Raw genomic sequence first — 549,359 nt, 5'->3', positions numbered from 1 at the left:
TGCAGAGTCTTAACCACTGGACAACCAGGGAAGTCCCCATACTGTGTATTTTATTATTATTGTTATTTTTGGCGGCAGTGTCTTTCCTCAAATGGATGAGAAAATTGATTTCATGGAAGGGTGGGACAAAATGAGAGACCTTTCTTGAGACTGACCTCTGTGCTGAAGACCTGAAGAGCACCAGAAGGGCTTCTGGGAAACAGCCCACAAGTTTTGTTTCCATGCCAGGCCAGTCAGCAGAACCTCTCAGGGCTGGATTACGGAGCACTTGAGAAACTCCACCTCCTGTGGAAAAGCAGCCTGTCTTTGGTAAGGAGACATGGGGCCTCTCTAATCTACTAGAGCTCTTTGAAGGGCCAAAGAAGTGTATGGATAAGGGGGGAAACAGTAGACACACTCTATTTACACTTTTAAGAAGCCTCTGACAGGCTCTACACCAAAGCCTGTTGAGTCGCCATGGGACTGGGGGGGATGTCTGGTGACAAAAGGGAACTGACTTACAGATAAGAGACACAGAGTAAGGATAAGGTTTTCTCTGGGTGGGAAAGTGTTAACAGTGGGGCTCTTGGTAGGGAACTGATGCTCCTGGGGGACCAGGTTAACTTGCCCTTAGTAGTATGACATGTGACCATCAAACCCTTTGCTTTCACAAGCCACATGTGGAAACTGGTCTCTTTGCTCTAGAGTCCCAGCTCATATATTGTCCTGTTGAATTTGTCCATCTTTGTGCCATCTCTAGTGACAAAGTGAGCTCCTAAAAGGTAGGGGGTATGTTTGATATTTTAATACTCATTACAGTGACTAGCACTCAAGAAATATTTTGTGGCCTGATCCCTTGAGTGAAGAGTGAGTGTGCATTGAAATCCCCTGGCTTGCCTGAGACCCGAGCTCTTCCGTGTAGGCAAATATCAGCTAAAGGCTGTAAACTGTGCGCTGATCAGGAGACTCTGCACGGTCCAAGATGTTCATCATGGGCAAGCGTACATTGAATAAAATGTTAAGTGAACAATAACTCAAATTGCACTTTGTTTTTATTAGGAATGGCACAGAGAGTACACATAAACGTGTATTTCAGTTTAGAGAAAAGAATATAAAGTGTACTTCTGAGGGTGACAGAGTCAAAGCTTTCCGTGACAGCCTAAGTAAGGGTTTTGGGTCAACTCTAATTCAGTGCTTCTTAACCTATGTTTCATTGTTGCACCCCCAGTTATCTCCCCCCAACAATACTCTTGTGGATACTTTTTGCTAAATGCTACCACCCCATGGAATTTTGACAGCACAGTTATATCTCCTGTCTGTTTGTGTGCTGTGGCCCTTTGGAGGGCCACAAACTATTGTGATATTTAAGATTTTGTTGTTGTTGTTGGCTAAATGTGGTGTTGGAGGAGACTCTTGAGAGTCCCTTGGACTGCAAGGAGATCCAAATAGTCCATCCTAAAGGCAATCAGTCCTGAATATTCATTGGAAGGACTGATGCTGAAGCTGAAACTCCAATACTTTGGCCACCTGATGTGAAGAACTGACTCATCTGAAAAGACCTTGATGCTGGGAAAGATTGAAGGCGGGAGGAAAAGGGGACGACAGAGGATGAGATGGTTGGAGGGCATCACCGACTCAATGGACACGAGTCTGAGTAAACTGCGGGAGTTGGTGATGGACAGGGAGGCCTGGCGTGCTGAATGACTGAACTGAATTGAAATATAACGTGTTTTTTTTCCACCTTTTTTTTTTTTTTTAAATTGGGGTGTAACTGCTTTGGTGCACAGCAAAATGAATCAGTTATGCCTATACATACATCCACTCTTTTTCAGCTTTCCTTCCCGGTTAGGTCACCACAGTTAGTAGAGTCCCCTGTACTACACAGTAGGTTCTCATTAATACCTATTTTTTATACAGTAGTGTATATATGTCAATCCCAATCTCCCAGTTCATCCCACTCCCCTTCCCCACTTGGTAACCCAAGTTTGTTTTCTACATCTGTGACTCTATTTTGGCTTTGCAAATAAGTTCATCTGTACCATTTTTCTAGATTCTACATATAAGCAATAGTATATGATATCCGTCTTTCTCTTTCTGACTTACTTAATTCTGCATAACAGTCTCTAGGTCCATTCAGGTCTCTTTAAATTTCATTGTTTTGTTCCTTTTTATGGCTGAGTAGTATTCCATTGGATATATTAATATGTACAATATCTAGGATTTTTTTTCATCTCCCAAGAACCAAGTTTTGTCTTCTTGGGGATGACGGTGCCCCTGATGAGAATGTATGCTGAAGAGGACTCTTGGAAGGTTTGGGCCTGTTATTCAAAGAGAACAATAAATAGCTGGATATCTGAGAATGGATTGGGGAGCAAAAAGAAGTCTTCTCTTGCCTTCCCCCTCAAGCCAAACAGAAGCTCAAACAGGAAGTAGGACGCTGTGCTGGGTGTATTACTCTGGCCCTCCCAGTCAGCTCTCTCCCCTTCTCCCCCTTGCTGAGTGACGATTACAGACCTCACATCAGGCTCCCTCTGGCTTCAAGGTGGGTTTGGTGATGGAGAGCTGGGAAGGAGATGGAGGAGTAGGGGAGGAGAGGATGGAGAATGAGGGGAGACTGGGGGCCTCTTTGTGAGGTCATCCTGCCTGGTGGTGTTCTGTGGTCACTTGAGTCCTCCTGGGTTCTCCAGGGCTCTGATAGGAGGTACTACTCCTTCCCTTGGGTAGAGTCTGTAACAATTCTATTGCTACTAGTTCCAGGTTATTGCACCATCCCCACAGGGTTCCTTTGTACCCACACATTTGTAAAAATATCCAATGTTCTTGGGGCTCTTTCCTGTTGGGACCCTGAATGATTGACATTGGGTGGGAGAGGGGAGGTCTTGTCACGGCAACTCAGGAGAGACTCCTAGAGCTGGAATAAGGCCAGGTGAGAGGCTGTGGGGGGCTGGGTAGGATGGGGCAGGAGGATGAGGGGTCACTGTCCTGAAAAACAAAGCTGAAAGGGGCCTTGATCTGGTTTCTGGAATGAGGTGGAAAATGAACTTCTCCCTACATGGTCATCAAAGATCCACTAGGGCTTGAGAGGTGATTTTGAGAAGTATCGTGGTCCGTCTCCTTCACATAGTTGGGACGGATGGAGCTCTTTCTCCACTCAAGCGGGTAGCACTGGCTTAGATTCACAGAGAGGTGAACAAGGGAAATTAAAATACTGCATGACAGGCCTCAAAGGAATACTTTAAAAATGCCCAGGCCTGGGACTTCCCTGGTGGTCCAGTGGTTAAGAATCTGTGTTCCAATGCAGGGGACATGGGTTCCATCGCTGGTTGGGGAACTAGGATCCCACATGCCCTTAGATGGGCAACTAAGCCCATGCGCTACGAAGGGATGAGGCCAGAGAGGAGGACCAGGTCTCCTTAAATTACTCTTTGGGTTTCTCATCAAAGGCAGAGTGTAAGTCTGGACATTCCCAAGGGAAGAGACAAATCATTGATCTCTTGGGTTCACGGTGGCACTGCGCTCCTGGGTGAGACAGTGGTAGAGGGGAAGGATCATACAGTTTCAGGAGTGACCACCTAAGCTTGAATTCCAACTCCTCATCTCTCTGGGCCATCACTGGTCTCACAGGTGCCATGAGGATTAGACCAGAAAGTGCATGAAAAGGCAGCGGGGCCCCTGAGTAGTCTCACATTCAAAGCCTACCAAGGTTCTTCCCAGCTCCTCACTGGCACCAAGGGGCAACCAAGCCTCCAAAACTCTGGCTTCCAGAAGCCACAGAGTGAAAGAAGCTGTTGTCATGGACAGGGGTGGGTGGGCACATTATCCTGAAGCCTCTTAATCCCATTTTCTGCTTTCATGTTAATCCTCTTCCCCCTCCTGTCTGCCACACACTCAGCATCCAGGGCACTGACCCGGGGAGCCTGGCTCCACCTCCTCCAGCGCTCCCTGGTGGAGGAGCTGGAGGTGGAGGGTTGGGAGACAGTCCAGGAATGCCTGGGTCCACCCCAACTGACCTGAATCCTCTTGTAGGCCAGGCCATGGAAGAACATGGAGGGTTCAACACACTCATAACAGTAACAATGACAATAGCAGTCAGTGTTTCTTAAGCACTGTGTGCTGACCCTGGTTGAGTTTTCTGTATGTAATTTCATTCAATGCCTGTAACACTGCTATGAAGTGGGTATCATAAATCTGAAATCTGCAGATAAGGAGATGGAGGCTTGGAGAGTCGTCACAGCCCAGACCACACAGTGAGCAAAGCAAAAGGCCAGAGTTCGTCCAGAGTCTTGTGGGGGCCTAGGGCACCATGGGCCCTCTCATGTTTTCCTACTCCTCCAGTCCTGGGAAAGACCCACCTCCTTCCTCTAGTACCAACACCTGAGCCTTCGTTGGACAAATGCATTTCTTTCATGCTCTGGATCTTGGTGTCACTGGCTGTGCAGAGAAGAGGAAAGAACATAGACTTCGGGGTAGAAAGCTATGAATCTGGCTTCTGCAGGAAAGGGCCGAGATGTTCTCAGGAACTGAACTTCTTCCAGGCTCACAGGTGGCTACATGGAAACGGCCGTGGTGGGAGCGACGATTTGGCTGTCGGCTTTCACTCACTACCCTCTTCTACCCTAGCTGCGAACGCTGCTTTCTATTCTGCAGGACTGAGTCTGACCATTTTTGCCCCCCAGACACGGGTTTGGAATTAAGGCTCACTCACTGAGGAAAAAGCTGTTTGCTAAGCTTTTACCCACCTGCAGACGAGTCTTTTGGAAAAGGGTTTATGCCCTTTGACCTCCATTCGAGTCTGGCATCACTGAGTATGGGCTCCCTGATTCTAACTTCATTCTCCTCCCAGGACAGGCTTGGAAGGTTGGCCTAGGTTTGAATGCTCCCTAAATCCCTTTGCAGCTGTGACCTGGGCTTTGGTTTTCAGGTCTGTAAAACTGGAATGATAATCGTGGCTTGCTGAGGCCAAAGCCTGCCCCTCCCCATGGGCCAGTGAGCCCATCTGGGAACTTCTAGAAGCCCAGAAGGCAATGGTGGGTTAATCTTCAGCCTTCTCTTTCCTCGGTTCCTGAGCCCTGTGGGCCTCTCTGCTGACTGTCACCAGGGTCTTTGCTTCCCTGTGGATGGCACAGACCCTGCAGACCTTGCTGCCCCAGCCCTGTGGCACCTCCTTGGGCCTAGCATGGTGGTGTGGTTCACCCACCCTCAGAGCTCCACAGATTGGTGGGCAGTTGGAGAACAACAGAGGGCAGTGTAACCTCTAACACTGGCCGGCACAGGGCAGGCTACACGTGTGGCAGTGCGTGAATTCAGCTGAGGAAAGGGGTACGGAGGCTGGTGGAAGCCGAACTCCTCCTCGGAGGGGTGGGGACTGAGGGTGATGAGTATGGGCAGGACCCAGCTTGGCTGATTCATGGTGTGAGGTTCTGCGGAGCCTCTGATGCTCCCTGCTCTCCACAGTCACCAAGCCTAAGTAACCAGAGGCAGGAGGTAGGGTGTGTGGGCTGGGAGTGGTGGTGCTGAGGTACAACCTTGAGGGTCTGAGCAGCTCCATAATGAGGACTCCAGGACTAACATGAGCTCCTCAATTACTTAAAACTAAGGGGACAACCTGTGCATAAGAAATTATGCCAAGCACATCTGGTGAGAAGAAATCAGGTTCTGAGGTAAACTTCGGTTATTCTTTTTATAGCCCTCAAAGGCTTGTGCACTTTGAGAATATTCTAGAAGTAGAATGGTGTATAGGAGAGAAGATATGGGATCTCAAGTTAGAAGACTTGCATCCAGAGAATTCATTGGTGGTCCAGTGGTTCACACTCCATGTTTCCACAGCAGGAGGCACAGGTTCAGTTCCTGGTCAGGGAACTAAGATCCCACGGGCTGCAAGGTGCAGCCAAAAAATAAAGAAAAATTAAACAAAATAGAATTACACAGGTTTAAAAAATAATTACTATTAAAAAAAAAAAAGAAGATGACTTGTATCCATCCTGGGGCTCTCTCTGGCCTCAGTGTGATCTTAAACCTTTTCACTCTGGGCCTCCATGTACCTGGGGCTTGTCCTGTTAGACCCTCCCTCTCAAAACCCATGAAGGGGCTGGGCCTTCCATGGACTTTGCTGTCTCCCCACCTTCCATATATTTATTTCTTGCTCAAAAAAAGAAAAGAAAGGCTCTGAAAAAGAAAAGTGCATTACCATGTGGTGATAACGGCCAGGACCAACCCCTCCACCAAGGCAAAGCCAACCAGACTGGAGACTGCTTAGGATCCCCTGGCATGGCTGACATCCCACCATTAGAACATGAGTCCTTTGGGTAAAGGCTTTGTATATTAGAAGCCAATGGATATTAAAATTTTAACTTTGTTAGGGGAAGGGGTTCCTCATGTCTTTGGTTAGAACAAGGATGTGGAGGACCAAGGAGGGAGATGGAAGCCATGGGAGCAGGGCTTGAAAACACATTTTGCAAACTTCAGTGTCTGCCATGGAGATTTCACTTCTTTGTCACACACCGCTCCTCCCCCAACTCCCAGACATACACCAGGGACAACTGAGTACAAGTAAGTCAGGCCAAGAAACTGTGCCTGGGGAGGTCAGTCCTTGCTGTGAAATGTCATTTTATTAATTGATTTTATTTTTTTTTTTTACAAAAATAAACATTTTAATGAACAAAAAGTACAAAAGCTTCTGGATATACAAACTCCAGGAGGGGGGAGAGGCTGGTTTTGGCTGCTTTGCGGCTTTCACTGAAAGCAAATGAGGCAGAAAGGCCCCGGCCCCACCCCCGCCCCAGGTCCTGGCTCAAACTGCTACCTGCTCCTCAACCCACGACTTGGCTCATACCTTGTGTGCTCCTGCTTGTGCCCCTGGGCTGGCTGGCAGGCGCCCCCTGTTGGGTTCCCAGAGGCAGCTGCCCTGGGGTACAGAATCGCCCACATCTTGGAGCATCCCTTCAAGTCTCCGCTCAGGAGCTTGGCTAAGAGAACGTGCTCCATGACCGATTGTCCCCTCGCGGCCCCTGCTGAGCCATGGCACATGCAGCAGCACCAGCAGCAGGGGCTCTGGCTACATTCTCACACTATAAACACAGTGATGGGGCTGCCCATGGAACTGTCCCCACTGAGGGGCAGAGCCCCCAATGGGGAGACCAGCCTGAGCCCTACTGGCAGCCGAGACGGTGAGAGGGGCAGTCAGCTCCCTCCCCCTTGATTCCTGGCTCTGGAGCCAGCAGTCCCAGACCTAGACTGGTAAACTCACATTTTTAACATTTGGCATTATTGCACGTTGTCCTGGTCACCTTGGTCTGTCTGGGCTGTCAGCTTGGTCTGCAGGGGTGCCCATGTGACATGCAGTGCTGCTAGGGCAAGTCACGGGCAAGCCCAGCTGGCGGGGATGGTCAGCAGAGCCTCAGATGGCTCAGCCAGAGGCCCTCACATATGTGGTCTTGCTGGGATCAGGGACCACGTGGCTCCATCCTGTCTTGAAAAAGACCAGTTGCCGACCTGGAGGCAGAAGTGAGAGGTAACAGGACTGGATGCTTCTCTCTCTGGAGGCAGGGCCACTCTCCCTAACACAAGGACACTCATCTCATTCCCTCAGCCTCCTTGTCTTCTCATTGTTTCTGGCTTCTGATGGGGGGCCACCACTACCCATCAGTCTCTTCTGGGGAGTCTGGTCACCTCCCTCAGGATGTCCTTTCCCCCAGCTCACCTGTCCAGGTGGTCTGGTTGGTGACCACAAAGGCCTGGCACTGGGCATGGTTCTCACAGATGTCCACGGCCTCGGCCAGGTTGAACACGGAAAGGAGGCAGCCTCCGTGGTGGTAGGATGGCCAGCATCGGTAGTCCTCCTGGGGGATAGTACTGTCGGGGAGGCGCTGGTACTCTGTGGGTTGGAGATGGAGCTCAAGTGAGAACTCTGTGTGGCCAGGGGTGAGGGCTGGGACCACTTGCCTTAAAGGGCTAGGAGACCCATTTCTTAGATGTAGTCTAAAACCCAGCCTAGTCTTCCTAGCATGGAGATGCAGGCAGCTACCACGGTGGAACTGGGATGACCACTCAGGAAAGGCAAAGCTCAGGTTACCTTTTGGGAGATACACATCTCCCAAATCTAAGGGCACACAAGTGATTTAGGCTGCATGTGACGGTGGGCACGTGTGTGGGACCAACGCACACACACACAGATACTGGTTGACCAGGCTGGTTGCTGAGCTTAGAACATTTTAGACATTTAAAGCTGGGCTTCCCAAACTTCAGTGTGCATGTGAATTTTCAGGAATCTTGTTAAAATGCAGATTCTGATTCTGAAGGTCTGGGGTGGGGCCAGGGAACTGGCATTGCCAACCAGCTTCTGGAACTGCTGGTCTGCAGACCACACTTTGAGGAGCAAGAGCTTCCGGGTGCCCTTGGTCCCATTTCCTTCTGGCCTTGGGGAGAGAGGTTAGGCCAGCTTCCTGGGTAGTGGGGGTCAGTCATGAGTTTTTGAAGTTCAGAGGCATGCAGATGAATGTAAAACACAAAGGATTACCATTTGGGAATCCACAACTTGAGTGTTTGGGGCAGAGGCTGGCGGAAGAATATGAAATCTTCCCATTTCACAGAAAGAGCCCCCAGAGGCTCTGAAAACTTCTCAATCCAGAAGCTGCTTCACTGCAGGCCTCCTGTTCATCAGAGTCTTTCCTGCTGCCTGGGGAGCCCCAGCTTCGGACTGATAATGCAGAAGCCCTGGGCCTTGGCCACCCCGCCTTCCTGCCTCCTTCTTCTACAGGGACTAGACCAAAGTCCAGGGCAGGCTGTGATTTATAGCCCCATAAACGGCGTCCTCAGGGACAGAGCCAGCCATTGTTCACCTCGTTAAACTTTATTTACAGGGCTAACGAGGGCTCCCCCACCCCTAAGACTGGCCAGAGCTCCTTGAATACGGATGCTGCCCATCCCTCGCCCCCTGCCAACCATGCTAAACCCCAGGGCCTCAACGGAGGGACCACGAAGCCTGCAAGTCGTGACTGGAATTCTCTCCCTGCTCGCGGGCTCCTTAACTGGTATCAGGTGGAGCCATCTCCACCTCCAGCCGTCCTCCTAGCCCCAGAAGGGTGAGGAAGGAGAGGGAAGTAAACACAGACTGTGTTCCAGCTGTGTAAGAGGAAATGAGTTAACTGCTTTCACACATTTCACCTATCATTTACTCCTCGGAAGAATTTTGTGAGGCAGGTAATACTGAACCCAATTCACAGATGAGGAAAGTGAGGCTCAAGGTGTAAATACCTTGCTGAAAGTACACAATATACAGAAGGAGCTTTGCAGCCACCCAGAGAAGGGGTGTCGGAGCCCAACCCCCGGTTCAAGGCAGAATTATAGTTATTCCCGGGCTTCCCTGGTGGCTCAGATGGTAAAGAATCTGCCTACAATGCCAAAGACCAAGGTTTGGTCCCTGGGTTGGGACGATCCCCTGGAGAAGGAAATGGCAACTCACTCCAGGATTCATGTCTGGAGAATCATATGGACAGAGGAGCCTGGAGAGCTACAGTCCACAGGGTTGCAAGCAGTCGGATACGACTGAGCGACTAACACACACATACATAGTTGTTCTAGCTCAGTCAGAGGGAAGATCTCTGAGTGAAGGCCAAACAGTCTCTCTGCATCACTCCAAGTGAGTCTCAAAGGGAGGTTGAGCCACTTCCCCAACTAGGGAGATCACTCTCCTCGAACTGCTCCCCACCTTCCCTGCCCCTGAATCCCTATAGGGGCCACTCACCGGCTTGGCTGCCCGCAGTGGAGTTCTGCAGATACTGCCCGCTCCGGTACAGGTGCAGCACCTTCTCCAGCTGGGCCAGGGTCTCGTCCACCCCCCAGGCAAGCTCTCCTGCAGAGTGCAGTGTGGCTCTCAGAGGGCATCTGGGCTCCTACATCTCCCTCCCCACCCCCACCCGCCCCAATTCTGGAGCCAGGGCCCTGATGACCGGAGGACTGGGGCGGGGGTTTGCCACAGAATCCACTTTGGGAAGTGATGTTTCTGGACTGTGTGCCATCCTGGGCCATTCTTGTTCCCACGCTGGCTGGAGGCTCGGGGGACAAAGTGATGGGAGGCAGTGCTCACCTGTGGCGTTGACGATGCTGTCCAGCAGGGGCCGGAGTGAAGGCGGGGCACTATGGGGCAGGAGGTATGTGAAGAAAAACCTGGGGCCGAGAGAAATCAGGGGCTCAAGGTCCAGCCTGTGGGGACACAGCCTTCCTCTACACCAACTTGGGACAGAACCCCTATCTCGCTAGGGAGCCTGATCCCTTGGGCTAACCATCTCACCCATATAGCACCAGTGGGTGCCTAGGAGTCGATTCAGACTAAGGAGTCAATTCAGCATGTGCCCTGTTGGGGTCTGAGCAGATGCTAAGGCCACAAGTAACCAAATTGAGGTGTTTCCCCATCCATCCTGGGGACTTGTCCACCCCTCAGCCCCACATTATCCCCCAGACTGACCTGTGTCAGACCAACTTCCATGGCTTGGCTCTATGAGGAGCTTCCACAAGTGAAGGGCCTGGGGAGGAAGGGGCAGGGCCCTCCCACCAGCCCTAGGCTGAGTCTGACGCTATTTTAAGAAGCCTCCAGCTGCCACCCCCTAACCCAGATTCTCCTTGGAGCTGACTATTTTTAGCTTCATGGTCAGGAGCCTGCCTGTTCCCTTCTGGATGTAGGGGAGCCTTTCTCCGCCCCTGCCACTCCATTGGTCATGGCAGAGTCTCCGGCCTTGGCTGGTCTCTTGGACCCCGTGTGAGCTCCCCTCCCTGCCATGCCCCCTGGGGCCTCTCACTGGTCCTCCTGAGTGGGGGTGGAGGTCACCTGTAGGCATTGTAGAGGTTGCGTTTCTCATTCATGGCCTCGCACCAGCCCTGGGCAGAGCAAGGCAGGGTGAAGTTCCTGGCTGGGAACTCGAGTATGCAGTCAGCGTTGCCTGTGCACGGCGTCTCCTCCACACGGGCGTCATCCAGATCTGTCACCTTCAGCTCCCCGTCCACCAGCACAAACTGTCGGGGGCGGAAGTCCAGCAGAGTGACCGAGCCCAGCGGGGAGTGGGCCAGGTGGTGGAGAAGCCGGCCCAGGCTCAGGCAGATCTGAGGGGCAGACACCGGACTGCTCACTGCTTTCCTCCAGGGAGGGGAGCCTGGGGGCTCCAGGGTGCCCTCCTTTGAGGCTCTGGACTGAGCTGTGTGTGTGTGTGGAGGGGGAGGGTTTGCTTTTCTCTTAAAGGCTCTAGTGTTCACTAAGGGCTGAGGCCTGGGACCTTACGGAGCAAACCAGTGATTTTCTACGACCCCATGGCTGGCCCGACCCTGAGGGTAACATGGAGAAAGTGGGGAAATGGGCAAGGGAAATCTGGGGACTCCTCCCTGAAGTTCCATCTCAGTGTGGGTTCTGCCTAGTGCATGCAAACAGAGGGCAGGCCAAGATGACCTTAAGGTCTTTCTAGACCTAGGACACTGGCCCTCCTGCAGCCAGGCTGAGTGAGGGGGTATGTGTGTGTGTGGAACAGGAGTACAAAACCAGGATCCTCTCTGCCTTGGTTTGTTTTTTTTAACCCTTTGGCTGATGGCTGAGTCAACTTCACGGCATCCCTCCCTCCCTCCCTCCCTCCACTAAGGAGGAGTCCAAGCTGCTCTGGAGGGCTGACCTTCTAAGGGAGAACCATCCCAGCCAGGAGCCCAAGGCCAACTGGCCCTCCTCCCTGCTCACTCGGAAGCGATCCTCCCAGGAAGTCTGCAGCAGCTGGATCATCTCCACAGGGGCGCCCAGCTCCGTGATGGTGGTCAGGGTGTCTGGGATGTCCTCACTGTCCTGGTAGCAGTAGCCATAGAGCTGAAAGAGGCCCAGGCGGGTCATGGGGTCACAGGGTGGGGACAGGAACGAGGAAGAGCTGGGTTGTCAGATGCCCCCACCCTCCCATCCCTAGGTCTCTGCTTCAGCTCAGGCCAGAAGAGAATAGCAACTCTGCCTGGGAAGCCTGGGCTCTAGCCCACTGTTCTAGCAGCCCCTTACCTCTGGCCACTCAGGTAAATGGGCAGGTCTGAGCACCATGTGATAACCATGTGCCAGGCACTGTGCTAAATGTTTTACATGCATAACTCAATTCTTAGAATAACCTAAAAGGGCATAGTTGGTACTATTAGTATCTCCAATTCCCATGTGAGGAAACCAACTCAGAGAGGTTAAATTACCGCCACAAGGTCACACAGTTAAGAAATGCAGGAGCTAGGATTTAAATATATGTCACTCTGATTCCACAACCTTGTTCTTTCCAAGAGTACCATTTGCTAACTGGCAAACCAACAAATGGTTATTGTACCTCCTCCCCTGTTCTAATGCTTGTCTTTGCTTCATCATTTCCACTTATAGGCACCTTCATTTTTCCTTTGCTCTGGTTTTTCTGTAGGGAAAGCAATCTCCCTGAAGATTTGTAACAAGTGTTGCATCAGTACAAAAAGAATCCAGGGCTCATACCCTTGGGTGTTCTTTGCATAATTGGTTGGGGTGGGGGAATGACCCATTATCAGCTGGGGTAGTAGTGAGTTCCTGGGGAAGGTCACTGTTCTTTGAGGGCATGGTCTCAAGGGCCTTTCCACTCCATAGGATCTAGGGGAGGGGCTTTGTACAGCTCAGCTGGCCAGGGGCTTCTGGGAAACAGCCTGACTTTGTCACCGACACCTACACCAGGATCCATGGAGAGCCCTGCTTGTTCCCGCCTTTCCCACCTCGCTGCACATCAGCTAAGGGATCAGCCGGTGCTCAAAACACCCAGCACCCTGTGGGGCAGGAACACAAAGGCCAAGTTGTCGGGGCCAGAGTAGGAAGAGAGGAGAGCTGAACGATGGGGTGGGGGTGGGGTGGATACCAGCAGAGCCAAGCCCCTGGGCTAGATGTCCCTGAAGCTTTCACCCTTCTCGGTTCCACTCCTGGCCCCTACACTCTCCCTTCCATCCCAGTAGGGACCTTTTAGCACCCCCATCCCTGGAGCCAGCCACCTCAGTCCTGCCAGCATGAGGGAAGGCACATCTCAGATCACTAGGGTGACGACTTAGGGGATCGGGGGAAATCCCGGGTGCCCTCTTCTCCCCTCCTCTTCTTCCCTCCCACCCCACATCAGCCTAGGGAGGCCCCAGATCCCAAAGGGGGCAGCGGTAGGGGGAGGTAAAAGGAGCAGCCCTGGAGCCTGGTTCTCATTTTCTTGCCCAGAGTCTGAGCCTTTGTGGGAAACTTCTGAAGGTTATTAAACACCCGGAGGTCGTTAAATGCGCTGTTAACGAGGTATTAATCAACACCCCTCAGGAAAAAATAAAAAGACACCATTAACCCCCCCAGGAAGCGAGAGGCTGAGCATTTCAGTCGCATCTTTTGTTCCTCTGGGAGAAGAAATATACTCTGGCAGGGCCAGAATCAGGGCCCAGGCAGGCCTGGGGCCCCAGCTGAGGCCGGCGGCCCCAGAACGACAGAGGGGCAGGGGAGGGGAGACCCTTGTGCCCTTTGACCCTGGGCTATAGAGGCATCTATCACGTGAGGGAGTGTGTGTGTGCGCGTGTGTTGTGTGTGTGTCAGAGGTGGGCTGGAGAGGGGTCACAGAAGATGGATGGAGACATCCCGCCCGGGCAGTCCCAGAGACCAGAGCAAGCTCTGAGAAGTGCCCAGTGGGACAAACTGTCCTGGGCCTTTGCTGTTTGAACACCCACAGAGCCAACTCTGGGGCTGCCAGAGAAGGGGAGGGAGCCTCGGGGAGCGGGAAGCACTCTCTGGCTCCTCCCTGGTTCAGCAAACAGTCGAACAATTTTGAAATTTTAAATGATTAAGAGGTATTAAAACAACATTATTTCTAGTTCCCTGCACACCTGAATGGAAGCCTCCTGAGTAAGAAGACCCCCAAGTAGAAGACCCTCTTTGGAGGCAGAGGTGACACTGCTAAGAAGCCAGAGGGATACTGGCCTGGGGGTCTGGGGATGAGACCCCCACCAAAGCCGTCCCTAAATTCACCCCAAGGTTCCTCCACCTCCCTGTAAGTAAGGGTAGCTTTTCACCGCTCCCCTGATAGAAAGGACCTGGGACCCTCCCACCCACTTGTGTCTTAAGGCAACTCACCCCAATCCCACCCTGTAAGAGTCACACAACCAACCCAGTCTTGGTCTAGAGAGGGACTGAGTGAAAACCAGTTATAATTTTTTTCTTTGAAACCTCCAGCATTGTGGTGGGGGCCTGACATTAAAGTGGAGGACCATTCTGTGATATACGAGGGGGTGGTTAGCTGATGCTCGTATTGAAGTCTGGGTGGGGTAAGAGAGGGCGGGAGGAGTTCCTTAAGAGACAGGAGAGCACAGCAAACCTCCAATCTGCCTTAAGGGAGAGGGCTCTTGAGTCAATTAACACTCAATATCCTGCTAACACACTCAAGACCTTCCCCACTGCCTCGGAATCTGACTGACACCCCAGTTTCCAAAAAGTTCCCAGGAGCCCCCAGGAAGGGAAGAGAACTAGATCCTCCCAGTTAGAATAGCCACGTAACCAGCTGCTCATTCCCTGCAGCTCCAGAGTCAGCTATGCCACCAGGCAAGCCACCCACAGCTGCTGGCTCTGCCTGACCTGCAACCAGTTCAGAACCCAGGACCCAGTCAACACGTGTCTGATCAGGGCTGGGGTAGCCTGGGTTCCAGCAGTGATGTCAATAGTTCTCTGACTTCTCTCTACTATTCTGTGATGCCCAGACCTGGGGTCCATCTCACTCCTGAGGAAAGAAGGGAGGGACTCCTGGGTTTTTGCTCAATTCTCCCGGGTGCAGAAAGATTCATGTGAGTGGGCTGGGAGGTGGAAGGTGTGGGCATGGTTCCTAAGCTGGGAAGCCTGCACACACCCTGTGTTCCCTGGGCCAGGAGCAGTCAGGGATTCCCCTCTCCGTCTGCTCAGACATGTGCCAAGGGAACGGTTTGTCTAATCCCAGGACTGACTCAAGGACGTAGGAGAGCTGGGGGAGAGGAGGAAGTGGGTGTGTTAGGGCAGTGCTGGGACTGTGAGACGCCCACTCCCTCAGTCTAGCCTGGAGGGGACAAGGTGGGGTCTCATCTTTCCTCTCTGCTCCCCAGTGAATGGGAGAGACAGAGTCCCATTTACTAGGAACCTGGGCATCTGGCCTTCTCAATCCTCCAGTCTTTTGGCCACATTTGCTCAGGTAATGTGACTCTCAGACCCTCAGGCCCTCAGCCTGTTCCCTGAGCATTGAGCTAGGATCCCAAAGGCTTCCCCAAAGCCTACTTTGAGGCCCAGGGGCTCCTCAAGGAAGGGCTATGCATTTTGTGGCCTACTATCCAATCCCCTCCAGTTCTTCCAGTGGCTTCTGGGTGGGGTACCAGATATTCTTGGGGAATCAAACCTGGTCTTTTTCTAGCTCTTCCCAACCCCGTTTGCTGTGCCATCCCACCTTCAAAGTCAGATAAGTCACTGTTTGGAAGTTGAGAGAAGTGGGGTTCAGATTCCATCAAGAAAGTGAACGGATCACTGCAGCTGTGCCCCTAGCTCAGGGATGAGCTCTGTTCAGCGTCTTGGTTTGGGGTCATTTCCCTGGTGCTCAACACCCCAGCTCCAGCCAGAAGCAGGGTCCTAAGTCCAAACAGACTCCAATCCCCATCCCGAGTTTGGGTACCCTCTGTCCTGATCTGTCTTGGTGTGGAAGCTGAGGAAACCGGGAGTCTCTCCGGACGGCCACCCAGGAGTGAGAAGCAGGGTGGCGTAGAGGGGAGCTGCCATGGACCGGGTTCTGTCCCCTAGTTTAACCTGGCACAGTCACTGGGGCTCCGCTTCTTCATGTGTAAAAACAAGGGACCGGACCTAGGCACGTCCAGACAGCACCCTCAGCCCCGCACCCGCACCCTCGTACCTGCAGCACGTTGGGATGCCGCAGCCGCTCCAGCAGCACCATCTCTTTGAGCAGCTTATGGGCCGCCAGTCGATAGCAGCCCCTCCGCGCCCCGAACTCGCGCACGCAGCTGCCCAGATCGTGGCCGCTGAAGTCCACCGCCTTGAGCGCCACCGCCGCGCCGCCAGGCAGGCGGACCCGGTACACGGCCTTGGTGTAGCCGGAGCCCAAGTACTGAGCGCCGGACACGTTGCGGAGCGCGGCGCAGCCCAGGCGCGGGCCCGGACCAGGGGAGCCCGGGCCGGGAGCCGGGGGCCAGCCCGGAGCGCCGTCGGGCAGGGGCCGGGCCCGCGGGGGCCGGGGACGCTGCAGGCCCGGACCGCCCGGAGCCAGGTCCATAAGGCGCCGCCGCTCCGGCCGGCCAGCCCCGGGCCCGGGGCCCCCGCGGGAATAGCGCTGCACCTCCTCGTAGCGCGCTCGAATCTGCCGGGCCAGCTCCCCGCGGCCCCCGCGACGGCCCGGGCCCGGGGCTGGTGAGGGCCCCGGGGACTGGCCGGGCCGTGGAGGCTCCGAGCCCGGTGCGAAGAGCACGTTGAGGACCGAGCCCAGCAGGAAGGAGGCGCAGAAACCCGCGGCCACCGCCGCCCGCCGGCGCCGCATCGCTCCCCTCCCCCCGGCCGGCCGGCCCCGCGCGGCTCCCCGGCCGCGGCCCCGGGAGGCTCAGGCTCCGAGGCGGCTCCGCTCTGCGCTCCGCCGGCCCCCTGCCCAGCCCACGCGCATGGCCCCGGCGGCCCCGACCCCGGCCCCGGCCCCTCGCGGGCGGCACATCGGCCTGACACTTGCCTCCCTCTCGCCCTGCCCCCGCCGCTTATAAGGCCCGGAGCCGCCCCCGCCCCCGCCCCCTCCGCCTCCGCCTCCCAGCTCCCGGCCCGAGCCCGTCCTCGGCGCCGCCCCCTCCGGCCGGCCCGGCCTTCCCCGCTGACTGACAGCGGGACCTCCTCCCGCGGCCGTCCGGGCCTGAGAAGCGGCTCGGAGGCTGCTCCGGCCCTGCCCAGCCCGGGATCGCCGGCCGGGGGAGAAGGGGAGGCGGCGGCGGCGGCTCCGGAACGAACCGGGGGGATCGGACCCAGAGCGAGGGCGGATAACGGGGCCGGGGCGGCCAGATAACGGGCCCGGGAGGCGGTCAACTGAGCCGGCGGGGCAGGGTTGGGAAGCAAACGGAGGGGCGAGGCCGGCGGGTAACCTGTTCCGGAAGGGACAAGTAGCTGGGTCCGGGGTGCGCCCTCCCTGGGACCCGGGGCCGTGGGGCTGGCTGGGCGCGGGGAAGGGGCGTGGGGCCCGCCGCACGCGGGGGACGCTGCTCATCGCTTAGTCGCGGATTCTGGGGGCGGGAATGGGGAGGCGGGCGCTCAGGGGCTGGCACCTGCGAGCGCCCGTAGGACGGGAACTCTGGGATCCGAAGAAAAATCAGGAGATGCCCTCTTCCATCTCCCCTACCAAGTTTTTCTGATTTTCCTTGTTCCTAAAGCCCCACATCAAACCCCTACCCTGAGGATTCCCGCAGACAGACGTTAGCCGCGGATCACGAATTTTATTCGTGCTAGTAATTTGTATAAAGAGCACTTGTATCCACGGACATGCGTGGTCCTGATTGTCTCTGGAGCGTGTTGCATTAGTGTGTCTGAAGGGGCCACTGTCCGAGGAAGGGAGTGTGTACCGTGTGTGTAAGTAGGTGCTGACTCCAGCAGAACTTCTGGTCCCTCCTCCTCCCTCCCTGATTGCATCATTAGCGCTAATTGAGGAGCTTTCACACGCCAGCGCATTAGTTGTTTGGAGTGAGCTCCCCCCTCCTGGGAGAGATAAGCCGCCGCCCCTCCCCCTCGCAGGCCTTCGCTTCTTCAGCGCCCTGGAACTGTCCACCTAGATCCCCCCACCCTTCTTGGGCACCTTCCTGTCCCCTGGTCCTTTCCTGGTTAATCGCTTTCTTCCTCTCAGTGTCAGAGATTAGCTCGAGAGGAGGCAGGAGGAGGTGGAGGGCCTAAAAAAATCTTTCCTTCAGGAGGCTGAAGAGTTGTGAATGCAATCTCTGTGATGAGAAAGACAGAAATCTCTGGCCGGTTCTTTTGGACCTGGAAGGGCAGAGGACAGCTCTGAATCCTCAATCATCAGCCTGTGATCCTACTGTTGTGGGGGTATCCAGCCCTGACTCCTAGGGTCCCCTAAGAGTGGGAGATTTGGGGTCCAGTCTAACTTAGCAAGCATGGGAAGGGCAGAGTGAGAGAAGCCTCCATTGTCCTGAGGACCTTGGGTTTGGTAGAGTCTGGTCTGGTCCTGTTTAGCTGCTCTACCCTGCCCCGGCCCTTGGCTGCTGGGTGTGGGGGAAGGCTCTGAGCAGATGCCCTCCCCAGCCCTCACACCAGATGTCTTTGGTCTAATTAACTGTTCTGGGAAAACCAACCTGGGTTTGTAAACAGAGCTACTGGCTAAAGTCAACAGGGAGCAGCAGCAAACAGCAAACATTCCCCTCACACTCAGCCACAGTCCAATCCCGCTCCCGAGGGAAGAGGGGAGCCTTGCGGATCCTGAGGCCTCCTGGCCCACATCTGAGTCAGGGAAAACCTCTCTTTCTCTGTGACACCAGTATGGACATTTCTTTACCCCAGTGGCTTAGACAGTAAAGAATCCACCTACAACGCAGGAGACTGGGGTTTGAACCCTAGGTCGGGAAGATCCCCTGGAGAAGGCAATGGCAACCCATTCCAGTATTCTTGCCTGGAGAATCCCCACGGACAGAGGAGCCTGGTGGGCTACAGTCCATGGGGTCCCAAAAACTCGGACATGGCTGAGCCACTAACACATTACTAGTCTTAGGGGCTCCTCTGCTGGGGAGGACTGGGGATTCTGGGAGGACAGAGTTGCCATCCTAACTGCTTCCTTTCCAGAGAACTCTTGGGATATATTAGTCCAACCTCCTGATCCATGGGGAAGCCATTATAGGGCGAATGTTCCTTAAAGAGCTTTCTTTGGGGCCTGCTGTGCTCTAGGATCTTGGAGAAACCTCCTAGGTAGGGCTTGGCATTGTTGAATCTCTAACTCAGAGTTGGTGAATATAACATGAACATTGTTAAGTTCGTTACACATCATGTAGGTATTATAATAACATGGTCTGAAATTAGATAATTATTCCTGTGATATCTTTGCCAAGCTTCAGTGTTTCTGTTATGGTTTGAAAGTTCAGTGCACACAGGGCCTGAGAAAAGGCCTGAATATACATACATACAATGCACACGCATGAGCCCATGGACAGTGACCTCACACACAGGAACAAAGGCATTTCAGCTCTCGTTCTCACACTCACTCGGTCTCCCTCTCTGGCTCTCAGACATACAGACATATACAATCTTTGATGGAAATAGGTTTTTGGCCTCTGAAAAAGAGAGGTTGAACGTTTTAAACAGATTAGAGTTTCTGAATTGGCAGTTTCTTGACTTCTTAACCAAATTGTGCTTGTTTGCTTTCTTTTTTTCTTTGCCACCCAAGGAGTAGAATCATCATTTCAAAGAACTGGAAAAGACCTAAAACTCTTGTTCAGGATCCAGATTTACTATCTGCCCTGTTCCAAAGACCTGGCAAGGCCGGTAGCCTGGGCCTCCCTGACCAGAGTCCTCAGGCCCGCAGGCAGCTCAGAGCACTGGGGCCCTCCTCCAGCTCTTACTCAGGGCCATGGTGGTGGTGCTGTGTCTGCCTGTTCAAGAGCTCAGTGCTTCAAACACACCATGTTTTCCAGCCGCTCCCTCTACTTATCACACCCTCACCCCATCCAAACACTAGCTTGGATAGCAATCCTTAGGGAGGAGGCAGATGGTCCAAACTCCAAAATACTAAATTTCTTTGGAAATATCTTCAAAATACATGTCTTTCTGCATGCTTTGTCAGATTTTCTTAGGCTGCCAGGATAGGAATATCATCTTCTCCTCAGTCCTCTTTATTGTCTGCCTTCTCCCTCCAGGCCAGGTCTCAAATACTTGTTTTGGAATGTCACTCTCCAGCTCAGAAACCTGGAGGAGAAACTGAACTGGACCTTCAGGCCTTTGGGATCTGGCTCCAGCCCTCCACCTGGCCCAGTTCCCCTCTTTTCATTTCCCTGAACAGAACCAGACTCCCTTGACCTGTTGCCTGCACTGGCTCCTGACTTGGAGCCGTCATTCGTGTTTTCCCCTGTGGCCCTCCCAGTTCCTTCTCCTGAAATGCCCACTTGTAGCCTTACCTACTGGCTTCCCCAGTGGCTCAGCGGTAAAGAATCTGCCTGCAATGCAAGAGACTCAGGAGACACGGGTTCGATCCCTGGGTCAGGAAGATCCCCTGCAGGAGGGCATGGCAACTCACTCCAGTATTCTTGTGTGGAGAATCCCACGGATGGAAGAGCCTGGAGGGCTACAGTCCTTAGGGTCACAAAGATTCGGACACGACTGAAGTGACTTTAATACTCAGTCCTCAGCCTTTCCACATCTTTGCTAGCTGCTAGCTGGTTCATCAAGGTCTCCCAGAAAATAGTGAGTCACAGACACTGCTACTTCACTTGGGATACCTGGATCCTTGGGACCTTGAAGGCCTATTCTTAGAGTTCTGTGGATTTATTTTCTTTAAAAGGAAATGTACAAAACACATTTCTCAGGTCTTGGAAAACTTGATGTAGACCGAAGAGTTTGGGGCTACAAGAAACCAAGACACCTGGGTTCAAATTTCATTAACTGAGTTACTTTGGGTGAATTAGTTAATCTCTCTGTGTGTGTTAATTTTCTCATGAAGAAAATGGGAGACAATACTAGTACCTGCCATGTAAAGTTGTCAAGTGATGAAATGCAGAGACATTTGAAGTGCCCGGCACAGGCTAAGCCCTCAATATGAGTAATCTATAGCTAGTATTGGAGAAGGCAATGGCACCCCACTCCAGTACTCTTGCCTGGAAAATCCCATGGACGGAAGAGCCTGGTGGGCTGCGGTCCATGGGGTCACTATGAGTTGGGCACGACTGAGCGACTTCCCTTTCACTTTTCACTTTCATGCATTGGAGAAGGCAATGGCAACCCACTCCAGTGTTCTTGCCTGGAGAATCCCAGGGACAGGGGAGCCTGGTGGGCTGCCGTCTATGGGGTCGCAGAGTCGGACACGACTGAAGCGACTTAGCAGCAGCATAGCTAGTATTAATGATAATATTGAACAAATAAACATCTGGGACAACATGTTAGACAACTAACCATAACTCTGCCTAGAGGGAGAAATGACTTTAGCTACTTTCCATCCTGGTTTCCACTGGTGAAATCTCTAAGCCTCCTGGGGCTCTCTCTGTGTCTGGAATTTTCACTTTTTCCCAAATCAGCAAACCAGCGGTCGATCAGAAGAGGCCTCGTTGCCCCCACTACCACCCTGCGGTGAGCTGCAGATGGAGAAACAAATCAAGGCCTGATTCTTGGTGCCACAGTGACCGAGCACAGGGAAAGCCTGGGTCTGTCCTCCCTGGGGCAGGAGCTGGGGGAGGGGATGGCCCAGAAATTGAGGAGGGGGGAGGAAAGGGGTGGAGTCAGGCAGCCTGCGCCCCTACCCCCACTTCCCTCAGGTAGGAAGTGAAGCTGACGTTTCCAAAATATAAAAAACAGATGATGAGGGTCAGGTTTCCTACACACTGGAGAGCGGGAGCCCCAAGGCAGAGTCCCCAAGAAATGATGTGAGACAGAGATGCGGGGCAGAGAGAGAAAGAGATTGGAGAGAAGAGAAGATAGATAAGGATGCAGAAAGACAGGGACAAAGACAAAACCCCTCTTGAACCTGAGGGTAGTCAGACAAAGACAGAGGCGAGACAGAAAGCCATGGTTCAGGAGAGATGTTTCCACCCGTTTCTGGAAAAGAGCTTAGTTCCTCTCTGTGGGTCTCAAGATGGGAACGTGAGCCCTTTTGGCTCCATGACCCTGTCGGAGGATGAGGCCCTCCAGAACTCCAGAAACGAAAAGGCCCTCTGGGTTCAGAGCTCTCCTTGCCCGGGCCGGTCTCTGTCTGGACCTCCAGCTCTGTGGTCCCTGAGCCAGCCTCTCCTTCCTCCCTCCTCCCTCCTGCTTAGCCTCACCTATCAGCCCAGAGAGGTGCTCTATGACAGCTTCTCTCTCTTTTTCCTGGATGTCTGGACCATGTGTTCTCTTCCTTCACTGCTTCCATTGATTGGAGGATCTGGGGCTCAGTGAAGCTGAGGACAGACAAGATTGAGAGGCACCTGTTTAGAGCCTTAGCCTTGGAGCCAGGACGGAATCAAGATTGTGTCTTATGTAGAGAATGGACTTATGGACACAGTGAGGGGAAGAGAGGGTGGGATGAATTGCGAGAGTAGCATTGATGTATATACATGACTCTGTAAAATAGACAGCTAGTGGGAAGCTGCACAGGGAGCTCAGCCTAATGCTCTGTGACAACATAGAGGGGTGGGATGGGGGCTGGGAGGGAGGCTCAAGCGGAAAGGGATGCATGTATGCTTATTTTCACATTGTTGTACAGCAGAAACCAACACAATGTTGTAAAGTAATCATCCTCCAATTAAAAAAATATTGTGTGACACAGAAAATTATGGGAATTTCAAATAGCAATGCTGCTGCTGCTGCTAAGTCGCTTCAATCGTGTCCAACTCTGTGCAACCCCATAGATGGCAGCCCACCAGGCTCCTCCATCCCTGGGATTCTCCAGGGAAGAACACTGGAGTGGGTTGCCATTTCCTTCTCCAATGCATGAAAGTGAAAAGTGAAAGTGAAGTCGCTCAGTAAGTGTCCGACTCTTCGTGACCCCATGGTCTGCAGCCCACCAGGCTCCTCCGTCCATGGGATTTCCAGGCAAGAGTACTGGAGTGGGGTGCCATCACCTTCTCCGTCAAATAGCAATGTATATAAATAAATAAAATTTTATTGATATACAGTAAAGAAAAAAAAAAGGATTGTGTTGTAGACTCATTGGGGGAGGAAGAACAGTGAGGGCTGAACCCTAGGGTCTCTGTTCCCTGGGCAGATACAGAGGCAGGGAGAGGAATGAAGAGCTGGCCACTGGATCAATGGGTCATGGGTGGACTCTGGTGGGAGGGGTGGTGGAGGGGAGGCCTTTGTCTTTGTCCAGAGGCCTTTGCAGGGGAGAGGGATGGGAACGGGAGCATAGGGGCCAGGTGATCCAGTCTAACAAATAACACCTTCTCTGACCAAGCCGAGTGCACCCTGAGCCAATGGGGCAGCTCTTCTCCCAGGCCATGTTAGATAGAAAGAGCCAGTTCTTTTCAGGCAGCCTCAGGGCTGTGGTTTGGAGAGTAGAGAAAAAAAGGAGAAAGAGGGGCTGTTGAGTTTGTGCATCTGGTTCTGGACCTCCAGAAGACTGACAACTCTCTTTGTCTTTCCCAGCTGCCCCAGAGGCTGGCCTGGACCCAGGCCTAGGAAGAAGACTGTTCCTTACAGTTAAAGAGGCCTTGGCCCTGCCTCTGCCCTGAGGACTTTACCGTGTAATTGCAAAGATTCACATCAGGCCATCAGGGAAGCAGGGGGCTGTGGAGGGTTTGGGCAGGGAAGAGCTGGCCCCCCGCCGGAGCCCTGATGGAGAGTTATCATGTTCTGAATGCCTGTTGTGTGCCAGGAACCATCTAACTTCTTAACACATACTGTGAGGGCTGTGTTACCACACCCATTTTATAGATGGGGGAATCGAGGCTCATGAGGTGAAGGAATCTGTCAAATGTCACACAAATCGCAAATGGCAGAGTGGACCACTGTGAAATCAGGAAGCAGCAACTGGAACCCTGCTTCAGATCTTCTCTCTGTTCTTTGCTGGTTGGGGAAGAAAAAAAAAATCCTGTCAAAGGGAGCAGCGGAGAGGCAAGCAAATGCCACCAGTGGGAACCAAGATGGAAACGCATTAAGGTGATTTCTGCCTGCAAGCAACAATGTTTGGTCATAAAGATTTATTATTTTATTGTTCGTATTAATTCTAATGATAGAGTACACTCATTAAATGCCTTTCATCATCATTTAATCCACTTAATACCTCTCAGAGATAAATACTATTATTATCTCCAATTTTCGAGATGAGAAAATTGATGTATAGAGCAGTTAGGTAACTTGTGGCAGAGCGAGGATTTGGACACAGAAGCCTCTGACAGCAGAGCTGTTCACTCCCATCTTCCGTCCTGTGTCTGTTGTTTAGTTTATGGCCTGGGCTGGGCTCATTTCAGCTTTAAAAATCCCAAGGTCAGCCTTTCCAAGCTCAGTGCTGCAGATTGCTTCAAAGATGGTCATCTGATGATGTTTGAGGCTTTAAAGGACAGAAGCAGAGGGCAGAGAGGAGAGAAGGAGGGGGGATCCTCTACCCACCCATAGAAAAACCACAGACTCGGAGGCCAAGAGGAAACCCCTATGAAGTGTTTGGACCCCAGCAGTCTCTGTAAATCAGGGGTCCCCACCCTCCAGGATCTAATGACTAATGATCTGAAGTGGAACTGATGTCATAAGAGTAGAAATAAAGTGCACAATGAATGTAATGCTCTTGAATCATCCCGAAAGCATCACCCTACTCCACCCCAGTCCCCGGAAAAATTGTCTTCCATGAAACTTGTCCCTGGTGCCAAAGGGATTGGGGATCGCTGCTGTAAACCACTCTCTCCTCTTTCCTTCTGGGAGAAGATGGTTTATAAAGGGTTAATGAGACTCTTGGAATCTGCATGGAATTAAAATAATTAGTTGAAAAATTCCAAAAAGCACAAAAAGGAAGTAAAAATTACACAAAATCCCTCCATTAAAAGAGATTATATATCATAAGATGTGAAAGCCACCTTGCCTGCCCCTCCAACCCCACCTGCAGAAGTAACCCTTCTGAAAGATGCTATGTGCGGACTCCCTAAGATGCCCTATGAACTCATCATCTCCTTCCTCCCACAGACTTCCCTTGGTGGCTGTCTCATTTCTGCACCAGCAGGCTCCAAGACATCTCAGTCTCTTCCATGCTTCCAAACTCAAACTTAATCCTGTGCTTAAAAAAAAAATCTCTTAGATTTGCCCCTTTATTTCTTCACCGACATCCTCCCCAGACCAGGCTCTTCCTCACACATCTGGTCTGTTGTCTGGGTCGCCTCGATGCTCTCCTCCCACCTCAAAGCATGTACAGGCACCAGATACATCTGCCAAGAACACTGCTTCCAGCCCATCATTTTCCTGCTCTAAAATCGTTGATGATTCCCCAGCATTTGAAGGATAATTCAGCTTGGCATTTAGAGTCAGTCACAACCGACATCTTCTAGTCTTGTTTCCACAAGTACTTCCTGACGCTGTGCTGCAGCCTGGCTGGTTGCTTCACTCATCTTAGAGCTTTCTCTGCTTTTCCTGCATGATGAGATCCTTTCCCCACCTATCTAAAGCTTGCCCATCCTTCAAGGCTCATTTCAAGATTTTCTTTTTCCAGAAAGCTTTCCCTCACTCCTTTAGTTCACATCTCCTGCTCATTTCCCCCATGCCTGACCACAGGGAGGCTGTGCATCACGGTTCAGAGAGCCCTGCTTGGAAGAGACCTTGGGGATGATCATCAAATAGTAGTTCTCAGCCTGGACCCCACGGATCTTCAGGAGTCTGTAAACATATTGGGGAGGGGGAAACTATTGTCAGTGTCTCGTGATAAGTTTGTCCAGTCAAGGGGAACATAGACTTTCTTTGCTTGTGCCTAGAATTATATTATGCCTTGAGTTTCTTGTGCTGATGAGTGATCCTGGTTGTTTATTAAGAAAAGTGGGAGCAAAATTAGGTTATGTAAACAGACCCTGATCACACCATCGTGGTTATCTGGGTCATGAAGACCTTTTCTGTATAGTTCTTCTGTGTATTCTTGCCACCTCTTAATATCTTCTGCTTCAGTTAGGTCCATACCATTCCTGTCCTTTATTGTGCCCATCTTTGTATGAAATATTCTCTTGGTATCTCTGATTTTCTTGAAGAGACTTTAAAAAAAAGCTGGGGTTTGTGAGGATGAATAAAAGGGATCCTTGATGGTGAAAAATTGGTTACTGATCCTGCACATCTCCTGACCAAGGTAGGTCTCCCCGCTGATACTGGAATAGCCTAGGCACCCCCTCATGATGGACAAGCTCACTTTCTTATAGGGAGCCAAGACATTATTTGATCATAGTAAATCTAAACCATCTCCCTCAGGACAACCCTTCAAATTTTGAAGATAACTTAAAACCTTCATTGGCTGCCAGCTTTTTATAGGCCAAAGACAAACTTTCTTTTGTGTTTTCAGAGGCCCCACATGCTATAGCCTTGCCCACCTCTCCCACTTCCCCCTTCACTGCCCTGCCTCCCTGTCTCTGCTGAGATCCATTTACCCTCCCCTGCTCCTCTCCCCTTGGAGAAGGCAATGGCACCCCACTCCAGTACTCTTGCCTGGAAAAATCCCATGGACGGAGGAGCCTGGTAGGCTGCAGTCCATGGGGTCGCTACAGTCGGACACGACTGAGCGACTTCCCTTTCACTTTTCACTTTCATGCATTGGAGAAGGCAATGGCAACCCACTCCAGTGTTCTTGCCTGGAGAATCCCAGGGACGGGGGAGCCTGGTGGGCTGCGGTCTATGGGGTCATGCAGAGTTGGACACAACTGAAGCGACTTAGCAGTAGCAGCAGCAGCTCCTCTCCCCTATTTACTGTGCCTTCTGCTTGAAATGCTTTTATCTCCCCTGTTTGCCTGGTTACTCTACTCATCCATAGAGCTCAGCTCTGAAAACACCTCCTCAAAAAAGCTTTCCCTGACCATCCCAGTACGGATTCTTGTATCCCTGTGTACCTACTCATCGCAACCCTCATCACAGCTGTAATTTTTGTCATTTGTGTCATTCAATTGAAACCAATCTACTCTGAACTATATACACTGTGGGAGCAGGACCTTGTTTGATTTCTTCTGGTACATGCCCATCACCTAGTACAGTGCCTCAGGCCATAGGCAATTAGTTAAATATTGATTGATATTGTTATTATGTATTTCACAAGGCTGTTAGAAACAGTAAATGTATGCAAAGTATTTTGTAAGGTCCAAACAGGGCCTATCCCAGGTCATGCTCCTCTGATTCCCTTGTTGTTTGATAGTGCTTCCCTTGGCACCTGCTGTTCCCTCTGCCTGGAAGGGTCTTCTATCAGACCCTCCCGTGGCTGCTTCTGTGTATATTCAAATCTTGGCTTGAATGTCATTTCATTGGAAAGATCTCCCCTGACCACTCTCTACCATATTATACTGTTCTGTTGGCAGAACAGTTGTCATCGAAAATTATCTTGATTTGTCTATCATATTTTTCCTTTTTCTGTTGTCAGTCTCTCCCCTCTTCAGACTGTAAGCACCGTGAGATCAGGGTCTGTGTTTTGGGCACTGCTGCTTGCTCGAATTGCCTAGTAGTGGTAGCATCTTGCAGGTACCCAGGACTAAATAATTGTGGGTAGATTGAATCTGACATTCCAGTGAGCTTCTGCCAACTCAAGCTGAGCCCTTCTCCTCCTATGGTTTGGACATCATACCTCTTATAATGTGCTTGTCCTCTGATGTTTTATTTTCAGGGATATCAGCCTCATGCCAGAAGCTAAATAACGAATGTCTCATCAGCAGAAAGAAATTCTCTCCTTCTGTCTTAACCAAACTTAACCAAGCCTCTTTATCGGAAGCTTGGCTTCCTGCTTCCAACAACTGGGACCTGAACTACTTCCCAGGAATTTACCTGCCTTGTGTCTCTCACTCAAGGCTCTACATTGTGACTTTTAAGGTGACAATCAGCTAATCCAATAACAGAATCTTGCTAATGTGCTAACAGGAGAGGGTGGTAAAAAAAAAAAGGCTCCCAGCTCCCTCCCTTCTGACTCAGGTAACATCTGTGCATTTAACAGGGCCCTTCTGGAGACAATTAAATAAATGCTTTATTGAAACAATAAAATTAATAGGGGTCTCATGGAACTCAATGAAAGGTTTTTAAAAATTAGCTTCATTGTTTTTTAAGCTTCAAATTAAACTTTGTTAGGCAAGGGGGTGGGGCAGGGCCAAATTTTCATTAAAGCCGGTCTGTGCCCACAGGGCCACCCATTTGGGAGGGAGGGAGTCAAGATCCCAAGCCTGAGCATTCCCTATGGAAGGGCCGCTGCTACTGTTTTGAGGGCCTGGCTCCAAAGGGTTCCCCACTGTAAGAGGCGAGGTTATTCTAAAACATCATTCTGGTTCCAGTCCTAGGACTCTGTGACCTCATTGATTGACCAGCCCTATGCTTCATGAGATTTGAGTGCCCTAGGTCAGGTGTCCCATCAAAGGAAATGTCATGATGACATTTGTCATGCCGAAAGAATGGAACAATGAAACTGGAGACACTCATTCTGGCAGGAAGTGGGTGGGACATTTGTCTGGTTCTGCATTTGTCTGGAACCAGGCCCATCCACCTCACCATGTTGCTTCACAACCCTTGCCCTGGCTGTGTAACCCGTGGTCTCCTGTTTCTCCCTAAGGACCATTTTCAGCCCCCAGAAAAGCCTGGGAACTCAGAGTCTGTCCAAGCAGAACCTGAGGCCAGAGATTTTGGGAAATCAGTGGGAAGTGCTAGTGGGGCTGGGAAGCAGGTGTGATGTGGGACCAGGGGACTTTTAGATGAGGGATTTGCCTAGCTTGGAGGGCGCTGGGATCCTGGAGAGCATGATTCTTGTGGAAGATGAGGTTCTTTGTCCAGACTGATGGAGCTGGCATAAGACTGTCTTCAGGACTCCTCATTATTCCTATCAAGGTAGCACATTGATTCAAACCATCTGTGGGCTTGTGAGGTCTGATTAGACTTGGCATTTCCCACCCTGGGCTCCCGACTTACGCCCTATGTGAGTGTGAGGAGCAGGCTGGAGGTGTGGTTGAAGTCTGGGGTGGACCCTCTCCCTGAGCCTCAGCTTCCTTGCCCCCAATGATGCAGGCACATTTGGCTCCAGCTCCCCGACTCCCTGGGCTGCCAGTAGGCATTGGGAGGGGTTCTGAGCTGAAAGGCAGAAGGCTTCTGCTCCCAGCCCTGCCTTTAACTAGTTGTGTAACTTAGAGCAAGTTATTCAGTCTTTCTGGGACTCAGTTTTTTCACCTGCAAGGTGGGATAATGATACCTGCTGTGGTTGTTTTGAAGATCAAATGGGGCACAGGTGTGAATGGCTTTGTGTGCATGAAAAAAAGATGGTATAAATGATGTTGGTTTCATTAATGGCATTCCCTGTCTCAGGACACAAGGCTTTCCTGTCTTGGAGTTGCTATCCTCTGAGTCCTGAGTTCAGGGAATCTTTGGCGTCTGGGAGAATAAAGCTTTGGGGGCCTTGTTTATTAATTCATCTGGTCCCTCACTTCACCTAAGGCTTCTACCCTGTTCCTTCCTCCAGCACCCCCTAGTCTCCCAGACTGGAGATCTTGGAGATACCTTTGACTTTTCATACCCTTTTATCCCCTTGTATTTATTACATCAGCACATCGTATTTCTTCCTTTGAAACCCATCCCTGACTCACCTTTTCTTTCATGGTCCCATTGCCATCACCATAGTCTAAGCCCTCATTGCCTGGGTTTCCTCAGGAGCTCCTCAATGGGTCTTGCCTCCATGCTTTCCTGCACAGGGCTACCAGCTTCATCTCCTCATGGGCCACTGTTTTTTAGGTGACTCCCCTGCTGAAGAAAACTCAGTGACTCCCCAGTTATCTCATCAAGGCCTTGCCCTCTGTGTGCTCTCAAAGGCTTCTACTCCTCTGCTCCATTGGCTGTATGCAGCTTGATTACCCGCAGTTCCTCTGCACATACCCTTCCCTATAATCGGGTCTATTTGCTTATAGTCCTCCAAAGATGAGGTAGCCTTCCTACTTCTGTGCCTTTGCACAGAGCATTTACCTTGTCTGGAGTGGGACTACCCTCTCCTAGCCACTTTGTCAGTTCTCTCCAATCTTCATTATTCAGTTGAAGTCTCTAGTTCTCTCCCCAGCCCCCACCCCAAATTTTTCTAAGGAGGTTGTTTTATGGGACTATCTCCTTGCTCTCTATCCTAAACTCTTCTTGCTTATATTGGCAGTACTGACTTCATGTCAGCCATCTTTCATTTCTTGTCCCCTTGCTCGTTGAGGGCTGGAACCCTGTCCTCTATCTTTACTATAACATCTAATCAAAGTCTGGATGCCCTGTGAAATCTTGGTTGTTGGATGAATGAAGAGATCTGGTTTGGTGAGTAGAGATGGTATGGAGAATTTCTATTTTAAATAGAGATTTCCAGTCCCCTTCACTCCTCCCCCACCCCACTCAAGCTTTTCAGAATCCACCCCCTCCTATGTCTTCATCCATCAGTAATAAAGCAGGAACAATAGGGGGTTTCTTTCTAATTAAAGGGAGCAGTTAGTGTTTCCACTTCAAAGCCCTGAGAGAGAAGACTTTTGTTCATGGGCCTGGGAGCTCCGGAGCCTGGGTTGGGTGGGGAAGTGGATCTCCCCAGGCCCAGCCAAGCATTAAGCTCCTGAACCTGAGATCCCCCCATTTGCAGGCAGAGAAGCTCAAATTTAAAACAACAATGTAATTTGGTAACTTGGGCTCTGATAAAACAGTTGGGGGAATTTCTTCTCTCCTAGCGTCTAAAGCCAATGTTATTACAGGTGTGTGCTTGTCTCTCCCACAGCCTCCCCAGTCCTGTTGCCACAGCACACACACATGTACCATACCACACACTCACACGCATGTGGGACTTGCAGCATGGCGCTTCCTGAGTGGATGCCTCCTCTTACCCCCATTCGCAGGGCACTCTGGCCTGGACAATCCCACACACCCAGCTCCTCTCATACATATCATCTCTCCAATGCTGAGAAACAAGACACTCTGGTTGAGACTGTTCAGTCTCTATTCAGCTGCAAGTCAGTTTGGCAGAGAGGTGTTCTCTTCCTCTGACATCCAGTGGCCACAGTCTGGTCCTCTCTGCTGGTCCCAGGCTGATTGCCATCCCCTGATTATAAGCTGGTTCCTGCCTCTGATCACAGACTGAGACCCCAGAGTGGCCGCAAACTGACATGGACATGGTCAGAGACTGAAGCTCCAAAGTGGCCACAGAGTGTGTCCTAACAGCAAACCCAGTCAAGAGCGTAGAGTGGGTCTTTGGTCTAGCAAATCGTCTCACAAATATCACATCTCCCTGATAAGGGAGATGGGAAGGGAGCTTTTGACTCGGTTCTACTGCTGAAACTCTGTGAAGCCCACATTATCCCTCCATCCCTCCATCCTACCTGGAGCACCTAGTCTTTGCCATTTAGTGATGAACAAGGCTAAATACATAGATCCTATGCTCAAATGTCTCAGTGTTAGATAAATAGCGTGGGTCTGGGCATTTTACGATCCTGTATTCAAGTTTCCCCTTCTTGATTTATTAGCTGGGTCACTTTGGACAAGTTACTTAACCTTTCTAAGTCTCAACTTCCTAACGGGTAATTAGGGATAATAATAATAATGACCTCCAGGGACAGTAAAAGGATTAAATGACGTGATCTATCAAGTGCAAACACAGTGCATGGCACATAGAACATGCTCAGTAAATAATAATGACCATTCATTCTAGTGGGAAGGTAGACAAACACACCTAAAATTATAGAACAGCAGAAGGTCTGTCCTAGTTCCATGAACCAGGTGAAGGAGGAACCAGGAGGAGACCCTGGGTCTGCTGGGGATGTCAGGGAGGCTTTTGTGGGGGTGGGACTTGGGAGTGGGGGTGGAGGTAGCCCTTGGATAGAGACTCATGGGGGTGGAAGTTTGCTTGGCTGACCAAGCCTGTTGGGTCCAAGTGGAGGAAAAGTCTGGGGTCAAGAATGGCATCCCCCTGTAGACTACGGGCAGAATGTTTTAAAGATTACGGGAAGGTACTATTCTCATGATTCACCAAGAACTGATGAAGGCAAGAACACTCTGAGCATCCAGGAATGTCTCAAAGGGCATCTGATGCTGATGGTGGATGGTGATGCTGGCACAGTGCTGAGATAGTGGTAAAACAAGGCCAAGTTAAGAAATAGATGGCTAAGCTCTTCTGGCTGTACTCACCTTTCTGCTCTGACCTGGCCTTCTGTCTCCTTTCCTTTCCTGTTTTCACGCCCCACCCCCTTCCTTCATCCTCCTTCACGCCCCACCCCATTTCTTCATCCTCCCCATCCAGGGACACAGAAAGACACCTTTGTCCTTATCACTTGCCTTCCCCTCATCCCCCAAAGACCCCTGGGTCCTTGCACCAGTTTGGGTTGATCAGGGGGAGCTGTTTCCACACCGGTGAGGACGCCAGTATGGGGCATGGCTGCCCTGCTTCGGCCTTGCTCGTTCCCCTGATTATTTCTCTTTAATTGAGCGTAAAGAATGTGAGGAATGCAGAGGAGACCGCTTGAGGAGGGCTGCTTCGGCGGCCCCCTCGGGATCCGGGATTCTGAGCTCTGGATGGGAGCTCTGCAGATGGCCGCTGAGTCCCACGGAGTGTCTGTCCTTCCTGGTGCCCGCCCCCCAAATCCCCCGGCGCCCTCCCCACCGTGGTGAGTCCAGTTCTTCAAACTTGGATCCATCCCTTCGCTCTTCTGGGTTTCTTCTTCCTCCTTTTTTTGCACAGAGAATCTCACTTCTTTGTCAACAGGCCACAGTCTCCCCTCTACCTGGCAGTCTGCCTTAATTTAACTTGTCTGACATTGAGAATCCTTATCAGTCTATAATTCCAGGTGGAATTCTAAAAGCGATTTAGCCTCCTCTGGTGGAGGAGGGGAAAGCTATTAGCCTCCTCTTCTGGCCTTGCTGGGCTGTGGGAAGATGTGTGTCCAGGTGCGAAGTTGGATGCTTACCTATCAGGAAGGCATCCTGGTGAGTCACAGCTGGACTGTGGGCGGGAAGCACTGTGAGGGAAGTGCTGTGAGGGAAGCACTGTATGAGTCTCCTCTGTCATTTTTCAGCTTTTCAGGTGGAGCGTGAGGTGGAGGAGAAAGTACAGGTCGAGGACTCAGACCTGGGTTGGAGTCCTGGCCCTGCCCTGTTGTCTAGTGGCTATGTGACTTCAGGTGAATTATCTTATCCTCTCTGAGGCTGTTCCCTCGTGTTTAAGAGGATGGTGGTATGTCTATATGTGTGGCGTTGTAAAAATGAAATTGGATGTGTTCAAGCATGTGAAGCACGTAGTAGGTGCTCAGGAAGTATTAGTTTGGCTCTTCTGAGGAGACTAGAAAAAGGGGGTGGATTTTTCTAAAAAAGATTTCACTTCCTTTGGCAAGTGTGCTAGGGTGTCCCAAGAGATCACTGAAGGGACAGGGTCTGAGGGGCCCAGTCCCAAAATTTCCACTCAGAAGCCAATGGATCCTGTAATTGCAGATGAACGGGAGGCCAAAGAGAAATGTAGCATTGGGACGACTTGGGAATCCCCGTGCTGTGGCTCTGGCTCCTTAAGAACAGAGAGTGACAGCTGTCTTCCTCCACCTACCCTCTCCTGAGGCCTGACCCAGGCAATGGCTCATCCTGCAGCCAGAGGGTCTATTTAAAGAAAACTTCCTGCCTAGGAGAGATGTTCTGTGTTGAGATAGCTAATCTTCCCAGAATAGCTGAGTGTGGGCTGATCTCTTAATTTTCACAAACAGGACCTGGATGGGGTTTGGCAGGGGGTGGGGGGGTGGTTGAGGTGGGTGCAGGCCAAGCTCACCCAGAGGTGGGGGCTGGGCAAGGTGGTTTTCCCTGGTTTCTTCCCTCCCCGACTCCACCAGCTGCCTTCGGCCTCTTGAATCTTCTGTTCACTGGTTGGTGGCTCCCTGGAGGTGCTCTGTCAGCGTGGCAAGGCCTAGAAGGCACTGATTATATTCTGCAACTTCTGGAAAATTCCCACCACTAGCGATTTTCAAACTTTTCTTGAGATGAACATTCATAACAAAGTGGGAAGTAAATGGACCTCGTGAGTGATGGTGTAGGGAGCTTTATCATTGGGGGTGTTTATGTGCAGGGACCCCTGAGCAGGGCTGTGGGCCCCTTCATCTTTATGGTGCCTGGAATGCTGGGTATTAGCGGGGCTTAGGACAGAGGCTGACCTGCCGGGCTGACACTGACATTGCCCTTCACTTCCCAGAGGCAGCGTTGCTGCCCTCCATTCTGTGGCAGTAGGTGCCCCAGGGCCACCAGCGGAGAAAGGTCCCCATGAAGCTAATGCTGTGGCTTGAATGAGGGGAATGAGACTTCGGGTGATGAGGGTGGAGTATTCATTTGCAGAATATATTTTCCTTGGGACCAGGCTGCGTCTTTTTGTGACGTCAGCCACTAGACTGCTCTCGCTCTCAGAGCTGCAGCCCTCCTGGAGCCGCTCTGTGCGTCGCCGTCCCCCAACCCCCAGCCCCCATCCCCATCTGGGTCTACATTCCTGTTCACAGTCACAGCAGTCCTGGCGGCGGCCATGGCTGAGCCACATCTGGGGCTCTGATGACCACGTCTGTATCCGCCTGTCACAGAGCCAGTTATTTCTCTTCTGACTTTTATCTGCATCTGTGCAATCTGGAGGGGATCTGTGCACGGTGGGCTTCCAGCCCCAGGAGCTGTCAGTTTCGGGGGGGAGGGGGTGGTTGGGGAGGACTCCCCTGTCACCAGGCCCAGAGGAGTTGCCCTGATGGGCTTCGATCGGAGGCAGTGGCTCCCACCTCTCAGCAGTCATGGATTCCAGGCAAAGATAGTTGGGGAGTAATCGCACCAGGGCCTCCCACCTCCTTCCTGGGCCCTCTCCCTCCTCTGGTCTGACTTGGCCTATGCCACCGGCCCCTCCTCCTCCAGGAGCTAATTATGCTTAGTATTGGTACCAAGTCCAGGTTACGATTCCCAAGTGACAACTGGAGACTGTGGCAGGAGAAAGAGACCGTGCTTGCTGCATTTGAGAGGGAGAAGAGTGTAGGGGAGGGAGGGAGAACAAGATCGGACTGGGCAAAGGTGTCTTCAGGGGTTTCCTGGCTGTCTCAGAGGTCCCTGGACTGGTTTGGAAAGGCTCTAAGTAATGCCAACAGGGAACACTGGGGGCAAGGGTTGTGTGATCAAGATGTTCCATGCTGACATGCCAGGAGTGTCCAGGAAGGACATCTGGCTTTTAAGCCAGAGTACCTTGGGCCGTAGACTGGGTGTCCCAACTGGCCTTTGATCCGGCTATTTTGTGGCCAGAATTCCCATTAGTTCTTGAGACTAATGGAGAGTGGTGGGGGGCTGGAAGCATACAGAGCATTTCTCGTTGTGGTCCTTCATGGTTAGACAGACACCCTGGCCATAAAAACCCGGACACTGGGATTTCCCTAGCAGTCCAGTGGTTAGGATGTCATGCTTCTGCCTCAGGGGACATGGGGTTTGATCCTGGTTGGGGAAAAAAGATTCTGCATGCTGCTTGGTGTGGCCAAAACAATAACAACAACAAAACCCTGGACACAAAGCCTAACCCAGGAAGGAACAGAGGACTCCAGAGAGCCGGTCCCTTCCCTCTGGTCTGGCCCAGACCTGCTGGTGTCCTGGGAACTTTGCAGGCCAGTGTCTACCTGAGCAAGGTCCTGTAGGATGAGGGAGGTGGACCCCCTATTGGCTTCCCTCACTGGACTAGAGAAAAACATAGGTTTGGGGCAGAGAAAAGACATCAGAGACGTCCTGAATGGGAGAGTGTATGAGAGTATGAATGAGCCCATCCGTGAGTGTCTGTGTCAGGGATCAAACTCTTTGCTTAGAAGTCCATCACCCCTGTCCTGACCCGGGACTTTGCTCATTGTATTCTGGAAGAACCTTATGATTTAGAGCAGGGTTTTGCTTGGCGTGCTTTGCAGGATGAATCAGGATATTAGCCAAGCCTGAGTTAGAGCTGGTTGATTGGGAAGAGCACCCCTGAAGTGGTGGGGTGGTGGTGGGGTCTCAGTGGTTCTGTGGAGCTGGGAATTAACCAGGTCTGGAGTTGCTTTCCTAGAGCAGACCTTCCCACCCATGCTGTGATCCTTGTGTTACTCTGCAGTGGGTTTCCAGGCTCTGTGACCTCAGAACCAACTCTCACTCCATAGCTGAGCAGAAACCCCATCTGGATCTCATCTGATGGAAGTTGGTTAGCTTCTGAAACAGCCATAACCTTCCTCATGCAGAAAGAAGATATCCCAGTTGAGGCCCCACACTTGCCCTGTGAGATATTCTTGATGGGAGCAGTGATTCCAGTCACATCCAGGGCTGCTGGCACTCTACCTGAGTAACTAGCCTAATCCTTCTGAGCCTTGGTTTTCTCATCTGTTTAAAAAAAAAAAAAAAAATCGGTAGTCATAGAAATGCCTAAGGCATAGGGTTGGTATTAATTAAACTCAACAAGAACTAGAAAAAGCCTGTTCCAGTGCCTAACACCTCGTAAATGCTCCATGCATGGTAACTCTTACGGTTTGCTAATTCCCACCCCAAAACAGACACCTCTGGGCCAGGCTTATGATTTACAAAGATCAGGATGAGAGTCTGGAGTTGGGGCTGCAATGAGGTTTTGGGTGAAGATTAAGAGGTGGAGTTAAATTCAGCAGTTTTGAATAGTGTTTGAATTGAGACTGGCTTGGGGTTCCTGAGGGCTGGGTGTTAGCATTGAGTTTAGAGTTCGGATGACATTTGGGAGGGAAGTTGTTAGGAGAATTACCGTCTGGGATGGAATTGCCCTTGAGGATGCCTTTCTATTAGGGGCAGGATGACTACCTCTGTCTACATCCCAGCATATACTCTGGAGTCACATTGGGGCTCTGCGAGTCTGGCTTCTGGGCAGGGAGGTACCCTGGCCTGCTTAAGCCTGGAGATTTTCCCAGGATGACCCCCACCACTCGGGCTTTGGTGGAAAGAGCAGTGCACACGGTCAGGCCTTTTGTAGAGAGCCCTAGGAGGTCCAGGCGGGAGAGAATTTAGGGCCAGAGGATCTGGGTTGTGTTTTTGGGCCAGTCCCATCCCTCCTACACAGCAAAGCCCTATTCTCCTTTTTCCAGCCCTCTCACTCCTCACTGTAGCCCACATTCTCACCTGGCTGGCCTCTGATCCCAGCTCCCTTGCACATCTCACAAGGGAGCAGGCAGGGAGAAACCTTGGCCTGGCCTGGGTGCCCTCCATTCCCCCCACCCTCCCCCGAGCCTCCACCTTCTGGGGGAGGGTGAGACACGAAGATGGATCTTTCCACCAGCCCCATCCTCCTCCCTCTGGCCTTTCTCCCTCTCCCGCTCGGGGCTGGCAGAGGCCAAAGAAAACAGAGCTTCTCCAGCTCACTCTCACTCTCTCTCTCCCTCACTTCCTGCTCCAAGAAGATGGTTACTCCCTCCCCCACCCTGGCTCAGGACCTGGCCTTGGTGTCAAGTTTCTCCAGAGCTTCCAGAAGCAGAGGCCCTGCCTGGGCTCAGGCTGGACCCCTCACCTTTCCCCATTTCACCTCTTCTGTGTTTTTCCCTCCCTCAACCCAGGGTCCTGTGTACCAGTCTCCCCATAGTTAAATTTTCTTCTGTAGCTAGTGGAAAAGTCTTGTGGAAGGCAGGTTTCTTGGGGGTGTGGGGATGTGGCGTAAGAGTGGGGTCAAGGAGGACAGAGCTGCTGGGGACACTGTGGATTGGGTGAGAGAGTCCTCTGGACACAGGAATTGAATACATTTCCTTTTAGTAATATTGACCAAGTGGAGAAAAGCTCCTCCTGCAGCCCAGTATGAATGATGCCCCTGAAACTGTGTGGTGAGGGGGCCTTGGCCAGTGGGCAGCCATTATATCTTTCCCCAGAGGGTCAACACCCCCAGGTCCATTTGTGGACAACTGAGGAGACACGTCTTCCTCAGCATCTCCTGAATTTCAGATCCCTGCTCAATCCAGTTTTAAGTCCAGCTGTGGTGGTTTAGTTGCTAAGTTGGGTCCGACTCTTGCAATCCCACAAACTGCAGCCCACTAGGCTCCTCTGTCCATGGGATTTCCCAGGCAAGAATACTGGAGTGGGTTGCCATTTTTCTTCTCCAGGGCATTTTTCTGACCCAGGGATAGAACCCAGGGATAGAATCTGCATTGCAGGCAGATTCTTTACTGACTGAGCTATGAGGGAATCCCTTCGTAGTCCAGCTACCCTCCCCAAATTCCCTCGGAGGCATCTCAGCGTCTTTTCCTCTGCTCTGGATAGAGCTTTGTTGAAGAGCCTCTCAGTTCCTAAGGGGGCTCTGGGGGTTCTGACGCCCTGGACTTTTCCCCGCCGCACTGACTGACTGTCTCTCTCCATAAGGAGGATTCTCTTCTGGCCCAGACCATTTTTCCTCTTCTCTTTTTCACCTGCTCTCCCCAGCTTCCCGACCCAGAGCTTGGGTGCCCTTGAAATTATTGTGCAATTGATTCAGAAACAGAAATTCAACAGATGGGCTCTGGGCTTGCCCTCCTTAGATTCGAATATTTGCTCCATTACTCACCTTGGGCAAGACACTGGCCAGGCCACCTTCCTTGTGAAGTAGGGATGGTAACCATCTACCTCCTAGAGCTGTCGTGAGGAGTGAGGTCAAGCAGTAATGCATGTAAAGGACTTGATGTAGAGCTGGGCACATGGCATACATCTGGTAGGTGACAGCTGTTATTATTACACCTTGGCTTTTGATCACTCACCTGCACCTGAAGGCAATTCCAGAGACATGACTTGAAGGATGGTAGGAGAATGAGGGTGTTACTCTCCATCGGTAGGGGTCCTGGTTTGCTGACCACCATGTAATACGGAGGAGCCTGGTGGGCTGCAGTCCGTGAGGTCGCTAAGAGTCAGACATGACTAAGCAACTTTACTTTGACTTTTCACATTCATGCATTGGAGAAGGAAATGGCAACCCACTTCAGTATTCTTGCCTGGAGAATCCCAGGGACGGGGGAGCCTGGTGGGTTGCCGTCTATGGGGTTGCACAGAGTCGGACACGACTGAAGCGACTTAGCAGCAGCAGCAGCAGCAGCATGTAATACCTGTCCTGGCATTTAACACCAAGTTAGGTCCTTCCTTCCATCCCCTTCCCTTCCTCCCTCCCTGTCTCTTTTCTGATCTTAACACTTAGCAAGAATCTCCTCTGGACCAATACTTAGCTATGTACTAAGGATATCATAATAGAGAAAGACAAACAGCCTGGAGTATGGTCTTAGAAGGTGGGGGAGACAAGCATATAAACCAGAAAAAACAACACTGTATCTTCATTGCTGTGGTAGAAGCATGTCCAGATGTGGTGGAGCATAAAAGGCTGAGTCAGTGAAGCTTCAAGGCTGAAGGGTCCTGAGCACCTGCGATTTTCAGGCGGAGGGAACAATTTAGCAATGAGTGACAGAGAGGTGAGAAGTACAGTATTTTATTTGGGAATGCTTTCTCCAGGCTCGAGTTGAGGACGGGGAGCATGAACACGGGGTCTGCGGAGAATATCTTTCTTCTGGAGAATGCTAGAAGAACAGTTTGGTTGCTCCTTCTAGAGTTCATCTAGGAAAGCACTTGCTGCAGCAATCTGAATGTCTCATTCTCCTTTCCTTCAAGTCTCTACTCAGCTGCCACTTTTCCAGGGAGGCCATCCTATTCTGAATGGTGACTTGGCCCTCCCTGCCTTTACAGTTCTGTCCCCGCATCCTTCAACTTTCTTTATTTTTCCATAGCACTGTTGCCATCTAACGTTCCATATATTTTATTACTTTTACTTTTAACTTATTTTAATGGAGTTGATTTACAATATTGTGTTAATTTCTGTTATGTAGCAAAGTGACTCAGATATATATATATATGTATATACACATACTTTTTCATATTCTTTTCCACTATGGTTTACTCCAGGATATTGACTATAGCTCCCTGTGCTATACATTAGGATCTTGTTGTTTATCTTAATTTTTGTTTTACTTTTCTCCTACTACAAGAATGCAAGCTCCATGAAGACAGGGATTTTTTTTTAAAATTTGAAGTGTAGTTGATTTTTACAGTGTTGGTGTACAAAGTGTTCAGTTATACATACATACATATATTATTTTCCATATTCTTGTCCATTGCGGCTTATTATAAGGTAGTGAATATAGTTCCCTGTGCTGCACAGCAGGACCTTGCTGTCTATCCATTCTATATATAATAGTTTGCACCTGCTAGTCCCAAACTCCCCATCTGACCCTTCCTGCTCACCTCTCCCTCAGGGCAACCACAGGTCTGTTTTCTTTTTCGAAGACAGGGATTTTTGTCCTTTTTATTCACTCCTGTATCCCTAGTGCCTCAACAGCTTGGGGAGGGTCCTCCTTCCTTGATTCATGCATGAGACGCATTTGACTCTCTCTAAATGTGCCCAGTATGGTGCTGGTGAGCCGCAGCCGATGACCCCCAGAAGGGTGAGCTGAAGTCTGCTGCTGCTGCTGCTGCTAAATCGCTTCAGTCGTGTCCGATTCTCTGCGACCCCATAGACGGCAGCCCACCAGGCTCCCCCGTCCCTGGGATTCTCCAGGCAAGAGCACTGGAGTGGGTTGCCATTTCCTTCTCCAGTGCATGAAAGTGAAAAGTGAAAGTGAAGTCGCACAGTCGTGTCCAACTCCTAGCGACCGCATGGACTGCAGCCCACCAGGCTCCTCCGTCCATGGGATTTTCCAGGCAAGAGTACTGGAGTGGGGTGCCATTGCCTTCTCCGGAGCTGAAGTCTAATCATCATCATTTTCAGGTACTTGCTGCAGATTTTGGAATCCCATTCAAAACCTAATGCATTAGAATTTCCACAGGTGGATGCTGCATTTAGCAAGGATGTTTGGTGATTTGATGAGCACTATAGTTAGAAACCACATCTAGGCAATCTGGAATATACAGAACACGCCTCCTTCATCAATAGAAGACAGAAGTACCAGGAATCAATGCAGAGAGACCAGTCAGGAGGCTGTAGTTATAGTCTAGCTCAGAGACAAAAGTACTTTTGAATAGGGTTGAAAGCATTATTAGAGATAGGGAGAAGTGGATGGATTCAGGGGATGTTCAGGAGCTGAAATCTTGAGATGAATTGCATATGGCAGATGAAGGAGAGGACGTGTCAAGAATGGGCTCTATGATCCAGGTGCATAGATGAAGGTGCCATCATTCAGATGAGGGACCCTGAAATAAGACTTAATTTAGGGATAAGATTATAAGTTTAGTCTTACATGTATTGAATGTAGATGCTTTTGGCAATTGGGGAGGAAATGTCAAGTCAGCAGTTATTTGCCTAGGCCAGGGGATTTCCAAAGCCAGTCATCTGAAAACATGATGTTCAGGATGGAAGTAGTCAGCTTTCAGCTAAGCAAGAAAACTGAGATCAAAGGAGTTTATGTGCACTACCTCAGCATGTTTACCTGCCAAGTTAAAAAAGTATGCAAACATAGATATAGTTTCCATTGTGAGAGACAAATAAAGTAATGGAACCAAAAATAAAATTACATGTGCCCTGAACTTAATTATGCTAGGTTAAAAAAAAAAAAAAAAAGGCAGGAACTATACAACTGTGAAATGCATGTGTAGCTCTTAGTGAAAGATTTAAATCTTGCTGACACCAATATGAAATGATGGGTTGTGATTCATAGGGAAGGTAATGTGATTTCTGCAGATGGGCTCTGACCTTGGGCGCCCCAGCTGGAGCGCAGAGAGTCGTTCTAATTGAATCAACACTGGGCTGGGTGGGGGTGGGGCAGAGAAACAAGCTGTACTAGGACTGTGGGAGGAACAATCTCAATGGAGTTAAACAGAAGGAAAAAACGGGTCAACAGACAAAAAGTGGTTCACACAGGAAAAAGGAGTTTAGAAAAGCAAGATGTGTCCGGCTTCTCCAGCATGGGCCCAGGGGAGGGAAATAGAAAATGTGAAGATTGGGAGCGGCCTAGTGACCAGAGGATGTTCATTGTTTTGCAGGGTAAGGGATATTTCACAGATGTCTCCTAAGCTAAAGGGAACTATCACCTTAACTGCCCTTTGTTTTTTAAATATTTATTTATTTGGCTGTGCTGGGTCTTAGTTGCAGTACGTGGGATCTTAGATCTTCATTGCAATATGTGGAATCTAGTTCCCTGACCAGGGATTGAACAGGGACCTCCTAAAGTGGTGGGATTGCTGTCTTAGCCGCTGGACCACCAGGGAAGTCCCTGCCCTTTGTTTTGATTTTGGGCTGGCAGAGCAGTCTTCTGGTGCATACTTCTACTTGAATAAAGAACATTTTTTTAAAGCACAGTAGAGAACATTGTTCTAAGCCCTTTAATATATTTTCTTATTTGATCTTTACAATAACTAATGCTTTCGGTCACTATTATCTGGATATTACAGAGGATAGAATGGAGGTAGAGAGGCTAATTCATTTCCCCTACATCACATAGGTAGTAAATGAGAGCTAGGATTGGAACCTAGGCTGTTGGACACTGAGGTCCCTGACTCTGAACCACTTCCTTGCCCTTAAATACCTAGTTGGTGATTTTGGTTGGGGATTTAAGTATTCTGATTCCCGGTGAGGGAGTGAGGGGGTCAATCCCATATTAACTGAATAAATCAAAGCTCTGGTTTTCATAGCTCCTTCTGTGAATTTTGCTAATCTGAGTTTGCTGCTGAGGAATCAGTAGAACAACTAGTTTCTGTCCTGAAAGGCATGGGCCAGAGCTGGAACCTGGTCTCTAACCTAATAGCTGTTTCTGGCAGCTCATCCAGTGCCTAACATGTGGATGGAGAATCTTTTGTTGAGGAACTGAATGGAGTAGGGGCATCGCCTGAGGGGCTCTGAGAGATCTCCAGGCAGCACCCTGGCTAATGGCCCCTAAACAAAAGGTGATACTATTTTTGACAATCTTCAGCAAATTTTCAGTACTGAGAATCTCTTTTCCTGTCAATTGCAAGCTCAGACTGGCTAACATTTATTAATACAACTCCATACTTGTGTTTGAAACATAACTATGGAAGAAAAAAAAAAATCGACTCCCAGATGTAAATCGAACCAAAAATGCACATAGACTGTAGAGCAAGGCCAGGCCCTTCAGTGTAATCAATTTTGGGGAGAAAAGTTTCCAAAAGCCTTCTTTCCCACTGCTACCCTCCCCCTTCCCCACCAAAGGTTTCAAATGGAAGGAAAGTGGATGTTTTACAAACTCTAAGTCTTGAATGGCTACAAATGTCTGTAATTTGGAGTCATTTTTTGGAGGCTATGTTTCTATACTGCCATCTGGAATGATAAACTTGTGGAAAAGAAAGGTTCCCCGCTTCAGTGTCTCCAAAATGCCGCTTCAGTGTCTCCAAAATGCCCTGTGAGCACTCGGGTGATGCCTGAAGGCAGCGTTAAACACTCCTAAATCATAGAGTTCTTTACTATTTTAATATTATTGTTATTTTTCAACTTTTAAGGTTTTTTTTCTCTTTTTCTTTTTTGAATCCATGCCTCCTGCAATGGAAGCTTGGAGTCTTAACCACTAGACCGCCAGGGAAGTCCCAACTTTTAAGTTTTGAAATAATTATAGAGTCACAGGAAGTTGCAGAAACATGTACAAAGGCTCGTGTGTCTTTTCCCCAGTTTCCCCAGAGACGAATCTTGGATATTATTTTTAATTAAATAGAGAAAATTAAAAAGTGGCTCAAACCCTTCTGTGGCAAGCTTTCCAAAGACTGAATTTACACTTTAAAGGTCACATTGATTTCAACAAGGGAGGAAAACTTTTTTTTTTTTTTTGACCTGGTCAACTAATTTGAGGAGGTTTAAAATGCATTTGGACATTTTATTTCTTTTCTTTTAAAAATGTAGAAGTTGGTCCAAGGACACAGGTAAGTGAACATCCAGGCTCCTCTTACAGCCATTTGTAAGGTGAGCCCAGACCACTGCTCCAGCCTCATTTCCAACTCTTCCTCCATTGTTTTCAGCGTTCTCAATGCATCACTTTAGCAATTAGAAAATGTCAGCTCCTGTAACAAAAAGTTTGTTTAAATAAAACTCTGGAGTAGTCATTAAAATTTCAGTGATTTGGGACCAAATGAATTTGCAGGTATTTTCAGTAATATAAATAACTTTCATTTATGGCAACTAAGAAATTCATGGAGAAATTCATAAGAAGGGAAATTACTAACTTATTGTGTTTATATGCGTCACTTACTTCCTCTGCCCTGCCCTCTGATGAATGCAATAGAAGAGGAGAAAATTATTTTAGCCATTTAAGTCACATTTGTGTCTCCCATATTTTTGGAAAGAAATGACAAGCATCTGGCAGCTGAAACGCAATAGAGGAGAGGGAAATTATTTTAGCCTTTTAAGTCACATTTGTGTTTCCCATATTTCTGGGAAAAAAATGGCAAAGCATTTGCGAGCCCTTCTTTGGGATAAGGGACCTTTTATGCAAAGCTTTTTTCTTATCACGCTCTTTTGTCCATCTCTCTCATAAAATAATTTGCTAACTTGAAATCTCAAAATTTTCTTGAAACTTGCAACTGATTCTAAGAGAAGAATCAGTAGGATATCTGTAGAATTTACCCATGTAAATTCTAAGGACTCCTATTAGAGGTAAAACTATCACACAGATTGATTGTGATAGTTCATAATTTCACAGAAGAGAAATCTTAAATGCTTGTTTTAAAAAATCCATCAGTAATGAAATATGATCTTACTTTTTACAGAGAGTTTTGGAGAGTCTGACATCTAGTCCCTCAAAATCACAAGATACTTAAAAACCTCTAAGTGATTGGTAACTACCCAAATGCCCAGAATAGGTAAATTGTGGCTTATTCATAAAAGGAATATTATACAGCAATGTGAATGCAATTGTGTACTTGAAAAATTATAGATGACTCACAAATATAATGCTTAGCAAGAAGACCAGATGCAAAAGAATACGCATGGGTTGATTACATTTATATAAGGTTTTAAAATAGGTAAAACTGATTAGCAGTGTTGAAAGTCAACTGTTGGTGCGTAGCATGTGGTAGGTATTAAGGGAATAGGAGAGGGATAGAAAAAAGGCTGAAGCTTCAATACTTTGGCCACCTGATACGAAGAGCTGACTCATTGGAAAAGACCCTGATGCTGGGAAAGATTAAGGGCAAAAGGACAAAAGGGAGACAGAGGATGAGACGGCTGGATGGCATCACCGACTCAATGGACATGAGTTTGAGCAAGCCCTGGGAGATGGTGAAGGGCAGGGAAGCCTGGCGTGCTGCAGTCCATGAGGTCACAAGGAGTCAGATACAACTAAGTGACTGAACAGCAAGAGAGAAACCTGGGGTGCTGGGAATGTCCTATTTCTTGATGTTGGCCATCTGGTGTGTTTGATTTGTGAAAATTGAGCAAGCTACATACTTAACGATTTTTTCACTTTCACCGTGTACAAGCCCATAAAATGTTAGAAAAAAAAAGTACAGTGGGATTATGGTAGAGCTTGGGTCGCTGGCAGGCACCCCAGCATCCTTCACTCCAGACATGATGGCAGCCTCCATTCAATTCTGTCTCAGACAGGGTGGCGTATGGTGGGGAGGTGGGGCAGGCTCCATGGAGACAGCATAGATGGTCTCTAATTATACTTTTCCTTTTAGAAAAAGGAATTTTTTTTCTTTTTCCAAAAGAAGGATTTTAAATGATAGTTCATGGAAGAACCTCCTCGATGTCATCTTACCCTTGGAATACTTTTCTCACCGACAAATCCGTGTGACTACACCCACACACACACATCCCTAGCTCAGCATCACACTGCCTGATAGGGAGGGGTGGTGACAGCCAGAAGGCTTGGAGTATCACAAAACTGGCTTCAGACTTGAGCACTGCTTCTCGCCTCACCTGGGACCCTGAGCAGGGTCTGCTCGCTAAGCCTCAATATCCACCTAGCAGGTTGACACTGAGAACTAGATAAGGCCTCGAAAGGGATATATATTGTCCCAGGACACTCCCTAACAGGTGAAAGGCATTTGAGGAGTCCTTCCTTACATTATCTCTAATTTTCCACCTGCACAGTAGGTATTTTTATTTTGCAAATGAGGAAACAGCTCTCATGGAGCAAGATCACACCTACTGAGTGGCAGAGAGGACCTGAACTCCAAGTGCCTGACTTCTCCGATAGGCTGCCTCTGACTCTGTGCCAACAGCTGCCCATTCTGCTGTGGCTCCAGGACCCCTGGGGATTAGCTCCCTGGATCTCTGATTATTTCGTTTTCTTATTTTCATTCCTACATAGTAAGTGCTCCATAAAATGATAATTGTTAGTTATCAGGTAGGAGGTATAGGGTGATTAATATGAACAGACAGCGTGGTGTATAAGGATAATAACTTCTATTTCAAAGTGTAGATGTGAGACTCAAAATGTGGGCCAGAACTCCCACCACAGAGCCCAGTGCCCAGTAGGGGCAAAAATATAAACCATTTGCTCCTCTTCTCACCAGCTGTCTCCGTGTCCATCCAGCACTTGGGGCCTCCTTCGATCTTGTTATTAAGTTCCCCTAGACGGATCATGGCACATGGCTGTCTGGCTCAGCAGGCAACCATGAGAGGGTCTTGTGAACACGTGGGTAGAGGGGGCCTGAAGGCCTGATGACCTTGGGCGTACCCAGTGAGAGGCACAGCCCAGCTGGTTTGCTCTGCCCACTGGTGCCTGTCTCTCTCTGCTCAGATATCCCAATAATCTGCCACTCACCCAGGCTGCTATAAACCTCCATGCCCCCATGGACTTCAATCTCTTTGTTCCTTGGCCAACAGTCTAGACTCTAGCAGTCAGCTTCACTGCCACGTTCTTCCTTACCCTCCTGTCTCCTTAGCCGACCCTAATCCTCTCTTTCCTCCTTCCAGCCTTCATCTTTTTTTCCAGCCCATTTAGCACTCCGCCTGCCCTATCTCACCCAGTTCTAACCCAAACCCAACCCACTCCACCCCTGCCTAGCATGTCCTCTCCTCCCTCCCTGTTTGCCCTCACCCGCTGGGCTCTGGAGAGAGTCTCCCCCACCCAGATGTCTGGAGGACCACGCACGCCTCTGGCTGGAGGAGTGTTTGCCAGCCATTCCATTCTGGTGAGAGCGGATGCTCCGGGCCAGAGTGTGGGCTGTCCTGCTGGCCCTCAGGCCTGGGGATGCCCCTGTAGTGCCCTCCTGCCCGCCCTACTCCAGTCCCCGCGAGCGCCACGGGTTCCTGGGTATGGCGAGTCAGGCCTGTCTCTGCTGTTGTTTATGTAATTCTTCCCTGCAGTAACAGGGTGTTTACTGTTGCACAAACACATTTTGGTTTAACGGCTGACAGTAAAACTGTCTGATAAAGTTTGATTTAGTGAAAGAAAGCAAAATAAATCTGGGGGCACGGAGAGCTGTTGGGAGGAGAGACTCCTAGGGCTTTGCAGAAGGGGCAAGAGAGTGAGGCCAGGGAGCTGGCTGCACTTTCCTGGCCATTCTGTCTGCCTGTCTCCCAGGAGCACCTCCACTCTGCAGAAAGCTGGATTCCTGTTATATTAGTAAGCACCCAGACCAGGCACAGCATATGCTTCGACTTCCTCCGTTGTCTGCCCTTGTGAGTTGTCTTCATCCTTCAGTATCTGGTGTGATATGTTCCTCCTCCAGGAAGTCTACCCTGATTGCTCCAGCTCAAATAGAGCTGGCAGTGTGGCCTGAGAGAAAGATCCTTGAGCTAGGAGACCTGAGGACTAGATGTTGATTCTGGGATTTTTTAGCAGTGTAGCTGCAGGCAAGTCCTGTTGCTTGTAGGGATCTTGTTTCATTCAGCTGCAAAGGGGCATGAGCAGGATAAAATACAGAAAAGGGCTTGGTTCTTGATAAAGTCCCACCCACATGTAAGACCCTCCTATCTGGTTCTCCTCTGAAATCTCGTGAGGCACGTCTTGGCTGTGCCCTCAACTCATACTTGGCTTGCAAAGCAAGTTAAAGTGAGCATCTGTCCTTCCCTGTGTGGGATGATTCCAGCACTACTGCCTGTTGCCAGGAGCTCCTTGTTGGGCTGTCTCCTACCCCTGATTTGTCAGCATAGGGCTGCAGTGAGGTGGTAGGTACCCACAAAACATGGTTTTTGAACTTTTTATTGAAGCATGACACAGTGACAGAAAAGAATACAAATCCCAAGAACACAGCTTGATGCCATTTCTCAGACTGTACACATTCATGTAATCAACACCCTGATCAAGAAATGAAACCTTTCCCCCACTCCCCAAATCCCTCCCAGCGACTCTTCCCACCTGATACCTGCTCAAGGATAATCATTGCCTTGACTTCACCATAGATTAGTCTCACTTGTTTTAGTACTTTATGTGGATGTATATAAATAAAGATAACATGCACTATTTTGTATCTGGCTGCTTTCTGCTCAACATCATGTTTCTGAAATTCATCTGTACTGTTGCGTGCAATAGCAGTTCTTTCATTTTCTTTGCTGTGTCATATTTCATTCTGTGAATAAACCACGAATATTTATCTATTCTGTTGTTAATTGGCCTTTAGGTAGTTTCTAGTTCATCTATATTATGAACCGTGATGCCATGGACACTCTTGTACATATATTTTGGTGAACACATTTCTGTTGGATATATACCTAGGATGGAATTATTGGGTTAAAGGGTATGCATACCCAAAGGGCAGCTTTGGAAGATACTGCTCAACAGTTTTCAAAAGAGGATTTGCCAATTTATGTTCCACTCAACCTTTGGTATTATCTGTTTTTTGCATTTCAGCCACTCAGGTGGGTGTGTACTGATGCCTGTCTGATGGTTCTGTCAGTATTTCTGATAACTAAGGAAGTGGAAACACATTTTCATATGGTTATTGGTCATTTGTACATCATTTTTTGTGAAGTACTTGTTCAAGTCTTTTGCCCATATTTCTGCTGAGTCCTTTTTGTCTTTTTTAAGTTGATTTATAAAAGTTATATATATAGTCTGAATCTGAGTTCCTTGTTTTACATGTACATTTCATATATTTCTATGAAATTTTCTCTCACACTGTGGATTGCTTCTCCAATCTCTTAATTCTGTCTCTTGAAGAACAGAAATTCTTCCTCTTAATAGAATCCAATTGATTTAAGTTTCTGGGAAATGTGCTTTGACTGGCTGAATCTAGCTTCTATCTTCCAGGCTAACTTCATTCTTTCCTTCTGAGTCATCCTGTTTCCCATGTCCGGTGTGGTGTTTTGGGGGAAATAAAAAGATGGTTTTCCAGGAAAACCCAGTTGTTCAGGTCCAAGCTGTTCACCTTGAAGCCTCTTTTTACTTGGAAGTGCTGCCTGAGAATTGCTGGTTTCCATGCTCAGGTACCTTCCAAGCCTTCCCCCTTTTCCAAGAATCCAGGTTAGTTTTGTGGACAAATCTTCCTTCTGTCACTTAAATCTGACTCTCTCACTCAAGAGAACCTAAAAGGCCAACAAGCAAATGAAGAGTTGTTCCAATCATTAATAATCAGAGAGATGCAAATTAAGGAAATAATGAGATATCACTTTACAACTATTGGACTGGCAGAAATTAAAGAGCTGCATAACACCAAGTGCTGGCTGGGATATAAGGCTCTACAAAGGTGATGCTCTCATTTGGAGGAACAAATTAGGGCGGCAAACAGGTTTACTGAGTTAAAACTATTGACACCTGTGTACAGCAGACCTCCTCCCACAGGCTCAGGAGGGGCATGGTAGGGCTGTGTGTCACAGTATAGCACTGGGGATGGGGAGTATCTGGGTGGCATCCTTGGGAGAGTGGATGGGTAGGATGTGGTACAAACCATGGCATATTATGTAATAGTGGGAAGCAACAGATTGATGTACACTCAGGAGCATGCATGGATCTTTGAAACATAGTGCTGGGTAGAAAAAAACCGAAAGAGAGATACAGTGTGATATCATTTGTGTAAGTTAAAAATATGCACAAGAGAAATATAAGCATTTTGCAAAAGCAAAAATGAACTAAGAGATTCATATGCACATTATAAGAGGATTGCCTATTAAGAGGGATGGGGGTGAGGAATAGAAATAAAAGGGGATTTTTAAAAATCTGATACCTCACCTTCTTTTGCATCTTCTGGATCCATCTTTAAAAATTTCCTTCTTCATAATTTCTTCTTTTTCCCTTCCAAGAGGTCTCAGATCTCACTAGTCAATCTCCCTTTGCATCAGCTCCTCTGAGGCCATGTCTCTTAACTTATTAGTTACTGTTTACCAACATCCACATTTACTCTGAACAAGGACTCAGCACACCGCAGTGGCCCACACGCAGTCCCATGGGGGCAGGGGATTGTGGGAAACAGGAAGACTCGAGGGGGGACCCTGTCCTACTAGTCATGGTATCTGGCACCTGGGAGCTACTCAGTCAATGTCAGTCAATGCTGCTCAGTCAACGTCTTTTGAATGAACCAAAGAAATTCTAGTTCTGCTGTATACCAACTGTGTCGGCCAGGGCACATACCTTCACCTCTGAGTTTTGATTTCCATTTCTGTCAAAATGGAGATAATAAGTAATTTCAAGCTCACAGGGTTATTGTGAGGCTTAGATGAGATCGTTGCTTTGGAAAGCACTTCATTAACTGGAAGGAGTTATCCGTGCAAAGGAAAAAGGGTAGAGAAAAGAATGTAGAAGGCTCAAATCCCTAGCACTTCCGCATATTAGCTGTGGGACCCTGAATAAGGCAGCATCCCCTCATCTCAGGTTTTAAATTCCATAAAATGAGAAGCAAGAATGTCAACCTCATAGAGTTGTTATGAGGATGAATGACAATATATATTTGGTGTTTAATAATAGGTGCTTAGAAAATGGGAGGTCTATATCTCCATTCATTAATCTAGTCAGTGAATTCTTGTTGAATGCCTACGATGGGCCAGACGAGGTTCTAGACACTGGGAGTGGAGAAGTGAACAAAACAGACAAAATCCCCAAATCCCTTTCCTTTGGTCTAGAGGAGAGGGGTCAAGCAAGAAACAAAATTAATAAGACATGTAGTATGCAAGTTGATACCAAAGCCAGTGGCGAAAACTAATCCAGAAAGGGAAATAAGGGAGCAGCAGGGGATTGGTGGAAGGCATTTCCTTTTTACTTTGAGTGCTTGGGAAAACCCTAGCTGAGAAGGTGATGGTTTGAACAGAGACTTGTGGAAAGAGAGAAGGTAAGCCCTGGGGAAGTGCAAAGGCCTTGAGCATGCACATCTAATATGTTCAAGACACAGCAAAGAGGTGAGGTGGGTGGGTGGGGGGATGGGTAAATGGGGATAGGAGTGGGGATGAGCTCAGAGACTAAAGGCCTCAATAAGGTTGATGGTAGAAGCCCCACTTAAACATGTTGTAAATTATACCTGGCTGCGCAGGGATATCTCAGGGGAGGAGGAAAGATGGAAAGAGCTGTGATTTTCAGGTGTGGAGGAGGAGCCAAGGTAGGTGTACTATTTTTCTATGGCCACCTAACAAATTGCACCTGAACTTAGCAGCTTGAAAGGATTATCATTTAGTATCTCAGACTTTCTGCACGTCAGAAATTCAGGCACCGCTTAGGTCTCTCTGATGTCTACAGTCAAGGTGACCGGGCTGTAGTAATCTGAAGACTTGTTACCTGAGAGAGAGTCTGCTTCTACCCTCACTCCTGTGGTTGGGGACAGAGTTCAGCTCCTTCCAGGCTGCTGACAAGAGGTCTGTTTTAAGTCTCTGCCACATGGGCTTCTCCTAGTTCAGCCTCAGGCTGGCCACTGGCTTCCTTCAGAGCCAGAGCACGCCCAAGAAGGAAACCACAGTCTTTCCAAAACATAAACTTGGAAGTGGCATCTCAGGACTTCTGCTTTGGTCTATTCGCTATAGAAATAGGAGACTACTTGGGAATGCCAGAGGAGCAGAACAGGTGGGAGGTCAGAGGTGAGGTTGCCTGCTACTGGGCACTGTGATGGTCAGCAGTGGCAGAATTGCCAAAGACTATAGTCGGATGAGAAGTTATTTGTCCAGATGCAACAGGAACATTTGAGAATTAATACTTTGTCAGTTCAATCCAGTGCTACTACTTCCTTCAAGAACTAGGAGTAATTGAATAAGTAGGAAAGCTAGCTAGCTAGCTTGCTATCGTCTACATGGTGCTCTGTGGTCCTCTTAACCTGGCTAATTAGGCCCTCTGGCCTCTCATTCTGAGGGTAGGTTTCAACTTGCAGGAGAAAAGGCATTGCTTGTGTGTGTGCCCGTATATCCAGGCTTATCTTCTGTGATGCCTGCATCTCAGGTCCTGCTCTTCCCTGAGGCTGGAGACCTCTGGGTTCACCTTTCCTCTGCTCCCTCCTCTGCACTTTGTCAGAGGTCACGTGGGAGGAAACAAGCCCCACGCGGTTTTAATCATTTTGCTATAAAAGCCGAGCTGCTCTCTGCTTTGATCCAGGCTGAGCTGCTGGGAGTCGGGCTGGCCTGTCCGCGGAGCAGCTCCGTGCACGGCTCCCACATCAGACGACAGCCGTAAAATGGAGCACAGCTCATTAATTCTCCCTCTTAACCAGGGCACCTGACAAGAAGTGACTTTGAAAACCCGGAGGACGGATGGGCGGGCCAGTGGGCGTCTCTGGGGCTACGCGAGGAACATCTGTTTCCAGGTCCCTGGCTGTTAAATTGACATCTTTTTATTTGAAACTTTTCTTTTATTTCCCAACTTCCTGCAATTGGCAAGGTCTCTGTGCCAGGGAGCAGACGGCGTGGCTTTGGGGGCTGTAGGAACTGCGTGGCTTTGCTGTCCTGCATGACAGGCTTGTGAGTGCCAGAGTGGGCAGCCTGGCACTCTGTCAATTATTGAACCTATGTTTGTGCAGAGAACATCAAGCCCCATAAAAAACTGAAATGGCCTTGAAATTGAAAACCCCGTGAATGTCTGTGAGCCTCCATATGAGAAATATTAGCATTTCAGAACTAGAAAATTCACTGGGAGCCTGGCATTTTCCGTCAAGAGTCTTCTCTTCTTGGGATCCAGCAATCTAGTTTCTTCAACAAGATCCAACCTTTGTGCCTTTATCCTGGATACTGAGATAGCAATTAGTGACCAGAGACCCAGGGTTGACCTTTAAACTCGAACTGGCCAAGTTCACTAGCAAAGGCTAGGTAGACCCTTCTCAAGGTGACAGCTCTTAGGATAGGGGATTGGAAGTGGTCAGTGCATGATTCTGGTTATCTCTACTTTGTCCTGGGGGCCTTTGGGTCATCTTATATTCTTGGCAGTCTGATCCACATGCTTTATCCTTCATCCTTCAGGGTCCATTCTTGGCCATGTGGCTCCAGGTCAACAGGAACAGGTGCTTGAGAAACAATGGCATTACTGAGTCCCAAGGGATCACCAGAAGATAATTGCATCTGGTTCTACACATATATCTAGTGTGCATAAATGTGTGTGTGTGTACATGCATGTGTGGTGCCAGAATATGAGTTGAATGTTGGTATATCTGTGTGAAAGCTTAAGGGTATGGTGACGTCTGTGTGTTTCTGAAGCATGTGCCTGTGGAGTGAGTGAAGAGTACACAGCATATCTTTGTCGGAACATGTTTCTGTGTGTTAAGGTGCATAAGGAACTGCTGGGATGAGTGGCTGTGTGCTTTGTGGATGTGTGTGAGAATGAGAATTTCCTCATTCTCATGCTTCCTGAAGGTGGTGGGGATGACCTTGTTGGTTCTGCTTTACCACTGGCTCTAACACTCGTGCCCCTTAATATTCAAGACCTTGGCTGTTTCCATCCCCAAACCTTTGAAAGTCCCATTAAGACGGTAGGCTCTTCAGTCAGGCTACCTGGCTTTGAATCCAGAAAGAATCTCTTTCTGGAGATTGAACTCGGGCAGGTTGCATAACCTCTGCATGCTTCAGTTTCCTTGTCTGTAAAAGGAGACTAAAATAGTGCCAGATTGGAGAATGCAGAAAATCATTCAGGTAAAGCAATTTGAAACTCCCTGCATTTGGTTAGATGTCATCAGGATCACCCCTGGTCACGTCCATCACTCCCACTTTTTAATCCAAATTCTGTACTTCCATTATGCCTTGAGGGCCTTCCATTCTGTCCCATCTCCCTTCATCACATTATCAACATCTATCACCTCAGACACTGCAGCCCTTTTGCCAATGCTGTTGTATACCACTTTTCTAATTCAGGCCACCAAACTAGGCAGTTTCCACTGGTAGAATATGACCCAGCCAGATGGGTCACTTGAATGGCACAACCAGAATATTGATTCTCCTTGATATCTCAACTATTTGGGTGGAGAACAAGAGTAGGTGAGTTCAGGTAGAAAGGGATTCATCGCAGTTGAATGAAGTCTGCAGCAGACTTCCTTCTCCTTTCCTCTTTCCCTTTTGGCCATAGGGCTATGCGTGTTGTTAGCTCACTACCAGCTTGGGAGTGTCTAAGAATGAAAGTCAATGTCCTGGTCATTGTAGCTTTTCCATTCCAATTTGAATATATTAAAATGCAACCTTCCAGCTGTGCAAATCCCCAGGCCATTGAAATAAAAGGTTTTAAACTTTAACCATTAAAGATTTAACTAGCCAATAAATCTAAGCATGCGGGGGGTTGTTACCAAACGTTTATTACATTGCTTTTAACTTAAGAGCAAATGCCAAGTGTGGACTTCCATGCAAAAGATATTTCCTCATGGTCAAAACTGATCTCAGCCCCCGACCAAAAAAAAGCAAAATATCACTGTCTCCAGAAGAGTCCACTCACTTACCTCTCAAATCCCTTTAGGAGTTAAAATGGCTATGTCAATTTTACAAACCAATTTGCTTGCTGCAAAAAAGGCCTATAAGAGCCTCTTGTTGCCACGGTCCAAACATGACTGACTAAATTAATCCAAAAGTCTACTTTGAGTTTGAGCATCTTGGCGCCAATTTTCCCAGAACCAGTTTTTATAAAGGCACAAAGGGGATATAGCTTTAGTGAAGAAAATCACAGGATCTTTCTCTTTTAGTATCTTCTGGGTGAGTTGGGTAACCAGTGTCTTGGATCACAGTGCTTAGTCTGGCCATTTTTACCTTTCAGGCCTGCAGGAGATCTGTCTAGTACTGAAATATGGCTTTTAATTTACACAAATGTAATCATACAGAACTTAACAATCATATTCACCCTGGGCTTAAAAAATGAATAGAGGCCAGATAAATCTTGGCCATTAAAAAAAAAAACAAAAACAGAAAAAGATCTGACTTACATGTTGAGTTATACCAGCCAACGAGGGGACAGAGCCACATTCCAGATGTGCTATTTTCCTGCCCATTGACAGTTCTGCAACCCACCCCAGCAGTAAAAAAGTCCTGAAGTGGATTTTTTTAATCTGGCTTCGACTCCTTTACGCCCAAGAGGCCTGCTGGGTGGGTCCTCTGGGTTTTATTTCTCGCAGAAGAAACCAGGGAGCCCTGTTTGTGGGAAATATATAGTAAATCCTGGCCTTTGCTCACATAACTTCCCTCTGGAGCATTTTTCACATCCAAATAGGAGGTGAATAAAGTTGGTCAGCAGTTGTATTTCTTTTAAAGTGATTTTACTCTTAGTGGGAAGACTTTTAACTTCATGAGGCCGTATCCTCTGCTCCCTAAGTTACAAGGCAGAGTGAAAAGACAATGGTGAAGGACGTGCTTTTCTCCAGCCAGTTCAAATTGTGGGGGACATTAACTAATTCCCCTCTATTCCATTGCAGTTGCCTAGAAGGAAGAGTGAATTCCAGGCACCCGGGGTGCAGAAGCACTCTCCCTGGAGGGGTCCTTCCCAGCAGTGTCTTTTGATGTGGGTGGGATAGGGAAGGGCTATGCTCTATATGTTTTAAATCTTTCTCCACCGAATGGGAACTGGAGGCACTGGAGAAATTATTTTCAAACCAGATGGGAGCAGAGGGGAAGCACTGGCTGATTTGCTGGGAATCTCTCTTGAGTCTGAGAGGCAAATCAATTCAGGAACTCCCAAGACTGTTTCCACCTCAGAAATGGGAAGAGCTGACACCATCCCTCAGGGCCCTGGGGGATAGGTTGTCTGCCTTCCAAGGCTTCTAAATATCAAGGATCAGCAACCCACATGGAAAGTAGGGGTCACATACCAGCCTCTCCCTGGGGCACTTTCAAATCGACTCTGCTGTCCCTTCTGCCTTCTCTGATTTTCAAATCCCAGGCTTTTAAACCCAGAAGAGTGAGAAAGCTAGAGAGAAACTTCTCAACTGTTATTAGAATATTTTGCTTTCTGAATGACAAGCCATTTTGGAAGGAAGCTTTTTTTTAAAATTCCTCTTACCTGTGCAATTGTTCATGGCAGCCCTGTTTGGGCGAGTGTAATCTTGGTGCCGATGAAGAAGTAACCATACTTTCTCCCACTTAGAAGATACTCATCTCATTCACTCATTGATCCATTCATATATTAACTCTTTCATTCATTTCAAAAATCTTGCCAGCTGCCTTCTGTGAGTCTCCGCCAGGTGTTTGGTTCAGAGCTACAGACAGAAGAGAACCCAATGCTCGAGCAGACAGCCAGCCAGAGCCCTCTGGGAAGAAGAAAGTGACCTTGACTCTGTCTCTAAGGATTCTGAGTGGGACCCTCCTCTGTGGGTATTCAAAACCCGGAGAGCCTTGCACACATAGAGGTTGAATCAGGCTTTTGTGGTCTCCCTGAAGGTCCTCGTGGTACTATTTCAGATATCTCCACCATTTATCATGCCCAGCTCCTGGTGTCCTCCACATTTAATTCCTGTTTCTAGAGAAGGCAGACAGTGTTGACTAAGCTTCCTGGCTCATTTCCTCATGCTCTACTTCTACAAAGCCCACCCATTCACTCTCCCAGCCGGGTGTCAAAGGGGATCCTTCCTATTTCCCTCTTCGTCCCTTTGCTCCTACCTTCTCCACAAACCCCTGAACCATAAAATTCCTGTCTTCTGCCTCTGTTCAGTCTCTCTCCCCTGCCGGGACTTCTGAGGCTCATCCCTGCGTGGTGACCCTTCCTCTCCCTGTACCTTGGACCTGAGAAAGGGAATAGTTCGCATCCGCAGAGGCTGGGACCATTCCCCGTCCAGCCAAGACATTGCCCCAGACACGTTTCTTTGCTTCTTCTTTATCCTTTTCCCTTATGAAAATAGCCATTTTAAAAGGCTGAAATGGACTTCATGAGGTTTAACGGGTTTATTAGTTTTAAAAACCACGCTCCCTGTTTGGAGGGAGGGGAAACAGCTGCCTTCTTTTCACATGACGTCAATCCACAGGCGTCTGTAATTTACATTTTTTTTTTTTAAACTCAAATGTTCAGAAATAATGGAAAGGCTGCTCGAAAAAAGCAGATGAAATAAAAACTGGGGGAAAATGTGTATTATACAAAAACCAGACCCGTGAGCCTGAGGCGAGACACCCCGATGACCTGGGGAGCTGATTAATGAGGCAAACCAAAGGCAGTCCAGGTGAGTGTGGGTGCCACGATTTCCTCACAGTCACCGACGCCCATGTGCTGGCATTTCATTTCCCACGCACGACTTCACGGATGGTTTTCATTCAGAAATTTTAGAACCACCGATGTTTCTGCCCTAGGAGGAAAGATTCCTGAGCTGTGGACGTTGGGCAGGTGGGGAGTGAAGGAAAGGAGTTGGGAACATGCAGAATGGGAACTTCCTCGATCCTGGCTTCTATATGTCTTGGTTCTCAAAGGCAATCTTTTCTGATACAGCCTCATTCTAGTCAGTGCCTTCTTTAGTCCCTCCCCTCATTCCCTGAGCAAAAGGAGACAAAGGTCACACAGAGAACTCTGCTCAATGTTATGCAGCAGCTTGGATGGGAGGGGAGTCTAGGGGAGAATGGATACATGTGTATGCGTGGCTGAGTCCCTTTGCTGCTCACCTGAAACTATTCCAATGTTGTTAATCGACTATATTCCAATATAAAATAAAACATTGAGGACTTCCCGGGTGGTACAGTGGATAGGAATCTGCCTGCCTTGCAGGGGACACGAGTCTGATCCCTGGTCCAGGAAGATTCCACATGCCACTCAGCAGCTAAGCATGTGCACCACAACTACTCAGGCGACATGCTGCAGCTACCGAAACCCATGTGCCTGGAGTCCCCGTGCTCCGAAAGAAGAGAAGCCACTGCTATGAGAAGCCCAAACAAAGAATAGCCCCACTCGTTGCAATTAGAGAAAACTTGCATGCAGCAAGACCCAGAGCAACCAAATAAATAAATTATAAAAAAAAAAGTTGAAAAAAAAAGGAGATGAATGTCAGATGGTAAGACTAAGGTAAGATGTATTGAAGTTTTATTTTTGGACAGTTTTCATTAGCCACTTCATTTTTTAAAAAGAGAAAGAAACCCAACATCTAGTTACACATCAGATGTCAGTTTCCAAAATAACCTATCCTATTTTTGCCTAGATTTCCCCCTATGTATTATGTCTCTGAATGCTATTTCATTAACGTTCCTTTGGAGATCCAAGGAGACCAAGACAGACGTGGTCTTTGTTGCCTACTTTGGTGGGGGGCAGCAGGTTGGACAAAACCACCAGCTTAGGGCGACAAGACCTCTGATGGCAGAAGTACCAGGTATTCTAGTAGATCCTGTGGGAGTGGAGGAGCAGGACTGAGGGACCAGGCTGCTTCCTGGAGGAACTGACGTTAGGTGCCTGGAAAGAAGCAGGACTTAGCCAGGCCAAAAGGCTTTGGAGGGGATTCTCGACAGAGGGGATGAGATAGGTTGGGGTCTGGGACCCTTCGCAGCAGGGCTTGCACCTGGACAAACATCTCAAACATCTCCTCCAGCCATAGAACACAAAGAAACTATAAGGGACTAAAAACAACTGCATGTGTGCACAGTCCCGGTATTTATGAACAGCAAGATAAATACAAAAAGGCTGCAAACCACTTTTGCTGAGGTGCCAGGAACAAAAGCATGATACCATGCATGATCCCCACACACAGCACCACCAAGGGGGTGGGCAGGCCACATAAGCCACTCCTCCTGGCCGGACCCACAGATCTGCCCCGATCCTCACTCCATTTAAAGGACCAGCCTACGACCTCCTCATTGAGCGAGCAAAGGAATGTGTTACTCGTTTTCCCTCCTTCCTGAATTCTGTGTCTGGCTGTGTATCAATTTCTATTAATCAAAGAGTCCAAGGACCCAGGTCAGTAACAGGGAGACTGTCTGACTGGCCCAGGGGCAGAGGATTTTGGTATGTAGACTCTGCTGTGTGGTGGGACTGCAACTGGCAGGAGACGGATCTGAGCGGGTATCAGGAACTCAACCATTCAGGCTCCTTCCAAGGAGCTTAGGTTTCATTCTGTGGGCAATGGGAATTGTTTGAAGGGTTTAAGCAGGAGGGTTTACATCTCTTTGAGTCATTTCCCTACAGTGACGGAAGTGGTTTTAGAGCTTGTTTAGTCCCACTCTGTTTTTTTAGGTGATGAAGTTGAGGTCTGGAGAGGGACATACCATGACTCCTCTTACTGCTGTTGCTATCAGTTAGTATTTATTGAGAGCTTATAGATACCAGCCTTGTGCTAAGTGTGTCTGCTCCCTCATCTTCACAACACCCTCTGGGGGGCTGGGGGTACTAGTAATATCCCCATTTACAGATGAGGAAACTGACACCCAGACAAATGAAGTAATGTGCTTAAGATCACTGGGCTAGCACGTGTCAAAGCCAATATTCGAACAAGGTCTGATTGCACAATCTTAGCAGGACCCTCCATTCTTTCAAGGTTCCATAATTAACGTCAGGGCTGGAATTTAAGCCCATGACTCCTGATATACAGTCTGAACTAGAATGCTAACTGCTCATAGTATATACTAGGTCCACCTCCTTTCTTAAGAGGTGGACACACCTCCTGTCGTCTCTGCTTCTCTTGGCCCTGCTTTTGCTGACTCCGTGTACTTCTTTGCCATAGTGATGCCTCTGCATATGCCAGTGTGTATCCTATTTTTCGTTTATCTTCTCACATGTAGTTCAGGAAGATTGTGACAGTCGGTGTTAGACTAACACTTGTCAAGGAGGACAAGAACTGAACTCAAGGAAGCTGGGGTGGGGAGAAATTCTGGGCTTTGGGTTAAACAGTTGTGTGGGATTCCCAGTGTCCTGGCCTAAGGACATTGGCTGCAGTGGCAGAGCTGGCCCCCTTCAGCCCTGCTTGGTGAGCTGGCCTGTCCTTGTTGAGATCCGCAGTCCCCCAGGATGTGGACCTCCCAGGGCTGGCCACGGTTGGGCCGGCTGTCCCCTCCGACTGTCACCTTCAGGTTCCTTCCTGGTCCGGGGCCGCCAAGTTGGTGAAGCCCTGGCCACTTGTCATTGCTTCCCAGCTAATGACCTCCTGGCCTGGCCACATCTTAGCTAATTTCTGCAATTAGGAAAGCTTGTTTTCGGGGGCTGAAACAGGAACTTTTCTGAATTAGCTTTTATGGTTCAGAGCCTTTAATTTGAGATTTAAAAAACATCATAGCTTGCCAAAACCAAATAAACTGCAGCTAATGAAATTCGCAGAAGTTCTCCGAGAATGCTTCTTACTGGGGCTCCTGCATGATTTATTGACAGCCGGTTGTAAAAACAATCTTATTAAAGGTCATAATGTTGGGTTAAAAAAAAAAGCCCTTTAATTTATAGCATAATTAGGCTTCCTCCAATAGCCCCGCTGCCAGGGCTGTCACTTAGGGCTCCGAGGAAGCACTTGGTGTTTTTCATTATATCACAGCGAAGGAGATCCCTGTTCCTGAAGGGCCCACTGACTTTCTCTTTATGGCCCTTTTATTGCTGCTAAAATAGTCAAAACAGGGGGTTGATTAGAGCCCACTGATGCCTACTGATTATGGGAACACCTCTTGTAGGGGGAGGGGGCAAAGATGGGAGGGGGCTCAGGACTTAGGACATGCCTTGGACAGAAAGGGATGGACTGTGAGACACGCCTGGGAAGTGTGACCAGGTTTCCCGGCTCTTCCCCCAGACACTTGTGGATTGAAGGCTGACCCCAGGTAGGCGGGGCTGGGGTGATAAGAGGCGCGGTGAAGGTGCTAATGCCTCGAGGAGGAGGACAATCCCAGGACAGGATGTGTGTGGGAATAAGAACCTTAAAATGCTAATGGGTCCCTAGGTGGAGAGCGGTGAAGAGCCCAGCAGAAGGTCTTGCCTGCAGCTGGCCTTGTGGAAGGAAGTGAGGGGACTCAGCATTGGTGCATTGTGGTAGGGGTCGGGGAGGAGGGCGGATCCCCATCTGCCCCCACTTCCAGGAGTCCCAGGTGTTGTTTTCTGGAGCCAGCTCTCCAGGGGTGTGCTGGTGCAGGGGAGGGGTGGGCACCTGGGGGTGTGGGAAGTCACGGCAAAGCATGAGGGATGAGTGATGGCAGCCAGACCCCAACAGAGATGCCCTGCCCCCACCCTAGTTCATCTCTGCCTCTCCCACCCGAGGGGTGAGCACCGCAGGGAGGGCGCGGCCCTAGATCCTAGGATTTTCTGAAGGGTTCCCTTAGATTTATGTCCCCCAGTTTCAACTTCGACCTGAGGGAGAAAGAGAGGTCTGAAAGAGGATGACTTGTCCCTTGGACCAAAGACCTTAGTCATGGCTTCAAAGTTCATACAGTGCCAGACACTGTGTGGGAAGATGAGCTCACAGAAGTGAACTTAGGAAGTTTCCAGGCTGAGACAGAGATAAGCGAGAGACATTATATTGGGTTGGCCAGAAAGTTTGTTTGGATTTTTCTCTAACATTGTATGGAAAAACCCAAACTTTTTGGCTAACCCAATATAATTAATGGCATTATATGTGATAAATGCTAAAGCTGACTTTACACTGGGGGCTTGAGTGTGTGTGTGTGTGTGTGTGTGTGTCTTTATCAGTGACTTTGTGTGTGAGAGTGTGAGTTATATGTATATGAGTGTGTCATCTGTGAGTGTATAAGTGTATGTTGATGTGATGTGAGCATGTGAGTGTGTGTGATTGAATGTATGTGTGAGTGTGCAACTGTGTGTATGATGCTGTGGTATGGGAGTATACAGGTGTGTGTGCACAAGCGTGGGTCAGTGATATGTTGTAGGACCGGGCTAGGGGAACACTGGGGACTGTTGCAAAGGGTAGAAGTGCCCTGAGAAGGGATGGTATCTGCGTGTGCTGAGCATACACAGATCATACAGGAGATGATCAATACACATTTACTGATTGAAGAGCAGTCTTCCCAGAAGGCCACGAAATAGAATCGGGTAGGCTAGCATCAGCTGTGGCCTTGGTTTCTTTTCAGGAGGTTTTGTCCTCCTAGACAAACAAAGGGAACAGGAGTTTTGTTTTTCCATCTAGATGTTAGTAACTGAACCTACAGGGTAAAAGGATAAATTCTTGAAATAATTAAATGCTAGTAACATCTTGCCTCTTTACGTGACCGTAAGTCAATAGGTTGTAGTTAATTTTAATTTGCTTCTACAAACTTTTTATTCTTTGTAAATATTCTTCATTTTTTTTTAATCAGTAAAAATGTTTATTAAAAGGGATATGGCTTTTCCATGAACTTATACTGAAAGGGTGTGAAAGCTGCTTGGGGTGCTGGCACCTGGACCCCGGGATTACTTCAGACCACTCGCCCCCTGTCTGCCTGCCCCGACCTGAAGTTTCCTGTCGGCCTCCCCCGCTCCTGCCGTCCAGCCTCTGGGCTTTGTGTCTCAGCCCTGGTTATTTGTCTTGCTCCGCCTTGATTGACAGCCTATTTTGGAGTCACATTTCTAGACTGACCTCTGCCTTTCCCAACAGAGCACAGCTCTGCAGCTTACCTAAGGCCTCATGCTCTGAAATCCCACCTTCCCTGCCTCACATTTAGCTTTGCAGCCCTTGGGTCACAGGCTGGGGACCTCTACAGCCTTTCAGGGTCAGGTGGAAGCTGGAGTTAAATTGGAATGAAAAATGCTGGTGTGTCTTTACAAAGCTATCTTCTCTGTAAAAAGCTAGCATCTTCCTTTGGATTCTTCTAGCATTTCTTAGAAGCTAGCAATTATTCATCATTTATAAATTGAAGGTAATCCATTTCCTGATGACTCCTGGCAGACCAAGGGTTGGGGTGGGAGAGTTTCTTGAGAACTTTCATCCCTGTCTGCTGTTTGTAGAGGAAATAACTAAAATGTCTCTATTTCTCAGTCGTCCACTTCTGAGATCTGGTTCTTTCCAAATAGATTTCTGTGTATTAAATCCTTTAATAATGGTAAGAGTCTCCTATCAGATTTTTAAACCCAAAGGACAATTGTGTAGGGCATGTTTCAAGGTACAAATTGCAGACAGCTGTTGGTCAAGGCCACCAGATTGTGGGGCAGCGAAGAGAATCTGTCTTTTTTTTGACATAAGGTGCAGTTTGAATTGGAGTTAAATTTAGGGCAGGATAAAACTGTTTGGCGTGGAAGCTGGTGTGGGAGTTATTTTAGTTATTTTATTTAGTGTTAGCGTTGGGTTACATGAGGCCTGGGCTGGGGTTCAGATGGTTGTGTGTTAGCAAAGAGGGGGAGGGGCAGGTGGGATTTGGGTGAGCACGTGGTTTGCTATTGGTGTCGGGATTAGGGCTGGGTCAGGCGCTTTGCTGAACTCTGGGAAGCACACTGGTGGGGACCGTCCATCTGAGGGCTGTGCTGTGACTCAGTTTTCATGCCCACTGGAATCAGACCCCCGGTCCTGGCGTGCAACTGTGGGTTGACTAAGATAAGGATGCGTTGTTCTCCCTCTGGGAGTGTCTGGGAGTTGAAGGGCCACACACAGGAACACCACACAGCCTCCAGCAGAGCCCGAAAGACCCAGGGTGGGCATCTCCCTCTTCTGAGGCTGGAGGGCAGGTAGAGGCCATAGGCCCTGCTATTCATCTGTCCTCCTGCACTGCTGGGCAGTGGGGACCGGACTCGGTCTCAGGATCTGAGGTTCAGGGTCAGCCAGCTGGGTTCTGGGGCCACCTCTGGCCAGAAATGAACCCCACCTGGTGTTCAGTGGACCCGTTTTCTCCCATAGCATCAGTGAAGAAATATCTGATTCCATTTCAACAGTAGACTGATTCTATTCCTTTGCCTCAGGAGGAGACAGGCTGGGAGCATTCCAGTGCCATTCTGGGCTATTTCTCTGAGCTCTTGCAGGAAGAAATGTCTTTCATCCCCTTGGTTTCTTTATTTAGAAGCTTTTGATAAAGGTTTATTGATTGGAAAGCCAGTGATTCCAGTTTAATATTGTATGCAGTTTAGGAAGCATGCCAATAATATCCTTATTTACATCATGCATAAAAAGTTTAAACGGAGTAAGACAAGGGTGAATCCCGAAACATGTATGTACCTTCCAACAACATTTTCATCCAATATTTCTTCTTGTCCATTATAAGCAATTTTATCAAGAATTTGAAGAAATATGTCTGCTTCCTTCCCCTAATCTGGCAGGGTAGAGGATCTATGAAAAAAGTGAAATTAACTTGGCAGGAGAGAGGAGCTTAGTGAACCCCACTATACGCCCAGAGAATTCCTTTCTGACTCCCTGGAAAGGAACTCCAAATACTCTTTAAAGGATATATATCTCCAGTCAGCCTCTCATGGTTTTCCCATTATACCCAGGCCCTCATTTCCCAAGCCGTGTCTAGGGATTTCCAAATCCAAAAGGATTCCTTTGGATTGAGTGTTAGGCTCAGGCTCTGTCAGTCTCCTCTCAGGAGTGGGACAGTTTACACACACAGTTCATAAACCACACCCTGCCCCTGTAGCTGAGCTCTGGGCATCTCCTGATACGATTTGATGGAGAGGTGGAAAAAAAAGCATTTTGGAAAAAGTGATGGTTTCCATGTAAATGTATGATGGGATGAGGGTGGAGCTGTGAGAAGTTGAAGAAGGAACAAACCTTGAACTTGGAGTCAGAAGCCCTGGGTGTTGGTCCTGATTCTTCCATCACTTTGCTGTGTGACCATGAGTGGGCTCTTTCTCTGCTGTGTTCTCACTTAACCACCAGGGAGAAGCAGGGAAAAAATTTTTCTTCCCAGAGGAAATCTTTCCTCAATGCTTTTAGATCACTTTAGGAGTCATAAACTTTTCTGGGAACCTGCTAATACTCTGCAGCCTTGGCCCCCAAATGGACATATACACACACTCAAAATCTGTTTCAGAATTTTCCCTGAGATTGATAGCCTACAGTTATCAGTACCAGCCTCCTCTTTTTAAAAAAAGTTCCAACTATGTCTGCTCAGCTACCAAAATCCAGTATCTCTTCCAGCCTTCGTGATACACTGGAGTTACAGCACTGTTTCATCCACAAGTTCTTGTGAGTCCCCGCAATAGAAAATATGAATTTAGAGGCTCTTAGAGAAGCCTCAGTTCTCTTCAGTTAATTCCAGCTTCTAAACTGACTTCCAAATATTTATTCTTTCTGATTTGAAAACCTTGCCTGGAATATGGAAACCAAATTGGATTTGCCATACTCACTTTCCTTCCATGGCACTGACATCACTTGTCTGCCCCAAGTATATCCTTGAGAGTGGAGAGTGGGTCCGCTGGAAAGCATTCTGGTTGGCGGTGCCAGAAAGCACTCGGTTCCCCTGAGATATCTCAGGGGAAACGTGGTGCTTCATGCTGGAGGTTGACTCAGAGGGGATTGCTGCTGCTGCTGCTGCTAAGTCACTTCAGTCGTGTCCGACTCTGTGTAACCCCATAGATGGCAGCCCACCAGGCTCCCCGGTCCCTGGGATTCTCCAGGCAAGAACACTGGAGTGGGTTGCTATTTCCTTCTCCAATGCATGAAAGTGAAAAGTGAAAGTAAAGTCGCTCAGTCGTGTCCGACTCTTCGAGACCCCATGGACTGCAGCCCACCAGGCTCCTCCGTCCATGGGATTTTCCAGGCAAGAGTGCTGGAGTGGGGTGCCATTGCCTTCTCCACAGAGGGGATTACCAGGAAGCAAAAGAAGTTTTAGCTCCCAGTGAAACTTGTATAAGCCTTTCCAAGGATCTGAGGGTGGGAACCGTAGCATTACATCCATGAGGTGATATGTTTGGTAAAATTACAAAAGTCAGATCCTTTAACCATGATTGTTAAGATGTCTGTCTCTCTCTGCTCTGATTTCCTTGGCTATACAGTTCTGCTGCATTGAGTGGCCTTGGAGAAGGTGAGGGGATTTGTTGGGACCCAGCTAAGGGGAAGCTAAGTTCAGGATGTGTTTAGTCTCGGTTCACTGAGTTGTATTTATGAGGCTTCCATTCACTTTAGTGTTGTAGTTAAATTACTGCTGGCCGTCTGCTATGGGAGGGGCTTCCGGGGGGACTTCTCTGCAGTTTACTCTGCTGCCCTACCTGTGCCTTGAGGTAACATGGCTGGAGGGCATTTCAGATTGTGAATGTGTTGTATCACAATCCCACAAGAAATGTTTGGGTAATGGAGGAGAAACAAAGTTTGGAATGGAATCTGTGTTAGCTGCCTAGAGATGCTATAACAAATTACCAGAAACAGGGTGACTTAAAACAACAGAAATATATTTTTCTCACAGTTCTGGAGTCCAGAAGGCTGGCCCTCTCTGCAAAGGCTCTAGGGAAGAATGCTTTAAACCTTCCTTGCCTTTTTAAGCTCCTGGAGTTCCTTGGCTTGTGGCAGCATCACTCCAGTCTCTGCCTGTCTTCATATGCCTGAGTTTCTAGCTATTTTATTCATGAGTGAGTGAGTGAAAGTCGCTCAGTCATGTCCAATTCTTTGCGACCCCATGGACTGTAGAGTCCATGGAATTCTCCAGGCCAGAATACTGGAGTGGGTAGCCTTTCCCTTCTCCAGGGGATCTTCCCAACCCAGGGATCAAACCTGGGTCTCCCTCATTGCAGGCAGATTCTTTACCAGCTGTGCTACAAGGGAAGTCCAGGGTGGCTTCCATTTTACACATGGTAATGTATATGTGTGGAGAAGGAAATGGCAATCCACTCCAGTATGCTTGCCTGGAGAATCCCGGGGACAGAGGCGCCTGATGGGCTGCCGTCTATGGGGTTGCACAGAGTCAGACGTGACTGAAGTGACTTAGCAGCAGCAGTAGCAGCAGCAGTGTATATATGTCAGTCTTAAGGGGTCTTCCAATTTGTGCCATCCTACCCTTCCCCTCTGTGTCCATATATATATGTCCTTTCTCTATGTCTGTATCTCTATTTCTGCCCTGCAAATAGTTTCATCTATTTTATATATAGTAGTGTTTATCTGTTAACTCCAAACTCCTAATTTATTCTCCCCACCTCCCTGCTCTTCCCTTTGGTAACCATAATCAACATATACTCTTGTATCTGACTTTATATTCATAAATTTGCCTTCTTTTTCCTGGAGTCCCCCTTCCTCAAGTTATACCAGTCTTGAGTCCATGTCATGAAATCTGGATCACCCCTGGGTTTGAGCTCATCAATTTGAGTGTCTTTCTCTACCATATAGTCTTTTTTTGTTCTTGCATAATCCGTCTTGCCTTCTCCCCTGGCCCACATATGTGTTCAGGTGGCTCCCAGCCCGAGGATGTTTATGTCTTTTTGGTAACTCCTTGAGTGGCAGTTCTGTCTCTGCCCAAAGGTCTCCCTTTTTTTCTGTTTTTCAGCCCTTGCCTCTACACTCTGCTCCTTTCTTCTTGCTTTTGTCCTTGAGCCATTCTCACATTCACAGAATGCTAGCTCTAAGGGGACTTTCAGATTCCAAGCCCAAAGTTTCCTATACCAGGCTGATCATCAGAAATAGCTGGTAGTTTTGAAAAAGGATTTTCACTGTAAAAATTATACTGTGGTCCATCATGTAAACAGTGAAGGATATGAATCTTAAGTTGGGTACTGTTGAGTGGATTTTTACCCTTGTAACTACCATCCATGGAGAAGGCAATGGCACCCCACTCCAGTACTCTTGCCTGGAAAATCCCATGGACGGAGGAGCCTGGTGGGCTGCAGTCCATGGGGTCACTAAGAGTCGGACACGACTGAGCAACTTCACTTTCACTTTTCACTTTCATGCATTGGAGAAGGAAATAGCAACCCACTCCAGTGTTCTTGCCCGGAGAATCCCAGGGACCGGGGAGCCTGGTGGGCTGCCGTCTATGGGGTTACACAGAGTCGGACACGACTGAAGTGACTTAGCAGCAGCAGCAGCAACTACCATCCATAACAAAATACAGAACCTTTCTATAGAAATATAGAACTCTCAAATTGCAGTACATTTCCTCATACTTGCTTCATGTTGAAACCAACTCCCCTAAAGGTAATTGCCATTCTGATTTAGCTTAAAACAGATTCAGGTCAGTTCAGTCACTCAGTCGTGTCTGACACTTTGTGACCCCATGGACTGCAGCACACCAGGCTTCCCTGTCCATCACTGACTCCTGGAGTTTGCTCAAACTCACGTCCATCATGTCAGTGATGCCGTACAACCATCTCATCCTCTGTCGTCCCCTTCTCCTCCCTCCTTCAATCTTTCCCAGCATCAGCGTCTTTTCCAATGAGTTGGCCACATCAGGTGGCCAAAGTGTTGGAGTTTCAGCTTCAGCATCAGTTCTTCCAATGGATATTCAGGACTGATTTCTTTTAGGATTGACAGGTCGGATCTCCTTGCAGTCTAAGGGATTCTCAAGTGTATTCTCCAACACCACAGTTCAAAAGCATCAATTCTTTGTCACTCAGTTTTCTTTCTAGTCCAACTCTCACATCCATACATGACCACTGGAAAAACCATAGCCTTGTCTAGACGGACCTTTGTTGGCAATGTAATGTCTCTGCTTTTTAATATGCTGTCTAGGTTGGTCATACCTTTTCTTCCAAGGAGCAAGCTTCTTTTAATTTCATGGCTGCAGTCACCATCTGCAGTGATTTTGGAGCCCTAAAAAATAAAGTCTGCCACTGTTTCCACTGTTTCTCCATCTATTTGCCATGAAGTGATGGGATCAGATGCCATGGTCTTAGTTTTCTGAATGTTGAGCTTTAAGCCAACTTTTTCACTCTCCTCTTTCACTTTCACCAAGAGGTTCTTCAGTTCTTCTTCACTTTCTGCCGTAAGGGTGGTGTCATCTGCATATCTGAGGTTATTGATGTTTCTTCCAGCAATCTTGATTCCAGCTTGCGCTTCTTCCAGCCCAGAGTTTCTCATGATGTACTCTGCATATAAATTAAATAAGCAGGGTGACAATATGCAGCCTTGACATACTCCTTTTAAAACAGATTAGTTTTGCCTATTTTAAAAGTTCATATACATAGTCTTTCCTTATTTACTTATTTTTGGCTGTGCTGGGTCTTCCCTGCTGCAGATGAGCTTTCTCTAGCTTTGGTGAGCAGGGGCTATTCTGTTGTCGTACACAGGCTTCTCATTGTAGTGGCTTCTCTTGTCGCGGACCACAGGCCCTAGAGTGCACAGACTTCGGTAGCCGCAGCACATGGTCTCATGGAATTGCCCCATGTGATTATAGAGGTTGACAAGTCCCAGGATCTGTGTTCACTAGACCCACACCAGAGCTGATGGTAAATTCCAGTCTGAATCCAAAGGCCTGAGAACCAGGAGAGCTGATGGTGTAAGTTCCAGTGCTAGCAGACGAACAGGCTCAAGACCCAGAAAGAACTGCTGTTTCAGTATTGAGTCCACAGGAATGAAAGAACTGATGCCCCCTTGAGGGCAGTCAGGCAGGAGGAACTTCTTACTCAGCCATTTTGTTTTATTCAGGTCTTCAGCTGATTAGATGGTGCCCACTTACACTGGGGAGGGCAATCAGCATTACTCAGTTTACTGATTCAAATGTTAATCTCATCCAAAAACACCCTTGCAGGGACTTCTCTTGTGGTCCAGTAGTTAAGAATCCTCCTTCCAGTGCAGGGGATGTGGGTTTGATCTCTGATGGGGAACAAAGATTCCACATGCCGTGGGGCAATTAAGCCTGTGCACCACAGCTAGAGAAGCCTGCACAATGCAATTACTGAGCCTGTGTACTCTAGAACCTGTGCTCTGCAAGAAGAGAAGCCCCCACATGTTACAATGAAGACCCAGCACAGCCAAAATAAAAAATAAATAAGCACATTTTTAAGATTAAAAAAAGAAACAAAAACATCCTTACAGACCCACCCAGAATAACATTTGACCAAAAGCCTGAGGACCTCCTGGGCCCATCAAGTTGACACTCAAAATTAGCCATCACATATGTATTCACTTCTGTGGGATATGCATTGTTGTGGGGAACACATATCATTGAATCAGACAACATTCGGCTTTAGTAATTACTACCGGTTTCCCAGGGTGATTGTACCAATTCACACTCATCCTAGCAGTGTGTTTAGAGTTCTACTTGCTCTACATCCTTACCAGCACTTGGTGTGATCAGTCTTTTTTATTTTACCTTCACGTTGGGTGTGGTGAGGCCTCTGTGACGTGCTGGAGCTGGCTTCTGTGGCTTATGAGAGTCAGTTGTACATACCTCTTCCCAATTCTGCAATCAGTGATGTCACACTCATAGCTTGAAATCAGCCATAGTGGTAGTGTTTACACCGCAAAAAGTTTTAATTTCTGGAACTTGGTTGTTAAATATTTGTCAATATACTGCTGGTAGTGATACCTCATTGTGGTTTTAATTTACTTTTCCCTGATGAGTTATGGGTAAACATCTGTTCATCTTTTTATATCTTTTTTTCTACCTAAAAAATTGGGTCGTTGGTATTTCCCTGGTGGCCTAGTGGATAAAACTCCGAGCTCCCAATTCAGGGGGCCTGGGTTTGATCCCTGGTCAGGGAACTGGATCCCACATGCCACAGCAAAGATTGAGCATGCCACGACTAAGACCCAACACAGCCAAATAAACACAGATTAAAAAAAAAAAAGTTTGGTTGTTGATTTTTTCTTTTTCTTGTTGATTTGGAGGAGTTCTTTATATACTCTCGCCTGAGTTCTTTGTAGAATATATATTGTAAACCCAGTCTGTTGCTTGACTTTTCATTCTCTTTTAATGGATAGGCATTTATAATTTAATTTAGTTGAAGTAATATATCCATCTTTTCTCTCATGGAGAATGTTTTCTATGTTCTCCTTAAGAGATCTTTATCTACCCTGGACTTCCCTGGTGGTCTGGTGGCTAAGACTCCAAGCTCCCAATACACGGGCCCAGGTTTGATTCCTGGTCAGGGAACTGGATATCACACGCTGCAACCAAGAGCCTGCGTGCCACAGCAAAGGTCAAAAATTTCACGTCCTGCAACTAAGACCTGGTGCAGCCAGATAAACAAACAAAAATAAATATTAAAAAGATCTTTATCTACCTCAATGGCTCGAGTCTTTAAAAACAAAACTGATTTTTGAGTTTACTGAATCAAAGTTTTGAGTGTGGGATCCAGAGTTCAGTGTATTTTACAGCTCCCTTAATGCAGATGGCTTTGAAACACATTAAAAAGTTTCTCAACCTTATTTGTAATGAGTGAAATGCAAGTTATAACCACAATGAAATGTTATTTTTCTCATCTATCAGATTAAATTAATGTGGATCAAAAAGCTGTAAAAAACACACTGTATTGGCCTGAGATGTGAGGCACTCTCATATGTCGTTGATGTCTGGGTTCAACCTTTATGAAGAGCAATTTAGCAATATCCATTAAAACAAAAATACATCCACATGCCCTTTGATCTGCCTGGCAGTTCTTCTAGGAGTATGTCCTACTGGTACTTGGAAGTGTTCACAAAGAAGTATGTTACATGAATATTTACTGCAGTACTATTTGTAATAAAGAAAGATGGAGAATTACCACAGTGTCCACCAATATAGTAGAATACTAAAATATCAGTAACTGGGAAACAGTTCTATATGTACAAAATATGGAGTGACTTACAAATTATATGGCTAAGTGTAGAAAGGACCTTGTAGTGTGTTTAATTTCTCAGCAAATATATACAAATGGATAATTTTTATGCTTGAACGTGTGGGGTAGTAGAGGTTTAGTCGCTAAGTCATGTCTGACTCTTGTGACCCCATGGACTGTAGCCCTCCAGACTCCTCAGTACGTGGGATTTCCCAGACAAGAACACTGGTGTGGGTTGCCAGTTCCTTCTCCAGGGGATCTTCCCAACCCACGATCGAACTCTTGTCTCCTGCATTGGCAGGAGGAGTCTTTACTGCTGAGCCACCGAGGAAGCCCTGCCTGTATGTATATACATGTCTATATGTGTATCTATACTTATACATGCCAGTGTATTCAAATATACTTATTGAAGAAAACAAGGAATTCAGCTACAATGGCAGCCACTGGGGATATGAATCCACTACGTACCTTTTCTGTACTGTTGGTCTTTATAAACCATGAGCTTTTATTGCCCTTCTTTTTTTAGAGTTCCCTAGATGACTTGGGAGACCAACACATATCTCACATGAGGAGACTGAGCCCATAGAGTTTGGCTTCAAGCAGGGTTTGCCCAGAGCGTCATCCTCCCTGAGAGTCCAAATTCTCCCTCTTCCTACCTCTGCTCGGCCTCTGGCTCCAGAACCGGTTTGTCCCGTACACTTTCTGCCTTCTGCTGGGACCCTCCAGCAGGCCAGGAGCCAGATGCCCCCTCCATGGGTCTGGGTGGGAGGGTGAAGCAGCCCCACGTGCTGGCCACCAGCCCCTCCTGCCTGCTCTCCTTGAGGGTGATCTATGGCTTGTCAGAGGTGTGGTTCTCACCACTTGCTGAATAGAAAGCTTCTTTGTTCTTGGGAATGAAAATAACCCGAAGATAAATGTTGGGGCTGGAAGGGCCCAGGGAATGTTGGGCTCCAGCTGCCCTGAGGCTCCTCTGTGGAGCTAAAGGTCTGAGGATGAGGAAGACAGGAGTGGTTCTGAGAGAATATAGTGGCTGCAGGTCCTCTGGGGACTGTGAGCTGTGGCCCCTGGAAGGTGGCCCTGGGCTCTTCTGAAATGCAACCCAGCTCTCCATGCTTGCCTGAAACCTGCTTCCCTGATCAGTAACCTTCTGGCAACCCCTGGCAACTTCCTGTCCCCTGTCACTTACTGGTTATGGCACAAGCAACTCCCTTACAAGTTCTTCTTATTCCTCACCTGGAGGCTGCCGTCTGTACCCCTACACAAACACCCTTTTATCTTCTCCCTGCAGTTTGTCTTCCAAGCCTCCTTGCTTCCTCCTTGCCCCATGGAGCCTGAATTTCATTTCTCTGGCTGTTGTTGAGAAAGGGCGGGACCCAGCTCTGCACCTGGGCTGCAAACCCCATAAAGTTCAGGGTATGACTCTTGCATGGACCATAACCTCCTTCTTTCCCTAATCCGGCCCAGGCAGGACTCAATTGGAGGATCCTGGAGCTGCCAGGAGAGGGGGAAGAAGAGAAGGGAGGATTGTTTTGGGTTGTTAGTCTCAACAGAAAGGCACAGACAAGGTTTGAGCCTTGTTAATTTTCACCCTCACCCCTAAGTTTCTATTTTTCATCCAGCAACTTTGGGAGGGGGGTCTAAGACTATCCAAGAATCTCAGAGGGCCAAAGGTGAGAATAGCATCGGAGTCCTCTGGGAAAGCCTGGGGCTGCAGTGCCCCTACCCGAACCCCAGCCCTGGCTCAGACAAGGCAGCCAGGGGGCCTCAGAAGCTGGAGCCACAGAGAGGACTCTAGAGAAATCCTCACAGACAACCCAATGTATCCCTCTTGATAAGCATGGTTTGTTTGGGATGGCCTGTGGGAAGGGGTACGAGGGGTCGTAAGGAGAGAGGAGGAAAACAGAGGGAACTAATAGGACACCATAGGGCCAACCCTCCTGTTCTCTGGGTGAGAAAAGAGAGGCAGAGAGAAGCCCAGGACTGTGTCTCCAAAATGGAGATGAAGCAACCTTCCCTGGCACCTGCACTTCTGTTTGTTCTTGCTGGCTCCTCCCCAGGGCGTAATGGAATGGCAGGTTTCAGGAATAGCCTTTGGGACTGATTGGATCTTAAGGACAAGCTCCCCAGGGTGACAAGAGTCCCTCCCAGTGCCCCTCCTCCCAGTGACCTCAGCTCAGTGTCCTGCAAGGGCACCTGTACCATGGACTCTAAAGGCAGAAAGTGCCTGTTAGACCCTCTGTCTACAACCCTTGCCCCAAGTCTTCATGAGCTTTGCCTCTCTTTGGCTCTGCTGGTCTGGACTGGATAAGGTTTAGGATGAATCATGGTTTGGGTTTTCTGTGAAAGAATAGGAAAGAGAAAGGGACAGGAATGACCAGTTGTTGCATTGTAGGTGCCAGACACCAGGGAGAGCACTCAGGGCATACATCCTTATTTTTAACCCAACCATCCTTATTTAAGGCTCATGACACCTCTTTGGAGTAGGAATTGTTGCTCCCATTGCACTCAGTCTGCATGAGGTTCAGTGACTTGCCCCAGGTCACCCAGCTGTGATTCCAGCTGTGCCTGGCTGTGGATATGTGCGCATCACTGTCAGAATCCAGGCTGCCCCCACTGTGTGCTGGCTGATACCTGGCTCTGCACATCGGACAAGTTGTCCAGGGAGCACCCGGTTCTTCGGATGGAGCCTTAACCAGCCAATCAGAGCACTGCTAGACGCACCAGCCAAATTCCCCAAAGGGTTGAACTGCCCCAACCCTGACCTCTGCAGCCTCCTCCCACCTGACCCGGGCAGGGATTTCTCAGGGCTCCTTGCTGATTCTTGATGTCCCTGGGCTGGCAAAGGGCTGGCTTTGTGCTCATGCTCAATAATCCGTGAAGAAATCAATGCATTCCCACCTCCCATCCTGGACTCAACCAGGACCCACCAGCACAGCTTACAATCACATGTGTTATTTGCCCATGCTGGGCAGAGGCGTGGGGGCAGGCTGTGAGCTTCAAGTTAAACTTTTTGAGACTAATAAACTTTCTCACGTTACAACTCCACTGTCTTTGCCTTTCCCCACTGGCCCCTACCCCAGGACCATCCCCCACTCCTCGCCACTTTCTTCTCTCTTTCACTGAGGCCGACATCACACTCACATTTTCCAAAAATTACCCAAATTACCCACTGTCTTCTAGCTCCTGCTGTTGTCTGGAATTATAGATGCTGTCTCCTGTCATTCCTTCCCACCATCAGTCCTGAGCATCAGGACTCCCCAGCTCTGGTTCCTGGTTGCCCTGGGTCCCTCAACTCAGCTTGGCCTGGCAGGGATGCAGCCAAGTGGGGTCTGAAACACTGAGGAACTCTTTACATCACCAGGTCCATGGGGCTAAAGGTGCTGCTGGAAGGAAGTTAAGCTGTGGCTCTGGGTGTGTGTGTGTGCGTGCGCGCGCGTGGGCCTGCGAGGAGGCTTGCTCTGAAAGACTCATTATGTAGACAAGGGGCTGGGTCTTTCCGAAGCCTGGACGAATGGGATTGGAAGGGACATATTTCTGTGTAAAAAGCTTGGGATTTGGAGTCAGAAGACCTGGGTTCCAGTTCTGGCTTTGTCACTCATGGATGTTGTGCACAGGTCACCACATAGCTCCTCCCCTCAATGTTCTCTGCAAATTGGGACTCTGTGTTTCCCAAAAAGGCCATAACAGTATTTCCAGTCCAACACTCTCTTCCAGAAACCTTATTATTCTCATTAAGAGGTGGAGTCTATGTCCCCTCCCCTTGAGCCTGGGCAGGTCTCTGTGACTGCCTCAACAAATAAAGTGTGTCAGAAATGACACTGGGTGACTTCCTAGGCTAGGCCGTACAAGCATATGGCTTTCACTGACTGCCTCTCAATCTCTCTCTCTCACTGGAACTTGGCCCCTGGTCTTTGAGAAAGCTCAGGCCACTTGGAGGGAGCATGTGTAGGTGCTAGCTGAGTGTTCCAGCCAGCATCCGTGGTAAGTGAGAGCCTTCTGATTCTTCTGACCCCGAGTCTTCAAGTTTCTCGGGCTGGTGCCAAATGGAGCAGAGAAGAGCTTCCCTACCCAGCCCTGTACAAATTCCAGATTTGTGAGCAAAAGAGATGTTATTAAGTCAGCTGAGTTTGGGAGTGGTTTGCTGTATAGCACTGAATGTCTACAACAGGACTGTAGTAGTATTTGGCTTGCAGAAGTTGCGGGGGTTAAATCAAGAGATGCTGTAGCAGAGCCTCGTGGAGCCCTATGTAAATATAATACATTGTTTTCACCCATGCTGTCAGAGCACTTCAGTGTGCAGGAATAAGACATGGACGTGCTTGTCTATACTGCGGCAATAACTGGGTTACGTGCTCTCCACGTATCACTTAATTTACTTATTTATTTATTTTTGCCATCTGGCTGCATTCTTTTTCAGTTTTTATTTTTAACACCAAAACCATTTTGTATTGGGGTACAGCTGACTAACAATGCTGTGGTAGTTTCAGATGAATATCAAAGGGACTCAGCCGTACAAATACATGTATTCATTCTACCCACAGATCACTCCACTTAATCCTTACATTTTTTTCCACGTGTCAACCTCCTGCCCTGTTTTATCCAGGTCAGGCAGGATTGATTGGGTTGGTTGTAGTAAGGATTAAATTAGGTTGGTATTCTTATTTTCACCAGTTTGTAAATGAGAAAACAGAGACACAGCTAGTTTAACTTCACATGGAACTGGAATTTGAGACAACACGTGTGTTCCTGCCAACTTTTTCCTCCTTGTTCTCCAGGAGCTCGAGCTGGGGCAGTTGCCTAAATAGTGACACTAGGGTATCTCAGTAGATCCTGGCCTGAGAAAGTCCCTCTGCTTGCTCTGTTTATTTTTATTATTGTATCAACAAGCATGCATCAAACACCTATAAAGAGACAGAGTGTTAGGTAGGCCCTGGAAGCACAAGTCACACACCTTCTTCCTTAAGCAGCTCTGGGCGGAAATAGAGACCTCTTAATTATGTAACCTTGGGCATACTACTTACCATCTCTAAGCCTCTGTTTTGTCATCTGCGAAATCGGGATAATTACAGAACGCATTTCATAAAGTTATTGTGAGAATTATATGATGCATTAACATAATTCTACTTAAAGAATCATGTACCTAGGAAGTGCTCTATAAATATTAGTCTTTAAAAGTATAGAAAGAAAGGTTGATGATAGAATGAGATATCCGCCAAAATAGAATGGAACATAAAGTGTTAGGGGAGGCGAGAGGAGTAAGTAATTAGTTCATCCTATAGTAGGAGGGGTGCTGAGAGGAGGTAACTTTTGTCCTGAGACTTCAAAGGCAAGTAGAAGAAGCAGACGGTCTACGGAAGGACTGTGTTTAGTGCGTCTGGAGCCAGAGCAGCCCCAGGTTGCTGCTGCACAGGGAGCTGGAGGTGATCGAACCAAGGCAGGTTGGGGAGGGGGCTTTGGGTGACAGGCTGTCCCACAGACCCAGGCAAGAACCTCCTCACCAGGCTGAGTGATGAGGCTTTAATGTGCAAACACTAGCAGGAGGATGCCAGGTTCCAAGATGCAAAAGCTTGGTATTAGAGTTCTAGTTTTGAAGGAGAAAAGGGTTGGGGAGAACACATGAAAGTCCAGGGAACCTCACCCTGGGGCCCAGGGCTTAAAGAAGAGGCTGGTGTATCAGAGACATCTTCTCACCCCTCTCAAAAATCTGTTCAGAGTGGACTCACTGAATCTTACCTAAGCTAGATCAACAGAATCTGCTCTTCCCAATAAACCACCAAGCCCCTGGCCCAGGAACGGCCCAGAATGTCACTGGAGATCAACAAATGGCTGCTTGGAGAACTTTGCCCCAGGAGGCCCAACCCCTGAGGATCAGTGGCTTTCTAGCTGGTGCATCTTGTCCCAGGGAGATGTCTTCGCAGGAATTGTGGACAAGCTCTGGGCTCTATGTGTGCAGAGAACAGCTGCTTTGCTTTAAGTATTAATAATGCAAAATGAAATGTGTGGGGTGCCCAGCGCACCAGAGCCCACAGCCAGGGTGCATTGCATCTAATGTCCTCTGCACTCGGGTTTGGAAAAATGTGGTCAGTGAATTTAATATACTTTTTGGCAAAGAAAAGATGACAGTTAACTTCTCTCTGAAGCCTCACTAAAGTGGGTTTTCTCTCTGGAAAGCAGAGGGGAGAGTGTGGTTTCTCCCAAGATGCCAGCAGGCCTGCTGGCAAATTCTGTCACAGGCCCTCTGCTCTGCCCACCTTGACACTCACAAGGGGCTCTGGGGGCCACGGAACATGCCATGGCGGGGATAGAGATGTGGTCATGCTTGTTCAAGCTCCAGTGAGGCCTGAGTGGGGCAAAAGCCTCAGCTCCTGCAGGCTTCTCCCTCCCGAACACTCTGTTCCCATCTCACCCTCCTTGAATCACCCCCCACCCGCTCCCCTGCTATTCATCAGAGGAGACCAACGTGAGAATGTCAGTGCCACAGGGCTCTCACAGGGCCCCTGAATTTGACAGCTGATCCCAGGTCTCCAAGGGCCAGATGTCAGCCCCTACACACTTCCTTTTCCTCAGTCCCACTGCATTTTTAAATCCTGGGGAGGATTGGACAACAAGGGCTCCCTTCTCCGCTCCTGCCCTGTACCAGCTATGGCCAGAGCCTCTGTGGCTTGTTCCCCCTTCCCCGACACTCCAGGCCCCAGCTTCTGTCTCACCAAATGCCAGAGCTCTTGTTCAGCTTCTTCTTTTTAAAACATTGGGATATAATTGACATACTACAGTATGATAGTTTCAGGTACACACTGCAAATAACTTGCTATTTGTATACATAATGAAATGATCATTGTAATAAGTCTAGTTACTACCCATCACCACATAGAGTTACATGTTTTTTTTCTCTTGTGAAGAAAGCTTTTTAAGAGGTACCCTGTTGGCACCTTTCCACTATGTGCTATCAATTGGCTTCTTGAAAAGTGAATAAGTGCTGGGTGACATCACAGCCCCACAGCCAGGGAGCAAGAAAGTGTCAGAGGCAAATGTTTGTGAGGAGAAGTCAGAGGCTCTGGGTTTGCCCAACAAAGGCGCCCTGTGTAGGCGTGGTCACGGTCACGGCCACCACCACCGCAGAACTGAACAAAGCTGGCCAGGCTTTCCCCAAAGTCTGTCCCTGGTTTTATACAACCTGATAATGTTCCCATTTAGAGGCTTGAGCAGATCATCCAGCAGTGAGTGCCAGGCAGCCTCAGTTCGTCATGGCCTGGTTGTGGACTGCTCTGGTGGGGGGTGCCCTGGGGCTGCTGGGGAAACAGTCACCCCAGGGCCTTTCATGGGGGGCAAGGAGTGGGCTCCAGGCAGAGAGAAATAGCCCTGCCTGGGAGAGGGTGGGAGCGGCGATCACCAGGCGCTGGGGCTCCAGCTGTGCCCCAGGCTCCAGCTCCCGCCACCCCGCCATCCACCCCCACCCCGCTTGGCATCCAGCCCTTGGGGAAGCTGAGAGAAAGTCTCGCCTGTTCTGCATGCCGCGGGCAGGATCGGCCACAGCCATCTCCTTCATGTGTCACCGCTGGCTGTAAGCGCTGTGTTTGGTTTGGCAGAACGGCTATTTAAATAGCAGTGAAATGTGTCACTGGAAAAAAATTAGCTCATGTTTCCTTTACCATTTCTTCATGATTTCCATTAAAAGTGTAACCACGGGTAATAAATTAACAAGATCTGTAAAAGGGACCGTAGGAAACCATGGATCCAGAATTCCTATAAACTTCTAACCCGTGATACAGAAGAGCAAGGCTACTTGGGGGAAGGGGGTTTGGCTCACCCATACTCCAGTTTTCTTTGTGTCTGATTTCTTACCCACCCTCCCCAAAGTGAGAGGAAGCCCTCTGCTTCTTTTAGGGGTCGCTGTGGTTATCAGGGGGGAAAGTCTTTGCTTAAAAAACCCACAGCCTTGGGGCATGGCTCGGTTCTTCCTGTTTCATTTAAAAAAAAAAAGGCAAGAAAAACAATGAAAAAATGGCTTCTCTACCAAAGTATAATCTCCTTCCCCAAACTGTGCCTCACCTGGTCCCAACCACAGTCCAGTAGCTGGTTTCTCGATGTGGAAATCAGATGCTTTCCCACGGGTACCGGATAGCTGGATGTTGAACTGTAGCTCAATTTTACAGATATGAACACTGAGGTCAACGGAAAATATTGCCTTTGGCGCAAAACCCAATAGTCAGCGAATGAGTGGGGGAGATGGGAACAGCAACCTTCGGATTACTGCCATGTTCGACACACACAGATACACACTCACACAACAATGCTTATTTGTTTGTGCTGGTTCGGGGTGGTTGTGGGGTGGTGCAGGTGGCAGGCAAAGGATCACTGCAGGGTCCTGAAAGTCTCTCTGGAGATAGTGGGTAAAAAAGTTGCTTCCGAGGAAGGCAGCCCTGAGGAATGTGTTTGGTTTGACACATAAGGGCTATCTATGGGGGTGCCAAAGGAGTGCCCGCCATGCTTCACCCAAGGGATGGGCTAGTAGCGGAAAGGACTGGAAGGAGTGTTTATGTCACACACAGGGTTGGGGGCTTGGGGATGTCAGTGTTCCACCTGGGCTAGAAATCTGGGGACAGGATGGGGGAGTGTATTCAGTGCTACACACAGGAACTAAGGGAGTAGGGGGAGGAAGGGAGACCATGTCCCAGTTACACCCAGTGCTAGAGCGGTAGAGTGGGGCAGAGGACTGGGGGACTGTTTTTAGTGTCACACACAGGACTGGGGGCTTGGGGGAGAGAGCTGGGAGAGTGTGTTCAGTGTTACTCACAGGTCTGGGGGAGTGTGACAGTGTGACACACAGGGTCAGGGTGGAAAGAATGGAAGGAGTGAAGGAAGATGATTGGTAACCAGTGAATCTCCTCTGTTTCTCTGTCCCCCCTCCTTCTTCAATGATCCCTTTCATAGATATCTTAACTCTCCTTTATTAGTCTGAAGTGATTGCACTTTGGTCTCCTTTTAGAACAGGGGGTGAGATGGGGAAATTTGTGCCACTTTCTAAGCCCCGCTTCTGTGCGACTTGGTCCCTGGGGTACAGAGGAGGCCATTTCTTCTCCCCCTACTGGATGCTGAAGAATTGATGCTTTTGAACTGTGATGTTGGAGAAGACTCTTCAGAGTCCCTTGGACTGCAAGGAGATCAAACCAGTCAATCCTAAAAGAAATCAGTCCTGAATATTCATCGTAAGGACTGATGCTGAAGCTGAAACTCCAATACTTGGGCCACTTGACGCGAAGAACTGACTCATTAGAAAAGAACCTGATGCTGGGAGAGATTGAAGGCAGGAGGAGAAGGGAATGACAGAGGATGAGATGATTGGATGGCATCACAGACTCAATGGACATGAGTTTGAGCAAGCTCTGGGAGTTGGTGATGGACAGGAAGCCTGGCGTGCTGCAGTCCATGGGGTTGCAAAGAGTCAGACACTGAGTGACTGGATTGAACTGAACTACTGGATGGCAGTGGTGTAGAATGCAGAGGCTCAGAGAATCCTTGTTCACAACGAAATTCAAGAGGGATTTGATATCAACTCTTCTCCCCACTGATTTGCATCAGGAAGTCTCTACCCCTCTCCTTCCTCTTGCCCCTAGTTCCCAAACCCTCCATCCTGTCCACACAAGCACCACTATCCAGTTGCCAGCACCTTCTCCCCAGGGGTGTCTGGCTGTATTTGTTCATTCTTTCCTCTCTGTGAGACTGGAGTGACCAGCTCCTCGATAAGGAGTGGGCTGCACTCCCCAACCTGCTCCGGGCCCCAGACTCCAGAAAGCCCTTCCCATATAGCCTACAGCAGAGGGCTCTGCCAAGGCACCTGCTATAAGGAAGAAGAAACATCTGCTTGTTTTATTTACATTTCATCCAGATGTTTGGGTGCCATGTAGACGCAGCCGTCTGAACACTGGCTGGAAACTGAGCTTCCCTCTGCTTGGAGCTGGGAGGCCAAAGAGGGAGTGTCCTGAGTCTGAGAAGGGACCTGGCTGCGCGCAGACACAGCCTGGGGATGGTGGAGGGCGGGGAGGGGGGCGGTACGGAAGGCGAAACGCGGCAACAACCGGAACAAGATTCCTCATAAACAACTGATCTGTTTACAAAGCCACCAGTGTAGGCGAGCCCTTGCCAAATCATGATTTTTAAAAATCGCCTTTATAATGTTTCGCACCACTTTCCAGATGCCGGAGGAAGGGCCTACTGTGTGCTCGGCGGGCCCCTCCCAGGCCGTCTGGCGCGCGCCCGGCCAGCTTCCCGCAGGCTTGCCGGAGTCTGTGGCTGTGAAGCGCCAGAGACCAGCGGTCCCAGAGGCTCCAGCCGAGAAGGCCAATAAGAATGCCGGGCAGTGAGCATAAATCTACCACGCTCCCCCTTTTCCTGGGCTCGAGGCTGGAAAGTATCAGAACTGTGCAAATACTTGGGATGTTTCTCTTTATTAGTGATAAAATATTGGACGTCAGCGTGCGCCGTTTCATGCACTGCCTCCGACAGTTGGAGCAGTAATTGTGATGAATAGGGGCCCAGGGGCAGGCTGCAGGCGTTTAAGAAGGCTCTGTGGATTGAAAATATTAGGATTGATTAAAGGTCAAATACTTTATAAATTTATCAGTGCTGGATACGTTCTTCCGAGGTGGGGGCTACTGCCCTGGCAGGCTGTTGAAAAATAACTCAGTATGGTCGACGGCTCTGCCGCCGCCCCCTCTTCCCATCTTCCCCTCAGGCCCTGCCACTTTTAACCTGCGAAACTGATGAAACCAGCAGAGTTTCCTGTCTTTCACGCCCTTTCGGCTTCTCCCTGCCAGGAGGTAAGTTCAGTACAGACATCTGTGGGCAGAAGCCTGTCCATTTCTCACTGGAGAGAGAAAAGTTTCCTCCGTGGAAGCTATTTTAGTCTTGTGGCTCTGACACCATCCATCAGGGGCAGACTGCCTCCAGCAATAGCTCTGTTACCCACCCAAGGAGCCCTCCAGGCTAAAAGAGGGTGTCACTAATTCTGTCCTTTTCAGGAGTGTCTGATTTCCTGTTATTAGTTAGAGATCTCTGTAACTCTGTGCATGCCCGGAAACTCCAGTGAAATTGTTTTGTCAAGGCAGTGGCCCTCACCTAACTCCTTGTAATAAGGCTCACTCATTAAACAAATATGTACTAAGGCAGAGGGGCTTCCCTGCTGGCTCAAGCGTAAAGAATCCTCCTGCAGTGTGTTCGATCCCTGGGTCGGCAAGATCCCCTAGAGAAGGAAATGGCAACCCACTCCAGCATTCTTGCCTGGGAAATCCCATGCACAGAGGAGCCTGACGGGCTACAGTTCACGGGGTCGCAAAGATTCGACACAACTGAATGACTAAACAACGGTTAAAGCTGGAGGCATTTTGGTTCTAGGGAAAAGCAGGAGATGAAACGGATGAAAAGCCCTGCTTCCATGGAATTTAGATTTTAGATGGGAGCAAGAAAATTGATATAAAAATTTACAGTATATTGGATAGTGTGTGTGTGTGTGTGTGTGTGCGCCCATGCTCAGTCTCATCCCACTCTTGGTGACCCCATGGACTGTGGCCCACTGGGCTCCTTTGTCTTCTGTACATGCTGGAGAAAAATAAAGTAGAGGAGGAAGGGTAGTAGGGAGGCCCAGTGGGAGGACATTGACATTTTGGAAATGGTCAAGGAGGGCCTTACAGATCTGAAGGAGGTAAGTGGAATTATTGAAGAGAAGTGGAATTATTGGAAGGAGTGTTTCTCTGTGTGTGCATGCATGTTTTAATTGTGCTAGTATGTGAGTATTTTAGTACTGGTTGTTCATATCTTTTCCTTTTCGGAATTAAGTATGGGATAAATAAAACCATATACAGAAAATGAAGAAGGTAAAATAAGACCTATTCAGAGAAAGAGATTTCCAAAACTTTAGACTAACAGCTTGCATCCAGATTAACTGGAGGGCATGTTAAAACACAAATCGTTGGATCTCACCCTCAGAGCATCTGGTTCAATTGGGGTCTGAAAATTTGCAGTGGTAGCAAATTTAAATGTGCTGCTAATCTAGGAACCACTGCTCTAAACCAACAGAGCATGCTCTGACTGATCAGGTGAAGGGAAAGTTAGAGAAGTTTCTCCTCCTAGGCTTTGCTAAAGGAAGGGAGGGAATTGCTTACACACCTCTAAAGGCAGCTCTTCCCAAAATGTACTCCATGTAACACTCCTATCAAGGGATGTTCATAAGGATTACCAAAAAAGGATACTTTTGTCAAATATGTTTAGAGCACCCTGAAAGTACATTCTACTGCAGGACTTCTCGGGACCTTTAATATGCAAATATACATTGTGACTCTCCCCAGAGGAGGATTTAATGGATATTTAGTGTTTCATAAACTTTTCTGACCACAAGATATCCTTTACTTTTCCATGGAGACTCTCCCAAGGCCAGTGTACAGTGGGATATGCTTTGAAGACACTGGCTCTTAGGACTAAAAGGTCTCCTCCAACCCACACTGGTACATGAAATGAAAACCCCATGCAGCCAAGAACTCAGAGGACATCATATCCAGCGGTCCTGTGTTCTCTTATGGACTTCTAGATGTGCCCAGGTTCAGTGCCCATCCTTGTGTCCCCATGGTTCTTTGAGGAGAAAGCCTGGACCCCTGGGCTCCTGATCCTTGTGCATATGACTTGGGTAGGACTGGAAGACGCCATCCCTCCCCCAGATCGCGGAGTCTTGTTCAGACACACTCCAGCTACCCCAGATATGCAGAAGGAGCATGTGTTGTGCTGGCTGAGTGGACAGGATTGGTCAGATAGGATGCGGGCGCTGTCCTGAATCTGAGCATGTGGCTCCTGCCTGTAAGTGGGGTCTGCAGAGCTGAGAAGGGGAGGGGCCCACAGGCCCAGCTGTGTCTGGAGAACAGCAGCCCTGATATTTATGACTATGATGGTCCTTCTCTAGTGGACCTGCTTTGGAACATAAATAAACTTAATAGGCTTCAAATAATAGTGACAACTGAGTTTAAACCCTAGACTGTGGTCCAGGGCAATGGACGTCTCTCTCTGTCTCTCTCTCTCCCCTGTCCAATTCCACAGGGCCAGTGCTCAGTTCTGAGCATAGCAGCACCATTGACTCTGGGGGGTCTTTGGACAAAGAGATAGAGAGCTGAGTGACCTTGGGAGTAAACCAGGGGATGAGATGCATTCTTGCAGAACATCCCAGGCTGAGATGTATTACTGGCCTAGTCCAACCCCCTCCCTGATGGGGTAAATTCCAGATCCTGCTCCTTCCTTACCTTGGGGAAGGGTGATCTCAGCTGTTCTTAGAAGCTGTGGCTGAGACATGTGAAATTATAAATTTGGTTCAAGGCATTGGCATATTTTGAACACTTTCTATGTATAAAATATCATACCATCTTGTAGGAAAGACACCTACCTCAAACATACAGCAAACTGGGATCAAGGGCCATAGTATAAAGTTATAAAGAAAATGAAGATGGTAACAGATGAAATGCGTTCTTGCCGATCAGGGTCGGGACTTTCCAGGAGAGGGAGAGCTCTAAACAAAGGTACAGAGATGGGGATGTACAAGGAATGTCCTGAGAGCCATGCTGCCGGTAGCGTGAGAAGGCCAGCAGGAAAAACTCGTTGGAGCTAGAACTTGGAGAGTCTTTCCTTTCAGACTAAAGGATTTGGACTTCATCGAATAAGTACCAACAGGTCATGTTGTGTTTTAATGTTCAAAAATAATCCATGTTCTGAATAAACTCTTGATACAAAAGTATATTCAGTGAAAAGTAAGTCTCCATCCTACCCCTGATTTCCAATTGCTCTGTTCTCTTCCTGGAAGCAAATGCTGTTACCAGTTTTTCTTGTGCATTCTTCCAGAGGTATTCCATGTCTTTGTAAACATATGGAGATATATTTCCCCAGTACTTTAAAAACACAAATATTAACATGTTGTATACACTTAACCTTTACCTTGCTTATCATCACTTAACCATAGATCCTAGAGATTTTTAGGTAAGACTCAATGTGCTCCATAGTTTATTTAACAAGACTTCACTGACAGACATTTGATGTTCCCAGTCTTTTACTACTTCAAACAATGATGCAGTTAATACGCGCATATGTTAATCACTTTGTGTGTGTTTCTGTAAATTCACAGAAGTGAAATTACTTGGTCAAAGGTATTTGCATTTTTATTACTGTTAGACTGCACCTGGGGAAATGTAATTCAAAGGATGCTGGAACTAGATCCATTTTAGGAAGATCCATTTTGGAGGAAACAGGAAGATGGGAAGGAGGGGACGAGACAAGTTTGGAGGTTGTTATGATTACATCAGGTGAGATGTGATGAAGGCCAGAACAGAGCAGGGGCTGAGAGAAAGGGGGCAGGGCAAGGGTGGAAGAGACACTAGTGACCAGTTTGATAAGTCCCTGGGAGAGAGGAGGAATCACAGACAGAGGTCCAGAGCCTCACATGGGGAGGGATTAACTGAGAAACAGAAGGAGTGGCTTTGATCAGATTCTCTAAAACCAGGAATGTGTCTGCATAGACATGAAAGTGGAAAGCTAAGAAATCACCATCTCAGGCCTGGTAGAGATAGATAGGAAGAATGAGACTCAAAAAAAGTTAGAGGGTCTTAATGTCTCCTGGGGAGGGTTGATCAGACCTAGTGCAGTTCCAGACAAGGAAGGGCCAAGAGCATGGACTTTGGAGTTCAGGCTTTCTGCTGGAACCAACAATCACTAAACTTCAGTGCTTTAGCACAATTGATTATTTCCAGCTCACATCACCCTCTCCTGCAGGAGCAGTGATGAGGAAGCTACTCTGCTCAAAGCAATTGTGGAGATTCTTAGATTCTTACATATTCAGATTCTGCCCTTCTCCAGGTCCTCCTCTCTCACATTCAGCCATTGGGTGGAAGAAGAGAGAATCTGTTGTACAGGCAGGTTTTATGGGCCAGACCTGGAAATGGCTTATGCCATTTCTACTCAGTTGCTATTGGTTAGAATTGAGTCGTATGGCTGCACCTGCCTGCAAGGGGGCCTGGGAATGGCATCTAGCAGAGAGTCCAGAAGGAAGAGGGTGATGCTTGATGAACAACTAACCAACCTCTGCCTCCCAAACTGTGTGTCCTGGGCAAGTCATATAACTTTTCATAGGCTTGGTGTTCACATCTGTCAAATGGGAATAATCACTTCATAGGTAGGATTGTTGATCTTTTGAGGATTAGATGAGCTTATGTACATGACCCACTTAGGATGGCATGCGTAGATGGATAAATAACCACCATAGTGAATATTCATACATATTCATAGTATGTGCTCCTTGGTTGGGATGCTATGGTTTTCCCTGTCTTTCTCTGCCCACTCCAGGTCTACACAGGCAGAGGAAAACTCAGTCTGCCTATGACTGACCTGGATCATTCTGGCCCCAAAGTAGATTTCTTTTCTTGAAAGAAATCACTTGGTTTGGTGAACTCCATAGATTAAATTCATGAGATTATTTCAAATCTCCCTATGCCTGGTCCGTGTAGACCCAGCCACAGCCTCTGCCAGCCAGCTTCAGTCTGAGGATAGGCAGGCTGCAGAATGATTCTTGTTCATTCTTTCATGTTATTCCCACACTTCAGAAGTCTGGAGGGAAGCAGAATGTTTGCTGTTCTGGGATCATTTGAAGCCGGGCATGCAAAGAGTTCCGAGTCACTTTCAAGTCTGCCCGTAGGAAATCTTTCTTGGCAACCAGACAACTAGAATTAGTTATTAAAGGCATGTCAAATGAATAAAGACACCTCTGTGAGGAAAACCGCAAGAGTAGTTACTTTTTCTAATATGAATAGGAGGCTAATATCAAATCACCTTTAATTTTCCACTCTTTCTTTGCTGTTTCGTTGGTAGGTCAAATCTAATAATACAGATACTCCAGAAAACCGTTCATCTATCGCAATATATAGGCCCACTGCAAATGTGTGTCTTAAAAACCAGGGTCTGGAATTTAAACAAGTATCTGCACACTGACAAGCCTGTTTCCTCTAGGAACATTCTCCCAGATGCCAAACCTGTGTTGCCCTCACAGGCTGTAAGGAGCCGACCTGTGAAACAGAATAAAGCCTGGTCTTGTCTATAAACCATACATCCCACAGAACACAGGCCGCAGCACTTGCCAAAGGGCAAGGATGACCATGAAGACCCAGCCATGAGGACCAGGGGAGCAAATGGTGTGAAGGCATTTTTGAAAACATTCCAGATGTGAGTCACTGAAGGTCCAGTGTAGTCTCTTTACTTGTGTGGCCTAGATTTAGGGTCACTATGGATAGATTTGTGGACGGGGAGCTGCCGACCAACAGGAAGCGCTGTATTATGGATAGGTGGCTCCAGAATCTTTGTGTGTATGTGTGTAAAAAGGTTGGCTAAGTTTCCAAAAATTCTTAAATGGATTCAAACCCTAGCGCTGCTATGTTCTATTGTTATAATGGGCAAGTTGCTGGATTTCCCTGGCCCTTAGTTTCCTCATCTTTAGAATGGGGATGATAATAACTATTTCAGACAGTTGTAAATATTAAATGAGCTGATTCTTACAAAGATCTTAGAACAGACGTTTGATAAGCCAGCTCCTGATGAGTGTTGACTATTTTTGCTAGTATTATCAGCAATATTATTATCTAGTAAGGAAAGGAATGGGCTTCCCTTGTGGCTCAGCTGGTAAAGAATTTGCCTGCAATGCAGGAGACCTGGGTTCTATCCCTGGGTTGGGAAGATCCCCTGGGGAAAGAGAAAGGCTACCCACGCCAGCATTCTGGCCTGGAGAATTCCATGGACCGTATAGTCCATGGGGCTGCAAAGAGTTGAACACGACTGAGTGACTTTCAGACTCACACGCCAGGAAAGGAATCCATGGATGATTTTATGTGTGGGTGGGTCACATAAGCCGAGCAACATTATTTTATATAGAAGGGAGTTTGGTTGATTGAGAGAAGCCAATTTGGTCCTTGAAAATGCAGCCACCTTGGAAGCTCTTCTTTTGGGTAGACACGACTTGAACTTCATGGTCAAATGGTGAGGCTGTGCCCATGCAGATGCCTACCTGGGCAGACAGGTTTGTCCTCCGGATGCAGAAGTTTTCATCCAGGTTCAAAAATACAGAAACCGTTTAACCAGCCAGGCTCATTCCAGCCTCCTAGAAATTAACCTCCTTCAGGTGCGTCCTGTGGGCAGGCCCCTTTGGAAGCTCTCTTTTCCCATGTGTTTTGTGTATCTAAGAGATTTGGGTGGCCTTTGCTTAAGGGCCTAGGGGTTATTTTGCAGCCTTTGCCCCTCCATCTAAGTACAGACCACCACTGTGACCTTCTGCCCTTGTCCTTAACTTCAGGTAACTCAACCTGGTTCCTGGAAGCCTCAGGCCGAGCTTGGCTCTCCAGCTTCCTTTCCACTGACGGTGCATCTCCAGCTGGTCTTGAATCTGGCCACAAAGCCACTCTAGAATGGCAAAGGTCCTCTTCTTGCCCAGACTCTACTCAGGCTCTTCTGAACTCTCTTCTCAATCAGGCCCTAACTTTGGGGCTTCAGTGTTAATTTCTGCATTGTCTAGGTTTATCAGGAGTCCTGCTGAGTCAGTTTAGTCACAATCCTCTGCTCTTGGTATCTGATCACACTTGTCATCTGACTGGGGTCTTCATCCACTCCATCCCCCTAACTGGTGTCAGATCCTTGTAGCCTGCCTTCAGCAAGAGTCCTGTTAGGTCTGTTGAGCCAGAATCCCTCCTAAGCTCTGATGCATCCTCTTAGTAATTTTCCATGCATGGATCCCACCCTGCTCCTTGGCTATAAATTCCTGCTTTTCCTTGTCATCTCTGGGGTTGCAGGCTTACCCTGGTGGCTCAGTGGTAAAGAAACTACCTGCCAATGCAGGAGACCCGGGTTCGATCACTGGGTCAGAAAGATCCCCTGGACTAGGAAATGGCAACTCACTCCAGCATTCTTGCCTGGGAAATCCCATAGACAGAGGAGTTGGTGGGCTATAGTCCACCAAACAGAGAAGGCAATGGCACCCCACTCTAGTACTCTTGCCTGGAAAATCCCATGGATGCAGGAGCCTGGTGGGCTGCAGTCCATGGGGTCGCTAAGAGTTGGACACGACTGAGCGACTTCACTTCCACTTTTCACTTTCATGCATTGAAGAAGGAAATGGCAACCCACTCCAGTGTTCTTGCCTTGAGAATCCCAGGGACGGGGGAGCCTGGTGGGCTGCCATCTATGGGTCGCACAGGGTCGGACACGACTGAAGCGGCTTAGCAGCAGTAGCAGCAGCAGTCCACCAAAAGACTTGGGGTCGAAAATGAGTTGGACATGACTTAGCGACTGCTGCTGCTAATCAGTTGTGTCCAACTCTGTGCAACCCCATAGATGGCAGCCCACCAGGCTCCCCCGTCCCTGAGGTTCTCCAGACAAAAATACTGGAGTGGGTTGCCATTGCCTTCTCTGGACTTAGCGACTAAACAGCAACAAAAACAATAGCAGCCTGGAGTTGAACCCTATCTCTTTCCACTAACACAAACCCACTTCAGCAGCATTCCCCTCTCGTTTGGAATAAAATCTGTTTAAACCACCTTTAACTAATGTCATGAATCATTTTCCTTTGATAGAAGTTACTGGATTTGTTTTGGGGGAGCCAAGATGGGCTATAGATCATGGTGCCCTAACAGATCATGGGATGGACAAGAGATCTAGCACCGCCTCTCACAAGCAGTAAAGGGACCCCAGGGGAAGCAGCCAGGGAGTTCAGCAAGACTGTTAGCCTTTTCTGCCCTTGTTATCTCCTTGTTTGATATTTTTAGGTGCAATCACTGTTTAATGGACTGAGCAACCAATACCACTGTCCCTTAAATTATGCACATAAGCTTTTTGCTTGCTTATGCTCTCCTTTTGTTTCAAAAAAGGGTGTAAGGTGATTAATTTTGTGTAGACTGCAAAATGAAGATGGACATGGAGAACCACGCAGATACTGGAATATGGCCATATGTTTCAGTGTTTGCCTTCGTGAATCAAGGCAAGCAGTCAAGTGACTGGTAAAAAAAAAAAAAACAACAAAAAACCCAAAGCTAGTTGTGGTGTTCTGGAAACACAGCCTAAGGCTTTTGATGAGGATAGAGCCTGTGTATGCACATGTGTGAATGCGTGTGTATTTCTGTGTAGAGTGTAGGGGCCCGTGCTGATAAAGCAGAAAATGAAATGGCAGAAATGCCTGTGTGCCTGCTGGGACCAGCTGCTTTATTTCATTTACTCCTTGTAACTAACCAAGGTGGTAGGTATTATTATTATTACACACAAGGAAACTGAGGTGAAGAAAGGTGAGATACCAACTGAATGCAGAGTTCCAGAGAATAGTGAATGATGCAAAGATATAGAGGAAAACAATAGAATGGGAAAGACTAGAGATGTCTTCAAGAAAATTGGAGATACTAAGGGAACATTTCATGCAAAGATGGGCCCAGTAAAGAACAGAAACAGCAAGGACCTAACAGAAGCAGAAGAGATTAAGAGGTGGCAAGAATACACAGAACTATACAAAAAAGGCCTTAATGACCCAGATAACTACAATGGTGTGGTCACTCACCTAGAGCCAGATATCCTGGAGTGTGAAGTCAAGTGGGCCTTGGGAAGCATTACTACAAACAAAGCTAGGGAGGTGATGGAATTCCAGCCAAGCTATTTCAAATCCTAAAAGACAATGCTGTTAAAGTGCTGCACTCAATATGTCAGCAACACAGGACTGGAAAAGGTCAGTTTTCATTCCAATCCCAAAGAGAGGCAATGCCAGAGAATGTTCATGCTGCTGTACAATTGTGCTCATTTCACTTGCTACCAAGGTAATGCTCAAAATCCTTCAAGCCAGACTTCAGCAGTATGTGAACCGAGAACTTCCAGATGTACAAGCTGGGTTTAGAAAAGGCAGAGGAACCAGAGATCAAATTGCCAATATCCACTGGATCGTAGAAAAAGCAAGGGAATTCCACAAAAACATCTACTTCATTGACTATGCTAAAACCTTTGGCTGTGTGGATCGCAACAAACTGTGCAAAATTCTTCAAGAGATAAGAATACCAGACCACCTTACCTGTCTCCTGAGAAACCTGAATTCAGGTCAAGAAGCAACAGGTAGAACTGGACATGGAACAACAGACCAGATCCAAATTGGGAAAGGAGTACATCAAGGCTGTATATTGTCACCCTGCTTATTTAACTTAGATACAGAGCACATCATGAAAAATGCTGGGCTGGATGAATACTAAACTGGAATCAACATTGCAGCAAGAAATATCAGCAACCTCAGATATGCAGATGAAACCACTCTAATGGCAGAAAATGAAGAGAAACTAAAAAGCCTCTTGATGAGGGTAAAAGAGAGAGAAAAATCTGGCTGAAAATTCAACATTCAAAAAACGAAGATCATGGCATCCAGTCCCATCACTTCATGGCAAATAGATGGGGAAACAATGGAAACAGTGACAGATTTTATTTTCTTGGGCTCCAAAATCACTGTGGACAGTGACTGCAGCCATGAAATTAAAAGACACTTGCTCCTTGGAAGAAAAACTATCACAAACCTAGACAGTTTATTAAAAAGCAGAGACATAACTTTGCCGACAAAGGTCTGTATAGTCAAAGCTATGGTTTTTCCAGTAGTCATGTATGGATGTGAGAGTTGGACCATAAAGAAGGCTGAGTGCTGAAGAACTGACACTTTTAAAGTGTGGTGCAGGAGAAGACTCTTGAGAGTCCCTTGGACTGCAAGGAGATCAAATCAGGGAAATCAACCCTGAATATTCATTGGAAGGACTGATGCTGAAGCTGAAGCTCCAATACTTTGGCCACCTGATACAAAGAGCCACCTCATTGAAAAAGGCCCTGATGCTAGGAAAGATTGAGGGCAGGAGGAGAAGGGGATGACAAAGGATGAGATGGTTGGATGGCATCATCGACTCAATGGAGATGAGTTTGGGCAAATTCTGGGAGACAGTGAAGGGCAGGGAGGCCTGGCATGCTGTAGTCCATGGGGTCACGAAGAGTCAGACACGACTGAGCAACCGAACAACAACACATGAGGAAAATGAGGGGAGGAAAGGCGAGATAGTACCCTCAGCTCCAGTGCTAAGTAAGAGAAAGAACCGTGATTCAAACCAGCCTGTTTGACTCTGGAAGCTCGACTCCTTCCCCTTGGCGAATGGAGGAGAGGGAAAGAGAAGAGAGCTGCATGGAGCTGGGGGCAGGAGGAAGGAGAGAAGACACCCTAGGAACACGGTCTAAAAATCCTGGTAAACTACACAATGAAGTCTGAGCCGTGGTGCTAAGCCTGCCCCTGGTACCCCTAGCCCTCAGACACCATGCAGTCTGCAAGTCTGCTCTCTCCCAACACCCCCACTTATCTCTCTTCCCTGTCTCCCTCTTTACCTGCCGGGATGACTATTTGTCTGGTGTTGAAATCTGCATCTCCGCATCTGTACATTAAATAGTCTTTAGGACTTAGGGGCTACTGCTAGGGCAGGGGGCAAGACCCCAGTCCCTGTCCCAAGTGGGGTTACCTGTGGGAGGGTGACGGAGCGCTGGGGTGGAGTGGGACTGGAGAGGCCACTCTGCCTGTGTCTGCTCTCAGCATCTCGGGGCAGCCAGCCTGCATCCATCTGCCTCATTTCCTGTGCAGCCTCCAGTGGTGGCAGCGCAGCCTCTCAGCTGCAGGCTGTTGGTTCTCCTTCTCTAGTCACTGGCACTCGATGCAAGTCATCCAGAAGTAGCTGGGATGATGCGGCTCTCATCTTCCTCCTAGAGGGCCTCGTGGGAGGGAAGTCCCTTTACTCCCTGCGAGCCTACACCACTCTTCCCAGGACAGCACACTGTCACCCAGGAGGCGAGGCTGGTGTGCGCACTCCTGTCGGCTGCTTCCCTGGGCTGGGAACCTCTGCAGAACCTTCCCACCCCAGCCCTCCTGAGCAAAGAGCCAAGCCAGGGTAAAGCCTGTGCATATAGGGCCTCAATTTCAGATCAGATTCACAAATTTAATTTCCTATTCCTTAATTTAATTCTGCATTTTAGTTTTGTTTTTATTATTTACATGGGTTCCCTTTAATGATTCCAAATTGCTGCTGCCCTCTAGCAGTATTTTGTCTTAGGTTAACTTCTTGAAAACCGATCAGTGTTGGAGTTTATTCCGCGCTGGGTTGAGTTATTTTCTGAAACGAAGCACAATTAAATTAGAATAATGAACATGCTCTTTAGAGGATTAATTCATAATAAGCAGGCCATGTGCTACAGCTCACAGAAGAAAGGGCACGAGGACCGAAAGCTGTTTTTTTCTGCCTAAATATGAAAAGTACATTCTGCAGAGCAGAACAAATCAGCTAATGATATCCAGAGTGCTGGCCAGCCCCAGAGCGGCACGGAGCTGGCATCTCGAGTTAGCGCAGCTCTCCCTGATGGTGCTGCCTACCTTCGCTTCTTGAGAAGGCTGGCAGCGGGTGAGCTGTCTGGCTTCCTTCTCCTCAGCACAGCTGACCCAGGTCACTGTGGACCTCCTAGATTCTACCACAGCAAACCCCAGAGTCCACAGCCTGTGCCATCCCAGGCTTTACCCTAAGAGCCTCCCAGAGCCTGGTCATTCGTTCATTCTTTCCTCCAAAGGATGCTTTACTGAGCGTCTCTAATGGACCGGGCATCCACGGGTACCCCCTTGGGATACATCAGCGAAGAAGATAGACAAAGACCGCTTGCCCTTCTGGAGGCTGTGTTCTAGCACTTGGAGAAAGACAATAAACAGTAGAAACAGTAAGAATTCTGAAGTATATTATAAGGCGGTAAGTGCTAAGGAGTGAGGAGATTGGGAGTGGTGTGTGTGTGTGTGGTTTGCAGTTTTAAATATGGTGGGTCAGGGTAGGCTTGTGGAAAGCTATCAACTGAGCAAAGACTTGAAAGACATGAGAAGTGAGTCACTTTCAGGAGCACTCAGGGATCAAGAGCACTCCACAGGAAAAGGCTGGAAACAACACAGGGTAAAAGCGTTAAGGTGGGAGTGTGGCTGGTGAGTTGACGGTGGGCACGGCCAGTGGGGCCTGAAAGGAGCAAGTTAGTGGGGTGTAAGTGAAGACCAAATCCTCTGGGGCCCCGGGTTCTGTGCTGAGTGAATGGGATGTCATGGCAGGGACTTGAGCAGAGGGGACACAATCTGACTCATGTGAAAGGGTCTCTGGCTTTTGATTGAGGCTTTCTGGGGTGAAGTAGGGTGGGGTGGGTGGAAGCTGCCAGACTTGTCAGGAGGCTAGTGGCTTAGGCCTCTAAAACTCGAGCCTCAGGTTGCCATTTGCCATGTTCTCTGGACAGTGAAAATGACCTTCCCTGGTGGCTCAGACGGTGAAGAATCTGCCTGAAGTGCAGGAGATCTGGGTTTGACCCCTGGGTTAGGAAGATTCCCTGGAGGATAAAATGGCAACCCACTCCAGTATTCTTGCCTGAGAAATCCCATGGACAGAGGAGCCTGATGGGTTACAGTCCAAGGGGTCACAAAGAGTGACTAACACATTGGACTGCAGCAAAGTGCTGGGCCCAGGCTTCACAGCCAGGCCTGGAGGCTGAGTCTCCTGTGGCCCCCTGCCTCCCCGATAAGTGGCTTTCAAGCAGCTGTGAAGCAAGTGTACAACCTTTATTCTTTGTTTGGCCCTGATGATCCCTCTGCAGCCCCTCCCCACCCCTCCCACTGACCTGTGGACCAGGAGGCTGGAGCCTGCAATGGAAGGGGGCTTCCAGGCAGGGACGGCTCTGCACTGTCCCTTTGTTTGTCTCAGGCTCCTCTGAGAGGGAGACACCCTTTCATCCAGGTAACGAACAAAGTGACATCAGATGGCCTCTGCTGGGCAGCTGCCGCAGAAGCTGGGAACAGATCAAAGCAGAAGAGGACCAACATCTGCTGCAACCAAAGCAAGGAAGAGGTACAAACAAGCTGAATGCATAAATAAGCAGATGAATGATTGATGGGAGGGGGGATGAATGATTAATGAATAAATGAATGATTGATGAATCAACAGCTCAAAGCCCACTCCAGCTCTCTGCTCCTTGGGTAGAGTCTCTCTTGGGAACTGAAGAATAAAGATCCTCCCAAGGCTATCACCTCTAGAATTCCTGCTGGAGTTGGGAGGTGGTAGAGGCTTTGGTTCCTCCCTGGGGCTGCAGGGACAGGTGGCAGGAAGGAGACCAGAGCCACTGGAACTGGGAAGGAAGATGCCTGGGTAGACTGGGTTCTACAGGAGGAGAACTCTTAGGCTCTCACAGGTGGGGAAGGTGTGAGGAAAAGAGAGTGTTTTAAAGAAGTTTTAAAAAATCTTTCGGCCATACCACAGGAATCATAACCACTGGACCACCAGGGAAGTCCCAAGAGGGTGTGTTAAATGTAGGTTTTATTATTACTCAGGTATTGTTATTACTCAGGTATGGTAAGGCCAATGGGTCAGAGGATCCGGAGACAATTGCCATTGAAAAGATAGTTTGTTATACTCATAGGGCCCCAAAAAGGGCACAGGCCACACCATGGTGGGGGACACGGGGAAGCACCATGGTCAGTCAGGGGGCAGAGGGAGTGATGGAAAATGTGGACAAGAGCCTTTACTGTGGTTTCCACAGGGCAGGCAGGGTAAGCAGATTGGCTAGTTTGAAACATTGCAGTGGGTTCTAATGCACAGGGGCTGTCCCTGCTGTCTGTACCCTGGTCCTGGGGAGATTAGAGTCGAGGATATTGTTGTGGAGTGTAAAGAGATCTATAAAGGAGGTGGCTGAGGGCTTGGACTCTGGGTTGGTTGGTTTGCATATGAAAGCTGTACCGGCAGGTGAGTGTTTATCTCTAGAAACTGGCTAACCCCGGAGAGGAGCCATCCCTCCAATGTTAGCAAGGCCGCAGAGCAAAGCATCAAAATTACAGAAAATTTAAAAAACACACTTAATACCAGAGGGACCCGGGTCCCTGATGGCTCAGATGGTAAAGAATCTGACTACAGTGCAGGAGACCCGGGATCTCCCTGGGTTAGGCAGATTCCCTGGAGAAGGACATGGCAACCCACTCCAGTATTCTTGCCTGGAGAATCCCATGGACAGAGGAGCCTGGCGGGCTGCAGTCCATGGGGTCGCAGAGTCGGACACGACTGAGTGACTAACACACAATACAGAGGGAAAGAGGAGAGGCTTGGTTTTTCTTTTGCTAGTCCCACTCTAGACATTCTATAGATACGGGGTCTTGGATTAGTCTCATTCTAGACCTTGTTAGGATAGAAAAGTGCATTTTAACTGAGTGTGTGATTGCATCATTTCAACAGGCAGGAAAATTTTGGTGACTGAAATTTCCAGAAACTTTTCCTGATGGGGCAGGCTGGTCATAACCCCTCCACTGCACTGGCACCACCCAGAGACTTGATAAGCCCCCTCTTCCAGAAGCTCTTGTTCCCTGGTGTGGCCAGATCCTGGTGTCTCACAGGGGAGAAGTGCCCTGTGGGGCAGGGTTCGAGGAGGCAGTGTCTGGAGATGCTGGATCTCAGGGTCCCTCTCAATTTTGGAGGAGGGTCTTGCCAGGGGATTTCTACAGAATCTAGACTGTGAGTTGGAGGTTCAAAAGACCGCTCAGAAGTGTACCTGTAAATATGCCACTTTATTTTCTGAACTTGAATAGAAAATCAAAATCAAAATGGATCCTATTAGCAAGCTTATTAAGGGCTAGATGTTGGGCTAAGAACTTTGCATTTTTATATCATTTAATTCCCTCAGCAACCCCAGGATGTAGGTATTTTTACCTTCATTTTACAGACCAAACTGAGACACCAACAGGCTAAGTGACTTGCTGGCAAGTGGTGGAGCCAGAATTGCACCCAGATGGGTCACAGTCACTTGGAGTTGAAAACTGAAGGGACTTCCTGGAGGCCTCTTCCAACAACCCAGCTGATATCTCTTCATTCCCCCGACCCAGTGCTTCTTGACCCTTTGAGGGCTGCAGGGCCCTCTAAGCATGTAAGGAGTGTAACATCTCTTCCTAAACGCACACTTTGCATTTGCACAAGTACATCTGCAATGCAATTTCAGGGGCCCACAGGCCCTCCTGAGGCTCTCGAACCCTGCTTCTGGCATTCGCTTTCTACAGTGACTGTTTTTCTTTCTCATAACCTTAGGGCACAGGGCAACCCTCCAGGCCCCAAAATCATCCCAGTGGGGAATGGAATCAGACAGGACAGGTTAATCAATGAAAGCTTGCAGCATGCTCCTTCCATAATTGCATTCCTGCCTTTTCATCCCAGCAGCCAGCACTTAGGGTAATTGCATTCCAATAAGGCTCCCAGGTTTGGGGCCTCTGGGGCCTGCCCTGGAACCTGTTGACATGCCATCTGCTTCCAGAGGGGGTTCTGGAGACCAGGACAGCCTTTTAAAATTCTTCTCTGTTGTCTTTGCTCTAAGAGAGACAAAGGACTCTGCAACAGATCTTTTCCAAAATCCCATTTTCTTAACCCACCCATATCAACCCTGGAGCCAAGGAGTCTTCCTCCCTCCCAGGCTGTCTTTCTGAAGTCAAAATAGCAGCACCTGTCATTCCAAGTGGATGACCTTTGGAAACACCTGGCTTCGGAGCAGGGGTGGAGGCGGGGGCGGACTCAAGGCCGGCTGCGTGGAACCCCTGCTCAGGACTAAAGGAATGAAGCACTTGGGGAGCTCCCTTAGGGCCTGGGCCTCGTGCTGTCTCAAACACCTCCACTTCACTCATTTGCTCATAAGATTTATCGGAACCTCCCTGAAAGACGCCTTCTCTTTGCAAAGAAAAGCCACTGTACAAAAAAGGAGGGAATCCTCAAGAAACAGGCAAATTTCATGAATCCAGAGAGTCTCATTTCCAGAAATATAACTTCCTCTACAGAAGGTCCACGGCTTCTCCAAGCACCATGAAGTCTATACAAGTAACAGAAAAAGTGCAGGGTTCAGGGTGACTTAAGTTTCACTGGTTCCCAAATAGAGGTGCCTCCTCTGCTCACCCCCAGCAAAAGAATGAGGTCTTAAGTGGAGAGGTCTGGTGTTTGTTCTATGACTTACAGATGCACCCCACCCCACCCCCCACCCCGTCCCTGCAGCTTCCAGCACCTGATGCTTCTTTCCTGCAAAGAAAACTCCCCTGGGGCTCTTCTCTCTCTCGAAATTTAGCCCCAACAAGCCCGCCCGCGCCGCCACCAGCCTGGCTCCCTTGTCCACCTCCTAAGGGCTGACAGCTGAGTCCCTCATGCCTGCTGAGACCTTCCCGCTCTCCCTCAGAGGCAGTGGATTGTTTCAGGATGGAAACGTTCTTACTGCAGAAGCAAGGGAGGGCAATGAGTACTCTTGGGTGGTTAATCCCCTCTCCAACATTATAATCCTTGCGGCTGATCTGTGGTTTCGCAGAAAGCGTGGACTTTTCAGTGTGGCAGGCCAGCGCTTGAATCGTGCTTCTGCTGAACACAGGCTGTGTGACATTGGGCCAGTCTGCTCACCAGCCTGCATCTTAGTTTCTCCCTGTGGGGGTGGGGGTGAAGGTAACAGAATGAGATCTGTCTTACAGCAGCAGTTCCCAATCTTTTTGGCACCAGGGACTGGTTTTGTGGAAGACAGGTTTTCCACTGATGGGGTTGGGGGATGGTTTCAGAATGATTCAAGTGCATTCCATTTATTGTACATTTTATTTCTATTATTATTACATCAGCTCCGTTTCAGATCATCAGGTATTATATCCTGGAGGTTGAGGGACCCCTGCCTTACAATGGTTGCAACTGAAGAGATAACATGCCCTGACCCCCAGCATTTGATATGTGGTTTCCAGAATTCCATGGACAGAGGAGTCTGGCAGGCTATATATTCCACGGGGCACAAAGAGTTGGACACAACTGAGCGACTGACACTTTTCTTCCTTCTTTCCTACGTGAAGGCACAATTCCTCTAACATTATGAGATGTTAGAAGGTTCTGCTGGGTTGTTCTCTATCAGCACCCCTTGGACCTGACTTCTCCCCAGCTTTTCCCCCTTCAACCATTCCATTCTGTTATCCTAGTCTCTCCTCCTACCTGGGACTTCCCCCGTGGCTCAGTGATAAAGAATTCGTGTGCCAATGCAGGAGATGTGGGTTTGATCCCTGGGTCGGGAAGATCCCCTGGAGGAGGGCATGGCAACCCACTCCAGTATTCTTGCCTGGAGAATCCCATGGGCAGAGGAGCCTGGTGGCCTATAGTCCAATGGGTCGCAAAAGAGCTGGACACGACTTGGTGACTGAGCTTGCCTGCTCCCTCTACCTATAGCACATTGCCTCAACTGCAGATCGCTGCTCCAGCCTTTCTCCAGAGAACGTGGTTCTCACTAACGGGCTTGGCATCCCTCCTGTGGTTCTTAGTAGCGGTCAGTGTGGCCTCACAAACGGGGACACGATAGGTCAATTAGTCCAGGCCTGCCTCTTCCGGTTTAACACATCCAAGTCTGTAAGGGCTGCTACCCACTTTCCATGAGTGGTGAGACTGTGAATGTTACGTTTGAGTGGGGTGGATCTTATGTGGGCACCAGCCTCCTGGGGACGAACAGGAGCTGGCAGGGCTGTGCGAGGCACACATCCTCCTGTTCGAGGCCATGCCCGCTTCCATCTCTTCACTGTCACCAGCATGCACACCCTCGCCATTGGCTTCCCAATCAGGACTACCTGAGCCTCAGAGGACCCAGACCCAGAAGCACCATGTGGGGGCATGTTTTGCATGCTTACAAGTTAAGTGTTTTAAATGGAATATTGAAGTTCCTAAGACAGTGCATGGATGGGGTGGGGGGTAGGAAAGGGGTCACAACAGGCCAGTGAAGATTAGGGATTTAATTAAACTGCTTGTTTGGGTAAGGGCTTTTAGGTGCAAAGCTGCTTTGCATGATAATGGCAGTTTATCTGAATTCCATTCTCCTGAAGGAAACTCTTTTACACTTAATTACTGTGACCAGTAAACCTGTTTTATCCTTAACTCCCTCTCCCCAGGGGTGGGGGTTTGGGGGCCGTTTCCCTCTCAGCTTCAGTTCTGGCGACCACTGCCAAGGACAGACCCTCTAGTCATCTGTTGCAATCCAAGGAGGCCTGTCCACGTGGCAGGCAATACCGAGGTGGGTGGAGGGCCCTTAAGATGACTCAGTGCGGTCAGGTCTGGTTCAGGGTAACCCCTGAAGGTCCCCAGAGGGCTCCACAGCCAGCCAGGGCTGCAGAGAATGGGGCTGGGGTTAGGCTGCTGGCACTGAGCCTGAGGTCTCTGCTCCCAGAACCCGTGAATGCTCACCACTGACATTCACCTCATAGTCTCCTGCTTCTGAACTGACTGGCGGGGTGTGGTGGCTAAGAGTGCTGGGTGGCGGTGGTTTGGTGGCGGGGGTGGGTAGGTGGGTGGGTAGTCAGGAGTAGAGGGGGAGTCCCTGGCTGACTTATCAGGGTGGTCCAAAGGTGGAGGGGCTTTATCTTGGCGTTCGGTGGTGGTGGTGGTAGTAACTGTTTTCCAGGTAGGTTGGCAGCATTTGTTTACCTGCCAGGCAAAGGGAGAGGAAGATGGAAAGGTTGGTGGCGAGAGTCAAAGAGCCCCGGTACAGAGAGGGAGCCCCAGGGAGACACGCCTCAGTGTTCAGAGACTCCAGAGAGGCAGGCAGGCTAGGGAAGGGTTAAAGAGTTTGGGAACTCCTGTTTCCAATCACTTGTCAGCCAGCCTCGCTCTCATCCTTATCAGCAGGGATAGGGCCATGCGGGGAGAGGCTCAGAGAGCTTTGGTTTCCAAGCTCTTCCCAGACTCCAAGCTCTCAGCGTTTCTCTTTACCTTCTAAGGGCTCGTGGCTCCGGCTGGGGGCAGGGCGGCGGGTAGGGTCTGGGAACCCAAATACATTTAATGGAATAGAGTAGGAGTTACTAAATGCAGCCCTGGGGTAGTGGGGGGCTGAAGAATCTCAGGAGTAAACCTTCAGAGTTAAACTGCCCTTCCTCCCTACCCCTGCCCCCACCTCCATAACAGAAAGCCAGATTCATGCAGCTGCATCTTCACTCCTTAGTTAACTCACCATTGGCTAACACCCTTCAATGTTTTTCCCTTTTACAGTTTCCGCTGAATCTGAGATCTACGTTGTGTTCTTGTGCACTGGCTTTTGGAACTCAAGTAAAGACCCTTTCATTTCAGGTGAAATTCCTCTTGGTAGATTGGCCCTAGGCTGGTCTTTGGAGAGGTATGCAGTTTTCATTTCTGCTATCAATACTAACTGTCCTTGTTTCAGCCATTAGAAAATGTGATGTCTGCTTTTTATATCTTCATTCAAGTTATTGATTTAAAAGATGTTGCCTGGGAGAGGGCTGAGGGTTGAGCCATCAGTCACACCAATATAGATTATCTTCTAGAACTTGACATCAATCCAGGATCACTGTCCTTTGAACCTGGTTATTAATCCAGCTACTAGTCTCCCATATTGTGGTCCTCTGATTTATTAATATAATCCACCAGTGTTTCCAGAAGGTTACCATGAGAAAAGATAGGCCCCTCTCTGAAATCCAGTACACTTAGTTCCCTGTATCCATTCTAGTAACCGTTAAAGAAGGAAGGAAGGTTCATGTGATACTTTGCAGTAGACAAGAGATATGATATGAATGCAAATGTAACTACATTTTTATGTAGTTATGTAGTAACTACATAACTACAATTTTGTAAGGGGCAAGTGTTTCTTGCCAAGAACTGGTACATATTTCAGATAAGCCAAGGACCTGGGTCTGTAAGAGAGAACTGATCAATAAAGAGGACTTGAGTGCATCAAAAGCAGGGACTAGGGCAGCAGTTTGTGGAAAAGGCACCAGTTTCAGTGATTTGGGGGTTCCTGTGACTGCAAGAGTAGTTCTTGGACTAGAACCAAGATTTCCAACCCCTCCTGGAAAACCAGCCACATGACATCGATTCTTCTAGATCTGGAAACTCCAGGCAGGTTCTGAATACCCTAGGCTGACCCTCCATGCCTCTGGTAAGGCTGTTCACCTTGATAGCCCTCTACTTGCTGCCTGCGTGGTGAATATCTCATCCTTCATTTCCATTCCAAGTCTTGCCTGCCTCCTCCTCACCTCTGATTCCAGACTTTCCCAGGTAGAACTACTTCTCCCGCTGTGACTTTTTCTTCCCTGTACAGATGTTCCCAATATACATTTGCACTGAGAACCCTAGATTGTACAGAGGAAAGAACACAGGCTTTGAAGCCCAGTGGAGCTAGATTTCAGCTCTGACTTTGTGTCTTATTTTAACCTCTCTAAATCTCATTTTCCTTATCTGTAAAGTTGGGACAGGAATAAATACTCAACAGGACTGGCAAGAGGATTCAACAGATAGTGAGCACAGAGCACTGTATTAGTTATCTTCTGCTGCAGAACAAATTACCCCAAATTTAGTGGCTTAAACCAATAATGAACACTCTCTCACACACTTTCTGTAGGTCAGGAATTTGGGAACGACTTGGCTGAGTGGTTCTGACCTGATGTTTCCAATGACGTTGCAGTCATTTGAAGGTTTGTTTGAAACTGGAGGCTTTGCTTTCAAGATGGCTGAGTCACATGGCTGTTAGCAAAAGGTTTCAGTTCCTTCCAGGTTGTTGGGGGGAGGCCTCATTTCTTCTCCATGTGGCCTCCCCATAGGGCTTCTTGAATGTCATCACCACATGGCGGTCAGATTTCTTCTAGGGTGCCCGTTCGGAGATGGAAGCTGCATAGCACTTACGGCCCAGTCTCTGAAGGCACACAGTTTTTTTCCCCATAAATTCTACTAGTTACAGATGTCAGTCCTGCTCAGTATAGAAGAGGACTACAGAAGTACATGAATACCAGGGAGTGAGCATCTTTGGGGTCCATACCCAGCCTACTGTTTATTGTTGTTCAGTTGCTAAGCTGTGTCTGACTCTTTGCAGTCCCATGGATTGCAGCATGCCTGGCTTCCTATCTTCCTATGTCCTTTACTGTCTCCCAAGGTTTGCTGGATATCTTCCTATGTCCTTCACTATCTCCTAGGGTTTGCTCAAATTCATGTCCATTGAGTTGGTGATGCCATCCAACTATCTCATCCTCTGTTGCCCTCTTCTCCTTCTGCTTTCAACCTTTCCCAGCATCAGGGACTTTTCTAGTGAGTCAGCTCTTCACATCAGGTGACCAAAGTATTGGAGCTTCAACATCAGTCCTTCCAATGAATATTCAGGGTTGATTTCCTTTAGGATTGACTGACTTGATCTCCTTGCTGTGCAAGAGATTCTCAAGAGTCTTCTTCAGTACAGTTCAAAAGCATCAATTCTTTGGTATTCAGCCTTCTTTATGGTCCAACTTTCACATCCGTACATGACTACTAGAAAAACTATACCTTTAACTGTATGGACCTTTGTTGGCAAAGTGATGTCTCTGCTTTTTAATATGCTGTCTAGGTTTGTCATAGCTTTTCTTCCAAGGAGCAAGTGTCTTTTAATTTCATGGGTGCAGTTAATATCTGCAGTGATTTTGGAGCCCAAGAAAATGAAATCTGTCACTGTTTCCACTTTTTCACAATCTCTTTGTTATTGAAAGCATATCATATCATAAGGTGGAAACAAAGTCTCTATTGACAGATTGATGGATAAAGAAATATGAGATCTATTTGTGTGTGTGTGTATATATATATATAATGGAATATTATTAAGGCTTAAATATATATTACATACACATAATGGAATATTATTCAGTCTTGAAAGGAAATCCTGCCATTTGCAACAGCATGGATGAACCTAGGGAACATTCTGCAAGTAAAATAAACTAACACAGGCAAATACTGCATGATCTCACTTATATGCGGAATGTAAAAAAAAAAAAAAGAACGGAGAACAGAATGGTGATTACCAGAGGCTGGAGAGTTGGGGAAAATTAAAGATATTGATTGAAGCATACAAACTTTCAGTTATAAGATAAGTAAGTTCTAGAAACCTAATATAAAGCATGGTGACTGTAGTTAATAGTAATGCATTGTAGACTTGAAATTTGTGAAGTGAGTAAATCTCAAGTGTTCTCACTGCACACAAAATGTTTAACTATGGGAGGTGATGGATACATTAGCTAGTTTGTGGTCAACATATCTGTATATCAAAACATCACATTATATACATTAAATAATTTTTAATAATAATTATTAATTTTTGTAGATAATTTTTGTCAAAAATAAATTAAAAATATTTTTAAAAAATCTGTCATAAGGGTCCAATTAATAGTAGCTGCCATTATTATTAATTCATAAATCTGCATTTTCTACTAGAAAATAAGCCCCTTCAGGGTGGTCATTGTGTCTTGACTATTTGTATCCCAAGTTCTTAGAATAGTGTCAAGTGTACTGGTAGGTCCATACTAAATGTTGGTGGAGAATACATGAATGAAGACTTGGAGAGAGTTAGTCTAGTGGTCTAGAGGCAGGCTCAGAGTGAGGGGAGAGTTCACACTCAGATGTTCAGTAGAATTCTGTAACAACCATGTACCTGGAATTACCAACCTGTATAGAATCAAGACATGATGGTTCCTTACATTTTGATGCTTGAGTACCAAAGACATTTGATACCTTAACAGCAGACAGCACAGGAGAAGTTCTTAATTCTCTTTGGAAAAGAGACCCCGATCAGGAATTTTGGTGTGAAGCAATAATCTCAGTCCCATGATTTAAAGAGTGAACCCTCTGCTGTTTAGTTCCCCAGCCTAGGGCAGACATGGGAACCTCTTGATATTTTTGTCATACTCAAATTCCTATCTTGATGACTCCCGTGTCCTTCAACCGGGCAGAACAATCTCCCTTTCTAGAAGATCTGATGCACATTTCTTAGAGTTAATTAAAAGTGCACAGAGAGTTTCATGTCAGAGACCTGCCCGGCTCCTCCTGCCCTCACAGCAGCAAAGGAGCTGAGTCTGTGAGGTAATTGATACTCCGGGCAGTATTGAGTTTCCAGACATGTAGCTCAAATTGTAAGCCTTGCTCCCGCCCCCTGGGCTTGAAAGTTCACCGATTGTCCTTTTCCCACAGACGGAGCCTTCTGTCTCTTCTGGTGTATGTGTATTTGCTACATTTTCCAATAAGAAGCCACTCCCGTGGGGCTGCACCTCCAGAGCCTGGGACATAAAGACCTGTGGAGAAGCAGGTGTCTTTGCAGGGATTTCCCATGTAGATCACATTCCCAGTTGCCTGAGATTCCATTTCTCCGCAGTTCCTTGAAATCTCAAATTGAGTAGGTTTATCTGGCCCTTTCTCCCTTCTTTAAGCCAGGGTGAGAGTGGCAAGAAGAGAGAAATTCTTTTTCTATCAGAGTGGAAGGAGCTTGGTTACAAAGATCAATATGTTGCCCTGGATAATAAAAAGAAGATTGAGACATAAACCCAGACACACCATGGGAGACGCTTGATATTTGCATTGCACTTAAACCCAACCAGGTCACTCTAGGGGACTCTGAAAGGAAATTAAAAATGCTTATTGATTGAAATTAAAAAATGCCATAATTGGGTCTGTTATGTATCAGGGACCATTGTAATCCCAGGCAACTGCACTCTGGAACAACCCCCATCTTGAATGAGCTTCTTTTCATGGCATTCATTTCACTTTCCAAAAGGATTTAACCAGAAAGGACATTTTTGGTAGAGACAGCATTGAGAAATATGGCCAGTGGGAGAGTTGGAGACTCGTGCATATGAGGAATTCTTTGGGTATAGGATCAAGGCGATGTGACTCTATTGGTTTTCAGTTTCCCCCTTTGCGTAGCTGTGGAAAGAATGTGTCATTCCTGGTCAAAAACCCTGCCAAAGTATTTCCTTGGAGATAAAAACACAGAATATGAGTTTTAAGAAACATTTTTTGGGGAGTCAAAAGAATGTTAATGATTAAATTATTAAAGAAGTTGAAAATAAAATAAATACTTATGACTAGTTAAAATATTTAAAAAGATACTGAAAGAAAATATTAAGTGTTCAGAGGGGAACCAGGGAGTGGGGCAGAGAGAACCCAAAGAGGGACAGCATGGAAACCAAATTGAGGAAGCAAGAATTTTTAACTAATGATTATTAGAGAAACAACAACAGTGATTCTTTTAAAAAAACAATTATGATTCTAGGAAAAGGGACACAAAATAATCTGTCAGCCGTACTAGGTTGAGTAAGCTATGAGATTTATGGATAGTATCTATTTCTTCTGTGACTAAAAAACACTTTTTTGGATTGTTTCATTCAGTTGACAACCATTTATTGAGCAGATACTATATGCCATTGTTTGGCATATCCATATGCAATCAGTTCAGTTCAGTTCAGTCGCTCAGTTGTGTCCAACTCTTTGCAACCCCATGAATTGCAGCATGCCAGGCCTCCCTGTCCATCGCCAACTCCTGGAGTTCACTCAAACTCACGTCCATTGAGTTGGTGATGCCATCCAGCCATCTCATCCTCTGTCGTCCCCTTCTCCTCCTGCCCCCAATCCCTCCCAGCATCAGAGTCTTTTCCAATGAGACAACTCTTTGCATGAGGTGGCCAAAGTACTGGAGTTTCAGCTTTAGCATCATTCCTTCCAAAGAACACCCAGGACTGATCTCCTTTAGAATGGACTGGTTGGATCTCCTTGTAGTCCAAGGGATTCTCAAGAGTCTTCTCCAACACCACAGTTCAAAAGCATCAATTCTTCAGTGCTCAGCTTTCTTCACAGTCCAACTCTCACATCCATACATGACCACAGGAAAAACCATAGCCTTGACTAGACGGACCTTTGTTGACAAAGCAATGTCTCTGCTTATATGCAATAAATACATTTAAAAAATCCTTACAACAACTCTATGAGTAGGTATAATTATCACTCCCATTTTATAGGTGAGGAAAGTGAGGCTCAAGTGGATTAAGCACTTGTTGAGTGCCACAATTAGGAAGCAGTGAGGTGTGGATTTGAACCTAGGAAGTCCTGTAAACCATTGCATAATGCCATCCCTTAATAAATATGTGAGCAACCAAAATGCAAGACAGAGTGGAAAGCACTTCATGGGTGATGAAATCAGCTGCAATCAAAGTTCTAACCTCTGGCAAGGGAAGGGAATGGTAGGAGGGAGCTCCCTTGAGGGGTGGTATTTGAGCTGGATCTTCAATGTGGACGAGATTTTCTAAGTGAGCAGAGGAAGAAGCATCTTCAAGATGGAGGGGCTGACATGAACCAGTGCTTGGAATTGGAAAGTGAAAGACGTGTTTGGAGAAGTTTATGATTCCAGTGTGTGGGGACAGCAGTTGTCCATGGTGACAGCAGGCTAGCTGGAGTGAGAAGAAGCCATCAGGAGCAGGGCTTCTTCTACTGTTGAGCACACACATGGGGGACAGGGGTAGAGGTTGGGGGTGGGGGTGGGGGTTCTTGTTAAATGCCACTTTCTGCTGCAGTAGTCTGTGGTACCAGCCCCCAGGGATGGCCAGGCAGCCAGTCTTGGATTACACTGGGCATCTGGGCTCTTGAGGGCCTTGCTTTCTTGGCTCAGGGTGTGGAATTTATTTGGTAAACCCAGGGCTGCACAGATGGATTCTACACAGGAAAGGTTTTAGAAAGATGTTTGGTGGTAGTGTAGAGTGCTCTGAAGGCCTTTGGGCTTTGGTTTCTTTAGGTCCTAACTTGCAACCCTCAAAGCTCAGAACACTGACTCAATTGGGGTTTGGGCAGGAAAACCCGGGGTTCCCGGCTAGTTGACAGGACTCAGCTCACCTTTGGCTTCTAGTTGTCACTTTTTCACCAGAGCTGCCTAGCAACCATTTCTCTCCTCCTCCAGGACTGGCCAGTAGCAAAATCTGTCCTATTCTCTAGAGTTCAAAAAGGAGATGAAATGTTGGCTCGACCTTGGGTCATCCTTGTGGGCCCATCCTGGTAAAGGCTGGGCCTTGTCACCCAGCACATTCTGGATCACTTTTCCACAACTGACAGATCTGCTTAGGAAAGGAAAAATGCTGCTAATATCAGCCTGAAAAAAACATCATCAGGAAATTAAATCTGTGGCTTTAAAAAATCCCACACTGCTTTCTGGCTCTGCTCCCTCTCCCAACAGGGATTGCTCCCTGGGCCTGGGGGCCTCCTTCCGGCCTCCTCCCTCCCTATCAAGTCCTCCCACCTTCCATCCCCTCCCCCAGCCTCCTCTCCTGCTTTCCTTCCTTTCTTTCTCCTCCCTCAGGACCTCCAGCCTCCCTTCTTTCTTCTCACTGGGCTTCTCCTTTGTGGCTTCAGGCTTCCCTTCCGGTCTCCAGGCCTCCAGCTTTTCCTCAGCTCCAGGGAAGCATCTGTCTGTCTCCTTTTCATTTCCCATCAGAGAATCCTACATGCTGAATGGGCCCTTCAGACCAGGCCCTGAAGGGGACTTGGCTGGGGCACTAGGGGAGAGGGGAGGGGTGCTGGGGACCTGCCGGGTCCATACAGAAGCCCATTGATAGTCAGCCCCTCGACACAGACAACCCAGCCCAGCCTCCATGGCTCCAGGCGGAGAGAAGTGTCCCTGGAGGCAGTGGTCAGCAACCCGGCCATCGTGAATGACCTCAGTGTCTGACTGGTGGGGGAGCCTTCATTCTGTGCCCTCCAAATCCTTCAGGCCTATCAGCCCCACCATTGGTGTGAATATATTTGTCTTGAAAATAATTTGTCAGTACATCTCCATCAGCAGTGCTGATTTCATTAATTGAAAGAATTAGTTCTTTGTGGCCAATGGAAGAACATGGAGCCAAAACACACGGAACACTTTTTCCCCAGTGACCCAGAGACCCTTGGACGAACTCCTGGGTGCCATGAAAATGGATCGTTTTGCAGAAAGAATATTGTTGGATGTTTATTTAACATCACTTTCCATCCCCCCAAAAAGACCTTCAATCCTTCTCACATCTGGCTGCTTTTCTTCCTCCTCTTTTTGTGCAGAGCCAGGGCAGGGAGGAAACTTCATCAGCCCGAAAACATCCAGCAGCAAAGTGTAAATTAAACGTGCAGAGGGGCCAGGGGCAGGGGAGTCCTATATCCTCGGGGTGGAGGAGTAAGGAGACTGTGTCCTCACCCCTACTCAGTATGGGCAGAACTATTTCTGGATCCTGCGTCTGCCACTAGGAGCTGTGTGACCTTAGGCAAGACCCTCTACTCTTCTGGGCCTCAGTTTCCTTACTCATAAAATGGTGGGGGTGGGGCACTAAAGATACCCTCATGGGGCTCTGGGAGGATTAAAGTGGGTAATGTGTGTATAGTGTATGGCATATAGTAGATACTTAATTGATGGTAGCTATGATTATTTTTGTCGGGATCAAAATCAGAACAGAATTTCAGCTGTCCCTAGATCTCAGAGACCTGCCTTTGCTAGTTCCATTCAGGGAGACAGATGGGCAGAAGTATACTCTATGGGGGCAGGGGAGACAGATGGACAAAAAAGCATGATCAAGGGGATCGGATGGAAGGACAGACCAATGGGATGATGGACAGATGGGACATCTCATGGGGAAAGTAAATTGATGACAACTCAAAGGAGATACTGAGACACGGTGGTCCAGTGGGAGGGACAGATGGATGAGGTCCAACAGGGGAGACAGAGAGATGACAGGCCAAAGTGGAAGACGGATGGCAATTTCATAGTGGAACGGGGGTGGGCATGGGCAACCCAGTGACTGGGGAGAACAGATGGACACCATGCTGATGGTGGCGGGGCCTGGGCTTCCTGTTTAGTCTCTTCCTCATGGCTGGACATCCCTGAATTCAGAAGCACTCCAGGGGCTCTGTGGGCATCTGAGAGGTGTGTGTGGGGGGGTATCACATGACCTGAGAAGACACTAAGCCCCAGGGTCAGCTGGGGCCTCTGTGCCTCCCCCTCCCGCAACCCCTCCCTGGGTGGCCCCACAGATGAAGGCTGAGCTATGATGGGAAGGGGAGGAGGGAGAAGGAGGAGGAGGAGAAGGTGGGAGAAAACAGCGTTTTGAAAGAAAAGGGAAATAAAACTGGCTAAAAGTTTTATTTATTTAAAATAAAGGTTCAGTTATGCTTGACTGTAAACATGCTGGCCCATCCCTCCCTCCCTCCCTCTCCTCCTGGCAGAGGCCTGGGACCACACAGCAAGCCGGGGGCAGGAGGCAGAGAGAAGGCCAGAGTAGGCCGTGGGGAGGGGTGGGACTAGGGTGCCCCAGGTGTGGGGAGGGGAGAGGGACCTAGGAGCTTGGCGACCTGCGGAGCACAGCTGGGTCTAAGACCCGCTGGCCCTCAACTCTAGGTCCTTCACCACACAAACCCCGAATAGTCCCAAAGGCTTCAGCTCCACACACAGCCCAGAAACACTCGGCAGGGAGATGCAGATGACGTAGCCACACACAGGGACACTCGCAGGTGTGCAGGTCTTTCTCTCACCTTCCTCTCTGCTTTTCTGTTTGTCAGAGATAGACAGCAGGGTCCTCCAGGAGGTGGCAGAACTCCAGCTGTGAGTCACAGGTTCTATTTGAACTCAAAATCCTTACCTCTTTCTTTCTGGTTCCACCTGACTTCCTTCCGTGTTTTTCAGGGACTGAGCCTCTTTGGGTGGCCTGTAAGAATCTATGAGCTTGGATGGAGCAGAATCTGGAGTAGAGACAGGTGTGGGGGACCCTGCCTTGCAGATCCTTGATGAAGACGTTGCGCAGGCCGCCGTTGGTGGCTGCACTGGCCAGGGAAGGGCTGTGGTATGCAGCAGGGTCAGGAGGCAGGAGGCAGGAAATGTTTGTGATAAGAGCTTTCCCTTTTAGCAAGCTCCCCTCCAGTCCAGACTGGGCTGTAGGGAAAGGTCAGGGGGCTACAAAATGCCAGCCCTGGGGACTGAGGTGGGTAGGGCGGCATTCATGGGGGCCCTTGGGGCTGAAGAAAGGCTGCACCTGGGGATAACACTGACCCTGGAAAAACCAGACAGGGCTGCCTTCCTTTGGGATCAGAAGGCTCAACCAGACTTCAATAAGGCCAGATCAATAAGGCCAATTCTTTTTCCTTAAGAAAAAGAAAAGAGGAAACAAACACCCTTCCCCTCCCAAACTTTGTTAATCCAAGTTGCTGGGAGCAGGAGTAGGTCTCAGTCTGTCCTGGCCCCAGGGCAATTCACGCTCCAGGTTGGTCCCATTTGGGGACCACTTGTGACACTAAGCAGAAAAATGGGAAATGGAAGTGTGTGCTGAGGATCAGGTCGGAGGCTCCAAGATAGAATCCAACCCAAGGGAGTCTTCTGCTGGGAATGCAGGCTCAGGGGTGTGGTCATGGAGCAAAGTTTTGGAGGCTTCGTGCTCCTCTGGCTCCTACTGTCTCCTGTTTGCTCGGGGAGGGGCGGGGCAGCAACCTCGCCATCTGTGGTTGACTTGGACAGCTCACAAAGGAGCAGGAAGTGCCGCAAAGGAGCCGCCACGGGTGCTATTGTGCCAGTGGCCCTTCAGGAGGATTAGCAGCTTCTATCTGTCCCTGGGGGCTGCACTGTAAATGCCTGTGTAATGCTAATTTGTGGTTGGCAGGAGATTGATTGGGAAGGAGCTGAACAATGGCAAGAGGAGGCCAAGCTCTCTCCTACTTCAGGATTACCTGAGTGTGTGTCTTCTAGAAGGAATGTAGCAACAAGGGCACAGAAAGGACGGTTGAAAGAGAGGACGAGGTTTAAGGCACCGTTGGTCAGCACGAGAAGAGCCTTCCACCATTGGTCTGCGGGGTATAACTCAGGGAGATATTTTTGAAGGGAGTAAGTAACATCCTATCACTTTTGCTGTGTTCCATTTGTTGAAGGCAAATCCCTAGGTCCAGTTCGCACTCAAGGGGAAGGGATTACACAGAAGGCCAGAATCCGTGAGAGCCATTTCAGAAGCTGCGCAGGACCCCTTAGATCAGTAAAGTGCCTGGTTCCTAGTCAGTGCTCAGGAAAAGATGTTGTTACTTGGTCTAGTGTGATCTGGAAGACACGCTATTTTTCCCCCAGGGGCCCTGGCCTCTGCTGTCCCATCTCCTTTCCTACTGGAACGGGTTTTCATGGAACGTGTTCCTTCCAGTGCTGTGGGGTTTGTAACTGCCCTCTCTGGGTGTAGGCTGGCCGACAGAGGACAGATGCTAACACATATTCACACTGTCTTCCTAACCGTCTCTTTGAAAACACGTGTGGTCCTGCATTGTCAGTGTACAGATATTTTAATTTCCTGCTTACCTGCTCATTGGAGGATCTGATTTCTTCCTGCATTTATTTATTTATTTTTCTCTAGCAGCCTGTAGACAGGTATTTCTGTCTGACCATTTGGTAGCCATTCACCTATATGGCTTGAGAAAGGAATTAAGTTCCCCTGTTTCTTTAGCCATATCTGCATCCTTTGACAGCAAGTTACCTTCATCTTACCTCTTAAAATTCTTACTATGTTAGTCTTTCTGGTACCTAGGAGGCTCTTTAGATCCCCCTACTGTATGCAACTACATCTCCTTCAGGTTAGCTTCTCATGCCTTTCTTTTTGCCCTGAGGTTTTAAACATCCTAGGTAAACTCCTACATCTGCACCTCTCCTCACCCACCACCCCCTAAGAGTGATGGATTCGGCTTAACCAGACCAGACCTAAAGTCATCAGAAAATAATCAATGAAAGAGAAAATCTGACCCCTGTTCCTACCTTGTCTCTTGACGGTTTCCTCAGGCTTTTGACCTAATTTGGGTGGATGATTTGGGGAGAGCAGTGTGTCTCAAGATAGAGGAAGTTCCAGGGCAAGAGTGAGGTGGTTGGAGCCTCATCCTGCTTTGATTTTGCATCTCATATCTTAAGAGCCCACCATCTCCCCCTGCTGCTGCTGCTGCTAAGTCACTTCAGTCGTGTCCGACTCTTTGCGACCCCATGGACTGCAGCCTACCAGGCTCCTCCGTCCATGGGATTTTCCAGGCAAGAGTACTGGACTGGGTTGCCATTGCCTTCTCTGCCATCTCCCCCAGGACTCATAGAAAATGGGGAAATCATGAATTGGGATCCCATCAACAGACAGGACATCAAGGGCTTCTGTTCAGGAGTTTTAACTCAGCCCATTATTATCTGTTGTATTTTTTTGTTGCAAGGAGCATTGGAAAGGCAGGGGGCTATCTGACCATAGGATACAAATACTTATGGTAAATGTCGTAATACACTTTCCCTGAAAATGGTGCTGCATGGAGTGAATAACTGATATCCTAATCAGGATGAAGCCAATGATTGTTTTCTGGGATCTTAAAACTTTCCCGACATCATTCACATACTAATTTCTAACTGGTTAGTGGACATGGTCACCATTTCTAGGACCTGTTGTCTCATGGTCAAGAGTGTGCATTCTGGTCAGACTGGTTTTGGTTTGAATCCCAGTTCCTTTACTTATGACCTATGTGACCTTGTTTGTCTCTCAAAGTCTTAGTTTTCTCATCTGTAAAATGGGCACATGATGGTTTCTAGTCTCACAGGGTCGTTATGAGGATTATATTCTGTAACACATGTGAGAGAATATATAGCCTTGAATGCTTGGCATATAGAAAGCCCTCTAAGGTTATCATTAGTTTTATTATCTCAGCTCCCAGGACTTTCCAACAGTTGAAGCCTCTATTTTTGGAACTCAGTTTCTCTGTTATACATCTTCCTTGATGGGGATTGTCTCTTTTGCCACCCCCTCCCTTGAATGTTGAGCATCTGATAACTCATGTATCAGTCTCCTTCCTGACATTCTGTCTCTGGGACTTTGACTCCTCTCCCTGTAGCCCTCGCCCTGTGCTAGCTACTTCTGGTGTGTGAAGCAGCCTCTGAGTTCTGTCAGCTTATTCCTATGGAGTGTCCTCTCCGGGTTGAGGGACCATCCAGCTGGGTGGTCTCCCTCCTTATCATTGATGACCTCATCGTGAGCCTTACCGAGGCACTGAGGAGAAATGTGAAAAGTTCAGACAAGTTGTTAGTTGTCATCCTGCTCAGCACCCCACCCCCATCCTGCCAAAAGTTAACGGAATTTAACGCACTTCCTAAAACACAGAACTGAGTCAAAACGCTTTTTGTCTGTAGACACAGAGGAAACCTTTCACATGGCTGGGGGAGCTGTGCTGAAGAAACCACCCAGAAGGCCAGATGGGATGTCTGGGGTGGGTGGGATCTCTCAGTGAGACAAGGGTTTAGATATGGGGGACGGGAAAGTGTCCGTGTGGCCCAAGGCTCCACCGTGATCCCAGGCTGTGGCCACAGCCTCTCCAGGCCAGAGGCTTCCTCCATTTCTACAGGAACCCTGGCAAAGCAGTGCTTCCCCCCAAACTAGTCTGTCTCCTTTGGAAACTGGTTCACTTGTTTCCATAGCAACAGGACTCCCCAGCTCTGTCCTCTCTGAGCCCCATCTCAGAAGCCTTTTGGCACCGATATCAAGGGGTGGGTAGTCTTTTTCAGAGAGGATGAATCATCTCCATACTTGATCCAGAGGGGATTGGGCTTTCTAAAGCCCAAAGCTCTCATGTGATGTAAACAGTGAAGTGAAGGCTAGGATGTCAGGGTGTTAGGGAGCTTGGCTCTGCTTGGGAAAACAGGAATGCTGAGTCAGTTGATGGAGGCAGATTTTGATGAGTGTTGCGAATTATTGGTTTGGCATGGAACACGAAGTGGCTTTGTACCAAATCAGCGGGGGCAGGGTGGGGATGGGGGTGGGAAGGGCTGGCACCAGCAGGGACCTCGACTGGCTTAGGTGGAGTGTCTGTGGGTTCTCTCTCAGAGATCTGGACAGCTTGTGTTACACAATCCTTCTGAGGAGGATGAAACTCATAAGCTGTCCTCTAAAGGGAGGAGGAGGACCATCCATCTGTCTCATGACCACAGTCCTGCCCATCAAGGGTGGATAAAGCCTGTTTCTCAGATGCGACAACAGAAGTGAGGGTCTAGGGGTGGGAGAGTGATCTTCAGGTTGGTGGGGAAGTTGGAGTGAAGACATTTTTCCTTTCTGATCATCCCAGAAGAGGACAAAATTGCCTGTGCGGTGGATGATAGTTTGTCTTTGTATGGAGACTGGTGTGGAAGGAAAAGATTAGTGCTGGTACACGCGTTTCCCAGGTGGTGCTAGTGGTAAAGAATGCACCCACCAGTGCAGGAGGCACAGAGATGCGGGTTCAAACCCTGGGTCTGGAAGATCTCCTGGAGGAGGGCAACCCACTCCAGTATTCGTGCCTGGAGAATCCCATGGACAGAGGAGACTGTCGGGCTACAGTCCACAGAGTCACAAAGAGTCGGACATGACTGAAGTGACTTAGCTTGCATGCATGGTGAGCTCTGCAAGCTGATTAGTTAATGGAGGAGCTGAAACTTACTTTGGGAAGCTGACCACCGATATGGGTCTAATTTTTACCTGCATCATTTCCTTGTTTCTTTTAATGTTTTTAATACATAAGGGAGAATAAACAGATCTGAAGATCCTGTTAATTTCTTTGTGATTTGAATGGCTGGGTGAGATTCCTGATTTCTGTAATTATCTGTGCCTGGAGGTGTATACAAGAGAGGATCACTGGGGAAGAGTGGAAACTCCGAGTGCCTAGGAGTGGGGAATGTACTCTGAGGGTCATGGAAAGAAAGTCCTTCTGACAGCTGGCTACAGCCCTCTGTGTGGGTGGGAGGGGAAATAATCCCTTTTATCCTGGCTTTGGTTTGCTTAATTACCTCTTTAGCAGTGCTGTTCATGGCTGCGACAGGTGTCAGCTTTGTAACACAGATGACAAGAGCTAGCCAACATCTTCGGTCATTCCTGACCTGTGTAGATCTTCAGCACTATGAGGTCTCGTACCCAAATGTGGTCTCTTGTCCTGGGGATTAGATATAAGGTATCAAGTTCATTTCTGAAAAAAAGTCTGGAAAGGCAGTTTCTCCTTTTGAAGCCAAAAAAAGAAGTTCCAGTGGAAGAATTGGGGTAGAAGGATGGGCACAGGGGATGGAGACTGAGGGAATTTGTCACTGCATCGGAAAATTGTCCTTTGCACCTGCAAGCTGCAGGAAATCAGCAGAGAAGAAACAGCTGGATTCTTTTCATCACCTTATCCTGCATATTATCTTGAGATAATATGTACTACACTACACTTTGAGAGAGTGTAGAAACCTGGGAAGTGTATATTAGAGGGAGCAGGAACACTGGGGTTTTAGACTGCCTCTGGTCAGTTCTGGACCTCTCGGATCGCCACCGGGGCTCTCTGCATCTCTGTAGTTTTCTCCTCTGTTGGTGGCGGCAGGGAGAGTTGGTGGACAGGGATTAGGTGGTCTCCAGTCTCTGACCCACTGGCCCCAGCGTGACCACGTCTCTCACACACAGCCAGAGATGCTGACTGCTCTCAGCAGCGCTGCGCTCTCCCCTGCTCTGCCTCCCCAGCGGGTTATCACGCTGACTCTGCGAACACAACCCCCATCTGGATGCGGTCCAAACACCAGATGTGCCCTCGATTAGTGTCGGTCTGGGGAATGTTTCCATGACTGAAAGGTCAGTGTCGGCTGGAAGTGCCCAGAGTGGGTGTCTGCCCCTCACCCACGTCAGCTGCAAGGGCTGAGCCTTACATTATCTCACTGGCCCCGGGAACTTAGCTGGGGCGGCGTGGGGGTGGGGGGCTGGCCAAGTTCAGAAGGGCCTTGTTTTACTTGCCTTCCTTCTCTGATTTTTCCACTTGGAAGAGACTCCAGGGGTGTGCAAAGCGGGAAGTCCTGCTGGTGTGTAACTGAAAACACTTTGTTCTCCTTTAGATCTGCAACGGGCCCCTGTCTCTTCTGATTTTCTTGTGGCGCCCGTCACCTCCACTATGGAAAGAAAAACGAACCATGATGGTGTGATGGGCCAGGCTGCCATGTTTTACCCTATTTACAGGTCATGTTAAGTATTGCTTCTACACTTCAGATGGCCTTTCATGTTTAATTTCATTCGAGTAGGGCTGTGCGAGGCTTTCCTCTAGGTAGCAATGAAAATTAAACACAATTGAGTTTGATGTGTACCTTATTGATTCCAGACCCATTTCAGTAGACTGGGACACTTCAGCGACCTGCAAATTCTACACATTAGAGTTCAGAATTTACACAAACATCATGCACTCAAGACATGGACTTAAATGTTTCTCCCAGCAGCACCCAACTCCCAACCAAAGACACAGGCTCTGTCAGAAAATGGAAGTTGCTAATGAAAATGCATTCCAGATGATATTGTTGGTCATCCCCTAGGGGAAAAAATGATTCATGAATAATTTCATGTAGAAAAGGGAGTCATCATTTCCTCAGTTCTATGTTGTCTTATTTTGGTTCTCTGTAGTCCACTTCTTATCCCATAGGTCCCCACAACTTCATTTCAAAAAGATGAGGGAAGAGAGGGGAGAGGTTGTGTGTTAAGCTGGCTTGGGAGCTACCAAGTAATGAAAACTGCTCAGCACCTTGGATTGATTGCATCCTGTTACAGCACTGTTTCTCCTCTTTGGGTGTGATGGTGAGGGTGCAGCACACTCGAGAGGCATCCTTAGAGAAGGCCACTTGAGCAAAAGGAGCAATCGGTAACAGAGCAAGGCTGGGTGAGCGGGTTCCCACCAGTCATTGGTTTCAGGGCATCGTGTCAGTCATTTCTCTTTTGCAACTGAGCTGGGAATTAGAGGCTTTGTTCAGTCCGAAGTGGGAGAAAGGGAATTTTAACAAGAGAGCATGGCCTTCGGAGGCAAGAGAAAAAAGTGTCTTCCCTGGGGCAGGGACCAGAGGTGAGTCAGAAATGACTGGGGGAGAGTGGTGTTCCCCGCTGGGGTCACAGGGCCACTTGTAAAATGATGCCTAGATTCTGGTCTCCAGCCAAAGTTCTCAACCTTGGCTGCACATGGAATCACCTGGGAGGCTTTTACAACCTGGATGGCCAAGCCCTGCTGTAGACCCATTAGATCAGAATCTCTGGGGTGGGATCCGGGCTGGGAGAAGTTGTCAAAGCTCCAAGGTGATTACAATATGCCTCTAGGCTCGAGGCCCACTAGTCTAGGACCTGGCTAATCCAAGAGTGGCCTGAGGACCAGCAGCTTTGGTATCACCTGAGACTTGTAAGACTTGCAGCTTCCCAGGCTCCATCCCAGACTTACTGAGTCAGCATCTGCATTTTAGTGAGGTCCCTGGAAGAGCTGAAGTCTATTAAAGCATGAGGAACTGTGGTTCTCCAGCTTGGCTACACGTTAAAATCTCCCAGGGAGTGTTTAAAAATCCCAGTGCTCAGGCTGCACCTCGTGCCAATTAAATCAGAATTTTTGAGGGTGGGATGCAAACATCAGTAGCTTTTTATGGGTTTTCAGGTGACTCCGATGTATATGAGTTAGCAACCCTGGCTACATATCAGAATTGTCTGGGGAGCTTTTACATCTCCAGATACTTGAGTCCTACTCAGAAATTCTGATTTAATTGGTCTAAAATAGGCTACAAAAAGCTTCCTAGGTGATTTTAATATATAGCCAGTGAGAGCCTCTGTTCCAGAATGTTGGTCCAGCTTCAGTGAGTAGACAACCTTGCTACAAGTCAATTAATCCAAGAACCAGTGATGGAAAAGAATGATAAGACCATGTCTGGCACCCCACTCCAGTACTCTTGCCTGGAAAATCCCATGGACGGAGGAGCCTGTTAGGCTGCAATCCATGGGGTTGCTAAGAATCGGACACGACTGAGCGACTTCACTTTCACTTTTCACTTTCATGCATTGGAGACGGAAATGGCAACCCACTCCAGTGTTCTTGCCTGGAGAATCCCAGGGATGGGGGAGCTGGTGGGCTGCCGTCTATGGGGTCGCACAGAGTCGGACACGACTGAAGTGACTTAGCATATAGGCTTATCTAGCCTCAGGACTGCTTTTTATATTGGATCTTCTTGCATATGACAACTATTATACTTTTTAAAATGAATTCAAATATTTCTATAAAGTTCCTTTTGAAAAAATTGACCTCAGTTCAGCTGAATTAAGGGACCAAAACATTGGTCTACACCTGGGCCTCAGGATCTGGGAACAGTTGAAGGATCAGGTGAGAGGGAGGCCAGAGAGGTCAAGGTGAGAACTAGGGTGAGCAGGGTGGAGATGAGGGATGAAGAAGAGCCTGGAGGATGACAAAGAAGTGAGTGGATCGGGGTTTCTTGTCCCTTTTATCAAATTGTACTCTCACCATTTTCAACACGGCGGTGGGGTCAGGTAGTTCTGTAGTAGGATTGCTGAATTGAGCGAATGAACACACAGGCACCCAGTTAAATTTGAATTTCAGATACACAATGAATTATTTTTTAATATGTCTCATGTAATATTTTGACTGTGTGGATCACAATAAACTGTGGAAAATTCTGAAAGAGATGGGAATACCAGACCACCTGACCTGCCTCTTGAGAAACCTGTATGCAGGTCAGGAAGCATCAGTTAGAACTGGACATGGAACAACAGACTGGTTCCAAATAGGAAAAGGAGTACGTCAAGGCTGCATATTGTCACCCTGCTTATTTAACTTATATGCAGAGTACATCATGCGAAATGCTGGGCTGGAAGAAGCACAAGCTGGAATCAAGATTGCCAGGAGAAATATCAATAACCTCAGATATGCAGGTGACACCACCCTTATGGCAGAAAGTGAAGAGGAACTAAAAAGCCTCTTGATGAAAGTGAAAGTGGAGAGTGAAAAAGTTGGCTTAAAGCTCAACATTCAGAAAACGAAGATCATGGCATCCGGTCCCACCACTTCATGGGAAATAGATGGGGAAGCAGTGGAAACAGTGTCAGACTTTATTTTTTTGGGCTCCAAAATCACTGCAGATGGTGATTGCAGCCATGAAATTAAAAGACGCTTACTCTTTGGAAAGAAAGTTATGCCCAACCTAGATAGCATATTAAAAAGCAGAGACATTACTTTGTCAACAAAGGTCCGTCTAGTCAAGGCTATGGTTTTTCCAGTGGTCATGTATGGATGTGAGAGTTGGACTGTGAAGAAAGCTGAGCGCAGAAGAATTGATGCTTTTGAACTGTGGTGTTGGAGAAGACTCTTGAGAGTCCCTTGGACTGCAAGGAGATCCAACCAGTCCATCCTAAAGGAGATCAGTCCTGGGTGTTCATTGGAAGGACTGATATTGAAGCTGAAACTCCAATACTTTGGCCACCTCATGCGAAGAGTTGACTCATTGGAAAAGACCCTAATGCTGGGAGGGATTGGGGGCAGGAGGAGAAGGGGACGACAGAGGATAAGATGGCTGGATGGCATCACTGACTCCTTGGACATGAGTTTAGGTGAACTCAGGGAGTTGGTGATGGACAGGGAGGCCTGGCGTGCTGTGATTCATGGGGTCACAAAGAGTCAGCCATGACTGAGTGACTGAACTGAACTGAACTGAACTGAGATAGCATATTAAAAAGCAGAGCTATTACCTTGCCAACAAAGGTCCGTCTAGTCAAGGCTATGGTTTTTCCAGTGGTCATGTATGAATGTGAGAGTTGGACTGTTAAGAAAGCTGAGCACTGAAGAATTGATGCTTTTGAACTGTGGTGTTGGAGAAGACGCTTGAGAGTCCCTTGGACTGCAAGGAGATCCAACCCGTCCATCCTAAATTGAGACCAGTCCTGGGTGTTCATTGGAAGGACTGATGCTGAGGCTGAAACTCCAAAACTGTGGCAACCTCATGTGAAGAGTTGACTCATTGGAAAAGACCCTGATGCTGTGAGGGATTGGGGGCAGGAAGAGAAGGGGACGACAGAGGATGAGATAGTTGAATGGCATCACTGACTCGATGCACGTGAGTTTGGGTGAACTCAGGGAGTTGGTGATGGACAGGGAGGCCTGGCGTGCTGTGATTCATGGGTCACAAAGAGTTGGACACAACTGAGTGACTGAACGGAAGTGAACTGAAATTAGAAAAGGCAAAGGAACCAGAGATCAAATTGCCAACATCTGTTGGTCATCGGAAAAGGTAGGGAGTTCCAGAAAAACAGAGGATCATGACAAACTGTAGAAAATTCTGAAAGAGATGGGAATACCAGACCACCTGACCTGCCTCCTGAGAAATCTGTATGCAGGTAAGAAGCAACAGTTAGAACTGGACATGGAACAACAGACTGGTTCCAAATAGGAAAAGGAGTACGTCAAGGCTGCATATTGTCACCCTGCTTATTTAACTTATATGCAGAGTACATCATGAGAAATGCTGGACTGGATGAAGCACAAGCTGGAATCAAGATTGCTGGGAGAAATATCAATAACCTCAGATACACAGACGATACCACCCTTATGGCAGAAAGCGAAGAAGAACTATAGAGCCTCTTGATGAAAGTGAAAGAGGAGAGTGAAAAAGTTGGCTTTAAGCTCAACATTCAGAAAGATCATGGCATCTGGTCCCACCACTTCATGGAAAATAGATGGGGATACAGTGGAAACAGTGACAGACTTTATTTTGGGGGGCTCTAAAATCACTGCAGTTGGTGACTGCAACCATGAAATTAAAAGACGCTTACTCCTTGGAAGAAAAATTATGACCAACTTAGACAGTATATTAAAAAGCAGAGACATTATTTTACCAACAAAGGTCCGTCTAGTGAAAGCTATGTTTTTTCCAGTAGTCATGTATGGATGTGAGAGTTGGACTAGAAAGAAAGCTGAGTGCTGAAGAATTGATGCTTTTAAACTGTGGTGTTGGAGAATCTTAAAAGTCCCTTGAACAGCAAGAAGATCCAACCTGTCAATCCTAAAGGAAATTAGTCCTTAATATTCATTGGAAGGACTGATGCTGAAGCTGAACCTCCAATATGTTGGCCACCTGATGTGAAGAACTGATTCGTTTGAAGAGTCAATGCTGGGAAAGACTGAAGGCGGGAGGAGAAGGGGATGACAGAGGATGAGACGGTTGGATGGCATCACTGACTCAATGGACATGAGTTTGAGTAAGCTCCAGGAGTTGGTGATGGAATGGGAAGCCTGGCGTGCTGCAGTGCATGGGGTCGCAAAGAGACAGACATGGCTGAGCAACTGAACTGAACTGAAATTAGAAAATTATTTGTTTATCCAAAATTCAGTTTTAACCATGTATCTTGTATTTTACCTGACAACCCTACTCTGCAGACAAGCTTGAATTCTCAGTGTTGGAAAACCTGTGTTGTGAGTAAGGCTTTCTCTAGGCCTCGAGTGGGCTCTTGTCATCTGAGGTGAGGTCCGTGTGTACCTGTTGTTTGAACTCTGTCCTAGGAAGTCCACCATCCTGTGCTCTTTAGGGCTTGCTCAATGCTCCCAGACCAGCCTGGGAGGGGGATGTGGGAGATGTGGCTGTTCCTATGGACACTATCCTTCAACTTCACTTCTCTGGTCTTATCTACAGTCTTTCATATTGAGGTGGTTCCTGGGAGTTCCTCCAAGGTATCCTCTTCCCCGTTCCCCCTCTTGTCACCTGCCCAATTTAGGCTGCATATGCTCAAGAGAAAGGGACCTGAAAGGCCTTGCTGGGCTGGAAGTGACAGTGTTGAGTGGATGGTGACTCAGACACATGTAGGAAATAATGTGGTTCACAGTCACAGCCAGAGTGTGTCCCTGAAGCTGCTGTTCGATGTCTGAGCCCAGCGAGTCTGGCTTTCAGCAGAGTCTGTTCTACTGCGACATGTTCAGAGTCAAAAGTGCTGTTTCCTGTTCCAGTCAGCTCTGAACAGCTCATCCCCTGCTGGCTACAGAGTATGTGGGGGCTTGAGAGAGTGGAGAGGGGGCAGAGAGTGGGACAGAGCCAGCTGCCAGGAAGAGACACACACACAATTTGTGCAGGATGAGTGATGGATGGAGGATGGGAAGAGGAAAAGGAAGAGAGTAGATGGAGGTGGGAGGGAGAGAGGGATGGAGGGAGAGAGCTGGTTAGTTAGCCAGGGATGTTCAGCAAGATGCAGGATCATCAGGATGTAACCTTGGTTCATCCCTCCAGCCTGTCCCATTAAAGACCTAAGATGGTGCTGGTCTCCCCTCTGAGGCAGAGTCTCTCAACTGACCTTGAGAAAAGCCCGCAAGGGCTTGTGCAGGCTGGAAAACCAGCTGAGCCCAGTTCTGTGGCCATGACTCATTTTCCTTGCTGCTCCAAGGTGGGCACCTCAACTGTAAGGCTCAGGGTCTGTCCGACCCCGAAGGCATGACTGAGGCTGGAGCACTGGCATGCGCCCTAGGAGGAACGCTCGCTTACGGTGTCTGCCGTTGGAAGGTCTCCCCATCTCCCTCCTGATACCACTGTCTTCTCAGAATAACAGATCATTACAGTTTATCATCACCTTCCTATAAACTGTGTTTTGTGTTTCTGTTGGGAGGATCAGGAGATCCAGGCTCTTCTCAGTGTTTCCTTCTCGGTTTCCTGTTCTCTCTTGCTTCCTTGCCTGCAGCGTGGAGAGCTGGGGTTTCCAGCACATCTGTTTCCACAGACACCTAGGACATGGTATGGGGAAGACTCTCCAGAGAAAGCTCAGTAGCTGGTGGCAAATTAAAATGATAAATGGGCTTTTGGCCTCGCTGACCCATTAGCTGAGGTCAGGAACAGCCAGAGGCTCTGTGGAAGATTGGGAGAGCAGCCAGGGGTGGGAGGGAGTTGCTTCAGAACGGGACCGGCCCCCTCAGCTCACACTTGTGGGGACCCTACTCAGAGTTGTCCTAGTTCAGTTGTGGAGGGCCAGGCAGCTGAGTGACAGGTGGGTTTCCAAGTGAACTGTGCTGACTGGTAGATGGAGCCGAGCCTCCGCCTTGCTGGCTATTTAGAGTTTGGTTTATCGAATCTTGGTTGGTGGCTACTGGCTCCAAGCCTGTTCTCCAGGACTAGAGTGTACTTTTCTTGGAGATTAAGAAGCTTTGGCCACTGGGGGAAGAACTGGCCTGCTCCTGTGGAGCAGCAGCTCATTCTGGAATCTAATTCAGTAACACAGCCCGTTGGTGACGTCATGCGTGTCATGGATGGTGGGACAGCGTGTCAGGTCCTGGAGCCGTGGAAGATGGGCTTGGATGACCTCAGGGCTCAGGCTCACACTCTTACCCCAGCTCTAGAAAAGAACAGCTTGCCTGCACGGAATTCCTCCAGGGCTGACACACATACCCCATTCAAAGGATGGGCTGGGGCGGGCCTGGCTGGCCAGATCCTGGCTGGCTCTCATTTTTCTGCCTTTGACCAGACCCAGGCTTGGCTTGCAGGTCCTGAGTCTCTGCCTGGTAGAGACATCAGTAAGGAAAGAGCCAGGGCCCTGGAGAGACTGGTGGGTGAATCTGTATGGGATTTTGAGCTGGGGGTCTGAACACCTGGTCTGTGTGTGTTTTGAGGGTCAAGGTGGGGGGAACTCAGAGGAGGGGAGGTGGCTGATTAAGAGGAGAAAGAGCCCAGTCCTCAGTCAGTCCCTGCTCTTCATCCTCTCCTGGCCCCTCTCCTCCGCCCCTGGCATTTCTCATGTTCTGGGATAAGGTCTAAATTGAGACATTCCAGGAGCTGCCAACCTCCCGGGCCCAGGGTGGTCACAGGACTCGCTGGCTCCACGTCTTCTCTGCGTTTGGCCCTCGCCCTAATCCCTGCCGGTGCCTGTTGCCAACGTCTCACTGCCTGCTGAGGTCCTCTTTTCTTGTGCCCATTCCAGGCACTGTTTGGAGCTGCCGAGGTGGGTCTGCGTGTGTGTGCCTGTGTGTGAGTGTGTCTACACGTCCTCCTCGGACATTTGACTAATCATTTATTGGCCCTGAGTGAGGCACAGATTCCACAATCCTTTCCAATCCTGGACTTAGTGGTTGGAGAAAGTGCCCGAGTACAACTTATTAAACACGTATGATTCTCTCCACCCTTCAGGGCCCAGCCCACGCTACCAGTCCTTTAGAATGTTGTCTCCTCTCAGGACCCCTTCCCTGTATGTTCCCTTCCTGGGCTCCTAGGGTCTAGACGATGTGCCTGGCACAACCCAGCCAGTGTGGTCTGAACCAGTTTTGAACAGTTAGTCTGTTGCTTCCCAGAGCCCCCGCTTTGGAATCAATCAGACTCAGGTGAAAATTCTGATTTTCTTGCTGATGAGCTGATCACCTTGAGCTAATTAGTTTTATTGAGACTTGGTTTCCTCATCTGAAAAGAGAAATAATAATACCCTCCTCTCTGGATTGTCATGAGGATTCGTGGGCTCCCACGATGAAGCCCTTGGCATAGGTCTGAATTCCTGTTTTCTGTTCTTCTGGCCTCACGGTGGTTGGAATGGAGCTGGGCCTATGGTCAGCACCCAGAAAAGTAGTAGTGACTGATTAATGATTATGGAGCCTGCAATTATTGGGATGAAGTTCCTAAACAGAGGAACAGCTCTAAGCAAACCCATTAATTAGGGGCCTGTTTGCAGTTCTTTTGTGCCAGCTTGTCATGTGTTAGCTCAAGGAGGGCTTGGTACTCCCCACCCCCAGAGGTCATTCTGGGAAAATAATGACCAAGGGGAGGCTCTGGCCTGAGGTGTGCAATTCCCACCTACTTGTAACCTTCACGCCCATCCTCCCCTTCCCACCCCAGAGCTGGGGCAATAAACAAGTTACCAGGTGACAAACACAACCCTAATAAAGAGGGCCACAGGCTTTAAGACGGCATTAAGCCTGAGCTAATGGACTTTGCAGGGAGCAAGGACTCCCTGGGGCACAGGAGGACTTCTGACCTGAAGTGACCTTTCAGGTCAGGGAAGGCCCAGGCTAGCAGCTACTTTTTTTCTTTCAAAGTTGCATGTATTTTTAAAAAATTAAAAGAAATCAAAGGTCACAATTAAATACTGATTTCTTTTCCCCTCAAAGCATGCAAAAGTTGGCAATCTTTTTTAAAAAATTTTTATTGGAGCATAGTTGATTTGGAATGTTGTGTTAGTTTCAGGTATACAGCAAAGAAAATCAGTTATATATGTATACATATACGAAAAAAATGTGAGTGTTAGTCACTCGGTTGTGTCTAACTCTTTGTGACCCCATAGACTATAGTCCACCAGGCTCCTCTGTCCTTGGGATTTTCCAGGCAAGAATATTGGAGGGGGTAGCTATTCCCTTCTCTAGGGGATCTTCCTGACCCAGGGATCGAATCCAGGTCTCCTACATTGCAGACAGATTTTTTTATATAATACACACACATGTATATCTCCACTCTTTCAGATTCTTTTCCCATATAGTTCAGTTCAGTTCAGTCCAGTCGCTCAGTCATGTCCAACTCTTTGCAAGCCCATGAACCACAACACGCCAGGCCTCCCTGTCTATAACCAACTCCCAGAGTCCACCCAAACCCATGTCCATCAAGTCAGTGATGCCATCCAACTATCTCATCCTGGTCCCCTTCTCCTCCTGCCCTCTATCTTTCCCAGCATCACGGTCTTTTCACATGAGTCAGTTCTTCACATCAGATGGCCAAAATATTGGAGTTTCAGCTTCAACAGCAGTCCTTCCAATGAACACCCAGGACTGATCTCCTTTAGGATGGACTGGTTGGATTTCCTTGCAGTCCAAGGGACTCTCAAGAGTCTTCAACACCACAGTTCAAAAGCATCAATTCTCCAGCGCTCAGCTTTCTTCACAGTCCAACTCTCACATCCATACATGACCACTGGAAAAACCATAGCCTTGACTAGACAGACCTTTGTTGGTAAAGTAATGTCTCTGCTTTATAATATGCTGTCTAGGCTGGTCATAACTTTCCTTCCAAGGAGTAAGTGTCTTTTTGATTTCATGACTGCAGTCACCATCTGCAGCAATCTTGGAGCCCAGAAAAATAAAGTCAGCCACTGTTTCCACTGTTTCCCCATCTATTTCCCATGAAGCGATGGGACCGGATGCCATGATCTTAGTTTTCTGAATGTTGGGCTTTAAGCCAACTTTTTCACTCTCCTCTTTCACTTTCATCAAGAGGCTCTTTAGTTCTTCACTTTCTGCCATAAGGGTGGTGTCATCTGCATATCTGAGGTTATTGATATTTCTCCCAGCAGTCTTGATTCCAGCTTGTGCTTCATCCAGCCCAGCATTTCGCATGATGTACTCTGCATAGAAGTTAAATAAGCAGGGTGACAATATACAGCCTTGATGAACTCCTTTTCCTATTTGGAACCAGTCTGATGTTCCATGTCCAGTTATAACTGTTGCTTCCTGACCTGCATACAGGTTTCTCAAGAGGCAGGTCAGGTGGTCTGGTATTCCCATTTCCTTCAGAATTTTCCACAGTTTATTGTGATCCACACAGTCAAAGGCTTTGGTATAGTCAATAAAGCAGAAATAGATGTTTTTCTGGAACTCTCTTGCTTTTTTGATGATCCAGCAGATGTTGACAGTTTGATCTCTGGTTTCTAAAACCAGCTTGAACAGCTGGAAGTTCACGGTTCATGTATTGCTGAAGCCTGGCTTGGAGAATTTTGAGCATTACTTTACTAGCGTGTGAGATGAGTGCAATTGTGCTGTAGTTTGAGAATTCTTTGGCATTGCCTTTCTTTGGGATTGGAATGAAAACTGACCTTTTCCAGTCCTGTGGGCACTGCTGAGTTTTCCAAATTTGCTGGCATATTGAGTGAAGCACTTTCACAGTGTCATCTTTCAGGATTTGGGCCATTATACAATATTGCTAGAGTTCCCTGTGCTGTACAGTAGGTCCTTATAAGTTATCTATTTTACATATAGTAGTGTATATATGTCAATCTCAGTCTTTCAATTTATTCTCCCCCACCCAGCAGTTACTGTGGATCACAATAAACTGTGGACAATTCTGAAAGAGATGGGAATACCAGACCACCTGATCTGCCTCTTGAGAAATTTGTATGCAGGTCAGGAAGCAACAGTTAGAACTGGACATGGAACAACAGACTGGTTCCAAATAGGAAAAGGAGTTCGTCAAGGCTGTATATCGTCACCCTGCTTATTTAACTTATATGCAGAGTACATCATGAGAAACGCTGGGCTGGAAGAAACACAAACTGGAATCAAGATTGCCGGGAGAAATATCAATAACCTCAGATATGCAGATGACACCACCCTTATGGCAGAAAGTGAAGAGGATCTAAAAAGCCTCTTGATGAAAGTGAAAGTGGAGAGTGAAAAAGTTGGCTTAAAGCTCAACATTCAGAAAACGAAGATCATGGCATCTGGTCCCACCACTTCATGGGAAATAGATGGGGAAACAGTGGAAACAGTGTCAGACTTTATTTTTCTGGGCTCCAAAATCACTACAGATGGTGACTGCAGCCATGAAATTAAAAGATGCTTACTCCTTGGAAGGAAAGTTATGACCAACCTAGATAGCATGTTCCAAAGCAGAGACATTACTTTGCCAACAAAGGTTTGTCTAGTCAAGGCTATGGTTTTTCTTGTGGTCATGTATGGATGTGAGAGTTGGACTGTGAAGAAAGCTGAGTGCTGAAGAATCGATGCTTTTGAACTGTGGTGTTGGAGAAGACTCTTGTGAGTCCCTTGGACTGCAAGGAGATCCAACCAGTCCATTCTGAAGGAGATCAGCCCTGGGTGTTCTTTGGAAGGAATGATGCTAAAGCTGAAACTCCAGTACTTTGGCCACCTCATGTGAAGAGTTGACTCATTGGAAAAGACTCTGATGCTGGGAGGAATTGGGGGCAGGAGGAGAAGGGGACGACAGAGGATGAGATGGCTGGATGGCATCACTGACTCGATGGACATGAGTCTGAGTGAACTCTGGGAGTTGGTGATGGACAGGGAGGCCTGGCGTGCTGCGATTCATGGGGTTGCAAAGAGTCGGACATGACTGAGCGACTGATCTGATCTGAAGTTTCAAAATAGAGTATTATGAAAGTCATGTTATAACTTACATGTTTATGTTTATCCAAGATAACTATTTTACAGTAATTTCAGGACTAAGAGCAGTATTAATTGTTGCATGTGGCAAACAAGCAGGTGGTAATAAGCTAATGAGCCAGAGGTTGAAGGTAGCATGATGGACATCTATCTGTCCTGGGTCAGTCCCCACCCCATTTCACGGGGACAGTCATATTGGGGCAGTTTGAAGCCTAAGGCCCTGGCCTCTGCTGGACCCTGTTCCTTTCAGAGGTGGATGGGGCCTCAGTGACAGACTCAAAGATGACTTCATTTCACTGGGAAACTAAAGCCCATTCACAAGCCGCAGACCCTTAAACAAGAGGTGGCACTGACTTCCTTTAAAGGCTGTGCTGCATGTGGCTGGTTTGCATCTCTGCCGTTCTGGTACCAGCATCCTGCACGTGGTGGGGACCGAGTACTCTGGAATCACCTGCTGCAGGCTCAGCCAACGTGCTTTCATTCAGTTCTGGGATGACTGCTGCTTCCCCTAATTGTGGGAAATACCACGGGGACAGGAAGTACATCTGACTTTTTCGTTACCTGCATCCTCAGCATGTGTAGGTGCTCCATAGATTAATACTGAAATAAATGTTAGTCACTGGTCGTGTCTGACTCTTTGCGATCCCATGGGCTGTAGCTCACCAGGCTTCTCTGTCCATGGAATTCTCCAGGCAAGAATACTGGAGTGGGGTAGCCATTCCCTTCTCCAAGGGATCTTCCTACCCCAGGGAACAAACCTGGGTCTCCTGCATTGCACGCAGATTCTTTGCCGTCTGAGCCACCAGGAAAGCCCAATGTTGAAATACATTGACTCAAATCTTCTCTGAGAAGCACTCTGATTCCCACATGGACTGAGTCAGACCTTTCTTCCTGGACTGCTTTCCTCCATTTTTAGAACAGTAACATATCATATTATTGTTTGTTTCCTTGCTTTTGTCTTGCTCAGGCTATGAGCTTTTGCTTGGTATCCTGAGTACCCAGCATAGTGGAGTGAGCAAAATTCGGTGGCAGAACTGAAGAAAGAGTTGTGTGAGATGAGTTTGCAGGGCAGGCAGAACGAGACAACCTCCCCTGCCCCGACCCCTGGCCCAGCATGCTTGGAAGCTTGGAAATTTCCTGATGAGTGTTTTCCTGTTTTACAAAAATCCTTGTCTGTCTCTGGAAGCCCATGTTCTCCTCTGCTGGTATCAGGGCACATCTGGTTGTTGGTACATATTGCTTAGTTAGAAACTCTTAAAACAGCATGAAATTGTTAGCACGTTGCTCCTGCCTGCCAAGCTGTTCTTGAGACTCAAGCTTTGGTGGATTTGGTTTTCTGTTTGTTTTCTGTTTTCATGCAGTTTAGAAAATTGGTCTGTGACAACCTTGGGGGAAATAAGCCTGCCTTGAGCTCTGCCAAGGAGAGGGCAAGCCTGAGGTGAGGGCTGGGGGAGGTGGGGGATGGAATCAGCCTGGAGAGGCTGTCGGAGTCCTCACTTGGGTTTTGTCTCCTTGCGTTTTGGGTTGGATGTTCAGGCTAATTTGATGTGCTGGGAGAAGGATGCCCGAAGGAGGTGGGGGTGGGACCAGGGAGAGCCTTGTCTCTGGATGGGTCCTCACGAGTAGATCAGCGCTGACCAGTCCAGAGGCTTTGGGTTCTGGATAATAGAGATACGCTCTCTCTGAATAAATGCCCAGAGGTTGGGGCCATGAAGGAAGGGTGCCCCTTCCTCCTGCATCTGATTTCTCTGCTCTCTTGGTGTGTGGGCAATGCTAGAAACCAACTTTTCCCACATGGCCCCAATATGCTGTTTCCCCCTCCTCACTCTTGGTAACTCTTGTCTCTTGGCAGATTTCTTTTCTGAAAATAATCTCATCTGGGGAAAAGTCTGGGCTGGTCTATTTCACCTTGGGTGGTAGTTGTTAATCTTGTTGGAGATGGAGACTCGGCCAAGCCTACTCCTGGATGGTCAGATGGGGCATGGGAAAGGCAGGTGGGAAGGGTCTTCAGCACCCCAAGGCAGTACTCAGTTGGATTCCTGGCAGCGGAGAGGGGACTCATCAACTGTTCTGGTCAAAATGCCAATAGCAACATCACTCCTTTCTCCCCCAAGCACTATGCCTTGTCTTTGGTGTTCTCTGCTCCATCCTTTTACTGTTATTTAAAAATATTTTTATCTTTTTCCACAACAGTGTGGCCTCCATTTCAGCCTCTACTCTCTCCTCAGGGAATGGTTCTGGGCTGTGCTGCTGGGTTCTGGGTCTTTGTGAGCAAGATTTCTAGTCAGGCCCTGGCATCCTGAATGAATCTCAGAGCACATTCCCCAGGATCCCAGGGATGGGCATTCTGTCTCCTTATTGCTCTGGGGCTCTGAGGGCTTTTTACCATGATATACACCAAATATTTTCCCCCCCACCTCTCAAATGTGTATATTGAGACCTAACTGCCAGTGTGATGGTATTAGGAGGTGGGGCTTTAGGGGATAATTAGGTCATGGGTTGGAGTCCTAATAAATGAGATTAGTGCCCCAGAGAGCCTCCTCCCCTTCTACCATGTGAGGACAGAGCAAGAAGATGGCCATCTATGCACCAGGAAGTGGACTCTCACCAGATACCAAATCTGCCAGAGCCTTGATTTTGGAATTCTGGCCTTCAGAATGGTGAGAAATAAATATTTCCAAGCCATGTAGTCTGTAGTATTTTCTTTTTATGGCAAGACGTGCAAGAATATTGGAGTGGGTTGCCATTTCCTTTTCCGGAAGATCTTTCCAACCCAGGGATCAAACCTGTGTCTCCTACATCTCCTGCATTGGCAGGCAGATTCTTTACCATTGAGCTACATGGGAAGCCCCATATTATTGAGCAGAGTAAGCCACACCCCTAAAAGCCAGTTCTCTCAGGCAAACTTTCTATCCTGCTATCTACAATGTGCCAGACACTGAACATGTGGCTTAGATATAAAGACTTGCCTGAGCCATACAGGAGGTAAGTGACATTGTGAAAAAGTGACATGTAAATGTGTATCTGTCTGATGTCAAAGTGTTTTCTCATTCTCTACACCAGGGGTTCATGTATTCAGGAAGAGCAGGGATTAGAGGGGCTTGCTTCTGAGTATTTGTTGCCCTGCCCCCAGCCCAACACTACTGGCCTAGCTTTCTTAGTCCTATACTCCCCAGCTCTAAGCCTGCAGGAATGCCCTTGCTGCAGTCCAGATCTAAATCAAGACAAAATCCTCCATTACCACCCCTGAGCTTTAGTTAGTATATTAAAACAGTCTTTAATTTAAAAAGGTGGGGGAAGGGAGAGAAGTTCAGAAAGTAACCATTGGAAGAGTTTCTAAGTTTTGAATTCTGAATGGTAAGGCTTGTAGGCACCTGGTGCCATATTTCAACCCAGCCACTTGGGGATCCCCCAGTGCGGCTCCCTATCAGGCAGTAGGAAATTGTCCCTCCCTGCCCCCCACCCTCCATCTTACCTGGACGGGGTTTGAGGCAAATGTCCCTGCCATGCCTGTAACCTAGATTGGGGTTCCTAAACTGAAATTCATGGTTAAGCTTCTGGAGCCTGAGAATTGCCAGAAATTGAATGAAAAATATGATTGCATGGGTGAATATGCTTTTTTTTCCCCCCCTGGGAAGTGTGTTCATGGATGCAATCAGATTCACAGAGAAGTCAGTTGCTTTGAATGGTCTAAGAAGCCCTGGAGGTGAGCATGCGGTGTCCATGTGAGGAATTAAGTACTAGGACAAGTTTTGCTTCCTCTGGAGGAACTGGTGGTATGTTTTCTCCTCTTGTAATTGATTTTCTGTGCATGACATCATTAAAGCATTTCTAATTTATTTCATCTTAATTTTTACTGATATTATTTCTACCTGGATCATTTAATTTTGTATAAATATTACAGGAAGAGCTGGTTCATTAATCAGTTTCTTTTTCTTCTTGTTCTTTTTCTTATTCTTCTGTGCCACTAAACCTTATGGGCCCTGTTTGTTTATTTGAATAACTACTGGAGGACAGTGTTGGTTAAAAAAAAAAAAGAAGGGGGGTTGTGGTACGTTGCAAACAAAATGGGATTTCGAGTTGGTAAACCCTCGCTTGAATCCAAAAGTCAACGAACTTTTGCCAAAAATCACATTTAAACACTATTCTTCCTCACCCTTTCCCCAAGGGCGGGACACAACTGAGAATGTTTACTGGGCCCCTAAGACAGGGGCATTTCCTCTCACTTTTTCCTGTGTAGCAGCTGTGGCAAGATAGGCCTTGTGGAAAGGGCCGTAAGGAGGCCTCTGGCCTGTTATGTTCTAATCTAGGCATTAAGTCTGCCTGCACCGGACTCATTCTTTGTCCAGCCTAGCTCACCAAGGTTAGTGCTGGGCCTTTGGCCCAGAATAAAGTTTTCATTCACCAGTGGACCACATTGTGTCAGACTTCTCCACCATGACCCGCCTGTCTTGGGTGGCCCCACATGGCATGGCTTAGTTTCATTGAGTTAGACAAGGCTGTGGTCCATGTGATCAGATTGACTAGTTTTCTGTGATTATGGTTTCAGTGTGTCTGCCCTCTGATGCCCTCTCGCAACACCTACAGTCTTACTTGGGTTTCTCTTACCTTGGACGTGGGGTATCCTTGGACGTGGTCATGGTGGAGAGATCTGACAGAATGTGGTCCACTGGAGAAGGGAATGGCAAACCACCTCATTATTCTTGCCTTGAGAACCCCATGAGCAGTATGAAAAGGCAAAATGATAGGATACTGAAAGAGGAACTCCCCAGGTCGTAGGTGCCCAATATGCTACTGGAGATCAGTGGAGAAATAACTCCAGAAGAATGAAGGGATAGAGCAAAAGCAATACCCAGTTGTGGATGTGACTGGTGATAGAAGCAAGGTCTGAAGCTGTAAAGAGCAATATTACATAGGAACCTGGAATGTCAGGTCCATGAATCAAGGCAAATTGGAAGTGGTCAAACAGGAGATGGCAAGAGTGAACATTGACATTCTAGGAATCAGCGAACTAAAATGGACTGGAATGGGTGAATTTAACTCAGATGACCATTATATCTATACTGTGGGCGGGAATCCCTTAGAAGAAATGGAGTAGCCATCATGGTCAACAAGAGTCTGAAATGCAGTACTTGGATGCAATCTCAAAAACGACAGAATGATCTCTGTTCATTTCCAAGGCAAACCATTCAATATCACAGTAATCCAAGTCTATGCCCCAACCAGTAACGCTGAAGAAGCTGAAGTTGAATGGTTCTACGAAGATCTACAAGACCTTTTAGAACTAACACCCAAAAAGATGTTCTTTTCATTACAGGGAACTGGAATGCAAAAGTAGGAAGTCAAGAAACACCTGGGGTAACAGGCAGATTTGGCCTTGGAATACATAATGAAGCAGGGCAAAGGCTAATAGGGTTTTGCCAAGAGAATGCATTGGTCATAGCAAACACCCTCTTCCAACAACACAAGAGAAGGCTCTGCACATGGACATCACCAGATGGTCAACACTGAAATCAGATTGATTATATTCTTTGCAGCCAAAGATGGAGAAGCTCTATACAGTCAGCAAAAACAAGACTGGGAGCTGACTGTGGCTCAGATCATGAACTCTTTATTGCCAAATTCAGACTGAAATTGAAGAAAGTAGGGAAAACCACTAGACCACTCAGGTATGACCTAAATCAAATCCCTTATGATTATACAGTGGAAGTAAGAATTAGATTTAAGGGACCAGATCTGATAGATACAGTGCCTGATGAACTATGGATGGAGGTTCGTGACATGGAGACAGGGATCAAGACCATCCCCATGGGAAAAAAATGCAAAAAAGCAAAATGGCTGTCTGGGGAGGCCTTACAAATAGCTATGAAAAGAAGAGAAGCAAAAAGCAAAGGAGAAAAGGAAAGATATAAGCATCTGAATTCAGAGTTCCAAAGAATAGCAAGGAGAGATAAGAAAGCCTTCCTCAGTGATCAATGCAAAGAAATAGAGGAAAACAACAGAATGGGAAAGACTAGAGATCTCTTCAAGAAACTTAGAGATACCAGGGAACATTTCATGCAAAGATGGGCTCAATAAAGGACAGAAATGGTATGGACCTAACAAGAGCAGAAGATATTAAGAAGAGGCGGCAAGAATACACAGAAGAACTGTACAAAAAAGATCTTTACGACCAAGATAATCACAAACTTAGGTGTGATCATTCACCTACAGCCAGACATCCTGGAATGTGAAGTCAAGGGGGCCTTAGAAAGCATCAATATGAACAAAGCTAGTGGAGGTGATGGAATTCCAGTTGAGCTATTTCAAATCCTGAAAGATGATGCTGTGAAAGTGCTGCACTCAATATGCCAGCAAATTTGGAAAACTCAGCAGTGGCCACAGGACTGGAAAAGGTCAGTTTTCATTCCAATCCCAAAGAAAGGCAATGCCAAAGAATGCTCAAACTACCACACAATTGCACTCATCTCACATGCTAGTAAACTAATGCTCAAAATTCTACAAGCCAGGCTTCAGCAATATGTGAACCGTGAACTTCCTGATGTTCAAGCTGGTTTTAGAAAAGGCAGAGGAACCAGAGATCAAATTGCCAACATCTGCTGGATCATGGAAAAAGCAAGAGAGTTCCAGAAAAACATCTATTTCTGCTTTATTGACTATGCCAAAGCCTTTGACTGTGTGGATCACAGTAAACTGTGGAAAATCCTGAAAGAGATGGGAATACCAGACCACCTGACCTGCCTCTTGAGAAACCTGTATGCAGGTCAGGAAGCAACAGTTAGAACTGGACATGGAACAACAGACTGGTTCCAAATAGGAAAAGGAGTACGTCAAGGTTGTATATTGTCACCCTGCTTATTTAACTTATATGCAGAGTACATCATGAGAAATGCTGTGCTGGAAGAAACACAAGCTGGAATCAAGATTGCCAGGAGAAATATCAATAACCTCAGATATGCAGATGACACCACCCTTATGGCAGAAAGGAACTAAAAAGCCTCTTGATGAAAGTGAAAGAGGAGAGTGAAAAAGTTGGCTTAAAGCTCAACATTCAGAAAACTAAGATCATGGCATCTGGTCCCATCACATCATGGGAAATAGATGGGGAAACAGTGGAAACAGTGTCAGACTTTATTTTTTGGGGCTCCAAAATCATTGCAGATGGTGATTGCAGCCATGAAATTAAAAGGCACTTACTCCTTGGAAGAAAAGTTATGACCAACCTAGGTAGCATATTCAAAAGCAGAGACATTACTTTGTCAACAAAGGTCCATCTAGTCAAGGCTACGGTTTTTCCAGTGGTCATATATGGATGTGAGAGTTGGACTGTGAAGAAAGCTGAGCACTAAAGAACTGATGCTTTTGAACTGTGGTGCTGGAGAAGACTCTTGAGAGTCCATTGGACTGCCAGGGGATCCAACCAGTCTATTCTAAAGGAGATCAGTCCTGGGTGTTCTTTGGAAGGACTGATGCTAAAGGTGAAACTCCAATACTTTGGCCACCTCATTCGAAGAGTTGACTCATTGGAAAAGTCTGATGCTGGGAGGAATTGGGGAGAGGAGGAGAAGGGGACAACAGAGGATGAGATGGCTGGATGGCATCACCAACTCGATGGACCTGAGTTTGAGTGAACTCTGGGAGTTGGTGATGGACAGAGAGGCCTGGCGTGCTGCGATTCATGGGGTTGCAAAGAGTCGGACACGACTGAGCGACTGAACTGAACTCAACTGAACTGAAAGTTTTCCTATGCTTAGCATGGTTGGTTTTTAGGAAACATCCTTAAAAGACGGGTCATATTTGATATGTGCTACTAATGCAGATGTGATGGCTGGAACTCTAGCAGCCACTTTAGAACATGAGAATGTGGGCTGTACCATAGCATGGCAGAGTGATAAATTGGATCCATAGGATTGAGGAAATGCCAAATAGTCTTGCATTGTCAGCTTCTAGCATTCTTTTAATTCAGAAAGAAATAAGTTATCTTGTTTAGGTCACTGTTATATTGGACTTGTCTGTCACATAGCACCTAACCATAACTAATCCAGTGGTCGCATTTGGTTTCCTGAGTCAGATTACCCAGGTTGAAATCCTACCTCCATTATCTTATAGACTTCAATGTGGGAAATCGCATAACCTTTATAATCCTTCAGTTTTTGGGTTTTTTTTTGACTGTGAAATGAGGCTCATTAATTACTTTGCCAACTAAGGTCCGTCTAGTCAAGGCTATGGTTTTTCCTGTGGTCATGTATGGATGTGAGAGTTGGACTGTGAAGAAGGCTGAGCACCGAAGAATTGATGCTTTTAACTGTGGTGTTGGAGAAGACTCTTGAGAGTCCCTTGGACTGCAAGGAGATCCAACCAGTCCATTCTGAAGGAAATCAGCCCTGGGATTTCTTTGGAAGGAATGATGCTAAAGCTGAAACTCCAGTACTTTAGCTACCTCATGCGAAGAGTTGACTCATTGGAAAAGACTCTGATGCTGGGAGGAATTGAGGCCAGGAGGAGAAGGGGACAACAGAGGATGAGATGGCTGGATGGCATCACTGACCCGATGGACGTGAGTTTGAGTGAACCCTGGGAGTTGGTGATGGACACGGAGGCCTGGTGTGCTGCAATTCATTGGGTAGCAAAGAGTCAGACATGACTGAGCGACTGAACTGAACTGAATGTATGATTCTCTTAGAGTTATTATACATGTTAGTATTATATAATGTATATAAAGTGCCTCGTATGTCGTCAATAAATGTTTCTATTACATTGTTCTTATTTCTATCATCATCATCATCCTGGGAAATCTATAATCCTTGGAGAACTTCCTGGGGGTGGCTATAGGAGGCTGAGTCATGGGTTCAGGATCCTGGAGTCTGTATCTCTTGATCTCTTTCCATAAGAGAAAGGACTTGTAAATTCAGGAAAGTTACTTATACCCTATGAGCTTCTCCTTCCACATCTAAAGCAGGGTTAATAGTAATTTGTAGGCTTGTTGGGAAGCTTAATGAGAAAATACGTGTAAAACAGTCAGTGCAATGCACAGAGCAGGCATGTCACAACTGTTATTCCCATCTCTTTGTCCTCTTGATACTTGCTTTTACACTGTAAACAGGGCCCCTCCCCTCTCCTGTACTATTCCTAGCCTGAGTACAGTGTAAATTGGCACTGGCTGCTCAGCAGCTGTACGTGAATCCAGCTGGTGAAGGGCCAGTGGCCCAGCCAGGATAGAGTTATGCAACCCCAGTGTGAAGACTTAAGCTGGCAAGCCGGATGGGTGTGGATGGCAGGAAGTCTCTTGGGGTCAAGGGTAGAGGACTGGAGGATTCGGGGGACAGAGGGAAGATGGGCAAGGTTTAACAGCAGTGTTTGGGGCCTTAGTGAGAAAAGGTGGGAGAGGGAGGTCTCTTCTCTTCCCTCTTTAAGACATACTGCTTTTAATTTTTCAGATCCAACTCCACAATTTTCAGGGTGAGAGGCAACAGACAGAATAGTAATCTTTACAAAAACAATAATGCTCATCTTAAAGAGGCTCTGACTAAATGAAATAATTTATATAAAGGTGCGTGTGGCACATAATGTGGGCCGCTTGCTCTGACCCCATCTTCCATTCACACCAACATATTCTTGCCTCTTTTTGCGTTTGTTACACCTGAAGGTGCCCCTGGGGTTCCTGAGTAGCATCTCCTTGCGACTGAGATAAGGCTCTGGGGCTGGACGGCTTCATGTGGGGTGAGCACAAGTTGTGAAAAGTTGGGTAGAGAAGCAGGGCCTGGGAGTCCTACAGCAGCAGCCCTGCCCTGCAAGCCCCCACCCCCTGACTCCATGCAGCATCTGCATGCTTCCCACTGGGCACTGTCCTTCCAGTCCAGCATGGGCAGTGCAACAGACCCCTGCTTGCCATTTCCTTTTCTCCACGCCCTCTTCAGCATTCGTTGTTTATAAACTTTTTGAAGATGGCCATTTTGACCATTGTGAAGTGATACCTCATTGTAGTTTTGATTTGCATTTTTCTAATAATTAGCTATCTTAAGCATCTTTTCATGTGCTTTTTGGTCATCTGTATGTCTTCTTTGGAGAAATATCTATTTAGATCTTTGGCCCATTTTTTGATTGGGTTCATTGTTTTTTCCCCCCTAGCATCTGTACTTCATGTTTCTGGGACAAATTTTAAATTGACTGTATCTTTATTGTCTACCTAGAAAAGACACAAAACTCAGAATGCTTTGAATACTCTCATCTTCCATGCTGCCATGGACTAGTATTTGGTTCTGCCATGTTTTTGCTATTTGTCAGTATTATTACTTTTAAAATATGTACCTGTCTAGATCCACCACCGTGTTTGTTGTTGTAGCTGTTCAGTCTCTAAATCGTGTCAACCTCTTTGTGACCTGTGGACTGCAGCACACCAGGCTTCCCTGTCCTTCACTATCTCCCAGAGCTTGCTCAAACTCATGTCCATTGAGTCAGTGATGCCATCCAACCATCCTGTCGTCTGTTGTCTCCTTTTCCTCCTGCCTTCAATCTTTCCCAGCATCAGGGTCTTTTCCAATGGGTCAGCTCTTCACATCAGGTGGCCCAAGTATTGGAGCTTTGGCTTCAGCATCAGTCCTTCCAATGAATATTCAGAGTTGATTTTCTCTAAGATTCACTAGTTTTACCTCCTTGCTGTCCAAGGGGCTCTCAAGAGTCTTCTCCAGCACCACAGTTCAAAAGCATCAGGTCTTCCGTGCTCAGCCTTCTTTATGGTCCAACTCTCATATCCATACATGACTACTGGAAAAACCATAACTTTGACTCTATGGATCTTTGTTGGTGAAGTGATTCTCTGCTTGTTAACATAGCCTAGGCTTGTCATGGCTTTCTCCCAAGGAGCAAGTGTTTTTTAATTTCATGGCTGCAGTAACCATCCATAGTGATTATGGAGCCCAAGAAAATAAAGTCTGTCACTGTTTCCATTGTTTCCCCATCTATTTGCCATGAAGTGATGGGATCAGATGCCATGATCTTAGTTTTTTGAATGTTGAGTTTTAAACCAGCTTTTTCACTCTCCTCTTTCACCTTCATCAAGAGACTCTTGTTTCTCTTCACTTTCTGCCAGTAGAGTGATATCATCTGCATATCTGAGGGTTTTGATATTTCTCCTGGCAATCTTGATTCAAGCTTGTGCTTCATCCAGCCCAGCATTTCACATGATGTACTCTGCATTTAAGCTAAATAAGCAGGGTGACAATACACAGCCTTGATGTACTTCTTTCCCAACTTTGAACCAGTCTGTTGTTCTATGTCCAGTTCTAACTGTTGTCTTGTGACTTGCGTACAGGTTTCTCAGGAGACAGGTAAGATGGTATGGTTTTCCCATCTCTTTAGGAATTTCACAGTTCCTTTGTGATCCACACAGTCAAAGGGTTTAGTGTAGTCCATGAAGCAGAGGTAGCTGTTTTTTTGGAACTCTCTTGCTTTTTCTATGATCCAACAGATGTTGGGCAATTTGTTTAAACACACACACACACACACACACACACACACACGCATATCCCTGGAGGAGGAAATGGCAACCCACTCCAGTATTCTTGCCTGGAAGATCCTATGGACAGAGGAGCCTGGTAGGCTACAGTCCATAGGGTTGTAAAGCGTTGGACACAACTGAAATGACTTAGGATATATATATATATATATATCCCCGCAACCATTTCTTGTAATCCCATCTCTCTTCCTTTTTCTGAAGTAATCTTTTAGCAGTTAATCAAAGAAGATCTATGTTTAGTTAACTCAGTCTTTTTCTGAAAATATCTTTTCCTTTGTCCTCTGTCTCAGATGTGAGTCAACTGAATACAGAATTGCAGATGGACTTTCTCTCCCTGCTTAGCACTTTTAAGATATTATTCCCTCATCTTCTGGCAGCTATTGTTGCCAATAAGAAGGGTGATATCAATCTGGTAGACATGTCTTTGAAGATAATCTTCCTGTATTTTCTAGTATCTTTGAAAATATTATCTTTTCCCTTGATGTTCTGTGGTTTCACAATCATGTGGCTAAGTATGTATTTACTTTTACTTATTCTACATGTTTTCCAACCCAAGGCTTAGAACCTTTTTTTTTTTTCAATCTGGAAACCCCTTAGCCATCATCTCTGCAAATATTACCTCTCACCCTCTTCTCTGTTGTCTCACTTTCTGTAGCACTTATTGACAGATAGATACAAAACTATTAAAACATATTCTCCATGGCTCTTAATTTCTTTCTGATATATTCTTTCTTTCACATATTTAACAAAATGTCCTTTTCTTTATGATGTGTTTTAGGTGATTTTTTGAGGGTCTGTTTTTCAAGTCGCCAGTTTCCTCCACAGCTCTGTCAATGGACTGTTGAACCAGCCTATGGAAGTTGTGTTTTTCAATTTGAAAGATTATGTTTTTCATTTTTTGAAGTTTATTTTAGTCCTTTTTTTTTGGCTGCATGATATATGGGATCTTAGTTCCCCAATGAGGGATCAAACCCATGCCTATTGCATTGGAACCATGGAGTCTTAACCACTGGACCTGCAAGGAAGTCCTATTTCAGTTCTTTTTCAAAGCAATTCTTTTTCATAATGTCTGCACTTGCTGTATAGGTTATATTCTTCTAGTTTTAAAACATTTTAGACAAAGTTATTTAAAATTCCTTTTTTGAAGATGTAGTTGGCAATTCCTTGGGAATGATTTCTCTCATTGTAATTTTTGCTGACATTCGTGGTTTTGCATTTCCTTGTGTACTTTGTAAGTTTTGTCTCATCTTCAGTAGGATTTTCTTCCACTAAGTCCTATATATTCTCTAGTATTTGGAGACATCCCTCTGGTGTAGTTTCTTCATTATAGGATTCTTTTCTCGGATCAGTTTTACTTCATTTTATTGGCTTTGGGCTTTTTTTCCCCCCTTGGTAAGGGTGAGAATTTGAGTTTTATACTAGCACACACAGGCTAACTGCTCCAATTTCTTTCATTAACTTTTCTTTTTTTTCTCTTACCTACACCTTGGGGTGGCCTACACCTTGGGGTGGCCAGCCAGTTTCTCTGCTGAGTAGCAGTTTTTCTGATGGCATTGTACCTTCCAAAATAATTTCGTCCTGGTTCTAGCTCCTGTGACAAACTGGAACTGTGGCTTTGATTTCTGTTTGTGTGTGATAGTAAAGCCCTCTGTAAGGCCATGCTTCTCACTTTTCAAAGTGCATATGAATTAGTTTGGGGACTTGCTAAAATGAATCTTCTGATTCAGTGTGTCTGGGGCAGGCCTGAGGTTGTGCATAACAAACTCTCAGGTAATCCTCATGATACTGATTCAAAAGTACTTGGAGGAGCAGAGTCCTCCAGCGTGTACATCTCTTGTCAATTACCCCTGTGGATCTGTTGGCTTTACTTCTCACTCTCTCTTCTGCATTCTCTGTTTTTGACAATTTGAAAGTTCCTTCTTGAGGGTCCCTTCAACCTTAGACTATGACATCTAGGCTTAGACTATGAGACTCAGGCTCTTTCCTCTTTCAGAAAAACTGTAGGTAGCAAGTGTTTAATTAGGACAAAACATGGCTTTGAGTCACAAGCAACACCTCCCTAATTAAACTAGATGAATATTTCTCACTCACATAAGAGGATCCAGAGTTAGGAAGTGTAGGAGTGTATGGTGGGTCTATTACAATTATCAGGGACTTAGACTTCTTGCATTTTGCTTCTCTATTGTTCTTGGTGTGCTGCCTCATAACTTAAGATAGCTACAAGAGCTCCAGGCATCACATCACACTCCCATGAGCAGAAAGAGATAGATTAAGAAAGGCAAACCGTTAATGACACTTCCCAGTAGTTACAAATGCCAGTTTCATTTATGTCTTATTGATAGGCATTTAGTCACATGTTTACTTCTAGTTGCAAAGGGGGCTAGGAAATATAGTGTTTATTCTGGGTGCCAGCTAAAAATTGAAGCATCTATTGCTAACATAGAGGGGAATCGATATGCAATAGTTTCTGCCATGAGTACAGAATGCAGTTTTCTAGAATTTTAAGGCATTCTCTTATCCTTGGACCCAGAAGATTGGTGGGGTGGTGGTGGTGGTGATGATACAAAAAACAACCTTGTTTCCATTTTGCCAACCATGTTTGCAAAATGTCAGTCTTGGAGCCCCAATAACCAATGAACACAGTTTTTTTTTTTTTTTTTTTAAGATAAATATTCCAAAAGGAAATTATACCCTCTGATTAGTTTATTCCTCACATGAGAAGAAAGCGGAACTTTGAATATCTCATAATGTCTACAAATGTGAGCATTTTTCCTCAGTCTTGCAAGATTTGCCAGGAATAGCCAGGTGACAAAAGAGAAAGAAATGAGACACTCTGAGAAGTCAGAGCACTGGAGGCTGGGGCAGGAGGAGAACTTTTACAAGATGGGAGCAAAACCAGTTTGCAAGAATGGAGAGAAACAGCAGCCCATGCGTCAGAGTGGAGCAGCTGAAGATACACATGTTGCTGTATCTGGGCCCCTATGTGGAGGCAGAGCCAGGTGGTGGGGGTGGAGGCGTGAGGGAGCAAGAGAGGAGACTCAACAATAGTTTTCACGTCACATTTTAGTACTTCTAAGGTCTCCATACCTGGCTGCAGGGCAGCTGGGCAGTGCAATCAGAAGTCTCAGAGTGGGGAAGAGAAGGTGATTTAAGCAAGTAAATATCCACATCAGCTCTATGTTCGGACCCAACACAAGCACTGGCTAATTATGATCCTATGGGTCACCAGGGACATAAATGTTATATCATAACAATATATGTGTAATGCATATTAGTGACGAGAAGTCTTGCTTTAAAAGCAAAAACAAATTTGCCCTGTAGATTTTTACCATTTTTTTTTTTTTTTTTTTACTATGGAAGCCCTTTTTCATGGAAAACCAATTAATTGCCTTTTGCCCTAGTGTTCCTCACAGTATCCTCTAGAAAAATCATGCCATGGATAAGGAAACCAATTGCCCAGGAGAAGCACTAATATTTTTAGTAGTAAATTCAGAGTTACCCCGGAGGATACTTAATAATGAAAACACTGTGTGACGTAAGGAACAATGTCTTCAACAGCCTTCTTACCTGAAACGTAATAATGCTTTTCATGGGACTGTTTCTTGTAATTACATTTAAAAATGCTGATGGCATCACACCAAAAGCAGTTCAGTAAAAGCAATTCTGCCGGGGCCAACGTGATGCACTCCAGGCATCCGTGTTTCAGACGCTCTGGCAGGATCCAGGGATTGGTGTTAGGAAATCTGGAAGGGTGGATGGACTGCTTATCCTTCATGCAATCCTCTCTGAATAGTGTTATTTCTCAACAGGGCTTTTAAGTAAATATTTAGTGGTAGAGGGTTCAAACTGTCCTTCCTCGCTGGGCTTGAAGAGCAGTGTTCCTCATGTCCTGTGAGTTCCTATCCACATTTTGACTGATGATTGAGCTTGGGTGAGATTGGCATCCCTTTGGAAAGCTGAGCCCTCCCATCACTGCTCACCAGCAAGATCAGAACTCTCTGCTAAAGTTGCCTGGAGCCCATTCCACAGCATCAGGGAATGAACAAACCCAGAGCTCCAAAGCCTACTTCAATTAACATGGCTGATGCAGTGCCCATGGCTAAGAATGTGTAAGATCGGTATAACCAGACCCTTGCCACTGCCCAATAAAATCTTGGCAAAGCACCAGAGAATGCCTGGCTTTGGGCAGCGCTACTGTCAGGACTCTATCCAAGAAAAACTCTCCTTGAGTGCCAAGGTAACTAAATGAAGTAACTTGTACTGGATCGGGATTGTTATTTATAAATCGGTTCAAATGTGGAGTACCTCTGAGAGATAACATATTTAGTTTTAGGACCATTGATTTGTGGGCTTTCTTTCTGGAAATAATTGGCTGGCATGGAAAATTTATTTTTGGGTCATCTCTAATTTGAGATAGTAAAATGTCATCTCTGTGTACAAGAATGCCTGTCTTTTGGCGCTGTGTGGGGACAGGGGACATTGGGATTGGCATCTAGGATGCCCAAAGGGTCACTAGGAAACAAGCTAGAAAGAAATGATTCCAGAACATACCCCTCCTGGGTGCTTGTCTGAACACTTTACACAGCAGACACTGAATCCCACTGACAGAGACCCCCCTCTTCTGGAACTGTTCTAGGTAGACATCACCAGGCAGAGCTCTAAGCAGCAGTCCAGGCCAGGGTCCATTCCAGGTCAACAAGAGTTGCATATCTAATACGCTTTTCTGCTGCTAAGTCGCTTCAGTCGTGTCCGACTCTGTGCAACCCCATAGATAGCAGCCCACCAGGCTCCCCTGTCCCTGGGATTCTCCAGGCAAGAACACTGGGGTGGGTTGCCATTTCCTTCTCCAGTGCATGAAAGTGAAAAGTGAAAGTGAAGTTGCTCAGTTGTGTCAGACTCTTAGCAACCCCATGGACTGCAGCCCACCAGGCTCCTCCATCCACGGGATTTTCCAGGCAAGAGTACTGGAGTGGGGTGCCATTGCCTTCTCCACTAATATGCTCTAGGGATTGAGTACAATGGTGACCGAGTAGTCCAGGGGATGGAATAGCTATTTCTGATGCTTGCATGATCCCTACAGTATAAGAATTTGATATTTGCTGAAATATGCAGTTGATCTGCCGACAGTGTACATCTGGGGTAGGGAAAGAACCTCTTATTAAAAAGCATTTGTATTCTGTTTTCCATCATGGAAGTGAAAAGAATCTCCTATGTATATATGTGTACTTGAGAAATAGCTCCTCTCCCAAGCCAATTCTTGTTGCTAGTGAAAGAATTGAAGAAGTTTAAGAAAAGAGACATTTTGGATAAGTTAGAGTGAAATATCACTCACACACACAGATAGTAATTTAATACAGGATAAATGTTGCATTGCCAATAAATGAGAGAAAAGATAGATTACTCCATAAATGAGATTGAGGTCATCAAAAATTTAGGGCAAAAGTGAAATATCACTCATACACATACACACACAGATGGTAATTTAATACAGGATAAATGTTGCATTGCCAATAAGTGGGATAAAGGATAGATTACTCAATAAATGAGATTGAGGTCATCAAAAATTTAGGGGAAAAAAATTGGCTCCCTTTTTTCCTCCTATATCAAAAATTTATTCTAGATGGAATAGAAAGCTAAACTACTCTGCAAAACAACACCAAAAACTTTTAAAACATCTGAAGAAAATATAAATGAATATTTTATTAACCTTAGGAGTAACAAAGGATGCCACAAAGGAGCCATTTATCATATTTGCATAAACACAAAAACTTTCATACCAAAAAAGATACTGTAAACAAAATCAAGACAAATGATACTCTGGGAGACAGTATTTATAACATATGTAAGAGACAGAGGGTTAAAAACCACAAAAATAGAATTTCTATAAAATTCAACTAAAAGCCAAATGACCCAACAGAAAAATAGATACGAAGTGAGAATAGGCAATTTATAGCAAAAATTAAAAAAGACCACAAAATTGACTAGTTATCAGAGACCTAGTTATCATTGAGGTGTTTCCCTAATATCAAATTAATACAAATTTGAGAAGGTTTAAAGTTTCCGTACTGGCAGGATGCGGAAAATTTTGAGTGGAGTGGAATGTAAACCTCAGCCTTAGGACAGCAGTGTGGAAGAGGCCAGCAAAGTTTTCAATGCACAAATCATCTAACCTAGGTCAACACTTAAGCATGTGCCCAAAGAGGCATGTGGAAAGAAATGTTTTGCCACGTTATATGAGGGGAAATTTAGAAACACCCGAAATGCCCATGCACAGGTAGGTCTCTGCTGTGAAATACAAAGAGCATTTAAAAGAATAAGGAATGTACTGGCATAGAGAAGTCTGCTAGATTTAAGAGGAAGTGCAGGACTTCCCTGGTGGTCCGGTGGTTAAGAGTCCACCTGCCAATGCAGGGGATACGAGTTCGATCCCTTGTCCAGGAAGATTCCACATGCCGCGGAACAACTAAGCTCGTGCGCTACAACCGCTGAAGCCTGCGCACCCTAGAACGCGTGCTCTGCAACAAGAGAAGCCCTCGCCATGGAAGCCCGTGCTCTGCAAGTAGAGAGTAAGCCCCAGTCACTGCAGCTAGAGAAAGCCTGCGTGTAGCGACAAAAACCCAGTACAAAAATAATTAAATAAATAAAAAAATTTTTAAAAAGGAAGTGCAAGTTACAGCACTGCATGTCTGACACAGTACCATGTAACACAGACCGAGGCACAAGGTCTGCAAGGAATATGTCACACTGCGTGTATGTGCATGCTGTCCTCGGAGAAGGCAATGGCACCCCACTCCAGTACTCTTGGCTGGAAAATCCCATGGACGGAGGAGCCTGGTAGGCTGCAGTCCATGGGGTCGCTAGGAGTCGGACACGACTGAGCGACTCCACTCTTACTTTTCACTTTCCTGCATTGGAGAAGGAAATGGCAACCCACTCCAGTGTTCTTGCCTGGAGAATCCCAGGGAAGAGGGAGCTTCGTGGGCTGCCATCTATGGGGTCGCACAGAGTCGGACACGACTGAAGCGACTTAGCAGCAGCAGCAGCAGCATGCTCTCTTCGTAGGGAAGGGTTATGAGTTAGGGAGGAAAATGGTGAAAGGGAACTTTGCTCTTTTCCCTGCCTACTTGTATGTTGTTTAACATTACACACACAAAGAATGAAATGTTGCGTTTTATAGTGGCGTTGTCACTTAAAGTGAGTGATCCTATCTTTCTGGCTGTACAAACACTCATTTATTCATTTAAGAAATATTTTTTGACTGCCTACTATGTGCCCAACACAGAAACTAGGGAAAAGCTAGAGAGAGCTATCCATGGAACTGTTTCAGTAAGTGCTCTGGTTATCAGTTGTATCAGTCAGCTCAGGCTGTCATAACAAAATACCATTGGCTCGGCTGCTTAAGCCACGTAAATCAATTTTCTCACACCTCTGGAGGATGGAAGTCCAAGATCAGAATGCCAGCATGGTTGGGTTCTGGTGAGAACTCTCTTCCTGGCTTGCAGGTGGCTACCTTCTTGCTGTGTCCTCACACAGTGAAGGGAGAGACAGAGACAGAGAGATTAAGAGAGCTCTTCTTCTAATAAGAAGAATCCTACCACGGTGGCCCCACTCTCATGACCTCATCTAATCCTAATTATCTCTCAAAGGTCCCACCTACAAATACCATCGCGTTGGGGATTAAGGCTTCAACTGGCAGTGGGGACACAGTCAGTCCATAATGATGATATATTCTGTAGCATCTTAAAAATAAAAATTTGACAGAGACTTGAAGGTATAACAGATGTAAAATTACAGAGTTAGATTACGACTTGCAGAGTGTACAAAGGAAATAGAATTGTCAACACTACCTTATCCCCCTTGAGAATATAAAATGGTTGAAGCAGTGGAGAGGGAGAAGAGATGGGCAAAGAGATTTCTCTGGAGGGAGCTGTTGCAGTGCTCTGACTCCCTGCCCTCAGTGTGTGTGTGTGTATATGTGTGTGTGTTGGTGAAGACACACAAGACAGCTAGACTAACCACTCCCTCCCTTCCCACCAAAGGCTTTCAGCCCAAAGCAAACTGGAGCAGGGGGGTGGAAGGAAGACATGCTCTTCAATCAAGTTAAATCTTTATACAGAAACAGGCATTCAGCGTACTGAATCAGGACTCTGTCTGTCGCTTCTAATGTCAGCCACCCAAGACTGAACTAAAAAGTCATGGATCTACAAGGAGTTTTTATTTCATGGTAGAGAAAGACTGCCCATGTGGAGTCAAGTTTAAAGGGATAATGAGAGACGAAAATAAAATTGTGCTTTGATTACATCATAAGTCATGCGTGGTCAATATACTGGTTACATATAATTGCTCATCAAGCAAGAGGCAAATCTGTAGAGTCAGTGGAAGGGGAGGGTGATGTGTATTTCTAGGCTGCACACAAGATACCTATGGTTTTCCATCTAAATGTGATCCCTGAGCAAGCCAGAAGTCTGTCCAAACTTAGCTGTATTTACGGACTTGGAGATTCACCAAGACCCCCTGATGTACCTCTTCTGGATGCCAAAGGTTTTTACTATGGTATAGTTTGGAAGGTTTTCCACTAAAAAAATCTAGTTAAAATTGTGCCTTGGCACCTGAAAGATTAGCCTTCATTTATCCAGAAAATGAAGCTGCCTGATTGGAATTTACCGCTATAGTATTTTGAGATTTTGCTAAGCCATGCTAGTCCCTGGAAATTCATGAAATCCCCTCTGAGTGTTTGGAGAAAGCATTTAAAAGACCTGCTGGACCCGCTGGTCCAGGGGAGACTCTCTCCTGGCAAATCTGGCAAATTCTTCCTCTTTTTCTCCTTCCAGATTCAGCTCAAATATTACCTTTGTGAAGATTTGCCCATTTCTATGGCCAAGTCAATTGTTTCTCTGGATACTGGCTGAACAGTCTACCTAGCTGTTCCTACATGTGTGTTTTACAGAACATATTTATTTACTTATCTGCTCTTCCATAAGATCTTCAGCTTCTTGAAGGTTAGAAATACTGTATTTCATCAGTTTTCAACACCCTCCCCTCCATATTCACATTGCTGAAGTTAGGGTGGCTTTTGATGGCACGTCATAGGCAATGTGTATTTTTTAGTGGTACATAGAATGGTAATGGTATATCTCGTAATTGGTGATAACAGTGAACTATAGCATATCTAATTTACTACAGTAACCTTGAACAGCTAGTACATCACCTGGCATGTAGTACGTTCTCCATAAATTCATGCAACTAGCAGATTTTGTAATGGTGGATTTCACCAGCAGGACTCATTGATCTGAGTAATTCTGGCATTAGAGAGCAAAACCAGAGGTGGCAGACTTTGGGGTTGCACAACTTTCAGAATGTTGAAAGGGATGTAATAATTAGGGTAACCTCAGCTGATATAACAACTAGATGTCCAAACTGCATAATGGCACAAACTCAGAAGTTCATATCTTGCCAGCATTAGCTGTTCAGACCCAGTGTTCCTTTTCAGAGGTGACAGTTCTCAGCGTGGTGTTTCAGGGACACAGGCTCTTCCCATGTTGTGGTGCCATCTCCCCCATCTCATCACCCTCCCATGCAGGCAGAACAGTAAATAGAGTGTAGAAGAAGGGCCCACTTTTAAGGTCTTGTTCTGGAAATGATTCATATCGTTTCTGCTCATATTCTGCTGGTGAGAATACCACATCTAGATCCAAACCAGGGAGTGAGGGCCAGGAAATGTAATCGTTAGTAGGAGGTCCATTTCCCAGTAACAACGCTATGAGATGGAGTAGGAGCATGTATTTTGGTGGGCAGTTAGCTGGTGGCTCAAATGCTAGAGAATCCACCTGCCATGCAAGAGCCTCAGTAGATATGGGTTTGATCCCTGGGTCAGGAAGATTCCCTGGAGAAGGGAATGGCGACCCACTCCAGTATTCTTGCCTGGAGAATTCCATGGACAGAGGAGTCTGGTGAGCTACAGTCCATGGGGTCACAAAAGTCGGATACGGCTGAGTGACTAACACTTTCACTTTTCTTTAGCTCTTTAGCCCAGGGAACCACTGGACTCTTGCCTATTTCAGGTTGGGCTGTTTGCTTCTTGCTGTGAATTTAATTTTGGTTTCCAACTCTAACTGTACTAGTCAATAATTTCTTAGTTGCAAGATATGGAAACCCGACTCTGATCAGTTATAGTAAACATGGAAAGACCCTGGTTAGGTGTAGTTGGACCCATGAGCTCAAATAATGTCAGTCATCTTTCTTTCCTCTCTGCTTTTCACTGCACTGATCTTAATTCACAAACAAAAACTCTCTATAAGATGGGAAAGAGAAGGATGCCTTACTGGGTCCTTTCAGTCTATGATCTTAGGAGGAAGGAGAATGCTCTTTTTCACAGATTCCTATTACCAACCCCACTCTTCCAAACCAAATCAGACCATATTAAACCAAACCAAATTTTTTTTTGGTTCTCTGGGCTTCCCTGTTAACTCAGCTGGTAAAGAATCCATCTGTAATGCAGGAGACCCTGGTTCAGTTCCTGGGTTGGGAAGATGCACTGAGCAAGGGATAGGCCACCTATTCCAGTATTCTTGGGCTTTCCTGGTGGCTCAGCTGGTAAAGAATCTGCCTGCAATGCAGAAGACTTGGCTTCAATCCCTGGGTCAGAAAGATCCCCTGGAGGAGGGCATGGCAACCCATTCCAGTTCTTGCCTGGAGAACCCCCATGGACAGAGGTGCCTGGCCAGCTACAGTTCATGGGGTTGCAAAGAGTCAGACACAACTGAGCAACTAAGCATGGCACAAACTCTGTTTGGCTTTAACTGGGTCATGTGACCATTCTTGGGCCAATGGCTGCGTCCGGGGGGGGTGACGTATTCTGAATGGAGAGCTTGACAGCCCCACCAGAATCACCTGGAATGAATGCAGCGGGGGATGAACAGACAAAAAATAAAAGTTGTTTACTGTTCCCAGCACCTCTCCAACTTTATCTCCAGTTGTTCCTCTTTCGCAGCTGCCCCTAATTGATGCTATTTCTCAAAATATATCAGAACCCTTTCGTAATTCCTGTTGTACCCTCTTTCTGAAATGCCCTCTCCCATGCCTCTCCCGTATTCATCCATTAAGACCAGATAACAATCATCTTTGCAAAGCTATTTTTGACACCCCAGTCTTACTCCAGCCAGCCTGGTTACAGCTACCAAACAGGGTTTGCATTCAAAATGACTGAGCTTTGAGTAGAGTTCTCTGTGCTATACAGTTGGTTCTTATGGATTATCTACTTTATACACATAGTGTGTGTATATTAATTCCAAACTCCTAATTTATCCCTCCCCCGACCTTTTCCCTTGGGTAACCCTAGGTTTGTTTTCGAAGTCTGTGAGTCTGTTTCTGTTTTGTAAATAAATTCATTTTTTTTTAAGATTCCTCATGTAAGTGATATCATATGATATTTGTCTTTGTCTGTCTAACTCACTTCACTTAGTATGATAATCTCTAGGTCTATCCACGTTGCTGTGAATGAATTTCTTGTTCAAGGTTTTGCCTATTTTCTATTGGATTTTACATCTTTCTCATTGATATGTAGGAATTCTTTAGATGTTCCAAATACTATTCCTTTGGCCCTTATATTTGGTGCACCCATTTCATACTCTGAGGCTTGCGTTTGTACTCTTCTTTTAATATAAACAAGTAATGTGTCTTTTTTTTTTTTTTAAAAAAGGAGCTTTGAGGCTACATCTCAGGCTCAAAAAAAGTGGACTTGTGGTTCTGCCATGCTGGTCGCACCTGCAATTTGGAGCTGGCTGGATGGGGAGCAGCCCGTGATATGTTGTGTTGGCTGAGGTGTAAAATGCCATCTTGTCCAAAACAAACACCCGTGCCGGGGAAACCCTCAACCGCGCCACACAGGGACACAGGGAGAGGGCTGCAAGGAGTCGGCTGCCCACAAAGCTCCAATTAGCCCCCAAATTATCTCCTGTGTCACGTGTACAAGGATTTCTAACCAAAATTTGCTGGAAAATGGATTCTCAATGCTTCTGTCTATTTACCTAATACTTAACCCAAGGATAACAACACACATACAAATTTAAAATAAAACACATGTTGGGTTTTTTTTTTTTTAAATAAAAATTTGAAACAGATGGTCTCTTTTAAGACAAATATTTATTCCCCTGACATTTTTTTTTCACTTACATGTTTATATTTTTAAATATAGGCTTTATGCAGAGACCTTAGCGATGTCACGATAATAAAATCCATGTTGTTCATAATTGTCTATTTCCTAGAAATGCATGGCTGGGAGCAACCTCAAGAAGCTATCTCTGGCATCCCCCTCCTCCAGGCAGGCCAACGTGCGACCAGCTGAGACCAACTGGTGTTTATTCTGTTTATCTTGGAGCCTTTTGAGGAAGGAAGCTGTAAACTCTTTCTTACTGATCTCATGGACTCTCCATTGAGTTTTAGATCCCTTGGCTGGGTGAAGAGTTCTTGGATAGGGCAGAGTTCAGAGCAAAGCTTCTTAGAGTGTTTCTCCCCCTGGGGTCTCCCTTGTTCCACTCTTGCTAATCCCACCTTGTATTTGCAGAGCTGCCACCTTGACTTTGTCACCACATGCTTAACTTGGGTTTCATTGTCACCTGTTCAGATCCCTTTGCGTACACCTCTGATAGAATCTGCTGTCATCTTGATCAGGACCATGTTTTTCCCCTAAGTAAGTGCCTAAAGGCAGAATCAATAGATGTATGAGATGGTAGGCAAAAAAAGATGGACACTATTCAGAGGTCATTGATAAGAAGAACCGAGTCTTTAGCCTGAGGTATGGGACCTAAAGTTTTCCTTTCTGAGAAGTACATTGATTTTTCTGTGTTCTTGTATCAGTTAGCTTTTGCTGAGTAACAAAGTTCTCCTAAAGCATACTGCCTTAAAAATGACAGTATTCTTTCTCACTATTCTGTGGGTAAACTGGATTAATTATCTTGTCTGGACTAGGCTTCATTCAGGCTTCCCTGGTGGCTTAGTTGGTAAAGAATATGCCTGTAATGCGGGAGACCTGGGTTCAATCCCTGGGTCAGGAAGATCCCTTGGAGAAGGAAATGGCAATCCACTCCAGTATTCTTGCCTGGAGAATTCCATGGACAGAGGAGCCTGGTGGGCTATATATAGTCCATGGGGTCACAAAGAGTTGGACATGACTGAGTGACTAACACTTTCACTTTCAGCTTAGCTGAGGATAGGTAGCCTAGAAAGACCTCACACTCATGTTTGGTGGTTAGCTGGAGTCATCTAAAGCAATAAAAAAACACTTGGAAACTCATGTTTATTATAGTCCAGCAGGCTGATCTGGGCTTGTTCACATGGTAATGGTTTTTAAGGTTTCTAAGAGGAGCAAAAGAAAGCAAGCAAGTCCTGATTTACAAGGTGTATTTCAAGCCTCTGTTTAAGTTATGTTTGCTCTTGTCCTATCAGCCAAAGCAAGTCACAAGTCCAGCCCACAGTCAGGGCAGGAGGGATATCAAAGGGCATGAATAAAGGGAGGCCGTCTTTGTAAGATTATCACACTTCCTTTTAAGATTGGAGAAGGAAGATATCCTTTCTTGGTTCCTATAAAATCCAGATAGCCTGACAATACTCTCACAGAAAGAATGTCTTGTGGTTTCTCATTTTAAATCTCATCCTAACTGAATTCAATACTGTTCTTCCATGTTAGTATTCCACACAGTCTCCTATTTTAAAAATAAAGTTAAAAAATATTTATTTATTTGGCTGCACTCTATCTTAGTTGCAGCACATGGGATCTTTCGTTGTAGCATGCGAACTCTTAGTTGTGGCCTCTGGGATCTAGTTCCCTGATCAGGGATTGAACCCAGGCCCCCTGAATTGGAAGCACAGAGTCTTAGCCACTGAACTACCAAAGAAGTCCCCCACAGAGTCTCCTTTTGACAAAGATTTGTGTATCTCTGACTTCTAGCATAGTGCTGGGCAGATAATAAATGCCCAATAAATAGTTTTGAATGAATGAAAACTTGTCTTCCTAAGAGAGGTCATGCCAACTTTGAGTTCACTGTAACCTTTATTTTCTTGATAACTAAAGACAAAAAACAACCAGCCTCCAACCATCCCAGGCAGGAAAGTTCAAAAACCTAGATCAAATCAAGTCTCTCTCTTTCTTGAAAGTCTTCCTATTAATACATATAATAAAATCCAAATTCCTTCAGTTCAGTTCAGTTCAGCCACTCAGTCGTGTCCGACTCTTTGCGACCCCATGAATCGCAGGTCCATTGAGTTGGTGATGCCATCCAGCCATCTCATCCTCTGTTGTCCCCTTCTCCTCCTGCCCCCAATCCCTCCAAGCATCAGAGTCTTTTCCAATGAGTCAGCTCTTCACATGAGGTGGCCAAAGTACTGGAGTTTCAGCTTTAGCATCAGTCCTTCTAAAGAACACCCAGGGCTGATCTCCTTTAGGATGGACTGGTTGGATCTCCTTGCAGTCCAAGGGACTCTCAAGAGTCTTCTCCAACACCACAGTTCAAAAGCATCAATTCGTCGGTGCTCAGCTTTCTTCACAGTCCAACTCTCACATCCATACATGACCACTGGAAAAACCATAGCCTTGACTGGACTGACCTTTGTTGGCAAAGTAGTGTCTCTGCTTTTCAATATGCTATCTAGGTTGGTCATAACTTTCCTTCCAAGGAGTAAGCGTCTTTTAATTTCATGGCTACAATCACCATCTGCAGTACTATGGCTTAAAAACCCAACATGATCTAGTCTTTCCATTTCCTACCTCATCCCATTATTTCTTTTCATCCCCTCTTACCTATCAAGGTCAGCAATTGGCCTTCTTTTTGTCCTTAGAACACACATATATGTCATATTAAGTTTTCCCCTCCCACTTAGAGCTTTTCTACTTGGATTGCTCCCCTCATCCCTACGTTACTCCCCAGTCTTTATAGGTCGGCTCCTTCTTTTCATTCAAATGTCATTGCTTTCAAAACTGTAGTCAGCTACGCTAAGGTATCAATCCCTCTCACCACACCACTGCAATCCTCTGTGTAGCTCTTAACACTGTCTAATGTCCCCATTCATTTGTTTGTTTCTTTGTCTATAGTTTGTCCTCCATCTCCCACTAGAATGTTAGTTCCTGGATGATACCTTGTTTGTCCTGAAGATGCACTACTGCGTCTTCAGCATCTATAACATTGACTGGCACATACCATCTGCTCAAGAGATATTGGGGATGATGGGAGACTGACCTGATCCTTTAGGACTTAATTTCTTGTTTCTCCTTGGTTTAATCGGAAAACGAAAAAGGACGCTCTCCATTAAATTACTTAGGGATAATGTAATCTGGTTCCTTCTCTGTAACAATTCCCTACAACACAAGGTAACATACTACTTAATATGGACACAGAGGAACTAACTGCTAGAGAATCTCCATTTGCATTGGTTGCTTTTTAAAAAAAACCAGGAACAAAAACTAAAACTCAAGGAACAAAATGTTAAGATGACATAGCAATGAATTATCTTAATGGTTCCTTTTATGGCAATGGCTTTACAGTGTGATCTTTTCTTCAAAATATTTTAAAAGTTAAAAAAATCAAACCAAATAGTACCAAAGAGCTCATGATGGAAAACAACAGTTGTCTGCCCTTCCCACCCCACTCCCCTGCCTTCTGTTCTGCTACTGAGAGATGTTCACTTTCATCTGTTTCTGTTTTTAGTTCTAAAAAGCATATCTAAATAACGTGCTTATACCATTCTGCCCTTGATTTATCAGCTTCAGACATTATCTTCTGACTTCTGGCTGTGATGGATGAGGATCTAGCTCTCTAGGGCTCTCTTTCATGTTGCAGGCTCTCCCCAGTATCTGGGGAACCTTCCTTGTTGTTCACATGTGAGAAGGAAGGACAAAGATGTGTATGTGTGGGGGCTCGATGTTTATGGGTGGTCACTGGAAGCTTTGGCTTGAGGGAGAGCAAAGGCTGGGGGTGGCAGCTGGCCATCTTGTTGTGGGTTTCTGAAATGCCAGAATGCTGAAGCTGTCTCTACTGGGGAACCACCAATAAGCCCTGCAGTTCCTAGAAATTTCCCTAGAGAAGCACACTTCTCAACTCTTTCTCATCTCCTCTGGACCCTTCCCCTCCACCCCTCTCTCCTCTTTCTTTCTTCCCTTTCTAGCCCAGGATTCAGAGCCTGGTTGTAGGCTATTCTGTCTACTGAGATAGGGGAGGGAATCTGGGTGTCATTTAGTATTCTGTACACAGAATTTGGGGCTTCCCTGGTAGCTCAGTGGAAAAGAATCCACCTGCAATGTAGGAGACGCTGGTTCAATTCCTGGGTTGGGAAGACCTCCTGGAGAAGGGATAGGCTAACCATTCCAGTATTCATGGGCTTCCCTGGTAGCTCAGATGGTAAAGAATTCACCTGCAATGCGGTAGACCTAGGTTTGATCCCTGGGTTGGGAAGATCCTCTGGAGGAGGGCAAGGCAACCCACTCTGGTATTCTTGCCTGGAGAATCCCCATGGACAGAGGAGCCTGGCAGTCTACAGTTCACGGGGTCACAAAGAGTTGGACATGACTGAGTGACTAAGCACAGCACAGCATGCAGAATTTGAATTTATCTCTGATTTCTCACTTTCATCATTCCCCGTCTGCTGTCTCCAAGTCTTGACCTTTTCCAGGCATGGCCAAGAAAGTTCTAGGAGGTCGAGATTCCTTCTCTGCCATCTACTTTGCTTCATCAATGAGTTATCTTCTGTGGACTTTAAGTTTCCCAGAATTGGGCTGGAATTCTTCCTTTGCTGAAGGACCCCTTCCCTTTTTCGTCCTTGTCAAGAATTAATACCTTAAACATGAATTTACTGGGGTCTCATAAAGGAGAGAAGGTGAAGACATGTGCTCATTTGTGTCTTTAGTCAGAATATCTTGATTCTTCTTTTACTTAAAAACTTTCTCTTACGCTGTTCAATTTAGATCTTTATCATTTCTTTTAAAGACAAGTACTCTATGGATTTTTTTTCTTTCTGGTCAGCTCCTGATGTCCTTTGTCAAGCTGCAACAAGCTATGTTTTTCTTCACTCTCTATTTGGCAGTCGTGGACCTCCAGCTTAAACAGGTTGTCTGAAGGTCTTTTCCTCCACTTTGCAAGTTCTTGCTTATTTTTAGATGCTTATTTTCACTTCCCACTTGATGCTCTCAGCACATTTTCTGGGAGCCTTTGATCATAGCAGCAAACTGGGTTTCTTTCATCGAGCCAGAGGCTTCCTGATGGTTGAGTCACCTCCTTGTCAAACTGGGGATTCCCAAAGTTGTGAAGAATGACTTTCTAATTAAACAGGGCTTCTTTATTGACAGAACTGCCTCCCCCAGCAGACTGGAGGCATCCTATTTACTCCTATATCTCTTCTAATAGTAAGAGGTCTAAGATTTATGAACATATGTGATGAACACAAATAGCTGTGAGAGTGGGGTTGGGGGCAGGGTGGTCACGTGACATAGCCCAAGGTAAAAATAGCCATGGTATCTGGGCTGGCTGGATGGCGGTTGGCTGTTGGTCCTAACATCAGAGAGGTGTTCTCTCTAACCATATTTAGGCATCTCTGACTTAGATAGTTTGGACTTTATCTTTGCAGGATAGCTCTGGTTCTCTTCAAGGAGGCCTATGTAGGCGAATGAACCAATCAGAGGCCCCGTGTCACACAGAACAAACCTGTCACCCTCTGAGCAATAATACTAATAAAAACCAAGGGTCCAGAAAAATACAGCTCAGGGTCAATGGAAGTACCAAAAGTTGTTGGGCTCAAGAAGGGCCCACAAGTTTGAGGTATTCTTTTAGCTCCCTCGGAGGATTAGCACACTCTAACTTGAGCCAATTCCAGCCTTTACTGGAAACTACAAGTGGAAAGATATTGAGTATAAGATATTATGAGTAAAAATATGGCTATGGTTAAAAAAAGGATGGAGCCAGGACTATTATTAAGACTGCTGCTGCTGCTGCTGCTAAGTCACTTCAGTCATGTCCGACTCTGTGCGACCCCATAGACAGTAGCCCACCAGGCTCCCCCATCCCTGGGATTCTCCAGGCAAGAACACTGGAGTGGGTTGCCATTTCCTTCTCCAATGCATGAAAGGGAAAAGTGAAAGTGAAGTCGCTCAGTCATGTCCGACTCTTCGAGACCCCCTGGACTGCAGCCCACCAGACTAATACTTTAAAAATGAGAAGTAACTTAAATGTGCAAAAATAGCAAATAAGATAGTTGTTTTACAAATATAGAATAATATGAAGCTCTTAAAAATCTTGACTTGTGGAACACTAAATGATATGGAAAATTTCTAAAACTTTATGTGGCATAATTGCATTTTTAATTAAAAATACATTTTAAATACATATATACTTCCTCTAAATGCATTTATTTTGGTTTTGGGTTTTGGAGGCAACCTCAAGAGATAAGTGGAGGGTTTTTTAAAAAATCTATTCTAGATTTTCTATGTTTTTACCATTGAGAAAGTGAGCGCCTATTGTTTCTCAATGATTTATTCTATCCTAATATTGCTAGTTCAATATACTAGTCCCAGAATTTATTAGAATAAAATATTTCATTGAAAACTAATACATGCACACTGTCCCAATGGTGAATATGTGGGGAAAAAAAAAACATGGTGTAACCAGAGGTTGCAAATTCAGATTCCCACAGAATCCAGAAATGCAACAAAAGTGAGTAAAGTGGGCTGCCAGAAATATAGTCAAACTTTCTTTCATTTTTACTTGACCGTGGCATAAGCACATAATGTAGTACAAACATGTATGATATTGGAGATTATATACTAAGTTCAAAATTGGAAAACATAACATTTGGAAAAAACAGCAATATTTAATTATTAATTTTTTCTTTCATAACTCATTACTTCTTTGCTTTATAACCAGAAATGTGACACTTTTTCTCTGGCCCCAACATGTCAGTGTTGGGTCTTACATTTCATGTTGTGATGTGCTGTACAGAATTCAGCCTTGAATCCTTTAACTGAGAGCAATAGTTTTATTTAGTTTCATAATGGAAAACAGCTGTTCATGGCTGAACATGGATAGAATCTTTGTATGATGGCATTTATACTTAGGGTAACTGCTCTTGAGATATTTGTAGAATTCTGGCATTCTAATGTTGAAATATTTAATTTGGGGGACTAAATTGTTGTTCAAAAGATTCCATTTATGGCACACTATTAATTAGGAAAGGTGAGTTGAATAATAGTATTTATTTTTATAAAATTAGAACCTTTTTTTGAATCCTATCTTCAATCCCACAATTTTGGGAGAGCAGTTAAAGTGATCTCTTTCATTTTTGAAAATTGATTTTAGCATAGAAAAGTGGGCCAGATTAATCTTTGCCAAATGAGTTTTCTGAAGTCATAATTTCACTAAGAATGAACAAATTCAATAGCCTATTTGCAGACTTGTGCAAAGATTCTTGCAGAGAAGTACCCGAAAGCCTTAGATGGCTTGGGATGTTTATCAGATAGTTGCTAGAGAGTTGTTGGATGATATAAACAAGTTAATAATCTTTCAGTTGTTCCTCTGATTTGCAAATAAGACTTCAACATTACACACCAACGATCCTTAATTATTAGAACAGATGAATGTTATTACTATTGTGTATCCAATGCATTAGGCAAAGCATTGAAATCTCTATACTTTCATCCATGGGAGCGAATCCAATTCAGTAAGCCCATGATAGGGTCTATTTTAACTTAGTCTAAGGCAATTCTTGGTGTATTATTTAGGTTTTATGATAGTGCAAACTTTGGCACCTTGGATTTAAGTTTGATAACAAGGTCATTGTTAACGCTGACCGTCTCAGAAGCTCTGTTTCATAGCCAGCCTTACTAAATTTGACCTGTCTGCTTTATATTTTTCAAGACTTCTCAACACACAAAGCTCAGCCGTTTCCTGAAGTTGTGCCTGTGATGGACACCATGCCCAAAGTTCTCCAATCACATCGGAGTCTCTTTGGAACCATAAATAAATAGAGCTGACTGGGTGGTATTATTTTAACTGGGCTCTCATAAGCTTCCCTAGGAAATGCCACAAATGACTGAACTTTTTCACACAACCTGCCCTGTAAGTTCTCAGCCATGTCGTCATTTTGCTGAGAACAGCATTTCTGTTTAGTCTTCCATTTGCAAATACTTGTTTTTACTCAAGGCATGAATTTCCTGTCGTCAGTAGATACCCTTTTACAAACTCAGCATTCATGAAAGGTCTCAAAGCCTGAGCAGTATTCTTACCTATTTTATTCCATAATTTCATTTCACAGTTGCATCACTTGTTTAAATTGAAAAAAAAGCATTGAAATGTCCTTCATTTTTAGATCATTAAGTATGAATATATCTAATCAATAATTAATCTATATATTAGTCACAGCCTCTTTGGCTTGATTCTTTTGATATTAACATATTTTATTTGCAGGTCAAACTTGGAAGAATGTTTTTCAGATCAGATCAGTCGCTCAGTCGTGTCCGACTCTTTGCGACCCCATGAATCGCAGGTCCATCGAGTCGGTGATGCCATCCAGCCATCTCATCCTCTGTCGTCCCCTTTTCCTCCTGCCCCCAATCCCTCCAAGCATCAGAGTCTTTTCCAATGAGTCAACTCTTCACATGAGGTGGCCAAAGTACTTGAGTTTCAGCTTTAGCATCAGTCCTTCCAAAGAAATCCCAGGGCTGATCTCCTTCAGAATGGACTGGTTGGCTCTCCTTGCAGTCCAAGGGACTCTCAAGAGTCTTCTCAACACCACAGTTCAAAAGCATCAATTCTTCGGTGCTCAGCTGTCTTCACAGTCCAACTCTCACATCCATACATGACCACAGGAAAAACCATAGCCTTGACTAGATGGACCTTTGTTGGCAAAGTAATGTCTCTGCTTTTGAATATGCTATCTAGGTTGGTCATAACTTTCCTTCCAAGGAGTAAGCGTCTTTTAATTTCATGGCTGCAGTCACCAGAATGTTTTTAACTTCTGGCAAAAAGGAAAAGGACTTTTCCATTTTTGTGTAAACGCATAACATTCTCTGGTGTTCTTTTGCACCCCCTCCCCCTTCCCCCCTATTTTTTGGCCTTGCAGCTTGCAGGATTTCCGTTCCCCAACCAGGGATTGAACCTGTGCCCCCTGCAGTGAAAGTGCGGAGCCTTAACTACTGGATCACCAGGGAAGTTCCTCTTTTCCATCTGTTGATGGAATTCTGGATATAAAACAAAAGAGTTACTTTCTTCTTAGTGCTATTAGAAGACAAATAGGGTCCAAATTGATGATAAATGACTACTGACCGTCTGCCTCAATGATGGGAGGAGAATGGGGAGTGGTAGAGAGTATGACAAAATGGAAAACCACTCAGCTCCAGTTGACTTGTTCCTTGCTAGAAGGTGGCTCCATTATGGACAGATCTACACTTTTAAAATAAAAAAGAATAATATACATAGTTATAAAGTGGATATATTTTAAAAGTACAGCTTGGTGAATTTTTCACAAAATGGAACAAGTGGTATAACTCCCAGTTGGATCAAGAAACAGAACTGAGGTGTCAGGCCCCACAAGGGGCCCTCATACTCCCTTCCTGTCCAGATCTACTTTTTAAGAAAAAAAATCTGGATTCATATATGGACTCTCCATTTCTAAATTTTGTCAAGTAATTCAAAACATTTTCAAACCCTGTGGGCCAAGCTAAACACATCTTCTGACTAGAGTCAGCCCAGAGGACTCCAGCTTAGCGTCTTGCTTGTTGCTTCAGTGTCTGGCAGCCCACACGACTCTTGTCTTCCATCTAGAGTGGGTGGGTAGCCACGTTTGTGCTATGTGATCCTGGCCATGATTGATGGGGGTCTCTCCCTGGGATTTTTGGCAGTGGGACACTAGCTGGGTCATGTTGCTGGAAGTGGGAGCTTCTGTAGCTCCAGGGCTGGAGCAGGCTCTACTTCACCATGTCAGGGGAGGAGCAGAGAAAGCTGACTCCCAGAAAGAAAAGGTGATGTGCAGAGAGAGCAAAGGAAGAAATCATATAGCAAGGGAGAGTGAGAGAAGCTGCATTGGTTCCCCAGGAGTTTTCCAACTTTCCAGTTCTTGGTCCTAGATCCTTCTTTGGAAGCCAGGATAGACAAGGTTCTAAGGCGCTGGTTAGGCTGCAGGCTTCTCTAAGTGTTCAGGAGGTTCAAGTAGGTGGTGAATAACAGCTGGAGATATAAGTGACAGCTGATGGCTGGCAGTCAAGTGGGCAGGGGTCTCCATGGCGAAGTTCTGTCCACACAGAGCCAGCCCCTAAGCCTGAGCTGGGGTGAGGAGTGAGGAGGCCTGGCAGGCAAGTGGGAGTTAGAAACTTACTCAGGTAAGCTCATTATAGCATTCTTGTTTGAGAAATATTGGAGATTGGGTTATTATTCTCAATTCTTTGCACCTTCCCTGTAATAGAATTATCCATGCCCTTTGCCATATGACTTTGCACATACCCTACTAGAATCAGTGGATCGATCATGCATCCCCATTTATTTGACTTTGGGCTTGGCCAGTTGACTTGCCTTGGACAATGGACATGGGTAGATTGGACAGTATCCAGTTTTGAGTGAAGGCCTTAAGGGTCATGGGAAATTTCTACTAGCTTTTTCTTATGCTTCTTCCATCCATAATGAGATGAGCCAGTCTCAGGGAGCTGGTGGCCCCCCAATGAGTAGCATGTGGAATTGATCTGTATCTGAGCCACAGGCTGAATCAGAGCACTCTACCAATCCACAGACTGTAAGTGAGAAAATTAACTGTTTTTATAAACCAGTAAGATTTTAGGATCATTTATTACATAGTATTATTATAGCAATAGATGACTGATACAGAGGAGAGCTGAATTCTAAGCAAAATTAAGGACTAAGAGTCAAGGCAGAAGGAGTCTGGTACACTAGATGGGCAAATTCTGGAGCAGGGAAGGGAGAGCTCAGACTCAGAGGCAACATGAGCAGTAATGGGAGCTCTTCCAGGTCATTCCAGAGGGCACCAGATACATGTCTGATTGGAAGAGGGAAATGAGAGTGGTCTGGGGAAAATATCTGTCACCTCATTGGTCATCTGGCTTGAAGGTAAATCAGGAGGAACACAGGAGCCAAGCAATTGTAACCAACCTGGTGACATTATTTGAAGCCATCAGGTGTGTTCAAACTTTATACTCCACTCCCCCATCCCCTCCCAGCTTGGTCAGCATTGGCTCAGGATCTGTGAGCATCCATGGATCTAGCTCAGAGGATCCTGCCTGGGAAAGGAGCAATAGGAAAAATATGATGGAAGAGGATACCCCAGTACTGTAGCTCCCAAATGCTCAAAGGTGCATGTGTGTGTGTGTGTGTGTGAGATGGCTCATCTATTACAAACCTCATGGTTGGTTACTGTCCACCTGTTTGCTTCTCTTGTTAACAGCTCAAGCTGGAGTGGGTTTGAGGCTGGGAGACTTTTATATATTCTGACCACGTTCACCAGCTTTCTGAGAACCTGAAGCTTCAGATAAAGCCTGTGACACCATAGGTCAGCAGGCCAACCGGATGAGCAGAGCAGAACATGGTGCCCAGTGGCCCGCATTGCCATATCAGGGTTGCCAGGCAGGTGTGCAGATGGAGGGTGTTTTTGATTTTCTTTCTTGAAATTCCTTTTCCCTGGGGCTTGCAGGCTCAGGAAGCTCTTGTCATCTCCTAATTGAGGCAGATGAAGATGGGCGTCCTGGAGAGAGGCGTTTCCACTTAATCAAGGCCAGTCATACCCAAGGTCAGGGATTAAGCAGAGATCTGCAGATCTGCACACTTGCTCAGGCAGCCTGCTTTCTGTCTTCGCTACCTTATTATCTGGCCCTTGCTGAATTCCTGTAGCTTTTCCAGGACTTAAACTGTGAGATTAACAGCTATCATTCTTTGAATGCCTACCATATGCTAGGCTCTCTAGTGGATCTTTTACAAATATTACTGATAATAACAGCAGCGAAGATAACTAATATTTATTAAGCATTTACTATGTGCTAGGCACCATGCCAAGCCCTGTATGTGTATTAATGCATCGAGAATCCTCACAGTAAGGCAATGAGGCCTCATTATTTTTGCATACAATAAATGGTGGAATCAGGACTAGGATCTAGGTTGGCCTGACTCTGGGATCTCTGTCTTTTTATTTTTCATTCATGGATGCTCTTTTGTTTGGTGTTGCTCTCAAGTCATGATGCCAGGGCACTGTCCTGTCACCAGAATGGGCTGGGACATAGATCAGGAGGGTGAACACAGAGGGGGGAGCATTTTTAAGTAAGAGTCCAGTGAGTAGCTCACAATGAGGGCAGATAAAATCCAAAAGGACATATGCCAAGCCCCTGAAAGGTGAATAGAGCAGGGAGGGACACTCCGGAAGCCATCGGATGTCATGGCAGGCAGCTGGGCTATGCAGGAATCCTGTCAACAGGAAGCAGATCCTGGTTGCTGGGCAGGAGTCCAGGAGCCTGACACCGGGCCCTGGAGAAAATGGAGCTGGTCAGCACCCAGCCTGTAATTCTGCCTCTGCCTTTTACTAAATTTGGGGCAAGTTTTTTAATTCTTTTAAGCTTCAGTTTCTTCATCTGTGAAATGGGAAGTATAGTATTACCTTCTTCATAGGGTTAATAAGATAACTAAGTGAAATATAAAGTGCCAATGGTAGTGCCTGGCACCAAGGAAGAGCTCAATATTATATGGCATGCTACATTTCCCAGGCAGTGACTTGGGCACAGGACAAGGCAGGACTCAAATGATCATAACTGAGAGTCACATGAAGCATCAGAAGAGCAGTACTAAGATTCTTCTGATGGAGATTAGTGTTTGTTTTAGAGGTGGGCATGGAGTTCATTGCCTGCTTCCCTAGTGGCTCAGACAGTAAAGAATCCGCCTGCAGTGCCAGAGTCCCAGGTTTGATCCCTGGGTCGGGAAGATCCCCTGGAGGAGAAAGTGGCACCCCACTCCAGTATTCTTGTGTGGAGAATCCCATGGACAGAGGAGCCTGGTGGGCTACAGTCCATGGGGTCGCAAAGAGTGGGACACGACTGAGCGACTAACACACATGGAATTCGGTGACCTCAGTCCCATACAGAGGAGGGTGGCTGAATCTGAAGCAGGTCCTGCTCTTCCCATACATGGTTTTGGAGTCCTGGCCCCTGATAGCTGAAAGCCTCTTGCTCTGGGCTTTGGACCCCCAGCTCAGTGCCCTTTCAGTGACTGTGATGCTGCTGGTAAATAAACACCCGACTTAAAATACGGACAGCCATGTTAATGGCAGCTGCACTGTGGTGCTTTTAAAACAGGTATGCAAGTTTGTTCCCTGATACTCCTCCCATCAAAAGGTAGCACCGAATTCTTCCTCCCTGGAATACGGGCTGCCTTTAGCAACAGGCTTCTGATAAAGACAATGTGGTGAAAGTGATGCTGTGTGTCTTCCAAGGCTGGGTTAGAGAAGGCGATGCAGCTTCTGTCCAACTCTGTCTCTTAGGATGCTCGGCCCTGGAATTAGTCACCACGTTAGGAGGAAGCTTAGCCATATAGAGAGGCCGCATGGAGTGTCTGGACCAACAGCACCAGTTAAGGTCATAAGTGCCAGCCAGCATCAGTCACCAAACAAGTGAGTGGCTAGATCTCAGATGGTTTGATTTAGCTTTGGAGCCATGCCAGCTGACACCAAGTAGAGCAGGGAATAGCTGTCCCCACCAGGTTCCTGTCCAAATTACTGATGATTCAGCAAAATAAACGTCTCTGTTTCAAGCCATTAAGTTGTGGGCTGGCTTGCACTGCAGTAATAAATATGCACATACATAGTGGAGCCAGGAAGTGAAGCAGTTGGACACAGGGCTGAAGAGTTTCTATTCTGGGATCAGATAATTGACTGTCAAATTTCAGCTCTGTTATTTGCACTAGGCCAGTTTCATAACATCTTGCCATCTCTAAGATGGTGATAATAATCGTATTAATTTTATGTGTTGTTGTATTAGTTTGCTCAGGTTGCCATAACAAATGACCATAGACTGGGTGACTTAAAAACAGAAATTAATTTTCTCATAGTTCTGGAGGTTCCAAGATCAAGGTGTCAGCAAGGCGTTGGGTTTCTCCTGAGGCCTCTCTCCTTGGTAGATGGCTGCCTTCTCACTGTCTTCACATGGTCTTTCCTCTGTGAACACGCCTGTTTGTGTCCACATTTGCTCTTTTTATATGGACACCAGACATACATGGGTTCAGGCCCATGCTGAAAACCTCACTCTAAGATGATGACCTCTTTAAAGACCCTTTCTGCAATATGGTTATATTCTGAGGTGCTGGGGTTTAGGATTTCAACATATGACTTTGGAGGTGGGGGAGCAAAAATCAGCCCATAACCCTAAAGAATAGGTTTTTGGTGAACACATGGTAAATGCTTAGTAAATAATGGCCATTACTGTTATATATGTTATATACACATGACAGCAATATGATTATACTTGATACATGCAAAAGGACTAACACCATCATGTGTGCAGAAGAAATTGTATTTTCTTCTCAGTTGGATGTTAAGAGGAGCCAGCTTCCTAGTTAGAGCTGTTTGTTGCCCAGACCTCCAGCCTGGTCCCCCATCTTAGTGATGGTTGGAAGAGAGGGGTGATCAGTTTCCTCTGAAGGGAGGAAACAGCAGCATTTCCTGCCCCTCCAGGTGCTTCCTTTGGTGACCCTTGGGAGGAACTCTCTCTTTGAGGTGGGAATCCCAGGGTGATCCCAGGTAAGAAAGGTTTGGGGTGATATAAAAACCAGAGGTCAGTGTCTGTCTTAAGTTGCCTGGGTGCTCCAGAATGGATCCCCAGAGTTGTTCCCGCTGGAGGCAATTTGCAAAAGGTATTTAAGAGAGAAAGTCCCGATTCAGAAAACCTTTCTGCCAAGTCTTTTGTTTTCCTAATGTTGCTGCAGTGTCTAGAGCTGAATTTTAAAAATGGCATTTTCCTGGAAAGGACTTTCTGGTCTTTTTTGGAAATGTCTCATGTAAAACAAGATCACCAGTGAGCTGTTGGGTCTGGTCTCCCAGGAGTGAGCTTGGGAAATGGGGGTGGGGGAGGGGGAGACAGGGTGGGAAAAAGAACAAAAAAGAGAGAGGGAATGTAGGACATGACCAAGGGGCCAACATTCCTGTGTTAGAAACGGGCCCAAGGCTCAGAAATTGTTCCAACGGGTCAGGCATCATGGTGGGGAGGAAGTGGGGGAGGGAAAGCTCTGACCCCCATGGCAGGGCTGTGGGAATGTCCCCTGAGAGCCTATTGGCAACAGTACTCAGTCTTCATTCATCACAGAAATGGGCCTGCCTTCTCCCTCCTTCCTGATCGTGCATGGGTGGGAGGGCAGAAGATACAGCAGTCTCTGTTTAGCGCTCCCTGAGAGCAGGGGCTGGTGTCTTCCATTAGATTTGATTTTCTTCCTGAAGAGAGGGGCTGTAGTGGCATTCATTCTAGAGACTCTTAGTTCTTTTGGGCTGCTATTAGAAAGTACCATAGATGAGGTTTCTTCTAAATCACAGAAATTTATTTCTCACTGTTCCTGGAGGCTGAGAAGTTCTAGATCAAGATGCCAGCAGATTCTGGTGATGTCTGACAAGAGCGTGCTTGCTGGTTTATAGATGATGGCCTTCTTGCAGTGTCCTCACCTGGCGGAAAGGTGAGGGAGCTCTCTGGAATCTCAGGAGAGCATGAATCCCATTCATGAGGGCACCACCCTCATGATTTAATTACCTCCTAACACCATCACTTTGGGGTTAAGATTGCTACATATGAAATTTGGTGGGACACAGACATTTAGTCCGTAACAGGCTCCATGATCTACTACATCTACTTTTGCTTTATTGACTACGCCAAAGCCTTTGTGTGAAAGTGAAAGTCACTCAGTCATGTCCGACTCTTTGCGATCCCATGGATTATACAGTCCATGGAATTCTCCAGGCCAGCATACTGGAGTGGGTAGCCTTTCCCTTCTCCAGGGGATCTTCCCAACCCAGGGATTGAACCCAGGTCTCCTGCATTGCAGGCAGATTCTTTACCAGCTAAGCCACAAGGGACTGTGTGGATCACAACAAACTGTGGAAAATTCTTACAGAGATGGGAATACCAGACCACCTGACCTGCCTCCTGAGAAATCTATATGCAGGTCAAGAAGCAACAGTTAGAACTAGACATGGAACAACAGACTGGTTCCAAATCGGGAAAGGAGTACATCAGGGCTGTATATTGTCACCCTGCTTATTTAACTTATATGCAGAGTACATCATGTGAAATGCCAGGCTGGAAGAAGCACAAGCTGGAATCAAGATTGCTGGGAGAAATATCAATAACCTCAGATATGCAGATGACATCATCCATATGGCAAAAGCAAAGAAGAACTAGAGAGTCTCTTGATGAAAGTGAAAGATAAGAGTGAAAAAGTTGGTTTAAAGCTCAACATTCAAAAAACGAAGATCATGGCATCTGGTCCCATCACTTCATGGCAAATAGATGGAGAAACAATGGAAACAGTGAGAGACTATTTTTTTTGAGCTCCAAAATCACTCTAGATGGTAACTACAGTCATGAAATTAAAAGACACTTGCTCCTGGGAGGAAAAGCTATGATCAACCTAGACAGCATGTTAAATGTAGAGACATTACTTTACCAACAAAGGTCCACCTAGTGAAAGCTATGGTTTTTCCAGTAGTCATGTATGGATTTGAGAGTTGGACTATAAAGAAAGCTGAGTGCTGAAGAACTGATGCTTTTGAACTGTGGTGTTGGAGAATATTCTTGAGAGTCCCTTGGACTACAAGGAGATCCAACCTATCAATCCTAAAGGAAATCAGTCCTGAATATTCATTAGAAGGACTGATGCTGAAGCTGAAACTCCAATACTTTGGCCACCTTATGGGAAGAACTGACTCATTGGAAAAGACGCTGATGCTGAGAAAGATTTAAAGTGGGAGGAGAAGGGGATGACAGAGGATGAGATGGTTGGATGATATCACCGACGTAATGGAAATGAGTTTGAGTAGGCTCCAGGAATTGGTGATGGACAGGGAAGCCTGGTGTGCTGCAGTCCATGGGGTCAAAAAGAGTTGTACATAGCTGAGCAATTGAACTGAACTGAGGCTCTGTGAGGGTCGGGCTATGTCTCTCCATCAGACTGAAGGGTCCCAAGTGCAGGGACAATGTTCCTTTTTTATCTAAGGAATCTCTGGAGCTAGGAACCTCATCCTCTACTTTTCATATGTCCCAGAACCTGGTATGTGGGAGAAGCTTGGTTTATGGACCCAACTGACCCGGTGACCTCCTCACAGTCCTGCCTCTTTCCACTCTTGCAAGCACCACAGACAAGACGTCCTGACTGAAAGACTTTGCCATTTGCTGGCTGGCTGCCACCTCCCTTCAGGCCCAAGGCCAGGGCAATTACTGTGGCCAAGAGGAATTTCTGTGGCAGGAAGATACTTGGAAGGTCTCTGCAGGACTGGATTCTAGCCTCTGGGCTCCTATGTTACTCTTCCATCCAGTCCTGACCCTGCCCTTGCTTGCCAGTGCCAGCCTCAAGACTCCTGGGTTTGTGGTTTACCCTGGACCTCAGACTGAAGTAAGGGCAAAGAGCAGAGGAATGGGCATGTAAGAATCATAGAATCTTAGAGTTGGAAGCCACTCTGGAGGTGATTTTACCCATTTTTGTACCTGGGTCATTCATTCATTCATTTGATTGGCACTTGATGATGACTGTTCTGTGCCAGGCTTTGCTCTAGGCACTGGGTAAATAAGAATGAACAAAACAGACATGGTTCCTACCTTTACGAAACCAAGTGTCTGATGCTTGCGTGTGACAGTAACAGCCTCATTGAGGGTCATACAGATTCTGCGAAACCCCCATCGTTTTGCAGTTCTCTTTCCCAAGGCAACCCGTGTCAATTTTAGTCGGCTCTGAAAACCAAAATTTTCCTCTATTGACATAGTCAATACCCTTTTCTTCTGTAATTTTACTCATTTCTCTGAGTCTGCTTTCAGATACAATCTCTCACTTTGATGGTGAATTTGTCTCCCTCTTTCTGTCCCTCCCTCCTCCTATCCTTCTCTCCTTCCTTCCTTTCTTATTTTTAGGCTATGTTTTTAGAGGTACCCAAGTTTAGGATTGTTGTATTTTCTTAAAGAACTCTTCTTTTCATCATTTTGTAACCTTTTTCTGATTGAATTGTTGCTTCATCACTTGTTCTTTTGGATAATGATTGATATTTTTTCCAGTCTCATTACTTTCAAACTTTCCGTGTTATGATATTTTAAGAGCTGTATTTCTTATTTGATCTTAGTATTTCTATCACTTAGCAGGTAATTTGAACCCTTTTCAATGATGTTTATTATTGGAATGCAGTTGTTACTGATATATATTGACAGCTTAATGTTTTGGTTTTAACCTCTTAGCTTCTTTGCTTCTTTTCTGTCTTCTGTTATATTGCCTGAGTTTTTTTTTGGTCCATTTTTTTTCTCTTCCACTGCAGATTTCGAACTTGCCAATCCCCACAACTGCCTGAGCCAATTCCTTGAAATAAATTTCTCTCTCTCTCTATAAACTCATTCTGTTGTTTCTGTTACTCTGAAGAACCCTGACAAATATACCAGGTAAGGAGTGCAAATTTGGAGAACACTCTTGTATTTAGAGGTGATTTGAGGTTTTTTTTCGGGGAGGGGGGTAGTCTTTGTTTTTTTTACCTACAACTCTGGAACAAGACACGTGCCACTGGGGTTTTCCTGGGCTTGTGAATGGGGTTTAAATTGAAGCAATCATCCACTTAATGCTTCTAGAGTCTCTAGTACAGGACCCAAAGCTCCATCTTTTGCTGTTCTGCACGTGTTAAAACCCCAGCCTCTAAGCCTTGGTGTCAATATCTCTCTGGACCGTTGTGCATCAGCAAAGGTTGCCACTCTGACCAGAAGTTCCCTCTTTTTTCCCCTGGCATCTAGAATTCTTACTTTATTTTTATGAGTTAAGCTATATTTATTTTAAAACTTTTTTTTTTTTTTTTGCTATATTTTACCAGCATTTTTGTGGGCTCGTAGCAGAATTGGACGTTTATGTTATCTCATTCTGTAACGTTGCTGCAACCTGGAAACCCAGTAGCCCTTCAAGATGTTGAAGACAGCTCTTACGTTCCACCCTCAGGTTTTTTCTACCCTGTTGTCTTCACGCGATGAAGTGTCTTTTCCTGGTTGTACTTATGCTATTACAGTTTATTCATGTCTTTCTAAAGAGTAGGACCTTATACAGGCATGGGCTTCCTAGCTGTGGCCAGACCAAGAGGTCAGAGATGTTGCCACTCCATAGTCTAAACACAGTCCTCTCCAGGAGGTCTGAAGTCCCAGGGATTCTTTGGGCTAACTACAACACTACAGTGTTGGCAAAGAATAGGCTTACAAAAACCTGCATGGGGTGGAAAGAGAGTAAGAACAGCCATGAGAGGCTGGGAGGGTGCTGAAGAGTGAAATAGGATATGAGGGAGTTAAAACAAATGTGATATGGCTCTGCCCATGTATCCCTGCAGAGACATTCCACAGCCCTGTCTCGGGATCAGTGATGTAATAGCAGAAAACTTCAGGGGGACTGCCTCGGTGTTTTTTTAATTTATTTAGGTTATTATTTGCCCTTGGTCTGCTCTTTTTTTTCAGGCCTAGTTTTTTTTTTTTTTTCCAGGCTGTTGTGTAAGTACCTTAAATCTCTGATTAGTAACCTTACTGTGTTCTGTTTGGTGTGCTTTGTTCTGATAAGCAAGGATTTTATAACTCCCAGGTCTTTTGTAGAAAGGCTGGGGAGCTGGGACCTCTAGTCAGATGGAGATAGTTGCTATGGAATATTCATTTGGTGGAGATCAGGAATCCTACTAGTTATCGCCTCAAAGTGGGGATGGGAGGAGAGGAGATGGGGGAAAGTAGGGGGGGGAGAGAGAGAGAGAGATTGATCTGGTAGAAAGAAACATACCATGTGACTTTTCTAAATTCCCTAACCTCTCTGGGTCTCAACTTCTTTATCTGTAAATAGAAAGTGTTGACTTTGATTCCCTTGTCTCAAATGATCTGAGCCCTGGTTCCTCTGGTGGAGAAAAGACAGGGATGCAGGGTCATGCTACTGGGAAGAGAAGACGCTGCATATCTTTCCTGTGTAGTTCCATGTCTCAGAAGGGCAGTTTTTAATTCCTGAAATAATAATTATAGCAAGCATTTATATGGTGCTCATGATAGTCCTGGGGCTTCCCTTGTGGCTCAGCAGTAAAGAATTCACCTGCAGTGCAGGAGGTGCTGGAGATGCAGGTTTGTTCCCTGGGTGGGGAAGATCCCCTGGAGGAGGGCATGGCAACCCACTCTTGTATTCTTGCCTGAAAAATCCCATGGACAGAGGAGCCTGGCAGGCTATGGTCCATAGGGTTGCAAAGAGTTGGACACAACTGAAGGGATTGAGCACGCACGCACACATGATGGTCCTGACGCTGTACTAAGCGCTTTACAAGTGCCTCTCATTTAACCCTCACAGCATCTCTATTGACCTAGTTACAGTTATTATATTCACGCTCGAAGTAAGAACAGAGATGTGGAGAAGTCAGGTCACTTGTCCAGGGTCGCACAACTACAAGATGCTCGAGTGGGGATTCAAACACCAGCCACGCAGCTCCAGAGCTGGTGCTGGTAGCCCACACTTGTAAGAGCTAAGAGGCGGGGAGCTTAAGGAGTTCTGAGAAAGCCAGAAAGATATATTCAAAATCCTTGGAAAAAAGAAAGAATAAAGGACAGAGAGCATGGAAGGGAGGATTTGACTTAGTCATGGTGGAAAGGCTTGGCATCTGCTGAGCTGATATCTGGAGGATAAGATGAAAGGAGAGGGAAGAGCCTGGTAGGGTGCTGCTGCTGCTGCTGCTGCTAAGTCGCTTCAGTCGTGTCCAACTTTGTGTGACTCCATAGACGGCAGCCCACCAGGCTCCGCTGTCCCTGGGATTCTCCAGGCAAGAACACTGGAGTGGGTTGCCATTTCCTTCTCCAATGCATGAAAGTGAAAAGTGAAAGTGAAGTCACTCAGTTGTGTCTGACCCTCAGTGACCCCATGGACTCCAGCCTTCCTGACTCCTCCATTCATGGGATTTTCCAGGCAAGAGTACTGGAGTGGGGTGCCATCGCCTTCTCCGCCTAGCAGGCAGAGGGATCCAAATATGCTGATGGAATACAGTGTGGTCAAAGTTCTGTGTGTCTGCAGTTCAGGGAGTGAGGAGAAGGGGGGCAAACTATGCCCACGGGAGGTGAGCGGGGCCAGCCCAGAGGGCTCCTGTATCTCTGTTTCAGGGTTTCTCTAGCTCAGCACTATTGACATTTGCCTCTGTGCTCAGTCGCGTCCAACTCTTTGCAACCCCATAGACAGGAGCCTACCAGGTTCCTCTATCCATGGGATTCTCCAGGCAAGAATACTGGAGTGGGTTGCCATTTCCTTCTTCAGGGGATCTTCCTGACCCAGGGATCAAACCCACTTCTCCAGCGTCTCTTGCATTCGCAGGCAGATTCTTCACCACTGAGCCGCCAGGGAAGCCACTATTGACAGTTGGGGCTGCATCAGTCTTTGTGGTGGGAGCTTCCTGTGCTTTGTAGGATGTTTAGCAGCACCCTTGACCTCTACCCATTAGATGCTAATAGAATGCTCACCCTTGCCCAAACTGTGATAATCAAAAATGTCTCCAGAAATTGCCAAGTGTCCCCTGGAGGGCAAAACTGGCCCTAGTTGAGACACCCTGGATTAGATGTCTCTCTTTTCAGTATCTGTCTCTCCTCATTGCCTATAAGCTGGGCCCCCTGAATCATGGGATCACTTTCTATACATGACTGAGTCTCTTTGATCAGGTCATAGCCAAGCTTGACAGGGTAGGTGCTGCCTCCCAGAGACTGTCCTTGGAAGTTGTCATGTTCCAGTAGAGATAGCATCGGCAGAGTGGACAATGCTTAAATTAGGGCACTGGAAAACTGAAGAACTACATCAGATTCAGAGGAGAAACAAAGGGGGTTCTCTATAAGTAGGTCCTCTAGAGTTTCAATACAACCTGATACTTTCCTAGTGGGTCCCGTCCTCTTTCCACCCAAACCAATGTGACTGTGTAGAGCTTAACAAAGCAGGCCTTTTATGAAGAAAATTACCTTAAATCAAAAAGAATAGGAACAAGATCCTTGGCATTAATGGTAATAATAACCAGATTCCTGCAAAGGGCTAAAATATTGCTACTTTAGTCACTCGTTGTGGGAATTGTACTTTTCAAACTCAATATGAAGTTCTCCTGGAACTTTTTGTCATGTGTTTTCTGTGGCTGCCAAGTAACTGAGGGAGAAGTTGAAAGGGTTGTTTTGTCTAGCACATTTCTTCTATCATCAGGAAAATGAAGTTCTAGACAGTCTGCCTTTTTCCTTTGTACTTTTTTTAACGGTTTGAAGATGTTGCAAATACTACAGCCTGGTCTAATTGAGGTACCCCCAAAGCATGACCCTTATCCAGGGTCCATCCTGACCCTTTCATCTTTTTGTTGTAGGAATTCTCTGATTTCTCTTGCCCTCAACCTGGAGGACTCTCAAAAGGTGACACAATTTGATTAAAAATCATATTACCAGAAAGAGTATCCACAAAGAAAACTGTGTGTGAGCATTTTCTACATTTCTCGGTCTGTTCCGCTAATTCTCTGAATTGCGACTGCCCCTAACCTCTTTCAGAACTCCTGAGCCCTAGCCTAGAGGCCAGCCCCTCAGAGAAGACCCAGCTCAGAACATGCACCTTGTCTCTTCGCCTGGAGGTCATGTGGGGCTGATATGGGCTAGGAGGTAGAATTGTTTCCCCAGGTCATAAGTAACTTCTATTTATCCATCTCTCCTGCTGAATCATTACCCGTGTTTCACAGTCAGAAAGGTAGGCAGAGTGGTCAACCCAAAATTATAGTTAGACTTGAGGCAAAAAGCCTAAAATGCCAACAATTGCAATAATAGTGGTGTTTGTTGAGTAGTTGCTACTAAGTTAGCCTTATGTTAAGTACCCTGTACATATTATCTCATTTAATTATTACCTCACCTCCATGAGATAAGCACTATTACTGTACTCCATTTACAGATGAGAACACTGAGCTTAAAAAAATAAATTATTGACTTCCCTGGAGTCCAGTGGTCAAGACTCTGAGCTCCCAGTGCAGGGGGCATGAGTTCAATCCCTGGTCAGGGAAGATCCCACACACCACATGGCATTGCCTCCCCCGCCAAAAAAAATTATTTGCTCAAACTCACACAACTTCTAAACAGTCGAGTCTGGGCATTCAGAGACCAAGTATTACTTGTACCTTCTCCCCTTTGCTGCCTCTCTTGACCCTTCTGGAGACTTTGTGAAGACATATGAAGGGGGTTGTTGGTGTTCCCAAAGACCTCCACCTTTGGGACACATGTAAACCTTGAGAAAGCCAGATATAAATATTTCTGAAAAAGTTGATCTCATGCATGGCTTTTGAGCTATACCACGTTAAGCATGTTCCCTGCCTCCTATTTAAAATAAAATATATAGATATTAAAGAAAGGCTTTATAGTTATAAATATCAGTTTCATTGATCACCTTCTTTATCATCTTTATGGATACTATTTATAAAGACAGTATGGATCTTTACCACTTGAGATCATGATAACCTAAGGTGATTTCTCTGGGCTTTGGTTTCCTTATTTGTAAATGACATGGACAACTTGATCTTTATAATCTCTTTTGACTCTATGCTTGGGTGTATATATACACACATGTATCTAGAAGCCTATTTAAAGACCTGGAATCCCTTACATGAGGTGTCAATTATGTCCCACTGGCTCCTATAGTGTAGAATTCTGGTTCCAGTGGCAAATCACTACTCTTGAGGATTTGCAACTGCAGTCATCTAAGCAACTGGCCTCTTGGCCCAGGAGGATGTTGTTTATACACAGTCCCCAACTCGCACTGTCTCAGGATCTAAAAACAGTGAAGGATATAAAGCAAACCAGCTGGTTTGCTCGAGGGAGTGCTCGCCTCCCTAGAAGTATTTGAATCAGTCTTCTCTGCAGGCAGAGGATGGAATTAAACCATCTTCCATGAACCAGAGCTGAAATGTGCACCGGAAGGCCTGCTACTGGAGTTACCATTCTGTGAATTTCCCTGGGGCCCGGTTGCCGTGAGGAAGGTTCAAGGGAGGAGGCACATGAAACCCAGACTGAGGGGAAGCTGGAAGGGTGATTCAACCTAGTTAATCCTGAGAGTGCCCTGTCCCCGAAAGGTAGGCACCTCACAAAGCTCAGCAGTAGTGATCTCACCTGTAGTAAAGAAGGATCCAGGGGAGGAAGCATCAACTTATCTGGGCATGTTCACAGTATGAGAGAAACTCTGCCACAGTGTTGGAGTGACCAAGGGCTTCCTGGGTGGCTCAGGGGTAAAGAATCTGCCTGCCAATTACAGGAAATGTGGGTTTGATCCCTGGGTTGGGAAGATACTCTATAGGAGGAAAGGACTACCCACCCCAGTGCTCTTGCCTGGGAAATCCCATGGACAGAGGAGCCTGGTGGGCTTACAGTCCTTGGGTTCACAAAAGAGTTGGACATGATTAGCAACTAAATGAGGAGTGACCAAGGTGGGAGTGGGAAGGCACGTCACTTATTGTCCAAACAATACTGACATAGAAGAGGGAAGAAGGAAAGGAAAGAGTAGTGGAAAGGTCTAATATTGCTATAAGTCAAAACCATGGCGTTACAATCAGAGGCAAACTTTGATAAAGATTGAAAAGAGTTTATTGCGTGGTACAGAGGAGATACATCACCTACATCCTGTGGGCCAAATATGGCCTGTTGACCTTTTCTGCAAATACAGTTTATTGGCTATTGACTAGGGCGGCTTTTGTTTTACAGTGGCAGAGCTGAGCATTTTCGACAGGAATTGTATGGCGTACAAAGCCTGACATATTTACTATCTAGTCTTTCACAGAAAATGTTTGTTGACTCATGATGTAGCAGAAAGAACACATTGTTCTAAGTCCTGGGTCCACCACTTTGAATCCACACTAGCTTTTATAATCTAATTTTCAGAGTATAATTTCTCATCTGTGAAATGGGGTACTATATGATAGAGTGCCAACTAACCACTTAACTCAGTAATTATGATCATTTATGATGCTGAATAAAATAGTGAATGTGAAATGCATGCTAAGTTGTAAAGAATTATACACATACTAAATATTATTAGGGTTGTTTTAGGAGTATCTGGCAAAAGAGAGGAGTCAAAGAAAGTTGTTTTTTCCTGAACAGAGGTAAAGAACAAGTAATAAGTGATTGCAAAGCACACATGAGCCTTTTTGTTTGTGTCAGTTACCGTGTGGTTCTGAAACAATCTAAACTAGATTATTAAAGTTATGGAGAAAGAAGTAAAAACCACAGGCTTGATGATAAATTGAAGAAATCTTTTTGGTGTGAAGTACAACAGTGTATTATGGCCACCAGATGGGAAGGCAGAGTGGGACTTTGGGAAAGGAAGAATAAGACGACAAATCCAGGTAATAGTGCATGGAGTAGCTTTATACTAACAATTATACATTGTTTATCTGAAATTCAAATCTAGCTGGACGTCCTGTGTTTTTACTTTCTCTATCTGGCAACCAGTCCCCCACACAGTGTAGTTCTGGTGGGGCAGCTGATCATAGAGCTCTGCTCGCTGGTCACAAAGATTGTGCAGATTCTAGGAAACTGAATCTTTAGCAGAGATGAATAAGGATAGAGCTGATCATCTGATGGCAATATTCTAGAAAGACCATCAGAGTTGCTTTGTTTCATATGGGTAGTTTAGCCCTTCTTTTAATCTACCCCTTTCTGTTTCTTAAACCAGAGTTGGTTTCTGTTGTCTGCAGTCAAAGAGCCCTAACCTATATACATACATACACACACTCCAGATAGTTTCCAACAAAACCGCTGTGAGGATGGGTGGCTGGTAAAGTTGAGGGCTGATGAAAAGATTAACTAGGGACAGCTTTCTGACGGAGGATCTGGACAAAGGCAGAGTGGAGTAGGCAGGCAAAGTGCACTCTGGACCCAGAATCTGGCGAGTGTTTACATTTGCTGTCCTGTATAGCAACAGGGAGCTACTCAGGGCTCTTAAGAAAGGGAAGGATGTGATAAAAATGACATTTGATTTAAAAAATTATTTCCAAAGCTGGCTTTTAAGGGTTTTGCCTGGATAAGACGGCCAGCAGGAAAGCTGGCTGGAGGCCTGTTCTCATGGCCCCATAGACTGGGGGTCTCAGGCCCAGGTGGGGGTGGGGCAGTGAAATAGAAGGGCATGGGGAGAGAAAACGGTGAGAATCAGCTCAGAGGAGATGCCTGGATTTTAGTGACTTTTTGATCATGGGGATCATCCAAGTGAGAGAAGGGAAGAGCTCCAACTGCGTCATGAATGACAGTTACCGTGCCTGGGCGCTGCCCTGACTGTGGGCTTCCCAGGACCAGGGGCTTCAGGGCAAGCCTGTGAGGAGGGAGGACGGCGGAAAGGAGCTGCTCTTTAGGTCGTGGGGCCCATTCTTCCAGTTGGCTCGGAGTCTCCACCCTGGGGGAGGGATGTGGTGAGAGTGGAGCCCATCCAGCAGAAAGTGACAGGGATGATTAAAGGGATGGAAAATCAGGCCCATGAAGAAAGGTTAAAGGGACTGCCGCTATTTAGCCTGGAGAAGCGAGGCGGCGACGTAAGAGGTCCCAAGTCCATGCACGGTTATTAATAGACGCGTGCTAGGCAGCTGCCGGCGCAGGCGGGCAGGCAGCACCCCTGAAGCCAGCAGGCACCTCCGCAGGAGGGGGAGGCGGGCGGGCTCCCGAGGGAGGCCGCCCCGTAATTATAAAGGCTCTTTTGTGGTCTCTGAAGTGCCCTCTCCCCTCCTCTTTGTTTTTGGCATCTGTCATTACGCTGTGCAAACCACAGCCGGGCCCCCTGACGGCCCCAATATCTGCTTTCCTGCCCACTCGGAAGGTAATGTGGCTATAAAATTGACGAGTTAGATAAATACGCGCACAAAGGGTGGACTGTGTCTAGCTCCGCGGAGCATTCTGCCTGCTCTCCCCACCCAGCCGGGATAAATCGTCCTGTCTCCGGTCCTCCCATCACCCGCAGCCTGTTCTAGTCCATCCGGGCTCCTTCTGCCGGACTGCCCCCCACCCCTGCCCCCCAGAGTTCAGATTTGCCCTGCCTCCCTGTCTCATTTGTCACTTTGGCAACTTGAGAAGTCTTCTGTTTCTTCCCAGGTCAAATCGGTTTCATTTCGCTTTTCTTTCTTTAAATGTGAAACTTCTCAGCAGGTCAGCCTGTTGCTTTGTGGGCCTGTCTGTGGCATCAGGCAACCCGGCCAGACCGTCACAGCCTCTCCTGGACGAGGCCAAGGGCCCCTGGGTCTTGGCCACATCAGGTCCCTGCTAGGGTGACCCAGGGACTCAGTGTGGAGATTGTATTTTCCCGGTGAATATGGAAGAGAGAGAGTCATGGAAGGAAGGTCCATTATGACACATTTAGATACTTCAGAATTGGAGCTGAGGGCTGGGTGGGGGATCTGAGGAGGAGAGAGCAGGAAATGGATATTAGCCAGAATGTACTGATGGACCAGATAAAACTGATGGAATCTGGCTTTCAAAAAGTCCAGAACTAAAACGTCTTTGGTTCTGGTTCCCTGTGTTCTAAAGGGAGAGGGTCAGTGACTCATTTGGCTGCTAGCACAGTTCCCAGAGTAGGTGAAAAGAAAGAGGAGGTCACACTCCCACCAAGGGGTTCTGTCAGGACTTAGACCCTACTAACTGCCTTTAGCCTCAACAGAAATCACATTCAGAACTGAGAAGCTCCTCGGGCGGCTGAAGGCATCAACCTGGATGGAGAAGGGATGGAGAGAAGCAGACACGAAGGTTGCCCCACGGAGGATTCCTGGGACCAGCCAAGCCCTTCCCTAAACAAGAGAAGATACTCTGTCCTTTTCCCCTTGTGGTTGTGGGGATGTCCAAAGGGCAGGTCTGGCTGCTATTGACCCCTGGGTGGGGACCAGGATGAGCACCTGGGGTCCTGAGATGGCAATTAAGTTGACGGGCTTTAGAACCAGGCAGAACTGCCCCACCATTCTCCAGCTGTCACTGACCCCATCCTCATCTGTGAAATGGGCATGACCACAGTGGCTACCTTCTAAGGCTACTGTGGATGTTGAACAGTACTCAGCATGCTTGACATGGAGTGGACACTCAATCCACATCAGCTACAGTTGTAATAACTTATTGTCATTGTGATCTGCTGGGTGGAATTGATGGAGCAGACGAAGGGCTGTGAACAGGAAGCACTAAACTTCTGAAACTGGATTACTCCTCCTTTAAAGGCCACCCTCTGCCCAATACTAGCCCCCTGCAGGTCCATGACAGTGGCCAGCTCCACAGGGATCAGCTGCCCGCCTTTTGCAGGGCACAGGCATCCTTGATTCTACAAAAAGCCGTGCCATCTCTGTGCTTGATTCTGCTGGAGAAATCGGAACAATCCCTATTATTTTCGGTTCCCAGACCTTGAATGTGTCAGGCTTCAGGTTCACTTCCTACATCTCTCTCCATCGCAGGATCTGCAAGTAATTTAACCTTGTTTTCACAGAGCGCAAAGACGTTCCGCTTGTTTACACTGGAGACAAATTTCCCTCAATTGACGCAATCCTATTGATTAAATAATGACTTTCTTCCTCATTTAAAGGTAATTTCGGTTGGTATCATGACATGGAGGAGGAAAGTGAATGCCTTTTCTGTCCTGCTGTATGAAGGGCAAGCTGTGAGGGTAGAGTCCCACTGCTCTGGGCAGCACCTTCTCGTTTTTCCCACCTGTTCTCAAGTATTTGTGCGAGACCAGTGCAAGGATCCTGTGAGGAGGTTGTCTAAACGTGAGCAGATACTGATCAGAGACATTAAAGAGCCTGCATTTGTTTGGCAACGGATGTCAGGGCTGGGGCAGAGTAGAAGCTCCTTTGTTTCAAAAATGGATTTGAGGCAGGAGAGGGGTGGGTGAAATGGATGAAGAAAGTCCAAAGGTACAAAATAAATAAAAGGTTTTAAAATAAATAAGTCACGGGGATGTCATGTATGGCATGGTGACTGTAGTTAATAATACATCCTGCATGTCTGAAATTTCCTAAGACAATAAATCATAAAAGTTCTCATCACAAGAAAACATTTTATAACTATATGGTGCCAAATACTAACAGACTTATTGTCATGAGCATTTCACACTATATACAAATATTGAATCATTATGTTGTACAACTGAAACTAATATAATGTTCCATGTCAATTATACCTCAATAAAATGAAAGAAAATGAAACAAATTTTAAAATGGATTTGATTTGCTTTCAAGATTTTTTTTTTTTAAATTGGGGTATAATTTACACTGCTGTGTTAGTTTCAGGTATATAGTAAGGTGAATCTATTATATATATGTATATATTAAATGAATCTGTTTTACATGTATATATGTGCACAGATACACACACACACACACACATATATATACCCACTCTTTTTGAGCTTCATTGAGTAGAGTTCCCTGGACTATATACAGTAGGTCTTTATTAGTTATGTATTCTATATATAATAGTGTATATGCGTCAATCCCAATCTTCCAGTTTATCCCTCCCCTCCCCAGTAATCATAAGTTTATTTTTTACATCTGTAAATCTGCTTGCCTCTATTTCTGTCTTGTAGTAAGTTTGTTTATAGCTTTTTTTTTTTAAAGATTCCACATAAAAGTGATATCATGTGATATTTATCTTTCTGACTTATCTCACTAAGTATGACAATCTCTAGGTCCATCCATGTTCTGCAAATGGGATTACTTTGTTGTTTTTATGGGTGAGTAATATTCCATTATATGTGTGTGTGTGTCCATTCCTCTGTTGATGGACATTTAGGTTGCTTCCATGTCTTGGCTATTGTAAATAGTGCAGCAGTGAACAGTTAGGTGCATGTATCATTGTGCTGTGATTCATGGGGTCGCAAAGAGTCGGACATGACTGAGCGACTGATCTGATCTGATCATTTCAAATTATGTTTTTCTCCACATATATGCCCAGGAGTGGGATTGCTGGATCCTATGATAGCTCTATTTTCTGTTTTTTTTTTTTTTTTTTTTATGGACCCTCCATAGTGTTCACCATAGTGGCTGTACCAGTTTGCATTCCCACCAACAATGCAGGAGGTTTCCCTTTTCTTCAAACCCTCTCCAGCATATACTATTTGTAGATGTTTTGATGATGGCCATTCTGACCCTTGTGAGGTGATACCTCATTGTAGTTTTGGTTTGCGTTCCTCTAATAATTAGTGATGTTGAATGTCTTTTCATGTGCTTTTTAACCATCTGTATGTCTTCTTTAGAGAAATGTCTGTTTAGATCTTGCACCAGTTTTTGATTGGGTTTATTGATATTAAACTTTATTTATGTATCTTGGCTGTGCTGGGTCTTTGTTGCTGCACTGGCTTTTCTCTAGTTGCAGCGAGTGGGGGGCTACTGTCTCGTTATGGTGTTCGGGCTTCTCACTGTGGAGGCTTCTCTCGCTGCAGAGCACAGGCTCTAGGCACTTGGGCCTCAGCAGATGCAGCACATGGGCTCAGTAGTTGCAGCTCCTGGGCTGTAAGAGCACAGGCTCAATAGTTGTGGCACGCAGGCTTAGCTGCTCTGCGGCACATGGGATGCTCCCGGACCAGGGATCGTAGCTATGTCTTCTGCATTGACAAGTGGATTCTTTGACCATGTAGTCACCAGGGAAGCCCTGTTTTATTGATATTGAGCTTCATGAGCTGTTTGTATATTTTGGAGATCAATCTCCTGTTGATTGCTTTGTTTGCAAATATCTTCTCCCAGCTTTCAACAGTATTAACATCGAATAAACTAGGACCTCCACATATACTGTTTTTCAGGATCATATCACATGACAGTCAGGACATGTCATTTAAAAGAAAGATTTAAAATCAAAGGGAAGGGGATGTCATACGATATAAAGGACTCCACACATAAGGGACCTAGAGATTGTCATATTGAGTGAAATGTCAGACAGAGAAGGAGAAATATTGTATGACATCCTTTATATGTGGAATCTAAAAAGAAATGATACAAAGGAACTTACAAAACAGAAAGAGACTCACAGACTTAGAGAACAAACTTGTGGTTGCTATGGGGAAGGTTGGGGGGAAGGGATTAGGGCGTTTGGGATGGACATGTACACACAGGTATATTTAAAAGGGATGACCAACAAGGACCTACTGTATAGCACAAGGAACTCTGTTCAATGTTATGTGGCAGCCTGGATGTGAGGGGAGTTTAGGGGAGAATGGATGTATGTATACTTATGGCTGTGTCCCTTTGCTGTTCATCTGAAACTATTGCAACATTGTTTGTTAACCGACTGTACTTCAATACAAAATAAAAAGTTTTTTTTTTTTTTAAAGGGAAAGGGAAAAAAAAAAGAGAAAGGAAGCATTTACACCAGGAAGAACAGCTGAGAACAGTGCATGCAATAGAGGTGCCAAGATGCTGGTGGTCAAAGAGAGTTGGGTGCTCTTAGCTGAGCCCCTTAACTCCATCTGGGCCCAGATTCCTCATCAGTAAAATCAGGGCAGTTGGATCAGGTGATTTCTAAGGCCCTCATTCCCTTCAATGTTCTGTGATACAAAGAAATCTGGAGACTTTGTTATTATTATTTTCTTGCATTCCAGGTCCTTCCACCATGTATTCCAATAAGGCTATGTCCAAAGGATGCTGTCTGGGGTGATGGGACCTCTCTCCCATTGTCTTTCTGTGACTAGTCTCTCATAAGGCCAGGAGATACTTGGCTGACTTAGGAGTCGCACAGGATGATGTGTCGAATGTGACTGAGCAGGAGAGAGAGGGAGATGGAAAAACCAGAATCAGTTTGGTGAGTCTTAGGATCCAGGCCACCTCTGTCTAGGAAGGATGGCCTGAGGGTCAGCTCAGCTCCTTCTTGGGGTGGAGGGAGTTGAGGCTGAGGAAGGAAGAGAGAGCCTCCAGGCCTCCCAGTTCCATTCTTCAAAAATGATGCGCCTTAGGAGTTCTCCGACACTTCCTGTGGACAGACCCTGTCTCCAGAGCTAAATTGTCACCACCTGGGGAGGCCTGTGTCTTCTCCAGAACTTGGTGTGGTCTGAGCTCATGGGGATACAGGTGAGTGTAGCCTTCCAACCCTAGAAAAGAGTGCTTCAGGTAGTCCTGAGCTGCCCAGTTCTGGAAGGATTTGGGGATGCTTACTGTCAATGGTCACTGGCAGAGAGGGTGTCTGGGAGTGGGAGGTAAGAGGGTTTGGAGACTGTACCCCCCCCCCCCCCATGTAATAAACATTCATTTACCCAATGGCTGTGAGGTCCAAAGCCAGGGCACTCCACCTGTACTATTTCCTTCCATTCTGACAACTGACCTCTGAGGGAGGCATTGTGGTCCCATTAGATGGATGAAGAAACCGAGGCTCAGAAGAGTTGGTCATGTCCCTGATGGAGATGCAGCAGGGGGTGACAGAGTCAGTCCAGTCTGCTCTCTGCCTCCCATTAGAGGCCCTTACGTTGGGCTGTGCAGAGCAATGGGCTATAGTTCTCAATCTGACTCTTGCTGGCTGTGTGGCTTAAACGAGTTACCCGACCTCTCTGAGTTGCAGTTTCTCCATCTGTTGAAGGAGTTATACCTAATTTTGAGGGTGGTCATGAAACATAAAGTGGTACCATATGAAGATGTCTAAAACAGGGCTAGCCATGGAGCAGGTCATGTACATGGCTGCTTTCTTCCTCCTGCTTCAAGCTGATGTGGTTTTGTGAAGTTGACTGAATAATCAGTCTTACTCAGTTTGGGATTTTCAGGGTCTAGCAGAAAGCCAGGCATGGCATAGACACGTAATAAATATTTGTTGAATGAATGGATACACAGCACCTGTATCTGCTGATGCTAGTCACCTAGACACTTAGAAACTTCTGAACAGATGGATTTGTGACTTTTCATCTGAATGTTGGATGCCATCCTAGAATATAAGCAGTAAAAATGATCCAAAACATAGAAACATGAAATCCGTCTGGTCTTACTGGTGCAGATTCATTGGGAGAAATGTGTGAATCAGGGAAAGTCTGCACTGGGCTATATTGAAAGCAAAGTGATTTGTTATTTTCAAATAACTCCAGCCCTGTCCCCAGCTTTATTTATTTACCACCCATCCATCCATTCATCCAATCATTCAACAGAGACCTGGGGGGGCTTTTAGGGCCTCCTTTAATAAACAAGGAAGAAAGATTATCTGGAGCATGTCGATTATTTGTAGATAAATAGAAGCTTCCAAACTGCTTATGGGAGCTTGGAAACGGTTTTTTCTCAAGTGTTTTAGACATTCCTCCCATATCCTACACGCACAGTTTCTGTGCACCATCTCTGGAGAATCTTTATGTTAATTTACAGTCATAATCTTATCTGCTAAGGCAGTGGAGAGGCTGGGAGCATCTGTCTGTTGTGTGTAAGTGCGTCTGAAAGAGGAAGCACTAATGCAGGGGGAGTCTCATTCTTGAGGTTGAAAATGACCAAAAATGAGATAAGGACTTACAGGAGCAAGTGTGTGTTTTGCTTCCCTGTGTTCGTGCAATCACTTTGGTGATTTTCAATCTACCTATCCCTAGCAGCCCAGAATCTTTCTTCTAATTTGTTGGCTCCTTCTAATATTCCATGGATCAAAAAATGTAATGATGATAATAAAAGCCAAACCGAAACAAAAGAAAACTTGAGAGGTCAGCTTGTTAGAACTGTTTGTGAAGCAAGAGTTACAAGGATCTGAATGCGTTTGAGGGGACGTTCGGTGAGCACAGGACATGACCTTTGGCACCTGGACTTTGGTTCTGCGCTGGCTATTGGGGGCCTACTCTACTTCTGTGTTCTTGACTGCAAGCTGATTTCAGATTGGTGAGACATTAGTGCGTGTTGTGTCTTACGATGGTAATCTGGTGGCATCCCTCTGAGGTAGGGAAGTTGGCTTCATTTTCCAGCAGAGGGGATCGAGAGGGAGACAGTGGGCGTGTGGCTCTACATGAGGCAAGGCCCTCAGGACCACGCTGAGTGAGATGGTGAGTTGCTACGTTTGTTTGCAAACGCCCACGCTGACTAACTCACCTATCATAATCTGGAAGCTGAGTTTTTTAGTACTTTGATCAGAGCTGCTGATTTCTTGATCTCTTGCAGAGAGCTTCTGGGAGATTCTGGGGTCAGAGGAGGAGAACTCAGTTAGGACTCAGACGTCAAACTTGCAGACTGGATCTAGCCCTGTGTGATTGCTTAACTCCTCTGAACCCTGACTGCAAAGCACGAGGGCTTTGGTTAAACCTGACATTTGCTATGATCTCTCTAATAACTTGTGTATCTTGGATTGACCATCTACAGGACTGGTGAAAATGGCTATGGAAGGACAGCCCACCTTCCTGGGGGGTGGGGGGGAAGATGGCTGGGGAGCTGGCCGTCCCCGCAGCATCATGGCAGTATGGCATTGTGACCACGAGGTGGGCTTACATCAGGGACTTCCTGCACTATCCCTTGGCATGTGCCTGGGGTTCCAGGAGGACTCGGATGGGACGGGAGGGGCATCAGTTCTTTAGGTCCATGCTTCATTCCCCTTGGCATCCCCATTCGTCTCTGTCTTTATCCTCCTCAGCCTCTCCCGGCTGGAGCCACCATCAGCAGGCACGTCCTGTTCTGCAGCCAATTCTGACCAAGGCAGGAAATGGATGTGGAGCCTCAGCCTGCCACTGTGGGGAGGAGGGGGCTGGAATTTGGTCTCATGTTTTCAATCAGTAACAATCGTGCCTTGGTTAAACCTCAGAGGCGACGGTGCTACCACTGCTCAAAGCTGATAGTCGTGTTCCTCAGATGTGGGATCCAAAGGCTTAGGCACAACTCGCAGGCTCCTGGGTGCCTTCCTCCTGCTCTCCACTCTCCTTTGCTCAAATCCAAATGAGGACTGGGTGTGTCAGAGGCAGGCTGGCTGCCTGGACAGCACCCAACTTCCAGAATTTCTTACGCATCCCCATCCCCCATGGCATCAGCAGCCATTCCCAAATTCGAAATGGTTTGGTCTACTATTCCAGACCCTGCCCCCTCTTCCTTGAGACTCAGCCTGAGGCTGGGGGATCTCCCCCAGCAGCCTACTGCCTAGGGTCCCACTGGGGATGGACAGCACAGGGTCCCCCCAGTGCTTGGACTCTGCTGGTGTCTCCTCTTGTCTCAAGGGCGCCAGACCCTCAAATGTCATCTGCAAGAACCTATCAGTGGACCTACAGTGTAACTAATATCTGCTAAGCCACAACCTTGGCAAAGGTAATATGAGAAAGGTTGTAGAGATGGGAGCGTTTGGTGTCTAAAGAGCAGAACTGAAAATGGAGAAGCCGGGGAGGGTATAGAATTTGTCAGGGTGTCTGTCCAGATGTGGGTGAACGTTGATTGTAGACAACAGTGCCAGACCCCAGACAGAGGGGAACAGGGGTCACTGCAAATGGTCCTAGGAACGTGCACTGCCTGGCCTCAGATTCTCTGCTCCTAAGAGCAAGTCCCAGCCCCTGCTGGCCACAGGGAGTCCCCCCACTCCACCACCACCCCCTAGGGTTCACAGTGGCTTACCAGTCCAGATCCCCCTAAGTCTGCTACTTGACTGAGAGAGCCAGGCTGAGTGCCCCTTTCCTGAATGTGTTGGGAAAACAGAGCTTCAGAGCACTAGAGGAGGATTCCTGTGGCCTGCCAAGTCCTCTGCTTGTCTCTACCCTACAGGCAGAGGTGGCTCCCTACCCCCACTCCCTCAGGGGCCTGGCCTCAAACAAAGGGGACAGAACTGAGTGCAAATCCAGGAAGCCTCTTCACTCCCCGCCCAGTGCCTCCATCATCCCCATGTTACATGCCCTGGCCAGGCTACTGTTGCCCCCTCTCAGGAAAAGGCTCACAGGGAAGAGTCCCTCCAGAGTTGCCTGAGGCAACCCCAGGGGCCCAGGAGGAGAGATCGCAAAGCTTTAAGGTAAAGTCTGGGAGTTAAAGTGGGGCGGGGGAGGGACAGAAGCCCACTGTATTTCCAGAAACCCCTGAGTCTCGCCTACCCCCAGGGCCATGGATGGGGCAGCAGTGCCCCCTGGTGGCCACCATGTCTGGACGCTCCTCTGTCCCCACCTCCGTGGCTTGGAGTCCCCCATTGTCCACAGTTCTTTCCTTCAGTCCTTTCATCTATTCCCTTCACTTTTTTTGTTTGTTTGTTTTTGAACTCAGCTTTTGCCCTTTGAGACCTCGTTGCAGAAAACCATCTTATAGGGATAAGATGAATAAACTAAAAATAAGTCTTCAACAGCTGATATAGTATGAGGAGCTAGCACTATGGGCAGGGGTTGGGGGTGGGGGTCACCTGGACGGGAACAATATAGTTTTCATTGTACCATTTGTCTCTCAGATTACCTCCATTCCATTCCGACCCTAAGCAGCTGCACTGTCCTGCATGCTGCTCTGTGGTAGTTCTCCTCTGTGGGGACCGACTTGGTGCCTTGTTTTCACTCCTCGTTTTCACTCGGCAGAGGCGCCGTATTCCTGTGAGGGAGGAGAGGGATGGCTTTGGTAGGAGGCGGAAACAGTTGGATCTCCAGCCTGTCTTTCCCCGATGCTCCCACCTCGTGCTGGTCATGATGATCTGACTTTCTTCAGTCTCAGGGCACGAGATCCCCAAGTGTGGCTGCCTCATTCTATAAGGTGGATAAGAAGCAGCTGCCGAGGGAAGCTCGTCACCTCACCTTGGCCTCTGTAGGGTCCTGGCTTCTCACCGGGGCAGCTGGAGGGACAATGAGGTGTGTGTGTGGAGGGGAGGATGTGCCCATTCTCAGGACAGGAGGCCCCTCTCCCAACCCAGATGGGCCCCAAGAAGGAGTTGTGCTCTGCTGTGCTTAGTCACTCAGAAGTGTTCAACTCTTGTGACCCCATGGACTGCAGCCCGCCACACTCCTCTGCCCATGGAATCCTCCAGACAAGAATATTGGAGTGAGTTGCCATGTCTTCCTCCAGGGGATCTTCCCAACCCAGGGATCAAACTCAGGTCTCCCTCATTGCAGGCGGATTCGTAACTGTTTGAACCACCAGGGAAGCTCAAGAATACTGGAATGGGTAGCCTATCCCTTCTCCAGGGGAACTTACCAAGCCAGGAATCAAACCGGGGTCTCCTGAATTACAGGTGTAATTACAGATGAGCTACACAGGAAGCCCAAGAAGGGGTTAAAGGTATTGATAATAAAAGTCAGAGCAGTTTTATTTTCCTAAAAAGGAAATGCTGGAAATATTCAAATAAAAATGATGCTTATTATAGAGCATGAAACTCTCAGTCTGGTTTTCAGTCCCAACATGATTAAGCACCCACTTCCTGTGCCAGACCTTAATTTCCCCATCTATACTGAGGCTGTAGTACTCCCTAAAGATCCCTTTTTGTGCTGAAGTTCTGTGGTTCCAATTCCCTTGCTTTTGCACAGCCGGGCAGGCTAGGGTGCAGCTTTGATCTCCCCAGACTGGATCCTGTCCTAGCACCAACTCCCTCCCACCCACTCACGTGGATTCTAGGCTTGCATTTTTGCTGGAGTAATATTTTTCTGGTGTTTATTTTTAAAAGGTCTGCATCTGTGGTGACCGTCTCCCATTTGGAAAATTAACTGCTTACAGATGTTGTGTGTGGCACAGCCTTCTCCCAGGCAGTGAAACCACTGGGGCTTGGATTTCATTTCAAAAGGAAGAGGAGGGAAGCAAAGCTGCGTGTCTCTGATGTAGGTGGCAAAACTTTCTGACCTTCTATAAAATGCCCAAATGAGATTGACTTGGAGAAATTGAAGGGTGGAGAATTTCTTAAGGTTTGAGAACCCAAGTGTTAAAAAGCTCTCATTGAGATGGGTCATTTGTGGGATGTTTGTGGCTGTTGCTGCAGAGAAGGGAGGTTGGCTGTGTGGCTGGGGGTGAGCGAACCCCTTCTACTCCTGCACACACAGGGTGGGCTTCAGCCCTCATCCATCCGCTCAGCCATGGTAAGCTCTGACCAGTCCAGGCGGCAGCTTCCCTTCGGGTCCAGGATGGCTCTGAGTGAGGTAAAGGGTGTCCCAGAGCAGAGACGTAGATCCTTCCCACTCTGGTGTCCTGAGCGCACTAATTGCTGCTCTATCCTCTACCGACCCCCAACCTTGGCTCACCCCCTTAGTTTCTGCTCCTCCTACCGGCTTCTTCCATGAGGATTCCACCTCCAGGCGTCACTCCAGCTCTTACCCCACACACTCAGGCCTAAAAAGACATCTCGTGAGCTCCTGAGGGATCCCCATATAAAGCCTGTTTCTGTTTTCTTATTCACTGGCCACCCCCAACCCCCGCCTCCTCAGCAGTTTCCAAGTCCAGACTCAGAAATGGAAACTGAGGAGGAGGGTTCTCTTTGAGTGGGTGTTTGTGAGGGGTGTGTGTGTGTGTGTGGTGGGTGGAGTGTGCATGCAGTGCTCATATATGTTGTGTCTGTCTTGATCATGGTGTATACCGGGAGGCTGTTGTGTGTGTGTGTGTGCGTATGTATGTGTATTGTGCGTTAACATGCCATTTGCGGCTGTGAGGAGCAGATAGGGGAATAGCATCTCTCCCCACCTGCTGCTCACTTGGGACCAGGTATCATTCTCAACCTGGATCTGTGACTGCTTCCTTGTTGCCACACTTCCCTTTCTTGGTTCAATGATGTCTCTGGTCTCTGGCAGATTCCTGCTGCCTTTGCCCCATGAGAGTGACAAAGAATAAGTGGAAGTTTGAGCAGGAAAGAACCTTAGAGCCTGTTTCTAAGTTATAATGAACCTAATCACTTTCAATATGAGAAAATCGAGGCTCAATCTGTGCAGTGTGTTTGCATAACAATTTCATGCCAGTTCCAAATCAGTAGATTTAAACATGGTAGTAAGTATTATTTTGCATTTTTACTAAGATTTTCTTTATGATAGAGACCCCCCAAAACAACAGGAGGAGTATATGTAATATTCACTGTAGGCAGTTGGATGTGTGTTCAGAATATGAAGCTTTAGAAGACAAAATTCAAGTTAGATACAATTTTTTTTTAAAAAGAAAAAGTAACAGGCAAAATGTTATGCCACTTGTTTGAAATCCTTTAAAGTAAACCTGGGAAGAGTAAATTGAGTGTAAGTTAAATTGATGATTGGAGAATAGTATTGCCTCTTGGAACATGAAAACTACTAAGAAAAGCAGTATTCAAGAATGTAAGTTGCTGAAAATATTGATACCTGGTACGAATCTTTTTTTTTTTTTTACATTTATCACAAGGAGAATCATAATTCTCTTGCAAAGAAACAGCATGCGAATTTATCAATCATATATATCATTTGGAGGAGTGATGTCTGGTACTAACTGGGGGAAAAAGGGAGGAGAGAAGAGACAAAAGTCAAAGGCCACCAATGAACAATTGGATCATGTGCATTAGGGCTCCCTTTCAGTGGTTAGCTGGATGTGAGGGAAACCATCTGAGAGATACTCCTGACTGTCCAGGGTTTGCATATTAGCACCTTTGAGAAGTCTCTAATATCATAAAATATCAAAACAAAAGACTGTTTTAGGCTCCAAATCTGGGATAAAGATGAAAATATTGATGGTTACTTCCTGGGTAATCACCCAGAGAGAGTCTTTTCCTACTGTGGGAGCACTCCAAAGACTTTTAAGGACTTCTCTGGTGGCAAATCATCATCGCCTTGATGGGGAAACTGGTCAGACTACCTGGAGCTTTTAAGCTGCCTCACGCCTCTCACAGGCACAGACCAGGACACACAGATTATGCAAGCGTGCTGTCTTCCCTTCTTTTGGCCACCATCTGCTTTCTAGTTTATTTGTACTTGCCTTGCATAATGCCAAACAACTGGTTTGACTGGGTTTTGTTTCAGTAGATGCCTCTGACCAATTTGGTGTCCTGTGGAGACAGAGCCCAGTGCTGAGACACATGGCTTGCTGAGGGAACAGATTTTTTTTTTCTTGGAGACACATTTGAGTATTCCTGAATGAGATATTTAATATGAATGACCTGTAAGGATGTATTCTTAGAAAAAACAACAATCAGCTGAACCAAACCCAGACTTTCTGTAGTTCTGGAGGTTTTCAGTTCAGTTCAGTTGCTCAGTCGTGTCTGACTCTTTGCGACCCCACGGACCACAGCACTCCAGGCCTCCCTGTCTATCACCAACTCCCGGAGTCTACTCAAACTCATCTCCATTGAGTCGGTGATGCCATCCAACCATCTCATCCTCTGTCGTCCCCTTCTCCTCCTGCCTTCCAGCTTTCCCAGCATCAGGGTCTTTTCAAATGAGTCAGTTCTTCACATCAGGTGGCCAAAGTATTGGAGTTTCAGCTTCAACATCAGTCCTTCCAATGAACATTCAGGACTGATCTCCTTTAGGATGGACTGGTTGGATCTCCTTGCAGTCCAAGGGACCCTCAAGAGTCTTCTCCAGCACCACAGTTCAAAAGCATCAATTCTTTGGAGTTCAGCTTTATTTATAGTCCAACTCTCACATCCATACATTACTACTGGAAAAACCATATCCTTGACTAGACAGACCTTTGTTGGCAAAGTAATGTCTCTGCTTTTTAATATGTTGTCTAGGTTGGTCACAACTTTCCTTCCAAGGAGTAAGCGTCTTTTAATTTCATGGCTGCAGTCACCACCTGCAGTGATTTGTGAGCCTGAAAAAAATAAAATCAGCCACTGTTTCCACTGTTTCCCCATCTATTTGCCATGAAGTGATGGGACCAGATGCCACGATCTTAGTTTTCTGAATGTTGAGTTATAAGCCAACTTTTTCACTCTCCTCTTTCACTTTCATCAAGAAGCTTTTTAGTTCCTCTTCACTTTCTGCCATAAGGGTGGTGTCACCTGCATATCTGAGGTTATTGATATTTCTCCCGGCGATCTTGATTCCAGCTTGTGTTTCCTCCAGCCCAGCGTTTCTCATGATGTACTCTGCATATGAGTTAAATAAGCAGGGTGACAATATACAGCCTTGACGTATTCCTTTTCCTATTTGGAACCAGTCTGTTGTTCCACGTCCAGTTCTAACTGTTGCTTCCTGACCTGCATACAGGTTTCTCAAGAGGCAGGTCAGGTGGTCTGGTATTCCCATCTCTTTAGAATTTTCCACAGTTTATTGTGATCCACAGAGTCAAAGCCTTTGGCATAGTCAATAAAGCAGAAGTAGATATTTTTTCTGGAACTCTCTTGCTTTTTCCATGATCCAGCAGATGTTGGCAATTTGATCTCTGGTTCCTCTGCCTTTTCTAAATCCAGCTTGAACATCTGGAAGTTCACCATTCATGTATTGCTGAAGCCTGGCTTGGAGAATTTTGAGCACTGCTTTACTAGCATGTAAGATGAGTGAATTGTGCAGTAGTTTGAACATTCTTTGGCATTGCCTTTCTTTGGGTGGAGGTTTAGTGATGGGTTCCAGAAGACCATGGGCTATTGGAGCTTGCTAAGGTGATCCATGTCCCTAGCCTACCAGGTCAAGAGCAGTGACTTCAGAGGGCAGGGGCTGAGAGGAGCCAGGTATTAGAGCAGAATGAGGGGCTGGTGGTCTTGGATATCTTGAGCATCAGTCTTTAGGGGCATCTATACATTGGTGGACCACATCAGAAATAGTGCCCCTTAACTCAGTATAGTTCTCCCAATTCCCAGTGTGTGGTGTGTCCTACAATTCAACTCATTTCTGACACTATCTACTTGGCTACACTGCTGCTGCTAAGTCGCTTCAGTCATGTCCGAGTCTGTGTGACCCCATAGACGGCAGCCCACCAGGCTCCCCCATCCCTGGGATTCTCCAGGCAAGATCACTGGAGTGGGTTGCCATTTCCTTCTCCAATGCATGAAAGTGAAAAGTGAAAGTGAAGTTGCTCAGTTGTGTCCGACCCTCAGTGACCCCATGGACTGTAGCCTTCCAGGCTCCTCCGTCCATGGGATTTTCCAGGCAAGAGTACTGGAGTGGGTGCCATTGCTTTGGCTACACTACCCACAGGTTGAGGGCTTAGTTCCACAAGACTGCATCCCAACCCCCTTCAGATGCTAATTGAAAGCCTAGGTTGTCACCTGTGCTTCTGAACTACCAGCTATAGTTTGCAGGTCCCACCAACCCTCTCTGTGGGTTTGATTAGTTAGTCAGTACAGCTCACGGAACTCAGAGAAACATTTTACTCACTAGATTATTGATTGATTATAAAAGGACATAACTCAGGAACAGCCAGATGGAAGAGATGCATAAAGCAGGTATAGGGAAAGGGACACAGAGCTTCCATGTCCCCTATGAGCCTGCCAGGCTCTTCTGTCCATGGGATTCTCCAGGCAAGAATACTTGGGGTGGGTTGCTGTGCCCTTCTCCAGGGGATCTTCCTGATGCAGGGATTGAAACTGAGTCTTTTATGTCTCTTGCAGTGGCAGGCGTGTTCTTTACCACTAGTATCACCTGAGAAGCCCCTTGAGCATGGCACTGTCCTTGAATCTCCATGTGTTCACCTGCCCAGAAGCTCTCTGAACCCTATCTTGGTATTTATGGAGCTTTCATTCGGATCAGATCAGATCAGATCAGTCGCTCAGTCGTGTCTGACTCTTTGCGACCCCATGAATCGCAGCACGCCAGGCCTCCCTGTCCATCACCAACTCCCGGAGTTCACTCAGACTCACATCCATTGAGTCAGTGATGCCATCCAGCCATCTAATCCTCTGTCGTCCCCTTCTCCTCCTGTCCCCAATCCCTCCCAGCATCAGGGTCTTTTCCAATGAATCAACTCTTCACGTGAGGTGGCCAAAGTACTGGAGTTTCAGCTTTAGCATCATTCCCTCCAAAGAAATCCCAGGGCTGATCTCCTTCAGAATGGACTGGTTGGCTCTCCTTGCAGTCCAACGGACTCTCAAGAGTCTTCTCCAACACCACAGTTCAAAAGCATCAATTCTTTGGCGCTCAGCCTTCTTCACAGTCCAACTCTCACATCCATACATGACCACAGGAAAAACCATAGCCTTGACTAGACAAACCTTTGTTGGCAAAGTAATGTCTCTGCTTTTGAATATGCTATCTAGGTTGGTCATAACTTTCCTTCCAAGGAGTAAGCATCTTTTAATTTCATGGCTGCAGTCACCATCTGTAGTGATTTTGGAGCCCAGAAAAATAAAGTCTGACACTGTTTCCACTATTTCCCCATCTATTTCCCATGAAGTGGTGGGACCAGATGCCATGATCTTGTTTTCTGAATGTTGAGCTTTAAGCCAACTTTTTCACTCTCCACTTTCACTTTCATCAAGAGGCTTTTGAGTTCCTCTTCACTTTCTGCCATGAGGGTGGTGTCATCTGTGTATCTGAGGTTATTGATATTTCTTCTGGCAATCTTGATTCCAGCTTGTGTTTCTTCCAGTCCAGTGTTTCTCATGATGTACTCTGCATATAAGTTAAATAAGCAGGGTGACAATATACAGCCTTGACGAACTCCTTTTCCTATTTGGAACCAGTCTGTTGTTCCATGTCCAGTTCTAACTGTTGCTTCCTGACCTGCATACAAATTTCTCAAGAGCTTTCATTAGGAGGCACAATTGATTAAACCATTAACTATTGGTGATTAAACTCAATCTCCAGCCCCTCTTTCCCTCCCCAGAGGTCAGGGTAGTAGAACTGAAAGGTCAAATCCTCAAATCCCAAGGTTGGTTCCCATGGCAACCAGTACCAACCTCAGGTGCTTTTGAAAAGTCACCTCATTAACAGAAACTGGTGTGGTTGAACGGGGTTTCTTATAAGTATTGACGCGCCTTTATTGCTCTTATCACTTTGGAAATTCCAAGAGTTTTAGGAGCTCTGTACCAGGAACCAGGACCAAGACCAGAGATTTATTTCTTATTATAAATCACAATTTCACACTCAGGTTCCTACATAGGCAAATGTAATGTTTTCTTTGCCTGGCACTTTTTTATTTTATTTTTTAAAGGAAAGTTGTCTAGAAGTTCTATCCAAGGTTTTTTGGGCTGTGCTGGTCTTCATTGCTATGCAGGCTTTTCTCTAGTTGTGGTGAGCTGGGGGCCACTCTTCGTACAGGCTTCTCATTGTGGTGGCTTCTCTTCTTGCCAAGCTCTGGCTCTAGGATGTGTGGGCTCAGCAGTTGCGGTTCCCAGGCTCTAGGGCACAGGCTCAATAACTGTGGTGCACAGGTTTAGTTGTTCCACAGCATGTGGGATCTTCTTGGACCAGGAATGGAACTCGTGTCTCCTGCATTGGCAGGTGGATTTTTTACCCCTGAGCCACCAGGGAAGTCCTGCATGTCACTTTAAACCCTGAGCCTAGGCAGTGATGGTTGCTTCATGCTGACTTTTACAGTTGTTATAATTCTGAGACAAGTTGGCCCGATATGTTTGCTAGTTACAAATGATTAACTTTATTATTGCAAGTTAAAAATGCTTTAATATTCAGCACCCCCGACACACTCAATTTTTTGGTTTGGAGCATTACCTGTGATATATATTTTGTCTTAATCTTCAAGAAGGAGGTATAATGTTTTATATTAATGTAAAATAAACATGTAACCAAATGTTCAACAAATAATGAAAAGAATAACTGCAGTGCTTACTATGTGCCAAGTATTTTCCATATGTCATTTCATAAATGGCCAACAATGCTGTGAGATGGGTAATGTTATTCCCACACTACAGAGGGGAAAATTAAGCTTCAGAAAGGATAAGTAACCTGATTTCACGTCCTACAGCATTTAAATGTCAGAGCTGGAAGGCCCATCCAGGAGGCAGGACTATAGGGTTCCAGCAATTAACCTCTCTGCTATACTGCTTCCAAACATTAAAACAAACAGAACCAGAACTCTGGTTTGTTGAGTACTCACACTGTTAGCCTGTCTGTATGTCAGTCTGCGTGTATTCCTTGGGCTGATGCCATTAGGTGGAAATGCAGAACCTTGGTGAAATGATAATATCTTGAGTGATACTGAAGAGTGAATGTTCTCAAGGCAAAGCAGGGCAGAGAGTCTGGCTGGGGATAGGATGGTTTTCTGGGGGATCCACAGACTCTCAGAAAGGGTGTCTTGAAGAAGGCTGTGTTAGGGTGAGGAGGGATGAAACCAGGGCTCTCTGGAGCAAGGTAAGAAAGTGCCTTTCTCCTGGGGAAGGTGAGGACAGGGGCCTGGGTGGAACTCAAGACTGCTGGGCCCAGGAAGGAGGGCCCTGCACAGAAAGCCTCACTCAGGTGGGGCACTGAACTCTGGCACAGTGTGAGCTGCAACTCCAGACTTTGCTCTCCAGCACCATTCAGGATGCAGCAAATGCTTCTCCATTTGTCCTTCACTCTATGTCCTCAGAATGGAAGGTGGCTGTGTTTTGATAGGAGGAGGGTTTGGGGGCTGTGCTACCACCAATATCAGAAAAGAACACTGCTTCCAAGTGCAGGCAAGATTTTGGTGGCAGAAGCCCTTTGGTGGGGAAACAAGTAACTTGTGAAAACATTCATCTCAGATAGCATAAATGCTATTTTATAAAGTAGCATTTCCCAGAAGTACCAAGTACCTATTTTCTTGCTTCTCTTTAATTTTCAGTTTCTGGTGCTAGAGATATTCAGGGATTAGCCTGATATTAAAATTTGCAACAATGACAAATATTCAGTGTCTGAGGAACATTTGCAACCTAAACAAATCATATTACTCTTAGTTTTGTCTATATGTACATCTAGATATAACACATATGAGGCATAAGTCTTATTCTTTACATGAGCATCAATCAGATAGACTTTGAATGCTGGAATTATAATCCTTTATTGAACTTTAAAAATAAAGAATGCTTTCTTTTTATAAAAAGGCTAAATATAATCAAATTAAATTCTCAGAAAATCAAATAAAAATGTCATCATTATTTAAAACTTTATATTCATAAATTATAATTTGTATTTTAGTATTAATTTTAATGGTTATTATCAATATTAAAATATTATTAAAATAAATTTAAAATACAGCTGAATATAATTTTACTTTTTCATTTTTTTACATTTTTGATGAGATTTACTCAAATGAGGCAAATTTGAATAGAATCACATTTGATATTACTCTTCTTATCATTGAGAATGAGTAGAATGAATACCAGTCAAGATTGTGATAAAAATATAAAATAAGAGAGTAAAACTTAGAAACTGAAAAGAAACAGAAAATTGCCAAAGACATGATCTGCTTACATCCCTAAAAAGTATAGAAACGACAAAAGTAAGCAGGCCTTTGTTAGACCATCCCATGTAGTTTATACACAAAATCTTACAAATTATTTACCTACTGAGGATTTAATCAGTGATCGAAACAATGGGAATATAAAGGGGAGTTATTAAAGAAAAGAGAATTATTCATATGAGATTTATAGCTCAGAAGCATTAGATGCGACTGTGACTGCCTAGGAGACACTGATGGAATTAGCCCAATGGGAAGGGAATGATGAATGGAAATCGTGGGGGCTTTACTGCCCCTGTGGGAGGCTGGTTCTGGAAAACAGCCTATCAGGTCTTCCTCACCACAGGAGACTATTTCCCCAAAACACAGTCCCATTCAAATGAATGGCTGTAAATTTTGTTTGGCTGAACATGGCAAGATAATTCAATATTTCATTTTATACCAGCATTCTTTCACACAGAGAAAGAAATTGCAGAAACTGGCTTTTATGTCTAAAGTTCTAAGATCATATTTTGTTCATTCTGTACAAATTACAATCAATCTTGAAAATTAGCTTTGGGTAAAGGATGTATTTATAGCCAGAAGAGGAAAATCACTTGTTCATACACAAAAAATCACACAAGCAATTGTTTGAGGGGAAAAAATGGTGACTAAGCAGCAAACAATTAATAGTATTTAACAAAGATAAGAAAATACCAACACAGAACATTGGTATGATATTTTTAAAAGAAAAATATTTGTGTGTCAATATTTAGCCAAACAAAAATGTTGCTTTTTGTGGTAACAGCACAGTTTTTACAGAAAACAGTGGAAAGTTGTTTGAGTTTTATATAAATGATTTAATTTTTTTCTACTAGAATGATCAAACATGAAAGAGATTAAAAAAGAATCTTGCTTACCTATTTTATATATAGTAATTTTTATCTGCAAATCCCAAACTCCTAATTTATCTCTTCCCCTACCCCCTTTCCATCACAAATTTTTTCTTGATGACTGTGTTACTGTTTTGTAAATAAGTCCATTTGTGTTGTATTTTGGATTCCACGTGTAAGTGATATATGGTATCTGTTGTTTTTTTTTCTGACTTATTTCACTTAGTAAGATAATCTCTAGATTCATCCACATTGCTGCAATTATTTCATTCTTTTTTATGGCTGAGTAGTGTTCCACTGTGTATATATACACACCACATCTTCTTTATCCATTCATCTGTCTACAGACATTCAGGTTGCTCCCATGTCTTGGCTATTGTAAATTGTGCTGCTATAAACATTAGGGTACTGTATCTTTTCAAATTATATTTTCTCTGGATATATACTCAGGAATAGAATTGCTAGATCATATGGAAACTATTTTTAGTTTTTTAAGGAACCAGCAGCAGCAGCAGCAACATACTGTTTTCCACAGTGACTGCATCAGTTTACATTCCTACCAACAGTAGAGGAGACTTCCCTCTTCTGCACACTCTCTCCATCATTTATTTGTAGACTTTTAAATGACGGCCATTCTGACTGGTGTGAGGTGGTCCCTCACTGAGGTTTTGATTTGCATTTCTCTTATAATAAGCAATGTTGAGCATCTTTTTCTTGTGCCTATTGGCCATCTGTATGTCTTCTTCAGAGAAATGTCTATTTAGGGCTTCTACTTTTTTATTTTTTTGATTGGATTGTTTATTTATTTTTTGTTGTTGAGTTGTATGAACTGTTTGAATATTTTGGAAATTAAGCCATTGTCAATTGCATCATTTGCAAATATTTTCTTCCATTTTCTGTAGGTTGTCTTTTCATTTTATTTCATATTTTTTCATGCAGCTTTTTGGGGGAAAAACGCTTTTCTTTAAATGCTTCTTTAGAATTCCTTTAAAAGTGGAATAACCAAACTTTAAATGGTTTAGGGCTTTGTTTTTGTTTCTGTAAATCTTTGTTAACACTATTTACAGCAAATGAAAGTTCATAACAAATAACTGAAAATTCAACATTAATTTAACTTCCCCACTGAAGACCAAGATTTGCTCTTTGTTTGAGGATCTTATGTTGTTCTGCTTAATTCTACTAATGTAGTTCATATCTTGTCTAAATTAAATCTAGTTGCTTTAACAGTGTTTCATTAGAATCCCTGTTGCAAAACAGAAGTATGATTCCAGTAAAATATAAGTGAATTCAAACAATGAAAGCAAAAACATCTGCATGAAGGAGAAGATTCGTTTAAAATACAATCTGGAAACTTGTTTCCATAGGCTATTTTCCAGCCACTGTAATTTAAGGTATTATCTTGATCAGAGCTGTATTTGAACAATTAAACCAACATATTGCTATTTTCAGTTTTCTTTATAATAACCCAGGCCAGAAAAATTAAAAAAAGTAGAACTTATGAAATCCTGGAGAAGGCAATGGCAACCCACTCCAATACTCTTGCCTGGAAAAATCCCATGGATGGACGAGTCTGGTCCATGGGGTCACGAAGAGTCGGACACAACTGAGCAACTTCCCTTTCACTTTTCACTTTTCACTTTCATGCATTGGAGAAGGAAATGGCAACCCACTCCAGTGTTCTTGCCTGGAGAATCCCAGGGACCGGGGAGCCTGATGGGCTGCCGTCTCTGGGGTCGCACAGAGTCGGACATGACTAACGCGACTTAGCAGCAGCAGCAGCATGAAATCCTATTTTCTAGATATTGTAAGAGAAACCTAAAATGACTATATTAGTGATAGCAATTTGTTTAATGAAATGAAAATATTTAGTATTTCCAATGACAACACTAATTTATCATATTTGACCACATTACTGTTGTTTGAGCTTGGTCTGTAAAATTCATGATTCATTTACAGTCTAAGAAATTTATTTGCAAATCCTTAGCAGAGTGTTTCTCCAAATTAAAGTTGCCAAATTTGTTATGACTATAAAACATTTGATTATAGCAACACAATTAGTGATTTGCTTAAAGGACAAAACATAGAGATTTTATGGAATAAACTTATAATAGTTATTTATAGTGTATTTTTTTTTATATTACCCACCTAAACATCATCAGCTCATCAAGGCATGCAAACAGACATGTGCAATGACTTATCTTTGATATTTTGCCAACTTTTAGCTTGGCACAAACCATAGCTTTGCACACATTTTTCAGTTTTGATGTTATGAAAATTATATTTGTCAAGGAAGGAGGAAAGGACAGACAGTATTTAACAGTTTTTAGCTTGATTTATATCTTTTAAATGTTTAGACATATGGTATCTTGGGTGGGCTTGAGTGCTGGGCTCACTTCCAGGTGGATGTTCATGGAGCTTGGAGAAAAAGGTTTGGGAGCTCACACCTGGAGGGAAGATTAGGAAAAGAATTTGGGGTTGAACTGAGAATTCTTCCACATCTGAAGGTAGTGTAAGTCCAGTGCTCCTTGGGCTGCAGATCTGCAGGTCACAGGAGAGCAGTTCTCAATCTTAGCTGCCCAGTAGAATCATCTGGGTAGCTTTAAAAATGCTGAGGCCTAGGCCCCACTCTCGAGAGAGCTTCTTATTTAGTAGTCTAGGTGGAGGCCTGGGCATCAACAGCATTTATTTTATTTTTTAATATAAATTTATTTATTTTAATTGGAGGCTAATTATTGTAGTGGTTTTGCCATACATTGATATGAATCCTCCACTGGTGTACATGTGTTCCCATCCTGAACGTCCCTCCCACCTCCCTCCCCATCATCATTTAAAAAAAAATCTCCCTAAGTGATCCTAACGTGTAGTCAGGGTTGAGAATAGCTATCAGTGGCTTGGCTAGTGTACAATGTCCTGACAGGATTTAAAGAGCTTTGCTATGGCCAAATTTTGGTTACGTATGTCAGGCCTGACAGACTGAGGGCCGAAGGACAAGGGGACAACAGAGGATGAGGTGGTTGGATGGCATCAGTGACTCAATGGACGTGAGTTTGAGCAAGCTCTGGGAGATGGTGAAAGACAAGGAAGCCTGGTGTGCTGCAGTCCATGGGGTTGCAGAGAGTTGGACATGACTGAGCGATTGAACAACAACAAACGTCAGACCTGAGTCAGGCTAAGGCTGGGCAGGGCTGAAACAAGAGGCTGTCGTGAACAGAGACACAGTGAGTGAGTCTCAAGTTCACTCATTCAATTGATGTTTATTCCACTTTCACAATATTTTAGGAACTGAGGATACATAAAGGGATAAAACATTAACTTCAAAATGGTGAACAGATGTGTAAACAAAATCAATAAAATATTACAAACATTATAGTAAATGTATATGTGGGATAGAGCAGGGTACAGTTCCACGTAGGAAGGAAAGCTAGATGAGTGGGGTCTAAAATGAGTCTTAAAGGCGTGGGGTTATGGGCGGGGTGCTGGGGTGGGCCACCAGTAGCTTTTAAGGAGACTTCTTTACCTGGGCAGGATGGGAATCCCAGGTATGTTGAGAGCAGGGACAGGCCTTTGGGGACAGACTGAATAGGGGACACAAGAGTGTGGGAAGGTATTGTGAGGATGAACAGCTGGCTTCACTTTGTTTCAGAACCACTTTTAATGGACACTGGATGTGTTCTCTGAGCGGTATCTTAGAGAGTCTTCAAACTGGAGTTATTGGAGGACTTTCCAAGAGGTTTGATGCCATGGGGAGGGAATCTCTTTCCACTAATCCTCTACTCAACTTGCCCATGGAGAGTTTCTTTTGTGGGAGTGTGAACATAACCTAAGTGTGTTTGGTCTAATTGTGAAAAGTCAGGATGACTTACATATCCCAAAGTAAAGATATCAATTAGAATATATAAAGTGTTCCTAGGAAGGGAAGCATGTTTAAAATTACATCTCACATTACAAGGTCTTCCCACTTGGATATGTATGGTTCAGGACAATTTATATCATTTCTCTTTCCAACTGAGAATGAGAAGATACTTAAATTAGTTTTGGTCATCAGTTATCTAAATTATATTTTAGAGGGACTTCCCTGCCAGCCTAGTGGTTAAGACTGTGTGTTTCCAAGGCAAGAGGCCCAGGTTCTGTCCCTGATTGGGGAACTAAGATCCTGCATGCCAAAAGCATGGCCAAAATATAAAAAATTATATTTTAGAAAAGCAACTAGATGTAACAACTTTTTAAAGATACATTAATTCACCAGAAGCAGTCAGAGCCTCAATACAAAATATGTTATATATTGAAAATTACTATTCTTTCCTCAACTAGAGCTAAGTTCTTTTGCTTAGGAATCAATTTTCAGATCCTTCATGTGTATTTTCTCTGAAATTTATATATGGAATTTAGAAAGATGGTAATGATAACCCTGTATGCGAGACAGCAAAAGATACACAGATGTCTAGAACAGTCTTTTGGACTCTGTGGGAGAGGGAGAGGGTGGGATGATTTGGGAGAATGGCATTGAAACATGTATAATATCATATATGAAACAAATTACCAGTCCAGGTTGGATGCACAATATTGGATGCTTGGGGCTGGTGCACTGGGACGACCCAGAGGGATGGTACGGGGAGGGAGGAGGGAGGGGGGTTCAGGATGGGGAACACGTGTATATCTGTGGCGGATTCATGTTGATGTATGGCAAAACCAATACAATATTGTAAAGTTATTAGCATCCAATTAAAATAAATACATTTATATTAAAAAAAGCAGGTGATTGAATCATCCTCTCAGCAGCTTCCAGTTCTTTCTCCTGTCCCACAGTCACCTGCCACGCTTTCTACAGGAAAACAGTACTTCACACCCTTTCAGAATCTCCCCATTGATGTGCTTACTGCCCTAGATGTAACCTCAAAGGCACCAAATAAAGGGATTATTTGAAACAATTCCAGGAACCTCCTTTAATGATTAATTAAAACCCATAAACCTGTGTTCTGGTTTTGTATCTTAGACATATTTCTCTTGAAGGTAAATCATAGTGTTAGAAGAGGGTATTTTGACCCATTTTGTTATGTTTCAATTCTAATATGTTGCAGAGTGGGCAAGCTGGAGTGAGGGCAAAATTCGTTTAATGATCGCTCATGCTTTTTCCAATCCCAGACGATTGTCAAAGAATAAATTCCATTTTCAAAAAATTTAAATTTATTTTTTAATTTTATTTTTTTAAGTCTAAATTTTATTTTAGAGTATAGTGGATTTACAATGTTGTGTTAGTTTCAGAGGTACATAAAAGTGATTCAGTTACACAAATGAAGAATGAGTCCCTTTTGAAGGAAGTTTCTAGAAGAGAGAAGCCAACAGAGCATGAAAAATATACTAAATGCTAAAAAATGGCTATTTTCAAATGTTTAACTAAAGTAGCTCCTTTCACTTATTTTCATACTCACTCTATGCCTTGTGAGAAAATAGTCTACATTTAACCAGTGGAAGCAGTTAGTGATGCTGATTCTTCTAGTCTTTTCTGGTATTACCAAATTATATATATATTTGAAACAAATATGTGGGTAAAACTTGTGTGATTTATTTCATATTATTATAAGTTAGTCAATAGAGTACTTAACATCTATATTATCAAATCACCACCTGATTATACTTATTGCTTGCTTCATCTTATTAAATATTTAATATTTTCTGTTACTATTATTGAAAATACCAAGTTATATGTTAGTTGCTAAACTGGTTAGTTTTATTTTTAAGCCGTATATACCTTTCTCTGTCATTAAATGGCCAGGAAAAATTTGAGAACAAGGTTTAATAAATTATTTCTGAATTTTAACTGTGAAGCTAATTTTTTTTTCCCCAAAACTGAACACCAGAGTTTGATAACATACACACATATTGAAGGAATACTATTAGTTTTGATCATACATGTTGTCTCATAAAAAAAATAATTTTTGCTGTCCTTTACTCTCCATTATTACAAATTAAAACAGAAATAGCACATTTATTTGACTGTTACTTAGCATAAATTGGAGAAGGCAATGGCACCCCACTCCAGTACTCTTGCCTGGAAAATCCCATGGATGGAGGAGCCTGGTAGGCTGTAGTCCATGGGGTTGTGAAGAGTTGGACACGACTGACCAACTTCACTTTCATTTTTCACTTTCATGCATTGGAGAAGGAAATGGCAACCCACTCCAGTGATCTTGCCTGGAGAATCCCAGGGATGGGGGAGCCTGGTGGGCTGCCATCTATGGGGTCGTGCAGAGTCGGACACGACTGAAGTGACTTACCTTACTTTTACCTTAGCATAAATAGTTGAACTCAATATATGGGTCCAAAGCTTTGGCTCAAACACAAAAGGGACATAATGACTTGAAATTGTGTCATTAGAAATTATTACATTAGTAAAAATATTTTAAGATGACCACTATTTCTATTTTCCTAAACCTTTTTTAGTATATTGACTTAAGCAAGGCAGTGCTAAGTGAATGAATAAAAGCTATACCTGCTAGCATTTGATAAGTCTTGGGAAAACATTTTTTCTATACTTTTCAAAAAATGAAAAAGCAAATGACTGTTGCAAGATAGCTGGTTTCTAATTCTTTACTTTCGGTTGTATTGAGGAAGAAGTTATTTGATTTGACACCTGCTGATCATGAAAAATGAGTCTGGGAGAATATTGCTGTGACCCTTGGCATATAACTCAGAGGAGTCGTTGAAAGAAGTGACAGTCCAGTAGCAAAACTCCTTCTGGTTCTAGCTACCTCATAATGTGGGCAAGTTTCCCAGTGCTTGCTTCTATTAAAATGAAAAAGAGAACAGAACTGATTCTTAAATTCCATTTTTTGTGGCAATGGATGTATGAAAAACTAAACCTAGTTCTTAAGAAACACATTTCTAATGAAAATTTACTTTTTATGTAATGTATTACCGTTTGGATCATTTGTGTACTAAATTACAACATAGTGACAACTCATTTGAGAAATATCTTTAACACTTAGCCTTATTTTTTTAATATAAATTTATTTATTTTAATTGGAGGCTAATTAGTTTACCATATTGTATTGGTTTTGCCATACATCAACATGAATCTGCCACGGGTGTACACGTGCTCCCCATCCTGAACCTCCCTCCCACCTTCCTCCCCGTACCATCCCTCTGGGTCATCCCAGTGCACCAGCCCCAAGCATCCTGTATCATGCATTGAACCTGGACTGGCGATTCTTTTCATATACGATATTACACATGTTTCAATGTCATTCTCCCAAATCATCCCACCCTCTCCCTCTCCCACAGAGTCCAAAAGACTGTTCTAGACATCTGTGTCTCTTTTGCTGTCTCTCATACAGGGTTATCGTTACCATCTTTCTAAATTCCATATATATGCGTTAGTACACTGTATCTGTCTCTTCAAGAAAATTAGAGATACCAGGGAACATTTCATGCAAAGATGGGCTCGATAAAGGACAGAAATGGTATGGACCTAACAGAAGCAGAAGATATTAAGAAGAGGTGGCAAGATTACACAGAAGAATTGTACAAAAAAGATCTTCACGACCAAGATAATCACGATGGTGTGATCACTCACTTAGAGCCACACATCCTGGAATGTGAAGTCAAGTGGGCCTCAGAAAGCATCACTACGAACAAAGCTAGTGGAGGTGATGGCATTCCAGTGGAGCTATTCCAAATCCCGAAAGATGATGCTGTGAAAGTGCTGCACTCAATATGCCAGCAAATTTGGAAAACTCAGCAGTGGTCACAGGACTGGAAAAGGTCAGTTTTCATTCCAATCCCAAAGAAAGGCAATGCCAAAGAATGCTCAAACTACCACACAATTGCACTCATCTCACACGCTAGTAAAGTAATGCTCAAAATTCTCCAAGCCAGGCTTCAGCAATACGTGAACCATGAACTTCCAGATGTTCAAGCTGGTTTTAGAAAAGGCAGAGGAACCAGAGATCAAATTGCCAACACCTGCTGGATCATGGAAAAAGCAAGAGAGTTCCAGAAAAACATCTATTTCTGCTTTATTGACTATGCCAAAGCCTTTGACTGTGTGGATCACAACAAACTGTGGAAAATTCTTAAAGAAATGGGAATACCAGACCACCTGACCTGCCTCTTGAGAAACCTGTATGCAGGTCAGGAAGCAACAGTTAGAACTGGACATGGAACAACAGACTGGTTCCAAATAGGAAAAGGAGTACGTCAAGGCTGTATATTGTCACCCTGCTTATTTAACTTCTATGCAGAGTACATCATGAGAAATGCTGGGCTGGAAGAAACACAAGCTGGAATCAAGATTGCTGGGAGAAATATCAATAACTTCAGATATGCAGATGACACCACCCTTATGGCAGAAAGTGAAGAGGAACTAAACAGCCTCTTGATGAAAGTGAAAGAGGAGAGTGAAAAATTTGGCTTAAAGCTCAACATTCAGAAAACTAAAATCATGGCATCAGGTCCCATCACTTCATGGGAAATAGATGGGGAAACAGTGGAAACAGTGTCAGACTTTATTTTTTGGGGCTCCAAAATCACTGCAGATGGTGACTGCAGCCATGAAATTAAAATACGCTTATTCCTTGGAAGAAAAGTTATGACCAACCTAGATAGCATATTCAAAAGCAGAGACATTACTTTGCCAACGAAGGTCCGTCTAGTCAAGGCTATGGTTTTTCCAGTGTTCATGTATGGATGTGAGAGTTGGACTGTGAAGAAAGCTGAGCGCCGAAGAATTGATGCTTTTGACCTGTGGTGTTGGAGAAGACTCTTGAGAGTCCCTTGGACTGCAAGGAGATCCAACCAGTCTATTCTAAAGGAGATCAGCCCTGGGATTTCTTTGGAGGGAATGATGCTAAAGCTGAAACTCCAGTACTTTGGCCACTTCATGCGAAGAGCTGACTCATTGGAAAAGACTCTGATGCTGGGAGGGATTGGGGGCAGGAGGAAAAGGGGATGACAGAGGATGAGATGGCTGGATGGCATCACTGACTCGATAGATGTGAGTTTGAATGAACTCTGGGAATTGGTGATGGACAGGGAGGCCTGGCGTGCTGTGATTCATGGGGTTGCAGAGAGTCAGACACGACTGAGCGACTGAACTGAACTGAACTGATACTGTATTGGTGTCTTTCTTTCTGGCTTACTTCACTCTGCATAATAGGCTCCAGTTTTATCCACTTCATTAGAACTGATTCAAATGTATTCTTTTTGATGGCTGAGTAATACTCCATTGTGTATATGTACCACAGCTTTCTTATCCATTCATGTGCTGATGGACATCTAGGTTGCTTCCATGTCCTGGCTATTATAAACAGTGCTGCGATGAACATTGGGGTACACATGTCTCTTTCAATTCTGGTTTCCTCGGTGTATATGCCCAGTAGTGGGATTGCTGGGTCATAAGGTAGTTCTATTTCCAGTTTTTTAAGGAATCTCCACACTGTTCTCCATAATGGCTATACTAGTTTGCATTCCCACCAACAGTGTAAGAGCATTCCCTTTTCTCCACACCCTGTCCAGCATTTATTGCTTGTAGACTTTTGGATCGCAGCCATTCTGACTGGCGTGAAATGGTACCTCAAAAGATGCTCAACATCACTCATTATCAGAGAAATGCGAATCAAAACACTTGGCCTTAAAGTCCCAAGAAACTGTTTTTTAAATTAAATTTAAATTATATATTTGTTGTGAGGAATATGATATATTGATGAGTAAGACTTTCAACCATAACAATATTGCATTATAGTAAAATTCTGTGGGGAAGTAATGGGAATACAAGTTCCAGCAGAAAAGGAAGGACAAAAAATTTCTGTCTGTTAAACACTAAGTTATTTATGTAACTTTTTAAAGCTATAAAATGTTATTTAAAATTATATATGGTAAAATTGGTTATTTGGGGTGTCCAGTTTTAAGAGTTTTGTTGAAAGTGTTTAAAGTCACTCAATACCACCACAAGCAAAATACAGAACCAACTCATCACTCTGCCCCACCATACCCTTCCTTTGCCCTTTTATACGCAGCACTTTTGCTAACCTTTCCACCCCTGGAAACTACTAGCTTGTTCCTTTTTTTTTTGAAAATGGGGACCATGTTTATTTGTTTTTATTAAAACATATGATTTGTTTCTTTTTACATTTTTTAAATTGAAGTATAGTTGATTCAGTGTTGTGTTAGTTTCAGGTAGGCAGCAAAGTGATTCACTTGTACATATATCTTCTTTTTAAGATTCTTTTTTAGGTTATTAGAAAAGATTGTTGGGTTCTTATTGGTTCTCTATTTTATATACAGTAGTTGTTTTAGTTGTAAAGTCGTGTCTGATTCTTGCGACCCCATGAACTGTCATCTGCCAGGCTTCTCTGTCCATGGGCTTTTCCAGGCAAGAATACTGGAGGGATTGCTATTTCCTTCTCCAGAGGATCTTCCTGACCCAGGGATCAAACCTGTGTCTCCTGCATTGGCAGGCAGATTCCCTACCACTGAGCCATCGGGGAAGCCTGTATATAGTAGTGTGTGTATATTCATGTCAAACTCTGGGTTTAACGCTCCCCTCATTTCCCCTTTAGTAACCATAAATTTGTTTTCTATGTCTGTAGGTCTACTTCTGTTTTGTATATGAATTCATTTGTATCATTTTTTTAAAAAAAATTCTACATATAAGCGATTTGTATGATATTTGTCTTTGGCTTACTTCACTTAATTGCTAGTCTGTTCTGAGTCACTACAGGTTTTTTTTTTAACCTTTTGCAGGATGCCATACAAATGGACTAGCAGAATATATATCCTTTTAGGTCTTACTTCTTTTGTTAGCGTGATGCCCTGTTGATTCATCACGCCGTAGTGTGCTTCTGCTCCTTGCTGAGTGGTATCCAGTTGTATGACGAAACACAGCTTAATGATCCGTTCACTAATTAAAGTTGTTTCCAGTTTGGGTTATTCTGAGTAAACCTCTGCAGACATAGTTTTGTTTTTTTTCTTTTGTTTCTCTTGGTTAAATACTAAGTATATGGATTGCTAGTTTAAATGAAAAGTGCATATATAACTTTAAGAAACTGCCAAACTGTTTTTCAAAGTGACTGTACCATTTTGCAGCCTCACTAGATTCTTTTCAAACTTTAATTTTAATAAGTGTGTAGTAGTATATTCATTGTGGCTTTAATGTATGTTTACCTATGACTAAGGAGATGAGACGGTTGGATGGTGCCACTGATTCAATGGACATGAACTTGGGCAAACTGGGAGATGTAATGGAGAGAGAAGCCTGGCGTGCTGCAGTCCATGGTGTCACAAAGAGTTGGACTTGTCAACTGAACAATTCACTAAACAATGTTTAGGATCTTTTTGTGTGATTATTTGGCATCCATATATCTCTTTAGTGAATTATCTGTTTAAGACCTTTGCTCTTTATTTGGAGTGGGGATTGATTTCCTGAATATTTGCACTTCAATTACAGTTTAAATCCTCGTTTTCCCTTTTTATATGGATAAGCAGCAAGCGGGCTAAGTTTGTATAGCAACTAACAGTTTGCAAAGTGCCTTCTATGATACGCTACTTTTTTAATGCCATGATAACTCTAAAGCTGTCATTCCCATGGTAAGGGAAGGAAGATGATGCCCAGCCCAGAGAAATTAAGGGATTTGTTCTTTCCCACTGGTGAGTGCAAAAACTGGGTTTTACATCCATACTTTTGAACTCAGTTTTCCAAATCCAATATTTCTTTCAAATGCTATAACCCTGCCATTGCAGCAGGCATGTGAGCTTGCTTTAGGGGGCAGTACAGAAGGGGGTATATTTTTCTACCAAGAGCTCTGAGGGGACATAAACTGAGAATCTCCAAATGTACTGAGTGGGAAATAGTAGCCCTGAAGTTGAGGGAGCTTTCTAGCCAGCTGATGACTGGAATCTGTTGGAAGAACAACAGGCATGCCCCGGGGTGGACCTTGCTTGGGTAAAACCCAATAGTAGGACACCTGTGTGCCCCTGGCATGTATCTGATGCCAGTGCTGCTGTTACTCTGTGCCTCTTGGTGGTGGTAGAATGCAGACAGAAGAGGGTCATGGGGAAGCTTGTTTGACCCCCAATAAGAGCAGTTCATCAAGGGTCCTCAGTATGCAAAATGATCTGCCTTTATTTTTCTGGGCCATTCCAGGAGAAAAGCCTGCCTTGGTGATGGGAAAGGGAAGAAGCTTCTGTGAGTGAGAAGGGGCTTGCCTGGCAGGAGTCTGGGTTGTGGGTTGAGCATGGAGGACCCCAGAGATCCGATGAGATGTTTACCACAACCTAATTTCTCCTGTGTTTTGGAACATTTCCTATTTCCGATATTTTGGCTCTGCAAACTTGGTCCTGGGAGGTGTAAGAAAGCAGCAGGCGTAGCGAATGTCCTGGGTGCAAATCCCTGATCCATCATGTGCTGTCTCGTGGCCTCGGGCGAGTTCAGGACCCTCTCTAGGCCCTGTTTCCTCATCTATAAAACAGGGTTAATAGACTCATCTTGCTGGGTTTCCTGTGGCACCCAGTAAGGGCACCCACATCTTAGATTTTCCTAGATTGGATGCTGCATCAGTGGTGACGAGCGCAGTTCTTAACAAGTGTAGCTCAACAAATGCTGCTGACCACAGGTTACAACAGGGAAGTAGCACATGTTAGTGGAATATTGGGTCAGACAAACCCACATTCAGATCCTAGCTACACTCTATTACTTGTGCAACTTAATTTCGTCCACCTCCCTTTCCTTGTCTGTAAAGTGGGGATAATTAGAGAGCGTGCCTCACAGATTGTTGTGAAAATTCAGAGGAAATGCACAGGTGGTCAGCCATGGCGAAATCACAGCTGCGATGACTGTGAACAGTCATGGGGAGAGCACTGAATGTGGATCGGGCGGCCGGGACGCAGGTTCCCAATGTGATAAATTACTAGCCCTCTGACTTGGCCAAGTCACCTAAACCTCACCTTTCTGAGCCTCCTTTTCTCATCTGTCATGTAGAGATGTTGACGCTTCATAGCTTCTGGACCATTGTATAGTTCAGCTGAGGTTATATATGGGAAAGTTTGATGTCCGTGAAGCACTAACCGAATATAAAGCTTGATTATATTCTGACCCACTGTTGCCTCAACTACCTGTGTCCTCCGTGGGCTGTCAGAATCCTGGCTAAAGGCCCCTTGAGGGTTCACATGCCTTTGCGTTTAGGAATTTCTTTTCATGAGGATCTGCTGCCCCCTGGTGGATGTTATCACCATGTTGCAAAAAGCTTTCCTGAAGATTTTACACGAGCTTAGCTCAGGGCCTCTCTAGAGAAGCTACAGCTTTCCTGCTGTTGCGCCCCAGGACCAAGCCCCGCCTTCCTCCCCGCTCCCCTCCGCTCTAAGGACTGAGCCCCCAGCTCCTGGTATCTGAGCTGCAGAGCTGCTTTAGGGGGCTGGAGGACGCAGTATGTCTGGAAGTGCCCGCTATGACTGGCTGGTCTGTGGCCTAACTTCTAGCCCAGGGTGAGTGTGGACACACTCACACAAGAGGGTGGAACATTCCCCGTTTTCTTCTCGGAGAGAGGAGAGGAGAAGCTCAGGCAGCCAAAACAGCCTGACGCTGGGTGAGAGAAAACTTCAGCTCCTGGGGAGAGACATTGTTAAACCACTAGAGATCTGGTGTCTAGAAAATTTAGAAAATTTTAGAAAATTCCTTGGCAGAAGGCATTTTGACATATGAAGTGCTTAGATGTGTGGGTTGGGTTGCCTGGGTTCACATCCTGACTCCTCCAAGCAAAATGCTTCTCTAAGCCTCTAAGGGAAGCGACCAACTTGCAGGCAGAAGCAGGAAGGATGCTCTTTTGTGTGTGAGGAGAAGGGATCCCGTCCTCTGAGCCTCACTTACTGAAGATGCTTGGCCTCCGGCAGCTCTCCCCTGTCTGCCTGCCCACTTCCCTCCTCTCTCCCTCCACCCTTCAGCCCCTGGCAGTGGGCAGCAACAAGCTATGGTCAGCGTCCCTGTGGCAGAGCTGGTGAGGTGGACAGACGTGGAGAGGAACTGGGGACTGTGGGCGGAAGCATTTGCTTAGAAGCCCACCACGAGCACAGACAAGAGGCAGTGTCAGTGGGCCTGCGGCTGCCAGGTCACCCTGGGAGGGGTCACACTTTGTCCTCTAAAGCCCTCCCTGTTGCCCCCACAGCCGACATCCAGCGCTTGGTGTATACTCTTGGCGGAATGAGACAGAGACCGGAGAACGGAAGCCCACTCTGTGGAGGCAGCCTGCTGAGGCCTGCTTTCCCCAGAGGAAGAGACGGCCAGGTGCAAGCCTCCCATCACCCTGCATCCCAGCTATTGATTACACAACAACAATTATGGAAGTGTCCTGTGTTTTATTGCCAAAATGTTGACAAAGCCAAGGGTGGGAAAAGAAACTCAGAACAAATAAAATCTCCCCACTCATAGATAATCAATGTCAATATTCAAAAATTATGTTTTATTTAAAGAAATGTTAGAATTGGAATGTAGAAATGTAGAAAATGTAGAGAAATGTAGAAAATGTAGAGAAAATATAGAATTTAGAGAATATAGAATGTAGAAAACTGGAAATAATGATAGAATGAAGACCCATGTTCCTTTCACTAGATTTAACAGTTATTACCACTTGCTACATTTCCTGCAGATCCTGTTCTCTATATTTTTTGTGTGTAGAAATTGGAACATTTCACTTTCAAATATTTAGCAGGTATTTTGTAACAGGAAAGAACTACACAGCCACAATATCCTCATTACAGCAAAAAATTAACAATGTTACAATATCATCTAACCTACATTCTATATTGTACAAAATATAGTTATATTTTGTAACTGTACAAAAAAGATCTTCACGACCAAGATAATCCCGATGATATGATCACCCAACTAGAGCCAGACATCCTGGAATGTGAAGTCAAGTGGGCCTTAGAAAGCATCACTACGAACAAAGCTAGTGGAGGTGATGGAATTCCAGTTGAGCTATTCCAAATCCTGAAAGATGATGCTGTGAAAGTGCTGCACTCAATATGCCAGCAAATTTGGAAAACTCAGCAGTGTCCACAGGACTGGAAAAAGTCAGTTTTCGTTCCAATCCCAAAGGAAGGCAATGCCAAAGAATGCTCAAACTACCGCACAATTGCACTCATCTCACATGCTAGTAAAGTAATGCTCAAAATTCTCCAAGCCAGGCTTCAGCAATATGTGAACTGTGAATTTCCAGATGTTCAAGCTGGTTTTAGAAAAGGCAGAGGAACCAGAGATCAAATTGCCAATAGCTGCTGGATCATCAAAAAAGCAAGAGAGTTCCAGAAAAACATCTATTTCTGCTTTATTGACTATGCCAAAGCCTTTGATTGTGTGGATCACAATAAACTGTGGAAAATTCTGAAAGAGATGGGAATACCAGACCACCTGACCTGCCTCTTGAGAAACCTGTATGCAGGTCAGGAAGCAACAGTTAGAACTGGATATGGAACAACAGACTGGTTCCAAATAGGAAAAGGAGTACATCAAGGCTGTATATTGTCACCCTGCTTATTTAACTGATATGCAGAGTATATCATGAGAAACACTGGGCTGGATGAAGCACAAGCTGGAATCAAGATTGCTGGGAGAAATATCAATAACCTCAGATATGCAGATGATACCACCCTTATGGCAGAAAGTGAAGAGGAACTAAAAAGCCTCTTGATGAGAGTGAAAGAGGAGAGTGAAAAAGTTGGCTTAAAGCTCAACATTAAGAAAACTAAGACCATGGCATCCGGTCCCATCACTTCATGGCAAACAGATGGGGCAACAGTGGAAACAGTGTCAGACTATTTTTCTGGGCTCCAAAATCACTGCAGATGGTGACTGCAGCCATGAAATTAAAAGACGCTTACTCCTTGGAAGGAAAGTTATGACCAACCTAGATAGCATATTCAAAAGCAGAGACATTACTTTGCCAGCAAAGGTCCGTCTAGTCAAGGCTATGGTTTTTCCAGTGTTCATGTATGGATGTGAGAGTTGGACTGTAAAGAAAGCTGAGCACTGAAGAATTGATGCTTTTGACCTGTGGTGTTGGAGAAGACTCTTGAGAGTCCCTTGGACTGCAAGGAGATCCAACCAGTCCATTCTAAAGGAGATCAGCCCTGGGTGTTCTTTGGAAGGAATGATGCTAAAGCTGAAACTCCAGTACTTTGGCCACCTCATGCGAAGAGTTGACTCATTGGAAAAGACTATGATGCTGGGAAGGATTGGGGGCAGGAGGAGAAGGGGATGACAGAGGATGAGATGGCTGGATGGCATCACCGATTCGATGGATGTGAGTTTGAGTGAACTCCGGGAGATGGTGATGGACAGGGAGGCCTGGCTTGCTGCGTGCTGCGATTCATGGGGTTGCAAGAGTCGGACACGACTGAGCAACTGAACTGAACTGAACATTCTATATTCAAAGTTTCAAATTTCTCCAATTGCCTTCAAAATGTCTTTTAGATTTATATGTGTGTTTTAAATCTGAGCTCTAGTCAAGGTTTATGCAATGTGTTGAGTTTTGTCTTTTTAGTATCTTTTCATCTAAAACAGCCTATCTCTGTGCCTTAAATACTGAGTCATTGATACTGGTACTGACTTTCTCGGAGAGTCCAGACTGGTTGTTTTGTAGAATGTTCCACAACTGACGTTGTCGGATTGTTTGCTCATGGGATTCAGGTTAGACATTCTGGCAGGAATGTTTCACTGGTGATATTGTATCGATTCTTCCTGCCTCACATCAAGAGGCTCCTGATGTCTGGTTATATCACTGCCTTTGGATGCTGCTTATGCATCTGAATCACCCGGGGAGCTTTCTTCTAATACAGACTCTTGGGTTTCCCACCTGGAGTTTCAGTTTCATCAGTCTGTGATTTGCTTAGCACATTGCATCATTGAAGACCTTCACAGGGATTCTGAGGGGTGGCCAGGTTGAAACCCCTGGGGTTACAGCCTTCCAGTTTCTCTTTCTTTTGTGAATTGACACTGTCCATCCACGCAGTGTAAAACCTCCCTCCCAAACCAACAGAACTGGAGTGGGGCTACCTATTCCCAGCCTCCTCCACCTCCGGGAGGCATCACGGGAGATGACTCACTCCAGCCCTTTTGCCTCAGGACACAGACCCCAGAGCTGAGATGGATCTTCTCTTTACTCTGGGTATGGATGGTGGTGGGTCTGACTGGGGTTGGGGCCAGTGTCAAGAACCCTGGAAGGAACATTTCCTGGGCATATGCCTATCTCTTGGGGTAAGAAGGAAGAGCTTATGTGATCTGAGCCCCTGAATTTTCTTCCCATGCCTGGAATGACATTTCTGGAAAGATCAGGTTGACTTTGAGATTAGGAATTTGAAGATACTCAACATTCCCTCTTCCTATTGCAACAGATTAGCTAGTAACAATTCTTATTCCCCTGACTTTGTGTGTACATACATACATACACACACACACACACACACACACACACACCATATACAATGAAAAAGTGCAGAGGAGAATGGCTGGGGAGGAGCTACAGGAGGATGAAGACAGAAGCCAGCGAGTGTGACAGCAATCTCTAGGTATAAAAATCCAGTTGATCAACCGAGGGTTAAACCATGGTGGCGGCAAAAGGCTGATGGCTGTGCTAGGCTGTGAAGCCTAAGTCAGGCAGAATTTGGTGGCTGGCTGTGTCCCAGTCAGGTTCCTCCCTGGGTACCATGTACTGTAACCACTCAGAAGTCTTATACTCAGCAACAGAGCACACACAGCTGCAGTGAACAGGTGGATGTGTGAGCAGCTGGAGGAAGCTGTGGTCCCAGGGAGCTGTGAACTTGGATGGAGGCAGCAGAGCGGGCCAGGTTCAGCCTCATCCCTAGAGCATCACTCTGTTTCCACCTGGAGGTTGTGGAGGGCACTGGCTGGCTGGAACCCCGGAGAATCCTGGGAGAGAAACCACTTCTAAGCCTCCTTAGGATCAACAGTCTACCTGCCTGGTGCTTCTGAACTGGGAGCAGGAGGCAGCTCATGGGGTCAGATTGGCTGGAGGAGCCACATCTGGCTAGGAGAGGAGCGTGAGGCCCTGCGATGGAGGGGTTGAGGAGGAGGAGGAAGATGTGATTCTTTATAGCATTCCTGTAGCTCCTACCTCCCCACATCTGCCCCTCCTGTCTCTTATCCAAGGCTGGCTGCGTGGCACCCCTCAGGTGCATAGATGCCTTTGGAAATATTGCAGTCCAAGAAGAATATACAACCTTGTCACATATTCACATATATGCATTCACATGCACATACATCCCTAGTAGCTCAGTCAGTAAAGAGTCTGACTGCAATACCAGAGACCTGGGTTCTATCCCTGGGTTGGGAAGATCCCCTGGAGAAGGAAATGGCAATCCACTCCAGTATTCTTGCCTGGAGAATCCCATGGACAGACTACAGTCTATAGGGTCACAAGAATCAGACATGACTGAGCGACTAAGTGCATGCAAGCGCCCATGGGCACACAACACGCATGGGAAAATGTGCATATATGAGTTAGGACTCAGGGCCAAGGCAGGTCCGGTCCCTGCTCTGCTATTTACTAGCTGTGTGACCTTGGGCAAGTTGCTTTGCCTCTCTGGGCTACAGCTGCCTTCTCTGTGAGAGTGAAGTGAGGTGGTTTCTGAGATCAGAGAATGTCAGAGATGTTAGAAAAGGTAAGAATCATCGTCCATCAATTCATGTTACAGATGCACAATCAGAGACCAGAAGGAGCTCCTTAGACCAGTGGGGAAACTGATGACTAGATTGGGAAAGGAAGGGACTTATCCTGGGGCACTTTTAGTCATGGACCCTACCCCAAGGAGCTAGGAGACTATCTGCTCAGAAATCTCTTTAGTCTCATCCCATTTCAAGCTTCTCCAAAACCAAACTGGGGAGGAAGAAGATGGTGGATAAGCAGTGGAGAAATGGGAACACATGAAGTGAGAAATCCAGCTCTGGTCGTTTGAAGAGTGTAATGGTAGGAGGCATGAGACCGTGGGTGTGGGCAGCCTCTCTCTGTGGTTAGGAGACTACAGAAGAGAAAGTCCCTTGTGTGTGTGTGTGTGTGTGTGTGTATGTATGTGTAGGCAGTATATAGGTACCAAGGGGTGTAATTGTGAGGTTGCACAAGTGGCTGATCATACTATGTTTCAAATTGCTTGAGGTCAAAGTTTCAACTTCAAAAAGAATTTTGTTAACAACCTGAAGGAATTGAGTCCACATGTTTTGTTTGTGGTGTATTTCCTCTCTGAGCCATCTAGCTCAAATAGGAAGGTTTTTCTAGAAGTTCCCTGAGTGGGTTCCATGGGGTGTTATTGTATTCCTTGGAGGGATTGGGGTGGGGAGTTTGGAAAATCCTGAAACGACCAAGATAAGGAGGTTTCCTTACTAAATGTGGGTCTTCTTAGGGCCTTAGAGCTTTGTGAGCATCCAGGTGGACCTGGTGTTCAGCATCCATCACACTGCTGGGCTTAGAATTTCAGGAGGCTGGAATTTTACGGATCACCTTTTAGGAAACACTTTAAACCCTGGAAATTTTTAAGTCATAAAAGTCATAATGATAAAGGCAAAAAAGGACTTTCTTATTGTTGGTATGAAAAACTTGACTCATGCAATTGATTTTAAGTAACATTTAAAAAGACTATATTCAAAGATGATTTTAATTAAAGACTTTGATATATTTTTTTTTCAATGATTCATAGTACTTATGATGAGATAGCACAGGACTTCTTCCTTCCATTCTTCTGATTGAGTGGTTTTATGCTTGGTGTCTATTCTTTAACTTGGAAATTTAACATATATGTGTAACTTAAATTCTCAGGCTAATATTTGTTCTCTTCTGCCCCGACAACTCAAGGACTTGAGCATGTTTTAACTCCAGGCTTCCCTCCTGACCTATAGGCCACCGTGGTCCAACATCTTTGTTCTGTCGTACGTTTGGAAGCCCCTCAATTAGACATTATGACCATTGTTTTATACATCAGTGTTTGTATAGATTTGGTCATGTGTTAACAACTTTTCTTGCTTTCCTCATTTCTTCTTTCATCACAGACATTAAAGTTTTCTTACTGAGGGTTTATTGGTAACAAGCTCTGCTTTTCTTTGTCTCCAAATTTCTTTAAATCACTTTATTCTTAAAAGAAAGTTTTGTTTGGTATTAAATCTAGGTTGATGGTTATTATCTTCAAAGTTTATTTCCTTCATCTATTAGATGTGGACAGTAAATATCTTCCTTAACGACTACATCAAGAGGTTCTTGGGAGGACCATATGGCATACCGATCAGAAAGCTTTAAACAATAAATGTCAGATGTTCTGTTTGTCCTCTGCTCCATGAGAAAACTTTGGAAGTTGTGTCAAGACAAAGCTGACTTTCTCAGTGAGCAAGCTCTTTGCCAGCATGTCCTTGTTCAGTGTTTCGCAGCTTTCATTGTTGTCTTTGTAAGGAGACTTCTTAGGTATTTTCCCCTAATGACTTCTCTCCCATACAATGTAATCCTACAGATATACTGCACATCTATTATGTGCTATATGTAAATCTGTGCTTTATACACAGAAAGAGTGAACATTTTTTTGTCTCCCTCAAGCCCTCATGAACCAATGTTTTGTCCCTTTGGGGTCATATCATCTTTATAGATAATGCATGTTGCAGTGGCATTAGAAAATGAGCAGCATTTTAAAGTTTTTATTTATTTTTTATAATATTTATTTGTTGCCTCGTGCGGAATCTTTCACTGTGGCATGTGGATTCTCTAGTTGTGGCGCGCGAGCCCCCGAGCTTGCAGGCTTAGGTGCTCTGCCATGTGTGGGATCTTAATTCTCCCACCAGGGATGGAATCCACATTCCCTGCATTGCAAGGCAGATTCTTAACCACTGGACCACCAGGGAAGTCATTGAGCAGCATTTTTAAGCCGCAACATTGCCTAAGCGTGAAAGGATCAAGCTTTGGAACTAGGTAGACCTGAGATTGAATCCCTGCTCTGGCATTGACTAGCTGTGTCACATTGGGTGAGCTACTTAACTTCTCTCAGCCTGTTTTAGAGCTGAAATATGGCAATTGTTATTAAATGAGCATTAGTATCAGACCTGGAACAGAGTAACTGTTTAATACATATTAGTTATTAATGAATATTTCCAAATGAGTCTGCATTCCTTTACATTTTTTCAGTCATTTCATTATAAAAACAACACACACGTTTATAATATATTTAGGCATTAAGGAAAAATAAGTTATCTAATTCCATCTCTCCCCCTCTCCAAGCCCAACCCTCTACACTGTAAGGGAGAACCCACAGGAGGAAGAGCCTGTGGGGGTGGGTGCCTGGCTCAGTGGCTCAGTGGCCCAGTGGGAATGAACTCTCCCTGAGGGGCCTGAGGGGGACTCTGGGGCTGGGAAGGCAGACAGAGGTCCTGGCAGACAGATTCTCAGGGCAGCTATGCAGAGGCCACTGCCAAGGTCTGGTGGGAATTCCCCAAATGCCTGAAAGAAGTAGCCTGGAGAACTTTGCCGTTCTCTAGGAGAGTGATTCTCAAAATACGGTCCCTGAATTGACAGCGTTACTGTCCAGCATTACTGGAGAATTTATTAAAGCTTTGAATGTTTGGGCCCCCACCCAGATCTACCGAATCAGAAACTGTGGGTTTAGAGCCCAATTTGTATTATAACAAGCCCTCTAGGTAATTCTGAGGCCTCTCAGGTTGGCGAACCATAGCTCTGGAACAAGCGTTCCCTCCCACAGTGTCCCCTGGAGGGCAGGCTTGCAAAAGGTTTACTAAGGAAGGGGCTGGCAGAATTCCTCTTAAGGAGAAACAGGGGTTGGAAATTTTGAAGGCTTTGAGCCAGAAGTCAGCGGTGAATGCTGGAACATTCCTCAGAGACCTCTACCGTGGCTGGATTCTGTTCAAAAGAAGCTGTTACCAAGAGTTTGGTTTAGAGATTGAGCTGAACACTATCACTGACAGAAATGTACAGGAGTGTGCCTGTGCTGAGAATCTTTTTCTGCAGAATATTACGTTTTTTTTCCCTACACAGAACTAGAATGTCAAGGCCATGCTAGCGCGTGGTTTTGGCAGAGTGTATGTTGTGTGTTTTGGCCTAAAGTGTTTCATGAGCCCAGGGTTAATTTTGTGCAGGTCAACCTGACCCAGTCAGAAGAATGTTCTAAGTGTATGTAATGTTAAGGTAGTTGAGCCAGTAATAGACTTTAATTCCTCTGCTTTGTTCTTAAAAAACAAAACAACACAGTTGGATATAAGTTGCTTTCTTTCCACCAGCTCTTAAACCTTGGGGAAGAAAGACTGGTCAGTTAGAAATTAGGCCAGGCTACATACAGCAGGAAGCCAAAAATGGCAGTCACTTAAACACATAAGGGTTTTTTTTATTTTCTCACATCAAAGTCTGGAGGTAAGCAGTTCAAGGCCCATCGTTAGCTGTCCTCAGTCATCTCATTCCACAGAGGAAGGAGGAAAGAGAGGGCAGAGGGAAAGAGGGCGGAAAACAAAAGGGGTTCAGGGCAGCCTTCACCGTGCCTCCCAGGAAGCCCCCACAGAACTCCCTCTTACACCTCACTGGCAGAGAAATAGTTCCAAAGGCGTCTGGGAAATGTAGTTTTTTTCCCAAAGGCAATGATTCCCAATGGTAAATCATGGTTCTGTTCCTAAGGAAGAAAGTGGACTGCATAGTGGGGCAAGCAGATCACAGCCTGTGCCCTACGTGAGACGGCATCTATGGATGTACAGGATCTTCTGGAGGCTGAGGAGAGAGCACTTTATATGCGCTGAGACTTGGCTGCAGCCTCGACATATCCCGAGACACAGTCCTGTTTCTCAGCTTCTTGCAGGATGTCAGCGAGGAGACTCCCGTACTGACCTGCGCTCCAAGAGCGTCTCCATCCATCGCCAAGGGGCTAGTGCCGGGTCTGGCCACTCCGTCACGTCATTCCCTGATAGCTTTGCTTGCAATGCTTGCATGCCCTCCTTCCTCCGTTTATGTGCCCTGGATCGTCCCTCTCCTTCCTCTGTGTCTTTCAGACAAATGAAGAAACCTAGGCTCAGGGAAGGTAAGCAACTTTCTTGGTTGCAGAGCTACATTGTAGAACTGTATGTCTCAGCGTCCCGACCTGTGTCCTGATGAGTACCTTCCTGCACTCCTTTTTTTCCTCCTAACTTAGCCTGATCCCTTAGAAAAAGCTGGGCTGGGAACTCTGCCAGGATTTCTGGAGAGCTTTCTTGGAATAACGGTGCATCTGACAAGAGAACGCTGTGTCTTTTCTGGTGTGCTGGTGGAGAGGTTGCAGTTAAACAAGTTCTTAGGGTGTGAGGGGCGTTAGTCCCGAGCAAAGTGTGTGAGGGACCTGGATGCAGTAGCAACAAGGGCAGAGGTGCTGAGAAACCTTTAGCTTCAGGGAGGGGCCCTCTGGGAGACCCCCTCGGCCAGTCCCACTGAAGGTTAAAGTCATCATCAGCCCTTTCCAACCCTATGTGCATACCCGCTCCGGATCCTTTCCTCACTGGAAGGACTCGCATCCCACAGCTTGCTGGATAGAATGGCTTGGGAGAAATCTGGAGCAATCGTGATTGTAAGGATTTCATTTCCTGGTGACTTGAGTCTTTGGGCCTGGAGACTGCTCAGAGTCTGAATAATCAAAGCCTTGGGCCTTGAGGGAGACTCAACAGAATTTTGCTTTAAAAATTACAATGTGTGACAAGAGGGGACTGGTTAAATGAATTCAGGTATGAAGGACTGTGCAGTAGTTAAAAAGAAACAGGGAAACAGGCATACAAAGATCTCTGAGATGTACTGTAAAGTGAAGAAAACAAGCTGTAGAATAAATGTTAAATTACAACAATAAAGAACTTTCTTCCAAATGCATATATGTAAAACTGTACCAAAAAGGTGCTTTGGGCTTCTAGGAAACCAGTAAGTGCCTTGAACCTTACAGGGTTGCTTTGAGTGTTAAATGAGATAAGATACAAATGTACTTTGCAAAAGTTAAAGTGTAAGGTAGAGGATACAAAACTGTACTGTGCCATTGCCTCCTTGCCCTTGCTTCCAAAGTGAAAGTGGAATAAGAAAGAAGGAGAAAATGGAGAACTTGTTACACTGTTCTCATCACTTCTCATGCATTGCTTGCATACATTACAACCCTATGAAGTAGGTATTGATATTATTGTCATCCCCACTTCAGTTGAGAAACCAAAGAACTTTTAAGATAATTTCCATGGTCATCCAGCTAGCAACTGACAGTCATAACTTCAGCCCACTTATGAAGTCATAACTTCAGCCCAGACTCCAGAGCGCTGTTGTCGGCTTTGATAACATGTTGCAGTACTGTGTTGTTGTTTAGCAGGGAAACCATGTCTGACTGTTTGCAACCCCATGGACTGTAGCCCACCTGGTTCCTCTGTCCATAGGATTTCCCAGGCAGGAATACAGGATTAGGTTGCTATTTTGTTCTCCAGGGTATCTTCCCCACCCTGGGATGAAACCCGTGTCTCCTGCATTGGTAGGCGGATTCTTTACTGCTGAGCTACAGGGAACCCATTAAAGTACTATGCTGCTGCTGCTGCTAAGTCGCTTCAGTCGTGTCTGACTCTGTGCGACCCCATAGACGGCAGCCCACCAGGCTCCCCGGTCCCTGGGATTCTCCAGGCAAGAACACTGGAGTGGGTTGCCATTTCCTTCTCCAATGAATGAAAGTGAAAAGTGAAAGTGAAATCGCTCAGTCGTGTCCGACTCTTCGTGACCCCATGGACTGCAGCCCACCAGGCTCCTCCATCCATGGAATTTTCCAGGTAAGAGTACTGGAGTGGGGTGCCATCGCCTTCTCCGTTAAAGTACTATATCTATATCGAAATAAAGTTTACCATTCCCTTCTTGAGGCAGTTTTGAGGAAGTCAAGATTTGAACCTCCAAGAATGAGTATGTCAGACTGATTCTAACCCCTACTGAGTACTTACTGTAGGCTTACACCAGGCATAGGAATAACAGGAGTTAACATTTTCTGAGCATTTGCTGTGTGCAAGACACTTTCGTTTTGCAAGTATTAATTTAATGCAAATACTTTAGGCAGGACGGTACATTTAACAATTTAGAAACGTGCAGTGCCCAGAGTTTGAATAACTTGCCCAGTGCAAAGACGCTTAAAATCTGGCCTCTACCCTCAGGCCAATATGGGAGTAACAAATGATGAAACAGTGCACCAAATGCTGTAATGTGATCTTTACAAAGTTCCAAAGGGGCTCACAGAGGAGCAGCAGTCCCTGCAAGGAGAGGATGTGACATTTTATGTGGGATCCTGAAAGGTCGAAGTGAGCGAGATTAGAGCAGGGGTGACTGCACGTGGAAGCCCTTGGGAATGCATGAGTGAAGCCTCAATCTAAAATTCTGGGTCAGAACCAAGCCAGGTGCCCACTGCAGCGCCGGCAAAGATATGTGGTGACCGCTGTCTGTGGTTGCTCTTCTGCAGATTTCCCAACCTACAGAACAGCACATCCCAGCGGGGACGAGGGCTCAGCTTCTGCCCCCGGCTCGGGCCACAAAGAGTCCCTCCTCACCCTGGACTACGTGAGTGCAGGGGCAAACTGCGCCACAGGTAGGCTCAAATGGTAAGGGACCGTCTGGGAAGGCAGAGCGATGATTGGCGGATATGATAGATAGGTAAAGGGATATCCGGATTGGTTGCCGCCTTCTCCGCTGTAGGACAGCCGGACAGAGAATCTTCGTCTAGAGAATTTTTCAGGTAAAAACGTCTGGAGCCTTTTCTTCCCGCTACAGACTCCAGTGGCGACTTCCCGTCAGGTGTACGTCACGTTACCTGTTTGGAAACCAGATGTCCCTTAAGAGAATTATCCATTCTCCACGCCGCGCGGTCAGAGGAGCTTCTGATTGGCTGCTGTGGGATGGGGCGGGCTAGACCGGAGCCCGGGCTGTCTGGCGAGAAGCCCTGCCTCCCCGCCCTCTCTCCAGTCCAGGGAGGATGGCGCCCCCAGGTGGTCTTTTGGAGCTGTTGCCTCCCGAAGTCCTTTATTGGCTTGCTTGGTTCCCAGAGCCTTTTTAACCTAGAAAGAGAAAGACCTAGATTGGAATAGATACCAGCTAGGCTGGATGAGAGTGCAGACGCTCAGGGCTGACTTCCTGTGCTGGTTTCCAGCTTTACACTTAAGCCAGTTTCCTTTTTTTCCTGCCGGGGTCTCATCTATAAAATGGGCGTAATAATAATAACCTGCCTCAGAGGGTTACTGTGAAGTTTCAATTAATTGATATGCTTATAGGTCTCACAGTGGCAGGCACATAATAAGTACGTAATGAATGATAGCTGGTGGAGGTCTGTGAACTAGTTAGGAATGAGTGTTGTGGCATTTGAAAGACTTGCCATTGATGGTCAGATTACTCTCTGTCTCTGTTTTTCATCTGTAAGGGAGACTAAACAATAGCACCTACTTAATGAAACTGGATTAATTGAGATAATACTGGTAAAAATACCTAACATATAGTAGTTTATAAATGTTGTCTATTATTATTATTCAACTATTATGATTACTCTTTCCCTTCTTCTGCCCGAAAGGTCACTTCAGCCTGAGTTGGCCCCTCTGAAAGAGGAATAGTAGTTTGCCTGGAATTAGAGTCTCTAAATCTGTGACACTCGTATGTGTAAAGACCACACTTGGAAAATCTCTACATCCCAGTCCTGCTCATCATTTCCATCATTCTTTTAGGCACTGTCTTCTTAAGCCCCAGCTGGTATCTGAGAAGAATCATTAAAATCATTAACATTATAATCATTAACTCTTTGGTACAGAATTGGTTTGTCAGATTATTTTTTATCTTCAAAGTTGACTCAGGTGTTGAACAGTATTTTGAGGGTGGGGAACACAGAATGACACGTGCTGATGGAGTAAGATAAGGTGCCATGGGTCTGAAAGCGAAGGACCTAAGTCAGCATATATCCTAGGGTGAGTCTGTGATGGACCAGTGATGGTGAAGTGTGTGGTAGTTCAGGGAAGCCTGGAATCCTTGTGAGTCATGGGAAGAACACTGGACTGGGGCTCAGAGATTTGAACTCTGAGTGTAACTTCATCTCTCTGGTTGTGTGACTTTGGACAAGGCACTTAATATTTTCTGAGGATTGGCTTTATAGTTAGTAAAATAAAATTGAATTTTCTTGCTTGGTGCCTGGCACATAACAAGAAATCTATGAACACTAGTTATTGTTGTTTTTATTGTTATTAATTCACCTTCAAAAATATGTTAAGGATTATGGGAGAATGGGATATATTAAGTTTTTTTTAAATTATTTTAATGATTATTATTATTGGCTAGGCCACAGAGCATGTGGGATCTTAGTTGCCTGACCAGGGATTGAACCCATGTACTCTGCAGTGGAAGCACAGAGTCTTAACTACTCGGGAAATCCTGTTAAGTTTTTGTCTTCCAAGAATCAGGGGTACCTGAGATCACCAGTCAAGCAAGGGTGGTTTACCTTTCTTTTTCCACTTCCTCCTTGTTATTTTTCTTCTGTCGCTATTAAAAAATCTAGCTAGCAGGGGAAGTCAAATAAGTACCCCAGTATAATGAGGTCTTCATAATTCCTTAGATGCCTCCCTCCCCTACTATAAAACTGACCACGCCCCATCAGCTGCCTCAGATACTCCCTTCCCTTTTGGCTTAGAAGATGGGGCTCTATCTAGAGCTTAGGGCCTGTACATGGTGGTCTCCATGTACCTCGGCAGCCCCAGAGCCCTGGGGCTCCTCTTCGGATGAGGGAAGCCCAAGAGTTGAGGTGGTACTTCTGGGAGCAGGTAGTATGGGAGGGGTGGGTAGGACAGTGACATCCTTTCTAGTTATACAACATTCCTTTTTTTGTGTGATTACTATATTCAGTTTACTCTGGGATGCTATATCTCTCCCATTCTGAACATGTATGTAGAGCTGTTTCTCAGTTAAAAAGACACAAGAGAATAGTGGGAAAATCTGGGGATTTTTGTGTTGGGCAGACTTCCACTTGAATCTAGTCCTTTACTGTATGATCTTAGAGGAGTTGCTTATGTTCATAGTTTTCTTTTTTATCCAGTGAGGGGTAATCAGAACACTACTCAGCAGCAAAAATGAATGAAGTGTTGACAGATGGAATAACATGGATGAATCTCAAAATAATCATGCTGAGTATAAGATGGCAGCCCCGAATAGTATACACTGTATGATCTTGTTTGTGTAAAATTCTAGAAAATGCACACTAGTCTATAGCATCAGAAAGCAAACCAGTGGTGTGAACTGGAAAGGAGTGGAGCAAAGATAATAAAGGGTGCAAGGAAACTTGTGGAGGAGGGTTTTATAGGCGGGTATGCGTATCAAAACCTACTAAGTCGCACACTTTAAGTGCAGTTTGTTGTATGTCAATTCCTCAATAAACATCAAAATGAGGATAGTAAAGCTTATTCATAAATAGTTTTGATGTTTTAGTGATAAAAGCATGCTAAAGTGCCAAGAATACCACAAGCAATCAATAATGGGCTTTTCTATTCTCCTTCATTTTCACATATTTTAAAAAACAATAACAAAACATTAGCTTTAGCATCATATGTTTATATGACAAAGGCCTATAAGTGAGCACTAACACTTTAAGTAATAAAGGCTACAATTTTTTCCTGCTTTTTTGGGGATCATGGATATTATATATATATATTAACAATTATATATATATAATATATATATTTATTTAAGGATAATATATTTATATAAAGATAAATATATATAAATATATATATGTTAAAGATTAAATGAGACAATCATGAGAGGAACTTTGAGCAGTGCTGGGCATGTAGAAACATTCAATTTTTTTGTTTTTTTAACTATTATTAATCATTATTACAAATTTGATGGTTAGCACATAATGAGTGATCACTAAATACTGGTTGTAATTACAATTATTTTGTTTCTGGATTGGATGGACAGGAAAGACTTGCTAGAAGATCACTGAAGTTAATTTCAAAAAAGGTTTGCCTTTCCTGAGACTCCTTGATGATGCTGGAGTTTTGTGCTCAGTTGCTCAGTCTTGTCCAATTCTTGGAGACCCCAGAGACTATAGCCCACCAGGCTCCTCTGTACATGGGATTTTCCAGGCAAGAATATTGGAGTGGGTAGCCATTTCCTTTGTATTTGGTGACAAATCATGACAGGAACCATCTGGAAGAAATGTAATTAATGTCCTTTTCAGCAATATAATTACTCATCATGACTGTTAATAAGATAATATTGAAGGTTTCTGATTTATTAATGGTGATCAGTGATTTAGTTGGGAATAAGTGGTTCCTAGTCCTAATGAAGTGGTATTAACTTTGGGAAATAAATCTTTGCATTATATACAAGCAGCTCCTGAGAAACTTGTCAAAATGGAGATTTGTGAGGTTTACCTATGAAGATTTTGACTTGGTAACTCTGGGATGGGCTAGGAATTTGTATTTTATTATACACACCCAGTTAGTTTTGATACAGACAGGCTGTAGACCGTTCTGTGTGAAGCAATTGAGAAAACATTTGGGACCTTGGACAGCTCCTGGTGGTGCTAGCTCAAGATTTTCAGGACACAGGACAGCTCCTAGCATCTCTGGCTGCATACACAGTGGGAGATGAACTTCAGTTCTCTATGGGGCTTGCCCATTTTCCTAGAGAATCGAAAAACCCAGGGTCTCTTAAGTCTGCACTTTGGGAAATGAAACGTTTTGACCCCTGGTGGCAAATAAGGGGATGAGGTACACGGTATACCCTGTAGAAGAAAATATTGTAAGTCCTTAACTTGGAAATTTTGGGGCAATGGGGGCACACATAGCCTCCAGAGAATCTGAGACTCTTTTGAGCTTGTATGCAAAATTGTAAGGAGGATTGTGGACATATATTAATATTTTAGTGGATTAGGAAACTAACTTTGTCTCCGTTTGAGGATGGAAATATTCTGGACCAACTAATTTGTGTACATTTATATACCACTTATGTACTTTGATAGACCTCTTAAGATTTGTGTGGGTGGCAAGAGAATTTTAAGTTCCTCCTTGTTGTTCAAGTACTAGCAGCTATCTATATCACATTAACTATGACAACATCAGTAAAAACAAGCATGCAAACAATTCTTGAAGGCACCCAACTCTGATATCTCAAGTCGTAACTTGAAGTACTCTCAAGTGTTGTGATGGAGATCTGTTAAAGTTGGTACAGAATTGGATATATCTCATCTTGGCTAATCTGGAAACTTCGTATTACTTAAATACTATCTTACTATAGATTAATGTGGGAAATTAGGTCATTTGGGTGATTAAGAAGGCTTTTCCCCCTATATATCATTTGATCTTTAAATGTTCTTATGCTTGATGGCTTTACACGTATACAAGTCATTGGCTATGGAGTATTGAGTTAGCTATTATTTGCAGACAAGGTGATGGCTATTAATAGAATTTCACTTAAAATACATCCCCAAAGTTAACCCTTAATAGTCGGCAAACCATCTCACATTCATCATCTGTGACCTATTTGGTGGTAGTCTGTAGTTTAATATTCTAATATATGTAAAGAGAAAGTCATTCTCTCAAAGGCCTAGTTGATTTGAATCATCTGTCCTGAAAGGTGCTGTTTTTTTGACTATGGAGAAGATGCTCTTGAGTCAGTGCCAATAAGATGAGAGCTACTCCAGTGGGAGAGAGGAGGCAGAGCTATGAGGATGCTCATCAGATCCTCAGAGACTAAGGGCATTTGAGGGGGCAGCTTGTGTCCATGACTCTGACATTTTTCTTTCTCTGAGGAGTAATGAGATAGAAATTATTGACTGAAGGCTCTTGGCAGCTCAGCAAACCTTCTGAACTATCTGTGCTAATTTTGGAGTAAAGATAACCCAGATAGTTTCTTTTTTTGGCTTCTGTGACACCAGCTTCTCAGGTTTGATTTGTTACCTCCAGTCTCACTGAATGCTCCCTTTTAATCTCTTAACTGGCTGTGTATTCTTTGCTTGACCTCCAGTTCTTTCCTGGGTCCTTTTCTCTAGCTATGCTGTCTCCCTGGTGGATTTCATTTAGTTCCATTATGGTAATACCATCTGCATGCAGATGACTCCAAAATGTTAGTCTCCAGTCTTGACCTTTCCTTGAGCTATAGGCTCATAAATCAAACTGCCTGCTTGATGTCATCCTGCCTCCCTGACTTGGATATCTAATGGCATATTAAATGTAACAGGCCCACACTATACTCTTTGTTCTCATCTTCTCCCTCTCTCTAAACTGTTCTTCTCCAAGTTTCTTCCTTGAAAAATGGTATCACTTCTTCCCAGTTTTTAAAGATAAAAACCTGGGGGTTGTTCCACTCTTTTCCTCACTTGCCACATCCAGTCAGTAAGTTCCATCTCCAGGATACATCTCCAGTATATTCACTTTCCGTTTCTACAACTATCACCTTCAGGTTAAACAATCAATATCTCTCATCTGGGCCATTTCAGTGGTCTTTTAACTAGCCCCTCAGCTTTCATTTTTGTTCTACTCTAATCCTTTCTCTGAACAGCATCCAAAATAAATGATAAATTGAATCATATCATCTCCCTTCTTAATACTCACCAATGACTTCTCATTGAATTTAGTATACAATTCAGACTTCCTTCTTTCCATGGCCTTTAAAACCCTACATGATGCCATCATGTCCATTTCCCTAACTCACGTCCTTATATTCTCTCTTGCTTCCTCTGCTCCAGCCACATCATCTCCTTTTAATTCCTTAAATACAGCAAGTTTATCCCTACCTCAAAGCCTTGACACTTATTTTTTCTTTCTGGAACACTCATATTCAAGAACTGCCCATGACTGTCTCCTTCTCAATATCTAGGCTTCAACTCCAATGTTATTTTCACAGAGAGATCGTTTATTCATGACAGAGAGATCATTCACTTATTTTTCCTTCAGTCACTATCTCTCTGGTCTCCTGGCTTCATTTTCTTAGTATTTATCATGTACTGGGTACAAATTTTATGTAACATATTCAGATAAGCAAAAAAGTGGTAACTTACTGGCTTTTATTGGATTCCCTGGTGGCTCAGATGGTAAAGAATTTGCCTGCAATGCACGAGACCTGGGTTCAATCCCTGGGTTGGGAAGATCCCCTGGAGGAGGGCATGGCAACCCACTCCAGTATTCTTGCCTGGGGAATCCCATGGACAGAGGAGCCTGGTGGACTATAGTCCATGGGGTCGCAAAGACTCAGACACGACTGAGCAATTAAGTACTGCACTGCACAGTAATAATCATAGTAAGCTAACTACTGTCACAGACAACCTTAAATTTCAATGGCTTAACCCAATAAAGTTGATTCCTGTGCATGGCACAGTCCCATGTAGGGTGGGAGATTATGGGAGTGGGGATTGGGGAAGGGGTATCTGATCTTGTCCACTTTGATCTCTTTGGAGTGGCTGAAGGCTTCTGTCTCTGCTGCCATCAGTCACTGAGCTTGTCATGCTACTACGTCGTTTAGTAGTCCATACCGGTCACCTAGCATCCTTTTTGTTCAAGGCAAGTTGCCTCTCCTGGTCCATCAGTGCTCTCTCAAACAGTTCTGTACCCTTCCTGAGATTAGGGAAAACCTTCTGATGCTCTCCTGCACCATTCTGTGCTGAAGGAGCCTGGTGGGTATGGTGGTGAGGGGCGGCAGGTGGAGGGCAGCTGTACTGATTTTTTTCTTCTTGAGCACACCAGCCTCCATTCTGTTCTGCCAGGGACATTCCCCTCTGTGTGAGACATTTCTTGAAGTTTTAAGAAATTCTCTACTCTTATTCCTGATGCTAAATTAGGGGGCTTCATCAACACCCAACTGAAATTTCTTTTCTGAGAGGGATCAGGAGGAAGGGCCTCTATCTCAGGAACCATCACCAACAATTTTCTCTCTAGCTTTTGTGTACCAACTTTGAAGCTCTTCCCTTCAAGTCCAAAAAGCTTTTGATCTCTCTGTGTGGCAAGAAGACTGACCATCTCAACTCTTCTCTTTCCAAACAGTGTTTACAAATAAACTCTATGCCCTCTTCTTCCAGGCTTTGTCTTCTTGCCATGCAAAGCCAAGCGTTTTGAAATGAAACAAAGCAAGACAATATAATACAAAGCTTTCTTCAAACATCTTGATTTTCAATACTATTGTCTCTTCTATGTACAAAAAAAAAAAATCTACATGTACACTCAAAGCCACTGAGAACAGTGCCAGTACAAAGGGATAGCTGCTTCCTAAAGGACATAAGGAAGCAAAGGGTGGAGTTGAGTTGGGGTTGGCTGTGGAAACCTCAGTGAAGGTCTCAAAACACTACTTACTGCTACCTCTTGTTGTGTATGAGCTCTCTTCCCCTCAAGAAAATATCTCCATTGAGAGCAAAGACCTTGACAATCTTGTTTACGTGGGGCCTAAAACTGCTTGTGTGAAGCAAATATTTGTTACCTAAGCAATTTGGCTCCACTTGGAAAGTGGTAATGCACCTCTTACAAGGCAAGAGACCTGGGTTCAATGCCTGTGTTGGGAAGATCCCCTGGAGAAGGAAATGACAACCCCCTCCAGTATTATTGCCTGGAGAATTCCACGGACAGAGAAGCCTAGAGGGCTACAGTCTGTGGTTGCAAAGAGTCAGACACCACTGAATGACTAATAAGCAATTTACTATGATTAATTAATATTTGTTGAATGAATGGAAAAAAAGGCTTTGGTATTTTTCTGAGCTTCAGTTTAGGTTAGAACTTCTGTCCACCCATCTCTTCTTTTTTCTGTACTCCTTAAAATGATTTGAATGACCTTGAATTTCCAACCTGACATGGGAGGAGGAGCTCTTAGCAGACCCTGTCTTTAGATTCAGTCATATAAATACTCCATAAATTGAATTCATGTCCTTTTCTGAACCACAGTTAGCAGGGGGGGCAGATGGATTGCTAATATAGACCTTAAGAGGGTCACTTCTAATGATAAGAACCGAAACAAAATGAGTTTTTTTATCCAAAAGTTAATGTAATTTAAGAAGATAGAATTAAAATATACCCATGCATTATTCTGTAACATTTTCTTCACATTATTTTAACTTCTGCAGCATGAAAATAGTTTGGGCATGGCAGTCATCTTACACAGATCAGAATGACTTAATAAAATGCCATTATGTATCATTTAAAGGAAGTAAGTGCTTTACAAAGTTTGGAGGGAGAAAAAGGAACGAAATCGACTTCTTTTGAGGCTAAGATTTCACTCCCTAGTCACAAGCAGACCCTAATATGCAACTCTCCCTTCTTCTCCAAGGCCCGCCTCCTAAAGGGCCTTACACGTGTCCAGCCTTCCCAGGCCAGCCAGCCATTGCCATTTCTCCATCACCTTGGCCATGCGATTCCCTCATCCACTCTTCTACTCTAGGACTCAGCCTCAATTCCACCTGCTCTTTGATACCCTACTTCTTCCTCCCCATCAGAGTTAACTGTTCTTTTTCCAATAGCATGCTTTTTATACCTCTGTTTAACATGTATTTCATTATTCCTTGAGTTCCAGTAGGTCAGGACCATGTGGTTCTCTCTTACTGCCTGCAAGCCTTTTGAAGAGACTCCATTCACCGTGCTCCCTACAGCACTGTGCACTCCACAGTGCTTGGTTATTAATGCTGTCACTGAACTGATGCTTAGCTGTCACATTCCAGGCACTGTCTAGGCCCCTTATATAGCTAGATAGACAAAGTTCTCTATTTGTGACTAAACAAAAGTCAATTTTTTTCCCTTTTCCATTTTTTTTTGCAACTATCTTTTTTTAAAAAAAAACTTTTTATTTTGTATTGGGGTATAGCTGATTAACAAACAATGTTGCGATAATTTCAGGTGAATAGGATAACAGGGTAACTCCACTTTACCATGTTGTCAGAAGGATCAAATGAGATGGAATGTACAGCATGGTGGCTGGTAAGTAGTAACCAATCAATCAGATCAGATCAGTTGCTCAGTCGTGTCCGACTCTTTGCGACCCCATGAATTGCAGCACGCCAGGCCTCCCTGTCCAGCACCAACTCCCGGAGTTCACTGCAAAGGCTATTATTTTTTTTACTTAAAAAAACTTTTTATTTTATGTTGAAGTATAGCAGATTAATAATGTTGTGATAGTTTCAGGTGGACAGCAAAGAAACTCAGTCATACACAAACATGTATCCATTCTCTCCCAAAATCCCCTCTCAACCAGGCTGCCACTTGACATTGAGCAGAGTTCCCTAAGCCATACCGTAGGCCCTTGTTGGTTATCCATTTAAAGTATAGCACCGTGTACATGTCCATCCCCAATTCCCTGACTGTCCCGTCCCTCCATCTTTCTCCACAGCAACCATGAGTTTCTTCTCTAAGCCTGTGAGTCTCTTCCTGTTTTGTAAGTTCATTTATATCATTTTTACAAAAGTCAATTTTGCATCATTATTTTCAATTAAACAGACAGGCTTTACTTCAGTAGTATAAGACATGTTTTTATTTCTTTTTTCTTCTTTAAATTTTATATGCTGGACTTACACAGATGACTTTACTTTTTGATTATATGTCATCCCTAGATATATCTGGGGCTTCTCAGGTGGCACTTGTGGTAAAGAATCCGCTTGCCAATACAGCAGACTCAAGAGACACGGGTTTGATCCCTGGGTCAGGAAGATCCCCTGGAGAAGGAAATGGCTACCCACCCCAGTATTCTTGCCTGGAGAATCCCATGGACAGAGGAGTCTGGTCCTCTGAGCTATAGTCCATGAGGTCACAAAGAGTTGGAAATGCAGAGCAAATTTCTGCCCTGTACTCACTGTTCAGAAATGAGGTGAATCCTTTATGCACATGAACACATAGAGACACTTCTTCCAATTTGGTGGAAGAGGGTAGGGGTGTAAATTTGCATCTGTGTTCACCTGCTATCTTAGTTTGAATTGCTTTATGAGGCAGAGTCCCTTTGGTTATTCATTGGTTACATATTTATTGAATACCTTCTATGCATAATACTCTTCTTATTTTCTATATTTGCTCTTGGCATAATCTAGCATGAACCATCCACTTTTGAAGGGATTAATTTCTTGCCAAATACAGCCATACATCGACTATGTCAACTTCTTAATTAAGGAATTGCCATTTGCTAAAAAGGACAGTCCCTGAAATCTCAGTGGTTGAACCAATAGGAGTTATTCACATAAGCACACTTCAGTACAGGTATTTTGTGTAGTGGTTCAGGGACCCAGGCTCTTTCCATTTTGCGGCTCTGCTATTTCTTTGGGTTTCAGAGTCCTTTGCCATGAGGGCAGGGCAGAAGCTGTGTAGAATATTTTTATAGGCCAGGTCTCACGGGTGGCTCTGGTGGTTAAGAATCTGCCTGCCAGTGCAGGAGATGCAAGAGGATTAGATCCCTGGGTCGGGAAGATGCCCTGGAGAAGGAAATGGCAACTCACTCCAGTATTCTTGCTTGGAGAATTCAATGGACACAGGAGCCTGGCGGGCTACAGTCCATGGGGTTGCAAAGAGTTGGGCTTGACTGAACATGCATGCTTGCTTTCTTGAACTATAGTACATCATAGCTCACAATCCACTGTCTAGAAATCCATCACATGGCCTCACTTAGAGGCAAGGGGGAGTGTGATAGAGAATATAGTCTCTGAGCAACCACTTCCCCGAAACAACTCTAGCCGTATGGCCTGGGGCATGAATGTTTAGTCTCTTCTGTTATCCAGGGTGAAGGGTGAAGCCAGTGAGGTCTGTCTTCTCAGACCCAAGCTTCTGGTCTCTGTTCCTCTTGTCTCCCTCCATGATCCTCCTTTCACTTCCTCCCAGTCCCTGTAGGTGCCCAGTCATCTGTCCTTCATCTGCAACTACTCTTAGGAAGGAAGTGATGGTTCTACTAAAGTCTCAGTGACAGGCGAGGCTCCATCTAAGGCTGCTTGCATTTTAACAGAAGAAAGCCTCTGTTTGATATAAGTAAAAAAATATGAGGCTCTAATAAGGGAATCTGAAGGCATGTGAGGTATTTTTGGGGAACAAGAAGCATGCAGTCCCTAAAATTAAACCACATGTTAGATCTAACCGTGTCTTTCTATGCAACCCCCCAAAACCACGGGGCTCTGAAGCTTGGGATAGGTTTCTTTATTCTTTCATTTAATTTGGAAACTTTCCATAAAGACAGGCTGTGATGGGCTAAATTGTGTACCCACCCCCTTGCCTTAATGCATATGTTGGAGTTCTGACTCTAGGTATCCAGAATGTGACTATTTGGAGATAGGGTCTTAAGAGATGATTACATTAAAATGAGGGTGCTAGGGGGTGTTCTGGTTCTAATCCAGTCTCACTGGTGGTGTTGTAAGAATGGGGGAGTGGGACACACAGAGAGCCCGAAGGGTGCGTGCATCGAGGGAATACCACATGAGGGCAGAGCAAGAGGGCAGCCACCCGCAAGTCGGAAAGACAGGACTCAGAAGACTCCAAGCTGGCCGATACCTTGATCTTAGACTTCAGCCTCTAGAAGTGTGAGAAATATTTCTGTTGTTTGAAAGCCACCCAATCTGGGGGCTTCTCTGATGGCTCCATGATAAAGAATCTGCCTGCCAGTGCAGGAGACACTATTTCGATCCTTTGTCCAGGGAGATCCCATATGCCGAGGAGCAGCTAAGCCTGTGTGCCACAGCTAAGAGCCGGTGCTCTAGAGCCCGGGAACTGCAACTATGGAGCCCATGGGCTGCAACTACTGAAGCCCGTGTGCCGTAGAGCCCGTGCTCTGCAACAAGAGAAGACACCGAAATTAGAAGTACTGCAACTAGAGAAAAGCTGTGCAGCAATGAAGACCCAGCACAGCCAAAAATAAATACATGATTTAAAAATTGTTTAAAAAAAGGATTTAAAGCCACCTGATCTGAGCTATGTTATTATGCTATGCTATGCTAAGTCACTTCAGTCGTGTCCGACTCTGTGCGACCCCATAGACGGCAGCCCAGCAGGCTCCCCAGTGCCTGGGATTCTCCAGGCAAGAACACTGGAGTGGGCTGCCATTTCCTTCTCCAATGCATGAAAGTGAAAAGTGAAAGTGAAGTCGCTCAGTCGTGTCCGACTCTTAGCGACCCCATGGATTGCAGCCCAACAGGCTCCTCCATCCATGGGATTCTCCAAGCAAGAGTACTGGAGTGGGGTGCCATTGCCTGTGGCAACCAGAGAAGACCACTACATGGATTCTTCCATTTTGTATGTGGATCGGTGTTTTTAAGTGTGATAGGCAGCTAGGAGGAGGTTTGGGAGTAAGGATCCTTGGCTACAAAATAAGCACAGATGAGCCAAAAAGCTTAAAGACAGAGAGAATGGATTCCATGTTTCCTTGAGAAGTCCAGGGTGTAATCTGTTACATAGTCTCCAGAATAGTGAACTGGTGGTGTCAGCTCTGAATTAACGACTCTAAAACATGCTCAGATAAATTTGTGCTTATTTCCATTTGTGTTTCTATGGACTGATTTAAGTTACATGTGAGTAATGGAAGATTCCTGCAAAATGCTTTAATACATGGAAAAGAGAAATTCTGGATAAATATTAGTCTAAAACTTCTTGCTCTTGTTGTTCAGTCACTCAGTTATGTCTGACTTTCCGACCCCACGGGCTGTAGCACACAAGGCTTCCCTTTTCTTCACCATCTCCCGGAGCTTGCTCAAACTCATGTCCATCGAGTCGATGATGCCATCCAAGCATCTCATTCTCTGCCGCCCCCTTCTCCTCCTGCCCTCAGTCTTTCCCAGCATCAGGCTCTTTTCCAGTGAGTTGGCTCTTCGCATGAGGTGGCCAAAGCATTGGAGCTTCAGCATCAGTACCCAGCTAGCAGTATGTAACTGGCTGACTCAAAGTTAAGGTGGCACTGTGGTCAGCAGTCAGTCTGGATCCTTGAACTGCCTTTTTTTTTCTGCCTAAGTAGGAATAGCCTCCAGTCTTTGTTCCTTCTTGCTTCTGAAACTCAGCAATTGCCAACGTATTTTTTTAGCACCCAGAGCTGAGTTCAGGGCTTGAAAATGCCCTAGGGCCTGCCAATGCTGGGTTGGCCAAGTGTTTCTCCTTTCTTGAAGACACATTGGTGGCTCTGGGGTCTTTTCCAGGAAACAATGTTCAAGAATTCAAACCCAATCACAAATCCCCTGTGGGTGAACAGGAGAAAGCAGGCATCTGGCATCCAGAGATAGGAAACAGAAGCGACATTGTGCTGTCAAGTTGCTTTCCACAGTGCTTTGTTAGAATTCAGTTCTCTTTATCTTAAGAACCAGTCATGAGCTGCTTAATTTGAGATTTTTGGAAAGCAAATCATCCTTTTGGCAAAAAGGGGGAAAATGTGTCAACCATCTGGCTAAATCAAAGGCGTCAGTACTGGGGAGGGAGCTTGTGCATGGAAAGGTGGCAGTGTAGGGGGGAGGAAGAGCCCTGAACTGGGGTTCTAGTTCACCACCCTGCCACCAGCTGCTGACATGTCCTGGCTAATCACTTAACCTTGTATTTTCTTCACCTGTTGGAACAGCACGAGTCTTGGTGGTGCTGAGCCATTAGGAGACTTTGCTGCTGCTAAGTCGCTTCAGTCGTGTCTGACTCTGTGCGACCCCATAGGCAGAAGCCCACCAGGCTCCCCCATCCCTGGGGTTCTCCAGGCAAGAACACTGGAGTGGGTTGCCATTTCCTTCTCCAATGCATGAAAGGGAAAAGTGAAAGTGAAGTCGCTCAGTCGTGTCTGATTCCTGGTGACTTCATGGACTGCAGCCTACCAGGTTCCTCTGTCCATAGGATTTTCCAGGCAAGAGCACTGGAGTGGGGTGCCATTGGCTTCTCTGGAGACTTTGCTAACCCCATGTAAACTGTTTGCCACGACTTATTTGCAAAGGGCCTAAGACAAAAAGACTTCTTTTCTGTCCATAGCTGGGATTCCAGCATTTATAGACATGTCTGATGGATTGATGTGTGTGCACATGTGTCTGACTGAAGTCCTAGTCTAGGGGATTGAGGGAAACTACTGTGAGAGAACTCAGCATAGGGGGCTGGGCAAGGAGAACTTAATTTTAAAATGAGACATGAGTGTCTGGGGACAATATGGCAGCCGAATCTTGAGTTCATCTAGACCCAGCCATCCTACCACAAAGGGGTTTTGTTGGTGAATTTTTAAGTGCCGTATTGGGACGTCCCTGGTGGTTCAGTGGTTATGAATCTGCCTGTCAGTACAGGGGACAAGGGTTCGATCCCTGGTCTGGGAACTAGGATCCTACATGTCTCAGGGCAGCTATGCCCATGAGCCACAACTACTGAAGCCTTCGCATCCTAGAGCTCATGCACTGAAACAAGAAAGGCTGCCACAGTGCGAGGCCTTCACGCTGCAGCTAGAGAAAGCCTGCAAACGGCAGTGAAGGGCTAGTGGAGCCAAAAGTTAACAAATCAACAGAGTGCTGTATCAACAAACACTCACTGGGGACTTCCTCCCACAGCCAGGTGTGACACAGAAGGAACAATGCCCTTCTCATTTTGGAAGAAGGGTGTGCTCTTCCAAGGTGCAGGGCCAACTCTTAAGTCCCATGGCACCATCATAGGATGGGAACCGTGGCAGTGGCCATGACCACAGAGCTAAGTCATGATTACATATTAGCATCCTGAAAATTACAGGGAAAACTTGAAGGAGGGTAACCAATACAAGGTAAGACTTCCTGTCAACAGAAAGAGGCTTGGAGTTTTGGAAGGTTCAGTTCAGTTCAGTCACTCAGTCGTGTCCAACTCTTCGTGACCCCATGGACTGCAGCATGCCAGGCTTCCTTGTCCGTCACCAACTCCCAGAGTTCACTCAGACTCATGTCTTTCACATCAGTGATGCCATCCAACCATCTCATCCTCTGTCATCCCCTTCTCCTCCTGCCTTCAGTCTTTCCCAGCATCAGGGTCTTTTCCCAAGAGTTGGTTCTTCACATCAGGTGGCCAAAGTACTGGAGTTTCAGCTTCAGCATCAGTCCTTCCAATGAATATTCAGGACTGATTTCCTTTCAGATTGACTGGTTGGATCTCCTTGCAGCCCAAAGGACTTTCAAGACTCTTCTCTGACTCCAGAGTTCAAAAGCATCAATACTTCACCGCACAGCTTTCTTTATAGTCCAAGTCTCACATCCATACATGACTACTGGAAAAACCATAGCTTTCACTAGACGGACCTTTGTTGGCAAAGTAATGTCTCTGCTTTTGAATATGCTGTCTAGGTTGGTCATACCTTTCTTCCAAGGAGCAAGCGTCTTTTAATTTCATGGCTGCAGTCACCATCTGCAGAGATTTTGGAGCCCCTCCAAAATAAAGTTTCTCACTGTTTCCATTGTTTCCCCATCTATTTGCCTTGAAGTGATGGGACCAGATGGCATGATCTTAGTTTTCTGAATGTTGAGTTTTAAGCCAACTTTTTCACTCTCCACTTTCACTTTCATCGAGAGGCTCTTTAGTTCTTCTTCACTTTCTGCCATAAGGGTAGTGTCATCTGCGTATCTGAGGTTATTGATATTTCTCCTGGCAATCTTGATTCTAGCTTCTGCTTCATCCAACCCAGCATTTCTCATGATGTACTCTGCATATAAGTTAAATAAGCAGGGTGACAATGTGCAGCCTTGATGTACTCCCTTCCTGATTTGGAACCAGTCTGTTGTTCCATGTCCAGTTCTAACTGTTGCTTCTTGACCTGCATACAGATTTCTCAGGAGGCAGGTCAGGTGGTCTGGTATTCCCATTTCTTTAACAATTTTCCACAGTTGATTGTGATCCACACAGTCAAAGGCTTTGGCGTAGTCAATAAAGCAAAAGTAGATGTTTTTCTGAAACTCTCTTGCTTTTTTTTAATGATCCAGCAGACATTGACAATTTGATCTCTGGTTCTTCTGCCTTTTCTAAATCCAGCTTGAACATCTGGAAGTTCACAGTTCATGTACTGTTGAAGCCTGGCTTGGAGAAGTTTGAGCATTACTTTACTAGCATGTGAGATGAGTGCAATTGTGTGGTGTTTGAATAATCTTTGGCATTGCCTTTCTTTGGGATTAAGTTTAGGTGGATTGAAACATTCAGCTTCCATGTAATGGGATGTGTTGGAAACATGATTTTTGAACTCAGTTCTAGTTCTCATCTTTAGTATTTCTCAGAACCTGAGGACAATCCAAAGAACTCCTTACAATGATCACAATAATAGAGAGAACGATCATTTGCTGAGACACTTGCCCCATGCCAGGCGCTGTGATGAGTGACATTCACAGTGAACCTGAAGGGTGGGTGGCAGTACACCCAGTTTAAGATGAAGAATCTGGAGAGAAGTTGATTTCTCAGACTCAGACAGTGAGCACTGGTATTCAGATGTGTTTGCTCCCAGATCTTATGCTCTCTCTACTCTACCATAGCACAGTAAGAGATGCTTTAGAATGGCCTTTTCACCATGTTGGACTGGATGCTCAGAAGTTGTGGCCATTCCCAGACAGCTACCATGTCAGAACCCTGAGCTGAGAATCTCAGTGACAGAGATGAGCCAGGGTAAGCCACCGCACAGCCCTGCCATCATCTGTGAGGCCACGCTGCAGGCTCTGTGGCACTGCCCTGGGGCAGGGGGCAGGCGGAAGTGCCCCCACTGAGTTACATTTCTGAGCATTTTGGTCATCATGACTGGACTTGAGTGAAGTGGTGAAATGGAAAGAAAGTAATAACAACAGTGACAATGACAAAAATAACACCTAGCATTTATCCAATATCATTACATGCTAAGAACTGAGCAAAACACCGTATCAGTCTCTCTTTTAGTTCTTACACCTTCATGAGTTGATTGCTAATATCATTATTTTAAAATTGAGGAAAAAGAGGCTCAGGGAGATTAAACCAGGTTGTCTGATGATAAAGTGCATAAGTGGGAGGCAGACCCAGACCTGACCCAGGTGAGTGGAGCTCCACTGTCGTGAGCATTTCGCTAGGACTCCTGTGCTTGGTGCCCCCTTCCCCTCTTCTGAATCACCCATGTCTCCCCCTTGCTCTACATGTGGGACTTTTCCCCTCACCCCTGAAAGATCACTGGGCTCTAGGGAAACTCCAGCTCTTTCCTCCTAGTTACAACCCTGTGGGAGGCACTGTCTTCAGTCTTGCACTTTAGAGCTGCAGAGGGAAAAGTTGAGACATGTTGGTATTATTTTAAAATGTTTCTGCTATCGTCACTGCTTATATTTACTCATACAGTAATTGGTCACAGAAAAAAAATATAGGTGATTTTTTTGTAACCCCAAGAGGAGCTGAACAGCTTTTATCTTGGTTGATTTAACTGTAAGCTCAGTGAAGTCATTGTGGGTTAAATATTACAAAATGCAATTTCCTATAGCAAATAAACAATGATTGGTAAATGTAATTTCCTACAATTGGCAGTTCAATGAGTTTTATAGTTCGAGTTTCAAGGTTAGAGGTTGTATAATAATTAACCATTATAGTTAATACCAAAATCCCACAAGATACCTTTGTGTATGAACTACTGAATTTTATGGTGACAAAATATAGAAAAAGTATAAATCTGACAAAAAAGCATTCTCTCCCTCCAATCTAGCTTATGTTTGTATTCTTAGTGGCTTCAAGTTAAGTGACTGGTAAATATTTTCCAGTTCTTTCCTTATCTATGTAACAAAGTGTAATTATTAGCTCTGTACAGAGTATTCTCAAAGTCTCATGTCAACTTCTTAATCTACCAGAGTTCTATTAAAAAATTTGTGGCCTTTAGAAAACATTTTATTTTTATTTTCTCCCAGCTTGTTGAGATATAGTTAACATATAATTTTGTGTAACCTTAAGGTTTGCAACATGATGATTTGATATATTTATATTAACATATTATAAAATGATTACCACAATCAAGGTTAGTTATCCCCTCCATCACCTCAAATAATTACCTTTTATTGTGGTGAGAACATTTAAGATCTACTTTTTTAGCAATGTTCAAGTACATAATCCAGTATTGTTAATTATAGTCACCAAGTTGTACCTTAGGTCCCCAGAACTTTAATTTTAGTCAGTGGTTATTTAAAGAACTTAGAGTCTTTAATTTTTATTTCTGTAGTGTAAATTTAAAAGACATTTTTACTTGCTTCTTGTTGAGAAACAATAACTTTGATCCCCACATAAAGGAGTTTTGGGAGTTACCCAAGGAGAAGTATTATTATTTTTCTGTGGCAGGACAGGGAATGACTTTTCTTATGGTTTCTGAAATCATGATATCCAGAGGTCCTTCCTGAAGCTGGCCCAGCAGGTCATGCAGTATGAGTACTGTGTTCTCAAAGCTTAAACCCTGTGAACAGAGAGCACTGGTGGCCATGTGCAGAGGTTGGGAACATCAGTGGTGGTGTGCATCAGGGTTGCCATAAGCTTGTGTGAGCCAGAACATGAAGCAGAGGGGACTACTGAGTCCCAGGAGAGTGCCCATACAGGCTTGTGTTTCTTGATACTTTACTCCTTTAATATATTCTGTAAAAAACTATATTGATTGTGTGATCTAGACACTTTGCTAGTATTATGGATATAAAAGTAAGTATCCTCAAGTGATTTACAGTTTAATGGGGAAAATAGATAATTATTAATAAGTGAGCAGTTATGAAAAGGTGTGCTAAGTGTCGTGATACAGAAAATTTATGATATTGGGAGAACAAAGCAGGGGCATTCAAGCCTCATCAAATGAAGGTCAGGAAGTAGCATTATCTGAGGTCTGATGAATGAGAAGAGGGAGGAGGGAGGAGTTGAGAGATGAGGATTCCTTACAGTGAGTTCTTGTCTGAAGTCCTAAGAGCAAAAGATAATGTGGTCGTAGCTGTTGGGTGTGACATAGGGAAGGGAGGAGGAGATTAGGCTGGAGAGATAGGTCGGGCCCCATCAGAGGCCATGGTAATGTTAGACTTCATTTGAAAGATGCTGAAAAGTTACTGAAGGGTTTTAAGATAGAAAATGGTGTGGTGAGAGTCACATTTTAGAAAATCTCAGTAAGACTCAGGTCTTGAAAGACTGGATCAGAAGGGGCACAGTTAGGGGCAGAGAAACCAGTTAGGAAGCGACTGCAGATTTCCAGTTGATAGATGTTGGGGGTCTGGTCTAAGGCAGTGTCACTGGCAATGAAGATAGTTTGAAGGACTTTGAGAAGGTGAAATAGATGTGGTGAGAAATTTAATGTGGATATGAGGAAGGAGAAGAGCCGAGGGTGGCTGGTGTGTGAAAGTGCCGTATACATATTCAAGGACAAGTTCGAGGCAGGAGGATGATAGTTCAGTTTTGGACTTGCTGAATTTGGGTCCTAGTGGGACAAGTGGGATTGTTGAGTAGGAGGTGGGTTCATGGGTCTGGAGGTTGAGAGAGTGGTGTGGGCAGGTGATATAGGTGGTAACTGAAATAAGGGGAGAGAGTGATGTGGGCAGGTGAGATAAATGGTAACTACAGTAATGGGAGAGTGTATGAAGGGAAAAAGAGAAGTGAGTCTAAGGAATGAACATTTGGGTGACAGGCAGAAGAGGAAGGTCCCGTGATTAGAGTGTAGGAGGAAAGCCACGGGAGCCTGGGCTGTGGTAAAGAGTTTTCAGTAAGGGAGAGGTTAATAGTATCAAATGAAAAGGATGACTCAACTAAAATAAGGAGTGAAGAGTGCCGGTAAGAGTCAGCACAGAGGTAGACATCGGCATCTTTGGTAACAGCAGTTAAAGTGCAGTGATGGGCCAGATTCTTTTGGGATGAGGAGTGGAAAGAAGGAGAGGAAATGGAGGCAGGGAGTGTAAGCACATTCCTTCAGGAGGAGAAGGACTATATTCTGAAGAGGCCACAGGGCTAAAGGTGCATATTTTACCTCTTAATGGGAAGCAGCCAGTAGATGAGAAAGTTTGAAGATGTAGGAAAGAGATGGGATAATCAATAAAATGAAGTGAAGGTGGGTGGTATCCAGAAACCAAGGGGTGGAGCTGGTCTAAAGCAAGGCAGACCTTTGTACAGTGGGTGTGAAGGAGGCAGATATGAATACAGATGTGAGCATTTTGCAGATGTGGGAGCTAGAAGTTGTGAAATGCAAGTGAGAGTGGTAGTCTTTGGTAGTCTTCTACTTGTGGGTTAATGTTAAAGAACATACCTCCTTATTTCTTTTCATGCCGTTCATGAAATAGTCAGAGATGTGATCAATGAGCTTTCTTATGATGCTTATCTTTTGTTGCTTTCGCTGTTGAAGCAGATTCTCCTGATTAAGAAAATGAGGTGGGAGAACTCTGTAAGCAATAACCCCTCAGTTCTAAGTGAAAAAAGTTAAGGGTCTTGGCAAATCTGGGGATTATGGCAGTTAACATAAGGCCTTCCAGGCTGGCTGGCCCTCCTTTGGCTGCCAGCTTAGTTTAACACCTGCCAGGGTGTCAGTCATATGGGCTAAAGTAGATTGCAACCACTGACACTCTCCTAACCTTCTACCATTTAGCTTTAGCCAGAACACCTTAAAGATCAATTAAGACAATACTTTTAAAAGCTCTTTGAAACTTGTAGATAATTAGAAATATAATGGCATTAGATGATTATGTGAGGCAACATAAAGTGGTAGAAAACAGTTATATAGAAATTACTTGTATGATTTTATTTGGGTGCCTGCCTTAACCTCACGGAAACCCTTCACATTGAGCTTCTCACTTCTAAAGTAGCCTTTTTCTACTAGTCCTGTAGAATTACTGTCAGTGTTCAAGGCAGTGGTTTTCAGTGTGACTGATCTTGTCCATTGGAAGTAATTTTGGAGTGAGCAGGACACATTTTAGTTGTTGTAATAATGGGGAAATGGTGGTCTTTGGTGGGGTGGAGAGATTCAGGAATTTTGAACATCTCACATGCATTTAATGATCCACAGAGAATTTTTCTGGATTGAATGGTAGTTGCATGTTTAGTTTTTTTAAGAAAATGTTTTCCAGAGAGTCTCTATCATTTTGCTTTTTCAGTAGAAGTGTATGAATGATCCAGTTTCTCTACAGTCTTGCCAGCATTGATGTTGTTACTATTTCTTATTTTAGTCATTCTGATAGGTGTGTAAATATATCTAACTAGTGCTAATTTACATTTCCTTAGTGGCTAGTGATGTGAAAATCTTTTTGTATGCCTATTTGCCATCTTCCTTGGTGAAATATCTATTCAGATCTTTTCTTTGTTTTCTAATTGGATTATTTATTTCTTTAGGGTTACAGTTGAGAGCTTTTTTGTATATTCTAGATACTAGTCCTTTGCTGGATATGTGGTTTGCAAATATTTTCTCCCAGAATGTAGCTTGTCTTTTCCTCCTCTTAAAGAGTTTTTTGTTGAGGAAACTTAAAAATTTTGATTAAGTCTAATTTATTGACTTTTTTTCCTTTTATGGATTCTGCTTTTGGAATCAAGTTAGAGCATTCTTTGCCTAACTCTGGATCCTGAAGATTTTCTCTTAAGTTTTCTTTCTAATGTTTATAGTTTCATGATTTATGTTTAAGTCTGTGATCCATTTTAAATCAATTTGTGTAAGATGTAAGACTTAGGTCAGGGTTCTTTTTTTTTTTTGATCTATGGATGTCCAATTTCTCCAGCACTATTTGTTGGGTTCTTTTTGCTCCTTTTCAAAAACCAGTTGGGCATATTTGTGTGGGTCTATTTGTGTATGTTTTACTCAATTCCATTGATCTGTGTTTCTATCTCCACTAGTAGCATTCAGTCTTGATTATGGTAGCTATATAATAAGCCTCAAAAATGAGTAGATGGATTCCTACCACTTTATTTTCTTTCTCAAAATGTTTTGTCTATTCCAATACTTTGTCTTTCTGTATACATCTTAAGAATAATGTTTTCTGTAGACACAAAAATATCTTTCTGGGGTTTTGATAGTAATTAAAACTGTATGTCAATTTGGGGGAAATGAACAACTATGTAGAGTCTTAGAATCCACGACTATGGTGTGTCTCCCTATTTATTTAGATCTTCTTTGGTTTCAGCGTAGGTTCCAGCATTATATGTAGGTTCCAGCGTAGAAGTGTGGTACATGTTTTGGAAGATTTATACCTAAGTATTTCATTTTTGAGTGACTTTAAATGGTATTGTATTTTAAATTTTGGTAGTCACATGTCCATTGCTAGTATGTAGAAATACAGTCAATTTTTGTATGCTTCTATTGTATCCTATGGAGAAGGCAACGGCACCCCATTCCAGTACTCTTGCCTGGAAAATCCCATGGATGGAGGAGCCTGGTAGGCTGCAATCCATGGGGTCGCTAAGAGTCGGACACGACTGAGCGACTTCACTTTCACTTTTCAGTTTCATGCATTGGAGAAAGAAATGGCAACCCACTCCAGTGTTCTTGCCTGGAGAATCCCAGGGACCGGGGAGCCTGGTGGGCTGCCGTCTATGGGGTCGCACAGAGTCGGACACGACTGAAGTGACTTAGCAGCAGCAGCATTGTATCCTATAACCTTCCTGAACTCGAGGAGATAGTTTGTCAGTTTTATTTGGATTTTCTATATAGATGATTATGTCACTATAAAATAGGGATGGTATTTCTTTCTTTCTGATCCATATACCTTTTACTTTATTTTCTTGCCATGATACATTGGCTAGAACTTCTTTAAGTGTGTTAGCTATAAGTGTATTGTAAGTGTTCTTATCAAGCTTAGGAAGACCTTCTCTATACCTATTTTTCTGAGAGTGTTTTTTTCTTTTTTTAAAGTCATGAATGGGTGTTGACTTTTGTCCAGTATTTTTCTTTGTTCACAGATGTAATCATATATTTTTTCTTTTTTAGCCTGTTGATATGGTAGATTACATTGATTGATTTTAGAATATTGAACCAGCTTCCATCCCTGGGATAAACCCCACTTGATCATAGTGTGTAAGTTTTTCATATTACTGAATTCCACTTGCCACTATTGTGTTTGTAGATATTTATCTATAATTTTCCTTCTTTTGTTCTTTTTTTGAATACTGTCTTTGTCTGGTTTTGGTTTCAGGGTGATACTAACTTCATAAAATGAATTGGAAAGTGTTCCTTTCTCTTATGTTTTCTGGAAGAGGATGTATAAAATTGATGTTAATTCTTAATTAAGCATTTGGTAGAAGTTTCCAGTGAAATCATCTAGATATGTATTTGTTCTTTATTATTTCCTCTTCTGCTTGATTTGGGTTTATTTTTTCTAATACATGCATTTAGTACTATCAAATTCTCTCAGCTCTGCCTTTGTTCTGTCCCACAAATTTTGTCATATCATATTTTCATGTCTGCTCAAATATAGTTTTTCATTTTCCATGAAATTTCCTCTTTGACCTATAAATGATTTACCAGTATGTTGTTTAGTTTCCAAGTGTTTTGAGATTTTCCTGTTTTATTGGTTATTGATTTCTAGTTTAATTCCATTTGGGTCACAGAACACACTCTGCTGCTGCTGCTGCTAAGTCACGTCAGTCATGTCTGACTCTGTGCGACCCCATAGATGGCAGCCCACCAGGCTCCACTGTCCCTGGGATTCTCCAGGCAAGAACACTGGAGTGGGTTGCCATTTCCTTCTCCAATGCATGAAAGTGAAAAGGGAAAGTGAAGTCACTCAGTCATGTCCGACTCAGCAACCCCATGGACTGAAGCCTATCAGGCTCCTCTATCCATGGGATTTTCCAAGCAAGAGTACTGAAGTGGGGTGCCATTGCCTTCTCCGGAACACATTCTATATGATTTTAATTCTTTTAAATTTGTTGAAGTTCATTTTATGAGCCAGAATAAGGTCTATTTTGGCATATGTTCTATGGACACTAGAGAGGGATTTGTATTCTGCTGCTGTGTTCTATAAATGTTGATTATATTGTTGGTTAATGGTAATGTTGAGTTCTTATTTATCCTTGCTGATTTTTTGTCTAGATGTACTAGCAATTGTTGATTGAGGGATGTTGAAGTCTCTAGATATACTTGAGGAATTGTCTATTTCTGCAAAAACTCAATCAGTTTTTGCTTTACATATGTGGCAGCTGTGTTGTTTGGTATGTTTACATTTAGGATTGCTATGTTTTATTGGTTGATTGATCCTTTTGGCAAATAGATAGGACAACAGTGGAAACAGTGGCTGACTTTATTTTTCTGGGCTCCAAAATCACTGCAGATAGTAACTGCAGACATGAAATTAGAAGATGCTTACTCCTTGGAAGGAAAGTTCTGACCAATCTAGACAGCATATTAAAAAGCAGAGACATTACCTTGTCAACAAAGGTCCGTCTAGTCAAGGCTATGGTTTTTCCAGTGGTCATGTATGGATGTGAGAGCTGGACTATAAAGAAAGCTGAGCACCAAAGAATTGATGCTTTTGAACTGTGATGTTTGAGAAGACTCTTGAGAGTCCCCTGGACTGCAAGGAGATCCAACCAGTCCATCCTAAAGGAGATCAGTCCTGGGTGTTCATTGGAAGGACTGCTGTTGAAGCTGAAACTCCAATACTTGGGCTACCTAATGCGAAGAGCTGACTCATTTGAAAAGACCCTGATGCTGGGAAAGATTGAGGGCAGGAGGAGAAGGGGATGACAGAGGATGAGATGATTGGATGGAATCACCGACTTAATGGACATGGGTTTGGGTGGACTCTGGGAGTTGGTGATGGACAGGGAGGCCTGGCATGCTGCGGTTCATGGGGTTGCAAAGAGTCAGACAGGACTGAGCGACTGAACTGAACTGAAACATTGTATAATGTCCCTGTCTGACTTTGGTAATTTTTTGCTTTGAAATCAGCTTTATCTGATATCAAAACAGCCACTCCGTCTTTCTTTTGATTAGTATTTTGCATGTGTTGCCCTAAAGGTCCAGGAGCAAGCGATGAGAATGAAAACAAAACACGAAATCTGGTGCAGGGGGCCAGGGGACCTGTAGCTTCTACTGGACTGAGGCACAGAGTCCACTCTGAGTCCAGCTTTTATTCCTGATTGCAGACTACAAAGCTTCCTTTGATCTATCTTTCCCAAGACTCCACATTGACATAGTCCAGATCGCCTTGCTTTTACCCCAGGCCATTCCCTTCTGGGATAGTCTTGGGAACAATCAGCAAGTATGTAGGCAGTGCTCATACCTAACGCCAACCCGGTGTTCTGAGGTCCATGCTTTCATGATCCCAGTCATACTCCCTTCTGGGTCTGGCCTTGGGATCTGTAACAAGGCTATTATTCTAAGAAAAACATGAAAAGTAATCATCAACATAGTTTCTTGATATATGCTATTTTTCTAGATGCTGTTTCTATGACATTTCTCAAGGCTGTGAAAGTGCATCATTAGAAATTCCCACTACATGCATGATGTATCTTTCCCATCCTTTGACTTTCAGCCTTTTCCTTTCAATCATACTGTTTATATTTAATGTAATTTTTATTATGCTATGTTTAAATCTGTAATTTTTTCTTTTGCTTTCTGTTCTGTCTCTGTGTTTAAAATTTTTTTTTGTTGTTATTTCTTCCTGCCTTCCTGTGGGTTATTTGAACATTTTGTAGAATTCCATTTTGATTTACCTATAGTGATCTTAAGTGTTTCTCTCTGTAGAGTTTTTTTTCAGTGTTGTTTAGGTATGATGTCTCACACACACACACACAAACACTCACACATCTTATAATAGTCTGCTGGTGTCATCATTTTGCTAGTTTTGCATGAGGTATAAAAATCATGCCTTTATGCCCTTTCTCCCCCTATTTATAATGAAATGAAAGTCGCAGGTTAGTCGCTCAGTCATGTCTGACTCTTTGCAACCCCATAGACAGGAGCCTACCAGGCTCCTCTGTCCATGGAATTCTCCAGGCAAGAATAATGGAGTGGGTAGCCATTTCCTTCTCCAAGGGATCTTCCTGACCCAGGGATTGAACCCGGGTCTCCTGCATTGCAGGTGGACTCTTTGCTGTCTAAGCCACCAGGGAAGCCCCATTTAGAATAAAGATGTCTTAAGTATTTCCTCTGTATGCATTTAGAACCATATCAGACAGTATTATAATTTCTGCTTCAACCATCAAATATAACTCAGAAGACTCAAAAGTAGAAGGAAAGAGGTTGCATTTACCTATATTTTTGCTTACTATGTTCTTTCAAAGGGTGTTTCTTCACCCCTCTGGAGAAAGACAAGGTGAGAAACACGTAACTTATCAAAGACAGTGACTAAACCTGAAATAATTTTTTCCTTGGAAGCTGCCGTTTCCCTCAGGAACTCTCACTGGATCATGTAATTCATGTTTTTATATGCTGTGTGGGGATTTGGCTTTCTGTTTATGGAGTTTGGATAAATACAGCCAGGCTACGCACTTAGCTAGTGTCTCAGCAGGCGCCAGAGAGACAAGTTCATCAAATGTAAATTAACATATATAATCTAAACATACTTCCAGTAACTGATTTAATATGTGCTCTGTTGACAAAGAATTCTCTCAGGTAATAACCATTGAATGCTTGGGAACAGAAATATAAACTCCAGCTAAAAATGTAGCTCCTGTCTCTTTGGGCAAAGAGACAAAGTGGTGTTTTGCTATTTCTTTAAAAAATTCTGGATGATTAGCTAACTAGATACAAGAAACATAAAAATGGTATGATCTCTTTTAGTTGAATTCTTATTAAAGAGAAGTTTGTTTAAGAATAAAAAATGAGTATATTAGTTCATTTCAGGATAATTATATGTAGTTATCATATATGTATATGTAGTTATCATATATGCATTGAAATATATTTCAATAAGTGAACTCACTTCTTTTGAATAATTGGCTCAGGGCTATAGAGAAACCCTGGAGAAGGAAATGGAAACCCACTCTAGTATTCTTGCCTGGAAAATCCCATGGACAAAGAAGTATGGCAGGCTATAGATCATTGGGTTGCAAAGAGTTGGACACGACTTAATGACTAAACAATAGAGAAACCCAGTCTATTTATCTATTTATTTATTATCAAGATGTAATTGATATATTACATTGTATTAGTTTTAGGTGTATAACATAATTATTTGATACATGTATATATTCAAAATATATATTCCTTGTGGCAAGAACTTTTGCCATCTACAGTCTTAGTAAATTTCAGTTATACAATACAAACTTGTTCACTATCGTCACCATGATGGGTATTTTATCTTCAGGACATATTTATAGAAATTGTCTTAATAACTAAAAATGTTTAAAGTATGGAATATATGAATGGATGTACAGTGTTTATACGTTGAAGAACTAATAATTAATGATTAAGACTACCAACCTAGACAGCATATTAAAAAGCATAGACATTACTTTGCCAACAAAGGTCTGTCTAGTCAAGGCTATGGTTTTTCCAGTGGTCATGTATGGATGTGAGAGTTGGACTATGAAGAAAGCTGAGCACAGAAGAATTGATGCTTTTGAACTGTGGTGTTGGAGAAGATTCTTGAGAGTCCCTTCAACTGCAAGGAGATCCAACCAGTCCATCCTAAAGGAAACCAGTCCTGAATATTCATTGGAAGGACTGCTGTTGAAGCTCAAACTCCAATACTTTGGCCACCTGATGTGAAGAGCTGACTCAATTGAAAAGACCCTGATGCTGGGAAAGATTGAGGGCAGGAGGAGAAGGGGACGACAGAGGATGAGATGATTGGATGGCATCACTGACTCAATGGACATGAGTTTGAGTAAACTCTGGGAGTTGGTGATGGACAGGGAGGCCTGGCATGCTTCAGTCCATGGGGTCACAAAGAGTCGGACATGACTGAACGACTGAACTGAACTGAACTGAAGACTACCAATGAGAAATCCTGACACATTGGCTTTAAGGAAAAGACAAGACAATTGTCACTGTTAGGCTTAATGTTGACGTGCAAGGAAGTTTCTCAAATACTATCATTTTGTTACTCAAAGTAATATTTTCATTTATCATGTTAGTGCCATTAATTTGTCAAGAAAGGCTTTTTTTAGTTAGAGCAAAATCAAAACTCAAATTAGAGTATATTGAATCAAAGCCTCTCAACAGTGGCATGACTGACATTTTGGGTTGGGTGATTCTTTATCATGGGGGCTGCCCTGTACAATGCAGAGTGTTTAATAGTGTCCTCTACCTACTGGATTCCAGTATCAACCAATCCTGCCCATCCCTCCCCTCATCCCTGGAGTGACAAATAAGACTGCAGGCATTGCTAAACACTCTTTGGGGACAAATCTGCTTCTGTTTGAGGACCACTGGTCTAAACTATTGGCAAATTCAAAATAGTGCAGTTAAAATGTAGAACATCTATTCTACAGTGGACATGAAGGGAAAGGTGTCTTTAATTCAGAGTCAGTGATGTCTAAATAGAACATACTTGACAGCTTCTGGGGATCTCCATTTTCATGCTCATCCAAGGACTGAGTTTGGGTGATCCTAGCAGACTATTTGGTTTACATACACTTGCGTTGTCCTCTTTTCCCTGGCTTGGTTTTGTAGATTACCTGTTGGGTCCACGATAACTCAGAGCAGAGTGTATCCTGTTGTATTCAACATAACAGTTCAAAGATGTCCGTGTTGGCTACATACATTGTTTGATTTAATTACTGTGGCTTTGAATAAAGAGTTTGGCCTTCTTCTTTCTGAATAAATGCTTTATTGACCTTTTCCTTGTAGCTCTTCATCACCTTAATGACACACTCACTAATTTCAAAAAGACTAATTCCCCTCAAAAGGCTAATAATTTCAATAAACTGTTTTGATCGAGGTAGGATTTGTAAGTCTTTGCCAGTTGGGCTAATTGTTCATTCAAGGCTTTTAATTGTTCCCTGACAAATTTATTTTTAAGAAGCATCTGAACTAGCCTTTATTTTGCTCATTAGGTGGTTGGCAGCTTCCCAAAGAAAGCAGGGCTTGACATCTGGTATGTGGTACTTAGTACAGTGGAGATTTTTGCCATCTCTTTGATATTACCCATTGTTCCCTTTACTTCTTTAGGCCAAGGTTTGTTCCTCTTGGGATGCTCCTTGATTTTTAACCTAGGCCGGTAACACAACTTCAGGAGCCCAAGTGAGGCTTAGGGCAGTGAAAGCCATCAACTTTTGTTTTTGCTGGGTCTAGTTGAATCATTTGGATGTAGACTAAGAGAATGACCAGTGTGGGGCATGTTCAGTCAAAGGTTTGAGTGCATAGAGGGTGCTTCAGAGGAGATGTTTTGGTCTGCCTGGGACTGAGGGGCTTTCTGGAACATGATGCTTTCATTCCTAAAGTCAGGAAAGTCCCAAGAAAATTGGAATGAGTTGGTCATCCTAGGAACATTACTGTCATCCTGGTGTCTCAGGATTTAGCAGCCTGCAAACCAACATATGACCACATCATCATCAATGCCTGAAAAATGGGTAGCTCTGAGCCCCTACATCATGACTGCAAGAAGTTAGTCCCTTGAATGTCTCCCAGATTTTTCTAGGAGTCTTCAGAGAGTGATTCATATATTCTGAGAAGTGAGGGCTCCTCTCTCTCTTCTCAGCCTCTGTTTCTCTCTCTTTTTTCCCCTTCCTTAACTTTTAAGCAGTGCCCTGCAGCCTGCAAACTGCCTACAGAAGTACCTCCATACTGCCACTGTTGCAAGTGTCTGAATAAATGATCAACCCCCTGACCTGGTTTTTCTGCCACTTTTGCTGAGGATAGTTTTCTCCCAAGGGAGGCCCCAAATCCTTCAGGCTAGTCACAGCCCCCAGGGTGTGACAGGTCCTTTAGTTCTTGGGTTTCCTCCTCTTTTCTCCAATCGTCTCCCCACCCCAGCTCCTTTCCTTCCATTATATTTTCTTCCCACCTGTACTTGTTCTCAGATATTCCTGCACCTATGAAATGGAGAATCACAACCCCCAACCACACCCCTCCATGCAACACCAGTCCACACAATGCAGGTGGATGGGGTGGGGACTTGGTCTCCCTCATCTCACTCACTCATTCACAAGCTTCTTTTCTGCTCAGCCAAGTTGCTGGGAGGATTTTCCAACCTGACCAAGAGTTTCCTCTCAATCTTTAACTGTCTAATTAAAACCAGTGTAGGCTATCCCTAGCCCCTGTGGTTGTATGGCTCAAGTCAGAGAACTTATATTCAGACCCAGAGTTACCAGAAAGCCATCTGGATAAGCAGCAGGTGGTCAGGGACACTGTCCATGAGCTGCATCAGTGCTGAGTGTCAATGAGCACTGGTGAGTTTCAAAGCACTGAATAAGGGCTGGTAGTAGTGACTCTCATTTCCCCACTAACCACTCCTATCCTAACTTGGATCATTTCATCCTCTGAAAAGATGGAAAACAAACTACTCATTAGAAGGATTTTGGCTACAAATAGCGAAAATTTGGATTCAACCTGGCTCAAACCAATTGAACATTTATTGTAGTATAGAACAGTGAATCCGTAAGAAGGACAAGCTTCAGAGTTGAATGACTCAGTGGCTCAGAAATATCAACAAGGAGCCAGGTCATCTGCATATCTGCAATATATAACTCATACATTGTTTCATCTTTGGACTAAGGAATAGTGAGCGATTTGAACCATAATCAGGAAAAAGTCAAAGCCGAGGTTTTCAATCGGTTATGTTTTGGGTTCTCAGGCTGTAAACATCAGTGAAGTCAGGGGAGAGGAAAGACATGTTTAAGAATAATGCTGTGTGCTTGGAATTCTCCACAGATACTTTTAATTATTGACCAGAAAATAGTCATATGGCCACACCTAGCTGCAGGGGAGACTAAAATTTCTACTACTGTGGCTATGGGCGGATGACTAGATGTCTCTGTCCCAAGGATTAAATAAGTGAGTGTTTGTAAAGCAATTAGCACAGTGGCTTGCACAGAGTAGACACTCAGTGTGAAGTATTGTTTCTACCTCTTAGTTAACATCAGGAGCAGACAGTATCAAAGGGAGGATGGGGTGAGGGTGGGAAGTGAGCCCTGTGCTACTTGTTAAAAAATTGTTTTATTGGAGTATAATGGATTTACAGTATTGTGTTAATTTCTACTATAGAGCAAAGTGACTCAGTTATATGTATACATTCTTCATATTCTTTTCCGCTATGGTTTATCTTAGGATACTGAATATAGTTCTCTGTGCTATACAGGTGGACTTCATTGTTTATCCATTGTATGTATAATAGTTTGCATGTGCTAATTCCAAACTCCCACTCCGTCTGTCCCTTACTCCTCCCTAGCACTCCTGTGCTATTTTTAAAGTGAGAGAAGCTTCTTCTACACTCCTTGTGATGGAGGTATGGAAAGGAAGTAAGTTTGGCCAGAGATGGGAGGTTTACAGTTGCTCTTTTAGGTTTCTGTCTTGAAAATTGGTGTTTTAGAGATACATAGTCAAAACGGAAATGTGCTACCCCGGGCACAGGGTATAAATAAGACTGAAATGTGTTCTGATGTCTTAAAGAACTTTTATGTATATTTACATAGTGACCTGGGAATGTTTTTCTACTAAAAATTCTGAGAGAGAATTAGATACTATGTATGAAGGGCTTTAAACTCTTAGGAGGAATGGAGCTATGCAAATCTAAAGGCTGGGCATTATTAATAACAACAGTAGTTTTAATGTATGCCATGCACTTTGCCCTTCAAAAGACTGGAATTTAACGCGCACAAGGCAAGGTGGTGGAAACATGAGTTCCCAGTGGGGTAACCCACCCTTTCCCAGTGATTAGTGCACCTCCTTTATCTGGGGCAAAATGGAGGATTAGCGGCCACTTAGTTATCTCACTGATCACTGGCCCAGAAACACTCCCCTTTTCTCTGTTTCCTTTTATCCTCTTTGCTTCTCCTCTACCAGCGGGAAAGAATACATGTCCCTTTAAGCCCCAATTTCCTTTTTTCCTCCTTTCAAATCCTTTGAGGAGTTCTGGCTCTTGCTAAAGGCCTAACTTCGACTAGCAAAGCCAGTATTTTCTCAGAGCTCCTGTTTTTCTTCTTTGAAAATGGAGCAATAGAGCCCGTCCCTGGTGTATGCTCGGAACTAGGACTCTGATCGTGCGAGGGGTGGAGGGGAGAACATTGAATCTGGAGGTAGAATAAGTGTTTCCTGCTTATTGGTACAGCAATTTTGGGTAAGCCATGCTATGAAAGTGCTTTGGCATCCACAAGGGGCTATACAAATTTTATCATCTCACAGGGCAGAGTGGCTTCCAGCTGGCCAGGCAAATGGAGATACAAGAACACACTGTAATTGATCCTACTTACAAATGCCAGAGCTTGTTTCTTTCTGCAAGTGGTTTTCCCTTCTTCAGGAGTAAGGGTGTTTCACAATCATCCCTGTATTTAACACTTCTATCAGATATTTTTTTGTGCACCTATGAAGTGTAGGGTACAACATGGAGCACTGGGTACAACAATCCCTGGCCTAGAGGAGCGTGGTCATGTGGGGGAGACAGCTAACAAACAAGTGAACAGTTGGATTTGTAATTCCAGATTGTGATGTGCTATGAAGGGAACCGACAGGGCTGTGGTTGAGGACCCTGGATGTGGGATGAAGGGAGCTCTGCTGGCTCTTTCTAGGACATGGTTCTCTGAGCTGGAAGGAACCCTGGGCATCATTGGTCTTTCCTCTCATCCTTGGTTGGACCTCTGTATAAGGATCCCAGAATTGGGAGAGCTAATCTTGTTTTAGAAGAGCTGCCCTCAACAGCAGGCTTCCCAGGCTCAACACTAGGCTCAAGATGGTATAGATTCTGCCTGCAATGCAGGAGACCCCAGTGTGAGCCCTGGGTCAGGAAGATGCCCTGGAGAAGGAAATGGCAACCCACTCCAGTATTCTTGCCTGGAGAATCCCATGGACAGAGGACCCTGGCGGGCTACAGTCCATAGGGTTGCAAAGAGTTGGACACAACTGGAGCGACTTAGCACACACGCACAGCCATTGCCCCATTGCCTCCTGTCTGGGGCTGAGAACATGCTGCTTCCTGGTCCCCTCCCTGGGATCTGCCACCTCAGTGTTTCCCACCACCTGTGTCTCCCCCACAACAGAGGAGAGAGACTCCTATATCACCAGAGAAGATTCCTGTCTCATATTGCCTAAGCTCCACCCTCTGTAGCCACTGAGCCAGCTTCTGGGATGCCAGCTCCCAGGCCTGCAGGCTGAGTCAATCAATGCCAGAAACAGTCGTTTTGGAGCTGCCTAGTTTTTTTTTTATCAGGAGGCTGATGAAGTCTGCTTCCTGCTCATGCTCGCCTCCCTGGGACAACTTGGCACCATCTGAGGTGGCCCACTCAGCACCCTCTTTCTGGACTAGCCGCCCTCCAGGAAGCCAGCTGGAAGCTTGTTGGCATTTATTACCCTTTTCAGCTTTAAAAACTGCCCACTGAAATGGACTGAGTAATAACCATGAAATACATCCAGGCAGTGACATCTGAATAGAAATGAAAATAAAACGTTAAGTGGCAGGTGTTTACATGATCTTGCTACTCTGGGGCTCTAGTTGATCCAGGTTTTGTTGGCAAAGAGGAGGACCCCTTAAGAGGCCCTGTGGTGTTCTGAGCTGGGTGGACACCCTGGGCTGGATGTCACAATATTTGGACTCTGTTCTTAACCAGGTGGGGACTTTAGGTAAATTACTTCACCTCTCTCGTCTCAGTTCCCTTAATTGTGAAATGAGGAGTATGGGCTGGATGACTTACCTAGCCCTGCCTACATCAAATAAAGTAATTTCATATAGCATTTTCAGATACAGTTATTGAAAACAATACTTTTCAGTCTCTGTCCTTTTTTTTTTTTTCCTTCCTTTCCTTCTTTCTTTAAATAAAGAGTGGCCAGGAAAGGGAAATCAGAGGTTAGTTCTCTGCTAGTGAGATACTATGTGACTCCATAGTTTTTATAGATTGGTGACTTAAATTCTTTGTCTGAAACTGACGTATGATTTCTGCACAACTGAAAGCCTTGCCTTGATTCTCCCAGACTGGCCTCTGGCCTTTCCTGCACTGGCGTATGCTCAGTTGTATCCCACTCTTTGTGACCCCATGGTCTGTAGCCCTCCAGGCTCCTCTGTCCATGGAATTTTCCAGGCAAGAATGCTTGAGTGGGTTGCGATTTCCTCCTCCATTGGTGGGTTCAGGAAAGTGATCCAATTATTTCCCCAGTCACCATCAGACAAGAAGGGAAGCCAGGCATCAGTGGGCAGGCCAGACTGGTGGCCAGGAATTGGAATTGTTGGCATCTGTGTAGCTGGCACACGTGCCTAGCACCACCTTCTTCAAATGCTCTTCCAGCTCTGTCCTGCTCTGTGTCTCTCCCTGCCATCCTGGAAGGAGGGAGGGCGAGGAAGGTCGGGGTCCTTATTTGTGCTCCCCAGGGCCTTGGCAGCTGGTCTAGTCCAGGACTGTGCCTTCCCACACTCTGGCCCTCCCTGTGCCCTGGAAACACTGTTCTACTTCTGATCCCTTCGGTTCCAGGGATTAATTCATGCGATGGTTTCCTGCTGGGTGCATTTCTTCTCTTAATCCTGCCCAGGTTTCTACAAATACTCCCATGTCAGGTAAATTCTTTCTTGTCAAGTCCCTAACTGTTATGACATCCAAAGAGAACATAAAAAGTGACCAGGAATTAAGATAGTATTCATCTGCGCTTCTTGACTATGGTTGAACTTTAGGCTCTCCAGGGAAGTTTAAAAAAGCACTGAGCTTGGGTTCTATCCCTAGAGATTCAGATTTAATGGTTCAGCATAGAAACTAGGATTGATACGTTTAAAATATGTACAGCCTGAGTATGAATCAACCAATACCATTGGTTGGTATTAATTGTTGGGGTTGGGGAAATCGATATCTTTTCCCTGAGAATCAGAATTATTTCCTTGGTTACAGATGTTCACTCTTTTTCTTTTCAAGTTTTTATGATATACAATTTCATACCTCCACAAAAGTAGGGGAGGAGAGCAGTCAATATGCATGTACCCATCACCCAGATTCATCAATTATCAAGTCATGGCCCATATGATGTATCATTTTGTGTATTGTACGTGTGTGTTTAAAGATGGCTGCTTGTTTTTTGCACATTTTTGAGTCTTTGTCTTTTTATTGTTGATTTGTAGAAATTATTTACATGTGCTAAATACAAGATTTTTTTGTAGTTATTTGATCACATATGCATGCTGAAAATAGTTTTTCCTAGTCAATGACTTGTCTTCTTTTTCTTACTAGTGTCTATTTGTCCCAGCAACATTTTTAAAAAGAAGATCCTCTTCAGCTTCTAAATTGGCTTGGTAAAATTCGTTTGTTGAAATTGATTTGCTTTATGTGTGTGCTTATTTCTGTATTCCTTATTCTGCTCCATTGTACCAATTTGTCTCTCCCTGCTCAATACCATACTGTATTGATTACTATGGCAAGCATAGCAAGGAGATCAAATTAGTCAATCCTAAAGGAAATCAACCCTGAATGTTCATTGGAAGGACTATGCTGAACAACAGCAGCTTTATTGTTGTTGTTTAGTTACTAAGTTGTGTCCGACTCTTTTGCTTCCCCATTTACTGCAGTGCACCAGACTCCTCTGTCCATGGGCTTTCCCAGGCAAGAACACTGGAATGGGTTGCCATTCCCTCCTCCAGGGGATCTTCCTGACCCAAGGTTCAAACCCGAGTCTCCTGCATTGCAGGAGGTTTCTTTATCACTGAGCCACCAGGGAAGCCCTTAGCAGCATTTCTGGCCTCTATTTACTAGATGTTGGTAGCAACTGTCACCCCTTGTGATAATCAGAGATGCTCCAGACATTGCCAAATGGCTTCTGGGGTCAAAATTGCTACCAGTTGAGAACCACTGTCCTAAGGTGTTAGGGATAAGCTGTCACGTGACTGCATTTTAAAGCTCTTTGAAACACTTCTTTTCTGTGTGGTTATGTCTTCAACCTGGTACATACTCAGATTCATTTGGTTAATTTTGCTTTGGAATCTTAACTTTGCTTTAATTTTTAATGTGTTTTATAATTGTATAAAATATTTATATGGTTTTGAAGTCAAATGTATAAACAAAATATATTGCAGAAATCTAGCTGCTAATTCTATATCTTCCACCTAGGTTTTTACCTACTGTGATTAAGTAACCATGAAGAAAACGTTTGTTTTGTTCCCCAGCTGTAGGTTGGTTTGCTTCTTCCTCAGTCTTCCTCTCCTTCCCTCCCTTCCTTCCTTCTCCTTGTATTCCTTTTCTTCACTTCTCCTCCTTCTTTGATGATTTTTTCCCTTTCAGTTTTATTATTCAGCTTTATTGAGATATAATTGACTTACAGCACTTTATCAGTTTAAAGTGTACAGCATAATGATTTGATTTACATACATTATGAAGTGATCACAATACATTTAGTGAATGTACCTCATCTCATATAATTACAAGAGAAAAAAAATTACTTTTCTTTATGAGGTGCACTCTTAGAATTTACTTAACCATTTTCATATATAATGTGAAGCAATGTTAATTATATTTATCATGCTGTATGTTACATCTCTAGTACTTATTTATCTTATAACTGGAAGTTTGTACCTTTTGACCACCTTCATTCTATTCTCCCTCCCCCTACTCCCTACCTCTAGAACCACAAATCTGTTCTCTTTTTCTGTGAGTTTGTTTGTTTTAAAGTATAATGTACCTGCTGCTGCTGCTGCTAAGTCGCTTCAGTCGTGTCCGACTCTGTGCGACCCCATAGACTGCAGCCCACCAGGCTCCCCCGTCCCTGGGATTCTCCAGGCAAGAACACTGGAGTGGGTTGCCATTTCCTTCTCCAATGCATGAAAGTGAAAAGTGAAAGTGAAGTCGCTCAGTCATGTCTGTCTCTTAGCGACCCCAGGGACTGCAGCCCACCAGGCTCCTCAGTCCATGGGATTTTCCAGGCAAGAGTACTGGAGTGGGGTGCCATCGCCTTCTCAATAACTTACCTACAACACTATATTAGTTCTTGGTGCACAATATAGTGTTTTGATATTTCTATACATCTTAAAATGATCACCATTCTTTTTTCTAATATAAAAAGGCCACTCTTTTTAAAAAATTTAATTAGAGGATAATTACTTTACAATATTGTGATGGCTTCTGTCATACATCAACATGAATTGGCCACAGGTATACACATGTACCCTGCCCCCGTCCTGAGCCCCCCTTCCCTACCCACCCTATCCATCTAGGTTGTCACAGAACCCTGGGCTTTGGGTTCCCTGCATCATACATCAAACTCCCACAGGCTATCTATTTTCCATATGGTAATGCACATGTTTCAGTGCTATTCTCTCGAATCATCCCACCCTCTCACTTCCCCCACTGTGTCCAAAAGTCTGTTCTTTATTTTGTTGTCTCCTTGCTGCCCTGCAAATTGCCCTGCAAATCATTGCTGTATTTCTAGATTCCATATATATGCATTAATATATTTGTCTTTCTAACTTACTTCACTCTGTATAATAGGAAAAGAGCCATTCTTAACAGGACAAGGAAGAGGATGGGTGTGTCATCCAGGGCACATCCAATACAGCATATGCCAACCTAGAGTGTGTGTGTGTGTGTGTGTGTGTGTGTTGTGTGTTTGAATGACTTGACGCACACTGTACAGACTCTCTAGTTACCTTCCTCATTTTGTCAGCAGTTGTCTATGTCACTCAGGGTTCCAGTAGGAAACAGATGCCTTGCAAACGGGGTAATCGAGAAGACCTTAGTAGAAGCACTCCTTGTAGTGGTGTGGGCAGAGTTAAGGGAAACCAATAAGGGATGGGGCATGATGCCAGGGCTAGGAGCCTAGGAGCCATTCTTTGTGTGGCCTGAGGAGCAAGGGAGGCAGTGGTCGTGGGCGCCCAGAGAGGGTGACTTTATGGAGAGGGTTGCCTTTGTTAGCTGTGCGCACCCAGCTCAGCTGACTTGGTAGGGAGGGATTTTAAAGGTAGGTAGGTAGCTAGATGATTTTAAAATCTGATTTTCCTTTCTTCTTTCCTTCTAATACCCAAATGGTATTTCTTAATGTCTGGATCTAATTGCAGCCAAAGGGCAAGGGAATGCACTGATACAGTGTATACTCAACCCCCTGCTGCAAAGAGGCGGATGGAGAAAGGTAGAGAGTAGATTTGAAGAGTAAATGGGAAATAATCAGCACACTACTTGTTTCAACTGCTTGTATGGAGGAAGGAAATCAGCATCTATGGAGCAGTAACCATCCGCTAGGCTCAGTGCCAGACACTTTACTTATCCCATTCCTGTAATATTGATATACCGTTCCTTGTTCCTATGCCTCAGGGGGAGAAGTGGGATTCAAAATCTGTGCCATCTCATGTCACAGCTGTTCCGTGCATTCCACCATGATGACCCTAGTAACACATGCTTGGGGAGCCAAACAGGGAAGGAAAACTTCTGCTGCCTTCTGTGAACATTCTGTCTTACAGCAGAGAATGAAAAAATAGGGAAGAAGTGGCTTACTCGAGGACGATGTCTTCTGTGCATTGAGGGACAGCATAGGGCTGATAAAAACTTGCTTGCAAAAAAGGGGAACTGGAGAAAAGGGCAATTGAGTGCTTATCGATGGTTAGCAGGTTCATCACAGTCTGTCTTTGGGAAGTGAATCATTTCCTGGGCCTTTTTTCGTGGGTTCTTACCTGGTATTCATGGAGCCTTGAGGATCTGTGGATGGAAACGTATTCCAATATAATTGGTTCCTTTGTGATATAATGTAGTTTATTTGTGCACTTACAGACTTTACTGACTGATGTAGACATCTCACCATACAAAAGATTAATGACCCCCAATGTGACAACGAATTCAACATTGGTTAGTAATAGAGGACTTCAGTTCTAATGAGAGTATGATTAGAAGCCTTGCATCCCTCGTATAGGGTGTGCTCAGTCGTGTCCGACTCTTTGTAACTTTATGGACTATAGTCCACTAGGCTCCTCTGTCCATGGGATTCTCCAGGCAAGAATACTGGAGTGGGTTGCCATTCCCTTCTCCAGGGAATCTTCCTGGCCATGGGATTGAACCTGTGTCTCCTGCATCTGGCCACAAGCTAGAGACAGATTTCCTCCTTTGTAAAATGATGTGGTCAGGTTCCATGGGTACCTAAGGTTCATTCTGGCTATGACACTGTTAATCTATGAAGCTGAAAATGAAAAATGTGACCATGAGGATAAATGAGAACACAGTGTTGGTTGGTTTGAGGGAATAATAAAGAGATTTTACCACAGATAAAATTTTGCATTTGTTAAATTAACTTAATTGCTTATCATTGTTAAATGCAAAAGGAACTATTGTTTTCCTGAAGACTGAACACAATATCTGACTAATTCATGTGGATAGGAAAGGTACTTTGTCATTTTTAGTATGACCACTGGGTGACGCAATTGCTCCACATTGTTAGTAAAAACTATTCTGCAGTTTCAGTTGAAGTAGGTTTTCAGGGAGGCTGCTGAACATGCAGCTTCTTAAGGAGAAATATACAATGGTCATAACCAGGAAGGACTTCAAGAATTATCTAATTCAATCCCTTTTATTTTATTTTAATTGCACTATTTTATTTAATTTATGTGGCATATAAATATATTTTAACTGTAAGAGATTTAAGTTTTATATTGATATATGCCCCTCTTCCCCTGCTCCTTCCTGGAGGTATGCTCATACCCTGCCCCAGAGAAAACTCATCGTTAACCCTTTGGGGTATTTCTTTAAGGTCCTTCTTTTGTAGTATACACATAGGTATATGTGCAGTCTTTTCTTAATGAACATTCATGCAACATCCTGATTTTGTAAATGAAGAAAGACACAGGGTAGGTTTGGAGCCAATATTGTTTTGTGGGGAGAGCCTATGCTTTAAAGTCACATAGATTTCTTAGGTTTTATATTTTGATCTTGCAACCCTTAATAGTTAACCAACCTTGGCCAAGCTATTTAGCACTCACTTAGGCCCTCATCTTGCAAGCTGTTCAGGTGGACTAAAAATGATGAATACATACAAATGCTCCTAGCTCAGCTGGCCTGGATGTGAGTATTAGTTTCCTTCCCTATTACTCTTTGCCATGTTCACACAACTCAATAGTGAAGAGCACAGTTTTCCCCATCCTTTGAAGGATGTGAATACATGGGTACGTGTATAATCATCAGTTCAGTTGCTCAGTCGTGTCCGACTCTTTGTGACCTCGTGGGCTGCAGCATGCATGTACAGCTTAATGACCTGATGACCTAGCCACAGGAGTCCTGCTGTGGTCAAAGCCTTCCCTGGTCACTCTTCTATCCAGGGTTGGGGAAAAACTGTATTTGAGGGCTGGAGGGAAACACCAAGGGTGCAGAATGGCACAGGAGTTCAGAAAGGCTCAGTTGACTGGGGTTCAAGTTCAGATTCAGCTCAGGTCTGTAATGTGCAAAACTCCTAATGTTCTCTGTGCCCAAGTTTCTTTATCTTTAAAACCAGAAAGATGAATTTGGACTCTGTTAGAGCTGATACTAGTAAGAAGGTAAATAACCCACATAGCCCATGATGCTTTCCTTTTTGCCTTGTTTTCCAGAAAGCTCAGAGCCAGATCGAATGTGAATTGAAGCCATTTTCCTTGCCCCCAGGTTTCCGGGTAAGTACTTTCCGTTGCATGGTTTTATGTTGATTATTATTTTAATGTGTGAATTGTGGATCAGTAAAGGCAATGATGAGGAGATGAGCTGGGCTTCCTGCTAATGCAGGGATGTGGGGGCTTTAGGCTTTGTCCCTTGGGATACCATGGGCAGGCAGGGATTCTTACCTCCTTTTAAAGTATTTCACTCTTGGTTTTGCATAAAAATTCCTGATAGTTCATTTGGCCATTTTAGAAAATCTTTTCAGATAAGTTTGAAAATAGTCATTTAAAAATAAGATCTCAAGGACTTTCCTGGTGGTCCAGTGACCAAGACTCTGTGCTCCCAATGCAGGGGTCCTGGGTTCGATCTCTGATTAGGGAACTAGGTCCCACATGCCACAGCTAAAGATCCTGCAGGCCTCAGTGATCAAAGATCTCACCTGCTGCAACTAAGATCCAGCATAGCCAAATAAATAAACACCAAATAAATAAATAAGACCGCAGATCTTATTTGAAACTCACAACAGTCTCTGAGACTTGATCACAAAGCATCAGGCACACAGGGACATTAGTTGAACCTTGTTTTGTAAAAACAACACAACCTTAAAAACATTAAAAAACAAAGCCTAGAATAACAATGTATCTGTTTCAGTTAAGAAAGTCCTGAAAAATGAAGTGGGCTTTAGAGGAAAGAGTCGGACTCGACTGAAGCAACTTAGCAGCAGCAGCAGATCAGGCAGCACAGGTCTTGAGGGCAACTTTGCAGGGTTTTGGGTTTGTTTCACTCCCAGGTCGACTGAGCCCCATCAGATGGGTCCACCCGCTCCCTGTCTCTGTCTGGTTCTGAGCTGCTCGCTAAGTGACAGCTCTTTCCCCTGGGAATATGAGTCTCACTTACGGCCACCACATGGTTCTCCTCAAGAGGACAGAGGGGCTGTGGAACCCACTTTGGAGATCAGAATTGGTGTTGCTGAGGCCCCTTGTTCTGCCTCTGTCCCTAAACTGGGAAAGGTCTCTCTCCTTGGTTCATTTCCTGCCTAAATTGACCAAAGAATCTAGCAAGGTTCCTGGGGCGGGGTCCTGGAGCTCCCCAAAGGGACCACCTCAGGGATTCCCTGGGTCCCTGATTGTAGGATTCCTGGATGGTGCTTCTGAGATACAGAAGGATCTGTTCTGCAATTGAGGAGAAAGGAGGAAGAAATAGGCTTCAGAGCAAATCTTTCAACCACTCTGCAAAGCAACTCCATCACTGTGAATTCTGGAAGGAGCTTGCTGTGGGTGAACAGGAGGGGCTGCTGCCAGTTTGCAGGTTTCCTCTAGTTCCAGGAGGTGACAGGGGTGGGGGAAGCAGCTGCCGGCTTTGGGTTTTCAACAATTCTCCTGTTCGGATGTAAAGGTTGAGTGTTCAGTGAAGAGGAGATAGGTGTTTTGATGACACAAGAAGAACTATAGGAGAATTCCTTTATAGCCCAGTAGGAGGGATGGGAAATAAGTTTGCTGGCCTCCCTTGACGAGCTTCTGTTTCTTTTCCTGAGTTAGAGACAGGCACAGGCTACAGTCAAGGCTGTGAGCTATGCTACTACTAATTTTAATTAAATAGAATTTCCTCTTATTTCTGTATTAATTGCTATTGATGGTATTTTTCAGCATCTTCCTTGCCAGTGGTCCCTCATTGGAGAGTCTTGTCTAAGTAGAACTGTACCTAAGCCATTTAGGCCCAAGCTGCCCAGCATTAACAGAAGAAAGCCTGCTTGCTACAGCAGTGCTTCAATGGTTGCTATCTTGCCTCCTCAGGAAACTGGGCAGCTTTTTCAAAATGCAAAGTCAGCTAAGTTGGTGCAGTGCTGAGATCCGATTAAGAAAGCTTTGCTTTTCCATTCTGTCTTTCAATGAAATGATTTTCAAAATCTTAACAGTTTCGATGCCAAAGGAGAAGGAACAAAGCCGAAGTTGACGGGGAACCAAATAATTTCCCCAAAACAGGGGCTACTTTTACAATGAAAGGGAAGATCAGTTTTGAATTGCTGCACTGGGGACAAAGTGGTGGGCTTCAGGGCTTCAGGGCTTCGAGTGTGAAGTGTGCAGAGGACCCTGGCCCTTGGAAGGAGCCAGATGTTCTGCAAGGTCCGCTCAGCTCGGCTAAACTTGTCAGTCCCGCACCAGGGCTTCTTCCCTATGACTCCAGACCTCTGACCTGCTTTTCTTAGAGTGCTTACTTTAAAAAACCTTCAATCGTAAATTCTTTCTCTGCCCCTTTGAGAGGTAAATCTTCTCCCAGCCTCTCGCCAGGGTTCTAACCCAGGAATGTCTTTCTCAAGGACCTGGGAGTCACCCCTTTGAAATGAATCATCAGGAAACTTGGCCATGATTGTCTCCCAGTCTGTGTGGGCAGATAGGAATCATAACGTCCATAGGCACCAATTAGCAAACACAGATGGATGGCCTGATTACATTGACCAACCTCCCTGCTAACTTCCTCTAGTACTTTCCCACCAGCTCATCCCAGCACGTAGCAACTCTCCTGCTTGCCTTTATGTTCAGCCTCTCTCCCCTCTTGCAGCAAGAGTCTTGAATAAAATCTCCCTTGCCTGTTTAACTCTGTCTAGTGCAATTTTCTTTGGCACTGTTCAATCTAAACCCTCTTTCTGAGACTCTGGAGTCAGGGCCACTCTCTGTGGAGGAACCTCTTCTCAGATGGAACAGCCCTGGGAGATGCCCCGCCCCCTACTTTCATTTCCGGTTGGAGGAACCTCCTTCCGGTCCGTCTGGTTGCCATCTGTAATCCTAAAGGTGCTCCCATCAGTATTTCCTTAGCAGAGAGGACACGGGGAAAGGAAAAGAAAGCCAGCATTTGGCTGCTCCTTGGGTCTGTTCTCCTTTTCTACAGTCGTCTCTCTGTTTTGTAATTTTCTTAAACAAACAAACAAACAAAAAATCTTCTTTTGGGGAATTCGCTGGCATCCCAGTGGTTAGGACTCACTGCCAGGGTATGGGGTTTAATTTCTGGTGGAGAACTAAAATCCCACAAACCATGAGGTGTGGCCAAAAAATTTGTAATTCTTGGATGGGGAATAAATTAGAAATGTGCTCATTGGTCTGAGAGAGAACATTCCTTGAGTGGCTGTGTTGGGATTTGAGGAATGAATATTTTGCTGGCTTTACTTAGAGAAATGTGTGGGCCACGTGGGGTCCAAGTCCCACTGAGCGAGGTGCTATAGCGCCTGGACTCAGGAGTCTGCCTACCTGGGCTGATTCTCCCCTCCACTACTTGATATGTGACCATGGGTGAGTTGCCCACATAGCGCCCCATGCCGCAGTTTCCTCACCTATAAAATCTGGGCCCATCCTAGGGTTGTCATGAGAGTTAAATGCGTACTTGTGAAATGCTTGGTACAGTGTACAGCATAAAGTAAACTTCCAATAAATGCTTAGGCATAATCATTGCAATAGGCACATTATTTTTTTCCCCTGAAAGGAAGCACATGCCGTTGTTACCAAATAATCTTTGGGGAGAAACAGAGTAGGGAAGGAGATACTGCTTTCTTGTACTGTTTCAACTTTTTAACTCTTTACTTCTTTTATTTAAAGATTTTGATTAACTATACATTTTTATGTTTTTGGTAAATTAAGTGAAATAGCCCATTGATAGTATGGGAAGAAATACTGGTCTACAAACAGGGCTTCAATAGATCTATGCCATTTCAGAGTAAAATTTATCAATTTTAAGTTAAAAAAAATGAAAAGTAAACATGTGAAACAAATGCTAGTTATTGCAAGTCCCTTCTCTTAAGTCCATTTGATTTGATTGACTTAAATTTACATAGTAATCCACCAGCATGACCGCTGGGAAAATGCTTAATGTGTTTCAGAGGTGAACTGCCATGCCTGGTGGCCCCCTGATGTATTTTTGGGTGGAGGAAAACAATGTATTGTTTCAAACCTGATAACAGAATTTCTGCCAGAGTGGGATTGGCCTTTAGGAAAATTTACTGTTATCTTCCTTAGATATGAGGGCATGCTTCCCTCTGCTTTCCTGTACTCACTGGCTGAATCAGAAACCAAGAGAGATGGAAACTCCTTTTTTTTTTTCAGAAGCTGGAACCATGTTAGACTCCCACAGGCAGCTGAGAAAGGAGGAGATGAGGTGCTCAGGATAGAGAAAAGCGAGGAAGTTGACCAGGGAGAGGTTCTTGGAGGAATGGTCAAGGGGGACTTTGGAACGAGGGTGTGTTTTCTCTTTTAAACACATTCTTATTTGCTTGCACGAGGTCATGGTTGTAGCATGCAGGATCTTTGATCTTCGTTGCAGCACTTGGGATCTTTAGTTGTGGCCTGAGAGCTCTTAGTTGCGGCATATGGGATCTAATTCCCCAACCAGGGATCGAACCTGCATGCAGGAGTGCAGAGTCTTCCTTGGACCACCAAGGAAGTCCCTGGAACGAGGGTGTCTGATTTGAAGTTATCCACTTTGCAGCGGCGTCCCCCACAATGCCTGTTCCATGTAACTGCTCTTGTATAAGGGTTTTGGGGAAATGAAGGAAAGAAACTAGGGAGGAAAGAAAAGAACGGCCTTAAGAGGTCTGACTCAACTGAGATAATTATTCAGGGGGATGGAAACATTCAAACCTAGAGGAAATAATGAAACCTCTTGGAGAGATATTGGGAATGTTTGGTTTCCCACTGTGTGGGGACGAGGAGGGTGTAGCCATTTCTTCTAGTAGCATGGCAGAAACTTTCAATTGTCCCCCAACATCTGTTCTTGCTTTTAACCTGGAACTCCCTTAGTGTCATCACGGCACATGACTACCCTACTCAAGACTGCATTTGTTTTGCAGCTGGATGAGTCCTGTTGACCAGGCTTCTTGCCAGTGGAAGACAAACAGAATGTGCAAACATGTAATTTCCATCTACTCCCTTGATGGAAAATGACTTATCTCTCATTTCCTCTTTTCCTCCTTCCATGACCTAGAACATGGAAGTAGCAGTAAGTCCATTTGACCACAAGATAAGGACAGTGTCTAAGAGTCTTGTCGTAGCCTATGATTGCAGGACCTCCCTTTCTGGAGTTCTGATTCAGTAGGGTTGAGGTGGGGACATGAGGATTTACATTTCTAACAAGCTCTTGGGTGATGCTGATAGTGCTGGTCCAGGGGCCACAGAGGATGGGAGAACAGCAAAGTAGGAGCCTGGGTCCCTGATGTTCTTGTGGAGCAGAGTCACCCAAGCCACTGAGTTATGTCTGGATTGTTACCGTAAGAGTCGAGTGAACTTCTGCCTTTTTGGAGCTACAGTGTTTTGGTATCTCTCCCTTTTTAAAGCACTTGTACTTGTATCTTAATACAAATATTACAGGTAAGGGTAATGTTGTATGGCTGGAAGACTTGGGGATACTGGGCTCCTGGCTCTTAAGTTCAACATGGGTGATTTTTATTTGGAAAAGTAATAAAACAAAGGTAATTACTTGTTTAATGACATAATGACTTCTTTTATGAGAGTATAACAGGTAGGCAGTGGGCTGAAAACATTCTTTCCACATCTGCATCATTGCTTATTTTCTTGCCTTGGGAAAAATGTAAACCCTTGTATGCCCTTGTGTTCTCATTTAAGTAGGGCATGCAATTTCAGTGCTGTTGTTCAAAGAGAGTTACGTTGTCTTAGAAGTCGTTGGAAAGTCAAGCATTTCCTTTTATGTACTTGTTAACATGAACATAGGGATAATGGTTCAGTTCAGTTCAGTTACTCAGTCATGTCTGACTCTTTGTGACTTCGTGGACTGCAGCATACCAGGCTTCCCTGCCCATCACTAACTCCCAGAGTTTGCTCAAACTCATGTCCATTGAGTCACTGATGCCATCCAACCAGCTCATCCTCTGTCATCCCCTTCTCCTTCTGGCTTCAATCTTTCCCAGCATCAGGGTCTTTTCCAATGAGTCGTTTCTTCGCATCAGGTGACCAAAGTATTGGTAGCAATAATAATGACCTTTGCTGAATGCTTACTAGGTATCAGGTACTATGTACTCTCTATGCATTATGTCATTTATTCTTATAGTGACCCTATGAGGAAGCATAACTATAAGCTCCATTTTGCAGATGAAATTGAGGCTTGTGCTATCTGTGTGTGTGTGCTTAGTTGATCGATCGTGTTCAACTCCTTGTGGCCCCATGTACTGCAGCCCACCAGCCTCCTCTGTCCATGGAATTTTCCAGGCAAGAATGCTGGAGTGGGTTGCTATTCTCTACTCCAGGGGATTTTCTTGACCCAGGGATCAAATGCATATCTCTTGCAAGGGCTCAAATAACAGGTCAGATTCCATTCCACATTTGCCAGATCCTAAAGACCATGAGCTTAACCTTGGCAATATTCTCTCCCTCCCTGGTGAAAGACCATTCTCAGATGGTTTTCAGGCTCAGTGTATCAGGCCTAACATTTGTTACCAATTGGGTTCTAGTTAGTGTATATATATTTTCAAATGCAGATATTTTATTATTTCTTCTTTGAGCAGTGGCACCTACCTTGCATAGACTGCTCTGGTTTTAGGAAACTGCTGTGGGAACTGTTAGTTGGAAGTGAGAAAAGGGCATGGAGTTTAAATAAATGTATATGTATGAATGATTCACCTTGTAGCATAGTAGAGAGTAACATAACATTGTAAATCAATGATACTTCAATTAAAAAAAAGATTCACACTTAGGTCTCGATACATTAAAAAAAAAAGAAAAAGTGACAAATGGTTTTGTGTTGCCTGGATTTAAGGCTGTGAGAATTTGCAGCTATGCAAGGTGTGGGATTCCAATACGGTGTTGGGCTTCGTAAGTAATCACTTGTCTATGGGGGCAACAGTGAGGGGCCACTTTTGACAGCGATTTCAGGCAGGGACCATGGTAGTTTTCAAAATCATATGCCTCTGGAGCACAACCAGACTCCAACAACACAGGCCAGACTGAATGGGAAGCTCTCACCACCATCAGTACAAATCCGTACATTTCTATGGAGGTCCCTCTTGGTTCTGGGCTTGTGGCTGCTTCTTAGAATTGATATTCTCTTCTTGGTATTCTCCTCAGCCTCCTGTCATTGCTTCAAAATTTGGCTGTTCTTTTTCCCATTTTTCCCTTAGTCTGTCTGTATCATAGTAAAACAATTATTGAATTAATTCATCAACACTCCATTAATTGATTAATTCTATTCTTACTTTAACAGGATTATTAGGATCGAGCATTGCCTAGAGCAGAGTATATCTTTAACTATACACAGACCCTAGGGATGAACACATTTTTGCATGATTTCAAAACTGTGAATCATTCTTCCTAAATGTGTTGATTAATCATTTGTGATAAACTGTAGGCCCATAACATCCTGTCTTTGACTTAATTCTATTCTGTATATTTCAAGGCCTTGGTGTGGGGATAAGTAAACTTTTTCAGGGCCAGATAGTAAATATTTTTGAGACCATATGGTCTCTGTTGTACCTATTTAACTTAGGTGTTGTAGTGGGAAAGTAGCCACACACATGGGTAAAGAAATGAACATGGCTGTGTTCCAATAAAACTTTATTGTAACAAGTGGTGGGACAGATGTGGCCCATGGGTTATATATTTGCCTACCCCTGATTTAGATGAAGATAACAATTTATTCAGTGAGCATTGAAGAGGACTTACAGCTGCTGAGAAAAGTTAGGGGAGGAAGAAGTAGCTGAATAGATAGGGAAGCCTGGCATGCTGCAATCCATGGGATCGCAAACAGTCAGAGTGACTGAATTGAACTGAAGTAGTTGAACCGTGGTTTACGGGACTAAGATTAAAGCCTTGACTTCCTGGCCTCTACTTAAGATAACAAGATTAAATATGATAGGTTCAAAAGATGACCTTGAGTATATAGGATGGGAGTCAACTTGCTGGGAGGGAATTTGCATGAAAAATTCCTGAGTTGCTACTTTGCCTTAAAGTGGGAGGCCTTGCCTGCTAAAAGAGATGACCATCGTGGGCCGTATTGAAGGTTGACCGAGTGTAGATCAGTGATGTTCCAGTCCTGCTGGGTTGTTTGTGGGTCATATCAAACCTGGAGTGGGGCTGCAATTTGGATTCCTCATTTTGAGGGTCTATTGATAAATTAAAGTGCATCTGTTAATTTTTTTATTTTTAAAAACTACTTATTTGAGCCGAGTCTTAGTTGCAGCATGGGGGATCTTTAGTTGTGGCATGTGAACAATTCGTTGTAGCATGTGGGATCTAGTTCCCTGACCAGGAATCGAACAGGGGAATCCCCTACATTGGGAGCGAGGAGTCTTAGCTGGACCCCCAGGGAAGTGGATCTGAAGAGGGGGACCAAGATTATTAGGGACCAGGACATCATTGTCTATGGGGAATCATGAACTGAACTGGTTGTCTTTAGTCAGGAAAGGAGTAGGACTTGTATTTGGCTTAAGGGCCGTGGCACTTGCACACAGCAGCCACACAATCAGTACTTGACTGAACAATGTGCAGAGAGGTGTCAGGCCTGGGATAAAGACGAACTTTCTAGCAGCCAGAGTTGTCTGTCAATGCAGTGGCCACTTTGGTTACTTCCAAGCCTATGGAAAGTGCCGGGCACCATAGTGTTACTGGGAGGCACTAACATTTCCCTGTGTAGGAGGGAAACCAAATTTTTTGATATTCTAACAAAATGGGCTTTAAACGAAGATAAAAGTGAGTGAGGCCAGATGGGTGATTTTTATTGTTTGTAAAATCCAATAAAAATATTCTCTGTAGTGTACAGTGTCTTTGGCTGAGCAGGCATTCAAGTATTGAGGGGAATAATAAACGTTATTTTGAACGAATTGCTTGTATCATTCAATAGGGAAGAGGGAGAGACAATAACGTAAGTACTTGCAGATTTGCCAGGTGGTCAATGCCACGTGGAGTCGTTACCAAGGCCTTTCAAGGATGGAGGGCGATTCAGAAATGTGGAGCTTTATTAGGGGCTCTAAAAGAATAGTGCAGTCCTCCCTGTTACAGAACAAACTGTCTTTCTGGTCTGTTACCCTCTGGGTCAACTTGTGGAGCATTTGCTGTGTGGCAAGAATAGGTCCACACACAGTGTGCATTGATTTGTTTATCTTGCTTACAGCAGAAGTTCTTAACCAATGGTGACTTTGCCCTCACAGGGGACATTTGGTAATATCTGGAAATGTTTTGGTCTTCATAACTGAGGGAGGGGACTGGAATCCAGGGATTGGAGGCCAGGGACAGTGTTGTATACTCTAGAATGCACAGGACGGCTCTTCACAACATAGAATTATCTAGGCCCAAATGCTCATAATGTTGACATTGAGACACCTTGTTTTATTAGGACAGCAGCTGCTAGTATCATACCCCTTTAACAGACAGGGAAACTCAGGAGCTAAGTGACTAGTCCAAGGTCCTCCAGAGCTAGAAAACTGGATAATCACTGTTCTGTCTTGCCTCTTTGCTTATTTAATGATTTTATAATGTGTGTAGCCTCTAGGAAGTACTGTGTGTGGTTGGTTCTTGGAACCAGCATGAAAATGGGCTGTTTTCATTTTCAACTTTATACTTAAGAGATATAAAAATTCTTAGCAAGTAACTCAGTTCTCTCCTGACGAGTTTGTTTAGAAAAGTCAGACCAAAGGCCCTAAGAGGCTCTAGAGACCTGGGAAGAGAGGGCACAATCCATTTTCCTCATTGTCTATGGTACCCTTTTAGTGGGAGACGGCAGAAAAGTTTCCTGTTACCTGTGTAGGGAAGTTCAGGTGATCTTAAGAAATAGATAAAAATTCTTTTTTTTTTTTTCCTTCTCGCTGTGGTCCCCAATCCTGACACAACTCCCTGGCCAGGGATATGAATTTCTTCTATAAGTAGCTTGTAGCGGTAAAGTGTCCTAAGGTGCAGATGTGTTATCTGGAAGGGCTAACCTAAAGTAAGTTTCTACATTTGTTCTAGAGATCCCTCAGGATTCTTAGGAAAGGACAGAGGACAGGGGATTTCAGTGGAGAGAAAAGAAAAAGGGAAAGACAAGCATCATTTACTACAGAGGAAGGGTTCCTTTGGCTGGGGCTTCGGAAAGAATGGACATGGAACCATTTGCTTACTGAATTGGTAGGAAACTGCCCTTGTCTTCTTTCTCCATCTTCAGTTCTCCTGCTGCTTTGGCTCCTTCTAGAGGCAGTCTCAGAGACTATGTATGTGATGTGCATAGAGTGTGTGATTGACCTTTGAGACACTGATACCCAGTGCAGAGCCTGGCATGATTTTATTGATGCATCCATCCAACTGGTCTTTAATGAGTGCTTTGCACAGATCCTGGTTCCTGAATTCCAAAGGTTTAAAATCATGTCTAGGAACCACGTAAGTAAAATGAAGGCCTCACAGTATGGAGAGTGCTCAGACCAAAGTATACACAGGGGGCTTTGGGGGCTTCTAGGTCAGACTTGGATGGGGAGTGATTAGGGAAGGTCTCCTGGAGTAGAAGTTTCTTGAGTTGATTTTCAAAGGCTCAGATTTAGTTAGCTAGTAAAAGAAGTGATGGAAATTATCTCACCCCAATGGAATAGCATGTTCAAGGGTACAGAAAAGGAAACCTTGAGAGTGAAAGAGAATTATGAGGTTCAGCCATGTGAGTGTGGGGGAGGGATGGGAATGAGCCAGGGATGTGGGCAGTAGCCACGTCAATAAGAACCTTTGTGCCACGTGAAGGGCTTTGAACGTGGACCTGAAAGCCACTGAGGGCTGACATTGCGCTTTCAAAAGTGCCCTCTGGCAGCTGCCAGCAGAGTGCGTTGGAGAGGGGCCAGACTGGCAGTAGGAAATGGCGCTGCGAGCTTTTGTTACATTTTAGTTCGGAAAAGCACAAAGCACTGAGTTCATGACTCAACAGGAGCAGTGGCTAGGTAGGGACTGATTTGAGAAATACTCTGAAGTAGAATCTGCGTGGTTGATGAGTGCTTCTCTGCAGATGACAGGAGTGCACTTTCTAACTCCCTCTGAAGTTGGGTGTGGCCTTGTGACTTGCTGTGGCTAGTGAAATATGAATGGAAGTGCTTTTATGGTGTCTCATCAGAGATTGTGCTGAAATGAGATTGTTGATAAAATTTTTTTAAATGAAACATTTTAGCAGAATAGGAGATCAAACCAGTCAACCCAAAGGATATAAACCCTGAATATTCATTGGAAGGACTGATGCTGAAGCTGAAACTTCAATACTCTGGTGACCTGATCTGAAGAGCCGGCTCATTGGAAAAGACCCTGATGCTGGGAAAGACTGAGGGTAGGAGGGAAAGGGTCAACAGGATGAGATGTAGGATGGCATCACTGACTCAGCGGGCATGAGTTTGGACAAACTCTGGGATATAGTGAAGGGCAGGGAAGCCTGGTGTGCTGTATGTAGTTCATGGGGTCACAAAGAGTTGGACATGACTTAGAGACTGAACAACAACAATGAAATAAAAACAACCCAGGAATAGAGATCTTATGTTTAAATGCTCTGCAACCAGAAGACAAGAATGAAAAAGACCAGCCCTCCTGGATACATTCATAATCAGAATGAACCCTTGTGGTTTTGTTTTTCTATGGATCTTTTAGCATTTACTTCCTGTATTTGTCTAAATCTTAACTGGAGATACTCTGCAGTACAAAGTCACACACATACACACATTCTCTTTCCATTCAAGCCAGGATATAATGTTCTAAAAGCTTTCAAAGAGAATAGGACTGGAACTTCCCCGGTGTCCAGTGACTAAGACTCTGAGTTCCCAGTGCAGGGGGACTGATTCAATCCCTGGTCGTGGAACTGGATCCCACATGCCATGACATGAAGTTCACATGCGGCAACTAAAAATCGTGTGTGGTGCAACTCAAGAGCCCGCATGTAGCAATGAAGATTGAAGATCCCAAGTGCCGCAACTAAGACTTTGTGCAGGCAAGTCAGTAAATGTTTAGAAAAAGAGAGAGACTAAGACAGTTTCACTTGGGTGTGGATCTGCAGTGATGAAGGGGCATATACTAAATGATCGAAGTTGTTGACTTCTAGTGTTTCTTCTCTCCCAGTGGTTCAAGGTGTGGTGTTGCAGTCAGCTCGGCAGCATTCATGTTCTAATGAATGAGGGCTGACTTTATTTGCATCTTTCCTTTTTTCTCTTCCACATGATTGTCCCTGCCCAGTCACTTCATTGCTAACTGGACTGTTGTGGCAGAGAAAGAAGATCTGGCTGAATTAAGTTGATTTACCTGTTCCCCAGAACTGGTGGAAGAGATTGAAAAATGACCTGGAGAACAGTCTCCACATTTAAAAAATTCAGATTATTCTCTTTCTTAGCTGGAAAGAGCAATGTGGTGAGTTTTGACTTCCCAAGTAGTTATTCCATAAGTTGTGGAATATGTCATCTTGAACCTACTGCTGGAGAAGTACTGTAGAGCTTTTGATGGCTCATAAAATGAGATGAGTCTTCATGGTGCAGGGAGAGGCTGTCTGGGATACCTGGTCTGGCAGGAAAGAAAGAAAACAAAGGAAGCCTCTCAGTCATGTCCAACTCTTTGTGACCCCATGGACTATAGCCTGCCAGGCTCCACTGTCTATGGGATTCTCGAGTCTCCGTGAGCAGTGGCCAGACCTGCGGTCACGCTGACGCCTCGCTACACGGCCCCGGGGCCCGGAGCGGCCAGAGCAGCTCGCACGCTGACTCCAGCCCGGCTCCCGCTCCGGGCTCTGCCAGCGGGCGGGTGAGCGCAGCACGGCCCGGGCCGGGGGGATGTCGCGGCGTAAAAAATTTATTAAAAAAGAATATTAGAGTGGTTTGCCATGTCCTTCTCCAGGGGATCTTCCCAACACAGGAACTGAATCTGTATCTCCTGCATTGGCAGGTAGATTCTTTAACACCAATGCCACCTGGGCTTCCTGGTAGGAAATGGTCTTTGCAAAAATTCTCTTCTGCCATCCTTTCCTACCAACTGCCAAGATTTAAAGTCACCAGCAGACAGAGAGATGAGCTCTGGAAGTCTCATTCATTACCGAGATTCAAAGGTACTAAAATAACCACAAAGAAATGAGATTCCTTCTTCAGATTGCCAGAGGAGGAAGTGAATGATCTGTGACTCAGAGGTATCTCTTTCAGTTAATCATCAGATAAATCCCTATTTATCATCATGAAACAGGGAAGAAAAATGATATATGTGACATGGAAGGGAGGGAAATAGGCTGCGTGTTTCTACATGGGGTTGCTGAGACAGGAGTCCTGAGTTTTAAAGATGTAGCACCTGCATGCAAAAGGCAGGAATGACAAATGTGTCTGAATCATTGGTTAACAAAGCTGGCCTCGCTTGGCTGATGGCCATCTGCTGGTCTCTGCCCTTTCTCATCTGTTTCACAGGTTCATTGCCTGTAGGGAAACATTGCTTAGCTTAGAACCCTGTTCCGGTCTTGCCTAATGCTTTGATAAATCACAAGAACCTTGGAATCAGCAGAAGGTGACTAGCAGAAATCTCTTTTCTGCCCTCTGTCCTGCATCTGAGTTCCCTAGAAAGCTGGCTCTACCTTGGCTAGACTAAGACAGGAATGTTCTTTCCCAACAAGGTGGGAAACAGGGAATGCAGCTCTGAATTTCAAATGAGCAGGGTCCCCTGGCTTACCATGTCTACTTCAACAAGCCCTAGAGAAACAAACGACAATTGTGCTCATTTCTGGGAACCCTCATAATACTTGGCAGAAAAATTCTTTCTTGGTGGCCCTGCATGAAAGTATGTGTCCTTGGTTCTTTTGACAAGGCATTATTCTATGTCTTTAAATATAACTGTTATTCTTACAGTTTCATTGTTGTTGTTTTTCAGTCGCTAAGTCATGTCTGACTCTTTGCAATCCCATGAACTGTAGCATGCCAGCCTTCCCTGTCCTTCATTATCTACCAGAGTTTGCCCAAACTCATGTCCATTGAGTCAGTGATGCTATCCAACCATTTCATCCTCTGTTGACCCCTTTATCTCCTGCCCTCAGTCTTTCCCAACATCAGGATCTTTTCCAATAAGTCAGCTCTTCACATCAGGTGGGCAAAGTATTGGAGCTTTAGCTTCAGCATCAGTCTTTCCAATGAATATTCAGGGTTGATTTCCTTTAGAGTTGATATAACCTGAGGCAATAATTAAAGAGCATATATGGTTGTGATTTGTGATCCTGACCAGTGGTCTTTCCCTTTGTAACCTGACTTTTGGGTGGTGGAGGAGGTCTCTTTGTGATCTATAGCAGCCATTGTGAACCTCGTCTTGCCTCCACTGTGGTTCTCCAACGGGTTGATCTCACTCCTTGTGGCTACTGCTGCGGCTCATTTACTGCTGTGTTATATGCAGTTGGTCCTCTCTGTGCTCGGTTTTCACATTTGCAAATTCAGTCAACTTCAGTTTCAACTGCAGTTGGTTGAATCTGTGGATGTGAAACTTAAGAATATGGAGGCCCAACTATATTCATTGTATTCCTCCATTTTATGTAAGTGACTTGAGCGTCCATGGATTTTGGCCTCCTTGGGGGCTCCTGGAATCAATTCCCCGTATTTGGGAGGACTAAGGGAGGACTAAGGGAGGACTGTGCATCCTTTGTGGAGGGTGGTGGTTTGAGGATACTCAAGATGAATCACTAATGGTAAACTCCCAATAGCAAAATTATAAAGATGTCAGTGGAAATGGAAAAGAATCAATAGACTTGGTGACTGAACGGCTTTCGGTCATTTGTGGAACTGGAGTTCTATGTAGGCAAACTAAGGAGGAGCCTAACTGTGTAAAAAAGGCAAGAAGAGAAAATAAAGAAAGGGGTAGGTCAGAAGAAGAAACTCAGGGGAAGGAGATTATTTGAGGCACGGTGGAAAAGGTGATTTCTGATCTAAAATGGCTGTAGAATTGGTGAGTTGGCAATGAAGGCAGTCAATTTTGGGGGTCTGTTTGGTAGGCAGTTGGAAATTCTAGAAGGAACAGATTCAGAAGTGAGGTCAGTACCAGTGAGATAGGTTTAAAAGTATTTCATGTTGATACGGTAATAGTTAGGCCCAAGCGAGTAGATATGATTGCACAGAGAGAAGTATGCATGGAAAAGGACATATTGATAGCTTATGGTGAACAGCATTGGATTCGTGATTTCCGAAGAAGATTTAACCTTGGGACCAGGGACCAAGCTTGATCACTCAAGAGCTTTTGCATAGCAGAGTTTTATTACAGGATGAAAAGGAACAGAAAAAGCTTCTGACAGACATCGGAGGGGTGATGGAGAGTGCCCCCCTCACTAGTGTTAGCAAGGGAGTTATATACTTTTTAAATTAGTTATTACAGTAAATCAAAAGAGTGTCTCAAGGTTGTAAAAACCCTACCAGATCCACTCTCATAATATACATTCTAAGATATCAGGATTAATCAGAAGGTTTTCAGGAAGGAGAAGCTGTCCTCAAGCAGGATACATTGTTGTTATATAATCCCTAGTACAGAGCTTAAACTGAGTTGTTTGTTGTGTAATCATCAGTTCTGGGCTTAAAGGAAAAAACATTTTATGTAATTAAGGAATGTAGAGAGAAAAAAAAAGTTTGTCCTTTCCTCCTCCTTGAGAACCCCAGACCCCTTTCTCCTCCTCAGGGAACCCTGGGCTTCTTATCAACCTGCCTAGAAACTGACTCTCTCATCCACCCCACTCCCCACCCCCCTTTTTAGGAGAATTATGTTGCCAAGGGAAAGGGCCATCGTTCTTGTTCCATTACTACTTCCTGTTGTGATGGGGCATTGTCCGTAAATTGCTGAGGCAACATATTCTCCTAACCCTCATATTGAGGGTCTCTGATCCAGGGGCCCCAAGTAATAGTTGGAGGAGTCTGTGGCCCTTGTAGGAGGCTGAACAACCATTAGTAACTTAAAAGCTTTCAAATGCTTAGAAACAAATCCAGTTACACAGTTACAGATGCAGGGAGCAAACAGTAAAAACAGAACAATTAGAATTTTTACGATTAAGATAGTTTTCCACCATGGGGAGCTAGTTAACGTTTCCCAAAGTGAGGTGAGTGAGGCTTCAGGAGAATCCATAGCCTGAATCATCTTGTTCATGTGTTTAGTAAAGTGAAAGGGAATGAATATCGAAGCCAGATAATCATACAAGTGAAATACATATTTTGCCCAATGAGTTTTAAGGTGTGGCAGGTTAGTAGGCTTCTCTGGAAGTTCTGAAAATATGAAACCAAGAGTAAAAGCTAGACCTAGGGTGTGTCTACCTATCCAGCTAGGGGAAAGTCATGCTTATAGGTAAGAGCCACACATCCAGTAGATCCCGTTTAGTGCAAGCCAGCATGACTGAGGGATCCAGTCCCAATCAGTGCCTGGCCAGGCAAAAGGAGGACCTGGACTGGAACTGGAAAACACAGGGATGATTACATTGCGTATTTCTTGAGGCAAAAATCCCAATTGTTTCTAATCGTTATAATTAAGTTGTTGGCTAACTTCTGGGGATGGCTCTATTTGTTCCCTGCATATGGGAGCATTAGATAGTAGGCGTCCCTTTTTGGGAGTTAGCCATATGACCTCATCCCATATTTGATAAACATCAGGTAGAAAACCACCAGATCTAGACCCATCTACCTTCTTTTGTGCACCAAAATAGTTATTAAACCAAGATAATGTATAATCAAAGTTGAAAGTCACATTATGTCCATAGTTAAGGTACAATATGTTATACCAGTCCATCTTAGGATTGTTAGATGTCATCACAGAGTTGAAGAAAGTCCTTTCCTTGAAGCAGAAAATCCATCATGGGAAGTCTTCAATTGATGAGGAGAGGAGTGCTCCGCAGACCCAGCAATTAGACTGATTGTGGAATGCAGCATAGGAATGAGTCCAGGACAGGAAGGCACCGTCTTGTGGGTCAAACGACAGACTCAGGACTTTTGGAGTTACCAGAAGCAAGCCCACCTAGATTCTCAGGCCCATCTCAGTTCCTGGCTCAAACAGCGGCTTGTTTGACACAGGCTGGGTCAGGAGTTAACCTCCTGGTAATGTCTGTTGAAAAGCTAAAAGCTGAGTCACATAGTTAATTTTAAGCCTTCAGGATCTATGACAATATCTGTGCACAAAAACAGTCTGTCATAGAAACACCCCTTTCTTCTTAGGGGCAGTTTGAGCCCTCATTAAAGCTATAGGTAAAACTTTAAACCAACTGTCTTGTGTTTCCTGAGTTAGCTTACGCAGATGTCTCTTAATAATGTCATTAGCTTTTTTTCTACCTTTGCCAAAGATTGGGGTCTTCAGGAACAGTGTAAGTGATATTCTATTCCTAGAGCTTTCAACACCCCTTGAGTTAACAACAGCTTTGAAAGTGGAGCATTGTTGCTCTAAAGAGTTTAAGATCACACTTACATCATGAGAAGTCAGTACGGTAAGATTTTGCCCATTCATTAACCTCTGGCTTTAGTGGATACTGTTTTTGATGTGAAAATAGGTGAGGGTCATTGAGCTTGATAAAGACAGGAACAGCATTTTGTGCTCAACCCACAGTTTTTCCATCAGTCCACACTCTAGGATTTACAGTTTGTTCCATTAAAAAGAGCTGGTTCCATATTCATGAAAACAGAGGCCTAGACCTTGTTGGGTATATACCTCCCCAGAAGGGGTGAGGGAGACTATAGCATGATTAGAAACTCGTGAGAAAACAGCACAGAGTCCCAGTTGCCACTTAAAGGATGACTGACATAATGTGAGAGTTGGACTGTGAAGAAAGCTGAGCGCCGAAGAATTGATGCTTTTGAACTGTGGTGTTGGAGAAGACTCTTGAGAGTCCCTTGGACTGCAAGGAGATCCAACCAGTCCATCCTGAAGGTGATCAGTCCTGGGTGTTCTTTGGAAGGACTGATGCTAAAGCTGAAACTCCAATACTTTGGCCACCTCATGCGAAGTGTTGACTCATTGGAAAAGACCCTGATGCTGGGAGGGATTGGGGGCAGGAGGAGAAGGAGACAATTGAGGATGAGATGGCTGGATGGCATCACCAACTCGATGGACGTGAGTTTGAATGATCTCTGGGAGTTGGTGATGGACAGGGAGGCCTGGCGTGCTGCAATTCATGGGGTCGCAAAGAGTCGGACATGACTGAGGGACTGAACTGAACTGAACTCAACTGACATAATAATGTTTGGCTCATCCAGACAATCCCATTACAGTAGTGGATTGGGAGGGAAGTGGGTCAGGGGCTTCGGTGAGCACAGAGAAAGTTGCCCCAGTGTCCAAAAGAAATCGATTGGTTGACCCCCCACAGTTATTAAAACCTGGGGTTCCTCAGGTGTAATTAGGACGGGAACTTGTGTGGGGACCCCCGGGCACCTTCAGTCCAGATTGTCTTGAGAGTCTGACCCCTGGATCTATACCTCGGATGGCAGTCTCTTCTCCAGTATGGTCCTTTGCAGATCAGACCTGGAGCCAGGGGGTGGCTTAGATGCCTGAGGGCAATCCCACTTGAGATGCCCCTCCTTTCTACAGTAATAACAAGTCCATCTCAGCTGGGTTCCTCTGGGCATTTTTCCTCAGGCTGTTTCAGAGCAGATCTAACAGCCATTGTTGGGGCTTCAGTCTTTTGCCTGATTCTTTTTTGCCTCTTATTTTCCTCCTTATATTCTCCACCACAATATACCATCTGAGCCAGCTGTAACAGTTTTTCAAAAGACTGATTTGGTCCAAACGCCTGTTTTCGTAACTTACAGCAGGTATCTGGAGGTGACTGAGTGAGAAATCTATCTTTTAAGATCATTCCTCCTTCTGCACTTTCAAGAATGACATCAGTAAGTTTGTGGAGAGCCTCCCGTAGTCTATACTAGGAGTTTATCAGGAGTTTCCTTCTGTCTCTGTTCGATGTCAGCAAACTTAACATAGTTTAAAGTCTTAGCATGTGCTCGCTTGAGTCCTTCAAGAATACATCTGACAAAGTGGCTCTGTTATAGGAACTGCTTGGCTCCTAGTAGGAAGGAGGGCTAGTTCCCTCTTTCCCCTTATCTCATGTTCAAGCCATTCATCTCCAAAAGTAGCAGCTTCCTCCAAAACTCGAGTTCTTGAGTCAGGAGTCAGCGTCTGTCCCAAGACATGCATTCAGTTCTGTTCAGTTCAGTCGCTCAGTCGTGTCTGACTCTTTGCGACCCCATGAATTGCAGCACCCCAGTCCTCCCTGTCCATCACCATCTCCCGGAGTTCACTCAAACTCATGTCCACTGAGTCGGTGATGCCATCCAGCCATCTCATCCTCTGTCGTCCCCTTTTCCTCCTGCCTCCAATCCCTCCCAGCATCAGAGTCTTTTCCAATGAGTCAACACTCTGCATGAAGTGGCCAAAGTACTGGCGTTTCAGCTTTCGCATCATTCCTTCCAAAGAACACCCAGGATTGATCTCCTTTAGAATGGACTGGTTGGATCTCCTTGCAGTCCATTACATCTCTCCAAAGAAGGTCATAAAGTAAAGCTAGTCCTGTAAAGGCTTCTACGTACTTTCTGGATCCTCTTGATAGTCTCCACTGCATTTGGTACTGTTTGAATTTCTACTGAGACTGAGGCAGCCCCTCCTGGAAGGGTGCCCTGATTCTCAGCCTTTTCAGTTGGGGACCCCAGATACAGGGGCAAAGTAAGAGGACAGGAGGGAGCTGAATTTCACACCCAAATCTGCACCCTTAGGACATAAGTCTGACATGTCTTGCAGAGAGATAAAGAGCAACACATATGGCACTTCTACCCATTTCTCTTGTTTTCTACCAAACTGGTCTAGTTGTAAAACTGTATCATAATTAAGAGACCCTTCAACAGGCCAGTGTTCCCCATCTTCCAAAGGATACTGTGTCCATTCAGTGTCACAGAAGAAGGTCACGTGTCTTTTTAAATTCTGGGGATCAAACTTGTCCTAGTTTTATTTATTTATTTATTTTTAAAATATAAATTTATTTATTTTAATTGGAGGTTAATTACTTTACAATATTGTATTGGTTTTGCCCTACATCAACGTGAATCCGCCACAGGTATACACGTGTTCCCCATCCTGAACCCCCCTCCCTCCTCCCTCCCCGTACCATCCTTCTGGGTCATCCCAGTGCACCAGCCCCAAGCATCTAGTATCATTCATTGAACCTGGACTGGTGATTCATTTCATATATGATATTATACATGTTCCAATGCCATTCTCCCAAATCATCCCACCCTCTCCCTCTCCCACAGAGTCCAAAAGACTGTTCTATACATCTGTGTCTCTTTTGCTGTCTTGCTTACAGGGTTATCATTACCATCTTTCTAAATTCCATATATATGCATTAGTAAAGGAGAGGTTCTGGAACTGCTAGCTCCCGTCTGTAAAAGGAAAAGAAGTGGCATCCACAGCCATGGCTTTTTTCCACCAGAAGCATCCTTCCCTGCTCTAGATGTGGGTGTAGATCTCCACCAAAGCGTTCCTTCCCTGGTTGGACTTAGTCTGTCTCTTAGCAGTGCAGGCGTCTTACTCATCCCTCCTGGTTCTACCACTGAGGTGGGGTGGAGATGCACCAGGGGTAGACCTGATGGCATCCCAGATTGATTTAGTTCCATACCACCAAGACCTTTGTTTGATTTGCCCTTTTCTCTGATGCCACCCACAGTGTAACAGAGTAGCTTTCCCGGAATGTTTCCCAAGCTAGGACTACTAGAGGAAGCATCCATCTTACCTGTGCCCGTGCCCATTCCTGAGTACAGTCCTGACCTCAGTAGAAGCAGTGAGTCATTGACACATTACTATAGCAAAAGAAGTGGTGGAGGGTTGGCTAGCAAGGAAAAAGTGATTTTTGTCTTCAGGCTCCTAGGACCAATCCTTGCAGTTCATTTCCACGGAGTCCACAAAAGAATATCTAAGGAGTTGAGACAAAAGCCATCAGAGAGCCTCCAACGGTCCAGTAAGAGCTAGTGCTACCAAAGGAAGAAGGCTGTTGTACTTCCAATCTGAATAGATCCTGCAATTCCCATCCTGTGTCCTCAAAAACCTCACGGTCACCAGCAGCGCTTCTATCCATATAGACAGGAGGCACAGCCATGACAAAGACTCATTTTCAGGTCGCTGGCCCCTGAGGCAGGCAGCCAAGCTAGTAACCTCTAGCCTGAGAGACGTTCCTGGAGCTAGAGTTCCACCTTCCTGCATATGTGCTCCTAGTAACTTTCTAGCAAGTCTAGCAAGGCTAAGCACTTCCATACATGGGGTCTAAGTAAAAGTACACAATAACAGCATGGATCATAAGTCCCTTGGAAGTCTATGACCTGACAGATTAGGTTAGTAGTTCTAATTCCCTATGTAATTATGAAGTGGTCAAAGAGACCAGGAAAAGCTGACCAAGAAAGGAAAGTTCAGTCCACATGCTTTGCCCATTTCTGGCTGCTCCCTTGCAGGGATATTGGGTATCTTGGCATTCGCAGGTTGGATAAAACCCTGATAAGGCTCTCCTTTTTGGGGCTGCCTTCAGTCATTATGAGGCCCTGTGAAACCGCAGAGCAGAGCTCAATGAGCGCTTTGCACAGGGCATGTCATTCATTCACATAAGCACACAGTAGAGTTAGTAAAGTAAAGCAGAAAACTTGTGTACTGAGAAAGCAGAGAGGCTAGAGCTCTGAGTGTTCTTACCTTATTCTGAAGATCCTGGATGAGCCCCCAAGATGATAGCTTACAGTGAACGGTGTTGGATTCGTGATCTCTGAAGAAGATTTAACTTTGGGACCAGGGACCAAGCTTGATCACTCAAGAGCTTTTGTGTAGCAGAATTTTTTAAGGTATGGAAAGGAACAGAAAAAGCTCCTGACATAGACATCAGAAGGGTGTCTGTTATTGTGTACTTTTCCTTAGACCCCATGTATGGAAGTGACGGACAGTGCCCTCCTTGATAGTGTTAGCAATGGAGTTATACACATTTTTAATTAGTTATTCAGATCAGATCAGATCAGATCAGTCGCTCAGTCATGTCCGACTCTTTGCGACCCCATGAATTGCAGCACGCCAGGCCTCCCTGTCCATCACCAACTCCCAGAGTTCACTCAGACTCACGTCCATCGAGTCGGTGATGCCATCCAGCCAACTCATCCTCTGTTGTCCCCTTCTCCTCTTGCCCCCAATCCCTCCCAGCATCAGAGTCTTTTCCAATGAGTCAACTCTTCACATGAGGTGGCCAAAGTACTGGAGTTTCAGCTTTAGCATCATTCCTTCCAAAGAAATCCCAGGGCTGATCTCCTTCAGAATGGACTGGTTGGATCTCCTTGCAGTCCAAGGGACTCTCAAGAGTCTTCTCCAATTAGTTATTACAATAAATCAAAAGAGTGTCTCAAGGTTGTAAAAACCCTACCAGATCCACTCCCATAATATACATTCTAAGATATCAGGATTAGTCAGAAGGTTTTCAGGAAGGTGAAGCTGTCCTCAAGCAGGATACATTGTTGTTATATAATCTCTAGTACAGAGTTTAATGGAGAAGGAAGTGGCAACCCACTCCAGTGTTCTTGCCTGAAGAATTCCCATGGACAGAAGATCCTGGCAGGCTACAGTCCATGGGGTGGTGGAGAGTTGGACACGATTAAGCAACTAACACACACACAGAGATTAAACTGCGTTGTTTGTTGGGTAATCATCAGTTCTCAGCTTAAAGAAAAAAATATTTTATGTGACTGAGACTAAGGAATGTAGAGAAAGAAACAAGTTTGTCCTTTCCTCCTCCTTGAGAACCCCAAACCCCTTTCTCCTCCTCTGGGAACCCTGGACTTCTTATCGACCTGCCTAGGAATTGACTCTCTCAATATGAAATATTTACATTTGAGGACTGGGAGGAGAAGGGTGCCCTGGCCATGGAGACTGAGAAGGAACAGTAGAAAAAGGAGGATGTGAGGATGCAGGGGTGGAGGTGGGGGAGAACAGTTTAAGGAGAGGATAGCTAACTAAGTATTGCAGAAGGATCAAATAGGAGGAGGACTAAGATGACCATAGTGTTTCCACCTAGAAACATATTGGAGATATCTTTTCAGTGAAGTACTTGATCTGGAAGCATCATTCTTGGGAACTGAGAGGTGAACCAGTGATGGAGAACAGTGAGTAGTAAATGGTGTTTGTGTATGATGTTGATGGGTGGAAGGAGAGCTGTTTGATGTGAGGATGCATGGAAAAGGCATCTTTGATGTGTCTGCTAAGTTGTGTCTGACTCTTTTGTGACCCTGTGGATTATAGCCCGCCAGGCTCCTCTGTCTATGGAGTTTCCCATGCAAGGATACTGGGGTAGGTTGCCGTTTCCTTCTCCAGGGGACCTTCCTGACCCAGGGAGGGACTGAACCCTCAATCTCCTGCATTGGCAGGTGGATTCTTTACCCCTGAACCATATGGGAAGCCCAAAGGCCTCTTACCCTAAGGGATAAAAAGAGGTGAACATTCAAGAGAGGGTGCTGCCGCCGCCAAGTCGCTTCAGTCCTGTCCCACTCTGTGCGACCCCACGGACTGCAGCCTACCAGGCTTCTCTGTCCATGGGATTCTCCAGGCAAGAACACTGGAGTGGGTTGCCATTTCCTTCTCCAAGAGAGGGTGAGGGGCTGCTTAATGTGACAAAAATCCAGGACGAGGCATGAATAATGGGAAACAGCTCTTTTGTTTTGCCAGGCAAAGGGGGCCACAGCAGGCTAATGCTAAGATTGTGTCCTGACCGGGAGGGAGTAGTGAGGAGCTTTATGGTAATGGTTCAAAGACGAGGGCGTGATCAGCTTATGGACATTCTTCTGATTGGTTGGTGGTGAGGTGAGTGGGAGTCGGCATCTTTCTGGTTCTAACCAGTCTGGTGTCTACTTGCTTGTGGGCTGTGTACAGATAACTTCTTTCACCTGGTGGAGGTTTCAGAATCTGCAAAACAGCTCAAAAATATTGCTCAATATATATCCCTTGAGAGGGAACCAGGACCCTGCGCCAAGGCTGCATTATTGGTTTTGGTTTCTGTGACTGCCCTTATCTGCTCATCCCTTCCCTTCCCTGATTTGAACCTTGAAGGTCCCAGAGGCTGAATGAAACCTGTGTGTGTGTTAATCACTCAGTAGTGTCCAACTCTTTGTGATCCCATGGACTGTAGCCCACCAGGCTCCTCTGTTCATGGAATTCTTCAGGTGAGAATACTAGCGTGGATGGCCATTCCCTTCTCCAGAGGATCTTCCCAACCCAGGGATTGAACCCAGGTCTCCTGCATTGCAGGCAGATTCTTTACCATCTGAGTCACCAGGGAAGCCTGAATGAAGCCTATTTCCTATAAACAAGAAAGGGTTGAGGGTGGGAGACACAGAAAGATTTGTGCCCAGGAACCCCACAGGGTTCTACTCAGTTTCAAACCAAAGCCTTGGGATTGCTGTTAGCACAGGAGAGAAGTTGGGATTCGGCCTCCCTGCAGACTAGAGAGAGTCCAGAAGAGCAGATGAAGGAATGAAGTTACTTTGAGATGAAAGCAGGGGGAGGTGAGGGAGAGAACATTAAGTTTTTCAGTGAAGTAGGAGGCTCAGAAACAAGGGGATGGGGTATTTGAAGATTCGAGTAGGCTGGATTGAAATTGCTGCCATATGGAGCAGGATAGACAGTTAATAAGGATGAATAAAAGGATTAGTGAGCAGCTGAGGCGGAATAACAGAGATTTATAATGGAGCTGGTCAGCTGGCTTTTACAATTTTTGACAGCTTGGGAACAGGAGTGGATAAAATGGATGATTAGGTTTGCCCAGGGCTAGAAATTGGCAAAATTAGAGAGACTGTAGTTTGGGATAGATCTGGGAAGAGGACTTCAAGGTGTTTCTCTGAATCTATTGGGTTGGCCCCAAAGTTCAACTTTTGGGCCAACCCAATATATTGAAAAACATCCCCCAGGATGGGTCACTGAGAGAGGCCTCAGAATCTTGAATCGTACAGCACAGATGAGCTCACTAGCTCTCTTTCACTTGAGAACTTCTCCGAGAAGGTCTTCCTGGTAGGGTACCTTTCAAAGGTGCGATTTCATGGGAAGGAATGAGGAAAAATGAAGAGCCTTGCTAAGAGGGTTAGGATAGTATTGAGAATCAGACACATTGAGGACCCTGGAACTGCAGGGTCTCCCAGATGGAGTGGGCAGCTCCTTGGCCTGTAATCTCTGTCAAGAACTGCATCATGTAATCCTTTCTCTGAGGCTGTGAATTAAACACAGAAAACTCAGATGCGTGCCCCAGGTTGTCTGGTTTGGGAGTAAGAAAATGAGCCAGGATTCCAGCTGAGGTTTTTAGGACACCAAAGAGCACGAACCAGTCACTGCCCCCACACCACCCTCTTCCTTCAAACTATCAAAGGTTCCAGGAAGAGAAGTCTCTGGTTGGTCTTGAAGAGGTCTGGAACCGTTAGACCCTTCCTGTCCTCTGCTCATCAGGGTGCAGATTCTCCAACACAGTAAGCGTGGAAAGGAGTGTAGCTACCCTTCTGTAAAGCGGGCCCAGTAACCAGGGAGGTGATTGTTCCTGGTGTGGTGTAAATTCCTCATGACTCATTTTTTTTGGAGAATGCTTCTTCAAGTTGGCTTTTCAGCACTCTTCCCATAAACTTGGCAATTTGTGTCTAAACATGTTTAAGAATGTTCTGAAGTGTCTCTTGTCTACTTAATTCCACCTTCTGATTGCCTCTTGGTGGAAGCAGAATGGGTTAGAATTTGAGTAAGAGAAGGACCTGTTATTCACTTGCCTTCCTGGGGAGATCTGACAGAAGGCGCTCTGCACTGTGTCCCTGGCAGTGACAAAAGGCCTCAGAGAGGGGAAATGTGGTGGCAGCTGACAATGAGTGAGCTGAAGATTCTCAAAAAGGATGTATCCTGAGGGATCACGGGAGCCGAGGAGAGCTGCGTGCACAAGTAGTGTGGGGAACAGGAGCCTGAAGACAAATGTAGGCCCGAAGGCTGCAGTTAGAGGCTCGTATGCTTTAAAAAAACAAACCAGTGCCCCTGGGGCTGTGCTCTGCTCAGGCAAGGCAGTGTTTTAGAAGATGAATACCCGGCCTCCTTTCATTTCTGAGCTTTATTTTGCTCAGACCTGGGAATGGAGGCAAACAGTGTGAAGGAAAGACTCCTAACAGCTACTGTTGGTTAGTTTTTTAAGTTCCCTATTGTGGTAAGCAGCCTTTAAAATAGCCCCCAGTGATCTCCACCTACTGGTACTCAGGAGTGTGGGCTGGACCTAGTGATGTGCTTCTAACAGCTCCCCACTTCTTTCTTACACCATTGACTTGTTTTGTTTTTTATTGTATTATTCTTATGAACATGCTATGATATCTCCTGTCTTAAAAAAGGAATCTTCTCTTGAGTCCACTTTCTCCACCAGCTGCCACTTCATTTCTGTGCACCTGCTGTAACAAAAATCCTAGAAAGTGATATCCATACTCACTGTCTCTAATTCCTTGCCTCCTGATTTCTCCTCAATCTACTTAGTGGGGCTTTTTCTCAAATCCTTCCATAGAAACGGCCCTTATCAAAGTTACCTATGACTTCTGTGTTGTTATACCCCATGGCTGTTGTCAGTCTTCATCTTTACTTGAACTCTGAACAACATTTGGCACGTTTGTTCACTCCTTGCTCTCTGATACACTTTTCCTGCTTGGCTTTCAGTGTACCATCCTCTCCTGGCCATTCTTCCTTGGCTTCCTTTGCTGGTTCCTTTTCTTCTCTCAAATCTCATTATGTGGGAGTATTCTAAGGGCTCAGTCCTTGATCCTCCTATTTTTCTCTCCATATTCAATTCCTTGGTGATCTCATCCAGTCCCATGTCTATGAATGCCATCTATAGGCCAATGATTCCAAAATTGATATGTCCAGTTCAGATTTTTATACTCCAGATTCTTATGTCCATCTGTCTACTTGGCGTCTACACTTGGATGCCTAATTGTCTTCTTAAACTGAATCTGTTCAAAACTGAGTTCCTGTTCCCCTGATTGTTGCCAAACCTGTAACAGGTGTAGCCTTACCCATCTTAGTTGATAGCAATCCATTATTCCATTACCTAAGCCCAAAAAATTAGCATTAGATTCTTCTTCCTCTCACATTCCATTTTAAAGAGTCAGGGAAATCCTGAATCCTGTTGGCATTATCTTCTTCTTTTCTTTTTTTTTGAATTGAAGTATAGTTGATTTACAATATTGTGTTAGTTTCGGGAGTACAGCAAAGTGATCCAGTTACATATGTATTTTTAGATTATTTTCCATTATAGGTTATTATAAGGTATTGCATATAATTGCCTGTGCTATGCAGTGTTTATCTATTTTATGTAGTTTCTGTTAATCCCAAACTCCTAATTTTTCCCTTCTTCACTCCCTTTCTCCTTTAGTAACCATAAGTTTGTTTTCTATGAGTCTGTTTCTGTTTTGTATATAGATTCATTTGTATTTTTTTAAGATTCTACATGTAAGTGATATCATAGAATATTTGTCTCTGCCTGACTTCACTAAGTATAATATTATCTAGGTCCATTCATGTTATTGCAAATGGCAGTGTTTCATTCTTTTTTATGACTGGCTAGTATTCCATTGTGTGTGTGTATATATATATATATATATACGCGCACACACACACACACATACACACACCGCATCTTAAGCCAATTGTCCATTGATGGGCACTTAGGTTGTTTCCTTGTCTTGACTTTTGTAGAGAACTCTGCAGTGAACGTAGGGGTGCATGTATTTTTTCCAATTATAATTTTGTCTGGGCAGGTACCCAGGAGTGAGATTGCTGGATGACGCAGCACCTCTATTTTTAGTTTTTCTTAAAGGGCCTCCATACTGCAACACACAGGGATGCACCAACTTACATTAAAAAGTGTGGGCTCCCCTTTCCCCACACCTGCTCCAGCATTGTTATTTGTAGACTTTTTCATGGTGGCCTTTCTGACAGGGCTGAGATGAAACCTCATCGTGACTTGGCCTTGCGTTCTCTGATAGTCAGGTTGATCATCTTTTCATGTGCTTGGTTATCTGTACGTCTTCTTCTGATATTGAGTTGTATGAGCCTATTGGCCTTATCTTTAGGATCTTTCCGGAATGTGACCACCTTTCACCAGCTCCTCTGCTTTCATCTCTTGCAAGGGGCTCCTTGTTTCTACCCCTGCTTCTCTACAGTCTATTTCTGATATGACAGCCAGATAGATACTTTGGAGAGATTATGTCACCTCATTCTTAAAACATCCCCAAAGCTCCCACCTATTTCTCATATATGTCCTTTAAGTGGCCTGCATGATCTGATTCCTGTCACTTCTACGATCTTGACTGTTACAAAACTCCTCTAAGTGATGGTTTCCTCATCTGAAAAGTGGAGACGAGTATAATTCTTAGTTTATAGGATTGTTATTAGGATTAAATAATACATGTAACAGTAAAACATGGAAATAATGATTACCATTATTAGTAATTTTTAAATAACATTAAGTTTAATGCCCTTAGCTTGGAATATGAGTTCATTTACATCTTTTCCTACTCTTTCCCTATACTGTATTTCTCATGGTTCTCCCTTCTCTGCTTCTCTGTTTTCTTCCTTGTAAAATTTGTAAAATGGAGTTAAGTTCTGTCCTTGCTCACAGAGATGAACATAAAAGTCCTCTTACTGTAGAAGGGGTTGTAAAAATAGAAGATATTATCATCCTGTTCCCATGGACTTAAAATGTTCCTCTTTCTTGTATCTGCACTAATAACAACAAGGGACTTTTCTTTCAGATGATTTACCTGGGAAATCCTCCTCTACAGAAAACCCATGTCGGTTGCTCTGGCAACATCAAAAAGGGAATTGGCACCCAAAGAAACTGTTTAAGTACTGCCCCTGTGCAGATGGGTACTTGATTTGACAACTTAGAAAACAGCAAAGACCCTTGCTTCTCCTCCTCATGATACCATTTGTCCTTGTCAGTTCTGTTTGATTAATTGATGTTCTAGCAGAAAAGAAATGCCACTCACAGTGTGTTCTTGTTGGTGTCTGAAGTTGCTGAGGCTTGTTTCTCTCATTTAATTGAAATGCTTCCCACACAAAAGAAACTAAATCAGCTTGTTGGATTTCCAGAGAATAGTCATTCGCTCATGGGCCTAGAGCACAATCATCTCAGTGCCAATTGTGACACAAAAGGGAAATGTGTCATTATACAATCATCTTCTAAAAAACGTGGTATAATATTTGAATTCAGTACATGGTTGGGTCTGTGGAGACGAAAGATGTTGTCCTAGAACTTTGTGGATGGGCCTCTGGCCCATCTGCTTGAGGTGCCCTCTGTGGTTCCTATATGAGGCCTCCACTCCTCTTTATCCTGCCTCTTCATCTTTGTCCATCAGGGTTGTCTGTATTGTTGGAGCTGGACAACTTACGTCAGGGGAGGAAGAGGGAAGAGGTCCTGAAAAGAAGTGAGACTCAGCCATTTATAGGGATCACCCAGCCTACTGTCTTATTAGTTCTCTGCAGCCACGAAATTAAAAGACGCTTGCTCCTTGGAAGAAAAGTTATAATCAACCTAGACAGCATATTAAAAAGCAGAGACATTACTTTGCCAACAAAGGTCTGTCTAGTCAAAGCTATGGTTTTTCTAGTAGTCATGACAGATGTGAGAGTTGGATTATAAAGAAAGCTGAGTGCCGAAGAATTGATGCTTTTGAACTGTGGTGTTGGAGAAGACTCTTGAGAGTCCCTTGGGCTGCAAGGAGATCCAGCCAGTCCATCCTGAAGGAAATCAGTCCTGAATATTCATTGGAAGGACTGATGTTGAAGCTGAAACTGCAGTACTTTGGCCACCTGATGTGAAGAACTGACTCATGTGAAAAGACCCTGATGCTGGGAAAGATTGAAGGCAGGAGGAGAATGGCATAATAGAGGATGAGACGGTTGGATGGCATCATCTCCTCAGTGGACATGAGTTTAAGCAAGCTCTGGGGGTTGGTGATGGACAGGTAAGCCTGGTGTGCTACAGTCCATGGGGTCACAAAGAGCCAGACACAACTGAGCAACTGAACTGAACTGATTTTAAATTTGAATAGAAGTCTAGGGTATGAACAACAAAAATAAAAATCTGGTTCAACGAACAGAGGTAACAGAACATCATCAAATACTTTAAGGCAAAGTTGATCCATATTATATGTAGCAATTGATTAACTGTTACCGTATATATTGTATTTGGCTTCCCTAGTGGCTCAGTGGTAAAGAATCTGCTTACCAATGCAGGAGATGCAAGTTCAATCCCTGGGTTGGGAAGATCCCCTGAAGAAGGAAATGGTAACCCACTCCAGTATTCTTGCCTGGAGAATCCCATGGACAGAAGAGCCTGGTGGGCTACAGTCCATGGGGTTTCAAAAGAGTCGGACATGACTTTGCAACCAAACAACAACAAAAAAGGTATTAGGTCAGAAATTTACCTTAGCCATCTATTTGAGGGGCCTGGGTACTCTGGAAAGCATTATGCGTAATGATGTAGTATGGTAGGAGAAGCGTGACCTCCACACTCCAGCTTCATCACACCAGCTGCAAGTCTTTGGGATAGATGTTGAACTTCTCTGTGCCTCAGTTTCATTTTCTGCAAAGTGAATGATGTGATAATAATACTTCATAGAGTTGTTGTGAGGGTTAAATGAAATAATGAATGTGAAATGAATTGGAATGGAGTTAGATTCTTTGACCTTACATGCTTTCTGGACCACAGAAGGGTGAGATGCATATAATAAGTCCATGATAATGGGATTCCTTCTGCCTAGGTATAGCATGAAAGAAAGTAGACAAATAATATAAATGTAATGCAAATGACTGAGCGACTTCACTTTCACTCTTCACTTTCATGCCTTGGACAGGGAAATGGCAACCCACTCCAGTGTTCTTGCCTGGAGAATCCCAGGGACGGGGGAGCCTGGTGGGCTGCTGTCTATGGGGTCACACAGAGTCAGACACGACTGAAGCGACTTAGCAGCGGCAATGCAAATGATTAAAAGTGCTATAAAGCAAAATGACTAGGAAAACAAAGAAATGAGATGAATTTTCACTTAGGAGAAATCTGGATGCTTTGGGGAAGGTAGAATGAGTAGATGGAAGGAGAGGTGGAAGGACTTTCTAGGTGGAGGAGGAAGCAAGAACCAGTGCCTGGGGTCTGGAGAACACAGGCTATGTAGGGTAACCTTATTAGTATGGTTTTCCAGGAACAGTCTGTCTGAAAGAGTGTCGGAAAAGAAGTCTAGAGTCCAGTTAGGTTGAGATTGAATGCTGGGTGAATAGTTTGGGTTTTATTGTGTTAAAACATTGGGAGCCATTGAAGTGTTTTATTTGTTGTTCTTAGCAGGTGAGTGACAATGAGGTTCTCTGCTTTAGAAAGATGATTCTGGCTCTAGTACATCTGAGGAGTGATAGGGAGGGAGACTGCAATATTCTACAGGACAAATGATGAGGTTGGATGTAGGGGAGGAAGCAGATATGGGAGATGTTGCTGAGGAAGAATCAGCAGAATTTGGCAACTTATCAGATGTAATGACTAAGACTTGGATAGGCCAAGCTTAGATTAGCTTTAAAGTGACTTGGGAGCCTGAATGATCCAGAAGATGGACAGACTAGGGACCTGTGGTGGTTAAATGACTAATTCGTTTCACTTCTAGGTCAGTGCTGGGAAAGGTTAGGAGAAACTGGGCGAAACAGAAAACTGTCACCGGCCCCAGCCCCCTGGATCTGTAACTCTGGACCAGGGATGGGGAGGCGTGGCGCTCATACAGTCCAACTACTCTGGGAGATGAAATATGAGTTTCCAACCTTCCCATTTCTGTCCAAGGTAGGAATCAAATTCTGGCCCTGTTCAGTCTTCCCTTTGCTCTCCAGAAGCCTGTCTAAGCCCAGAGCTTTGCCCAGCCTTGAGTGGTCTGTGAGCGAGTTGGCTCGGACAGTCAAGGGGAGGATGATTCTTTGGTGTCTGCTGCAGTGCCAGCCCCAGAGTCCCAGCCCCAGGGCGGCCGCCAACATCAGGGGGCAGGCACACCTGTCAGCCAGGAGTTGGCATATAGAACTCAAAGAAGTAAATTTTTTTGATTGTTATTCTTTTCCCCTTTGGTTCCACTTAACATCATTATCTCGTTCTTCAATAAGAATTTCTTGAATGTCTGCCATGCTTAGGGTGAGAACATCATTCTAATAGGAACCAGACATTGCCCTCAAGGACCTTACATTAGACTCTATGTGCTTGATACCTTTTCCTGTTAGTAGAAAAAGAAGTGCCCTGGGAAAGTTAACAGTTGATCACTGGCATTATTTCTGGCTAGAGCCTGCTGTCTGTTAATTAGTCTCCCTTATTTTATGAACAAGAAACAGGCTCAGAGAGGAGGTCAGGCTCAAGGCAAAACTGGATTTAGAACCCATGTTTTCTAGCCGTGTCTTTTGAAATTCCTCTTTGTCTCTGTGAAGGTGAAAACCCCAGAATAACTTATCACAGAAAGATATTTAGCATAAAATTTATTTCTTTAGAGGGGGGTGTCAAGGATTGGTAATGCTAAGTTTGTTTAATTTATTTTATTTTTGAAATATTTTAATTGATTTTCGTTAAAATTGTATTGTACATATTTAAGATATACAATGTGATATTTTAATACATATATATAGTGAAATGATTATCATGACCAATTAAAATATTTGTCACCTCCCATAGTTACCTTTTTCTGTGTGTGTGTGTGTAGTGAGAACACATGAGATCTACTCTCTTAGCAAAATTTAAGTATATAATGCATTATTATTAACTACAGTCACTATGCTTTACAGTAGGTTTCTAAAACGTGCTCATCTTTTAACTGAAAAGTTTGAACCCTTTGATCAATATCTCCCCTTTTCACCCACAACTAGCCTCTGGTAACCTCCATTCTAGTCTCTGTTTCTATGAGTTTAACTTGTTTTTTTCCTTAGATTCCTAGTATAAGTGAGACTATGCAGTATTTGCAATATTGTCTTTCTCTGTCTATTTTACTTAATACAATGTCCTCCAGGCTCATCCATGTTGTCCCAAATAGTACAATTTCCTTCTTTTTTAAAGGCTGAATAATATTTTACCTGTGTACCATATTTTCTTTATTCATCTGTCAATACAACTTCACTTGTTTCCAGATCTTGGCTACTGTGAGTGATGCTGTAATGGACAGGGGAGTACAGAAATCCCTTTGAGGTAGTGTTTCATTTCTTTTGGATATATACCCAGACATAAGATAGCTGGATCATATGGGTGTTTCACTTTTTGAGGAATCTCCACATTGTTTTCTGTGATGACTGTAGGAATTTACATTCCCACCAACAATGCCCAAGGATTCCATTTCTCTGCATTCTCTCTAACCCTTATCTTTTGGCTTCTTAATAATAGCTGTCTTAGGGAGTGCAAAGTGCTGTCTTATTGTGGTTTTGACTTTCCTAGCATAAGTTCTCGCTTCTCACTCCCCCTCAATGCACATGGCACGAATGAGACAGAAGTATGAGTTGAAACAGATGAGAAGAGGGGAGCAGTACATTGTGTGGGTGAAGTGGAAATAGTAGAGAATGGCTCTGGATGCAAAGACCCATCCCAGATATGCCACTGAAGCCTGTTGATTGTATCTAGAAGGATGGGCCTAAGAAAATGGTTAACTCTGAGAGTGACCGTGGTAGAAGAACGATTCTTTGTGTTTGTCTTTTGCTGGTCTGTATTTGTTAATTTTCCTAGACTAAACACGCTTTGTTTTGTTGTTTTGCTACTTTATATCCCAGGTGGCTCAATGCTAAAAATCCACCCGCCAGTGCAGGAGACACGAGAGACAAGGGTGTGATCCCTGGGTCGGGAAGATCCCCTGGAGGAGGGAATGGCAACTCTTTCAAGTATGCTTGTCTGGAGAATCCCATGGACAGAGGAGCCTGGCAGGCTACAGTCCATGAGGTTGCAAACATACATGCAATCCAATCAATCAATCACTCTACATCCACTTTTTCTCTGAGACAATGCCTCTCTCCCTGGATCTCAGTTCATGCACTTTGGGTAGGAATCACCTCTACCCCTACCTGGCAGCACTGGGGTAAGCATGGATTCAAGCAGGTCATCGTATTCTTGGTCACATCCATTGTTTCTGAGATGGACTTGTCCTATTTAGAGCCAGGAAAAATGAAATAGGACATCTTCTGTAACTTCGAGAAGGGAGTCAAGCTCTCTTGATATTGTGCTTGAACACGAATACTCTCACTAGGCCCCTCTGTGGGGATGTGAAATACCTCCTTAAAGTTAAAAATTATTAGGAACAAGTTGATGGTTTTGTGAGCTCTATGAAAGAGGATGACGGAAAATTTAAATCATATTCTGTGAGACAGGCTGAATAACTTCTCAAGTGGGAAATGAGCATTTTCTCTTCGAGTGGATTTCAATATCCAAATACCTGGGCAATCCTGGAACGCCCTCAGGGAGTTGGACCAGGGCCTAGCCTGGGTTAGTGCTTAATAGTTTGTTTTAAAGAGATAGTACAAATCCCATTTGCCAGTGAGTCTGTCACATAAACTCTGGCACAGATTCTTTATTAAGATTGTTCAATGGAGATGCAGGTTTTTAGTCCATAGGAAATCAGGTCTGTGCCTTAGGGCAATTTCAGAGTTATTTTTTGGGGAAAATATTATGAATTCAAAACTATCTAGCTAGAAAATTTTAATCCTGGAGAAAAGGAGAACGCTGGGATAGCTGAACTTTTCTCTTCAACCCAGATTGCTTCCTGTATCTCTTTTTCATCTTGGTGTCCTTACAGTGCTCAGGTGCCATGGAACCTCCTAGAACCCAAATTATAATCTTGAAATGCCAGTTTTTATTAAAAGAAACTCAAATTCTTAAGGAAGTGATTAGCCTTAACTCAAGGTCAGCATCTCATCTTAGGTTCTCTAGGAGCAGAGCCTGAAAAAGGGAGTCTGGTGCTTGTGATTCATCAAGAGACTGCCCTTTAGGAAAATCTATGAGGGAGAGAGGGAATTTGGATAAGGAAGGGGAAGAATTGTAAAGTCTCAGGTAAAGTCTGATCCATTTGTGTGTGGAGGGAGAAGGGCTCTGGGATGCAGATCAGATGCAGTGTCAAAAGACAAGCGCCAGCCTTGGATACCCCTGAATCAGGCAGTGGATTGATGTACACTATGTGTGGGAGGGCCCATAGTCTATGTTAGGTGACTCCTATCAGCCGAGGACAGTTCTCAGGAGAAGTAGGGTAGCTGTCAGTCATTAGTAGCTGTCCTTATCAACACAGGATGCTAGAACAGAGTACCACAGACTGAGCACCTGATAAACAACAGATATTTATATTTCATAGTTCTGGAGGCTGGATGTCCAAGATCAAAGTACCAGCATAGTTGAATGCTGTTGAGAATCCTCTTCTGATTGCAGACTGCTGGTTTCTCACTGTATCCTTACATGGCAGAGAGCAGACAGAGAAAGAAAGCTCTCTCATTCCTTTCGTGCTCAGTCATACCTGATTCTTAGTGACCCCATGGACTGTAGCCCACCAGACTCTTCTGTCCATGAGATTTTTCAGGCAAGAATACTGGAGCGGTTTGCCATGACCTCCTCCAGGGCACATTCCTTTTATAAGGGCATTAATCCCATTCATGAGGGTTCCACTTTCATGACCTTATCTAATCCTCATTTCTCCCCACAGACTGTACTTCTTAATATCATTACACAGGGGATAGGATTTCAACATATGAATATTAGGGGGACACAAAACTTTCAGTTCCTAATAGCAGCCAACACTAACTTCAGCTGTGCGATGCTGTAATAATATAATAGTGTGCACTCAGTTGTGTCAGACTCCTTGTGACCCCATGGACTGTAGCCTACCAGACTCCTCTGTCCATGGGATTTCCCAAGCAAGAATACTTGCCATTTCCTCCTCCAGGGGATCTTCCCACCCCAGGGATCAAACCCTCATCTCTTGTGTCTCCTGCATTGGCAGCAGATTCTGTACAACTAGTGCTACCTGGGAAGCCCTTGGGATGGCTATTGTCGTTGTTGTTCAGTCACTCAGTTGTGTCCGGCTCCTTGTGAGCCCATGGACTGCAGCATGCCAGGCCTCCCTCTCCCTCACCATCTCCCAAACTTTGCCCAAGTTCATGTCCATTGCATGGGTGATGCCATCCAACCATCTCATCCTCTGATGTCCTCTTCTCCTTCTGCCCTCAATCTTTCCCAGCATGAGGGACTTTTCCAATGAGTTGGCTGTTCACATCAGGTGGCCAAAGTATTGGAGCTTCAACTTCAGCATCAGTCCTTCCAATGAGTATTCAGGGTTGATTTCCTTTAAGATTGACTGGTTTGATCTCCTTGCTGTCCACAGGACTCTTAGGAGTCTTTGCCAGCACCACAGTTTGAAGATATCAGTTCTTTGACGCTATGCCTTCTTCAGAGTCCAGCTCTCACAACCATATGTGACCACTGGGAAGACCATAGCCTTGACTCTAAGGATCTTTGTTGGCAGAGTGATGTCTCTGCTTTTCAACACACTCTAGATTTGTCATAGCTTTCCTGCCAAGAAGTAGTCATCTTCTGATATGACTGCAGTCACCGTCCACAGTGATTTTAGAGCCCAAGTAGAGGAAATCTGTCACTGCTTCACCTTTCCCCCTTCTGTTTGCCATGAAGTGATGGGGCTGGATGCCATGATCTTAGATTTTTAGTATTTATTCTTGAGCTGGCTGTTTCACTTTCTTCCTTCACCCTCATCAAGAGGTTCTTCATTTCCTCTTCACTTTCTGCTGTTAGAGTGATAGAGTTAGAGTGATCTACTGTTAGATCTGCATATCTAAGGTTGTTGATGTTTCTTCTGCCTCCCTTGATACCAGCTTGTAACTCATCCAGCCTGGCATTTCTCATGGTGTGCTCAGCATATAAGTTAAATAAATAGGGTGACAACAGACAGCCCTGTCATACTCCTTTCTCAATCCAGAACCAATCAGTTGTTTCTTACAGGGTTCTAACTGTTGCTTCTTGACCTGCAAACAGATTTCTCAGGAGACAGGTAAGATGGTCTGGTGTTCCCATCTCTATGAGAGCTTTTCACAGTTTATTATGATCCACACAGTCAAAGGCTTTAGTGTAGTCAGTGAAACAAAGGTAGATGTTTTACTGGAATTCCCTTGCTTTCTCTATGATACAGTGAATGTTGGCAATTTGATCTCTGGTTCCTCTGCCTTTTCTAAACCCAGCTTGGATGTCTGGAAGTTCTTGGTTCATGTAATGCTAAAGCCTAGTGTGCAAGATTTTAAGCATGACCTTACTAGCATGGGAGATGAGTGCAATTGTCTGATGGTTTGAACATCTTTTAGTACTGCCCTTCTTGGGAACTGGGCTGAGGATCGATCTTTTCCAGTCCTGTGGCCACTGCTGGGTCTTTCAGATTTGCTTACATATTGAGTGCAACAGTTTGATAGCATCGTCTTTTAGGGTTTTGAATAGCTCTACTGGAATTCCATAGCATCTACTAGCTTTATAGACAGCAGTGCTTCCTAATGCCCACTTGACTTCATAGCCATATAAAAGAGATCTGGATGGGGCACCAATAGCATCTCCTCAAGTTAGGAGATATACAGTATGAACTTAGAACAACTTGAATGTAAAGCAAGGAAATTAATGAAACTTACTGCGTTTGTGCTAAAAGAACTCAGGAATCCACTTAAACAGGCTTCCACTAGCCAAAATGAGATTAGTTTCAAACATATAAAATGTTAAAAACCTTGAGTTTATAAAGATTAAACAACAACAACAAATTAGTAACTATTATTACTCACCTGGTATATAAAGGGAGAGAACCAAGTGTCTGTCCTGCCCTTCCCTGAAGAAATGTATTCAGGTAACCAAATAGTTGATAAAGTTCTTCTTTTAAGAATAATTCCAGATAACAAATTGAGAAGGTCCTATCACTTCATGGGAAATAGATGGGGAAACAGTGTAAGACTTTACTTTTGGGGGGCTCCAAAATCACTGCAGATGGTGACTGCAGCCATGAAATTAAAAGACACTTACTCCTTGGAAGAAAAGTTATGACCAACCTAGATAGCATATTGAAAAGCAGAGACATTACTTTGCCAACAAAGGTCCGCCTAGTCAAGGCTATGGTTTTTCCAGTGGTCATGTATGGATGTGAAAGTTGGACTGTGAAGAAAGCTGAACGCCGAAGAATTGATGCTTTTGAACTGTGGTGTTGGAGAAGACTCTTGAGAGTCCCTTGGACTGCAAGGAGATCCAACCAGTCCATTCTGAAGGAGATCAGCCCTGGGATTTCTTTGGAAGGAATGATGCTAAAGCTGAAACTCCAGTACTTTGGCCACCTCATGCGAAGAGTTGACTCATTGGAAAAGACTCTGATGCTGGGAGGGATTGGGGGCAGGAGGAGAAGGGGACGACAGAGGATGAGATGGCTGGATGGCATCACTGACTCGATGGATGTGAGTCTGAGTGAACTCCGGGAGTTGCTGATGGACAGGGAGGCCTGGCGTGCTGCGATTCGTGGGGTCGCAAAGAGTCGGACACGACTGAGTGACTTCACTTTCACTTTTCTACCTCAGATCAGACTCAAATCTAATCAAGCCTCTGGATTCAACTATCAGTTTGCAGAAAATACAAGGGACAGAGAGCTATAACTATTAAATGGTATTAATAGATTAGCAAAATCTGGAAAGAAGAGAATTCCACAGGACAAATGATCTTATTTCTTTAATAAATGCATTTTTAAAGGAAAATAACAGAGGAAAGCAGAACATATAGGGTAAAAGATTTTTGAGTCTTTCTAGGTGGCACAGTAGTAATGAATATGCCTGCCAATGTAGGAAATGCAAGAGATGCAGGCTTGATCCCTGGGTCAGGAAGATTCCCCTAGAGTAGGAAATGGCAACCCACTCCAGCATTCTTGCCTGGAAAATTCCATGAACAGAGGAGCCTGGCAGGCTACAGTCTTTGGAGTTGCAAAGGGTCAGACATGACTGAGCAGAGAATAGAACAACCAAATGAAATGTGTGTACCTTATCTGGTTCCTAATTTGAGAAAATCAGCTATAACACCACCACCAATAAAAAACATTTATGGGACAGTTGGGGAAATTTTAATATTTCCTGGATATTTAATTTATTAATAGTAAGGATTAAGAAATTTTGATTTGTGATGATTATAGTTTTTTTTAGGGAAAAAGTAGTTGTATATTAGAGATCGGTACTGAAATATTTATAGATAAAATGATGTATTTGAGATTTGCTTCACAATAACCCAAGGTAAGAGATATAAATGGAACAATACTGGCTAAAAACTGACAATATTGGAACTGGGTGAAAGATACCTTGAGATTTATAATATTATTATTTTAATTTAGTGTATGTTTGAAATAGTCCATTGTTAAATAATTGAAAATAGATTCCAAAAGGATTATAGTTTTAAATGTGAAAAGCAAAACAGTAAAAATTCTAGAAGATATAATAGAGTATGAATATATGACTTTGAAATAAAAAAAGAAAGCACTAACCATTTAAACTATAAAACAAGAAAAGAGAGCACTAACCATACAAAATTAGGATTCTTTGCTCATTAAAATAAACCATTAGGGAAAATGCAATGGCAAACCATTGAGTAGGAAAATATATTTGAAACATATATTATTAACAAATAACTCATATTGACATAAAACAAAATACTCCTACAAGTCAATAAATAAAATTACAATATATAATTAATACAAATCAATAAAGAAAAAAAACAGAAAAAACAATTCAAAAGAAACTGGACAAATATTTGAATAGGACTTTTTCAAAAAAGGATATCCAGTGTCGAGTAAAGAAGAAATGTTGCTCAACCTCATTAGTCAAGTAAGAAATGTGAATTTAAATCATAATGGTTAATTTCTTTTATCTTTTTTGGTGGTGATTTAAGTCCTATGGGTTCTGTGTGAACAACTAATAATTTATTCAGAGCTTTTTAAATAAAGTCACTCATGCGACTGATTCATTTTTCCCTTAGAAATTGAGAAATTGCATAATGCAATATTTTTACACACCTACCAGAAATTTGTCGTTGCTGTTGTTTAGTCACTAAATCATGGCTGACTGTTTTGCGACCCCATGGACTGTAGCCTGCCAGACTCCTCTGTCCATGGGGGATTCTCCAAGCAAGAATACTGGAGTGGGTAGCCTATCCCTTCTCCAGGGGATCTTCCTGACCTAGGAGTAGAACCAGGGTTTCCTGCACTCCAGGTGGATTCTTTACCAGCTGAGCTACCAGGGAAGCCCCTGACCATTGATAATTCTTAGCAAAACTGTAAAACAACTGGAACTTTCGCATGCTGCAAGTGGGAAGTATAAACCGGTGCAGGCACCTTAGAAAATTGACAGTGTCTGTAAAAGCTCAATATACACGCATACCCTCTGACCTGGCAGTTCCACTCCCAGGTATATATACCCAACTGCAATGTGTATAAATGTGCACAGAATGTTCAAGAATATTCACAGCAACCTTATTCTTAATCAGAATCAAAGCAGAAAACAACTCGCAAATCCATCAATAGTAGAATGAATAAATAAATTATGGTATATAATACTATATACTAATAAGTAAGGAATTAATTTTTCATCTTTTCTACATAAAATCAATAAGACCATAGTTTTTCAAACCTCTACTGAATATTAGTAGATTAGTAATTTACTGGAAGACATTATATATATCCACAAACAATAGAATGACAAAAAATATCCTTTGGACAACAACACAAGGAAACTAGAACAAAGCCTTTTATTCACTGTAATTTCATCCCTCTGGTTGGGTCCTTTATATAGGAGTTAAGGGTACTTAAAGCAGAAATGGTTTCTTCTTCATTATCATTATTCTTTCTTTTTTATGTCTCCTTGTGCTCAAAAGATTTTGAAAGTAGTAAGCAGAGATTCCCCTTCTCTTATGGTTGTAGAAAGAATTTACTTACTGAGCAAAGGCTCTGTATTTTATTTTCTGGAGCTCCCTCCCCTGCCCCAGTCTGTTAACAGCTGCTCACTAAGGACAATAAGAATTTGTATTTCGCCATTCTTCCTGGGGAAATTTCTGGAAGGCAGATAGAACTGAGATATTTCAAGCCAGTTCTCAGACATCTACTTGTCTAATATAACCTATTTTAATATTTTATTCCCATACTTCCAATGTCCTCTTAGGTCTCCCCACTAAAGGGAATCATAGCACTTATCATTTAGCTAAGAGATTATTTATTTAGGGTCTGCTAAGGTCCATGAGGGCTTCACAGGTGGCTCAAGTGGTACAGAATCCATCTGCCAATGCAGGACATGCAGGAGACATGGGTTTGATCCCTGGTTTGAGAATATCTGCTGGAAAAGGAAACACAACCCTTTCCAGTGTTCTTGCTGGGAAAATCCCATGGACAGAGGAGCCTGGTGAGCTACATGGGGTTGCAAAGAATCAGACATGACTGAACGACTGAGCACTGAAGGTCTGTGAAGACTGAAATCAGTCATGTCTATTTCATCCACTGCTGGCTCCTCAGTACCCAGTGAAATATCTCATATGCAGTAGGTGTTGAATGAAATCAGGTTTAATGGAACTACCCCCACCTCCCCAAATCAGGCCAGTTTTATGCTGAAGTTCATAATGAATTTATTCTTATTCTTTATACACAAGTCTAAGAAGCTTGCTTGCCTGGTTTCCAAATTCACAACTGATCAAAAGTCAGATTCAAATGTAAATCAGTTATTTATATCTATATCCATGTCTATATTTCAGGTATTGGGTGGGAAGAGAAATTCCTAGATTTAATACAACCTTGGAAAGAAATCTCTCCTACTATACAAAACCTGTTGACTTGGTTACATTTCTGTGTTGCAATATCAAGCATCTATAGTTTTCACTGTCTTATTATTTCATGCTCATTGTTGAGGATAAACCCTCAACGTCAGTAAGCTTCTGCTAATCCCAACAGTGAAGACCTCAGGATATATCATGTTTCTGGGGGTAACTACTTACTCAGTGTTTGACTTACTCTTCACCATCCCTAACATCAGTATCACCTCTTGCTAAGAAAGAATCACAAGCCCAACTCTAGGTCTACTGATCAGAATCTGCATTTTATCAAGACCCTCAGATGATGCATATTTACAGTAGAATCTGAGAAGCACTGCTGGAGACCATCATGAACACTTTTTAAAAAATGTTTTTCTTTGATGCGGACCATTTTTAAAGTCTTTACTGAATTTGGTAAACCATTGCGTCTGTTGTTTATGTTTTGGTTTTTTGGCCATGAAGCATGTGGGATCTTAGCTCTCCCAAACTGGCAGCCCCTGCATTGGAAGTCGAAGTCTTAACCACTGGACTGCCAGGGAGGTCCCTAATGAACACTCTTGATGAGGTTAAAGTTACTGCATTTTGGACAAGCCCATTTCATCTTAGCAGATTCTTAGAAGAATGATACTGAGCTAAAACCTGACTTCTTAGTGCTTCCCATTTGTTCCTGGTTTCACATCCAGGGCCGTATGTCCATTTCATTTTTTTCCATGACAATTCTTTGAAGATCTCAAGGCAGCCTACCGTCCCTGAGGGTTTTCCAGGCCAGTGTCTCTTAGAATTTATGTCAGGGATTATCAGTTTTGTAAAATGTTTTGTGGAAACAAATGGTTCACTGCTATATCAATTGCAACTGTGTGTGATTTTGGAAGCTTTATTTGAAGTTCTGAGAAGTAAGGAAAACATTAATTTGGCTTAATCCATTTTTTCTCAACCTAATTTGTTCAGGAAAACTTTCCTACTCATATAACAACTAGCAGCATCGTCAAGATTTGAAGAAGGAATTTTGGGAAATATGGTTGTCAGCTGGAGCCTCTTCAGCTGCTCTGTGGCAGGCTGAATAATAGTTATCTAGGTTCAAAGGTCAAAGGTTATCCAGGGTCAAATTCCTTAAATCCACAAGTGTTACCTATATGGTAAAAGGGACTTTGCAGATCTGATTAATGATCTTGATATGGGGAGATTATCCTGGAGTATCTTGGCGGACCCTAGATGTAATCATAAGCATCTTTATAAGAGGGAGGCAGAGGGAGATTTGAGGATAGATATAGGTAGATTTCCACAATGGAAGCAAGAGATTGGAGTGATATGAGGAAAAGGTCCCTAGCCAAGGAACGAGGTAGGCCTCCAGTAGCTAGAAAATGCAAAGAAACGGATTCTCCCATAGAGACTTTGGAAGGTACTAGTCATGAAGGCGATGGTACTCCACTCCAGTAGTCTTGCCTGGAAAATCCCATGGACGGAGGAGCCTGGTAGGCTGCAGTCCATGGGGTCGCTAAGAGTCGGACACGACTGAGCGACTTCACTTTCCCTTTTCACTTTCATGCATTGGAGAAGGAAATGGCAACCCACTCCAGTATTCTTGCCTGGAGAATCCCAGGGACGGGGGAGCCTGGTGGGCTGTCGTCTATGGGGTCGCACAGAGTCGGACACGACTGAAGCGACTTAGCAGCAGCAGCAGCAGTCATGCTGACATTGTTGCTTTAGTCCAGTGAATGGTTTGGACTTCAGCTCTCCAGAATGGTAGAAGAATGTACATTTGTATTGGGTTAAGCCACTGTAGGTCAAGGTTGTATATTGTCACCCTGCTTATTTAACATATATGCAGAGTACATCATGAGAAACGCTGGACTGGAAGAAACACAAGCTGGAATCAAGATTGCTGGGAAAAATATCAATAACCTCAGATATGCAGATGACACCACCCTTATGGCAGAAAGGGAAGAGGAACTAAAAAGCCTCTTGATGAAAGTGAAAGTGGAGAGTGAAAACGTTGGCTTAAAGCTCAACATTCAGAAAACAAGATCATGGCATCCGGTCCCATCACTTCATGGGAAATAGATGGGGAAACAGTGGAAACAGTGTCAGACTTTATTTTTTGGGGCTCCAAATTCACTGCAGTTGGTGACTGCAGCCATGAAATTAAAAGACGCTTCCTCCTTGGAAGGAAAGTTATGACCACCCTAAATAGCATATTGAAAAGCAGAGACATTACTTTGCCAACAAAGTTCCCTCTAGTCAAGGCTATGGTTTTTCCTGTGGTCATGTATGGATGTGAGAGTTGGACTGTGAAGAAGGCTGAGCACCGAAGAATTGATGCTTTTGAACTGTAGTGTTGGAGAAGACTCTTGAGAGTCCCTTGGACTGCAAGGAAATCCAATCAGTTCATTCTGAAGGAGATCAGCCCTGGGATTTCTTTGGAGGGAATGATGCTAAAGCTGAAACTCCAGTACTTTGGCCACCTCATGCAAAGAGTTGACTCATTGGAAAAGACTGATGCTGGGAGGGATTGGGGGCAGGAGGAGAAGGGGACGACAGAGGATGAGATGGCTGGATGGCATCACTGACTTGATGGACGTGAGTCTGAGTGAACTCTGGGAGTTGGTGATAGACAGGGAGGCCTGGCGTGCTGGGATTCATGGGGTCACAAAGAGTTGGACACAACTGAGTGACTGAACTGAACTGGAGCCACTGTTTGTAATTTGTAACAGTAGCATAGGAAACTAACATGCTCATCATATCACTGCCTACTCAAACCCTGCAATGACTCTCAATTACCCTTAGGAAAGAAAAATCCAAGCTCCTCAGTGTGGCCTACAAGTCTGTACCCAACTCCACAAACCCTTAGGCCTGAGCCCTTAGGGTTTCTCTTGTCCATAGTGTTTAAACTGCACTGCTCTTCTTTCTGTTACTTGAATCTGCCACATTCAATCCTGTGTCATGGCCTTGCACTGCTAAGCCCTCTGATGCATTTGTTGACCTATGTATTATCTGTTCTTCCACTGCTCTGAGAAGAGAGCCTGCATATAGATAGCACTCAGAAGACATTGGTTGTTGAATGTATAGATGAATAATCAAACATGAATGTGGTTTCGACTTTCTTCACCATCCTGATTGCTTCCTTTGGATTATGTTCTGGCTGGTTTATGTCTTTAAAATTATGATTCCCAGGGCTGACTCCAATAGTACAGACCTGATCTGACCATTGCCAGGCAAAGCTGAGATATTTCTTGAAAGCTTTAAAGAGCTTATATTTCATATTTTTGTGTCTGAATTATTTTATAATACATTTTTTTTAAAAGGAGCAAAGTCTGAATCTGTTTTTAAAAACACCAAACTCAGATGGTATTAACACTGACGTCTTCCCCAGACATCCTGTCTAAAGTTGTAAACTACCTTCCACCAACATTCCCTGTCTATTTTTCTGCTTGATTCTTAATATGCACCCCCTAAGCCCCTATGTATTTTGCTTATTTTTCTTGTTTGGTGTCTGACTCCACTAGAAAATGAATTTTATGTTGATGAGGAGATTGGTATTTTTAAAAAACTGCTGTATTCCCAGTGCCTGAAGACTGAGTACCTCAGAGTAGATGGTCAATAAATGCTTATGAAGTGAACGAACGAGTGAGTCAACCAACCAATTGCATTTATCCAGTCAAATATTGGCTAAAAATTATTTTCAAAATTATTATTCTTTTAAATTATTTCTAGAAAGAAAGACTTTCAAGAAAATTCATTTTCTCTTTTTCCCCAGATTGTATTTCTTCTGTTTCCCCTGCTGTTCTGTGTTGCTAATTAATGGAACGTGAGTGGAGGAGTCAGGCCTCCCTCCCACGTCTGCTCCATTAAACCTCTCTAACCTAATTCTCTCTGCTCTTTACCCTTCTGGCTGTGACATCGATGCCAAGACGACATGGAATGCCATGTGTTGAGGCTGGCAGAGTCTCTATCAGTCTGGGACCCTGTGCAGTTTTATGGAACCAAATAGGAAATGCTTTGAACTGTTTATTTGAGGGAGAAACTAGACTGCATGTGAGCCTGTTATACATCTTTGGGTGTATTTGAGGCAATAGGTAGTCTACCCTAACAAACAAATGTGCAAAAATAGTCTTCACCTATTAAAGCAATTAACATGCAAAAAGGGCTAAGACAGACGAAGGATAGTATTTTCATTACCATCTTTATTTTTCCTGCATCCTGTCTTTGAGGTCCATACTTACACATGACAGTTTGAGGAATGGGTTACTGGATAACTAGGTCACCCCTAAAGGATATCCTTAAAACCATTTATTCTCTCTTTGAGGTGGCAGGAAGCAATATCCCTGTTTTAGCATTTCTCCCACATCAGGGTGATTTATGGAAGCCTCTGAATTCTTGAGATTGCAGCAATGTTTGGCTGTTCCCCAGGTGCCAGTACATAGTCTTTAAAGAATCAACCATCTTGCAGTTCCCCTCACATGCACCCTCATTAGAAAGGCCTGTGGCAGCACTGTGAACCTTAGATGCCTTTGGTGAAAGATCAAATCGATAATCTGGTGTGTTCAGCAAACATAGATGGAGGAGTTTGGAAGCAGAATGGATGATGCCCATTATAGTTGACACGTGCATTCTTTACAACATTACACATGCATGCAATGTATAATCCATGCAATGTATAATCCATGCGTGTTCAGTTGCTTCAGCTGTGTCTGACTCTTTGTGACCCAATGGACCATAGCCTGGCAGTCTCCTCTATCCATGGGAGATTCCCAGCAAGAATACTGGAGTGGGTTGCCATTTCCTCCTCTGGGGATTTTCCCCACCCAGGGGTTGAACCCGTGTCTCCTTCATCTCCTGCATGGCAGGCAGATTCTTTACCTGCTGAGCCACTGGGGAAGCCTGTATAATCCATACTTCAGAATATATTTATGTCTTTCCCATTATTTGTTTTCTACAATATCTCATTAGGTGGGTTGGCACATATTATAGTTCCCAGTTTGTAGGAGGAACTGAGCTTTAGAGGCATTAAGGAGAGCACCCTTTTTTGGGGGTAACAAGCTGCTATGGAAGAAATGGGGTAACATCATTAGATGATGCTGAACTGGCATGACCTGCATGAACATCTCCCTTCACTGGGAAGAGGGATAGGTCTAGGGTCAAAGTTGGGACGAGATGGCTTGGCTCTAGGGGGATGTGAACATCCTGAAATCACAAACAGCCTTTATGTGTGCCTGTGTGCACTGTATTGGAAACAGTCCATAGCCTTCAGCAAACTTTTGAAGGGACTGCTGCTGCTGCTAAGTTGCTTCAGTTGTGTCCGACTCTGTGTGACCCCATAGACGGCAGCCCACCAGGCTCCCCCATCCCTGGGATTCTCCAGGCAAGAACACTGGAGTGGGTTGCCATTTCCTTCTCCAATGCATGAAAGTGAAAAGGGAAAGTGAAGTCGCTCAGTCGTTTGACTCTTAGCGACCCCATGGACTACAGCCCACCAGGCTCCTCCATCCATGGGATTTTCCAGGCAAGAGTACTGGAGTGGGGTGCCATCGCCTTCTCCACTGAAGGGACTACACACCCTCAAGTGGTTAAGAACCACTGTACAGGTGTTCTGTAGCTGTAAATTGTCTTGTGTTCTGCAGAAGCAATTGATATCCAAAGCCTTGCTATGGGAAAATAGTGCTTTTGTATAAGTGGAAAGGGCCATAGAATCTTCTCAGGCAGAATTTATATCTGTCTTATGGATATTTACTTTACAGCAGAAACAATATGAGTACCCATCCCCATAATCCCAGAGAATTCCTTTGGCTCCACAGGATCAGATTTACTATTTTGCCAAAAAATGATAAAGACAAGCTTGCCATTTTTAGAAGAAAATGCTTAGCATTAACAAAATCCTGCGGATCCATCCTAGGTAAGGTGTATGAGGCTCAGAAAGCTTTTATTTTGTACATTGATGTTTATACAGAGGGAAGGCTGGCTTACCAAGTTCCTGAAGGAAGTCACAGTTGCTGGGATATCAGATGAAGGAAATAGGGACTTAGGCTGTTATTTTATAAGCATTTCTTTGCTTAGAATTTCAGAGGGGTTGTCAAGGTCATGCTCACAACTCTGACTATAAACATGCCTGTCCTAGGGACAGTTTACACATTTTTCTGAACCAGGTGCTTAGCCAAGCATAGACCAGGAATGAAACCATCACCCTGGGAGGGTACTATGCTAGGGCACAGGGCCTGCTGAGGGACGAAGTGTGAGGGAAAGGAGAAATAGCTCTTAGAGTTGTGCTAGATTTGGGGTCATTATAAACTTCACTTTTTTTGTCTTGAAATTAAACATTAAGCTTGCTTGGTCACCAAGGGCAAACCCTGAAGGCTGTTGCTGGCACCAGCTGGTGGTTTGGTATTTTGGCCCTAGGAGCTGACTCTAGGGGAGTTCCTTTTCATAGCTCGGAAGTGAAGTAACTGAATTCTCAGCACAGTGTTGATTTGGGGAGATCATTTTGGTTTGCACAACTTGGAGTTCTGAGCACAGCACGTAATCGGAGTGGCAGTGACGAGGTGAGGAACCTGAGGAGGCTGCCTATTCTTATTGAGCCTCTCATCTGCGTGTTTTAGTGAGACTAGAATGTCCTAGATCCCATCTCATGATTGCTGGCAATGTGGTGAATGGGTCAGGTTTTCCCCTCAGGATGTAGAAATATGTTCAAGACACTGAAGTGAAATGGAAAACACGAAGAGGCTATCTTCTTTGTATTTCTCCCTTCTTCCTTCACTCTTTTTTAAATTTAAATTTGGCCATGCCGGGTCTTAGTTGCAGCGTGGGAAATCTTGGTTGCAGCATGCAAACTATTAGTTGCAAAGTGTGAGATCTAGTTCCCTGACCAGGGATCAAACCCCAGCCCTCTGTATTGGGAGCGTAATCACTGGACCACCAGGAAAGTCCCTCTTCCTTCGCTCTTTACCTATGGATTGTAATAATGGTCATCTCGGCATTCATCTCTTTGCCTTTCTAGAACTTACCGTGTTTCAGCTACAAATAGATTACCGTGACACTGCAGGCAGGCCTGAGCTCTACCCATTTTCTGAGTCTTGAGCTCTGTTGTTGGCCAGGTTCTTGCATGTTTTGCTGCTGCTTAAAGAAAAGAGATTGGGATTCAAAATCCATTTACCCATTGAAGATAGGCATGTATGTGTGTGTATTCATATGAACATTGCAATAAGGATTTACTGCAATGGAGTAAATGGAGACCCTGGAGACAGCATAGAGATAGGGCACTGTCTGTGGGCTCATTCTTTAGTTAGAGGACATGGGTTCTAGTCCCAAATACTCTCTCCCCACCCCATGCTAGCTATGTGGCTTTGGCCAATTCAGTTAAGCTTTTTTAGCCTCAATTTCTTTTGTATTTAAATGTATTTAAAATCGAGTGCCTATTGTGTAATTTGGAGAAGGCAATGGCACCCCACTCCAGTACTCTTGCCTGGAAAATCCCATGGACAGAGGGGCCTGGTGGGCTGCAGTCTATGGGGTCGCTAGGAGTCGGACACGACTGAACGACTTCACTTTGACTTTTCACTTTCATGCATTGGAGGAGGAAACGGCAACCCACTCCAGTGTTCTTGCCTGGAGAATCCCAGGGACGGGGGAGCCTGGTGGGCTGCCGTCTATGGGGTCGCACAGAGTCAGACACGACTGAATCGACTTAGCAGTAGCAGCAGCAGCATTGTGTAATTATCAAGACCAGATGAGGTAATGTCTTATTCAAACATAAGATGGTGTTTCAGTCAGGAGAGTTTAGGTTATGTTGTCATACCAAACATTCTTGGAATTTCAGTTGCTGAAAGTAATAACTTTTTTTTTTTTTCTCACAGTTCATGTCCGGAATGGGTTGGATGGTTGGCAGGGGGACTCTCCTCATTGAAGTTTCTCAGAGAGCAAGCTGATAAAGATTCCATCTTCTCGTGTTGCTACTGTCTCTGTGTGCAGGGACCATGTACTTCCATGATTAGTGCATTGTGGAAGGAGAACACTAGAGAGTCAAACACTGGCAATTACGTACATAGCCTGGAAGTGCCATTCACTGCTGCTCTCATTTCATTGGCAAAAATATGGTCTTCTGTAACTTTAGAGGAGATGGCAGTGTCATCCAACAAGAACCTATTGAACTTTAGTAATGCCAAAAGCATAGGTGGATTTGGGGAGATTTGTTGGTCCTAAGATGTACCATGTACCTTTTCTCCCTTCATTTTAGTATCTCTGAAGTTGAGATGCATTTAACAATTAATATCATCTAATAATCACCAGAAGCCATTCTTTCAAATTCTACCTCTGAAACCAGAATGCAGTTGACAACTGGTGGTATCCTGGATTTGATGATGATATGGCATTATTGCTATTCTTTCCAAATGCTTGGCCTTCCATGATCCAGAGGGACCATGACTGGGTGGGGCCTATAATCACAGGAGTACTAGATAATGACCTAATTACTATTGTGAGATGTAGGCTAAGCCCTTTCTCTCAGTTCATTCACTCAGTCATGTCTGAGTCTTTGTGACCCCATGAACTGCAGAACACCAGGCTTCCCTGTCCATCACCAGCACCTGGACCTTGCTCAAACTCATACTCATCAAGTTGGTGATGCCATCCAACCATCTCATTCTCTGTCATCCCCTTCTCCTCCTGCCCTCAATCTTTCCCAGCATCAGGGTCTTTTTCAATGAGTCAGTGCTTCGCATCAGGTGGCCAAAGTATTGGCGTTTCAGCTTCAGCATCAGTCCTTCCAATGAATATTCAGGACTGATTTCCTTTAGGATGGACTGGTTGGGTCTCCTTGCTGTCCAAGGAACTCTCAAGAGTCTTCTCCAACACCACAGTTCAAAAGCATCAATTCCTTTATGGTCCAACTCTCACATCCATTCATGCCTACTGGAAAAACCATAGCTTTGACTAGACAGACTTTTGTCAGCAAAGTAATGTCTCTGCTTTTTAATATGCTGTCTAGGATGGTCATAACTTTTCTTCCAAGGAGCAAGCTTATTTTAAATTTCATGACTGCAGTCACCATTTGCAGTGATTTTGGAGCCCAAGAAAATGAAAGTCTGTCACTGTTTCCATTGTTTCCCCATCTATTTGCCATGAAGTGATGGGACTGGATGCCATGATCTTCACTTTTTGAATGTTGAGTTTTAAGCCAGATTTTTCACTCTGTTTCACTTTCATCAAGAGGCTCTTTATCCTTTTCCTTTCATGGCCTTCCAGGTCATTGCCTTGAAACACCAGATATTGTCTTCTCTCTCATTCCTGGTTTCCTCACCTGTGGACTCCTTGAGTGTTCGCTGTGCACACCTGTTCACTTAGATGATGATGGCTGGTTAGAAGCAGGAGGAGAGACTGAGGATTGTGCAGGCTGGGTAGGGGGCTTGAAGGGGAGTAGGGAATAGAGGGGAGTGTGAGGTATATCTTAGCCTGAAGCCATCTGAGGGCTGAAGTAGGGAGAAGAAAGCACAGGTGTTCTCCATGGCTTCTTCTCAAATTTTGTGGGTTTCCTGGCCTCTAGCTCATATATCATAATACTTTATGCATATCTCTGCAAATAACATCATTTTTGGCAAGAAGATTGAGATTAACCTTCCACACTATTCTCATTTGCAACCCAGGCAGCCTGTCATGTACAATTTAGTATTTAAATCCTCTCAATTAGAGCCAAGATAATGACCTTTATGGGAATTAATGGCTGGGTAACAACATGTCCTTTTGGGGAGCTTCATGGCAACACATTCTAAGTTAGACCCATCTCTTGGGCATTCATATCTTCTTATAGACCACCCGGGGCTGAACCTGCAGCCAGAGAGCCCTCTTCTGTCAGGCTATGGTTGCCAGTGGAGAGTTTGGGGTAATGTGCTTATCCAGAGCCTCCTTGGCTTGTGTTCTGACTCAGATTTCCTAGGTATTGACACTTATTTTCCTCTCATCTCTGCCTCTAACTTGATTCACATGTTCAAGTTTTGTTGGAGGCCACCTTCCAATACCATTGCATTTATGAGTCACTCCCTGGTGACTGCTGGGTCTCTACATGGCGCTGTGCTTTACCAACTCCTTCCCTACTCCACATGCCCTGTGTGCTCCCAGAGAGCTGCATCTCAGGCTTTGCTTCAACCTTCTCCCTGGCCTCAGGCTGCTGCCAGGTCCTAGCCTCCTCTTGTTGACTCCAGCTGGCTTTGCTCTAGCTTCTTGCTGCTGCTGGTCCTTGAGGATATGAAAAGTCCCCACCACAGGGCACAGAAGCCCTGCTGCTGCATTTCCAGCCTTGCTGCCTCCACCTGATCCTGCCGTTTTGCTCCACCTCTCCTCTCAGTGGAGACAGTCCTACCCTGGCTCAGTTAATAACAAGCCTCCATGGTCATGAGGGCTGTTAACCACCTTGCTCCCTTTCTCATTCTTTTTTTTTTTTTTTAATTAAAAGTATTTCTTTTATTATGTTCCAGTATAATTTCCAATGTTGTGTTAGTTTCAGGTGTATAGCAAAGTAATTCAATTATACATATACATGTATCTATTCTTTTTCAGATTCTTTTCCCATATAGGCCATTACAGAGTATTGAGTAGAGTTCCTTGTGTTATACAGTAGGTCCTTGTTGATTATCTAATTTATATATAATAGTGGGTTTATATTAGTCCCAACCTCCTGCACCTTTCCCCTTTGATAACCATAAGTTTGTTTTCTAAGTCTGTGAGTCTCTTTCTGTTTTTTAAAATAAGTTCATTTGTATCATTTTTTGTAATTTCACATGTAAATGATATCATATGGTATTTGTATTGATAATATCTAATAACCATCACAACATACTCATCCATGTTGCTACAAATAGCATTATTTCATTCTTTTTCATGACTGAGTAATATTCCATTGCATACATGTACTACAACTTCTGTATTCATTCGTCTGGCATTGGATTTTTAGGTTGTTTCCATGTTTTGGCCATTGTAACTAGTGCTGCTATGAATATTGACATGCATGTATTTTTTCAAATTAGAATTTTCTCCAGGTATATGCCCAGGAGTAGGATTGCTGGATCATATGGTAGTTCTACTTTTAGTTTCTTAAGAAATCTCCATAGTATTCTCCCTAGTGGTTGTACCAGTTTACATTCTCACTAACAGTGTAGGAGGGTTCCCTTTTCTCCACACCCTCTGTAGCATTTATTGTTCGTAGACTTTTTGATAATCCCTTTTCTCATTCTAACATGTCTCTTTTCAATGGACACTTGATTGATGTCACAGAAACGTTAGCATTGGACAGCACTGGGCTCAAATATTGGTACTACCATTTATTTTACCAAAGTTGGTTTCCCTAACTATAAAAATTGAGTATGTTGTTGTTTAGTTGTTAAGTCATGTTGGACTCTTTTGTGTTCTCATGGACTATAGCCCACCAGGTCATATGTCCATGGGATTTCCCAGGCAAGGATACTGGAGTGGGTTGCCATTTTCTTCTCCATGGGATATTCCTGACCCAGGGTTTGAACTTGCATCTCCTGCATTGGCAGGCAGGTTCTGTATCACTCAGCCACTAGGGAAGCCCCAGAATTGAGTATCAGTTCAATTCAGTTCAGGCACTCGGTTGTGTCCAACTCTTTGAGACCCCATGAACTGCAGCACACAAGACTTTCCTGCCCATCTCCCACCAACTCCCAGAGCCCACTCAAACTCATGTCCATCGAGTCAGTGATGCCATCCAACCATCTCATCCTCTGTCGTCCCCTTCTCCTCCTGCCTTCAATCCTTCCCAGCATCAGGGTCTTTTCTAATGAGTCAGTTCTTTGCATCAGGTGGCCAAAGTATTGGAGTTTCGGCTTCAGCATCAGCCCTTCCAATGAATATTCAGCACTGATTTCTTTTAGGATTGACTGGTTTGATCTCCTTGCAGTCCAAGGACTCTCAAGAGTCTTCTCCAACGCCACAGTTCAAAAGCATCATTTCTTTGGCACTCAGCTTTCTTTATGGTCCAACTCTCAAATCCATACATGACTACTGGAAAAACCTTATTTTCCAATTGAGTATAGCAATACCCAATTAAGCACTCAGTATACAGTTCATGAACACTGACTATTGGCATATTATTAGTATAGGAAGTGGGGTAACTGTGGTAAAGTCCACAGAGTTTAGGGCCAAGCAGACCTGAGTTTTAACTTTTGCCTTACTGCTTAACCAATGTCAGTTTCAGCTTCTGACTCCCAGCCTGGCTCTCTTGCCGTTTCTTTGGGCTGTCTCTCCATAGTTTCCTTTTCATGTTGGTAGATGGGGACTGAGCCAATGCATTAGACAGACTATTGTAAACTGCTAGATCTAAATAAAGAGGTGTTTATTATTGCAAGGAGGAGGACATACAAGTAATTGATCTCAGTCCATCCTCTTAACAGAAGAATACTGGCTCTCTGTGGCTCCAGGAATTCTCAGTTTTCCTTGGCTCAGATTCTGTTTTGGAGAAGAGCTAGTGCCAGGGTCAAAACTGACTTCTTATTGGCCAAGAGTGATGGAAAAGTTAATAAGGTGCTTGGAAGAAAAAGTGCCCTTTGTCTCTGGACAAAGAAAGAGGGAAGAACCATCATTTGATTAGGATAGAAGGAATGAACTCATAGGACTTAAGAAATTTGTAACCAGATTGTCTCTTTGCCTGGCAAGCAAGCCAGTGACTTAGCAGTTTTCTCAAGTCAGCAGAAGGAGAAAGGCTGAGAATGTCAGAGATCAAGACTCTGAAGGGAGCAGGTTATCTTTTTGGGAGATTTGACAGCAGTTAGGCTAGAGATAGGTTTAACATGGATAATTGAAATTCACATATAATCCTAAGCAGCAGCAGTGATTGCCTTGATTTTATCTTGTTCCATTCTTCTGCCTACCTTGAGGGAAGCTGCAAATAAACTTTGGAGGATGAGCTTAAAGATGAGCTGGCAAAGCAGAAGAGGGGAGCTAGTTAACCAGAGCCCTGGGGTTTGAGCTGGAAGAGCAGTGGGTGCCGGAGAGAGGCACCAGGACAGCTCATATCCCTTCCTCCAGGCCCCAAACATGCAAAGGCTAATTTCTCCTTGGTTATTTGGGTCAGATGGGTTCCCAGGCACACAGGACTTGTATACCTCTTGTCCACCTTTTGAGGATTAGTAGAAATACATTGTTCCCATTGGAACACTCAAATTCCTGAAGTGTGCTGCTTTAACTGCATCATAACGTGAATTGTGTTTGGGATGGGCTGGGGAGCATTGCCTCTTAAGAGCTTTTCTATGAGCTCCTTTTAGAAGGAGAGAAATCACTGTTCAATCATCTTTTGCAAAACTCTGCATATACATTTATCCCAAGTGTATGAAATCTCCCTCCATCTCGGATTCTAATTTAGTCCTCTAAGAAATTCTGATAGCTCCAAATTTGTAACTCTCAAACCTTGTTCTTAAAAATAGTTCTATAATTTCTCTACAACATGATAGAATTTGCAGAAATTCTGGTTGTGTTTCCTGGCTTTCCCCAAAGGCCTTTCTTCACCAGGGGATGCAAGATAGAGAGTGAGGGCTGCATGATGATAGGGAGGGCCATCCCCAGAGTGCTCCAGGAGCAAAGGAAGAAGAAATACCTGCCAAATGCACAAAAAGAAATAGGACAAGAACTCCGGGTTAGAAATTCACAGCGCTCAGTCCCAAGGGATTGGGAACTTGCTGTACAGATGATCTCACTGTGAAAGTTTCAGAGACTCAAGGGGGTTTATTAATAGTTGGGGCACTGAAACCTCTGCTGCTTGTAGCAGTGACCTTTACAATAGCAGGTTTGTCTTTTAAAATATCTAGAACTTGTGCTTAATGTTCTTTACTGATTTAAACCAGGCAAGGGAGCAGTAAATCAGATTATCATCATCCTCAGGAAGGAGAGCAATCTGGAATGTTAATTTTCCAGCTGAGGTTACTGGAAATTTCTTTTCTGTTTATTTATTAAAGGGAGAGAATTAAAAAAGGAGGAAAGCCAAAGGTAAGAGTTTTTTTTTTTTTTTTTTTATTCAGAGAAGCATGTATTCCAGGTTTCCATTCTTGACACTTGGTGAGTTATTAATTTCTTGTCTCTTGTATTTGCCTTAAAGTTATAAAGATCCAGAGAATCTCTTTCAGTGGAACAGGAGATTTTTGTCCCTGTGTGGCATATGGACCCTGGGGATTCCTAAAGGGCTATTAGCCACCCCATAATCAGAGAAGAGGTTTCTAGATGGCAGGTCAAATGTAAGATCACTGTGTTTCATAGCTACTTAACTGTGACTATATTAGAAAATGCCTTAATTGTTTTTTTTTTTTAAAGTAACATATGGGGTTTTGGCAGATATGTTTGCCTTTTCCCTCTTTAATTGTAATGTGGAATATTCTTGCCATTTAGGAGGGCTAGTAGATATTTTCCCTTCCCAAGGTAGTTTATTATTGGAGTTTACCCTTTGTGTCATTACTGTCTGTATGTACAGTGTGATACATACTCTATGAACTCGATCTTCTCAGAACCATGAGAGTTGAGCAGTTTCTCTGGTGGTGAGGGTACATCAGGGTGGAGACCTGCTCTGGGAAAGGGTCTGGAGTTGGATGCCAGAGAGACCCAGACTCAACCTGGCACTGCTGCTCGCTCGCTCTGTGGTCTTAAAGCCCATGAGCACTCGGAGCTTCAGCTTCTCACTTTTAAGCATGGGATAGTGGCACTGACCTTGAAGAATGGTTGTAAGGTTGGATGTGTATGTATATGAAGTGCCCAGTGTGGTATCTGACTGGTTAATCTTGGATTTCATGGCTGTACGTTTGGCCCAATCCAACAATAAAAGTCCTGCTAAATCCCCCCAGTGACCTGATTTTGTGAAACTGCTGATTGAAGCTGGAGGGAAGAAAAATAAGTCTATTATGAATGGAGCAATCATGAACTCAGAATTCGAAGTCCCCTCAAAGAACCTGAAGTATAAACTTCAGCTCCCTTTTGTGGGAAATGCTGTAGGAGTTTTAAACACAGGCTCTGAAGCTTTCCCTGGAATCACAAGAATTGTAGGCTAATTACAGTGTCAGAGGAGTGTCTCATGAGTAATGGCTGCATTCTCTAATGACTCTTGGGATAATTAATCAGCATAACTTAGTGAGCCTTCCATGGCCTTCTTTTCTCAGCAGTGACAACTTGATTAGTTTGGACATAGAATAATAGTTTGGTACTTAAACAGCACTGGCTTCATAATGCTCATTTTCATGATTCTCATTTTCTTCTTCTTGAATTTTTTGAAACTTTTAATTATTTAAAAACCTGAAAATTCCTTTAAAAAATTCATAGAGCATCTTGAGGCTCTAGTTTTTATCATTTAGTGCTATCATTAATGGATAAAATTTTATTCCTCGTAGAGGGGACACAGCTGTGCAACAGCTATCAAATTCTTTTCTTATTGCTGGGTTCTTCCTGGGCTTAAATATTTGAGGCAGAGCCAGTAGTGCATTTTATCAAGCTGATAACAGGGGCAGATTTATGTAGAGAAGAGAGCACTGGACTTGGATTGGCCAATTGGTGCTGGTTTATCTGGGGCTTTCCCTGTCTTTGCCCTGAAAATCCTATATCCTAGGAAACCTCTCAGTCTTAGGTCAACAGCCCAGGCTGTTCTGATTGTGGAAGTTTCATGTCCAGAGAAACTTAGGAAAACTAAAGATTTGAGTTCTAGTCCTTGCTCTGCTGCCACATAGCCATGTGACATTGGCCAAGTCACTTTGTTGAAAAAATTGAGGGATTGGATCATATAACCCCACAAATCCCTATTAGGAGTGCCCCTTTGGCTTAAGAGGCAGCTTATTATTGGAATTTACCCTTTGTGTTATTATTCAAGGTTTTCCTTTCTTCTAAGAAACCAGTATCCAGTTTGTTTTGAAAGGCCCTATAAATGAATTCAGGCTCCGAATTGGGTAAACTTGTTCAGAATGCTTCTGGATCAAATCAGGTATGGAGGTAGTTGATGCTGATGATATTGTGGTCTCCTGAAGTAAGCAGGTGCTGCTATTGTTGATGTTATAAACCAAACACCCGGGGCAAGTATCCTACATTTCATGACCAGGGAGGAAATCGGCTGTGATTTTCTGTTTTAGCTAACATGGAGTAATTCTCCACTAGTGAGGTTGAAGCCTTGGTTGTAACTCTGCAACCAAGCCTATTTATAAATTGGAATAAATGTTTCCAAACCAAGATCAACCATGTGCACAGAGCTGGGGTGACACTGATGGTTTTGGGGCACTTAGAATGGGGGGTGTTGTTCACAGTGGACCAATGATCACTCGATGTGAAAATAACTTCCCAATTGCCCATCATGTGCTTGGGATCCAGACACAAATAAGACTTGGCCCTGCCCTCCAGAAGCACTCTGTCTTGTGAGGGATGTGGAATAGTAATTAATTATTAAATACAATATGGAAAGTCCTGTAATGGAAGCATAAGCAGAATGATATGGGGGAGTGAGGAGGAAGCAATTGACTCCACTATTCTGCTGCGTATGGCTGTGGCATCCCCATCCCCAGTCTGCTGGCTCATGCATGTGTCTCCATAACCCAAAGTGTGGGACCCAAGATGCCCTGAAGTTGTGGTTTTTTTCTTTGAATAGGATAGAATGTCATCATTATCATTTGTTACTGTTCAAGGCAAAAAATAAAGATAATAAGAATGATTTGACTTTCCATTGAGTTTTCCTGAAATCTCATATCTAACTTCCTTCCATTAAGCTTTTCAACTTAATAGCTGATGAAACGGTATGCGCACACATTATAAATATGTCCTTTTAAAATCTAATTACTCTCTGTAATGGGAGATAGCAAAGAAATTCGGCTTCTGTCATTTTGAACTGTTGTTCAGCTTTTAAATAACAGTAAAATAATGACTCCAACATGAAGTTTCCAGTTAAATGAGCCTCCCATGGTTAATAGTGTAGTGATTATTGGAATAAAGTGCTATAGGACACTTGATTTTATATCTTACATTAAGGAAAACTTGACTTTTGTGTTTAATAATGAGAAGTTTGAAACTTTAGAGAGTGCTTTTTCCCCTAGTAACAGGGAGTGTTTCATGTATTTTTGGATTTCTCTTCATAACATCCTTGAAAGAAGGGAGGAAGAGGTATTGCATTGTATGTCTTGTAAACTAGGAAATTGCAGCCTTGCCCAGTGATGTACAGCTGATTAAGGAAAAGCCTTTTCTCTGCTCCCGTGTCTCCTCGCCTAATGTTCTCACAGCAGGTTGTGCTGTTTTGCTGTGATCTTCAAGATATCTCAGGAAGTCACATTTTCTGATGAAAAAGTTCACTTGCACTTGTGGAAACTCAAAACCCCATGGGGGCCACTCCTCCAGGTGTCAGTATAGCTGAGATTATATTATTTTGAAAATTTTATAGCAGCATTCTTCAGGTCTTCACTCCCAACAGCTAAGCTTCTGGAGGAATCAGACTCCTTTCTTTAAAATAGAATGTTTGAATTCAAACCAGGTTTCATGGTGCAAGAGTACTTGTTGCAACAAAACTCCAGCACATGTCATTAAGGTTGGATACAGCCAGGAAGCCTGGTGCTAAACAGTGAGCTAGGTCTGACAGCTGAGAAGGGGTGGGAAGAATTGGCCAGAGACTATGGGACCTGGATCTTTGTGCTGACTCTATCATAAATTTGCTGAGTAATATTGGGCCTCAGGGTCCTACCTGTTTGTAAAGTGAAGGAGCTACATTGTATTGTCCAATAGTGTAACTATTTAAATTAATTAATTTAATGAAGTTAAAAATTTAGTTCTTCTGTTGCACTAGCCATATCTCAAGATATGGCTTGATAGCCACATGTCACTGGTGGCTGCTGTAACAGACAGTGTAGACGTAACACATTTCCATCACTGCAGACAGCTCTGTTGGAGAGCCCTAAGTGAGATTGTATCAGTGGCTTCCCAAATGTGTTTTAGTAAGTCTTCAATATTTTGTAGAAGTTCCTTAGAGGCTCTGAGAAGAGTAAGGGAGAGCCTAGCAAGCAACTGGAGCTCCGAGCATCCACCCTGTCTTCATTTTCACCTGCTTTAAATCCAATGGGTGTAGTAATTTTGAAACACCTTTGAATTTAGGTTCTTTTATCAATTTATAACTGGTCTATCTCCACTCTGTTCACCATTATAACTCTAGAGGAAGAGAGGGGAAAGAACAGGGCAAATGTTCTAATCAAACAGAAAGGGGAAGAAAGAAGACCTGTCCCATCCAGCCTGAGGAGCTGTGGGAAGCAGAAGGGGAATTGGGGAATGGGAAGGAAGGCACGTATGTTCGGTCTCTCCTCACTGGCTGAAGAACTGTAATGGGGACTGAGTTGGTAGTCGAGGGGAGCTGGGCTTTTGGTGCTGCTCTCATTCAAAGCCCTGCGACGTGTCCTTGAGGTGTGGCCATTGTAAGCTGAGTTGTCATTTGGTGACACTGAGAACCTGAATAAAGCAGAAGTTGGCTCCTTTCTTTAGGGAGCCTGGCTGGGAAGCTTGCTGGAAGTGGGAGGGGGTGGTGTGGTGTAGGTGGTCATGTTGCTAAGGCTGCAGGATAGGAGTTTAGGGTCAGAGGAATTACTGCTAAACTTTAGGGGCCCAGCAGGTCTGGTAGGAGCTGAGATGGGGCCAAGAGAGAAGGGGGATCCTGGCCCTAGCCAGACCGAGAAAGAATAGCTTGTGAATTAAGAATGTCTGCTGTAGATTGGCAGTTGTGGAAGCCGGTGGAATGCCTGGGTGGGGTTGTGAGGTTGGGCAACCATACTTCATGTGAACCTGACCAGTATACACCCAAGAACTAGCATGGGGTGTTGGTGGAGGGGGAGGGCTACCTGGTCTCCATCCCAACCTCCAATGTCACAAAACCCCATATGCTCCCTGTACACCCAGACACCTCCTGGGGAGGGCAGAAAACCAGAAAGGCCGAGTCAGTCAAAATGAGACGAAGTTAACTCAGTCAGTCAGTCAGTTCAGTCGCTCAGTCGTGTCCGAGTCTTTGCGACCCCATGGACTGCAGCACACCAGGCCTCCCTGTCCATCACCAACTCCCAAAGTTTACTCAAACTCATGTCCATTGAGTCAGTGATGCCATCCAGCCATCTCATCCTCTGTTGTCCCTTTCTCCTCCTGCCCCCAATCCCTCCCAGCATCAGGGTCTTTTCAAATGAGTCCGCTCTTCGCATCAGATGGCCAAAGTATTGCAGTTTCAGCTTCAACATCAGTCCTTCCAGTGAATATTCAGGACTGATTTCCCTTAGGATGGACTGGTTGGATCTCCTTGCAGTCCAAGGGACTCTCAAGGGTCTTCTCCAACACCACAGTTCAAAAGCATCAATTCTTCGGTGCTCAGCTTTCTTCATAGTCCAACTCTCACATCCATACATGACCACTGGAAAAAACATAGCCTTAACTAGATGGACCTTTTTTGGCAAAGTAATGTCTCTGCGTTTTAATATGCTGTCTAGGTTGGTCATAACTTTCCTTTCAAGGAGTAAGCGTCTTTTAATTTCATGGCTGCAGTCACCATCTGCAGTGATTTTGGAGCCCGAAAAAATAAAGTCTGCCACTATTTCCACTGTTTCCCCATCTATTTCCCATGAAGTGATGGGACCAGATGCCACTTTCTGCCATTAGTGTGGTATCATCTGCATATCTGAGGTTATTGATATTTCTCCCAGCAATCTTGATTCCAGCTTGTGCTTCATCCAGCACAGCGTTTCTCATGATGTACTCTGCCTATAAGTTAAATAAGCAGGGTGACAATATACAGCCTAGATGTACTCCTTTTCCTATTTGGAACCAGTGTGTTCTTCCATGTCCAGTTCTAACTGTTGCTTCTTGACCTGAATACAGATTTCTCAGGAGGCAGGTCAGGTGGTCTGGTATTACCATCTCTTTCAAAGTTTTCCAATGTTTGTTGTGATCAACACACAGTCAAAGGCTTTGGCATAGTCAATAAAGCAGAAATAGATGTTTTTCTGGAACTCTCTTGTTTTTTGGTGATCCAACAGATATTGGCAATTTGATCTCTGGTCCCTCTGCCTTTTCTAAATCCAGCTTGAACATCTGGAAGTTCATGGTTCACATACTGTTGAAGCCTGGCTTGGAGAATTTTGAGCATTACTTTACTAGCGTGTGAGATGAGTGCAATTATGCAGCAGTTTGAGCCTTCTTTGGCATTGCCCTTTTTTGGGAATGGAATGAAAACTGATCTTTTCTAGTCCTGTGGTCACTGCTGAGTTTTCCAAATTTGCTGGCATATTGAGTGCAGCACTTTCATAGCATCCTCTTTTAGGGTTTGAAATAGCTCAACTGGAATTCCATCACCTCCACTAACTTTGTTCGTAGTGATGCTTCCTAAGGCCCACTTGACCTCATATTCCAGGATGTCTGGCTCTAGGTGAGTAATCACATCATCGTGATTATCTGGGTCATAAACTTAAATGCACTTGTTCATTTCTTCATTTCTCTGCCCTGTCTAAGCAATGTGGTGTCAGGACTTTGGGGGTGGCTTTGTTGATCTGAGGTCTTTTAAAAATCAGCTCCATTACAACAAATGTTAAAAAGTTCTGTCTTCTTTGCAATGAGTATAGAATAAGTAAATTTTTTACTCTAAACCTTAATTGTTGGCCTTCAATTAAACATTTGGAAAAAAGAATCACTTACTAAAATAACATTGAAACTCATTGGATAAGATGACCTCTACAGTTTACTTTCTCTGAATCTTTATGATTATTTTATTCTAAGATGCTCAGAAAGCAATATAGCCACCATACACCATATCAGTGTTTAATAAATCAGCCAGCAAGTGTTCTAAGTAGGGGTCCTGGGGGATGATATACTGCTTATGATTGTATATGTGTATAGACTAAGCCTTGATGCAAAATATATTTCTTATTGTATTTCATGGTCAAAGAAGTTAGACAATGCTTGTCTAGATGGGGAGAGAAGATATACACACCCGTAAATGAGCTTTCCTAGGTTTCACCCTCTGTGGGTAATTGATTACATCAGCAATGCCAGCTGAAAATTCTGTCATTTTTTGACATAGAATATTGGGTTTAAGGCCCTTGTGAGGCCCAAATGCACTCCTTGACCTTGAATTTTCCCACTAAATTTCCCCTTTTCAAGCATTTTCTTTTTGTATATGTATATTTGAAGAGATTTATATTACTTGCAACTGAAAGTGCCTTTAATAAGATAAGAAGGGAGATCTTGGAGCAGGGAGAAGCTTTGAAAGGCTTGCATGAAGGGCTAAAGCTCTGAGAGTGGAAATGAAAGCCAGTCTCCTCTTCATCTCATTTGAGATGCTCTGAATCTAGCCTCATGTTTGCCACCGTATTTTCCTTTGTCCTCATCATGCCCTCTGGGCTCCTCTTCATTGTTTCTATATGTCTCACCAGTTCCCACCGTTTCACCTTCCAATTTATATTAATTCCTCTACTTTGTCCAATTTCTGCTTCCTCCTCAAAGGTCACCTCCAAACTCTGAATTTCTCAGGGAAGCAGCACTGATGTTGGGTCAAATCCTGTTTCTTCCAGTTACTAGCTTTGCAATTTTGGGCAAATTGCATAAAGTATATGCCCTGGTTTTCTCATCTCTGAAGGGGGTGGGTAATAATAGCATCTACCTGTTAGGACTGGTCTGAAGATTAAGTGCTTGTAACAGCAGCTGGCTTGGTGAACACAATTTTCTGTCATCAGTTCTGCATTTGCCTCTGTCACTATTAATTGCCCCTTTCTCCTTCACTACTTGGTTCTAAGCTTCTCCCGTTTATTTATTAGTACTGTGGCCCCTCTGTCTGTAATTTCCCATTTTCACAGAATCCAGCTACTTCCCTTTTTGGTAACCAAGATGGTATTGGCTTAGCTTCAGTCTTTGACTCTTCTCTCCTTGTCCATGGTTTCACACAGATTTGCAGCTCTGGGGTCTGATCACACCTGCAGGTTCTTTCAGTGTCTTGGAATTAATTAATCTGGGCCTTGAACAAATGTAAAGCTGCTCTTGCGGGATCTTCTCATTCATTCTCTGCTTCCCTTCTTTATTGATGATGTATGCTCTGCTCTGCAGAGTCAGCATCATTTTCTTAGCAGCAAAGAGGAAAGCAAAATAGGATTTGAGTAGTTCTGCCTTCTCCCTGTGACTGAGTACCATTATATTTTCTGGCTCTGAGATTGCACCTATTCCCTTCTCGTGCATAAATTAAAAATGCCTTTATGCCTTCTCGGTCTTTCTGTACAGACTTCTCGTATACTCTATGCATCTGAATCATGCAGCTGAATCACTGCAGCATGCCTGTGCTTCCTCCAGGACTTGTCCGCCTGATTCTAGCTTTGTCTCTTTAACTCCTACCAATGGACGTATGTGCTTCGGCTTCTGTATTTTGCTTGGTTCTAGATCTGTTTTGTTTTTGTTTGTTTTGTTACCCTGACCTTCTTTGTCCTTTAGTTCAGGGTTCAGATGCCTCGTCCCCCTTGGAAGTGTGTCCTGATTCAGAACTTTGGTCCTGGTATGGCCTGGGTTTCTTGGGGAAATAGAAATAAACTGAATCTTGGAATGTGGTGGGTGGTATATTAAATACTGTGTTAATGAGGTTAAGACCATACAAAGTTCTAAACCTGATCTTTGGGCTCTATTGACTGTGATTTGAGCCTTTCTTTAGGGGAAAGTTGTTGGTCTCTGTCTTTTTGAAATCAGGAACTTACTGCTTTCTGAGGCTATAAATTTCATGTCACTGAAAGTGTTCAAACGAAGAGCAGATTTCTATTTAGGTTATTGAAATAAGATTGGATGGGAGATGAGAGCCAGAAGGCCACTGGATTCTCTGCTTTACAGAGGATTGACCTTGAGGGTACCTTTTCCCTTTTAAAACTTGTCTTGGTGCCTAGCCCAGCACCCAGGACAGATTGGACTTAGAGTGGATGCTTGTTGTAGGGTGTATGTTGTCCCAAGTTTAAAGGTCCAGGCCTTCTTCCAGGCTCACTTCCCATGTGAGGCTCCAGATATACTAGACTGTTTCCACTCCCTTAGCTATGTATGTTCTCTCTTACTTCCTTGTCCTTGAACATATAACTTCATGTTCTTGGAGTTTGTCTCCTCTCATCTCCCCCTGCCCGCCTCCGCTTTACACCTGACTCTTTTTTTAAAATTCATTTTTAATTAGAGGATATTTGCTTTACAATGTTGTATTGGTTTCTGCTGTATAACGATGAATTAGCTATAAGTATGCATATATTACATATACCTGGGCTTCCCAGATGGCTCTAGTGGTAAAGAATCTGCCTGCCAGTGCAGGAGATATAAGAGACATGGGTTTGAGCCTTTGGTCAGGAAGATCCCCTGGAGGAGGGCATGGGGACCCACTCCAGTATTCTTGCCTAGAGAATTCCCATGGACAGAGGAGCCTGGCAGGCTACAGTCCATGGGGTCACAGAGAGTCGGACGTGACTGAAGCAGCTTAGCACACACGCACATGCATACACCCCCTCCCTCGTGAGCCTCTCTCCCACTCCAGCCTCACCATCCACCCATCTGGGTTGTCACGGAGCACAGAGCAGAGCTCCCTGTGCTATACAGCTGATTCCCACTAGCTATCCATTTTGTACATGGTAGTGAATATATTTCAATGCTAGTCTCTCAATTTGTCTCACCCTCTCTTTCCCCTACTGTGTCCACAAGTCCTTTCTCTACATCTGAGTTTCTGTTCCTGTCTGGCTAACTCTTAACTTGACCTTGGGACAGTCTGGCTTTGGTGTCTCTCAGTGTCGTCCACCACATGCTGGGCTTACCTTGTGGACTCACAGGACTCACCTCATGGTGCTATCAGTTCAGTTCAGTTCAGTTCAGTCGCTCAGTCATGTCCGACTCTGTGTGACCCCATAGACGGCCGCCCACCAGGCTCCCCCATCCCTGGGATTCTCAAGGCAAGAACACTGGAGTGGGTTGCCATTTCCTTCTCCAATGTGTGAAAGTGAAAAGTGAAAGTGAAGTCGCACAGTCGTGTCCGACTCTTAGTGACCTGATGGACTGCAGCCCACCAGGCTCCTCCGTCCATGGGATTTTCCAGGCAAGAGTACTGGAGTGGGGTGCCACTGATCCTCTCCTATTCTCTCTCCCATATGAAATGTCCCTCTTTCTGGGGCCCAGGGACTGTGTCTAATGCCTTTCATTTCTCCAAGTGTCCATCACAGTGCCTGGCAGACTAGGAGTCTAATCAGTGGTTGCCAAATGAGTTGTGACTGTGGTTTCCAGGTCTTGCAGACCAAACATGTTTCTGTTGCTTGATTTATTTCTGTCTCTGATCCTTCCTTTGTGGGGCTGAATTAGAAAGAACTTTGAAAGGAAACATAAGTGATGATACAAGAAAAATTGCCTTAGTGCATTGGAGACACCAAACTACCCAGCATTTCTTTTTCAGTCAATATGTGCAAGAGAGAGAGAGAAATTGAGCTGTGCTGGGCAATCCTTATCTGCTTTTTAGTGTGACTTGGCAGAATCAAATTATTCTTTCCATTGCACTTCAGGGAGTAGAAGGATGCCTTAAAATTCAGACCAGTACTTTGGGATATCAGAGCTGGACAAATTTTTGTCTGAACAGATAGACAGTGGATGGAATAATCACTCAGTGGGCATTGGGACTTTCTCTGGGCATCAGTTTAATTAACAAAATTTGTTATAAAGCTGTACTTTGGCTTCTTTAATGCATATGCATATCATTCCTGAATCAAATTTATGAAAATGTATTGGGGTGGTAAGTATTTAAAAAACTTTGGGGAATAAGTCAGAGTTGAAAGTTCCAAACAAGCATAATTATTATTGCATGCATGTTGTGTTCAAAACCTTGGCGCTCCTGGGAAGGGGCTGACTTCACAGAATAGGCTGACTTCCTATTAATTAAAGGAAAAACAAATGTGCTGACAGAGTAGTTCTCACCTCTTCTTGGGCTGACCTTGGGAGACTCACTTCAGCTTTCTGGACCTCAGTTTCTCAGATGAAAAATCAGGGATTTGTTCATCTTCAGAATCTCTCCAGGTTTTAAAATCTGTAAAGAAGGTACATCTGCTTTTCTTCTTTCTGAGGATCTGTACCTGAATAGTAACTTTGTGGCTGAAATGATAAACTTCTTAAACACAATTTATGCAATGACTGTTTATTGAACACTTACTTTGTGCTGGTCCCTGAGTTTATAACAAAATCTCTGTTCCTGAGTCTTGAAGAGGGCTTGGCAAACTTTTTCTCTGAAGGGCCAGGTAGTAAATATTTCTGGGGGCTACCCTGGTGGCTCAGATGGTAAAGAACCTATCTGCAATGCAGGAGACCCAGGTTCTGTCCCTGCGTCGGGAAGATCCCCTGGAGAAGGGAATGGCAATCCACTCCAGTATTCTTGCCTGGAGAATTCCATGGACAGAGAAGCCTCACAGGCTACAGTCCGTGGAGTCACTGAGTCAGACACTACTGAGTGACTAAAACTAAATAAGTATTTTTGGCTTTTCAGACCAGTGTCTGTCACAACTATTCAAATCTGCCTTTGTAGTGGGAAGGCAGCCTCTGGCAAAATGCAATTGAGAGGGTGTGACTTTGCAAATAATCTCCTTATTTATTAAAAAAAATGGGATGATGGGCTTGATTTGTCCTGTGGGCCAGTTTGTAGATTTCTGATTTAGAAGGTAGAGGTATTCAGTAAATAGATTTCTCTGAGATAAAAGATTTTGCACAAGCTAGGTATTTCCTGTTCCACGGAAGTTAAACATTCTAGTTTTTAAAAAAACTTTGACTTTAATAAGAAACAAAAAACAAGGAAAACAGTGAATGTCAGCACATAATTAATCACCATAATGGGGTGCAGGTTTTGCCATGCTAGAATTTAGGGCAATTTATCTGAATCAGGTTGAGGATTGGGGCAACCATGACCCGTCCTAAACTGCATGGTGACGGGCAGCTGAGAATGTACAGATTTGCACAGAAATTGGTCACCTTGAAATGACTATTAAATGTATGGCATTTGGTGACATATAATTGATCAATAATATTCTTACAATTTCTGCTTTGCTCCTGTTCAATCACTCTTAGTTTATAAAAACTTTCTGTAATTGGAAAATGAGTCAGAACCAAGAAAACAAGTTTCATCATTTAAAAGTACATTTCGGGAAACTCAAAAGGCGTCACTTATTTGTCACCAATGCAGAGAACGAAAAGTAAAAACAGGTTCATTTGCTTTGTGGTGCCAGGCTTCCTAAAAAAGCAACATAAATTTAACAATACTCCTTTGTGCAAAAGTGTATTTGCAGACCTGTCCAGGAGACTTACGATTAGCAAAGAAAACAGTTCTACTATGCAGAGGTGATTTTGCTGCCGTAAAGTATACTGGTGATATTGCCTTACTCTGCAGTCATTTTTAGTCCTTTGCCTTTGTGGCAAGTTGGTCTGGTGCAGAGGGAGGCTAGTGTGTCCTTGGCCATGCTTTTCTGTTGGCCTTTCCCTTACACTTTGTCTGCATCAGCCCTACTGGGCAGATGGAGAAAATAATTATGACCCTATCAGTGATGTCTCTGGACAAAGGGCAAGTGCCATTTAGACCCTCCGTGGACAGAGCCCTAGCAAGCAGATACGTAATACTATTTCAGTCCAAGAGAATTAGCAGCAGGATTTTTAGATGCATGTGAAAGGCAGATAGTTAGACCCCTTTATCATATACAGACCCATGTAATATAATTGTGTTGTTCTTTCCTTTTGCTCCAGTGGTCAACAGTAGGCTACCCAAGGATGCTTAGCAGCTTGTTCAAGAATCCTTAGGTAAAGAGGGAAAGAAATGGATATTTATTGATTGTCTACTATGAGGGCATTTTATGTACTGAATCTCACTTAATCTTTAAACACCTTATGTGGTATGAATTATTATACCATTTGCCTTAGCAGGAAATCAGGGCTCAGAGAAGCTAACGAGGTTAAATGACTTGCTCCAAGTCATGTTCCCAATAACTAACTGACCACGGATTTAACTACCACCTGGACTCCAAAACCTCTTTCTACTCTATGCTATTTCAAAATGTTTTGATCAGAAATAGCCAACTTATTTTGCTAGCAGTTCAAAGAGAGAAATAGAATTGCATTCTTGGTACACATTGATATCTAGTGCAATGCCTTCCATTCATAGGCTGGGAAGATAAGGGCCCCATGAGTGGTTCTCAACCTTGGAGATACATTTAGGGAACTTGAAAAAACTACTAGAGTTCTGTCTCCTTCCCAGTGATTCTGATTTGATTGTCCTGGGTTGTGACTTGGGCACGGATTAAAAAAAAAAAGAATATAATTGCATTACAATGTTATATTAGTTTCTCTTGTACAATGAAGTGAATCAACTATATGTACACATACATCCCCTCCCTCTTGGACCACCCTCCCTTCACCTGCCCCCCATCCTGCCCATCTAGGTCATCACAGAGCAGTGAGCTGAGCTCCCTGTGCTATACTCTGATTCCCACTGGCTATCTGTTTTACACACGGTAGTATATAAATGTCAATCCTAATTTCCAAATTCATCCCATATCTCTGCTCCCCTCCTCATATTGACATGTCTGTTCTTTGCTTCTATTCATGCCCTGCAAATAAGTTCATTTGTTCCATTATTTTGGGATTCTGCATATATGTGTTAATAGACAATATTTGTTTTTCTCTTTCTGACTTACTTCACTCTGTATGACAGAATCTAGTTTCATCCATGTCTCTACAAATGATGCTATTTTGTTCCTTTAAGTGGCTGAGTAATATTCTATCATATATACATACTACCTCTTCTGTCTCCATTCATCTGTTACTGGATATTCAGGTTGTTTCCATGTCCTGGCTATTGTAAATAGTGCTGCAATGAGCACTGGGGTGCATGTGTCCTTCTGAATTATGATTTTCCTCTGGGTATATGCCTAGTGGGATCGCTGGGTCCTTTGATAGTTCTATGTTTAGTAGTTCCATGAGATGTTTGTATATTTTGGAGATTAAATAAAAGCTACCCAGGTGATTTGAATGTAAAGCTAACTAGGATTGAGAGCCACTGGCCTAGACAGGCTGTATTATATGACATGATAAGGTGGACATCATTTGAATGTGGTTCATGAGGGACTTAAATATACACATATATACTATATATATATATATATTTTTTTTTTTTTTGGTCTGAGAGAGAAAAGAGATAATATTTGGAGTTTCTGGTTACAGCAGCTTTTTGTCCAAATCACAGCAAATTTTATGGCTTAATATGAATTGCACTGGTGATTTGACACCCTCCCAGACTGTGTCCCTTAGGGACCTATAGTGTATAGTTTTAAAGGATTTTAACTGTGAACTTGGGATTTAACATTTAGGATTTTATCTTAAGAAGAAAGCATGATATTCCAACAACAAAAATGATGGAATGTACAATTTCAGAAAGGTCAAGAATAAATAATATCAAGCTTGGAAATAATTTTCCTTGATTTTTAATTCTGGAAGAAATTTTGAATTTAATAGAATATAAGTGTGGATGGATTCTTGGTGTAAGGACAGAGGGGAAAATCTTACGTGAATTCTGAGACCTTAAGAAAAACCTGATATATGATTCTCATTTTGTGGCTTTGTTCAGCTCTTTTCCACAAGCTCAGCTGGAAGAGATAATAGCTATGGAAACAAGCAAACAAATTGTCCTTGGATTGGTGGCAGAGACTGGTGCTTTTCAGGAAGGGTGGGTTTTAGTTAGGGAGCCAGTGGTGTGGCAGTTTGTAGTTTGCAAAGCATATTTACATATATCCTGTTATAGAGTGATTGTAAAGTAGCCCCATTTGTTCAGTTTTTCATGTATATGTGTCCTGTGAAATGTGATTTTAGAGTCTACCCCCAAACCCTTGAATCCAGGCTGGTCTTGTGGTTTAGTTAGCTAACAGAATGTGGTGTAAGTAATGTGCCAGTTCTGTCCCTAGGACACAAGAGAACTTTGTTGCTTTCTCTGTCTCTGTAATGGGAACAAATCTGGACTTGGCTGTTGGAGATGAGAGGCCACAGGAAACAGACTAGTTATCCCCGTGATGCCGTGCTAATCACCAAAGCCCAGTGCCAAGCACGTGCTGACCATTAAAACTGTCCCATCAAGTCCAGCCAAGATCAGAAGAATGCCTAGCCTTCTCATGGACCCAGGAGAAATAACAAATTAAGTTATGCATTATGCAGCAGAAACTAACACAACATTGTAAAGCATGTATATTCTAATTTTTTTTTTTTTTGAAAGACAACAGATACACATCCTCAGAGGTAAGGGATGTGGGTTCAATCCCTGGGTTGGGAAGATCCCCTGGAGGAGGGCATGGCGACCCACTCTTGCCTGGAGAATCCCCATGGACAGAGGAGCCTGGGTGGCTATAGTCCATAGGGTCACAAAGAGTCAGATACAACTGAAGCAACTACTGAAGAGACTTATAACACACACACACACCCTCATGTGACTGTAGAAAGGATTAAAATGATCCCTTTGTAGATGAAGAGACTGAGGTTCTGAGAGGTTACATTTCGAAGATATCCCTCCATTGTAGAAAGGGTGGAGGTGTTCAAAGTCTACACAGGCTTTCAAACCAGGGAATCCCTGGTTCTGATATCTGCTAGTTGTAAAACTTTGGGATGATTAAGTTTTCTCAGTTTGTTTCTCTGTCTCTAACGTGGGATTAACAGGATCTTGCTTATAAAGTTGCAGTGAGGATTAAAGAAAATAATCTATAATCTGTGTAAAGGGTGAGTTTGTTATAAATTATCTGGAAGTTATAGCTTATGATGATGATGATAATGATAATGGTGATGAAACTACTCAATATTACATATTCAGGAGGGGTCAGGGACATGAATTCAGGTCTCTTATTTGCTAATACAACAAACTTTCTGTCTCCTTGCCCCTAACCTCCCTTTCCTTTTCTCCTCTGTATTTCTCTTTCCTATTGTTATCTCCTCTGATGTGTTCTAAGAACTTATTTTATGTTTCGAAGCCACCATCAGCTCTACTGTATTTTTAAAAGTCTTGCTTTGTCCTTGAAGTGTCTTCTCCTCACCTTGCAGAAAGCTTATTTACTCTCAACAACAATTTTTATGTTTTGCGTAGCTCTCAATGGCCCATCTCTGTGTATTTGAGAATACAGTTTTATTCTTGCATTTCCACTTATTGCAATAAAATTAACTCCTTGGAATAAACATTTTAGTCCTTGTTTTAAATGTTATGTCTATTTGTTTATTACTTCTCCACATTCGGATGAGTTCTCCTCTAGAAACCAGTGAGTGAAGATGCTGTGCAGGACATGGCCCGCGTTTGTAGGTGGGCAGTGAACACCACTGAACTTGGTGTTCACTAGGAGCAAAGCTGTGCAGCAGAAAAACAGTGCATCTCAGAGTCCCATTGTCTAAAATCCTGGAGAGAAAGGAAATATATATCAAGATTATTTGTGGAAATAATTATTCAGTACTGCTGGCTTCATCAGAATGTCTTTTAGCTAAAATTTGGAAGCCTACTATTAATCAAGTTGCCTTGGGAAAGATCACTACTTCCCTGAGGATCCCCATTTTAGCATCGAAAAGCAGATGTTTTGCTAGCTAAGAAACAAGCATTTTTTAACAGCAACATGCAGAGTTTAGTCAGCAAGAAACACCAAGTTTAATTTATGGTCATGGCTGTATTTTTCCCTCTTGGAATTATTAACTAAAATGATGCTAACAAGAACTAATCTCTAGGCTTCTGAGGTTGCTGGTCATTTTATTTTAAATGAAGGTTTTCTGACTATGATGAAACTTGTTTATCTTCCAAAGTTCATATATATATATATGTGTGCATTGTACAGATAATCTTTAGTTTGATTACACTGTTCATTTTGTAAATATCTTTCTGTATAAAATGAAGCTTTTCAAGAGAATTTTATGTATATACTGTACTTATTAAATAGGAAATGCCTGTTTAAAAAAAAATAAATGAAGGTTTTCTATCATTTCTAATTTTAACCTGGTTTAACTGTTAAAAATCTGATGATTCAACCTATGGTATTCTGGGTGCCTATGCATATATGTGTGTATACCATCTAATTATGGTCTAATTATATACCCGGATTTAAAAAAAATCAGTAATTTTGGATCTTTAAGCATAACTTTTGAAAACCCTACCTCTGGATGTATGGCTTACTACACTCATACTTTCATTGTTTATATCTATTTCTATATATGAATTACCTTGGAAATCTCCTTTGGTGGCAAAACTGAGTGTTATTTTGAGTTAAAAATGACTTAAATAGAATATTCTAGATTTATTTAAGAAAGTGATGGCTAGTAAAACAATCTGTTTGAAGAAAGAAATAAAGCACTGATTTAGGTTGTGGTTTAAGATTAATTTTTTGGTTGTTTTTGTTTTTTGCCTTTCATACGTAATTGTTAAACAAAGGATACCAATGACATAGAGTTGGAAATGTGACTTGGTACATGAGCACTTTTTTTTTTTTTAATAGAAAGATTTAAAAGTGCATGAAATCTTGTGATCTGATCCTTGGTTGGTATGTGGCTATAATTTCAGCTTTATACTGAATGTTGGAGTCCTTGTGGCATTTCATTAGACGGTCATGCTCTCACTGTTGGAACCCTTCCAGTGAGGGGGGACTCATTACTTGAAGAGTAATGAGCATCCATTATGGCATCACACGTTTTGTTATAAAGGTTGTAATTAGCTACTCAATTCCATTCTCCACAAAGCACTTTACTAATTTGGACACAGGAACAGAACTGATTCAAAATCTGAAAGTAGGCCCAAGGGTAGAAATCCAAGGCTGTTTTGTGCCCACCATTCATAGTCCTGTTGCTCTTTGTGGACATCAATAGAGTCAGCACACATTTTAGTTTTTTTTCTGATATGTTCCTGTTAACCTAGAACTCAGCAGAATAGCTGGACACATAGAGTGCTGTTCTCTGAATTTAACCACAAATAGGAGTTGAAAGTGAGGTGGCAGTTCTCTGTCTGTGGTTGGGCTTGAAATGGTACCAGACAAGTTTGGTGTATCCAGAACTTTGTTTTCCTCAGCTTTTAAAAAACTGTTTCCTGAGATGAGCAAGCTATAGATTCAGAGGTTTATTTATCTCTCAGAATGTCAGCAGTAAAGCCCTTGTTTGGGGGGGAGTGCCAACTGTTCTTGAGATTTCTTCATAAGGCTAAAAAAAAAGTATAAACGGATTCTAGGGTAGCTCTCTGAACTACTTTTAGAAGTTAAAGAAGGAAATCTTAGTACCTCACCATTGTATAATTTAACCTTTTTTCTTTGTGTTAGAGACTTGCTAGGTATTAATAAATCCCATTTCCTTTTCCTGGACACACAGAAAGGCTGAATTTACCATCATCCCTTGCATTTGGTTTGGGGCCAAGTACCTGGGTTTCGTTCAGTGAAATATGGTTGGGAGTAATGTGTGCTATCTGTAGGCCTAGTCATAAAATCTTCCACATTTGTCTTTCCCTTTCTGGGAAAGGCCATGTGTTGGAGATGATAATATCAAAAGCTACAGGGGGACAACCTCTGAGTAATTTAGTTCAGTTCTTAATTATTCCATAATTATTTCTTACATCAAAGCCATTATCATTTTATTTATGCAATTAAAACTTAAAGACCCTCCTTATTTCTTTACCTTATTACATAGGTATTTTAATTTTGTAAGTGAAACAGGAAATAAAAAACATGGGAAGTTGGGAATTTTTTAAAAAATGACATAATTCTAAAGGAAATGACCTTTTATATTTGAGATAGAGGATTGGGGAAAAAACTAAAAAAATTTAATGTTCAAAGGTTGGATAAATGAAATACTGACAAATTGCCTTTCAAAGATAATTTTGATTTGAATGTTTCTAAAACTTGATTATATGCTCCAGTATTAAAATCAATGCTTTTTTTTTTTTTCAAATGCTAAAGCAAATGATTCCTGAAGGGTCCACTTTGTTTTCCAGTATAGCTTAAAATTGAAAGGAAAATATTAGTGCAGTAAAGCATGTACTACTGTAATAGAACTTTCCCCTCCATTTACTGCAGTGGCAGTGCTTGAATGGAGTGGTATGAAAGCCATATACGATATATTATTTTTATACATCTTAATAAAAATATCATACATTTTTTTCACCAGCTTTTTTCAAGATTGATGTATCCTGATCAATATGATACGAATCTTATTGAGAAATCACAGGCAAGATACAAGATAAACACACTTTCAATTTAAAGTACAGTTTCTCCTGGTAAACAGTTGGCAATGACTAATCTGTAGGAACCTTAATTACTCAGTAGAATCCATGTACTTACCTGGAATGGCACCAGGCTTCCTGCTCATCCACGTCCGTCTGCCCACTCGGTTGATGCCTCTACTTCATAATATGCCAATATCCGCCTCCACATCTCCACTTTGGAAGCGTTCTTTGAATATTCTTCTTAAAAAATTGTTTATTTATCTATGTTCGACCGTGCTGGGTCTTCGTTGCCGTGTGGACTTTTCTTTGGTTGCGGCGAGTGGGGGCTGCTCCTTGGTTGTGTGTGAGCATCTCATTGGGGTGGCTTTTCTTACAGGCTCTAGGGCTTTGGTAGTTGTAGCAGGTGGGCTCAGTGTTTCGGTTCTTGGGCTCTAGAGCACAGACTCAGTAGCTGTGGCACACAGGCTTAGTTGCTCCACGCCATGTGGGATCTTCCCTACCAGCGATCGAATACCACTGAGGCACCAGGGAAGCCCCTGAATATTCTCATTTTTGTGGCTGCTATGCAGTTGGTTTTTTATTTATTATTATTTTTTTTGGTGAGCATGTCTAGAGCTTAATTAACCTTTATTACTTTGAAATCTGTATCCATGCTTAAGTTTAATTTATGTCTTTCTGCTTTTGAATTTTCAGAGATGCACATTTGGATAACAATGGGAGCATTTAGGAAAATCAAATAATTATCCCAGCTTGGCCACTACGAAGTTGCATAATTGCTAGCAAATTATTCTACTTCACTGAATCTCTATTTTACTGTCGGGAGCTGACAGCAATTACCACTATTTACCTCCAAGTAGATTATTCATTTTGATATTTGTCTTTTAAAATGGTAGAAAAGAGGATTATGGCTGATAAGAAGACTATAAAAAAGACAATGTGATGTGGAGCTTTGCATCAGGAAATCTGGGTGTGAATCTAGGTTCTATCATTTATTGGTTTAAAATCTCACACAAGTTATTTAATCTCCAGACCTGTTTCTTCAAATATGAAATAGGATAATCTTACCACTATCACAGGATTGTTATGAGGATGAAATAAAATGCCTAGCACAGAAGTGGTCTGTAGGAAGAGCTCAATAAATATTTGTTAACTCAAGAAATTAGATGTAAAACTTAAATTCTCCTGCAAACGGCATAGAGCCATGTGGAGAGTGACACCACCCTGTAAATAGACCACCCTATAAATAGTTATCTCTTTGTTGATCCAGGGTGATTCATATTTATGGTGAATAAAGAACTCTGATTTAATTCTATCATTTCCCTGTCATTAAGAGTGGAGAAAGAAAGAAGGAAAGGATCTTTTGATTAGTATAATTACAAGAAACCCAGAAGTCAGAAGTCCTGCCAAGTCATATTCTGCTCCCAACCTGCTGATAGAATTCATTCTGTTTGGAATAAAATCTGAAGTCTTTTCTGTGGACTACAAGTCCCTGTAAGATGGATGGTGGGTTAGCTTCTTCTCTCTCCTCCTTACTCCCTGTAATCCAGTTCCACATGTCTTCTTGCTGATTTGGACCACTGAGCTCATTCCCATCTGAAGCCCTTTACCATCCCCTGCATGGAACATCTTTTCCCCTTTTCCCGGATTTTTGGGTAGCTGAATCATTTCCATCATCCCAGTGATTCCTTTAGGATCATTTCCTCAGTAAGAATAAGATAGTCTAAGATAGTCCCTCCCTCGACCAACCCTGTTACCTTCTATCCCATGAACCTGCATATTTTTCTTATACAATAATAAATATATCAGACAGCACTGATCATCTTCTAACTTTGTCTTACGTATAGATTCCTTGTTGTTTAGTCACTAAGTTGTGTCTGACGCTTTGCGACCCCTTGGACTGCAGCCCACCAGGCTCCTCTGGTGATGGCATTTCCCAGGCAAGAATACTGGAGTGGGTTGCCATTTCTTCCTCCAGGGGATCTTGCCGATCTAGGGATTGAACCTGCATCTCCTGCATTGCAAGTGGATTCTTTACCACTGAGCCACCAGGGAAGCATAGATTTCTTTACTTATTTATTATTTGTCTCTCTCACTGAAATATAAACATCCGAGAGTGCAGAGGATATTGTTTTGCTCATTGCTATTCCTCGTATCCAGAACAGAGCTCAGTACAACAGGTCCTCAAAAATATTTGTTTCAGCAATGCATTTACTGTATGGATTGACGTTACTACTTTGACAATATTATTTCCTATTGACCTGTGTTTTAATGCTTTCTCATTAAAGTATTAAAAGGTTCAAATCTTATGGACTCAGAGGTAGAAACACTTAACTAGCTGCAATTTCGAGCTTGATGAAGGAAGATACTTTTAGAAATACTGAATTTCCTGTTGGTAAAGAGAATGGGCTTATAGGAGGGAGGTGTTGACTTGGGACTCAAGATCTCTTTAGGTGCCAAGAGCCATCAGCAAATTGGAAAGGTCATGATGATTTTTGCCACAGAACTAGGATGCTGTGCTAGGCTGTGGGACAGAGAGAAGAGGAATCCTGCTAGTCATTTTAAGAGTGAAGACTGGAGACTAGGATGAGCTAGAGTAAGAAATGGTGAATATATATATTTAAAATATTCATTCATTCGTTCATTTGGCTGCCACCAGGTCTTTTTGGGGCATGCAGGATCTTCAGTTGGGGCATGTGGGATCTAGTTCCCTGATCAGGGATCGAACTTGGGACCCCTGCATTGGAAGCATAGAGTTTTTACCACTGGACCACCAGGGAAATCCCTCGGTAAATATGTTTTGGTCATGAAAGCTGTGGACAGATCTGCCCACGATGATCCCTAATGCCATCATGCTGACCCATAGAGTGGCCTTGTGATCCTCTCCTGTGGGTGGACATTGTCTGTCTACATTCTTTCCTCTTTCCACCCTTGTGCCCTTCCATTCCTATTTTTTTTCTAAAACCTTTATCTGTGACCATGTTATTTTCTTCTTTTATGATATTTTATTATTTCATTTTAAATTTGTTTAAACATTTCAAATTCTCGGCAAAGAAATGTATGCCTAAGGTAATTCAAATCATATAGAAGAGGTTCTGATTCTCTTCTTTAAAGACCAACTGGTTCCCACCCCATATGTCACTTTCCCTCGCTTGTTTCCTTGAGGCCAACTCCTTTATTTATATTTTCAGTCCTTCTGATGTTTAAGGTCAAAACTCTAAAGCAGTCCTATCTAACAGAAATGTAATGTGAGCCACATCTATAAATTCTAAATTATCTAGTAGCCACATTAAAAAAACAAAAGCACACATATAAAGCTGATTTTAGGAACATATCTTATTTAACCCAGTATATCCAAAGTATTATTACTTCAACATGTAATTATTTTATTAATGAGATATTTTACATTTTTATATTATTTTCAAAATTTGTGGTGTAAATTATACCTACAGCATAAGTTGTGGTGTAACTTATACCTCAGGTTGCATTAGACACATTTTAAGTGCTCAGTCTGGAGAAGGAAATGGTAAGCTACTCCAATATTCTTGCCTGGAGAATCCCACGGACAGAGGAACCTGGTGGGCAATGGTCCATAGGGTTGCAAAGAGTTGGACACAACTGAAGTGACTTAGCATGCACGCAAGTGCTCAATGGCCGCACATGGCTGATCTGCTATATTGAACACTGATGCTTCAGATAACGTATACCAGATAGTATTTTTTGATTTATAATATATAGTACATATTTATTTTTCATGATATATATAATTGCTCTTTGATTTGAAAGATAAAGTTGCTTAAACACTACTTGTTTCTCCTGTTCTCTTCCTAATGTTTATGAATACACACACACAAACATACAGTTGTGTATCTGTATATATGTATGTAATTTATACTTATAATTTCAGGTCTTTTATTCGTTATCTTTTATAAATTTAAGTAATATGTAAATTTCTGATTCTTCAGCTTCAGTAACATCTCAGTTATGTCTCTTGACCCCTCACCTTCTACCACATTCTGCACATTTCTGTCCTTCCTCTTGGCTCCATCTTTTGTCAGCCAGTCTTCAGTAGAGCCCAGTTTGTAAATATTTACAACTGATTCTGCAACTGGGTGTTTTAATCCTGCTAGAAAATTATATAGTCAGGGAGGGACTCTCTGTGTAATTTTGATTAATATTGATGGAGATATAGGCAACCATCTGAGAACTGAAAAGGCATTCCCTTTCTGTAGGCCAATAAATTATGTAGTAATGGTTTTTGATAATGGAATGAAGTATCAAATGCGAGTTTGAATTGGGACTTTTATTATTTTATGAGGCCATTCTTCGAGATTAAATATAGTAAGGAAATAGATTCACATTTGACATGTAAATGATTATTCCTCCTGCTGAAGACAGCTGGTTCTTTATGGGTCAGGGTTATGTTCTGCAGAAGACCAAATGCCAGATGTCCAGAGGCAAAGGAAACAGAATCGGAAATGGCATGTGTGTTTTAGTAATATTGGGGCTTAATGTTCACAGAAAAGAGATTTGCAGGTACTTTTGTGTTTAAAATTAGAATTTGATATATTAAAATTATAAAATAAAAAATTTTTAAATTGAGCTATTACAGTCTGATCTAAAACTTCTACTTACTATTACTCTATTTATAAATCTAGTAAATGTTACCAGTCACTCTTAATAAAGAGTTTATTAATTAACTTGATTATAGTCCTTTAAATATTTTCAACTTTAATGGATTTTCTCTTCTTAGAACTAAATGTCTATAACAAGTAAATTATATTTCAAGGTACTTAAAATTCTCTGGTTGTTTAATAAATAAAATTTATAAATATTGTAGTTCTCAAGTTTTTCTAATATATTTTAGTAGTATATACAAACATAGGCAAATTCATTTATTCCTTTTAAACTCTAAGTTTGAAGCTCAGTTATTCAATTACATATTTTATTTGGTTATATGTTTTAATCTGTCAGTTGCTTTGAAGTGCCAGATTTTCTAAGCAATTTAAAAATATTGAGACCATGGATTTGATTACTATATCATCTCTATTTCCTGTCTCAATATTCTGGGCATTAAAAAATCCTTAGCCACTGAGGACAGGGTCACCATCCTGAGTAGACTGGGGTTACTTTTCTGGCTAAGAAGGCTAGGAAGGGTAATTGGCCAGAGATTTGGAGCTGGGGCTACAGTTATTCAGAGAGGTTTTCCTCATGGCCATGTTGAGTCTTGCCCAAGACCCTATCCATCAGTGTTATTGTTTTTTTTTGCAGCCTAATTGCCTGGAGTCCGAGTTAAGACCTTCTTGATTCTAATGTGACATATTTCAATCTTATTGTTTTATGTAGGTAGATGAAATTCTGTAATTCCTACCCAGGTTGCTTTATCACTAGATGGGAATCAATTAACCAATTCAAGGTTCACGTCTATCCTTAATTCTTTTCTTCATCTGTCCTAACTGGCAGAGCCAGGACACCTAGGAATTAAAAAAAAATTTTATTTATTTTAATTGCAGGCTAATTACTTTACAATATTATGGTGGTTTTTGCCACACATTGACATGAATCAGTCACGGGTGTACATGTGTCCCCCATCTCGAACCCCCCTCCTACCTCTCTCCCCATCCCATCCCTCAGGGTTGTCCCAGTGCACTGGCTTTGAGTGCCCTGTTTCATGTATTGAACCTGGACTGGCAATCTATTTCACATATGGTAATATACATGTTTCAATGCTATTCTCTCAAATCATCCTATCCTTGCCTTCTCCCATAGAGTCCAAAAGTCTGTTCTTTATATCTGTGTCTCTTGCTGTCTCACAGGGTAGTCGTTACCATCTTTCTAAATTCCATATATATGCAGTAATATACTGTACTGATGTTTTGCTTTCGGACTTACTTCACTCTGTATAATAGGCTCCAGTTTCACCCATCTCATTAGAACTGACTCAAATGTGTTCTGTTTAATAGCTGAGTAATATTCCATTGTGTATATGTACCACAACTTCCTTATCCATTCGTCTGCCAATGGACATCTAGGTTGCTTCCATATCCTGGCTATTGTAAACAGTGCTGCAATGAACATTGGGGTTCACATGTCTCTTTCAATTCTGGTTTCCTCGGTGTGTATGCCCAGCAGTGGGATTGCTGGGTCACTTGGCAGTTTCACTTCCAGTTTTTTAAGGAATCTCCACACTGTTCTCCATAGTGGCTGTACTAGTTTGCATTCCCACCAATAGTGTAAGAGGATTCCCTTTTCTCCACACCCTCTCAAGCATTTATTGTTTGTAAACTTTTTGATAGCAGCCATTCTGACCTGCGTGAGATGGTACCTCAACGTGGATTTGATTTGCATTTCTCTGATAATGAGTGATGTTGAGCATCTTTTCAGACACATAGGAATTTAAGTGAATTCTATACATCTTACATCTTTACCTGGCTCTTCAGTTACCAGACTAAGGCCATGCTAATGTACAGGATATAGTGGTTTGTTTTTGGTAAATACTTCAGAAGACATGATTTTCCTTGTATATCACGGAAGTGACCATTGTGCTGGGAAAGATTGAAGGCAAAAGAAGAGAGTGGCAGAGGATGCTGGGACCATTGTGTTGGAACTTGCAGTAGAACTTTCAAGTCAAAAGAGCTGCCATTCCCCTGAACTGGAAGCCTCAAAGAAGGGTGGGCTCCTAGAATTTCAAATGCATGATCAGGGGTTGGAGGAACACAGTCACGGGATACCTGCTTTGGGGGAAGTTGGGACTTTTTAGCTTCCACAGCCCTTTATTCTCTCATAAATAAGGGTGAAAAACAGAGGCTATAAAATTTTCAGGTATCTTATTTTTCAGACTGTTTCCCTATTAACCCAGCATATTCTATTATTATTTATAGCTTCTTAAGTAACTGATGTGTGCCAGGTCACAGGATGTTTTAATCTCTATGGAGTAGAAGTTCCTTCCGTTGTTGTCCTAGTATGTCTACCTATAATCTACTAATCACTACTTGTTATTGAAGAGAAAATAGCTAATCTCCCTGGTCAGTGTCTGAAATATTCCTTGGGTGACACTTTCCCAGGGGGTAGAGTTATATAGCCTTGACTAGACAGACCTTTGTTGGCAAAGTAATATCTCTGCTTTTCAATATGCTATCTAGGTTGGTCACGACTTTCCTTCCAAAGAGTAAGCGTCTTTTAATTTCATGGCTGCAATCACCATCTGCAGTGATTTTGGAGCCCAAGAAAGCTGAGAGCCGAAGAATTGATGCTTTTGAACTGTGGTGTTGGAGAAGACTCTTGAGAGTGCCTTGGACTGCAAGGAGATCCAACCAGTCCATCCTAAAGGAGATCAGTCCTGGGTGTTCATTGGAAGGACTGATGTTGAAGCTGAAACTCCAGTACTTTGGCCACCTCATGCGAAGAGTTGACCCATTGGAAAAGACCCTGATGCTGGGAGGGATTGGGGTCAGGAGAAGAAGGGGACGACAGAGGATGAGATGGCTGTATGGCATTACTGACTCGATGGACATGAGTTTGAGTGAACTCCAGAAGTTGGTGATAGACAGGGAGGCCTGGCGTGCTGTGATTCATGGGGTCGCAAAGAGTTGGACACGACTGAGTGACTGAACTGAACTGAGAGTTATATAGGACTCTGAAATGCTTTCTTTTCCTCTCTGCACCTTCCCTTTCTGCACTCTGCACCCATGGGCTTCTCCCCTGTCCCTCTGGGTGAGTAAGGCAGGCTGGGCATACTGTTCAGGCAGTTTGGTATGCAGACTCAGACTCTGCTCAGACAGCTGGTCATTCTCAAGTTCAGAGGCCAAGGAGAAGAAAGAACCTTGCTTGAGCTCCTTACCTTCTTCTCCAGTCCACCTTCTAGCAGAGTTGGGGTTTTGGGCGCTTGTTCAACTTTGATAAAATTAGCCTTTGTTTCTCATTTTGCTATTGGTTCTTGTGGGTGTGTTTCTTTTGGTTGAGGACCTCAGAGTGATAGATGGAGAATAGAAGGATTTAAAACTCTGTTCTTATGAGTCCTCATATTCAGAAGGATTTAGTAACATGTTTTGCTGTTGTTCATTTGCTAAGTTGTGTCCTACCCTTTGTGATCCTATGGACTATAGCATGCCAGGCTTCTCTGTCTTCCACTATTTCCCGGAGTTTGCTCAAATTCACGTCCATTGAGTCAGTGATGCTATCTAACCATCTCATCCTCTGCCTCCCTCTTCTCCTTTTGCTTTCAGTCTTTCCCAGTATCTTTTCCAATGAGTTGGCTCTTTGTTTCAGGTAGCCAAAGTATTGGAGCTTCAGCTTCAGCATCAGTCCTTCCAATGAATATTCTGGGTTGATTTCCTGACTGGTTTGATCTCCTGGCAGTCCAAGGGACTCTCAAGAGTCTTCTCCAACACCACAATTCAAAAGCATCACGTTTTCAGTGCTCGATCTTCTTTATGGTCCAACTCTCACATCTGTACATGACTACTGGTAACATGCCAAGGTTACATAAACTAATCAATAGTCAAATAGGGTTTGAAATAGACTTGTCTCCCAAACCAGGGTGCATTTCACACTGCCTCATGGCTCCTGAACTAGTGCAGGTTTTGAACCACAGGGGAGTGATCATGATACTTTCTGTGGCTGCTACTTCTTACGGGATGCAGGTCACACTGTAGACATCTACTCACTCACTGGTTCACAACATTTTGACTCTCAAGACTTATTTACACTCTTAAAATGATTGAGGATTCCAAAAAGCTTTTGTTTGTATGGGTTTTATCTTTTGACATTACTCTGTAAGAAATTAACACTGCAACTTCTGTTAACACTTGATGTTCCTTTCATTGGCTGACCTTGGTGGCCTGATTTCGACCCTACCAACCTCTGTCTCTGTCATAGCATCTCACCTCGGGATTGTAGTGTGTGTATGGACATACACATGGGCATCTACTGTGCATACTGCCCATGACATTTGCTTCTTGGCATTCTGGGGACATGTGAGCAGATGGGAGTATGGCTTGACAATCTGTTCAGGTTGTGCCTTCATACACTATGCATATATATATATATATATATATATATACACATATACTCTTTACTTGAGAGGGTGCCATTTAAAAATTTTGCTTAAGGATGCTTTGTGTGTTAGAGGCAGCTCTGAAGTAGAGTGATTGGACTCGTTCTTTTGGAAGAGGACTGTGACATCAGTATGTATTGAATGGTTTGGAATGGCAAGGAGTAAGAATCAAGCAGGTCAGTTAAAAGGAATCTAGCTCAGAAAAATTGAATTCAGATGATTTATGCTTGTAAAGTGACCTATATTGCCGAACCATTCCTGCAGGCTTGTCAAATTGCTGAGCTAACATGGAACATAAAGTTGGGGATTCCCTGACAATTCTACATTTACTTTCTTAACCTTAAGTTTACATTACCTTTAGCTTTCCCATTTAACCACATTATAATTTATTACCCCCTATTTTCCTCATGGTTAATCTATTAGTTATTAGCCCTCAGGGACTTTTGGTGCTTGAGAGCTGCCTGGAGTCTTAAAGACATTTTGCTTGTTTTAGTTTCTTACTCAGAGGGAAACGTGCCCAGAGCAGTGGTATCACTTCTCTCCAGTGACCTTCACGGGCTCAGTGACTGATCTGAGGATGAATGAAATTTGAGAGCAGCTCTGTATTCCCCATAGATAAGAGGCTTGTTTGCTTCACAAGCTTGGCTTTGTGAAATACCTCCCTGTCCTTGTGTCCAGTCACTGTGACTTACAACTAGGTTTAAGGCACCCTGTGGTGATAAGCAGAAGTAGAAAAGCTGTGAAATCCGGGTGGTATGCCATTTAAATCAATTAAATGGTACTTAAAAATTGTTGCTCTCTCTAACCTTGGAAAATGGAAGACTGTTAAGGAGAAAAATTTACTTTTATTATATGAAGGAAAAAATTTACTTTGTATTTCAAGCAATATAATCTTTTTGGTATTGTTTAATATATATATTAACAATCCACTGTCTTCTTGCAAAGCCTGGCCACAATTGATTAGATTAAGCAATTTGGCTCTTAAAGTTAAATGAATTATTTATCAATTATGGGTTGTTTCCAATAAGTAAGCATTTTTTTTCCCGCATTTAAAATCTTTGTAGATAATTTGTGATTCTAAGTCAGCTACAAGGTGAGTCAGCAACATACACTGGAATATGATTACTGTGTGATTAGCAGCTTGATTTCAGGATGATCCAACCTGCATACTTGGCAGGCATCGAGTATTTTCTAATACAGTGTCAGGCACACTCACGTGCTTGTTAAATTTCTTCCTATGTGATGAGTATACGAATCTTCACAGTAAGCCCTGGTGTCCCCAGCAAATTCCTTGTGCCCTCTGCTATCAGGCATACTATTGATGTGTATGTGGGGTCCCCAGCCACTGGGATCTAATGCCTGATGATCTGAGTTGTAATTGATATAATAATAATAGAAATAAAGTGCACAGTATATGTAATGCTCGTGAATCATCCTGAAACCATCTCCCCCTGATTCCTGGTCTGTGGACAAATTTTCTTCCACGAAGCTGGTCCCTGGTATCAAAAAGGCTGGGGACTGCTGGGACTATCTACTCATTCAAACAGAAGAAGGAACAGTTTTCTTGTTTACTACTGCTTTCTGGGTGTTATAGGCTGAATTGTTTTCCTCCCAAATTCATTTGTTGACATGATAGCCTCCAGTGCCTCAGGTTGTGATCCTTTTTGAAAATAGAATGTAATTAGTTAAGATGAAGTCATACTGGAGTAAGGTTGGCCCCTAATTCAATATGATTGTTATCTTTATATATTAAAAAAAGGACATCTGGACACAGAGATATGCACACAGGGAGACTCTCATATGAAAGTACAGGCAAAGGTTGGGGTGATACTCCTGTAAGCCAAAGACTGCCAGCAAACCACTGAAAGCTAGCTGAGGGTATGGAATGGATTCTTCCTTCCAACTCTTAAAAAGGAACCGACATCCTGATTTTAGACTCCATAACTGAGACAGAGATTCCTGCTGCTTAAGCTACCCAGTTTGTGGTTCTGTGTTACTTACTGCAGCCCTGGGAAACTAATACACTGCATTTGTGAAAGGAGCAAAATCAACAAAGAAGGAATATTTCCTAGTGCTGTGCACTCCTTTCACAGCGTCCCATGCTTTATGTGCTGTCATAATTCTCACTCTTCTATTACCTTTATCATAGTACCTCATCTTTTCTTGTTGGAGAAATTGCATAAAGCCTTTAGTATCTAGAATGGGTGGCTTTTGCATAGATTAATGAATCTTAGAAGTGCAAAGACTTACTAAGTGGCCTTGGAATATGTTTAGAATGTCCACCTCTGGCAAATTTGAGAATTTTCAGGTTGTATGCATATCTTTTTCTGTAATCCTGGAAGTAAAAGGCAAACATCTAAGAAATGGTGGATATTTTAGCATACTCAATAAAAAGATGAAAGACAGCAAAACTACAATTAATGAAAAATCAAATTGGAATGGAGGACCTTATATGTATAGATGAATGTTTTATTCTATGAATAATGAGAGCTACAAATAACTTCTGAAGGGAGTGACATAATCAGTTATTTAAAACTTATTTTTCTTTTTTTTTAATTGGAGTAAAGAATCTGCCTGCAATGGAGGAGGCCCGGGTTTGATCCCTGGGCGGAGTTCAATCCCTGGATGGGGAAGATTCCCTGGAGAAGGGAATGGCAACCCACTCTAGTATTCCTGTCTGGGAAACCCCATGGGCAGAGGAGCCTGGTGGGCTACAGTCCGTGGGGTGGGAAAATAGTTGATTTTCAATGTTGTGTTAGTTTCAGGTGTACAGTTATCCATACATATAATATACATTCTTTTAAAAATTCTTTCCTCATATAAGTCATTACAGAGTATTGAATGGAGTTCCCTGTGCTATAAGTAGATCCTTATTATCTGTTTTATATATAGTAGTGGGTATATGTCAATCCCAGCCTCCCAATTTATCTTTCCCCTCCATCTATCCCCAGGTAGTTATTTAAAACTTTATTTTGAAATAAGTAGGAAGATGCAAAGAAATATCCTGGGAGATCCAGTATGCCCTTTATCCAGCCTCTCTTAGTATGAACATCTGTCATAACTATAGTGTAAAATGAAAACCAGGAAATTAACATTGACATAATCTGCTTATTCAATTTCACCAGCTAATATATGTACTAATTCATCTCATTTGTGTGTGTATGTGTGTATGTGTTGCTATGCAATTTTATTACATTTGTAGCATAGCATAACCACAATTACAACCAAGATTTTTCACTGTACCATTACTGCAAGATTTTCTCATGTTAGCCTTTTATAACCTTACCCATCTCCTCCCTTACCTATTTCTAAGCCCTGGTAACCATTAATCTCTTCTTCATTTGTATAATTTTACCATTTCATAAATTTCACATAAACTGAATCTTGCAAAATACACCCTGTGACCTAAACTTTTTAAAAATGAATTTTTATGGAGTAGAGTTGATCTACAGCACTGTGTTAGTTTCTGTGTGTGCAGGCTCAGTTGCTCAGTCATGTATCCCATAGACTGTAGCCTTCCAGGCTCCTCTGTCCATGGATTTCCAGGCGAGAATACTGGAGTGGGTTGCCATTTCCTGCTCCAGGAATCTTCCCAACCTAGAGATCGAACCTGCATCTCTTGTGTCTCCTGCATTGCCAGGTAGATTCTTTACCGCTGTGCCACATGAGAAGTCCATGTGTTCCACTGTACAGCAAAGTGAATCAGATACAGATATTTATATCAACTCTTTTCTAGGCTCTTCCCCATACAGGGCATGACAGAGTACTGAGTAGAGTTCCGTGGTATATTCAGCAGGTTCCTATTAGTGATCTCTCTCTCTATATAAATAGTATTTATATGACAAACTTTTTTTATTCAACATAATTTTGTTGAGGTTCATTCCTTTTATTACTGAGTAGTATTCCATGGGCTGTCTGTACTATAATTTGTTCAAGCATTCACTTATTGAAGGGCATTTGGGTAGTTTTTGGTTATTGAAAACAAAGCCCCTATGACATTTGTATCTGAATTTCTGTGTGAAAACAAGTATTCATTTCTCTGCTGTATATGCCCAAGAGTGCAACTGCGAGGTCTGTTGGTGTAAGTCTATTGTTAGTTTTAAAAGGAAATGTCAAACTGTTTTCCAGGGTGGCTCTACCGTTTTGCATTCTCACTAGAGATCCCACTTCTCCACATCCCCCCCTAGCTTTGGTGTTTTCACAGTTTCTTTTATTTTTAGTCATTCTGAGAGATATAATGATATCTTATTGTAGTCTTAATCTGCATTTTTCTAATGACTTATGTTGTACACCTTTTCATGTGCTTATTTTCCATCTGTATATGCTCTTCTGTGCAATGTCCGTGCATACCTTTTGACCATTTTTGAGTCGAATTGTTTGTTTTTCTATTGTTAAGTTTTGAGAATTCTTTATACATTCCAGATGCAAGTTCTTTGTTGAGTATGTGACTGTGAATACTTTCTTCTGGTCTATAGTTTATCTCATCATACTTTTAACAGCATCTTTTTCAGAGAAAGTTTTTTAAATTTTGATAAAATCCAATTTATCAGCTTTTTTTTATGTATTGTGATTGTAGTATCAAGGATGTGATCATTTTTAGATTTTTGAAAGTAAAGGATGAAAAGGAGAGCACTAAGTGAGGTGAAAGGTAGATAGTTGCAAGGCTGTTTCAACAGTACGCGTGCAAAGCCAGTGTCAGTAAAGCTGAAGAGAAGAGAGTAAATAGTCCTATCAGGTATAGATGTAATAGGACTTAGAAAGCAGTCATATATTCAGGCTAGGGTATCAGGAGACATTTGGGGTGTGGGTTTATATAATGCAGTGGATAGCTTTGCCATTACCTAGAATTACATAGGAGAAGGCGATGGCACCCCACTCCAGTACTCTTGCCTGGAAAATCCCATGGATTGAGGAGCCTGGTAGGCTGCAGTCCATGGGGTCGTGAAGAGTTGAACACGACTGAGCGACTTCACTTTCACTTTTCACTTTCATGCATTGGAGAAGGAAATGGCAACCCACTCCAGTGTTCTTGCCTGGAGAATCCCAGGGACAGGGGAGCCTGGTGGGCTGCCGTCTATGGGGTCGCACAGAGTCGGACACGACTGAAGGGACTTAGCAGCAGCAGCAGCAGCAGCAGAATTACATGAAGGAAGAGCAGGTTTGAGAGAAGGGGCTTGGATGACCAAGTATGAGATTAGACACAAAGAATTTAAGGTGCCTAGAATATCTTTTTCTATCCATTTACTTTTAACCTTCCATAGCTTTATTTTCTTTTTACATTTTATTTTGCCAAATTTTAAACCTATCTAAAAGTTAAAGTAATCAGCCAGTAAACACCCACATACCTATCACTGAGATTTATCAATTATTAACATTTTGTTTCATTTGTGCTCTCTCTTTAAACATACATTTTAAAAATTTTATTTTGGAATAGTTTTAGCTTTATAGAAAAGTTGCATCTAATGTATGGAATGGAGAAAGCAATGGCAACCCACTCCAGTACTCTTGCCTGGAAAATCCCATGGATGGAGGAGCCTGGTAGTCTGCAATCCATGGGGTCGCTAAGAGTCAGGCATAAAGTCACTTTACTTTATGGGACATCCAGGGTGAAATGTTTAATGGATGGATAAACAGATGGGTCAGAGAAGGCAATAGCACCCCACTCCAGTACTCTTGCCTGGAAAATCCCATGGACGGAGGAGCCTGGTAGGCTGCAGTCCATGGGATCGCTAGGAGTCGGACACGACTGAGTGACTTCCCTTTCACTTTTCACTTTCATGCATTGGAGAAAGAAATGGCAACCCACTCCAGTGTTCTTGACTGGAGAATCCCAGGGACAGAGGAGCCTAGTGGGCTTCCATCTATGGGGTCGCAAAGAGTCGGACACAACTGAAGCGACTTAGCAGCAGCAGCAGCAGCAGAGAGATGGGTCTAGACCTCAGATGAGTATTGGAAACTAAAGACACAGGCTTAAAAGTTGTGACATTCAGGTGTGCTTGAGGCCATGGGAATAAGTGAAACCACCCGGGGAGATGCTGTGATTTTAATTCTGTGTGTTAGATCAGAAGACAGTAGTGGGCTTCAGTGAACCATAAAAACAATCTGAAAACTGAGAAATTCCATATTCTCTTTTGTTATCAAAAGGTTCTGGAAATCTGGAAAGGCAAGAATCTTTCAGTTTCTTCCTTTGGAAAGTGAATTCAGAGAATGATTCTAATTTATTTGAGTCATTGAACCTTAAACATATGAAGGACATGTCACTAGATAGGTCCCTGACTGACAGAAATAGTATGGACCTAACAGAAGCAGAAGATGTTAAGAGGTAGCAAGAATACACAGAAGAACTATAGAAAAAAGATCTTCATGACCCAGATAATCACGATGGTGTGATCACTTACCTTGAGCCAGATATCCTGGAATGCGAAGTCAAGTGGGCCTTAGGAAGCATCACTATGAACAAAGCTAGCAAAGGTGATGGAATTCTAGTTGAACTATTTCACATCCTAAGAGATGATACTGTGAAAGTGCTGCACTCAATATGCCAACAAATTTGGAAAACTCACCAGTGGCCACAGGGCTGGAAAAAGTCAGTTTTCATTCCAACCCCAAAGAAAGGCAATGCCAAAGAATGCTCAAACTACCGCACAATTGCACTCATTTTACACGCTAACAATCCACTCCAGTGTTCTTGTCTGGAGAATCCCAGGGACGGAGGAGCCTGGTAGGCTGCAGTCTGTGGGGTCGCACAGAGTCAGACATGACTGAAGTGACTTAGCAGCAGTAGAAGTAGCACACGCTAGCAAAGTAATGCTCAAAATTCTCCAAGCCAGGCTCAACAATACGTGAACCATGAACTTCCAGATGTTCAAGCTGGTTGTAGAAAAGGCAGAGGAACCAGAGATCAAGTTGCCAACATCCGATGGATCATCAAAAAAGCAAGAGAGTTCCAGAAAGACATCTATTTCTGCTTTTTGACTATGCCAAAGCCTTTGACTGTGTGGATCACAATAAACTGTGGAAAATTCTGAAAGAGATGGGAATACCAGACCACCTGACCTGCCTCTGGAGAAACAGGTCAGGAAGCAACAGTTAGAACTGGACATGGAACAACAGACTGGTTCCAAATTGGGAAAGGAATATGTCAAGGCTGTATGTTATCACCTTGCTTATTTAACTTATATGCGGTGTGAGAAACGCTGGACTAGACGAAGCACAAGCTGGAATCAAGATTGCCAGGAGAAACATCAATAACCTCAGATATGCAGATGACACCACCCTTATGGCAGAAAGCAAAGAAGAACTAAGGAGCCTCTTAATGAAAGTGAAAGAGGAGAGTGAAAACATTGGCTTAAAACTCAACATTCAGGAAACAAAGATCATGGCATCTGGTCCCATCGCTTCATGGGAAATAGATGGGGAAACAGTGGAAACAGTGACAGACTATTTTTTTGGGTTCCAAAATCACTGTAGATGGTGACTGCAGCCTTGAAATTAAAAGATACTTGCTCCTTGGAAGAAAAGCTGTGGTCAACCTAGACAGCATATTAAAAAGCAGAGACATTACTTTGCCAACAAAGGTCCATCTAGTCAAGGCTATGTTTTTTCCAGTAGTTATGTATGGATGTGAGAGTTGGACTATAAAGAAAGCTGAGTGCCAAAGAATTGATGTTTTTGAACTGTGGTGTTGGAGGAGACTCTTGAGAGTCCCTTGGACAGCAAGGAGATCCAACCAGTCCATCCTAAAGGAAATCAGCCCTGAATATTCATGGGAAGGACTGATGCTGAAGGTGAAACTCCAATACTTTGGACACCTGATGTGAAGAACTGACTTATTGGAAAAGACCCTGATGCTGGAGATTGAGGGCAGAAGGAGAAAGGGACGACAGAAATGAAATGGTTGGATGGCATCACTGACTTAGTGGACACGAATCTGAGCAAGCTCTGAGAGTTGGTGATGGACAGGGAGGCCTGGCGTGCTGCAGTCCATGGGGTCACAAAACGTTGGACATGACTGAGTGACTTAACTGAACTGAACTCTCTAACTCATCTTTGTATTCCAAACTTATAACATTAAAAGAAAATGGGGTTTAACATCCTAATTTGGAATAAGAGAAGCATTTCAGTCTGTTGCATTTATGCAATGCCACATGAGGTAAATCAAAGAAAAATGAAAAAGGCAACTTAAAAAATGTAATAGTTGCTGGAAAGAGGTATTTGAAGATCAGCTTTTGATCAGCATGTGCCATCTAAGCCTTTAATTTTTAAAATGCTCAAGCACAGTAATCTATTTTCATGCTGTGAGTGAAAGAAAGGGGAAGATTATAATTCTTTTAAAGAGGAAGACTGCTGCTTGTGGTCTTGGAAAATAATAGCGCTATGTTCTGAAGCTGGAAGCCCACCCTTCCCTTAGCACCGCAAGCTGTGCTAAAGGAAAAGAAAATATGCAAGGAAGAATACATCACACTATATTTAAAAGGGATTTTTTGTTAGCACTGTGGCCAAAGAACCTTGAGATTCTGGAGTAGACAAATGGGTTTTCAGGTGTAGTGGTCTCTCCTAGGTACCCTCGCAAGCCCACATGGCCTCCCTGTCACCGCCTTCCCCTGCCCTGGGTTCCTCACAGAATGTTCCCTTGTACACTTGGCTCCCCTCCATCAACAGAACATGCATGGATTCCTATTTGCCTTTCTTTTGTATCAGGCTGTAAAGAGTTTTGGGTCAGGAAATCAGAGTTCCTCTTGCATATGACACTGTAAAATACTAAAAAGAGGCGATCAAGTGTGAGCAATCAATCTGCAGGGTAGGCTGTGTGGGTCTCCAGGTGGACTCTTAGGGGAAGTAGAGATGCGTGTGATGTCCAGCAGGTGGCAGTGTGAGCACATGGCAAGGCCAGTGCTGCTGCTGCTGCTGCTGTCGCTTCAGTTGTGTGGTGACTCTGTGCGACCCCATAGACGGCAGCCCACCAGGCTACTCTGTCCCTGGGATTCTCCAGGCAAGAACACTAGAGTGGGTTGCCATTTCCTGCCCCAATGCATGAAAGTGAAAAGTGAAAGTGAAGTCGCTCAGTCGTGTCTGACTTTGCCATCTCATGGACTGTAGCCTACCAGGCCCCTCCATCCATGGGATTTTTCAGGCAAGAGTACAGGAGTGGGTTGCCATGTCCTTCTCCAGACAAGGCCAGTAGAGGTACTAACAAATTAACAAATCCTAAAAAAGTCTTTGCATCTGATAATTTGTAGAAGCATTGCTTGTCTCTCTTCCATTGGTGGCTTATTTTGAAAGGCTGAGCTCTTTGAATAAATGAGCAAACTACGCAAGGTGAAGGGAAATAACATGCTTGATAGCCATGTGATGGCAAGTTTGTTTGCCTTAAGCACTTTGTTGGGAGAATGATCAAATAAGGACAAGGCCGTGGTTTTGATCTCTGTAGAGGCCAGTTAGGTTTGTTCTATTGTGTGGCCAAGGGTTTCATTTGACATATGTTTAACCACCTGAAAATGTCTGTTTTGCATATGGGAGTCAGTGTTTAAGTGTTGCTCAGTCAAAGAAATTCACTAGGGTTAAAAAAAGATTGACCTCAGAGTCATGCAGACTTGGGTCCAAATTCCTGCTCCATCACACAGTGGCTGTGTAACCTCAGTAAGTTTCTCTTGATCCTTCTTCCTGTTGCCATAGTGCTGCGTGAAGGTGACAATGTAAAGAAAGTGCCTGGCATTCTGTAAGTGCTTGAGCAAGAGTAGCTAGAAATAGTAATGATGTGAAAATCCATTGACTGTTCCCATGGCAACTTGCCCGCATTCTTTGTATACCAAGGAGAGCCTGGTTTTGTCCTGGTGCCCTGTGAAGATACAGTCATTTCTTTGCTTCAGTGGAGCATCTGTTTAGAGTCTTATCCTTTCTCCTCTTGCTGGTCTCAGGCTACAGAGAGGACCCTGAGGTGGAGGACGGTCTGGGTTAGCAAGAGCAGGTTAAATGTACAGTGTTAGCATATTGCTGTGTCCCATGGCCAAATATAGATGACCTTTGGATGATCTCCCTGTCTGCAGAACTATGAATGGAATATGAGATACCTAGGTCAGGTGACTTCTCCAAGGGAAGAGCACCAGATTCCTTGCCCTCTGATCCCTCACACACACTTATTTAGCAGGCACTCCTAACCTTTGTTATATCCATGCTGTTCTTGTAGGGATCAGTTCTCCATCTCAGTGCATAGCTCCACCATCCATTCAGTTTTGAAAGCCAGGCATCTAGGAGCCATGCTGGGTATTTCTGTCTCTGCTTTTTGACCTGTTCACCCAGTCTTGTTCAGTTTTATCTTCAAAACTTCTCTTAAGTCCATTCCACGTCTTATTATCTGTATTACCATCCCTCTTGTCCATGACATCTTAATTCCTTCAAGATCTCTACAGTGAACTCCCAGTGGTGGACCTGCATTCACTCTGTCCCTTCACTAGTTCCCTAAATGGCAACCCACTCCAGTACTCTTGCTTGGAAAATTCCATGGACAGAGGAGCCTGGTAAGCTACAGCCCATTGGATCCCAAAGAGTCGGACATGACTTCTCTTTCACTTTCACTTTCTCTGCCCTGAAGTTAGAGTGGTCTGCTTGCTCTCTCATTGCCTACAGGGTCAGGATGAAACTTTTGACCACTGCTTACAAAGTCCTGCCTGGTCTGCCTTCATTTCTCAGCTGCAATCGTCTGTTATTAATTCCTTGGGTTTGCTACTGTCATTTCCACCTGTGGACACTTGCCTGAGCTTTTCTCTCCTCCATTTCATCGTTAACACTATTAACCTTTCCTCAGTTCAGATAGTCTTAGGAATTCTTTTTTTTACTACCCCAATTAGGCAAAGTAATAATAATGAAACAACAAATCCTTATATAGTAGTTATCAGGCACCAGTCCTCTCTAGGTTAACTCAACTTATTTAATCTTTATAACAACCCTGTGTAGTAGATATGCTAGTTACCCCTGTCTTACAGATAAGCAAACAGAAACATAACAAGGTAGTACACCGACTTGCTCAAGGTTATCTGCCTGATTAGTGGTAGAAGTAGTGCTAGAAGAAGTGCTAGAAGTCAAACCAAGGGCAGCTGGCTGCAGAGCCTGCCCTGGGTCTCAGCCTCTTCTCCATGGTGACAGGCGCTCACAGCACCGTCTCCTCTATAGCACCAAATACAGGTGCAGGTTTATGTTTGGTTATGGGAGCATTTATTTCCCTGAAGAGACTGTAGGCTCCATGAACACATGTTTGCTTTTTGCTCTCCTGGTAGCCTTTGCCATTTGGGGCCCACAGTAGGAGCTGAATAAGTACTTGGATGAGCAAATACACGTGGATGGGAACTATGGACAAGGACTGCTCGGTGCTTCCACATCCAGGCCAGACACGCTTTACATGATCTAGTTCTCAGGACAAGCTAATGAGGCAACTCTGTCTTCATCTTTCAGCTGAGGAAGCGTAGGACTAAAGAGGCCAAGGGACCTGCCTGAGGCCAGGTCTGAGGCAGGATGTGATCCACGTGGTCTGACGTCAGAGCTCAGCTCTCTGCACCTTGCCCTGTTGCTTCTTCTTGCCTTTTTTCCTACCCTCTTTTCCTTCCCTTCTCCTAACGTTGTTTTCTCCTTCTCTTCTTCTAGGTCCCTGAACAAGATCTTCTATTCTCGGGATATGGGAGGCATCAGCACAGTAGAAAACGAAGCTGACCATCTCTCAGGAGGCAGGTAGGCTACGGCTACTTAGTGCCAATATTACTTCACTTCGAGCTCTTAATGGTTGCAGACATTTTCAGTATATTTAGTAAGTTTATTTATTTTGTTGCATTTGGTCACACTGTTATCTGAAGGCAGGGATTTTTACATTTTTTTATCTGCAGGTTTCAGAACACTGTGCCATCATGAGTTCATCTTTATGCCAGATGTGGGAGAGCAGGGGGGCGGTGCTTTGTTTTGGCAGGAAGACACCGAAGAATAGCCCTGGTGTCAAGAGGCTCACATTCTTGTGGGGAGAGACTGACATACAAACAAAATGCCAGGGAGCAGTGTGTCATATGGATGGGGGTAGGGGGAGGGTGGTGGGCTCTGGGAAACCTTCATAGAGACATCTGCTCCACAGACCTGGGTGCAGGGCTCTGGACTTCCTGCTCAGGGCTAAGGTTCCATCCTTGTGAAATTTACAATCTGGAGGGCAAGAAGATTGTTCAGTAATTACAGATTATAATTCATATTATGAAGGAAAAGAGCAGGGTAGGATGAGAGAGAATCACAGAGCCGTGATTCAGTCTGGGGAGATGGGAAAGGGTTTCAAGAGGATGAGGCCCTGGAGCTGAGCAGGGGAGAAGGAGTGGGTGTGAGGCCCACTAAGGACAGGAGTCCAGGAGTCTCGAAGCAGGAGCTGTTGCTCACATGAGGCAGGAAAGGCTTGAGGTTGGAGTAGCACAGACGGTTGGTGTGGCTGGAGTGCAGTGACCAAGGGGGATAACGTGAGGGGTCAGATCAGGCAGCGCCTCGCAGGCCATGGTCGGGGGACAGATTTCACTCAACTATGATGGGAACACAATCACTGAAGGTTTTATGGAAGTGAGTGCCATAATGGGATTACTGTGTACAAGCACGGATGGTTGCATTTTGAAGAATGAATTAGACAGGGACAAACAGGAAAGTGGAGGGAACAGTTGGGCGGAGGTTTGAGTCTGTTAGTAGTTTGTAGGATACTATGGCTAGAATGTGGCTCCTCAAGGGGATTTCAACAAGCAGAGGTGGTTGGACTGGAAGGGAACAGAATGTCCAAAATCAGGGAGCAGGAGGAACCAGGGTGTGGTAGGGAAGTGGCTCTGCAAGGAGCAGAGGGAGGGTGGTGGTGAGAGTGCTGGGCACTGCAGTGCCCCCAACTCTGCCAAGAAGATAGAATTGGGAGATGAAGGTACTAAGCATTTAAAGCAGATCTTTAACAGATCAGCTTTGCTTTGCAGAAAGAGCTCTCCTGGGGTGCTCCAAGGAGACTCAGTGGGAGGGGAGATTGGAGCTTGGTGGTTATTGAAATCGCCCAGGGACAGGAGAGATGGTGTTTTCCCAGTAGTTGTCAACAGTGATAACTATCACTTATCAAATGCCTTATGACATGCGAGCCATTGTACCAAATACCTGACATCTGTCATTTCTAATCTTTGTCACTGAAATTCCCCACCACACGTCCTCCAAGGGGAGCACAGGGGAGGAGAATGCTCTGATCAGACACCCCTTCCTAGCAGCCATGGAGCCTCTCAGCACTGTAGCATTCTGTTTCTATAAGGAAATCACTGTTCTTTGATGAAGCAACTCTTCTAAAGGCAGTAGAGCTGAATGCATTGAAGAAGTGAGATTTGAACCCTAATCTCTGTGATTCCAAAGACCATGTTCTTTCCTTTGTATCAAACAGTTCCTTATATCTCTAGCAAAACCTGTGGTGATGTAATTATTTATGTGAATGTTTTCCTTTCTCTACTAGAATTTGCACTTGTTGAGAACAAGCATGTATGCTAAGTCGCTCAGTCATGTCCAACTCTTTGTGACCCATGGACTGTAGCCTGCCAGGCTCCTCTATTCGTGGGATTCTCCTGGCAAGAACACTGGAGTGGGTTGCCATGCCCTTCTCCAGCAGATCTTCCCGACCCAGGGATCGAACCTGTGTCCGTTATGTCTCTGGCATTGGGAGGCGGCTTCTTTGTCACTAGCGCCACCTGGGAAGCCCTTGTTGAGGACAGACTGTGTATTATTCATTTCTGCACCCCCAGTGCCAAGCACGGGAACTGGCATGGGGTAGGTATATTTTGACCAGAAGAACCTATATAGATGTGGTGAATATACACAATGGAATATTACTCAGCCATAAACAAGAATGGAAGGTCCCCATTTGCAGCAACATGGATGGGCCAAGGGAATACTGTACTTGGTGAAGTAAGTCAGACAGACAGAGATAAATACTATACCACTTACATGTGGAATCTAAAAAATAATATAAATGACTCTACAGACAAAACAGAAACAGACTCACAGACACAGAAAACAAACTTATGATTACCAAAGGGGAAAAGGAGGCAGGGGATAAATTAGGAGTAGGGGACTAGCAGAGACAGGCTACTTACACAGAATAGATAAGCAACAAGGATTCACTGTGTAGTGCAAGGAACGATATTCAATATCCTGTACTAGCCTGTAATGGAAAAAAATCTGAAAAAGATAGCTGAATCACTTTTCTATAAACCTGAAACTAACATGATATTGTAAATCAACTCCACTTCAGTTTAAAAACCTCTATTGCATAGAGGGTAGTTCTCCTATTAAGAATCTGAAGTCCTCTTTCATTGCCCACTTGAGTGCCTTGTCTGTTGCTGTGAGAAACAGCACAAGAGAAGAGCAGCTGGCTCATGTTTCTGTGTTTGTAAAAGTCGTCAGTCCTAATGGCTGCAGGGAATGCAACCAGAGGAGAAAACCCCATGTTCTGTGCCGACTTTCCTCCAAACCTGCTCACACTGATGCCAGCTTCCCCAAATCCACAGGCCTTTAGTTTGAGGTCCTTCACTGTGAAAGCATTGGCAGGGCTGACAAGTGGAAAATCACGTGGTAAGTTTATCGCGAGGTTGTGGGTTATAGGCATCTTATGGGATTTGAGAGTTCACATTACTGCAGAGATGCAGGTTTGCTGAAAGAAGAGATGGTAATTGTGCAGCCAATTAAAATTCACACTGCGTAACACCAACATTTTCTCCCAGTGCTAGCTGACAGTAGGTTTTAATTATGCAGTAATAAAAAACCCCCAGAAAAACAGCAGTAAATTACAATCTATTTCTGTGAATGATCTTAGTCCAATAGCTAAAATCTACAAATTATATAAAGCAAATATTTCAAATTAAATCACAGAATGTTTGTGGAGCTGTTTGTGCATAAGGCATCAGCATATTTTTAATTGCCACCTTGCCGTAATGGTTAGAGAGCATGATCATTGAGTAGGGGATGGGGGACAAAGTGGAATTGGCATGTAGGGGAGGGCCTAGGAGTGAGAAACCAGAAGCTCTGGGACAATAAAAGGAATTTAAGGGAATTCCCTGGTGGTCCAGTAGTTAAGACTTAACCTTACAATGCAGGGGGTATGGGTTGGATCCCTGGTTGGAAAGCTAAGATCCCGCATGCCTTGGGGTCAAAAAAACATAAAACAGAAGCAATATTGTAACAAATTCAATAAGGACTTTAATAATGGTCAACATTTTTTTTTTTTTAAAGGAATTTGCGTGTCAGGGCCAGTGGAGGTCTTCCTTGGCTCCTTGCAGTGTCTGGAATCAGGGAAGAGTAAGAGCTCTGCACTGCTGGCCGGGCATGGAGACGAGGGATCAGCTGTGCCCAAGGCCGGGACCACAGTTTGTTCACTTGCTCAGAGCATAACCTGTTGATGTTGGGGGCTCCAGGCTGCAAGCAGGGCATGGCTGTCTCAAGCATCTTATTTTCTTGTCCTCTTAGCAGTTCAAAACCCCTCTTTGAAGAGTCATGGTGGAGCCTGAAGCTTATAGACTTTTGGGATCCTTCAGAAAGAAAATAGTACAAAAATATCTTTCCTTTTGCAGAGTTTATAAAAGTATATTACCTTGCCAGGACTTAAGTTTAATTGATGTCACATAAATCCATTTTTATCTGTTACCCTTGGGTTCTATACTCTTACAAGGTGTAGAGTGTCTTGAAGATGTTTGTGAACTTCATGTAGCCAAGAAAACCCATGGCAGGCAAGGAAAGCAGCACCTCTGGCCTGTCACTCACTCGGCTGTACACGTGGGTCGGGATGTATCTAAACCAGCAGCCGTTTCTTGAGTGTTTCCTTTGTGCCGGGTGCTGTGAGCAAGGCCAGTGCTTTGATGCTTCATACTTTAGCGTAGCCTTCATACTCTAGCATAATAGCTTTCATTTCATCCCTTCCCCAAATAATGTTAGCATTAACTAGCCACTTTAAAGATTTTTTTATTTTATTTTGGAGCATAGTTGATTAACAATGTTGCGTTAGTTTCAGGCATATGACAAAGTGATTCAGCTGTACGTATACATTTATCTGTTCTTTTTCAAATTCTTTCCCCATTCAGGTTATTACAGAATATTGAGAAGCATTGCCTGTGCTATACAGTGGCTTGTTTAACCAGCTACTTTGAATGACAGAAACTGGGATGGAAGGAACACTTTTTTAAGGGCCTATGTATGAATTTGCTGTTGTAGACTTTGCATTAGCAAGGGGTTGCAGGGGGTGCTTGCATTTTTTCCTGACAAGATCTTGGTACCCTGTGACAGTGCCCACGGTGGCACTAGAAGGGCCTTGGCTTTTTGGGATATCCTGGCACATGCCCTGCCCTCTCTCTCCCACCCCCGGCTCCTACAACCAGTATCAGTGGCTGAAAATGACCATGATTACGTAGATCCTAGTCCTTAACCAGGACAGTTCATAGGAGTCATCTGAGGCCCTTGATAAAAGTGGCTGATTTCTGGAGCTCTCCTGACTTCCTACAACAGACATTACAGAGACAGAGCCTGTGAATTTGTACTTTTAGCAAGTACTTTAGGTGTTTCTTAACACCAAGCAAGTTTGGGTATCACTGAACCAAAGAACATGTGAAACATTTTCTAAGGTAATAAGGGAATGTGAGTTTTCACTGGGTAAATTAATTGAATAGGTAGGAAAAGAGGGAGTGCCGTAATATTCCTAATGATGGGTGATAAGAAGTAAAAAGCAGAGATAATGTAATCATGCATTTATTGCTTGCCAGGTACGACACTAAGCATCTAATGACTAAATCATTTAATGCTCCCCACAGATCTTCGAGGTAGAGCCTTTTTAACCTCCCTTTTACAGAGGGAACACATAGTAACTTGCCCAAGTCATGTAGAGGATGAACTCCAGAGCTGAACCTTGGCAGCAGGATGCTGGAGCCCATATGCTTTCTGCTATTTTTTACAGACTGAAATATTGTCTAATCTGGAGAAGCTACACCGCTCAATATGGAGGTTAGGAGAAGAGCCTAGAACACTCTGCTAGCTGCAATGGAACCCCTTAAAGACACTCTGGTTCAATATCCGGGGTCCTGAGGCTGCTGTGGTGTGGAAGGCAGTGAAGTGGAATATCATCAGGGTGAGTTTGGATCTTGTGTGTGAGACGCTGTGGGCCTCCCTGAGCAGTTTGCTGCACTCATGCTCTTGATCATGTGAGAGGGGGTGTGGCCCTGGGTGACAGAGGCACCCGGGGGCAGTGACAGGAGTGGTGTTGTGTACAAATCCACCTACTGGGGAGGGTGATTAACAGGGTGGCGTGGTATCTAAGAGCCTTTGCTCCCTGTGTGAGTGCGTCTGTTTTCTTTTTTAAAAATTGTATTTGTTTATTTTTAGCTATGCTAGGTCTTTGTTGCAGTTTGGGCTTTTTTCTGATTGTGGCGAGGAGAGGGTAGTCTCTGGGCTTCAGTAGTTGTGGCTCCCAGTCTCTAGAGAACTAATTCAATAGTTAAGATGCTTAGATTTAGTCACTCTGCAGCATGTGGGATCTTTCCTGGAACAGAGATCAAACCCATGTCTCCTGCATTGGCAAGTGGATTCTTTACCACTGAACCACTCAAGAAGCCCGACTGTGTCCATTTTCTATTGATGCTGTAACAGATTACTATAAACTTGGCAGTTTAGAGTAACACCCACTTATTTTCTCAGTCATGTGGGTTGGAAGTTTAAGTAAAGTGTGGCCCTCTATTTAGAGCCTCACAAGACTAAAATCCAGAAGTTGGCTAGTTTGGGCTCTTATCTGGGAGTTATGGGGAAAGTTCCACTTCAAACTCATTCAGGTTGTTGGCTGAATTCAGTTTCTTGCTATTATAGAATTGAAATTCTTATTTGCTTAATAAGTGACTCCTTTCATCTTCAAATAAAGAGTGGCATATCAAGTTTTATCACCCTTTGAAACTTTGATGACTTATCTGCTACCAGGCAGAGAAAGATTTCTACTTTCAAAGTCTTATTTGATTAGGTTAGGCTCACTGAATACTCCAGGATAATCTCTTTACTTTAAATGATCAGTAAGTGTCAGTTGCTCAGTCTTGCCCGACTCTTTGCGACCCCATGGATTGCAGCCCACCAGACTCTTCTGTCCGTGAGATTTTCCAGGAAAGAATACTGGAGTGGGTTGCCATTTCCTTCTCCAGGGGATCTTCCCAACCCAGGAATCGAACCCGGGTCTCCTGCACTGCAGGCAGATTCTTTTACTGAATGAACTACAAGGGAAGCCCCAAATGATCAGTGGTCTATCTGATTAGTCAACTGATTAGTTACCTTAATTACATCTGCCATGTAATTATATAACAATGCAAATTACATAGTCAATATTTAGTGAGCAGAGGCATTGGGGCCAAAATTCTGTCTGGCACAGTGATCTCAGGCAAGATCTCTTGGAGTTAGTGGCCTAAAAGAAATGCCGGTTTTCATAGATATGTGATATGTATAGAAACCAAGATATTTTGCTCTAACAGAAGGAGTTATATATTATTCTGAAATTCTGTGTTCCATTCCAAGACAGCATACATTTTCCAAATAATGACTTGAAAGCTAAGAATGAGCTAAAATATTTTCTTTTGGAAAATCTGCTAAAATAATACCAGAAGCAGCATGCATCATTTATCATGCCCATCCTCCACCTACCCTCCCACCTCCTCACTCACCAAGTTGATGTGAAAGTTTTCAAAAATCCTTTCCATTAAATTCGGGAGTGTAAAGCTAATAGACTATTAACCAGTGATAATGCCAGACTACGCTTTAATATGTACCCCACCCACCAGAAAAAGCATACCTCTAAGCGACGCTATTTAAAAAGAGTATTTGAACCAGTGTCTAATTTGAAGAAAATGAATACCTTGAGAAATAACATGGATACCATATAATTTTTCAGTCAAAAACTGTCAAACAGAAGTTTCCATTTACTGCAATTTTTTTTCATACTAATTTACTCTATTTGTCTTCCACCATGTCCTTTGTAGAAGTTTATTGAGTTTCACACTCTTCTGTAAGTTATTGGAAATGAATGTGGTCTTTTATTCTGTGTACACTCCAAAGAACATGCTGGCATTGAACAATGACAGTAAAGATGGAAAAAATGAAAAACTAAATGTAGTTCCAGTTTCCAAGATTTAAATGCATCATATTTTAAGGTTGGCACCTTCATATACATGCTATTTCTTGGTAGTACAGAGAAAACAAACAAGAAGCTTAATTTTCCTGAGTACAAAACAATGGGGAAAAAAATCTATTTTTAATTAGCTTGGGCTGATATGAATGATGAGAGCAATGCAGACTCTGTATTTTATTTGCATTGTTTTTACAGTTATACAGCGATAAGTGACCTTGAATTCAGTATAATGAATGAGCCCTTTAATCAACTTTTATATGGATGATCGATTTGAAAATTTTGCTTAGCAAGATAATCCAGAGCATGCTGTCCAGGATGCATGTGTCTGACAGCTTTGTGCAGCCCATTTTGGGGCAAGGAGTAGTGTAGTGTTAGTCGCTCAGTCATGTCTGACTCTTTGCGACCCCATGGACTGTTGCCTACCTCTGTCCATGGGATTCTCCAGGCAAGAATACTTGAGTGAGTTGCCATTTCCTTCTCCAGGGGACCTTCCCAACCCAGGGATCAAACCTGGGTCTCCTGCATTGCAGGCAGATTCTTTACCACCTGAGCCACACAGATTAGATGGGGCAAGTAGACAGAGGTGATATACCTATGTTCTACTGTCACTTCTGCGGCGTGATCCCACTTACACTGAGTATTTTAGTTTTATGAGAATTGAAGTTATTCATATTCCTATGAGTTCCTTTTAGAAACATTAGAAAATACAGATAAAGAAAAAAGAAGAAAAAATAATTCCATGTCACAGATAGCCTCTTTTCCTCATGGTGTGTGTGTGTGTGTGTGTGTGTGTGTGTGTGTGTGTATACACATATATACACATATGTATATACACATATACACAAACATATATCATCTATCTACATACTTTCAGATTTTAAAAAATACACATGTAGATTAATTAAGCTATGTACTATGTTGTATATATACTCTGTGTCTTCAGATAGTAGCTGGTGTCTTGTGATAATGTTTACTGTGATTCCTGATTATAGTCACAATTCTGAAAATTTAGTGTTGGCGAGTTTTTGGTTGTGATCATTTGAGCCCTGTGCTTCAGTGATCCATGTGCTCATCCAGCATTTCAGCATATTCCAAAAGGCTGAATGGATGAGTGGGTCAGAGGCTGAAACATAGTTAAACTCTAATTACCAGTTCAAAACAGTGTTTTTGGATTTCCCCAGTCAGTGCTCCAGGGCTCCATCTCCTGCTACAATTTGATTCTGTAGGGCTTTCAAAAGTCACTTCACTTAATTCTGCAAATCCTCAGAGGATGATAAGCATCACAGATGGAAAAACAATCTGATATTTGTTGTCAAGAGACAACAAATTAGCCAGGGTTAGAGTCAACACCCCTTCATTCCAAGTCTATGGCATCTCCTGTTACTTCACTCCAGCTCTGCCTCAGGAAAGGGAATCTTGTACAAATATTTGCATGCTTTATGCAACCAAGAGAAGTTACTCTGAAGTAAATAAAACTTCAGTGATCATATCCTAGCCTTTCCCCCAGAAAACATTTACTTTTCAAAATATGTCCAAACATATTTTGAAAGCAAATCTTTAATCCTATACAACTTGAGCATAAAAATATTTCATAAAAATATTTAAACCTCTTTAAATATTTTTAAAGAGAATGAAACTATGAATTATAAACAAAAAGTAATTTCACATAAGAAATACAACAGCACTTAGCTCTTAAAGCAGAGGAGTGTTGCCCTTCAAAGGGAGTTTCTATGAGACGATTTGTTTTTGTTGTGGTGAAGCTGTTGTTTTCGCAACTATTTTGAAATTCATCCTAGCTTCAGAATCAGTTTATAAGGTATACTAGGAAAATACTCCTATTACCTGATAGTCTCACTACTGGTATTTGAGCAGACCCAAATGTATTATCCACCTTGAACATCTATTTCCGTTCTCTCCATGTAATGTTTACATCTTAAAGACAAAATGAAGTAAGAATAACTATTCCATGATGGTGATTTGCTATCCTAGAGGCTGGGATAGCCTCTGTGTAAAGCAATGTAGACCATGTGTAAAGACCATTCTGAAAGAGAAGTTCCATAAATGTTCTGAGCAAAGCCAACAGTGCCTGTGAGAACCGTGGAGACATATTCTACACTGCCTACTTTGTAGGAGATAAAAAATGGGATGTTGAGTTCTGGCACATTGTTCAAACGATCAGTTTCTATTACTTTGTATGTTGATCTAGCATATATGCTTTCTGTATTATTAATAATAGCTGTCATTCTTTTACCTGACAAATTAACAGTGAGAATTTCTTTGCCACTAGAAAATATATGAGGAGTTACTCTTTTGGAAAGATGGTAAGGGTTGAATAATTGAACAACAGGGTTGTATTGAAGCAATATAGTTTCTGCTGTACTGAGTTCAAGAATCAGCTTTTTCTTTGTAAACATTAAAAGTTTGTAAATGAGGTACATGTAGAGAGCCCAAAATCAATCTATATTTAATCCTTCCAGTCACTGTTAACAGACATACAGTCCCAGGAAAGAAGGGAGAAACACAGAGATGTACAGAAATGTAGGGGCGGCGTATAGAAATGCAAGCAGAGTGGGGGAATCGAGAAGTGTCTGCCTATGCCTTTACATTCTTCCCTTTTTGTAGTTTGACCAGGACAAGGCAAAATAGACTGGATCAGAGGATCAAAGGCTGATGTTAGAAGTCTTTATGTAGGCACTAGCTCTTATTAAAAGATGGGCAGGTAGAAGGATACGTGGATGGGGGCAATCTTTGTGCTACTTACAATATAAGGAAGATTGAGAGTCCCTGTGAAACCTGCACTTTCTACACTGATTAGTGAAGTCAGGAGTAAGGAATATTAAAAAAACAAAAAAGACATATGAATTTTTTTTTTTAAAGAAAAGAGGTCATTCATATATAAACATAATATTTGGTCTTACTACAATGCAGTGATTATTTCGAGGAGATGACCCACAGTATTCATATTTTTTGTTAAAAATGTCTTCGTTATAATAACTGGAGGACTGAAGATGAACAAATACTCAAATAACTGCTGAAACCACTGAATATTTTACTGAAATGCAGTCTTTCCCTACCATCCTGAGGAGCAATAGACAAGGATTTGTAGAGTGATTTATTTCTTAGTGATCCTTTTCTTATGTAGCTTAGATCACAGTTCAACTTTTGTCCTTGAATAGAATATAATTTTCAAAATGAGGTTATTATATACATGTATGCAGATATATAGTATATGTAATAATGTTCTTTCTCACTTATTGGATATCAACAAAGGCCTTTTCCCCCAAGGGGGACTATGTTAAGTTGCAAATACTTTTAATATATTAATTTGCATGAAATGTTACCATCTATTGACCAAAGGTATCATGCTTTAGAAGAATATTAAAAACAACAGAGCTTATTTTTTGTATATGACATTAGATCCTCAGTTTTATTTCTGATGGTGTTGGTAATGAAACAGCAAAAAAAAAAAAAAGTCATTTAGTTGCCCCTCTGTAAAGCACATCACTTGTGGTCTGGTCTTGAAGTGTTCTTAATTAGACAGACAACCTTGTTAAAGAGAAATGGAAATAGCCAATAATTGTGCATGAGATCTAATGAAGGCATTACTGAGGGAACCAAGGAAGATATATTTCTGGACAAAAAAGAGCAGTTACTCCCTTTGTGTGACATTAGTTTCTTAAAGGAATGAAAAAAATTAGATTTTGAAGAGAACATAGAAGTTCAGTTTCAAATAATTTCAAATAGTTTCAAGAACACCCGAAGTACTTGGCTTCGATTTTTTGCAAGCATGTCTTTAAGCTGGTTGAGTAAATAATGGGAATGACTGAGTGGGATATTTCAAATCAAAACTGGGTTTGAGAACTAAGGTTTAGGACAAGAGAATTAGAAAAGGATCTTAACTCCTACATAAAACAAGGCACCCCAGTGACACTTCTCACAACCAAGTGAATCAAACCAATGTAAGCAGTACCCTCAATGCTACAAACACAGACACATGCTGGATAAAAGCAAAATAACAATAAGATAATAATAATGAAATCTGAGCTTAAAAGGTGAATACCTAAGCAGAAAAATGGAGAGGGAACTCAAAGCCAGAGCAACAGAACAGAGTATATGGACTTAGGCTACAGAGAGTTAGAGGGGAGCTCTTGCATAAAGCATGGAAGATTGGATGGCTACTGCATCCATAGAAAAGAGATGAGAAAACTAAGGAAGTAGCATGGAAATTTTCTGGATGCCTGGTGCTATAAGTAAGGTTAAAAACAAAAGTCAGTTACAAGAAATCAAATTTAACTTATTTTACTATTATAGTGTTAGAACTAGAAGCTGAGAAAGTATTAACAAAACTGTTTTGAAGTCCTCAGAGAAGCAAATAGTAAACCACTAAATGTGGATTCTTCCATAAAACAGAGCCCTTAAGACATCTTAGAAAATACAACCCTCACTGAATATGAGTCCATAATTAAAATGGTAAATTATGTGAGAAAATTATGCATCAGGACAGAAAATTAGCTGGTGCAAGATAGAGGAGAATTAGTACTCCAAGCAGAGAAAATAGAACAATCTGAAAGATTCTATACAATAAGTATAATTAAAGGACTTTTGAGCTTAATGAAGGAATAGAAACTGTAATAAATATGAACCGATGTATAGAAAAAGAACATGTAGATTTGAAAAAAATTCAAGTAGAACCTCTAAAAATAAAAAAAGTTGTTAAAATTATAAACAATACATGACTTAAATAACATATTAAGTACCAAAAGGAGATAACTGACCAAGTGGAGAGGGATCTGAGGAAGGTACTAGTGGGCTGAACCTAAAGATAAAAAGAAAGACAGACTAAGTATTGGCTAAGAATCATGGAGGAGAGAATGAGAAGGCCCAGCAGAAAGATGGGACAGAGGCAATAATTTAAGGTATAATGCCTGATTTTTTTGTAGAATTGAAGAAATATATTAATGCCCCAGTGGAAGAAGCACACAAGTTCTAAAGAATATGAAATAGATGTACACACAGACATCCTGTGGTGAAAACTGCAGAACCATTTAAGGCATAGACAAAAACGTAAAAGCAGCCAGAGAGAAAAACTAATGTCCTGCTGACAGTTATCAACAGTAGACTGCAAAAGAAAATAGAAAAACAGGTAGAAAATTTTAAGGGAAAAATCACTGTTAGCTTAGAATTCTAAACCAAGTTAAACTATAAGAATTAAGATAAAATATAGACATTTTCAGATGAAGAGGAGCAGGGCGTTTATGACTTAAAGACTCTTACCCTAAGAACTACAGAAGAATGTACTTCAGGAGAGAGGACATTGAACTCAGAAGGACTTGCAAGTGAAAAAGCAATGGAGAACTAATATTGCTGAGTGTGTTGATAAATCTGAATAAGCACTGACTATAAAAATAAAATTCACTTAAGTGACAGTTAAAGTGGAAGCAACATTTCCAAAGTAATATTATGGAGTATGAGGGAATGGTGCAAAGGAAGAGTGGGGTGTATATTGTTTGCTGCTGCTGCCGAGTCACTTCAGTCGTGTCCGACTCTGTGTGACCCCAGAGATGGCAGCCCACCAGACTCCGCCGTCCCTGGGATTCTCCAGGCAAGAACACTGGAGTGGGTTGCCGTTTCCTCCTCCAGTGCATGAAAGTGAAAAGTCAAAGTGAAGTCTCTCAGTCGTGTCCGACTCCTAGCGATCCCATGGACTGCAGCCTACCAGGCTCCTCCGTCCGTGGGATTTTCCAGGCAAGAGTACTGGAGTGGGGTGCCATTGCCTTCTCCATATATTGTTTAGGAGGATACATTAATTTCAGTCTCTAAGTTATGTTTTCATGTTCAAAATGTGAAAGTAAAAAGTAAAAAAAGTATAAAGAAATCAAGTCAGCAAGCCAGTAGTGGGAGACAAAGGAATTAAGAAATTCTGTCAGACAACAATAGGAAAGAAAGAAGAAAAAAATTGAAAACAAAACAAAGAGGTTAAATGGTTATATACGTGAATTTTATAGAACTTTCAAAACACATATACATATTTTATAATCATATCAGGCATATTAAGGATTATAATCATATGAGATAGGTGAAATTAGAGAGGGAAATGGGGAAAAAAAAAACAAAAATTAAGAGTGTGAAACTAGTGATAATTTACTGAAAAATGTGATTAACTCAACTCTTTGTCCTTGATTTAAATTATGGAGAAGGGAAAGTCAGATGAAAGAGATAAATTCAAGAATATGAATAATCATAATAATTGTAAATAGATAAAATTTGTTGAAATACATCATTGAAAGGAAACATTTTTTCTCTTTATGAGATATAGCTAAAATCTGAAAGAAAGACCTGGAGGGATGGTACGGGGAGGGAGTTGGGAGGGGAGTTCAGGATGGGGAGCACGTGTACACCCATGGCGGATTCATGTTGATGTGTGGCAGAACCAATACAATATTGTATTGTATTGTAAATTTTGTAAAATTTGTAAAATATTGTAAAGTAATTAGCCTCCAATTAAAGTAAATAAATTTAAATTAAAAAAAAAGAAAGTAAAGAGATGGAAAAAGAACATATCAGACTAATAGTAACTGAAAGAAACTTGGCATAAGAACATTAACATCAAACTAAATAGATTTAAGGCTTCCCTAATAGCTCAGTTGGTAAAGAATCTGCCTGCAATGCAGGAGACCCTAATTCGATTCCTGGGTTGGGAAGATCCAGTGGAGAAGGGATAGGCTGCCCACTCCAGTATTCGGGCCTGGAGAATTCCATGGACTGTATAGTCCATGGAGTCTCAAAGAGTTGGACATGACTGAGCGACTTTCACTTTCAAATAGATTTAAAGTCACAGAACAATATTAGGAGTAAAAGATAACTGTGGATAAGAGAGACAGTGTACCAGTAGGCCATACCAAGAGTGACATAACAAATGCACTATATTATAATGCAGTTTCAAAATATAGAAACTAAAAGTGCACAGAAATGCAACTATAAATTGATGAAGTCCCCAGTCATAGTGGGAGATTTAATAGACTTCTTTCACAATAGGTAAGTAGAAAAACATACAGAAGGGTGGATGAACACATTCAACAAGCTTGACTTAATATTTAGACAGATATAAATATACAGATTTAGATATATCCCTGCCCCTTAAAAATATAGACAATGCATGTTCTTCCAAATACAGGCCAAATATTGATAAATACTAACCACATACTAGGTCAAAAGTGAAGTCTTAATATAGTCCAAAGAATACTATCATATAAATCATGTTCTCTGGCCATAATTATCCTTTTTTTTAACTAATAAAAATATATCAAAATAGTAAGTAAAAAGCCCTCAAAATCAGCAACCCCATATATATGGAAACTAAACAACACACCTAAACCCCAAATAGTGATCCTATGCAAGGACTTTTCTGTTTTTGAGTAACGGTTAAGTTCAAGGGCTTCCCTGGTAGCTCAGAGGTTAAATCGTCTGCCTGCAATGCAGGAGACCTGGGTTCGATCCCTGGGTCAGGAAGATTCCCTGGAGAAAGAAATGGCAACCCACTCCAGTACTCTTGCCTGGAGAATCCCATGGAGGGAGGAGCCTGGTAGGCTACAGTCCATGGGGTCACAAAGAGTGGAACACGACTGAGTGACTTCACTTTCACTTTAAGTTCAAGGATGCCCAGGAAGGCATAAAATGTAATAAAATCCAGGTATGCATATATAAATCTCTGTTATCTGGCCTCAAAGTAATCTCAAGTATGTGTTTCTGTTTCCACTTTTACAGATGAAGGAAATGGGGGTCAGTAACTTGCACAGAGTCACACAACTTATAAGCTGTGGAAACAGAATTCACCTCCATTTTCTTTAACACTGGCTTAGAGAGAGACATACAACTGGAAATTGCCTGTGAAGAGAAGAGATGGAATGGCTAATCTGTACAAGAAACCTAAGAGAAGGAAATGTAGTTGCTTCATTCGTTGGGCCATTATTCAGGGAGTCAATATGTAGAGCTCACAAGTAAAGGCAGGTGAGCTCCTTAAGGACTTGACGCTGGGTAATCAGGCTTTCCCAGAAGAGAGAATAGGGCTATCGCTTGTTTTAATAGCATTTTGTAAAATTTAACTCATGTAACAAATATTAGATATTATCATGAATGTTAAACGTTGCCCAGAAGTCCCTGTGCTTCCTGGAAGCTTTAAGGAAAATCTACATTATTTTAGTGGTAAATTTCAGATAACAGAGTAGCATGAGCACTTAACTAGGAGATTTTCATTATCTCCCTGGCCTAGAGAGTAAAATAAAGTGATGCATAGTGAACTTTGTGTGTGTGTGTTTGTGATTAAAGTAATTCCTTTTTTTAAATTATGTAACCATTTTAAAATTGAAGTATAGTTAATTTACAATATGTGTTAGTTTCAGGTATGCAGCGAAGTGATTCAGTTATACACAGTTTTTAAAAAATTTTTTATTATTATTATTTTTAAATTATTTAATTATTATTATTATTATTTTTTAATTTTTTTTTTTTACTTTACAATATTGTATTGGTTTTGCCATACATCAACATGCATCCGCTACAGGTGTACATGTATTCCCCATCCTGAACCCTGCTCCTACCTCCCTCCCCATACCATCCCTCTGGGTCATCCCAGTGTACCAGGCCCAAGCTTCTTGTATCCTGCATTGAACCTGGACTGGCGATTCGTTTCTTATATAATATTATACATGTTTTAATGCCATTCTCCCAAATCATCCCCCACCCCCACAGAGTCCAAAAGACTGTTCTGTAAATCTGTGTCTCTTTTTTTTTTTAATTTAATTTTATTTTTTAACTTTACAATATTGTATTGGTTTTGCCATATATCAAAATGAATCTGCCACAGGTATACATGTGTTCCCCATCCTGAACCCTCCTCCCCCCTCCCTCCCCATACCATCCCTCTGGGTCATCCCAGTGCACCAGCCCCAAGCATCCTGTATCCTGCATCGAACCATCTGTGTCTCTTTTGCTGTCTCGCATACAGGGTTGTTGTTACCATCTTTCTAAATTCCATATATATGCGTTAGTATACTGTATTGGTGTTTTTCTTTCTGGCTTACTTCACTCTGTATAATAGGCTCCAGTTTCATCCACCTCATTAGAACAGATTCAAATGTATTCTTTTTAATGGCTGAGTAATACTCCATTGTGTATATGTACCACAGCTTTCTTATCCATTCATCTGCTGATGGACATCTAGGTTGCTTCCATGTCCTGGCTATTATAAACAGTGCTGCGATGAACATTGGGGTACACGTGTCTCTTTCAATTCTGGTTTCCTCGGTGTGTATGCCCAGCAGTGGGATTGCTGGGTCATATGGCAGTTCTATTTCCAGTTTTTTAAGGAATCTCCACACTGTTCTCCATAGTGGCTGTACTAGTTTGCATTCCCACCAACAGTGTAAGAGGGTTCCCTTTTCTCCACACCCTCCCCAGCATTTATTGCTTGTAGACTTTTGGATCACAGCCATTCTGACTGGCGTGAAATGGTACCTCATAGTGGTTTTGATTTGCATTTCTCTGATAATGAGTGATGTTGAGCATCTTTTCATGTGTTTGTTAGCCATCTGTATGTCTCTTTTGGAGAAATGTCTATTTAGTTTATACACAGTTTTATATAGCTACTTTTTAAGATTCTTTTCTATTACAGATTATTACAAGGTATTGAGTATACTTCCCTGTGCTATATAGTAGGTCCTCGTGGTTTGTCTATTTTATATATACTAGTGTGTGTCTGTTAATCCCAAACTTCTAATTTTTCTCTCCACTGACCTGCATCACCATGATCTCCTTTGGTAATCATAAGTTGGTTTTGTATTTATGTGAGTCTATTTCTATTTTGTAACAAATCAAAATTTAAAGTAAGATAACAGTATCATGTTGTTGTTTTTTAAGCACTTTTGAAGACCATATTTTACCCCACCTAGAGATAAATAGGTATCCTTACCTCCTCTTCTTCTAGAAGTAAATGGATTTTCTTCTAGCTGTCTTTTTCACTGAGTGTAGGTCTTTTAAATGTCCTGACAATGCTGTTCTTTCAATGGGCCAAAAGTTTAAGCTCCTGTTCTCCCAGACAGCCATTGGTCCCCAAAACTCTAGTTTTGTGGTGTTAACATTTAATCCCAGGGCACTTCTGGCTGCTGAGTTTGCCTACCATTTTGGTTTCAGCATATTAATTTTATAAGTTTTGGGGATTTCTGTTTCTTTCTTGTAAGCTGAGCAATGCATTTGAACTTACATTTGCATTTTTTTATCCGGTGTCTAGATTTTCTGTGGCAGGTGGGCTTTTCAGAACTTCTAGTCTGACAAGTGCATATCCTTAAAGCATTCTCCTTACTGCAGTTAGAGTGAAATTTCCAAATATGAGTCTGACCATATCTCAGATTACTGTTCAAAACTCATCAATGACCTCAATAAAGCCCATATTCTTCTTTTCTTCTAGGATGGTTAATTTATTTCTTTTCTTTTTAAACTTTTAAAGTTTGTGTTAGATGTAGCTGATTAACAGTGTTGTGATTGTTTCAGGTGAACAGTGAAGGGACTCAGCCATACATATAGAGGAGCCCATGATGCTCCTCTGTCCACATGATTTTCCGGTGAAATATGTATTCATTCTCCCCTAAACTCCTCTCCCGCCCAGGCTGCCACATAAGATTGAGCAGAGTTCCATGTGCTATACAGTAGGTCCTTGTTGGTTATCCATTTTAAATATAGCAGTGTGTACATGTCCATCCCAAACTCCCTAATTATCCCTTTCCTCATCCTTCCCCCTGGCAACCATAAGTTCATTCTCTAAGTCTGTGAGTCTCTTTCTAAGTTCATTTGTATCATTTCTTTTTAGATTCCACATATAAAGCATGTCATACAATATTTCTCCTTCTCTGTCTGCCTTATTTCACTCAGTATGACAATCTCTAGGTCCATCTATCTTGCTGCGAATAGCATTATTTCATTCTTTTTAATGGCTGGGTAATATTCCATTGCTATATATACTACATCTTCTTTATCCATTCCTTTGACTGTAAGCCCACATTCTTGAAATGGTCCGTCAGCACCTGGGCAATCTGGAAACACCTCTATCCTCATCAGGTGCCTTCCTCTCTTCACTTCAGCCTGAGAGCTCCCTTACTTCTGTAAAGGTGGTATTTCTTTCAGCCTCAAGACTTTCACATATACTTCTCTCCTGGATCACTTTCCTTGAATGCTCTCCGGTATCACACTTCCTGGGTCACTTTTCTTGAATACTTTTATCTAGTTAACTTTCTTGCTAGCATCTAAGTTCCATGAGGAATGGGGTCATCTTTGTAGGTTCCTTGCTGCATGCCACATGTTCTGATATTTTAGACCTTCCACAGTGTTTGTTGAATGGTGTGGTTTAGTTGCTAAGTCGTGTCCGATTCTTTGTGACCCCATGGACCGTAGCCCACCAGGCTCCTCTGTCCATGTAATTTTCCAGGCAAGAATACTGTGGGTTGCCATTTCCTTCTCCTTATTCCCCACCCATGGATTGAACCTGGGTCTCCTGCGTTGCAGGTGGATTCTTTACCAACTGAGTCACCAGGGAAGCTATGATTCCCATAGGAATCATTCAATAAGTGAGCTACTTGTCTTCATCTTTACACTTACTTTTCCTCCTCTGTTCATTGTCTTTTGAATAGGACCATGCATTATCTTTCAGGCTAGAAACTGGAGCCATTTTAGTCTCCTCTCTCTTTTACACTACCACTAGTAATCAATAATCTTGCTGAATATCTAAGAAAATTATTCTTTCTTTTTAGTCTTGCTACCACTATCCTGCCTAAGTTCATTATTGCTTACTTAGATTATTACATATATTTCCTAACTGAGTAACATGCTGTAGCTTGGCTCCTGCAAACAAATCTATTTTCCTTCCCTTCTTAAAGTTCTTAAATGTTTGCCCACTAATGCCTTAGTCTGACATGCACATTTGTTGTGTTCCTTCTTCATCTCCTATCCCTCTCTATTCCACATGCATCACAAGCTTGAGCTACGTTAATCAAACTTTCATAGAGCACCTGTTATTTGGCAAGCTATATACTAGAAACTGTAACCTACATCCCTTCAGTTACTCCTCTGAAACTCTGAGTTTGTATTTTCCCCAGGAGGGAACAGAGATGTAGGGAGGAATGACGTGGTCTCTAGATCATGTTGCTGACCTGTGGCAGAGCCAGGACTGAAAGCCAGATCTGCTGAACTCCAGGACCCATCTTCGTTCCCTTAGTGTGTTTCCAGGGAAAAAAGTTTGAGAACATCTTGGAGAAGAATGAAACCTACCATTGAGTCACTGAGGCAAATGGCAAGATGATGTCATGGTGATATAAAAATCAGATGGCAATTAAGAGATGCATCTTTAAAAGGTCTTCAAGGAAGCTTTTTGTTATTTTCTGTTTTTTTTTTTTTTTTCTTTTCTGGTTTCTCTCCACCTCTTCCTTTCCCAGTCCATGGAAACAAAATCAAATAATATTCCTTACCCCAACCCTAGACAAAATTAGAAGATAGGGCTTTTAAAAAAAAACAAACAAACACTTTTTATTTATTTTAGAATATAACCAGTGAACAATGTGGTGATAGTTTCAGGTAGACAGCAAAGGGACTCAGCCATACAAAAACATTTATCCATTTAGAGGGCAGGTTTTATATGAATCATTTTGAGATGTCTTCTAACAGAGTTTAGAATTATATTTTCCTTGACTTTCAGTCTTCAGATTCGCTTATTACTGTTTGATGCTCATGTTTTTTCCGTCAGTCATATGGAAGGAGCACCTGGGATCTATGTGTGCCCCCAGTTTCCTTTCCTGGGTATTTCCAGACCCTGTGGGGAAGCAGTAAAGAATCTGCCTGTAATGCAGGAGACATGGGTTCAATCCCTGAATCAGGAAGATCCCCTGAAGGGGGAAATGCCAACCCACTCCAGTATTCTTGCCAGGAAAATCCCATGGACAGGGAAGCCTGGTGGGCTATAGTCCATGGGGTCGCAAAGAGTTAGACATGCCAGCACAGATGCACATGTACATGTAGAGCCTAAATAGCGGTTCTTAGAGCTAGGATCTGGATTCCCTGAGCCAATCCATTTACCTACTCCTCCTTGTCATACCTCTAAATAACTACTGAATTCTTCATTTCTTCTCCAGCTTCCCAATAGCCTTTTTAACCACTGACTTTGACCATCTCAGATTTATCCTGCACATTATTTCCAGAGTAATCTGTTTGAAGCACAAGTATAACTGTGTTATTTCTTTGCTTAAAAAACAAAAACAAACAAACAAACAAAACCCGAACCTCTCAGTGGCTCCTGGTTAGCACAGGGTAAAAGTCAAATAGCTCAGCATAGCCGATACCTGGCCCTGCCCCAGCTTTCTCTCACAATCCAATGACATTTAATGAATGTGGTTTCTTAAAATGCTGACTTTTTAAAAAATTTAACTTATTTTGTAATTAAATATAGTTGCTTTACAATGTTGTGTTTCTGATGTACAGCAAAATGATTCAGTTATATATAGACATACAGTAAGACCTTGTTGTTTATCCATTCTGTATATAATAATTCACATCTGCTAATCCCAAATTCCCAATGCATCCCTCCCCTTGCCTAGCACTGGCAACCGCAAGTCTGTTCTCTACATCTATGAATCTGTTTCTGTTTTGTAAATAGGTTCATGTGAGTCATATTTTAGATTCCACATATAAGTGACATCATAATGTATTTTTCTTTCTCTTTCTGACTTATTTCACTAGTATGGTAATCTCTAGGTCTCTCCATGTTGCTGGGCTCCCCTGGTAGCTCAGTTGGTAAAGAATCTGCCTGCAATGTGGGACATCTAGGTTTGATCCCTGGGTTGGAAAGATCCCCTGGAGACAGGATAGGCTACCCACTCCAGTATTCTTGGGCTTCCCTAGTGGCTCAGACAGTAAAGAACCTGCCTGCAATGCAGGAGATCTGGGTTCAGTCCTGGGTTGGGAACATCCCCTGGAGGAGGGCATAGCAACCCACTCCAGTATTCTTGCATGGAGAATCCCCATGGACAGAGGAGCCTGGTGGGCTACAGTCCATGGGGTAATAAAGAGTTGGGCATGACTGAGTGACTAAGCACATCCATGTTGCTGCAAATGGCATTATTTCATTCTTTTTTATGGCAAGGTAGTATTACATTGTGTATATGCACCATTTCTTTATCCATTCATCTGTTAATGAACTTAACTGCTTCCATGTCTTCGCTAATGTGAGCAGTGCTGCTATGACCATAGGGATACATGTTTCTTTTCAAATTAGAGTTTTATTTGGATATATGCACAGGAGTGGGATTGTGGATCATATGGTAGCTCTATTTTGAGTTTTTTAAGGAACATCCGTGATGTTTTCTATAGTAACTACACCGATTTACATCTCCATCATTACCGTAGGAGGGTTTCTTTTTCCTCTATACCTTCTTCAGAATTTGTTATTTGTAGACTGCAAAGAGTTGACTCATTGGAAAAGACTCTGATGCTGGGAGGGATTGGGGGCAGGAGGAGAAGGGGACGCCAGAGGATGAGACGGCTGGATGGCATCACTGACTCAGTGGACGTGAGTCTGAGTGAACTCCGGGAGTTGGTGATGGACAGGGAGGCCTGGCGTGCTGCAATTCATGGGGTCGCAGAGTCAGACAAGACTGAGCGATTGAACTGAACTGAGACTTTTTAAAGATGGCCACTCTGACTTGAATGAGGTGGTGCCTATTGTTAGTTTTGATTTGCATTAAGGAACCACTTTTTATACTTCTTCAGACAGATGGTGGGATTGGGTTATTTTGTTAGGCACAGTTACCCTGTGCCTAATATTTCTGAGAATATTTCAAAGATGAATGGATTTCTAACTCCCTGGTCTCAAACCTGATCTGATGCAGCTAGGAGAAGCAGGCTGTGACATCACACAGTGTGGTACAGAAACCACCAAAGCAGGGTCAGAGGGTCAGGTGGGGACTTGAGGACTCTTTCATTAAGCCATGGGTAAGTTCATGGAAAATATCTACAGTCCCAGGAGACTCATTCTTCAGCCACTGTAACAAAGACATTCTGAAGAGTTCAGTGCTGGTACCTCATTAAAGACTGCATTTAGCTTGGGTTCATTCTCCCACTCCTCAACTCCTGTTCATCCAGCAGAACTTTGAAATATTGTAAATGTCCAGCCCTTGCCAACATAATTCCATTACAGATAACCAGTGAACCCCAAACAGCAAAGGCAGAATAGGCAAAGCTTCAGATCAAATCGCTATCATGAAGGAGAAGCTTGAGTTAATTTCATGAATGTGTGGATAAAGAAAAAGAGAAACTAGAACGATTAGAGAGGAGGTGTCCTCTAGACAAAGGACTCCTAACAGGAGTTATGCCCCTAAAAGACATGGACATGGAAGACAGTGTTTTAAATAATAATTCAAAAACATTCTCCTAAAATAAAAAAAAGAACCAAATGACCATGTTGAAAAGACTGTACTCGGGGTGGGGTGAAATATAGCTGTCTAGATCAAGATATATTCTGCTCAAGTTACACATTATATCAAAATTATCAAAGATTAAAAAACAGAAGTTAAAATAATGGAAGTACTTTTGGAGAGAAGAAGCAATTCACCTTTAAGAGGTCAGTGCCTGGAATAGCTTCAGACTTCTTCCCAAATGTAATTCTAGGAGACAACAGAGTAGCTGCTACAGAGTTCGGAAGGAATATGTGGCCCCAGATATTATAATTGGCCAAGTTTTCATTCATTTATAAGGTAGCAAGTAAACATTCTTAAATATGGAAGAATTTATGGAATATGATCCCTATGATCCCTTTGTAAAAGTACTCCTTGACAAAAACAAAACCGACACAAACCAAGCCAAACAAAAACCCCAGAGAATCAAAAGGTCAGTCAGAGTACTGAACTCAGAAATGGAGAAGATATGACAAAGGCACATATAGGATCATTGACTCCAAAGAAGTACGGACCTAAGATGAAACACCTAGGGGATTATGGTTGTGAACGGAATGGAAATGTTACATATTTTAGGGCAGAAAAACAGTAAAACACCAAGATAAATGTGGAGGTAGGGAAAAGAGAAAGGAGGAGGGAAGAAGGGAACAATTTTAACATTTCATCCTCCATAACAGGGTTGATGTGAACTAAAGCTGAAACATGAAGTTAAGAATAAGGAAAATATAATAGTCATTTATCGGAAGTTCAGCAATTTCCTTTCGTTTTGTTTCAGATAATTATACTTCTGTTAAATTAATGCAAAATTATACTTAATACTCCCGGTTAAAGTGTTATATATGTTCCAGTCCTATTGTCATAAAATTCTTTCTGTCCAACTCTGCTCGCCTGTCTGAGTGGCAGTATGTTTAAGGCAGAGCTTCTCAACTTTATTGTGTCTATGAATCACCTGGGGTTCTTCCTGGCGTGTAGGCTTGGGGGAAGGGCATGAAACTCTGCATGTTGAGTAAGTTCCCAAGTGCTGCTGGCTTCCCAGGTGGCGCTGGTGATAGAGAACTCACCTGCCAATGCAAGAGGCATGTGAGATGCAGGTTTAATCCCTGGGTGGGAAAGATCCTCTGGAGAAGGGCGTGGCAACCCACTCTAGTATTCTTGCCTGGAGAATCCCATGGACAGAGGAGTCTGTCGGGCTACAGTCCATGGGATCACAAAGCGTCGGACACGACTGAAGTGACTTAGCGTGCACACACACACTCAAGTATTGCTGGTGCTGCTGCCGCTTGGACCTTACTTTGAGCAGCAAAGGAATTTAGGCTGTGAACACTGACCTGGTCCCAGATGGCCTACACTGGATTGCTGGAGCCACTGCTGCTGCTGCTAAGTCGCTTCAGTCGTGTCCAACTCTGTGCGACCCCATAGACAGAAGCCGACCAGGCTCCCCCGTCCCTGGGATTCTCCAGGCAAGAGCACTGGAGTGGGTTGCCATTTCCTTCTCCAATGCATGAAAGTGAAAAGTGAAAGTGAAGTCGCTCAGTCATGTCCGACTCTTAGCGACCCCATGGACTGCAGCCCACCAGGCTCCTCCGTCCATGGGATTTTCCAGGCAAGAGTACTGGCTGGAGTAGGGTGACATTGCCTTCTCTGGCTGGAGCCACTACTTACTAGTTATTTGACTTTGAACAAGTCATCTTCTGTACCTGGATTTTCCAGTCTATAAAACTGAAGTTTTACAGACTATTATTCCCAACAGTAATCTGTAAAATGACCATAGATTATTATTCTCAACAATAATCTATAAAATGAGAATAATAATAATGCCTGCTAACAAAAGTTAAGTATGATAAAAATTCCAGTCAATCCTAAAGGAAATTAACCTTGAATATTCATTGGAAAGACTGAGGCTGAAGCTGAAGCTCCAATATTTTGGGCACCTGATTCTAAGAGCTGACTCATTGGAAAAGACCCTGCTGCTGGGAAAGATTGAAGGCATGAGGAGAAGGGGGCGACAGAGGATGAGATGGTTAGATGGCATCATTGACTCAATGGACATGAGTTTGAGCAAGCTCTGGGAGATGGTGAAGGACAGGGAAGCCTGGCATGCTGCAGTCCATGGGGTTGCAAAGAGTCAGATACGACTGAGTGACTGAACAACAGTGTGATAAAAATTGATTATTGTCACAAACCCTGTTAACCCTGGACCAGAAACCTAACTTCTCCTGACTTCAGTTTCCCCATTTGTAAAAATTGCTACCTCATAGAACTGTGTGACAACTAGAAGTAATTTATTTAAGATGCCCTTCATGGTATCTAGAATAATATAGATAATCAGTAAAGGATAATTACCTATATTTATTGTTATTATATGTTATAATGTAATAATACTTACTAATCATATCTTCTAATAACCCATATAATCATAGATCTACCAATCCATTTATTCACTCACATTTTATTTATTCATTCTATAACTAAGTTTTGAGTTTTTCCTCCTTCAGGACATGCTAGTTCAAGCACTAGGATTATGTCATAAACAAGCCATAAACAAGACAGTCTAGTGCACCTTTCAGTCTAGTAGGAGAGAAGAAGCAAAGACATCATATGCAAAGCCATATTTAAGTGTTGTGAAGAAAAACTAAAGCAAGATCAAGGATGGAAGATGATGCTTGGGGTAAGGAGAAGGATTATTAGGCAAGCGGTCAGGACCAGTCTCTTAGAGGAAGGAACAACAGAGTAGACACCCAGATAAGGTGAGGGCGCAGATCCTGAGAAGTTCCAGGGAAAATATTTCCATCAGAGGTTCTTATGAGGTTGGGGGTCAGTGTTTCTAGTTCTGAGAGAATGTGATACAGTGCCAGGAGTAAGAGGCAGGGCCAGATCAGTATTTTCCAAACCGAAAGTCACAGTTCATCAGTGGGTTGCAAACAGCATTAACAATGAACTAAAAAGAGAAAAGGATGGGTCAGGATTCAAGGTATCACAGTGCATAGTAAGGGTAAGTGTTGCTTTGTGGAATTAAATATATGTACATGCATGTGTGTATGTGCTAAGTTATGATTTAAAAATGAATTTCTTACTTTAAGCATGGGGCAATAAGTTTCAAATATAGAGGACCAAATTATGTTGACCCTTGTGGTCTGTGATAAAGTGCAAAGGTTTTATTTAGAAAGGCAAGATGCCACAGAAGGAGTCTGGCGAGCAGAGGACAGCCACACTGGGATGGATGTATTGAAGTTCTTTGACTTCTGAGTGGCAAGCTGACTGAGGGGAGCAAGAACGAGAGAAAACAAGGATAACTTCTTGCCAAATCACCTCTTACCTGTAGCACTGTGGTAGGCAGGCAGTGTCTCCCTGCGCCACCAGAGATATCCAAGGCCTAGACCTTGGAATATGTTATGTTATGTGGCAAAGGGGACTTTGCAGATATGATTAAAATTGAGATGCAGAGAGAATCCTGGGTTATTTGGGTGGACTCAGTCTAATCACAAGAGTCCTTAAATATGGAAGGGAGCAGCAGAAGAGAAAGTCAGGGTGATATGATATGAAAGACACGTCACCTGCCATTTCTGGCTTTAAAGATGGTGGGAGAGGCCATGAGTCCATGGATGTGGGGGATGTGTAGCTGCTGGAAAATGCAAGGATCCTAGAGCTTTTGGAAAGCAACTTGACACTTTGATTTTAGCCTGGCATGGTCTGTGTTGGACTTGTTAACCTACAGAACTGTATGACTATACATCTGTGTTTTTTAAGCCCCTGCATTCGTGGTAATTTCTTCTGGGAGCAGTAGAAAAGTGGTACAAGCATGTTGCCTCTTAAACCCATCTTCACTCCCAGCCTCATCACAGACCTCTTCAGAGCACTGACATGAGGTCTGGATTTAAGTTCCCTCAGTTTCCCTCACTGCCCCACGGGTTCCCCACAGAACTCTCTGTTCCTTCTGCTGTCTACCCTGTGTCTGGTTTCCATTCTGCATTTCCAGCACCTTCTCTCGTGATTCTCAATAGAGATGCCCAGCAGTGAGGGAACACTCAATCTGAAATCTTTTGTGGTCAAAAAGAGATAGAATTAAGTTGAGGAAAATGAGGAAAGAACTGAGGTTGAGGGAGGCTGCACCTAATTTCTTTCACTTTTGAATTTTCATTTTAAAATGTTAAGACAAGTGGATTATCTCATAGCTGTTGGTATTCCATGATGAAAAGTTGATGATTAATTCACTTTGGGTTTATTATAGCAAAGGGCAATGATTTAGTTTGTCCAAATTCAAATATAGGGCGGAGCTAGTTGCTTTTAATACATTCTGTAAATGTGTGGGCAGTACTGCAGCCAAGTTCTTTGTGCTGTATCACCACTGGCTGGATCAGTGTTACTCAAATACTCTACTAGCCATATGGTCTTCAAATAGAAATGAGATGTCATCATTTTTACTATGAACGGCATCATTAGATTGATCTAATGAAAAATATAAGGGATAAATGTTTCATTAGAACTTATTCAGGAAAGATAATGTCTAGTATTGAGGAAGTTTTTTCTAATTTTGACAGTTTCCACACACAAAGAACTCTTAATCCTCACAGAGATCTTGTTTGGCAAGAAGGACAGCTGTTCATATACTCTGCAGATGACAAGCAAGGGACTCTGGGAGGTTACTAGATCTGCCCAAAGTAAGTGGCAGAAACTAGAACCCAGGTTGTCAGATTCCTAATTAGCATCTTCACCAATTCCCCTTGATATCCTAAAAAGCTTCACCTTGTTTGTTTGGTATTTTAGTAGAAATGATTCACCTGAGGTTGGCCCTGACACTCTGAAACTCCAATTTTTAAATATTTCCAACCATTCAAATAGAGATTTGTAACATCTACAACCTTGGTACGCAGTGAATAATAAGTACAGTTTAACCACTTCTTGCTGGTTAGGGTGTATTATTATCAATGTTGATTATTGTATTGTGAGGTCCTTAAAAACCATTCGGGTTGTCAGTGCCTATCCAATGTGGTTCTGCACTGCCAGCCTTTTATTATTCTATTGTCTTTTCTCCTCAATAGTTTTTGCCTTCCCAGGACAATGGCTTCTATTAATAACACTTGCTTGTTTTCTTCTCAAAGAAAAGTTGCCTGAGGGACACATCTCACCTGTGGAGCAAGGTGCACGGACTTTGTGACAGTCTGCCTTATTGAATTTGATACATCCTAGATGGTTCATGTTATCAGAAGTCTGGCTATAATACCGTTCACATTGGATATTACTATGAAAATATAAGTAACACTCTCTTGAAAAGAAGATTATATGGAGCTCGTTTATTTATTTGCTGTCCTGGGTCTTCTCTAGTTGTGGCTCTCAGGCTTCTCTTGCTGGGGTGTGTGGGCTTAGTTGCTCTACAGCATGTGGGATCTTAGTTCCCTGCCCTGGGATCGAGTCCACATTTCCTCATTGGAAGGTGGATTCTTAACCACTGGACCACCAGGGAGTCCCTATATGGAGCTTATTTCTAAAATATTGCTTACATTTATTATCTCATAGGAATCTGATGACAGATGTTGAATACATCAGATGATGACACATGCAAATGCATGTGACAAACGGGGCACCTTGAAATCTGTCCTCATATAAGATTTTCTTTTATGGAGCAGCAACTAAGTAACAGAGTTTAAACAATATTACAAAATAGAACAGGATAATGTCAACTTAATAGAGTGTTTTAATTTTTTATTCCTATAAATCCCTTATGCAAGTCTTAATAACCTTTAATCATGTTCCACTCTGCCATTATAAACAAAGTACTAATTTGTTATTTGGTAAATAGATCAATAGTATTTACATGTTAATCTTAGAATACAAATTCTAGGGCATTTTTTTCCCCTCTAAAGCTGTTTGAACTTTACAGCCACCTTATTAGTTCTTATTTAAAAATATTGAAGCAATATTACCAGGAGAAATTTCAATTTTGTATGAGATAGTTCGTTGACTATATTAAGTACTCATGCCCAGGAGAATTTTGATTGAGAACACTGTTAAAAAGAAAAAATAAAAGCCGTGTAAATTTGCAAAAGAAAGCAAACGTCATATTACTTAGCAAAACGTAATTTCATAATTTAAATTCCATTGATGGCAGAAGGGTATTTCTTGGGGAATTTGCCTACAGTGGAAAAGAGAGAGCCTGAATGGACTTGATTCCGGCCTGTGTGAATCACACCTGTTGGGTGGTGACAGAGTAGGCTCGTTAGCTCTCAGTGCCATTTGAGCTGTGCTTCTTACTCCTGCTTGAAATCGCTTGAAGTCTTCCCCATTTTTTACCACCTCTGCTGCAGGACTAGTGCTGAATACAGTGCTGAGATACAGGCTTCCACTGAAAACTGGTGTATGACCTTGAAAGGATGCTGACACTTACCCTATCTTAGACACATATAAGTGTCATCTGCAAGTGGTTTTCTATTATGCTATTGAACACATCTCTTTATTGACTCATATCCTCTTAGACCTTCTTGCAGGGCAAGCTCTAGTGTCTTACTGACTGGGTTTAAATATAGGCTTTTCCGCTTAGTTGCTTTGAGCAAGTCATTGAACGACTCTGGGCTTTAGTTTCCTCATCTAAATAAAAAAAAAGATTATGTCTCATAATTTTGTCATGAATGCTAGGTGAGTTAATAGCTATAAAGCACTTGGATCAGTGCCTGGTACAGTAATAAATATGGAATATTAATAAGTATCAGCAATTAATGGTATTGGGCTACAAAATCTTTGAGGTCACTGGTTTATTTAAAATCCACAATATCTGACATGACATACAGAGGAGGTTCAGTATTTAGGCTGAATATTTATGTAGTATATTTTCTAAGAATCGAAAGTCAATGCTGATACTAAAATTTTATATTTTCTAGTCAACCCATTAGGAAACAAATCACTGTCAGTAAAAGGTCAGGTTGAAAATATCAGATTAAAGATACAACCCCCAAAGAGCATTTATATAAAAATGTTTATAGCAGAAGCTTTGTTTCTATTGAGAGAAAATAATATACCTTGATATGTATTTATAGGCAAAATTCTTATGACAAAATACCTATCTTAATTGTTCACCTGTTTTTGGCTATTCAATGAATGATTTACTACTAATGACTGAAACTCTGATCAAGTATTTCACATCACTTTCTGAGTGAACTGCCCACCATTCTTATCCCTACCCGAATCTGGCAGTCCCAATTTCCCTCACCCTATTCTACTTTTTCCCATATGGACACAAAGCACCTTATTATATTATATTCTATATGGTTTAATTGTTTGTTATTTAGCATCTATATTCTTTGGCTAGAATATAAGCTATATGAGGGTAGGTATCTTTGTTTGGTTCACTAATGAGAGTCCCTTGGACTGCAAGGAAATCCAACCAGTTCATCCTAAAGGAGATCAGTCCTGGGTGTTCATTGGAAGGACTGATGCTAAAGCTGAAACTCCAGTACTATGGACACCTCATGAGAAGGGTTGACTCATTGGAAAAGACTCTGATGCTGGGAGGGATTAGGGGCAGGAGGAGAAGGGGACGACAGAGGATGAGATGGCTGGATGGCATCACCGACTCGATGGACATGAGTCTGAGTGAACTCCGGGAGTTGGTGATGGACAGGGAGGCCTGGCGTGCTGCGACTCATGGGGTTTCAAGGAGTTGGACACGACTGAGTGACTGAACTGAATGTATCTTAAGTGCCTGGAATAGCACTTGGCTTGATAGTACTTAGACTCAACAAATCTTTTTTTCTTTTTTAAAAATAATTATTTATTTTTAAATTGAAGGATAATTGCTTTCCAATATTGTATTGGTTTCTGCCATACATCAACATGAATCAGTCATAGTTATACATATGTCCCCTCCCTCATGGCCCTCCTTCCCACCTCCCACCCTATCCCACCCCTCTATGTTGTCACAGAGCATGGTTTGAGGTCCCTGTAGACTCAATAAATCTTTATTGGATGAATGAATGAACTGATTCCATAGGTTTAATTATCTAAAGCTCTCCCCTCTCTGTAATGAAAATAGTCTTAAATCTGAGGGCACGGGATTTCATGTATGCCCTTTCATTGGTTATACCACCTTTACCCCTTGTCAACCAAGTTATTCATATCAATTCAGCTGAAATGAAATCTTCCCTGATAAAAGTGAAATTAGATGTTGCTAAGATTTAATCCCCAACATAAGCATAAATACTAAAATAGCACTGGAACACAGTGTTTAAAGAGAGAGTATAACTGTCCAAAGCATTTTATGTCAGCAACAAATCAAAATATCAGCTTCAAGGTATGTCACGGGGCTTAATTTTATTTCTCTTGCTAAGAAAGCTGCAGCAATGTAAACCTATTTTCAACTCTGGAAAGGCTTAATAAACTGTGTGTATATGTCTGTGTATCTCTCTGTGTGTGTAGTTGGAGATAGAGGAGGGTGTTGTGCTAGGCCAGATTCCAAGTTTAGAGTGGCTTACTTCTTATAACACAGAGTCATATGGAGCTACCAAATATCTTATACTTAACTTCTGATTTTGTTCTAGTCTTAACTATACAGCTTGGAGTTAATTATATGTAGGTAGAAATAGAGGTGGGCTTCCCCGGTGGCTCAGACAGTAAAGAATCTGCCTGTGATGCAGGAGACCTAGGTTTGATCCCTGGGTTGGGAATATCCCCTGGAGAAAGAAACAGCAAGTCACTCTAGTATTCTTGCCTGGAAAATTCCATGCACAGAGGAACCTGACAGACTACAGTTCATGGGGTCACAAAGTCAGACACAACTGTGCGACTGACAGAGGTAGAGGTACAGATAGCTAGAGAAAGGGAGAAATGAACAGACCTTCAGTGTGGTATTTCGTGAGTTTTGATAAATGACCCATAAGAAGAGATGGCAAGAATGCACAGAAGAACTATACAAAATAGATCTTCACGACCCAGACAATCACGATGGTGTGATCACTGACCTACAGCCAGACATCCTGGAATGTGAAGTCAAGTGGGCCTTAGAAAGCATCACTACGAACAAAGCTAGTGGAGGTGATGGAATTCCAGTTGAGCTATTCCAAATCCTGAAAGATGATGCTGTGAAAGTGCTACACTCAATATGCCAGCAAATTTGGAAAACTCAGCAGTGGCCACAGGACTGGAAAAGGTCAGTTTTCATTCCAATCCCAAAGAAAGGCAATGCCAAAGAATGCTCAAACTACCACACAATTGCACTCATCTCACACGCTAGTAAAGTAATGCTCAAAATTCTCCAAGCCAGGCTTCAGCAATATGTGAACCATGAACTTCCTGATGTTCAAGCTGGTTTTAGAAAAGGCAGAGGAACCAGAGGTCAAATTGCCAACATCCGCTGGATCATAGAAAAAGCAAGAGAGTTCCAGAAAAACATCTATTTCTGCTTTATTGACTATGCCAAAGCCTTTGACTGTGTGGATCACAATAAACTGTGGAAAATTCTGAAAGAGATGGGAATACCAGACCACCTGATCTGCCTCTTGAGAAATTTGTATGCAGGTCAGGAAGCAACAGTTAGAACTGGACATGGAACAACAGACTGGTTCCAAATAGGAAAAGGAGTTTGTCAAGACTGTATATTGTCACCCTGTTTATTTAACTTATATGCAGAGTACATCATGAGGAACACTGGACTGGAAGAAACAGAAGCTGGAATCAAGATTGCTGGGAGAAATATCAATAACCTCAGATATGCAGATGACACCACCCTTATGGCAGAAAGTGAAGAGGAACTCAAAAGCCTCTTGATGAAAGTGAAAGTGGAGAGTGAAAAAGTTGGCTTAAAGCTCAACATTCAGAAAACGAAGATCATGGCATCCGGTCCCATCACTTCATGGGAAATAGATGGGGAAACAGTGGAAACAGTGTCAGACTTTATTTTTCTGGGCTCCAAAATCACTACAGATGGTGACTGCAGCCATGAAATTAAAAGACGCTTACTCCTTGGAAGGAAAGTTATGACCAAGCTAGATAGCATATTCAAAAGCAGAGACAGACATTACTTTGCCAACAAAGGTTCATCTAGTCAAGGCTATGGTTTTTCCTGTGGTCATGTATGGATGTGAGAGTTGGACTGTGAAGAAGGCTGAGTGCCAAAGAATTGATGCTTTTGAACTGTGGTGTTGGAGAAGACTCTTGAGAGTCCCTTGGACTGCAAGGAGATCCAACCAGTCCATTCTGAAGGAGATCAGCCCTGGGTGTTCTTTGGAAGGAATGATGCTAAAGCTGAAACTCCAGTACTTTGGCCACCTCATTCGAAGAGTTGACTCATTAGAAAAGACTCTGATGCTGGGAGGGACTGGGGACAGGAGAAGAAGGGGACGCCAGAGGATGAGATGGCTGGATGTCATCACTGACTCGATGGACGTGAGTCTGAGTGAACTCCGGGAGTTGGTGACGGACAGGGAGGCCTGGCGTGCTGCGATTCATGGGGTTGCAAGGAGTCGGACATGACTGAGTGACTGATCTGAGCTGATCTGATCTGATGATCACATTAGTAGTGAAGATGCAGAAATTTGTCACTCTATAAAGTTCCCATGTGCTTATTTCCAATTAATTCTGCAAACTATAGGCAAATATTGCTTTGATTTCAATCACTTTAGGTTGAGTTTGAATTCTTTTGAATTTCATATAAATGGAATTATGTAGTGTATACTCTGTGTCTGGCTTGCTTTGCTAAATATAAAAATTTTAAATTCATTCACATTGATGTGTTCAGTTCAGTTCAGTCGCTCAGTTGTGTCAGACTGTTTGCGACCCCATGGACTGCAGCACACCAGGCCTCCCTGTACATCACCAACTCCCAGAGCTTATTCAAATTCATGTCCATTGAGTCGGTGATGCCATCCAACCATCTCAGCCTCTGACGTCCCCTTCTCCTCCCACCTGTAATCTTTTCCAGCATCAGGGTCTTTTCCAAGGAGTCAGTTCCTCACATCAGGTGGCCAAAGTATTGGAGTTTCAGCTTCAGCATCAGTCCTGACTGGATGGATCTCCTTGCTGTCCAAGGGACCCTCAAGAGTCTTCTCGAACACCATAGTTCAAAAGCATCAATTCTTCAGCACTCAGCTTTCTTTATAGTTCAACTCTCACATCCATACATGACTACTGGAAAAATCATAGCTTTGACTAGATGGACCTTTGTTGGCAAAGTAATGTCTCTGCTTTTTAATATACTGTCTAGGTTGGTCATAACTTTTCTTTCAAGGAGCAAGCATCGTTTAATTTCAAGGCTGCAGTCACCATCTGCAGTTATTTTTGGAGCTCCCCAAAATAAAGTCTGTCACTGTTGCCACTGTTTCCCCATCTGTTTGCCATGAAGTGATGGGACTGGATGCCATGATCTTAGTTTTCTGAATGTTGAGTTTTAAGCCAACTTTTTCACTCTCCTCTTTCAGTAGTTAATTAAAAAATTTTAAGTGGTATTTAGTTGTATAAATATACCCCTACTTGTTTATTCTGTATCCTGTTGATGGGCATTTGGATTGTTTGCAGTTATGTAAACAGCTACTAGAGGAAGTCTTTTTGTGGACACGTGGATGTATTTTTTTGTGAACATACGTTTTCATTTCTCTTAGGCAAATATGTAGGTGTAGAACTGCTGTGTCAGGGTAGGTGAGTTCTTAGCTGTATAAGTAACTGCCAAGCTTAATGTTAAAAGAAACGCAAAACTGATGCCTTTTTATTACTGTAGTAAATGTGAGAGCTGGCCAGCCGCATTGTACAGCTGAATTTTAATGCAACAAATTTTCTTAGTTTAATAACTTCTATGAATTTTTAAAAATAAACTGAATCTAATTGACATACTATCACATAAGACTTAAGTTTTAATTCAAATACAGGGTAAAATACTGTAAATGTTTTTTTGAGTTGCCTATATAATATGTTGGAGAAGGTGACGGCACCCCACTCCAGTACTCTTGCCTGGAAAATCCCACGGACGGAGGAGCCTGGTAGGCTGCAGTTCATGGGGTCGCTCAGAGTCGGGCAGGACTGAGCGACTTCACTTTCACTTTTCACCTTCATGCATTGGAGAAGGAAATGGCAACCCACTCCAGTGGCCTTGCCTGGAGAATCCCAGGGACAGGGGAGCCTGGTGGGCTGCCGTCTATGGGGTCACACAGAGTTGGACACGACTGAAGTGACTCAGCAGCAGCAGCAGCAGTATATAATATGTTGCATCCGTAAGGACATATATCTGGTTAAAACACAATTCTGCAGAATGCTTCTCTAGGTCACTTTATCTTGACCATAATAGTTGGGAAGGATCCAGCCAGTAGAGGTTTCCATATATACCAAGAACTCTTTCGAGATATTATCAATGGTGAGTTGAGAAGACTAGGCTCATAGTACATAATGAGAACTGTGGGAGGACAGAATTTTCTTTTATTGCAGTTAGGAATGTGATTTTATTTATCTACTTTAAAATTTTATTGATGTATTATTGGTTTACAATGTTAACTTCTGTTGTACAGCAAAGTGATTCAGTTATGCATATATATACATTTGTCTTCATATTTTGCATATGATTTTAGACAAGTGCCAAGGTCATCACTGCTGTTCTGTGGATTGGTATATTGAAGTTACTTGTCAAGTAGGAATTTTTAAAAATTAGTAATAGTTATGGCAGTGATATATATATCAATAGATGGATGTTCAGTACCTAAGAAGCACCCAATGAGGTTATTTCTAATTGTATCCCTCTTCCTCCACTGCTCCCAGGGATAGCTATAATCTTGAATTTTGTGCTTAGCATTTCCTTACTTTTTTTTAATAGCTTTACCTTCTATGTTTTCATATAATATATAGCTTATATTTGCACATTTTTTACATTTGTATGAAAGAAAGCATATCATATTTTCTGAGACTTGCTTTGTTCACGTTTAATTTTAGATTTATTCATATTGGTGCGTGTGGTTATAGTTCATTCATTTATTTCTTTTTTTTGAACATTTGCTAATTCATTTCTGTTCTTGGTAAAAATTAGAATCATTCCTAGTTTTCCTTTTCTTTGCTGTTAAAAACAATGTTGTACAAAATACATTTATACATGTCACTTGGTGAATATGTAAGTGCAAAACTCTCTCTAGAGTAGTCTTTGGAGTGGAAATTGATAGGTCATGTGGATTTCTATTTTCCTAGATTTTTTTTGTCTAGACAAGTTGTTTTCTGCCAGACAAGTTATTTTCCAAAATAGTCATATTAATTTAAACTCTAACTGATAGTGTATTAAAAATTCCCTTTGTGTCAGCAGTTCTTATTGTTTGCTTTTTAAATTTTGTCAGTTTGGTACATTTAAAATGGAACCTCATGGTTTGATTTACATTTTTCTGATTACTAATGAGAGTAGAGTGCTTTTTCTAATTTTCTATTTGTGTTTCTACTTCTGTGAAGTGTCTGCTTGTTTATTGCCCATTTTTCTAACAGTTTCTCTTATTATTTGTAGATTTTCTTTTTTAACTCTTTGTGGGTTACATATGTTGCAAATCACTTCTCCCAGTCTTAATCCTAAAGATAAATTCAACCAGTGAAGTATATTCGCTCAGTTGTGTCTGACTCTTTGAGACCCCATGGACTGTAGCCTACCAGGCTCCTCCGTCCTTGGGATTTTCCAGGCAAGAATACTGGAGTGGGTTGCCATTTCCTTCTCCAGGAGATCTTCCCAACCCAGGGATTGAACCTGGGTCTCCTGCATTGTAGGCAGACACTTTACCGTCTAAGCCTCAATCAAATAAATCAGTTTTTTCCTTTGGAATTTGCACTACTTTGTCCTGTTAAAAAAATTCTTCCTTGTTTGGAGTTCATTAAGAAATTCAATTATACTTTCTTCCAGAAAATGTTCAAGTTTTCTTCTTTTAATTTACAATCTTCAATTTAATTTTATTTTTTTCCATATGAAAAGCCATTTGTTTCAACACAGTTTACTGTATGGTTCTTCCTGTTCCTTCCATGCAAATAATGTTTGCATGTATGTGTTAGTTGCTCCGTTGTGTCTGGCTCTTTGCAATCTTATGGACTGTAGCTCCACGATTCCATGGACAAGAATACTGGAGTGGGTAGCTATTCCCTTCTCCAGGGGATTTTCCCAACCCAGGGATCAAACCTGGTCTCCTGCAGTTGCGGGTGGATTTTTTACAGTCTGAGCCACCATGCATAATTTTATTCTTGTACTTTCTGCTGAGTTCTTTTGGTCTATTTTTCTTTTCCTATGCTAATATCACATGGTCAGATTTGGTTACAAAATACTAAGCATCATTGCAGCAATGACTAACTAAATACCCTCTTTAAACAATTCTCTCCTTTGTAGTCTTTGGAAAAGTTTGCACAAAATTAGAATGAGTTTGTTCTTTGAACATTTGGTAGAAACTTGCCTGTAGAGCCATCTGGGTATGAAGATCCTCAATTACTGATTAAATTCATTTTGTTAGAGGAATTTTCAGGCTGGTATAGTGTTAATATTCTTTTATATTTTCATTCTCTGTTGCATCTGTAGTTGTGTTATTTTAATAACATTTTAGTTTAATTGTGCTTTCTCTTTTTTTCTTTGATTAATATTGCTAGGAATGTAAGTTCAGTATTCTTTTTAAAAAACCAGCTTGTGGCTTATTTAGTTTTCTTCTTTATACCTTTATTGTCTATTTAAGTTAATTTTTGTTTTTGTCCTGATTGTCTTTATATGGATTTCTTTGAGCTTATTGTCTTGTTCTTTTTCTTTTTAAAAATTGAAGTATAGTTGATTTATAATGTTTCAGGTGTATAGCAAAGTGATTCAGTTCAGTTCAGTTCAGTTGCTCAGTCGTGTCCGACTCTGCAACCCCATGAATCGCAGCACGCCAGGCCTCCCTGTCCATCACCAACTCCCGGAGTTCACCTAGATTCACGTCCATCGAGTCAGTGATGCCATCTAGCCATCTCATCCTCTGGTGTCCCCTTCTCTTCCTGCCCCCAATCCCTCCCAGCATCAGAGTCTTTTCCAATGAGTCAACTCTTCGCATGAGGTGGCCAAAGTACTGGAGTTTCAGCTTTAGCATCATTCCTTCCAAAGAACACCCAGGGCTGATCTCCTTCAGAATGGACTGGTTGGATCTCCTTGCAGTCCAAGGGACTCTCAAGAGTCTTCTCCAACACCACAGTTCAAAAGCATCAATTCTTTGGCACTCAGCCTTCTTCACAGTCCAACTCTCACATCCATACGTGACCACAGGAAAAACCATAGCCTTGACTAGACTTTGTTGGCAAAGTAATGTCTCTGCTTTTGAATATGCTATCTAGGTTGGTCATAACTTTCCTCCCAAGGAGTAAGCGTCTTTTAATTTCATGGCTGCAGTCACCATCTGGAGCGATTCAGTTATATATAAATGTATATGTGCACAAATTTTTTTCATTTCACTCATAGATTATTGTAAAATACTGAATATAGTTTCCTGTGCTATACAGTAGGTCTTTGTTAATTATCTGTTATATATATAGTAGTGTGTATGTGTTAATCCCAAACTCCTAATTTATTTATATATTATTCTTTTCTAATGACGTGAATGCTTAGACTATTAGTTTTTAGCCATTCTTATCAAGTAATAGAAGCATATCTGGCTATCCATTTGTTTCAAAGTACCATTTTAGCCATATCTTGGAAGTTATGATATGTGGGAATTTTCTCTTTTGTTTAGCTATAAACATTTTTTAATTTCATGTGATTTCTTTCTTACCTTTTATTTCTTTAACAACATTCAACACAGATTTTTTTTTGTGTGTACCTACTATATGTCAGTCTTTTCTAGAACTGGAGATTTTGTTATGGTAGTATGGATCAGTGGTGGCTTGCTGCAGGGTTGGGGGCACTGAGGGTAGCAGTACCTGCAAGGGATCTTTAGAAGGAAGTCACCATTATCTTCATTACCTTCACCATAGTTTGGCCCCAGGTAAATAGCAGGGATGGAACACAGCTCCACCCATCAACAGAAAGTTGGATTAAAAATTTACTGAGCATGGCCCTGCCCATCAGAACAAGACCCAGTTTCCCCCTCAGTCAGTCTCTCCCATCAGGAAGCTTCCATAAGCCTCTGATCCTTCTCCATCAGAGGGCAGACACACTGAAAACCACAATCACAGAAAACTAACCAAACTGATTACATGGACTACAGCCTTGTCTAACTCAATGAAATTATGAGCCAGGCCGTGTAGGTCCACCCAAGACAGACAGGTCATGGTGGAGAGTTCTGACAAAATGTGGTTCACTGTAGAAAGGACTGGCAAACCACTTCAGTATTCCTGCCTTGAGAACCCAGTGAACAGTATGAAAAGGCAAAAAGATAGGACATTGAAAGATGAACTCCCCAGGTCGGTAGGTGCCCAATATACTACTGGAGATCAGTGGAGAAATAAGTCCAGAAATTATGAAGATATGGAGCCAAAGCAAAATCAGTACCCACTTGTGGATGTGACTGGTGATGGAAGCAAGGTCCAATTCTGTAAAGAGCAATATTGCATAGGAAACTGCAATGTTAGGTCCATGAATCAAGGCAAATTGGAAGAGGTCAAATAGGAGATGGCAAGAGTGAACACCGACATTTTAGGAATCAGCAAACTAAAATGGACTGAAATGGGTGAATTTAACTCAGATGACCATTATATCTACTACTATGACCAGGAATCCCTTAGAGGAAGTGGAGTAGCTGTCATAGTCAACAAAGGAGTCTGAAATGCAGACTTGGATTCTATCTCAAAAATGACAGAATGATCTCTGTTCATTTCCAAGGAAAATCATTCAATATCACAGTAATCCAAGTCTATGCCCTGACCAGTAATGCTGAAGAAGCTGAATGGTTCTATGAAGACCTACAAGACCTTCTATAATTAACACCCCAAAATGATGTCCTTTACATTATAGGTGACTGGAATGCAAAAGTAGGAAGTTAAGAAACTCCTGGAGTAACAGGCAAATTTGGACTTGGAGCCAAACAGAATCAAGCCGGGCAAAGGCTAACAGAGTTCAGCCAAGAGATTGCACCGGTCATAGCAAACACCCTGTTCCAACAATACAAGAGAAGACTCTACACATGGACATGACCAGATGGTCAACACTGAAATCAGATTGATTATATTCTTTGCAGCCAAAGATGGAGAAGTTCTATACAGTCAGCAAAAGCAAGACTGGAAGCTGACTGTGACTCAGATCATGAATTCCTTATTGCCAAGTTCAGACTTAATTGAAGAAAGTGGGGAAAACCACTAGACCATTCAGGTATGACCTAAATCAAATCACTAACGATTATCCAGTGGAAGTGAGAAACAAATTTAAGGGACAGATCTGATAGACTGAGTGCTTGATGAACTTTGGTTCATGACACTGTACAGGAGACAGGTATCAAGACCATCCCCAAGAAAAAGAAATGCAAAAAAGCAAAATGGCTGTCTGGGGAGGGCTTACAAATAGCTGTGAAAAGAAAAGTGAAAAGCAAAGGAGAAAAGGAAAGATATACCCATTTGAATTCAGAGTTCGAAAGAATAGCAAGGAGAGATAAGAAAGCCTTCCTCAGTGATCAGTGCAAAGAAATAGAGGAAAATAACGGAATGGGAAAGACTAGAGATCTCTTCAAGAAAATTAGAGATACCAAGGGAATATCTCATGAAAAGATGGGCTCTATAAAGGACAGAAATTGTATGGACCTAACAGAAGCAGAAGATATTAAGAAGAGGTGGCAAGAATACACAGAAGAAATGTACAAAAAAGATCTTCATGATACAGATAATCACGATGGTGTGATCAGTCACCTAGAGCCAGACATATTAGAATGTGAAGTCAGTTCAGTTCAGTTCAGTTCAGTTCAGTTCAGTTGCTCAGTCGTGTCTGACTCTCTGCAACCCATGAATCGCAGCACGCCAGGCCCCCCTGTCCATCACCAACTCCCAGAGTTCACCCAGACTCACGTCCATCAAGTCAGTGATGCCATCCAGCCATCTCATCCTCTGGTGTCCCCTTCTCCTCCTGCCCCCAATCCCTCCCAGCATCAGAGTCTTTTCCAATGAGTCAACTCTTTGCATGAGGTGGCCAAAGTACTGGAGTTTCACCTTTAGCATCATTCCTCCCAAAGAACACCCAGGACTGATCTCCTTTAGAATGGACTGGTTGGATTTCCTTGCAGTCCAAGGGACTCTCAAGAGTCTTCTCCAACACCACAGTTCAAAAGCATCAATTCTTTGGCACTCAGCCTTCTTCACAGTCCAACTCTCACATCCATACATGACCTCTGGAAAAACCATAGCCTTGACTAGATGAACCTTTGTTGGCAAAGTAATGTCTCTGCTTTTGAATATGCTATCTGGGTTGGTCATAACTTTCCTTCCAAGGAGTAAGCGTCTTTTAATTTCATGGCTGTAATTACCATCTGCAGTGATTTTGGAGCCCCCAAAAATAAAGTCTGACACTGTTTCCACTGTTTCCCCATCTATTTCCCTTGAAGTGATGGGACCAGATGCCATGATCTTCGTTTTCTGAACGTTGAGCTTTAAGCCAACTTTTTCAGTTTTTTGGGCTCTACAATCACTGCAGATGGTTACTGCACCCATGAAATAAAAAGATGCTTGCATCTTGGAAGAAAAGGTATGACCAACCTAGATAGCATATTAAGAAGCAGAGACATTACTTTGCCAACAAAGGTCCATGTAGTCAACCCTATGGTTTTTCCAGTGATCATGTATGGATGTGAGAGTTGGACTATAAAGAAAGCTGAGTGCCGAAGAATTGATGCTTTTGAACTGTGGTGTTGGAGAAGACTCTTGAGAGTCCCTTGGACTTCAAGGAGATCCAACCTGTCCTTCCTAAAGGAAATCAGTCCTGGGTGTTCATTGGAAGGACTGATGCTGAAGCTGTAACTCCAATACTTTGGCCACCTGATGTGAAGAACTCACTCATTGGAAAAGACATTGATGCTGGGAAAGATGAGGGTGGGAGGAGAAGGGGATGACAGAGGATGAGATGGTTGGATGGCATCACCGACTCAAAGGACATGAGTTTGAGTAATCTCTGGGATTGGTGTCGGACAGGGAAGCCTGGCATGCTGCAGTCCACGGGGTTGCAAAGGGTTGGACATGACTGATCGACTGAACTGAAATGAAGTGAGGTGGTTGGTACCTGCCCATATATCTTTGGCTTATCTTGTGGTAGTCGCTTGCAGACAGTTTCTATAGATGTTAATGTTTTCCTGCATCTCTCAGCTTGAGGATGTTCTCTAGCTACAGAAGTAAGGATGGCCATGTGGGAAGTCTAGAAATACTGCAGAATTAGTACCCAGAGGTATGGGATAGTTATAATCCACGCCTCACTTAGTCTTTCTGGACTTTGGGATGGAGCCTGTTTCTCCAGTGGTAACCTGCTCAGGATCACTGGCTTTCTTTCCTTTCCTCCTTCATTTCTCAGCCCTGCACTGTGTTTTTTGGTGTTTCCTTTCATGAACTACTTACATTCATCTCTTAATTTAAGAGTCTGCTTAAAACAAACATTCATGAAAGTTACATTCTGATGGGGAAGACAAGAAACAATAGATGTAATAAATAAGTAAATTATACAGTATTTTACAAGGTGATAAATATTACATGAAAACAGTAGAACAGGGTAAGGAGTTCTTTGGATAGGAGATGTTCTGCAATTTTATTTATTTGTTTACTTACCCCTGTCTTGCGGTTATTTCCTAGACCTTCTTCCTCACCTGGAACCATATGCTAGTCAGACATGAGTAGTGACTGAACTGACTGACTGACTGAAATGATATCATAATAGTATATGTCTTTCTCTGACTTATTTCACTTAGCATAATGCCTTCAAAGCCCATCCATGCTGTTACTAAAGGCAAGATTTGACTATTTTTTATTGCTGAATAATATTCCATTGCATGTATATGTCATAGCTTCTTTACTGTTTCATCCATTGATGGCTACTTAGGTTGTTTCCACATCTTGGCTATTGTAAATGGCCCTGCAATGAACGTGGGGTGAAGATGTCATTTTGAGTTACTGGTTTTTATTTTTTTCCTGCAATTTTATATGGGGTGGTATGGGTAGGCTTTATTGAGACAGTAGCATTTAAGCAAAGACTAAGGAAGTGACAAATTTGGCCATGTGGTGTCTGAAGATTATGCTTGGTGTATCTGAGGAACAGTAAAGACGTCAATATGCTTGATGAACAGCATGAAACCTGGTAGGAAAGACGGATAAGATGGTAGTATAATCAGCTTATGTAAAGTGTTTTAGGCCATTAGATGCAATTTTGGCTTTTGCTCTGAATGAGATGCAGAGCCATTTTGGTTTTGTGAAAAGAAATGACATGATTGGCTGTAAATTTTAAAAGGAGCACTGGGATTGGTGGGGTGGGAACAGTCTCTAGAGGGCCAAGAGTAGCTCAAGGACATATGTTTAGAGGCCATTATTACATTTCAGATGATTGATGAAGTGGTTTGCTTGAGAGTAGGAGCAGTAAAGATGGTGGGTGGTGATTACTCTGTAAATATTTTGAAGGTAGAGCCAAATGAATTTCCAAATGATTGATCTATGGGATGAGAGGAAAAAAGGGATCAAGAATGAATCCAATTTAGGACGTACAAGGCTATGGATGGAGCAATATTGAGGGAGAAAATTTCAGACATGTAACTTTGAGGTGTCATAATATGGATATTTAAAGCCCTGAGATTGTGAGTGGAAAGAAACAAGAGTAAAAGTCAAAGATCTAAGCCACTGGTCACTCCAACATGAAGAGACTGATGAGGGGAGGAGGAATTTGCAAAGTAGATTTAGAAGGAATGATTAGAGGGGTAGATTATGGTGTCCTGGGAGCCTAGTAAAGAAATAAATATCAATACCATGGATTACTTATAGTAGATGAGGAATGAGAACTGGAGGTTAAATTTTCCCCCAGTTTTATATAACTGATATACAGCACTGTATAAATTTAAGATGTACAGCATAATCTGACTTACATATTCTGTGTAAAGATTAATGTCTGGTTGACATCCATCATCTCATACAGATACATATGCTATATAGCAGTTTTCCTTTTTGCCTATTTTCTGTGGAGTATTTTATTCTGGAGTTGTAATTAGGCATATGGTAGCCCTTCTCATTTTATTTCCTTGCCACCCTGCCTCTGTTTCATATTTCACTTAAAAAATTCTGAGGAACATACTGTGTAATACTATTAGTTCTGTTTATGTTTATCTAATTTGCTCTTGACCCACTCATATTAGTCAATTAAGCCAGGCTATGCTGCGGAGACATATAAATCCTAAACTCTTAATGACTTTAAACATCAAGTTTATTTTTCATTCACACAAGTTGCTCTGAGTGTCTAGCAGTTCTGTAGAACAGCTCCCTTTCACACTGGGATCCAGGAATCTAATTTGCTTACATTTTGTGGCTTTTCCATTTCAGCATAGGGATTCAAGGCTTGCCACAGCAGGAAACAGAGAATATGGAAAACTTATGCCTGTTCCTGCTTCAGACTAGAAGGGACACATACAACCTCTGCTAACATCCTGTTAGCCAGAAATAATCACATTGGCCACAAACTAATTTCAAAAGGGGCTGTAAAATTTAGAGGAACACGTGGAATAATAATAATGACCTCTGTAAAACATTTGCTTTAAATTTCTATATTAACTTAATGATTTTAATTGCCATATAAATGTATTAGGAATACAAAGTTTTATGTACAGCCTAAAAATGTTTAGGCTTCTCTAGTGGCTCAGTGGTAAAGAATCTGCCTGCCAATGCAGGAGACATGGGTTTGATCCGTGGGTTGGGAAGTTCCCCTGAAGGAGGAAGTGGCAACTCACTCCAGTATTCTTGCCTGGGAAGTCCCATGGACAGAGGAGCCTGGCGGGCTACAGTCCACGGCTGCAAAAGAGTCTCACATAACTTAGTGACTAAACAACAACAATAAATGATTATAAAAAAATTTTCTGTATAACTCCACCCAGGTTAAAAACATTATTAGCACTCTAAAATACAGCATTTACTTCTCCTTATCATAATCTTCTCACCTCCAAAAGCAACCATTTTCCTGACTTTGATGATAACTGTTTCCTTACTATTCTTTATAGTTTTCCACTTATAAATTCCTCCCTAAACAATATAGTTTAGTATTGCCTGTTTCAGACTTTATACATACTGTATGTATTTTTTAATTAAAAAGTCATTTATATATTTGTTTGTTTTCAGTTGTTTTGGATTTTCATGCATACACACAGGCTTTTTCTAGTTGTGATGAGGTGGGGCTACTTTCTAGTCGCAGTGTGTGGTGGCTTCTCTTGTTGTGGCTCATGGGCTCTAGAGCTCTGGCTCAGGAGTTGTGGTACATGGGCTTAGTTGCTCCATGGCATGTGGGATCTTCCCGGACCAGGGATTGAACCTGTGTCCCTGGCATTGGCAGGCAGATTCTTAACCACTGGACCACCATGAAAGTACCCCCACTTTTTTTTTCCTTAACTTTTTTTTTTACGTCCTATGATTCATTTATGTTCTTGCTGTAGATGTAGTTTGTTCATTCCCTTTGTCAGCTATTGATGGCCATTTAAATAGTTTCCAGGTTTTTAGTTTGTTTTGGTATCATGAACAATGCTGCTATAGCCATTCTTGTATCAGTTCAGTTCAGTCACTCAGCATATCTCCAGTAGCATATTGGGCACCTACTGACCTGAGGAGTTCCTCTTTTAGTATCCTATCATTTTGCCTTTTCATACTGTTCATGGGGTTCTCAAGGCAAGAATACTGAAGTGGTTTGCCATTCCCTTCTCCAGTGGACCACATTGGATGGCGCCTTGGGTGGCCCCACAGGGCATGGCTTAGTTTCACTGAGTTAGATAAGGCTGTGGTCCTAGTGTGATTAGATTGACTAGTTTTCTGTGATTATGGTTTCAGTGTGTCTGCCCTTACCGTCTTACTTGGGTTTCTCTTACCTTGGACGTGAGGTATCTCTTCACAGCTGCTCCAGCAAAGCGCAACCGCTACTCCTTACCTTGGATGAAGGGTATCTCCTCACTGCCGCCCCAACCCCAGCAAACTTCTTTTGCCATAAACATTCCCCTCACAAACAGGTCTCAGATAACAATCCTTCCCATGTCCTCAAGCTGCAGCCTACATGCTCATCCTGGAACATTTTTTGTAAAGATCCTTGAACAAATGTCAATGGTTACTTTATAGATTATTTTCTGGGCACAACTGCAGAAGGCTTTGTGCTTTCTCATGCTTCTCTCAAGAACAATAAGCACCTTAACATTCTTTTCAGCCAACTCAACTGAAGAAAGGAAAGAACAAGTCAGAATCACAAGAGGTAACTCCTTCATCCCGGGACTGTGCCTGTGGGATGAGGAGAGGGGGTTGGGGCCGTGCCTCCATTTTGTCAGTAATGCCTAACGCGGCTCTTGACAATTCATGATCACTTTAAATTATTGACTAAGGCTAGTGTGGATCTATGGGAGCAAGTAATATGATTTCAGCTCCAATCCAATTGAGAGTAAACTTCTGGTTAAGAATTTTCAGGCAAAGTGGTCATTCCTCCTCATCTCTGATGGGTGAGCTAATGGAAAAGAAATAGGCAGATAACTTTATTAATATTTCCTCCTTGTGTGGTACCTTTAAAAAATTCCAGTTTATTCTTTCACTAAGGTGTTAGCTGTAGGGGATTTTAGTTTTTGTAAGAGTCTCTGATCCAACTTCCCACTTGATGTAGTCCCTACATGTATCCCTGTTCTTTAGTCACACAGCCTGGGAAGCATGAAGCTATGGACCTCTAGGGATCAGCAAATGTTCCCGTGACAGATACTGACATCAGCATTTTATTCCCTCTTGGATTCTGCTTTTTGTTGCTGTCTCAGCCTCTGAGGATTGCTCTCAATTTCTTGTCAGTTCCATGCAGTTGTAGAGGTGTCTTTCTTATTCTTTCTTTCTGCTTCCCCCAAGGAAGGAAATTCAACCTGGAGAGAGAAATATTCAGTCCCATGAGGATTTTAAATGAGATCTGATGTTTCATATAGTGTAATGATGTTTCATATTTAAATGAAGTATTATTTTCTTAAATAAGCTTTAAAGTAGATTCAAGATAGTCATTATAAAATGTCACTCTCCCTTGTTTTTGGTTATTTCTTGACTAGGAGGGAAATTATTTGGGTTAAGATTAGAAATGTCCATGTGGGTGGGCCATATGGGCCAGAGGGAAAAATACTTGAAAATTAATAATAAACAGTGAGGGAAGTTGGCTGAGAGGGTGCTACCTTCATACTACACTTATTTCATCTTAGATGCTGATAAGAGGAACTAGAAAAGGTAAATATTTTGATCGCTGTTGAAGATGATTTTATAAACTGCTTGCTTAAATTTAAAGATGGAAGCAATTAGAATAGAATTTATTTTCTTTGGAAACAGTGTTTAATATATTATTTAATACCTATTTAACAAATAATAAAATATGTACAATTGTCTTACAGATCCTGTTGACTAATATGTGAACATTATTTGCCAGCACAGTGGGTCCCTACTCTATATAATTTAACAATACATAGGAATTATTGGTGTGGAGAACTTTTATTATTGATGCAAAATGACCAATTTTGATTTTTCAATTGTTCTTAGCTAGCAGTTGAAATTTATTCTTATTTTAAAAGGAATGTCTCTGGCTGTTTAAATGCTGTTTAAGTTCCACTTTTAAAAATAAATCCATTAAACAGTAAAGTTCTTCATATGTTTTCATCTAAACAAAAGTATATACGTAGAGATTATTTTTAATAATTATAAAGCACATTTTTGAATCTAGATGCAATTGCTAAAAGATAATTCTGATATTATTATTTTAATTGTGTTTTACTGATTTCTATTACCTAAATTGTATAATTTAAATATTTAATGTATAAATATATATGAATTTTTAAGAAACAATTTTTCATAAATGGAAGGCAAATGTATAAACCTTTATTGTATAATACCACTATTTCAGGTTAAAAATGATTAGACTTGAAGCTCAACAGAAAAATCATCTTTTATATAAGAAAAATGAATTTTAGTATATTTTAATAATTTCCTTTTCAGTTACTCACCCACAAATTAAATATTAAATAGAACATTCACCTTGTAACCTAAGTTTAATTTATAAAATATGCCTGTAGTATTGTTACATTTACTGTAGACTTTAACTATTGTTTTTGGCTGGGTTATACTATGACTTAATAATTTTTCAGTGTTGACTTGTGTATAATATTTCACAGATTTTTTGGGTAGCACTATCCTTTAAAGAATTTTTTCCATATTAAGAAGTTAAGTGAATTAAAAACGAATGCTAGTATTTGTTTTAAAATAGCCAATAAAGCAAAATTTCCTTTAATGAGTTTTAAATGAAGCTATAAATTTTTTCTAGTACTGGTTTATACTACTTCAGCCAGGACATAGTATATTAACAGTAGAATTTTTATACCAGTGGAAGGGACATTGTTAGGAATTTTATATTCTAAAAATTATTAAGTGTGAAGAAAGCTTCCTGTTTAAATGTTATCTAAACTCTACTTTAAAAAATAAATCCATTAAAGAATATTCCTATTGACAGAGGGCTAATTAATCTCCAGTAATCATTCTCCCACTCTTTTTTATAGAAATAACATCTCCCAGCCAAAGCTGTAACAGGGTACATGGCCATACAACTTGATCACTTTTCTCAGCCTTTCTGCATTCAGATGTGGGCTGTAGGCCCTATTCTGCCACAGGTGTGTGTGCAAGTGATATGTGCAGCCTTCTGGTCATATTCTTTGTAAAGGAAACTTCTTGCCCTTCATTTTCTCTTCTTCCTCCTCTGACAGTATGGACCAGGCAGATACGATGTTGCAGAGCAGAGCTAGTTCTTGATATGCACAATAGGGTAGCACTCCAAGGGACATCAAGACAAGAAAGAAGGACCTGAGCCCTTGGAGACCTCATGGGGCTGAACTTGCCTTTCTGCCTAGTGCTGCACTGAGACCACCTACCAATTCTAGACTGTTAGGAGAAAAGGACTTCTCTCTTGACTGCATCCATTGAGCCACTGATTTTTTTTGAGTCTTATAAATATAGATGTTTAGTCTATATCCTAACTAACGCATCTAAAAATAGGCTAATACATCTTCTGTATCTTTCCAATTGGATAAGGTCACCATCACTCTGTGACTACTGAGCACAGGGTGATGGCTAGTGAGATTGAAGAACTGAATCTTTTATTGTATTAAAGTAGTTAATTAATTTAAATTTATTTATTTTAATTGGAGGATAATTACAATATTGTGATGGTTTTCATCATGCATTGGTATGAATAGGCCATAGGTGTCCATGGAGGGGCCATGGAGGTCCCTTCTATCCTGAACCCCCTCTCACCTCCCTCCCCACCCTATCTCTCCAGGTTGTCACAGAGCACTGGCTTTGGTTGTCCTGCATTATACTGTATTTAATTTTAGTTCATTTAAATTTAGATAGCACACATAGTTAGTGGGTACCATATCAGACAATACAACTCTAAAATTTTAGACATTATGCATATAGCTAATAAATGAAAATCTGAATATTTATCAGGTTAAATTTTTACAGGGACAAAAACATTGTTTACAAAAATATTTTTTAAATGAAATAATAATGGACCCTTGAACAACACAGGTTTGAATTGTGTGAGTCCACTTATGCATGATTTTTTTTTTTTCCACTAAATACATACTACAGTACCGCATGATCTGGGGATAGTTGAACCTATAGGAGTAGAGGAGAACTGACTGTTAAGTAGAAGTCAGAGAGCTGACTATAAAGTTATACATGAATTTTTGACTTCATGGACAGTCAGTGCCCCTAACCCCTGAGTTCTAGGGTCAAATGTACATTTGATATATAATATCATGTTAGTTTCAGGTGGATTGCATAGTGATTTGACATTTGCATAAATTACGAAATGATCATGAAAATAGGTCTAGTGTTCCCATACAAAGTTACTACACTGACCACATTTCTTATGTTATTATTTCATCCAAGTGGCTTATTTTATACTTGTAGGTTTGTACCTCTTAATCTCTTTGACCAGTTTTGCTTACTACTCCACCTCCCTCTCTTCTAGAAACCACCCGTTTGTTCTCTGGATCTATGAGTCTGTTTTGTTCTGTTTGTTGACTGGTTTTGTGTTTTAGATTCCACATATAAGTGAGATCATATGATATTTTTCTTTGTCTGACATTTCACTTAGCATAATATCCTCTGGATCCATCCATGTTATCCCAGATGGCAAGAATCACTGGGATACAGATACCTTTCAAAATACTGTTTTTGTTTTATATGGAAAATACCCAGAAATGAAATTGCTGGATCTTATGACTGAACAGATGGCAGTTCTATTTTTAATTTTTTGAGGCACCTCCATACTATTTTCTGTAATTGCTATACTGATTTACAGCCCACCAACAGTGTACAACAAAGGCCTGTCTAGTCAAGGCTATGGTTTTTCCAGTGGTCATGTATGGATGTGAGAGTTGGACTGTGAAGGCTGAGCGCCGAAGAATCGATGCTTTTGAACTGTGGTGTTGGAGAAGACTCTTGAGAGTCCCTTGGACTGCAAGGAGATCCAACCAGTCCATCCTAAAGGAGATGGGTCCTGGGTGTTCATTGGAAGGACTGATGGTGAAGCTGAAACTCCAATACTTTGGCCACCTCATGTGAAGAGTTGACTCATTGGAAAAGACTCTGATGCTAGGAGGGATTGGGGGCAGGAGGAGAAGGGGACGACAGAGGATGAGATGGCTGGATGGCATCACTGACTCGATGGACGTAAGTCTGAGTGAACTCCGGGAGTTGGTGATGGACAGGGAGGCCTGACGTGCTGCGATTCATGGGGTTCCAAAGAGTTGGACACGACTGAGGAACTGAACTGGACTGAACAGTGTACAAGGTTTGCCTTTTCTTTGCATCCTCACCAGCCCTTGTTATTTGCTGTCTTTTAGAATATTTAGTGATGGGATGGTATCCGATGGATTTGATTTGAAATTTTCTGATGATTAATGATGCCAATCATCTTTTCATGTGTCGATTGGCTATCTGTATGTCTTTTTTGGAAAAAATCTCTATTCAGGGTCTCTGCCCAATTAGGTTGGTGGTTGTTGTTGTTGTCTTTGATGTTGAGTTGCTGATGTTGAGTGCTGCGATTCATGGGGTTGCAAAGAGTCGGACACAACTGAGCAACTGAACTGACTGACTGACCATTCAGTAGTCTGCCTTTTCATTTTGTTGATAGTTCCTTTTCGTGCAAAAGTGATTTAGTTTGATACAGTCCTATTTGCTTATTTTTGGTTTTGTTTCCCTAGCCTGAGGTGACGGATCCAAAAAAATAATATTGCTAAGACCAATGGGATTAGTTAACTTCCAAATTTCCTTGTTCTTTTTGATACAAGGGGGTGTACATGAAAATTGATGATGAAATATTTTGAGTTTGGTTACTTCTGTCAAGGCAGAAGAAATTTTCTCTTACCTGTCTAGGTTCTTCTGGCTGGTCTAAGAATTAAACTGATATGAGACAGATTAGCAAGAGACAATCAAACACACGTTTAAGAACAAGGAGAGACTCAGGAGAACTGAGTAACTTACCAAAATGGCTAAAGCCCTTTACCTTAAATATTATCATCAGCTAAAAACAAAAGAGGATGTTGAGAATGGGGAGAATCAGTTATGGGAGGTGACCAGGAAAAGCACAGTAAGCAAGGGTAAGATTGTTATACATATTTAAGTCATTCCCCGCTGGTAAGAATTACTAGAGATTTTGTCTAACACTTGGAAATGAATTGTCTGAGAAAGCCCATGTACTGACAAAACAAAAGACTTTATTGAAAAGGGGCACTTGAATGGAGAGCAGCAGGGGAAGGGAGCCCAGGAAAACTGCTGTCACGTGACTCACAGTCTCACGCTTGATAGCAATGAGCTTAGCTTTTCAATGGTTGTCTCTGGGCAATCATCTTGCCTGTTCCCATATTTGGTCTGCCTTGGGATCCTTCCTGGTGGTGTGCACATCTCTTAGTCAAGATAGATTCCAGCATGAGTGTTTCTGGGAGGTTGGCAGGACCTCTTATGGGCTGGCATCTCCTCCCTCCTATTGGCCCCTCCCTAATTCTTTGGGCTGGTGGTAGCTTCTCAATTCTGGGACCTCCTGTTGTGGCATAGCTCAAGCAAACAGTTATTTTTGTGCCTGGCCAGAGCTGGCAGTTTTGGTCAATGGTTCCCTATAAATACACCTCAGAGTTGGGCTTTGGTGAGTTCTCCGTAGGTATCTGAGGATTCTCAGACAGATTGGGAGATGGATCAGAACATCCTGAAGTCTGAATTAAAACTAATGCTCTCTCTCTAAGACTGAACTGAGGCTATACCTGAGGATGGGAATGAAATCAAACCTCTCAGAAACTGAAGGGATAATCAAACTGTTCATATTCTCAGTGGGAAAAAACGTGATGCCAGAGCAACGGTTAAGGTCTTAGATTAGTTTGAGCTCATACAAGCTCTGTGTCTGCTAGTTTTGTACTGTATTTTAAGACATTTTCAAGATAAATGGTATGCCTTATGATTAAATTCTAGCATGAAATATTAGATAAAAATTAGATAATCTTGGAAATCACGGAAATCATTTAGTTCAGTTTCCTTATTTCAGAATAGTAAAACAAATCTGGTTTCAGTTTTATAACACTTTAAATTATGGTAGCATCAAAACACATAATGAGCAATTTGCTCTTTTTTAAGAGTCAGAATAAAAATAAGCAACAATGTACTTTAATTAGATATAAAGCAGTTTCTGATTAGAGTGTTTTGGATTATTAGAGTTAAAACTTTCTACATAATATTTTAAGCCATTTTAATTTCAAATAGATGACAGATAAACATAACCAGTATGCTGTATTCATTTGAAACACATTTTGTAATTTTTCTACACAGAAGAAATCTAGGGGTGAACATCCATGATTATTACCATTATATTTAAGATAAATTTAACATAATAACCTAAAATTATGATTGTTATTCCCCAATCCCTAGTTCAGTTCAGTTCAGTCATTCAGTCGTGTCCAACCCTTTGCAACCCCATGGGCTGCAGCATGCCAGGCTTCCCTGCTCATCACCAACTCCTGGATTTTACTCAATGTCCATTGAGTCGGTGATGCCATCCAACCATCTCATCCTCTGTCATCCCCTTCTCCTCATGCCTTCAATCTTTCCCAGCATCAGGGTCTTTTCAAATGAGTCAGTTCTTCACATTAGCTGGCCAAAGTATTGGAGTTTCAGCTTCACCATCAGTCCTTCCAATGAATATTCAGGACTGATTTCCTTTAGGATGGCCTGGCTGGATCTCCTTGCAGTCCAAGGGACTCTCAAGAGTCTTCTCCAACACCACAGTTCAAAATATCAATTCTTCGGCACTCGGCTTTCTTTATAGTCCAACTCTCACATCCATACATGACTACTGGAAAAAACATAGCTTTGACTAGGCGGACTTTATTGGCAAAGTAATATCGCTTCTTTTTAATATGCTGTCTAGGTTGGTCATAGCTTTTCTTCCAAGGAGCCAGCATCTTTAATTTCATGGCTGCAGTCACCATCTGCAGTGATTTTGGAGCCCAAGAAAATAGTCTCTCACTCTCTATTGTTTCCCCATCTGTTTGCCATGGAGTGATGGGATCGGATGCCATGATCTTAGTTTTCTGAATGTTGAGCTTTAAGCCAACATTTTCACTCTCCTCTTTCACTTTCATCAAGAGGCTCTTTAGTTCTTCTTTACTTTCTGCCCTAAGGGTGGTGTCATCTGCATGTCTGAGGTTATTAATATTTCTCCCGGCAATCTTGATTCCAGCTTGTGCATCATCCAGCCTGGCATTTCACATGATATACTCTGCATATAAGTTAAATAAGCAGGGTGACAATATGCAGCCTTGACATATTCCTTTCCCAATTTGGAACCAGTCTGTTGTTCCATGTCTGGTTCTAACTGTTGCTTCTTGACCTGCATACAGATTTCTCAGGAGGCAGGTCAGATGGTCTGGCATTCCCATCTCTTTAAGAATTTTCCACAGTTTATTGTGATCCACACAGTCAAAGGCTTTGGCATAGTCAAAAGCAGAAATAGATGCTTTTCTGGAATTCTCTTGCTTTTTCCATGATCCAGTGGATGTTGGCAATTTGATCTCTGGTTCCTCTGCCTTTTACTCTTCCTAATAGAAGTTTTAAAAAATTTTTAGTATAATTTCTTATAATTTTTTTTTCTTTGGATCTCCTTTTGGAAAGAGCATAAGGGTAAAAAAAATTTTTGTTATTAGGCTAAAATACTTTCTTTGCCTATGTTAAAATTTGACACTTTCAATAACTATGGACCCAATGAAATTAAAAGATGCTTACTCCTTGGAAGGAAAGTTATGACCAACCTAGATAGCATATTCAAAAGCAGAGACATTACTTTGCCAGCAAAGGTCAGTCTAGTCAAGGCTATGGTTTTTCCAGTGGTCATGTAAGGATGTGAAAGTTGGACTGTGAAGAAAGCTGAGCACCTAAGAATTGATGCTTTTGAACTGTGGTGTTGGAGAAGACTCTTGAGAGTCCCTTGGACTGCAAGGAGATCCAACCAGTTCATTCTAAAGATCAGTCCTGGGATTTCTTTGGAAGGACTGATGCTAAAGCTGAAACTCCAATACTTTGGCCACCTCATGCGAAGAGTTGAGTCATTGGAAAGGACTCTGATGCTGGGAGGGATTTGGGGCAGGAGGAGAAGGGGACGAGAGAGGATGAGATGGCTAGATGGCATCACCGACTCGATGGACAAGAGTTTGGGTGAACTCTGGGAGTTGGTGATGGACAGGGAGGCCTGGCCTGCTGCAATTCATGGGGTCACAAAGAGTCGGACATGACTGAGTGACTGATTTGAACTAAGGTCCATGTAGTCAAAGCTATGGTTTTTCCAGTAGTCATATATGGATATGAGAGTTGACCAAAAGGAAGGCTGAATGCCAAAGAACTGATGGTTTCAAATTGCGGTGCTGGAGAAGACTCTTGAGAGTCCCTTAGACAGCAAGGAGATCAAACCACTCAATCCTAAAGGAAATCAACCCTGAATATTCATTGGCTCCAATGAATGCTGAAGCTGAAAGTCCAGTACTTTGGCCACCTGATGGGAAGAGCTATCTCATTGGAAAAGTCCCTGATGCTGGGAAAGATTGAGGGCAGGAGGATAAGGGGGTAACAGAGGATGAGATGGCTGAATGGCATCATTGACTCATTGGATATGAGTTTGAGCAAACTTCGGAAGATAGTGAAGGATAGGGAAGCCCAGTGTGCTGCAGTTCATGGGGTTGCAAAGAGTGGGACATGACTTAGTGATGAGAAACAGCAACAATATGATAACATAATCTTACAGAAGTTGGTAAGACCTACTTGGTCTTATTCTGTGACCTATAACAAAGTGTGAGTGGTGTTTTTTACAACTAGTTTTACAAGTACATGATTGTTTTCAATATTGCTAAAAATCCTCAAAAATACAATCCTGGTCAATACTATTACTTTAGAAATTACACTCTTAAACTCAAAGAACAAAAGATGGAAATTAAAACTTTCCTTTAGAAAATGTCTTAAAAAGCTGTCACTGAGTCAAAGAAGTAATTTGATAAAGACAGTAGTCGACTAGAAATAGAAACTGCTATTTAGCTCCTGGAATAAAGCCCTGGAAACAAGCAGCTACACAGCTACATTTTATAGACTTTAACTGGGCTATTAGCTTTATTGTTCAGAGAATATTGATTTATACAAAAGAATCAGCAACCTTAACTATTTCTTGGATGAAATGAACAATTATTTCATATTAAAACTTAAGAAAAAATTACACAACTCATTTAAATTCATGGTACTGCCTTGGTAATTTTCATTACACTGATTTGCAAATATAACTCATTCCTGAAATCCCCTTGTCTGGCACTTACTTCTTAGCAAAATCTAATAGTACAGAATTTCACTAAAGTCTCATGTCACAATGATTTCTCTCCTTTTCTTACTTGGGGAAGATTTTGTTCTCAACCTACTTTAAAGCAGTCAGGAAAACAAGTGATTAAAGCATATCCAGTGACACAGCATCCTTAGTTTTGTAGCATAAGTTGCTCTCCTAAGTTATGTACAAAATATTCATTGTAAATTTATTGTAAGGGGACATATGCATTGAAATTGGCACACTATAACTCAGAAATGTGAAGAAAACCATCTATCTTCCTTTATTTTATAGCTGATCTCATTTGTTCTCAAACCCTTCTGCTCATAAAGGGAAAGAAAAGCTTAATTTTTCTATTACAAGTAATCCCATTTTCCTTCAGTTTAAACCAGTTTTTCAGTAAGGAGATTGACAAATGCTTCAACATCTTTTCTCCCTCCTTTTCTGGCCTTTGCAAGATGGTTCTCATCTTGGGAAATAGAGAACGGTCCATCCATGCATGATGTTGAATGACAGCCCATGCACAACTGTTTTTCTTCTTTTGAGGTATTTATCTTGATAGTTTCTGGGTAGCAAAGCCTGATGTCATTGCTATCTTTTATCTGCTGTGATGATGGTCCATGATGGGTTTGATTCTTGTTTCGTTTGTTTGTGTGGTTAAATGCAATGATAGCTTTTCTCTTGGGTGACTCTGTCATTCTCCTGATGACTGTGACCTAGCTTCAGCTCTTGTTGGCAGTGGTTTCCCTGGTTTTGGCTAAGCTTCCGATTTGCTCATTTTCTTAGACTCTCTTATGAACATTCTGCTACAGATTTCCTCATCTTCTTTTTGCAATAATCTTATTAGAGAGCTCACTAGCTAGAATACTCAGCTATTTTTTGCATTCTTCCTGGGACCTGCTGGGAGTTTTCATCCTCAACGTACCTGGCATAGGCCAAAACACAGCATCCTGATTCTGTTTGCTTTATGTTAATGTAAGGCCTTCTTCAAGATGGTCTCCTTATAGAGTCTCAAATGGGAGTGATGACACAGAACCCTCTGCTTTTAGCTTCTCTGGCCTCTCTGGGAACTTCCTACCATTTTCCCTTAGAGTTGGCCCCAGTGCAGAAGGTACCTTGGAAACAGAGCAGGAGACAGGAGGACACTCATGAATAACCCCTCATTCCTTTCTCTCTCTACTCGATCCTTTCCTTTTGGCCAGAAGGGCTTTATTCTTAGTCCTCTTGTCTTGCTTTAGTTCTTGCTTGACTTCCATTAGTTAAATCCTTCTACTTTCTTTTGTGGATTTGCTCTTTTTAATGGGGACAGAAGATGGTTAAGGATTGCAAGAAAAGAAATCAAAAGGGAAAATACATCAATAGATATTTAAAAAATGCTCATTACATTCTTCAAAATATCCTTAAAATTTCATGGAATGCTATGCCTATTTTTGAAGTAAACAGCCAGTGAGAGAAATTAAGGGAAGTGAGATACAAGCTTATACCTTGGTTTCCCTGCTGTAGAAACACACCAACTAGGAATATTTATTGGAGTCCCTATACTGTGCTTGAAGTTTGGGGAATAGTAACAAAGCACAGGACATTGAAACCTATCCTTAAAGAACTTATCGTGTAGTTATGGAGATAAGACTGATGTGCTGTTGATTAAAGGTGGCAAATGAATGCTTAATGAATCAACACTATTATAGTACATATACAAAGTGATTGATTTTGTCTGAGCTGGTGAAAGAACATTTAATTGAAGGAGGGGGTGAAATGTCAACTGATTTTAGAGATATGATAGGACTCATATTGGTAGAGTAAAGGGGGGATGGTCGTCTAAGGGAAGGACATGACTATAAGAAATGTATGGAGGAGGAAGAAAGCTCATTTGAGAAACAAGTAATCTAATTATTTTAGTCAATCATCTATGAAAACAGTACTTGATAAGACTGAACAAAAACTTTGAGATGTCATATTTTGAGACATGGCTTGATTTCCCCCTATTAACAGTTTACTGAAACACGGCACTTGGAAACAGTTGTGACCTGAAAATAAACTCTGTCAGTGCAGTAAGGTGGCTGCTATGAACGCACACACATGTCCTAGGGTAACTTGGTGGTCAGGGTCCAGGCTCCAAACAACTGGCTCTTGTTTTAACAAGACTTCAATGCTAAGAGTAAATATGGAAGGAAGCCAGGTATCTTTACAAGTAAGTAGAGTACAGAATTCAGAATTTGTACTGCTTGAAGACCAGGTGGTTACAGGGGAAGTTTGTTAGTGGTGGCAAAAGCTATAATCCAAAGAAAGACTTGAGAATGGCAAGAAGAAAGGGCTGTATCCCTGAGGGAGTCATCAGGATAAGGACACAGGCTTGCTGGACAGGAAGGGTCCCTTACACTCTCTGGAAATCTCATCCAATCTCAAGGCTTATGGATGACACACAAGTGTATATGACTTGATCCAGGCTATGCAGTTTACTGGAAAGAATAGAATCTGGAGTTACAGTTTACTAGAATCCAGACAGTATCAGTTTCAGCATTGGTTCTGTGTTTGGGGTCAGTAACTTTAATATCCATTAATTAAAAAAAAAATAATGGAGATGAAACCTCATAGTTAAAGAGTAATGTTGAGAATTGTTGGTAGATGTGATTATATATGTAGACCATCTGGTACATAATAGACATCGAGTAAGTATTCATTTCTCTTCTACTTACTGATAGCATTTTCTCATTCTCAAATACTTAGAGTTTTTTTTTCACCTAGATGCCCACACAGTATCTCAGATCAATTGCCTTCTGTTGAATTCATTACCTTCACTCCCAAGCCTGTTTTCTTCCTATTTCCTATATGCATGTATGGCACTGCCACACTCCCTGTTGGTAAGCCTTTTACCCAGAGGTTATGAAGGATGCAGCATTGGGATGAGAGGCAGGCAAGATATGTTAACTATGCAAATGCAGGGTCAGATTTTATCTTTATTGAAAATCTGTTGTTTTGTTCTTAATGCATATTTTGCAATAAATTTTATTTTAAAAATATTGCATTAAAATATCACTTGATTACTGAAGTTTAAAAACCAAAGTGCATCCTTAAACATTTCTTACCTGCCTCACCCTAGTCTAGGCCCTACAGTAATGCTCTTCAGTAGTGCTCTACCTGGAGAAACAGTGTGTTTGTTCTGCATATAGATCTTTAAAATTTGAAATGGTTTGCCCACATTTAAAAATTAGGAGAGGTCATGTAAGAATGCAGATTTCTGACTTTTCTTGAAAGACTCCAAGACCTGGCAACACTAGATCTGCGTTTCCCGTGACAGCAGTTGGATAGAGATGAACAGTAGCGACCTTCTGTAGAAAGTCATGAACTCTCTAGTTTGGCACAGTCCTCCCATTTCCTCTTGTGTGTATGTACCAGTGTGTTCCTATGCTTTACCTCTGGACTTTGTTTTTCTTTCTTCTCAGATCCCTGATTATTTTCCTCCTTCTTCATTCATTCCTTCCTTACTAGTGTTTTTTTTTTTTTTTTACTGAAAATGAGCCTTTTAGGAATGAATACAGACTGGTTTGTATTAAAACTTATCAACTGCTGAAGAAAAACCTGTGGCTGGCCCATGAGGCAGCCACAAAGGGGCCCACGTAAGGCTTTGGCCAGTGAGGGAGCCCCCCCCCCACAGGTGAGAAGGGAAGGGCCCAAGTCTTCCTCCTTGCACATCAGCAGGGATGCTTGCGTCCTGCTCAGGTGCAACCCCTGGGCTCAGAGATTTGTGACAGAGGCCTAAACACACAGCCCATTCTTGTGGAATGACACTTTTATTGGTGTTAGCTGGGGCAAGAGGTTAATGATTACAGAGCCAGAGCCTGGGCCAACCAGGTCATGCATCTAGCCCCAAGTTGGAAAATAATTTTCCCCACTAGAAAATGCTTGGGATAATAAATAAAAATAAATGATGCATAGATCTAGAAAAATTTCTTACAAACTGAACTATTGCACAACAAATCAATGTGAAAATAATATATGCAAGTAATATAAAATATATTTAAATACATTGCATCAACATGTTTCATAATTCATAAATATATTTCACCTACTTGATGTTTATAATAATCTCTGGGTTCTGGAATTAGATGATTTCTTACCAAGTGACTATTTAATTCTACTTTATTCTTTAAGTTACTCATCTATCCTTCTTTTTCTGGCCAGCTCATCTCCATGTTATGCTGGCTTATGTTTATAGGATCAAAAAGTAGTAGAACTTTAAAAGAATTTTTTTCAGTCTTTCTCTTTGATTACAGCCAAGAAAGCTGAATACAAGAAGGTTGAGACTTGTCAAAGATCATACAATTAATAAATGAAAGACAGGTGGATGGGTAAAAGAGTTGTGGTATACACACACACACACACACACACACACGAATATTACTCAGCCATAAAAAAGAATGAATTTGGGTCAGTTAAAATGAGGTGGATGAACCTAGAGACTGTTACAAAGAGTGAAGTTCAGTCAGAAAGAGAAAAATAAATATCATATGTTAATGCATATATATGGAATCTAGAAAAATGATACTGATGAATCTATTTGCAGGGCAGGAATAGTGACTCAGATGTAAAGGACCATCTTGTGGACACAGCAGGGGAAAGAGAGTATGGGATGAATTAAGTGAGTAGCACTGAAATATATACATTACCATGTGTAAAATAGATAGCTTATGGGATGTTGCTATATAACACAGGGAGCCCAGGCTGGTGCTCTGTGATGACCTAGAAGGGTGGGATGAGGAGGTGGGTGGGAGGGGGGCTCAAGAGGAAGGGATATATGTATATATAAATGCTATGTAAATAACTCTTAAGAGTATTCTTTACCAGCTGAGCCAGAAGGGAAGCCCAAGAATACTGGAATGGGTAGCATATCCCTTCTTCTTCCTGACTCAGGATCCTCCTGACACAGGAATTGAACTGGGGTCTCCTGCACTGCTGTTTTTAATAATCTCTGGCTCATAGTTTCATTGAGGCAGCTCAAATGGGTCATGGTGGAGAATTCTGAAAAAATGTGGTTCACTGAGAAAGGAATGGCAAACCACTTCAGTATTCTTGCCTTGAGAACCCCATGAACAGTATGAAAAGACAAAAAGATAGGACACTGAAAGATGAACTCCCCAGGTGAGCAGGTGCCCAATATGCTAAGAGAAATAACTCCAGAAAGTATGAAGAGATGGAGCCAAAATTAAAACAATGCCCAGTTGTGGATGGGACTGGTGATGGAAGTAAAGTCCAATGCTGTAAAGAGCAATATTGCATACGAATCTGGAATGTTAGGTCCATGAATCAAGGCAAATTGGAAGTGGTCAAACAGGAGATGGCAAGAGTGAACATTTACATTTTAGGAATCAGTGAATTAAGATGGACTGGAATGCGTGAATTTAACTCAGATGACCATTATATCTACTACTGTGGGCAAGAATCCCTTAGAAGAAATGGAGTAGCCCTCATAGTCAACAAAAGAGTCCAAAATGCAGTACTTGGGTGCAATCTCAAAAACAACAGAATAGTCTCTGTTTCCAAGGCAAACCATTCAATATCACAGTAATCCAAGTCTATGCCCCAACCAGGAATGCTGAAGAAGTTGAATGGTTCTATGAAGACCTACAGCACCTTCTAGAACTAACACCGCCCCCCCCACCCCCGCCCAAATGTCCTTTTCATCATAGGGGACTGGAATGCAAAAGTAGGAAGTTAAGAGATACCTGGAATAACAGGCAAATTTGCCTTGGGGTACAAAATGAAGCAGGGCAAAGGCTAACAAAATTTTGCCAAGAGAATGCACTGGTCATAGTAAACACCCACTTCTACCAACACAAGAGAAGACTCTACACATGGACATCACCAGATGGTCAACATTGAAATCAGATTGTTTATATTCTTTGAAGCCAAAGCTGGAGAAGCCCTATACAGTCAGCAAAAACAAGACTGGGAGCTGACTGTGACTCAGATCATGAACTCCTTATTGCCAAATTCAGACTTAAATTGAAGAAAGTAGGGAAACCACATTCAGGTATGACCTAAATCAAATCCCTTACGATTACACAGTGGAAGTGACAAATAGATTCAAGGGATTAGATCTGATAGAGTGCCCGAAGAACTATGGACAGAAATTCATGACATTGTACAGGAGGCACTGATCAAGACCACTCCCAAGAAAAAGAAATGCAAAAAGGCAAAATGGCTGTTTGAGTGAGAGAGTCAATTCCTAGGGAGGTTGATAAGAAGTCCAGGGGTCCCCAAGGAGAGAGGGGTCTGGGGTTCTTGAGAAGGAGAAAGGGGTCTGGAATTCTCAAGGAGGAGAAAAAGACAGACTTTTTTTCCCCTCTACATTCCTTATTCTTAGTCACATAAAACATTTTTATCTTTAAGCCTGGAACTGATGATTACACAACTAACAACTGGGTTTGGACTCTGTCAGTTCAGTTCAGTTCAGTCGCTCAGTTGTGTCTGACTCTTTGCAACCCCATGAACTGCAGCACGCCCAGGCCTTCCTGTCCATCACCAACTCCCGGAGTTTACTCAAACTCATGTCCATCAGTCAGTGGTGCCATCTAACCATCTCATCCTCTGTCGTCCCCTTCTCCTCTTGCCTTCAATCTTTCCCAGCCTCAGAGTCTTTTCCAATGAGTCTGTTCTTCACATCAAATGGCCAGAGTATTGCAGTTTCAGCTTCAGCATCAGTCCTTCCAATGAATATTCAGCACTGATATCCTTTAGGATGGACTGGTTTGATCTTCTTGCAGTCCCAGGGACTCTCAAGAGTCTTCTCCAACACCACACAGTTCAAAAGCATCAATTCTTCGGCACTCAGCTTTCTTTATAATCCAACTCTCACATTCATGCAGGACTATTGGAAAAACCATAGCTTTGACTAGACAGATCTTTGTTGGTAAAGTTATGTTTCTGCTTTTTAATATGCTGTCTAGGTTGACTACAGCTTTGCTTCCAGGGAGGAAGCATCCTTTAATTTCATGACTGCAGTCACCATCTGCAGTGATTTTGGAGCCCCAAAAAATAAACTCTGACACTGTTTCCATTTTTTCCACATCTATTTGCCATGAAGTGACAGTACCAAATGCCATGATCTTCGTTTTCTGAACGTTGAGTTTTAAGACTTTTTCACTCGCCTCTTTCACTTTGATCAAAAGGCTTTTTAGTTCTTCGCTTTCTGCCATAAGGATGGCGTCATCTGCATATCTGAGGTTATTGATATTTCTCCTGGCAATCTTGATTCCAGCTTGTGCTTCTTCCAGCCCAGCTTTTTTTCTCATGATGTACTCTGCATAGAAGTTAAATAAGCAGGGTGACAACATTCAGCCTTTATGTACTCCCTTCCCGATTTGGAACCAGTCTGTTGTTCCATGTCCAGTTCTAACTGTTGTTTCCTGACCTGCATATAGATTTCTCAAGAAGCAGGTCAGGTGGTCTGGTATTCCCATCTCTTTCAGTATTTTCCACGGTTTGTTGTGATCTACACAGTCAAAGGCTTTGGCGTTTGACTGTCAGAAGGGGTTAACAGAGGATGAGATGGTTGGATGGCATCACTGACTCAATGTACATGAGTTTGAGTAAACTCTGGGAGTTAGTGATGGACAGGGAGGCCTGGCGTGCTGCAGTCCATGGGGTCACAAAGAGATGGACATGACTGAGAGACTGAAGTATACTGAACAGCAGAAGCTATTAAAATGTTGTAAAACAGTACCGTGCATCGAGGGAGGAGGGAGGAGGGTTCAGGATGGGGAGCGCAGGTATACCTGTGGTGGATTCATTTCGATATTTGGCAAAACTAATACAATACTGTAAAGTTTAAAAATAAAATAAAATTTAAAAAAAAGTTAAAAAAATAAAATTTAATTTAAAAAAATGTTGTAAAACAATATCTTCCAATTAAAAAAAGAGAAATTAGACCCAAGCCCATGTCTTTGAAGATAAACTTCACTACCCCTATATCCTATATTAATGGTTTTTAAAAGCCTCTCCTCTCCTCTTCCTGCAACCCTGTAAGGCTAACTCAACCATTAAACCACTGTCATGGTAAATTTTCAGTTGTAGTAAAATCATCTTTGTTTTGGGTTCCTTGCCCCAGAATACAACAATTTTGGCTAAAAAACCTTTGATGCTGCAGAGAGAACAGAACAAAATCCCCAGGGACAGCTCGTTCAGCTGAGTGTGTTTTGGTGTGATAAATGACAAAAGATGAAAAAGGAGGAGGAAAGAGGACAGGCACTGCTTCACCTGACTCTGTATGATCTTTGCCTGGGGAAAAGTCAAACCAGTTTGCTCCAGTGAAAGCCAGGCCACAGCTTAGATTCCCTTTCCTATTTTCTCTTGGGTTAACAGCTTAGAAAAGTATTATTTAGGACCTGGAGAGCTTTCTTTCTCTTGTCATAGGTTTCACTGGGGATGGTGTTATGCTGTATACTTTCTAAATATCCTTTAAGTCAATATTTGTTAGTGGGGATTGAACTCTTAGGGCTGAGGGTGACCCTTGTACATTACTGCCTAAGAATCTGTGACGGTGTGATGTGTTAGTCTTTACCAGTTATTCAAACACTAAGCTAGATATTACTGTGAAGGTACTTTATAGATGTGATTAAAGTTGGTAATTGGGCTTCCCCGGTAGCTCAGCTGATAAAGAATTTACCTGCAATGCAGGAGACCCCAGTTCGATTCCTGTGTGAGGAAGTTCCCCTGGAGAAGGGATCGGCTACCCTCTCCAGTATTCTTGGGCTTCCATGGTGGCTCAGATGGTAAGAATCCGCCTGCAATGTAGGAGACCTGGGTTCAATCCCTGGGTTGGGAAGATGCCCTGGAGGAGAGCATGGCAACCCAGTCTAGTATTCTTGCCTGGAGAATCCCTTTGGACAGAGGAGCCTGGTGGGTTACAGTCCACGGTGTTGCAAAGAGTTGGACACAACTGAGCAACTAAGCATAGCACAGCACAAAGTCGATAATCACTAGTCTTTAAGTAATGAGATTAATCTAGATAATTTGTATGAGCCTAATTCAATCAGTTGAAAGACCTATGAGCAGAGCTGAGGCTTCTCTGAATAAGGAGAAATTCTGCCTGTGCAACGTATCTTTCCTGAGAGTTTTAGCTGGCCTTTCTTGACAGCCTGATGTATGGGTTTCAGACTTGTCTAGATGGCACCTGTAATTGTGTGAGCTGGTTCCTTGCAGTACCTGTTAACACATATCTCCCAGTCTGTTTCATTGGTTGAATCTGACTGATAAGTGGAGAAGATAGAGAGGTACCTGGATGGCGTTTTTCTGTGTGTAGCATTGGCGTCTTGAAGATGCTATAGCTGAGCATTGGGGTGGGAAAAATGGGTGTGCTTAGATGCCAAATCTTAGTACAGATGCTTTTATAAAACCAGTCGAAGGGTTTCTAACTTGGAAGAAGTGGTTCATAGTGACTACTAACCATGAAATAAAATTTGATAGGGTGTTAGGCATGTCCTGTGTTCTAACTCTCCAAAGTGAGGTAAATTTTTATAGTTTTCAGACTTCAACAACTGAAGTTTCTCAAGTTAATAAACCAAGCTCATTTTCTAGTTGTGGATGTTATGGACAAAATGTCAAGAAATTGCATATTTGAGAGGCCGGAGATAGAGGTTGGTGGATTTCATTGTGCTTACTCTGGAGATCTCATTTCGATGACAAGAAGTGCTGTATGGAACATTAATAATACTCAATCTTAATTGTCAGAGCATTTCCCAACAAAATGCTTTCTTTCTCCAGCCTCCTGCTTTCTGATCAGGTCCCAGCCTTTCATGATATTTCTTTTACAGAAGTACATCTCAGTGTTCCTCCACCTGGGAGAAGAATGTTAATTGAGTAGGGCTCAGGGCCTCAACTCAGGCTAGCTAATTGGTATGGAAGCAGTGTGTTCCTGCTCCTTGCCTGGCTGAGTTAGCAGAGTTAGGTCTGTGTGACTCATAAATCATTTTAGAATTTTAGCAGAAATGGCATCTATAACGAAGAAATAGATACAGGATAGAGAGATCAAAATTTAAAAGTGCACTATGAAAATGAATTGAAAATGTATTAAAATGTTGAGGAAGAGGCTGACAAGGTATTAACAAATGAATTAACCTCATATTTTATCAGAGTACATCTACTTTGGGCTTAATTTGAACATTGTTATGTTCAAATTCAGAACTCTAGAGCTAGAGTTCTGAAGGTCTGTTTCTTTTATAATGTCTCTTAGAAATGTTTGTCAAGGGCTACCAATAATATGTCTAAAGCCAGTGCTTTACACTTGTGATTTTGCAGAAAATACTCATCAACAATCATTTCTAAGGGACATTATGAAAGAAACAGGCATTCAGAAGTCTAGCTCTCTATATAACATGTATCTACACACATAGATTGAAATATTTGTATATACTTATATACACATATGTGTATCTCTCTTTCTCTATTGACACATATCTCTTTATAATATATAGGTTTATAGTGAATGAATTTTATTACAGTTCTTTCTGAAATTAGTTGTGGTGGGAACACTTAACGTGAGATCTACCCTCTGAAAGTTTTTCCTGTGTCCCAGGAAGGCCCCCATAGGGTCCTGCTTGGTTACATGGGGAAAAGAAGTCTAAGATGTATAGTAGTTCTGAATGACCATCTCTCAGTTACAAGTTATCTTGTAGTTTCTGTATTTTAGTGATTAACATTCTCTTTGGTGGGGTTATTACTGTGATGCATGTTTAATGTCAATCATGGTGGTGGCAGGGTATTTCACTCGCTTATTCTCACTGGAGCAAATTGGAAATAAAAATTAACCACCAATGACTCACACGATAAAAAATATTGTGCCAACTTTCTTAATATTGTTAAAACTTAAGTAGCTTTTTGATAAATACTCGAACTTTAAAGCATTTTAAAGCAACCCGTTGAGTTTCTGATATTTATAGTTTTTTTTTTTTTTATTTCACATTTGGCATTTTTTCCTCCTTTATTTCTACTATAAAGATCAGAAACTCAGTTGGCTCCTTTATACTTTACTAACCTTCAGTTGGCCTCAAACCCAGGTTGGTTTTCCCTTCAGTGCTCAATTCTGGGTATTTGCTTCCTTTCACCTTAGGGGATTGTCTGCCTTAATAATTCCAAAGAAATTGTGATATATTTTAATTTTGGGGGGTAAAAAATCTTCATAATCAAACTTTTTCCAGTTATAGATGTAATTAAAAAAAATTCTGGGAGTAATTCTGGTGGAGCAGAAATTCTGAGAATGATTCTTTCTAAATCTCCCCAACTCTTGTTTGACTTCTTTGAAGGACAGAAGCGGAGTGTAATGTTAATAGTTCTTTTCCAGTTTACCCAACAACTACACTCCAGGCTCTCAGTAAAGGAATTTCCTCAGTAAAGAATCCATGAAAAAAATCAGAATGTAAACATTGTATATAAATGTGCACATCTGCATACACACAGGATCATGGGGATTAGAGAAAATATACCTACACAATTATAGATAACTTAAAGCTAGGAAAAAGTGCTACCTTCCCCACTTATATCACAGTCTTTCTTGGTGCATATCAGAAGAAGACAAATATATTTTCAAAGAGTTTTGCCAATAGAGAGAAAATAGGACTAACATTTCAGGAGGGATTTTAGGTTAGCCAGGGGGAGGAATTATTTTTAGAATTTTTAGAAAGTAGAACTAATTATTGTTCAAGAAAGTAAACTCTCCACTGGGTAATTTTAAGACTAGCCCTAACTATAATTTGTTTTACATCATTTACATGGAAACCTGGGGAATGATTAAAAGATCTCCAGCTAATAGTTCATGCTAACATGAATATATAATTTTTCCACTGGTACACTGAGTACTTATTTTTCTAAATCAGAGCTCTGTTTATAAAAACCATCACCTTTGTTATTGAAATATCACTAATTGGAATTAAAAATTAGGAATTGTCCTAATAAGACTATGATCATTATTCAAATCTAGTTACTCTATTTAGAGAAGGTTAACATTTGAGAATTATTTTTAATACAAACTATTCTAATTGATTACTTTGAAATATAGAGAATGGCATTAAATAAATAAATAGTAGGAATTAAAAATACGTCTGTTCTTTCCAACTGCTGTATAATTAACTTTTGCTTATTCACATTCACAAATAAGAATAGTAACAGCCTTATAGTACTTAGATGGAATACTTTAAGTTATTTTACTTGCAGGATTCTGCTTATCTTCCTCCTTGATTTGCTTAGAAGAGAATTAAAGTTGGCTTGCATTTGCTGGCTACATGAGAACTCTTCTTACGCAACAAAACAAAACAAAACAAAACAAAACATAACTCAGAACCATGCTAAACAACAGGGAAACATTAAAAGTTGAGTTAAAAATCATCTGGGGATAATCAAGCATCTTATTTAGGAGACTCAGTGACAGAATTTTTGTGCTTTGTTTTGTGTGCCTTACTAAGATGTTCATTTCAGGGCTTTAAAAATTCCAGAAATAAATTCAGATCAGGTATTTTTCCACTGGATGAGTAATGGTTGGTAATTTGGATTAGAATGTCCTAGAGTTCCCAAGAACGTTTTTGCCTATGTTTCACCTTTGATTCTCCCTTCTTTTCTTCTCTCCATTTCTTACTATTCTTGCAGGCTATTTTTACCTGTCTTGTGAACCCAGTAATTGTGTGAACCCTTCAAGTTTCCAAAATAGAGTCATTCAGACTAGGTTATAGGAAAGGAGAAACCTGAACAATTTAAACTTTAGATAATTCCTTAACTGTTTACTTAAATGAAAATACTTCCATTATATACATTTCAATATGTACACGTTTCAAAGTTCTTTCTTTTGAGGTACTCTCGGTACCTGTGCTCGGTAAGAATTATTACACTTTTCCTTGTGACATAAGATGCTTGCTATTCCCACGTTGTTGGGAATCCATGGTACAACAGATGCTGAGCAAAAAGGCCCTGGGAACACATAGCCCGTGATTAATACTGCCCATAGACTTCCCCCAAAGAGTACAGAAACCTAGCACACTTCCTCAAGGTACATATCCTGCCTCAAGTGCATTTGATGGGCTAGAAAATAAAACAAAGACAGGTCATAATGACAAGATAAGTCACTACCATTATACTCTGTCTGCTTGGTTCTAAGATGGTAAAATTTTATATTTTAACACATATATGACTGGGCTACATCATAAAATTGATGTATACATTCATTTTGGTAGTTTCTATTTTTCCTTGTTTTTCTCTTATAAAGCTATTTGTAAACTGTTTCCTTTATAATCCATGGAACCTTAAAATTGAAGAAATATGTCATCATACAAAGACGCAAAGAAGCCAGAAGAATGCCAACGAACAAAAACAGTCTTTTAGAAGTTTTAAGTCCTGTGTAGGGAGGACTAGAGAATAGTGTCCTGACTATAACATTTCAGCTTAGATTTATGGTGGATGTGGTTGTCTAGAAAATTATTCTTTTCTAATTTAATCAGTGTTTATTAGATGCCAGCAATACGGCAGACACTAGAGTAGGCACTAGTTTTATAAAAGTGAATAAGATCAAGTCTATACATTCTGAAATAAAATTTATGGTTTTAGTTTTAAAAAATTGCCTCCGTGTTCTATCTATAAAGTTCCTAAATAGTAAGTAAATATCTGAAAGAACATAGCAAAAGCAATTTAATGGGATATAATAAAATGTAAACCAACTATATAGTGCTCTTTAACCTGGAATCAGAGTCAAGAGTTTAACAGTAATGAATTTATGACTCATTAGGACTAAGAGATTGTAATTTTAAAAAAAACATGACATTTAGGTGACAGTTTAAAAGGCATTAAATCACGGTGTTCAACCTTGTATTTCACATATCTTTAAAAGGGCAACAAAAATATTTGTAACAATGTGACTTGTTCCATTTTTCCTGTTAATATTTGTAACAATTTATTGCCACAGTGCTGATGAATTAAACTATATTGATTAAAGGTTATTTCAATTGGAGACTTCAAAAGGACTTTAAAAGGGGCTGTTCTTATAGACTCTATATTCTTAAAATCTGTTTATTATTGCCCTTTCTTTTTCCTGTTTAGGGTATTTTCTTTAATATAAGGTCTTGTTAATAATCATGAGTTGTGGGAAGCAAATGATCTAATAATGAAATTTGATTAAGTAAATTTTGACAGCCAGTTACATTTATTCAAAGTGTAGACTGAGACTATGAAAAAGTGAGTACATCTTAAATCTGGGCTAGTGAGAGATAGGATAAAAGGATAAAGTGAGGGGTGGGGACTTTGATGGTAATGCATGAGGATCCAACCACTAGAGGCAGAAGACCAAAGGAAGAGTAGGTAATGTGTTTAGAGGGTTTCTTGTATGACTGATCCCCTAGAAGGATTGTCTGTCCACTTAATGCCCTTACATGCACCCAGTTTGTGCTTGATCAAGGTTAAATCCGCAAATGCCACATAATTCTTGAATTTATTGTGATGGGGACTAGGAGACCAGTGACTGCTACTCCTGGTTCTATGGTTTTCCAAAATATTCCATCACCCTAGGGTTTGTTGTGGGTGTAGCAAAGTGCTGCCATTAGGGGAGATTGTTGTCTGGGCCAGGGTGGTCCTTTCTGTTAATATACACACATGAAGAAATAAGCTGGTCTCAGAGACATGCATCGTGAGTGGGCCTAGGGGTGCCTTCACCATTTTGGATGTAGCAGGAAGGAGACGACGAGGCTGTGTTGTGCTGGTTTCTCTCTACCTATGTTATAGGGGAGGTCCAAGTATCATTATTTTGAAGTAACATTATGGAGACAGGGGTTAGAGCTAGGGTGATGATATTAAAATAGGAAGAGGGTGGAATCGAGATATGCCAATCTGTGTCGCAAATGCTAGTGTTGTTTTTTGAGGCTAGAGGATCAGAATTCAATAAGTTCTTCCATTTCAAACACCTTGCAGAACACAAACATTTTTTGATAAAGGTTGGTTTAAATTTCTTCTACTTTCTCTCCTTTTTTTGAGTTTTTTTTTCCTTTTTCTTTTCCATAGGAAATGCTGGTTTTCAATCTGGCAATAACAGTTTTCTCTATATCTATGTCTATCTCTAGTACATCTTTAGCTCTACATACATAAGACTTAAAATTTTTTTAGGGTAAAACAAAGACCTTTGTTTAAGGAATGTGGTTATATGCTACACTTAGATGGGCTGAAAATAGACCTCGTATGTTATTTAGGCAGGGATGATGCTCTGTTTGGGGATTCCCAGGTGGCTCAGTGGTAAAGAATACGCCTGCAATGCAGGAGACTTGGGTTTGATCCCAGGGTTGGGAACATCCCTTGTAGAAGAAAATGGCAACCCACTCCAGTATTGTTGTCTGGGAAATCCCATGGACAGAGAAGCCTGGCGGGCTACGGTCACAGGGTCTCAAAGAGTCGGACATCAACATAGCCACTGAGCATGCACACACACGCACAGTGCTCTACTGAAAATATCACAAAGTGTTTTGGGGTGAAAGGATACCCAGAAAACACTCTAAACCATTATCCAAATCAGTTGATGATAAAAAATAAATTCTTTATAGAGAAAACAATATCTCTGATATTTCAGTGGCAGCCGCATTCTGTGAACTGCTGTTTATATTTCTTTAAATAGCAGCATTATTAGGAGGAGATAGAAATTATAAATCACCTCTGCCATTTTACAGTTATTGGAGTATACACAATATCCATACATGTAAAAAAGAAAAGGATACTACAAAAGTATTAATGCACAGGGTCAGGATTAAAGGTAGCAACCTCTCATGATCGATATTGTTAACTTTTGTCCTTTAAAAAATTGTGGTAGAAATATATACAACAGAATATGTACTGTTTCAACCATGGTAAGTGTACAATTCAGTGTGAATACATTCACAGTGTTTGATGTTGTTACATTTTTAAAATTAAAACTTTGGAACTAATTGCTTTCAAATCAAAATTTTGTGTTCCTATCTACTGGCTGAAGGAAAGGATGGAAAAACAAGATTAAAAAAGTGGATATGAGATTGAGGAATAAACAAAGTTGATTACAATTTTAGATAAAGGTTTTGTTCGTTTTGTTTTTACTGACACTATAATTTTTATTTTCTTCTATTGGTTTCATGAAGTCTTAAAACACTATCTCCAAATCAGGTGAAGTGAAAAGCAATTACATTTTGTAATACAGAATGTTTTTTGAAATTTATATTTCTTCCCTTTTAGGACTAAGCTCTTAGAAAAATATTGCAATAACACATCAGAAATATGTTATATTTAAAAGGAGAGTTCACTATTGTACCAAAACTTATGATAAAATTTTTGGCTTTAAACTGAGAAGATATGTTAGTGATCACCAACTCTGAATTCCTCATTTTATAACCAAGGAAAATGAAGTCCATAAGGATTTATCTTTCTATCTACCCATCGATTTGCCTATAACATGCTTTGTTTCAGAAAGTATTTTAAAGTGGTTTACAAGGATACATAAAAGACAGAAAGATAAGAAATTGGATATAGGTAAAAAAGGCAAGTGGGAGAAAAGAGAAGGATCATAAAAAGAGTAGTCAGAACTGAAACTGACTCAGAAATGCATACTATTAAATCCTAACCGTTTGGTGAGGTATAAGTCTCAGACTAAACTCTAAGTGCTCTCCTGGTCAGTATAGACAAGGAAATCTGATGAGCTAAAGAATTCAGTTATTCCAAAGATAAAAGTGATCTAACTGTTCAGAAGATGGATCACTATATAAAACACAAGAAAGAAATGTTTCCCTCGAGTCTTATGAAGAGGGCCCATTTTCTATATTAGCAACATCTTCAAAGCTTTCACTGTGGGAGACAGAATAACAAATTCCTAGGACTGTTTCTCATGCAAGCTGATTGGGTCTTAGCTGGGCCATTCAGTAAGAGTTCTCTAGGAGTGATATGAAACCTACTCCTTCAGTTCTGGGAAGGATACTGGTGTGTTGAGTCCCATGAAGGGCAGCTACAGCTTCTTTCTCATTTAGTCATTAGGGACTCATACTATGCTTTTCCAGGTGGTTGAGAAGAGAGCTATAACTTGGCATGGTAAAACTTCTGGAACTCAGCTGTCCAATAAATCAATGTTTTGCAAACCTACTTTGGGCATGTGAATCTTCTGGGTGCTTGTTAACAAAGCAGATTTCTTATCTCATGTTTATTGGTGATTCAGAAAGTCTAGGCAAGGCCCAAGAATCTGCATGTGACACAGGTGTGAAGAGCCATACTTGGAGAAATTCTAGATCATCTTTTCTCAGAAAGGGGGTTGGTCACTTGATCTTTGTGTGGTACATCCATGCTTCAGTTGAAGTCTTTATGGGAGCTTTCCCCTCCTTGTTTTCTGTCTTTCCATCTTTCTCCCTCTTCTCCTCAAGCTCCATACATTTTAAATAATTACTGATTTCAGAGCTGGACAGAGCTCTGGTTAGAGCTGAAATTTCCTAATTTACCCCAGGCAAATGCACAATATTAGCAATTTCCTTAAAGCTTCTTTGCAGTGTTATTGAGAAAATGGGGAAGGGAAAACTAAGGGATTTACTTGGTATAAAGAGAAACCTGACTTCTCTGGGATTAGGAGTTTTTAATTCCTGATCAAGCTTTCCTACTTTCTGTGGCTCCATTTCTCCAAATCTTTATGGCCATTATAGAAGGAAAAGAAAACAAGAAGAATGTTGAGTGGTGTAGGTGAGACACAGACTCCTGGTGAAGAGGAATATTTTGTCCCTGATAATGTTTAGACTTGTCAACACAAGATGAATTTTTTTTAAAAAAGGGGACCAATTTTAGTCAAGTTTCTGAATGTTTTTAAATTCCTTGCAGATACTCCCTTATTGCCTATACCAAGGGTGGACAGCTTTCTTTCCTCTTCCTATGGTATATTACATTTGAGACATTATTGTAGCGTATCTGTTTGGGAGCAGGGGGCCAGAGGAGAGAGATTGGAGCAGGAAGAGAAGGCTTCATTCCACTGCTTTGTTCTAGCCTTGCTACTCAGTCTATGGTCTTTACACCAGCAGCATCTGGACATCACCTTGGAACTTGCCCAAAGTGCAGACTCTCTGCCTCCTTCTAGATTTACTGAATCAGAATCTTCATTTTAATGAGATACCTAGTGATTCTTGCACATTAAAGTTTGTGAAGTATTAGGATAGTGCCTCTCAAAATTTTGTGAGCATTAGAATCCCTTGCTGGGTGGAATGCTTTTTAAAACAGATTCCAGAGCTTCTGAGTAGGTCTGAGATGGGACCCATGAACTTGCACTAATGAGTTCCAAGTGATGCTTATAATGGCTATTCACACATTGAGTAACGAAGGTCAAAAACAGTGCTTCTTCTTTGTTTTTAGTAGACTTTATTTTTAAAGCAGTTTTGGGTGAACAACAAAATTGAGCAGAAAGTACAGAGATTTCCCATATACCACCGCCACCCCAGAGCTTATTATTAACATGCCCTACCAGAGTGATAAATTTGTTACATTTGGTGAACTACACTGACCCATCATCACCCAAGGTCCATGATTTACTTTAGCATTCACTCTTAGTGTCGTATATTCTTTGTGTTTTGACAAATGTATTATGATATATGTGTGTGTGTGTGTGTGTGTGTGTATGTGTATACACACACCATTGTAATTTCATACAGAATAGTTTTACATACAGAACATGTTGTGCTGTGCTGTGCTTAGTCACTCAGTTGTGTCTGACTCTTTGCCACCCCATGGACTGTAGCCCGCCAGGCTCCTCTGTTCATGGGGATTCTCTAGGCAAGAATACTGGAGTAGTTTGCCATATCCCCCTCCAGAGGATCTGAACCCAGGTCTCCCACATTTCAGGCAGATTCTTTACCATTTGAGCCACCAGGGAAGCCCAAGAATACTGGAGTGGGTAGTCTATCCTTTCTCCAGGGAAACTTCCTAACCCGGGAATCAAACCAGGGTTTCCTGCAGTGCAGGCAGATTCTTTACTAGCTGAGCTGCCTGGGAAGCCCACATACAGAATAGTTTCCACTAAAAAATCCTCTGTGTTCCACCTGTTCAACCTCTTCTCCCCCTTAATGGCAACCACTGATCTTTTTCCTATTTATTTAGTTTTACGTTTTCCAGGGTCATATAGCTGCAATCACACAGTATGTAGTTTTTTAAGTTGGATTCTTTTTGGTTAGTAATATGCTTTAAATTTCCTCCATGTCTTTTCATGGCTTGATAGCTCATTTCTTTTTAAAGCTAATAGTATTCCATTGTCTAGATGTACCACAATTGATTTAACCAGTCACCTACTGAAGAACATCTTGATTACTTCCAAGTTTTGACAGTTATGAATGAAGCTGTTGCAAACATTTATGTGCAGGTTTTATGTGGACATATGTTTTCAGCTCATTTGGGTAATTATCAAGGAGTGTGATTGCTGGATTATATGGTGAGACTAAGTTTAACTTTTTAAGAAACTGCAAAACTACCTTTCAAAATGGTTGTACTATTAATATTTTGTATTCCCACCAGTGATGAATGAGAATTCCTGTTGTTTGATAGCCTCACCAGCATTTGGTGTTGTCAGGGTCTCACATCTTCGCCATTTTGATAATCTATAGTGGTATCTCACAGTTGTTTTCATTAAGACTTCCCTAAATGACATGTGTGGAGAAGGCGATGGCACCCCACTCCAGTACTCTTGCCTGGAAAATCCCATGGATGGAGGAGCCTGGTAGGCTGCAGTCCATGGGGTCGCTAGGAGTCGGACACGACTGAGCGACTTCACTTTCACTTTTCACTTTCATGCATTGGAGAAGGAAATGGCAACCCACTCCTGTGTTCTTGCCTGGAGAATCCCAGGGACAGGGGAGCCTGGTGACTGCCGTCTATGGGGTTGCACAGAGTCGGACACGACTGAAGTGACTCAGCAGCAAATGATGTGTAATGTGGTGTGTCTTTTTGTGTGCTTATTGGCCATCTGTATATCTTCCTTGCTGAGGTGTAAAAATCTTTTGCCCAATTTTTAATTGCGTTGTTCAGTTTCTTATTTTTGAGTTATAAGATTGTGGATTGAAAAAAAAAAAATGCACCAATTGAGAACTGTGAGTTAAGTTTTATTTGGGGCAAAATGAGGACTATCATCTAGGAGACAGCCTCTCAGACAGCTCTGAGGAACTGTTCCGAAGAGGCAGTGGGGGAGGTCAATATACATGTGATTTTGGTGGAGGGGGGTCCATGCAGTAAAAGATTGCTGCTAATCATGAGGGGCAGATGTCTCCACTAATGATTTGAGCATTTTTCTGGATATGAGATGGTGCAAGAAATTGGGCTCATAAAATCTTCTCCTGAAAATAGCTATCTGAAAGCCTGTCCTGACAGTTTTTCCCAGAGCACCAAGTGGCTCATTCCTGATCTCCATCCTGAACTCCTTTCAGGGTGTGTTCATTGTCAGCAACTGCAGTGGTGAGTGACTTCATTCTTATAAAAACAGATGGCAAGTAATAATTTTCAGTTGGCAGAGTTCTTTGTATATTTTGGATAACTGTCCTGTATGTCTTTGGTAAATGTTTTCTCCCAGTCTTCTCGTTCTCTTGATAAAACACTGCTTTTTAAATGGGCCATATAGAATCATCTAGAGGATTTTAAAGATACTGATTTCTTGGAACTCATCCCCACAGATTATGATATAATCAGTCAGCATAGGGTCAGGGAATCATAATTTTAAAAAGCTTCCTCAAGGGATTCTTAAGTAGTTCAAGTTTGAGAAGCACTGTCCTAGAACCCTGTTACTCAAACTTGGGTGTACAGCGTAATCACATGGCAAGTTTTCACTTTGTAAGTACTGATGCCTGAATCTCACATCCAGAGATTCTGATTTGATTGGCATATGGTTCAGTCTGAATGTTCAAGGTTTTTAATGGTCCTTGGGTGATTTAATGTGAATCAGAGTTTGAGAACCACTGCCCTAAAATGAACTCTTCAGTAATGCCAGAGCTATCAACACAAGCAATGCCTTGGAGAATTATGAAACATCCCCCATTATGTGGAGGAATTAGTCATGTGGTGTCTATTCCTCAGTTTGTCCCGTGGCATATAATTGGGGGACAGAATATGGGCTCTTTGGCTAAGTGTTGTTGAACTTTGCATTCACACAGTCACACAGATACCAAATTCCTAGTCACTAGGACAGGGAAGACAGGTTAGTATCACCACTTGATGATGGTACAAAAATGATTACCATGTGGAGGTAAATTGTCTTTTCTGTACTTCACTGACAAGAACAGAAAACACTTAGACATTACTACTTGATTTCTTCCTTTCCAGCTTTGAGGAGACCCAAAGGACATAACCATCCACATGGAGGACTGTGGGCAATAGAAGATGGGCTGGGTTGAGAGGACAGTGGGAAATGTGATGAAGGGAATAAGATGATAGGGACCTGATGATCCAGAGGCAGCAAATGTTCACAGGGAAGAGAACATGAGACTCCCAGGGGTGGCACAGTGCCAGAAAATATGAGATGATGGATAATTTTGGCAAATGCTTTTGAAAGATGAAAATGAAGGTTTAAATTAATTTGGGGGAATTGCTTTGTTAAGTGCTACATCATTTATGACCTAGATCACATATGTTGTGGATTTATGAGCATCACATTGTTATGAGAAGATGAAACAAAATGGAAGAAAAGATCTTGAAACTCTAGTCCTTCTCAAGGAGCTTCTACTTGATGCAGCCATTGAGTATCACTGACTTATAAAGAAAGCTGGACCCAGAAATGTTAAGTGACTCATCAGTGTTAGTCAAAGACAGAGATGAAATTTGTATTTTTTTTCTGACTCCAAAGCCCACCGTTTTTCACTCCACCCTGTGCTGTAGACTTCATAATGACTGTTACTACTTATTGAGAGATTGCTACATGCAAGGCACAAGGCAGTGCGTGTTAAACACATTGCTTCATTTAATCTTCAACATTTCTGAGAGGCATGCAGTGTTCTCCCCATTTTACAGATGACAAAACTGAGAATTAGAGATTTTAAGCAACTTAACCAAGTCATCTAGCTATTACATCATGGACCAGGGTTTATATCGATGTCTAATTCCTAAGAAGTAATCCTTCCATCATATGATACTGATTTTTGTAAAAAATAATAGAAATTCCATAGCCACTTTGACCTACTCTGTCTCTGTTTCACTCACTAGGTCTAGTTTCTAGGTCATAGAAGGGATTGAGCCCTGACTTTCAACCACAGTTCCCATCTCGTGCTTCCTCTTTCGCTCAAGTGTCAGACATGTTGGATGATAAATAAGACTTGTTCTGTTCTCAAGGGCCCCAGCCTGTGCTGACACTTTGGAGGAAGTGATGCTGCTTGGTTAGTATAGATTTCCCCCTACTTTTTCCATTGTTCTTAGAGACATTTGGGGAAAAGACACTGAGTAGTAAAGTGGCCAGGGGTCATATCCGTCATGTGCAAATTTGTTGGTAGTCTATTTTGTGTAGGGCACCTGGTAGGAGGCAAGATATTTAAAGAGGTTTGAGATAAAGTTCTGACTTTCAAGGAGCCTATAATTTATTTAGATGATTAGAGCTTTTGATCCAAACAAAATCCCCCTACCCAGTACTAGTTATATCAGGATACCTTTAAACTTCTCACATATGCCTAGTAGACTATTTTAAAATATTAAAAAAATTCAGTTGCTAAATGGAGCACCAGTATAAAAAACATAAAAGCAAAGCTGTTTTGATTGAAATAGTGGGATATGCCTGGAACCCCATGGGCCCAATCTCCTTTTTCTCATCTGGTAGCTTCTGAGGCATCTCATCAACAGCCTCTTCCAGGGAACACATGTAAAACTCTGCGAGGTGCTTGGAAAGATCCTGGATGCACATTCAGAAGACCAGAATTGTATTCCTTACTCACTGATAACCTTAGCAAATCCTTTAGTTCAATCATTAGGAAGCTTCTGGTTCATGCAAGTGACTCTGTTTCTGAATTTCAGGTTGTCTTCTGTGGGCATTGAATATTTCTCAGAGGGAATGTGACTTGGGAAGATCTCCAGCGTCCTTTACCACTTTAGCATCATTCTGTTTATTCTGAACACTCAAGACAGCAGTGCAGAGGAGCAGAGGTTTCACATTCCTCGGCCCCGAGTCAGGGTTGTTCTTTCTTTTACGTTCCAGTGATACTGGGAAAGGGAGGCAATACGTGCATTGTCTATACTCTCTCTTGCAGCTACGCAGGCTTTTTTTTTTCCCCATTCAGAAACAAAAATCTTCCCCAGTATTTATCCAACATTAATTTATTAACCTCACTTCTCTTTCCCCTGGTTTCTAGGAGCATTCTAGCAACTTGTATCATCTGCTCACCTCGTCCAGCTCAGTGCTTCATATCTTATAAGGACCCTGGCTTTTGGTTCATTGTTTCCTCCCCCTGCTTAGTCCTGACAAACTGTAGGAGTTATTTGAGTGTCTATGTGGTCGGTCTAGGCAGTACCTAGCCTCTGAGTTTTTTAATGTCTTCAATTGCAGTGTAAACTGCAACCTATTTCATCCTCCTGTTCAATGATCACGTTGGAACTGCTTGCTTTCTTAAGCTTTACACTCTGTTACGCAGATAAAAATTTGACAGTCACATTCCTTCTTTCCCACCAAACCTACTACACTCCCATAAACCTGTTCTTAGATATGGTCACCCTTGCCAGTCCTTTGCTTTATGTCCTTTAGCCTCTCCTGTCCACAGTTGTTTCCCTTTCTAGCTCAGACAGTCACTAGCGTCACTCTCCTTAATGCTCGTGCATAAGGGTCTGTCCCCTCTGTTTTTCTTCTGTCTGTTAAGGCAGACGGGACACTTCCCCCACTTCTTCCTGTGGTTAGACTTTACCTGAATTGAATTCCTGACTTCTGTTCTTGCATTGCTCCTTTCAGGAGAGGAGGAAAGACTTACCTGACTGGTGAATTTTGAAGAGGCTCTAAGCATGCTTAGTTCAGCTCCTTCTCAATCCTCTTTGGGATTTGCCTGCTTGCAGAGAAGGAGGACACACAGTTGTTTCTGAGCTCTGCCTGCCTACAGAGAGCTTACATTCTGCTCTGCTCCTCTGAGTTGGAGGAGGGGTGGGGCTCACATTGTTTCTGCTGCCTCAATTTCAGTTCGTTCTGCAAACTAGCCTTTCTCATGAAAGGTTGTCATGTAGTGCCTCCTCTCCTTCCAAAAAACTTAAAAAATAATTGTTCCCAACTCTGGCTCAGTCCTTAAATATGAATTCTCTCCATCTTTACTCAGCTGGCCAAGTGCAGCTGGAAGCAAATCATAAGCTAGTTCATTACTATTGTAAGTCCACAGTGGAGCCTTGATGGTGCTGGGCAGTCCTTCCCTTGCCATTACGGGGCTGCTTTCTTCTCTTCCTCCTGACAGGTCCACTCACATTCCCTGATTCTCCTGAGAGCCTGGTCTGCCCTGTCCATGACCAGCAGTTGAAATCATCCCCCGAATATCAAGAAGTTAATAGACATGAAGGTTCTTACATCTCCATACCTGTAATATTTTCTATCACTGCCCATCTTCTCTTTCTTCCCTCACCTCCTAAAAGAAGCATTTTCCCCTGGTTTCCAGGGTGATTTCTACATTCGTCTCTTGATCCTATCCTTTTGTTTTCTGTCAAGTCTTTATGTCATTGATTGATCCCTGTCTACTTTCTCTCCTCTTTGCTTGCTTTGTAAGAGTGTATTCTGGAGACTAAAAACATTTGAGCCTCTCATCCTGAAGCAAAGAAGTCTGTCCCATGGCTCTGTGTACCTTTCCAGTTACAGCCAACTCTTGGCTCTAGTCTGTTCTAATTCTCTGTCTTTTTGTCCTACATTAACATTTCCATCTACTTGCATCAGGTTTTTACTGCCTCCTTCCCTTTACCCCAACATATATTAAATCAGCCCTTACAAAGGTCTATGCACATGGTTTTAACTACCAGCTGTTTAGGAAATGGTCCCAAATCTCTATCTCCAGGTCTCTTCCAACTGTGTATACTCAGAGGCAACAAAGGCTATTTTTCTGAGCCCCACCAACACCTCAAACAAAGCAATGTTCCAAACCCAACTCTTATCTCCTCACTAATTTTCACTCTTTTTCCCCTTCTGCTCACCCTTTTTCCACTCTTTTTAACAGGTTTTTCTATCTCAGTTAATGGCAACTTTGCCATTCCAGCTTCCTAAACCAGAAACTGTAAAATCACTCTAGATTCAGCTTTTTTTTTCCTGGCACCTGCTCACCCTCCCACCTGGCTTCCTGTTGTTTAGTCACTATTGTAGAGTCACTGAATCAAATTGAATATTTTAAAACAGATCTCAGTTTTGTTCTTTGACTCTTCATTTTTACTGCCATGGCCCAGTTAGAACCTCTGTCTTTTGCCACAATTGCCATGGCCTTCCAAATGGTTAATCTATCTTACATGGCTGCCTCTCCCTCAATCTGTCCCTCTTAATGCTGTAAAACAGCATGGTTTTTGAAATGTAATCTGACCATGTTGTTTTTACACTTAGAACTCTTTCCTGGTTTTGCATTGTCTCTGGAATGAAAGACCAAATTCCTTTTCATGGCAAGTAATACCCTTCAGCACGCTGATCTCTGTCCACCATTAATGGTGTCATTTTCCATAATTGCCCCCACTCACACCACTGCAGTGCGGCAGTGTGGGATGCCTTTCTTTCCGTGCGTATCAGCAGAACTCCTCTTTATCTTTCAGATCCTACCTAACGGGTTACCTACTCATGGAGGTCTATAGATCTGCACATACTTACACTCTGTGTTGCATTACTTTACACATGGATATCATTTTCTAGACGGAATGCTACCTGGGGGCTATCACGGCCTTTATCTTTGCAAACACAGTGGACACCATGTTTAGCACATAGTCAACACTCAGAAAATGTTTCCTGAATAAAACTGCAATATGCTAGAGATTGATGAAACACTATGACTAAAGGGAAATACACCAAATATAAAAATAATCTATGTGTTCAACTGATAGAATCTCAAGTGACTTCCTCTATCTTCTATAATTTGGTAAAATTGAGTTTAAGCTGAAAAGAAGTATAAATATTAAAGAGAAATGTTATAGAGGGTAAACCCATAGCGAATGTACTTCCAAGCTAAAAGTTCTCAGGGAAAGTTTAGGAAACGTAGGTAACTTAGATGTTGGGCTCAGGGATTCAGAAAGATAAAATAAGGAAACAAATAAACAAAACAATGAAGTAATCAGTTGAGAAAGATAAATTTAAAAGAATCAGAGGCTTACCTGGCAGTCCAGTGGATAAGATCCCATACTTCCACTGCAGGGGGCACAGGTTCGACCTGTGGTCTGGAAACTAAGATCCTGCTTGCTGTACAGTGCAGTCAAAGAGAAAAACAAAAAATCATTCTGTATATGCTTTCTTCATTTATTCATTAAAAAAGCCTACATCTTTTATCATTTATATCCTACCTTTTCCCAGTGTCTTTAAATGAGCTTATAATGAAAGATTAAGTAAATTAAAGTTCTTTTAAAAAAAAAAATGAGGCATAGTGATCTTGGGTGGCCATGGCAATGGATGTATTGAACCTAGCCACTGGACTATGAGGGCTAGTGGCTAGTGACAAGGCCCTGGTTTGTCTGCTTTGTAGAAATGCATTTCAACAAAGAGATGGAAAGCAGTAAAACAAGGGAAAGAGTATAGGAGGAGGAAAAAAAAAAAGAGTACTTGTGAATAGACACACACAGGCAGGCTCAGAAAGACAGAGAGTCATGCCTTCATGGTAGTTTAAATGACCTATATGGGGCATTTCTTCTGGGTTTCCCCTGGCCAGTCATCTTGCTCTGCCTGGCTCTCAGTCCATATTTGGTATAATTCAGCAGCTTCTCCTGTGCATGTACATCTCTTAGCCAAGATGGATTCCACCACAGAGACCTGTGGAAAGTTTGACACCACCTATTATGGGGTGGCACGTCTCACTTTTTAGCCCCCAAGGAACCTTTCTGTGCATGAATAGTTGGAAAGATCTTTTTGACCTTAAGAATGAGAAATATGTGGTCTCTTTATCTTTTATTTGGGCAGGACTCAGGTCCTCTGCCCCTGCCATTATTTTTATCTTGGAGTATCTGTCCACAGGGGACAGCTTCTCAGCCTGGAGCCCATCTATCTCGTGTCTCAAAAGGAAATGAAATCTAACCAAGTAAAATGAAGGCAAGCATTATATTCCACATCAAGTTCAAGCTATGAAGGTCTTTGTGTTGGCTAAAGATGAGTCACTGATTTGGCTTTGACCTTTCTAATGATCAATGGGAGAGAGAAAATGATAAGATCTATTTGTTGTTCCTGTTTAATTGCTAAGTTGTGTCTGACTCTTTTGCGATCCCATGGACTGTAGCTCACTGGGCTCCTCTGTCCATGGGATTTTCCTGAAAAGAATACTAGAGTGAGTTTCCATTTCTTTCTCCAGGGGATCTTCCCAACCCAGGGATCAAACCCAGGTCTCCTGCAATGGCAGACTGATTCTTTACCACTAAGCCTCAAGGAAAGATTTTAATGACCACAAAACACAGACTCAAGACATTCACTTGGAAATGTATATTTTGTCTTTTAGTACACATTTTCACAAAGGATGATGTGTTGAAATTAATGAATGAAATTTTATCTAACCTCATAAAATGAATTTGCATCTTTGCTTGATCTATTTACCCTACTACTTCCTGAAGTAGGTCCTTGGAGAATGTCGTGAGATGAATACTTTTGGTATTGCTAATGGTTTTCAAAATTCTATGGGATAAATATACCAGAAAGATCGGACCCAGGTGGCACTAGTGGTAAAGAATCTGCCTACCAATGCAGGAGACGCAAGAGACTCAGGTTCCATCCCTGGTTGGGAAGATAACTGGTGTAGAAAACGGCACCCACTCCAGTATTCTTGCCTGGAAAATTCCATCAGCAGAGGAATCTGGCAGGTTACAGTCCATGGGGCTGCAAAGAGTTGGACACGACTGAGCAACTGAGCACAGCACAGCACAGCATACCAGAAAATAAATTCCATTGTTAGGTTTGATAGTTTCTAATAAGAAATTTAATTTTTGATTTCTTAGGATATCTAGGCTATAATGTTTACTGGATTAAAAAAATTGTGAGGAATAAAGCATTCACTTTAATGATATTTGGAAATATTTTGGAAAATGACCTTCTAAGCTCAAAATTTCCTGTTGTCCTCAGCTTCCACAGTGGAACTAATAACTGTAGTAGATACTCAAAAAGCACAGGTCCCACTTAATCATCTGGGATTCAGGGCTGCCTCTATGAAGGCTCAAACAGAGTGAGTAGGCTTATAGTTAAAGGCAAACTTACAGGTTCTTTACTATTGAAGGAAGAAATTATAGCGGAATTGAAATGCTCTATTTTCCCATTTGTATCTGAAGGAAATGTTCGAAGGGGAAAAAGGCAATATCCAAAGGCTGAGTACATTACGCTTTTTGAGTGTGCTCCAGTAGAAACATAATGTCAAGTATATTGATTTAACGACCAAATCACTGAATGTAGAAACTGTAATTAAATATACTCTTGAGAACATAATTAGGGAGGTAGTACTATTATTTAATGAATAATGAGGACCAAAATTTTTGAGTAATAAAAACAGGGAAAAGAGCTTTTGGATAGATACTCTTTTCTAAGAATCCAAGTTTCTCTTTATTAAAAATAGTTCTCAAAACAAATCTGTGAATTTATTTCCCATTGAGAGATTTCCCTCCTCCTTAGTTTGCTTTGTCTTGGAAGCTGTTGAGTTTTCTTCTTTTAAAATCCCTCTCATCTTTTCACTAAGGTTTTTATACCAGCCTTTTTGTATCTTCCTGGACTTTACAACTATCTTATTGTACCATCTGCTGCCTCCTACTTGAATCAACAATGTTAACAGATATGACTTCTGCATTCAAGATAATAGTGTATTTGGGGGTATGTCTTCAATCTCATTCTTTTCCAGATATAACAGATTTGATAGCTACATGCTTCTGACCTGACAGCATGGCCCTAATATTTGAAAAGAAAGCTGAACAGTTGTTCATATATCTTGTGTATCTTTGTTATTTGATATGGAACATACTTATAAACTGGATTATCAATATTCTTAAATAGCTAAGTATCCATATGATTTTGAAAATATTTTGATAAGTGAAAAAAACCCTCATGTTCTAAGGCAATGCACAATTTTTCTTCAAAACACACAATTTTTGTTTCTAGTAATATCACAAATAGGAGTGGCAAAGGGAAACTCTACACATTGTAAGCTAAAGCACTCTGCTTCAATTTTTGTGCCATTGATTTTTCAGGCCAAATCAAGGGAAAAACATTGCATTTTGAAATACCTGAATATATTCACATGGTAAGTTATTTATTTAAAATCAGGGTAATTTAGTGGGTTACACTATATGTCAAGAGCCACATTACAATGCCAAAAACATCTCATAAATCACAAAAGAGGTACCAAGAATAAAGGGATGGCAAAGGAAATCTTAAGAGACATTGTAATAGCACATTTGGCAGTACAGATTGTTGAGTTCTGAACAGACCAGAATGATGCAGTTTTTGCCAACAATAAGAGGGAGGGAAAATACTTTCCATGGTAAATCCAAGTACTAAAAGAGTGGAGCTGTATGGCTATTAAAGAGCCCATGGAGACAACTTGAAAGCACGCTTATTTCTTATATATTGCATTGTTAGAGGTACTTACAAAGATTCACAGATATCTACAAACTATCAGGTTTATGATAATGGGTAAGGTAAATTATTTTTAACTTATATATGTCTCAAGGAACTTCACACAACAACATTTCCAGAGAGTCTAAAATTTTTAACAATCTATCAGTTTTCTAAATGTGGTATATTAGTTAGCTTTTGTTGTGGTACCAAACAACCCCAATTGTTCAATGACTTATAAAAACAAATGTTTATTTTAAAATTGTATTGTAAGAGGGCTGCAAGTTAGCTGAGATGTCTTGGCTGGGCTCAACTGGGATGATTACCTCTATATATCTTCTCATTCTAGGACCTGGGCTGAAGGAGCAGCTGCTAACCAGGTTATGCTATTCTCACAGCAGAAGGCAGAACGCAAGAGAGACAGAGCCTAGCCATGCAAACATAATCTGTATCTGATGGAGAGTGGCTTAAGCCTGCTCACATTCTATTTGCAAGAGCAAGACACAAGACCAAGCCAAAAGTCAGTGGGGTTGGAAGTACATCCAACCTATGGTTCAGATCAGATCAGATCAGATCAGCCGCTCAGTCGTGTCCGACTCTTTGCGACCCCATGAATCGCAGCACGCCAGGCCTCCCTGTCCATCACCAACTCCCAGAGTTCACTCAGACTCACGTGCATCGAGTCAATGATGCCATCCAGCCATCTCATCCTCTGTCGTCCCCTTCTCCTCCTGCCCCCAATCCCTCCCAGCATCAGAGTCTTTTCCAATGAGTCAACTGTTTGCATGAGGTGGCCAAAGTACTGGAGTTTCAGCTTTAGCATCATTCCTTCCAAAGAAATCTCAGGGCTGATCTCCTTCAGAATGGACTGGTTGGATCTCCTTGCAGTCCAAGGGACTCTCAAGAGTCTTCTCCAACACCACAGTTCAAAAGCATCAATTCTTCAGCGCTCAGCCTTCTTCACAGTCCAACTCTCACATCCATATCCTATGGTTAAGAATGGCAAATGTAGGGAGAAAATGAGTAATTAAGAACAGATAATACAATCTAATACTTTTGATAAAAGGTACTGTTGGTAAAAATTAACATTTTGTGGAAATTTCTCTAATAAAAGTCTGTCAAAGTTCATTGATAATTTCCTGTGGTATAATCTATTCATGCAATTTATTCTAAATCCTTATTGTCTTCCCTTGCTTGAAGCATTTGATAATCTCCTCCTTGAAACATTTTCCTCTTTTTGATTTCTATAGTATTTTTCTTGATTCTCCTCTTATCTATCTGAAGATCTCTGTATGTCTTCATTAATTATCTTTCTTCCTGTGGTTCTAGAAATAAGACTTTACCACTTGATCTTTCAATGGCTTTCTTATTGCTAACCAATTTCAACACCAAAAACTGCTATGATTTCAATGATCTCTTTCATGTGGAAATAACTCAAATAACTTTCTCTAGTCCTGACTTTGTACTTCTACCTGCCTTCTGGGATCTCTTCCTGAATGGCGTTTGACACTTTGAATTCAATATTGTCATTAGAAACTTATTGTCTTTCCATCTGCGTGCGTCCGTCTGGATTTCCCTATTTCTCTTGGCAGCACCATTTTCTAGGTCATTCTGACTCAAACGTACAAGTCATATTTGAATCTTCTCTTCTTCTATCATCCAATCAATAAATGCTAAATCATAGACTATTTCATCATCACATGTTTCCCATAACCATCCACTTACTTTTCCAACACCATCATTCTTCATTCCAGCCCAACCACTTCAAAATAATAGTCTACTCTCCTTTCTTCTACTTCCTTTATCTTCTTATTTGTCACCAAGTGTTCCAGATCAGAGCTCATAGAACTTTCTAGTTACCCCCAATGTCTAAATCAGTCACAAATTTACTCTGATATACAAGAATTTTCACAGTATGTTTCTATCTTAGCTTTTGGGGGTGACCTTCTAAAAGTTAAGGTTCACGGAAGCGCCTGTCAAAACAAGCAACTTGATATTACTTGAACACATCCAGTTTTTCCAGAGAAGTGGAAAACCTTATCTTTTATCTGCTGTTTTTCTTTCTCTTTCTGGTGTATACTCCTGGCTTCAGTTTTGGTTCAAGTGCTGCATGTGGTCTTAAAGTTCAGTCTCAACCAAAAGATTCCTTCTAAGAACTTTGTTCAATAGTACTTGGTTTTCATCTCTCTAATGCATAGATTTGCTATGTGTTCCAGTGACTTATAAAATTATTCCTTTATTGAGACTACTGTTTTTTGGGGGATGGGGAGCAAGTAGATATTACTGGTAATTCCTATAGCATCTAGCTCAGAACTTTGTATATAGTAAATTTATAATATTAATAAATTAATAAAATTAATAATTTTAGAACTTGAACTCAGGAGGCAGACTGACTCTCTGGCACTATAAAAGTTAATTATAATTATTTTTGTTATTAAATCTTCATTAAGTGCCCACAGAATATGGTTACATTTGAAAAAGTCTTATCTTATTTCCTACCTTGTTTATAAAGTAATTATAAATGAGAACAAGCACATTTAACATAGGGATAATTAAGAAATGGTTTATCTTCTTATTTACAATGGACATTCATTATAATCCTTTTTGTTGGGAGTTGGGGGTAAGATCCATTCTTTGCACTAAGTTAATGTCTGTCTTGGGTGTTTAAAATTAGCCTATACAGTAAAGAAATTTCTTGATGTAAATTGTTTCTGCATCTTGCAAAAGATCATTAAAGTAGCTGAATATCCTTAGAAGATAAATATAAAAAGAAATAATGTATTTTTACTATGACTTGCTCAACAGTTCAACTTATGTTAGTTATTATTCTTTCTGAATAGTTACCTTCTACATAACTGCCTTGTTTCACAGTGAACTTAGTTATGCAAAAATAGGTCAGTAGGGAGAGTGTGGGCTGATCTACTATTAATTTCAGTTTTTAAGATACAGACATTAACTTCTAGTGTTTGTTATAAATAGTAATTAAATGATATAATTTTTAGAAATGTTAATATCTCAGAGTCATCATACTACATTAACACAGTTGGGAAATAATGGTATTGATGTCAGAAAAAGAAGTGAATGTGCACTTAAAAATTTGTTGAGATGGTAGATCTCATGCTAAGTGTTTTTACCATAGAAACAAACAGACAAAAAGGTCAGAACAAAATAAAAATCCTAAAGGGATGTAGCTAAAATTTTAGAGGTGATGGATATGTTTATTACCATGGTGATATGAGTGTATGCATATGTCCAAGCTCATTAAATTGTTTATATTAAATACATGCAGCTTTTTGTATATCAATTATAACTCAATAAAGTTTTAAAGCAAAACAAAACAAAAACATCTTTAATAGAATCTGAAACATATTCAGGATATAGTAACAGTTTCCAGGAATCCTGAGAAGTGAGTGAAGGAAAAATCAGTATGATGGCCTAAAATGAGAACAGGCTTTGGAATAACATTTTGTACATATCCAATTAAACTGTGTGCAGCACAGAAAAAGATAAAAGTTTCCCAATTCATTTTATGCTAGCATAACCTTGACTGCAAAACCTTCCAAGCCAGAATAAAAAGAAAAACAGAGACCATTCTCATTTATGTGTATTGTTGCAAAAATTGTTAATAAAATGTTGGCATGTTAAATTGAACACCAAAAAAAGGATTAAAAAATCATTATACTCCTATGTGTTTTATTAAATTTGAACTTTTTTGGAATAAATATAAAGTTTGTCAGTTTCCCACTGGGTTTCTTGCTATTAAACTTTCAAAATATTTTTGTGGTTAACTGTCAAAAATAAAGGTCTCACTTTTGTTTTTAATTCCTTCGGTCCCCTTGTGTTTGGCAATTACTACAAAAAAACTGAAAATGACATTGAAATTTATTCCTTAGATCTCTAAATAACACCTAAATTTTGTATGCAAATGTCTTTTTAACATAGTGAGTTTTAAAACTTTTTTAAATGCAGAGGTTTTGCCTGTTCTTTAAAAATCCTCAAAACAAATATGCAAATTGATTGAAATAGGGATGGTAGGTGGTTAGATGTTTATATATTTAAAATAACTTGTGTTTACCTCATTTTATGAAAACAATCCATCTGAGGTATTTTTGCTTGTTCAAGTTGTACAAGAGACAAAACCAATATAAAAATCACTTGTATGGGTATAAAACATTAAGTATAGGTAATAATTCAGCCTTTATTAGTGACTAACCTTGTTTCTATAATGTAGTTATTTAGCCACCTAGAGTCTTGAATCTCTTATCTATAAATGAAAGATGAGGACTGGATGGTCTTTTTGGTTCCAAATCCTAATGTTTTTAAAACCCCAAACCAAAATTATTCTGTGAGTAGGATCCATAGATGGCAGTACCATATAATAAACACAAGAGAAGGAAAATGATGTTTTATGAACCTGTTCAGATGAGGGAAAACACATAATTAAAACTCATCTGTTTTGGGGTTTCAAATAGAAAAGAGAAAGCAAAAGCAAAATGGTCATCATCACTTAATTTCTAGCTACATAAGGTAAAGATGGGAGAAGAACTAACATTTTCTTTTTCTATATAAACAATGTATTGAAGAATAAACAATTAGCAGATTTCTAAAGGACTTAGAGACTCCAACTCTGTTAGAAAACTGGATTTTGAAAAAGGCACTGGAAATAATGTACCTACTGAAAGTAAAGTAGAAACCCCAGAAAACAAAACCTTAAACTGAAATGACATTTAACTGTGCAGTGAAAACTTATCAGGATGATTTATAGGTAAAAATATGTACCTGACCTAGTAAAAAAAAATCTGCACTGTAGGATATTTTGAAATTGACATTCTTTTATTTTTAGATGGCATAAAGTATCTTAACCTAGGGCTTCCCTGGTGGCTCAGTGCTGAAGAATCTGCCTGCCAATGCAGGAGACTTGGATTCAGTCCTTGGGTTGGGAAGATCCCCTGAAGAAAGAAATGACATTCCACTCCGGTATTCTTGCCTAGGAAATTCCATGGACAGAGGAGCCTGGCAGGTTACAGTCCATGGAGTTGCAAAAGAGTTGGACATGACTTAAGACTAAACAACAAAAAAAACCCTTAAGTTTAATTTTTTTTTTTTTACTACTCTTGGAGGACAGCACAGTGACTGGCTTTGAAAGTGTGTCAAGGGATTGTTTGATAGCATTCTACATATCCATGGTAGTGTGGGTGGTTTTAGGAACTTTGAGGACAAATGTAATCTATGAAGACTGAGATTTCCAAATAAAGTCACAATTCAACCCATGCTTTTTATTACCAATATAATCACCCAATTCTTATGGATTTGGAATTAACAAATTAAATTTTCATTAAGGAAAAATGCCTTGAAAACTATATTTGAATGTGCTATTAATATCTTACAGTGCATTTAAAATCAGAACATATACAATATATAAGACCAGGAAAGAGTTTTTTCCTTTCAGAATGCTTTATAAAGAACTTTCTCACATTATAAATTATTATTACCATGATGAAACTGGACAAATAGCCAAGAAGCTGTTACTCCTAGAGTATGAATTGTTCAACCCTAATATTTAATACTACCAGCCAGGGAAAATGACTAATGTTCTTCACTATAATATGCATTCAGAGGCTGCACAAGGAGGAACTTCACTCAACTTTACTAAAACATCAGTGATGTTATAATGTAAGAAAATGAAATACATCTCAACAGCAAAAGAGATAAGTACCTATTATCCATGCAATTCATATTCCTAACAGTTACAATATGGGTGTCGGGGGCTAAAATGTCTGTAATTCATACATTCAGCAGTCATTCTTTAACACCGTCTGTTCCTAGATGTCAGAGCAAATGTGGAAATTTTATGTGGGGTAATGCATTGCCCTCTGATTGTCTGCAGTCTCATTGTCAGGTAGACATGTATAGCTTGAAATAGATACAAGGGCAGAGGACATAGTGCGACATCAGAGTGGAGTTGGGGAGTTTCCTGGAGGTGAGTTATGGGCATCACATGCAATGTCAGGGAAAAATGAGAACTAGGAGTCTAGAGGGACGGCAGTGGGAGAGGCAGTGTTTCTCATTGAAAACAGGGTAACCTTCACGGCTCCTTCCCTAACAATGAGCTTGTAGTGGACACCTTAACAGGCTTTATCCCTCCTAAGCCTACCTCTTCCGGTCTTCCCATTCTCTGTTGCTGGTCATTGCTTAGGGGTCTGGTTCTGGCTCTCTGTCAGCTACACTGGGTGTTTGTTTCTTAGGTTTCACTCATACCTACAAGCTTTCTTCCAGTCCCCACTACTCAGCATTCTCCACCCAAGACAGTCAGGGGATCAGGGGCCAAGCTCGTGTGTGTGTGGCTGTGTAAAACTAAAAACATTTGCTTAATTAAGAAAGCAGCACTAAAATTAATCAGGGTTGTGAGGTGAATGTGAGAGAACAATTTGATCTTACATGGACAAGAAAATGCATCTGAATTTGGTATGATAGAAAATACCTACTGAAAGATATGGAGCAGAAAAGTGATGTAACGAATGTAATTTTCTCCCAATGTCTGTTATTTGGAAGTGGCACACTGGATAGGAAACTTGTCATCTGGATTAGACTAGTAGCTCCTTGAAGGCGGGGTTCTTCAATTTGCTCTCAGGGGTCTCCTAGGAGGCCCGAGTTCCTAATCACTCAGTAAATACTGGCTGATGGAGAGAGGTAGTTCTTAAATTGTCTACTTAGAAATAATTTTGTCTCTTATGAAATTGTATGAACCTTTCCATTTTTGTTTCCAGTCTTTCTCTGAAAGGGCAAAAAAGGACACAAAATTAAAGAGAGCTTATGCAGTGCTTTTTATTTTTTCCTGTATATCCTATTAACTTTTAAAAATACTTAAGACATATACTCCTCTTTGAAATAGGCCTGTGCTGTATGCCTGTGATTAAATTTGTCTTCATTCATCAAGAGTTTTGCATTTTCCATTTATTTCTTACATTTTAATCCAGTTCTGACTAGGGAAGAGAGCCTTGAATGAACCTGAGATTACCTAATTCAAGTCAGGCATATAAATTGTCTTGATTTTCAAAAATAAAAATACAATAGATGTAGTACCATAATCAGGAGCAGAAGGTAACAAAAGTTCACATTAAAAATTTTGCAAATGATTCTGATGGGCTTTTTTGTATTATAGAATGCTTGCTACCTGAAAATATAAATAGGGACATGTTTTGATGTTACTATAGTGTTTTATACTTTCAGCATTTCGCTTCACTTTAAGTCGCTAATATGACCTTAGGAGAACCTGTCTCTTGTTAATTGACAACTATTACAGAGGCATAGTCCACTTAATTTTCCTCTTATTATTAGTTTTTATTAGGTTTGATGTTTGAACACCACTATACAAGTTCAAATATTACCAAAAAATTAGGTAGAATAGCAGTATTTAAAAATTATTTCAACTTTACCTCTGAAGACCTAGTTTTTTTTACCATGTCTGCTGCTGCTGCTGCTGCTGCTAAGTCGCTTCAGTTGTGTCCAACTCTGTGCGACCCCAGAGATGGCAGCCCACCAGGCTCCTCCGTCCAGGGATTTTCCAGGCAAGAACACTGGAGTGGGGTGCCATTTCCTTCTCCATGTATATACTGATACAAAAGTAACGGTGGAGACTTTCCCCGTGTTTTTCCAAATTCAGATGACTAGTAAAGTGGCTTGTCTTAAAGACACTTAGTTGATGCAAATGATTATGATCTAGGAATATCTAAAGTTCTAAACTGTAATCATGGATAAAGGAGAGGAAATAAACTCTTTTGAATTTAGATGTCCTTGTCTCATTCATTCACTGCAGATGGTGACTGCAGCCATGAAATTAAAAGACGCTTATTCCTTGGAAGAAAAGTTATGACCAACCTAGATAGCATATTGGAAAGCAGAGACATTACTTTGCCAACAAAGGTCCGCCTAGTCAAGGCTATGGTTTTTCCTGTGGTCATGTATGGATGTGAGAGTTGGACTGTGAAGAAAGCTGAGCTCCAAAGAATTGATGCTTTTGAACTGTAGTGTTGGAGAAGACTCTTGAGAGTCCCTTGGACTGCAAGGAGATCCAACCAGTCCATTCTGAAGGAGATCAGCCCTGGGATTTCTTTGGAGGGAATGATGCTGAAGCTGAAACTCTAGTACTTTGGCCACCTCATGCAAAGAGTTGACTTATTGGAAAAGACTCTGATGCTGGGAGGGATTGGGGGCAGGAGGAGAAGGGGACGACAGAGGATGAGATGGCTGGATGGCATCACTGACTCAATGGATGTGAGTCTGAGTGAACTCCGGGAGTTGGTGATGGACAGGGAGGCCTGGCATGCTGCAATTCATGGGGTCGCAAAGAGTCAGACACGACTGAGCGACTGAACTGAACTGACTGAATTGTCTCATTCATTCTTTGTTTTCTACCCTATTGACCCCAGAGGCTTAGCACAATGGCTGAATATCAAAGGTGCCAGAAAGATTTAGTAGATAAATGTTAAATGTTAAAGTCACCATCACTTTTCTTAGGTCACTGATTATTGCTGTCCTTTTGTTTTTTAAAGACTTAAAAAAAAAAAACCAAAACAAACAGCAGTTTTTGGTTTAGAACAAAATTGAGAGGTGGGTACAGAGATTTCTCATATGTCCCCTGCCCCAACCCATGCATTCTCCCCCACCCCTGCTTTTTCAACATCACTCACCCCAGAGTAGAACATTTTTACCAAAGATAAACCTACAGTGACCACAGTTTACCTTAGGGTTCAATTTTGGTATTGTATGTTCTATGGGTTTGGAGAAATGTATAATGACATATTCATGATAATAATTAACAGAGTATTTTCACTTCCTAAAAGTCCTCTGTGCTCTGCCTATTGATCTCTTCCTCAACGTCTTCTTCCTCAGCTGCTCCTGGAAACTGCTGATCTTTTTATTGTTTTCATAATTTTACCTTTTTCAGCATGTGACACTGTTGGATTCATGCATATATGGCTTTTTCAGATTGACTTGTTTCACTTAATAATATGCATTTCAAGTTCCCCCATGTCTTTGCATGGATTAAAAGTGCATTTCTTTTGAGAGCTGACTAATACTCCACTTGTGGATATACCAGAATTTATTCATCCATTCACTGAAGGACAACTTGGTTGCTTCAAATATTGATGCACTTTTCAGAATAAAACCCAACATGTTCTATAGCATAAGAAAAGAATGTCAGGGATGTAAAGTACCTCTTCATCTTTTGTCTAGCTTCCAAATTAGTGATTTCATTCATTGTATTATAGGATTTTACAGTGGGATTGAAGGGGAAGCTAGAGGTGGTGGTAGAGCTGTGATGAGTTTAGATCTCATTTATTTTGAATCTATTATTTTAGTTGAGGATGATTGATTTTGATCAGTGTCAAAAATACAAAACATCTGCCAGTGCAGACCCATGTAATCTTACTAGCCAGTTTTTAGAATGGATTCACCTTTCTAGTCCTGACAGCTTTGATACAGCAGTGCATAGGAAGGCTGGTCAGGACCCTGGATGTCCAGGCAGATTTGGAGGAGGGTAGGATTCATATCATGGAGAGAAAGAGAGAAAAGAATGAAGCAAGGGGAGATTGAGCACATGGGATGTCAAACAGTTTTCCCCACATGACCTATCTTTGTATTTACTGTATATAACTTGTCCTTTATATTGAATTCTATGGATTTTGTCCACTTCCAGCTACTGTCCATTTCTCTGGACATGGAAAATTTTTCCATGCCTTTTATCTTTTACCACTCTTGAATTGAGTTCAAACAGGCTTTTATCTCTCACCAGTCTAATGAAATACATCAGTGGCCTTTATGTTGCCAAAATCAAAGGTCACCTCTCAGTTCATATCTCCCTTGACTTACCAGCATCATTTGACACAGGTGATTATGTCTTCATTTTTGGAACATTTTTTAGATTTGATCTCCAGGAATAGACTCTTTCCTCATTTTCCTCTTATTTTACAGGCTTCTGTCTTTTATTCTCCTTTATTAAATTCCTCATATATTCGTCTCAAACCTCCTAAAACTGGAGGACCCCAGAGTTCAGTTTTTAAACTGCCCTGTTCTAACTGTACTCACTCCCATGATGATTTCCCCCCATCTATGGCTTAAATATAATCTATATGCTGACTATGCTTAAATTTATATTTCTACTGCTCACCTTTCCTCTCAACCCTGGACTCAGACAGCTTACTATGTAACAAACATCACTACTTGGATGTCTGATTAGCCACTTCAAATTTAATAAGTTTAAAATAGATACATGATTTTCTTCCCAACTGAGAGAGTCAATTCCTAGGCAGGTTGATAAGAAGTCTGGGGTACCTGAGATGGAAAAAGGGGTCTGGGGCTCTCAAGGAGGAGTTAGGGGTCTGGAATTCTCAAGGAGAAAAGGACAAGCAACTTTTTTTTCCTCTACATTTCTCAGTCTTAGTCACATAAAACATTTGTTTTCTTTAAGCCTGGAACTGATGATTATATAACAAACAGCTCAGTTTAAACTCTGTACTAAAGATTATATAACAACCATGTATCCCGCTTGAGGACAGTTTTGCCTTCCTGAAAACCTTCTGACTAATCCTGATATTTTAGCATGTATATTATGGGAGTGGGTCTGGTAAAATCTTTCTGTTGTTAAGTTCTAATCCTGTTATCTTAAAATGTAAACTGTGGGAGTGGGTCTGGTAAAATTTTTACAATCTTGAGACATTCTTTTGATGTATTGTAATAACCAATTAAAAATTACATAACTCCCTTGCTAACACTAGCAATGGGGGCACTCTCCATTCCCTTTCTGATGTCTATGTCAGAAGCTTGCTCTGTCCCTTTTCATACTTTAATAAAACTCTGCTACACAAAAGCTCTTGAGTTATCAAGCCTGGTCCCTGGTCTGGAAGCTAAATCTTCTTTGGAGATCATGAATCTGACATGGTAAGCTATCATAACCCTATTAGTGCCTAGTATTCTGCATCTTGATAAGTGGAAAATTCATTCTCCCACTTTCCCTGAACAAAAACTTTGGGGTCATTTTTTGCTCCTTTCTTTTTCGCATACACCCACATCCAATGAGTCATCAAACTCTGCCAGAACACTTCTTTCAGATAAATACAAATGAGCTCTTCTATTATCACTCTGGTTCAGGCACCATTCTCTTTTGCCTGAATAACTTCAAGTCTCTTTATCAGTTTTTCTGTTTTCACCTTTGACCCTACCACATACTCTCTACATAGCATTCATGGGGCTCCTAATGCTGAAACCTCAACCTCTGTGAATGGGTGCCTAATTGAATTTTGGAGACCATTTCGGGTCAAGTAGAAAAAGGTAGCTTAATGTCTTGTCAGATGAAGGGGGACACAGTGGAACCCTGCCCTAAAACACTGTATGTCCCAACCCAGGAGTGTTTGATGAAGAGTTTTACAGCAATAGTTGAAGGGTAAGGTTGCTGATAAGATTAGGGTATGTGCAGGGGCTATACTCCTTTAATCTGGTTTTAGGTAATCTGATGAATGTCTGTGGTTCCTTTAATCTGGCCTTGGGTGGTCTTCTTGAAGAGCTTCTCTGCTTCCTTTGATCTGGAATGAAGAATGATGACATCTTCCATTCCACTGGAGGTTTTAAGTTGTATAGAAATGCTGTTACATGTGTCCTTGAGGCAGAACCAGGGTCCTCCTCCAAGGTTGCTCTGTTGCTTCCTGGCTGTTCTTCCAGTTTCTCTGCCTTCTCTCCCTTCCCTGATTAGCAATTGTTTGAGTCTGCCCTTTGGGACTCACGGAAGTCCTGGGGGCTGGAGTCTGTTCCCTATGAAAAAGGAACAGGGGACTGCTTTCCTTCCACCTCAGAGCCTTTAAACTTTGCACCTGAGGTTCCCTCTCTTAGGATTCTCTTTCCTCATGTACATGCCTGATTTGCTCCAATACTTCATCCAGGTATCTTCCCCAATACAGAATAGCAGTTTTCCATCACTCTATCCTCTTGCTCTGGTATCACCCAATACCTTCTTTTCCCACCGGACTTATTTATTTATTTCTTAATTGTTTCTCTCTATTAGGAAACAAATGCCATAAGGGTAGAGACCTTGTCTCTTTCCTTCAGAGTTATACACATGGTTCTGGAACCATACCTGGCATCTAATAATATTAGTTTATTAATATTTAATAAGTATTAAATGAATTAATGTGAAGAGGTTGAGAACAGAGATGTGTGAACAATAACACAGTGGAAATAAATAGCACATTGTAAGTGGCTTTTATGGAATATAAAATTACTCTGGTAAAAGTTAGAAAGCTATAAATATCACTACCTGAGAAATAAGGACTCAGAAGAAAAATGGTTATTGTCAACCTCCATTGCCTCCCTACTTTCTTACCTATTCATGACTTCTTTTTTGACCTCCTTCTCTACTTGGGCTTTCTTTGCCTTTTTTCCTTAGAGGTACACACAGAGGTAAAAATTAAAAATAAAATCTTACTTTCTAAGTTACTCTTAATATAATTTATTCCATCTGACATGTTTCATTGCCCTATTAACTTTGGCAAATATCCTTTCTTACTTGAATGTAACCACAAAGCAAGCCTATAACCAGTTAATTTAAAAACGTTTATTTAAATATTTATTACTTTCTTGGATTCAGAAAATAACAGAATGGTTGCACAATTACATAAGCCATAGCCATATAACATAAATATAAGAGTAAGAAAGAACAAAGAGAAAAGTAAGTTAAAGTAATTAAACAGAATCATAATTAAGACTTTGTTATTACAAAAGCATGCCATAGAGCGGGGTAATTTAACTACAGCGAATCATAATTAAGACTTTGTTATTACAAAAGCATGCCATAGAGCGGGGTAATTTAACTACAGCCAGGAGGTTAAACCCAGCTCAATGCTTGTTTTTGTAAATAAAGTTTTATTGGAACACAGTCACACTCATTCCTTTGTTCTTTGTCTTTGCTGATTTCACATTACAGCTGTGACAGAGTCAGTATGGCCTTTAGAGATGGGAATATTTACCATCTGGCCCTTTATAAAACATTTGCTGATTCCTGCCATAGAGTCCCATATACTCATGAAGGATGGGCCCCAAACTTGGTTCTAACCTTTCTAGTTGCTAATGCAGAGATCCAACTTTCTCCACTCATGAGGACCTCAGTTTCTATAGAACAAAATGAATTTCAGCTTTCTAGGTCAAATACAATTATTTCTGGTGCTGAAAACCAAAAGGATCTGTCTGTGAAGGATCCTTATCAGTAGAACCTTGACTAATGTAACAGTGTCCTTTGTAAGATGCTCACACTAAACATGATAAAGGACACATTCCAGTTGCTTAAAATATCCCTTCATATAGGCTGATATTTTCACACCAAAGTTCAGTTCTCTCTTTGTGGGAAATTCTGTGAGGAACCATGGCATATGATCTCTTGCCTAAGCATCTCCGTTCAAATTTTATGGCCATTCATTTTGATGATTTTTTATTTTTTCATATCTGGTGTCTTAGTATCATGTCACACACTCAACATTTCTCTAATCTTGGGCAAGTTAACTTTTCTTGGATTCATTTTGGAAAGAGTGAAAAAATATTAGGTTAGTGCAAACCAAGCTTCCAGTGGTGTAGAGGCATTAAAGGGTATGCCATATTTGTGGATTGTTAAAAATTTGAGTATATATGGTAATAAATGGCCTGAGGTAGGGTTAGTACAAAGTAATTTAGGGTCAGATTGTAAAAGATCTTGTTAAATAATTTGGGCTTTATCCAGTTGGCAAAGGGGTCCCCACTAATATTTTCAAAGTCATTTTTGACTGTATGTCTTTTAGCTAAATACTGAACAAAGTCAAGTCATTTAAAAAACAAAGAAAAAGGCCATTGTGCTTTGTCTCCCCCAAAGCAACTCCAAACAGGTGTTCCTACCTACTATGGAATGATATGAGTCTAAAGAATTGCTTCTAGTAGGTTCTTCCGCTTTCCACTGCCCCTGGCTTTTTAATACTCCCTCCTTAGGGTTCATGACTGTCTTTTTCCAAGGTCAAGGGCTTTTATGAATCCTCCCAGTACCCCCTTTCCTGCAGTGTTTTTAACATAAACACATGCTCTGTCTGTCAAGTACAGTGTAAAAATGACTTTGCTGGAAGGCGTGTAGATTTCTGGGCATAAGCTGCACATGGAGCAAGCATTATGAGCAGATGGCCTCATTACTAGATCCAGCCTGAGCCAGACAGAAACAGTGCTGGGGCTTCTACAGGATGAGACAGTTATGGCTTTCTGATCTTTAGCTCTGTGCTTTGGTCTCAGGTCTGCAGCTAGGTTCAGTTCAAAACAATTCTCTTTGGAACTTCCGTTTTATATTCTCCCCTTGTTTAGCATTGTATATATATAATCTCTCCTCTAGCTGCTCTCTGTATGCCTGGATAATTTTACATACTGGTAGTTTTTACTCTGGTCTGCTCCAGTTCCCTTAAGGTCTATCTCTATCCTTCAGTCTCACTGAGTCTGCCTACATCCTGGTTTTTCAGTTTTCTTAAGCATCTTTTGTATCACTCTCCCTGGATTGCACTCCGATCATGTGAGCATTTCTCAGTCTAACTTTCAGTTGCCTGTCAATCTGTTTTAAAATAAGTATGCCAACATTTCTCCTTTTCTACAGAAAAAACATGGTTATAAGACAGTTTTCAGTAAAGTCAGGGCAAGGTGAGGGGTAAGAGTATTCTTACCCATTAATATTTAAGAATGTGATGGCGAAAGATAAGGGAAACAATTGAGAGACAAATGAAGCCTGAATGCATAATTTATACACCTTCAAACTCTCTTTCTCAAATTTAGGCAGCTTGGCAGGCTCTCTTGCTTATCTCAGTAGAAAAGAAGCAAATACTCTGGTCTTCCTTTCTTGATTCCTTTTAGTGTAAATAGGAAAGAGTAGTTTTCCAGTTTCCTTCTTTCACTTGAGTATTATACTTATTATTGTTTTCTCAGATATAGCTTAAGCTTATTGAAGGTAGGGGTCATGCATTTACTATGCTGTATCTCCTGCTGCACCAACATTTAGCTATGAAAATCTCTTGCTTTTGTTTAATTCTGTGTTGATTTTATCCTCAGGTTCTTGGTGGGGATAAGCTGGTTTCCAGTTGGCTCTGCTCTTAACAGCTTTCCAAGCTTAAATTCAATAGAAAAGATAGCATTTCCCTAAGTTGTTGTTTAGCAATGAAATTAAAATATGCTTACCCCTTGGAAGGAAAGTTATGACCCACCTAGACAGCATATTAAAAAGCAGAGACATTACTTTGCCAACAAAGGTCCATCTAGTCAAGGCTATGGTTTTTCCAGTGGTCATGTATGGATGTGAGAGTTGGACTGTGAAGAAAGCTGAGCGCCGAAGAATTGATGCTTTTGAACTGTGGTGTTGGAGAAGACTCTTGAGAGTCCCTTGGACTGCAAGGAGATCCAACCAGTCCATCCTAAAGGAGATCAGTCTTGGGTGTTCATTGGAGGGACTGATTTTGAAGCTGAAACTCCAATACTTCGGCCACCTGATGTGAAGAGCTTGACTCATTTGAAAAGACCCTGATGCTGGGAAAGATTGAGGGCAGGAGGAGAAGGGGACGACAGAAGATGAGATGTTTGGATAGCATTACCGGATGGACTCCAGGAGTTGGTGATGGACAGGGAGGCCTGGTGTGCTGCGGTTCATGGGGTTGCAGAGTCGGACAAGACTGAGCAACTGAACTGGACTGAACTGTGTCTGGCTCTTTTGCAACCCCCTGGACTATAGCCCACCAGGCTCCTCTGTTCATGGGAATTCCCAGGCAAGAATACTGAATTGGGTTGCTATTTCTTTCTCCTTCCTGACCCAGGGATCGAACCCTTGTCTCCTGCATTAGCAGGTGGGTTCTTTGCCATTGAACCATCAGGGAAGCCCCATCACCCTAAGCAGTGCAAACAAAATATCTGGACTATCATTTGTTTTAATTGAATCATGTATATCCTTGAAGGGTTATCATGTCGAGAGTGATGAAATAACCCAGTTGGTGGCAGAAGCAGTGCAGGAGCTGGACAAAGAATCACCTCCACTTGAAGCACAGGCTTGATTGGAAGAGAGATGATCCTCAAAGGAAATTGAGTATTCCCAAAAGATGGGGAAATGGGTGATGGTTGTCTAACACAATAAATGTTCACTACAATGTTCTTACTAAGAAAATTATAAGGGTAGTACTATGCTACTGTAGCTTCCATGAACTTTAAGTAACAAACACTGAATGATTCTTTGAAAGCCTGAAGTTTCCCGAGAATGGCTCAGGGCAGGCTTTGATGAGAATTTGAAAGCCATCAGAGGCAAAGTGAAAGCTATAAGATGTTGCTAAAAAAAGATATTCCTCTGAGGATCAGAGGAGACCTCCTATTGCTTATAAAATAAGGTACAAAGCCTTAGCTTGATACATAAGATCTTTTACAATCTGACCCCAATTTACTTTTATTTCATCTCCTGCCAATTTCTACTGTATTCTGTGTAATCCGGCCAAACATACTTTCTTATCAGTCTCTAAACAACACGTCACACTGTTTTATGACTCAGTGACTTTCCCCCCACCTCTTTCCCTGGGTTGGGAAGATCCCCTGGAGAAGAAAATGGCAACACACTCCAGTATCCTTGCCTGGAAAATCTCATGGACAGAGGAGCCTGGTGGGCTGTAGTCCATGGGGTTGCAAAGAGTCAGGCACAACTGAGCGACTAACACTTACTTAAAGAAAAAATAAAGAAAAATGCTCAACTCAATGACTTATTTTTTTTGAAACTGATATGTTTCTATTGTTCATGAATGAAGCTCAAATATTATTTCTTGTGTAAAGGTCTCAGAGAGAGTTTAGTCACCTCTGACTTGAATACTTGTGTGGGTGGTACCATTATTAAGCTTAAAAAGGATTATAGAGGACTTCCCTGGCAGTCCAGTGCTTAAGAATCCATGCTTTCAGTGCAGGGAGCACAGGTTCAAGCCCTGGTCAGGGAAGTTCTGTGTGCTGCATGGCACAGCAAAAAAAAAAAAAAAAGGACTATAGAAGAAAGAACAAGTTTGACTAGCAGAAAGAGGATGAGGATAATGAATTCCACTTGAGTAGGTAAGACTGAGGTAACTGTATAGGACTGATTTGCTGGTATTTAGAAGCACTGGATCTAGGTATTCAGCTGAGTGTCCTGATATGAAGATACTGACCTGGGTGTTGCCACATTGAAGTGGTGAATGAGATTTCATAGTGAGAAGATTATCCAGGGTGGAAGCTTGGAGAACACAACATTTAAGAGGAGGCTGAGGCACTGAGTAGTCAGTGATGGAGATGAGGGAGAAGGAGCAGAGAGGTATGAGGAGACGATGGGGGTAATCTCAGTAGGTGAACAGTGACCAAGGAGATAGAATTTGGAGAAGGGAGTGAAGAGTGTTCAGTGGTAGAGGCAGCTCAAGGATGATAAAGACCAACAAGGGACCGATGCCTTTGAAGTCATAGGTGATGAGTTTGAGAGAGTTTGAAAGGACTTTGAAGCCTCTAGAGGGGACTGTAAGAAGGAGTACCCCTTTTGGGTTTTAATGATGCCAAAAGGCAAGTCTCATGAGTACCTTGTGATGGGAACCAAAAATACAGATTTTTTTCCAGCATGAATAAAAGAATCGGAGTTACAACCTTAACTCTTTTTCCTGTAGGGGGTGATGGAGATTCATCACAGCATCATAATGGATTTCTTTCTAGAACATTTCCTTTGAAGAGAGCATTGTTTTTTGTGAACATAATAATAGAAAAATGTAACTTCTTAAAAATCACATCGGTAACTCTTTGGGAATAAAACTGACCAAATATATTGTTACAACCTATCACATAGCACACAAAATGAAGTCTACTGATCTGGAAAGAAAGGAGAAGTTATTGATATCTTGTTCCCTCTAAACAAATATCAGTCTTTAGTCAGTCTATCCTCAGGACCTTTATTTTTCAAGTGAAAAAAGCTTATTTTGTAGTTACTAAATCACTCACTGGTGGTTCCCTGGTGAGAAAACAGTAGTAAACATATAAGGAAAAATATGCTAGAATATGTGGGCTTCTTTGATATTCAGTATTGACATATTAAATCTCCAGATTCATCCTGTGTTAGTGAGATGCTGTGTGGTTATGGGGTTATGTTTGGTTGTCAGAAAAGATCTCAAAGACATTATGGGTTCATTTTGTTATTATTTCTGGGTTCCCTCCTCTAATCCAGTAGGTCTGGAAATTCAATTAATAACTTATTCAGGGAAATTTAAGCTTTGAGAAAAGGGACATAAAGGACCTATTTCAGATCTGTGAAACTGATTTTTAGCCAAAGCAGTTATTGATGTTAAGATACGTCTCTTTCCAAACCACTATGTGGGAAATTAAAACAAAAATTAGAGGGCTTCCTGATGAGTATTCTAAGAAGAATATCTAAATAATCCTGTCTACTGATCCGTATGCCTTGATCTAGCCAATGAAGCAGACATATGGCCCATTTCCCCCTGTTAACTTTGGTTCTTAGGCCTCTTGAAGTCTCTGATAAATGCCATGGAGTCTGTCTCTATGCAAAAGCTTTTTCAAACATTTCAGTGATTCCAAAGAGTCCCAGGAACTGAGACTTACAATCTCAAATCAAAAGATCACAAGTTAGGGATGCATAGTCTAGAGACTTCTTTATCAATGCTTAAGCATGTATTTTCCATTCCTGCACCAGCATTTAGATTAATCAGCCCTTGTTTGCTTCAGGCCATGAAATTCTAGTACCTCCTGACTCATTTCCCAACTGACTCAAGCAAGGAGGTTGGTTGTAGGTACCTTCCTCAGCTAGGATGTAAAAACACGTTGAATTCTGCCTCTTAGGTAGAAGCAGCAGAAATTCCTCCCACTACGTTTTGTTCAGCTTGTGATTCTGAGACAAAAAACAAAAAAAGGCAAAGAAACAAAAAATTTAGAGTTAATGTCAAACTCCTGGAAACATAAATTAAAAGTTAGTATGCTGCTTTTGTGATGTGACATAATTTCTCCAAATTGTAATTCTCTTTCAAACTTGATCCTATACTCTGTCTTGAAGTGCGGGCAGTTGGAAAAATAGCATGTCAAGAATATTTTACTCTAACTGTGGGAGAGGATAGTGAGCCTCTTATTCAGCCCTACTGTGGATTAGATTTGTTTGTTTATATCATACTGATGCAGGACAGATTGAGGCAAAAGAGCATTTTGATCATCCTTGAATTCTAGATCTTTGCTGATTTCATTTTATGTTTTTTAAATTGTTTTATTACTTTATATTGGAGTATAGTTTATTCATAGCATTCTGTTAGTTTAAGGTGTATAGCAAAGTGATTTAGTTATACATATATATCTATTCATTTTTGGATTCTTTTGTGCATAGCTTATTAAAAATATTGAGTATAGTTCCTTGTGTTATACAGTATTTGCGGATTACCTCGCTTTACCTTGCTAGCAAGGTAATGCTCAAAATCCTTCAAGCTAGGCGTCGACAATATTTGAACCGAGAACTTCCAGATACAGGCTAGATTTAGAAGGGCAGAGGAAGCAGAGATCAAATTGCCAACATACATTGGATCAAAGGAAAAGCAAGAGAATTCCAGAAAAACATCTACTTCTGCTTCATTGACTACACTGAAACCTTTGACTGTGTGGATCACAACAAACTGTGGACAGTTCTAAAAGAGATGGGAATACCAGACCACCTTACCTGCCTCCTGAGAAATCGATATGCAGGTCAAGAAGCAACAGTTAGAACCAGACATGGAACAACAGACTGGTTCCAAATTGGGAAAGGGGTATGTCAAGGCTGTATATTGTCACCCTGTTTATTTAACTTATATGCAGAGTATATCATATGAAATACCAGGCTGGATGAATCACCGACTGAAATCAAGATTGCTGGGAGAAATATCAACAACCTCAGATAGGCAGATGATACCACTCTAATGGTAGAAAGTGAAGAGGAACTAAAGAGCCTTTTGATGAGGGTGAAAGAGGAGAGTGAAAAAACTGGCTTAAAACTCAACATTCAGAAAACAAAGATCATGGAATCCAGTCCCATCTCTTCATGGCAAATAGATGGAGCAAAAGCAGAAACAGTGACAGATTTAATTTTCTTGGGCTACAAAATCACTTCAGACAGTGACTGCAGCCATGAAATTAAAAGACCCTTGCTCCCTGGAGGAAATGCTATGGCAAACCTGCTGCTGCTGCTGCTGCTAAGTCACTTCAGTTGTGTCCGATTCTCTGCGACCCCATAGACAGCAGCCCACCAGGCTCCCCCGTCCCTGGGAGTCTCCAGGCAAGAACACTGGAGTGGGTTGCCATTTCCTTCTCCAATGCATGAAAGTGAAAAGTGAAAGTGAAGTCGCTCAGTCGTGTCCGACTCTTAGCGACCCCATGGACTGCAGCCCACCAGGCTCCTCCGTCCATGGAATTTTCTGGGCAAGAGTACTGGAGTGGGGTGCCATTGCCTTCTCCGTATGACAAACCTAGAGAGCATATTAAAGAACAGAGACATCGCTTTGCTGACAAAGTCTGCCTTGTCAAAGCTATGGTTTTTCCAATAGTCATAGACAGGTAGGAGAGTTGGACCATAAGGAAGAATTGATGCTTTGGAACTGTGGTGCTGGAGAAGACTCTTGAGTTTCTTTTCCAATCATCTCATTTTATGAAGTAAAAGATATAAAACTAAATGTTTCTTAAAAAACATTGAATTTTATTACATCCATTCTCCCCCAAATTCTCTCCCATCCAGGCTTCTACATAACACTGAGCAGAGTTCCCTGTGCTATACAGTAGGCCCTTGTTGGTTATCCATTTTAAATAGAGCAGTGTATACCTATCCATCCCAAACTCCCTAACTCTCCCTTCCCATTCTTCTCCTCCCCTTGCCCCAGCAACCATTAAAAAAAAAAAAATCAAAACATAGAATTTTAGAACTGGAAATGGTCCATGGAAAATCATCTGTTTTTTTTTTTTTTTAAATTTTGCAGTTGAAAAACTTGAGGCCCAGAGATATAAATTCATCCAGGGCTAGTAACCCTGATAGTGGCAGACTTACAATGAGAGAGAGTTCTGGTCTTTAAGGCATCTCCTTTTAGATTTTGATTAATAACATCCTAAAGAACAGAACTGACTAAAAGTTCCACACCTTATAAATCAGCATGGAGCTTGCCCAGAGGGTGGAATAGCTTGTGAATTCAACTACCATCTAGATTCCAAGAGACAGAGAGGAGTAAATGAAAACAGAACTTTAATGGTTTGCAGCTTATAAAAGAACCTCTTGTGGTAAGTTATCATCTCGATTATACTGCTCTCTGATGCGGACACAATTTGTCTTGAGGTTCTTGTAAATAAATTATTCACATTTCCAGAAAATGTGAACTTTGGCTCTGTATTCTAAGGAGAAGTGGCAGATAAATGCACCCACTTGATATAAAGGATGAGAGTACAACCCAAGAAAAATAAACTAGTTCTGTGTATTCACAGTAAAAATTGTCTCACTTAAGTTTTTTTTTTTTTTTTTTTTGGTGTGATAGTAGGATTGTTTTCTTTAATATTTCATATGAATTTGAGAAGAAAGCTCATGGATGATGACTTAAAATATTATGTGAGGGGTTATTTATCCTTAGAAAAGGGAATGTGAAAATTCTGAAGAAAATAGAACATTGTCATTTATCCTCAAGAAAAACAGATTTTATCTGGAAGGCATATTATCCATCTTTCTCACTATGTCTCTTATAAGAGGGACTGCTATTAAGTCCGTTAAAGCATTCTGGGGCTCAGAAAAGAAAAATAACTAAAGGGACTAAGGCTAAAACAATGCTAGTCTCCTGCCATGCCACAGGGAGAAGCCATAGAGTAGTTCCTGACATGCTTATTTTCCTTAATTAGGACAAACCCCACCCTCAAATGCTCTCTCATGAAAAGCCAACATATGCTCCAGGGAATCAGCCACAACTTGAGACTTTCCAATTAACTTCCCTTTTTCTTACCTCCTATCACTGATAGTCTTTGAGGTATGTTTCAATTTACATAAAGTTTATAATCAAAAAATCTCTAAACTTCTCAGCTTCTAAAATATTATACACATTATCCAAAACAATTCCTATGAACAAATCAATACATATATATTATTATTATCCATTACCAAAAAAAAAAAAAATACCCTTAAGAGACACCAGGCAACATGGTGGCATGAACTTGGGACTTTGGGTCTCTCTGTGTCACAGTTCCCTCAAGTATAAAATGGGAAAATATGGTGACTACTTCATATAGAGTTGTTACATTTCCATGAGGTAAATTGTGAATGTATTTAGAATAGGACATATAGTACAGACTATACATTTTAGCTAATGTTGTGGTTGTTATTGCTATTATTATTACATTATTATTTATATTATTTATTAAGCCTGCATTATGTTTAATGAGACATAAGCACATTATATCCTTGTTCTATATTTCCTCATTCAGTCTCCACAACAACCATGAACTTTATAGGTCAGATCAGATCAGATCAGTTGCTCAGTCGTGTCCGACTCTGCGACCCCATGAATCGCAGCACTCCAGGCCTCCCTGTCCATCACCAACTCCCGGAGTTCACTGAGACTCACGTCCATCGAGTCAATGATGCCATCCAGCCATCTCATCCTCTGGCGTTCCCTTCTTCTCCTGTCCCCAGTCCCTCCCAGCATCAGGGTCTTTTCTAATGAGTCAACTCTTCGAATGAGGTGGCCAAAGTACTGGAGTTTCAGCTTTAGCATCATTCCTTCCAAAGAAATCCCAGGGCTGATCTCCTTCAGAATGGACTGGTTGGATCTCCTTGCAGTCCAAGGGACTCTCAAGAGTCTTCTCCAACACCACAGTTCAAAAGCATCAATTCTTCGGCGCTCAGCCTTCTTCACAGTCCAACTCTCACATCCACACATGACCACAGGAAAAACCATAGCCTTGACTAGATGAACCTTTGTTGGCAAAGTAATGTCTCTGCTTTTGAATATGCTATCTAGCTTGGTCATAACTTTCCTTCCAAGGAGTAAGCGTCTTTTAATTTCATGGCTGCAGTCACCATCTGCAATGATTTTGGAGCCCAGAAAAATAAAGTCTGACACTGTTTCCACTGTTTCCCCATCTACTTCCCATGAAGTGATGGGACCAGATGCCATAATCTTAGTTTTCTGAATGTTGAGCTTTAAGCCAACTTTTTCACTCTCCACTTTCACTTTCATCAAGAGGCTTTTGAGTTCCTCTTCACTTTCTGCCATAAGGGTGGTGTCATCTGCATATCTGAGGTTATTGATATTTCTCCTGGCAATCTTGATTCCAGCTTGTGTTTCTTCCAGTCCAGCATTTCTCATGATGTACTCTGCATATAAGTTAAATAAGCAGGGTGACAATATACAGCCTTGACGAACTCCTTTTCCTATTTGGAACCAGTCTGTTGTTCCATGTCCAGTTCTAACTGTTGCTTCCTGACCTGCATACAGATTTCTCAAGAGGCAGGTCAGGTGGTCTGGTATTCCCATCTCTTTCAGAATTTTCCACAGTTTATTGTCATCCACACAGTCAAAGGCCTTGGCGTAGTCAATAAAGCAGAAATAGATGTTTTTCTGGAACTCTCTTGCTTTTTCCATGATCCAGCAGATGTTGGCAATTTGATGTGTGGTTCCTCTGCCTTTTCTAAAACCAGCTTGAACATCAGGAAGTTCACTGTTCACAAATTGCTGAAGCCTGGCTTGGAGAATTTTGAGCATTACTTTACTAGTGTGTGAGATGAGTGCAACTGTGCGGTAGTTTGAGCATTCTTTGGCATTGCCTTTCTTTGGATTGGAATGAAAACTGACCTTTTCCAGTCCTGTGACCACTGCTGAGTTTTCCAAATTTGCTGGCATATTGAGTGCAGCACTTTCACAGCATCATCTTCCAGGATTTGGAATAGCTCAACTGAAATTCCATCACCTCCGTTAGCTTTGTTCGTAGTGATGCTTTCTAAGGCGCACTTGACTTCACATTCCAGGATGTCTGGCTCTAGGTCAGTGATCACACCATCATGATTATCTGGGTCGTGAAGATCTTTTTTGTACAGTTCTTCTGTGTATTCTTGCCACCTCTTCTTGATATCTTCTGCTTCTGTTACGTCCATACTATTTCTGTCCTTTATCGAGCCCATCTTTGCATGAAATGTTCCTTTGGTATCTCTGATTTTCTTGAAGAGATCCCTAGTCTTTCCCATTCTGTTGTTTTCCTCTATTTCTTTGCATTGATTGCTGAAGAAGGCTTTCTTATCTCTTCTTGCTATTCTTTGGAACTCTGCATTCAGATGTTTATATCTTTCCTTTTCTCCTTTGCTTTTCGCTTCTCTTCTTTTCACAGATATTTGTAAGTCCTCCCCAGACAGCCATTTTGGTTTTTTGCATTTCTTTTCTATGGGAATGGTCTTGATCCCTGTCTCCTGTACAATGTTACGAACCTCATTCCATAGTTCAGTGAACTGAAATGGACTGGACTGGAATGGGTGAATTTAACTCAGATGACCATTATATCTACTACTGCGGGCAGGAATCCCTCAGAAGAAATGGAGTGGCCATGATGGTCAACAAAAGTCTCCGAAATGCAGTACTTGGATGCAATCTCAAAAACAACAAAATAATCTCTGTTCGTTTCCAAGGCAAACCATTCAATATCACAGTAATCCAAGTCTATGCCCCAACCAGTAACGCTGAAGAAGCTGAAGTTGAATGGTTCTATGAAGACCTACAAGACCTTTTAGAACTAACACCCAAAAAAGACGTCCTTTTCATTATAGGGAACTGGAATGCAAAAGTAGGAAGTCAAGAAACACCTGGAGTAACAGGCAAATTTGGCCTTGGAATACGGAATGAAGCAGGGCAAAGACTAATAGAGTTTTGCCAAGAAAATGCACTGGTCATAATAAACACCCTCTTCCAACAACACAAGAGAAGACTCTATACATGGACATCACCAGATGGTCAACACTGAAATCAGATTGATTGTATTTTTTGCAGGCAAAGATGGAGAAGCTCTATACAGTCAGCAAAAACAAGACCAGGAGCTGACTGTGGCTCAGACCATGAACTCCTTATTGCCAAATTCAGACTTAAATTGAAGAAAGTAGGGAAAACCACTAGACCATTCAGGTATGACCTAAATCAAATCCCTTATGATTATACAGTGGAAGTAAGAAGTTATCATTAATTCCATTTTACTATGGATGAGACCACAGTTGAGAGAGCTTAGGAAACCCAACTAAGCCCACAGAGTGAGAAGCAGAGGTGTAGTTCCAAAATAAGTCTATCTGACCTCAAAATCCATGCTTTGAACCACTGCACTAAATTTATATCTAGCTGATCTTTTTATATTTGTGAAATTTTTCCTAAATCATGATCATCTTGCAAGACCATAGGATTGAGCAAAAAAATAGTCTTGCAATTCTGTTATGGACTAAGGTCTGGCTGTATATTTTTGAAATTAAATGTTACATTTATTGTTTTTTTCTTTTTACATAAGCAATAAATACCTTTTGTTGAAAAAGTAGAAGTTTATTCTAATAAAGAGTAAAAATACTATCATCTCTACTGAGAGATAACTATTCTTATCTCCTTGCTTGTATATTCTTTCACTATTCATGTTTTGAATTTCATCTAGCTCAATGATTTATTCTTCATTGGTTGTAAAGTCTTTACAATTTATTAACAGCACTTCTGTAGAATACATAAGGGTAAAGACTATTTTCTTTTCTTCTATGAGTAAGATATTTTCTTTCTATTAAATCTTTGAGTGGCACAAAGCCTAGACTGTGGTTTACCAGTGGGGTTAACCCAATATTTTTAATGACCAAAAAGGTAAAATAAGGACACAAAAATAAAATATAATACAGTAGAAACACTGTAGGAAGAAAGAAAATCAATGGTGGTTGGGAGTTCCTCACTTTTTTGGCTTAGCTCTCAATGTTATTCCATTTTAATAAGCAGGTGGTAATGGACATAATCTATGTTTTTTCTCCAGCCCAAGTCTCCATCCTGAGTTCTTTGTGAAATGTGGGTTTTTTTTTTTTTTAAACCAAAAGAAAAATAATGATACTGAACCTCAAGACATTTACAATTCACCCCTTTGCCAGTGAATTTAAAGAAGGTGGTAACAGGAAAAGATCAGTTTGTGTTGCCTCAAATTTTAGGTCTCATGGAAAGACTGCATGAATTGCAGATGATTCTACTCATAGACTTTAAAGACATTTTATGGACTGTGACCAGGCATCTAATACCACTTCTGTTGGGAAAACAACAACAAAAACCAAAACAGAAGTTAAATCAAATTATCTATAGGTGGACTAGAGATAGTACTTCCCCCTTTTATCTACTGTTTTACTTCACTTTTGAACTTCATAAAATTTTCAGTAAATCATTGCCACTGTTATTCTTCATTGTGGGGTGACTATAATGAAATAAAAAAATCTAGGCTACAGTTAAAAAATGACAGAAGTGGAGGCCACAAAGGAAATAGACTTTTAATGGCAACCCACTCCAGTGTTCTTGCCTGGAGAATCCCAGGGACGGCAGAGCCTGGCGGGCTGCCGTCTAAGGGGTTGCACAGAGTCGGACATGACTGAAGCGACTTAGCAGCAGCCTAGAACAATATCTAAGAACAATAACTTCTTGGTGGCAATTTTAATATTTCAGTTTAATCTAGAGCTATTTTTCATGGGGTCAGAATAAAGAGGCCACATTTAATGCCTGAATGCGACTCGGTTTATTTTAAAAATTTATATTAAACATTTTGAAGTCTGTTAGTTTTGTGTTTTTAAAAAATCTGTTCATTTGAAAGGAAATCCAATAGTTTCAGAAAACTGTTAAGTAACCTTTAGTCACTTAAATCACAGATAATTGAATGCTTTTCTTTTTTAGGCTCTTTGGTTTTTGCTCACGCCACAGTTTTTATACTTTTAGATGCATCTGCTGTTACGACAAGGAGTAACTTTTGCAGGAGATTTGACGTTGATCGTTATGAATAGTTATCTAAACAACTGTTTCTAGACTCTAGTTTAATTGCACTGCACTGAGGCATAGCCAGCAGAGATAAATGAAATAGTCATTCAGCCTGATACAGACCAATCCTCTTCATTGTGTTACGCAGAGAGTTTTGACTTTAGATACTCATAAGTCTGAGTTTACAATCTCAGCATCAAAGCCCTTTCAAGTCACTGTGCCTCCTTAACATGCCCCAAAGTACACTTTTCTAGTTTTAGCAGTCTTTATTAGAGATTAAAAAAATAATTTGTGTTTTATATTCCAGGCCCCAGGTATGGTCGAAAAACACATTTGCCATTTAAGTCATTTGAAGAACAAATGCTAACCCCATTTGATGAACAGAAAAGACCTCAAATCTACTTTCATATTTTCTCAGCCTTACTTGTCTGACAAAATGTAGCTGAGTTCTATTGTTTTGAGGGCTGTTCTGCCTCTGAGATCTTATGATTCAATGCTCTTGCACAAAAAGTGCCTGTCCTGTATGTGTCAGGGCATCACCAAAGCCTGAAGCAACGAGAGGAAATCCTCTCACAGCGTATCAGTCATTGGCATGTTTTGCTGTTATTGTTGTCAGTTTTAAAAATGGTTCTTCAGAAACAGACCTGCAAACTGGGACATGGAGCAAAAGGGATGGAAAGCAGAGTAAGTGACAGTGGAGAGAGGCTTTATTTTTTTCTTCTCTGCCAAGGAAGAGTTACAGCCCATGCCTGTTGGAATGGTGTGAACATGGGATTCCTGCCCATTTGCAATTCACATTTTAAGTAGAGTACCTGAAATTCCTACACACACTGATACTGAGGTTCTGATTGTCCACAATTATCAAATGTGCCACAAGCTATCAGAAACATCCAATGGACTGCAGTTCAAAATCCTTCTCTTATCCAACCCCTTACACCCCTGTTTCAGAGGATTCAGAGAGGCTGAGATGTTACAATGGTGTCGCATGTAATTGTGAGGACATCCTCAGATACTGAGACTTTTCTCTGCCTTTGGATATGCTTGTGTGCATCCCAGGTGATTCAGTGGTAAAGTATCTGCCTACCAATGTGGGAGACACAAGAGATGCAAGTTTGATCCCTGGGTCAGGAAGTTCCCCTGGAGTAGGCAATAGCAACCCACTCCAATATTCTTGCCTGGAAAATCCCATGGACAGAGGAGTCTATTGGGTTACAGTCCATGCGGCTGCACAAAGAATCAGACATGACTGAGCAAATAAAACACAGAAGACATGTAAGTATTAACATTTGGCCATCAAGTATGTGTATATTTACTTTAGAAGTATGAAATTGGGACATTTTGACATTCAATCAGGAAAGGAGCATCCTGGGAAGTCTGCCATACCCTGGTTGTGATTTTAGTTCCTTCACATAATCTAGAGCTTTCCTGATAGCTCCATTGGTAAAGAATGCACCCGCAATGCAGGAAACCCCGGTTTGATTCCTGGGTCAGGAAGATCCCCTGGAGAAGGGATAGGCTACCCGCTCCAGTATTCTTAGGCTTCCCTTGTGGCTCAGCTGGTAAATAAAATGCCTGCAATGTGGGAGACCTGGGTTCGATCCCTGGGTTGGGAAGATCCCTTGGAGGAGGGGAAGGCTGCCCACTCCAGTATTCTGGCCTAGATAATTTCATGGACTGTATAGTCCATGGGGTCACAAAGAGTCAGGACACAACTGAGCGACTTCCACTTCACTTCACTTTCACATAAACTCATCTCTCTGAACAATGAACAATGAGTACAATGAGTCCTGCCCTATCACTATTTACTGGACATTTGTTCATATTTACATTTGCCTATCATCTTTTTCTTTAGTCTTTCTATATTTAGAAAAATCCCTAAGTTATGAGGATAGTCTTACTATTCTACAAGTCAGAAATAAAATCCTCAGCACCTCCCTTGTACCTAGGATATACCTGGGCTTCACCAGTCAAATGCACCAGGCAGATCTATGCTTCAGTTATGAGCAATGGGAAGAAAGAGTTTTGTGTTCAGTTCTACTTAGCTGGTGGGGAGGCACATGAAGCATTAATGTTGGAGGGAAATAAACACTGCTTATTAAAAGTATATATAAACTATAAATGTACTCTGATTTTAAAAGTTCAAAATGTAAAAAAATTAGCATTTTTAGAGCAAACAAAATGCAATAATGTGCACTGTATTGTGAATATTTAATAGTTTTGATCCTTCCCTGGGATTGGTTCTGGTTTGTAAAAGAAACCTGCCGATGCCAATCAGTTTTCAGTAGACTATTAAGGAGGGAGTTCTCACTCAAGCCTTTAGTTCATCTCTCAACTATGTTAAGTTATGCATCCCTTTATTTGTCCAAAAGAAAGCTTTGAGTTTATAAAGATAGTATCTTATTCAGTTTGGGCTGCTATAATAGAACGGTATATAGACAGGGTAGATTATAAACAATAAAAATTTCTGTCTACTAATTCTGGAGCTTGGAAGTTCAATCTCAAGATGCTGGCAATTTGATGTCTGCTAAGGGCCTGCTTTCTGCTTCAGAGTTGGGCATCTTCTCCCTGCGTCCTCCATAGCAGAAGGAAGGCGAGAGAGAACTCTCTGGGGCCTCTTCCATAAGAGCACTAATCCCATTCCTAAGGGTTCTGCCTTCATGACTTAATCACTTCCCAAAGACCTCACTTCCAGATACCATCACTTTGAAGATTAGGTATTTTGAGAGGATGCATGGTCTCTAGAAGTTGGTAATATCTCATTTGGAGACCTGATCTATATTCACTTATATGATTTTATTTCAAAAAAACTCATCTTTTAGACTTTATCTAAAAGGAGAAAGTTTTCCAAGGGGAAAAAATCTTTTTCTTACATATAAAAGTATTCCGTTCTCTGATGAGTTTAGTCAGAAACATTTTGCACCCTGCGAGATGCTGAGTGGAAGTAAATACCAGAAGCCTCCTGTTATTTGATATGTTAAAGACAGTGAGTGTCTACATATCCTAGATGCATGCTAAGAACTGCACTTCCTTGGAAAAAAGTTCTAAAGATTAAATTTGCAATGAAGTTAAGCTTTCTTCATCATGATCAGATCAAATGATCTTTAAATAAGTTACCTAACCAAAATCTATGTAGGATGGCCCTTACTTTTGGATGGGTTTCTCTGACTAGTTGAGAACACTGGGGACGAGAGAATCACAACATTTCCTAATCCAGTGGCTTGTAGGTTTCATGGTTGAGTTTGGCAAGGAGCATCTAGTCAGAATTTTATCCAAATGTACTCGTGTACATTTACGCAGAAGGTCCCTTCAGTTCTGTTCAGTCACTCAATTGTGTCTGACTCTTTGTGATCCCATGGACTGCAGCACGCCAGGCTTCTCTGTCCATCACCAACTCCTGGAGCTTGCTCAAACTCATGTCCGTCAAGTCGGTGATGCCATCCAACCATCTCATCCTTTGTCATCCCCTTCTGCCTTCAGTCTTTCTCAGCATCAGAGTCTTTTCAAGAAGTCAGTTCTTTGGATCATGTGGCCAAAGTTTTGGAGCTTCAGCTTCAGCATCAGTCTTTCCAATGACTATTCAGGACTGATTTCCTTTCAGATTGACTGGTTTGATCTCCTTGCAGTCCAAGGGACTCTCAAGAGTCTTCTCCAATGCCACAGCTCAGAAGTATCAATTTTTCGGCGCTCAGCTTTCTTTATGATCCAACTCTCTCATTCATACATGACTACTGGAAAAACCTTAGCTTTGACTATATGGATCTTTATTGGTAAAGTAATATCTCTGCTTTTTAATATGTGCTCTAGGTTTGTCATAGCTTTTCTTTCAAGGAGCAAGAGTCTTTTAATTTCATGGCTGCAATCACCATCTGCAGTGATTTTGGAGCCCCCCAAAATAAAGTCTCTCACTGTTTCCCCATCTGTTTGCCATGAAGTGATGGGATTAGATGTCATAATCTTCATTTTTTGAATGTTGAGCTTTAAGCTAACTTTTTCCCTCTCCTCTTTCACTTTCATCAAGAGGCTCTTTAATTCCTGTTTACTTTCTGCTATAAGGGCGGTATCATCTGCATATCTGAGGTTATTGATATTTCTCCCAGCAATCTTGATTCCAGCTTGTGCTTCATCTAGCCTGGCATTTAGTATGATGTACTCTGCTTATAATTTAAATAAGCACAGTGACAATATACAGCCCTGACATACTCCTTTCCCAATTTGGAACCAGTCTGTTGTTCCATGTCCAGTTCTGACTGTTGCTTCTTGACCTGCATACAGATTTCTCAGGAGGCAGGTAAGGTGGTCTGGTATTCCCATCTATTCAATAATTTTCCAGTTTGTTGTGATCCACATGGGCAAAGGCTTTGACACAATCAATAAAGCAGGAGCAGATGTTTTTCTGGAATTCTCTTGCTTTGTCTATGATCCAACGAATGTTGGCAATTTGATCTCTGATTCCCCTGCCTTTTCTAAATCCAGCTTGAGCATCTGGAAGTTCTCAGTTCACATACTGTTAAAGCCTAGCTTGGAGAATTTTGAGCATTACTTTGCTAGTGTGTGAGATGAGTGCAATTGTGTGGTAGTTTGAACATTCTTTGGCATTGCCTTTCTTTGGGATTGAACTGAAAACTGATGTTTTCTAGTCTTGTGCCACTGCTGAGTTTTCCAAATTTGCTGGCATATTGAGTGCAGCACTTTAATAGCCTCAGTTTTTAAGATTTGAAATAGAAGATCCCTTGGAAAAGAATTATTAAGCAAGAGATGGTCATGTCACATATGAGTCAGAATTTCTCTTTGTCTTTCTAGTTTGTTAGCCTTGTCACTTGAATCATGTGGTAATAATCCAGGAAAAATAAACGTCATTTCTCAGTAATGATTGCAAAGACATTTCTGCCTTCTTGATGGTATGTTTAGCCCAATTGTAACAATAATCATCCACACATAAATATTTTGTTTTCTTTAATTACTGCACATTTTACACATGGATAATTATCTATTAATTAGCCCTGAGGAAGAGGAATACCTTTATGAATTGTTTGGATTCAAAGAAATTTTTTTTTTGGTACAATAACAGAGCTATTGTATTCAAGGTCTTTATATTTCATAGAATTAAAGAGGATACTCATTAATTTGAAATTTTAAAAATGTCTACAAGGGAAGTGAAACACCAGTTTACTGATAGAAGCTTTTTCCTACGTACATAGACTGCCTCTACTAGAAGAGTATGAAACTGATACCACGTTTAGGTTACTGGCCTTCTGGTTATAATTTAGGTTATTTGGGTGAACATTTATTGAATATCTACTCTACATCAGGCCCAGTACTGGTAAATATAATGATGGATGAAACATGGCATCTTCCCTTAAGATTCTCAGAATCTTGTGTCACCAACTAACAGACTCAGTTGGGTTAGACTGTAAGGACTGTTGAGTACTAAGAAATCCAGGAGTAAAGTTACTTTGATTAGAAATTTGCTTTAGTGAGGGTTTTGAACACCTTTTAGGTCAGAATCAGTAAAAATCAGTACTATAATCTATATCTAGCTATGGTTCACTCTTCTCAAATGACCATAAATGATATATAAGGAGCTGTTCAGAAAAGCTAGCCAATAAAAATGAAATAAGTTACAGAGTCAACTGTGCTTATTGCAATTAAATATTACCCGTTCTTTTTTTTAAATTTATTTTTCTATTGAAGGATAATTGCTTTACAGAATTTTGTTGTTTTCTGTCAAACCTCAGCATGAATCAGCCATAGGTATACAGATATCCCCTCCCTTTTGAACCTCCCTCCCATCTCCCTTCTCATCCCACCCCTCTATATTGATACAGAGCCCCTGTTTGATTTTCCTGAGCCATATAGCAAATTCCCGTTGGCTGTCTATTTAACATATGGTAATGTAAGTTTCCATGTGACTCTTTCCATACATCGCACCCTCTTCTCCCCTCTCCCCATGTCTATAAGCCTATTCTCTATGTCTGTTTCTCCATTGCTGCCCTGTAAGTAAATTCTTCAGTACTATTTTTCTAGATTCCATATATATGAGTTAGAATGTGATATTTCTTTTCTCTTTCTGACTTACTTCACTCCGTATAATAGGTTGTAGGTTCATCCACCTCATTAGAACTGACTCAAAGGTGTTCACTTTTATGGCTGAGTAATATTCCATTGTGTATATGTACCACAACTTTATCCATTTATCTGTTGATGGATGTCTAGATTGCTTCCATGTTCTAGCTATTGTAAATAGTGCTGCAATGAACAATCGGATACATGTGTCTTTTTCATACATGTGTCTGGTTTCCTCAGGGTATATGCCCAGGAGTGGGATTGCTGGTTCATATGGTGGTTTTATTCCTATTTTTAAAGGAATCTCCATACCGTCTTCCATAGTGGCTGTATCAATTTACAGTCCCACCAACAGTGCAAGAGCATTCTCTTTTCTCCATACCCCCTCCAGCATTTATTGTGTGTAGACTTTTTATGATGGCCATTCTGACTGGTGTGAGGTGATACCTCATTGTAGTTTTGATTTGCATTTCTCTAATAATGAGCAATGTTGAGCATTTTTCTTGTGTTTGCTAGTCACCTGTATGTCTTCTTTGGAGAAATGTCTGTTTAGGTCTTTTCCCCACTTTTTGATTGGGTTGTTTGTTTTCCTGGCATTGAGTTGTATGAGCTGCTTGTATATTTTGGAAATTAATTCTTTGTCAGTTGTTTCATTTGCTATTATTTTCTCCCATTCCAAGGGTTGTCTTTTCACCTTGCTTATTGTTTCCTTTGCTGTGCAAAAACTTTTAAGTTTAATCAGGTCCTACCTGTTTACTTTTGTTTTTATTGCCATTACTCTAGGAGGTGGGTCATAGAGGATCTTGCTTTGATTTATGTCATCGAGTGTTCTGCCTATGTTTTTCTCTAAGAGGTTTACAGTTTCTTGTCTTACATTTAGGTCTTGAATCCATTTTGAGTTTATCTTTGTATATGGTGTTAGGAAGTGTTCTAATTTCATTCTTTTACATGTAGCTGTCCAGTTTTCCCAGCACCATTTATTGAAGAGGCTGTCTTTGCCCCATTGTATATTCTTGCCTCCTTTGTCAAAAATTAGGTACCCGTAGTGCATGGGTTTATTTCTGGGCTTTCTATCTTGTTCCACTGGTCTATGTTTCTGTTTTTGTGCCATCACCATACTGTCTTGATGACTGTAGCTTTGTAGTATAACCTGAAGTCAGGAAGGTTGATTCCTCCAGCTCCATTCTTCTTTCTCAAGACTGCTTTGGCTATTTGGGGTCTTTTGTGTTTCCATATGAATTGTGAATTTTTTTGTTCTAGTTCTGTGAAAAATGCCATTGATAATTTGATAGGGATCACACTGAATTTGTAGATTGCCTTTGGTAGTATAGTCATTTTCACAATATTGATTCTTCCTACCCAGGAACATGGAATATCTCTCCATCTGTTTATGTTTTTTGATTTCTTTCATTAGTGTCTTATAATTTTCTGTGTACAGTTCTGTTGTCTCCTTAGGTAGGTTTATTCCTAGATATTTAATTCTTTTTGTTGCAATGGTGGAATGGGATTGATTCCTTAGTTTCTGATTTTTCATTGTTAGTATATAGAAATGCAAATGATTTCTGTGTATTGATTTTGTTCCTTGCAACTTTGCTAAATTCACTGATTAGCTCTAGTAATTTTCTGATGCTATCTTTAGGGTTTTCTATGTACAGTATCATGTCATCTGCAAACAGTGAGAGCTTTACTTCTTCTTTTCTGATCTGGATTCCTTGTATTTCATTTTCTTCTCTGATTGCTGTAGCTAGGACTTCCAGAACTATGTTGAATAATACTGGGGAAAGTGGGCACCCTTGTCTTGTTCCTGATCTCAGCATGAATGCTTTCAGTTTTTCACGATTGAGAATAATGTTTGCTGTAGGTTTATCCTATATGGCCTTTACTATGTTGAGGCAGGTTCCTTCTATGCCCATTTTTTGAGGAGTTTTAATCATATATAGGTGCTGAATTTTGTCAAAGGATTTTTCTGCATCTATTGAGATTATCATGTGGTTTTTATCTTTCAATTTGTTAATATGGTATATCACATTGATTGATTTGCACATATTGAAGAATACTTGCATCCCTGGAATAAACCCAACTTGATCATGGTGTATGAGATTTTTGATGTGTTGCTGAATTCTGTTTGCTAAAATTTTGTTGAGGATTTTTGCATCTATGTTCATCAGTGATATTGGCCTGTAGTTTTCTTTTTTTGTGTTGTTTTTGTCTGGTTTTGATATCAGGGTGATGGTGGCCTTGTAGAATGAGTTTGGAAGTTTTCCTTCATCTGCAATTTTTTGAAAGAGTTTTAGAAGGATAGGCATTAGCTCTTCTCTAAATGTTTGATAGAAATGTCCTCTGAAGCCATCTCGTCCTGGGCTTTTGTTTTTTGGGAGATGTTTGATCACAGCTTCAATTTCAGTGCTTGTAATTGGATTGTGCATAATTTCAGTCTTGGAAGATTGAACTTTCTAATAATCTGTTTCTTCCAAGTTATCTATTTTATTGCCATATAGTTGTTCATAATAGACTCTTATAATCCTTTGTATTTCGGCATTGTCTGTTGTAACCTCTCCTTTTTCATTTCTAATTTTGTTGATTTGATTCTTCTCTCTTTTTTCCTTGATGAGTCTGGCTAAAGGTTTCTCAATTTTGTTTATGTTCTCAAAGAACCAGGTTTTAGTTTTATTAATCTTTACTATTATTTCTTTTACTTCTTCTTTTTTTTTTTTTCCTTTGCCCATTTATCTTTTGGGGTTCCTGTTTTTTAATCTTTTAAGAATTCCTTGTATATGTTAGATATTCATTTTAAAAAAATAAGTTTTAGATAGAACAAATAATGTTTAGTTTGTCATCTGTTTGTCAACTTTGATCATGATGTGCTTCAGTGAATACAATTTCTTAATTTGATGCAATTAACTTAATTAGCTTTGGCCTTATGATTTCTTCTTGTACTTTTCTTTAGAAGTCCTTCCTTGCCTCGTATGTCAGAAAGACATTAGTCCACAATATTTACCATTAGCTTATAACCTTTTGCCTTGAGGTCTTTAATTTTTTGGAGCTCTCTGTACACGTTAGAAAGTAGGGAATTCAGTTTTATTTTTCTCCCTGTAGTGAATCAGTCTTTCCAGCATCTTCTTTTAAACAACATGTCCTTCCTTTGTCATTAAATTGTGATGCAATATTTACTGTATATCTAATTCTCATCTGTGAGTGTAAATTGTTTCTCAGTTCTTTGCTCCATTGTCCATTTTTTATTCTTATGCCCATATCATACAGTATTTAATTTTTTTATCATGAGATATAACACAAAGACAAATAAGGCATAAATCTACCACTTAATGATTTTAAATGAACACCCAGCTAATTATTACTCAGGTTAAGAAATGGACCACTGCCAATAACCCAGAAGCTGCTGCATGTTGCTTGTCAGTCATGATGTCTTTCCACTATTCTTAAAGTAACTACCAATCCCAAAGTAACTACCATCCTAACACTTAATCATTCCCCTTCTTTAAAAACTACTTTATTCCATTCCACTGGCTTTCTTTTTTTTTTTTTTCTTCCTTTTTTTTTAAATTTTATTTTTAAACTTTATATAATTGTATTAGTTTTGCCAAATATCAAAATGTCTCTTTCCCTTCTGGTTTCCTCAGTGTGTATGCCCAGCAGTGGGATTGCTGGATCATAAGGCAGTTCTATTTCCAGTTTTTTAAGGATATTTCTTTTACTTCTTTATTATTTATTTCTGCTTGGATGTGTATGGCTTCTTTGCTTCTACTAATTTTTTGTTGTTGTTGTTCTTTTTTTTCCAGTTGTTTTCGGTGTAAAGTTAGATTGTCTATTTGATGTTTTTCTTGTTTCTTGAGATAGTGTTGTATTGCTATAAACTTCACTCTTAGAACTGCTTTTGCTGCATCCCATAGGTTTTGAGTTGTCCTGTTTTCATTGTCATTTGTTTCTAGAAATATTTTGATTTCCCTTTTTATTTCTTCAGTTAACTGTTGATTATTTATAAATGTGTTGTTTAATATCCACGTGTTTGTGTTTCTTACAGGTTTTTTTTTTTTTTTTCCTCTAACTGATATCTAGTCTCAAAGTGTTGTGGTCGGAGAAGATGCTTGATATGATTTCAATTTTCTTAAATTTACTGAGATTTGATTTGTGAACTAAGATGTGGTCTATCCTGGAGAATGTTCCATGTGCACTTGAGAAGAAGGTGTATTATTCTGCATTTGGATGGAATGTCCAGAAGATATCAACGAGATCCATTTCATCTAATGTATCATTTAAGACTTGTGTTTCCTTATTAATTTTCTGTTTTGATGATCTGTCCATCGGTGGGAGTGGCGTGTTAAAGTCTCCTACTATTATTGTGTTACTGTCAATTTCTCCTTTTATGTCTTTTAGTGTTTGTCTTATGTATTGAGGTGCTCCTATGTTGTATGCGTAGATACCTACAATTGTTATGTCTTCCTTTTGGATTGATCCCTTGATCATTATGTAGTGTCCTTCCTTGTCTCTTGTAATCTTTATTTTAAGGTCTATTTTTTCTGATATGATGATTGCTACTCCAGCTTTCTTTTGCTTCCCATTTACATGGAATATATTTTTCCATCTTCTTACTTTCAGTCTATGTGTGTCTTTAGGTTTGATGTTTCAGCATAAACTCTGAAGTGGGTTTCTTATAGACAGCATATGTATAGGTTTTGTTTTTGTATCCATCCAGCCAACTGTGTCTTTTGGTTGGAGCATTTAATCCTTTTAAATTTAAAGTAATTATTGATACATGTGTTCCTATTGCCATTTTCTTAGTTGTTTGGGGTTGATTTTGTATCTCTTTTTCCTTCTGTTGTATTCCTTGACTATATAAGTCCCTTTAACATTTGTTGTAAAGCTCGTTTGGTGGTACTGAATTCTCCTAACTTTTGCTTGTCTGAAAAGCTTTTTATTTCTCCATCAATTTTGAATGAGATCCTTGCTGAGTACAGTACTCTTGGATGTAGATTTTTCCCTTCCAGTACCTTAAATATATTCTGCCATTCCCTTCTGGCCTGCAGAGTTTATGCTGAAAGATCAGATGTTAAATGTGTGGGGTTTCCCTTGTATGTTACTTGTTGCTTTTAACATTCTTTCTTTGTGTTTAGTCTTTGTTAGTTTGATTAGTATGTGTCTTGGTGTGCTTCTCCTTGGGTTTATCCTGTATGGGACTCTTTGCCTCTTGGACTTGATTGACTATTTCTTTTTCCATGTTTGGGAAAATTTTCAACTATAATCTCCTCAAAAAATTTCTCATACCTTTTCTTTTACTCTTCTTTTTCTGGGACCCCTATAATTCAAATGTTGGTGCTTTTGATATTGTCCCAGAAGTCTCTGAGACTATCCTCAGTTCTTTTCATTCTTTTTACTTTATTCTCCTCTTCAGAAGTTATTTCCACTATTTTATCTTCCAGCTCACTAATTCATTCTTCGGGCTTCAGATATTCTGCTATTGATTCCTTCCAGAGTATTTTTAATTTCAGTAATTGTGTTGTTTGTCTGTGTATGTTTATTCTTTAATTCTTCTAGGTCTTTGTTAATTGATTCTTGCATTTTCTCCATTTTGTTTTCAAGGTTTTTGATCATCTTCACTATCATTATTCTGAATTCTTTTTCAGATAGTTTGCCTGTTTCCTCTTCATTTATTTGGACTTCTGTGTTTCTAATTTGTTCCTTCATTTGTGTAGTATTTCTCTGCCTTTTCACTATTTTTTTTTAACTGATTGTGTTTGAGGTCTCCTTTTCCCAGGCTTCAAGGCTGAATTCTTTCTTCCTTTTGTTTTCTGCCCTCCTAAGGTTGGTCCAGTAGTTTGTGTAAGTAAGGGTGAGATTTGTGCTTAGTTTTTTTGTTTGCTTGTTTTTCCTCTGATGGGCAAGGCTGAGTGAGGTGGTAATCCTGTCTGCTGATGACTGGGTTTGTACTTTTGTTTTGTTTGTTGTTTAGGTGAATCATCCTGCACAGGTTGCTGCTGGTCCTTGAGTGATGCCAGGTCTTGTATTCAAGTGGTTTCCTTAGTGTGAGTTCTCACTATTTGGTAATCCTTAGGGTTAGTTCTCTGGTAGTCTAAGTTCTTGGAGTCAGTGCTCCCACTCCAAAGGCTCAGGGCTTGATCTCTAAAAGGACAAATCCATCTGCTTTTGTTTCTGGTTCTGATGGCTTTCTAGATTCCAGAAGCTTTCTGAGGAAGTGAAAAATTGCTGCTTCTGCTGTTATCTGATGCTTGTGCTGCAGTCCCCCATCACACTGGACCACAGCCTACCACCTTGCTTCCAGGGCTCAGCTGCAGCAAAGACTGAGATCTCAGAAGTCTAAATGTTACCCTTACTTTTGAACAGAGGTTTAGAAGTTGGTCATAAGACCAACCTACATTAATTAATGATTTATAGTATCTCATTTGGCTTTCACCACCCAGTGAAGTAGAGTTTGTTAGAGGTTTTAGTTGCACACCATGGAATTCATCTTGGATAGTGTGCCAAAACCACAGAGACTGTGTTAAAGAGCTTCTTTGACAGGTCTGAGAATCAGACACAAGGCTATGTGTCTAGGAACAACATCCAGCACTTATCTGCAGAACTGGCACAAAGAAAAAGTACCTTTGTGCCAGCGTCCTAAAGTGAATAAAGTACCTGGGTCTCAAATTTCTGCAACTATTACCACCATCAGCACCCATTCAACTTTTGTGGCAGGAACTCGATTTGCAACCAAATGCACTGGTGTGTTTGACAATCAATGGTAGCATGTAACTGTAGAAATAAGACAAATGTAAACCCTATTGGCATTCTTTCTCTTGACTCATTCAATTGTTCCGCCTTCTACATTCTTGACAGCTCTGAGTTCTCCAGTCAGTACTCATCATTCCCATATCATGAGGTTTCCCAGGAGAAGAGGGGTTATAATTGGATATTGAAAAGTAGGCTGGCTGTTTTTGAGCTCTTAACTATCAAGGGGAGGGTGGTCCTAGGTAAAGAGCTGGGGAGGGCCAGAGCAGTGTGAAGATACTGAGACTTTTGTGAAGTGGGGTCTGCAAGTGGATAGGTAGGATGTGAGGAAAAGGAGATGGGAGTATAACAAAAGAGAAAATTGTCTTAAGACCCTTGTTGGAGGGGAACATCTACCCAGCACTAACAGTCATCTCATGCCATGTTTAAAATCATTAAATCAAAATGGGTATTCTTGAGTGAAAGGTAGTGTTGCCATGGCTTTGGATAAGAGACTGCCTTTTTTAAAACAAAAATGACAAAAATAACTAAGAACTGTAAGAAACTTTGGGCCAAAAGTCAGATTCAAAATAGGCAATTCCTGATAATTTTTTATGACTTCATTGATTCTGTATTTATTTATTTAAAATTAATTTGTATTGGAGTATAGTTGATTTACAATGTTGTATTAGTTTCTGCTGTACAACAAAGTGAATCAGTTATACACATACAAATATTTATTCTTTTTCAGATTCTTTTTCCATATAGGTCATTACAGAATATTGAGTAGACTTCCCTGTGCTATATAGTAGGTTTTTATTATCAGTAGTTATCTGTTTTATTCTATTTTTGCCAAAGATTTTTATATGACTCAAGCATATTTGTCCATTTACTTGAAGGTTTCTTCCAAGGTCAAGATGCTATCCAGTGATTCAGACAGTCTTAAAAATAGAAAGACATCTTCTACAGTAGAAGTCACAAAGCTTCCTCGCCACTTTTCCCCTCCCTCTACTCTCAGCCAAAGCAGGTGATCAGGAGCCTGGCCCCACCCCCTTCACATCCTCTGTGGAGAAGACGTCTGTGGGACTCCATTTTCCTTCTAAAGCTCTCGTTGTATTATTTAGGGGATAAAGACAAAGGAAAAGAAGAACAAAGCATCAGTTTAATGGAGTTTTCCAAAAACTCGTAAACTAAATAACTTATTGAAAAGACTTTAAATATGTATATGCTTCAGTGATTATTTTTTTTTTGCAAACAGCTGATATTTATGTGAAAGTTGTGAAGCACATAGTAATAGTTTATATTGTTTATCAGTATATTCCCATGTAGTAAAAATTCCCCAAACATGCTTATCCTCACATCATCTTAAGGATAATAGTTATCTTTAGGAAGAAAGGGAGGGGAAGGGGAAGAACTATGAAATAGGGCTTCCCTGGTGGCTCAGATGGTAAAGAATCTGCCAATAATGCGGGAGATCTGGGTTTGATCTGGGGAGGGAAGATTGTCTGGAGGAGGGCATGGCAACCCACTCCATTATGCTTGCCTGGAGAACCCCACAGACAGAGGAATCTGGTGGGCTACAGTCCTTGGTGTCTCAAAGAGTCAGACATGACTGAGCAACTGAACTGAACTGAAGCACTGAGATATCTTATTTTTATAATAAATGACCCAATCAAAAAATGGGCCAAAGAACTAAATACACATTTCTCCAAAGAAGACATACAGATGGCTAACAAACACATGAAAAGATGCTCAACATCACTCACTATCAGAGAAATGCAAATCAAGACCACTATGAGGTACCATTTCACACCAGTCAGAATGGCTGCAATCCAAAAGTCTACAAATAATAAATGTTGGAGAGGGTGTGGAGGAAAGGGAACCCTCTTACACTGTTGGTGGGAATGCAAACTAGTACAGCCACTATGGAGAACAGTGTGGAGATTCCTTAAAAAACTGGAAATAGAACTGCCTTATGATCCAGCAATCCCACTGCTGGGCATACACACTGAGGAAACCAGAAGGGAAAGAGACACGTGTACCCCAATGTTCATCGCAGCACTGTTTATAATAGCCAGGACATGGAAGCAACCTAGATGTCCATCAGCAGATGAATGGATAAAAAAGCAGTGGTACATATACACAATGGAGTATTACTCAGCCATTAAAAAGAATACATTTGAATCAGTTCTAATGAGGTGGATGAAACTGGAGCCTATTATACAGAGTGAAGTAAGCCAGAAGGAAAAACACCAATACAGTATACTAACGCATATATATGGAATTTAGAAAGATGATAACAATAACCCTGTGTACGAGACAGCAAAAATGACGCTGATGTATGGAACAGTCTTATGGACTCTGTGGGAGAGGGAGAGGGTGGGAAGATTTGGGAAAATGGCATTGAAACATGTAAAATATCATGTATGAAACGAGATGCCAGTCCAGGTTCGATGCACGATACTGGATGCTTGGGGCTAGTGCACTGGGACGACCCAGAGGGATGGTATGGGGAGGGAGGAGGGAGGAGGGTTCAGGATGGGGAGCACATGTATACCTGTGATGGATTCATTTTGATATTTGGCAAAACTAATACAATTATGTAAAGTTTAAAAATAAAAAAAAATTTAAAAAAAAAAGGAAAAAAAAAAAAGTCAGTTGAAACAAATGTGGCAAGAGGTCAATGATTATTCTTGAAAAGAATGGTATCAGTGAAATGATTTTGAATTCTTCTGTGTATTACAAAATATTTACCAAGGGAAAACATAGCATGTGACTACGTGAAAAGGAGGATTTGGGCATCAAAATCATGCCCCTCCAATATATCACCCTTAAAAATTCTAAGAAGACAAGAAAAATATCATCAAATGTATTTGTCATGAGCACATTTTTAGATAGATAAAATTTATGGTAAAAGCATATATACTGCTGTTTATATGCACTGAGGCTTATATAATCATTTGGAAATTTGTATTTATATGTGTATAATTTATGATTTGGGGAAATATCAACTATTTAATACTAATATAAAAGTTTCTTTTCTATCTTTGACTTAATATTTTGGTCATGGCTATAATTTATTTGATGTTGGTCATTAATCAGAGATGCAATCCTCCAGTTACAGTACTGTTAATATGGAGAAATGCAGTCCAATTAATGTCTTAGTTTATGACAATTTCTAGAAGAATGCTTTGATGAAAATTAGAAGTAGAATATTTGTGTATTTCACTTAATGCTTCCTGTAAGGGTGTCCAGCACATACCAGGTGACAAGTTTAATAAATATTCCAAGGTATATTAAGCAAAAAAAAAAAAAAAAAAAGCAAGTTTGTGACTAGCATGTATAGAATATTTACATGTGTGCAAAATGGGAGGGGATAGGTAAATTCATATTAGTATTTGGTTTTTGTGTATATAAACATTTTTTGGAAGGACACATACACACAGTTACTTATAATAGCCAATCATCCTGTTTGAAGTTGTGGAAGGGGCTGCATAGACAGAGGACCAGACTGGGGGAGTGGCTGTCACTGTGGGCATTTTCATACTTTTTTGAGTTTTGAACTTTGTGACTATATTATTTGTTCAAAAATGAATTAACTGCTACTGCTAAGTCGCTTCAATCGTGTCCGACTCTTAGTGACCCCATGGACTGCAGCCTACCAGGCTCCTCCGTCCATGGGATTTTCCAGGCAAGAGTACTGGAGTGGGGTGCCATTGCCTTCTCCAAATGAATAAAAATAAAAAACAAATAGAAAATTTTATGTTTTAAAAATGAGTTATTACTCTTGTGAAACTTTTCTTATAAGCAACAGAGCTATAATTTTCTTTTTTGGTACTCTTTACTCTTGTTCATTTTACCCAAGCCATTCTAAATAACCAAACTGCAACATCTGGGACATAAATTACAAAAAAATTTTGCTGTAATTACTTTTATGTTGGTATGTTATTTGAAAACTATAAATTTAGGGGGACTATCAATATGACCAATTTTACAGTCTGTAAATTTGATGGCTTTTTCAGAAACTATGGCATTAATGGTCCACAGAAGAAAAAAATAATGAAAAGATTAAGAACTACATAAAAGGGAATAACCAAATACATGGGCCTGAAATGCAGACCTCAAGTTTTTATAAATGTTAGCCTTCTGGGAAGCTTTCTGGGTTCATGGTTGGGAGGCAGAGAAGATGTCTGTGAAAATCATGGAGACTTTGCAGAGTTCATATTGAAAACCACTGAACTATATAATTTAAGGGTTGTTTCCAGCTCAACAAGCATTCCACTACAAGAAAGACAAAGAAAAAGCAATAAAACGATATGTAAGATGAGTCCTTTTAGAGGAAGTTAAAATAACTTGGTTTATTGGTAAGACTTGACTATACTATACAGTTTCTTGGGCTCCAAAGTCATTGCAGATGCTGACTGCATGAGATTAAAAGACACTTTCTCCTTGGAAGAAAATCTATGACAAGCCTAGACAGCATATTAGAAAGCAGAGATATTACTTTGACAACAAAGATCCATATAGTCAAAGCTATGGTTTTTCCTGTAGTCATGTATGGATGTGAGAGTTGGACCATAAAGAAGGCTGAGCACCAAAGAATCGATGCTTTTGCACTGTGGTGTTGGAGAAGACTCTTGAGAGTCCCTTGGACTGCAAGGGGATCAAGCCAGTCAATCCTAAAGGAAATTCAGTCCTGAATATTCATTGGAAAGACTGATGCTGAAGCTGAAGCTCCAGTACTTTGGCCACCTGATGTGAAGAGCAAACTCATTAGAAAAGACTATGATGCTGGGAAAGATTGAAGGCAGAAGAAGGGGACGACAGAAGACGAGATGGTTGGATGGCATCACTGACTTGATGGACGAGTTTGAGCAAGCTCCAGGAGTTGGTGACGGATAGGGAAGCCTGGCGTGCTGCAGTCCATGGGGTCGCAAATAGTTGGATACGGCTGAGTATTATATCAGTACATATTTTGATCTACTCAGTTTAAACAAGAAAAATGGTATTAAATATAACAAAGGATAATGTGTATAAACATAAGAAAGAAGCTCTTGATTATAAAAGTGTTAGTTAACAAGGAAGATCTTCAACCTTATAAATATTTGACAAAATCAGAAGTTCCTTAGGTGATGTAGGCATTTGATGGATAAAGTATTCCTTTTGAACCTTGAGTAACGGTCTCCATAGCCCATTTAAAATGTGTTTCAAACAAATGATTATTTGGTGAAATAATTGTTTTTTTCTTTATTATGTAAATAATTCAATATTTAGGCAAGATTACTTGTTTAAGGCTTCATATTTTCAAGTTGTATACTACCTGAATGGTACATAGCAGATCTTTCTGACCCAGGAATTGAACTGAGGTCTCCTGCATTGCAGGCAGATTCTTTACCAGTTGAGTTACCAGGGAAGCCCACGTATTTTGTAGATTGTTTAAAGCATCCAGTGTTTTAATCACTATAGCCTTTTTTTTAGTGGTTATAGGAATGATTTATGTTTATCTTTAATGCAGATGAGAAAGAATTTACAAAATTATAAATCAACATTCATTTAAATTTGTATTCTGTGTCATAATTTCCCTTATAACCACCTCATTGTGTCACAATATTATATGTTTGTACAATATTTATTTCCCCAATAGCTTTTATGATCCCTAACATGCTACCAATATGCAGAGTAAAAATTAATCTTACAGTCAACCTTAAAGTTTTCAAGTTTGTATAAAACAGCATAAAATGTATAATAAAACACACTTTTTAAGCTAACCAATGTCTTTAGCATGAAATGATTCAACAATACAGATTGGCCAGAAACTGATTTTTGGTTTGGGGAAAATATTATTTCCCTAATCTATTGGTAGCACAATTGACTACTATCTTAAACTACTCTGAGAGGTATTAAATATTAAAACAATTTAACTATCAGGAGTCTATTGCATCAGTGTGTGCTGAATCACATTTTGAATTCTGAATGTAGTTTCACAGACCCTCAATAATGTTATTTTGCTGTATTATATTTTGAATTCTCAGATAATTATAAGATAATAAGTGTTCCTGAAGTAAGTTAATGATCAGAAACTCCTAATCCAAGAGGATATTTAGGTGTTAGCTTTCAACTAAAAATTTAGTTTAGTGATTACAGTAACATCAAGTCAGGCCAGATAATCACACGCTAAGTTTTTAATCATTCTCCCACTAGGAGATGCCACAACTTATTCAAACATTTGTTTCAGTGTTTATCAGCTTTCACTATGCAATGGATTCCACCTAAATCTCTTAGGCTACATTTCAGTGAAGGAAAGAAAGAGAATGGGTAATTTTCTAAGTATTTCCCCCAACTTTTTATTTTGACAAATTTTAAAACTAAAGAAAATGGACACATATATCTTTCATTTAATTGCAAACATTTACCACATTTGCTTTCCCCTGCCCTCCCACCCATCCACTCATGTGTCAATCAATCAGTGATTGATACTCAAGGTTCAAAAGGAACACTTTATGCATCAAATGCCTACATCACCTAAGGAACTTCTGATTTTGTCAAATATTTATAAGGTTGTCTCTATCATCTACCTATCTATCCATCTCTGTGTCTAAGTTGCAACCATCACTACAGTTCACACTTAACTACTTCTGCTTATAAATCATAAGAAAAAGAACATTCTTCTACAATACCAATCTCACTCTGAAAATTATTAGCACTCATGCTGAAGCTGAAACTCCAATACTTTGGCCACCTCATGCGAAGAGTTGACTCACTGGAAAAGACCTTGATGCTGGGAGGGATTGGAGGCAGGAGGAGAAGGGGACGACAGAGGATGAGATGGCTGGATGGCATCACCGACTCGATGGACATGAGTTTGAGTGAACTCTGGGAGTTGGTGATGGACAGGGAGGCCTGGCGTGCTGTGATTCATGGGTTTGCAAAGAGTTGGACACAACTGAGTGACTGAACTGACCTGAATATTACATAGTGTATCATTCATGTTCAACTGGGAGAATGTCTTTTAAAGCTACCTTTAAGAATTCAAGAACTGGTCCAATTTCTTGCATTACATTTGATTGTTATGTCATGTCAGTCTCTTAATCCAGAACACTCTGATTGCCTTTTTCTTGTTTATTTTTCTCAATTGTTTCATGAAAACTTTTAATGACAAAATAGGACACTGCATAGATAATTAATAAAGAACTTTCTTCTACTGAAACACCCTTTATATTAAGAGGATACCTTTCTTTTAAAAGAAATTTTTTTTTTAGTTTTTATTATTATTTTTTTAAATTTTATTTTATTTTTAAACTTTACAAAATTGTATTAGTTTTGCCAAATATCAAAATGAATCCGCCACAGGTATACATGTGTTCCCCATCCTGAACCCTCCTCCCTCCTCCCTCCCCATACAATCCCTCTGGGTCGTCCCAGTGCACCAACCCCAAGCATCCAGTATCGTGCATAAAACCTGGACTGGCAACTCGTTTCATACATGATGTTATACATGTTTCAATTCCATTCTCCCAAATCTTATCACCATCTCCCTCTCCAACAGAGTCCATAAGGAACTGGAGGAAGACTGCTTTGCACTGTTGGGTTGGTTTCTGCCATACAACAATGCTAATCAATCATGCTGCTGCTGCTAAGTCGCTTCAGTCGTGTCCGACTCTGTGTGACCCCATAGATGGCAGCCCACCAGGCTCTCCCGTCCCTGGGATTCTCCAGGCAAGAACACTGGAGTGGGTTGCCATTTCCTCCTCCAATGCATAAAAGTGAAGAGTGAAAGTGAAGTCGCTCAGTCGTGTCCAACTTTTGGTGACTCCATGGACTGCAGCCTACCAGGCCCTTCCGTCCATGGGATTTTCCAGGCAAGAGTACTGGAGTGGGGTGCCATTGCCTTCTCCATAATCAATTATAATTATATATATATCCCCTCCCACTAGAGCCCCCCACCCCTTCCTCCCATTTCACCCCTTAGGTCATCACAGAGTGGCTTGGCTTCCTGCATTATATAGCAGCTTCCCACTAGCTATGTATTTTACACATGATTGTGTATATATGTCGATGCTACTTTCTCAATTTGTCCCACCCTCTCTTTCCATCACTGTGTCCACAAGTCCATTGTCTATGTCTGCATCTCTATTTCTTCCCTGCAAATAGGTACCAATTTTCTAGATTCCATATATATGTGTTAATATACAATGTTTGTTCTTCTCTTTCTGACATACTTCACTCTGTATAACAGACTCTAGCTTCATCCACCTCACTGCCACTGCCTCAAATGCATTCCTTTTTATGGCCAAGTAATATTCCATTGTATATCTTGTTTGTTTTTAATATTATCTTTTTTTGAAGAGCATAAACCTACTGTCTTGTAGAATGTTCTACATTCTGAACTTCAGAAATATTTCCTCCTGATTAGTAATCTTGTATTTAATATGTAATGAGTAGAATTATATGGGAGGTTGTGTGAATATCTTGTTACCTCCAAACCTTTCACCCAGTGGTTTTGGCCTCTAATGATGATCCTTGTCTCCTATTACCTTGATTATAGAAATGGTATTTTGCTGAGTTAGTCCTTCTATCTACACTTATCAGCTATATTTCTGCATATGCATCCTTACTATGGTTGAAGTTAAGGATAAAAATCAGCCTTCAGTGTGAATAATTCATCAGACTGGTCAACTTAGTGGGTTGGCACAGTTGGTCAGTACATGCAGCTAAGGAAGCCAAAGACATAGCTTTAGTGTTCATATGGAGCCAATTACCTGGGCTCTGTTTCAAGGCCATGGGTACAGTTTTCCTCTGCCAGCTCAAGAATGTGTGCCAGCCACCATCTGGGTAACAGGGCATGAAATAGGGCTAGAGCTGTACACATCATTCTATTCAAAACACAAATTCTACTAATGGTGGATCGTCTTTTTTTACATGAAAGATGACAATTATTACTATAAAAATTCTATTTTCCCAATTTCTTTCTTTAGGTCCTATTTTATGAATATGTAAAGATTTTTGTGACTTGCTTTTCTGTTTCTGGCAGGGATTAAGGACCAGCTACTCTAAATAATACTTCTGCTGAAAGAAATTAAACACGATGTAAAATATATTCTAAAAAAGGCATTTGAAGTTTAAAAAAAGATGATGCACACTGCCAGAAAATTTGTTCTCTTAAAACCTCCAAAAATCTAAAGGCCATTTTTAAGAGAAAGCAAAAACAATCATAGAAGTAAAAGAAAAAAAAATGTTGAACAATTCAAACAAACATTATCTGAATAAAAAAATTACAATAGTGTCTACTAGTATATAAATTGGAAAAGGATATGATCAGTGCTGCTAAGTTGCTTCAGTCATGTCCGACTCTGTGTGACCCCATAGACTGCAGCTCACCAGGCTCTTCTGTCCCTGGGATTCTCCAGGCAAGAACACTGGAGTGGGTTGCCATTTCCTTCTCCAATGCATGAAAGTAGAAAGTGAAAGTGAAGTTGCTCAGTCATGTCCGACTCTTAGTGAACCCATGGACTGCAGCCCACCAGGCTCCTCCATGCGTGGGATTTTCCAGGCAAAAGTACTGGAGTGGGGTGCCATTGCCTTCTCCGATGATCAGTGCTAATGTGTTTTAAATCCTTTTATTGTTTATCTGTAGTTTACTGTTAGACCTTATTATATTAAACAAGCATCTTAAAATGTAATGGTAATCATTAAAAGAATAGAAAGAGTATATAAATTCCAAATCAATAGATGAGAAAAAAGTTCATTAAAAAAAGAAGAAGTCAAAAACTCAATAGAATAGAAGAAGATGGGAAAAAGGAAGGGGACAAGTGAGATGAATAAAAAGTAAAAGATAGAGTAGGAAGTTCAAATATGTCAGTCATTATAATAAATGTAAATAGACAACTCATTAGTAGAATGACAGATTGAAAATCTATAAATCATTAAGATAAGTGTTATTTCTAAAAAACACATCTATAGTATAAGGACACATAAAATTTGAAAGTAAAAGGGTGGAGAAAGTTTAATCAGGCAACTACTAATGAAAGAAATCTGGTGTGGATATATTAATACCAAAAAAAAAAAAAGAGGATTTTAAGGCAGAAAAGCTTATGTATAAAGAAGGTCACAATTCAATGAGAAAGGTTTATATTTTATTTAAATATATATATATTTAAAAAGGCTTATATTTTCACTAAGAAAATATAACAATTCTAAATAGAAGTGAAGAGAAAGTCACTCAGTCGTGTCTGACTCTTAGCAATTCCATGGACTATATAGGACTCCAGGCCATAATACTGGAGTGGGTAGCTGTTCCCTTTTCCAGGGGATCTTCCTAACCCAGGGATTGAATCCTGGTCTCCTGCATTGCAGGCAGATTCTTTACCAGCTGAGCTACCAGTGTGCAACTAATAAAATCATCATGGTGAGAGATTCCATAACTTTGCCCATTACTGATAGGACTATAGACAAAAAGATAAGCAAAATTTTATAAGATCAGATAGGTACAAACCTGACTAAATGGACATATACAGAATTCTGTATCCAACATTAAAGAATACACTTTCTTCTCAAGGTTTTATAAATGGGGCATTTATAAAAAATCATTTTGTACTGGGAAATGAAGCAATTTTTCATCAAATTTTGAAGTTATTGTCCTGGTTAAAACCTCAGACCACAATGTAACTAAATCAAAGCTTAAAAATGAAGGATAAATAAAAATGTTCTTAATATTTGGGAATTAAAGTAAATTTCTAAATTAATCATAAATCAAGGAAAATTATAATGGATATTAAAGATAAATACTGAGAACTGAAAGAAAATAAAAATATTTGATATAAAAATTGAGAAAAGAAATACAAGTAATATTTTGAGAAGAACTTTTAGTCTTAAGTGCTTATATTAGAGAAAAATAAAAGTTGAAAACTAGTGAACTAAATATACAACTTAAGATATTCACAAAAGAATAGCAACATTAATCTAAAGAAAGTTGGAGGAAGAAAATAATGGAGGTGACATAAAAAAAAATCAGTGAACTAGAAAACAAAGACACAGTAGAGATAATCAACAAAGAATTGAATTAAAAACAAGAAAAACATTTGGCAAAACTGAGCAAGAAATAAAAAGGAGGGAAGACAAATAAAATATTTAAAAATAAATTAAAGGAATAAGATTGGAAAGGAGGAAATGATAGTAATTGAACATTGATTAAAAATTTCAGTTAAAAATCAAATATTTCAGATTATATATAAAATCCAGATTATAAATAAAATTGAGTTTTTAAGATAGAAACCTGGCACAGTAAGGCATGATATTGGAAGTACAATTTTGGAAAAGTGATATAGGAGGGTAATACCAAATAAATTAAAAAGAAACTATATTAATAGCACACCAAGTAAACTTTAAGACACAAAGTTCAAATGATACACTATGAGAGACATAAAAAATTATAACTTAATAGTTTCAAGTCTCTAGCAAGTTGTAGGAGTTTAAAATATTTATGACCTTAACAAAGATGCACACACATATGAAACTACAAGTAGAATTTGTTAAATTCACTGTCACAGTGGAATATTTTAACCCATATCTTTCATTAATTGACAGACTGAATATGTTGATAAAACCTCTTTGGAAAACCACTCGATATTACCTTGTAAACTTAAAGACTTGTGCTAACCCCGTGGCCCAGGGTTTCCCCTTCTAGGCACATGCCCAAGAGAAACTCTTGCACATGTGAGCCAAGATGTTTGTATCTGCAGTGTTTGTAATTGCAAAAATTTTAAGCAATCCAAATGTCCAACTGAACTGACAGTTGGCTAATTCTATGGTAGAACGATGCAGAACTGATAATTAATGCATTTCAGCGACACAAGTCAACCTGTATAAATTATCATTTTAAAGTAAATAGACCATCTTCAGAAGAATTATGCCATTTAAATAAAGTGTAAATAATGCAAAATAAATATTATGTTATGTTATTATACAACCATATGTGATAAAACCACAAAGAGAAATATGGAAGTAATAAGCACAGAATTTGTGGTAGCAAGTCTATGAGACATACAGCAGGTGGGAGCTCACACGAGAGCACACAGGAGCATCAAGATACTGGCCATATTTTATCTTTCAAGCCCAGGACAGGTAGCAGCTTGGAGATTCATATATTTATTGCATATATTATAAATGTTCTTTTGCACTTATTCAATAATCAGTATAGATAACACGATATGAAATGATTGTAAGTAAGATTGAATAATGGAGAAGAAATGGCAACACACTCCAGTATTCTTGCCTGGAGAATCCAACAGACAGAGGAGCCTGGCGGGCTACAGTCCATGGGATCGCAAAGAGTTGGACATTACTGTGCTCACACACACACACACACAGATGATTGAATAAAGATAAGTATGACTTTCAGAATCCTTAGCTGATTTTGCTTGGGGAGGGTCTGGAAGGTATTGAATTTAAAACGTAGATATATTAATGAGATAATTTCTCTTTTTCCAAATGTAATACAGATTCAGAAAATGTTTTCAGAAAAAAACAGTGAAATATCATGAGCCTTTGTATCTTCTCCAAATTCTTTAATGTCCTTTTTGTTTGCAGTAAAAATTAGACCTGCCATGATGGATTTACCAGTCCTAAATATATGTACATAATTTATTTGTTCCTTTCTTTTGCTCATGTTTCTTCTTTCCTGTGTCTTCCTGACCTTTCAAACATAAATAATCAGCTGGGATCCCTTGTAACTTGAGTGAGTGGGATGGGATGATTCAGCCCGTGTTTCCCCTGAAGTTCGCAAAACACTCTGTTTGTGGCAACATTCAGGTCCTTGGAACAGACGGAACTTGGTTCCTGTAAGAGTCCAAACAATGAGTCTCTGGATAGCTGAAGAAAAGTTGAGTGGAAAATTAGGCCTAGGGTATCCAGTACTCTTGCCTGGAAAATCCTATGGATGGAGGACCCTGGAAGGCTGCAGTCCATAGGGTCGCTAAGAGTCGGACACGACGGAGCGACTTCACTTTCACTTTTTACTTTCATGCATTGGAGAGGAAATGGCAACCCACTCCAGTGTTCTTGCCTGGAGAATCCCAGGGACAGGGGAGCCTGATGGGCTGCCGTCTATGGGGTCACACAGAGTCGGATACGACTGAAGCAACTTAGCAGCAGCAGCAGCAGCAGCAGCATGAAGTCAATAAAGGGGTGATCTGTAAGTGTGTATGCAGGTGGAGACTGTGGAGAAACTGAGGTGCTAGGAAAGCTTAAAGTAAGTAATAAAACAGGGACACATTTGGGGAACAAGGCAAATGTGATAGGCTTTTATTTACTCTCTGTACTGTTTGGAGGATGTGAGCCTGTTTCATTAAACTTAGCAGTCACAAAGGGATGCTCTTTCTGCTTCATCTTTGAAAAAAGTGTTTGTTTTAGATTATTCCATCAAAGTCACTTGTTTCTTTTATTTACAAATTTATATACACATAATATTTCACCCTTACTTGTTAATAGGGCATTGAGTTTCATCAATAAAAGTGTCACTATCACAGAGGGTCGTCAGTGATATGTAAACTTGTAATTTAGGCAGACTACGAATACAAGCCTAACCATCAATCATCCTGCAAAGATGAAAAAAATTAATTTAGTTTCAAAGGAACATTTGAATCATAAAACAGTGAGTAAAGATTGCATTTGAATTAGAAAACCGACATTAGTTTATTTTTAGATTGCTTCACAGCAGTCATTTCAGTTCAAGTCCCTACGTCACTGATGTTTTTCCAATCACGTGCCTATTGATTCCTAACTCTCAAGTCAAGGAAAGATAGTAAATAGATCACCTTTTAAAATGAGTAAATGAAATAGAGTATGCATACTTGTTGCATTCAGAGATGGGGAGAACTATTTTAGTCACATTCCTTTCACTGCAAAAACAAACAAACAAACAAAGTCAGAGATTACCTCTAGTGCCTAAGAACTTTTGGTCAAATGACTTATATCACAGAATTTAAAGACTCATAAAAATAAATATGTCTCACTCAAACAATTACTAAGTATCATTTAGAATTACAGAAAAAATGTTATGTCTATTTTCTTAATTCCAAAGTCATTCAATGCCTGTTGGATCAATAACAAGTCTAATAACAATATTCTAACTTTATCAAAGTGTGGGATGAGAACTATGGAGAAAATAAATTGCTGCTGTCTAAAAATGCTGTAGGCCAGAATCTACTGCCTTTTCCCTCCCCTGACTCTTCTCCATCCCCTGATAGTACATTGTGTGTGTGCGTGTGTGTGTGTGCACTTGGATGTGTCTGACTCTGCAACCCCATGGACTGTAGCCCAGCAGGCTCCTCTGTGCATGGGATTTCTCAGGCAAGAATACTGGAGAGGGTTGCCATTTCCTACTCCAGGGGATCTTTCTGACCCAAGGATCGAACCCACATCTCTTGGGTCTCCTGCCTTGGCCGGCAGATTCTTTACCACTGTGCCACCTGGGATGCCCAGTATTACATTAGGAAACATTTAGTACTATATAAAAAAAAAAATGGAGTAAAGTGTTGTCTTGCAGAAAGAAAGCAGAAAACTGTCGTTAAAGCCTAATTTTCATGGTGGTTTACTCTTGTCAATATCAGAGGTTATCTCTCCTATAAAAAGTTCATGAAGGCTTGGTTAGCTCTCAAGGAGTATAAACATTGATTTTGATAAAGTTGATCTCTGGAGAGCTTTAAAAAGTATTTCATATGCACATTTTCCTTAATGAACCCAGATTTAAACAAGCAACAAACAAAAAAAACAAGTACACCAAATTTTGAAACTGTTATAAGGAGGGTAAAGTGAAAGTCACTCAGTTGTATCTGACTCTTTGTGACCCCATGGACTATCCATGGAATTCTCCCGGCCAGAATACTAGAGTGGGTAGGGTAGCCTTTCCCTTCTCCAGGGGATCTTCCCAACTCAGGGACAGAACCCAGGTCTCCTGCATTGCAGGCATTTTCTTTGCCAGCTGAGCCATAAGGGAAGCCCAAGAATACTGGAGTGAGTAGCTTATCCCTTCTCCAGTGTATCTTCCCAACCCAGGAATCAAACCAGGGTCTCCTGCATTGCATGTGGATTCTTTACCAACTGAGATATCAGGGAAGCCCTAACACCAAATTTTGAAACTGCTGTGTAATGGTGAAGAGATGAACTGTATCCAGGACTTAGAAGTAATCATTTGGTTTTTAACGTGATGCTAAAATCAATTATGGGTAAAACAGAATTTTTAAAGACAGTTCAGTTATATCACTCAGTCGTGTCCAGCTCTTTGCAACCCCATGGACTGTGGCACGCCAGGCTTCCCTGTCCATCATCAACTCCCAGAGCTTGCTCAAACTCATGTCCATCAAGTCGGTGATGCCATCCAACCATCTCATCCTCTTTCTTCCCCTTCTCCTCCTGCCTTCAATCTTTCCCAGCATTAGGGTCTTTTCCAATGAGTTGGCTCTTCGCATCAGGTGGCCAAAGTATTGGAGTTTCAGCTTCAGCATCAGTCTTTCCAATGAATATTCAGCACTGATTTCCTTTAGGATTGACTGGTTTGATCTCCTTGCAGTCCAAGGGACTCTCAAGAGTCTTCTCCAATACCACCATTCAAAAGCATCAATTCTTCAGCACTCAGCCTTCTTTACAGCCCAACTCTCACATCCATACATGACTGCTGGAAAAACCATGGCTTTGGCTAGATGGACCTTTGTTGGCAAATAATGTCTTTACTTTTTAATATACTGTCTAGGCTTGTCATAGTTTTTCTTCCGAGAAGCAAGTGCTTGTCTCTTAATTTCATAGCTGCAGTCACTATCTGCAGTGATTATGGAGCCCAAGAAAATAATGTTTGTCACTATTTCCATTGTTTCCCCATCTTTTTGCCATGAAGTGATGGGATGGGATGCCATGATTTTAATTTTTTGAAAGTTTTAAGCCACATGAATAGTCATATCAATATAATAGGGTTATATTTCCTCTGCTGTTTTTTACAGGGTCATTGTCATCTGATACTTGAGATAATAATGAATCCCTATTTGTACACAGAAGAAAAAAAAAGATTTTTCCTAAACAGTTGCATAAGGGCTCCCTTGCATCTATTTTGAATATGCTCAATCCACTTGTCCACAGCAGATTCAAAAGATATGCTAAAAATTCTTTTTGGATGTACACAAATCCTGATTTAAACTTACTGGAAAAGTCAGCACAGTACTCACCGTACTCTTTGTGGTAAGAAAGAAAAAAAAAAGTTGCTTCGTATCATAGCTATTGGGGATAATGCATTTTGTTTGTTTTAGAAGTGAGGTAGTTGACAAACAATAACTTATAATCAATATGATTACATGATTTACATGGTCTTGGTTGAGATCTGGACTTTAAGTCCTCCCCAGGTAATTCTAATCATTCCCAGGGTTGAGGATCATTGGGTTAAACCAATGAAGTTTCCTGGAGGCCTATTGATGGCCTTCATTTCTTTCCCAGATGAGAAGGCAGAAAGCAGTGATTCTCTTAAACACAAGGAAGTGTAAGAAGTCTTGACCTTTTAATCACCTGGGGAGCTTTACAAATACCATTGCCTGGGCCACTGGGTAGAGAACCACAAGCATAACAAATATAGGAATGAAAGATTCATATTACTACAGACTTAAACCTCAATGTACCCTAATTTATACTTTAAATCATCTTAACAGTAGTATTAAATTGAATCATATAAAAATGCATACAAATGTGCATAAAAATGGTCAGACATCAATCTAATACTATTAAAAATACTCATGTTCTAAGTGATTGCAGTTTATCAGTAACAATGCTAAGAAAAGCTGCTCTAAAACAATTTATTAGTTTGTAAAATGAGAGACTGTCTTAGGTGAGGATTGAGAGGGTAACAGGTAGGAAAGCCAGGGGTCTCCAAATGGAGGAAATAGGCTGCAAGTGTCTCTTAAAATTCTGTGTTGCTATGACACCTGGTTCCACCTGAACTGAATGTTTCTCAAGCCTTGAGCTAACAAATGCGTTTTTCTTATGCTCTGTTAATGAAACTATGTATTGGAATTTGCCTTTCTTTGGAATATGCTTTGGAATTTACCTTTCTTCAAAATGGTTCCACCTAAGACTAACTTTTGGCTGGTAATAGTTCAACAAACCAGTATTCATATTAATTGTTTTATGGCTGGGAAATGATACACTTTGTGCCATCCTATCTCAAAAATGCATATTGTGGGAGAGGGACCTGGTGAAACTCTGTCAACCTTGAGGTATCTCTCTTATCTGATTAATAACTTTCTAACAGACATAAAACGGCTTGTTAAAACTAGCGGTGGGGGGCACTCTCCATCCCCCTTCTGATGTCTATGTCAGAAGCGTTCTCTGTTCCTTTTTATACTTTAATAAAACTCTGCTACACAAAAGCTCTTGAGTGATCAAGTCTGGTCCCTGGTCCTGAAGCTAAATCTTCTTCTTCAGATATCAAGAATCTGACACCATTCACCATAAGCTATTAGGATGATGAAGAAGTTAATAACGATGATTTTGATGATAATGATGATAGTTAATATCTATGGCCAAGTGTTAGTCAGTGTGTTAAATATGTATATTGTTGCATTAGTCATCATTGAAGACCTTATAATAGGTACCAAGATGACTCCCTTTTTATAGGTGAGGGAACTGAGTTTGGGGAAATTAAATGGTTTCATCAAGGTTACGGTGATATTCCATGGTAGTGCTAAGTCTTTAATTAACACTTACCCCTCAATCAGCAGGCACCAACTCAACCTGGAGAGAAACTCTATGAATATAATCTATGTGGCAAAGCCACCAGAAGAAATTCTAACCATATTACACCCAAGAGAAATTACACAGCAGAGAAATGCAGTGAATGTAAAGAATATGGGAAAGTGTATAGTTATCCTTCATTGCTTAGGATCCATGTGTGATAGATCTCAGCTGGTAAGAAGTCCTATTTTAATTTTTTGTGTGTGTGGTGGTGGGGAGGCAGAGCTCAGCTGGGGAAGAGAAGCGGGTTGTCAGCCCCCGATCGTGAAATTGCAGTCCTGGAAAGTACCTGCTCGGTGGCTGTGAGAGACTGAGTGTCCCAGGGTGGGCTCAGTGTGGGAGTCTCCCCTGAGAACTCTTCCCAGCCGTGCGTCATGAAGGATCAGCCTGAAAGGCAGAGGCAGGCAGTAGGGGATCCCAGAACACTGTCCTGATGAAGGGATGTTTTTTTCACATCCTCTGCACTCCCCAGGCTTCCCTGGTGGTTCAGTGGTAAGGAATCTGCCTGCTAGAGCAGAGGACACAGGTTCAATCCTTGGGTCAGGAAGCCCCCTGGAGAAGGAGACGGCAACCCACATCTGCATTCTTTCCTGGAGAAACCCCACGGACAGAGGAGCCTGGAAGGCTACAGTCCATGGGGTCACGAAAGAGTCAGACACGATTTCGTGACTAAACCTCTGCATTCCTCTTGCTGGGCCCCATGCTGGTGAGTAACTTCATATCTGAGTTTGCCAAGATCACATTGTAGAAGATGCACTAGTTTTTCTTTACCTAAGGTCAAAAATAGATGTCATTATCATTATTATTTTCAAATGTCAGAATTAGGAAGGCCTGGAAGATATGATCTAACACTACCTACAGGCATAGAGTTTTATGTTTTATTTTGAAAGAACCCAGGTTGAGAACAAAAGGTAAAATTCTATATCAGTTTCCTGAATAGTTGGTGTAGGGAAATGAAATAATATTGCTTGAAGCAAAACTGTTGCTTCTTGTTATACTTAAATAAGAATTTTATTTTTTAAGAATTAGAAGTTTGAGATTTCTTAGGTGCTGAGTAAGTCAGAAGAGGATTTTCTAGTTTTTAGGGAAATTTTAAGCAACTCAGGCATAAATCAAAAGACAAAATTTGTTGGTTACCTAGTTTGAAAAATGAATTTTGCATAAAATTGTTTAATGTCACAGACAAATCCACAGAAGTTTAATTCATAACAGCTGAGATTAGCATTCTTTTGGATGTTATTCAAACTAAAAGTGTGATGATGGTGTAGGGATAGGGGGATGATGTAGATTTAATGGCTCAGCAGCTCTGCCAGGGCAGAGAACATCTCTGTTTTGCTCACAGTTGCATCTTCAGTGCCTAGCAAAGTGCTGGGCATATAGTCAGTGCTCACTGAATATTTACTGAATGAATGAAATAAACCAACCACAGGAATGTCAGGGTTTTGCCTGAACCATAGACATGATGGCAGCCAAGGATTTGAATGTCTTGAGGATTATCTTTCTTAGCATTTCCATTATCTGCCTCTTTGTGTCTTGCCTTATTCTTTCAGTCCAGGTCATCCTTGTGACTGGAAACTTGATCATATGGAACACGTGTGTCCACATCTTACATATTTTGCATTAAAAATGTCTCTACTTTTAGAATTCAAACTCTAAGGAGAAAGTTTCTGATTAACTCAGGTGGAATTCAGCACTTACTATTAGAACAGTCACAGCAGTTGGAATTATGTAAGAGCATGAAAGCCTCAGCCTCTGCATGGTTGGAATGAGGATATGGGCTTTTGCCAGTTTTCTACTCTGCAAACTTCATCATCTTTGAATGATGAAGATGATTCTTCATCTTCAAACTACTGGGTCATGAAAAGAAAAAGGAGATATAGTCCCTGTTTCTAAGGTATATATTCTTTATGATGATTCAAGATGACAAGATCTGAAGGACAGGAGCCTTCAGATGTGCAGAAGACACTAAAGTAAATGCAGGTTATTATGATGGAAATGTACAAGATAGAAAATTATAGGAGATCAATTGAGAAGTAATGAGAATAACTTTCCCGATTATGCCTAGAGAAGAAAAATGTGATTTCAGCAACATTTGTCACTTAAGTGTTTCTGTTGAGCAACTACCATGTGGCAGTTATTGCAAATGGATCATGCTTAGATCAGTATGATCTGTGAGTTTTTCCCCAAACAAGCTGGAGTCCACTTGTGTGAAACTGACTCATAGGAAACCAACCATATGATACCAACAAGGAGAAACCACAAAATCTACTTAAAGAATTATATAGAGCTCCTTTAGACAATGTTTATCAAGTTAAAAACAATAAGGTTGGCATTAGGAATTCTTTTCATTTTCATCAACAATCCCTTACCCTCACCCAACCAATGATGTAGCTATTAATATATGTATGTTGAATGTACAGTAGACAATAACAAAGTTGCTAATCTCTTTTGCTTTTTGAACTTTTTCATAAGCCTAAACTTCTAAGGACTATTTCTTTCTCTTTACTCCTTTTTCCTCTTTTTCTTTCTTTTCTCTCTCTTACATATACACTCCCTTCTGATGTGCTTTTGATATACCCACTTAAAGAGGCTAAATGATCCCTGAAAACCTATTGTTACCTATAATTTCTACATACCTTTCAAGTCACCAGTGTAAAGCACGCCTTGGATTTTTAAGCCATACTGTTGCAACTTGCTTGGTTTAAGGAGAAGTCAGAATGAGAGATAAATTTTAGCCTAGTTCCACAACTATCCATGTGGAGCTTCAGTGTGAAATTGTGCTTTTATTAACTAGATCCTGTTTGAGCAACTTCCTAAATATTATATAAATTCAAAGCATTCTATTGCACATACATCAAGTGAATGAATGCCAAAGAATGTCTCATTTTTCCTCATTTTCCTCAAGTCTCATTTTTCTTCTATTTTTGAACAGCTTAGGTTGGGAATCTCTTCAGGCTTGCTTTCTGCAAATCGCTGGGTACAAAACATTATTGCAGATGTGGAAAAAATGTGCAGAGAACCTGTGCTTCTGATAATGCCTGACATGAAGAAATGCATCTGAAGGTTAGTCCTTGAATACATTTTAATCTTTCACTTAGGTCAGCCAGTGTTTGCCAAGTATGTGCTATGTGCTAGAAGCATCTCTGGACATTGAGGGTACAAAGATGAATAAGACATGGGTGCTGTACTTGATTGATAAACATCAGAGGTAAATTTTCATTAGAGAATTCACGTGAGCAAGTTAGGGTATAGTTGACATAAAACATTATATTAATTCCAGGTGTACAACATAATGATTTGAAATTTGTGTATGCTGCAAAAGGATCATCATAATAACTCTAGTTAATATCCAGTTATCTTAATTATTAAGCCAGCAGGCAATGAAGCTGGTTCTACTGCACAAGTTTCCCCAGTTTGTTCTCTGTTGGTCAAAAAGAAGTCACCTGAGTGGGTCTTTCCTTTACGAAGGGTAATAAGGTGATGCCGAGGGGGCTACCTTGTTTCAGGTGTCATGTGCTATTGGTCTAGGATTGGGCTCCACGAGCTTCAGGTGCCAACTGAGTAATTGGATACTGACTAAACTAAGCAGGATAACAGAGAGGGGGCAGGGAACTCTCTTTGCCTTTGAAGTTCTGACTCAAATACTGTGCTAAACCACCCTTTAGAGCTGATGAAAGTCCTCTTGACCTTCGCGTCCTATCTTCTGAGAATGAGCATCTTCAGAGAAACCACCATCTCCTTGTGGTAGAATTGCCTAAGGCCTTGCCAACAGGCAGCTATCTGGGAATCAGGGGAGATCCAGAAGCCGGCTTTTTTTCCCTGTATGTCCTCCTGAGGCCTTTATCCAGACCCTGTCTGTGAAGTGAAGCAGCTTTCTAGTTATAGTAACATTTTTAGGCACTAGTTTTCCTGAGCTTGACCTGAGCTTAAGAACTATATCAGAATGGGATGGGTTGCTTGGAAGGAGGTTAATATGGTTCCCTCGTTGAAGTGGTTGGGGTTTGTTACAGAAGAAATTTCTGTATGGAGTGAGTGGATAAAGGTCACTCTTTCTAACTCAGCAAATCTATTGAGATTATTATTCAGGTGGTAAAAGCAGATAATGCCCATCCCTTGAAGGGATGTTTTAACTTTTGTTTTAACTAGGCTTGTATCTGTCTAGTATTTTTATAACTGACCTAAAAGAGGTTTATCAACAGAAGGGAAAATTAAAGGAGAGGACCAGTATAATGTTTGAATTTTTCTTATACCCCCCTCACTGCAACAATGATCTAATCACTTATTTTATATCTTCTTAACTGTTGCTTCCCTAAATGTTATTTACATGTAACTGGTTAGAATTACAGACTTGGTTTCAACAAAGGGAAAATAGAGGTTTTGGAAATAGTTTCCTGTTTCTGTTACAAATATAAACTGTTAAAAATTGTAAGCTGCTAAGCAGTGCTGAATTTTGCTGTTTTGCTGAAAATGTGATCAAACAGGGAAAAGATGCCTTATTCATCACGTTTCTTTCTTTATGTTCTCTTGGGGTTGCCAGCTTAGCAGATTATCTGAATCTTAATTATGTTAGGAACTAAGTACAAACAAATCCTCTGGTTTCCTCAGGTGATTTTTAAAGAATAAATAACTATGAGTTACTACCCAAAATCAAAAGGGAAAATAATTGAAAATTAACCAGAAGAGGGACAGAGATGATGTTTCATTTAGTCATCTTAAGAGACCTACTTAACCAAAGCACTTATGTAACACATTTCAATGATATTAAGCATTATATAATTAAAATGTACAGAAGCTGCTCAGGTGAAGAACTATGAATTTGTATGCAGACTATTATAAAAAAAAAACTGTTGTTCTTCCATATTTTTACTTATAGTCAATATAATACTCAGATGGCTTCAACTTTTCCCACCTTGGTGATAAAGTAACTGAGGTCTAAAGAAGTAAGAAGCCTAAATTTTCATAGCTGGAGCCAGAAGCTAACCCTAGGTCTGCGTTCACTACAAACTTATGCTTTTGGTGGGATGATATGAAAGAATAGCATTGAAACATGTATATCACCATATGTAGAAGAGATGACCAGTACAAGTTCGATGCATGAAGCACAGCACTCAAAGACCATGCTCTGGAAACAACCCAGAGGGGTGGGGTGGGGTGGGAGGGGGGTTCATGATGTGGGGACACGTGCACCCATGGCTGATACATGTCAATGTATGGCAAAAAGTACCATAGTATTGTAAAATAATTATCCTCCAATTAAAATAATTTAAAAAAACCCCGGTTTTGGGGTAGGCATGGTTTCCATTATATCAAATGCATGCTGTGATTTTCTAAGAATTGTACAGGCTTCCTGAGAAGTCTCTTGAGAATCTGATTATGTGTTATGGTGAAATGATGGGAGAGACAGAAGAGCGCTAGTAAGAAGTTTGGTTCTATTCAATGGGAAGTGTATGTGGGACAGTGTAATACTTACAGCTTTCTTCCCTACTCCTGCCTCTTAAAAACATCATCAAATTTTAAAGACAAAAGTATCTCAAACAAAACTAAGTATAAAGGTTCATTTTATGGTGTTAAAATCATATTCAAACATTTTATGATGTTTTGTTCATTGCAGTTTATTCTGATGAATGTTTCTTTCCAATCTGGTTTTTTAGCTGTCTTGTGAGTAAGAGCACTTGGTATTTTGTTTTGCAAGTTGTACACTCATCCCAGCGATGGTGGTGGTCATGGTCATGTTGAGCTGTGTGTGTGTGTGTGTGTGTATGTGTGTGTGTGTTGGCTCACACACACATACAGAAATGCAGGTTCTGTATTCTGTAAAACAAGGTTACTGCGTTTCTCCTGAAACATAAAGTCTTGGGACCACATAAGTAGAGTTTATGACTACAGTATAATGTAAGAGGTATTGAAAAGAAAATGTGTGGAAGAGAATATTTTCCTTTTAAATATTAAATTTATATTAGACAACAGTGCTTAATGAATATTTGTTTGTTAATATTTTTCCTATACCAACAGTTGTGGGTGGCTGTGGGCCAAAAAGACCAGCACAGTGGAATACACTAAGTTGAATATTGGTGATTCAAAAGCCAAGGTAGGTATAGAAAGAGGACTACATACCCAGGAGCAGAACTAATCTTGGGGTTAGTTCCAAGTTTCTGACAAAAAGCCAGAAGCCGGGGGATCTTGACACTTGACCAATCGTGAATTTGATTTCTATCTCATGAAGACCTTACTGTGAGACTCATAAAGAAAAGAGTACAGTAAAGACAGTAAAAATAGTTCATGGCATTCACATCTTTAATACTTCACCACGTTTCGACTGAGCTCTGCTTCCACGATGCACCTCTGGTCTAGTGGGAACCAATCCTAAATTGAGCCTGGCCTGGAGATCTGTTAGTGCTAAGATTAAACTTTATGCTAATTGAACAGGAAAGGAACAGGAAAGATTTTTCTTATCAGAGTCATTGCTGGAACCTATAGATCTGATACAGTGTTTCAGAATCTTTTCAGAAGAATTACCCTTTGAAAGTGCAAATATGGCCCTTAGACTGGCTTTTCTGAGTCCTCAACATTTTTATGAGGAAGGTTTTCCTTTTCTCAAATCTTGTGTCCCCAAAGAGTGTGGGTAGTGGATGCAGAAGATGAAGATAGAAAGGATTGTTATCTGGGCGTTAGGTTACCCGTCCCATGGTTGGGTCCCCCTCCTTGCTTTCAAGCCTTAGGAATGGATTTGGAAACTGGTTAGGAAAACGAAAACAAGTAGGTAGGGGTTTGAGGTCTACAGCCAGGTTCCAAGCAATGGTTTGTCATTATTAAATTCAACCACTGACATGAATTGATGAATCCCTGGGTAGCCACTGAATCACAGGACATAAATGTAGGATACAAGCTAGAAGTCAGTCTTTGTGGACACTATCCAGGGTACATTTCTAGGCTCATGAGAAATTAAGCACTTGTTTCCTAACACTTAATTAATTTCTAAAGGTCAAATTTAGAAAGTAAAGCTTGATTTTGAATTCTGGTAAATAGGCTCAACTTAGGTGCAAATTTAAAATGAATTTACTTTTCTTTAATCATTGCCCTCAACTCTGATTTTAGCTTTTCTTGTGAGTAGCATCTTAAATGATGTTTTGGGCAGGATCTGATATCTTCCAGCAGTTTCTAGCTTAAAAAAATCCATACGGGTTAAAATTCTAACCTTCTATATAACTTCAGTTTTGTATTTCTTACCACCTGGAGTGGCAAGCATTGTGTTACCTTTGATACTCTTTGTCATTGTCCTCCTTCTCTTTGTAGTTCCCCTTACATTCCTATTAATTAATACTGGTAAGCCAGGAGGAGAAAGGTACTCCTATCTCTTCCTTAACTGACCTCCATGTGGTTTATTCATTATTACTACTGGTCTGGACAACACTACCTAGCCACCGATGACCTCCAAGTGACAGGTGTCCATAGGCTGGCTGTCTGGAAATGCACATGTGTTTGGGATGATCTTTTGTGGCAGGGCCCTTTTATGTGGGACTGAAGTGTCTTCTTATCACACAGGTGCCCTTGAAGAAAACCTGGCTCTGGTTTAGGATGAATCTCTGTGACCTTCCCTGGCAGCTAGCCTTCGTTGGTCTGGTACAGCTTAAGTCTAACTTCTCTCTCTGTCTACATGACCCTGAAAAAACACACTTTCTACTACTTCAAGTGGAGGATGTTCAGGCCCTTCCTGGTTTCCTCCTCTCTTTATCCTGCTTTCTCTTGCTAGTTTCCCACCTCCCTGGTTCTAGAGGCATGGAATGGGGGAGATCTCTACAGCTGCTGTATAAGCAGACATCCTTGGGGGAATGAGACCATGTTTTCTTAAGTAAAAGTTGCTCAGCATTGTCCAACTCTTTGCAACCCCATGGACTATACAGTCCATGGAGTTCTCCAGGCCAGAATACTGGAGTGGGTACCTTTTTCCCTTCTCCAGGGGATCCTCCCAAACCAGGAATTGAACCCAGGTCACCCGTGTTGCAGGCAGATTCTTTACCAGCTGAGCCACAAGGGAAGCCTGTTCTTTTCTTAAATTGCTGAATGAGACCCTGGGAGCCTCCTTCTTCACTTGGGGAATGTCTACATTCCACATAGGTTTCTGGTCTATTCTCTAGGTCAGTAACTCAGGACTCCCACAGTTACTTTTGTCCCATTTATAAGTGAAAAGGAGAGTTGGAGCTGGGGATTGGGATGAGGCTGAATTGATGACTTGAGAGTGTTAGGACAGGTTTGTCTGCTTCCTAGTAAATTCTGACACTTGTTTCTGGATTCTTGATCTTGGCCATCCTGTTTAAAATGTGGCATGGTCTATGCCTCTTGATTTTCAGCTTTGGGTCTTAGGTGCTGATTCAGGAGCAACAGAAAATATCCCACTCAGCTTTCTGTTATACTATCTTTTCTTTCTGCACAATTTTGCCTATCAGTGTGTTTTTTCAGAACTTACCCTATCTCCAAGTAGAGAATAAAAGGACACAACTGAAGCACATTTATTAATAGAGGATCATATAACTTAAATCCAAAAGGCAATACTTTTAAGGGTAAAAGAGCTTCTCTAGTCAAACAAGGATGCTAGGATAATGCCTGTTCATATCATTTGTCCCTGGAAAATTGGGATCTGTGTTCACAGTAGCTACTGGCTCCTTGAATGTGTCAGTTCTTCATGGAATGCCTGTATGTGGTTGTGCTGAAGTGAGGATGAGGGGTACCAGGTGTGTCCTGGTCTCCAGAAGGAGGCAGACTGTGCAGTTGTTAATGGCTGCTGAAGGTCATGCTCTCTGGAGTACCTAAGTCTCCACAGGAGGTTAATAATACAGAGGATAAAGTTATATAATTATAGCATACATCACTTCTGTAAACTTAGTTCCTCAAATACTTTTGATACACTTTTGGGGCCAAACTCTTTGGATCATAAAGGTGGATTGATTATACATGGACCCTATTGTAAGGAGTTTATGATCCAATGTTGGAGAAGGATGAACAAATACCTACATCACAGTAGGATGATAGTATCTTACAAAAAGTAACACGGCAGAGTTTCTGTCTCAAAAAAGTAGAAGGCAAGCTATTTTAAAAGGGTACTTTTGTGGTATCTTATAATTTGGTGATTTATTTCAGAGCTTAAGCTGGAATTGTAAGACAATGGGGTGATGTTTCACAAACTGCACTAATATGAAAGTTTATATTTTGAATCGTTTGTGTAAACAAGGATCAGTAATCTTGTTTGGTGGCTGCACGACTTTGAGGAGATACCCATGTCCAAGGGCAAAGGAGAAGCCCCAGAAAGATGGTAGGAGGGGTGAAATTGCATTTAGAATCAAACCCCATACCTGCCAGAGACTCTCAGAGGGCTCAAACATACGTTGTGTACACCAGGACCCAGAGACCACATACAGACTGAGACAGAACTGTGTTTGAGTGTCTCCTGAGGAGGTACCCTGGAGAAGGAAATGGCAGCCCACTCCAGAATTCTTACCTGGAAAATCCCATGGATGGCAGAGCCTGGCAGGCTACTGTCCATGGGGTTGCAAAGAGTCGGACACAACTGAGTAACTTCACTTCACTGAGGAGGTATGGGTCAGCAGTGGACTGCTGCAGGGGCAGGGGCCCTGGGTGCAGTAGACCTGGGTATGGCATAAGCCCTCTGGGAGGAGGTCACCATTAATCCCACCATAGAACCACGAGAACTTACATTAGACTGGGGAAACAGACTCTTGGAGGGCACAAATAAAACCTTCTGTGCACCAGGACACAGGAGAAAGGAGCAGTGAGCCCACAAGAGACTGACCCAGACTTGGCCGTGAATGTCCAGCAGTCTCTGGTGGAGGTGTGGTTGGCATTGGCCAGCTGCAGGGTTGGGGACATTGAGTGTAGCAGTGTGTGCATGGGATCTTCTGAAGGAGGTCACCATTATCTTCATTACCTCCACCATAGTTTGGCCTCAGGTCAAATAGCAGGGAGGGAACACAGCCCCGCCCACTGACAGAAAATTGGATTAAAGATTTACTAAGAATAGCCCTGCCCATCAGAACAAGAATCAGATTCCACCTCAGTCAGTCTCTCCCATCAGGAAGCTTCCATAAGCCTCTAATCCTTCTCCATCAGAGGGCAGACAGACTGAAAACAGCAATCACAGAAAACTAACCAGTCAGATCACATGGACCAGAGCCTTGTTTAACACAGTGAAACTATGAGTCATGCTGTGTAGGGCCACCCAAAATGATTGGTTATGGTGGAGACTTCTGACAAAACATGGTCTACTGGAGAAGGGAATGGCAAACCACTTCAGTATTCCTGCCTAGGGAACCCCATGAGCAGTATGAAAAGGCAAAAAGATAGGACACTGAAAGATGAACTCCCTAGTTCAGTAGGTGCCCAATATGCTACTGCAGATGAGTGGAGAAATAATTCCAGAAAGATTGAGAGACAGAGCCAAAGCAAAAACAACACCCAGTTGTGGATATGACTGGTGATGGATGTAAAGTCTGATGCTATAAAGAGCAATATTGCATAGAAACCTGGAATGTTAGGCCCATGAATCCAGGCAAATTGGAAGTGGTCAAACAGGAGATGGCAAGAGTGAACGCTGACATTTTAGGAATCAGCGAACTAAAATGGGCTGAAATGGGTAAATTTAACTCAGATGACCATTATATCTACTACTGTGGGAAAGAATCCCTTAGAAGAAATGGAGTAGCCATCATAGTAAAAAAAAAGAGTCTGAAATGCAGTGCTTGGATGCAATCTCAAAAATGACAGAATGATCTCTAAACAAGACCAGGAGCTGACTGTGGCTCAGATCATCAACTCATTGCCAAATTCAGACTAAAATAGAAGAAAGTAGGGAAAACCACTAGAACATTCAGGTATGACTTAAATCAAATCCCTTACGATTATACAGTGGAAGTGACAAGTAGATTCAAGGGATTAGATCTGATAGACAGAGTGCCTGAAGAACTATGGACGGAGGTTTGGGACATTGTACAGGAGGCAGTGATCAAGACCATTCCCAAGAAAAAGAAATACAAAAAGGCAAAATGGTTGCCTGGGGAGGCCTTATAAATAGCTGTGAAAAGAAGAGAAGCAAAAGACAAAGGAGAAAAAGAAAGATATACCAATTTGAATGCAGAGTTCCAAAGAATAGCAAGGAGAGATAAGAAAGCCTTCCTCAGTGATCAAAGCAAAGAAATAGAGGAAAACAACAGAATGGGAAAGACTAGACATCACTTCAAGAAAATTAGAGATACCAAGTGAACATTTCATGCAAAGATGGGCACAATAAACGACAAAAATGGCATGGACCTAACAGAAGCAGAAGATATTAAGAAGAGGTGGCAAGAATATGCAGAAGAACTATAGAAAAAAGATTTTCATGACCCAGATAATCACAATGGTGTGATCACTCACTTAGAGCCAGACATCCTGCAATGCGAAGTCAAGTGGGCCTTAGGAAGCATCACCACGAACAAAGCTAGTGTAGGTGATGGAATTCCAGTTGAGCTATTTCAAATCCTGAAAGATGATGCTGTGAAAGTGCTGCACTCAATATGCCAGAAAATTTGGAGAACTCAGCAGTGGCCACAGGACTGGACAAGGTGTTTTCATTCCAACCCCAAAGAAAGGCAATGGCAAAGAATGCTTAAACTACTGCACAATTGCACTCATCTCACACACTAGTAAAGTAATGCTCAAAATTCTCCAAGCCAGGCTTCAGCAATACGCGAACTGTGAACTTCCAGACATTCAAGCTGGATTTAGAAAAGGCAGAGATCAAATTTCCAGCACCTGCTGGATCATCAAAAAAGCAAGAAATTTCCAAAAAACATCTACTTCTGCTTTATAGACTATGCCAAAGCCTTTGACTGTGTGGATCACAATAAACTATGGAAAATTCTTCAAGAGATGGGAATACCAGACTACCTGACCTACCTCTTGAGAAACCTGTATGCAGGTCAGGAAGCAACAGTTAGAACTGGACATGGAACAACAGACTGATTCCAAATAGGAAAAGGAGTACGTTAAGGCTGTATATTGTCACCCTGCTTATTTAACTTATATGCGAGTACATCATGAGAAATGCTGGGTTGGAAGAAGCACAAGCTGGAGTCAATACTCCCAGGAGAAATATCAATAACCTCAGATATGCAGATGACACCACCCTTATGTCAGAACATGAAGAAGAACTAAAGAACTTCTTGATGAAAGTGAAAGAGGAGAGTGAAAAAGGTGGCTTAAAACTCAACATTCAAAAAACTAAGGTCATGGCATCTGGTCCCATCACTTCATGGCAAATAGATGGGGAAACAGGGGAAACAGTGACAGCCTTTATATTTTTGGGCTCCGAAATCACTGCAGATGGTGACTGCAGCCATGAAATTAAAAGATGCTTGTTCCTTGCAAGGAAAGTTATGACCAACCTAGAGAGCATATTAAAAAGCAGAGACATCACTTTGCCAACAAAGGTCCATCTGGTGAAAGCTATGGTTTTTCCAGTAGTCATGTATGGATGTGAGAATTGGACTATAAAGAAAGCTGAGCGCCAAAGCATTGATGCTTTTGAACTATGGTGTTGAAGAAGACTCTTCAGAGTCCCTTGGACATCAAGGAGATCCTACCAGTCCATCCTATAGGAAATCAGTCCTGAATATTCATTGGAAAGACTGATAAAACTGAAACTCCAATACTTCGGCCACCTGATGTGAAGAACTGACTTATTGGAAAAGACCCTGATAATGGGAAAGATTGAAGGCAGGAGGAGAAGGGGATAACAGAGGTTGAGACGTTTGGATGGCATCATCGACTCAGTGGTCATGAGTTTGAGTAAATTCCAGGAGTTAGTGATGGACAGGGAAGCCTGGTGTGCTACAGTCCATTGGGTCGCAAAGAGTCGGACACGACTCAGTGACTGAACTGAACTGAACTGAATCTTGTTTGGAGCCATCTTTGTGTGTCGTAATAGTAAATTTGAATAATGCATAAAGATTAATCCTGGAGAGAAAAATGAATTCAAAAGAGATACAATGTAACATTGTTCAGTTAATCAACATGTGAAATAATTCTCTGATTGTCCCACAGCATTAAATTTTTTTTATAAAACCTTTCTTTAATCTGAACTCAGTAACTTATAAAGCATCAGGAAATGTGTTCTATAGTAAGTTCATTTAAAAAAAATCAAAATCCAAAATACAACCATACCTTAATAAATAAGGTTCATTAGAAACTTTGAAAAAATTTCAAGCTGGTTTTTTTTCTTTTTAAAGTTGAAGTATACTTGATTAATGGTGCTTTCCTGATGGCACTGGTGGTAGAGTCCACCTGCCAATGCAGGAGACCTAAGAGATGCAGGTTTGATCCCTGGGTCGTGAAGATACCCTGGAACAGGAAATGGCACTCTGTGCCAATATTTATAGTTTTTAAAAAAATTTTAAAGGAACCTTCATACTGTTCTTCATAGTGGCTACACCAATCTCCATTCCCACCAACAGTGTAGGAGGTTTCCTTTTTCTCCACATACTCTCCAGCATTTATTATTTGTAGACTTTCTGATGATAGACTAGTTTTCTTAGTTGGTTAATGCTCAAGAACATTTTGGTCAAGACAGAGAGATTAATTCTTAAATACAATCTTTGTTGCCTAAACAGGGCAAGCAACAGCTATACCCAAATGTTAGACTTGGAAGTAAACGTTTTTTGGCTGTTATGGAAAATGGATGAGAAACTAGAAATCAGTAATTGCTATGAACTAGTCAGTGAGTCATTTTCAAATACATAGAGCAAATGTGCTCTGTTTCACAGTAAATGTAATTGAGCAGTAATGTCTGTATATATAAATATTATTTTAATCTAGTTATGCATATAAATATTTTCTTTCTTCCTTTATATTAGAAAATAGAATTTCCAGTTGCATAGTATTCTATAGTCTTCTGATCAATATTTTGTGTACCTAATTTACTTAAATAGGTAGTGAGGTAGAAGGGACTTGAAGATAATTTCTAGCCTAGTTTCTTCCAGTATATAATAATATGCTGGACATGCAGGTATAAGGCACTTTACCTTTCTGTCACTCACTTTTCAAGACCAAATATGCTTTTCTTAGTTGAAAACTCTTTGCTTTGAAAAGCATTTCACAACCATTTTCCCATTTTATTGATTTAAATATCTCTAGACAAAGACATAATGTTATTTTTTGCTGTTGTTTTTTCCCCAGTGGGAAATTGAAGTAGAGGGGTTAAGGTGTTGCTGTAAGCTACCCAGTTATAAACTGCGAGAGCCTGGAAAGTGGGTCTTGTGGTTCCCATGCATTTTTGCATTCCTATGTCACCATGGCACTTCCAATCCATGGAGACCAGGAAAGAGGAATTATTGAAGAAATCTCTATGATAAACAGTCATATTTTATATCATACAATAAATAGTTTATGGGTTGTTTTAATATACACTAAGGCATCTAGTCGGAGAAGGTAATGGCACCCCACTCCAGTACTCTTGCCTGGAAAATCCCATGGACGGAGGAGCCTGGTGGGCTGCAGTCCATGGGGTTGCTAAGAGTTGGACACGACTGAGTGACTTCACTTTCACTTTTTACTCTCATGCGTTGGAGAAGGAAATGGCAACCCACTCCAGTGTTCTTGCTGGAGAATCCCAGGGACAGAGGAGCCTAGTGGGCTGCCGTCTCTGGGGTCGCACAGAGTCGGACACAACTGACGCGACTTAGCAGCAGCAGCAGCAAGGCATCTAGTTATTTTAATAACCTTATAGGCAGAGATGATAAACATTGTTTTATAGATAAGGAAATTAAATTCATAGAACTGAAGTGACTTGTACAAATTGGCACAGAGAGCGAGTGATAAAAAGGGAACTTAAATTCTATGTTTTTAATTCCTGGACTGTTATAAATCAGTTGTCTCTTAGATCAGTTGTCTTCTTGGATCTCAACTTACTCTTAGAAATGGGCTACTTGGTGATGCTAACTTTAGCATGGTGGACAGAGAAACACAATTCACAATTCTGATTCTTATTATTTTCACCCACTAGAACTTTTTATCTTCTTTCATTAAATTTAGTACCTGTTACTAAAACTATGGACTAGAAAATTTTTTTTGTTTTAAATTTAAATGATAGAACTCCTTGGACCCTGAATTTTAGTCTGTTCAGTAAGCCTAAACCTGAGAAAACAGGCCCCGAAGAACTAGGTCTTGTTTAGTTGACACACTTTCACTGACCCTTAGCTCAAATTGTTGCTTTCCACAGGTGCATATGTTTACAGCATGCCATAGGATTTTCTATTTCTTGGTCCTCATATTTTCAATGGCATAAAACATCTCTTGAACAAAGATTATAAGGTGTCAGAGTCCATCACAGTGTGTTTCAGAGATAAAATATGCAGAGCCACCTCCTCATGCCAGGCACTATAATAAGAATTTGGGTGGAAATACAAAAGAGCATTGGGGTTTCCCTGGTGGCTCAGCTGGTAAAGAATCCACATGCAATGTGGGAGACCAGGGTTCGATCCCTGGGTTGGGAAGATCCCCTGGAGAAGGGAACAGCTACCCAGTCCAGTATTCTGGCCTGGAGAATTCCATGGACTATATAGTCCATTGGGTTGCAAATAGTCAGACATGATTGAGTGACTTTTACTTCACAGAAGAATAAGACAAAGTCTCTCTTTGGGCCTATGCAGTGAGAGAGAGACGTGTGAACACGGTTATCTTACTCTGCAAGTGATGGAGTGGAGCTGCATATGAAGAGCCAAGGGAGGAGGAGAAAATGATATGAGCAGGCCATGGGAAGTTAGTAGAAACTGGATAAGCAGACAAAGGGAGACAACATTAAGACAACCCGAAATCTTTTCTAAGAAAAATTATACAATATCAGTATAGCTGTGGAATAATTGTATATCTGAAATTCAAAAATAGTAATTGTTGAAAAAAGCATTAAATTCAATATGTGCACTGCAGTTTTCCTATATATTAATTTGGTATAAGCTATTTTAATTGCAGAAGTTACATCTTCATGCTATAAACATGTTTACATTTCAGGAGAATATAAAGAGACGATGTGCCTCTGCCTTACCTAACACCTCTTTCCATGGACTGTTCTGAATCTTTCTGAACTTGTTTTTAATATACATTCAAATGGCTATATTCTTACCCTAATTATCTTTAAAAACATTCATAGGAAAATTAGTTTCATGTTAGGAAGTTTCTGAAGAGGTCTCCTAATATTTACCAGCTATAAGTTCAAAGACTGACATCGGGAATCATTTAGTTCAACCTTGTCACTTTGTCGTGTCAGACACTGAGACCCTGAGGGATTAAATGTTGCTGTGGGTCATCCATGCAGTTAATGACAACACTCCCTGTCTCCTGTCCACCAGGACCATGATTTGATGGTCCTCTTCACTTCATGGACTCAGGCTATCTCAACCAACCATCCAAACAAAAAAATAAAATAAAACACCCTATGTTTCAGGGTATTATTAAGATTTTTTTAAACATGCAGATAATGAAAGCAAGGTGCTGGTGTTCTTGAATTCATGCCTGTTCCCTAAATTCTGTTTCTTTTCTTTTTTTCCCTGAAACTATCTTGTGGAAACAGACCAAAAAGTCTCTCTGAAATGTAGTGGTTTCTATAAATGTTCCTATTTTTAAGATATATTAAAATAATGAAACCATTCACCAAATTGATAACTGATTATTCCCAATAAAAATGGGGATAGAGGTAGCAAGTGTGTATATTGAATGATTAGGGCATTGATGACTCAGGAAAACTGATCATTGGAATCCCTGGAATGAATGCTGCTCAGGGTATCTCCTCAGATTTACCTATCATTAGAGTAATATGGCCAAGAAGCAATTTATTCTGCATTAATTATGTATTAACTTTGAAAAGCAAGTAATTCTTCTTAAAATGGCCTTCTCAAGTGAAGACAAGTTTGTAGTTGCAAGAACATCACTAGCAAATTTTTTTTCCCTTTAGGAAAAACTATTTTTAGGAAAAATAAGATTTGCATGTATTGAAGTTAACTGTAATCTCTTAAACATCTGTCCTGCTTTAGGGGCAAATAGCAAAGCTAAATTCCGTATTTTTGTGTGGCTTTTATAAAAACCCCACAGAACCCAGAGTAATAGATTTTTTTAACTGAAAGGAAAACAATTATTGTGAGTGTAAAATACCAAGGTGGGTTGTGAAAATTGGAAAAATGGCCCTACCTTGAGCACTAACCTGTGTCTCTGGCTTAATCCCATTTTTGAGATGTGACATTCTCTCCCAAGGTCATCATGACTCATTCCAATTCTTGACTAACAAGAATAAACTTATTCTCACAATGGTGATCATGACCTTTGCAGCAAGCGAAGCCTCATCTTTGCTGTTTATTCCCTTTAAAAGCCCATGTGTATTCATTGATCAGAAAGTAAATCTGTAATCCTGTGGGTCCCAAGGAGTGCCCACACCATATAACAATTAAACAAGGAAAGCCCTTTAAAGAATGGCAGAGGTCCAAGGTACCGCCAAATATAAATGGTCATTTCTTTCACAAGTACTTTATGTATTTGGTGTAGCATTTCTGCATAGACTGGATTATGGAAACCTGTATAGAAATGCTTCTGCTGTATATTTATAGTTTACATTTTTGAACTATCAATGAAGAATACTGATTTGCTTTAAAGGTCCTACAGTAATGCCCAAATGACCCCAAACTAGGATTTCATATGATTTTCTTGTTGTAAATTTTCAGTTTGACATACTGACTTTTTTTGACTCTGAGTTGTCTTATATTGTCTGAATTTTTTCTTATTTCAATGAAATGTATACAATTTATAAATTTGGATTGTCTTCTGTGTCAAAGTGCCTTAAGTGCAAGCTTTCTTTAAAAAAAAAAACAAAAACAAACCTACCAGCCCGTGAAAGATTTATCATTCTGAGAAGTGTCAAAAAAGATGTATTTGGTGGCCATGAGCCCGGGGAAGTACAGCATTTTGCCTGTGTAATATCTCATGCTTCATTTTTATTACAGTGACTTGCCTGTAGCATGGTTTCATTTCAGTGTATCCTGTTTCTTTCAGAACTCCCACCCATGCTAATTGTCATGGCTAATTAGTCTTACAGCAAAAAGCAGACAAACCAACAGAGGATAGGCTCTTTCAAAGAACAGCTTTGTAAAGGTACATTTTCCTGCACAGCAGTGTGGCTGACGAGTAAAACAATCTGACAAACACTGACTGCTTAGTCTGAAAGTGTCATATATCTTGACATTAACCTGTATATCATACATTTTGTATGTCAGGATAGGCTTTTATTCACCATTTAAATTGTTAGGAAATACACATATCAGATGAGTTGTTCAAAATAACTCTCCCTTTAATGAGAAATAAGTGATTTGATTAATGAGTTATTTAATAAGTAAGGGTTGACGTACATAAAATTTGCAGGCCAAGTTCCTCTGCCAAAGAGGCCTTTTTAGGATAGACAAGGATCTCTTACCTTTACCCTCTAAGATGAAGGGAGAAAAATCTCTGAATCGTAAATTCCATGTAGGCATGCTTAGAGACATTGGGATGAAAACCTTGTAAACTGGATTCGGCTGGTATTGTGTTGACACTCAGCCACTGCATGTGTGTGAAAGCGTCAGTCATCCAAGATACATTTACAAGGGAAAGTTAATAGGAAATCTCCCAAACCTGTGAACTCCCAGAACCAGGGAGTACAAACCGAAAGAGCACCAGAGCAGTGGTCTGGGTTGCAAGTGCTCTCGGGGCACAGCTCCTGCTATTGCAGGTATTACCTTGTTACCACCACTTACTCTACTGGGTGCCAGCTCTATGTCAGGCACTGTAAGTATAGCATCCCTTTACATCCTAAATGAGTTCATTTTGAAAAAGAAAAAAACTGAGCCTCAGAAAGATTGTAACACTCTTATGGCCACAAACCTAGGAAGGAAGCAAAAAACCAGAGTGTCTCTGTCTCATCAGATAGTGAATATCACAGCCTTATTTAGTTGGAGGAAGGGAAAAGGGACATTTGAAAGAGAGATGTTTTTTTCCCATAGCAAAAACTTGGAAACCTTTTACTGTTTCCGGAAATGGTTTTCCTCCAGAGCAAACCTGTTAACCATTTCTATTTCAAAAGCCATGATGCATCTGACTCACTTTAATGAAAGAAACATAATAGGAAGAGGGTTTTCTTCTTTGAAACTCAGGTATTTTAATAGCTGAGTTTCCTAAAAGTGATCGCTATGTTATTCTAAAAAAAGAATGAGTCATGTAAACAGTGCATTTCCTGAGAAAGGTCATTATCAACAGAGTACAAGATCATGTGTAATATGTCTATAGGTGACTTTTTTGTGTTTAGCTGAAAAAGGCTTCTGGCAAAGACAAAAGATATCTGAAGTGACATATTCCTAAATCTGTTCTGAGAACTGCCACGTGAAACTCTGTTGTGGAAACTTGGTTTCTTAGCAAGGGTCTAATACTTTGGCTACCTCATGCGAAAAGTTGACTCATTGGAAAAGACCCTCATGCTGGGAGGGACTGGCGGCAGGAGGAGAAGGGGACAACAGAGGATGAGATGGCTGGATGGCATCACTGACTCGATGGACATGAGTTTGAATGAACTCTGGGAGTTGGTGATGGACAGGGAAGCCTGGCGTGCTGCGATTCATGGGGTCACAAAGAGTCGGACACGACTGAGCGACTGAACTGAACTGAATGTGGTTTAGTGCCAGGCACATTTGGAATAGATTTGCTTTGTGGCAGTTTCAGACAAGGGGCCCTTGGGGTTCTGTTTCTTTAGGCTAATGTTCTTGACCACAAGGTGTTCCCTTTTGGCTTAACGTGCGAACCTGGCAGGCTTCCCATGAGGACCAACCGTTTTACACAGACAGCATTTTCTGCTCAGTGCTTCTGCCTACAGTGTAACCTTCCTATGAGTCTTTAACAAGGTGCCTTTCTCCTTCAGCCAGATGAAACATCCCAGTGGAAGAGAATTAAGCAGGAGTAGAACATCACACCCTGAAGAAAGGCAGGGCAACCTACTCCAGTATTCTTGCCTAGAGAATCCCATGTATAGAGGAGCCTGGCAGGCTACAGTCCATAGGGTTGCAGAGTCAGACACAACTGAAGCGACTTAACACACAGGCATGCACGCAGAACATCACAAAGAATTCTGGGAGCTCTAGGGGATATTCAGTGTTCTCATCAGGGTAAAAAAGAAAGTGCTGGGGGAGGAATATGCCAGTTTATTAAAAAGACTCAGAAGCTTTAGGAGCTTTAGGATATGATTAAGTATCAATTTAGTATGAGAATAATTTACTTCCTGTGGAATATGACACATATAGAAGTTCAAGATTTTACTTGCATGGCACTAGAGGAATGATGTGGAGTGGTCAGAAGGATCACTCCTGCCCATACTTACCGCCCCAACCACCAATTGTCTACTCAGCCATAAATTCCTTAGAATTGGGGGCAAATCTTATTCTCAGATGTAGCTATCCATTTTTTTTTTTTTTTTAACACCGTGCCTGGAACATACTGGGGACTTAAGAACTGTTTGTTGAAAGAATAATAGAATCCTAGTTTAGAATTCAAACCATTGAATGATAAAGACACAATGTTTCCACTTAGGAACTGCTTAATCTCTTAGTATCTTATAGATAAACATTCCGTTCAGTTCAGTCGCTTAGTCATGTCTGACTCTTTGTGACCCCATGGACTGCAGCATGCCAGGCTTCCCTGTCCATCACCAACTCCTGGAGTTTATTCAAACTCATGTCCATTGAGTCAGTGATGCCATTTAACCATCTCACCCTCTGTCGTCTCCTTCTCCTCCTGCCCCCAATCCCTCCCAGCATCAAGGTCTTTTCCAATGAGTCAGTTCTTTTCATCAGGTAGGGCCAAAGTATTGGAGTTCCAGCTTCAGCATCAGTCCTTCCAATAAATATTCAGGATTGATTTCCTTTAGGATAGACTGGTTGGATCTCCTGCTGTCCAAGGAACTCTCAAGAGTCTTCTCCAAACACCACAGTGCAAAAGCATCAATTCTTCCATGCTCAGGTTTCTTCACAGTCCAACTCTCACATCCATCCATGACTACTGGAAGCACCATAGCTTTGACAAGATGGACCTTTGTTGGCAAAGTAATGTCTCTGCTTTTTAATGTGCTGTCTAGGTTGGTCATAACTTTTCTTCCAAGGAGCAAGCGTCTTTTAATTTCATGGCTGCAGGCCCCATCTACGGTGATTTTGGAGCCCCCAAACATAAAGTCTGTCTCTGTTTCCATAGTTTCCCCATCTATTTGCCATGAAGTGATGGGACCAGATGCCATGATCTTAGTTTTCTGAATGTTGATTTTTAAGCCAATTTTTTCACTCTCCTCTTTCACTTTCATCAAGAAGCTCATTAGTTCTTCTCTTTCTGCCATAATGGTGGTGTCATCTGCATATCTGAGGTTATTGGTATTTCTCCTGGCAATCTTGATTCCAGCTTGTGCTTCATCTAGCCCAGCGTTTCTCATGATGTACTCTGCATATAAGTTAAATAAGCAGGGTGACAGCGTATAGCCTTGACATATTCCTTTCCTCATTTGGAACCAGTCTGTTGTTCCATGTCCAGTTCTAACTGTTGCTTCTTGACCTGCATATAGATTTCTCAAGAGGGAGGTCAGGTGGTCTGGTATTCCCATGTCTTTCAGAATTTTCCACAGTTTGCTGTGATCCACAGAGTTAATGGCTTTGGCATAGTCAATAAAGCAGAAGTAGATGTTTTTCTGGAACTCTCTTGCTTTTTCGATGATCCAGCATATGCTGGCAATTTGATCTCTGGTTCCTCTGCCTTTTCTAAATCCAGCTTGAACATCTGGAAGTTCATGGTTCACGTACTGTTGAAGCCTGGCTTGGAGAATTTTGAGTATTACTTTATTGGCATGTGAGATGAGTGCAATTGTGTGGTAGTTTGAGCATTCTTTGGCACTGCCTGTTTTAGAGATTGGAATGAAAAGTGACCTTTTCCAGTCCTGTTGCCACTACTGAGTTTTCCAAATTTTGTGGCATATTGAGTGCAGCACTTTCACAGCATCATCTTTAAGATTTGAAATAGCTCAACTGGAATGCCATCACCTCCACTAGCTTGTTCATAGTGATGTTTCCTAAGGCCCTCTTGACTTCACATTCCAGGATGTCTGGCTCTAGGTGAGTGATCACACCATCGTGATTATCTGGGTCATAAAGATCTTCTTTGTATGTTTCTTCTGTGTATTCTTGCCACCTCTTCTTAATACCTTCTGCTTCTGTTAGGTTAACTATCTTATAAATGCTTATTTAATTTTTCAGTGGGATATTTGGATGTTTCTTAGTCTTCAGTTCAGTTCAGTCAGTCAGTCGTGTCTGACTCTTTGCGACCCCATGAATCACAGCACACCAGGCCTCCCTGTCCATCACCAACTCCCGGAGTTCACTCAGACTCACGTCCAGCGAGTCAGTGATGCCATCAGGCCATCTCATCCTCTGTTGTCCCCTTTTCCTCCTGCCCCCAATCCCTCCCAGCATCAGAGTCTTTTCCAATGAGTCAACTCTTCGCATGAGGTGGCCAAAGTACTGGAGTTTCAGCTTTAGCATCAGTCCTTCCAGAGAAATCCCAGGGCTGATCTCCTTCAGAATGGACTGGTTGGATCTCCTTGCAGTCTTAGCACTATGTATATGTTTTTAACCTTGAGTTCTTCTTTTGAAGACTTTCAATGTGGCTAGGTGTCTTGAGAGAGAACAAAGACAACACGGCTTAACTTCTGATTTGTCTTCCTCTTATCCAGCAAGAAGGACTTTTATACTGTAAACTAGAATAAACCTGACTAAGGGCCAGGAAATCAATGTGGAGCAGTGGTCAGAAAGGACCTATGCATAGGTTTTCAGTGATTTCCAGTCTGTATACACAGACGCATTGCATCTGTAGGTAATGAAATGATGATTGATGTGATGGGGCAAATGCCTTCAGCACATTTAGGAACATCACAGAGATGAAGTCATCTGGGAGACTGCAAATACTCGCGTAGTTTTGATTCTTTTCCAGAGATGAGGATGTGGGTGCAAGTAAGTTTTAGGGATGTAATCCCAGGAAGCACAGAATGCGAGTAGGAAAGTGAGCTGCAGGGAGAAGGAAAGCCAGCAAAGGTGCATTGATTAGTGAATTATTCCTGCTGAAAATTAAGCTAATCTCATCTCATATTGTGAGAGACTGCCAGATATGCCTCAGTTGTCTTACCAAGGGGATCCATCTGGGGTTTTTAATCCATCAAACTTTATCCCTCATTAGGATGGCCTGGAGCATTAACCCTCTGGCAAATTCTACTCTGCTTTGGGGTCTAGAAGTCTTCTTTGTCCCTCTGGCAGATATGAAGGAAGTATGCAGTGACCTTCAGAGAAGACTGAGGCGGTAATGAGTGGGGTTCTCTTGACATCTGCTACAGAAAGATAAAAGTAATCTTAAACTGCTATGGAAAACTCCAGAATCTTTATACCAGTGAAATGGATGTTCATTTCCAGACAAAAAAAAAACAAAAAAAACAAAAAAAAACCCCCCAAAAACCCTGCCTATTGTTTTTGAGCTCTTAGAGAAAAAGCAGTGAAACTAAATGATGCCAAGTAAGCCTTATTTAAAAAAAATATTAGAATGGTTCATCTGATGTCTTGATTTAGAAGCTTATGCAATCAACATTTCCCTCCCTATATCCTGTAGACAAAAATGGATGAAAGTGCAGATGGGCAAATTCACAGGTAATTGATCATCATACCTAGCCTGTTGATGACTTATTCTTTGTCATCCTGGGTCAGTGTGTTTAGTCCTTTAAAGCTAATTCCTTTTATTTTGAAAAATCTAAAAATATCTCATGCCCACAGGGATTTTGATGTGTCCTTTCACTAAGGCAAGCTTTTCCTCTCAGTCATGAACATCTCTGACCTCGATGAAGGTGTCTGGTGGCATGCCCTAAAGCCTTTCCTGCACCGTTGTTTGTTTTTTTGTTGTTTTTAAATGCTTTGATTGAAGACATGGAAGGCATATCTGAAAAATTTCCATCAGATAGCCCCTATGAAAGGTGACATAACTGGGTTCAATAAAAGCTCTCAACAGACTGGAATGATGACCTGAATCTCATGATTGATTTTTATGAGGGAGGAAATGTAAAATCTTTCACACAAGTTCAAAAAAATTAAAATATGCCCGAATAAGGTGAGGTGTATTCTGCTTTACAGTAGTTACTATAAGAAAAATCTAGGGCTTTTAGTTCATTGCAAGCTGAAAATGAGCTAATTTATTTTAGCTGTCAAAAAAAAACTAATGCAGTCTAAGATGAAAGACATAAAAGCTTTATGTCCAGAACATAAGGGGTTGCACTGCGTGTCTCACTAGTTCAGTTTTATCTGGTGGATTGTACTGTTCCAAAAGCTTTTTCTGAGCTGGTGAGAACATTAGAGGTCACTTAGATCCTGAGTGTGTGTTCCCATGGTGGTGTTCAAGGTATGCCGGGCATACGAGCAACCTAAGGATGAATAGATCAGACCTTCCAGGAGGACCCATATCACTTATCTGGTGAGAGAAAGGGGACCAAGTTGCTTGAGTTGAGTAGTTTGAAAAATGATTTTCAGGTGAAACCACATATTGATATAATTATTAAATCACATATATGATATTATGAAGTAGAATACAAAGTCCACATCACATTTTAAGTTAAAATATGAGACTGCAAAAACATTTCAGCTTGTAGAAGGTGACTTTTGAGAGCTATTTCGAGAACTCTTAAAGCCATGGGTTCAATTTCCTCTGCTAGTACTTTTATTCAACAAATATTTGCTGAATACCTGCTGTGCGCTAAGCACTGGTGCTAATTGCTTGAGATATATCAGTGAGCAAAAGGAATGAAGAGTCCTGCCTTGATGGGAACATAAGTAGAAAAGTTGCAAAGTAAAGTTTATTTTGTAGGTGAAAGGGTCAGGACACACAAAGTTAGTTCTGTTATAGTCCTAGTTAGAGTCCTACACTTCTACCGTTTGCTGGCTCTGTAATCTTCGTCATTTCTTTGTCTCAGTTTTCTCGTCTATGTAATGGCAGAATGAGACATATCTACTTTTTTGATGGGAGTATTCAATAAGATAACCTGGGCCAAACACTTGGGAAAGAGACTGATCTAGAGCACATGTTCATTATGTCAGCAGACGATGGTCATATTACAGAGGTCAGGTGACTTGCTTAAATTCACACCATTAGACAGCTACAGCTTTGTACTCAAGCTCCATCTTTCAACTCCCACTTCTGACCTCTGTGTGTGACAACACAATTCTGGGTGTTATGACCTATAGAATAAACAAAGTTTACTTTGACTGTTTCTGTTATTAAAATCAGATATAGTGAGAAAAAAATCAAGAAAACACATAGATGCAGAAAATGAAATAACAATAAAAAGGACACAAAAAGAAAAGCTTTATAATCATAACATCTTAGCGGAAATTTAGATGTGATCTATCAACTTTTTATTTTTAAATTTTTTTTTGTTATTTACATTGTATTAATTTCAGGATACAGCAAAGTAGTTCATATATAATATTCATATGTATTTTTTTTTTTTTTTTTGGCTTCTCTGGTGGCTTAGATGGTAAAGAATCCTCCTGCAAAGCAGAAGATTTGGGTTCAATTCTTTTCCATTATAGGATATTATAAGATATTGAATATAATTCCATGTGCTTTACAGTAGGTCCTTGTTTATCTGTTTTATATTTAGTAGTGTCTATCTGTTAATCCCAAACTCCTAATTTATTCCTCCCTCCCTACCCCTTTGCCCTTTGGTAGCTATCAGTTTGTTTTCTATGTCTGTGAGTCTATCTATGCTTTGTAAATAAGTTAATTTGTTTTATTTTTTTTTTAGGTTCCACATGTAAATGATACTATATATGTTTATCTTTATCTGCCTTAACTTCACTTAGTAGGATAATCTCTTGCCCTATCTGTGTTGCTGCAAATGGCACTATTTCATTCATTTGTATGGCTGAGTAATATTCTGTTGCATCTTTGTCTCTCTTCCACTTCTTTATCATTCATTTGTTGATGGGCCTTTAGGTTGCTTGCATGTCTTGGCTATTGCAAATAGTGCGATCAGCCCTCTTTTTAATGCAGAGTCTTTAGCAGAGTTATATTCTGTACAATCCTGACTTTCCCTATTTATTATTAAAGCACATGCTTTGCCCCATGTAATCAGAAGCTTTCTCTTTTTTTCTTTTATAAGAGGGTAGGACTGGACTATCAGCAGGGCTCTTTTTCCATTTTGCTTTTGTTGTTGGTCATGCTGTGTGGCTTGTGGGATCTTAGTTCCCTGACCAGGAATTGATCCTGGGCCCCCAGCAGTGAAAGCACCAGGTCCTAACCACTGGACCATCATGGGATTCCCTCAGAAGTTTTTTATTACCATCATGCTTAGTAACTACAAAATAGTCTTCTGAGTGTGTGACACTTTTCTTAACCATTTTCTTCAGAGTGCACATTTAGTCTGTGATAATAAAAATCTTGTATGTGAGTATCTTTTATGGCCCTCCTGTTGTAAAAGTGCCCTTCTTACCAACAGGGAAAGCCCAAACTTCTGCAGATGGTAGTTCTGCTGTGTATACTGCTACTTCATGGAACTCAAGCCTGAGTCTTCTATTTACCCTCTCAGACTTATTTAACCTCCCCAGGCAAAAATCTTTCTTTTTGGACATAGTTTTTCACCTGGTTCCCTTTGTCTTGGATAACCTCTTTAGATAACGTCTTTGGCTCCCATGTCATTGCTCTTCTAGAATATTCTCTCTGAATATCCTTTGCTCCTCATTTAACAAAAACAAATTTATCGTGTCCCCACTTGTGTCTCTTGCTTTTCAGAACTTACCCATGATATCCATTGGTGAGATGGCTGAAAGAGTGTTTAATGGTGTGTGTGTGCAGCTGTGTGCATGTTCAAGTGTATAGTTTTGAACTAAAATTCTGAAAAGCCTTGGAGCACTTTTAAGTTTATGGCTTGTTAGACTCTGAAAGAAAAATTATATGAGTTGCTTTTGGGTTAGGTGTTAAAAAAAATATACTGCTTGGGGTGTTTATTGGGGGAAGTTTTATATAAGCGGAAAACATTCCCTGCCACTCTGATATATACTGTACACAAAAAGATGATCAATCCAGATCTTCTCTAATATAAAGAAAATACGATCCATAGCTTTTGGTCATAGCATTTCAACTCTGCGGCTCAAAAATTGAAACAAATTTTCCATAAAATGCTGGAGAATGATGAAGGCCTCAGGGAAGCAAGTGTGCACTGGCCTCTCATCCTGGTGCTTTTTGGAATAAATATACAATATTACTGATGTTTCATCTGAAGGTCACAAAGTGTACACAGTGAGGGCTTATATGAGTATCAGGCTTTCTGAATTAAGATTCAGAATTCGTACCTAAATTTTATGGCTGTGTACCGTTCCACATGACTGACTTTTTCAAATACATCAAATATTCTTTTCCAGTATAATTAATGCCAACCTACTGACATTATCAGAATGCACATGAAACTCTAAATGAATATGCCTTTATATTTAACTCTTAGTTCTTACTTAGAGGCAGGGAATCATCACAAAAACAGAAATAACCTTCCATTATACCAGCAACTGTCAGAGCAGCATGTTTGTTGAATTGTAGAGATAAGGCAATTATGTACTCAAGATCAAATGTTTATAAATCTGGAGACCAGGAATGATTAAAATTTGAATTTTTTTGCAGAATTCCATAAGGTATTACAATGATGTATGATCACTCTGCTAACTAATACAAGTTCTGGATCTAATTTTGTCCAAATTTCTTTACTCGTTTCCCTTTTGATATTTTTGTAACTCTAGCACTCCTGGACACTAGTTTTTAGACACACTGGAACAACTGGATATTTTCTCAAAATAATCATACAACTTCTGGAACCTCTAGTGAACATTTTTGGGGACGCATTCCTATTTTTTCATTGCCGTTATCTCTCAGTATTCTTTCTTTGTCCTCACAAGTTTAATGTATCCGAGGTCAGGAGTTAGAGAGTCAGAGCCAGGACTTGGGTCACCAGCCATGGCATTCCTGGGACCTCATGGACCTCAAAGTGGATAACCTCCACTGCTGATGAGCTCAAAGGTTTTCTTTCCGTTTGCCTTGTCACTTCTAAGTCTACTAGATGACTGGAGTCTGTTCTGCCTCCCCTTGGTTTGGTTCTAAGACAAGACCTGCAGACAGAATGCAAGAGCACTATAGACCCCTGCCCCTCGCCTGACTACACTCCGATGGATGCCAGAACAAAGATGAAGGAGACCACTGTCCTTGTATAGGTTATACGATTTTGAGGGAGAAGAATTCTAAGCTGGATGGGAGAGGAGTATGAGACAGCTGCCCTCCATTTCTCTCTTAAGAAAGCCAAGATGCTCCTCTCATGTAGGGTACAACAATCAAGCATTTCTCTATTCAGATGGATATATATATTTAGTCTCTCAGATGCCTGCCATTGTGATTGGTTCTAAAAAGACATAAATGTGAAAATATATGTCTTCAGTGAACTTACAATTTAAGAGGGTGTGAAGAAGGTGACAAGTGAAGAGACTGAGAGGAACAAAACTATGATGTTAGTGAAATGCATGGGAGGTCTTACTAAGACTTGCTGGAAGAGTGACCAGGTGTGTGCGTGGTTAGTGTGCCACTGGGGGTCAGAGGCCAGAGACATCATATCTGTTTTGGGAAATCAATTCCTGAGATAGTATTTTGAAATTATCTTTAAAGTAGAAATAAGATATTAAAAGGTGGCTATGGAGGGAAATCTGGGTGTAGGGTACGGCACAAATGAAGAGCAGCAGGGAAGTACCGTGATCTGTTCAGAGGGTGGTGGGTCACTTTTCAGGCTGCAATGAATATGTGGTGGGGGGGCAAGGAGTAGGATATTAAAAAGGCTGAAAGATAGTCTTGGATCCCACCATGGAGAACCTTGAATACTTGGCATGGGAGTGTGGCTTTTATTTTTTGAGCTATGGAGAGCCTTCAAAGAATTTTTAAGGAGGGCAGCGGCCTGAGGAGAGGTCTACTTTGGAAGATCCCCTGGTGGCATTTCATTAAATGTATTTGAAAGGTGAGAGCCTAGAGGGAGAGGTGTGCCAAGAATCTACTACAGTTGTCTAGGCAAGTGTAGAGGAATAAGAAGGCAAGAGGGAAAGGAAACAAAGCAAGCTAATGGGGCTTAATCATTGATTGAACTTAGGAGGATGTGAGAGAGAAGGCATTAAGGATAACTTTGAGGATTTGAGTTGGAGTAACCAAGAATTTTGGCGCTTAGAAAAGAAATTGTGGAGTCATAAAGGAAAACTGATTTAAGAGAGAAGGAAGAAAATTGGCTTGTTCATTGATACATTGAGAAAGTAGCACATAAAGGCAGACAGGGAGAGATGTCTCTTAACAAAACATGTAGGTATAAAACACAGGAGAGAGAGCAGGCATTTGGGATCAATTTCTGCAGTGGGGAGAATGTAGAGAAGAGGACTGTAGAGGGAGCAAGTTGGAGGTGGAAAGGAGTCTACTAGAGGGGCAGGGAGAAGGAATTTTAAAACTGTAGCTGTGGATTCTCCTGTATTGAAGTGCCTGTTATTTTTTAAGCACCTTGTGAGCTGAATATTTTTGAGACACTCACCACCCCTAAAAAACCAGATCTCTAGAGATCAGATCATATTACCATCTTCTGGGTCAACCTTAGCTATCATTAAGCACATAAAAATTGGTATGCCTTCTTTTTCTTTGTGGCTTTTCTTTATCACCTCCATGACTATCCTCGCTCATTTATTTGTTTCTTTTGGTCTCCTATCTAAACTGTTTGCTGTCTATCATTTTATTATGACTCCAAGTTTTCAATGTTCTCTAGTGATAAAAGCTAGGTCAGGCTCCAGTTATAACAGGGGCCTGGCTGTTGCTTTAAAATCAACAAAAGCTGTGACTTTGGGGGTCTCTGTGGTGCTATTTGCTCTCACTGCTTTACTGTTACTGTCTGCAGAAAATAAAAAAAATCCAAGACTTCAGTATAAAACACAGTGGAGACAAACTCTGTATGGGTACATGTGTGTGTGCATATGTGCACATGTGTGCTCATATGGGAGTGAAATTAGCTCATCTGATGATATAATCCATACCAGTACCATGAATGATACCAGGAGTCCCGTGTGATAAATATTAGTAGAAACTATTTAAAATTAACAAAGAGTGATGCCAGTCTCCCACGCCATTTAGGGGTGACTCAGCCTTAAAACTTTGCTGTCAATAATAGTTTCCAAAATGCTTTCACACATACACCATGTCTGGCTCTAGCCTTTTTCTAACCTCACTTCCTCCTTCTCTTGCTTCCAGTAATTTGGCTCCAACAGCCCTGGCTCCTTACTGTTCTTGGAAAGTACTAAGCATGTGCCCACCTCAGGGCCTTTTCCTTGCAGTTCTTCTGCCTGGAATAGTCTTACAGATGCCAATACAGTTTGCCTTCTTGCTGCACTCAGATCTCCTCTCAGAAAGCAGTTCTTCAGATGAGAACCTGCCTCCCTTTCTCCACAAAATACAGACCCACCTTGTCATTCTTTACCCCCTAACCCTGGTTTACTTTTCTTCTGAGCTCTCATCACTCCTTGAAGGTGTCCATCCACCCATTTATTTGATTTGTCTTTCTCAGTAGAATGTAAGCTCCAGGAGGCCTGGAACTTGGCTTTTGAACAGCTGCATCACTGATGCCTAGAATAGTGACATTCAAAAAATATTTGTTAAAATAAATGTTCAAATGCATGAATTTGATTTCTTAAAATAATTTTGTGAGGCAGGCTGGGCAGACAGCCCTGTTTATAAAGTGGAGACTGGGATGAGGAGACTTTGAATGACTTGCCCAAGGCAAAGGCTTGAGATCAAGGTCTCTTGGCTCCAACTTCATAGATGTCATAGTTGATCACTTACATGCCCATGTAAAGGGTACCTCTGACAAGTTTTTAATCTTGGGCTTTTGGACTAGATTTAATTTCATGCATACTTTCTAATACGTTGTTTTCTTAAGCCAAAGCTTTTTGCAACTATTAAAAATTCTTTTGAAATTTTGCTTTCTTTCTTCTCTGGAGAAATCCAGGGCAAGAGGATTGTTTTATTTTTGCTGTGTTCAGTAAGTGTCTAAGGCATGTATTTATGAAGAGCTGAGCTACAAAATGGCTTTATCTTTCCTAGCATTATGCAAACAATCTTTACTGTTGAAGGAGAGTGAAAAAGATTTCGTGTTCCTTCCAATTCATTCTGCCACCAGCTCAGAATCTAAAGAGAACTCTGTGCTGTGATCAACTATGTGAGATTCAGAGCAAGGCCAAAATAGAGTATGCATAAAAAGGCTTCCTATTAGTTGCCACTGTTGGTATAGTTGTTATTGTTGTTCATTCACTGAGTTGTGTCTCCCTCTTTGAAACCCCATGAACTACAGCATGCCAGGTGTCTCTGTCCTTCACTATCTCCTGGAGTTTGCTTAAACTCATGTCTGTTGAGTTAGTGATGCCATCCAACCATCTCATTGTCTTGTCTCCGCCTTCTCTTGCCCTCAGTCTTTTTCAGCACCAGGGTCTTTTCCAATGAGTCTTGCTTACTCTTTACCTGTTACTATTTTAAATTATGGAAATTTAAAATGTAATGTGGTACTGCCTCTGACCTCAAGAGACTCACTTTTTATAAGGCAGGATAGTCAAGTGAACCATTAATTACATAGTACAAATCAATTCTGAGCACTGAAGAATTGATGCTTTTGAACTGTGGTGTTGGAGAAGACTCTTGAGAGTCCCTTAGACTGCAAGGAGATCCAACCAGTCCATCCTAAAGGAGATCAGTCCTGGGTGTTCATTGGAGGGACTGATGTTGAAGCTGAAACTCCAATACTTTGGTCACCTGATGCAAAGAACTGACTCATTTGAAAAGACCACGATGCTGGGAAAGATTGAAGGCAGGAGGAGAAGGGGACGACAGAGGATGAGATGGTTGGATGGCATTACCAATTCAATGGACATGAATTTGGATAAACTCCAGGAATTGGTGATGGACAGGGAGGCCTGGTGTGCTGCAGTCCATGGGGTCGCAAAGAGTCAGACACAACTGAGCGACTGAACTGAACTGAACTGACAAATCAATTCATGCTCTGAATGCTCTGACCCCAAACAGGTTCTTCATCCAGATTGGGGCATCAGGTGAAACTTTCCGAGAGGGCAATTAATGCTTGATATGTTTATGACATGGAGCTAGATAAGAGCCAGACCACATAGATATTTGTGTGCCATATTCTGTTTACTTGTTTAAAAAATATCATTGGCTTGGGAGGAATTTTAAGTAGGAATTGATGTGACTAGATCTTTTTCCTAATAACTAATAAAATACTTAATGCAATCTAGGAGAGAAGTGATGATAACAGCAGTAAGAAGGAAGGGAGAAGCAGTCAGGTTTTAAGGATACTAAGGAGAGAATTTATTGCCAAGATATATTGATTGATGGAGGGTGGTTAGTGAGGAGGTGCGGCCCTATGTGATGATGCCCAAATTCCTTCCTTAAGCTGTATGTGGACAGACAGCTTGCTGTTTACTGAGAGAGGGGCTAGAGGGAAAGGAATTTTGTTGGGATGAAATGACAAGTTTGTATCTGATCATGTCATGTTTGACATCTAGTTAGAGATATCTCAAAGTTATTTGGATTACATACCAGGAGCTTAGGATCAAGAATGGTTAGATGCATATTTTGGGAAGTTTATCAGTGGGAAAAGGAGTCAATACCTTCAAAGGAGAGTCTGTAGAATGTGAATAGAGGAGGTTTGAGAGTAGACATTTCAGGAAAACAAACATATTAAAGGAGAGAAGAACGAAAAAAGTTAAGGAGAGAAGAAGATGGCTGAGAAAGGGTGATTTGAGAGTACAAGGTCACCAGTAATTGACTCTTCGTTCTTTCTGCAATGTTCTTATATTCTGATACTTCTTTCTTTAAATTGGCTCATTTGAGTTTTTCAAAACATGGACTTCTATCTTCTTACAGGGTTTTTAAAAAGTCACCCAACTTACTTATTTCCCGTGAAGGAGGCAAAAGGTATGCGTTTATCTTTCCTAGAGACAAATCAAGAATATCTGAATCCAGACAGGTAAGAAATTATCTGTCACCAAAAAAGGAAGTTTACCATTATTCTAAGTAGTCACAGTTTGAAACATTCTCTTGCCTAGAATTGAAAGTGGCATTTTCAAAACTGAAACAACATGACACCTAGAATTTAGCTGCTATGCCTTGTCACAGCATTACATAGAGTAAGACATAGACATTAAAGAAGGCACAGATCAGAACACTGCACACGTGCGGAGTGGAAGACAATACAGCAGTGAGTGGCCCCCTTTCATCCAAGGATAAAACATACAAGCATGGAAAAAACCCCGAAAATCGAGTCTTAGACAACCAAAAGTAAGTTTTAGATCTTTGTAGTTCTAATATTGCTGATTATGGTCTGTTAGTCCTCTCTATCTCCCCCAAATCTTATCATCCCTGTGTATTTTAAGTTTAATCGCTATATAAAATGAGTAGGGCCCAGAGCTGACTGTAATTGTATGGGGAAGGGGAAACAAGGTGGCAGAAGTTCAATAAGGGAGTGGGATAGGTCATGAGACCAAATTTAGGGAATGTGGGAAAGCATAAGCATTTATTTTCATTCATTCATTCGTACAGTAAATAGGTATTGGGGACTTAATGTGTGTAAACACACATCTTCTCCAAGGGCACAAATGTAGTCAAGTAAATGATGCATCCATGCAACTGGATTACCAGATAGATCAAGAAGTAGTAACAGGCAAGATACAGGTGGTCATCTACACAGGTTGTATATACAGGTGGTTATATATGCAGGTAGTTTGGAGAACAAAAACATTACTTTAAGCAGAACTATACAGAGAAGGTTAAAAGAGGGGATAAAGTTTGAACTGTATGGAGTAAGACTTAGGAATAGTAATTCTCAATTGTGGCTGCTCAACAGAATTGCCTAGCAACTTTAAAAAATGGTCAGTAAGTAAGTATCTCATCAGACCATCTAAAACACAACCTATGGTAGAGGGGGTCAATTATTAAAAAAAAAAAAATTCTCCAAGTGATTCTCCTATGCATTCAAGATGGAGAACCACTGAATTAAGTTAGGGAGGAAAAGAAATTTCGAATTCTTTTCTAGTCTATGTTTCGATTGTTATTAACTGAACACGCTTAAGTAAAATACTCATTCTTTTATAACCAATTTATTCTTCTATGACTTATAACTCCTTATAATTTATTTTTTATTTTATTCCTTTGCATATAGCATTTAAAAATAGTTTCAAATTCAAGAAATCAAGAATGCAATTGGGCTTTATTTTTAAAAGTCTTCTAAAATTATTCTGAATTTATTATAATTCACCTTAATTTCTAATTAAGTATGTACTTTTGATTATTTCTATTTATGAGAGAACTGTTCATTTATGGTCACTCTGTCTTAAGGCAGGCAAGTGCAGGAATAAATTTTGAAAAACAGATGTTTACTGTAGGCTTTGGGAATTTGAATATTCTAAATTATTCAGGAATTAATAATTTATAATTAATAAATTAAATTAAATCAATTAAACTAATAATAAAGAAGCTACTTTCCTAGGTCATTATGCATAATTGTAGTTATTATATGTGCCATTCAGTTGTCTATAGGGGAGAATTATATTATGCTGATAAATAGAGCAAATGGAAAGCTATGGAGAAAGTTTAAATGCTTTTTATTTTTAGAGAACATAGGTATTACATAATTTTTAAATTATATCTCCACTGTAAGTAAAGTAAGCAAAACTAAATGAATAAATAGCCAGACAACATCAGTCTAATTGGTCCAAGTTCCACTGTTACAAAGATGACGAGGGAATATCCAGCTATATTTGCAGATAAATTGATATAAAGTAATTGGTAATATTTATTTCTTTACTCCTAAATAATTTAGAGATAATCATATATGGGGTCAACCATCTTCAAGTGGGGCCACCATTCCAAATGGATTTGCCTTACAAAGACTGTCAGATTTTTGAAATTAGCAAAAAAAAAAAAAAAAAATACTTCTACAGCTACTGTAATAAAAAGCATTTTATCAGTTTTTTGTTCTTGAAGCCTGCTTTTGAGTAATTTCCTGTAGTCTTACTGTACTGTTGCTGATGTTTCATAGTGAAATTCGTTAATAAATGTAAAGTGATGTTGACCTTAGACATGTTCTTCAGCTGAAGCATCCTACTGGTACCCACTTCAAGAAGTCAGTCCCTGAACTTGATAGAAGCCCTATTTCCCTTGCCCACTTCTACAAACAAGATTAAATTACCTGTTACTGGCTTCCTTGCTATTAACCCTGAAGAAAGTTTTTAAGATTGCATGTGATTGTTTATATAATCAGAACACTGAATTAATTTTATTGCAGGTATGTATTCCCTCATAGCTCAGTTGTTAAATCATCTGCCTGCAAGGCAGGAGACTGGGTTCAATTCCTGGGTCAGGAAGATCCCCTGGAGAAGGAAATGGCAACCCACTCCAATATTCTTGCCTGGAGAATCCCATGGACAGAGGAGCCTGACAGGCTACAGTCCATGGGATCGCAGGAGTCGGACACGACTTAGCAACTAAACCACCACAAAACCACCATTAATATAATATGTTAAGTAGGTTATTAGGGAGAAGAATGATTATTTATTGAGCTGTAATTCACATAAAATAAAATCCATCTGTTGGGAGTATACAGTTGGTGGTTTTTAGTACATCCATAAGATTGTTAAACTGTTACCACAGTCTAATTCTGGAGCATTTTCATTAACCTAACAAGAAACCCTGTACTCATTAGACTACTCTGTTATGGTTGCTATGTACCACTTATAGTAAAAGCTATCTCCAGCTTTCCCATTATCTGTTACCTTCATTTCTGTGACTCTATTCATCTTTCACAATTAATAAAATATATCATTTGACCTTCAAAATGATAATCTCAGGATTTGGAAAGATTTTTGATACATTTTATAGTCAAAGATTGTCCATGTTCAATATGTTTAATGTTAAACTCAAGTAAAAATGCATATATATGTATATATAAATGCATTTACCTATAGAAATATAAATACAAATGACATTTTGTTAATCAGAGTTTGTGGTTATATAGGATTCTCCATTCTACAACATTCACTTAATACTGTTTTTTTCCTGGCCTGGTATAAACTGAGACTCTAGAGTACCTTATGACTCAAACAGATGTGTATGACCTAATAGTCTTGTTTAAATGTGATATTGTAGAAAGGCCTAAGAATATCAGATACAAAAGAAAATTATATCTGGCATATTTTATTTTTGCTATTATTGTCCAGAAAGAGATTAATATAGCAAAATTCGGCTAAGCACAATAGTTAATTAATATTTTGTAAAATGGAGGAAAATGGTCATAGCAGGCACTATTTAGTTTCTATTCAGACTAATTCTGGTCCTCTGTTAATATCCAGTAGAGCATCTAATACATACAAGATCCTGTCATGTGTGTTATGGCAAACTAAGAATTACTTTTCAACTGAAAATTGGAAGGGCTAGTCTGTAAATTGTAAACATTGGCTTCTAATCTTCCAGGTGGTATTTGAAAATGAGTTCTCCTGGAGTCTGATAATTAAGTCCCTTGCAGAAGCTTCCTAATCATCAGAACCATCTGTAAAGGACAGGGTTAAATTTATTTTTTTCTATCATGCAACCACAGATTGGTGTGACTGATTTTTCTTTTGTCACATAAATAGATTGTTTACTTATTCAGTGACAAAATAATTTGTTTAGTCATCTACCCATCTTTTGCAGCTTAGCCTTTTAACAACTTCGCCATGGTTTCCCATGTGATACCCTCGTTGTTGGTGTTTTCTTAGGGGTTGCCCTGAAGAGCAGTTCTGCAAACACATTAAGCAGCCAGACAAAACATGGTTAAGAGTACCAAATGTAATTCAGTGAATAAAACTAAAGTGAGCCACTAATAAAGAATGGGTTGGAAATGATGGAGCAATTCTGGAAATTCCAACAAAGAATGAATAGAAGAAATTCCTATTGAAAGCCCAACAGGGAAATAAAAATTGTTTTCATTGAAGTTATTTTTAATAGTATGTATCTTATAGATGTTTTTGACTTATTTCTATAGTATCCATGTTGAGTCTATACTTTTTATGTTGTATAATCCATTGTTTCTAGATAATTTGCCTGATCATTGGTTTGATCTGATTGATAGTACAGATGTCCTAATTGATTGCTCATGAATTAATCATTATATCAAAAACAAACAAAACCAAAATTAGCCCAGCTTAGCCTGGTGAGGATGGTGGTAGACTTCATCCCATGTTCTGTAGATATGAATTGCTATATGTCTAGAAACATTTATGAAGATTTTAGATATAGAATTTAAAATACAGGAAATAGTATCTAAATATTTCCAAAACCTCAGTGGAGTTTATGCATTAAAAAATTCTTGGTTTAGCCTGTTTAGCAAAGAAAGGCACTATCTCCTGGTAAATAATCCTAATTTCAACATTTTATCCTTTTGCAAATTGTAAATCTAAACCACTGAGAGATTATTGTTTGTTTTAGTTTATATCTACATTTCAGAAAATTGCTGAAGAAATCATTTGCAATAAACATAATAAAGTGGATTCTATGAAAAGATATTTAAATGTGTTCATAGGATATTGGGAAAGAAATTAAATGTGTCTACTCCCTGGTGGCTCAGACTGTAAAGCGTCTGCCTGCAATGCGGGAGACCTGGGTTCAATCCCTGGGTCGGGAAGATCCCCTGGAGAAGGAAATGGCACCCCACTCCAGTACTCTTGCCTGGAAAATCCCATGGATGGAGGAGCTTGGTAGGCTACAGTCTATGGGGTGGCAAAGAGTTGGACACGACCGAGTGACTTCACTCACAGGATATTGAGAAATAAGTTATTAGAACTGGAAAAATGTACATAGTAATTAGCATAATTATATAATTAAGATTCTGTTGACACTGCATAAAAGTTCTGAAATCACTGGTAATTTAATCATTTTAACCAAACAGGTGGGGCAAATTGGCCAATCATCATGTGATCTTTTATAATAGGATCTACATATAATGTATTAGAGAAATCAGGATAGTTCTGAGAATGGAAAATGGTACCATTAGGTATTTGTTTTCCCCAAGAGACACTCTACTTTGTTCATAATTTGTATTCTATACATCTAGTTGGTTTGTATATGCCATTGCAATTAAGAGTTTTGTTTTTATATAAAGAATACATATTTATCTGTGTTAGTTTGTTAGGAGAAGGCTAGCACAGCGTGTCACAACAAATATATTACTTGTGGTGGTTGCTATGCACTTAGTACTCAAGAATTGCCTGTGAATAATCCAAGCCCTTCTCTGAATGTGAATTAAGGCCCAAGAAGGTTAAGGGATTTATCTGAAGAGGCAAGACCAGAATTTGAACCCAGTCACCTAGCCCGCAGTCCAGTGCTTCTTTATCTATGCATCTAGCACATATTTTAAGGCATGCATTTTGTGCCAGATACTGTTAGAGTCAGTTATTATGTTACATACTCTAAACACAGGCCACCTCTTTTACTGTAATTTTCTATCTTTTTATTGTCTGATCAGATAATAGCTCTTTATTTTATCCTGCTCAGCAATCATGTTAATACAGAGTTGATTTTATTTCTGCCTGATCAGCTTATAAATCTTACAGTCAAACTGTAAGCCTCAAGTTAAAATCTCCCTTTGTTATGTATTTTTAATTAATATAACCTAATATAGAATAAGGGGCTTCCCAGGTAGTTCAGCTGGTAAATAATCCACCTGCAACATGGGAGACCTGGGTTCGATCCTTGGGTTGGGAAGATCCCCTGGCGGACGGCGTGGCAACCCAGTCCAGTATTCTTGCCTAGAGAATCCCCGTGGACAGAGGAGCCTGGTACAGTCCATGAGGTCTCAAACAGTTGGACATGACTGAGCAACTAAGCACAGCACAGCATAGTATAGAATGAAATAGAATGTAACTTCATGTTCATCAATCAGCAATGCATTCATTAGTAGGGCTTTTGTCTCATGTAATTGAAGCTACTTCTGATATGAAGAAAAGGCCAATTTTATGCCTTTTTTTTTTTTTTTATCCTGTGGGCATGGTAATAAAGACTACTGGCTAAATGTTGATCATAATGACATGAGCTTTCTGACTCTAAGGAGTTTCAGTTCACTTGGGAAATTCACTTATAAAATATACAGATTGTTAAATTAGCACGTTAGATATAAGTCATAATTATAGGCGATAGACTGTTATTTTCATGCAGGCAGAAACCCTGTCCTGTTTACTGCCCTGGAATCCAGCATGATGTCTGATACAGAATAGGTGGGCTTCATAAACATTTGTTAAAGGAGTAACTGAATAAATACATGAGAGACTCCTTGTTATAGTCAATAAGCTGAAAGAGTTCAAAGGAGAGAGAGAGAAGGACGGAGGGAGGGAGGGAGAGGAAGGCAGATGCAGAGAAGGGGAGGGAGAGATTGATGATGAGAGAGAGCTGGAATGATCAGAAAAAGCTCAAGGGCAGGTAACGCTTATAAGAAAAGGTTACCTCAGGGATAGAATCTTATTGATTTAACATTTTTTATTTATATGTTTTTGTATTCTAAAAGTTTTGACAGTGAACATGTATTTAATTCTAGTCAAAGTTATTAGTTAAAAAATTGCTGGTCCTGAACAAGGATGAAGATGTGAGGGTTTGGATAAAGAAGAGGAAGGAGAGAATTTCAGGTGGGATGTGTGGCAGTAGCCAAATTACAGAATAGAAAAGGACAACTGATGTTAGGAAGAGCTGGATGGAGGGAAGAGAAGCAGGAGATAGGCAGATAAGCTATGTTGGGGCAATTTCTGGGCTGGTGGTCTACCTTTGGCCTTCTAAATGTCCCATCTGTACAGACTGATTTCAGGACCCAAGACGGGTCCTGGTTCTCTGAAGTTTATCCCTAACTACTGACAGATTGCTGAAAAAATACAGATAATTTTCATACTTTAATCAACCTCTCATCAGCATACAGTAAATATCTCTTTTAGATTTGTCTGCTTGGTATGAATTATTTCCATTCTAACATGAACAAAGAATTTGAGAGCAGAGGCTGTTAACTGTATGGGCCAAGAAACAGGAAAACAAGGAAACGTGAAAGCATTGCTGGGTAGGAGAAAGATCCAAGAAGGGGACTGGGGGCCAGGCACATCGCTCCTTCACAGTAGTTCTGTCTTGTGACTTCGGTAGCAGCAAAGGTCAGCAGTGTTGGAAATGAGAGGTTGCTTGGGCGGACCCATTTTCTATGTAGGTTCTCCGGATATTCGTCTGCTTCACTCCCTTGGAATGTAACATCCAATTTCTTTATTTTGGCTTTGACTGTGCTTCATGCTATGGAAAGAACTCAGGCTTCATATTCAGGTCTAGCTGTGACTACAAAGGCAGATCTCAGTTCAGTTCAGTTCAGTTCAGTCGCTCAGTCGTGTCCGACTCTTTGCGACCTCATGAATCACAGCATGCCAGGCCTCCCTGTCCATCACCAACTCCCAGAGTTCACTCAAACTCATGTTGGTGATGCCATCCAGCCATCTCATCCTCTGTCGTCCCCTTCTCCTCCTGCTCCCAATCCCTCCCAGCATCTGGGTCTTTTCCAATGAGTCAACTCTTTGTATGAGGTGGCCAAAGTACTGGAGTTTCAGCTCTGATGCCCATTTATTTTATGATAATGATCAAATTCTGTAACATCTGTTAGCTTCTATATCTCTAATAATGGGATATAATAATCCTTTACTGATAGGGTTTTATATGAGTGAAATGACCGAGCTTTAAGAAATACCTGACATGTGATCCTTCCTAGTTTCCTTTTCCACTTCTGAAGTTGACCTCTGTGGGCTTATTTCACCTTGGGGATTTGTTTTTCCTTGTTTGCTTCAGCTTGTTGAGAATTAATAACCATTAAGAATGATCATTTACAGGACTACAGCTCATAAAAGTGGGCCTTTTAAACAGTAGGCATTTGGAAATATCAATCACTTCATGTTCTAAATGAACAACAATCAAAAATATTGTATGTGACAAAGCATTTTTCCCCTGTGCTAGGAAACGATCCATAATGTTTTGCATTTACATTCAGTACAAGTAGACTTGCGACTTCTTGGTACAATCATTGAATGCTGCAAACCAGCATTTATTATCTTCCTGCTCTTTACAGATTGGGTTGCTTCAACATTTTATAGGCATTTATGACAGTATAACTTTAATTGTTGTCCAGGTACAGACTGTCCAGTGGGTGGGTTTCCTTGTATTATTGGCACTTTATTTCATGAAATGACATGGCTTGAAGTGACAGGAAGTGACCTGAAGCCTCTCCTCTTGCCTAGAGAGCAGGCTGTAGCTAGCCTCAGCCATGATAAATAGGTAATGAATGGGGTGTCCTCAATATGGTACTTTGAGAGTGAGGGAGCCTTCGGTCACCTTAGTCCAGATAAATCACAATTTACCTGACCTTTCAATCCACTGGAATAGAAAACTTTGTGGGAATGACCTTTCTGGTCTCAGAAGCTGGAAAGAAATAAAAAAATTTAAATCACACCACATTAATTCCCTTAATTAAATTACTCTAGTGGCTTTTCATTGTATTCAGAATAATATCCAACTCCTTACAATGGCTTTTGAGATCCTCCCTAATCTGTTCCTGCTTTTTCTGATTTCATCTCCAACCATTTCCCCTCCTCTCCCTTGGGAGCTAGTCATTCTGAGATTCTTTCTGTTTCTGCTGCTGCTGCTAAGTCGCTTCAGTCGTGTCCGACTCTCTGCGACCCATAGGTGGCAGCCCACCAGACTCCCCCATCCCTGGGATTCTTCTGTTTCTAGAGTGCGCCAAAGTCCTTCTACTTTAGTATGGCACTTCCTGTTCTCCCTGCCTAGAACATTGATCCATGAGCACTTACTTCTTGTTATTCAGTCTCATTTCAATGTCATCTCCCTTGAGAGCTGTTTCTGACCCCCCTAAGCTAAGCTACAATCACCTTTTAGATCTCTAGCACATCCTGTGTTTCATTTTCTTCACAGCATTGAACACTGTCTGAAATTATATCACTTAGCCTTTAACTTGTTTATTATCAACATCCCTCCTGCAGAATATAAGTTTCATGACTATAGAGGATTTGTGTGTGTTGCTTGCTGTTGCCTCTCCACTGCTTACACTGGTGCCTGACCCACAGTCAGGCGCTCAATACATATTTAATAAATATGTATTAAATAAATAAGTTGTGGAAATAAGCAATAGAGAAATGGAAGACAGAAATGAGGTTTGAACTGATCGCCTTTATATTCATAGATATGCAGTGCATCATTTTTTTCAATTATTAATGATTTGTGAATGGGAACGATCTACAGATTGTGCCATCAAAAGATTTCAAGTTTGTTTTCCCTTTCCCTGAATAGGAACGCTGGCCAATGATATAAAATGAGAATATGTATGTCTCCATGCACTTTCTAAATAGGTTAGAGCTTACTTTTGGTATTTATACCATGTTGATCTAGTCCTGCTCCCAGAAAATCCCAGGCAAATGAACTTGAATAAGAGACCTCCAATAAAGATTTTATTATTATAAAAACTCAGCTATTTTCAAATATGATTGGGATCTAATGATTTTATAAACTGTCAAATTACATCAACAAGAAATATTTTTTGAAGGTGGGCTCTAAATCTATTGCATGAACCAGAGCTGCCTAGATTTAAGCAGTAATATATCCTTGGTAAAGTATAGATTACTTCAGTCAAAATAGCTATACCAAGCAAAAGTTTCTGGCATGATGATTAATTCTGCAAATGGGTGAAAGAATAATAACCTGGTTCCCAAGATTGCTGTCACTAAGCCTTGAGAGGTGGCAGTGAAGGGAAGAGGAAGATGGTTGCTGGGTCCCCAGTAGAAATATTGGGCTGGCCAAAATGTTAGTTCAAGTTTTTTGTGTTATGGTAAAACCAGAATGAATTTTTGGGCTAACCCAATATCACCGTAATAGACCTCAAGTTCTCAGCCTCCTTACCCTGTCTCTTTACTTCTGACTCTGCAAAAATAACCTAACAGAGGCACTTGCATGATAAACGCCTGCAGGAAAGATTAAAATTCTTTATTAAAAGGGAACAATAGACTATCTCATCTGATGTTTACTCACTGTGGAAATGGAATTAACTTTATTCTACAGACTTCATACAGAATAAAGAAGATGGCAGATGCATAGAGACTTGCCATTCCTTTTTAAAGGGTTTAATTTAACAAAAATGAGACTGCATTTTTTCCTAAGAAATTAGCTTCTTAAAATAGACGAAGAATCTGGAATGAGCATTTGAGGGAGCATAACATTTGCTTTTGACTAATATATAATATATAAGTACGTCAAGATCACTGAAATCTAAACTAAAATACAAAGGATGATTAATTCCTCAGGGATGTTTTAATTTTGCATACCTATGTGTTAGTTTTGTGTACGTTGTATGAAATAAACAGCAATTCTTTTTTTCTGTCTTCTTGAAATATCAGGATTTTAGTAATGCCTTTTAACTTAAGATCGGTTGCTGTCATTTCAGTATATTTAGGTCTGGTGACTCGGAAAGCTATTTGGGGCTTTGTTAAACTTCAAATGTTATCCTACATAAAGAGTTAAGGATTGTTGAGGTTAATTTGTATTCTATTGCTATTTTTCTTCACCACTGAGCAACTGAAATTTTCTAAACTACTCTTATTCCATTTCAGCAGGATTTATGTTTTCAGAATAATAGCTAAAAAAATGGAAAGATGCATTAATTTGGTGCATTAGGAAAAAAGTAGAAC

General features: G+C 42.4%; 1 protein-coding gene, 1 long non-coding RNA gene, 1 other non-coding gene and 1 pseudogene across 5 annotated transcripts; 2 read left to right on the top strand and 2 right to left on the bottom strand.

Annotated features, from left to right (window-relative positions):
- Positions 1-6,566: 6,566 nt before the first annotated feature.
- On the bottom strand, positions 6,567-16,695 carry PKDCC (protein kinase domain containing, cytoplasmic). Of its 2 annotated transcripts, none has more exon segments than NM_001206721.1 (7): positions 6,567-7,470; positions 7,679-7,852; positions 9,722-9,829; positions 10,064-10,143; positions 10,802-11,073; positions 11,693-11,815; positions 15,870-16,668. In NM_001206721.1, coding segments are annotated over 7 exon segments (1,482 nt in total). In that variant the 5' UTR covers positions 16,509-16,668; the 3' UTR covers positions 6,567-7,384.
- Positions 16,696-187,665: 170,970 nt separating this feature from the next.
- Positions 187,666-187,749, bottom strand: LOC132346657 (uncharacterized; annotated as a pseudogene).
- Positions 187,750-266,406: 78,657 nt separating this feature from the next.
- Positions 266,407-510,508, top strand: LOC112448761 (uncharacterized). 2 transcript variants are annotated; one of them, XR_009496394.1, is made up of 4 exons: positions 266,407-266,465; positions 362,121-362,204; positions 367,450-367,620; positions 508,319-510,508. It is a non-coding gene; the product is annotated as an uncharacterized lncRNA (long non-coding RNA). The 2 variants fall into 2 exon arrangements; XR_003037124.2 differs by lacking the exon at positions 508,319-510,508 and adding an exon at positions 377,416-378,006.
- Positions 279,081-279,156, top strand: MIR12030 (microRNA mir-12030). The gene has a single exon (NR_162392.1). It is a non-coding gene; the product is annotated as a microRNA mir-12030 (primary transcript).
- Positions 510,509-549,359: the final 38,851 nt, after the last annotated feature.

This window comes from Bos taurus, chromosome 11, assembly GCF_002263795.3.
Source record: "Bos taurus isolate L1 Dominette 01449 registration number 42190680 breed Hereford chromosome 11, ARS-UCD2.0, whole genome shotgun sequence".
Taxonomy (NCBI): Eukaryota; Metazoa; Chordata; class Mammalia; order Artiodactyla; family Bovidae; genus Bos; species Bos taurus.
Note: the sequence above shows the minus strand (reverse complement) of the source record. Positions and strands in the feature narration are given on the sequence as shown.

Excerpts from the sequence above, each read along its gene's own strand:
- PKDCC (XM_024999019.2), bottom strand. The coding sequence starts at position 16,508 with ATGCGGCGCCGGCGGGCGGCGGTGGCCGCGGGTTTCTGCGCCTCCTTC. Across the intron at positions 10,987-11,692 it reads CCTGGGAGGATCGCTTCCGA|TTTGTGCTGGTGGACGGGGA; the intron begins GTGAGCAGGGAG and ends CGCCCCCGACAG. Across the intron at positions 7,471-7,678 it reads CAACCAGACCACCTGGACAG|GTCGGCAACTGGTCTTTTTC; the intron begins GTGAGCTGGGGG and ends TTCTGCCTCCAG.